At 39.5% G+C, this 551,701-nt stretch overlaps 13 protein-coding genes, 1 long non-coding RNA gene, 30 other non-coding genes and 9 pseudogenes across 86 annotated transcripts; 25 read left to right on the plus strand and 28 right to left on the minus strand.

The window, feature by feature from the left end:
* Nucleotides 1–1,317: 1,317 nt before the first annotated feature.
* Nucleotides 1,318–5,062, minus strand: c1h4orf33 (chromosome 1 C4orf33 homolog). Of its 2 annotated transcripts, none has more exons than XM_059033759.1 (6): nucleotides 4,964–5,062; nucleotides 3,872–4,052; nucleotides 3,450–3,510; nucleotides 3,258–3,309; nucleotides 2,491–2,690; nucleotides 1,318–2,165 (listed from the first exon to the last, which is right to left on the minus strand). In XM_059033759.1, exons 2-6 carry the CDS (start codon nucleotides 4,050–4,052, stop codon nucleotides 2,072–2,074), a joined length of 588 nt encoding a protein of 195 aa, XP_058889742.1. In that variant the 5' UTR covers nucleotides 4,964–5,062; the 3' UTR covers nucleotides 1,318–2,071. The 2 variants fall into 2 exon arrangements, with proteins under 2 accessions (XP_058889742.1, XP_033890936.1); XM_034035045.3 differs by having other exon boundaries at nucleotides 4,887–5,040.
* On the plus strand, nucleotides 5,047–34,376 carry sclt1 (sodium channel and clathrin linker 1). 5 transcript variants are annotated; one of them, XM_034035043.3, is made up of 22 exons: nucleotides 5,047–5,149; nucleotides 6,324–6,418; nucleotides 7,217–7,284; nucleotides 8,079–8,131; nucleotides 8,388–8,460; nucleotides 8,674–8,729; nucleotides 11,071–11,206; nucleotides 11,817–11,939; nucleotides 12,570–12,635; nucleotides 14,421–14,491; nucleotides 16,146–16,236; nucleotides 16,548–16,639; nucleotides 17,431–17,608; nucleotides 18,495–18,593; nucleotides 20,555–20,626; nucleotides 20,809–20,883; nucleotides 21,351–21,496; nucleotides 21,882–22,074; nucleotides 22,325–22,521; nucleotides 28,504–28,582; nucleotides 28,944–29,039; nucleotides 31,651–34,376. In XM_034035043.3, the coding sequence occupies exons 2-22, from the start codon at nucleotides 6,382–6,384 to the stop codon at nucleotides 31,711–31,713; spliced, it is 2,064 nt and encodes a 687-aa protein (XP_033890934.3). In that variant the 5' UTR covers nucleotides 5,047–5,149; nucleotides 6,324–6,381; the 3' UTR covers nucleotides 31,714–34,376. The 5 variants fall into 5 exon arrangements, with proteins under 5 accessions (XP_033890934.3, XP_033890933.3, XP_033890932.3 ...); XM_034035042.3 differs by lacking the exon at nucleotides 5,047–5,149 and adding an exon at nucleotides 5,325–5,562; XM_034035041.3 differs by lacking the exon at nucleotides 5,047–5,149 and adding an exon at nucleotides 5,327–5,543.
* On the minus strand, nucleotides 32,769–60,887 carry LOC117421105 (protein Jade-1-like). 5 transcript variants are annotated; one of them, XM_059033714.1, is made up of 12 exons: nucleotides 59,880–60,476; nucleotides 54,558–54,699; nucleotides 54,127–54,203; nucleotides 52,998–53,080; nucleotides 52,343–52,500; nucleotides 50,654–50,844; nucleotides 48,910–49,121; nucleotides 46,840–47,007; nucleotides 44,373–44,489; nucleotides 42,525–43,013; nucleotides 37,653–37,770; nucleotides 32,769–35,639 (listed from the first exon to the last, which is right to left on the minus strand). In XM_059033714.1, exons 3-12 carry the CDS (start codon nucleotides 54,173–54,175, stop codon nucleotides 34,711–34,713), a joined length of 2,514 nt encoding a protein of 837 aa, XP_058889697.1. In that variant the 5' UTR covers nucleotides 54,176–54,203; nucleotides 54,558–54,699; nucleotides 59,880–60,476; the 3' UTR covers nucleotides 32,769–34,710. The 5 variants fall into 5 exon arrangements, with proteins under 5 accessions (XP_058889697.1, XP_034776459.1, XP_034776456.1 ...); XM_034920568.2 differs by lacking the exons at nucleotides 54,558–54,699; nucleotides 59,880–60,476 and adding an exon at nucleotides 60,725–60,887; XM_034920565.2 differs by lacking the exons at nucleotides 54,558–54,699; nucleotides 59,880–60,476 and adding an exon at nucleotides 60,721–60,887.
* Nucleotides 60,888–67,242: 6,355 nt separating this feature from the next.
* Nucleotides 67,243–83,338, minus strand: asmt2 (acetylserotonin O-methyltransferase 2). Of its 2 annotated transcripts, XM_034034303.3 has the most exons (9): nucleotides 83,004–83,338; nucleotides 81,366–81,459; nucleotides 78,382–78,556; nucleotides 73,954–74,083; nucleotides 71,861–71,929; nucleotides 71,256–71,374; nucleotides 70,338–70,475; nucleotides 68,462–68,584; nucleotides 67,243–68,068 (listed from the first exon to the last, which is right to left on the minus strand). In XM_034034303.3, the coding sequence occupies exons 2-9, from the start codon at nucleotides 81,444–81,446 to the stop codon at nucleotides 67,857–67,859; spliced, it is 1,047 nt and encodes a 348-aa protein (XP_033890194.1). In that variant the 5' UTR covers nucleotides 81,447–81,459; nucleotides 83,004–83,338; the 3' UTR covers nucleotides 67,243–67,856. The 2 variants fall into 2 exon arrangements, with proteins under 2 accessions (XP_033890194.1, XP_033890195.1); XM_034034304.3 differs by lacking the exon at nucleotides 81,366–81,459 and having other exon boundaries at nucleotides 83,004–83,334.
* A 9,178-nt stretch (nucleotides 83,339–92,516) lies between these two features.
* LOC117420702 (membrane-associated progesterone receptor component 2-like) lies at nucleotides 92,517–112,244 on the plus strand. Its single transcript, XM_034034239.3, has 3 exons — nucleotides 92,517–92,925; nucleotides 109,828–109,983; nucleotides 110,782–112,244. The coding sequence occupies exons 1-3, from the start codon at nucleotides 92,580–92,582 to the stop codon at nucleotides 110,877–110,879; spliced, it is 600 nt and encodes a 199-aa protein (XP_033890130.2). The 5' UTR covers nucleotides 92,517–92,579; the 3' UTR covers nucleotides 110,880–112,244.
* Nucleotides 112,245–115,796: 3,552 nt separating this feature from the next.
* Nucleotides 115,797–173,000, minus strand: LOC117421243 (la-related protein 1B-like). Of its 8 annotated transcripts, none has more exons than XM_059033793.1 (22): nucleotides 172,920–173,000; nucleotides 171,196–171,617; nucleotides 149,125–149,186; nucleotides 147,775–147,834; nucleotides 147,255–147,423; nucleotides 146,057–146,134; nucleotides 145,435–145,578; nucleotides 135,370–135,507; nucleotides 134,337–134,505; nucleotides 131,782–131,926; nucleotides 131,241–131,418; nucleotides 128,523–128,692; nucleotides 127,438–127,509; nucleotides 125,243–125,614; nucleotides 124,244–124,367; nucleotides 121,001–121,212; nucleotides 120,020–120,126; nucleotides 119,477–119,637; nucleotides 118,998–119,142; nucleotides 118,594–118,703; nucleotides 118,150–118,277; nucleotides 115,797–117,409 (listed from the first exon to the last, which is right to left on the minus strand). In XM_059033793.1, exons 2-22 carry the CDS (start codon nucleotides 171,602–171,604, stop codon nucleotides 117,203–117,205), a joined length of 3,360 nt encoding a protein of 1,119 aa, XP_058889776.1. In that variant the 5' UTR covers nucleotides 171,605–171,617; nucleotides 172,920–173,000; the 3' UTR covers nucleotides 115,797–117,202. The 8 variants fall into 8 exon arrangements, with proteins under 8 accessions (XP_058889776.1, XP_058889778.1, XP_058889784.1 ...); XM_059033795.1 differs by lacking the exon at nucleotides 172,920–173,000 and adding an exon at nucleotides 172,142–172,906; XM_059033801.1 differs by lacking the exon at nucleotides 172,920–173,000 and having other exon boundaries at nucleotides 147,255–147,420; nucleotides 171,196–172,906.
* Nucleotides 173,001–175,662: 2,662 nt separating this feature from the next.
* LOC117421007 (serine/threonine-protein kinase PLK4-like) lies at nucleotides 175,663–186,282 on the minus strand. Its single transcript, XM_059033824.1, has 16 exons — nucleotides 186,054–186,282; nucleotides 184,540–184,635; nucleotides 183,792–183,887; nucleotides 183,184–183,298; nucleotides 181,653–182,709; nucleotides 181,333–181,436; nucleotides 180,887–181,224; nucleotides 180,502–180,606; nucleotides 180,239–180,341; nucleotides 178,810–178,959; nucleotides 178,460–178,593; nucleotides 178,076–178,170; nucleotides 177,360–177,504; nucleotides 177,119–177,262; nucleotides 176,424–176,533; nucleotides 175,663–176,105 (listed from the first exon to the last, which is right to left on the minus strand). The coding sequence occupies exons 1-16, from the start codon at nucleotides 186,081–186,083 to the stop codon at nucleotides 176,003–176,005; spliced, it is 2,925 nt and encodes a 974-aa protein (XP_058889807.1). The 5' UTR covers nucleotides 186,084–186,282; the 3' UTR covers nucleotides 175,663–176,002.
* A 1,776-nt stretch (nucleotides 186,283–188,058) lies between these two features.
* LOC117420831 (WD repeat-containing protein 49-like) lies at nucleotides 188,059–219,030 on the plus strand. Of its 5 annotated transcripts, none has more exons than XM_034920530.2 (26): nucleotides 188,059–188,233; nucleotides 190,333–190,542; nucleotides 190,662–190,750; nucleotides 192,827–192,919; nucleotides 193,196–193,241; nucleotides 194,259–194,305; nucleotides 195,553–195,670; nucleotides 196,367–196,436; nucleotides 196,550–196,790; nucleotides 197,094–197,199; nucleotides 197,574–197,725; nucleotides 200,115–200,217; nucleotides 200,798–200,904; nucleotides 201,496–201,575; nucleotides 201,669–201,726; nucleotides 202,626–202,671; nucleotides 203,437–203,496; nucleotides 204,263–204,425; nucleotides 205,600–205,689; nucleotides 210,642–210,700; nucleotides 212,235–212,376; nucleotides 214,875–214,914; nucleotides 215,279–215,367; nucleotides 215,832–216,004; nucleotides 216,152–216,234; nucleotides 216,842–219,030. In XM_034920530.2, the coding sequence occupies exons 1-26, from the start codon at nucleotides 188,201–188,203 to the stop codon at nucleotides 217,002–217,004; spliced, it is 2,661 nt and encodes an 886-aa protein (XP_034776421.2). In that variant the 5' UTR covers nucleotides 188,059–188,200; the 3' UTR covers nucleotides 217,005–219,030. The 5 variants fall into 5 exon arrangements, with proteins under 5 accessions (XP_034776421.2, XP_058889813.1, XP_034776439.2 ...); XM_059033830.1 differs by having other exon boundaries at nucleotides 201,496–201,548; XM_034920548.2 differs by lacking the exon at nucleotides 190,662–190,750.
* A 1,014-nt stretch (nucleotides 219,031–220,044) lies between these two features.
* LOC117420832 (heat shock 70 kDa protein 4L-like) lies at nucleotides 220,045–268,474 on the minus strand. 2 transcript variants are annotated; one of them, XM_059033845.1, is made up of 20 exons: nucleotides 268,084–268,474; nucleotides 257,628–257,685; nucleotides 257,327–257,467; nucleotides 251,416–251,538; nucleotides 248,698–248,797; nucleotides 244,268–244,401; nucleotides 242,468–242,709; nucleotides 241,329–241,405; nucleotides 240,746–240,897; nucleotides 239,115–239,221; nucleotides 238,345–238,478; nucleotides 236,517–236,710; nucleotides 235,512–235,559; nucleotides 233,739–233,840; nucleotides 231,310–231,438; nucleotides 224,755–224,880; nucleotides 224,468–224,575; nucleotides 222,880–222,999; nucleotides 222,543–222,704; nucleotides 220,045–221,834 (listed from the first exon to the last, which is right to left on the minus strand). In XM_059033845.1, exons 1-20 carry the CDS (start codon nucleotides 268,188–268,190, stop codon nucleotides 221,661–221,663), a joined length of 2,538 nt encoding a protein of 845 aa, XP_058889828.1. In that variant the 5' UTR covers nucleotides 268,191–268,474; the 3' UTR covers nucleotides 220,045–221,660. The 2 variants fall into 2 exon arrangements, with proteins under 2 accessions (XP_058889828.1, XP_058889832.1); XM_059033849.1 differs by lacking the exon at nucleotides 235,512–235,559 and having other exon boundaries at nucleotides 268,084–268,473.
* A 5,120-nt stretch (nucleotides 268,475–273,594) lies between these two features.
* On the minus strand, nucleotides 273,595–290,998 carry LOC117421215 (ADP/ATP translocase 4-like). Of its 2 annotated transcripts, XM_059033862.1 has the most exons (7): nucleotides 290,580–290,998; nucleotides 289,246–289,373; nucleotides 286,582–286,699; nucleotides 280,765–280,919; nucleotides 279,441–279,566; nucleotides 276,949–277,018; nucleotides 273,694–273,913 (listed from the first exon to the last, which is right to left on the minus strand). In XM_059033862.1, exons 1-7 carry the CDS (start codon nucleotides 290,797–290,799, stop codon nucleotides 273,813–273,815), a joined length of 918 nt encoding a protein of 305 aa, XP_058889845.1. In that variant the 5' UTR covers nucleotides 290,800–290,998; the 3' UTR covers nucleotides 273,694–273,812. The 2 variants fall into 2 exon arrangements, with proteins under 2 accessions (XP_033891216.1, XP_058889845.1); XM_034035325.3 differs by lacking the exon at nucleotides 276,949–277,018 and having other exon boundaries at nucleotides 273,595–273,913; nucleotides 290,580–290,991.
* Nucleotides 290,999–293,743: 2,745 nt separating this feature from the next.
* On the plus strand, nucleotides 293,744–293,907 carry LOC131696892 (U1 spliceosomal RNA). Its single transcript, XR_009306778.1, has one exon. It is a non-coding gene; the product is annotated as a U1 spliceosomal RNA (small nuclear RNA).
* A 2,541-nt stretch (nucleotides 293,908–296,448) lies between these two features.
* On the minus strand, nucleotides 296,449–296,567 carry LOC131696871 (5S ribosomal RNA). Its single transcript, XR_009306759.1, has one exon. It is a non-coding gene; the product is annotated as a 5S ribosomal RNA (ribosomal RNA).
* Nucleotides 296,568–297,551: 984 nt separating this feature from the next.
* Nucleotides 297,552–297,715, plus strand: LOC131696907 (U1 spliceosomal RNA). The gene has a single exon (XR_009306793.1). It is a non-coding gene; the product is annotated as a U1 spliceosomal RNA (small nuclear RNA).
* Nucleotides 297,716–300,256: 2,541 nt separating this feature from the next.
* On the minus strand, nucleotides 300,257–300,375 carry LOC131696885 (5S ribosomal RNA). The gene has a single exon (XR_009306773.1). It is a non-coding gene; the product is annotated as a 5S ribosomal RNA (ribosomal RNA).
* A 984-nt stretch (nucleotides 300,376–301,359) lies between these two features.
* On the plus strand, nucleotides 301,360–301,523 carry LOC131696908 (U1 spliceosomal RNA). The gene has a single exon (XR_009306794.1). It is a non-coding gene; the product is annotated as a U1 spliceosomal RNA (small nuclear RNA).
* A 2,541-nt stretch (nucleotides 301,524–304,064) lies between these two features.
* On the minus strand, nucleotides 304,065–304,183 carry LOC131696874 (5S ribosomal RNA). Its single transcript, XR_009306764.1, has one exon. It is a non-coding gene; the product is annotated as a 5S ribosomal RNA (ribosomal RNA).
* A 984-nt stretch (nucleotides 304,184–305,167) lies between these two features.
* On the plus strand, nucleotides 305,168–305,331 carry LOC131696894 (U1 spliceosomal RNA). The gene has a single exon (XR_009306780.1). It is a non-coding gene; the product is annotated as a U1 spliceosomal RNA (small nuclear RNA).
* A 2,540-nt stretch (nucleotides 305,332–307,871) lies between these two features.
* On the minus strand, nucleotides 307,872–307,980 carry LOC131696881 (5S ribosomal RNA; annotated as a pseudogene).
* A 996-nt stretch (nucleotides 307,981–308,976) lies between these two features.
* On the plus strand, nucleotides 308,977–309,140 carry LOC131696895 (U1 spliceosomal RNA). Its single transcript, XR_009306781.1, has one exon. It is a non-coding gene; the product is annotated as a U1 spliceosomal RNA (small nuclear RNA).
* A 2,541-nt stretch (nucleotides 309,141–311,681) lies between these two features.
* LOC117421599 (5S ribosomal RNA) lies at nucleotides 311,682–311,800 on the minus strand. The gene has a single exon (XR_009306776.1). It is a non-coding gene; the product is annotated as a 5S ribosomal RNA (ribosomal RNA).
* Nucleotides 311,801–312,784: 984 nt separating this feature from the next.
* Nucleotides 312,785–312,948, plus strand: LOC131696911 (U1 spliceosomal RNA). The gene has a single exon (XR_009306800.1). It is a non-coding gene; the product is annotated as a U1 spliceosomal RNA (small nuclear RNA).
* Nucleotides 312,949–315,489: 2,541 nt separating this feature from the next.
* Nucleotides 315,490–315,608, minus strand: LOC131696901 (5S ribosomal RNA). The gene has a single exon (XR_009306787.1). It is a non-coding gene; the product is annotated as a 5S ribosomal RNA (ribosomal RNA).
* A 984-nt stretch (nucleotides 315,609–316,592) lies between these two features.
* On the plus strand, nucleotides 316,593–316,756 carry LOC131696896 (U1 spliceosomal RNA). Its single transcript, XR_009306782.1, has one exon. It is a non-coding gene; the product is annotated as a U1 spliceosomal RNA (small nuclear RNA).
* A 2,540-nt stretch (nucleotides 316,757–319,296) lies between these two features.
* Nucleotides 319,297–319,405, minus strand: LOC131696883 (5S ribosomal RNA; annotated as a pseudogene).
* A 996-nt stretch (nucleotides 319,406–320,401) lies between these two features.
* Nucleotides 320,402–320,565, plus strand: LOC131696897 (U1 spliceosomal RNA). The gene has a single exon (XR_009306783.1). It is a non-coding gene; the product is annotated as a U1 spliceosomal RNA (small nuclear RNA).
* A 2,540-nt stretch (nucleotides 320,566–323,105) lies between these two features.
* On the minus strand, nucleotides 323,106–323,224 carry LOC131696876 (5S ribosomal RNA). The gene has a single exon (XR_009306767.1). It is a non-coding gene; the product is annotated as a 5S ribosomal RNA (ribosomal RNA).
* A 984-nt stretch (nucleotides 323,225–324,208) lies between these two features.
* LOC131696891 (U1 spliceosomal RNA) lies at nucleotides 324,209–324,372 on the plus strand. Its single transcript, XR_009306777.1, has one exon. It is a non-coding gene; the product is annotated as a U1 spliceosomal RNA (small nuclear RNA).
* A 2,540-nt stretch (nucleotides 324,373–326,912) lies between these two features.
* On the minus strand, nucleotides 326,913–327,021 carry LOC131696884 (5S ribosomal RNA; annotated as a pseudogene).
* Nucleotides 327,022–328,017: 996 nt separating this feature from the next.
* Nucleotides 328,018–328,181, plus strand: LOC131696898 (U1 spliceosomal RNA). Its single transcript, XR_009306784.1, has one exon. It is a non-coding gene; the product is annotated as a U1 spliceosomal RNA (small nuclear RNA).
* Nucleotides 328,182–330,722: 2,541 nt separating this feature from the next.
* Nucleotides 330,723–330,841, minus strand: LOC131696914 (5S ribosomal RNA). Its single transcript, XR_009306801.1, has one exon. It is a non-coding gene; the product is annotated as a 5S ribosomal RNA (ribosomal RNA).
* Nucleotides 330,842–331,825: 984 nt separating this feature from the next.
* LOC131696915 (U1 spliceosomal RNA) lies at nucleotides 331,826–331,989 on the plus strand. The gene has a single exon (XR_009306802.1). It is a non-coding gene; the product is annotated as a U1 spliceosomal RNA (small nuclear RNA).
* Nucleotides 331,990–334,530: 2,541 nt separating this feature from the next.
* Nucleotides 334,531–334,649, minus strand: LOC131696872 (5S ribosomal RNA). Its single transcript, XR_009306762.1, has one exon. It is a non-coding gene; the product is annotated as a 5S ribosomal RNA (ribosomal RNA).
* A 984-nt stretch (nucleotides 334,650–335,633) lies between these two features.
* On the plus strand, nucleotides 335,634–335,797 carry LOC131696899 (U1 spliceosomal RNA). The gene has a single exon (XR_009306785.1). It is a non-coding gene; the product is annotated as a U1 spliceosomal RNA (small nuclear RNA).
* A 2,540-nt stretch (nucleotides 335,798–338,337) lies between these two features.
* Nucleotides 338,338–338,446, minus strand: LOC131696886 (5S ribosomal RNA; annotated as a pseudogene).
* A 996-nt stretch (nucleotides 338,447–339,442) lies between these two features.
* Nucleotides 339,443–339,606, plus strand: LOC131696900 (U1 spliceosomal RNA). The gene has a single exon (XR_009306786.1). It is a non-coding gene; the product is annotated as a U1 spliceosomal RNA (small nuclear RNA).
* Nucleotides 339,607–342,146: 2,540 nt separating this feature from the next.
* LOC131696877 (5S ribosomal RNA) lies at nucleotides 342,147–342,265 on the minus strand. The gene has a single exon (XR_009306769.1). It is a non-coding gene; the product is annotated as a 5S ribosomal RNA (ribosomal RNA).
* Nucleotides 342,266–343,248: 983 nt separating this feature from the next.
* On the plus strand, nucleotides 343,249–343,412 carry LOC131696902 (U1 spliceosomal RNA). Its single transcript, XR_009306789.1, has one exon. It is a non-coding gene; the product is annotated as a U1 spliceosomal RNA (small nuclear RNA).
* Nucleotides 343,413–345,951: 2,539 nt separating this feature from the next.
* Nucleotides 345,952–346,060, minus strand: LOC131696887 (5S ribosomal RNA; annotated as a pseudogene).
* Nucleotides 346,061–347,056: 996 nt separating this feature from the next.
* LOC131696903 (U1 spliceosomal RNA) lies at nucleotides 347,057–347,220 on the plus strand. Its single transcript, XR_009306790.1, has one exon. It is a non-coding gene; the product is annotated as a U1 spliceosomal RNA (small nuclear RNA).
* Nucleotides 347,221–349,761: 2,541 nt separating this feature from the next.
* On the minus strand, nucleotides 349,762–349,880 carry LOC131696879 (5S ribosomal RNA). Its single transcript, XR_009306770.1, has one exon. It is a non-coding gene; the product is annotated as a 5S ribosomal RNA (ribosomal RNA).
* Nucleotides 349,881–350,863: 983 nt separating this feature from the next.
* LOC131696904 (U1 spliceosomal RNA) lies at nucleotides 350,864–351,027 on the plus strand. Its single transcript, XR_009306791.1, has one exon. It is a non-coding gene; the product is annotated as a U1 spliceosomal RNA (small nuclear RNA).
* A 2,539-nt stretch (nucleotides 351,028–353,566) lies between these two features.
* Nucleotides 353,567–353,675, minus strand: LOC131696888 (5S ribosomal RNA; annotated as a pseudogene).
* Nucleotides 353,676–354,659: 984 nt separating this feature from the next.
* LOC131696909 (U1 spliceosomal RNA) lies at nucleotides 354,660–354,823 on the plus strand. Its single transcript, XR_009306795.1, has one exon. It is a non-coding gene; the product is annotated as a U1 spliceosomal RNA (small nuclear RNA).
* Nucleotides 354,824–357,370: 2,547 nt separating this feature from the next.
* Nucleotides 357,371–357,479, minus strand: LOC131696889 (5S ribosomal RNA; annotated as a pseudogene).
* A 995-nt stretch (nucleotides 357,480–358,474) lies between these two features.
* LOC117421570 (U1 spliceosomal RNA) lies at nucleotides 358,475–358,638 on the plus strand. The gene has a single exon (XR_004547510.2). It is a non-coding gene; the product is annotated as a U1 spliceosomal RNA (small nuclear RNA).
* Nucleotides 358,639–361,185: 2,547 nt separating this feature from the next.
* On the minus strand, nucleotides 361,186–361,294 carry LOC131696890 (5S ribosomal RNA; annotated as a pseudogene).
* A 995-nt stretch (nucleotides 361,295–362,289) lies between these two features.
* Nucleotides 362,290–362,453, plus strand: LOC131696906 (U1 spliceosomal RNA). The gene has a single exon (XR_009306792.1). It is a non-coding gene; the product is annotated as a U1 spliceosomal RNA (small nuclear RNA).
* Nucleotides 362,454–365,023: 2,570 nt separating this feature from the next.
* LOC131696880 (5S ribosomal RNA) lies at nucleotides 365,024–365,142 on the minus strand. The gene has a single exon (XR_009306771.1). It is a non-coding gene; the product is annotated as a 5S ribosomal RNA (ribosomal RNA).
* A 6,085-nt stretch (nucleotides 365,143–371,227) lies between these two features.
* Nucleotides 371,228–371,404, plus strand: LOC117421574 (U1 spliceosomal RNA; annotated as a pseudogene).
* A 10,511-nt stretch (nucleotides 371,405–381,915) lies between these two features.
* On the minus strand, nucleotides 381,916–391,344 carry LOC131739478 (uncharacterized). 4 transcript variants are annotated; one of them, XR_009330595.1, is made up of 8 exons: nucleotides 391,231–391,344; nucleotides 390,288–390,333; nucleotides 389,539–389,668; nucleotides 388,926–389,015; nucleotides 388,426–388,753; nucleotides 388,029–388,214; nucleotides 387,535–387,648; nucleotides 381,916–387,148 (listed from the first exon to the last, which is right to left on the minus strand). It is a non-coding gene; the product is annotated as an uncharacterized LOC131739478 (long non-coding RNA). The 4 variants fall into 4 exon arrangements; XR_009330592.1 differs by having other exon boundaries at nucleotides 381,917–387,148; nucleotides 389,539–389,701; nucleotides 391,231–391,343; XR_009330593.1 differs by lacking the exons at nucleotides 390,288–390,333; nucleotides 391,231–391,344 and adding an exon at nucleotides 390,385–390,421 and having other exon boundaries at nucleotides 381,917–387,148; nucleotides 389,539–389,701.
* A 156-nt stretch (nucleotides 391,345–391,500) lies between these two features.
* Nucleotides 391,501–397,778, plus strand: LOC117420953 (probable N-acetyltransferase camello). Of its 3 annotated transcripts, none has more exons than XM_059033884.1 (2): nucleotides 391,501–391,599; nucleotides 393,585–397,778. In XM_059033884.1, exon 2 carries the CDS (start codon nucleotides 393,594–393,596, stop codon nucleotides 394,257–394,259), a length of 666 nt encoding a protein of 221 aa, XP_058889867.1. In that variant the 5' UTR covers nucleotides 391,501–391,599; nucleotides 393,585–393,593; the 3' UTR covers nucleotides 394,260–397,778. The 3 variants fall into 3 exon arrangements, with proteins under 3 accessions (XP_058889867.1, XP_058889871.1, XP_033890649.1); XM_059033888.1 differs by lacking the exon at nucleotides 391,501–391,599 and adding an exon at nucleotides 391,817–391,854; XM_034034758.2 differs by lacking the exon at nucleotides 391,501–391,599 and adding an exon at nucleotides 392,260–392,585 and having other exon boundaries at nucleotides 393,585–397,777.
* Nucleotides 397,779–412,087: 14,309 nt separating this feature from the next.
* LOC117421393 (dynactin subunit 1-like) lies at nucleotides 412,088–514,908 on the plus strand. Of its 9 annotated transcripts, none has more exons than XM_034035757.3 (32): nucleotides 412,088–412,223; nucleotides 444,518–444,766; nucleotides 447,046–447,124; nucleotides 456,026–456,057; nucleotides 460,581–460,601; nucleotides 469,076–469,093; nucleotides 471,644–471,664; nucleotides 471,975–472,157; nucleotides 473,499–473,696; nucleotides 475,481–475,685; nucleotides 476,783–476,861; nucleotides 477,315–477,474; nucleotides 479,554–479,658; nucleotides 485,806–485,997; nucleotides 486,896–487,012; nucleotides 487,720–487,872; nucleotides 488,215–488,375; nucleotides 488,986–489,154; nucleotides 491,335–491,403; nucleotides 492,491–492,553; nucleotides 493,062–493,211; nucleotides 494,642–494,803; nucleotides 495,836–495,967; nucleotides 499,796–499,924; nucleotides 501,199–501,341; nucleotides 501,622–501,788; nucleotides 502,142–502,156; nucleotides 504,834–504,967; nucleotides 505,492–505,678; nucleotides 506,557–506,630; nucleotides 511,038–511,127; nucleotides 512,005–514,908. In XM_034035757.3, exons 2-32 carry the CDS (start codon nucleotides 444,539–444,541, stop codon nucleotides 512,143–512,145), a joined length of 3,777 nt encoding a protein of 1,258 aa, XP_033891648.3. In that variant the 5' UTR covers nucleotides 412,088–412,223; nucleotides 444,518–444,538; the 3' UTR covers nucleotides 512,146–514,908. The 9 variants fall into 9 exon arrangements, with proteins under 9 accessions (XP_033891648.3, XP_033891651.3, XP_033891642.3 ...); XM_034035751.3 differs by lacking the exon at nucleotides 412,088–412,223 and adding an exon at nucleotides 436,443–436,773; XM_034035754.3 differs by lacking the exons at nucleotides 412,088–412,223; nucleotides 471,644–471,664 and adding an exon at nucleotides 436,443–436,773.
* A 1,226-nt stretch (nucleotides 514,909–516,134) lies between these two features.
* fam113 (family with sequence similarity 113) lies at nucleotides 516,135–550,598 on the minus strand. 7 transcript variants are annotated; one of them, XM_059033912.1, is made up of 11 exons: nucleotides 550,403–550,598; nucleotides 548,937–549,033; nucleotides 548,242–548,321; nucleotides 547,154–547,386; nucleotides 527,696–527,846; nucleotides 526,509–526,752; nucleotides 525,909–526,007; nucleotides 524,460–524,558; nucleotides 518,111–518,335; nucleotides 517,629–517,730; nucleotides 516,135–516,716 (listed from the first exon to the last, which is right to left on the minus strand). In XM_059033912.1, the coding sequence occupies exons 2-11, from the start codon at nucleotides 549,007–549,009 to the stop codon at nucleotides 516,562–516,564; spliced, it is 1,461 nt and encodes a 486-aa protein (XP_058889895.1). In that variant the 5' UTR covers nucleotides 549,010–549,033; nucleotides 550,403–550,598; the 3' UTR covers nucleotides 516,135–516,561. The 7 variants fall into 7 exon arrangements, with proteins under 7 accessions (XP_058889895.1, XP_058889891.1, XP_058889904.1 ...); XM_059033908.1 differs by having other exon boundaries at nucleotides 548,937–549,036; XM_059033921.1 differs by lacking the exon at nucleotides 550,403–550,598 and adding an exon at nucleotides 549,585–549,858.
* Between the last annotated feature and the right edge of the window lie 1,103 nt (nucleotides 550,599–551,701).

Below are 551,701 nucleotides of genomic sequence, written 5' to 3' on the forward strand. Positions count from 1 at the left end.
TTACTGACCACATATCTTCCAAACCGCATTCTGAGATCACAGGATGCGGGGCTGCTGGTTATTCCTAGTCAACAAAAGCAACACGGGAGGTAGGGCTTTTTCTTGTAGAGATCCAAAATTATGGAATGCTCTGCCTTCATTTGTCAGGGAAGCAGTGACCGCTACAGTTTTCAAGTCAAGACTAAAAACACACTTTTATAAATTGGCTTTCTTATCTTAGTGGGTTTTAATGTAACTTTAAAATTGTTGCTTTTGTATTATTATATGTATACCGTTATTTAAGTGGTCTGACTGTGGCAGTTATATGTGTGAAATGCTATACAAATGTATTGTGGTTTGTTCTTTTTTTCTGCTATGTACTGTACAGTGCTTTGCAATGCTTTTTTTCTAAAAAGCACTATATAAATGAAATATATATATATACACACAAGATATAGCTTTCAATTGCCCTCAGCAGAACCGTGTTCACCATGATGGAATTATTTGTTATTTGTTATGGTAACGTTTAATCAAACTTAAGTAAGAAGTTCTACTTAGCCTAACCTAGATGACAAACAGGTTTCATCACAACAGGAAGTGCAGATTCCAAGATATAGCTAAAAAGTGTAAGTGTGAACAGGCAGCTCCACTATATCCTTGTCATCAGTTATTGTGTTTTTTAAGCTACTTAAAAAAAAATGACATTAATTTTACCTGTCGAGCATACGTTAGAGCAACCACAGATTTTCATTGTTTTTGTTTTGATATCTGGTACCACACTAGGATAAATAAATCTTTGTTTGCCTTGCTTTCATCAGACAGACAGGGAGATTCTCCCCACCACTTCAACGCCTACTTTCCTGTCATGACCAGCCGGATACATGCTTTGACTCCAAAGACAATGCTGACATGAATTGACATAAGAAATGATACAGTAAAAGAACACCTGAAAGCAATGTATGTAAAACACGGATTTCTTAAACTGATCAAAATTAAAGTACATGTTTGCTGCAACACAAAAACTACACAAAAGATATCTTCATAACAAATGGAGGTGCATTAGCTATAACCACACGTTATGTTCTTATACCGTTGTGAGTAACAAACTACGCAAGAAGGTATATCTTTATCTTTTTTTCTAAAACAGTCTTATTCAGCTGATCTAAACAGTGGTGGGTCTAAAATACCAGTAATTACCTTGTGTGAAGGGTTTGAAAATCAAAGCAGAGCGTGTGCATGTCTTTAGTGCACTTGGGTTTGTAAAATAAGCTAACATGCCAGAAAGGGTTTTTATCCAATACTGTTTGATCAATTGTACAAATAGCTTTATCAAAAATGTAAAATTAACCATCTTTATTAACATAAACATTTGGCCACAGTGCTGGCCTTCAAATAACATCTACAACCTCTTTCTGTAGTTTTCACAGATCTTGAGCAGCACTGAAACCAGACCCTCTGCGTTTTTTTTTTAATTAAATACAATGATCCAACCAGCATTTAACAAGCACTCAATCGCAGACTATAAGATAGACGTAGTATTCCTTGTTATTTCTTGGAATTCAGATTCCTGATACAACCAATTACCTTTGAAACACAACAGACATCGCCTCTTCACTGTTACTTAAGTTAAGCTTTATTTCAGTTTCTCATTTCTTGGTCACAAGGTGGCGCCAGAGAATCATTCAGAAATAAACTCTCCTTTCTGCTGATTTGGTCTGTCTGAATCATGCATTATTTTTATGATTGGTGTTCTTATTATTTCTAATCCCTTCAACACTGTGTGTGTGATATGATTATTATCGATGCTTTTACTCAATGGGACACATTTTCCCCAGTTTTGGTCAGATACTGTACTTCCTGTTTCCTCTAAAATGCCAAATGCTGTGGTTGCTATAGTCAGACTAAAATATATTCTGACTGGCATTCTCTATGGCAGGTCGCCTCCCATGTCACTTTGTTCAAACAGGGATAGTGGAAGAGGATAGGCAAAGTACAGCAAATGTATTTATTGTTATTATATGTTTGCTGGAAAAGAATACTTTGACTATCCTGATTAATAAATTGAATGAATTATCATCATTTTGGCTAATCATCAGCATTCCTTCCAGAGTTCTGATTCAGGCTGCATCCAGTTCGGTCCCATAATGTCTTTGATACTGAAATCTTGGAAGTATTCCAGGCGATGGCTTAGGAGAAAGACACAAAAGAATGTTATTAGAGCAACAGTGTGCATACATCTAAAACTAGACACTTATTTACACATCTTGAATCAACTTTTACGTGTGACAAAGGGTGCACCTATCATGCAGACAACATGGAAAGAGTTCAGAGTTAAAATCAATAAAATAATTACAAAAATACTTTGATGGAAAATAATGGGATCTATTTAAAACATGTATAATTTGTGTTGTGTGGATAGTGACTAACTGTAGTAAGAAAACAACAAATCATCTACTTATAAAATAACACAGTAGTATTGATGTATTATATGTATTCTGATATAATACTCACAAGTCTGGCCCTTGCCTCTCTTTGATCTCTTCTCTCAGTATTGGGTACAGGGCTTCATAAGTCCTTCCATTGCCAGATCCATGAATTGCATATGAATTCATTTTATCCACGCCGGGGGGAAAATAGCTCCAGGGAAGGAGTGCTTTCCCTTTCCATTTGTCCCCATAAATGGAAGCTTCATATGCTAAGTTTAGCCCTTGCTTAAACAGGAAGGTAAGAGTTACTTATAAGCAACATAAGGGGACACCTCTTGATGCACTGCATGCTTATGAATCATCATCTAGTTCACCAGTTGTAATTATAACAGTGATCTAAGAAAAAAGGTATGCCAGTCATATACAGCTCCTGCCAAAGATATAAATAACACATTACAGGTGGCAGTACCATGTGAAGAGTTGACCAAGTAGGTCACCAGCATCCACAGCACATACAATCATATCTCTCATGAGAGATGCCATGCATAGATTCATCAAAATCTGATACAGTGGATCACAAGATAAGCCTTCAACTGCCTTTAGCAGAACAATGAAAATGAGGTCACCATGATGGCATTCATTTAATCAAACTTGGGTGAGCAGTTCTACTAATCTAGACAATGATACCAGGCTTCATCAACACTGGAAGAGCGATCCCAAGCAGCTAAAAGTGTATGTGTGAACAAGCAGTTCCACCAGTTCTCTTTCATGTTATTGTATCTTTTACAGTTCAATTACTGTTACGTGATTTCTAATTAACGCTGTTTATGTTAAATAAACAAATAAACTTACTTTCCATGCATTCCTTTTTCCAGAGAGTAATAACAATAAATGCTGCCCATGACTGTAAAACACAACACAATAATTCAAACTATTTTTTTCTGAACAGAATTTGTTAATCTTGAATTTAAATAAAATGAAAGAAAAGGCAAATTCAGCAACATAACCATATTGGAAAGGATAGTACAATGTTGAAAAACTTACGGACAGACTTCAACCTCCAAGTATTGTTCTGTGGTACTATTTAAGAAGAAAGCTTCAACAACTGAAATGTACGTAAAAAAAAATACGTAAATGTAATGTACATCTTGAAAGAAAATCCCAACAACATTAAAAAGCTGATACTTCAAAACTAAAATCTTTCAAACAAATCTAAGCATAATGCTATCCCAAAGGGATATTTTTTGTTATGCACAACTATTTTGTTAACTTGTTGGAGTTTATAGCTCAATCGCGGGGGCATAATGTAATGGGAATTGCATCTCTTATCAAACGGATATCTGCGTGTGAAAAGGCACCTGGCCTATATCACTGAATGGAGAGGAAAACACACTGCAGCAGTTTAACAAGCATCCACTAATGTTCAGTCCTTTTCAGGAGAAGCTCGCTGTTGTGTAAATAAGTACCTTCATAATCCCAGAGGCCAGGAAAAGGCTCTCCTGGGGCACCTGCTGGTGCTGGAGGATCATTAAAAAATGGAGCTTGAACTTCCATTGCCAACCCTCCATCTCCCGCTGTCAGCTTCAGGGTCACTGGGTCATGGTGTACTGCCAAACTATCCCATGTGTGTGTAATGGCAAAATCCATCTGAATAAAGGAAATAGCAAATGCACTGAAATGACACTGCTGTTTCTTTATAAAGTACCCTGGAGAATGTTAGGTCAAAAAAAAAGAACACCACAAATTGAGATATGGGCAGCAGTGTGGAGTAGTGGTTAGGGCTCTGACCTGAGGGTCATGGGTTCAATCCCAGGTGGGGGACACTGCTGCTGTACCCTTGCGCAAGGTACTTTACCTAGATTGCTCCAGTAAAAACTCAACTGTATAAATGGTTAATTGTATGTAAAAAAATAATGTGATATCTTGTAACAATTGTAAGTCGCCCTGGATATGGGCGTCTGCTAAGAAATAAATAATAATAATAATAATAATAATAATAATAATAATAATAATACGGTTTGGTATTCATGTTACAGATAGAAGGTGTGGCCACTTTATTGTGAACTTTTAGGAAATTGTAACGGTGTGCCTGCACGTATTCACATGTCCAGACATAGAGGGTGCAAAAGCATACTAGTTATTCACATTCTATAACATAAATGTCACAGGTATTTGGAAAAAAAGTTCTGGCAGCCTGACTTGAAACCTTGCAATGATATTTGTCACAGGAGGTGCTGACACAGTGTCGTCGCTATGCATTGTGGTACTTTTAAAAGTTTTATCTGAATGCGCTGGAATGTGAATAGAAGAAAAACTAATTATCTTTATTTGTTCTGTTTTTCTGCTTATACATCTAGCCGAATCTTAATTGCAAAGTAAGTCTGCCAATGTTTCAAAACGTAGAAACTATTCTGATTTGTGTTAAATTAAGTTTATTCCGATGACAAAATAAAAATGGTTATAAATGAATTAAACACTTACTATAACAGCAACTATACGTCCAGATGTTCCCAGATAAAACGTTAAACTTTACCCTGGCAAAACCCAATAAAACTCACATGATCAGCGGAGTAATAATTTAGTGCACCGGGTGGTAACTCAAAATTCTTATCGCGGAAACAGAACCTTACAAAGCAGGCACCACGAAATGTTCCTGTCAGGACACTGCACTCTGATTGGTTATCATATTATTGTTAATAAAACAATGAATAATCCTCTCCCACCACCGAAACCCCAAACCTAAGGTCAGTATTCTGTACTGCAGCCATTACACATCTAAAGTAGCATATGTTTGGCAGGGAATAGTTTTTGTTATTTTACAAAAATGTGACCGGAGGTGCTGATTCCTCATTTCCCTTTTGTAGGCACTGCGGAAACAGAAGACCATTTCAATCCAAAGAAAACGACAACAAATATCTTCTTATTTATTTATTTATTTGTACTTAAAACAAGTATTTGACCATTATACTTACATTTTAAATTAAGTGTGTTTGTAAACTGCGCTGCAAAGAAAATGAACCATTTCCTTGTTTCCAGTGGGGGTAATTATGTTGTTACTCCGCTGAGCTCCCTTGAACTGTTTTTGATTGGCGTTTACTTCAAACCAGGCGGCGGAAGAAGTTTAGAAAGACTCAGACGGTAATCATTTCGTTATGTGGTAATGTATATGTGGTCATACAAACAGTTAAATTGTGGAATCTAATACATTTATCGGATCTGTTGATTTAGTTTTTTAACATGTGTTAAAATGGCGAGCGTGCCAGTTATTCAAGTGCTATTCCCAGTGCTCTGTGGTAAGCTGCTTGATCTGGGTTCTCTGGTTACTATGGGAAACAGGCGACTCTGTCAGCAACAGACCTACAGCAAAACATTGTTTTGTGCGTTATTATAAGGCAGCATACAGCAGATGTAAAATGTGTCGCATGTTAGTTGCAGGAAATTTAGCAGTAAGTGTATAGTGTAGCACATTATTTACACAGGTGGACAGACGGTAACGACTTATTTCTAAAAAAAAAATACGAATTAAAAGCAGCTAAAATTATGTTGCTAGAAAGGGAGCTATAAGTAAACTGAGGAGAGTAACATTACATGAATCATATGGTAATTTAGAACTGAAAAAAGTAACGATTTACCTAGTAGTTTCAATATGTAAGTTTGTTGTAAAATATATTTATCTAAAAGCTTTTGCTCTCAAAGATTCAATGTTATGCAACTGGGGCGACACAATTCAAAATACTACTAAGCGTCAGTACAGCTTTTATTTTTCTCATGATTAAAATGTATTTATTATCAGATCTAAATGATTCTAGTTTGATGCAACACAAATTATACCATTACTACTACAGACTAATTGACTTGGCTTAAAATATTATGTACCTAATAGTTTAATTGAATACTGTAATTTATTTGTTGAAACAGATACATGTCCCTGTGAATGAATAACTGTAAAGTGACATCATATTGAAGAAACTAAGAAATGGCAGCATCAGAAGTGGAGTTCCTGAGGGACGAAGGTAAGCTTTACAATGTATTTAATTCCTTAATTCCAGGTAGGTGTGGTACATTTTAATGTAAATATTGTAGCGATCTCGGTTAACGCAGGCAGGCGCATCACACACAGTGAGGCAATCCACACACAGGCGGATGGCGGGCGCGAACCCGGGACCTCTGGCACTAAAGCATAGCGCCGATATATCGGGTTTATGTGCCAGTGTGATTACGTCACCTACCAGCCCTGCTGCTGCCTTCCCCCGTGCACGCTATACTATATACAAATATTTAAAATTATTACGTTATTGCGGAAGCGATTTAGGTCACAAGTGAAATTAGTTAGTGGTCTTATCATAGTACTCAGTGGATAAATTATTTCCTTGTTCTTTTATAGACTCCATGTCAGGGAGTGCTCACCCTGCTGTTTTAAACAACCTCAATTACTGGCTGATGGGAGTAATTGAAATTGGCTCATTCTGCAAATTAGAAATAACAAGTCCAGTACTCTCCTTCCCTGGAATGGAGTCTAGGGAGAATCCTGCAAAACCAACACCCCACAACTTGCTGTAATTAGCACCTCAAGCCTTTGCTGACAGTCTCAAAGAGTCCAAAGATTGGATGGGTATGGTGATTGCTTCAATTTACAAAGTCATTCCAAGGCAATTGTAGCACAATGAGGGGGAGTTTGCAATACTCTGAGGATACAGAATCTATGAAATGATTTTACTTTCTGTAAAATCTATCTATTCTACATGTTTTGCATGAGTGTTTTATTTTTGTAATTGTCGTTTGTAAGTTAACAAGTCATACTGATATTTCAGTGCAGAGGCTGAGTTCTGTTCTCCGACAGTACCAAGAAGGACGTCATACCCACTCAGCATCTGCACAGGTACTCAAGTAAAGCGTGTTTCATCTTCTATGTTATTAATGTCAGAAGCAGTATTTTCGTTGTAGTGGCCAGATTGTTTTACAGATCTTGGGCCAAGATTGAGGTACTTCTTGTGCTTTATTGTCTTCAAAATGTAGTTTTGTGGAAACGGTGCAGTCCATGATTTATTAGGTTTCTTTGTATTTTCAGTTAGGTCAAAATGTTAATTGTGTAGTTAAAGTTGTGAGAAACTACCACATAGGGCAATAAAACTTTTACAATCTATAAAAAAAAAAAAAAAAAAAAATAATTAAAAAAAACCTCAAACAAAACAAAGTTAAAACACAAAGTTAACAAAATCTCATTGTAGCTGAAGTGATCATCATTCTTAAAATAAATAAATAAATAATTACAAATATAAGCAAATACATGTGTTGGAAAACAATACCACTGTGATTAGTGATTCATTTTCATATGATGTGTGTACATCTCTGTGTATCCAACTGATATCTCCTGCAGGAATCCAAATCCTGGCAATGAGGATATAGTGGAGACGCTTGTACCTAAGTTTAAGCTGAGCACCGATATTTAGAACATAATGTCTATCTAGGTCACAGTATTATCATGTCATAGTTCTACTCTTTTGCAGGGGATTTGTATTTCACTCGAGTACATTTTGTGGTTTAGTTATGTGAACACCTCCCATTGTATACCTGTTGTGTTTCTTAACATCGTCCTGCCTAGTTTGTTTGTATTAAAGTGGTTATTTTTAAAGCTATTCAAAGCTAATGTTCAAAAAAAATGTTTAATTTTAGGGAGGATTACTTGGAGAAAACGAATCCCCTGCTACTTGGCTCACAGACAAAAGGTGACTTCAGAAATGTATATGGGGAATCTAGCGTACACTTATCCAATTGTGATGAAACGTAGTAGGGACCATCTTTAACACCATTTTTTGGAAGTGTTTGGGGCTAGACAGAGATGCCCGTCACATCTTTATGATACTGATGGGTCTTATTTTGTATGTACAGTTATGACAGACAATGTAACTACATGTTAATATTTGATTCATTATGCTGTGGTCACATTTTTAAAATGTATTAACATATGTATTTATTTTTTAGCCTCATGGCACCCCTCATAGCAGAATATGACAGACATGTGGAAGACATGAGTGAGCAGCTGCAGTACTACAAGGTTAAATCACTAGTTTGTTAATAGATACTGGTCATTTTAATTGGGGGATTTTAATAGGCTTTTAGCCTGTGCATGTGTTCCAAATGTATACATTTTCAATAAATGTAAACCACACATTATGCACATATCATGTGATAAGGACATGTCTTGTATTTAAAGTGAAATTGGTCTTGTGTAGCACTTTATTTTACCTCTTGATTTTTGTACCTACAGGCACAAATGGGTGAGATGAAGCTGAAACTGGAAAAAGTAATAAAAGAAAATGAAAGGTACTGTTTATTCATTCAGTGTTTGGTGTCATTCTGGCATTTTCACAATCATTTAACACTAAAGGTTGTAATCTTTTCATAATTGCATAAGATGGCAGGGCCCTTGATTTGTGCCAGTGTGGTTGTTTATGTGGCTCAGACACCCTACAGACATTCACCAGTGCCATAACTGTATTCACAACATGAATAGCAAACATGTTTTACTTGTTTGACTTCTACATGTATTGGTTTGTTCTTCAAGAAAGAAAATGGAGATACAACCAATTGAGGCATAAAAGACAAGCTTTCCGTGTTAATTATTTTCTTAATTGTGTCAATGGCATTAAAAATAATTCTAGCCAGTCAGGTGCTGAAACACAGGGATCTATCAATCTAAATAGCAGCTGATCTAAGTGCTGCCACTGAGAGAATTATTAAAATCAAACCATGCTTGTGTGTCTTTTTAGTGTATTGTATTTCTGTCTCTTTAAAAATATGGGAAACACCAGGGAGGGTATTATTTAGAGATTTCAATTAATTGAATAGACCCCACAATGTGTTAATGGGTCACTGACAAACTCTCAGGCGTTGTTAGTGCACCATTTAAAAATATCATAATCTAAGACCCTTCACAAAACAATAAATGCAAATGTGATGACACTTATTCATTTGTAGGGCTTGAAGTTTTCAGGTTTTATTTTTGATCACATGACATCCCTTTAAACTTATTTTGAGTTGATTTCTTTTTCCCAATTAAACCCAGAAAAATATGTTAATTACAAAACAATGTTGCAGGTTTTTACCTTCATATCTTGACAGCCTGATTCTGTTTCGCTTCATTTTTATTTCAAACAGACGTGACAAGTTACGTTAATTGCTAATCGCATCCTAATTGACAGCAAGTCCAACATTTTAAAATCTCCTTGATTTGTAGCAAATAAAAATATCTTAAACCCAGCTTGTTATTAATCATTTTCTCTTTTAGGATGCAGAGACAGCTTAACAACTACTAATTTAACATTTAAAGGGAGGTAGAGATTTGGAAAATAAAAACTAAAAAGTTCAAGCCCCTATTCTGTGGTAAGCAGCAGTTAACAGTTGCTGTTCCTTAAAGCAAGCTTCTTTCACGGTAGATACTAACACCAGAATATTGCTGTGATTGATCGAGTTATTAGTTCTTTATGAATAGGCTTGCTACTATTCGATTTTTTTTTTTATTAATATCGCCGTTTATTTTAGAAAGAATTTACCATTTTTTCGATCTTTATTTTTCAATTCAAGCAGAGAATGAGTGAAATCAACCTTTATGTTTAAAAAAAAAAAAAAAAAAAAAAAAGACTTTTTATGCCATTGAAAATCATCTCATTTAGTGAAACCCCTTTATCATATTCAACATGCAACAAAACCATGGTTACCAACATTGAAATAATTAAAATAACATTTGGTCACAGCTGAGCTATACATTTAAAAATAGTCTCAAATAAACTGTAGTAAACGCAGCATATAAAAGTGTATTACACATACCTTTTATAGCATAAATTTATGAGTAGAAATAATATGCACAGAACAAAACATTAGATAGTTGAACAGAACTAAGTTATTATTCGGAGTCTGAGCTTCCCCTCTCCTGCTTTAGCACAGCCAGACACAGAGTCACAGGCAAGGCAGACAGGCCCGCTATGTCCTGCCGTGGAGACTTCAGCCGTCGGGCAGGGTGTTCTGCACAATATTCATTAAGTGTTTTTCTCTTGCGCTCCATTTTCAAATCAAACTAGTAACTGTCACCGTATACCTAAAGTAAAAGCTTACGTACACCTTAACCCGCTAATTTCAAAGTAGGCACTTTGAATGGCAGGCGCTGTAGCCAGCTTCAGTCAATGAGATCTGTCAGAACAGGGTGAAACTACAGTACTAATGGACCACTGAGATGACTGACAGCGACCCCCAGCCATTCAAAGCAGAACGGAGAAGGGACAGACAGCAAGTATAAAAACTACACAAACTAGAGATTTCTAAATGATTATTTTTGGTGAGAAAATAAAAAATAGCACATTTATCATATATAAATTAATTTCAGTCAAACTCATATTTTTTGGGAATTCGACGTTTAACAAGCTTTACTGATTAATATTGAAAAGTAGCAAGCCTATTTCTGATCCATTGGGCCACATTTCCTTACGGAAAAATCTAATCACTTTTGTTTTTCATTAATTTACTTCTAAAAGATTATCTACACTACACAGTTTCCCATTTTGAAATAGAGCTTTAAAGCATACTTTCAACATCTTGATGTTGATTACTGGGCATGGTAATCGCATGTCTGAATTATTGATATTTCAATGTATGTATTTGTTGTATAAAGGCTTCATGCAGAATTGAGGGAATCGATAGAAAAACAATTACAGTTCCTACCTTCTGGATCTGGCCTTGAAAGCGATTCTCTTCCTGAAGGTGGAGTCATTACTAATCTCCAAGAACAAATACAACTGTCTAATCAGGTAAGGCAAAGCTGGCAGTAGACAGGCACTTATTTTTTTATGTTGCACTGTGCCGGTGATATTAAATGATTACACATTGGTGTGAAAGGTAATCCTGAGAATAATGAGTGGACCTGTATTTTTAACTAGCTCTCAACATGTCTGTACTTTCCCTCTCTATTTACCATAACAAGAAGTAGCATCAGTGTGCCTGTTTATGACTAGCGGAGTGGCAAGCAGAGTCCAGAGGGGTGGAGTTTTTTTTATTGTTGCCTTTGGGTAATGCAAACAAACAGGACAGTCAGCAAGTTCGGAAAGTAGAATGCACACAGAAGGCTAACATTAGAATAATGCAGTGAACAAAGTATTTATTTTTTTGGTTTAAAGTTTAACATAGTGTTAAAATTGTAAGCATGTGTGTCACACTTGAGAGTTTTACTCTGTATTTAGAGAACCGCTTATCAAGTTATGATATAACTTAGTAGCAACATTCTTTACCACAAGTTTGTTGAGGGTATCGGAATATGCCTGCTTTCATCAGTTTCTTGTAAGCTTTATCAAAAATAGCTTTTGAAGTTATGGGTGAACATATCAAACTCTATAACTTGAGATTGTTTTCTGTTTTCATTAGGAAAAGGAACAGGCACTGGAGTTGTGGCAGTCTGTTTCACAAGAACTCGATCGACTGCAGCAGCTGTACCAGAAGACAATGGCAGAGGCGCAGATCCATGTGGCTGAGAGGCAACAGTTGAAAGTATGTTGAATACTGATTCTTGATGAAACGGAAAACTAATGTCAATTGTATTCTGTTCTGTTCTGTGACCGAAACCCATTCTGTTGTAAAGAAGCCCCTCATAATGTGATTGTATATATTGTTTATGTGGTGGGATAATCCAGTTTGTTATTACTCTAAATCAATACACTAACTTTTTGCATCTCAATCCTGGTTTGAACATTCCCCTAACCTGGTAAACAATGTGATGATGTTGAGTAAAATAAATTTGCTTCAGCTTGACTCCAAGGTTACACAGCTACACACAGCTGCTGCAAAAAAAATGTAGATAAGCACCAGTATTTCCAATAAAAATTTAATTATGAACTTTGAGTTAGCATTGAAGCTTCAGTTCTCCTCCATCGCCACTAAAGGTAGTGTAATCTCAGCACATGACTGAGGAAACCTGGCCTTTGAATAGAATGTCTGTCTTGGTAAAGAAAGTTTCAATTTCCAGGCAGAAATGTTATTAATGCAAAATTGTCTAGCAGAATATTTTGCTATAGATGCAAATTCCTTTTGTGCAACCTGTGCTTTTGTTAAGTTTCTGCCTGATTTAAGCGATAATCCACTTGCTGGGAACTGAACACGTTTTCAACATTATTGTTTCAGGATCAACTGGCACATGTTCAACAACTTGCTCAGCAGCTCCAATTAGCCAATCAAAAGCTGGAGTCGGTAAGGCAAAAACATCTGGGAAGCCTGTTCATACCACAGGCATTATATATAGAATGTGCACACAGATTGGGTTCCATCTGCCTGTCCTGTAATTCCCACTATGTTAGTTTCTGTTGGCATTTCAGAACTTTATGTCTATAGAGTTGACCCTCGCCTAAGCAAAATAACACAACTGTTGACCTACAGCAGTGCCTTTTCAATCGGCCGTCCATAAAACACTTGCAGCCTTTTGCGCTGTTCTAAAGTCCGACAAGGAATTCAGCTAAGATTTATACAGCTTTACTACTGCAAAATGAGCTGATAAGAATTATTCAGGAGTGGAAATGTTATTGTTATAATTTGACATTAGGGCTGTCAGTTAAGCTTCCAAATAACAATCGATTAATTGGACACAAAAAATATAATCGTTCTAATAAATATCGATGATTGTACCGCCCACATACATTTTTTGCACTGTGATTGTTATGGTCTTTCTAATGTTTTTTATGCTGACGTAGAACTGTAGCACTAGTGCTTGTTTATGTGTATATAAGATGCCATCCCCCTTCTGCTCACACATTGACATACAGATGTATTTTTCAAAATAGTTTGGGAACCGGGACTCAAAATGCCCAGTTCCAATGACAGATTCCAAAAATCTCCTCAAATGCACATTAGGTTTATCAGCTGTGGGCGGCACTGATTGTACTTGCATCGACTAGATGTGGTCATCAATCAGGAAACAGACGGAGCATGCAGCCCTGTTTGAAAAATACATCAAAAAAACCATAAACAGTATTTCCTGGTTTAACAGTTCATTTTGAAACGCCAAAGAAGCGCAAACTATATACAGTCAGTTTTCTTCAATGTGCACAATTTATTGACAGTCTGTTTGCCAGGAATACAAGCCTGTCGTCCTGCTCTGGATTCAAGGCGCTTTTTTTTTTGTTCACATCGAATACACAGAGGGGCGTATTTACAAAGCATTTTCAAAGCTGATTCGCTGGTAGGATGGGACCAGCAAATCAGATGCTGGTTAACACGAGCAGGAGAAGGACACGCCCACTGCTTGTCTGGCAGAAATACTGTAAATAGCAAGGCAGCACGTTCGGTGCAGTTCCGTTGATAAACTTAAATAAAGTTATTAACTATGCGCGTTACAGAAATGTAATTTATTTAATCAATTATCCAGTATTTATATCGATGTATGTAATGAGGAATGAAATCGATTGAAAAATCGATTTTCTGTTTAATCGTTGCAGCCCTATTTGACATAATGCTTCAGCAATAAAGGTTAAAACAAGTATCTCACTGTCGTTTAACCCTGCCACAGATGTAAATATGAAATTATAGCAGACGCTATCATGAAAAAGTAAGTCACCATGACCTACTTCCACCATATGCATGTGTACAAATGTGCGATATAAATACAAATGCCTATATATACTGCATACCCCCAGATTTAATTGTGCTAAATAATTTCCTAATTCATTCATCACAATTGTATAATCACTTATCTATATAGGCATTTTGCATCAGTTGCATACAGTTTTTATTGATATGTGTACACCAGAGGAGTTGATTGTCTATACTTCACATGCAAGAAATTGCAAATATACTGTATGCACAAAGGAAAGTAACATTATATGTTTCCCATGCATTTTTAATTAAAGGCTGTAGCCCATTGTTTTCTTTCTTTTTCTTTTTTTAGAAGTGGAGGTAGCTTAATCCTTTTTCTCGGTTCTGTAGTGTCAGCTTGTTACAAGTATGTATCTCAGGACTCCTTGTTCTCCTTGTTGTATGCAGACCAACCAGCAGTTTCTGAAAACCATGACAGAGCAGAGTTCAGAGCTGGAGCAACTACGCACCCAGCAGAGGTAGGGTTACAGTAATACCCTTCATTCTGTCTTTACCAGGTCAGCAGCTGCCAAGTGCCTGTGGACACAGTGCACAGTTCAAGTACCATTTACTGTCAAATGATTTCAACAGTGTCACTCTCCAGACGTCAGACTCCATGTTCCTGTTTGGTTTCTTACTGTTTAAATTTACACACAGGATTCGTGTAACGGTCAGTCTTGTCTGGTTGATGTGCTATAAACCAACACAACACTGTGGGCTACAACTGGTGTGCTGTTAGGGCTAGTCTAGGGCCTTGTGTTGCCCCATTGGTTTGACATGCCAAAGTTTGTGGTATTTGCTGACAACTGTGTTTTAGATATAGTAAATCCCATGTATCTTTATATTTTTTTCTGTAAAATATAATATATGTCAAAGATTGTGAGTCAGTTAGGCTTGATTTTTTTTTAAATCTCTGGAAATAAATGCAGTCAATTGATAGTTGACAGTATGCAGAGAAAGTAATAATCTGACGATTGTCTACAGCTCTTCTCTGCGACATTTTACTTGAAACGTGGCTAGACGGCCTGGCTTTAAGATGGGAAAAGATAACAAAACACCATCCGAGTTATTCATGAAGAAAATCCTCACAGCTAAAACTGTTCGTTTTTTTTTTCTTACCCAGGGAAGCCAAGCTGCCAAGCTAAGTTTCAAGTACTATTCTACAGATAAAAGATGTAGACAAACACAAAAGATAGCTAAAACAATTCACTATCTTCAAGATAAACAGAATATCAAATTTTATTTTTTATTCTGAGCCAAAGGGATGAACAGTCAACTGTGTTGGTCTGTTCTTTAGCTGAAAAAAATATTTATATTTTAGCACAAGCCAGATCAATAAGTACATCGTTTTCTGTTTGTTGGCGAATGAGTGCGTTAAGGTTTCTTCAGGTATGCACCATTAACTTAAAGGTAATTGGTCAGGACAGACTGGATTATATGAACTGCTTTAAAAAAAAATCCATTGTACTATTACTGTTTTTTTGAAATGATTAAACACTGCAAAATGTACACGGTTGAGATATCTTAGTGTTTGGTCTTATAGTACACAAATTTAACCTTGGATGAGAAAAGCAAGGTTTAGTCTGGTTTGATCCTGACTCCACCCACTGTAAATACAAGGTGAAGCTCCATGTGCCTTCTTGATTTAATATGTGAAGAATTTTTATTTGAATTTTCCTTAAAATGAACAGATCGTCTCATAACTTTTTATTCTTGTGAAGTAATTTAAAAAGACGTAAGGGATACATGTCCCATGAAACATATCCACACTGTGTTTGGTTTCCCAGGGGGGGTTTAGTACAAAGCACCAGTACAGATGTCCACAGGCTGACTTTGAAAGCAGATCAGGACAGTATTTGATGTGTTAATATCAGAAGCCCTGTAGCTGTCACAGTACTAAAAGGAAGAGATCTATTGATGGATTAAATGTTGTAGCTAGAATATGGAGTACTGTTCTCTGCAGGCAGTCTAAGAAATTGACTTCTGTATCCCAAGGTTATTTTTGTTCAAAATTTGAAATATGCAAATTTACTTTTAGATAACTGCAATTAACCTCCTAAAGTGACATGCTTTTAATGGAGCGCAAAGTATGCTTCTGCCCTTGACTTTCAACTATGTTTGATTTGTTTACAGACATGCAAAATTAGACTTGAGAACAGCTACAACAAAAGTGGAAGAAATGACAAAGATAATGGAGAATCTTCAGGAACAGATGCAAAGAAGGGTATATTGGGAGATGTGCAGAACTGTATTCTACTTGTATTGTTGATCTGATACCATTATAGTACCTGATTTTGGTCACTTAATAATCTTGCTTGCTTAAACGTTGACTTGCATGCAAGTCTATGTTGAAAACTGGGGATCCTAATCCGACTAATACAAACATTTAGAAAATTGTAAATTAAACTTTCTTTTGTTAGCGTTCTTTTACAGAGCAGTGTGCTGAAATAAGGGAAAATCATAGATTTACAACAGAAATCGTGTTTCCTGGCACTGCCTTATCGGTGGAGTTTGTGGTTCTGTTGGTGCGTGTAGGAGGAAGATGTGGTGTCAGCCCAGGGGAGAGAAGAGGCTTCAGACAGGCGGTTGCAGCAACTGCAATCTTCTATCGCCCAGTTAGAAACCAGGTAAGTTAACACACACGCTGGCATCGCTTTACTGTAGTAGTATGCATGCTTTTTTTTTTTTTTTTTTTACAGCTCTTTTATAGCAAATGCAAGATCTATGTAATAAACAATGTTCATTCCTCCTTAACTTGTTTTGCAAAAAGAAACCCACTATTCAACAATGGTGATTTCTAAATCTTGAATATAAACCCTGAGGTTTTGTCAAGCATACAAAATGGTCAGCAAATGCCTTAGCATTATAACACGATAAGGCATTGGCTCTTTATTAGCTGAAAGACAAGTAATGCTTACCAACGTATGCTGTAACTTTGGCTTTACCCTGTGCAGTAACATTTCCTTCCATGAAAACCTATGTCTTCTTGGTCTTCAAAGCCATGAAAATGATCCTGTTGCTGTACTGGCTAAGCTCGTGTCAGCGTCTCCCGGTCCAATTGTATTTTGGTCAAAACTTAAGGGGAATCTGGGCTTTCACAGTATGCAGTCAGTATATCCTTCAGATAGCTTAAGAATACAAAGCACAACCTGCAGTTACTATACTGACCGTCCTCATGCTGGCCCCAGACATTTTTTTATACCAGCACACACAGAACCCTGTTTCAAAGTTGCCTGTATCTACTGTTTAATTAGATATCAACAACAATGTAGCTTTACATGACAAAGCTTAACGACAATAAACATTTCATTTAATTAAGCAGCCACAGATGGCTTATTTTTCCATCCAACTTGTAGTTAACACATCAGTAAAATCTTTAAAAGTATGTTTTAGACTGCAGAATACTTTTCCATTTTAGATTGAAAGTGGCTGTCCAGGAGGCTGAACAGTTTAGAAAAGAGAGGACTGCTTGGGAGAGACAAATCGGAGAGCTACAGGGAAAGTGTGCCGGGCTGGATGAAGAGAAATATGAAGCAGTTTCAAAGGTTCGAGACAGCATTCAGCTGGCAGAGGAAACAACTCTGCAGAAAGATCAGGTAACAATCCTAATGATTTCCATCATGAGCCCTCTGCTGGGGTTTATGACGATCTTACAGGGGTGAAAACCAATGGGAAATATGTGTTGGAGATGGAAGTTAAAAGCTGTAATGAACTTGTTGCATTTAAATACAGTATATAGATTTCATGGTGCAACCTGCTTTAAAAATACATTAATTAAATACCTTAATTGTCATTGTCTTCAACGGTTCTTGGGTTGATTAGGGAACAAAAGCCACGGTTCATAGTTGCAGTTATTTTAATAATCTGATATTGAGTTTATCAAAGGGAGTGAGTTTACTATAATTCTACCAGCAGGCCACATTGACTTCTTGGCTACTAAACCATTCTTGTTTTTGTTTTGCTTATTTTTAGATGGCTGAAAAATGCATGACTCCTAGCGCTCTATAACTCGTTCTTGAAAGTATTTAGCTGTTCATTTTATGTAGTATAAAGTTCAACACAATTATAGTGTTAAATGTTGCCCTGGGAGAAATCCTGTGGTATACAAAGCTGTTATCTATTTATTTAAATTTAAACCCAAACAGTGTAATTTAAGTAGCCAGGAAGTCTTGAAACAAAAGCAAAACAATTACTTGTTAAAATTATGTGGTAGTGAAAGTTAATAACATGCTTTCACCAAAAATAACTAAAACTGTGATTTGTGATGATTATACAGTGCCCAATGTTTATATGTAGCTCTCATGCCTGTTTTCATTATCCCAATGATACCTTTTATTGGCAGCATGCCTGGGCGGAGGCTGGCTGTGGAACGGCGACCATGCTGCCCCCCCCCCCCCCCCCCCTTCCCCTCTGTGTACAAAAGAACCAGGCTTGTTTTTATGAGCAGTTATAGATGTTTATTCTCTATTTTTATAATGGCAGGCCCTTCTGAGAGAGAAACAAAAAGATGAAGAGGTGGAGAAAATGAAGGAAGCAATGGCTCGGTTAATTCAGGATGCTGCACTTCGAACAAGAAAAGAGGTTTGCATGCTTCAGTTCTTTTACCTGATTGTTTTGTGGTTTCCTGTGCTTTTCCCATGCTTATACTATGCATTTATCACAGTTTACCAAACTTGTTTTTAGATTAAAGGTTTTTTTTGTTCCTGTCTTTTGTTTAAACATTAGGAGAGTGTAATAAAACATTCACTTTTTACATTGAAATTAGACATTAGTCATTAACTTAGTCGCTGAAAAAGCTGACATTGCTCATTAGCAAACCCATTTTTGTTGTGTTTTTATTTTAAAATAGAAGAAGGCTCTTGTATGAAACAAGTTCAAAACAAAATATAGTGACACAGAATGGAGGAAAACAAATCATTCGTATGTCAGGACTTGACAGATCTTATTGAGCTGCAGCAGCGACTCAACACACAACAGCTCCACTCTGATCTCCCAGCAGGAGACGGGCGTCATAAGTAGGATGTAGCTTGTTGCTGTTCTCTGTTGCTATAGGGGGGTTGTAATTTTCGGTCGTGGGGAGAGTGATGGTCCCCTGAGGGTAGAAACCCTCTACTTGAGGTGTCACACTGGCATAAGACAGCCAGTGCTGCTCTGTGAGGGACAGGATTTGACAGTGGTGGTTGAAATCACAGATGTTCCTTTCTTCTTGTTGCTGTTTATAAAGTAGCAGACCAAAGTCTTAAAGGCTGTATTATTTGTTTATTTAGCAGACGCCTTTATCCAAGGCAAATTACAGAGACTAGGGTGTGTGAACTATGCATCAGCTGCAGAGTCACTTACAATTACGTCTCACCCGAAAGACGTAGCACAAGGAGGTTAAGTGACTTGCTCAGGGTCACACAGTGAGTCAGTGGCTGAGGTGGGATTTGAACCGGGGACCTCTTGGTTACAAGCCCTTTTCTTTAACCACTGGACCACACAGCCTCCTCATGTATGTCTCCTAATAGGTATTTTTTACATAGCCTAAGTTGATTACGTCACCTACCAGCCCTGCTGCTGTCTTCCCCTGTGCACGCTACACTATATAATTTTTATATATATAAAATATGTGTGTGCGATTTAATCTGAAACCTTGTAAATTACAATTTATATAAAATGGTATTTTTATATATATAAAATGTATTACCGTTCAAGCTTAATACCTAACAAATCAGTCTCACTAAAGAGAAGTGCAGTTAAACAACACGAGAAGTCAGATTAGTCAATTAGTACAGCAGATAAAGCACACAGAAAGTATTTAAAGCCAAAAAAACATTAATTTCTAATTAAGTCTTACTTCATTGTAGTAATTGTTTACTGAACACATTTACATTACATTATGTACAGCAAGGTCCCGAGCTTTTGATTTAAGCATTGGCCCTGATATACGCACTCCTTTGACAACAGCCTGCTGAAACCAAACGAAAAGTGTGTCCTCTACATCACTGTCTCTCCCCTTGCATTTCCTTTTCATTTCGGGATTTATGTTTGATCGCCACTCACCCACAATAGCATCTCTGTTTTTGCTTATCCTTCCGTGCTGCCTTTTGGAGATGTGAAATTGAGCAGCAACAGAGGACAGATACGATGTGGGGTTCTGCAGAGGTTCCATAATCTTTACCCAGTCAGCAAGTGACAGTTTGTTTCTCTGCTGAGACATTTTTGTACTGGAACTGCTGAAAATGCTGTTCACCTTTCAGTGTACAGGCAAAGCGCAACACTGGTGAAAAGCACGCCAATCGTCCCACTAAAGCGAAATTTAGTTTTCTTTATCGTGCCTACAAACTGAAGTTGACTTGCACATTTGTAATTGAGGAAAATCGTTTCCCATTAAAGAGTCTCGCTAAAGTGGTCGTCCTGCTTAAGCACGTCCTGTTTAGCTGGCGTTTACTGTATCACCTTTTTGACAACAGGCCTAATTGAAAATGCCAACCTACAAACAGAAATATTTATTAGAAGTAATATTTTTTGGTGTGTAATCCATTTTGTACCTACTTTTTTAGGTTGAAAATGTAAGAAAGCAATGCAATATGCAAATCTACAGATTGGCAGAAGAACTTTCTGCTTTGCAACTGGTATGTATTAATCATGGAATCCCCCCCCCCCAAATAGTTTGAGACTATGATTTTGGTAGCCAACAGTACACACTACTAGTTAAAGCATTACTTTCATTTGAAAAGAACCAGCTCTTTTTTTTTTGTTTGTTTACACAATGCCAAATAATTTCTCAGCTATATATATTTATGTGCCCACCCAGGAATGTGGCAACAAGGAAGGGCAGATTGAAAGAGCAATTCGGGAGAAACGAGCTGTGGAAGAGGAACTTGAAAAGGTGAAGCTTGAAAAGTGTGATCATACAATCTACCCTGGAAGCTAAAGCCTATTTAATAACTGCTCTAAGCCACAATAAATGTACACAGTAATTGAGCAGAGTAAAAACAACTTTTGTTTTACTTTCAGTTTTAATCTCCCTTCTAAAACTTAAATTCTAAATCGCATAGGTCAAAAACATGTTATGCTATCAGCAATTCTGTCACGCAAGCAAAGTTATACGAATACTCCAAAGTGAACTATAGAACGTGTGCAAATCTGTGCTTAAATGCACCTGAATAGAGTCGCTTGCACATAAACATTGAATTGAAAAGCACCATGTAAACCTCTAGTGAATATGAAAACCTCTCTGAATAAAGTTTATTCTGTATTTTATTGTGTAATACTGTAGGCATCATTGGGCTGTCTTTGTGAAAGAAGTTTGTGGTAAGAATTCCCCTAAAAGAAATCTTTGAATCCTCGTCCTAGATGTATCGCGAGGGCCGAGGCACTGAGGCAGATTACAGGAAGATGGATGAGCTCCACCAGAGATGTCTCAATGCTGAACGTGCCAAAGACGATCTGCAAATAACTCTACAGGCAACGCAGAACAAAATCCGAAAATTAGAGATGATGTTAGTATATTCACACACAATCTAAACTACAGCACAGCCTGTCCGTTCAACATGCAGAACCTTTTTAAATAAGCTTCAGTACTGAGAACATTTATCTTTTGGTGTATAAACATATTATTTAAAAGTAAACAATACTGCGGCTGTGAGTATTATTGTTGCTCCAATTTTTATAATAGAAATACTGAACTGGAAACATTGCTGCCTTTAGTTCTAATATGTATCCACTGTTGGGATGCACATCACTGGTTATGGGTACTGACAACAATTAATATCTAACAAATCATACCTTGAACTGATATATAAAACCCATTTGCTGTTTAGATGTGAAAATACCTGCATGTAATCTTCAAGTATGAGGTGGTAAACAATTAGTTTTATGCATTAGCTCTGAGGAGGAGATGTCCCGCTGTCAGGAGACCATTGGGAAGTTGCAGGGCACTGTGGAGGTGATCCGAGGGGACTGTGACACTGTCAGCGAGGAGAGGTTGAGGCTTCTGCAGGAGAACGATCGACTCCGCAAGGAAATGGAGGAGTTGAGAAAGTCCAGCCTTGAGGTGCAGAGGAAGGCAAAGCAACAGGTACAAAGAGCAGCACAATCAACTAAGGTTTGTTGTTTATTTTATAGGTTTAAGGTTATTGTGAAGTTTATTCTATTCTGTCCCCTGAACACTAATGCTATCTTGTCTGCTTAAAATAAATCCTTACCTTAGACCAATGGTGAAATTGCATGTCATCACATAGGCACCTCCTGAATATGGAGTTCCGGATTCACTTACATTCTCTGATTTCATTACCAATGATGTTTTTTTTATTATTATTATTTTTTAGGTCTTAGCAATGGAGCACGATCATTCGATGAAGGAGTGCAGTCTGGAAGCACGCGTGAGGGAGCTAGAGGACAGCAGCCGCAACTCCACAAATGAACTCAACCGCCTGCTGATGGCTCAGCAGAAAACCACCAAGCGCTGGAAGGAGGAGGCCCGGAAGCTGGCAGAAGCCTTTGAGGTGCAATTAAACAACCTGAAGTAAGTGCTTCTAATAAGTCCATAAACTAAATGACCAAAATACAACTGTGCTTTTATAATATTCAGAGGTGGTTGGTTAATGCTTTAAGTGCTGCTGAATAAATAACCTTTTACCCCCAAGAGTGTTCTGCCCAAAGTTAGACAATAAGGCCCTGTCCACACTATGCCTTTAAACCATACTAGTTGCTTTTAAACAAGCTTAAAAGTGCTTAATACCGTTGGCGTCTACACTATGCAGCGTTTAATACCGTACTGCTCTGGACTCTATGCCACCTCAGGGAGTAGTCTTGAGCCCAGTTCTGAATTAGATCACATCAGGTAATGTGGTTTGAGAACCTCACTGTAATATTTAAATGCATGTTATTTTGTTAGATTGTTATTGTCGTTCTACTGGCGATAGAGCCACAGATTATGTATTGTGCCTGCTGTTGAGCAAGTGTATTTGATATATGATGGTATATTGCTTTATTTAGATTTGGGTGCTTACCTCAGTGAAGTTGCAGTAGCTTTACATGTTTTGTTGTAGCCATGTCATGTTAAGTAATCTTCCAAGAGAAGGGGTAATGCTAATGCTCAGTTTTTACTGGTAAGAGTTAGGGACTAAATAATAATAATAATAATAGTAATAATAGTAATAATAATAATAATAGTAATAATAATAATAATAATAGATTTGCTGAGTGCTGCCGACTTCTTGAGACAGACAATGTTGCCCGTGATATGGTTCAGTTTGTATTAACAATGTACACAATCCTTTTTTTTTTTTATTTCCTAATTATATTTATTTCAGTTTTACATTAAAATATTGAGTTACCATAGCTAATATTCGGTTCAATGTCAGATCTTTCAACATCTGTCAGATATTTAAAATTACATATTGGTTGCAGTTGGGTTACCACTGAATTAAAGCAATTTCTAAAGCTCTGAAACCGCTGGTTGATACTCATCTCGGAGGGTCCGGGTCTACCTATCTTTCACTAGACTTTACCCAATGCCAAGTCCATATACCACCACGAATTGGGCAGGAATGGCAGATGTAAGGTGGCTTTAATTGGATCATTTATTGCACATACAATTTTCTTGAATTATTTGGTTCTCATTTCATTTTCAGTGATCTGATTGGCCATATTAGTATGCGTAATAATTAGAATTACAACATGTACTAAAGTCATATTAGAACGTGTACTAAATATTTGAAACGTGTATTAAATATCACATTTTTGACCCAGATGGCCTTCCATAAAAAGGTAGCTTGTGTTTAAGAAACAAAGCCTCCACGGGCACAGGCTCCATGTTTGCCGGCTTGTGAACATAAAATACTGTACATGATGGGATAATATCATATTAAGCCTCCCGGTCCATTGCACTGCTAGGAACTGTAACTATTTTGATAATGTTTGTATGCATTAAGCTTGACTAAACATGAAACAGTACTTGAGTGTGGATGCTTTGAGCTGGATTAATTGAAACGTTTCTGAGTACGGTTCTTGATTGTTTAAGTAGTGTGGACATGATCTAATAATCTAATGTAAAGTCTCTAGCACCCTACCATACCCAGTTTGAGTAGACTGTCTGGGACCTGCACGCAGAATCAGAAACAGACACTTCCTGATGGAGGCGTACGTGCTTGTGGAATCAGAAATAATACAAATCTAGAGGTAAACGTTTCAGCTGCATGACAAAGGGCAGGGGTCAGCCAGCATGCCAAGGGCACCACACAGTGAACCTCAAAGTCTGTGAATCACTTGATTTACTCACCATTGGAAGGGATACGATTTCTAATTGAATGTTTAATTGTACTGAGCTACATTGTCCATCTAACAATTTCAGCCTAAATTTTAAATGTATTAAAGTTCACCACTTACCCATTTTTAGAGATTTTTTAAACGTTTTTTTTAACTACTCGGATTGTAACCTGTGCACTTCAATTCACCTGTAAAACTGTATAAAAAATGGATTAATACAATGTTTCATAATACCTACTAGACAACAAGCAGCGGAAGGGTTGAAGAGCATAGACAGCTGCGCTCTATTATTATTATTATTATTATTTATTTTCTTAGCAGACGCAATTATCCAGTGCAACTTACAATTGTTACAAGATATCACATTATACATTATTTCACATTATACAGATATCACATTATTTATTTTTACATACAATTACCCATTTATACAGTTGGGTTTTTACTGGAGCAATCTAGGTAAAGTACCTTGCTCAAGGGTACAACAGCAGTGTCCCCCACTGGGGATTGAACCCACAACCCTCTGGTCAAGAGTCCAGAGCCCTAACCACTTGCTGTGGCCACTGACTGTGTACGAGGTTTCTTTGACAACAGTAGAGAAGCTGGAAGCTTTAATCAGTTCATACATCAGGAAATGGTTGGGAGTTCCACGCTGCCTCAGCAGAGTGGGAATTTATGGTAAAGGAATACTGCAGCTACCAGTCTCCGCTCTAACCGAAGAGTTTAAGTGCGCCAAGGTCAGACTGGAAATGACATTAGTAGAGTCACGCGACAAATGCGTAAGGGAGGCAGCACCTGTGTTGAAAACTGGAAGAAAGTGGGCGGCAAAGAAAGCTGTGGAAGATGCAAAGGCTGCCCTTCGAATTGGTGATATCATGGGGCAAGTTCAGCATGGAAGGGGGGGTCTTGGTCTCAGTTCAGCTCCTCCTACATGGCACAAGGCAGCCCCAGCTCAAAGGAGGAAGCTGGTAGTCAACGAGGTGCAAAAGCAGGAGGAGAGGATGAGGTGTATAAAGGCCATTTCCCAGGCCAAGCAGGGAGAATGGATGAGATGAGAGAGTGTGGAACAACGCAAGATTGGCTGGCAAGACCTATGGTCAATGGAACAGAGCAGAATCAGTTTCCTCATCAGGTCAACATATGATGTTCTCCCATCACCACAGAACCTAAACCTCTGGGTAGGAGAGGATCCCTCATGTCCTTTGTGTTCATCACCTGCAACATTAAGGCACATTTTGACAGGATGTAAGGTGGCTCTTAGCCAAGGGCGGTTTACTTGGCGCCATGACCAGGTGCTGCGATGTTTGGCCTTAGCATTGGAAGACAAGCGTAACATGACCAATAAGTTGTCACCTGTTCCATCAAAACATTACACACAAAAGACAACATTCCTCCGCCCAGGAGAGCAACCACCAAGAAAAGGTGTTAAAACCAATCCTCGCCCAGGACAACTGGAAGCTGCTAGAGACTGGAAAATGCTGGCAGATGTTGGTCAACGGCTTATTTTTCCACCTGAGATTGCCACCACTAACCTTCGACCAGATATTGTCTTGTGGTCTGGATCAGCACGCCTTGTTCACCTGGTAGAGTTAACAGTGCCATGGGAGGATGCTGTAGATGAGGCGTATGAGAGGAAGAAACTGCGGTATGCTCAACTAGCCACTGAAGCGGAACAGCGAGGATGGAGAGTCCGGGTTTACCCAGTGGAAGTGGGTTGTCGAGGATTTGTGGCACACTCTACAACCCGGTTTCTCAGAGACGTCGGATTCAGTGGCCAAGAGTTGCGTCGCACAGTGAAGAACTTATCTGAAGCAGCAGAGAGGAGCAGCAACTGGCTGTGGTTGAGACGGAAAGATTCTGGCTGGGGATCTCAAGCACAATAGAAAGAAAGAAACGCTGATGTACAGGTAAGTAAGCTGGGCTGAGTTGAGTGGGGGATGGAGGGGGGTGATGCTGGGACGCCAGAATCACCGTCGAGCCCTCTTGAGGTGTCGTGGGCTAGTCGACGAAACACTGAGGATGGAAGGTGCCCACTTGAAGACCCCAGAGATGTACCCTACTTAGCTCAATCCTGACGGTTGTCATGCTGATGCGCTGGGGAGGCCGCGCTGTGGTTGATCCCCGGAGCCAGCATCGCAGCCGTTGTGTGTGCTGATGCGCCAGGGAGGCAAAATAAGCTGATCCCTGGAGCCAGCATTACACTTCAGCCATTAACACCAGACAGAAGGATATCTACATCATCATATGGAAGGAAACGTAAATGGATGGAGACACATATGGATCACATTAGTTTACTGTAAAGCTACGTCTTAGTTGGTGCTTATCTTGGCGAGAGCCGAGTTCAAATCAGCATGAAGTTTTAACATCTACTCTTGTGTAATGGAAATCATTAATCTCAATTGAATGGATGTGTAGCAACATATTTTACCCTAAAACATTCAGTAAAAATGAGCTGTAATATATTCAAATGAAGCACTGGAAAGACTGATGTAAATGTCTTCATCATTTTTAAAGTGATTCAGATGTTGCAGAACCCACATTACATTACTTACAGTTGCTGCTTGCTGTGTTGTACATGTTCTTTCAGTATCGCTTTCAACATACTCACAATTGCTTTGATTTAGATTTTTGATATTTTCACATGGCCTTGGTCATATGTCAGTTTTGACCAGATAATGTGTTCAGAGCTGTTTGTGTGTCCTCCGGGTTGTAGTGCAGTGTGGGTTAATGTTTGGCCTTGGGTGCTGCCCACATGTCCAAACCCTGCTGTGAATGCATTTGTAGCTCTACTGAAAGGGCATTTAGGCAGTGGGGTGTAACGCTTGTTGCATTTGGCACACTGTTCACCGAAGCCAATGAAAAGCACTTAATCTGCGAGTCTACATAGCCCCAGGAGTGACTTGAATTAACCGTTTTAAAATATTAGAAATAATGGGTTGTTTAACATTTGTTGTTAGTCTATGGTCTCTGAACTTGGAGTTAAGTTACTAACCCTGTACTGCTTGTTTTTTCATTTACACATGCTTTCTAAGTGGTTTAAATGGTGCCGATACCCGTTTCATTCTGGATTCATGTTTTTCCCTTTGTCACCTACGTGGGACTTTATAGGGAGAAGTGTTGAATTTAAATCAAGGGAAGTAATGTTAAAACTTTACAATGCATTAGTAAGATCTCACCTAGAATATTGTGTTCATTTCTGGTCACCTAGTTACAAAAAGGATATTGCTGCTATAGAAAGAGTGCAAAGAAGAGCAACCAGAATTATCCCGGGTTTAAAAGGCATGTCGTATGTAGACGGGCTAAAAGAATTGAATCTATTCAGTCTTGAACAAAGACGACTATGCAGAGATCTGATTCAAGCATTCGGAATTCTAAAAGGTATTGACAATGTCGACCCAGGGGACTTTTTTGACCTGAAAAAAGAAACCAGGGGCATTCAGAACAGAAAATAGTAGGCACTTTTTTACACAGAGAATTGAGGGTCTGGAACCAACTCCCCAGTAATGTTGTTGAAGCTGACACCCTGGGATCCTTCAAGAAGCTGCTTGATGAGATTCTGGGATCAATAAGCTACTAACAACCAAATGAGCAAGATGGGCTGAATGGCCTCCTCTCGTTTGTAAACTTTCTTATGTTATTAAAAGAAGGTACAGAACTAGTTTAACAAACCAGCAAATATGAACAGAATGGTGGGTGAGGAAGGTTAAACCTGTATTGAGCTGCATTTTCTGAACTAAAAGATCCTTTACATAGCCCTTTAACTTTTAAGAAACATACTGTATGTCCAGGCGCACCATGCCTGTCAGTGCCTGGAAGCTGGTGTGTGATACCATCTCAGCCACAAGTTAAATTTAGCCAGATAAATATTTAGTCTTGAAAGAAGTGAAAGAAACACATAGCTGTGCAGCTGGTTTAAATAAAAAACATTTTGCTTTTTGCAGATGGCTGATTCATGATCTCACTTACAAATGACATGAAATGTGAGAGCCAAGAGGAATACAACCACCACATATTGTATAGTGCATATGCATATATTATATAAAGAAAATGTTTAAAAAAAACAGTAACATTCCCTCATTTCTTAATTTCCCTCGGCAGCACAGCCCCAGATTCTGGGTGTTTACAGTCACGTAGCTATTGACAGAAAAAAAAAATTCAATGTATTATCACTTGTGCAAAACTACTGTTCTAGTTAAAAGGGTACATTTCTAGAACACCTCTCTGTGCTTGTTTTCAGGAGTGAATTGAGTCGACAAAAGCAACGCTCCCAGGAACTGGTTGCTCAGCTCCAAACAGAACACGAAAATATTTCGGAGGTAAAGTTTACCCTCTCAAAGGGTCATTTGTAACATGTTAAACATCTTGTGACATTTTTTTAAATATATTAAATATTACATTTTAGTTTGAGATTTAGTTGGACCAGTTTTATAATCTTATCTAATTGATGGAACAATTACTGTACCTGATTTTTACAGTTGCTGTACATTACTGCATAGAGCTGTCAGACAGTCTTTGTGGGTGCTATGTAAATGTGGTCAGTCCTCCTGGCATGAATGTACATTATTAGGTTTAACAAGGCAGCTGTTCCAGAAAGTGTATTGGTCTCATTTGTGTATTATTTATACTTCGTTTTGTGGTGTAATTATTCTACAGAAGTTTTATTTGATTTTTTTAAAGTATGAAAAACTAACAGCGGAATATCAGGAGAAAGCCAGCAGACTACAAAAGCGTCTCTTGCAAGCAGAACAGAGAGCATCCACAGCTTCCCAACAGGTAACAGTTAATGGGTAGTATGCAGCCTCCTCATTTCCAGCCGGCGGTCGGCTAAATTGCCGTCTACTTTGCCAGATGAGCCGCCTAAAATAGTTATTTCAAAAATTAAAAAAAAAAAGTTATAGTGCTCGTATATTCCAGTGAATAGGTTTCAAAATATTTACTTTGTTCCAGTGAAATAGCGGCAGTTTCCACGATTCATTACGTAAAACATTCCTTCTCTGAAAGCATTTCGTTTCTGGGCTCATGTTTCCATGGGCACCGTGAATGGACCAGTCAGTTTCAAGTTGGTGATGTTGGTGATGATGGCCGAATGTACAATCATATACCTGAGTCAGTAACCGTACAGCAGAGTTATGACATTGTGTAACATTTTTTTAAAAACAAACCACCTACGTTTTCTATGTAAGATTGGGCATACAGTGAGTATATTGTAGCGTGCACGGAGGAAGGCAGCAGCAGGGCTGGTAGGTGATGTAATCACACACAAAGGCATAAGCCCGATATACGCTCCTTGCAAAGGAGACGGCTCTCTTGTACAGCAGTATCGGCGCTATGTTTTAGTGCGAGAGGTCCTGGGTTCTTGCCTGCCCTCCGCCTGTGTGTCGATTGCCTCGCCCTGTGTGATGCGCCGGCCTACGTTAACCGAGATCAGTATGGTAAGATTAAGTTGTGTCCGAACAAGAGCAAAGTAAGTTATCTCAACACTGCTCCTGCTGTGGATGTAAATAAATACCATGTTTGTTTTAGGTGTTATTTCTTACTTCTGTAATTATTACGTGTACTATGAACGGTGTTACAGTCTGGTGTAGCAAGAAATGTTCGCTCTATTTCGGCGTTGGGGGTGCTTTTAAACTTCTGATGATGTGGTGACAGAAAACGATGTACAGAGTGAATTAAATAAGAATAATTTAGTTACGATAACTCATTTTATGCCAATACCAAGTAGCTCTTTTTAAAGGTCACTCCTTGGGTACACTTGTGAGAGTGTAGAGATGTGGTGAGAGTAGGAGAGGGAGGGGTCGAGGGTGACACTGAGGTTCTTGGTGAATTGAAGACGAATAGAGATGGGAGAGATCACCGGTGTGGGGGAGGAAGAAGGGGGAAGAAAAGGAGGTCTGATTTGAAGAGGTTGAGTTTGAGATGATGTGAGTGCATTCAGGAGATGGCCGAGAGGCAGGTAGAGATACAGGAGGAAATCTGTCAAAAGGGGGGAAAGGAGAGGAAAACCTGGGCATCATCACTGTAGAAATGATACAAAAAGCCATGGGAGATGAGTGGACCAAGGGAGCGGGTGTAGAGAGAAAACAGGAGGGGTCCCAGGACTGAGCCTTGGGGGACACCTGTCAAAAGAGAGCAAGAGGCAGAGGATGAGCCATGCCAGGACACCCAGTGGCTTACCTTTGAGGTGACTGGTGTGCATATTGAGCAGATTACGCAATGATACAGTTCTCATCTGCTGTAACACCACTTTCTAGTGCAATCAATGGTTTCCTTAGATCCAGTCGGTGCTTCCCGTTTGTGTACAGATAAAACATTGAAGAGAACTAGCTCTATTGTAATTGTTCTCTCCTGGCAGACTGTGAATCACGGTATAATACTTCCATATTGAACTACTTGGGTCCCAGACACAGTGATTTAATTCAGCATGTCTTAATCGTCTTCATAATGGTTACTTTTTGTTTTAAGTCACTGTTGTCCAGTATGTTAGTCACAAGCAACCTGTGGTGAATTGGGAATCCAGATGTGGAGAATTGCAATACTGATTTAATAGACATTGTCGTTAGGGTTGTGATCTCTATACTTATTCATGTGTACTTTTGACTGACTTTTGCGTTTGTGTTGGTAAAATGTTAAGATGAAAAGCAGTGTGTGTGAGTGTTCTTTACTTCCTTGGTTACTGCTTTTTGATTATTTGCTAAAATGCTGTATAAAGCTGGATTTACACTGTTTCTGAGAGTCCAGGCAAACGACACGAAAAGCAAACTAAATAAAATACAATTCCCTACTATGTATTTCAATGAGTGTCAATACTGCTATGAAGAGATAGCACTGAAATACATTTCTGGCAGTTTTTTTTGCTTTTCATGCCACTCCTTGCTCGAGTCGTGTGTGTGTGTGTGTGTGTGTGAGAACACAACATTCTCATCAATCACCCTGATGAAGTCAAAGTACCGCTCGCACCTTCTGCACACAAACCTAGAAGCTGCATTAAGATGTGCTGTGTCTGATAAATTCATACCAGAATTACAAACTTTGGTGAAAAAGAAAGACTGCAAAGTTTCACACCGAATGGTGAGAAATCAAAGATAATAAACAAGAAAATATAACAAAACAAACATTTTTAAATATATTTTTAATCTTGAAGTCTGCCAACTGATTAGCAATAGGCTTGTGTTGTTACTTGGTTGTAGCAACTAACATGCAAATAACTACCAGAGAGGGTTCTCTGTTTCAGAGGCACCCCTTGCTGAAAACAGATTCTAATTATTATTATTACACTTTATTGTAAAGATCTGTTCTGAACACACTGTGTAAGGTTACTAAGTGATTTTCCATGATGCTGTGACCAAACCTATGATTGTAAAACATGCTTGTTTTGTCATTGCAGCTCAGTAAAATAACACCACAGAGAAGAACACCACCCTCCATGGTGGATCTGGACACTATGTGAACTAAGAAAATATTGCCAATTATGGATTTCAGTGCCACCGTGTACACTGGCATACATGTAACTGTATACAAAAACATGTGTATCAGATAAGGAACTGGTGTGAAACAATAAGATGTAATATTCACTTAACATTTGAAAGTATAATTCAATAAAATCAAATCACCAGGGAGGAAGTATTGTTGGGTGGTGAGGATCTGTACAATGTGTTGTGTGTGTGTGTTTTTTTTAAAGGTACTGTACTCTTAATAGGGATCAGGAAACATCATTTACTCTTACATGAGAAGACAAATGCCATTCTCGTAATTTAATGATTTAAATATAAATGTCATTTTAGAACTAATGGCACATTTCCCTCATCCGCTTTGAAATTGGCAGTGGACCAAGATCAAACTGGTTTGGGTAGGGACTTTTGTCAGCCCCAGTTAGGACTGTGGGCTGGTAGAATTCTCTCTCCAGTTTACTCAGATGTGAGAAGTTACCTAATGCGCATGACATACAAAAGGATTATTTTTTTTTATTTTTTTATTTTATCTGAAATGTATGTTGCTATTTGGCATGTGTAACACATCCATGACAGCAATTGAGTTAAAAAGTAATTCTCCTCGAAACAGGAGTTTTATCCTTTTATATACACAAACTGATAGTGACTTTATTTCACTGCTTTTCGTAGAAACAAATCAGATACTAATATTGTTCTGTATTTTCTAAATTATTAATACATAAAATTATGCATCCATTTACAAGAAGTGCCTTTTGTTTTTAAGGTGAGTTTACAGACACACACATAGGTCATATTGTGTGCTACAATGTAAACTTGATTCCCTAAAATTACTGACCGCTTATCTAAAACAAAGTCCATTGGTGTAACATATCAGTTTGCAAACTAGCTGAAACCAAAACAGAATGTAATTCAAAGCATAACCAGTACTCCAATAAAAAGATTTTAGGACAAGACGTATGTACAGTAGACAAACCTTCCCCCTCCCCTCAACAAACACAAACTCCCAGTACAGTGAAAAAGCTACCAGTTAGAAATCTACAAAAACATGACAAGCTTTATGTATTGCAAAATGTACAGCAGTTTATTCACAGACAAAAAGGTACAATTCCTTTATATTTACATTCATAAACAAAAACACTGTTGTCCTTGACTGCTTTTATAAATACTTTCAAAAGAAAAAATAAATAAATACAGCAAAGGGCCATGTCATATAAAATAGTTTTTTTTTACTGTAAATTACAGAGTATGCACAACTACAGCAAGTCAAATAAATGTACAACACATATCCCTTTATTTACACGTCTTCCTTTTAGACATGCCAGAGCAACTTTTACAGAAGCTTCATTAACTTAAACTACTATGACTGTATAGCAGTTTGAATGTGTTCAGCACAGTATTGTACATTTTTAAAAGGTACAAAGTAGTTTGTGCAATGTTATTAAAAGGATTTCCGCTTGCACATTGATCTATTGTATCATGATCAAGTAAGGTATGACACTGAAAATACATTGTCAATGGACAGATCTCAAACATCATTACAATTATGTGCATTCATAAGCATCTCACAGACATCTCTGTAGTTGTTATGTCTATAATCAAGACTATGGGGAAAATATGGCTACCAGCTTGAATGTAAATTAAAGTAAAACATACATTTTTGCATGTGCAGAGAAGCAATGATTTTAACCTCATATTTTGTTTAAACTTTTTTTTGCAACTGCTGAGGAAATTGTAAAAAAACAAACAAACAAAAAAAAAACTTTTCATATGCATAAGAATACGAAAGACCAATTAAGACAGCTTGTGTCTCCAAATGCATATTTTCTTTCCTGACATTTCTGAGATTCAAAAAACTCACAATAAACCTTTAAATCTAACACTGTGTTTATTCATTTTCTCCAAAAAAGGTATTATTCTTTTATTGCTGGCAGCCCAATATATTATTATTGCTTATTGTAGATAAATCACAAAATGTTTTATTATAAAGAGGGGCTGTAGGGGACTGCAGACCCCACATTTGGCAAGAGCTCAAACTCTATGATTAAACGTATTGTACATGTCACAAAACTAAGGGTCACAATAAAACTACCAGAAGCAAATGATTCGCTGGCTTTAAGCCTCTTCTTAGCCTTTCCAGAAAAAAAGGAGTTTTCTACTGTGTGTTACAAATCATGTGTTGAATTGTTTGAATCCGGCAGTGGATCAGGACCTTTCCTTTTAAATATATTAGTTATTATTGTAATAACAAATATGTTCAAAGTAATACCTTTGTTTCAGTGTCTGCCCTGGAGACTAGACATTAGTACAGATCTTTCTCTACCCTCCAAAAGGAGACAACTAGGCTGGTACATATTGCTGCTTCAGTCATACCCTTCCTAGCAGGGATCACTGAAGAGTGAAATAAAGACCTCTGAGAAAAGACAGGGATAACAAGGATTACCGCAATAGACTTATTTTACTTGCGGTTGAAAAAGTGGCTAAAAATTGCCAAATTAAGTAAACTTCAATATAACTTTCCACAAACAAAAATGTGGCAAACAATGCCATGGAAGCAACTACCAAAGTTGACAAAATCAACATAATTAGGTGCTGCAGTGCATAATGATAATCATTTACCATATTGTCATTTTCAATTTTTTTTTTTTTCTTTAACAAAAATAAACTACTTTAAAAAGACTATGCTATGGCCCTCAGACCCAGTAGTTTCACCGAGATTGGTTTATCAAGCTCTCAAACTTCACTTTCAAAGAAAAGTAGTGTAGTGTTTCTCTGAATTGGAGGGGGTTGCATGTGTTTGAATCAGGTCCCTACTCAATACCTTCAGTTTAACGAAAGGCCAAAAAAGCAACCTGGACTTTGATTAGTCATCTCAAAGCACTTCAAAGCCCATTATTCTTAATTAAAGTACCAGCATGGTGATGGAATATTTTAAGCATACTTCAAGATACATTTTGAGAAAAAAAAAAATATTGTAGGCAAGTGACTAACTCCATCCCTCAAGAAGCCATGATGCTCCTCCGGATGATGTCTGTCCCGTACCTCCTGTTAAGGGAGGCCCTCGCACTGAGACGCTGCGGCTGCCGACACTTTTTGTCTTTCGCCTCCGTCTCGGAGTCACTGAGCTCAGCGTCCGGGGCGTATCCATCGCTTTCAGTCTCTTTCTTTAGACGAGCCTTGGCTCTGCCTTTACAGGAATCCTTACCCAGGCTCAAGTCCTCAGAGGGCGATTTCCTCTGGCAGGCCTCTGGCTGCCCCTCGCAATGCTGGAGCCTCTCCCCTTTCTTTGGGATTCTGAAGCCTCCCCAGTTTTTCATGGGGCTGGGCGGGGAGGTAGGCACTGGAGCGGTGGTTTGGTTGCATTTGGCTTTCTTCAGAGACCCGTTGCATTTAGGCACTGCATCCCCAGACAAGCGGCGGGACGGCACCCTCTTGATGTCGGACTGCCTCAGTGCTGTCTCCTCTATGGGTCTCAGAGGCTTCTGGCTGTGCTTGGAGGAGGCTCGTTGTCGCAGCCCATGTTTGTTCTCTTCACTGCGTAGGCCACGTTCTCCTTTTTTGTGCTCCAACGTTAGCAGAACATTCGTTTGGTCTTCATGGTGAGTTGGTTTCACCCCGGCCTTGGGGAGCCTGCCCTGAGTTTCCTGCTCCTTTCTGCTGCTGCTATCGCTGCTGGTGTCTGGTTTCCCGGCATAGTCGTTGGCTGCGTTTGATTGCTGGTTCTGCAAAGTTCTTATCCTGACATCTCTTGAGGCTTTGCCTTTCTCTCCCTTGTGAGACACTTTAACCGGCCAGGGCTTTCCTGCAAAATGTCCCGGAAGCTGGCCGAAATAAAAGCTTTTAAAAGCTCGCTTCTTTGGATCTTCCAGAGAAGGAGTGAGCCATTTGAAGAGGAATGAGTCTTCCAAATGGCCCGATGATGGTACGCCTAAAATTGGAAGAGAAATAAAAATTGAAAAAAGGTTTACTGTTTTAGTTTGACTTTTAAAATCTTTGTTTATGTTGTATAATGTTATATGTAAATAAAACTGTTAATATCTATGTACTGTATATAAAAAACTGGTTCGTTTTAGTTTGAAACAATGTATCAATGTGCTTGCTGTTCACACTTATCTGCGAGCAAAGGGACTGAGTTCATTTGTTTTTTTGGTCCTTTAACATTTTTTTTCAGGACAGAGTTCGTTTGTGTTCAGAATGCAGTTTAAGTGCCCTTGGTTCGTTTATATGTTGTGTGAACCAGATGTTTACAATATCCTGCAAGCTATGTTGAAAGATGGCAGCTACTGATGTATTACTCCGGTTTTTAATACAGCATGTTTTAGTTTCTTACATATTGCTGTGGAAGAAAGCACTTAGCTATTTTAATGAATACATGTATTGAATGCCTACAGTGGATGCAGCACCCTTTTTTCAGGCAAACCGTTTACTTTGTATTTCACCATTTAATAAATGTTAACTGCACTTCTTGATTCTTTAACATAACTGTGTGCTGTGACTTTTGAATTTTAAACATGCCTAATTCTAAAGTAATCTAGCTAATGTTAAATATTACAGAATATTGCTTGTTATTTCAGTCAATGCCCCTCCCCCACTTTTGCCTTAATATCAACTTTACGCGACTCAGCAGAATCAGACATATAGATACAGGCTAACTTCACTATAACAAACCCTTCTTATAACTACACCCATTTTTAACGATCCCAACAGCAAGAACCGATTTTTTCAATGCAAATTAGCCCTATTAGAACAATCACGACAAATGCAATCGTTGCCTGTCCGTCATCTTCACACAAACTGCAACCAGGTAACAGGCGTGAGGAGCAATCTATGCTGGATAGTTTTTTCAAGAGAAAGGACATGCAATTACTGTATTCAGCATGTAAGTGTGCATTCTTTCTTTTTTCATTTGTTTACTCTTTTCTTTTAAACATACCTGTTGCACATTGATTGCCATGAGGTCACTACCAAATGTGTTTTTGTGAAAAAAAAATAAATAAATAACCTCCCAGGCTTATACCCAGGTGTTTAACAGGAAGTGGGAAAATCAGATGGTTTGTAAAGACAAATAATAGAACTGCGGAAAATAGAATACAGCTGTGCACCAATTCTGAAAACAATAATTCAAAATGTACTGTCTCCATATGGCAGCCATATTTGGTCACTGACACAACAGTGGGTCTACAAAAACACACTGCCTTCACAGAGACACTTAAATGATCTTTTACCATCTCAAAGTGCTTTACACTCACCTGAAGTGCAGTCGTGTGAGCCACTTAGTGCACATCACACTAAATGGCTGGGGGGGGGGGGGGGGGGGATCCATCAACTAGGTAGGTCTAGACCACATAGGTGCTCCAGGACCAGGGTTAGGGTCAATTCCTGTTTTTCAATTCCAATTCTATTTCCAATTAATTTTTAAAAGCAATTCCCAATTCCAAATACAATACCTTCGAAGCTGACAGATGAAATGGTAGCCATATCAATCCTGCCTACTTTCAACTCAGAGAGACCTTTGAGGTCTTGAAAGCTTGTGATTAATTATTGTTTATTTAGTCCAATAAAAGGTATCACATCTCATCTTTATCTATACATCCTTCATTGGGATTAATATTTTAGAGACCTGTTATTTGTTGATTGTTCAACTGCTTTCATTTGAAGATAATTTCATAGACTAACAGTGACTTCAATTTGTTTCCACTGTGAGAATCTCATTTTAACAGAACACTAATTGCAATTGTGATCAATGATGTGTTGGAAATGATTAAAAGAGAATGGGAATTGGAATTTGGAATTGATTTTAAAAAGGCACTGGAAATAGAATTGGAATTGAAAAAGGAACTGAGCCCAACCCTGTCCAGAACCGACTCAAGACTAAGTGTTCTCAGCCAACACCTGCAGTCCTACCCCCGGCTCCCATCACGAAGTCCCCAAGCCTGCCTACCTGCAAGCTGCTCCTCCTCCAGCAATTTGATGTGATGATGGAAGACCTGCTCCTGTACTCTGCACACAGATCTCTTCATCTTTTCTCTTCTCGTCACCATGTACGTGAGATTTCGAACCTAAAAAAACAAAAAAACAAAGGTTTCGCTCTTGATAACACTTGGTCAAAACAATTATTTATCTTACTGGTTAAAGTAAGATCAATCTTTTATTATATATTCAGATCAGAGTTTATTTCTGCATTTATTTAGCTGCTAAGAGCAAAAAAGAACAAAGTGTGTCTACTCGATCAGTACCCGTGTAGCATTTAGAAGTGCACTGTAGTTACACTTCACACATCCCTTTGATATCTTTTTCAACATAAGCGCATTCCATACATATTTTTTCGCACAAGCTAAGAATAACCTGGAGATAGTTTGGATTAAATGTCATATTCCCAGTGCAGGCATCCACACACAAGCCCTGCTTTACTAGCTTTATATGGGAGTGATTTTATCTGGAAGCGCACACACCAGGGATAAGGCATTTTGATGAAATGCTCTCCTGGTTATTTTGAGCTCCCTTGACTGGTAGGTTTACAATGTGCCCAGCTGCATGTCCCTGGCAATTTAATCACCTGATAAAAGGGAATATCTGAGCACAACCAATATTGATAAATAGAGCTGCCATAATAGTGTTATAAAAAACGACACTGTATTCTATAGCACTTCTCAGACCTCCAAACAAAAACTTGTCATGTTGCGAGCAATGCTTTTCCACCCAGTTGTTAAACAAAATGCACAATGCACCTTCAGCCCCTCTATCACTGGTACAGTATTTACAAAACACAGCACTGTAAAGTACGCTGTATATTTAAAGGCAGCATTGTATAACGTTTCTAGGTTTCTGGATTGGGAATGTTACTGTATATATGTTATTGTATACTTTCAATTTATCGGCGATACAATCATTTGAGTATCTGTACAAAATCAATATTATGAACTCCCATTTCTTCCAGTTACCTACCTGCTTTCTTACGAAATATCTTGATATCCCCTGAACAGAAAATCATCCCTTCTTCTATATAAAAATCATTGCAGGGCTGATACCTGAATGTTATAGATTTATTGCCAATTGTTTTTCATTTTAATGTCTGGGACTGTGACTGACAATTCAATGTGACACCAGTCTTGCCAGTCACCTTTTCAGAAACCCATTTTTATGGGGTAAATTAAAGAACAAATCTCTCACCTAATCATTCTGCATTGTTAGTAAATGAATGACATTCTGGGTAACAACATACCTATAGGACTCCAAGTCCTAGCTTATTGAAATTGTGTTTTTAAATGCCTCTTCTTTACTGATGGTGAAATCCTCTCTACTTTGCATGCACAGCCAATGTCATTCTGTATACTGTTTGTATCCTCCCTGATATTTTTTTCAAACTTAAATACACTACACCTCAAAAGTCTATTTTAACAGATCTCCTGCACGGTTTTGCAACTTTTCTTGATACTTGTGAATATATCTAACTCCTCTCCCCCCCCTCCTCCTCCTCCCTCCTCTCCCCCCCCCTCCTCCTCCTCCCTCCTCTCCACCCCCTCCTCCTCCTCCCTCCTCTCCACCCCCTCCTCCTCCTCCCTCCTCTCCCCCCCCTCCCTCCTCCCTCCTCTCCCCCCCCTCCCTCCTCCCTCCTCTCCCCCCCCCTCCCTCCTCTCCCCCCCCCTCCCTCCTCCCTCCTCTCCCCCCCCCTCCCTCCTCCCTCCTCTCCCCCCCCCTCCCTCCTCTCCCCCCCCCTCCCTCCTCCCTCCTCCCTCCCCCTCCCTCCCCCCTCCTCCTCCTCCCTTCTCTCCCCCCCTCCCCTCTCCCAACTTGCTTAAACCTGTTCCTGGATTTCCATCATTATGCAATCTATATATAAAACAATAAAAACGACAGTAATTCAGTTTGACTTGCTGTGATTCTCTTCCTTGGGTTTCTCCTGCCCAGTCTATCGCTTTCAATTTCTGCTTCTGCCCTTTAAGGCTACTGTAGCCTAATCATCAGATGTCAAGGCAGGTTTAAATTAGTATTAGAATACTGATGAAGTATCAGTCAGCTGCAAGTTTAGGACCATGTAAAGTACTGCATTTTGAAAGCGACTATAGCTAATCATATTTGTTGGCTGGTGTTTAAAAACATTCCGATATCTCACTTGCACAATCTCCACAAAAACAGCTTCAGCCAATGTAATCACTAAGTTTCAGTTTTCATTAGATGGAATAAAAAAAGACTAACTTTTTTTTTGTGCACGGAAAGGCACTGATAGACAAATGCCACACTGAAACTGAAAGTGGGAAAGTACATGAAGATGTATTTTGTCCCCATTTGCTGGAGAGAAAAAAATAATAATAATCCAGTTGCAGTAGGTCAGGAGCCAGAACTCTGCGAGTGCCTCATGTGTTCTAGCTGGGAAAGTCAAGAAATGCAAGTCTGAGGAGGTTAATAATTTCTGCATGTGCCGCCTCAGGTCAGAACCGAGAAAGTAGGGCTGATGAATTAATCCATCTGTTGATAAGTAGCAGAGCTTCTGTCAGTGAAAGCTTTAACTCTGACTGGTTGGTACACATGAAGCTTTCAGACAGTTGTTGATAGTACTGCACAATCTAATTATTTTGGATCAAGCACTCCACAGGCAAGGGTAATTGGTGATGACTGGACTGATTTACCAATCCAAGTGAAACAAGTGAATAAACAGCTGCTTGTATTTGTGTGGATTGCGGTCTTTAAAAAGCAGAAATCACCACAAATCCAAGCAGCTGTTTCTTCACTGGTTTCACGTTGAATGGTAAACTAGCCCAATCAACACCAATGACTCTTACATGACTGTCCGCATCTGATTTATGTGGAGAGCCTTATCCCAATAATCGAATAACCGGTTTGTGCAGCACTAGCTGTTAACCAAACAAACATCGATCAAGAACAGTTTAATAAAATCAAATGATTCCTCATAAAAAAATAATAATAATAAATGTAATGTCACGAGTGAAAACATTGTGAATAATCAAGAAAGTTTGTTCCCCTCCACAACTTTCTATGATTGTGAATTGAATTGAAAAAATAAATAAATAAATCACCAATCACCAGCTGCAATGTAAAATATTCTTAGCTATTACCAATGGGGCGCACTTTGTTTTAAATCCAAACTGTTACTGGGTGCGAGAGAGAATCGGTTCAACTTTTTGCAAAGTCCTTAGACACATAGTTACTTTTAATAGACATGCTAGATGTCATTAGGTTAAAAAAACAGTTTCTGATTAAAAGACAATTAAATAAGTAATGTAAAAAGACATCTCCATGTAGCTATCAAGTCCAGGACTATTAGTTTACTGAACTGTCTCCTATTTTGCACACACTGTTTCTAGCTGCTGCTACAATCAGGTGGCAGACAGATCAAGAAAAGACAGACCTGCTATTCTTAGAGCCAGTTTCATCGCTGTAGAGATGAGCCTGCAAGCACTACTATTTTCTGGGTTCAATATTTCAAAGCCAATTACTAAGAGCCTGAGATTTCATCTTTCTTTTTTGTTTTAGTGCATCTCTGCAAAGTCACTTCGGGAGTGGGTTATAATAAATGCAGATTTGTATGTATTATAACCACATGGAAGTTTAATCATTTGAGACTGGCACTGGTCTAGCTATATATAAAAAATAAAAAAATAAAACATATACACTGCTGTGCAAAAATCTTGACATGTTGCATTTTTCTACTCTGATGCATTATGAGTATCAACAATTTACTCAAAGCCTCCACTAGTGTTTTCTACTATTATAACAACCTTGACTTGCATAAAGAAGGAAAAACACCGAGTGAAATAGCTTGCATCGCTTGAATTTCAAGGTGTGGTATCCAAAGCATAATCAAGGATGAGCAATACTTGAAGATAATATCCTTAAGGAATAAAAAGACAAGCGTTAAACTGACAACAGAACTGGCAGAAGGCACAGGTGTCATTGTTCATCCATCAACAGTCCAAAGCACCTTTGACCATTGTTCCGTAGTCTCATTTCTGTGGTCTTGTGCATATTTAAGCATTTTAGTCTTGTTCCCCTTTCTTAAGAGGTATTCTTACTGCAACACCCTTTAAGTCCTGATTTCAAGAGTGACCTTCGTACTGTTGATTTGATGGACAACCTCACCTGTGTCTTCTGCCAGTTCTGTTGTCAATTCAACGCCTGTCTTCTTTTATATTCCTTAAGGATATTATCTTCAAGTATTGCTCATCCTTGTTGGTCAGCTTTTTGGGTCTTCCAGTCCTGCGTTTGTCAATTACAGATGATGTTTCTCTGTACTTGATTATGCTTCGGATACCACACCTTGAAAATCGAGTGATGCAAGCTCATTTCACTCAATGTTTTTCCTTCTTTATGCAAGTCAAGGTTGTTATAATAGTAGAAAACACTAGTGGAGGCTTTGAGTAAATTGTTGACGCTCATAATGCATCAGAGTAGAAAAATGCAACATGTCTAAGACTTTTGCACAGCAGTGTAATACTGCAGTTTTATCTATACAAGTCAAAGTTAAAAAAAGATTGTGTCAGTAATCAGAATTTACCTCATCTGTGTAGACCTATTAGATCTCTCCTCCTCCTGACTTCCAGAAATTCTAAGCAATGGAGAATGTTCTTCCATCACACTCACTCAAAAACAAATACCCAGACATCAATTCAAAACTATACAAGCAAACTAGCTGATTTTTTGGGCGAGTATTTTTGTTGTTTGTTTTTATTTATTTTGAAGACTGTGCGTGATGGATCTGTCTGTAAGCTGGAACATTACTATCCTGTCTAAAAGCCCAGCTGCTGCAGCTGTCCGGTTGGTTTCTTCCCTGTTCTTGATGCCTGGCCTTACGTACCCGCTCCAGGTCTTGCCGGAGGTGTGTGAAGAGCTGCAGCCTCCTGAACAGCACGTCCTGCTCCTGCTTGGCCAGGTTGTCCTCCTCATCCCTCTTGGGAGTGATGAGCGGCTTGTTGAAGCTTGTCTTCCTCTTGAGTTTCCAGTACTGGTAAATGAAGTCCACCTGCTCCTCTGGCAGCCGGAGGGACTGCGCCACCTCGCCTGAGTTGGCAAACTTGAAGAACTCCTCCTCCAGCTGCTGCAGTTTCTGCTTTCGCTGGCTCATGCTCTGCTGGTTGGGGTTCAGCACCGCTACCCTCTCCTCCTCGGCTTCCTCCTCCTCCTCCTCCTCCTCCGAGCACCCCTCTGTCTCCGGCTTGTCGCTGTGCTTCAGGCAGAAGGACTTAAACTTCACCTCGTCATTGTCCTCCAGGAGGGTCTTCATCTCCAAGCAGCACTGGAACGCACATGTCACGTGGAATGCAGTTCGGCAGTTCTTCGCAGAGCACTGCAAAAAGGCACATACAGTAATACAAACACTGATTAATGCAAAGGAATAAAAACACGATGAATTACAACATTTTTGGCAAGCATTTTGTTGAAATTATTAAAAAAAAAAAAAAAAAGAAAAAAAAGAAAAAAGATCCCAGGATATCCTTACATGTGATTAAATGTTAAATCAACTACCTTTACTTTGGACACGCATTTTTTCACTTGGTTAGTTTGGTGGTTATAATCGAGGGATTCCACCGTACAATGTTCCGGTATCTACACACTAAACATAGAACGTGGAAGCACTGCACCACATAACTAGCTCATGTTTACTTTATTCTTAACATTGCTAACCCCCACTGTTTTTACTTTGGTAGTCTTAATTGAGAGATTTCACTGTACAGTATGTGTACAACGTTCTGGTAACATGGTGTTATGAACTGAATTGTGAATTATCAAATCGTCAAGCAACACCAAAGCACTGCACCTCATAGCTAGCTCATGTTCATAGTATATACACATTGCGAACCCCCACTGTTTTCTTAAACAGAAACATATAGGGGTTGAACAAAACACCACCCATCTGTGCACACACACACTTACGTAAATAGGCTATCCCTCAAATGTCAGTCATTTTAAACAAGTGGCAGTCCTGACAGCTGTTATTGTAGATGTTATTCTATTATCTGTATTAAAAATGAATTAAGTAATGATTTACTACAGTAGTGCATGTGAATACACACATACTGGTGTGAGCTCATTCTAAGATACAGGAAACAATCTTGAGTGAATAGGAGCACCTGTTGCTATGACAGCTGGTTCATCCAAGTTCATTCTGCAGCACTGTGTGCTGTGAAGTAATATTACAGAACATTCCCTAATAGGTTACTTATATCAAAATAAGACTATCCAAGAAAGAGAAGCATCAACATGCAGTTATTCAGGTCCAATGCAAATTCAAAGCAGACAGTTTTACAATGTTCATATAATTGTATATATGTATTTTTAATTCTCTAATTTAACAGGGGACTACATCATTTCTGCAGCTGTCAGAGTCAAGCTGTACTTCCCTATTTCAATCTAAGTGGTTAAGTAGGAAATTAAGTTCTTTGATGTATGCTAGACAAAAGGAAATGGATGAGGCTTTATCACTTTGTCCTCATTTACTCATGTGTGACTAAACAAGTTTTTACCATATAAAAAGCAGCCTGTTTTTGCCCAAGTACAAGTTAATATAATATTATTCTGCGTACACTGTGGTAATTTTAGAAAAAAAAGTGTATTTGCCAACAGTGCATTTAGGATGCATAAAATAAACCAATCACAAACAATAAAAAGTTTGAAGAGGTGCAATGTATTCAAGTAGTTTCCGAACCTGTATACAGGCTCCTGACTTCTCCTTGCACAGGTGACACACCAATGCCCATCGACTGTTAGGGATGTGCGACACCTTTGTGATGGGCTCCATCTTCTCTGGGCTTCCGATGCTCACCTGCATTGAAAAACAACACACAATATTTACACTGCTTTTATTAAAGTAGTCATCAACAACAACGATTCAAAATAGAAAGCGATTCAAGTTTATGGCCCTAGAAACACCCCAGACATTGTGAAGCTGTATGAACTGTATTTAAATGGTTTGTGTAATTTTTATTTTTTTATTTTCACATTTCAGTGTATTTGGCTGCTATTTTGGCTCAAGTTGTAAGTGGAGAAAGGATGACTGCTAACCGTGTTATGGCAGAATATTCTTCTGAAGTACTACAACTGACATTAATGCACTGTGTTTGCAGGGAAAAATAAATGTTATATGCCATAGACACACACACAGTAGATGTCGCTTATTAACAACCTCTCGGTTCCCAGCAAAAAGTTGTCATTAACCGAAAGTTGCCAATAAGCAAAAAGCCACTCTAAGTGTATGGAACAACAATATATACTGTAGTTGTACACATATGGCACTGAAATACATGTGTTTTAAATGTCAAGTGTTAAAAAATGAACATGAGAAACACAAAATACCCAAACATAGAATTGTTTACTTCATGCGTGTGTAAAAAAAAAAGGGAGTAGGCTTAAATAGTACTACACAACTATGTACTACAATTATCCTCACAATGAGTAAAGCAAACATAAAAAAATACATGTTGTACTTACAATCAATTCTAAAGAACACAATTTTAAAATAAGAAATTGTCGTTATATTGCCCTTCGCTATACTGCGGATTCAGATATATCGGTCCTGGAGTTGGCTCCCCATTTTTACTGTCTAACTGCATATGCCTTAGCTGCAATATACATAGGCAAATTCATTTACAATTACTGTTTATTTCATACTGTATATCAAACAAAAATATACAAAACAATTAAAAACAAAGCATTAATATCGTACTGTTATCACACACACATTACACAATAACACAAAGCAAATTAAATCTCTACTTGCTGAAGCGGTTTTAATTTTAGCCAATGAGGTGTTCACATGTGGCAGCAATGCACCAGCAAGTCACAAGGCAGTGACAGTGACGTCGGCTCCCTAGCAACAAGCCTCCTATGTTGTGAATGGATTCTTTCAATGCCGCAAGAAAGGAGAGGAACACTCATGAAATTAGCAGTTACCCTCCGCAGTACAAATTAAAACTGTGTGCTGCTTTTTATATGAAATGAGAAAAAGCGTGTTTTGCGTTGAGGATTTATCCTGGACCCTGACGCCCCCGATAAAACAAGGGAGTGGTTGTACAGCATTTGTTAGCCTACTTATTTCTCTATGGGTCTCTCGCTATATCACAGCCCTCGATATATTGAGTGGATGGTTATATATCTTTCATATATGCCAATACAATTATAATCAAGTAGCAAAGTGCCTGCTCCCAAGATGTGAAAGCCTATTTAATTTACAGCAGCACCTCTCAATCCGAATTTTCAATAAAAGCAAGGCCAATTGTTTGGTACTTTCTCTTAATAAACACACATGCTGCTAGAGTTTTGAACAGCCTTTGTTGTTTTAACCAGTGCGCTTTAATGCATATATTTAATGCCTGGTTTCTTAACAGTGTGACATCCACAAAGGCGCATAAATGAATTTATGCATGTACAAGGAATGCATTTCTATGAGGCTCTGCTATTACATGTACACAAGACTCTGATATTCAACAGTAAAGAACCTTAACGAACAGCTGCTCTACATTAAACTTGTGTTATATTGTTTCACTAAGAGTCACTTGCCTCGGGGCAGGATGAGTCAAATACTATGTGGTTGGCTTTTTGCAAGCCTGCTGTAATTGTGGTTTCTTATTATGGAACAAAGTTAAATCCTGTACTTTGGGTGAATGGGTTTTTATAAAAAATAAAAAAAAAGAGAATAGTTTGAACCATGGAACCAAAAGCTTCTGATTTCTATTAGAATTACCATCCCCAACCCCAACTGGGTTATACCCAGTGCATTAGATTCCACATTAAATGGGTTCTGCATGGTAGCTGTAAGACTAAGGTTAAAAACCAGCAAATCTAAATACAGCCACCTCTTTAACTACATTACATGGGATTATTTACAGTACTAAAAGCTAGTTTAAACAGACCCCGATTAGCTCAATCTTGCACCTTACCTAAGGTTTCACAGGCCCTGATAAATCACTAATCTTGAATTAACCTTACCTAAAGTAACATTAGGTAGTCCAAGATTAGTGCTAACCAGGGTCTGTGAAACCAGATGTTGGCAGTCCAATATTACATATTAAATCAGGATCTGTGAAACCATGTGTAAATACAATGGAAATACAGTAGAAGTAAGTGAACAGCTTAGATCCTCCGTTGTCTGTACATCATTACAATAGCCCCCTTACCTCTGGTATCCACAAAGCACAGCTGACGTGAACCCACTTTGTTCCACTGGGTGTTGGTTTCATAGCCCCACCCTTTTTAGGGCAGAGTAAACACTTGGGCTGGACGCCCAGAGCACAGGTGCGACACAACCAGCTGCCTTCAGGCACTTTCAGGATACCGTAGCAGGCCTTTAATGAAAAACACACAAACCAAAAAAACACAGTGTCACAATGGAATGCACTGCGGCTGCACACAAGGAAGATGAGAAGTAAAGCAAGCATCAATGACTGGTAAAATGATATCCGAGGTACGGTAACTCCAGAGGCACGTGTCTGCCAGATGCATGCTTTCCATCAGAAGCGCAAACTTTGCATTTCACACATTAATAAGAAAATGATGTGTGTGTGTGTGTGTCGGTGGTGGGAAGTGGAGGATGGCGGTTACTATTCATTTAGAAATTATGCACCATTAAAAAAAAAATCTGCCTCCAGCCATTCTGGAATGCATACGCATTCTGAATTGTGTGTGTACTATGAATTTATTTTATTTATTTATTTATTGTACTATGAAGATGGCTTCCATTTAAATTTTGCCTGCAATAACTGTGATCGGAATAGCAGCTGTACTTTTTGCAAGGTTGAGCGGTCACTGCTAACAGTTTGACACCTATAATTACTCTAACAAATAGTTACAAGAGGTTTGTAAAATCAAGTTCTGTTCATAAGGAAATACAAATGCACTGACAGATATTAAACTTTCCAAATAAACTGTAAATACAAAGAATTTGCAGAAGGAGATTTACAGTAACACAGTAAACCCTGGAGATCAGTGATCCAAACCACCACAGTACTGCATAACACTGCTCTCAAACAAAAACACATTTAAACAAATCTCTGAAATACTAACTTTGTCCTTCAAGTCCACCTTTTGCATTCAAATATAATTTTTGAATTTTTTTTTTATTTTTTTATTTATTTTTTATTTTTTATTTTTTTTAGCAGGGCTAATCAATGCCTGCTGCCACTTTCTGGAACAGAGGATACACAGCGGTTCTACATGGGTACTGGAAAAATAAATCAATCAATCAATATGTACGTTGCTCACGAAAGACCACAGCGTTTTTTGTTTCATACTGTACCACGCATAATTCACCATTTACTGTTTCTGATAGTTTGCTACACAGTACACTCCCGGTAACCCGTGTTTCAATGATACGTGTTTCGATTGTTTCGTGTGGTTTGATACAGTACTTTAGTGTAGAAATCATCTGATCTATGCAGAAGCTGGTATTCGCACGCTTTATTAGTGCAGAAAACAGTGTATCTGTGCGAAAGCAGACTGTCATCATTTAATTTAATTGTGTACAGTATACTGCAAGCCAACAGACAGTACTGTATTGTAGTTACTGAAACCAGTGACAAGCGAACAGAAAGCAGATTTAGGACTCTTAGCCTGGCAGTCTGAATATGAAGAGCACTTATGACAATTCAACTCAAGATCAGTGACTTCTTTTAAACCATCTCTCTGCCTCTGAACAACATGTACAGTATATATGTTGATCATTGTTGGGACATCATATTTTATGTGTAGGATTGTATTTTTCGAGTTTTTAATTAATAGCACAGGGATTTCCCCAAACAGTAAACTCGATTTCGGCTAATCCGTGTTTTTCACTAATTCGGGCTCAAATCGGTTCCAATCTGAACGGATTAACAGGGGTCTACTGTATTCACTATTTTTGTTTTAAGGATTAAACATTGCCGTTGCTGTGGGGAGCTCTGAATTCAAAGCTTGGTGAAGTTGCTATTGTGATGTCACCACTACATGCTGGCTGTCAAAATAAGTGTAGCATAATTAGGCTTAATATAATATAAATTAGGTGATAATAAAGTTTGACATTTTTTCTTTTTACTTTGCTCTCATCTGAAGAAGTCTCCACGGTTGGCATAGTGATGGAATGTTTATTTATTTTTTATTTTTTTTAAATCATCTTAAAAAACTACTTCAATTTCATACACTACAGAACTGACATATCTTACGACAATGGAGAGATCCGATTGGCTGTAACTTTAACTATATTGCTGGCATACCTGGTGTACACAAATGTTGCATTTGTCACAGAAGACCATTTCGTTCCCGTCTTCCCCATCAGGTGACTGGCAGACATCGCAAACAACATCTTCGTCGTACTCGATGCCCAGCCCCTCCTCAGACTCGATGGCGTGGTTCATGTTGTCATAACAACGCCTCTCAAATTCTTCCATGACCCTTTCCATAGTGAGTTCATCCACTTCTGGCAAACCTGCAGAATTCAATCCGATACAGCACGTTCTCCTTGGGTATGTTCAACCCACCATTATTACAAGAGCACACTACTGAGAAATGAGATCTCATTTACCCTCCTTTAAAGTTCCATTTACTCAGCGACCAGCGGTTCTACAGAACAATCCTCTACATAATTGGGTTTTTAAATGTTTCTCAACCAGTAATCCTTTGAGTCTTGTTTACTAATTCACCTCTAAAAACTAGTGTTGAGAGCTGGAAGAGGTTTGATTTATTACTCAAAACAGAATATTTGAAGTGGTTTCTATTTACTGATCTCAAGACAGCTGGTTTCTAATCTTTGTCTTATTCCAAATCTTTGTTAAAACAGCCTATAGAAATCTATCCCGTTGCCTTTTTTCTCACATCTTAAAAGGCTTTTAACAATGTAATTGGCTCTTATTTGTGTGATGTTTGTTATTGTCTTTTTTATTTGGGGGGGGGGGGGGGGGGTCTTTTTTTCTTAATTCCAAATACACAGATTTTTCAAGTTCAAAAAATAATATATCGTAGCTTCTTGGTACTGTATCTACTGACTACCAGTTTTGTTAATGCATATAAAAAGGTAAGACAGAAAAAGAAAATGGATTTAAATCGCTTCTAAATTCCTGTAAACCACTGAGAGTTTTCTATTTCACCTGCTACACAGCAAGAAACCAACTCCCCTGCTTTCCAATTCCCATCTCTTGCTGGTCAACAACAGGTCAGCAGCTGTTGCACACATTTTCAGGAGGGGATACTTCAGTAATTTTTTTATTTTTATTTTTATTTTTATTTATTTATTTTTTTTTTATTTATTTTTTTTTTAAAACAGCATTTCGTCAATTTTTACTTTTTAAACTTTGGTTTGCTACAAGCCCTCAACAGGCACCAAAACCGCAAGTGTTTATATATAGATATTTAAAAAAAATGACCACAAAGAATTATGCAATGCAGTTTTCAGTACAGACGCATTCATTATCTCACCCCCACCCCCTCCCTTACAGCACTGGTCCTCACTCACAGCTTTTTTCAGCAGGCAATTACGTGAGTAAGAGTGACTGAAGTCTCAGTCCCAGCTGGGATCAAAGTAACCAGAGCCGTGCGCAATCCTCTTCATGCTGTCTGCCCAGGTTAACACAGCACAAACGCTGGAAGCAGTGTTGATTCTTGTACAACCCTTACTGGAACACATGCCATTGGTGACTTCATGATTTTCATTGTATAGAAATAGGAGGGTTATTTTTACTTTAAAAAAAAGAGGGAAGCCAGTGGGGAAGAAAAACAAACCAAAAAAATAAAATATAGGACTGCTGAAGGAGCAGTTTGCGTCTAGATTTGATTACTTTTGCTGAAAAGGGTGAAGAATTGTGTTAGGGGAATAAAGGCCATAACACACCCCTAACATATTCTAATCTAAATTTAAGTGAAGACCACAGATCTATATACTTTTACTACTAGCAGTAACTAACCCATATTTGAATTATTATTATTATTATTTATTTTTTTTTTTTTAATGTAAAAGTGCCATACCCATTTCCCTGAATTCCTCATTGATGACCTCCAGCCAGGCTACGTCTGTTTCATTCAGGTCGTAGCGACAGATGCTGTCGGCCAGGGTACAGATGTCTACGTTCCCCAGTTCGGGTGGCTCAGAACCAGAGGAGCGTATTAACTTCCTCGATCTAGTAAACATGTTTGCCTTGTCCTTCTCTGCCACACTTCTGGGGTGGGGGGGGACAGAATCAACAAGTGAGTTAATAATATACATTCCCAGCAAAATTCAGAGCTAGCAATAGGACGTTAGACCTCAATGACCTACATCCACCACACACACACACACACACACGTACGTAAAAGTGTAAGTATGACGCACAGACAGGCCCCTACTAATATATCCCCTGGTTCATATAGTCGGTAACTTGTGCTAAGGGATTTCCAAAACAAAGCAGTGTTTTTTTTATCTCCCCTTGTTTTCCACAAACCCATCACTCCACATGACAAATGAGATCTGCCAAAATTCAGAGAGATCTTTGTTGTAGAGTATTGTTCTACTTTCTACAGGAAACAGAACTATATTTAAAAAAAAAAAAAAAAAAAAAAAAAAACATTGGTCTGCACGTCAGATATTGTTTGCCTTTATAAACTACTTGGGACATATTGTAGCCCTCAAACCACAGCTCAATATAGGCTACTTTCATTTCTTGTGCAAGTATTATAAATAAAATACAGTAACAAAGACACTGAAGCAAATACATTCATATGCTTTACTCTATGTGATGGAACTTGTGTAAGAAAATCAAAGAATACACCCGTTTACCAAACATTAAGAATAACTCAAACTGTACTGTCAATGTAGCTGTAAATTCAAACAAATCGCATGACCCTATGGCAGCCATATTTGGTCAGAGGTCAATTTCACAGCCAGCAACACAGTTGGCATGAAGGACGTGTATAATCCTGCAAATATGAAGTCACTACCTCAAATGAATTCAAGGCGTTGAAACTGGCAGCGGAATCTTTGCAAAAAAACTGTCAGGGTTAATTTTTCTTACACAATAACCACGCTCGAACTCCACCTAGAGAATCACAGATTACACCTCTGTAAAGAGTACAAAGGGAATATCTCAAAGAGTTAGGTCTCTGTCATCTGGAACCCATCTTCAGTCATGGGTCCAAGTGAAGGAGGGTGTTCCATTATATCACAACACTAAAAATTGTTATTTTGGAGAATACAGTAGTGGCGGGTGCGATGGCTGGTTGGCCATCTCGTACAAGCTTCCCGGATGGGGATGTGCAACTATCATGCCATCAGATACTACTGATCACACTTATGCAGGTGGAGGCTGTCTCTTCTCCAGCAGTGGCCATCAGGCCCAAAATGTGCAAGTAACAACCTTATCACAAGCGAAGGATATAAATAACCAATTTTTTTTATTAGTTCCCCTATTTCCAATGCAGCATGTCCTGTGGTATGATCTACATGCCAAGTTATTCTGCATTGGAGTTAAATGGATACCATTCCTGGCATTTGTGGGAAATTTTGCTTCCTATATTCAAATTATTTGACAAAGTGGTCTGAGTACAGTAAACACATGCCCCACTGCCTGCAGCACCCAAAAACCTACACGGTCAATCCATTTTTATTTTCTATTACATTTATAACATTGAAAACTAGGATTCCCTATCTCTGTGTACTGGCTGTCGTAATCTGCTATGTACCTGAGGACTGGCACTGGAATGGACTTGGGGCTGACTGGCACTTGGACTCCCTTCTCCCACTCCTGCCTCCAGGGGTCTGCCAGGATGTAGTATTCGACTGGGTTCAGCTGGCAAGAATCATGCACCTTCATAGCAGTGATCAAGTCTGTTCTGAACACCTGCAACAAGAGACAGACATTTGATATATGTATTGTCCAACAGCAGGAGGGAAACCTTGTAAATTCACTGGTTACATATTTGTATCAAATTGCTACAAAATTAAATATTTTTTACAAGTAATTTATCTAGAGGCACTAGAGGCACTGTCAAACTCACAGCGTGGGGGAACTCAAGTGAGAATAATAGGTGCAACAACGGACCTATCACGGTGCAGCATGCTACTACCTGACTGGAAAGAATGAAGACACAAATTCAAAGGCTGCAGTCAAAAAAGTAAATATATATCAACAAGCTTCGGGATAGATTGGAGTTGCCCGATGCAGTTCATACTGCAGAGAAAGTACTGAAAGTTATTTCAAGTGATCCAGGAAGATAGGAAACAGCACAGCAAGGTCCAGTACATCTTACAGGTATTGTTATAACTTATATGGACAGGATACTGGCTCATTAATAAATAAATAAATAAATAAAATAAACAGGTTATTCTCAAACCAACCTCAGATGGTTTATCTTCATGTCTGGACCAGGAGTTCCTCCTCTGTTGAGACTTGGAATGCTGTGACCAGGAGGTAGAATGACCTGCATGACAGCAGAACACAATTCTTAACTCATGTGCAACATGTGCAAATGCTACAAAAAAATACATATATACACATTTGCGGTAGATAAGGTAGAGTACACTCAATCCACACTAGTCAGAGCTGCTGACAATGGAAGGAAATCTGGGTGATTCATGCCATCGCCACACTGCCTATGAGTAACCCAGCTCCATTTTGAAACCTGCTCCTGCCAGCATCACACAAAATGGCAAATATCTTTAAATAGCTGACATGGTAGTCATAAGAACATAAGAAAGTTTACAAAACGAGAGGAGGCCATTCAGCCCATCTTGCTCGTTTGGTTGTTAGTAGCCTATTGATCCCAGAATCTCATCAAGCAGCTTCTTGAAGGATCCCAGGGTGTCAGCTTCAACAACATTACTGGGGAGTTGGTTCCAGACCCTCACTGTTATCACATGCTTCATCTTAATACAGTTCATAAATTGTTTCCACCGAGACCTTTCCATTTTGTGAATCATAGGCTTTGCGGAATTTACAGAGTTTAAGGCATAAAGGTTTCATGTAACAGAATTGTACAAAAGAAAACATTTGTGAAGGAACCTCAAAACCACACAACAATGGAGTTTTTAAAGGTATCAGGTGTGGAAGATGGAATCTACTGAAGATGTGCTCATTCACTTTGTCCAGTCTGATTAGCTTATTACAGGATATAGAAAACACGAATTGGAGCACCCTGTGTATTCTGCACACAGTATCGATATTAATGGTTATCAATAATCACCTTACAATATATATTTTCAAATACATGCACAGCAAGTCACACAGCCTCAAGTTTTTACTGATCTAATGTAACCTGAAGGACCTAATCCCTGGTGTTCTTCTAGCAACACACCTGTCCCAGTTTTACACTATATAACATGTACCTAAAAATAAATTATCAGACAGCCATTGTCGATTATTTCTCTATCAAGGCGATAAAAACATACTGTTAACAGGTGGACTGTCCATTTTTTTACTGATAAGAATCAAACAAATGTAACGATCTTAAGTGCCAGGAACACTTACTGCCATTGTCAGAGTCCTCACTGCTGCTGGGAAGCCGGCTTCGCTTCATGGTTTGCTTCGGGTTATTAACAGGCAATCTACAGGGGGAAAAAAAAATAAAATAAATAAATAAAAAATAAATAAAAAGAGGAGAAAATGCTGAAAATGAACGGCGGCAGCAGCAACAGTAACACAACGCTGGTCCTCACTCCTTCAGTACAGTATGATGCAGAGGTGGTACTTGAAACCTACAGCACAAGTAATAAGCACACAAGTAGCAAACCTGCACTAGCCTATAGGCACACAAGAACCGTGCTTAGGTCACAATCTTTAGAGCTCTTGAACAAAGAGTTCTAAAGGTGCTGGAGTGGATCCTGAAAAAACAAAAACAAGCAATACACAGAATTAACCATTTTAAACATTAGAAACTTGTGACTGTCTACTGCACTTACCTGCAGGTATAAACAAGTACCGTACGTACGTACGTACAATAACTGTGTCAGCGTCTTTAAATCATGAAAAGATTAACACAACATCACAATCCTGTGTTCAGGCCTTGAGTGCACTCTGCCACGTGGACAGTCCTGTTGGTACCTGAAAACCCACACAGATCGAATATTTAACAATATAATAACAACTTTCTTAAAAACCATGCTTTGCCACTCTCAACTAAGGAGTTTATAAGCATCTGTCACCCTCTTATCTTTCAACAAAACATCGCTGCTGTAAAAATATTTCATGGATTCAAAGAACAGGATCAGAACTACAGTGAAACACCAATAATGCAAACAGCAGTGCTACAGGGCTCACTCAGGCATTCTCTGGAGGACAAGAGGACAGAAGTGCATTGCTCCCGAGTCACAACAGGTTACCAGGGGCCTGTGTGGGAGGGGTAACAGGAACACCTTACACCAGGATTCAAATAATCCACATGATAGGAAGCAATGGGGGCAACTACAAACAATCCTCATTACAACATTCCTGCTCAGAAAGTATGGCATATAATAGAGAACAGGCTTGTTGGCACAAGCAATTATAGAGCTTTTCACCTCATCTTATCCCTGCAGGAAGCTGAAGCTATAACAGCACCATGCAACACTGCCCACTGCATGAGCGTGGATGATGAGCGCTGCATCCCATTCATAGCCTTGTCTCTTCAGCACCATGCAACACTGCAGGAGCGTGGATGATGAGCGCTGCATCCCATTCACAGCCTTGTCTCTTCAGCACCATGCAACACTGCAGGAGCGTGGATGATGAGCGCTGCATCCCATTCACAGCCTTGTCTCTTCAGCACCATGCAACAATGCAGGAGCGTGGATGATGAGCGCTGCATCCCATTCACAGCCTTGTCTCTTCAGCACCATGCAACACTGCAGGAGCGTGGATGATGAGCGCTGCATCCCATTCACAGCCTTGTCTCTTCAGCACCATGCAACACTGCCCACTGCATAAGCACTGCACCCTATTCACAGCCTTGTCTCTTCACCCTGACCTACGAGACACTTCCATCTGCTCTTCAGGTCTCAGTAACAACGGTTCGTTAGGAATTCTCAATGCAGGGTTCAATGGATTTGTAAGAAGTACTGCACATTAGTCCAGAAAAGGAATTACACTGCTACTAATATGTATAAGGGTAATAGATTTTATACCTTTGTGACACATGGATATGTGAAAATGTTACCAAACTGTGGTACCATTACCAATGGTTCTTCTACCATTGTGTAACTAGCTGCCCTTGTCTTTCTGTAATTCAAAATTATTTAACTGACACAGGGCTCCACAGAATAAAAGGCATTACAAGAGAGTCAGTGTGAACACCCTACAGTAAAGTTCACCTCTGATCCACCTATTGTAATGTAACCTCCCAAACCAACCATTTGTTTCAACTTGCGAAGTACTACTTGAAAAATAGAAACAGCTTCTTTTCACAGTGGGTCCCGACTCAGCGGTATGGCTATGGCTGATTTGCTACTCTGCACCTGTAAAGTGCAAACCGACATAACTAACCTGCAATTCAGTCCTAAACCTCCAGATCTCTGTGTAGCCACTCCAGCTAAACTGATCAAAAGAATAATTAAGTAAATCAACCCATTACATTCTGGCTAATTAGAAAGCACCCCCTAATTAAGAGGGACAATAATTGCCATTCTAGAAATTGATGCATTTACAGAAATTGCTTACCTCGAGACTTGCTGTTTTAAAACAAATAGATGCACCAACAAACTCAAAAAGCATTTGTTTCAGAGGTTGCACGCAGCAATATCCACCTAGTGTGCTGCACACTGAAAGTCAGAACGTTAGAATCCATCAAACGTAAGTTGCAGAATTAATAAATACATACCGAGCACTGGCATAAAAGTTGCACAGCACAGTTGGTAGAATAAACAAACAGTGTGTTGTTAAAACTTTCCACAAAGTTTCTTAAAAAAAAAAAAAAAAAAAAAAAATCGACAAGCTACTGCAACCCTGATCAATGCAGAATAAAACCATGTTTTATTTAACCAGCTCACAAGTTTCTGAAGGCAGTTAACATGTTTGTTGTTTGGAACCCCTCCCGTTAAATGTGATGCTTACTGTAAATCAGAAATGGAGGGATATCAAATATATGCAAAAGAAAACGGTAGTGGAATTTCTTTGACCACATTTTTTGGAGAAAAGCAGAACTAGTTCCCAATTTAGCAAGAAAGGCTAAAATATATTTGTCAGTTGTTACCAATTATGTGGATGCTGACAGAAGTGTTTCTCATATGGCCATATTTTCAGAGCAATGTCAATTCATGAAAGACGACCAGTGTAGTGTTAGAAGGTGGTACATCTTCAGAATATGGTACACGTACTAAAACTTGACCTGTGTAATGTCAGAAAGTGGTATGTTGACACATTGAAAGTGGTACGCTGTCAGATTTTGGTAGCGATGCAATCACTTGTGATCTGATGGGTGTTTTCCTATTGTCAAACAGAGGTACATTTACCATTACCGTATTCCTTTGAATTTAAGCCGCAGCCCAAATTTACCACCCTCAATTTGAGGAAAAAATAAAACATCAAATAAATATGCATTTACAAAGATACAACCTTACTTATGCTGTTGTATCATACAAAACTGACACTAAACAGGGTTGTTGTAGATTAACCACAGAGCTTGTTTATTGTGCTGCGTACTATAGTACTTAAGATGGTGTCTCTGTCAACCCTCACTCACTTACTGCATCACACATCTCAGCAACAGCAAGCATGACAACATCAGGCAACATGGAGATTACTCACTAGGGTTGGACGATAATGACATTTTCAGTTATCGGCTATAAATTATCACGATAATCATGATTATCGGCTGAAAAAATAACATATGTAAAATGTCTTGGAATTTATCAAAATTTAAAGCTATATATACTTGAGCAATATGACAACTGCCTCTACGAGTTTAGAAGAAATAAAACTAGACAATTTTCAAAAAGACCAGCATCTTTCATAAAAGTTATGAAACAATGGTTGGTTACAAAAAAGCACAAATAATATAACCAAATGTTTGTTTGGTAGCTTTTCAACTTTTGAAATATAGGCTACTTATTAAAAAAAGTGTTTAAAAAAAAAAATTATAAATTGCGATTAAAAAATATCAGCTTTTCCACACTGCATACAGACGGGCTTATTACCTTGCGGATCACTTTCTGTCACTCCAAAAAAACTGCCACACTGGACTGATGCTGTTTCTTTTTTTAAAAAATCTTTTCGGGTTTGGTAGTTTCTGCAGTTGCCATCGCCATTAGCTCAAACGTTTGCCTTTACTTGGTGAATCTTACGTCACATGTTACAACTTCCCACTACGCAGGTGCACAGATCATGTGTTGCGTCTCACGCAGACAGTTAAGTCCTGTCTTACTGCTTCAATGCAGTGTTACTGTTACAGACAAGCATATCATAGTGGATAACGAACGATAAAATGATTATCGATAATTATTTTTCAACGCAATACAATTATCGATGCAAAAACATTATCGATAATATCACGATAATCGATTATTGTTCCAACCCCTCACACCTGTTTTTCTCCCAATTTTGAAATGTGGTATTGCCTGGAATGTCAAAAAAGCTGGTTCTGTTTGTTAGAAACGCTGCAATTGTAAAAGCTTATCTTTGTATTCCTATGGAAGATAATGACGGTTCTTTGAAAAGGGCTGCCTGTATGCCATGAATGATTCGAGATCGGGCAGTAATGTTTTTGTTCGTCTTTTCTCGGCAGTCTGTCACGTTGCTGTTTGTGTATTCGAGCTGCGACATATTTTATTGGCGACTTTAACACATGCATCACTATACTGTACTCAAATTTAAGACACAGGCTATTTTCTAAGAAGGAAAATGGTTCAAAAAGTGCATCTTAAATTCTCTAAAAAAAAAAAAAAAAAAAAAAAATTCACGACGAACAAGACTAAATGAAGTTCCACCACAAAGTTGCAGAAGTAAAAAAAATATCTACAAGACCCAATGTTGTGCTGCGTACCACTTCTTACCGCGTACCAGAAAATAACACTACACCACGTTAATCAACTGACGGTGCTTAAGTTTAATATCAAAATATAACGCACAAGAACTGAGAAGGGATTTTTTTTCTTAAATGCAACAATTATGGGCTTCTTATGAACAAAACAAAATCTCTAAAAACAAAACAAAGAAAAAACAAATCAACACAGCTTATGTATGTTACAGAATTTATCAAATGCCCAGATTCCAATACATTGTTATAATATCCATACTGTTCAGGGATCGGTGCCAGAAACGGCAAATCCATTAAAAAAAACACAATGTTGACAAATATATATGTGTGACCGGTGAGATCCAGATAAAGAAAATGTAATTTATTTTTTCACGAAATGATTTGCATAAAAGTGTACTGCTAAATTTCGCTGAAATAATATTGAAAAAAATCTCAATTTTAAAATCCTGGTCTCCGTATTCATAGAGTGTAAGGGTTAAATAAATGTCAGTAGCATTCTGTTTATGAATCTGCTAATACTTTGTAGTAATAGGATGACCAATTCAAATAGTGAACTAAGGTAATGGTATGAGTGTTCATTTATTACGTGGCTTACTGTGAAGGCTATATTGACATCTTGGGGCTGTAGGACTAAATTACAGGTTAAAAGACAAGTGAGACACAAGGCCCTACCTATACTAACTACAATAATAAAATACCACCTGGTGGTTAAAAACTGATAAGGCCTGTAGTGTGGAACACTTTTTAGGAATCCGAATATACAAAATCAATTTACCGATTTATCACAAACATATAATGCAATTACGCAGTAATTTCAAACATTAAAAAATTACAAATACCTGGATGAACATCAAATATATGTATCGTTTTATAAAAACAAAGCACTCCAAGAAGTTAATTCATTGTATAATTTTTTCGCTCAAAACATTCCCTCGATTCCTTAATAATTTAGGGTGAATGTGAATAATCAAACCGGGCATTTTACAGAAGACTAACAAAATACTGGTAGTAAAAGCACAACATTGCACCTGCTAGTTACTAAGTAGTTTAGCCACACCTCCCTCACATTTCAAACTATTAATTCCAAAAAATGCAACCCATTTTTCCGTTGTTCCCATTACCTCACATACATTTATATTCGTCGGTGACCGCAGATTCAAAACGAAACTGCTTCAACAAATAATTTTAAACCATTAATAGCTTCTTTTTTTAATTCATTATTATTTAAACCCTTTATTTAAATTTTCAAAACTACAGATGTTTACTTTGATCATACCTGCCCATCGGTGTGCAAACTTGCAGTATCTGGTTTTTGCATCCCCATCATCCGTAATTTTCCAACCCTTACTGTTCACTGAAACATTACACTTAGTTACACAGGCGTGCACGTGTCCGCCGCAGTATGTTAGGTAATAAGTGTGGTTTGGGGGCACAGTGAAGATGTAATTAATACGTAGGTATGTCTACTTGAGGGAGAAAACAACTTTGTCGCTGAACTGCACCACTTCTGTTTAAATATATACTACTTTAATAGCGGTTTGTTCCGCCCTGACATGGATATTTCTTAAAAACATGTGCCAACACACATGATTCGGCAACACAGGAGCGTCATCTCAGACTGTACACACTGTTTGGTCCCATAGAACATTTTCTGACAAGTTACATGAAAAAGCTCTCAACTTTACATCTAAATCGTGCGTTTAGATTTTCATTACATTCATAATTAAAAATAAATAAATCATTCCAGTTTGTCCCTTAAAACATTTTTACTATAAAGACGACTGATAAAATAATCCAAATTAAATATAACCCAAAAACCAACGGTATTGTGGAACGACTGTCAACACAGCTCCGACCCTGTCGTTTAAAAATGCACGTAACTTTTTCTGACTGAAGAAATTTTTACACTCCAGGACCAGTCGCTTGCTGTATATCTCAGAACTGAATCTTTTGGCGCCATATTAATGACGTCTCATTATTTCCACCAGACAGCGACCTCCGACATTAAAAAAAAAAAAAAAAAATCTGCTGTAGCCTCCCAAACTCTTACCACAGGGGATAAAACGCAGCGCCGTTTCTGCTAAATCCAATAAAATAAACGAGAAATGTGACAGTACCTACAGTAATGGCTGGCCGTGGCGGTGGAGTTTCTATGTAAGAAATGGTGCTACGTTTATGAGTTCATGCAGCAGCAGATTGTAGCTCTCCTTCACACACAAACACTCTCTGACTGACGTTCACTTGTTATGGACGAAAGACTCTGTGTGAATCAAACTCATTTCTGTGTCACTACCGCCACAAGGGGAGCACTTTTATACCAATCCTTGTAGCGTACAGTATGTTCAATATTATTACGTTAACTCGTTCACAACTGGGCGGGTCCCGACTAGTGATATCTATGCAAGTTGTGTTTTTTAAGTTGGCGTGCAAATGTAGTAGTGGTTTTTAGCAATTATACCAAACATGTGTTCGCTGTTTGTTTTGTGCTTAGTAGTATGGGTTCAATAATTATGTATTTATTGTAATTTTAATGATTTATTCATTGACGTGTCGTTCGTGGTGTTCATTTATCTATTTATTTTTACAGAATGTTCTTGTTCGGATTTGTTAAGTTTGTTTAAATAACTTTTGTTTTATAGTTCTTTCAGGGAATTATCTTTGGTATTCTAATAAAATGTACCTGTACCACTACTGTATATATTTTAAGTTTTCTTTTCAATTCCTGGTTGTTTGTAATTTTATTGTTGGTATTGTTTGTTTTTCTGGAAAACAGTGCACATTCACTTTCTATTTCCTGATGAGTGTATTCATAAATAAATAAATAAATAAATACAAAGTGGGAGTAATTCACAACTCAAACATTTAAAAAGATTTATGGTGTTAATTGCAATAACGCATAACTGGTTTAGTGGCCCCTAAAGCCTAGTGCTCAGAGGTCTGCTTGGTTTAGTCACCAAACCATTTTTAATTGAACCTTTCTGAAATAATTGACTTAGTACTATTTCTCAGCCCTAGACCATTACAGCACAGTCATTTGCAGACTTAATTAAATTCAGCCCAAAAAAACATGCAAAATTAAAAGTTTCTAGAAGAAAAAAAAACAGAAAGGAGCAACATATTATGTTGTTGTGAGCTATTAGGTACCGTAGCCTATTTACAGTGCATAAAACACATTTTCTGACCCTAGAAGATAAGTGTGGGTTCAAATGAACACATTTTGTTGGATAGTCTTATATTGTTGTTTTGTATTTCCAACATTAGTATTTTGATGTTTTTTTTTTTTGTTTTGTTTTGGTTTTTTTTATTTACACAGGCGTGGTATAGAATGTTAAATAAGTCCAGTTTCGCTATCACTTTTTAAATTGTAATAAAACTCTTCCATGCTGACATTTTTCAACATAAATGTTTTTCATGTTACAAATATTCTAAATCTCTTGTTTTCATGAGACAGTCCAGAAGGACTGCCAAGTGTCATATTTGGATGCTGTGAATTCACCCTTTTGGTGCCAGGATCATATTTTCCTACAAATCATCCCTTCCGTTGAGATGCACGCTTTGCGTTTGAGGTACACTCTGAAGCAGGCACAAACAACCACACTCAAAATTCCTGGAAGTGAAACATGCAGGTGCTGGAGGGATATCACATTGCTTGTCTTGACATCTTTGGGTCCTAGCCAAGTTCAGTGCAGCCAAGCTGCAGGCCCCTCTCCTGCCATTATCATGGCAACTCCATCATTCAGAGTGCTTGAGGGGTGGGAGGAGAGTGTTTGAAACAGTGCCATATCCTGAGGCTGAAAAACCTCCTTCACTCTGTATTTAAGAAAAAAAGCGTGTCAGGTGTGTGACTACAGCTTAAAGAATTAGAGGGAGAGCTGAAGAGCTTTGATATGTTCCAGTTGCTCTGGTTACCAAACATGCCCTCACTTTCATTTCTTAGAACTACTGGTATTTTGTTAGCTGTATTATCTCTCTCGCTTTACTGAAGGAAATGAGAAGGTCAGACGAGATATGGCCTCAAGCAAAAAGTGTTCAAATCTCAAATGTCTTTCGAAGGACCAGTTCCGATTATCATAGTTAAGCCTTTCAGAGCTGGCAGCATTCCGCACACAGAAATATATTTTTCAATTCGCAGTATAATGCAATAAAAATTAGAGACTCACCTCTCCCTCCCCAGTGCTACACCACAACAGCTGACAGGTGTTCAGTAGGAGGGACATTCCCTTCTGTAGTGGGACAGTCCATTTTTGCTTGTTCGTTTTGCAGTTTACCATTCTTTTCCCATGCCTATTCTGTCTATACTATGAAACTCTGATATGCTTTTGCCAATACACTGCTTTAACCTTTTATAAAGGAGGTGACTCCTCTGTCCTTATCATACAATAATTGTTACTGTGTAGCAGTGTGGTGACATTCAAATGGGGAATTTCAAATTGGGGAGAGAGCAGGTGTAGAATACATGATAGGACACACATACAGTATATTGGAAATAAAATGTCCACTAGTTGATGTCGGTGGTCAACAGGCTTGAGGCCTGCTCCAGGGCGATGGAATGAGGAGGCTCTTATTGCAGCTGTTTGTGCAATCTTTGATCCTTGTGGCGTGCTGCAGTTTTCTTGCTCAGCCTAGTTACCCAGATTTCAGACCAACAGCATAAAAAAGATATCAAATAAATAAAACTTACAGCAGCTTCTTCGAGCTGACACAGATTTGCAGTAGTACACCTCAGTAACCCTGCCTAACTGCCATTTATATCCAAGCCTGTTGTCCAATAAGCAGCCAGGTAAACAGAATTTAGTACTGTCCAATCAGCAGCCACGTAAACAAAATTCAGTACTGTCCAATCAGCAGCCAGGTAAACAGACTTCAGTGCTGTCTCAATCCAGCAGATTTCCTACAGCACTATCTACTTTGGTTCTAAGAATTTAAAGACAATCTCATAAGGGCCTTTAGTTTGGGCAGCATTGTGGAGTGGTTAGGGTTGTGGACTCTTGACCGGAGGGTCTTGGGTTCAATCCCAGATGGGGGACACTGCTGCTGTACCCTTGAGCAAGGTACTTTATCTAGATTGCTCCAGTAAAAACCCAACTGTATAAATGGGTAATTGTATGTAAAAATAATGTGATATCTTGTAACAATTGTAAGTCGCCCTGGATAAGGGAGTCTGCTAAGAAATAAATAATAAAAATAGTAATAGCTTTGTATGTGATAAAACAGCTGAAGCGTTTGGCTAATACAGGAGTAGTTATGGCAACACAGTCACTGCACACTGTGTATTTCACCTCAGAGCTGGGTGTCTAAGTAAGTGCTGAAACCTTGGCTTCATAATAAAGCTGACACATTAAATTCCACTTCAGAGACGCTGCTGCTGCTGCTGAAGATGTCAGATGGGTTATCACAGGATCCAGAGTCATTTCTGTGTTTAAACCAGGGAAGACAGACCGTTGATGGTTCTTCAACTATGGGGTTTTAATTGATTAAAATTAATTGATTTGAAGTCTAAATGAAATATAAATAAATTAAATATAAAATCCTAATTTAAAAAAAATGTTTACGAGTATAAAATGTTTGAATGCATTTACTGGAACACCTGTCTTTGGGCCCAGTTGTGATGTAAAGGTTATTTATTCAGAATGGTTTCAGCAGACTACAGTATCACAGCAATTCCGTTTCACATGTTTATAAAATAAATGCGGAATCAATTCATGACTCGTTTATACAGAGACTGGTCGATTAAAAGACAATAATATGATTGAAAACCCTCTAGTTGTATTTATTTAACGGTAAGTAGTGTAGCTTTGAATGTGTTTTATTTTCACCCGTCCCCTCCCATTCGAAGATCTCTGCAATCATTCTGAGTGGATCTGAGTTGCTAATATCACCCCACGTTTTCTGTGCCTGCAGAAAGTTATTTTCAGTATTTCTTGATTCATGATGCAGTGACCCCTTCAACTGCAATGGAACTATTTAAAATACAGCTGATGCACTACAGGGTGTGGCCATTGTTCTTACTTGCTCCTTGGTTTATGTAGCTTCCCAAGCAGGTCATTATTTCTTAATATATATCAATTAAAAGCTGAATTTGCTTTTCTGTGTAATATATATATTTACGTATTTATTTTTGTAGCACTTTAGATAAGTGGTGCACAACTACATTGACAGCAACATTCCACTCTAGGTTGATTAGGTAAAAAATTGAGAAATAAAGTGAAATCACTTTTGCTTTCTTTTCTGACTGTTTTCTCTTTTTTGCCCACATGTAGAGTTGTGTGGGTGTGTGTGTGTGTGTGGGTGGGTGTGTGCTTTGCATTTAATCCACTTCTTGAGTGCCTACAGTTTTCTTCTCTAAAACAAGCACAAAACAGAATGTTTTTTTTTGCCTTACAGGAGCAAAACATGTGGAAAACTTTATCAAATGGAAATGTGTATTATAAATGACATTGTCCATTTAGTTTAATATACAGTATTAATGTTTAATACATGGCACACAGTATTGTTACAGTCTTTACAGAAGGTCACATCCATTTATTTGAAATTAGCTATAGGAACGTTTTATTTTTAAACAAAGATGCATTTTTTTATTGTTAAAAACATACATTAATATCTCACTAGCGGTTGTGCATGTTTTTCTTATAAAACACCTTAAAAATAATGAATATTACTGAATTCGCTTTTCGCTTGTGTAAATCGCAGTCTATCAAATTCTTAATTAGAGTATACGCTATTCATTGACATTAGGTACAACATCACCGCACAGCACCAAAAGAACAACTTTAACAGAATATCAGGTGTTCAGTGATATGCTTCAATGCAGAGTTCTACATATGTGCTTTAATGTACATTTCAGTGTGAGGATCCATTAATAAGCATCCATGAATATATTAGGTAGAAGTTATAAGAAATTGATCTTCACCACCAAGCTGTAACAGTTAAACACAATATAATTTTAAAAACAAAAGAAACATACAAATAAAGATTATTTTGATTGCATTATAATGCCATGGTTCCATGTATTAATATCATCTTACAGTAGAGCCGTGATGTGGCATGCACTCACTTACAGTGCCTTGCGAAAGTATTCGGCCCCCTTGAACTTTGCGACCTTTTGCCACATTTCAGGCTTCAAACATAAAGATATGAAACTGTAATTTTTTGTGAAGAATCAACAACAAGTGGGACACAATCATGAAGTGGAACGAAATTTATTGGATATTTCAAACTTTTTTAACAAATAAAAAACTGAAAAATTGGGCGTGCAAAATTATTCAGCCCCTTTACTTTCAGTGCAGCAAACTCTCTCCAGAAGTTCAGTGAGGATCTCTGAATGATCCAATGTTGACCTAAATGACTAATGATGATAAATAGAATCCACCTGTGTGTAATCAAGTCTCCGTATAAATGCACCTGCACTGTGATAGTCTCAGAGGTCCGTTTAAAGCGCAGAGAGCATCATGAAGAACAAGGAACACACCAGGCAGGTCCGAGATACTGTTGTGGAGAAGTTTAAAGCCGGATTTGGATACAAAAAGATTTCCCAAGCTTTAAACATCCCAAGGAGCACTGTGCAAGCGATAATATTGAAATGGAAGGAGTATCAGACCACTGCAAATCTACCAAGACCTGGCCGTCCCTCTAAACTTTCAGCTCATACAAGGAGAAGACTGATCAGAGATGCAGCCAAGAGGCCCATGATCACTCTGGATGAACTGCAGAGATCTACAGCTGAGGTGGGAGACTCTGTCCATAGGACAACAATCAGTCGTATACTGCACAAATCTGGCCTTTATGGAAGAGTGGCAAGAAGAAAGCCATTTCTTGAAGATATCCATAAAAAGTGTCGTTTACAGTTTGCCACAAGCCACCTGGGAGACACACCAAACATGTGGAAGAAGGTGCTCTGGTCAGATGAAACCAAAATCGAACTTTTTGGCAACAATGCAAAACGTTATGTTTGGCGTAAAAGCAACACAGCTCATCACCCTGAACACACCATCCCCACTGTCAAACATGGTGGTGGCAGCATCATGGTTTGGGCCTGCTTTTCTTCAGCAGGGACAGGGAAGATGGTTAAAATTGATGGGAAGATGGATGGAGCCAAATACAGGACCATTCTGGAAGAAAACCTGATGGAGTCTGCAAAAGACTTGAGACTGGGACGGAGATTTGTCTTCCAACAAGACAATGATCCAAAACATAAAGCAAAATCTACAATGGAATGGTTCACAAATAAACATATCCAGGTGTTAGAATGGCCAAGTCAAAGTCCAGACCTGAATCCAATCGAGAATCTGTGGAAAGAACTGAAAACTGCTGTTCACAAATGCTCTCCATCCAACCTCACTGAGCTCGAGCTGTTTTGCAAGGAGGAATGGGCAAAAATTTCAGTCTCTCGATGTGCAAAACTGATAGAGACATACCCCAAGCGACTTACAGCTGTAATCGCAGCAAAAGGTGGCGCTACAAAGTATTAACTTAAGGGGGCTGAATAATTTTGCACTCCCAATTTTTCAGTTTTTTATTTGTTAAAAAAGTTTGAAATATCCAATAAATTTCGTTCCACTTCATGATTGTGTCCCACTTGTTGTTGATTCTTCACAAAAAATTACAGTTTCATATCTTTATGTTTGAAGCCTGAAATGTGGCAAAAGGTCGCAAAGTTCAAGGGGGCCGAATACTTTCGCAAGGCACTGTACAGTAGTTTTAGATTGCATTGGACAAACCTATCTCCGCTCCGGCTTTCTATCAAATAACAATAAATGACAACAGGTAGGAATAAGTGAGTGAGTAGGGCGAGTTGACATTCGTCAGTGTTATGTATCATCCTTGTATATTTTGCAGCTCAAGTTTCTTTACTTTAGCATATTTTATTTCTGTGTAAAAGGGGAAGGCCTAAATTATTGCTACCATGGAACTCTAAGTTTGTTCCCATGGCTACGCCTTGAAAGCAGAGCCCATGCCCCCCTTCAATGGACACACTAACAATAGAGCTCAAACAAATACATGGAAAATAAACACATGTGCCTGCTAAACACATCAGAAAGGAACTGGACCTTGTAAACATCATGCTAAACCGTTGCTAACATGCTACCAGCTATGTAAGATACCAGGTTTGATATTAAAATGAATTTCTGCTAACAAGGTCCACTGAAACAGCTAAGCATGCATATACAGTAAAGAAAAAAAGAAAAAGCACATGTGCATAGTGAAATGAACAGAATCAGATATTGAACAGTTCTCTATTCATTTTTTGTGGTGCTTATTTTATCCCGAGAATGCAATCATAACTTTTCCCCGTCCGACGCACTTGCAGGTCTTTGAACCCTGCTGAGCTGAGCAGACGGAAGTACTCGGACGGGGTGCGCTCCTTTCCCTCGGTCTGGACCAGCATGTTGAGGGAGAAGAGCTGGGTCATGACCGGGCCTCGTCGGTTTTCATTGAGCATCGCCTCCACGATCAGGATCCCACCATCTGCACCAGCAAGGACAGATTAGCGAATTAGAAACCACTGGAAACTGAGGTACACTATTTATCCACAGGGCTGGTACAGCACCGACAGATTCCACACACTGCCTCCCTGGCAATGTCCATTAGCATCTGCTGAGCCACCCAGCCACTATGTTGCCTTTAATTATCGTTGTTAAAGTAGCTTAAAATGATTATTTTAGCTCGTCATTTTTTGTATTTTGAGAATGTAAATAAAAAAAAAAAAATCAGAAGATGTGACCTTTCAACTCTGCTGCCACAGTCTTCTACAGACTATTACTACTATGGGGTTAACACATGTAGCAGGTTCCTTGCTAGAATTATTGTAGTATTGCAGCATTTCTATATAAATAAGAAGAAAGTAAATGTGTTAGAAACCTGGCTTGCACTGTTCACAAAGCTTGCGGAGCAGCTGCAAGCACTTCTCCTCCTTCCAGTCATGAATAATCCGGGCTACAATATACAGGTCACCTTCTGGGAGCTCCCCAGTGAAGAAATCACCTGCAAAAGAACAAGTGCCATTGCCGGGCTCAGCTAAATCATTCACAAGAAAGGGATGTGTTGCTATTGTAGGATAAACTAAGCCATGAGTACATTTTATAAATAATACATAGGACTTGAACTTTGAACCCATACGCAATACAAAACAAATAGTGACCGGTTTAGAAATAGATGGGGTTTTTGTATTGTTTCAGCTATACTACTGAGGGGTAAAAATAAAAATCAGTTTGCGACTATGTAAAGGAAAATGAGGCTTTGAAGCCTGAAATTGAACGGTGCTACACAGTTGTAAGACCTACTGTTTCTCATAAACCTGGATTTTAAAATAAACCAAAAAAGTGTTGTATTTGGGTTATGTTCATTTTTATTCATGGAAAGAAACTGATTAACAAAAAACAAAGCTGACTTTCCGCCCAAATTTGGCCAAAATCGAGCATTTGCAAATACGGATATAAACTAATAAAAATAAAATTAAAAAACAAAAACAATGCGCCTATACGAGTCATCTTTACATAGCATATCAGCAAATGCAAACCTAGCTACTGTAGTTCTAATGAGCTCTTAATTTGCATTGTGCCTTGCACCAGCAGCCTCAAGGGGGCAGCTCAGAGCAGAGTAACTAGCCAAGGACTAGAAACTCTAAATGCTGCAGGAACTAAAAAAAACCCTATACTGTGCCCCTCTAGGTTAGTGTCACATGCAAATATATTTTAACAATCACTACTTAGCATGCATGCTATCTTTTCATGTCTTTATGAATTGCTAAGCAGCTGAATATGCAGAAGTGCCTACGCTGGCTCATAAATACTTCAAGGAATCCCTGCTTGAGTAAGCCGAGCAGCTTCTCCTATTTGCAACATAAACAAAAGGAGGAGATGAGCTTAACCTCTCAAAAGCAGGCACATTCATGGAATACAATGTACTATTCATGCCCTGTAAGCCTGAAACAGGTCCACTATAATCATAAAAGACGATAAGCAAGCCATGAATACGAATCTCAATTTCTGTTTAATGCACCCTTGAAGTAATAGTAAGACACAAAATAATTCCAGGAATCTTAGCCATTTTGCACTTCCATTAGCTACACAGGTCTAACGTGTGCAGTTTTAAAAGAAACACCTGTTAAAGCAAACATGTATTTACATTTTAAAACAGGATTTCTGGGACTGCATTATTAGGTTAAAGGAAGCTATTACTATCTATGCCTTATTCTTGGATTATCTGTTTGCATTTGCACTCCCAGTGAAGGGGTGGGGACTATTTCACTATCCAGGTGAACTGACCCAGGAAATACTAGACAGCTGTGCCATGGAAAAGTGGATCACCAACAGGTTCCTCTTTATTCACCAGATTCTGATGCTGTCAATAGCTTGTGGTAAATAATTAGTTTTATAATAACTGGTCTCTATGAAAAGTATTGGTGTATCCATAACTGATACCTGAAGAGATACCGGCTACCTATATGCGTTTAAAACGAATAACAGAGTTCATCATATTGCAACTGGATACAGAGAGGAGGCACATTTGGTATTGATATCAGAACCATTTTCTGAGAACATTTTAGATTTTTTTTGTTGTTGCTGAAAATCAGTTTCTTGGCTGATACTAAGTTTCAAAAGCAAACATTTCTTTTTCCGGGTCGTACTGTATGTTACTGTGTTCTGTAATACAGCGCGTGGACCGTAGTGCCAGTAGATACAATAATGTGGGTGCCGGCAGGCGTTCTAGTAATTCGAGTTAAAAGCAATCTCACCTTCTTGAAAAGCAATACTGTCATCTGGAACGGAGAAATGCTTCTTGGCCACTTCCACCACTTTGGGCAGGTCGAATACAGTGACCGTGGAGCCTGGATAGGCCTTTGCCAGTTCCCGTGCCAACCCTCCCGTGCAGCCTAAACAGAGAATGAAGAGGCGCCCGTATTGATAATGTTGTTATATAAGGCGCAGTATAACTGTAGCCCATTATCACTTCAGGAACCGCACATGGAGTCCTCTATTTTACATCCAATTTCATTACATCAGATAACCAAATCATTTAAACTAGGATTTCTGTAGAGTACTTTGACTGTTTTAACATTACATGCCATGTGATATTTAATCCTGTTGCAGTAGGCTGCTGTCAAATGGGGGCTAAGTTGAGAAAATCAAACTCATTTCACTTGTGACCCAAGCCTGATTTGAACCCGGGTCTCTAGGTGAACAGCATAGTGAATTACACCATTCTTGCTTTGCTTGGATTGAGATAATACATCAAGTGCTTTGCCTCTTCCTGAGCAGTATGCCCCTGTATGAACCTGCCATTCTCAATCAGTACCCACAAGCCCAAAGCCAGCGTGACAGAATGGGATTTATACACCAGTGCATCTTAACTTGTCCTGCTCTGGATAGCAGAGGATTTTCAATTGTCAGGCGCAGCTGAACTTTTCATTTCTAATACATTATGTTCCCTTGAAGGTATACGCCACAGAGCAGAGCTCCACAAATCACATACTGTGCCATCCTGCTTAACTGAAGTAGAGTGTGGAGATGAATGACATTTATTATAATGGAAGACAGGGTTGTTCTACAGTATTGGTTTTAAATGTTACCTTTAGCGATGCTACGCAACGCATCATTAAAAAGAACGAACAAGGGACACGCTTGAACCACTCACCAAACATAAAATGGCATACCTCCAACGTCAACCATCGTTTTGAAAGGTGAAAGGTCAAATGCAGTCACAACATCATGTGTATCGATGACCCACGTTGCATGCATCAGCTGCATGAACTTCAGCATTTCTTCCTCAGACCTGAAATAAGAATGGACTTTGTTTCCTGCTTTTCAAATATAATTTTGTTGCAGTTACAAAGAGCTTCTACAGTACTGTTTGTATTTCTTTACTAAAGACATTGTGAAAGTAAAAACACTATTCTAGTGCACGGCGGTGAACTAAACAAATCACTAACTCCCCCTCACACCTCCACTACAGAAACAGAAGAAGAAAAACAATAAAATCACAAAATTCAAATTGATTTGATTTGCATAATAGCTATTCGGTTAATGTTAGCACAAACCACTTCATAATGGTTAACACCAAAAATAAAGACAAGAAATGTGTTTGTTCCAGACCAAGACCAGACACATGTTAGCAGCTGGTATAGAACATATTTACTTTTAAGAATCAACTTAGAAATCCTATTAACCTACAATTACAAGAAAAGCTTTAAGACCCAGCAATGCCTATGGGTACAGCACTAATGCTCATTCATAGGGGTTTACCATTGACAGAACCAACCTGTACAGCGTTTCAAAGATCTGGTCTGAGGACATGTTCAATGTTTTTTCATTCTGATTTTTTCCTTCCCTGTAAAACACAATGGTGGCATTGCAACACATACATATATCAAATAGGTGTGCAACAAGCATGTGCACTCAGAGGAACATGGCTGACATCATGGTTTTCTAGTTAAGGGATCAAAACAGGCAGCTGATCTTAAGACATCTCTCTTCTATCAAGGAATTATTTTGATTATTTATTGTATTTAGCATCATTAGGGAGTCAATATCTCACAACTGAGGTAATAACAATCTGCCACACTTTAGATAGACCCCTGGACAGCACGAATCTTAGACTACCTTACCTAAGGTAACATGAGATCATCACAGATTTGTGTTAATCAGGGTCTGTGAAATCAGCTGACGGTGCTGTATTTGAATCCATTTACTTCTAAATCAGGGGTAAAATGTGATTGTTGTTTTAGTTTTACCCAAGGCTTTAAAGAGATTACACAACGCACTTTTAAACTTTAGTAAAAACATTTTTGTTTTTACAGTTTAAACTATTGGCTTTGGCCAAATACAGGTTTGCTGTCCTTTAGAATGCAAAATAAATCAATAAGATACAATAAAATAGATAAATTAACAATGAAAAAGAACACTTATTAATTATTTATAGTCATAGTTGTATTTTACTTTTGTATTTAATTCAAATGTTACATTGATTTCCGCATACTGTATTAAATTACGGTGGTTTCAAGAGTTTCATTAAGATACTAAAAATGATTAAACTTTTTGAGAAAATGTGATTTGTACCATTTAAACCCAACAGCCTTAGTAATTTAAAAAAAGGTAATATGTTTTGGTGGTCACAGTTGATGTAGTGATCAGCTGTATATACACACAATAGGAAACTTGCTTCCAAAATAGCTGATCACTAGATGTCACTGGGTCTTGCTTATAGAGAAACACTGGCAGGTCTATGGCAGGCAACTTCAACTGAGGAGCTGCACTCAAAGTACGAGCTTGCTAGTAGCTTAAGTCGGGATGACCAATCACGGTCCTGGAGGGCCATTCCACTCCTGGTTTATTTAACAGGTAAAAAGAGACAATTAACTACTTTAGGGTCTGGATGGAGGTTTAATTGGTGCAAGTCAACACTTTAGACGAGGGATGGAACAAAGACCAGGACTAGAAGGGCCAACTTTGCCCCCCCCTCAGCTAATGGAATTACAGATATTATCATTTCCCAGTGATGTTGATTTCGAAAGTGAGTTCCGATGTTTCTTAAGAAAATGTACAGTCCTTTTCTTCAATTAATAATAGGTTTATTATAATACATGGAGGGAATCATGTCCTAAGTACAGAACAGACAGATTTCCATGTTGTGATAGGCAATAAAAGAAGAAGCGAAAGAGAAGTTGCGGGCTTCTTGCTTTCGAGTCCAGATAAGTGTAGTTTATTGAAGATAAAAGTTAATCTTAAAGATTACATGGTGATTTGCAGGTATCCTCTCTCCAAGCATGGATCAGAGCAATACAAAGCACATCTCAGTATTCTCGGTTTAAATGCAGTCTTTCAGTGACATCATGATTTCTCTTTAAACCAATCAGACAGACACAAATCTCTTATCACTTCATTAATTGTCCTTTGTCCTAACCCTAGCTTCCAAGCATCTGGTTCAATCCAGTTTCTCTTTGAAGTAGCTAGTTTTTAGAACCCTCCCAAGAAAACCTGTTTTTTAACCCTCCAGTCTGTAAATATGTTTAACAATGTGTTGGTACCTCTAACACAAAAACAATGATCCACCCTAAATGGCACATGCCTTTCTTGTTAGAACTGGACCTCAAAGGAGAGGCCAACACCTATTTCAGATTGTCTTGGAGCCTTGTCCTAGCAAAGACAAAAGTGGCCAGAAAGATCTTTATCACCTTACTGTCTAACTAGAAATTTAACCAGAATCTGACCTAATCTTTAACCCATTCTGTGAGTTGTATTCTAAGACCAAAAATTCATTTCTATCTAAATAAAATGTTCCAACACCCAGTGTGTTAATGCTTTATGAATACAGGGTCAGTCTGCAGCGACTTGCTTGACGAAGTGATTCCCTACCTGACAGCATCCGCCAGGTGGTTCCACAGAGGGTAGATAGTTTGAGACTGGTAGGCAATCATGTTATACAAAGACTTGGGGCTGGCTTTAGCCAAATACAGGTTTGCTACATCTGTGCTGCTGTAGAATGCTGTACAAATAAATAAAGAAAAGAAATCAACTTGAATCAAAAAAGAAAAACATTACATACAGCCCAATCATGGCACACATGCGGTTTTGTTTTGCATGTCATTTTGTCAGCACTACGCTGACAAGGCTAGTTATTGAATGGGCAGCTGAACTGGCACCCAGTGGAGCGCTTCCCAAACAGGGAAGGTTTAGGGGTGTTTCTGGTGAAGTGTGGGGAAGCATATCATTTATATGAGGGCATGTACAGGGGTTGGACACCAAAATTCAAAACACCTACAAAGTGTAGCAAACACTGTGACGTCCATCACATGGCATAGGGAATCCTCGACGTGTGTTCTGTACACAGGAATATCTGCTTGTCTATCTGCAAATCAGTTTCAGACACGGTGGGCATGGCAGTCAGCAGTGATCTCTCAGACTTTCATACAAGTCTACTGCAAAATTTCAAAGACCAACTTCCCTGGAGGAATTAGAGGAGGTAACCATGGAGAAAATGTTAACTTATCACACCAGAAAAACCCTAACCCTGGGTTTCAGAACTACCTTCAATTAAGCATATTACTTAAATGATCAGGAGCCAGAAGGCTGATATGAAATAAATTGTTCTTATAGCTGTAAGAACACTCATTCATGCTGTGATAGATGCGATGAGTTCAAACTCCTGGCAACTGGTCATTTCAATAATATGTCTTAAACAGAACATCCTGCCAAATTTACAAGAAGCACAACCTTTGCGGTGTCCTGTGTTGTCCGTATTGCAGCGTTATTTTTTAATCATATTGCGCTCGCTTGAATTTTTGTTATCAACTGGGCAACACATTACTCAACATTGCGTGTTCACCAGGAATCGCAGTGTATCCAGATCCCACTCCCTCCTGCAACAAATGCTGGTATTCTGTTCCCAAAATATGCCTGATTCATTTCACTCAGAGCACCAGCATTGCTGCAAAGGGAACATACACTGGATACAATGGGATGCTAGAAGAAGTAAAAAAAAAAAAAAAAAAAATCACTCTCCTGGCGAACGTTCCTGAGTAAAAGTTGAAGAAAAAATGCTGTAGTTTATTTACCTATGATGTGTGAATATAAACATATCAACATTTTTAGGAATACGTTTTAAAAAATGGCTGCAACATGAACAACAAAGAATACAGCAAAGGTTAAGTACATGTTTCTTGTAAACACTGCATGGGGTTCTGGAACTTGGTTTAGTCCATTCACTTTGTGCCCGCAGGCCCAGCACAGGTACATCTCAATAGTGCAAGCATTAATAATATGTGACCTTTATGTACTGCAGTGTCGACAGTGTTTTATTACACCGTGTAACAATTTATTTTTTTATTTTTTGGTTCCTGGGTAGTAAGTGTTATTTCCTAATTGCTTATGCCTCAAAAGTATAGAAAATGGCTATTATTCCCCACAAACTTTGCTTTTGTGACCAGGACAGTGATATTTTGAAATTTACCTATTTCCAATGAGAAAACGGGCGAATTTGTGTCTTTTCGTTCACATAAAGTCAGAAAAAAACAACATATGAATCCAAATTAACATGTATTTATACTAAAGTAATACAAAAATGACTACAAAAGATTTAGAAGTGAGTAGTTTTTCGGGATTTACGATTATACTGTAAATCACTTTCACGAATCAGCCCCCAAATGTAGTCTCCCATCATGTTCTCGTTATACTGTCCTTCATTGACAGCTCATCCAGGAGCCTCAAAGCCGTGCTGCTCCATAATGGTAAAAAGTACCTGTCTCTTCCCCTGGCTCACTCGGTGCACCTCAAAGAGGATTACAACAGCATCAAGACCTTGCTGGACGCCTTGAAGTATGATGAGTACGGCTGGGACCCCCGGAAGGTGCTGATGCCACCACTGCACATCAAATTGGGCCTTATGAAACAATTTGTCAGAGCTCTAGATAAGGAGTCGGCAGCCTTCAAGTACCTTCAAGACTTCTTCCCTAAGCTGTCTGAGGCAAAGGTCAAAGCCGGTGTCTTCGTCGGACCACAGATAAAGAAGATCCTGGAGTGCAATGAATTCCCCAAGAAGCTCACTAGTAAGGAGAAAGCGGCTTGGAACAGCTTTGTCGCAGTGGTTCGGGGCTTCCTGGGCAATCACAAGGCCGAAAATTATGTGGAGCTGGTTGAGACTCTGGTGAAGAACTACGGCACAATGGGCTGTAGGATGTCCCTCAAAGTCCATATCCTTGATGCTCATCTTGATAAATTCAAGGAGAACATGGGAGCGTACTCGGAGGAGCAAGGCGAGCGCTTCCACCAGGATATACTGGACTTTGAACGCCGCTACCAAGGACAGTGGGGGCTGATTCGTGAAAGTGATTTACAGTATAATCGTAAATCTCGAAAAACTACTCACTTCTAAATCTTTTGTAGTCATTTTTGTATTACTTTAGTATAAATACATGTTAATTTGGATTCATATGTTGTTTTTTTCTGACTTTATGTGAATGAAAAGACACAAATTTGCCCGTTTTCTCATTGGAAATAGGTAAATTTCAAAATATCACTGTCCTGGTCACAAAAGCAAAGTTTGTGGGGAATAATAGCCATTTTCTATACTTTTGAGGCATAAGCAATTAGGAAATAACACTTACTACCCAGGAACAAAAATTGTGTTACATAGTGTTATTATTTGTTTATTTAGCAGGTGCCTTTATCCAAGGCAACTTACAGAGACTAGGGTGTGTGAACTAAGCTGCAGAGTCACTTACAACAATGTCCCACCCGAAAGACAGAGCACAAGGAGGTTAAGTGACTTGCTCACGATCACACAAGGGAGACGAGATTTGAACTGGGAACCTCCTGGTTATAAGCCTGTTTCTTTAACCACTGGACCACACAGCCTCCTGTGCTGTTTATGTAACTTATTTTCACTTTGGGTTGATCTGAACCATGTTTTCATGGTTTGACCGTATTTTAATTTTTTTTTGTGTGTATTATATTTAATTGTTAAATAGTCTTTCAAAGTTTTAAAAAAGTACCTACCTCGCTGTATCTCAGATAGATAGATAGATAGATAGATAGATAGATAGAGAGATATACAGGGCTCTAAACTGACAAAAAGGGCAAGGCCAAAATGGCCTTCAGTTCAATACATTTGCAGAGGGCACCAAGGCCACTAAGCTTAAGTCAAGGCCAAAGTGTACCTAATTATTGGCCACATAAAGAAACAGCCCAGTTTAACTTACTAACTGTTGTATTCAGAAAATGCTGTTTTTTAAAAATTTTTGTCAACCATCGCTAATCCACAGGACCACTTTTGCTCAATTTTAATTACTCTCCACGGAAATCTGCAGTAAAATATCCTAAAATCTGCAAAATGAAAAATATATCAATGAAAAATAGTGTAAATGAGTTATTAAATAAGAACAATATCATTTAAATTATAAATTAAGATGTATGTAATGTATCATTCAGCCACTGCAAAATACTTCCTATACAGTCTTTAGAAGCTACAAATTTGCTGCAAAAATGTATTACTACTGGACAGTTTTGACATTAAAATCACTGTTTCACCTGCACAATAATCACGCTCTGCACCTTTATTTTTAACTACTCCAAATGCGCTGCCTGCATCTCTTCTGAATTTGAACTTCTCCACAACCTCCCTGACGGTCAGTCAGGCAGGAAGTCATGCAGAATATCCCTCAGATCAGTTAACCTGAACAAAACTCCTCACCGCACTATACTACACACTGGTGTCTGCAATTATTGTAATGTATTTAGCTTTTTACACCATATTCTTAAATGTGAACCGAGTGTTTTTTGTTTTTTTGTCATATGCTGATCCAACACAACCAATCTCAACCCCGGCTTCACAGGAATCATCGCTGTGGCCAAAAGAGAGATTTTGAGATTTTAAAGAAAATAAATCCACAAAATCGAGTTTAGCCAATCACGGTGTTTAAATCTATCCTAGCCGTTTTATAATTGCACTTACTTGCATATATATTAATGAATGGCTTCACGCTGATGCTTGCACCAAATCCCGCGTTTATCTGCTATTCTAGTGACACTTAACAGCAGTGGTAGGTTCCACTGAAGAAAATTGCACAACTTTTCAGTTTTTTTGCTATGCATTGAAAATTCTGCAAGTAGGGGATAATTCCGTGTTGTATCCCACGATCGCGAGGGACTATTTAATAGCACATATTCTTCTCAGTTAACATAAACATGTAACAAACAAATTGCAGAGTAGCTGTGTTTTGGCAGGTGTTTCTAATTCCAACCCCAGGCTGTCAATATTATTATTATAGTGTTATTAGCCTTTGATACCTTTTCCCTGGGTTATTTCTACGTCTAGAATATCTATTCCCACCAGAGCATCCAACAGTCTCTCCATCCCATCCTGGCTGGCCTGCAGCTCCTGGGATACAGACTCTGCGCTCAGAGATTTCTGGGACTGGAGCAGCAAGTCAAACACCCCCAGCTCACAGGCCGAGAAGATCACCTGCAAACACAGAACGAAGAATGAGACATCCCCGAACACAACACCTTTCTTAAATGGTGTTCATCTGCTAACACGCTGCTTTTTCATTGACAACAGGGAATTTTATTAAACAAACTGCCCAAATAGCTCTCAAAAGTGGTATGAATAAAAATATGAACTACTCTCTACTGGTGTATATTTCCAAAGCCTTTATTTAATTTGCTAATCTTTATTTATTGTAAATAATTTAATGTTGGGAGAAACGCCTGTTAATTGTACAATTCTAGAACCAAATACTGTAATGTAACCTGTCCCAGAGGTTGGTTTCGGATTCCTCTTGTATGTATCTGTGCTGGCAAAGTCAGGAAACAATGCCCGGGGCATATTACTGTAAAATAATATATTTTTTGTTTGGTTTATGTTAAAAAAAAATAATAATAATAATGAGTGAGTAGGTTTGCAAAAAAAGAAATGAAAAACCAGGGTTACAGTAAGTAACCCAACCATTACGAGTTGGGAAATGTATACCCAAGCTGTCGCAGTGAGCCAAAGCAGCCACAAGCCTTGCCCTGGCGCGAGCCTAACTGGAAAGCTGCTGCTCAAGAGGGTAAGCTGCATCAAGGACTCTGGACCCCACAGAAGGCGCCGCTGAAGTAGCCACATTCAGTTGGTAAAACCTTATAAACTTGTGCAGTATGGTCCACGCCGCAGCGTTACATATGTCAGGTAGGGATGCCCCATGAAACACTGCCCAAGATGTCATAGTTCCTCTAGTGTTGAGCTGGACAAGTATTTAGGGTCCACTGAAAGGAGAGGTTTGAAGGGAGCTTTCATGAGAGTAGTACCACCCCCGCTCTGTATGCCCTTTTCCCTGGGACAGCGTTGATATAGTCTGTGTCTGTACTAAGGAAGACACCAAGGAATCATCGGGCAGGAAATGCTGGAGCCCCAGCTTCTCCACACCCTGGAGGGCATACAATGCTTCCATCCACCTGGAGCAAGTGGGTGCTGATGCTGGGCTGCCCCACGAGGACTGCAACTCCTCCACAAAGTCCGGGAGAGGCTTACAGCGCTATGTAGCCGACACAGAGGTTTAAAAAACCACTCGGTGGACCTGGGTCTCCTCAGTCCAAGGGATCTGGACCTGGGCAGAAGCTCTGCTCACAAGGGCTGCTAGCTCGTCTGCCAGTAGACCGCTAGGAGCCAAATTGGTCTCCGACGGGGGAGCCCTCTAAACAGGAGGGGTCCTCCGTTCCCCCTTCGAATTCTCCGTCCTCCATGGAGGCAGCCAGGGACACCACATAGTCCTGATCCTCCTCAGTCAACTCAGACTGAGGGAGAGGAGGGACCAGTACTGGGGCTAAGGGAGTCTCCAGTACCCCAAAGACCAGAGCGGGTGCAGGGGAAACTGCCATATTTACAAGGCGCTCCAGAAACGATTGTGCCCGTAAGGCTGACACATCCGCACTGGGAGAGTGCCTGTGCTTCCTGGGCTTCCTGGTCTTGTGCTCGGGAGAATGAGACACAGACCGAGCACTGCGACTAGCAGACGGTTCATGCGAGGGGCTCCTCTAGAGCATCAGCAAAGGTCGCGGAGAGCCAGGGGAGGTGGAATGACCTTCAGCACAGACTGCTCTCTTAGCCCTAGACCTTTTTTGAAACTTACCGTACACCGTACAAAAGGTGGGATCTGCCAGCGCTCGCCGAGCATTATCTGCGCCCAGGGAGTGCCGAGTGCACCGGAGCTAGGCACGGGAGTGCGGAGTGCACCGGAGCTAGGCACGGGAGTGCGGAGTGCACCGGAGCTAGGCACGGGAGCGCGGAGTTCACCGGAGCTAGGCACGGGAGCGCGGAGTGCACCGGAGCTAGGCACGGGAGCGCGGAGTGCACCGGAGCTAGGCACGGGAGCGCGGAGTGCACCGGAGCTAGGCACGGGAGTGGCGTGGCACACTACAACAACCGTAGCCGGGTCGAACACAGGGACAGGAAAATATATCTTTTTTTGTTTTTTGAAAAAAAATAAATAAATAAGACAAACTCAGTTTGGCACAAAACGTGAATGCAGACCTGGAACCGAAACACAAAAAACAATTTGTCAAAGACAAATATCAAAATGGACGAGGCTGGAAACAGCAGCCGCCGCTTCTCAGCTGCCTAAACCACACGACCATGTGATATAGTTTACTATTGAGAAAAGAAAAAACTACCAATAAGGGGCAAGCCAGCTTCCGAGGAGGAATAGCGAGGTATCCAAAAATCAGTCTCGAAAGAGAGTCTTACGATAACAGAGCAAGTGGTTACACGTTCCCTCAGGTTGGAGTGAGGAATCAAATGGCGAAGGTTGCTGTGTGACGTAGCGTCTTGTTCCCAAACTGAACAGACACGTGGTCACACCAGGCCTATCATGCAGCTTTTTAAATATCTGCTCACGTCATGTGACACAAGGGTCATTTCTCGACTCATAATGGTTGACATTTCGAGATTGAAAGGGAACTAAGCAATCCATGAAAATATTTCAAATGTGTTATACTGTTTCAAGACCAGCAGAGGGGGCAAGTTCATCAGTGTTTTTTTTTTTGACCTACTAATGCACAGCGTTAATGTCTACACATTAAAAGGTGTACATTTTTATCAATGTGTGTTTTGTAGATGTAACATTAGGGAACAAAAACTTTAGACCTCTGTTAGATACTTAAACAGCCAGCCAACTTGAGCTTTTCCAGACTGTCTGGTGGCTATGCCAGCCACGCTGGTAGAGATCCGGTACGTGTAGCACACATCGAACTTAAAATATGACAATATCAATAGCAAACATAAACAAAAGCTTTACCTTAGATACTCTGAACCCATTGAAGTATTCCAGCAGTTTAAACGGATAATCCAACTCGCTTTGAGAAAGCTGTTCTGCCATAATAAGAGGTTTCCTTCAGGAAATAAACAAACAAGCAAGCAAACAAACAAACAATAAAGAGACGTGTAGTACAACACAGTGCGTGGGTCGCATACATAAATTACATCTTTGGCAACCCAAGCAAAACTAAACTTAAACAGCAGGTAAAAGTTGTTGTAATTTTATGTTTCTCAACTTCTGCAAAGTAAAAATATACACCCATTTGACAGCAAACTATATTTTTGAGAGCGAGTCATAAAATGAAACATTTAGTGATGCGTCTCTAAAGCAACACAAAAAAGCTTGGCAAAAACTCCAACTCCTAGCCGCAAAAGCACCCTGAGAAATGTTTACAAGAACAACCAGTTACTCATTGACACTGGTGTCAGTGAATATTTGTTTCCCCTAGGAACCTATATTCGAGAATGTGTGCCCCCTTATTTCTATATCCTTGCATTTTCAACTAAAACCTTAATTTCCTAACTCTAGCCCTTAACATGTACTCTCCAGTCCCCTCTGACAGGTCCAGTCTCACCTACAATAATACATGATAGCAGCCTGCAGACATACTCACATTTACTAGCATTATACAGGAATCATTTACATAATACAGGATAAATAAACATGCATGTAGAGGGGAACAAATGTTCGCAGAATATTTGTTCTGAGGGAACAAATATTTTGGGGAAACAATATTTGTTTACAACGGCGCTCAAGTATCTAAAGCTGTGTTATCACTGCCACGAATGTGGACACCAGACAAGCTCTTTGTTCTAGAGAGAGCCCTCTCCTCCCTCTGCATGCAGATTCATTCAGGTCTCAGTAAGAATGGCATGTGCAAGCATTCTCAGGGGAGGCTGAGACAGTAAAATTAGTTATTGGTAACATGTTCTTTCTTTAATTTATGTGGGGAAAAAACACATAAGCAATATAAATATACGTATTCTCCCTTGCGTACCTCTTTATCAAGACCGTTTAAAAGTAAAAAATATAAATATATAACATTTCAAATATACATGTCAAACTATTCTTTTTGGGTGGGGGGCAAATATTTCTGCTACAGGTGGGCATACTAATGTATGTTGATTAAAAACTCCAACACTTTCTAATTCCACTTTTTAAGCATAAAATACATATTTTTTATTGAATGTATTTACTTTATGTACATTATTTAAAATAACATTTTAAAAATGCCCACAACAGACTAATGAATACATATTACAAAAGAAAACATTGAAGATTTGAGATTTGTTTACGATGCAAAGCAAAGTCAACCAGTGTCTCTCATATCATTATAGGCGCTGACTAAACTGACAGTGTGGTGCCAAGAAATTCGCTGCCTGCATTCTGCATTAGTGTGCGTTTTATTATCTTAGATTTTTCCTCTTGCATAAAAAATAAAGAAATATTAAAATATTAAGGATTAATTAAGAACGTTACCAAACGCCGAACTGCAGTTTACACACACACACAACAAAAATATTATGTTTTTTTTTATTTTTTTCCTGACTATTAAACTTTTAGCACATCACCACAGACATCACAAAAATCTCAGTAACAAAAACAGGTTTCACTTACCGTGATAAAAATGATTAGCTAGCGGTATACTTTGCAGAATTATGGAGCTTATTTGAGTTTTGTTTTTTTTTAGCACAAATTATACACTGTACTACTAATTTGCAATTTCAATAGATGTATTTCTCTCTGCAGATCCGTTTCTGTTATTTCATTTTTGGAGACCGAACTACCTTCACCCTGCAGCTTTTGACTAGTGTCACGTGTTTTTTTTTTTTGTTTTTTTTCGTTCACTCTTGCTCAGATTGTTTGGGTTTTTTGTTTACAAACGAGAGGAGACCATTCGGCCCATCTTGTGTGTGCGTGTGCTATGGTATGCACTTTGGGACACTATTCATTTTCAGTTCCAACTTTTTCAAAAGCAGCTTCTACTTATTTTTTGTTTTTGTTTTTTTTGGGGGGGGGGGGGGGGGATTTGGACTGCGCGTTATTAGCCAACAGCATCGTCAATGATTATTATTCATGTACAATTTTAAGACCAGGAAAACAAAGACTGATTAATTACATGCCTTCACCTAAACAAAAAATTCAAATGACGTAAAATAAATAAATAAAATAGTCATAGTCATAGGCAGTCTTTAAAACCCGCAGTGGCCCAACACGGGTGTACCAGCTTACATTAATCACCATAGCTGGGCTGATGCATGGGGCGGTGAGGGCCCCACTCTGTATAATCAAATTCGATTCGAAACAATAAATAAATATCATGACAAGGATGAAGACAAACCACCTATTTCTGCTCATTAGGTATTTTTTTCAGTGAAAAGAAAAACAAAGAGTTTAGAAAATATCACACAAGTTTTCTTCACATTCTCTTTAAAAAGATATTTAGATTATCTTTAGCTACTATACGTGATAAATATCTGATTACATATGTAAAACTGCATTACATATATATATATATATATATATATATATATATATATATATATATATATATAATATATTAATTATTTTTGTAAGCTGCAGAAGGAAAAAAAACAATTTGACTGGGAGAGTTCGTTACTGTTGTAGAAGCGGCAGCTGGGATACTCTGAGGTAACTAATATGACTAGTGATAAATAATTATTTAAGTTATAAAATTCATAATTTTTGGTACTTTATTTTTTTGAGAGTCTTGGAAATTCATAATTCGTTTTATTTTTTATTTATTGAATTAGTTCAAAATGCACGTCACCGTTTAGAAAACTGCAATACTATTTGCAAAAAATAAAAACAAAATCGAATGGCTGGAACTGAGGTGTGCTGTTCACTCTTATAATATATTGGAAGGTTCTTCGCGTTTTGAGTGAAACAGGACTCGGGAGACCAGGTAGGATTCCAAATGTGACCAGTTTATTGTTTAGCAAACTGATAGAAACAGCGAATCCCTGTTTGGGCCGTGTTCACGCCAAAATAACACAAGTTGCCTATTCCCTCATTTAACAGTTGTTGTCTCACTCTCCCTCACTCACTGCTATCTTCTTTCTCTCCTATGCATTCTTGCTCTCTCTTCTCCACTCAGACTCACTTGGGATTCTGTCACTGCTTCACAGCCAAGGCCCTGTTTTTCAGCCTCTTTCTCTCTCTGCCCCTCACTGTATCAAAGCAACCACTCAATTTCAAGTCTGCGCGCGTTCTCCTCTCCGAGGTTCCCCCATTATCAGCAGCATAGCAGTATCCCATATACTACCCACTTGTTTTGCCCCATTTACCCCCTTAGACGCTTTGCTTGCTAAATTTCAAGGTATCCCTAGATAGGTTATCACCCCCTCTTTGCAAAAACACTAAAGATTTTAATGAGCAAGCCGTACCCCACAAGCAGTAGCACCCCAAAAGTGTAGCCTAGTTACTTATTTAATCCGCGTTATTGGCCAACTACAATCTGCCATGTTTGCCCGCAGCATCTGTACCAAAATCCGTTTTGGGCTAAGATAAATACTGTACACATGGGGGACTGTGGCAAGCTGGCCTGAGCGGTGACGTCAGACCCGGAAGAAACATGCACAGCACTGCGAGCTGGGAATGGGTGGGAGTATTGTTAGTTGGGGATTGGGGGGCTAGCATGCTAATTAGGGGATACCTTAGTTGACCAATGACCGAGCCGGGTTGGGCTATATTAGGGCAAACAGCGCCACTGTTCAGGGTTTTTTTTTTAGTTTTTCGGGGTTCATAAAAGAGAATAAACGGTACTTTTAAGTGCCTTTCAACCTCAAACATTGTCTGTATCATTATTTCACCGTCGCCGCCGCTGAACTAACCTCCCGCTTGGAACCCACAGCACGCTCGGTGCTACATTGGTGTCAGATCAGACAAGCAGGATCAGGAAATGGATCCAGCAGAGACAGATGGAACCCATCCGGGGGAATTGTCGCCTCACCTCGGAGCACCCGTCGAGAGCAGAGAGTGGGCTATGGCTTGGCTGAAGTCAACGCAAATAATTAAAGTGCTCTGGAGTGCAAAGAGAAGACGCAGCGGGTTAATAAGAATCTCCAGTGGAGAGAGAAGGAGCAAGAAGAGGAGGTCTACGAGGAAGCACAGAGTGGGGAAATCGACTCGGCAATGCTGCCTGATAGCCAGACTGGTGGTTAGAGAGATGGGCAGCCAGGCAGCAGAGCTCCACCCCAAGCAGACATCACACTGCAACCGGGGATTCCTTTGCTGTCTACCCCGCAGAGCTTCACTATCATGGGGGAGAGGAACCTTTTCCGGCGGCCGATTAAGAGCGATTTGGAAAACTCCTGCAAACGACAGCTTCAAGGGAAGCCAGCCTGCTAATGGAGAACAGAGGGCTGACAGCCTCTGCAGACGCAGTGCGACCATTACGTCATGCAGAGAGAGATCAGGCACTGCAGAACACAGTGAAAGAGAGAGAGAGGATGTACAGCAACAAGACACGCCCCCTGCAAGGAGGAAGGGAATCCAGGCTGCAGTTACAAATGGAGGGGATGGTCCACAACCTGTCTTGCTTCCCCAACCACCTGCCCCTTTGCATGGACCGGTCACGAAGCTTCCTCGGTACAACGGTGTGATGTCTTTGGAAGGCTTTTTGACACAGTTTGAGTTAGTGGCTGAAGATTATGCCTGGTCCCAGCGAAAGAAGGCTTCCTGCCTGTCTCAGTCACTGGAAGGCGCTGCAGAAGAGGTATTGCTGGACCTCAGGGCAGAAGAGAGAGTGAATTACCCTGCCCTGGTTATGCTCTGAAGTGCCGCTTCGGAGACAACGAATCACCATACCGCCTATAGGATCAACTTCGGAGTAGATGCAGAGCTAGAGGGGAAAAACTAGGAGCCCTGGCCGCTGACATCGCTCGCCTCTCCCGCAACACGTACCGTAACAAGCCCACCAGCTTTAGCCAGAGGATCACTTGTACACCTTCCTCCGCAGCCTATAGCCCCAAGAGCTGCATCACCAGGTCCACCTGAAGAGGCCCAGTACACTAAAAGAAGCCCTTGCATATGCCCAGTCCACTGAAGAGGTGTTACTGGACGAAGAGTCACTACCACAGTATATTACTTCCAAGCCAGTCCGATTGGTGGAGCATACGTGGAGAGACACTGAAGGCAGTGACAGCGAACCAGAGTTCACTTATAAAGTGAGAGCGGCTACTACCAACCCTCGACGAGTGAGAGAGCGAATCTGTTGGAGGTGCGGACAGCCTGGGCACCTCATCGCTGAATGCCCCGGGAAAAAGGGGCGACGGAACTGTTGGGAAACGGGAACGGGTCAGTGTAGGAGGGAAAACACAGGCCCAGCAGTTGAATCCAATCGCAGCCGAATTCCACCCAAGCCAACCCTGCGTTGTGGGCCGCACTGATGACGGGGCCTTCCTGCGCACTCCTGTCCTCATTGACATTGGCTCTCATCGACACCAGCTCCTCCATCACTATCGTTCGTCCTGATGTACTTCACCAAGCCATAGGAGACTGGAGAGACCGAGTCCGACCGACACTGGTCCAGTTAAAAACGGTCACAGGAGAGCGAGCCCCCATGGAAGGCAGGGGCCAACTGCGAGTCACATATGCCAGACGGACCTTTCGGCATGAAGTTTGGCTCGCCACAGTGCAAGACTGCTGTATCCTCAGGTTGGATTTCCTTAGGAGTGCCAGCATCTCCCTTGACCTCCACCATGGACACATCACCACCTCTGCCGAGCATGGCCTGGCACTGCCAGCCTTAGGGAAGTCGACCAAGTCCCGGGGGGTGGTGTGCTGTGTGCAGCCGATGTCAGCTGCTGCTGAAGTACTTCCTCCGGAGCCCCCCAGCTCGCAGGGCACAGCAGCTTTGCCTTCGCCAGCCCCCTGCCGGAACAGCCCGCCTGCAGGGACCCCACGCCTGCTTGCACCAGACGACCCCAGCCGCCAATCCTCTCTACAGCCGTGGCCAGTTCATCACCAGGAGCTACCCCATTGTGTCCCCTGCTCTACACTGGGAGGGTTGCCCCCAACCGCACACCACTTCCAGGCCGCCATTACCACAAACATCAGCCCTCCTCCAAAGCCCACGCCTGCCCTATCTACCTCTCCGAAGGCTGGCATGAAGTAGCGATCTGCCACCCCGCCTAAGACAAAGACGGCAGTGGAAGCAGTCTGGTGCCGTAGCTGCGAGGGGCTTAGCCCGGAGCAGAAGGACCAGTTGGGGGTGCTGCTGGCCAAGTTCCCCAACTGCTTCGCCACCAAGCCTGAAGAAACCAGCACCCATGTTATCCAGCATGCCATTAACACTGGTGAGTCCTCCCCTATTAAGCAGCGCCCCCGCCGACTTCCACTTGCCATACAAGGAGTAGCTGAGGAGATTATTCGGGAGATGAGAGAGGCTAACATCATAGAACCATCGGACAGCCCATGGGCCTCTCCAGTTGTCCTCGTTCCCAAGAAGAATGGAGAGACGCAGTTTTGTGTGGACTACCGACGCCTCAATGAGGTTACGAGGAAAGACTCCTACCCCTTGCCCCGGATAGACAAGTCACTGGACATGGTCACTGGGTCCTCCTGGTTTAGCTCCTTGGACCTCCACAGTGGGTACTGGCAAGTCGAGCTCTCCCCGGACGCCCATTCCAAAACTGCCTTCTCAACTGGCAGGGGCTTGTGGCAGTTCCAAGTCATGCCATTTGGGCTGTGCAATGCCCCTGCCACGTTTGAATGTCTGATGGAGAGGGTACTGGCCGGCATTCCCCCTCAGCATGCCCCCACCTTCGAGCAGGCTCTGGAAAAACTGAGGACAGTGTTGCAGCGACTGGAGGCGGCCGGACATAAGCTGCATCTGGACAAGTGCCGCTTTATGCAGCAGGAGGTCTACTTCCTGGGGCACGTTGTGGGGCAGGATGGAGTCAAGACTGACCCGTCAAAAATCAACGCAGTGAGGTAGTGGCCCAGGCCGGCTGACCGACGCCAGCTGCGAGGGTTCATTGGCCTCACCTCCTATTACAGCCACTTCATTCCCCACTTCGGCCACATCGCATCACCTCTCCACCGACTCTTGAAGAAGAGCCAGCCCTTTGACTGGGACGAGGCCTGTGAAGAAGCTTTTGCCACCCTGAAGGAAGCACTGACCCAGGCACCTGTTCTTATGTTGCCACGGCCAGTTCTCCCCTTTCTGCTAGACACGGATGCCAGCGACCAAAGTCTCGGTGCAGTGCTCTCCCAGAAGTGGCCAGATGGAGAACACGTGGTTGAGTATAACAGCCACACCCTCAGCAAACAGGAGTGGAGATACTGTGTAACTCGCCGAGAGCTGGTTGCTGCGGTAGTGGCTGTCAAACAGTTCCGGCCCTACCTGTGTGGGAGGCACTTCCTTCTGCGGACCGACCATGCTTCACTCCATTGGCTGGTCAACTTTAAGGAGCCCGAAGGGCAGCTAGCCCGCTGGCTAGAGCAGCTGCAAGAGTTTGATTTCACCATCCAGCATAGGGCTGGAGAGAAGCACTCCAACGCCGACACGATGTCCAAGCACCCCTGCTTGCTAGACGACTGCGTCTACTGCCTGAAGAGGGAGCAGCAAGCAGAGGAACAAGGGGGGTCGGAGGGGCTGTACCAGCCAAGAGCCCGAGCAGAGGGTGTTGGACAGGCAAGGGAGTGCAGGGAGATCCGTGTTGTGCCTACATCAGAGTGGCGAGCGCAGCAGGAGGGAGACCAGGATCTAGCACCGGTCTTCCAGTGTCTGGGAGAACGTAGCTGCTTATTCTGAAGTCACCAAGGGGCTCTGGTCACAATGGGACGGTGTGGCGCTTCGAGAAGGAGTGCTGCAGAGACGCTGGGTCACACCAGCATCAGGAGAGACAAGGTGGCAGCTTGTGGTTCCTGAAGCCCTCCAGTCGGAGATCCTGCGGGCTGTCCATGGGACCCCTGGGGTGGGGCACTTTGGAGTGAACAAGTCGAAGACTATTGCCGCAGGTGCGACCAGTGTGCTGCCTGCAAAGGTCCTCAGGGGCAGTCCCATGCCCCCCTGCAGCAATGTCCAGTTGGCGGTCCAGTGCAATGAGTGGGAGTGGACATCCTTGGGCTACTACCTATGTCTGACAAGGGCAATAAGTATGTGCTGGTGGCGATGGATTATTTTTCGAAATGGCCAGAAGCCTACGCACTACCAGATCAAGAGGCAAGCACAGTAGCAGAGGCTCTTATTGAAGGCTTCTTCTCAAGGTTCAGAGTCCCTCAGGAGCTCCATTCGGATCGGGGCCGAAACTTCAAATCCTGGATCTTTGCGGAGATGTGCCGTCGCCTGGGGATAAAGAAAAGTCGCACCACCCCTCTCCACCCCCAGAGCAATGGCCTTGTGGAGCGCTTCAATAGGACCCTCTCACCGCAGCTTACCATCGCTACCAGCCAGCACCAACGAGACTGGGACCTCCAGCTGCCTTTTATCATCCCCCCAACCCGGCCATCTCGCCTCTGACCCAAACCACACGGTTCAGCCACCCCTCCGCTTCCGGGACAGAGATTGAACTTTCTCAGGGCGGTAAGCAGCAAGAGGGGGCAGTGTAGTGGTGGGGCGGCTATCAAAGACTAATGCGGACTGGAGTGGGGGGAGAGAGGGAGCGTGGGATAAACACATAGTTAGATGCCTTGTATTGTGTAGTATATTAGTAAGGTATATTTGGTGCGTGGGTGCCGACTGTGTACAGCTGGGATTGGGTGGGAGTATAGTTAGTTGGGGATTGAGGGGCTAGCATGCTAATTAGGGGAAACCTTAGTTGACCAGTGACCGAGCCCGATTGGGCTATATTAGGGCAAACAGCGCCGCTGTTTGGGGTTTTTTTCCGGAGTTTTTTGGGGTTCATAAAAGAGCAATAAACTGTACTTTTAAGTGCCTTTCAACCTCAAATGTTGTATCATTATTTCACCATCGCCGCCGCTGAACTAACCTCCCGCTTGGAATCCACAGCACGCTCAGTGTTACACTATTATTACTTTCGCCTCTCTACAGCCGTTCTCTACTCTCGAACACACAATCCCGAGTGAGAGTAACACGGCCTCTTTTATGCAGCTGTACTGCGACTTGATTGCTAATCAATCATTCAATTGGAATCTCGGTACATCTGCACGTGAACTAATTGTGCTCCCTGTGCTTCCATACTATACACATTTTATCTGCACGTGAAGTGATTGTGCCATCCTCGTGTCTAAATACAAATATACATTTAAAATCAATCGTGCTCCACATAGCCCCATTATATCCCATGCACTAATACATATACACCAACACTGTTATTAGTATTTATTTCTTAGCAGACGCCCTTACCCAGGGCGAATTAACACACCACACGCAACCTATAAAATACACAGGGGCGGTGCACTTTGCCACCGGGACGTTGAGGGGTTCTGCCTCTCAGATAATGAACTTTGAAATAAGTGGCCCAAAGCGATTTTACACTTGAAATACACCAGTTACTTATTCCATTTGTGTTACATTTGCGGTATGCGAATAAGAAGCTAGCTGAATAAGAAGCCAGCTTCATCAATTTCATAAAATATTTAGTGATTTTGCAAAGAGGGGGTGATGATAACCTATCTAGTGATACCTAGATATTTAGTGAGCAAAGCATCTAAAGGGGGTAAATGGAGCAAAACAAGCTCACCAGGCTACAGGATTCCAAGTGCATTCCGGGGTATGCGTTCACTACTGACACCAATGTAACGATTTCGGTTCCCGCAGGCGGGGTGTTTCACAGGTGGAGGTGGGACGCGAACCCGGGACCCCCCTCACAAGCATAGTGCCGATACCCTTTGGTACAGCGGTATGGCCAAACGTTTTGCATCACCTCGGATTTTATAGGATTGATACATATTTGTTGTTATATGAACTATATGAGAATACTTTAGATGTCTTATTTAACATAATGCAATCAAAGAAACTACAAAACGGGCAAAAGTATACCGGTGTAGTGTTATTTTCAGTTACGTGTTAAGCGCATGCCTAATAACTTCCGCTAAGAAAGCCGAGAAACGGCCATTCAAATTTAGTACTTTATGCTATTTTTCGGTCTTTTACATCTATTGAATGCATCATATTTTTCCACCATGAAGAAAATAGTATGTGAATATTTGTCATATGCAATACATTGTATACACGTTTTTTTACTTCTGCAACTTTGTGGTGACTTCTCATTTTGTCTTGTTCGTCGTGATTTTTTTTTTTTAAGAGAAATTGTTTGTCAGTTTCCTGTTTAAGTTGCCATGAAAAAGTATTTGCCCCCTGTCTGCTTTTCTGCATTTTTGCATATTTTTGAGACTGAATGTTATCAGATCTTCAACCAAAACCTAATATTAGATAAATGGGACCCTGAGTGAACAAATAACACAAATATTTGATACATATTTCATTTATTTATTAAAGGAAGTTATGCAACACCCAATGCCCCCATGTGAAAAAGTAATCGCCCCCTTAGACTCAATAACTGGTTACAACACCTTTAGCAGCAATAACTGCAACGAAACGCTTCCTGTGGTTATTGATTAGTCTCTCACAGCGCCGTGGAGGAATTTTGGCCCACTCATCCATGCAGAACTGCTTCAACTCAGTGACATTTGTGGGTTTTCGAGCATGAACTGCTCGTTTCAGGTCTGGCCACAACATCTCAATGGGGTTTAGATCTGGACTTTGACTAGGCCATTCCAAAACTTTAAATTTCTTGTTCTTCAACCATTCTGATGTAGACTTGCTTGTGTGTTTCGGATCATTGTCTTGCTGCATGACCCAGCTGCGCTTCAGTAATAAAGAACATGTTGACCTTAATTGATGCTCATATTATTACAATTTTAAAAATCGTTGTTCTTTTAATTCAATAATAACAGTCAAAAATAAAATACTTAATTATTTTAAAAATCATGTGAAGCCATTTAACCTTTAGAATAAATACTCTAAAATAAAACCCAACTATGTTTTTACAAATAACTTTGTGAATTTGTTTGCCAGTTTTATTTGCGTACACAATACCGTCATGACGTCAGGGAATTGTAGTGCTCCGCAACAAAACGCCTCCCCCGTGCCAAAACTACAACTCCTAACATGCCCTGCTCTTTCTGCAGTCGCGATCCAATCAGATTTGAGTGCAGCCCTTGTGGGCGGCGGTGTTGTGGGGGTAAGCGCTAACGTGGAGTATGGCGGACGATGGAAACGATAGCAGTGAAGCAGCAGGCAGCAGCGGCGGGCCGGTGACTTCAGAGGAGCCAGAAACGGGGTTCGGTGTCGTCGGGATGCTAGTGAATGTCAGTGTTTTATTGGTGGTGGTGGCTGTCTGCTATGGCATATACAGGCGGTGGGGGAAACGGGTCGGCTTGATTGCGGACCAAGGGAAAGAGGCCGCGAATCTTCCCAAGATGAAGAGGCGAGATTTCACTCTGGAGCATTTGAGGGAGTACGATGGAGTTCAAAACCCCCGAATCTTAATGGCAGTTAATATGAAGGTCTTTGATGTCACCAGCGGCAAGAGATTTTATGGGCAAGGTAAGCAAGCTGCAGTTATCACGTCACATCATACGAGTAAGAAACTGCTCAGACAGAGCAGAGCAACAAACACAGGGTCACGGGAGCCTGGGTATTTATATACACGTCGAAGTGCACATCATACTGTGCTCGCTGCAGTTGGGTTTCGACCAAATGTATCGTATTATTGTCTCGTCATGAAGGCAGTAACCTTAAAACTCCGAGTGATGATACGATAAACTGGACACGTTATCTGTAAATAGAAGACGTGTCCATTTTTGGTCTAATACGTACAGACTACAATTGTAGTATGAATGGTAGGCCGCGTTAGATTCTAATTTGTTTTTAACAGTAAATGTCATCTTCACTTTTTGAAGACACCCAATTTCTTTAACTTGACGTAGTTTGGAACGTCCTGTTTTTGTTTTAATACGGTGGGAGGCTAAGATGAGGGCTGCAGTTGAAATCAGACCGTGAAAAGACTGAAAGTGCAAAAAACGTGCCATATTATTTGTAGGTGGTAGTTTTAGTTTGCATCGAATTATTACAAAATAAAGTGAACGCAGGTTGTTACTGATTTTGGCAGCTGGCGTAAGCGAAAAAATGCAAGCGCTGGCCAGAGAACACATTAGATACGACAATTGTCAATATGTTTCTCCTGACGTAGATTTATTTTTAAATTCAACTGATATTGCAAGGCAAGCTCCATGACTTCATACTCTGTGGCACATGGAGGAATGTGTTTGAGCTGTCAAAAAAGAAAACTGGAATTTTAAGTGTTTAATACGGTATTATTATTATTATTATTATTATTATTATTATTATTATTATTATTTATTATGTGTGCAGCAACTCGGTGTGAACCTAAAAAATCTTAATTAAAAGATACTAAAACTGAAATATATCTTTCTGAATTTAGTTAGCTGAAGCTAAATAATTAAAAACGAAAACTAAATAGAAACAAAATAATAATCTTACCAACTAAATAAAAACTGAAACTGAAAAACCACTGCTTGTTTAATATGCTGTCAACATAGAACCTTTTGTAAAACACAAAAGTACTTTGCGTGCTACCATAAACTGTACTTACTTAATCACTAATGTTAACTTGTCCTACCCCCAGCATCTCTACACTAGCATTCTTTCTCTTCACTGGGGTTCTGTGAAGTTGGTTTAATCCCGGTGGATCTGGAAACAGTTTCTCGTTGTATTCTGTTTAAGTTATGTAAACAGATTGATACAGTGAGGTCTTATTTACAGTATGCGATGCAACAACTGCTCACTGCAGCAGTGCATATCTTGTGGTGGGGTGTTTTGTTTTTAACCTATCTGAGGTACAGTAAATTCCATACCATGAAAACCTATGGTGTTCATAAAATGTACACAACTGTACAGCGACACACACTTGATTATGTATGTTAAGCAACCTTGTTGGTTTCACTATAATGCAAACCATTTTTTGTAGCTTGCTTTACTAAGGCTATAGCCATTTATGACCTCATTGCCCTTTGTCATTACAGTGCAGTGTGTTTTTGGGAGAGTGTCTGAAGAAGGTTCAGTTTTTTCTTATAATATGAATTAATATAGTGGTGATTGACTACTAGCAGATATGATATTTGATGTAATTGTTTTGGCCAACTTACTAAACTATGTAAACCTAATAAAGAAAATCATCAAAGAAAAATGCAATGCTGAAATGTGTAACTCCATATGACAATTTGCTCAGGTAAATTTTTGGCAGCCCATTGTGAATGTGCTGTACATTGGCTCATTGTATAGTACATTGCTGTTTAACCAAACCAGTAAGCTTTGGCAGACTATCTGAAATCAGTATCAGTTATTGGGAACTTATTTTTATGAAGATTTTTGTAACAGCAGGTAGTTGGCTAAATGCCAGTATTTACGACATAACGCTATTCCTGAGTTTTTAATGATTTGGAAATCTATTTGTAAAAATGCATTTCTATTAAATCAGTCTGCATGGCATTTGCATGCAAATAGATGTAATTACTGAGCCAAAATAAAACCATGGCTTTACAGTCTGACTCCCTGTTGAAAGTGTGTTTTGGGGCGTTATTCTAAGAATTTAAGCACCAACACTTACAAATGTTTTTTTTTTATTTGTCAGTGTTGGTGCTTGTGAATTTAGTCCTAATGAAAATGAAGGGGCAACATGACTGTGTTCTCCCACCCTCTGTAATCTCAGTCCTGTCACTTCCCGTATTTAAAGGTGTTGTTTCTATGATTTCAGAGGCCATACAATTGTATTTACTAGTGCAAATGGTTAATTTTGCATATCTGTCCCTTCCTGTATATAAATCAATGTTTTCATGTACTGGGGAGTCTTCTCTTTTAAATCCTGTGTGTTTACATACAACACCTTATGTCTGTAAAGAATGCAAATCTTCTGGTTCATCTCCTTTGAGCTTTTTTTGTTTTTTTAAATAAATACCTATGACAAGACTGAACTGCATCCCTGATGTGTGTAGTCCCTCCAGGGAAGGCTCGAGGCTTGCTTGCAAGGCAGTGTTGCAATGCCTTTGAGTTGCTTTCCCTGCTCCATGGATAAGAACTTCAGTGTCCAGTAACAACCAAATTAACATCTTTCATCAGTACCGAAGTTACAGTAAACTTTGACACTTACGTGAAGTGCTGGATTGGGACATTTTAAAATGTGTTTACTGTGGCACTCCCCCTAAATGCAGATTCCCACATAGTTAACTAGGATGGTTTAAAATCAACAGTATAAAAAGCATCCCCTTGAGGATTATGGTCCAGTTAAAATTAACCATTTTGCTAACACATTTGTTATAAGCTCCAGCCATATCTCCATCTGAGATTCTCACTTCATCTTTGTAACATAAAAAAAATACGTATTTTCAGTTACAAGACTGTGATCTTGACCTAAGTCCTTGTATATGGTATTATGTGACTTTCCAATGTCCATGTGAACCATTAACTGAACTTGAGTTTAAATGCAGTCAGATGTTTTTGATTCTGCATTTACTTCAGTGCTGTGACGTTATTGTTGTATCAAATTTGAAGCTGTTGGCAGCCTGCACATACAAGACTTTCTGATAGTGATTTAGAACTGTGGCTGCTTTGGAAAGAGTTGTATTAGTTCTGCAAAGAGTTTGTAGACTGTCCTTGTACCAAGTGGTATACAGGGAATTTATTCTTAATTGCTTTTGATTTACAAAAGTGACCAAGCTAAGGTAAGCACACTGTACCGAATGTACATTTATGAATGTTGATGGAGAACCAGTGGTTTTTGAAATGGATTGACTGTTGGCTCTGTTTTTAGTGGGTATACATGCTGCCTCACAAGGGACTTCCATATTGTCAAAGGTAAGGAAATGGATTGTAAAACATTGGGGATTGCTGTACACCTTCAAATGAATCAGTTAAAAGCTCTGGAGGCCTCAACAGTGTGTTTCTCATGACTTTCAGGGGATTCGATCTTAAAGCTGTCTGACATTCTTGAGGATTGCTGCCAAGCTCTTGCATCTCTTTGACAAGTTAGGTTTCTGGGAAATGAAATCTATACATACATGAGTCAGATCCAGTCTTCTGTGTGTGTGTATGTGTGTATATATATATATATATATATATATATATATATATATATATATATATATATATACATATACAGTGCCTTGCAAAAGTATTCAGACCCCTGACCAATTCTCTCATATTACTGAATTACAAATGGTACATTGAAATTTCGTTCTGTTTGATATTTTTTTTTAAAACACAAACTCAAAATCAATTATTGTAAGGTGACATTGGTTTTATGTTGGGAAATATTTAAGAAAAATAAAAAACTGAAATATCTTGCTTGCATAAGTATTCTACCTTTTGCTGCAATAACAGCTTTAAGTCTTTTGGGGTAAGTATGTACCAGCTTTGCACACAGTGTCGGAGTGATTTTGGCCCATTCTTCTTGGCAGATTTGCTCCAGGTTGTTCAGGTTGGTTGGACGACACTTGTGGACCGCAATTTTCAAATAGTGCCACAGATTCTCAATGGGATTGAGATCAGGACTTTGACTGGGCCACTGTAGGACATTCACCTTTTTGTTCTTGAGCCACTCCAATGTTGCTTTGGCCTTGTGATTGGGATCATTGTCCTGCTGAAAGGTGAATTTCCTCCCAAGCTTCAGTTTTTTAGCGGACTGAAGCAGGTTCTCTTGCAGTATTTCCCTGTATTTTGCTCCATCCATTCTTCCTTCAATTTTAACAAGATGCCCAGTCCCTGCTGATGAGAAGCATCCCCACAGCATGATGCTGCCACCACCTTACTTCACTGTAGGGATGGTGTGTCTTGAGGCATGGGCAGTGTTAGGTTTGCCCACTCATAGCGCTTTGAGTTTTGGCCAAAAAGCTCTATCTTGGTCTCATCTGACCACAAAACCTTTTCCCACATCGCAGCTGGGTCACTCTCATGCTTTTTGGCAAACTCCAGACGTGCTTTCAGATGGTACTTTTTGAGTAACGGCTTCTTTCTTGCCACCCTCCCATACAGGCCAGTGTTATGCAGAGCTCTTGATATGGTTGACTGGTTCACCATTACTCCACCCCCAGCCACTGAACTCTGTAGCTCCTTCAAAGTGATTGTTGGCCTCTCTGTGGCTTCTCTCACAAGTCTCCTTCTTGTTTGAGCGCTGAGTTTTGAGGGACGGACTTTTCTTGGCAGTGCCTGGGTGGTGTGATGCAGCTTCCACTTCCTGATTATTGATCCAACTGTGCTCACTGGGATATCCAAACACCTTTCCCTAATCTATGCATTTGTATTACTTTATCTCTAACTTCTGTAGAATGCTCTTTGGTCTTCATTTTCCTTCGGATTCACAGTCTGACCAATGATCCTTCAACAGTGGGGGTTTTATCCAGAAAATCTGACAGCAACTTTAATGGTTCACAGGTGGAGGCCAATGGTAAGGTAATTGTGTCCTCGTTAGGGCAATCTTTTTCATCGGTGTAAACTTGGAGCTTCCACAGCACAGGGGTTGAATACTTATGCAAGCAACATATTTCAGTTTTTTATTTTTCTTAAAAATATTTCCCAACATGAAACCAATGTCACCTTACAGTAATTGATTTTGAGTTTCAGTGTTTTAAAATAAAATATCAAACAGAATGAAATTTCAATGTACCATTTGTAATTCAGTAATATGAGAGAATTGGTCAGGGGTCTGAATACTTTTGCAAGGCACTGTGTGTGTGTGTGTGTGTGTATATGTGTGTGTGTATATGTATGTATGTATGTATATGTATGTATATATATATATATATATATATATATATATATATATATATATATATATATATATATATATATATATATAATTATTTGTTTATTTAGCAGACGCCTTTACCCAAGGCGACTTACAGAGACTAGGGTGTGTGAACTATGCATCAGCTGCAGAGTCACTTACAATTACGTCTCACCCGAAAGACGGAGCACAAGGAGGTTAAGTGACTTGCTCAGGGTCACACAATGAGTCAGTGGCTGAGGTGGGATATATATAATGTGTGTGTGTGTGTGTGTGTGTGTGTGTGTGTGTGTATATATACAGCTCTGGAAAAAATTAAGAGACCACTGCAAAATTATCAGTTTCTCTGGTTTTACTATTTATAGGTATGTGTTTGGGTAAAATGAACATTTTTGTTTTATTCTATAAACTACTGACAACATTTCTCCCAAATTCCAAATAAAAATATTGTCATTTAGAGCATTTATTTGCAGAAAATGACAACTGGTCAAAATAACAATAAAGATGCAGTGTTGTCAGACCTCGAATAATGCAAAGGAAATAAGTTCATATTCATTTTTAAACAACACAATACTAATGTTTTAACTTAGGAAGAGTTCAGAAATCAATATTTGGTGGAATAACCCTGATTTTCAAGCACAGCTTTCATGCGTCTTGGCATGCTCTCCACCAGTCTTTCACATTGATGTTGGGTGACTTTATGCCACTCCTGGCGCAAAAATTCAAGCAGCTCGGCTTTGTTTGATGGCTTGTGACCATCCATCTTTCTCTTGATCACATTCCAGAGGTTTTCAATGGGGTTCAGGTCTGGAGATTGGGCTGGCCATGACAGGGTCTTGATCTGGTGGTCCTCCATCCACACCTTGATTGACCTGGCTGTGTGGCATGGAGCATTGTCCTGCTGGAAAAACCAATCTTCAGAGTTGGGGAACATTGTCAGAGCAGAAGGAAGCAAGTTTTCTTCCAGGACAACCTTGTACTTGGCTTGATTCATGCGTCCTTCACAAAGACAAATCTGCCCGATTCCAGCCTTGCTGAAGCACCCCCAGATGAGTCCAATTTTCAGCTTTGCCCAACACCTGGTCGTCTAATGGTTAGACAGAGACCTGGAGAGGCCTACAAGCCACAGTGTCTCGCACCCACTGTGAAATGTGGTGGAGGATCGGTGATGATCTGGGGGTGCTTCAGCAAGGCTGGAATCGGGCAGCTTTGGCATGAATCAAGCCAAGTACAAGGTTGTCCTGGAAGAAAACCTGCTTCCTTTTTTTCGTTGCTTGAAATGACCACAGATAAACTGCAGCTTTAACAAACTGTGCCCACAACTACTGAACTAAAACATCCTAGTTTAAAAAAATAAAAAAAATAATTTAAACTACTGTACTCGCCAAAGATGAACGAAAATGTAATCGGTTCTCAAACTTCACTGCACTGAGACCCACTAGTTCTAGCAATAAAAGTGACTGCAATATTTTTTACAGTCAGCAGTTATATATCTGCCAAGAAACCATGCAAATCAAGCCATTTAGCACAAGCTTTTGGGGTTGTTGTTTTTTTTTACTGCTGATCGGGTCATTGTTGTCGGCACTTCTTTTGCTGCAGTGCCACTTGATTCCCCTTCATTACTCCCGTTTCCAACACTTCTTATTTATGAAGCAACTTCTTGAACTTCCTTCACAAAAAAAATCAGAGACTACAGAAGTGCACTAGGTAACCAGTTCAGAACTTTCAGACAGAGGCAGGGCGAGGGACTAGTTGGGAGTACAATTGAGTAAAAAGAGACAATAATAATAATACATTAACGTACCTGCTGCTTAAACGAAAATGTTTTTATTTTTATTTCGCAGGTATTCGACACAACTTCGTTTTGACTGCGTCATCTTTACACTCCTCCCTTTTCTATTTTGACGCCAGCTGCTGTGCTCCGCGTATGAACACTGTACACATTTTATTAATTTGTATTAAGTTAACTGTTATGTAAAAACGGTATGCATTTATTTATCGTTTAAACGGTTAACCTAGTATTAATGGAGAGGGAAAACTGTCTGAAATTCTAGCTGTATAGTTTTGTATTATCTGCTGTAGTAACTATTTTATAGAATGACAAGAAGGTTTCAACGGGCAACGAAGCTCATCTCCCTGCAGCTCTTATGAAATGAAGTGTCATGGAAGAATGTAGAAAACTGACAGCAGAGTGGTTGATTTATAATTGTGGCACTGACAGCTGTGAAGGGTGGAGCAGCTAGGGATGGGCAGTTTGAAAATATTCACATGGCACCTGACAGGTTTGCATATTTCATGCAGTCTTATCAGGAATTACAGCCGAAGGCTTAATATACAGTACATTTGATATATAATATTCACCATAAAAAGCAAGAAACTGCAAAGGGGTCTGTTTGCAAGGTCAGTTCAGCAGCAGTAGGGATGTTGAGTTCAAATGCTACTGGCGTCAGTAAAAAAAATAAATAAATAATAACCATTAGACATAACATTTAAACGTGGAGTAGGCCTACATTCTTCCTGGATGGCATTGTTTTAACACAATTTCAGTTTGGTTTTCAATCGTGTGAGCTGTTCTCTAAATAGTGCTTCTTTATGATTTTGGTAAGTGAAAACAATGCAGTTGGTGTACCTGTTTAGTTATCTGTAAACATTTAAGCCCTAGCAAACAGAATAAAAGCTTTTTATATTTTTCTGAAATTTTTAATCCTTCGTGAAACAGATCAAGGCACAAGTCCATTATATTTATTGTAGATTGCTTAACAGAAATGCAGTAAAGCTTATTGTGGCAGGCTGACTTTTCTGGTAATAATACAGAAGCTGCTCTTTAAGCGTACAGTAGTGTTTTCTATTTTTATACTTTATAAATGCATGGATAGAGCTGAAGAACATGCTGAAAGACTCCGAATTCAACAGACCAATAGTGTGTTCAGTTTCAGTGTCTGTGAACCATGGACAGGTACAAGCCTCACACAGGTGAGTTGGTTTGTGGTGAGGCTGCACGCTTTAAACACACCGTTGCGTCTTTTTTTTTTTTTTTTTTTTGAAGGTCACCCAAAGTACTGCGCTGATTTGTTTGCAGTGACTGACACCGGTTCCTGTTAAATTGGAGAGGATAGTGTGACCGCTGCACACATGACACATGCACACATGTAATAACTAATCATGGTTTAAATTTGATTTCATCAACTGCAATACCTGCTTTCTCCCTGAATTATTATATTCAGCAAGTTGGGTTGACTTAACTTTGAAAGTGCAACACTATAGAGCAGGCTATTTCCACCATGTAGATCTGCAGGTATTAGTTCTCCAGTGCTCTATAGAGCAGCTGTCTCCACCATGTAGATCTGCAGGTATTAGTTCTCCAGTGCTCTATAGAGCAGCTGTCTCCACCATATAGATCTGCAGGTATTAGTTCCCGACTGCTTTCCATATGCAGCTGACACAATACAGTCCTCTTACCCACCTTAACCCTACATAAGAAGATGCTCTTCTACCAAAATTTGTCTCACTGTGACATTCTGCCAAAGGCTTCTAAAATTACACCAAATATACTATTAAATGACAAAGCAAATTGCACAGAAGACTACATTCTAGAATAAATCTATTTTGGTGCAAATAACTGCTTGTAGGGCACAGTAACTTTCAAATGAAGTGCAGCTGCACAAGCAGTAGTTTTAGCTGCAGAACATAAGAACATAAGAAAGTTTACAAACGAGAGGAGGCCATTCAGCCCATCTTGCTCGTTTGGTTGTTAGTAGCTTATTGATCCCAGAATCTCATCAAGCAGCTTCTTGAAGGAGCCCAGGGTGTCAGCTTCAACAGCATTACTGGGGAGTTTGTTCCAGACCCTCTCAATTCTCTGTGTAAAAAAGTGCCTCCTGTTTTCTGTTCTGAATGCCCCTTTATCTAATCTCCATTTGTGACCCCTGGTCCTTGTTTCTTTTTTCAGGTCAAAGAAGTCCCCTGGGTTGACATTGTCTATACCTTTTAGGATTTTGAATGTTTGAATCAGATCACCGCGTAGTCTTCTTTGTTCAAGACTGAATAGATTCAATTCTTTTAGCCTGTCTGCATACGACATGCCTTTTAAACCCGGGATAATTCTGGTTGCTCTTCTTTGCACTCTTTCTAGAGCAGCAAAATCCTTTTTGTAACGAGGTGACCAGAACTGAACACAATATTCTAGGTGAGCTCTTACTAATGCATTGTAGAGTTTTAACATTACTTCCCTTGATTTAAATTCAACACTTCTCACAATATATCCGAGCATCTTGTTAGCCTTTTTTATAGCTTCCCCACATTGTCTAGATGAAGACATTTCTGAGTCAACATAAACTCCTAGGTCTTTTTCATAGTTCCCTTCTTCAATTTCAGTATCTCCCATATGATATTTATAATGCACAATTCTGAATGCTGTCTAGATCATTTTGAATGACCTTTGCTGCTTCAACAGTGTTTGCCACTCCTCCTATTTTTGTGTCGTCTGCAAATTTAACGTGTTTGCTTACTATACCAGAATCTAAATCATTAATGTAGATTAGGAATAGCAGAGGACCTAATACTGATCCCTCTGGTACACCACTGGTTACCTCACTCCATTTTGAGGTTTCTCCTCTAATCAGTACTTTCTGTTGTCTACCTATTAACCACTCCCTAATCTATGTGCATGCATTTCCTTGAATCCCTACTGCGTTCAGTTTGAGAATTAATCTTTTATGCGGGACTTTGTCAAAAGCTTTCTGGAAATCTAAATAGACCATGTCGTATGCTTTGCAGTTATCCATTTTCAATGTTGCATCCTCAAAGTCAAGTAGGTTAGTTAAACACGATCTCCCTTTCCTAAAACCATGCTGGCTGTCTCCCAGGATATTGTTACCATATAGGTAATTTTCCATTTTGGATCTTATTATAGTTTCCATAAGTTTACATATAATAGAAGTCAGGCTTATTGGTCTGTAGTTACCTGGTTCGGTTTTGTCTCCCTTTTTGTGGATCGGTATTACGTTTGCTATTTTCCTGTCTGTCGGTACAACCCCTGTGTCGAGACTGTTGCATGATCTTGGTTAGCGGTTTGTAAATAACTTCTTTCATTTCTTTGAGTACTATTGGAGGCTGTGTGGTCCAGTGGTTAAAGAAAAGGCCTTGTAACCAGGAGGTCCCCGGTTCAAATCCCACCTCAGCCACTGACTCACTGTGTGACCCTGAACAAGTCACTTAACCTCCTTGTGCTCCGTCTTTCGGGTGAGACGTAATTGTAAGTGACTCTGCAACTGATGCATAGTTCACATACCCTAGTCTGTAAGTCGCCTTGGATAAAGGCGTCTGCTAAATAAACAAATAATAATAATAATAATATTGGGAGGATCTCATCCGGCCCAGGGGATTTGTTTATTTTAAGAGCTCCTAGTCCCTTTAACACTTCTGCCTCTGTTATGCTAAAGTTATTTAAAATTGGATAGGAACAGGTCGACATGTGGGGCATGTTGTCCGTGTCCTCCTTTGTAAAAACCTGTGAAAAGTAATCATTTAATATATTTGCTATTTTTTTTTCTTCATCTATGATTTTGCCATTTGTGTCTCTTAGACATTTAACCTCCTCTTTGAATGTTTCCAGAATTTCCCAGTGCCTTCACCCACAAATATCTGATTTCCTCTTGTTTTAATCATTGCGTTCTTATCATCACGCTGCATGTCATGTCCTTTCGGTTTATCAGTTCTCAGCTTCATGTGGCCTGTAACATTTTTATAATCAGAGGAAAGCTAGGCATCCGAATTCCTCTCGGGCGTTGGCGTGTAGGCCTACACTTACATTTTGAGGGCTGATAAAGACCTGTGGTTCCTGAAGGTGGGTGTAGAAGAGATTCATAAAGTTTGGAGTTAAGGCCTCTACACACTGGACGCGATGCGACAAGCGAACGTGTCGTACGACACACCGCACCACGACAAAAAAAATAAAACATGTATTTTTGATACGAGCTGTTCACACTGCCTGCGATGTGAAAAAAATAGGATTGGTGTATTTTTTTGTCGTCCCTTGCGTGTCTTCAGTAAACAATGGCGGAAGAAAAGATCATTCTTGCAGTATCAAAATACCTGGAGCTGTACAATAGATTCATTTACAGTGCCGTGAAAAAGTGTTTGCCCCCTGTCTGATTTTCTGCATTTTTGCATATTTTTGACACTGAATGTTATCAGATCTTCAACCAAAACCTAATATTAGATAAAAGGGACCCTGAGTGATCAAATGACACAAAAAATTGATACATATTTCATTTATTTATTAAAGAAAGTTATGCAACACCCAATGCCCCCATGTGAAAAAGTAATCGCCCCCTTAGACTCAATAACTGGTTACGCCACCTTTAGCAGCAATAACTGCAACGAAACGCTTCCTGTAGTAATTGATTAGTCTCTCACAGCGTCGTGGAGGAATTTTGGGCCACTCCTCCATGCAGAACTGCTTCAACTCTGTGACATTTGTGGGTTTTCGAGCATGAACTCCTCGTTTCAGGTCCTGCCACAACATCTCAATGGGGTTTAAGTCTGGACTTCAACCATTCTGATGTAGACTTGCTTGTGTGTTTCGGATCATTGTCTTGCTGCATGACCCAGCTGCACTTCAGCTTCAGCTCACGGATGGATGGCCTGACATTCTGCTGTAGAATTCTCTGATACAGAGCAGAATTCATGGTTCCTTCAATGATGGCAAGGCATCCAGGTCCTGATGCAGCAAAGCATCCCCAAACCATGACACTACCACCACCATGCTTGACCTTTGGTATGAGGTTCTTACTGTGGAATGCAGTGTTTGGTTTTCGCCAGATATAACGGGGCCCATGTCTGCCAAAAAGTTCCACTTTTGACTCATCTGTCCATAGAACATTGTTCCAGAACTCTTGAGGATCATCCAGGTGCTTTTTGGCAAACTTGAGACGAGCATTCATGTTCTTCTTAGTGAGCAATGGTTTCCGCCTTGCTACTCTGCCATGAATCCCATTTTTGCCCAGTGTCTTTCTGATGGTGGAGTCATGAACACTGACCTTAGCCGAGGCGAGAGAGGCCTGCAGATCCCTGGATGTTGTTCTAGGGTTCTTTGTGACTCCCTGGACGATTTTACGCCTTGCTCTTGGAGAGATTTTGGCAGGACGGCCACTCCTGGGAAGATTCACTACTGTCCCAAACTTTCTCCATTTGGACAATATGGCTCTGACTGTGGTTCGGTGGAGCCACAGAGCCTTAGAAATGGCTTTGTAACCCTTTCCAGACTGATAGGCATCAACAACTTTTTTTTCCGGAGGTCTTCAGGAATTTCTTTTGTTTGTGGCATGATGTGCCTGTAGAACCTGTGTGCTGACAACTTGACTCTGATGGTAAGGGCCAAAGTTAGTCAGATTTATATTGGGCAGGGCTGGCCCAAATCAGGCCTGGTTGTTAACCAGAGTACTCAAACAACTGACCCTAATTATCCCTTTAATTGGGTTGAGTTAACTAGGGGGGGGCAATAACTTTTTCATACCTGAAGATTGCATGTTTGATTACCTTGCACACCAAACAAATGAAAGAAGCACCAAACTTTGGTGTCATTTTTTCTCTCAGACTCCCTCTATATACTACTACAATCCACAAAAAAATCTGACCAAATAAAATGTGAAAAATGTACAAAAATGCAGAAAATCAGACGGGGCAAATACTTTTTCACAGCACTGTACCTTTTACTGAAATAAGTATTCTGAAAAGCTATTATGTATTGTTCGTTATTAGCCGGACTATGATACATGTGATTTTTTTTTCCAGCTGATGATACAATCAGATGAGAGTTGCCTATCACATTGCTCGCGCCTGTCGCCACTGATGTGAAAGGTAGTGTCGCAGCGAAAGTACCATTTAATCACAGGACAAATCGCATCGCGTCCGGTGTAAAATCCTCCCCAGTAGCTGCACCAAAACAAAGAGGATTTCTCCTTCATGCTACATAACTGTATGTGTATAAAATCGAATAACTACTGGTAGTTTAATTCCAGTTTACGAGTTGGTTTATAAAGTAAAAACCTTGGGAAAACTCTTGACATGTGAAAACTAAAGTACTAAAAAAATGATATTTCTGTTTTCACAAGAGCGGTGCTCATTGTATTGCTGCATGTTGGTTTGCCATTTGTTTTGCATCTGAGGAGTTGCTGTTGGACATCTTAATCCAATCATAGGGGTTGATTAATTGAGCATTTTGATTAATGGAAGTGGCCATTGCACAAATAGATTTTTACAATTACGTGCTGCAGATAGTTTCTGCTTTGTGTGTTTTTATGTAAACTCTGCTACAGGAAATCAAAGTGTATTATACTATCTTACAATGTACAGACTCAGTAGCCTGTTTATTTCCTTGGAACTCTACCAGCCTTAAAGCTATGGCTTAATTACCTTTTATATTGATAAAAAAAAAGCTGCATTTTAACAAAGTACTTTCTTAATACTTGTTTTGATCACTTTTATTCGTAGCGTTGAGAAACTTTTCATGGTTTTACCCGGCTTGTTTTGTTGTCTGAACATGCACAGTTTATGTGAAGTTTGTGAGTAAATGTACAGCATTTGCTTTGAAATGTGTCAGATGTGATGCTTTCTATAAGTGATTTGAGATGGCATTCAGTGTTGATGTTCTGGTCTTGACAGGTGGAAATCCACTTCCTGTTGAGAGAGGGTTCCCGAGTTCCATGTCTCTTTGACTTTGTTATAGTGAATATATTATTTATGGTCAATCGACCATGGTCAAGTTACGTCTACTAAACAAGGTTTCTATTTTGAGCATAGATATTATTGGTCATTCCAGTTCAAGTGTACCAGGGGGGTTGTGTTTGTGTTTTGCCTAGAGGTCTTAAAAAGCAACTATACCTAGATGCTGACATCGTGGCTCTGTCAACATGCACATGGGAAACAAAGGAGCATTTTTCCAAACATCAGACACTTCACCATGCAGGAGTTACACAGCTCTTCTGTTCCTGCACACATTCCTGTGTACATTAGCTGGAATGACCCTCTATACATTTTAGTGCTTCGTCAAAAGTAAATACTTAGTCTTTTCCTGACATCTGACTTGCAGTGCTCCTTAATATTTTTAACGTGTGCATTAGTAAGAGAGATAGGCTGCCACATGCTGGAGCAGCTTTGCTAGTCAGTGTGTAAGAAGCTTTGCACGTGCCAAATAAAATGTATGAGCTACCACTCTGGCAGGAGTTCATGCAAATAGGTCTATGACATACGGTGTACGGAGTGTATATAAACTATCCAGATATAAAACCAGGAGCAGTACCAAAACAACACAGGGCAATTCTGATACATAAATCATGGAGAGAGATACTGTTTCTATGATTGCATAGCAGTTTGCATCTTAACCCTTTCCGGTCCAATGTCGGACCCTGTCCGACATCATCGAAAAGAAAAAGCTGAGAAAACCATTCAATGGCCGAGTGAGACCGATAGGAGCCGAGAGAAGCCGAAAAAAAAAGGGGGCAGATCTCAGCAATACACATACCCCCGGCACCACAGAGATAACACAGACATAAACAAACAAGATAGCTGCTTCTGCATCCAGCGCTCAAAGAATACACCGTGTAACAATTTTTTATTTTTTTTTTGGTTCCTGGGTAGTAAGTGTTATTTCCTAATTGCTTATGCCTCATAAGTATAGAAAATGGCTATTATTCCCCACAAACTTTGCTTTTGTGACCAGGACAGTGATATTTTGAAATTTACCTATTTTCCAGAACATTCCAGATAGATTCAGTGCTGAGTAAACTTGGAGTAACTTCTAGAACTTTCCAGTAATATAAATAGTTGTATAAATACAGGGGCCTTAAGCCCACCAGTTCAGTTTAGTTCCAGCTGCCTAAGTGGATACATATCTGCATTTTTCTGAGATGGCATCAAGGTCATAGGAGACTTCAAAATGGTGGCATTCCTGATGGGTCTCCAAGGCGGTTTTACCAAGTTTCCCTGCTATCTTTGCCTTTGGGACAGCAGGGACACCAAGGCGCACTACCACAGGCGGGACTGGCCACAGCGGACCGAGTTCTCTGTGGGGAGGAACAACGTCAAGTGGGAGCCACTGGTGGACCCCCGGAAGGTGCTGATACCACCACTGCATATCAAATTGGGCCTTATGAAACAATTTGTCAGAGCTCTAGATAAGGAGTCGGCAGCCTTCAAGTACCTTCAAGACTTCTTCCCTAAGCTGTCTGAGGCAAAGGTCAAAGCCGGTGTCTTCGTCGGACCACAGATAAAGAAGATCCTGGAGTGCAATGAATTCCCCAAGAAGCTCACTAGTAAGGAGAAAGCGGCTTGGAACAGCTTTGTCGCAGTGGTTTGGGGCTTCCTGGGCAATCACAAGGCCGAAAACTATGTGGAGCTGGTTGAGACTGTGGTGAAGAACTACGGCACAATGGGCTGTAGGATGTCCCTCAAAGTCCATATCCTTGATGCTCATCTTGATAAATTCAAGGAGAACATGGGAGCGTACTCGGAGGAGCAAGGCAAGCTCTTCCACCAGGATATACTGGACTTTGAACGCCGCTACCAAGGACAGTATAACGAGAACATGATGGGAGACTACATTTGGGGGCTGATTCGTGAAAGTGATTTACAGTATAATCGTAAATCTCGAAAAACTACTCACTTCTAAATCTTTTGTAGTCATTTTTGTATTACTTTAGTATAAATACATGTTAATTTGGATTCATATGTTGTTTTTTTTCTGACTTTATGTGAACAAAAAGACACAAATTCGCCCGTTTTCTCATTGGAAATAGGTAAATTTCAAAATATCACTGTCCTGGTCACAAAAGCAAAGTTTGTGGGGAATAATAGCCATTTTCTATACTTTTGAGGCATAAGCAATTAGGAAATAACACTTACTACCCAGGAACAAAAATTGTGTTACATGGTGATATCACAGACATTTGCAGAGCTTTTTCAGCGAACAAGGGTCAAGGCTGGAGATGCAATACTGAGTGTCCTGTTGATATGCAGTGCCTTTTAAACCTGTTTTACTGTGAAAAAATACTTTTAAACAGCGCGTCTAAAATAAACAGTGCGTGTGAAAATAAATTGGACCTGACACGCCTGAGACACGCTGAATAAATGGACTGCAAAGGGTTAAATATGGGTCACTGTGCATATCACATTAAGATAATCTTCATTAAAGCTTGTAAAGCTAAGGGATCCAAGTAAAGCAGGGCTTAACTGTTCAAAGTAGACTTGTTCAAGCCTTCACATTGCTGTGCGGCAGCTCATTGCAGTGTCTTTTGAATTGGTCCATAATAGCACATTCTCACAGCTCTGCTACATCAGAATAGCTACTGTACCCCAACTTTAGTAATTGTTTTGAAAGAAGCTGTTGCATCCCAGGTATCTCCTGGCAATTTATGAAAAGAAAAAAGAGATAATTAATTATATCAATGAACTGTCTGATGAGGTTACAATTCTCTGAAGGCAAATGTATTTCTTGTTAAAAACAGTTGTCTCACAATTCCCAGGCAGGGCAAGCTGATAGACTCCCAGAACAGCAGGTGCATTCCCTTCAGCAGTGCCTGCAGGGATTGTCTGTGCCGGTAGGATGTCTGCATGAGTCTTCACTTTTTCCTGCTGTTCTTCGTTTATAGATGGCCCCTATGGAATCTTCGCTGGAAGAGATGGGTCTAGGGGCTTGGCGACCTTCTGCCTTGATAAAGATGCACTGCGAGATGAGTACGATGACCTCTCTGATTTAAACGCTGTACAGATGGAGAGTGTAAGGGAATGGGAGATGCAGTTTTTGGGTAAGATGCTTCCATCTTATTTTTATCCACAAAAAATGTCCCTGGCTAGCACTAATAATGTAAACACAAGTCAACATCAACATCTTGTTTTAGTGCACCTTCCCCAGCTGTTGTCTATAATTCTCTGTTGAATTCAATCATTAGTGTTGTCCAGTAAAGATTAGCCATTTTCACTGCCACGTTGTTTTAACCTCTGGCCATATCAATGATACAGATCATAAAGTTTCATTGCAGGTGTTGTCTAGTAAAAATTAACTGTTTCACTCCCACATTGTTGAACACATTCATTGAACAGGAGGATTGACCACAGAATTGAGCAGTGTGTGACTTATGGAAGCGTCACATTATTTTACCTTTTTTTGTCTTGATCCAAAAACTAATTCTGATTATGTGCTCAAGGCGGGGCTTTCCCGCAGTAAGTAAGTAAGCGAAATGAATTGCGGATTTCATTCTTGTTTAGTTGATTTCTTTCCATGCTACATTCCAGCTATGCTATTACTCTGCAGAAGGGTTTGCATCCGACATGATCCATTTACACAGCAGTTTTATCAAGATGGAGAGAATGATTTGCTATCTGTACTGTGAGAAACAGAAGTTGTGTTTGATATGGAAGCTATGTCTCGGTGAATCTGATACGAAAGTTTTTGCAAGAATGATAATGTTATCGTGATAAAGCACATAAGTAATCAAGGTCACATTTCATCTAGATATATTGAACTTGATTTTGAGAAATTGCAGCTTACTGAAAAGAGGTTAAAGGTAATATAGAGAGGCTTCATCTATTTAATTTCATTTCAGAGAAGTACGACTACGTTGGCCGGCTGCTGAAACCAGGGGACGAGCCCTCGGAATACACAGATGAGGAGGACGTCAAGGATCACGTGAAACACGACTGAACTGTTCAATCAAACCAAAGCCAGGGCTTTCGAGGGCTGCAGACCCTGCTGTTCCTCCTCTGCCACAGGATCACAAGCAGCCCAGGCTCTGTCCTGTAGTGGCAGAGGATTCAAAACATATTTTGTACAAAGAAAAAAAACATGATGTATACTCCTGTGGGGATTTTAATGATTTCAGCATGTCCGATTCGTGCTGCCAACACGTTTTTTTTTTCTTTGTCACTGTAACGTCAAGCAAAGGGTTATTGTTTTGCTATGGGGTGGGAATCTTGGAAGGGTTTTGCAAAAGGGCTGTTTATTTCTCATTACATATTCACAACCAATCAGCTGTTGCTCAAGTTTAGTAGGTTTCTGAAGCATATGGGTCTTGATAAAACAAAGCCCAGACCAAAAAAAAAAAAGCTTAAGGGCCTTTTTAAAATACATACGCAAGTAAGTAAATGTTGCATGTTTGTTTGTTTTAAGAGGGAGCATAGCAAACAGTACCATGCCATTGATTCTCTTTTTGCTGTTTTGTTGTTTGCACTACTAGTTTTCCAGTTTTTCACCATGTGATTGTACTGCAGAGTTCGGTGGTCCATTGAACTACGTTGAATCACAAAGCTGAATCTCCCATTTGAAAAGGGAAAGTCACTGGGCGGGCTTCATTTCAGGAGGGTATCCAGTTATTTGCAAGTGAAGTTTCACCAACTATGTTTACATGCCGCAAAAGTCAACTGTAAGTCTATATTCTCCCCAAATGGTCCATATGAATTGTGCCTTATTTCAGTTGTTTTCTATGTTAACAGATTTAAAGGAAGACAACATATAATACCCCAGTTATATTAATAATACTCGTTATATTAATCGTACAACGTATAATACCCGTTATCTTCATCTTACAGCCACTTCCTTACAGAACCCTCCGACTTAAAGGCATGCTGTTGTCAGCCTGAAGCGCTAAGCCGACTGGAAATCCTTTCCTATATCACAAGCTTGTATATAGACTGCAAAGTATACTCAGTGTTACTGCCATATGTAGTTGATGGAAATCATACACTACTGCGTGTTGTAATGGCCAAATGCCCCATGCTTTATTATTCTTGTTGTTATAATGATTTTTGTTTTGTTTTTTTGCTGAAGCTATTTTTAAGTGTCGGGGACAGGGGTAAAAAAAAAAAAAAAAAGGAAGAACATTCATGTCGGTGATGGGTAGGTGAAACTCGGGAAGGAAACTTGCAGATTCTGTAAATATATATGTAACATTTTATTAAAGCACGTACAACAATGTAAGCTATGCTGAATTCAGACTTGCTGTAGTGGTGTGGAATGTGTAGCAGAGTGCAGATGGACATGTTCATGCATAATAAACAATTTGGTTATTAACTGATGTGTGGGTTTTCTGTCTAGATTAAACCAGTGGTCCTGTTCATTTTAGGGCTTGAGGTGCTTATACAAACAACAAGCGACACACATTTCATGAAAACTCTGCAAATTGAATTAAGAAAATGTTTTGCTACAATCTATATAAATAAATAATGTATTTCAAAATACTTTAAGAACAAGTAACAAGCTCAGGTGTGTCAAAAGCTTGGTGTCAATAATTTGGCCTCTAAAATATTGTTAAATGGTCTGGAAATGTCCACAGGTAGAAAACATAACAGTAGCATCTAAAACTTAACGTCAGGGTGATCAATTGTAATAGTCAAACCTGTCAGTGCTTTTTAAAGGGATGAGAAAAAGCATTACTTTTGAGCAGTTGCAACTTCATTTCAATGTTAAGTATGTTAAGCAGCAATTTGATTAAAAACAATTTAAAATATATTTATTTTACAATTGTCTTCATCGTTTGTGGAGCAGCCTTGTATGTAATACATGTTTAATAAACATATTTAAGTGGTTTGAAATACATTTAATTGAAAATGCATTTCAATTTTTGTGTGCAGGGTTTATGGTTGATGACTTCTGCATGTGACCTTGATAGAGTGAAAAAATGTGTTGGAATGAAAGACTCCAATAAACACGACAGGTGCTGTGCCTGTTGACATCAGTGTCTGGAAACACAGCTGTTCATATCTATTAACTATACATTGATCTCTACTTACCACAGGCAACCATCCTTAATATAATAGGATTATCTTTTCCCTTTGTTTCTGATTAATTGAAAAATATATCCAGTGTTCTGTTAATGTTCATAAACAACTTTTTTTTCCATTTTGAGCTTGTAATGGACCGTATAAAACTTTTGTTTCACCAGCATCCTTTTCGCACCTTTTACACCCAAGGATACCCCACACAAAGGGAAAATGTATAGGACTACTTCAAATAAATACATGAGGGACCTACCACCACCTTTTGTAAAACATTGAAAACCCATAATAAAAAATGAAGACTGAAACTGGTAATAACGGAGGCTTCAATAAATATTACCATTCTTACCTACCTTCTTAAAAGCACCAGCAATATTATTACTGACCCTACTGACCAACTTATTATGTTAAAGATAGTCTTATGTTAATTGATTTTTGAAAATCCTTTAAATACTTTAAAAGTTCCTTGGCACCTTGTGGCCTGCTAGGAAGCAATAATGACATTTCTTTATCAATGGCATGGAGTATTTAAAATGAAGAAAAAAAATGCACATACACAAGTCAAGAATGAAAAGAGTTTAATCAAAATCAAGTGGTAAAGTTGTTCACACCAATAAGTAAAATTTAGATTTTCATTTAGATTCGTATTTGTGATGTAAACGCCTGTCCACAAGGCGTTCATTTATTTCTATCAACATTATTTTCAATCTAGTGTGTTGGTGTTGCATAACCACTTGTGTCAATGACTTGCATATTTATGTATAATTTTTAAGTATGTTTCAAGGGATTTACAACAACACATAAAATTCACATATGAGAGGATATGCCATGGCCTAACAGAAAACATCATATTTATTTTTAGTTCTTCACTTCCATTCTGACACTTGAGGAAGGTGAAGGGGCCAAGGCTAATTCAATTTTATTTGTTGTTGTAAATATATATATATATATATATATATATATATATATATATATATATATATATATATATATATATATATATATAATAGTAAATATGGACTGGAGAGGAGGGCCATAGTGGAAAATGATTGCCGCGAAGGAAGAATATTGCTACCAACAGGGAGCTGTAATGCCCAAAGCCGCAGGCTACGGGCACTGCATTATGTCAGTTGGATAGTAAACATGACTTTATATACTGTAAAGTAATAAATATTTGTGAGCCTTTTATTACAAGTTTTTCGCATTTGAACAAAAAAGTAAGCATGTTTGGCATGAATATCTTAGTGCTGTACATATAATGATAATGAAGTAATATACTACTGCAAGTGCAACAGGTCGCCAACATTTCTGGAGCAAAATAGGTTTTATGGGTGTGATTTGCCAAATATTTTGGTTGCAAATATTTATGGATTTTCACTAGTTTGTTTAAATATAGCTGATACAGAATAAATAAATAACTAAATAACATACATAAATAATATAAAATGTTTCTGAAGATCATACCGCAGTTATCAAAGTTTTTTCTTTCTTTTGTAATTCGTTTTCTGTTAAGTCACAGAATCGATTTTCTCTTAAGAGTGGAAGTGGAGGGCGTTCCTTTGAAAAGAAGTGGGACTGACAGTGATGTGAACCAATCACGTCAGAGGGAGACTATTGCCCGGTGTTGTAAGGATGTTAGCGCAATAGTTCAATCTATTTTTTTCTCCTACAATGATTGCTGGAAGTGTCACGTGAGCTGTTCAGTGTGTTCACTTGATATGTAAATAAATCCTGTTCTCCTGCGGGGGGCGTATCAACTTCAACCTCCGTCTCGATCTCCTGCCTGTCACTCAGCAGCGAATGCAGGCACCCACACGGCAGACGGCTACTCTGTCACAAGCATTAATACCCTGTATCTTTCTAAACCAGGGATTTAGGGGAGCTCCCTAATAATAGCTTCATCTCAAAACAATAATTGTGTGAATATAGCAATTGTTTCAGCTGTGTATATATTTAAAACAGGATTCATTCATCCAACTTTTCACATATTCACCCTTACTCACAGCAGTCGGATACGCGACAGATTACTTTATCTATCTATCTATATTAATTAATTAATTTCTTAGCAGACGTCCTTATCCAGGGCGACTTACAATTATATCACATTATTTTTTACATACAATTACCCATTTATACAGTTAGGTTTTTACTGGAGCAATCTAGGTAAAGTACATTGCTCAAGGGTACAGCAGCAGTGTGTCCCCCCCACCTGGAATTGAACCCACAAACCTCCGGTCAGGAGTCCAGTGTGTATATGTATATGTATATATATATATATATATATATATATATATATATATATATATATATATATATATATATATATATATATATATATACACACACACACACCAACATTGCTTGTCTAGGTAATCTCCCACATACAAAATTGGGCATTTTTAGCACCTTCAGGCATGTTCTCACCATATGGGGGATACCATTTTGGCAATTGCATGTGTTTTGGGTGACCACATTTACAATCCACTGATCCATCCACACCCCTATAAATGAATGAATGAATGCATAAGTGGGCAGCTGATAATTTGTGGTAATAAAAACAGCTAAGAGGCCAGCTTCTGGACAAGTGTGGCTGTTTGTAACATGAAGAAAAGTGACCTACATCCACCTTGTGTACATGTGAAAATGTAAGTTTGAGATAGTTGTGCCTTCATACACTCCCAGCATGGGATAAGAAGAGCTACAAAAATGTATGGTCTCTCGCTGTGGTTATCACTTCTTTAATTTAATTCATATAAATAGCTGACCTTTTTGAAGATTAACAACATTTCAATAAATTGTGGCATCACATGATCCAAGTGCAAAGAAATCAAGCACACAACACTGAAAATGGCTTTTTACAATTCATTTTGTTGTTTTTATAGACATTTTTATATAATTGGGGGAAAAAAAATGACCACAAATTTCACACACTAAATCTAAATGTGCACACATTTAATTAAGAGGGAAAAAAAACAGTTGAGTAAATACTGATTAGTGGTATATACAATCTTCAAGCAAAATATTTTACAACTGAGCCTTTCAGAGGGAAGCTTAGGTTATACATTAGGCTGATATGTAATGATGAGTAGATGAAATCCTTTGCAGATGGATATAGTTATCTGGGATGTGTCGTATACAGATAGAAAAAGAATAGTTTTCCAGTCTCCCAGTGAATAGCCAGGAAGACTGAAACATTCTACAAAAGCAGCCTCCAGTAAATGTTATTTTAAATAGTGACTTCATTCCAAATTCATCCTAAATTAATACAAATTAAAAATAAAATTTAAATATTAAATAAATAATTTCAGCAAAAAATAAGCACTTTTTAAAGTAATTACCCACAAAAAATGAAAATAAAACCCTACTAAATCAATTTACAACAATAAAATACTTTTAAAATAATTAAAAATCAATTCTATGTCTTTGAAGAGAAACTCTAGAGCATAAAATTAAGGTATAACTAAGGTCTTGAAATAAGGATAATTCAGACAATTCTAAGCCACATGCTTCAGTGCAAATTCAGCTCGCTGTGTAGTATATTAAGTAGCAGTGCAAGACTGAATTAGAAAACAGGTTAGTTATTACTGACGTACATTCCTCGTCATTTTGACATTCCTTCCTCAAGCTCAAATAACCATTTGACTGAACCTTCAATAACAGAAACTCTCAAGTTGTCAAAGGCAACCAGTGTCAACATTAGTACACTTCATACCCAGTACATCACAAAACCATCTTAACACCTGTGAACTATGCAATAGAATTTAGAGAAATCAATTAGCACTTAATCCCCCTGCTCCCTCTGCCTTTAAATACCTACATTTTTACTGAATCGTCAGTTTTTACTTTTTATATCAGGAAAGGTTGAATGCAAAAGCTCTAATATGGTAACAGAACTACAAATACATTGTCTTCTTTAAGAAGAATTCCTCATTGAAATGTAAGGCATCCCAAATTGTTTTCTCATTTTGCATACAGCAGGAATGCAGTTTTTTTTTGTAAACTTTTAGCTCAATAAGATCATGAAGACCCTTGATCATTCATTTCTAAATTCCTATGAATCAAAATCAGATGAGGTTCACGGGCAATGCACAATAGGGCAAAAAAAAATAAGAATAAAGACCTTCAAAATGTTTCCTGTAAGATTACAAGATGAACTTAAAATAGTTTGTTTTTCTTTTGTTTGTTTTAGCACCCTCACCAGGTCTTTGAGCTTTACATGGTATATAAAAAGGCAGCGCTGAAGCGCTGAAGTCTTTATTTCTCAGCAGTGTCAGTGTCCTTGGCAGTGTTATCAGTGGGCTTCCCAGCAGAAGTTTTCTCTTTGGGCCCTGTGTTCTGTGAGGCAGCTGTCACTGGCCTGGATGAGGTGTTGGCCGGGTGTCTCCAGCGCCCCCCTTCCTCTGCTGCTGAAGAGGAGGAGGAGTGGCATCTCCTTCTACTTACCTCCTCTCCCATTGGAGGCTGAAAGGAAACAGAAAACCGGCATTGGTCATTGTTTCATTATTTTCACCTTTGTAACACTGCCGAGATTAAACCTGGTCTCTCTTTTCTTGATGCTAGCTCATGCGTGTGTGTTCTCTTGATGCTAGTTCATGTGCTTGTGTTTTCTTCATGCTAGCTCATGCGTGTGTGTTCTCTTGATGCTAGTTCATGTGCTTGTGTTTTCTTCATGTTAGCTCATGCGTGTGTGTTCTCTTGATGCTAGTTCATGTGCTTGTGTTTTCTTCATGTTAGCTCATGCGTGTGTGTTCTCTTGATGCTAGTTCATGTGCTTGTGTTTTCTTCATGTTAGCTCATGCGTGTGTGTTCTCTTGATGCTAGTTCATGTGCTTGTGTTTTCTTCATGTTAGCTTATGCGTGTGTGTTCTCTTGATGCTAGTTCATGTGCTTGTGTTTTCTTCATGTTAGCTCATGCGTGTGTGTTCTCTTGATGCTAGTTCATGTGCTTGTGTTTTCTTCATGCTAGCTCATGCGTTTGTGCTTTCTTCATGCTAGCTCATGCGTGTGTGTTCTCTTCATGCTAGCTCATGCGTTTGTGTTCTCTAGGTTCGAGTACAGTAATGCCCTTCTGAGTGCAGGAGGATGACCCAAAGGAGCAGAGTAATAGATTGAGGGCACACATCTCTTAACCTTTTAATACATTACATATACTACATGCATCAGAGCAAAATAAGTTATGCTGTTTTATCACAGAAACTCACATCCACTCTGAAGTCCTCCAGTCTCTTGAACTTGCTCAGGTGTTCCTGCAGCCTGGAGTCGATGGGCTGGTTTTTGGCTTGAGAGTATTTTAGGAACGCCCAGAATTTCTCTAGTCCATACAGTTGTCCTAATAAAAGACAATTTTACAGTCACATTACACAATCATACTCCTCATGTCTTTTTAAGGTTTCTGATTCTTTCTTTTAGGATCAGTTTTCCTATCCAATTGGAAATGCCCAATTGCAACCCAATCTGAATGAGTTACGATGAACAGGTGATCTCATTTCCACTGAAAACACTTTGATTAAAGCCCAGTGGCATGACAAAGCAAATACTTTGAACTTTATTTCAACCCATTTCTTGAAAGTATTTTGTATCTATATGCATATTTAACAGCAGCTATGGTGATATATCAAGCACTTTATAAAAGAACGACTGCTTACCAGTTTCATAGTCTCTAAGTGTTTCTTCCTGGAAATCCTTAAAGATATCGGGCCTGAATCTCTTTTCCAAACCATAGCTGTAGAAGCGGAAGAGACACTCCAGACCATACCTAGGGCAGAGAAACAGACCTCCGGAAATATGATACAAATCAGTAACGTCAACTGACTCTTCAGGTTCAAACACACAGTCGCCTGCTGCGCCTGGATTTAAAACCTTGTGCCTGCATCTGAATATCTAACCAGAGAGATTACTCAAACTGGACGTGCATTTTAGTAATTGTAGAGAAGAAAAATGTAACCAACAACTACCCTTGACCCTGCAGTTGTTGTCCATGCAAATTTATTATTACAATCCTGCACTAAAAATGGTGTCATGTTTGCGAAGGTTTGGTTATTCTTCGTACCTGTTGTTTTCCTTTGCATCTTCCAAAGACGACTGTTTAAACTCCTCATACATTTTCCTGTTAAAATTATCTCTGAGGAAGAAAGACCAAAACCTGAACAAGGTATTCATTTCTTGAGACTGTCCAATTCCCAGCCGTTTTCTCTCTGAGTGAAGAAAAAAAAAAGTTACAAAAATAAACAAATATATATATATTCCCATATATGTATATATATGTAAATTACATTCTTAATACAATTAACATTGTGTGTTCTGTAAGCAAATCGTGTAATAACACAACGGGGGTGCAGAGGGATTGGTTATTGGTTCTGTGTTTAATTTACCTCCTCGTGTTCCACTCAAATAAAGAGTTTCATGTTCCAATAATTTAACCCTGCCTATTTTCATCCTTGTGTGTGTTGTTGCCTGTGTGGTATTCAATGCAAGTTTAAACCATACCACCAACAGACAGTGATAAAGTAATAAGTTGTCAATACATACCATTTAGGCACCTTCTGCGGTATTTGTGGTAGACTTGTTGTGTGAAGCCATTCTCTCTGAGAAGCTCATGTGAAGGATGTTGGAACTTGGGCAGAGAGTGGGGCGTGCAGCCATAACTGCCAACCAGCACAGTGCCTTCTGACGGTGAGGCATTGGAACTGCTGTGGAAAGAAAACGCAATACCACACGTAAAACATTAGAGCAGGTCGACACACATGCGTCTCCCATTTTCTCACATATCTAAAAAGCTCTCGTTAAGCACGATTCAAGAAGTATCCGACTTAAGTCAAGATCAAAAAAAAAAGGAAAGAGCCAGTACAGCTGGCCTGTCAGCAACATCTTTACACTGCAGCGCACGGGCGTACCATTTGAAATAAAATCTTTTGTGAAAAGCTTGAGGAGTCTTGTAGTCCCCCAGGATTCATGTAAGAAGACCCTGTTTCTCATCAGAGGTGGAGTAGAACACTGCTGTGGGTGCAAGTTGTGGTCAGACTGGTACAGTGGGCTGGCCTTTTAAACCTGAGCCCCTCCATGAAGAGTTACCTGACAGAGGACGTGCGCGGCCTGTGCTCTTTGGAGTCCATGACCCAGCCCACGTGGCACTCCAGGGGTGGGTTCGAGCTGTGACGAGTCTTCCTCTTTCTTGGGGTCTGAAACAAACAATCGCCATTAACCACAGATATCTGATTCATTTCACCTCCGATTATATCAGGCATCATTCAGCAGACAAAACTCCACACAGAGTGAAAGTTGACAACAAACTAAATATTTTGGCACTTTTTTTTTTTTTTTAAGGCATATTTATTTCTTAAAAAGCTGTTTTACAAAGTGGGGATGTCCCCATAACATCGTTTTTTCAGGAGTTACTATCTTTGTGGGGACATTTTCTCAATTTTTCTGCACATTGCCAGTAATACCTGCCCACTGAGACACTTTTAAAAAATGTAAAGGCTAATTACCCTACTCACCAACCACAACTTTTTTTCTAAAATCTCTCTTAGCTGTTTACCAATGTATTTAAACAGGATGGGATATCTGTCCATCTGTATATTTTGTGATGTCATGCTAAAGTCACTAAATGCTGTAACCAAGCTTTATGTATCAAACGAATTACATTTCCAGCCATTTAGATGAATTTGTAGCTTAACTTTAGTTTTCTAAGATATTTCAAACTATTAAGTCCCCCGTGGGTTATCTGCTGAACAGAAAGAGTTTCCATTTATTGTCAACTACGCCATCCTGCATGGAAGAGGGGTCTAGCCTACAAGGTTTCAAAGTTACTCTAATACAAACATATTAGAAATAAAAAACGGGGGAAAAAAAATAAGGATATTAAAGCTAATTAAGAGACAGCAATTTAAAAATCTTACTTTCTATCATATAATCTGCACAGGTTTACAACTGAGATAAAAGTGGTCAGTTTATTTAGGCTGACTGGTCTAGCTTTTTTTTAACATTTAATATGCATTTCTTGATATCTAATAGAACTCTGTGAAATTCAGGGCAGCTGTCAATGATCTGTACCTTTCCATCGATGTGGCCCCCCTCTTTCACGACGGGGTAGAACCTTGGTGTTTTGGTGGGGTCCTGCAGCCGGGGCGTGCGGGGCGTTTTGGGGGTTCTGGGTGGGTACACTATGGGAGACTCTGGTACAGTTGTTGGCAATGACCGGGCGATGTTGGACACTGGTGGCTCTGGAGCTCCAAACAGCTTGTTGGCAAGCTCTTCTGTGAAACCTAAGAAGAGCAGGTAACAAACCTCCTCAGTATACACTTTCAGAGTGTGGATATGGAAACAGGTTTACAACTGAGATAAAAGTTTATTTAGGAGATGTGAATGCATGAGGATGCATCTGAGTGGTCAAGCAAACACGCACATGTCAAACAGTTTATCTTCAGTCCTTAAAACTTCAAAGAGTAAGTAGCGGGTTCCGAAAAATATAGTGTTATATGTCCCCACGTGCTGCTCCAACTGTTTAAATAACATAGCTGTAATTTTTCTGACAACTTTTTACACTTAGAACTTTAAAGTCGGTTTCAAAGCTTTTTTCAAAATGTCCGCTCTAGTACACTGGGGTTTGAGATCTGTCCTCTAAATCACTGCAGGAAGAGCGATTAAAAAAATAAATAAAATAAAAACATAACAAGTGCTCTGTCTTTTCTATTCTGTACCACATCAAGGATCGTTATTGCTGCGTTACCTGTTTGACAATGTGGGCAATAATCCTTACACTATCAGTGCACTAGAGTGGCCATTTTGAAAAGAGCTTTGAAACAGACTTTGAAGTTTTAGTGTAAAAAGATGTCAGAATGTTAACAATGAAAAGAAAAAATACAGGTACATTATTTAAAAAAACCCGCTATTTACTCTTTAATATTCTGAATAGATAGGTCATGCAGTTCCAATAAATCCAACCCCAAATTGTTCATATGCTCAAGTACGTATTATTTATAACTGCTAAGTGGTGTGGCGATTTAAATTGGATAGGATTGTTTTTATAAAAGTCCTACAGAAAAAGCAATGATCTGTGTGTGGGGAGAAGACAGAAAGGTTTCTAAAATTAGACCCCATTTATGCACCATCAAAAAAAACAACCAAAAGTTGACGTAACTGAGGGGATGAACCAAGGCTGCTTGCTAAAATCCAATCCACTTTCAGTTTTACTTTGGTAATGCTAAGCTTATTAGACGTGTGGATTCCTCAGACCAATTAACATGTGCATATTGTTGAAATATCTGATACTTACACTAGTACTATAGACCTTAACAGAAGAATAATCATTCAATGCATATCCAGTTTCTAGCGTGTTCAAAAGCAGCTACGTAATGTAATGAGTTCAGGGTAAAAAAAATCACATATATTTGAGCCGACATCTATGCCTCAACAGATAACTATGATGATACTGGACATAAAAGTGGATTTAGTACAACAGGAGAACAAGACAATTTGAATCTGGCTAAACATCTCCCACAAGATTCTCCCACAGAATTGATTACTATAGAAAATGTAGATCATATAGTCTTTGTCATCACAAATATATTGCAAATGTTGTGGATTTTATATATTTTAAAAGAAAACTAAATTGAATTAAATAAACCTAATTTGTCTAGCTGTGCATAGTGATAACGATCGATCTAACACCTCAAATACATCAGGCACTCAGGAAACAAAAGGCTAATCAAACCTGTCTCTGCAGGGAAGGGTGGTTTAGCACAAAGCCTACAACTAAGGCGAAAGAAAGAAAAACGACCACTTTAAATTAGCTTAAAGAAAACAAGAGATTTAAGACAATTTCACATCATTATTGATTTAAATTAATTACGGAGTACAGGATGCAAACGTTTTTATTCTTAAATTGCCTAACAAGCACAGAAAAACCCAGGTAATAAATTCCTAAGAAAATGAAACTGTTTGCAATGTCTAACCAAAGTCGCATCCTGACATATTTGGTGTCTAAAGAAATATAATTTCTTATAGTAAAAATAACAGGAATTCACAATAAAATCACAATGACTTAGCAAAAGTTATGTACATTTAAAAGTTTCCCTTTACTAAAGTATGATAATCAACTAATCAATCAAGATTGCAAGCCCCATTCATGCACAAACTAGCCAATCAGAACGTGCGGCGGGAAACTTAGACAATACCTTTGTTTTGAAAAGTATAAAGCCGACTGTAAACATTAGCTCCTTGCTCCCTGATCTCTGCCCACCAGCTCTGCTCTCTGATCTCTGGCTAGCCGCTCTCTCGGATTCAAAGAAACAAGGAAACTACAAGACTGCACCTGGAGCCCTCAGCTCTCAGTATTTCTCCATCGAGATCAAGGGCCCTGACACTCGGAGAAACACAAGGTAACAGAACACTGAAACATGACTGCTTTCCAGGCTGGGTAACAATACTCTTAAATATCTATCCAGGGATTGTGAGATCCCTTGTAGTTGTGTGAGTATGTACTAATATTTCATTGGCAAATTGTTGTTTAAAACCTTAGTTCTCCATTGTAATGCTTTTAATGTGATATTAGGTGTAACTGTTTTGTGTGATTTTCAAACTTATTTTGTTATATGCTTAATAAATACCACCTTTCTAAGAAGAGATTCCCAGTATTGAATCATTCACTCATGTTGAACAAACACGATTCATGAACTTTGAACAGTCTGGAATGTGGTCTATTTTTGGCTTGCTGTAACTGTAAATCTGCTATCGTTTTCAGAGAGCGATACTGAAAACAGATTTACGCATTATAATAGGATGCAGCTTTGTTTTAAGAGTCTACGATAGTAGCTTACAAAAGTCTGGACATGGGTTCATATGCCATTATGTTGATTAATGTAATTAAAATGATTTATGTATAGTACACTATCCACTGGCATAATCAAATATAGTAAACAGTGGCCTTAAAACTGGTTGTAATTGTTTAAGATATACAAAAGGCTCTATTTTGAAGGCAAAGACATTTTCCACCCATAGAGGAATAAAACAACTGTAATGGTATAAAACTAGCAAGTAACAACTTAATTGCAGGGTGAAAAAATGTAATGATTGTTCAGAGTAGTTTCTTGAATAAATGCCTATCTGGGTACAGATGCAGCAGCTGAGTAAAAAGGGCCTTATCTTCTGTAAAACAGTTTGAGAACTGTATGAAGCCATGCTCTGGGGAGTTTTCCTTAAATCTGCTGACCGAGAATATTATACAGCAGGGAAACAAGGGCCCTGTCCTTTCAGCAGCAGATAAGCTACCAAACTGGACAAGGGGTCTCTCTCTACCTTGCTGTCGACTGGGAGAGCCAGGCAGGACTTCCTGGGCAGGATCGACTGGAGGTTCAGGAGCCAGATTGTCAAACTGCTCTTTGCTGATCAGATTCAGCTTCTTGAAGTTCTCCACCTCCTGCTGTAACAAAAATGAGAAGGAAAAAAAACTTCACAGTGAAAATTAAACATTTGCAACAGTCCAGACCTATTGAAAGCCTGTAATACTGCACTGTTAAAGTACAGATATTTTGTTCCCTTAGCACCGAGTTATGCATTTTAACAACAAGTATGTAAAGACAACATGGTCCGACTTTGAGTTTTGAGCGTATGTTAAAGTTTACTGACATGGATATGGGATTTTCTGCCCAATTATTATTCAGGTGATGCATGTTACTACATACTTGATCAGTTGTTTTAGTGCTTGTAGGACTATGATGCTTGTCAATTGCTACAAAGTAAGAAACTTAAAAGAGAGGTCACTGTAACTTTTAATATAAAAATATAATATAAAAACGTTAAATATTGCTAACCTCACATTTAACTTTTTTTTTATATATCTGAAAAACATTAAATTACATAGCATTAAATGATCACTTCTTTTCAATATTTACACAATATTGTACACTCACACACATTTAGCTGTAGATAAGATGGCTTTCTAAAGTACCTGTAATCTTGAATGTCTGGAAAGTTGGCCCCTTTTAGTTAATTAGATAATGTGCATTGCTGGTAAACTGCCACCTCGTGGTCAGGGGAATCATAGCAAGTACTTAATTATCAGTAGCAAAAAAAACTTGTCTTTAAATTAGGCATATTTATGTAAAACACGTTGGGGATAAAATATGCTAATTTTATCTGTAGTTTATTTGTTTAAAAAAAAAAAAAATCTAAATCTACTTAATTGTACAGAATACCATAAAAGAACAGGCTAGAACTGCTCTCTTCTCTCAATGAGCCTTGTGTGTAACTTGTACAGACAAAAGAAAAACTACCAAGGAGGAGTATTAGGCTTACTTTTATGGTGGCATATTCAGTGTCGATTTCATCCGTCCACAGGTCCTGCTCGTAGTAATACAAGCCGTCGTTGATGGCCTTGGCCAGGTCGCAGGTGATTTTGGCCCGCGAGACGTGGTTGCCAGTGCGGTCCCCCCCAGGGTGTTTGCGCAGGTGGGGCGGGGTCTGCGTGACGATCAGGATCTTGTTGACATCATGGTCGTCGATCTCGTTGTCCGAGTCGTCGTCGGACCAGTTGGTGAAGGTGTTTTTGCGGCCAGCGATCTGCTCCATCTCCTCGTCAAACATGAAATCCAGTTCCTCCTGCTCTGCCTGCTGTGGGGGTGTCTGCTTCAGCTTGGGGCTCGGGTCAGGCTGGGGCTCTGCGCTTTCCTGGAAGGCAAAGAAACTTGTTACTTCACAAGCCCTTCTATGCACGTACCCACCATCTCGCTGTCATTCTCTCTATCCCTACAGAGCCCTGGACTTGTCCTACTTTAGATCAGAAAGGATTAAGAAATGTCCTGATTTTCGACAATCTGAAATGCAGCAAGCTTCTGCAAGAAAGCTAATGCTGACTGACAAAGTTACTTTTGAAAAAGAATCGTACTAGGGAAGTCTGGTTTATGTGTTATTTAGGCAGGAAATTAAGGATCAGATCATTAACAGTTCATACAGGGAGAAAACTGATAATTTTGGGTTTAATTTACCTTGCAGCATGTCTGTACAGTAGCAGTATCAAAAAGCCTGTCCTGTTTGTACAGAATTATAAACCCTTGACTGCTCTAGTAGGACAGCTCCATCCGTTAAAAAAAAAAATGTAATCTCATGACAGTCCTCTCCAATGCAAAACTTTATCAGACAGTTTGCAGTGGAGCAACAGCAACAGTGTATATCAAAAGGGAGAAATTTAAATGGGATAACCCTGATTAAAAAAAAAAAAAAAAGCACCAATTGGTACACACCGATTCTTGCGTACAGTGAAGCAGTGATGCATGCTGTCCAATTAAGGAAAAGCAAAAGAGAACACATTCTCAAAATCGACACTGGGGTCACTTACTAAAATTACCAAGTGAAACACATTTACATAAATTCAGTGCATCTTACCTTCAATGCAGCACCGTTTTTTATTTCACTTGTTTCAAATTCTTGGTTACGAACATTTCATATAACAGAAAATCCTTAGAAAAAACAACAGCTCCATATAGGAAACTGTTGAGCTAGGCCTGTGCGATTTCATCGGTAATCATGCGACGCATAGGAGACACAGCGATTGCTTACTATGGAGTATAGTCTCTAAGATTTCAGCATTCTTTCACTAGTTTCTATACAGTCGGTGGCCAATGTGGCCTCCTAGAGAAAAAAGAAAAAGTAAATGTAAAGCACTGTGTAAAATCCTTACTACCTGTGTGTCGATAGTGTACTTACACACTTCATTAAAAAGGTCCAACATACACTTGGTTTTATGGTTCTAGGTCACATTCTCCATCACTGAATAAAGTGGACCCCCCCTTCAATGCTCATGCATAACCTCCCTCAAATCGTCTGGTTAATACAGCTTGCACACTCCCTGCATCTGGTGTCTGTGTTGCTCTGCGTATTAACCAACTCCTTTCAAAGGTCACATTCCTCTGCAGCCATTATCTTTTCCACAGTCGCTCTTGACAACACGTAGACCAATCAGTTGCAAATCCTTAAACATCCATGACAAAGTAGTCCTAGGTTCCCCAGCTGCTGAAATATAACCCAGCGACTCTAAACCTTATGTAATCACATGACATAGCATGTGGTTTGGCTCCCTTGAATAAAATTGCCTTGTGATGTGCCTATTTTATTTTCGTAAACAGTTCCTGCATTCTCAAAGCAGATCTAAAAACACAGGAACTCCAATTTACATTTGTGCTTAATTACACACCTGAGCTGAAATTATGCAAATCAGAGAGAGAGAGAGAGAGAGAGAGGAAAAATTTAGGTGGGACGAACAAGGCTTCCAGTAAAACCTGGAAATGTCTCAAAGCGCTATGCAATGGGATTCTGTATTTGAACTCAGGGAAATAAAGCATCAGAACACGAAGTTCACTTATTGTAGAATTTCAGTCATTTGATTTATTATTCGGTGTAACAATACTCAAGTCATGGATGCGTGCAATGAGGAAGACCTCTCTGGTCTTCACGAGAGAACCCAATGTCCATGAGTGGACATCTGAATACTCAACTGTAGTAAGGAGGGATTCCAAGTTGACCTTAGGGGAGGTGAGGTTACTATTGGGCATATCATTATCAATGTCCTGCAAATGAAAAATAAATGAAGCAGTAAGGCAACAAGAAAAAAGAAAATGTGCCTAAATAATAATGGTTTGCTTTCACATAATATCCCCTTTTAGGATCAGGCAGAAAGCTCTAAACACGGGGGTTAAATCAGAAAACATGAATTCTTAACAAGATAAAAGGTTTGACAATGATATGCCAAATTCAGGATCACATCCCAACTAAGGGTAAGGTTTCTAGGCATGAACAGCATAAGTAAATATTCACATTACATGAACATTATGTACATAGACACTAAGTATTTAAAATAAGCTAATCAAGTTTTATCTTAATGCATTTCCTCTAATACTGCAGACTGAGACTGAAGTAATAAATGCGAAGGTCTACTTTTAATGGCCACTTTTATATCTTCTGTATTATAAACGGTAAAATTAACAAACAGCAGGTGCTGCCATTTAAAGTGGCTGGATACTCAGTTCTGTCATTAAGAAATGATGAGATGCCTTATTCCAGTCATTAAGAGAATTCATAATAGCATCATGTGTGGGGGTTAGCGGTCACATTTCCTTTCTTGTAAGCTAGGGGAAATCCCACACAATCACAATGCAGAGACACAACTTATGAATGGTTGGATATTTAGATGTACAGAGTCCTGGAAAGTGTCGGGACCACCCCTGATAGGAGAATTTCATCAGGGTTTGCTGAAAGGTCCATCCCGGATGATACAGCTATCTGTATTTGAACACTACGTGATGGTTGGGTGCCATGTTAGTGGGAAGAGCAATAAGGGAGACCTAACTGAGGGAAGCAGACATCAACAAACAGCCGCGTGGAATGTGATACCGCAGTAGAAGGATGAAAACATCTCCTGCTGCCAGACTAGAAGACCTATTGTGAAGTAAAACAGGCACACTGCAACCTTGTGGAGGGACAACCAAAGGCTTTTCAGTGTCATGCACTCTAAAGGTGGCATCACAAAATGGGTAGACATTTCCAGGACTTTACAGTATACTTTATTAAAAAAGAAGCTCACCTTTGGTTTGGCTGGAGAAGGGCGGTGCCGTTTCTTCACTTCTATCCAGGGCTCAGACTCCAGGTCGGGTAGACTTGTGGACAGCCCTTTAGACAAGGTCTGCAGGTTACTGGGTTCCAGATTCTTCTTTGGACTGGCTGTGCTCACTCTTGGAGAGCTGGGTGCAGACTCTTAAACAGAGAGAACGGTATGCAACCGTCACTATAGATCCACTGTTGTGCCGTTTTCAGCAGCTGTACACTCACACTTATTCTAAATCCCACGATGCGACAGGCTGGCAGAGTAGTGACGCTCCCAGACCAGACAGCTGACAGACACACACAGGCAGGTGCTATGGGTGAAAGTGCGCTGATGCACCGTTTTTATTCAAACACAAATTAAATAAATATTTAAACAAAAATACTGCTCCCAGAGAGGAATAAAAGGTTTAAACAAAAACAAATCTCGAACACAAATCCAACAAACAAATATCGTGCTGGTCTGCCCAGCACTAGTAGCAATTGCTTTTTCTTTTTTTTTTTACTTTCGATTTAGTTTTTCCCCGTCTCTCTCACATACGTGTTCCTCCTCTCGAACACCCACCCGACCAGCAAAAGCTGCTGGTTTTTATACCAGTGACCCCCAGATTAGCAATACATTAATCAATTAATCTGGAGACGGTCACCTTCTGCACAGGGTTTTTAATATCTGCGTGGTCGACACGCATTTTCACGAGATGTCTGTCAGAGACGAACTGCTAACAATCGCCCCCGCCAAACCTCGTTCTAAATAAACACAAAACAATACCTGTAAATCATAACACAAAATACAAGCACCCGTTTAAATGAACACATTAATAAGCAGGGCTTAGCCCTGCCCCTATTTATGTGCAGGGCTCTGTTTTAACCTGCCACACACCACCTCATTTTATTTTCTATCTATGCCATCTCATAAGCACAATAACACCGGTGGCGTGCTATGCCATACAAGAACCATCCACCTTTCTGTATAAAATATATAATAGCTTAAATATCTTCCACAGAGGGCCATCCTGGAATGCTGTTGCTTAGGCGTTTTGGATGAAAAATAACATAAAGGTAAAGTCCACGGTGCTTAAAAAGAGCCAGGACATTGTGGGGAAGCACTATTTTTGGCCAGGCAGCAGTGCCAGCACCAGGTTTTTGTGGGACCCGGGCAATGGACCTCCAGTGGGGCCCCCCCACCTTCACCCCCAAATCAAACATATTTTTCTATCAAAAAGGTTTTCATAATCTGTAGTCCCTCGCTAAACCGGACATGTCTGGAGACATGAGCTGTCCCATTTATAAAAAAAATAATAATAATAATAATTTTGTAATAAATACAGTAGTAAAATCAAATGAATACCTGTACACATTCTTTTTTCTTTAGCCTACCGGTAACACAAAATAAAATATTCTTTAATTAAAACTAAATAATTTTAGTACATTTTCTTTTTTACTGTAGCCTACTTAGTACACAATTAACAGAAAACAGAGCACACACTTCACAGAAATAATCATTTTTAAATGTACACAGAAAATTTGACAGTGTGCTTATTGCAGTTTTCTTTTCTTTTTTGTAGTCTTTTCCTTCCATTTTTGACATCCAGATCTGTGTTTCGTTTTATTTCGAGGTTCCAGAGGTTCGACAGGTTTCATTATTGGTTTAAAATCGTATAATTATAATAGGCGTTGTAAGGATTTTGAAACTCTTGCCTCTGTATTGCCCTGGCTTTGTAGGGAGTAACTGGCTGGTATAGAGTGCAGCTGTGACCAGTCTTGTCGTTCGACCTTGTGATGCGTGGGTATAGCGCTTTGCTGCCTGTGAGAATTGAGCAAAACTCTTAAATGCATTTAATTATCTCACTGACAAACTGCTTTCAAAATTAGGACCTAAATTAGGTTTCCTTTTTAGGAATTAGCACATCATTGCCAGATGTTTAAAAAAAACTAGGATGGTTCTCATTTACAAATCGAAGGCTTTATCACTGGTATTGCTTCATTTTTAAAGTTATTAAAGGTATGGTTTCCAATTATCTTAGTACTTTGGTCAGAACGGTCATTAATGGCTATAGTTTGCGATCTTGTGATTCTGGTAGTTTGGTAGTCCTAAGGATATGGACCCGATTAGGAGAATTGCCTTTTTCTTATCGACTCCCAAAAACCTGGAACACTTTTTCACATGGTTTAAGAATGGAGTTTGATAACCTCTCATTTTTTGGTTATAAAGAGCGTATTGGGGATTTGCTTAAAACTCCTTGCCATTGTTTTTCTTTTAGTCCACATTAGCTTTTGGCTTTATGAAGACCTGGAGAGGACGGAAGCCAATAGGGAATGAGAAGAGGCAGGACTAAGGGAACAGGACGCAAGTAGGAAAAGAGAAAAGAAAAAAGTGGAGACCTGAAAAGTTTCATTGCACTGCAAGTATACAGTTTAGTTTAAAGGCTACTTGAGTATAATAGCTGGCACACAAACAGTACATTTACTCATATTTTCTATTTCATTTCTGTATGTGTGCCCTCTGGCGTCGGGGGCCCCCGGGCACTTGCCCGCGTTGCCCGGGTGCTCACACCAGTCCTGCCAGGCAGTCTCACCTTGCTAAAAGGATATGGAAGCATGGAGTGCAAAGATGTAGTTAATGCAAGCTACTCTACATCTGACAGACCACACTTCACTTAAGCTTTAACAGCCCTTGAGCACGCACGCATCCTTAACTTACCTGTGGCTTGCGTGGTGAAGGCCTGTCCTGGTATAAACTCCGGGCAGTTGATTAGCTGGGAGAAGTCAGTTCGGGGGGCATCCAGCAGAGCAGGGCCTGGTATAGGCCAGAGCTCAGGATTCACTTTCCTTCGGATCTTCTGGTCTATAATCTCCACCTCAGTGCTGTCTTTCAGAGCCTGAGCACAGCAAAAACCATTCAGTCAAGGATGCACCTGCACTGCATTCATTCCTCCAACAAATCGAAGAACAGCCTTATAACCCAATTGTTACAACCCAGTTCTCGTTCTGCATCAGACCTCAAAATGCTAGCAAATAGGTTGCTAGTGGAATTGATACTGTTTCTACATTTATTTAAATTCACTAAAAACTTGTGTTTGCAGGTTTCAGTTTTTGCTGTTTATTTTCCACACTGGCCAACCACCCACAGCTCTCTGTGTGTGCTTTATAAACCAATATGTTCTGTATTATTATTTGAATGACAACATAAAAAAGCCCAGAACCTCTGTGGTTCTCTACCAATTCTCAATGTGCAGAATTACCTTGAAGATGAGATTGATGTCTGTCGTGAGAGCCTGCACCCTGTGGAAGCTGGCTACCAAGGAAATCGGCAGGAATCCATCATCATCCATCTTTCTTCTCAAGAAAAAGTCCCTTTCAAGGTTTTCTGGGCTGAAGTAGTACTCACTGGAGGAGGGGCGAGGGAACACAAAAATATATTCATACCTTTAAAACACTCAAACATAAGATACACAGTAAAACTAAAAAGAAAAGCATAACATTTTATAAACACTTTTCTTTTTAGTGCTACTGGATTACAAAATCCAGTACTGTATATAATTCAGTGAAAAGTGGAAGCCCACAAGTGTTGCAGTCAGTGTGCAGTGATAAAACATGGTCTATTTCTTGACATGGAGCGCCTCCTGCTGGATAACAAAAATAACTACAGCTGTTTTACCATAAGCTCAAAGTGTCTTGACTTGAACTGATCTTGCACTGCATAGACTGAATGTATTCAGGTGACTCGTGTATGTTTTATGAGGTTTGTTACATTGTATGGTCCCTCAAAACACACTAATTTACCCAATAACTTGAATTTGGTTTTACACTAATAGTGTATGTATGTGTATATACTGTATTCTTGAGCGCGTGGAGTGCAGGATGCGCGCTATAGCCTGGAGGTCGTCGGTTCGAGTCCAGGCTATTCAACTGCTGACCGTGGACGGGAGCTCCCAGGGGGCGGCGCACAATTGGCCGAGAGCCACCTGGGGTAGGGGGGGAGGCTTAGGTCGGTCAGGGTGTCCTCAGATCACCGCACAACAGCGACCCCTGTTGACTGGCCGGGCGCCTGTGGGCTTTGGGTTGGCTGCATGGTCGGCCTGCAGAGTGAAAAGAAGTGGTCGGCTGACGGCACACGCTTCAGAGGACAGCGTGTGATCGTTTTCGCCGCTCCCGAGTCAGTGCAGGGGTGTAGCGGTGAGCTGAGCCTAATACAATTGGACATTTCAAATTAGGAGAAAAACGGGGTAAAATCAATTGCCGATCACTAATTAAAAAAAAAAAAAAAGAAAGAAATTTGGACTTGTGAAACGTCCTTTGGTCAGCTCAATTTTAAGGGCAGGGTCAATCGCTTTCTCACGATAAAAATAGCTGTAAAAGCCCATGTAAACCGGAGCAGGAATCGTGCTTGTGTCACGAGATTTCAGCAGTCAAGATCCCGTTTAACTGGAGGAATCTCACGTTATTCCTCAGCAAAGCCGTACCAAACCAAACCACACACACAAGAAAGAATGTAAAAGCCGCTGCAGATGTAAACCTCTCTTGCCTGTTATTAATGTTGTAATGTATTAAATACATGTTGTTAAGCACAACTAACCAAACCTTTAGCTTCATATTATTATTATTATTATTATTATTATTAGTAGTAGTAGTAGTATTTTCTTTCTATAATTCTTTTAAGATGTCCCAGGAACAACAGAGCTCCACCTCTTCTTCCACCGCACAGGAAAACTGTCATGACTTGTCCATGTAAACGGCGTCAGACAGGACACACATGCTGTACTTGCGTAAACATATTGTAAAACGTGTTCAGTTTCATTCCCCAGCTGATTTACAACCCAGGGTATGTGAATAAAAATATCACAACAAACCTGTCTGGAGAAGCCCCTGTAAGTTGTGCATTTGTTGTAAATACTACAGGGCAATTAGTATATCTTTACCATCAGGGCACCAGTGTGGAGTAGTGGTTAGGGCTCTGGACTCCTGACTGGAGGGTTGTGGGTTCAATCCCAGGTTGGGGGACACTGCTGCTGTACCCTTGAGCAAGGTACTTTACCTAGATTGCTCCAGTAAAAACCCAGCTGTATAAATGGGTAACTGTATGTAAAAAATAGTGTGATCTCTTGTAACAATTGTAAGTTGCCCTGGATAAGGGCGTCTGCTAAGAAATATTATTATTATTATTATTATTATTTATTTCTTAGCAGACGCCCTTATCCAGGGTGACTTACAACTGTTACAAGCTACCACATTATTTTTACATACAATTACATTATTTTTACATACAATCACCCATTTATACAGTTTTTTTTTTTACTGAAGCAATCTAGGTAAAGTACCTTGCTCAAGGGTACAGCAGCAGTGTCCCCCACCTGGGATTGAACCCACGACCCTCTGGTCAAGAGTCCAGAGCCCTAACCACTACTCCACACTGCTGCCCCAGATATTATTATTATTATTATTATTATTATTATAATAATAATAATAATAATAATAATAATAATAATAATAATAATAATAATAATAATAATAATAATAATAATCTTTAAACCATACAATCACTCATGCCAATTAGCATTATTTTTTTACAAACAGTTCATAATTCAAGCATAAATAAGAGAAAAATGTCTCACATCAATCCCTCCGGACATCCTCAAAATTGGTGCTAAATAATCATTTAAAAAGGTTTCTGAAAACCTTCTGAGCTGAAGCCTTCTTGAAAACACAAAAAACAAAAGACATCCAGTAGCTCTTTTAAACAGACTTAGTGCTGGCCTATATAGGAAGCAGCAGAGTTGATGTGTGCATGTTTACTTACATTTGCCTTTTTATATATTCTTTCAGTAGGGTTTCCTCCACTGTGTACATCTGCACTCCTGTGCCATCGTCGTAGTAATACATCATACTGGTGCTGTACTCTGTCTGGTACCGTGTGTCAGGGCCTTTTGCGTAGGGATCCATGTATCCGTATGAGTGGTCATAATGGACTGCAGAGGGACCGGCACAGGGGGTCAGCACACAGCCATTCATACATGGAAGCAATTCACTACTGGCAGCAAAATCCAGGGTAAATGATGAAGTACATTGGTAAAGCCAGCCATATCCAGAAGCACATGTGCTCACTTCAGTGTAGCATATTAACGGGTTTTCACATTGCAAACTTAAGGGAGCATTAGACTACAGGTCAATGTCTTAGTTTAACAGGCTGGAGCTAAAGCCACCGTCCAATAAAAAGGTACAATACACCACACTTGAATTAAATAAATAGTGCAGAGCAAATTATAACAATGTATACAGCTATGGTCAAAAGTTTTGCATCACCTAGAAATTTTAGGATTGAGACCATTAAAAAAAAAAAAAATTATATGAACAGAATTTAGATCTTATTAATTAAACATCATGTAAAATCAAATAAACTACAAAATTATATCACAAAAAAGTCTACCAGAAACCATAATAGTAGTATAGTGTTTCATGTTAGATTTCAAAATGTCACATTATTTCATTTTTGTCAGTTTGTCGTTGAGTATATGGAAAACTACAAAGCCGTGTGTAATTCAACATGTTAACGTAACATTATTCAGCCGGTTTTATTTGACTGTATGAAGCAAAATTTGCTAATTCTATAGCGTGATGCAAAACTTTTGGCCATAGCTGTACTTGGGTTTAGAAACTATATTCAGAAATGATGTTTATGTTTCCATAGCGCATTTAGTCTAATAATGTATAGCACTGCAGGTTTGACTGGGACATGACAAGGTTTAAAGATCAAAACATTTGTCATTTATACTTTGAGAATGAAAGTTTAAGTGAGATCAGGACTTGTGCCCAGGCTGCCCATTTGTACTCACTGTGAGGGTTGCCCCTGCCGCGCCCTCTCCCTCTGCCACGCCCCCTGCCTCTCCCCCGGTAGCCTCCCCTCACATTGGCTCCTTCACTTCGCACACTAGACACCTCGTCCAGGTCATCTCTGCGATCCCGGCGCCAGCCTGAGGGGAGAGCAGCCAAGAAAACCAGTCAGAGACAAATATGCAGTCTTGCTGTTACTATGATCCCATAGCGACAGGTACCCCCAATACAATACAGGTACTTCAGAAGCCAAGGGGTGGAGGAGAACACAACAAAACAAAAAAAAAAACAACACTTCTGTTTCGTGTTTTTTTCAGGACCTGTAGAGAAGTAAGCATCTTACCAACATGATCAGTTTAATGTAATGTAAGGAATAAGGCTTTTACTAAATCTACGCTCAACTGATCAGATTAATTACAGAACTTATCCAAGCAGGTTTTTAATTGCACAAGATAAGAGGTCCAGGAAACCACAGATGGAAAACATGACTTAACACAGGCTTGATTGAATTAATGCATTTGATATATTTTAAGGTGCAAGACTAGTAGATTCTACACTCTCTATGACTGATCTGCATTTACAGCAGTAACATTTTTACTCTCCGTCTATGTGGCTTCTGTATTCCTTTTTCAATGTAGCACTTTCACAAATGTGCTTGGGAGGAGGCCCCCCAAGTGGCGCATTCTCCGCTCGGAGTGTAGCGTGCGCCCTATACCTTAGAGATCGCCAGTTCGAATCCAGGCTATGTCACTGCCGACCGTGGCCGGGAGTTCCCAGGGGGCGGCGCACAATTGGCCAAGCGCTGCCTGGGTTGGGAGGGTTTAGGTCGGCTGGGGAATCCTTGGATCACCGCGCACCAGCAACCCCTGTGCCTGGTTGGGTACCTGCAGGCCTGCCTTTGTGCAATTCAGAACTGCGTGGTCCTTTGACGCTGTAGTTCTGTAGTGGCTTCACAGTGGGCTTGACGTGCAAAAAAAAAAAAAAAAGGATGGCTGACAGCACACGTTTCAGAGGATGCAAGTGCTCGTCTTCGTCTCTCCCGAGTTAGTGCAGGGGTTGCAGCGGTGAGCCGGGTTGAATAATTGGGTATTCCAAAATCGGGGGTAAAATAATTGCCGGTTCCCAATGTTGTAACATGGAGAAGAGAAGTAACAGCAAATCCTATTCTGCTTCGTTTGGGTGCTTTACAGTTGTTTTACAGTGTAAATGCTATGCACTTGGAGTGGCTAAAACAGGGAGATCGGCAAGGCCATAAGTCTGGGCGTTGAGCCAAACATGACTTCTCTGAAGAACAACGGCCGATAGCTGGAGAAATTGAAATACCCAAGATAACACAACAGTAGCAAGCTAACATCCAAAATATAACAAGTTAGAAACAGTAATTTTCTACTGACAAGCAATTCTCAAGGCTACTTCAGCACCTGACACGATGTCACATCTTTTGCACACAGTACCAAGAAAGAGGCGCAACCACAAGACGTTCTCCCTTTACCATCGGTTAAGTGCCAGGGACAGGGGAGGGGAATAGGGTATTAATAACCATGCAAGCTGGAAAACTGTGAATCTTTCTTTGGACCAGAGAATGATTCCCTGCACATATTAAAATAAACCTAACATTGATTAAAGAAAATGACTCGGTGCATTTTCTTAGAAACATTGGTACTCACTTTTAAATCAACTTCATTGGCAAGCCAGCCACCGGACTGTTTCCTGATCAATTTTTCCCAAATACCGGGGGGCTACAGAGAATCCCGTTTGCCCAGCCTGCATCCCCTGCAAAGGACCAGGACGAGACCTATGGACGGAGACTGTTTCTACTTTCGGCCCAGTGTGAGGGAATCTTTGAACCTGGACGACAGCCTGAACCTACGATCACGGACATTTGTGAGTACAATAAATGTTTTGTTGTTTTATATTTGCAGTTTCTAGAATGTAGAGAGAGTCAAGGGCAAAGTATGAAAGAGGACTTTTGACTTCTTGATAATTCATGTACATTGGGGACATGAGTTATCAAGAGTAAGAGGACTTGTGAATTTTAGTTAAGTCAAGAGAGATTGACCGCTGAACTAAAAGTGTATTGATTATTAGGACTTTATGTATGAAAGAGGACCTCAAAAGTCGGAGTAAATCGTGTAGTGTTATGACGTGCCAGTAGAAGACTATTGGACTACTGACACGGACTTGTGTTGCTTACAGGTATAAGCATACTTGTATATTTGTATTGTTTAGGGTTGTGTTTTGTTGGGAGACTCGTTGTGAGGGGAGTCTCATCAACTCCAAATATTTCAAAAGACAAGGGTGCGGGTCATCAAACACGGCAAAGGGGGACCCTATACAAAGGGCACTAATGAACCTGTCAATACTATAGGGCAAGAATGTGTATGTTCAAATGACAAGGAAAAGAATAAAAAAATAAAATGCATAAAGGCAATGAGGCAGACTGCTGAAGAGTTGAAAATATAAGAAACTATAAGAAACTGTCTGTTGAAAATAATAGTCTGAAAGAGGAAGACAAACAGTTTGAGCCAATTACAAGTACTTCTATGGTTGAAAGGCAATTGGTTGCCACACAACAATTAGAGATGCGTAAGGAAAATGCAGCCCAAAGACAGCAATTGATAGATTGCCAGAAAAAAGATAATTAATTTGAAATCAAGTTTGAAAAATGCACAGATAGCCTATCAAGAGTTATGGAACGTATCGGGAGAAAAAGACAGACGGGTAATGAAGGAGTTGAGGGGAGTGAAGAAAAAGACAGATGTAAAGCAAGAATGATAGAGATAGGGATAAAAATGAGCAAAATTGAGATATGTGCCCGGGAATATTATATTTAAAATATTTTCATGAATGTTTGCTCGTTTGTGTGTGAGTTTTATGTTTTTAAGACACAGGTGGATTTCAACACCTATGAATCATAAATAGATATTTGCACTACAGATTACATGAAAAATAGAGGATATATTACTTTAGTGAAAAGGACACTGTGGAAAGCATCAAAAGGGATGCTGTGAGCGGGAGTTCCCAGGGGGCCAGCGCACAATTGGCCAAGTGCCGCCCGGGTAGGTAGGGTTTAGGTCGGCAGGGAAATCTGCGCACCAGTGACCCCTGTGGGTGATAGGGCGCCTGCGGGTCTGCAGTGGCGACATTCAGATCTGTGTTGTCCTCCAGAACTATAGGTCTGGTGGCTTTTCTGTGGATCCGTAGTGCGAAAAAAGACGGCTAGAGAGGGACACGTTTCAGAGGATGCGTGTGCTGAGTCGCTGGGGGGCTGCAGCGATGAACCGGGATTAATAATAACACAATTGGCAATTCTAAATTGGGGAGAAAAATGGGGCAAAAAAAAATCACTGGCAACGATTAAATTAAAAAAAAAAAAAAAAAAAAAAAGGGATGCTGCATGCATTTTTGATTGTCACAATGTTTTTGTTATTAATTGTTACCTTGTCTGCATTGAAGTAATTACAGCTTTCCTTCAGGAGGAGGAGAGTGCAGATTACACTGTGAAAATGTAGAGTATAATTATGCGTAAATGTAATTCTGTTTAAAAAAATTTAAGGAAAATTTAAAAGGTGTTATCAAAGTATACTGGTAATTCAGCAATGATTATGAGTGAAGCTGGACGTGGTTTTATTCTGGTGGTGTTGCATAAATGAGTAGTCAGTTTTAAATGACAAATTAGCATCTGTTACAATATGAATCAAGGAGTGGAAAAAAATGGTTAATGGAGGTCAGCAAACTGCATACCAAACCCCAAGTTTAGACATGTTAATTGGTAAAGATAAATTTAAGCAAAAAAAAAAAAAAAAGAAATGAGGAAGGTAACATTTTAGGCATGGATGTTATGGCAACAAGAGGTTACACAATCGATCTCAGGGCTAGAACGATCTACAAAGATTTCAACTCTGCAGCAACAGCCTGACAGAGACAGAGTGAGTTGGGTGCATTAGCTGAATGATGTGGTTCAGAACAGGGCTTCCGAGAGCCGTCATGCCAACCCCTCCCCACCCCGGCACACAGGGTACTACATTTATCTGACTTTGTAGTTTACTCATAAGCCCAAGGAAGAGCATTATGACGTGTACTGTGTATTGTGATCACTTGATGATCAAACCAAATGGCAGCTTCAGTGATAAAGACAATAGATGGAATGATACAGTTAAAGCACGAAAGATTGCAATATTTAGAATGTGTGTTTATAATGCTGTAGCTCCCTATTGCTTTGAAATAAAATTACGACTGGAGTTTGCATACATTTTAGGTTCTGTTGCAGTCACAGACAGTCGACAATGGCTGTTTCTGTTTTCCTGCGAAATCACGTTGACGGACAGGTCACTGCAATAACAGAGGTGTTTGCTTGGCTTTACACAACCTTGGTAATTACTGCAAACGTGCTTCTAAACCAAGCAATGATACTTGCAATCTTAGCCGTGTCTGAGGAAGACCATTTCAACTGATACAGTATTTTGATAATGGGTCTGAAGGAAACTGTCAACGACGCATAGACGTTTCAATACCTCAATTAAAGTCCGCAGAAGGACAGTTTACTTTTTCTCAATGTAGTTATGTTTAAGTTATTTACAGTATTCAAACTTTTTTTCTAGGTAAGTGAATAAATTTTTTTTTTGTACAAACTCCACATGTGTAATAGTCATTAATTGGAAGCTTACTTAACATCAAATAACATACATTTTTAGCATTAAAATACATTTCAATGGTGTTGCTATCCCATGACAAAAATAAACCACTCATCTCTGCTCTTAACTAATAAATAACCTGTATTACTAAATATATTTGTATTTTAAGCAATATAACCGATCATTCTCTAATTGTGTTTACCACCAGCTGAAGAAAGTACTTATTTAATTTATTTCACACGATACATTTTTTAACAAACTGCTGCACCACGTTGTTTTGAGCAAATTATAGATCTTAATAGAATAATTCATACTCTGGTACCTAATGTGCAACTTTAGGGTTCTTTTAAATTTCTAAAATTCTGATCGTCTTTAAAAAAAAAAAAAAAAATTGCTATGCCTTTTTTTCAGCTTTTTGGTGTAGTAAAATATGAAATGCGAAAGTTCAAATCACTGCGTGAAAGGAAGTGTTTTGACAGCGCCTGCACTGGTGCAGCATACACAATCATTACACCACAGAAGCCCATCGGCTCGGGGTGCAGAACGGGAGTTTTTGCTTTTTGTTTTTTAATGTGGTGGTGGGAACGCAAAGGGTCTTGTGCAGAACTACTTGTTTTAAAACATTTTATATATTTAAAAAAAAAAAAAAGTTCCCCCTTCGGGGCATTGGGCCTCTGGAAAATGTCCCAGTTCTCCCCGCCCTCTCAGAATATACGTGTTGGTGCGAGGGATTGACAGTGCAGTACAGGACTGCAGGCTTGGTGGATTGTGCTACTGGTATGATAGTCAGTCCGTTGGTTAGTGTTTCTTTGTGAATATAGGGTATGAATACCCTCTTATGGAAGTTCAGCGCAGGACGCTGAGCTAATGGCAGTATTGTGATGCGTAACAAAATAAAGTCTACTGCTCACTGTAATACAGAACAGACAGCCGTAGTAGCAAAAGCAATGATGCACTCAGAGTAGTAAAAATGCATTCATCACAATTGGCTGTGGGGAAATGCCCCTGTAAATTAATTATCTGCTAAATTACATGCTGCTATTAATTGCAGCAAGAATAGCAGTACTTTTATTTCTGTATGCCCAATTGAGAAACATTAACTGCTGAATAATTTTCTTTGTAACTTTTATTTGGCTAACATCTTGCAGAATTGTTCTTTAACAGGTAACATCATACAGTATGTGGACAACATACTGCTGCAGACAGGAACCATGGAAGAGCACTACCTGGAGGAGGTCTTGGATCTCATGGAGCAAGCTGGCCTGAGACTAAACCCAAACAAAGCTGCATTAATGAAAGCATCTGTTTGTTTCCTAGGAGTACAGGTAGAAGCTGGAGGACACACACCTGACCCAGAAAGGAATTAAGTTGATTCAAAATCTGCCCCGCCCACACACAGACACATGCGGCATTAGAGGCCCTTAAAAAGACACAGATTGCTGCACTGGCTCCCCGCAGCCCTGATAACACATTACCATTCATCATTGAGGCAGCTGCATCAGAGAAAAGCATCTCTGCTGTACTGATGCAGGAGGGGCATGGCGAATGTATTCCAGCGGGTTTAGCACATTGATTCTGCACACACCGGTGGCCCTCCTGATTAGAGGACAGGTTAAGAGAGTGTCAGCACAGAGATGGGTCACTGAGCTATCTTGTAAAGATATCACAGTTTGACTCTCAGCCTCTTACCAGCTGGCTAGCATGTTAGCATACGAAGGGGAACCACACTAATGGAGTGCCAATACCAATCACCAGTAAGGTTACTCATGACCGATTCCTCCAGGAAAAGCTTTTGGACACTGCCAACCGCATGGGGGCAGCGCATCAATGCACAGTGCAGTCCTCTCAAACCCCACATAGAGTCTTCCTTTCAAATTGGAGACCAGATCATGCTGAAAACATGAAAACAAAGCAGGCCGTGGGAGGTGAATTGGGAAGCTGGGTGAAACAACCTGAAATTGGCAATACAGAAGCGTGGCAGACCAATACAGTACTTTTGGTTCCACTGCAATCAGTGTAAGCCGTATCAGAAAAAGGCTGTTGAGCCCACACATACTGCATAAGATTATACATTAAACCTGGTCTTTTGTGTCCCCCCCGCAGGTGAATTATGAAGTACCAGCTAACAGCTGTGATTGGCATACTCACCCTGCTCACTAAAGTGCGATGGGATCCACCAACAACATTGGTGACAAAGACACAGTGCATCAAGAAAGGACAGTATGTGCAGCTGCAGTTTTAAAAAGCGCTAGGACTACAGACATGGCGTATGGACAGTCAAAGGTTTAGATCTGATAAAATATGGAAACTGCCTAAAGAAGATAAATATCCAGAGCCCAGGTATACCCAGATACTGTGAGAGCATAATTCTACTGTGTCCTGGGGACAGACTTGGAGAACTGACTCACTGACACTTTTGCAGTGGGAAAAACACATAACACAGTATTACTCCTACTGACGAACTGCAAAACTACACTTACTCGATCATATTACAAACCTGAAAAAGCAATGGGTATACCCGAACCGGAGGCTGAGGAGTTTGGTGGGACGATTCTTATCTAGACTCATATTTCCTCCCAAGTGCATAAACTGGTTAAAACAGCTCTACAGAGAGAGGAAGAGAAGCTGCTAAAGCTAAAGTCGAAGTCGATTTGGCACAATTAAAAGACACCGTATTGAAACGTTATGGGTGGTCAGGGCAGGCCTTGGGGAACACATTTTGGGATTATATTGTATTACTAATACTGTTAGTGGTAACAGCACTGACAACGCCAACAGTTAGATTGGACCATTGGCAGATGGGAAACTGTAAACTTAGATAAGACCCTCGGGATAGATAGCACATGTTTGCAGTGTTATGGCAGCAGTGTGGAGTAGTGGTTAGGGCTCTGGACTCTTGACCAGAGGGTCGTGGGTTCAATCCCAGGTGGAGGACATTGCTGCTGTACCCTTGAGCAAGGTACTTTACCTAGATTGCTCCAGTAAAAACCCAACTGTATAAATGGGTAATTGTATGTAAAAATAATGTGTAAAAATAATGTAACTGTAAGTAAAAATAATGTGATATCTTGTAACTATTGTAAGTCGCCCTGGATAAGGGCGTCTGCTAAGGAATAAATAATAATAATTGTACTGTGTTGTTTTCTCTTTACATTGTGTGAAGAGATATTGTGTAGTTTTTTACGTTTATTTTCTATTTTTTTTTTATAGCTTTGTGATTGCGGTGTTTTGTTTTGGTTTGTTTTTGCTTATAGCACACTTACATATAGAAACAGCAAAGGCTTCACATAATGTAGAGACTTAGAATGAGAGGAACATGTTTTACTAGAATATATTATACTAACATGTAACTTGGTGTGACTACTCAAAACCAGCGAAGAGGCCATCTGAGGGCCCGGGATCAAGTGAGCAACTTGGTTGTAGCGGACCACCTCCCTCCATCTTTAATTTAAAAAAGGTTGGGAATGTTGTAACATGGAAAGGAACAGCAAATCCTATTCTGCTTCGTTTGGGTGCTGTTTGTTTTACAGCGTAAATGCTATGCACTTGGAGTGGCTAAACTCACAATTTCCTACACTCTGTTAGTTCAGAAAGATTAGCCGAGGAGGTGGGAGCAAGTGTGAAAAGCTATCTATCTACAGCTGCATATTCTTGAGAAAAACAGGGAGATTCAGCAAGGCCACAAGTCTGGGCGTCAAGCCAACAGCAACTTCTCTGATGAACAACGGCTGATCGCTGGGGAAATTGAAACACCCAAGATAACACAACAGTAGCGAGCTAACATCCAAAATATAACAAGTTAGAAACAGTAATTTTCTACTGACAAGCAATTCTCTAGGCTACTTCAGCACCTGACACGTAGGCATCTTTTGCACACAGTACCAAGAAAGAGGCGCAACCACAAGGCGTTGTCCCTTTACCATTGGTTAAGTGCCAGGGACAGGGGAAGGGAACCACCTGTGCAATAGGGTATTAATAATCATGCAAGCTGTAAAACTTTGAATCTTTCTTTGGATCCGAGAAGGATTCCCTGCATGTATTAAAATAAACCTAACATTGATTAAATAAAAGGGTATTCTTAAGAAACATCGATACTCATTTTTAAATTGACTTCGCCAAAATTAAATAAATAAAGAAATAAAGAAATAAAGAAATATAAAATGTGCATGGGGAGACTGACCTTTCATTGATCCTGACAACTGGGTTTGAATTTCAGTCATATTGCATATTTGGTTTTCTTCAAATTGATTGATCAGTTCATGTTACAGCCCTGCTCTCATTAAATTCAATGTTTCTCTGCACATCACTTTAATAGGTAGTCTTGAGTGCTTGTGTAAATAACTAAGACTATCCATAACGCAGGTAATACTGCGAGCTGTGGTAACAGTGTGGAACCCATTCAATCACTGTACACTTAACCACACACTGAAACTTGGCCGAGCTTAGTGCCCCTTCCTTTTTCAAAAGATCCAAACCTAAGAAAGAAAGAACCTTTGCCGAGTGTGAATAGAAAGGATGAAGAAAGAGCAATGAGATGTAATGGAACCACAGTCACAATACATGTCACCAAACACTTCATCCAAACATGTCACCAAACACACTTTGCTTGTCTTACATCAAACAGGTGCATAACACTAATACATAAACCTCTGCAGCAAATTATACCTTGGTTTCACCACTTTTCAGTAATAGCAGAATTATTCTTCATTAGGGTCAGAGGGCTACAAATGGGCAAGACTTGTGCCGTTAGCTTTAATGGAGATTAGTACATTGTGAAACAAGATGCCAGGTATGAGGATGCTTAAGTGTGGAGGAGTCAGAGTTTCTGATTCCTTCATTCAGAAGCATCAGAGGATTCATTAACACAACTGTACAATTCAAAGAGAGTTTACACACTTTTAAAATCCATATAATGATACAAACCTTTATAAAGAAGAAATTACTTTACCCTTTGTCAGACACTGTTGTGTACAGCATGTTTTTGAAGTCTGAAGGCTCTAAACACACACGCATTATGCTCCAATTATTAGCAAACAATATAGAAGATGTTTTTAGAACGGTGGCATATTGTTCAAGACTTCTGCCAGACCCTGTACTTCAGGTTATTTGTTGTGTTTTATTTTTTTTTACATTCATACTCAATACTCATAACTCATGGTTCAGATTATTGATATGCATAACAAAAAAAAACAAAAACAAAAAAACAACACCAACCACCAAAAAGGAAACCGAGTATGGACAACAACAGGCAGCGCGTATCCATGACATCCAGGCTTATGACTTATGCCTCACTAAATGTGGTCCCTTTTCCTCCAGAGGTAATCTGACCACACAGTTTCATGGACCTACCTCTCTGGAATGAGGTGCATCGTGGGGAATGTGTAGTGCCAGTATGATACATTCTTTTTGTACGTAAATGAACAGTAAACTTACTCCTTGAATAATCATATCTTCTGTTATTGTGCAGCGACCTGCTGGATTCGGAGCGAGAGCGAGAGTTGTTTCGGGAGCTGGGTCTCTCCTGGTCGTCCTGACTCGAGTCTTCTAGGTGTAGTGGTACCCATTTATGTTTGTTACCTGACGATAGCGCAGATTGAGAACATTATTTTTTCTTAGGCCTCAGTATAGTACTCTCTAGTAAGATAACTCTAAACTAAAAAAAATAAAAATAAAAAATAAAAAATAAAATTATTATTATTCTAAAAGCAGAAGGAAACGTGGAAGGTTTTTGTTGCTTGTGATGAAATATGGCACTTGCTACTGAAGGTTTGAATCTCTTATAATACACAGACACACAAACAAAACCCACAAGTAAATAGTGCAGCAATACATGTGGGTTACAGTTCAACAATAAAAAAAATAAATAAATAAATAAAAAAGCTCAACAGTCAACCCTTCTCATGTTACCGCAAGACAAACAGTGTGTTGCAGTATACAGAACAAAGGGACCAAGCCAGGAGGTTTTGGGTTAATGGGTCAAACTCACAAAGCATTTACACCAGTACTACGTATACAGGATTTACAGAATTTATATAAACACAAAAATCACTTATACCTTTATTGGCTTTATTTATTGGCTTAATTAAATTGTCTATGCAAATGTTATCCTGGTTTACTTGTTCCACTTCTTTTCCTGTCAGAAGAGATGGGACTTTGAGTGGGGTATCATGGAACACATGCAGAAGTAGAAGGGTTAATTCAAGTTAGAAGTTGACATAACACAGGGAAACATCAATTCTGTTTTCAATCTTGTTTTTTGTGGCAGTGTTTCTGTTTTGAAATGTAGTGACCAGAAACCTGGTTTATTATTATAAAAGCAATGACAAATGCTGGTGTGTGTTAACATCCATTTAGACACAAACAAAAACTATCTCCAACACTACTCTAGATGTAAACAACCACGTTGCTCATCGCCCAACACAAAAAGTGTTTTTCTTTCTGTGTTGCATGGATACAAGATTAAAAAATATATCACATTCTTTCCCGCTATAAAGATTCAATGAAGCCAAAGGTTTACACAACTGACAGTCAGTGGGGGGGGGAGGGGGGGGGAAATTCTCTGTTTAGTAGATTGGTCTGAACAGTGGCAGACACTAACCCCCCACCCAGGAGAATTACACTCATCATGAGACCTCCTTAGGCTGCCCACACTGGGCACAGACTTGCTTGTACTGGACAGGTATGAGGGAGCTTCTCTCGTAATATTTGTAGGGAAAACCAAGGGCTCTATGGATGTTAAAAATATAGCCGCACAGGATACGCATCTGACAAACAATATCACGACAGATGAAGAAAATTTGTAGTATTTACAATATATTGTGTAGATTGGGCAGGTGACTTAAAACATGAACAGTGACTTAGTACTTTTCAGTATATACACACACCTTGTTAATTTACAGAAACCTATTTTTCTGGGGGTAAAACGAAGAATGAATCACTGGTAATAAAACGGATCATGTTTGAGGTGCCACTGCACTTGTGGGATGTCTGTCTTGATTTTTAGTAAGGAAGTGGTCTGTGTAGGGCAAACAGGCAAAAGACGCACTGCCCTCGGGCACCAGAAACCAGAAGGGGTGGTTGAATACTTTTAGGAGTCACTGTATTTGCGTATCATATACATATTGGACACTCAAAAGTCTTCAGATACTCATTTTTTGTTTTTTTAAAATCATTGACAATCAAAATGAACCGCAGTGGTGGCCAGAGTGCTTGGGATTGAGAGGCAGACTGTGCTGCTTGTTAGTTGAGCCTACCTTTCCTCTTCATGGCGGCCGACTGCGAGTCCTCATCGCTGGTCGGGTCCTCTTTGAACTCCTTCCTGGCCTCGCCGTTCTCTTTGCTCTCACTGTTGTTCTCCTTCTTCTTCTCGTTCTGGTTGGGAGAAGTCTTCTTGGTTTGGGTATTGATGATGTTCTGGTGCTGCTAAATAGGAGAAGTGACATTACAATTTATATGAGAATACATATAGAAACTGATAGAAAACTCTCTCCAATTCAGCCATAGGGTTAAAAGGTTACTATACTTGACTTGGTGGTTTAAAACATGCTGCGTTATAAAAGGCAGAGCACTGTGCAGTGTGTCTGCGTTAAAGTGGATCTAAACACAGTGCTTCCAAAGTGGAATGACACAGGAATGGCTGTTCCAAGTCTCCTTTACTTGAAGACTACGACCTCCACAAGCTAAATACATTTTAATCTTACAAAGCCACCTAAAGCTGACACATGCTTACCAAGCTCAGACTTGGAACTGATTTAAACTGTGGTATGAACTCACCTCTTTGTTTGCTATTTCACCAGGTGTGGGCCAGTTTGTGATATCACTGAAGTCACTTGCCTGCATGGAAAGAGAAAAATTTATTTAAATTCAATCCAAAAGGAAGGCACAGTAACAAAGTACAATAGTTTGTGGATTATGATTTTTTTTTTTTACATTTTTTTTTTTAATAATGCCTATCTCAGTTTATAAAAATTAATTATTCTAACAGCCAGTTACTTGCTGCTGTTGCTTTATCTGCTTGTTGAAGCATTTAATAAGTGAATTACTAGTTTCAGAGAAGACACTTATCGCTGTACCCTTTTAAATTGTGATGCCGGAGACTGTATGAGACAGCACGTTCTCTATTAAGTACATGATAAAATATACAAAGTAAACCAGGTTAAACTGGATACAAGTTGCTTTGGAGCTGGAAAAAAAAGAAAAAACGTTAAAAAAAAAGAAATAAACTTCCTCTAAATGTCAATATTTAACAAGCACAGAATGGTTTAGGGAAATGAAAATGTACTTTTCAGATTCATGCCAGTACTATCAAAGTGAAAGCTACATATTAATATTCATATTGATTCTTGAGGACTTGCTTTTCTGACTCCAGGTTGTTTATACGATAAGATCAGTAAAACAGTGAACATGAGATCTTCATCAAGATTGCATGTGTCTTGTACCATTGAGATCTTCATCAAGATCGTATCTGTCTTGTACCATTTATGAAATCATTACTACGTATGCTCTTCAGGATCGGACTTTTGTTTTTTGACGATTATATAGTTACGGATAGAAGTACCTGTAGATGTGAGAGAGCTCCTTTACTGAGATTAAGTAGCACCAGCTGGCTCAAAACCCCAAAATAGCCTACACTCCAGAATATAAGAATAAAGATCTATTGCACTGTGATCTGAAAGCCCCGCTTGAGGCATTCTTGGTTTTGAATGTCGCTGGCTTTTTTTTGTCTAACTGTGTTAGTGAAGTATGCAACAGTTCTCAGAGCTGCACTGTTAATTCTTCCTCACCACCTGGATACAGATCCAAATAGGGGTCTATCTGGAAGACACTTCCAGTGTTTCACTCGAGACTGAATTACCAGCATCATCAGCTAATATGGAATCCTTGATGCGGAGCCCTGTTCGGCATCTGTTCACACAGTAACCTGATATTGGACAGACAGATCACCCCTGATTCGTAAATAGTTTTTAGATCTCTGATTACCAGTGAATAATGCTGCAGCGTGTTGACATCAATGAAGCTAAAAATGCAATAGTTAAGAGTTCTGTATGACACAGCCTCCGAGACACACACTAACATGCTGCTGGTAATGTACTGTATTTCAAGGTTATTTCCTTGGCAACCTACCTTATTAGGTTTCTTTGTTTTAGGCTTTCCTGCCCGTATAACTTTGGTTGAACTCTGTTGCTCTGAAAAGAAAAAGAGAATTTACTTTAAATGATGGTTTTCAAAATGTACATTTTTTATTCCGTAAATTTAAAACATGGTCTATGGAAGGCTTTTTTTTTGTCTGTGTGACTAAGTTTCTTACAGTTTTGCATTTAATTTTATGCACTGGTATGTCAATAAGAACAGTTATGCAATTATCAAAAACAAACAAAATTGACACAAACACTAAATTACAAAGTTTGTGGAATATTACATTGTACTGCATTTTTAAGCAATAGGCCTAGATGTTGCAGTAAGAGAGGCCAAGGTGTGGGAAGATACACTGGTATATCTTTAATTTGCTAATGAGTTCAGTGAGGGGTGTGTAATTATAAAATGCCAGTCAGTCAGGCTCCAAGTAGTCTAAATCCCAAACAAACAGGTCTTTCAGATACTCAAAGTCTCACATGTAACAACAGGACTTAGTATCAGCCTCCTAATGCTTTCGAGTACCGTGAAGAGCCTCATTGCATCAACCACTCTTCTGGAGCCAACAGTACTGGCCACAGCTACATGCAAGCAAGCTACACTACATTATTATTATCATCATCATTATTTTTTTTATTTATTTATTTGGCAGGCGCCTTTATCCAAGGCGACTTACAGGTGTTACACGGCAGTACAGGGTTACAATGCAAGATTGATATTTAAATACAGTATAGTTTACAATAAGTGCAATAATACTACTAGAATACAATATGAACTAGGATGCAATAAGTTGGGATTAGAACATTTAAACCTACATTGACAGAGTAGAGCAACAGTGCATATCAGCTCATAAGAAGAATTCCGCAACCTTCCCAAACTCAACAAATTGAGCACTGAACCAACAGCTGGGACTGAATAGATGGAAATGCAACTGCTCCGGTCCAGTCTCTATCAGCAGGTCTTGCTGGGAGGCACAGGTCTTTGAGGGCCCCAGGGATGGGCAAGGTGATACTATAGCATGGGAATGTAGCTACTCTATGAAAAACACTATAAAACTTTAAAGGTTAAAACAAAGGTTGCGATGCTGAAGAACAAAGTTTTGTTTGTAACTAAAACTTTCTTTTCATAGCATAGGAAACAGTGGCCCACAAATGCTCTACAATGTCCTGTATGCAAAGAAAAATGCCTGAGCAAGCATGCCACACATCCATCAGCGAGACAGCACACTGCAAAAGAATAAACAATATATGGCACCTACCGGATCAGTGCCCGAACACCCACCCTGGATAAACAGCTCAATGCATATTGTCCGAGTTGCAGAGTGTGAGGGCCCTATTTCATGCTATTGTATTGTGCAGGGAATTTTCAAAGGCTGTTTTGTTCAATGCATTACCTAGGTTTAATTAGAAGCCTGTATACAGTACATGTACTGTAGGCTAGTGTAGGGGTCAGGTGGACAGGACACATTTTGAAACAGAGAATACTGGAAACTGGGCTGACTGTACAGTAATCTAGTAGGCCTACTCTGCCTGGTTGATTGCTTAAAATACATTTGGTGTTTTCCTAATATTTTCAATGTATTATTCCAACATTCTAAGGCTATCCTGCTGTAACCAATACTTTAGTGTTACTGCATCAGCTGCTCAATATGGACATATTAGACAGCTGGTCTATTAAATTCAGTTGGTATCTTAAGGATCGCGTCTAGTTTCCTCGTTTTGGGCCAGTTTCATGAAGACTTTAAATATAAACCTTATTTAGTTATTTAAAAACTTTCACCCAAGTTCATTCTTTTTGTGTCCTGGTTAAACATTCTAATCTTCAAGGGCTCTGCAAATGCAGAATAATTTATTTTGATACATGATACACCTGAATCAATTTTAATCAATTACGCCAATGTGTTCTTCTTTTAACTCTGAGGTTATCTCACAACTTGAAGTAGCCCCATGTGCAGCACTGGAAAGTAGATTTAACCCTAAAGGAGACTGTCAACTGCCAGCACACACATGTGACCCTTTAGCAGTCAAATATGTCATGCTGTGCAAATTGAATGGTGCTTTTGGGGCTGAACAATAAATGCATCTTAAACATGCTGGGACTAATTCTTTAAATTACACCATTTGTCATTGGGGTGATTTGAGGATAAGGACCAAGAAGCAAGGATTATTTGTTACTCAGGTTACAGATGACACTGTATCAAGGAAATAGAAAGAACCATTTGATTAAGTAGCTCAGCCTATTACCACAATAACTTTTCTTCTCTGTGGCTGGCATAAAACAGGGTGCTTATGTTTATTTGGACAGAGTTCTCCAAACACTTGGGATGAGCTTTTCTGCAAATAAAAAACAAGCTCTGAAACTCTGCTAGGTGAATGATTACAAATTTGTGTGATCAAGCAAGCGTTCTCAGCACAGTGTCAGGAGACTGCTCAGAAAAGGGCTTGTAACCAGAAGGTCCCCGGTTCAAATCCCGGCTCAGCCACTGACTCATTGTGTGATCCTGAGCAAGTCACTTAACCTCCTTGTGCTCCGTCTTCCGGGTGAGACGTAATTGTAAGTGACTCTGCAGCTGATGCATAGTTCACACACCCGAGTCTCTAAGTCGCCTTGGATAAAGGCGTCTGCTAAATAAACAAAAAATAATAATAATAATAATAATAATTTACAATTTATAATAAAACTCAATTGCAGTGTTAGGTAGCTGCCACTAGGGTACCAGCAGTGGCAGTCCTAGTGTGGGGTTAAATAAACACAAAACATTCAAAACAAAGCACTGTTCAAAAAATAAAACTTAATCAAACAGTAGTCGAGCTCTACTCCAACTAAAAAGGATGTCCCGCTCCAGGAACACTGCCTCTCTGGTAAACACACACAGTCACGAGGATTCACACCCGATCCATCTCGGGCTTGCAGAATAAAGGAACTGGCTTTCCATCTCCTTCTTTATACCATGTGGCCAGGCCTAATCGATAATCAATAAATCAATTAACACCTGGCCACATTCCACACCTGTCTTATCATTCTAACCCCAGCCTGCTATAGTTAAACAAAAACCTTTTCAAATTTCAACAAACATTATTTACAAAACTAAAGAAAACAAAATACCGAAAAAAAAAAAAAAAACCCTCAGCCCTGCCACAAGGAGCTGGTCCATCAATCTCCATGTCAAACTGACAGTTTTTAAATGCTCATGTACTCGATGTTTCGTAGGTTATGGTAAATCTAGTGTACTTTATCATGTTCCTAATTTCTAATTTACAGCCAGGTCAGGGGATGAGTGTTACTGACATGCTCGTTTAAAAAGGCTTAACGATGTGCACAAATGGGACATTTTTTAAGCCTGGAACTCTTTAGTTTATTGTAGGTCTAGGTGCCCAAGTAGACCAATGTCTTGTAGCTGCTTTAATTCAATCCATTACTTATAATGTAGCCCCAACAGGGAATGATCATTCTCCAACATATCCACTTCCCTCTATCCAGTTACATCAGAGGGTTCTCACTTTTGCACACGCACTGTTAAAGAAATGAAAGCCATCTCTGCTATCGCTCTGTTAAGATCAAGCCTAATCCCGGGGGTCCCCGAGCGGCTCATCCAGTTAAAGCGCTGCCGCTGGGAGCGCAGGATGAGTCGCACAGCTTGGACGGCGCCAGTTCGCGCCCAGGCTGTGCAAAGAGGCCGAACTTTGCTGAGAACTCTGAAGGAGGGCGTCACATTGGCTCTGACGCTCCCGGGGTGGGGGATGGGAAACCGGCATGGACTCTCCTCACCACGCAACAGCGACCCTACTGGCCAGACACCGAGCACATTCAGAGTGGATAGAAAGCAGGGCTGAGCTCTGTTCTCTGGGATCGGTAGCCCCACCCACCTCTGCTCTGGATTGCTCGGCGTAAAAGTGATTCTGGCTTTAGGCTTGTGAGATCGGAGGACGCTCACACGCCCTCAAAACGTCTATGCTGTGTGAAAAAAACAAACAAAACCATAACTGCACATTCCAAATTGGGGGAAAAGAAATACAAATAATAATTGGTCACTCTAAAATTAAAAAAAAAATTAAAATAAATCAAAATGAAGCCTAATCCAGCAGTACTGATTCAGATTAGATCTGTGCTGGTAGTAAGGGTGGACAGCCATGCTATTTTCTTATATTCACACAAACAACCAATACTTGTGTAACCTTGAAAATTATTATGCAAACACAATTTAAAGGTACCAAATGATGTAGGGTAAAATGATACGAGAGTGTTCTAATCTAGTCATACCAATATAAAAACAATAGGCTGTGCAGTTACGATTTGGGCTGCAACATCTATGACAATTTTTGGATTGGGCGGTCTACTAACTAGCTGGTCATTCTTTTAAAAACTGCAGCTTGAGCAGCACTATCCTTTTCCACTGTTTGTCATGTTACAGCTTACTATCAGACCAGATTGTACAGACTGCACTAACAGCACTAACCTGGTTCATTTAGCCTATTTTTACACAGATGATACACCATGAATGTTCATAGAGTACTGAAGTAGCCTCTCTGAACAGGTCACGCGGCTATGCTCGTGAGTGAAATAACCACTCAGAGTAGTTTAAACTGAAATGAAACAGCTGAATTTGGGTAAATACTCTCCTTAGAACTCTGGAACTGCTTAACAACAGAGAGTCGTTTCTGGATTTGAATAAATGAAGATAGATTCCAAAGTGAGATCCATTAAAAAAAAAAAAAAAGAATGCCCAATCGCTTTTCCCCTCAACGCAGCAATTACCCGAAGGTTCAGTGGAAAGTCCTCCCTGCCGGTTTTGCCTCCCTTACCCACGGCAGCGACAGAGCCTATGCGACGCACCCTTCAGCATCCCCAGCAAAGACAACCTACTTCACGCAGCCAGGACATGAACCTGCGCTGTGTGACTCCCCCTGCGCACCACACGGCTGTGCTTCTACCAGGTGAGCCACTCGGGGGACCCCTGAGATACAGTATTTTTAACCCCAATGATACAGTACCACCACATACAGGAAGAGCCATTTATTCTAATGCCACCAGAATACTGTGTGTAAACTTAAACCAGTAAACCAGATATCAAACCTTGGTGTCAGAAACCAAACCTGCAAAAAAGAAACTAGTCTTAAAAAAAAAAAAAAAAAACACACCTACATGTTATTCAATGAAATTCACAACTACATGTAGATAATAGGGTTTTATTTATTGATATACTTCAATGGAAAGATTCCACGAATTCTAAATGCGGTTGAGCTAGAGGGATATATGCCCTTAGAATCTTTGTAACCGCTTCACAAAAACAAATCAAACAAGATCACTCCATCAGCTATTAACTAAATGTCGTTTAAAGTTTAAATTTCTGCCTTTTTAATAAGATGTCAATTGAGGAATGGCTAAATCAAAACATCCCGGAAAATACGAGCACCTCTGAGATGTCTGCAGGCACTGTAAGTAGTACAGAGAGAAGTACTGTGGGACAGACTGAACTGGTTTCTTCATCAAGCTCTTCCGAAGGTCGCACTTCTTCTGCTGTCCAAGTACTAGGCAACTTTCCCGGAAACATTTTTAATAACTGCTCGATATCTGGAAATATTCAAATCAATTACCAAGGAAAATACTTTATTATTATTATTATTATTATTACAACTGTACTAATAATAATAATAATAATAATAATAATAATAATAATAATAATAATAATATCTTTTTTTCACAATCTTTTGTTCTCTGTTTTCAAATAAAAGTATACAGTTTTAAAAACGCTGATTTGTACACATTTTATAGAGAAGATCATTGTTATGGAGGACTATATTTATAGAATGTTCGTTTTAGAGTACTTATGTGGCAGGATATGTAGAAAAAAAAGGAAAACCTAAAAATTCAGTTGAATATCAATAAAAACTATAGTTAATTGTGCTGTAACATTGAAGTATATAAGCAATAAGACCCTCCACACAGGGCATTACCAGGCATTATACGACCGTTTGGTTGTAATAGCGTCCTCAACTTCGTCTCGGGCCCCATTATGGTCGTATAATGACTGGTAATGCCCTGTGTCGGGTCTTATTGCTTACTTACTTGCCTGGAAAACAGGACGCAGAGTCATCTTACTTTAGTATTTTCTTTCTTTCTTTCTTTCTTTCAGTTTCTGTTCATTTAAATGTATTCCTAGGTTGCACAGCCATGGATCATGCCAGAAAGGGAGTCTCTTTGGTAGGTTTTGGAACCATAGCTTATCTCTTTAAAAATATTCGCTAGCATGATAACCAGTGCTGGGAACTCATATTAAAACAAGAGGCATTACTGCAACTGAAGCTATGCGTTCTCACTGATACTACACCCTGCCCATGGTCTTCATGTTTGATAATACACTCCTCTTTTTTTAAATGTGGGGAGGGTGTAAGACTAGTCTGAAAACTATATGATCTGAGACAGAATTCAGGTTCTAAAGAAAACAGACTACCTGTTCAGGTGTTTTTACATGCAGTGTTTTACATGCGGTGTTTTACATGCGGTGTTCTACATGCGGTGTTCTACATGCGGTGTTCTACATGCGGTGTTCTACATGCGGTGTTCTACATGCGGTGTTTTCAAGCCCCTGAGGTGCAGAGCACTGATCAGGGTTAGAAACTCACGCTCACCCGCTCGCCCGAGGTGAATTAAATCTGATGAAGACTAGTTGATGTGTGTCTCAGTAGTCCTCTGGGCGAGTACTTAAAACAAATGTACATATATACTCTCACGTTCAGCCTTGTGTTAAAAAAATGCAGGGAAGCCAGTTTCTAACAGGGTGTAGCAATGGTGAATAAGCATTCACAAATAATGCTTAGAAAACAGTCACTCGGAACTGAAACCTCCCTTCATCTCCCCTGCAATGCAAACCCCACTTAATGGCGTTTTACATTTGTGTTCTCCCTCTGCATGGGATGCAAAGTTTATCATTTGAATTTACTGAAACACGTATCTTTTGAAGTAAGTGTAAAGTCATTTTACAAAAATGTGGAGATTACTGGGTTACGACCCTGACTGAAGATGTCACTAGCAAAGGGGGGGCCGGTTGTACTAACGAGGTCAAACAATAGGTCACGTTTTACTAAACATTTTAAAACTAATAAACAAACAATTACCATAAAAACATTATCATAGTATGTTGCTTAAAACATAATAACACAATATATTCATAATAAAGTTGAGTTCTTATCTATAAACAGTAACACGTTTAAAGCTTGGGACTCGCTGTCTGTAGCTCGGTGTTGTTTACATTATCGTCAGCATATTTTAAGTGATTGAAAAGCTGAAATTACTTTTTTAAAACACACTTTTCTTATACCAATACAGTATTGGTGAGCAATAATCGGTCTGTTTGAAAACCAGGCTTTAATCAGTGATAATAGGGGCACAGGCAGTGATTCCGTGAGCGCTCTGGGGCTCAAGCACCAATGGGGGAAAATAAGGTCCAACACAGTGCAAATAAATCACCAGATCTGTCAAATTATAGTGTGGATGCTTCACAAGCAGAACTGTTATTGCAGCGTTTAAAAATATAAAATCCATTTATACAAAGTCTCCCAGCTTTCTTTAAAAGATCTGCGTTTCCCTTGTTTTTCTTTTGTATTTGTTATGCTCTCATTAGTATCTAAATCTAGTAGATAAGTGTCTGTCAGTTCTGGCAGATTCTACTGTACTTGCTAAAGCGGTTTTCTCCCACTGTTAATTAAAAAAAAAAAAAAATAGCCGCCTAGGTAACAACTGTATCCCGACAGCTACAGTGAAACGTACTGTCTTTAAATTGGGACTTTAGTGAAGACTGCATGTGTACGCGAGTACATTCATTATTGTAGATAGTAATTCATAGCCAGCCAACATTTCTGTAAATAGCAACACATGTAATGTACAATAAAATAAACATTTCATTTGTGTCATCGCTGTCAATTTCAGGTGGAGCTTCATGGTCGGCAAGGTGACACAGCTGAGAGAATTTTTCCTCTGTCATCCCGTCTGATGCTGTCAGTGTCAGTTTCTCAGCACACAGTACAGTAGTTGCTCAGTAACGAGGTGAAAACATGCGATTGATCGATCTGTATGAGCGTTTATGAAAGTGCTTTGTTTAAAAAAAAAAGTGTAAATCTAAATTTATAACAGTGTTTATTTTTAGCAAAATAAAATCTAAGCCTATTTTTAGGGACACCAACTGTTGCTGTTGATTCCAACTTAGGCCCTTCACATAAGGACTAGTAAGTTTACATCAGGACCAGAAAGTTTCAAAGGTACTAGTCCTTTGGACTAGTATTATTATTATTATTATTATTATTATTATTATTATTATTATTTATTTATTAGCAGACGCCCTTATCCAGGGCGACTTACAATCGTAAGCAAATATATTTCAAGTGTTACAATACAAGTAATACAATAAGAGCAAGAAATACAATAACTTTTGTTCAAGCAAAGTACAAGTGTGACAAACCACAAGTGATAGTTACATCAGGATATGATTAAATAGTGATAGTTACATCAGGATATGATTAAATACAAAGTACTACAGGTTAAACACTTGGCAGATTACAGTATTCTGAAGTACATGATTAAATGCAGTAAAATAGGGGGCAGATAAGAGCAAAATAAAGCACATTTACATGAAGGGTGATGGTGTCCCAGGATACAAACAGAGGAGTTCTACAGGTGCTGTTTGAAGAGGTGAGTCTTAAGGAGGCGCCGGAATGTGGTCAGGGACTGGGCAGTAGCGCAATATTGTTAGTTTCTAACCCTGCTGATGCACTTAAAAAAAGAAATAATCCAGCGGATGACTTTGTTTCTATCCCTTAAGAGCTCAGGGAAGTGTCTCAACAAAACTCCTAAACGTTTGTCCATTTTGAACACACAGACCTTCCCCTGTAGTTGTTGCTGCATTCATGAAGTATTATTAACACAAGAAAATGTTTCCTGTCTACCTGCTCTGTATGACAATTCTTCCAAAATGCCCTTCCGTATGAGAAGTGTGTTCTCCTCCAACACCTTTCACTGGGAGTCAAGAATTAAGCAATTGCCACAATTTGCCACTTGACAGAAAGAGAAACCTTATCACCATCTGTTGGAAAACATGGAACAAGTATTGAATAGCAGTTTGCTACGCATGAGGAATGACGGCTGTATTCATGTTATTTTTCTGAAAAGTGATTTAACATTGGATAGAAAAAACTGTTAGTTCCAAAAATGCAAGCACTGCTGTGATAGATGAAGGCTGCAATATGGTAGAGAAGTTAAGATTATTTTGTGTCAAAGCAAATGGCTGGCCAGCAGCACACGGCTGTACAAACAAGTCCTTTGATCTCCAGCCCTGACATGAAAGAAGTTTGCCCTTCGGGAGTCCACTGGGGTATAAAACTAGTTAAACAGGTTTTTGCTTAGAAAATACAGCTGGTTTATGACGGGGTCATAAAGCTAGTTTTCAAGGGGACCGAAGGAGCCAGGCTCTAAGACTTCAGAGAGATCCAAAGAGATAGTGCCACTGGGATCAAAGGGTCTTAGGCAAATTGGAGAGATAGGAACAAGGAAGGTGACAAAAACCAGATGTATGGACCTTTGTGGCACCAGGGTCTGAAGACTGCACTGAGTTCAGAGATCTTCACACTAGATCACACACACACACACACACACACACACACACTCACACACACACACACACACACACACACACACACACACTCACACTGAATGAAATATATGGTAATAGGATAATGAGTTGTACCTTTTCTATTGGTTAAGTGTCAGAGAAAGAGGAGGAGAGAGACACCTATGCAGAAGGGTATTTAATGTCATGCAACAATTGTAAGAACGAGTATTCTGTTTGTCCTGTACCTGGGACCAGGCTCCCTGCATATTTCAATAAACCTAACAACTGACTGAAGAAAAGGACTGTGCAGTTTCTTGAATCTACTTACTCACCATCCTTTTTTAAGTTACATCACCATCATAAGCCACATACAGTACAGTAGGAAAACAAACAAACAAACAGAACACAGACCACAGAAAACTCTGCCACACCCAAAAGATTGGTCAAAAGGCAAGCATGACAATCTGAGGGTACAAAAAAACTAAAATGTTGCCAATGGGATTCTACTATTTAATACAGTACGTTCCTGACCTGCAACACAGCCAACAAGAAGACACACAGAGAGCTTACAGCTTCAGAGGAAACACAGGAGTACACTTAAATCAGGTTAATATCAGAAAAGTACAGCACCATCTTATATATCCACAACAAACCTGACAAGTACTCAATTAATCACTTTCCTCGCTGGATGCGAGACAATGCACTCAGTCTTATGAATTTAGCCATCAGAGTCACCCAATACACTGTACTGTATCCAACAGGAACTACCAGCACATATTACAGCAACATGGTACACAGCTCCCTTGTTATACACCCCTTTTCACTTGTGGGGATGAATTTTAACAGCCCGCTCGCCCTCTTCGGAGGCTCATCGGTTATACGGCCATCCTCATTCACTGAATAATTGCAGAGCTCCATGAATGATCATCCTCTATTAATGCACATGGAAAAATATTCACTTGACATACAGACTGTCAGATGTTTTCTAATAAGTCCTCCAGTTCATTCGTTCATAGCAAGCCACATTATTGTATGGTTAGAATCATACTTGTAATTCCAGTTTGTTAGGCCCCTTTTGAAACAGTTTAAAAGCATTGTGTGGAGCTGACACACTTAACATTAGACTCTCTCTGCATGTACAGTAGTAACAGACCAGTACAGTAGTACAGTATTTTTCCTTCCCAGGCAAGGACCTAGAGGTTAGCAAGAATCGTCTGCCACTATCCCAAACACACAAGTATGCAAGACAAGCAAACTGATTTGAAAGAAAGAAAGAAAGAAAGAAAGAAAGAAAGAAAGAAAGAAAGAAAGAAAGAAAGAAAGAAAGAAAGAAAGAAAGAAAGAAAGAAAGAATATAATCTTGACGGGTTATTGTTTTAAACAACACTGCTGTTAACGTCCCAAACTAAACATCTATTAAAAATGACACCTGGCAATCCGTTATTTAGAATACTGTATGGCAGAAAGCTTCATATAAGGCAGTAAGTACTTGAAAGGGTTCTGTATGTTACAAGACCCGATTACCCTGTGATGGGATTTAGTCGATGGCCTTTGACTTCACCCGGTCTCGTCTGGTTTCAGCTTACTTTCGGGCACGCATTGTTTATGAGAAGATATCAACATTTGATTATAAGGCCTTTCACTACCAATGTCCCCCCAAAGTGACAGATATCTATTTTATTCAAAAGCCCATCACAAACCATTAGATTGAAGACAGATCTAAAACTGGCAGATGCAAGCCCTTTGTGTTCATACAGTAGGTTGTGAAAACCAACAATGACATGGGTCTCTTTAGTTTGGTCTACAATTTATGTCAAACCCTGTTTTGATTAGTTTTTATTGGCTCTTAGGGACAAGAGTAGATAGTAACATAAATGCCAAAAGAATGCTAGGAATTGTATACTGCAACATCCTATAGGAGACCCAGGAATACGTTTCTTTCCATGCAGCAATAGGGGAGTAGTTTATTAACATGCTATACTAACCCCAAGGTCCTACCTCACTGTACCTGGTAATGAATCACCAGTCTGTCAGATACATTCCCATTAGGTTAGCCTCCAACAGAACACCACGACATCATCTCCGGAGCTCCCGGGAAACAACCAGGAGGAGAAGATGAAAATAGGCCTATGAAGTGGGCATATTTGCATGAAATAAACAAGAAAAAAAGCTCCTTCAGAATGGCAATCTTCCTTAATCATATATACTGAGCTACACAGACTGGAAAAGAGATATTCTCTTTTCTCTCTCTCCTCTGACCTCTTAAGGGATAGAAGCAAAGTCATCCGATGGGTTATTTATTACTTTAAGTGCATCAGTGCTCTGCACCTCAGGGGCTTGAAAACACTGCATGTAAAACGCTGCATGTAAACCATAAGATATTTTCAATGTGGGCCTTAAAAGCAATAAAAGTTCTTAAAGATGTCAACTTTCTTTTAAAAACTGAAAAGGACACTTAAAAATCCAATGGTCAATGTTGTTCTTTTTCTCCACTCTTTTAAAGGTTTAAATTCTAAGACCTTGAAAAAGATCGTACACGTCATTAGCATATTAACATTGTCACCCTAACGTGATATTTTGGTTTTCCGGACTTAATTTTAGCTTTTATTCCTGTGAAGCCTGGTATCACATTGTAATATTTATGAAGGCAGTGTTCTCCCAATTAAAGCCTAATGGGCAGGATTTTCAAAAAACACTGTTATTGTATCAAACTTGTAAAGAGCTTTAGTAGCAAGTGATTTTCAAATGAAATGTAGACCACAGTTTGGGAACTTGGGATGTGCATGACAAATATTTTGACTATCGATAATTCCTCTATGAAATGACAGGTTATTGTGACGTACGACACGGTAGTCAGTGCAGTCCACGCATCTGTAGTAATCGCCACCTTCTCAGCCTTTGACAAGTTTCTGCGGACAGAAGCTGTTGAGTCCGCATGTATTTTTTCAAGTCGAGTGGTAATTGTTTTGCGTGCAGGGACTGTGTATTCAGGTTCCACAAATTTCATCAACTCCCGAAATCCCTCACTTTCAACAAAACTTACTGCTAACCATATTAGCAATGTTTTTTCAGCACGTACGTTGTCACACTGACGAGGCATCACCGCAAAGGATGCAATGGCAGTTTGTTGCGGTCCTCTTTCCTTTTCTGTCGTTGCTAGCGTCGCAGAAGGGTGTTTGGCTTTTAGGTGGGTTAACATACCAGTTGTAGATTTGTGGTAGTTTAATTGCACTGCACATATTTTACACTTAACACTGTTTTCATTTACTTTGTCAAAGTATTTCCATGCAGAACTTTTCTGTGAGGAAGCCATCGTTAGCCGAGGTATGTTTTAGTTTAGCCAATCACAGACAAGAAATAACAAATCCCACCCTCCAGTCAATCTTCATTACCGCTACATAGAGAGCCAATCAGCAGTACAGGCTTTAAAATAAAATAAATATATACATTTTTTTTTTTTCTTTTAAACTTTCGAATGTTGGATTCACTTGTCGATAGGTGCCATCGTTATCGAATAGTCGAATGTTCATTCCACCCACTCTTTTGCTAGTTTCATCCCTCCAGTCTTTTCCGGACCCAAGCTCCCTACCTTTTTGCATGTTGTACAGCCCGGCTTTGAATTTGCATGACAAGCCAGGGGTTATACGTTTGCTTTTTCTTGAACTGAGCCAAACTGCACCTGCTCCGGGCACTTCGTCGGTGAATGCACTGTCCTCCTAGCGATGTGTAGTTCGCGAACGAATCGTTCTTTTTGAATGACTCACTAAGGTGAACGATGGGAATCGGATCAGAGTCCCCATTGAATCGGTTCTTTTGATTCACCCTATGAACAAGCTGCGTGGTGCACAGGAGTCGAGTTACCAGTCTATCAAAAGTCATGAAGTGATTCCTTACCTCTTGAGTCTGGCTGATTTGTTCGTTGTAACAAGGAAACCGGGTTGTCTCTCAGCTCGTTGAGTGTTATGAAACTGAAGACCGTATTCAGTGCCGGAACGAAAAAAGTCAAATCCGAGAGGTGCCGGATCCTGTTCCGGCAGGATCCGGCTCAAATTAAGCACTTATCATTTGTAAACTTCACTTAAAACTGTGCATTGTGTCATGCAGAATGTACAGTTATTTACAATTAACATTTAACACTTCGCACATATAATGCTGACTTACGATTATCTGGCGTGTGGGTAAGAATCGGAAGCCAAGGATTAAAAAAGAAAAATAATAATTAAACCCCACTAGTCAATTACCGTCTTTCAGGGGGATATTTTGCCACAGCTTGCTATATACAAATCTTTTAATGTGCATATTGCAATTTTTTTTGGTTAAAAAGAAAAAAATACCATAAGCCATCTATGTGGGCTTGGTTGGAATTTATTTTCTTATGATGGCATCTACTTTTGTATGTATTTTAGTATGTACCATTGTAGGCTATATGTTTCAAGTGCCATTAGTGTTTGTAGTTGTTAGTTATTATACACATATACCATGTATGTAACACTTCATTATATATTTATTAAGCTTTTAAAATTAAGATAGAACTCGCTAACCCAACACACAATTTGTTTATCATTAATTGTTCAGTGAATTCCTCTAATCATGCATTTTCTCTGTTACTCTATGGCCGCCGCGATAAATAAACTCAACATGATTAGCAACCGAACACTTCCAGTATAAGAACATTTTATATGCATACAAACATGTGAAGGTGAAAGGTGAAACATTACAAATACGTTTAGGCAAAATCCATGTCAATGATCTGATCACATTCCTAGTGCATCGCTGTGTGACCTTGACGCCTGTTCTTCATTCTTGCGTGGGTAAGAAACATACGTCAAATGAAAACCCTCTTACAGTACCATGCCGTACCTGCGTACGTCAAGTTTCCCATTCTATTCTATGATCGGTTTCTCAGTCTACCATTTCAGGTTTCATTCTCTAAGGCAATGCTAGTACTGTGGAATGTGCAATGAAAGTCGGGGGAGGGTCAGGTGACATTTGTATCCTATTGCGTGTCATATAATGGGCGTTTAGAAGACTGAGATATATTGCGGGAAGTCATTCAACTTTTACAAGTAGTGTTTTAAATTGTTAGCTTTTGTTTTATTATTAGTTTTACTTGTTTAGTTATAGTTTATATAGTTTTTAGCGAAAGCTAAACATGGCAACGTACGTGGTCTTTCTATAATGAGCAACGGGAGTGAAGTTGGTTCAGATGATTTCGATACCAGCGACAGTGATGCTGACTTATCACGCAGCGATGATGATGAAGAGGATGTGGAGCCAAGAACAGTACAAACTGTACAAACAGAAGAGCATGCAGCTACTTTACAGGTAAGCCAGCTGCAAACAGGAAGCTGTTTGGTTTGAAATGGCAGTGCTGTGACGAAATACTATCAAAACACAGCACTGGGTACAGGCAATGTGGGAGCCAGATCCATCACAATGCTGTACACACATTTGTGACTATCCCTCCAACACAAAGGGAAGCAGAGACTGTAAAAAAGGTACAGGGTCTACTACAAAAATGAAAACAAAAGAAAGGACAAAAGAAAAATGTGCAGTGGTTGCAAAGTCGATAATGGCACACGTTTTGATGTTGATTGATTTTTATTTGATTATTACTGTTTACTGATTATTATTGCTATCAGCAGCTTTTTTGTTTTCATTGTTAAAAAAAAAAACGTAATGACAAAAATTAACCTCGCCCCTGGCCCGGCCCGGCCTGGCTCAGCTCGCAGCCGGATTCAGATGTCTTGTGAGGCCGGAGTTTCACGGTTTGGTTTTCGCTCGGCTCAACAAATAGCCAGTGGAGAACCACCCGTACCCGTACCGTACCGAGCCCTCACGGGTCGGATGTGCCAGTGGAGGAGTATTAGTAAATACACCTTGAAGGACCTGGAATGAGGTTTTAAGAACGAATAGTCCCAGGACACCAGACACTGTTCAGTTATTCAACCTATTTATGTCAGCAGGAAAAAATGAAATCCAGCAGCAGTGCTTTTAAAGTGTCATTTCTGACCTAAATCATGTCCACTAAATCGACTCACCTTCAACTAAAAAAACACAAAGCCCACAGAGCAACAGTTATACATGAATCAATGTTAACATTACATATATAAATTAATACTACTACACTTTTAGATTCTAAGGAAGTTACACGCGCACCAGTGCCATCAATCAATAATATAAACAAACTTACCATTTTACTTTAAACATTACAAATACGTCTGTGCAGTAATAATAAAAACCAAAAAATAGTATTCTTATTAGTTTATCTCCAAGTTAGTCTTTGTCACCTGGATGGCTATTGCCAAACTCATTGACCCAATCCTTAGGGGTGATTTCTAGCGTTTTCAGCATATTTAAACTTGTTCAATAGTAACAGCGCACTGGATACTGAAGTAAACTGCAGCTGCATTTCAACATGAATGTGACAGTGCACCTCATTCAACCTTCATCTCTGTAAACCAGAAGCAGTTTTATTGAACATGTTTACATAATTGTAAAGCAAAAATTCTCTAACAACATAGAAAATCTGTGTTTCTCAACAAAAGCAGAAATGGAAGTAACAACCTGATTAAGTTATTTTTTCAGCACCATAAAAAGTAGGTCACCATGACCTACTTAAATATCATGTAGAAAAGCACTAAGAATATCCATGAAAAAATATCCATGAAAAGTTTAATCGAATTTGTCAGGCAATTGTTTTTCGAAATGCAGCTCAGCCAATCAAAATGGATCACCATGACCTATATACGTACTTTACAACCCATCATGCAGAAAATCAAATAATGTGCTATTCGAAAAGTGTGTTATGTACTAGTTTCTACTAAATCAAAGGTGCTGTTTATAGCTCCTCTAGTTAGGTATATGACCTGGCCAAGAGGGTCACAGCTAAAAAAAAAAAAAAAAAAAAAATTAAAACATTTAAATTAAAACATTGCAAGGCTTGGTTAAAAACAGCAAACTTTATCCTGAAAACTTCCTTCCAGCCTTCAAAACGGACGAAAGATACTGTACCATCTACTATACAACCCAGAGCATCAGCCAGAAAGAAAGCAAATTATTCCCTGCAACGCTATATAATGAGTTTTGACAGCTAATTTTAGCAGCAAGCCTCGAATGTGGATTTAACTTTGTAGAAGTCACCTTGATAAACAGGAACCTACATCTAGATTATTAAACACATGCTGGATTTGAGATTAGTCTCGAGCCATTCAGCCGCAAACTACAAAAAGCTCATCTCAGTTGTTTGTTATACTGCAGCAAAACTTCCCCCGTCATTTTCAAAAATAGGTTTCAATTCATTTGTACAGCAAGAAGCAGGTCAAAAAATTCACTTCACCTATGTGAAAAGTCTTACAAAAATACAGTACTGTGCAGAAGTTTTAGGCAGGTGTGAAAAAATGCTGTAAAGTAAGAATGCTTTCAAAAATAGACATATTAATAGATTATATTTATCAATTAACTAAATGCAAAGTGAGTGAACAGAAGAAAAATCTAAATCAAATCCATATTTGGTGTGACCACCCTTTGCCTTCAAAACAGCATCAATTCTTCTAGGTACACTTGCACAGTCAGGGATTTTGTAGGCATATAGTCAGGTGTATGATTAAACAATTATACCAAACAGGTGCTAATGATCATCAATTCAATATGTAGGTTGAAACACAATCATTAACTGAAACAGAAACAGCTGTGTAGGAGGAATAAAACTGGGTGAGGAACAGCCAAACTCAGCTAACAAGGTGAGGTTGCTGAAGACAGTTTACTGTCAAAAGTCATACACCATGGCAAGACTGAGCACAGCAACAAGACACAAGGTAGTTATACTGCATCAGCAAGGTCTCTCCCAGGCAGAAATTTCAAGGCAGACAGGGGTTTCCAGATGTGCTGTCCAAGCTCTTTTGAAGAAGCACAAAGAAACGGGCAACGTTGAGGACCGTAGACGCAGTGGTCGGCCAAGGAAACTTACTGCAGCAGATGAAAGACACATCATGCTTACTTCCCTTCGCAATCGGAAGATGTCCCAGCAGTGCCATCAGCTCAGAATTGGCAGAAAACAGTGGGACCCTGGTACACCCATCTACTGTCCGGAGAAGTCTGGTCAGAAGTGGCCTTCATGGAAGACTTGCGGCCAAAAAGCCATACCTCCAACGTGGAAACAAGGCCAAGCGACTCAACTATGCACGAAAACACAGGAACTGGGGTGCAGAAAAATGGCAGCAGGTGCTCTGGACTGATGAGTCAAAATTTGATTTGCGGTACACGAATGAGTGTCTGCAGGCAACAGTGAAGCATGGTGGAGGTTCCTTGCAAGTTTGGGGCTGCATTTCTGCAAATGGAGTTGGGGATTTGGTCAGAATTAATGGTCTCCTCAATGCTGAGAAGTACAGGCAAATACTTATCCATCATGCAATACCATCAGGGAGGCATCCGATTGTCCCCAAATTTATTCTGCAGCATGACAACAACCCCAAACATACAGCGAAAGTCATTAAGAACTATATTCAGCGTAAAGAACAAGGAGTCCTGGAAGTGATGGTATAGCCCCCACAGAGCCCTGATCTCAACATCATTGAGTCTGTCTGGGATTACATGAAGAGAGAGAAGCAACTGAGGCTGCCTAAATCCACAGAAGAACTGTGGTTAGTTCTCCAAGATGTTTGGGCCAACCTACCTGCCGAGTTCCTTCAAAAACTGTGTGCAAGTGTACCTAGAAGAATTGATGCTGTTTTGAAGGCAAAGGGTGGTCACACCAAATATTGATTTGATGTAGATTTTTCTTCTGTTCACTCACTTTGCATTTTGTTAATTGATAAATATAAACTATTAACATGTCTATTTTTGAAAGCATTCTTACTTACCTGCCTAAAACTTTTGCACAGTACTGTATATTTATAAAATTAGTTTAATTTAGGATATTTTGTGTGTTGTCTGTAGTATTTGCTGTGAAAATAGTACATTTATAATTCAACACTGTTCCTGAGCTAAAATTATACCCTTTACTAGTATTCAGTTGAACCAGATCCATGTACAAGTCGTACCAAACTACAACCTGATTTGTTGATCGCTTATGATATCACTGATGAACAATTCAAAAAGCTGTCCCTGCACACCTTTAGCTTGAAGCCCTGCTGTAAGCAATGTAGATCCTCAAAGTCCTGCTGTAAGCAATGTAGATCCTCAAAGCCCTGCTGTAAGCAAGGTAGATCCTCAAAGCCCTGCTGTAAGCAAGGTAGATCCTCAAAGCTCTGCTGTAAGCTATATAGATCCTCAGTCCTGCTGTAAGCAATGTAGATCCTCAAAGCCTTGCTGTAAGCAATGTAGATCCTCAAAGCCTTGCTGTAAGCAATGTAGATCCTCAAAGCCCTGCTGTAATCAATGTAGATCCTCAAAGCCCTGCTGTAAGCAATGTAGATCCTCAAAGCCCTGCTGTAAGCAATGTAGATCCTCAAAGCCCTGCTGTAAGCAATGTAGATCCTCAAAGCCTTGCTGTAAGCAATGTAGATCCTCAAAGCTCTGCTGTAAGCAATATAGATCCACAGTCCTGCTGTAAGCAATGTAGATCCTCAAAGCCCTGCTGTAAGCAAGGTAGATCCTCAAAGCCCTGCTGTAAGCAATGTAGATCCTCAAAGCTCTGCTGTAAGCAATATAGATCCACAGTCCTGCTGTAAGCAATGTTGATCCTCAGTCCTGGGTCACCAACCACAATATTCTCCACCCCCTTCTATAGTGTGTGCATGTGCGTGTGCGTGTCTGTGAGAGATCTGGGAATCCTGGGCATCTTTCTGAAAGCAGGTGGCTGCTTGAAAAGAAAAGTTAGGGTTCAAAACCACAATCGCAGACTCCCAAGATGAAATTACAAATTTATAATGCATTCCCTGTGCCATCTGTTATTATTAACAGATAGTATATTCCATGCCTGACTTCCTGGTATGTCTTTGAGAAACCCTGGTCTCAGAACCATATTAGAGAACTCTAGAAGCATTTTAATAAGGTTTCCAGAAATGTCAGAAGATTGTCATAAAAGAAATGGCATTTCATTAGGGATCAAAATGGAACACATTTCATTCTGAAGAGGGTTAGTTGGGAGGTAAAACTCTTTGCAATAATGGATAGGATATGAAGGTCTGCCCACAACTTGCCCAAGGCTATACAGTAGGTTATACCTATAATGCCAGTACAACAAATTGTTCCAGAGATAAACAGTTCATCTTGACCCAATGACATGCACAATCCAGATTTAAAAATAGCTTTCCTATATTTCTGAAGTTCGATAGCACATAGGCCTAATGTATGCACCGACTATGAAAATAACAAAGGTATCTACACTACTACTACTGCCAATGTCAGCATTACAATATGGCCAATTGTGTAGCAAGTTTAATAAACACCATCAAACGAAAAAGTGAGAATGCAAAAAGCAAGACAAGTCATCTTATTTATATCTGTTTCTCTAGGACACATTTGACGTGTGTCTGCGAGGTGTTGGAATTGTTCTGAAGGTATACATTACCACTGTTTCATGGTTACTGAATCTATGGCGACTGTCTGGAATCATATGCTCTATCGGTTTTATGTCATGTGGAAGGAGCGTCAAGTTATCAGTCTGGGTAGATCTCAAGGTGTCTGTACACCAAAGCAAATAGAAAATGAAAGAAACAAGACAACACTCACATCTATGCAGGATATGAACAACACATTGCAGGTGCTGATACCATGAAAGTTGTATTATTTTTTTTTTTTTTTAAATAGGCCGCCATCAGGTTTCATTGTAGGTACAGCCTACTGTTTGCATCATTTTTTTTTAAGATTCCTTGCATGCTTGAGTCTTTCCATATGAAACCAAACTAACTAGGATGGAAGTGAAATCTTCCAAGTCACCATCCTAGATTCAGAGGAAAGTTGGTGTGCTGTGTGGATTCCCTATAGAAAACAAAGCTGCAAACTTCAGATAAGGCCACTTTGTTGGCAACTTCTCATTAATTAGGTCTATCCAATTTTAAACATTCGAAAAACTCACAACTTACAAGCCCTGTTGTTTATTATGGACACTTGTAATTCGTTTGTAATAATTTTAAGAACACAGAATAAATAAAATAGTTCCTGCAAAGTACACCAAATTCAAAGAAATGTTGTCTGACAGATTACTTTGAAAACAATCAGAAGCAGTGCTCTTCAAAACCCAGACATTTTCAATAAAAAATTAAACAAACCAAAAAAATAAATAAACAAACAAATATGCAAATCAAGCTGATGACAACCTCAAAAGAACCTTCAATTTATGTTTAAATATATAACCTACTTATACATTTATATTTTTACCCCACTGGTCAGTTGTAGCAAACACAGGGTCAAAAGTTCAGATATCAACAGGTCTTCATAAAACAGACACCTGGCTTAGTAATGTGGGTCACTCAACCTACATTTAGAAACATCTCGTGATGATGATGACACATTTCACAAAACAGAACAAGTTCAGTCTATCTATAGCATTTCTTAACAAAAGTTAATAAAGTTCATGTAACATTCAAGTGAACACCAGGATTGACTTTTCTTTAGCATTCAAATCTCACTTAGATGATTTGCAACGTACATTTTACAGTCTATGTTTTTGTGTGAATGTCTCCATCTCTCAAACACCATAAAGCTGCAGTTGTCAGCACTCCACGTGCTCTGGAGCAATTTGATCAGGAAGGGGGATGGGGGACGCACTGAATGTGCAACCATCAGCAAATCTGATAGTAAACTGATACACTTTGACAACACCAGCGTTAACAACAAAGCACCGACGAGAACGCAACAGTTGGCTTAAAACGTTTAACCAGCTTGCAAAATATTCTGCATTCAACCAGCGAATATGTTGCAGGATTTGTTGGATAATTTTAGTCTAGTTACTGTCAATCTAAACACGTTTACTATCCCGTCTACTTATCCTAAATGTATGTCCTAATCTGGCTTTATTTTGATCTCAGACCAGGCGAACTCTCCGGTTACCAGATAAAAATAGGTCTAATCATGGCAGTGAAATTTGCAAGTTACACACAACTTGGGCTACTGAATTATGCAACCCCATAAAAAAAAATAAGAAAAAAAAAATATTTTTTGGGCGACAACTAGAATTAGTTTCACTTTTCAAGAACTTCTAACCACCCAGGCACTTACACACAGACCACGCCTCTCAATTCTGATTTGCTTAAAACTGATGCCCATGTATGTAAATAACAAGAATGAATGACATCTACCGATATGGTCACAAATTTACCTTGGCGATCGTAAGCACAGAATAGCTTTAATTACAAAAGTTATTAAAACACCACGCCTTCTCAAGAAACAAAACAAACAAAAAACAAAAAAAACACGTCTAAAATGATCACCACCGAGTGATCATTTCAAACTAACACTGTTTAAAATACGACTTTGATTCTTATAAATAAATTAAAAATAATAATACAAACACAAACCTGATTCCTGGGCATTTACATTGATAGTGTTATTAGTTAGAGACATATTTTTCTTCTTAGTCCAAGGGTTTACTTTAGGTAGGGGAGCTTCAGTAGTTGTTTTCTTTGGTTTCTCCATATCTTGATTGCTGTTGCCAGGAGCATTCCCCTTGTTATTGTTTACCTGTTCTTTATTTACGATATCTATCTGGGTTTCCACAACCTCCCGTTGCTGGTTCCCAGTGTCACTTTTCTTATCAGTCTGTATTTCTCCATGTGTCTGTTGCAGGCGTTGTCTAACTTTGTCCCCAATCTTCAGTTGACCTATCTCAGGTTTGTTGCGGTTGCTATCGCCGCCGGAAGAGTCAGCAGTCATCTCATCAACATGATCGGAGGATTGCAAAACAGAAGACTCAACTTCTGTGGACATCCCGTAAATCGTGCTTTAAAAAAAAAAAAAGTAGATTCAAAATATTTCTACAGCCTTTGCGTTTCTAATTCCCTGGCTATATTAAAATAAATCGGAGTTAACTCAGGCTGTAAACATAGCAGGACTGGAGCAGCATTAAGCCTTCGGGAATGTCAAGACTTTTATTTAGTTCAAAAGTTTTTTAAATGTATTTTTCAAAAGAAATCAAAAGCTGTTGACCTCCCCGATAACGTCTTTTTCTCATTTAAAAAAAACAAACATAACGAAGCTGACACACGGCAACCACCACCTAGCTAGCTGCTGCCCCTAGTGAACCAGCAGAGTAAACAGAAAAGCATGTGGTTTGCTGTTCGTGAAACTGACGTGGCCTATCCCCTTTCAGCTTCCACTACAATACATGAGCTGAATGGATTATTTACTTATGAATGCACACGGGTTGTTACGCGCCAGGACACCAACAGTCTATATCAGTGACGTTAAACGATATTTGGAGCAGCGCCAGGAGACGGGAGTTTGTATGGATCTATTAATACGTGCCTTGCTTATTTCAGGAATAAACAACCAGCCGGAGCTCGCAGCTTAGAACTCACAAAACACAACCGAATCCAAAAAGCAGCTCCGGTCAACCCGGTCCTCCACTTAACTTCAGCTCTGCGTTGTGTTGCCCTACCACTTTTAATCGACTCGTTTGACAGTACTTTCGCAACAAATTGAGTGGTTTTATGTGTTAGTTAAAACAATAATAAAAAAAAAAAAACACTAGCTAGCCATGAAAGACAGCGCCAGGATCGCCTTCTCTCCGCCCTCTTTTGAAATGTAGCAATCGGTTCAGTTGAATGCCATGCGCCGCCACCAACAACTGCACTTAATACGTAAATAATAGTAATAATTCAGTGTTGTTTGTTGCCCCCCTCGTGTCAATACGACCAAACTACTCCAACTGCCACCCCAAGGCGTGGAAGAAATAACAGAATATTCTCTGTTTTGGATTCTTCAGAAAAAGTCTTCTGTCACTCCCTCTACATACAGTCTCTACAATATGGAAGGTTGCTCTTAGAGAAGCACTTTACACCCTGAAATGACAATCTGTCAGTGCCAAAACAGTGAGCCGCCACCGTCTCGACTCCAAAGAGGCGGCTCTGTTAGAGAATATAACACATATTCGTTGTTTATGAATAAATAAAATCCGATTTTTGTAATTAACAGTTCGCCTTGTATTGGTAGAGTTGAGAATTCCTTTGAATAGTTTTCTTTCTTATTGCTCAGAGCTGCACATGCTTTCCGCCACCATGTAAGAAAAAAAAGCAGTACTTACTCTCATGCCCCGCCCGCAGATCCTCACACGCCTACCTCTCCCTCTCCCGCCTCCTGACCTTGCGATGGCACCGCATTGCGCATGTGTAAAACAAAAATGCTGACTTCAAACAAGCTTTTTAGAGCAGAGGATATGAAACTGTCGCCATTTTGATTCTATCCAGGTTGGTGTCTTGTGCTAAACTAAACATTTTGAGCCAACATGGCAAACACAGAGCAACAGTTTCATAACTATTAGCGCTATCTTCTGAATGTTGTTATTATGGTGCAGTTACACAATGCCCTCATCTCCATGTTGGTCTGATGCTTTTGCCTTTGCACTGAAAACACCCACTTAACACGTGATGTAAAACAATGCCTCAGAAAGGGACACGAGGACTTGAATACATGTACAGGAACATGTTTAACATTTTACAAAGACAGCTTTGCTTCTCAGTGCACTTTGCATACACTGTACAACTGAATCACTGAGCACCAACAGGCTGGAATGTGGCAGCCATTTTGTGCCAAGACATATGATACACCTACCAGTTTTTTTGGGAAGTGGGAGGCATTTCATATTTAAAGTTGATAAAGACTTTCATTAATGCTTGAAATAATCTTACTAGCTCCTTTAAGTATTTTCTTTATAAATACTGAAGAAAAAACGTATAATTATTTTCTTATTTCACATCCATATTGTGAAAAGTCTTACTATGTAATAGTAATAGGAATGTTTTGTGATACCTTTCTAGACAAATCCTGTTAAACTCAAAATCAGGCATTATTCCCCCACAAAAATGCAATGCATTTTATTGGAAAAGTAGATGTAAAAATCTGTAAGTCTGTGGTTTCATTGTAGACTGAACAATAAAGGTGGTGAATGAAAATTTTAAAAAAAATAAAAACATTCATTGCTTTTGTGCCTCCTGCAAATCACAAAACATAGACAATAAAAAGAGAGCAATGGAATTACATTCATTATGTGGTTTGGTCATTACTTGCATTACAGGTATTAAAGTGTAAACCAAGGACTGTTTAAATAAATAAAAAGATAAATATTTTGCTAAACATCTACCATTTACAGATTTAGTATATGAACCATGATAAAGTCACAATGAAGTTCTGGATATAATGAACTTTGAATCATTTTACTGGATTTATTATTATTATCATTATTATTATTATTATTATTATTATTATTATTTATTTCTTAGCAGATGCCCTTATCCAGGGCGACTTACAATTGTTACAAGATATCACATTATTTTTACATACAGTTACCCATTTATACAGTTGGGTTTTTACTGGAGCAATTTAGGTAAAGTACCTTGCTCAAGGGTACAGCAGCAGTGTCCCCCACCTGGGATTAAACCCATGACCCTCCGGTCAAGAGTCCAGAGCCCTAATCACTACTTGAGAGGTGTCCTGATAGATTTTCTTTTCATCATAAAATGCCCAGCAGAGTCTAGTTGGTGGGATGGAATATTTGTTATCCTTTTCACCCCACATATTACTCGCTTACAAAATATATTTCAATATATAATCAACTGCATCCTGCACTTCAAATATATTCAAATGATTTAATGATCAATTTTCAAGAACTGATGGTGACTGCTAAGACTGCTCCACCATTCTGTACAATTATTTGTAAAAAAAATAATGTGATATCTGTATAATGTGATATCTTGTAACAATTGTAAGTCGCCCTGGATAAGGGCGTCTGCTAAGAAATAAATAATAATAATAATAATACTACAACACCTGGCTTCAGTCATTTAGTTACAATTACAAAAACCTAACAAGTATCCCACCCAGTCATTCTGCAGTGGTAGTAAATATTTAGAGTGATACAGCAAATTCATTAAAATCATCATATATCTGAATAGCAGACAGGCATCTATATTATTCAGACACCAAGATATTTAGCAAGCTGTCAGACTAGGAAGAGGCTGGCTTAAAAAAAAAAAAAAGCTCAGTCCAAGAGAACAACAAACCAGTAGGGGTGGTGGAAATCTGTTTATAAAGACCAAAGTGGTCTTTTTACTATGTATTATATACAGGCAGTAAAATTAAGATCCCTGGTCTGATATTCAAAGTAGACTTCTTCGATGTAAACGGAACAGGTCCATGCAACATCTTATATTTAAACAATTTACCTAACCAAATATCACAATTGTAATAATACACGCTAGCCAATTGAACAAGTTTAAATTTTGTTATCATTCATATTATATCTTTGCAGTTGACTTGCATGTCTTGTACTAATGTTGGGCCCCCCCCCCCCCCCCCAGAGATTTTTTCATCAATACATAAACTGAATCATCCATAAAATGACATCAGGCTACCAAGTTTGAAAACCAATGCTGTGAATTGAAGTGATAACTAGCTGAGCACAAAATATTGAATCTAAAACTGGAAAAGTACTTAAGAGTTTATATTAATAAAGTACTTGTGACTCTAAATTGAACATGAAATTAAATATCTTAATTCAGAAATTGTGTTTCTTCATACTTTTTGCTTAACAAAAAAATGCCAACATTAATTATCTTATGTGGTAACGGAAATTATTGTTATAATTTGGGGAAAAAAAACTACCACCCCCAATATAGCACCAGAGGAAATCTAACAGTTTTAAAAAAAAATACATAATTGTCATTTTATTGCTTTCATGGTTGCTTAAAAATTTTGCAAGAAATCAAAAAAAATAATAAAAAACACTCGTTCACAAAGCATGACCAATAAAAGTCCCAATACTGAAGACATCATTTATTGCTTTAGCTCTTTTTAATACACAGCTTTGCATTTCATTAGAGCTAGATGATGGTAACAGTGCCAAGGTAAAAATATATATATATATATTTAACGCTGCTTATACTTTTTAGTTACAATGTTCACCTCTCAAGGGACGGTAAATGGTAAAATATAAAAAGTTAAAAAAAAAAATAGGTATCTTTCATATACATTATTTGAACACAATATACAATTTACAAATAGAAATGTATTTACAGACAAAACATTTGTACAGTTTTACAAAAAACAGTTTGTACAGAATCCCACAGGTCTAACATACAGAGGATCAGATGCTGTTGTGTGAGCTTCACGTCACTGTTGAGTTGCTACTGGACTTGCCAGCAATGGCAGAATGGAGGATAAGCACTTCAGCTTTCCTTTCACAGATTCAGGAAGCTTTTCATTTTCTCCATACCTTTAAAAAAATATATATTTTATATATATTTTACACAGTTGTGTACGTGTGTACTTTGGACAATTAGCAGTTTTTTAGGGAATAAAAAATAAATCACTGTGTACAAATATTTGTGTATTTCTCATTGAGATTTTGAGAAAAAGAAGATTTTCACATTTTAATCCTAGTAACATTTTGACATAAGAGGATGTTCTTAATTTTGTATGTTTAGTGCTCCTTGTATCCTGCACCAAATTTAAAATAAAACCCAAAATGTACCACTGTAATAAGGCAAATGCAAACAAACACTGCCGCTGCACCCAGTGTTATTAAACCTACCTTGTTGTCTGGCCTTGAGGTGATGTGTAGATGATCGAGGAGACCCCTGCCTGTACCACCAGCTGGGACCCATCGTTATTGAATTGCACCCACACCTCTCCACTGGCCAGCTTTGAGATACAAATAGAAACAGTTAGAATTAAAGGGGGGGGCGGGGGTCTTACAATCAATTAAGAGTCACCCAATGTTGCTGTAATGACAAAATATTTAACTTTGTCCCTACAATTGGAAATAAAAAAAGAATAGCACCACAGCATGTACTAAGTGATGTTCTAACTGCAAAGAGATTCCACAAGCTGTGGGCCAACATGGACGAGAGGGCTGCTCTACAGTTTATCTTCAGACTTTTCGAAGTTAAGAACATTTATTGGAAACACACGGAGATACATGAAAATTGGGTCAGAGGATTGAGCTTCACCCCATTTAAGGTTGTTTACGGAGCTGCAATTCCTCAATAGTCTGGCTACAGCAAGATTATAAACACCAATACAAAAATATGAAATGAAAACAAATTCATGAACGTGCTACCAAGCATGGTTTCACAAGAGAGTGTTACACCACCCTTTACCGTAATATGCCAGACTTTTGTTTCTTTCATATATAAATAAAATTATAAATTAGTCATCAAAATACTTGAAGGCAATCTCTCTCCAAGTAATTTCTAGTATACTGAATATCAAGATCTTGTTTATTACCTGGGAAGCCCAGCCGACATTTGGCACAAACACAGACTTCAGAACCTGCCCTGCATTTGGAGTAACACCCTGTTTCGTTGATGGTGGCCATTTACTTCCAGCAGTGCTGACAGATGTAAAAACTGATCCATCATAGGAAATCATCTGCAAATAAAGGGACAAACAACCCTTGATTGCTGAAGAACTGGGAAAATGGACAAATTGACCATGGAAATGTTATGGAAATGGCATGATCACTTACCGAAGGAGTTATATTGGGAGCCTGGCTAGGGGACGTGCTGCTCCCCAACACCAGTCCATCTACTGACAGCTGCTCCCTGTCTGAGCTTTTTGTTTTGTGTGCAGGTAACGAGGGAGTGTTTGGAGAATCTAGGTTACCGGGTCTCCTGATGGAAAAAGAAAGATAAAATGTGATACAAAGAATGATTATATATATATTATATGAGGTTCCTTGATGCTCAGTATGCCCCTTGAACATGCTTGTATATTACCATATGTAATACTAAAAAGTGAAAAAGCAGGTATTCTTTACTTTACTGTGATTATGTTTAATTTAACACTGTCAATGAAATGCCAACCCTCTTAATATCATTACTTTAGACAGTTTTCTGGATTTTTACACTGGCTAGTCTGAACCTAATTAACTAATTGAGGTTGAATGTATTTAATGCTGAGGGCTGTGTCTATTAACTATAGCTTGATGAAGGTCGCCTGGCCGAAACGTTGCTGTTTTTAACTTTGTTGTTTTAAATAATAAAAGAATGGACATTTGATTCAATACAAATCTATTATTATGATGTTGTACCTCTACTTGCATCAATACGTGACTAATATTGGGATATTTGGGAAACTGATCCCAGAGGTAGCACCCAAAAATGGAAATACTGGTAATTATATAAAAATGTGGTATCAGCTACATGTTTTAGACTCAAAATTGCCCACTCTCTCCTTACTTACCTTCCAACAATAATTGGAAAAAAGGGATTATTCTTTTCATTTCTATTCTCTTCCAGGGTGATAGCAGCCTCCAGTGCAAGGCACGTCCGGTGAGCCTGGAAAACAAAAAAAAGGAAGTGTCAGGTCATCCCAGTATTGAGGAATAAAGAAAAGTTAAAAGCATGCTATTGACAAACAAAACCAAGACACTTCTGTAAAGAGCTTTGCTCAAACGGTTTCTTATTCCTACAAACTCATACCCTCTCTTAATAGCTGAATGTGTTTACCATATTAGAATTATTTTCCTGGTACTCCATTTCACTTGTGTATTCTTAAAAGCTGTTAAAGAAAATACCAAATTAGTTTTGTAACACATAAAGCAAGGGACTAGGTAAAGTGATTGACCTTGTTTGAAAGTTCCACATAGGCTCTGCTTTCTTCACTGAGGCCATTGAGCCCTACGTCTCCTTTCAGTGTGTAAGACTTCCCTGTTTTTTCAATAACCCGGAGGAAATCTGTGGTCTTGTGCGTTTTTGCACCTGGAAAAAACAAAGCAAGCAGTACATCTGTACATGAATACATGAACAGTCACTTCCTTTTTTCTTATGTGACATTTGCCTGCAGTGTAAGAAAAGTCTGGGGCGCTCATGTCTCAGACATACAAGAAGAAGAACAAGGACAACGATTTGCTGAATATACATGTGAACACAATGTTTGAAACATATGAGGAAAAACTAGTTTTCAGTACAACTTACCATCATAAAAACAGACTTCCATATCTGCATCAGGGGAGTTCTCCATCAACATGCTCTTTGCATCCTTGGTGTAGAGCGTCACTTTGGGGGTTTTCGATTTCACCAGCTGCACAAACTTGGTGGCGTACTGGTATTTTTTCCAGTACTTTTCTGTGGAAAATGTCATCATGTAAATAAATATATATGTATGAATACCATACATAAATCACCACAAAAAAAAAAAAAATCTAAATGTTCTAGAAGGCCATCACTGTCAGTATACGAGAAGGGCAACTGCAACCATTCACAACAAATGAATATTATTATTATTATTATTATTATGTTTATTTAGCAGACGCCTTTATCCAAGGCGACTTAGAGACTAGGGTGTGTGAACTATGCATCAGCTGCAGAGCCACTTACAATTACGTCTCACCCGAAAGACGGAGCACAAGGAGGTTAAGTGACTTGCTCAGGGTCACACAATGAGTCAGTGGCTGAGGTGGGATTTGAACCGGGGACCTCCTGGTTACAAGCCCTTTTCTTTAACCTCTGGACCACATACTGTACAGCTTACCCCGTACCTCCCATGATACAAGAGAGTGTCTACTTGTGTATACTTTGGATGCTTTGATTAGCTGAGAATGACTTAAGTAGCTTCTGATTTGGGGTTTTAACCGATAAAACACCCGATACAAAAGAAATGAAACATGGTGTATAGCCAATAAACACTGGAAAACCCTGGAAAAACACTGAAAATGGTTACTCAATTCACGTTGACTTCACCCCTTTCCCATTTAAAAAAAAAACTACTACAAAAAAACAAACAAAAACAAACTACCTTTCCGTGCTGCTGGGCAATGTCCCTCCTCCCTGACTTGTATCTATCATTGATTCGTTCTGAATACTTTAAACACACCCCAACTACCGAGTGGCAGCAAATTCTACATTCCTACTGGAGACTCCACTTGCGAGATTTAATTGGAGACTACAATTACAGTAGACGGCTTGTTCATGGGATTTAAATCTATATTAGTTAGATAGTGAGAATTTAAAAACAGAATTGCAAATTGTGGTGAAATGTAAAAAATGCCTAGACACACAAAAAACCCAAAAGAATGTGCCCGTGACCATAAGGATTTTATTGTGGAAGACAGCAAAGGAAAGAAGGTACAACTAAGTGTGCAAGTACTGTCAAGTTACTACTATTGTGACAGCAAAACACCCAAGCATTTTTTAAAGAAACCGAAAACAATAATTTCATACAGTATATAAAAAAGCAAAAGCCCTGAAAAAAAATAAAAAGCTAAAAATAAGCACCTAAAAATGAAATTAATAAAAACCGAAACAGAAGCACGACTGATTTAACAACTTATCCCATTCAAACCGATGATTATCATCTCCCTTTCAAAATTTCTGACAATACACACATTGGTTTTTGTAAACGTACCTGGCAAATCATCAAAGCTGTAAATAAAAATATCTTCGGGTGGGGATGGTGGCCGATCATCCAGTGGAAATCCTCTTCCCTCATTGGGATGGTAAATAGTAACCTGCAAGGAAGAAACCGTGCTAAACTTACAATAATACAATATAGTTTTAAAATAGTATATAAGGCACAGTTAAATAAAAGGATTTCTGTTACCCTGGTATAAAAGTTAAGCAAAACTGCCCCCTACAAAGTCCTTTATAAATAAGAAACCAAGAGCTCACCACTGAACCGTCGCAAGATATCCTCAGGACCTCCCGAACTCGCTCCTGGGAGCCTTGTCCCTTAATCAGCTCCATGCAAACCTCGCCTGTATCAAGGATGCTCACCTGAAAATAATACAAATACATTAAATACTTGTTTAATATTGAAAACTCAAGAGGAGAGCCAACAGTACACCTTGTAAAAAATACACCTTACAAAACTCTAGGCTCCCCACCCACGAAAAAAACTGACATTGCAGCTTTAAAAAGAGTTTCGCCAATGTGCAAGATCTGTTGTGGAAATGTAATATGGAACCAACATTTGTTTGAGAAATGATGAAATATGATAGCTATGAATATAACAATTTATTTTGCACCAAAACAACAAACACGATGTAGCTCTTACCACTGCATTCTTAGTCTTCTGCCTAATAGGCTTCAGTCTCTTTGCATTCAGAGGGCTGACCACGTTCTTTATAGAGGGCTTTTCATTCACAGAGTTTGGCTTCTCTGTGGGAGTTGGCCTGCCTTGTTCAGCCCCACGATGGGGATGGAAATCCGAGGTTCCCCGAGTGCCTTCTACTTGAAAATGGAGTGCACCATCACCCCCCCTTGAGGTGATTTGCCGGTCATTGATGTCTCCATAGGAGGAGTCGGTGCCTCTTTTTATGTGCTGTTGTCCATTATGGAAGCTTCCAACCGTACAGCTGATGGTGCTGACGTCAGCTGGCTTTTTAAAGCGACCTGCAAAAAGCAAATAAATAAACGCATTTTATTTGCAATATTCTAACCCTGCTTAACCCTCCCTGTGCCCCCATCCCCGTCCCATTCCAAATTAAGAACACAGAATACCTTGCTGGGGCTGAGCATTTGCAAACCAGTGGTGTACTGCTTCCGTCTCCGTTCTCTGTTGTTGTACTGGAATAGCTGGATTGCTGGGGTATAAATAATCGGAACTGGAAAAAGAACAGAAAAATAAATAGATATATAGCCTGCTTTGGATGGACCAAATACTTAAACCCTGTACATTAACATAAATACACTTCCAGGATCACTCTTCTTAGTACGGTATCGACCAGTTACTGGATTCAGTGCTTCCCTTGTTACTTTATGTGTTACTCTTATTTCCTGAAGTGGAGATTCTAGTTTGGGACACAGCAGACAGTACTTACTTGGCCTTCTGTTTGACAGGAGGCGATGTCATACATCTGTCCAGAGAACCAGTGCTACTTGATGGATCTTCTTTAAAGCCATGTGGTATGTCTCTGTAACTATGGCCGCTGGAGAAGGTTTCTTGTTTTCCACAGGTTTCTAGTCTGCCTGGCTTGGGAAGCATGTCAACTGAGTGACACCTTTCCATTGTGCCGGTTGCTTTCCCTTGCATGTGGCTGTTGGAGGCCCCAGACCGATCGGAGGAGTGAGCTCTTCTGAGATAGCGCGAGTGGGGCCGATCCTCTTCGGATTTCTGAAGTGGCCTCCCGCGGCCTCCCCTGCCAGGATCATCCTGATGCACCACCTGCTCCTTGTAAACCGAGCTTCCATCCACCAAGGAAGCGTGGGTGACGGGCCTGTCGTGGGTGGGCACCACGTTTATTCTGTTTGGAAGGGGCTGTCCAATGACATGCCTGGTCTTCTGGTGGAAGCGTCCACTTGAGCTGGTGGAAGAGGACCTGATGGTGGCAGTGGAGGCTGTGGATATGGTTGCAATCCCACTATCCATAGAAGCTTCCACCATCCCTGAGTCTTTGCTCCTAGCTGACAAACACTTGGTCATGAAAGGGTGGTCCAGCACTGCGGACAGGCTGAGCCGATCTACAGGGTTTTTGCGAAGCAGCTGATAAATAAGGTCCTGGGCGTCTCGGGACACGTGTCTCGGCATCTCATATTCGGCCAACACCACTTTATTAAGAGTGTGTTTGACCGTGTCCGTATCAAAGGGTGGCCTGCCCATCAGAAAGGCATAGAACATACACCCCAGAGACCAGACGTCAGACTCCAGCCCGTGGGCACTGCGGGTGACAATCTCGGGGGAGATGTAATTTGGAGTGCCGCACATTGTGAAATGCTTCTCGTTGGGTAGTTTTAACTGGGTGGCCAGCCCAAAGTCTGCGATTTTAATGTTCATGCTGCTGGAGAGCAGCAGGTTGGAAAGTGTGAGGTCCCGGTGTAGTATGCCGTGGGTGTGCAGGTAGAGCATCCCTTTGACAATCTGGTGCATGAAGTGTCGTGCTGTTAAGACACCAGTGGAACAAATGTAACACCCAAGTCATTTTTAAGTATTTGTCTGTCAGCAACAAGTGTCCAACGCACATTGAAAATCAGACAAATACAGTCGAAATACACATTCATATTTTCAAGCATTATACAATATACTTTTATGGATTTTTACAGTGTATATGCACCAGATGTTCATGCATCATATTCAAATTTAATTGACAGAATACAGTGTCAAACTACTGAACAAACTACTTTTTTTATTATCATTATTGGAGCTTGATTTGTTTCTGTGCTGTACTAAAACAAGCCCATATATTGTTTGCTTTAGGACCTGGTCAAGGGTTTAATTAATGGCGCAACTACATAATTCAGGACAAATTTGTAACAAAGACCTGGGCTGGAAGGGAACATGTTGCCTACACCTGGTATAGGTAGAAAGCAGAATTCTGCTTTGAACAAAACAAAAAACAAAAAAACATAACATACCTTCATCTTCTGAAAAAGGTCCCTTCCTGTTTTTCAAATATCTGCTCATCTCTCCATTGTGGCACATCTCCAGAACCAGGTAGACATAGTTACTGTCTTCGAAATAATTATACAACTAAGGGAAAACAAACAGAGTTTAGCTAAAAATAATAAAGCTGAGTCTCAAAAACTGAGCTTTTACAGACATGGGGTGGAAGTGTAGTAAAGACAATTCATAGATATGTTACTCTTTTGACAAGTGACATACAGTATGCTACATTACAGTAATCTCAAATCCAACAAACTGGCTGGTGTAACTTGACCAAAAACTAAAACAAATGAAAACACAAGTTGTACATAATTTACAAACACTGGGGGGAATATATAAGGGACAAGTGAGGCTGGCATTGTAGATTTTGAGGTCTAATTATGGTTTCTGTGACAGTTAAGCAAATAAGCTATTTGTGGGTGAGACATGGAAAAAACCCAAATGTTCTAATACCACTAGGTATTCACTGTTGATAATCACATCACCACTAGGTGGGGCTCTAAGCTTGTAAACATACTCAAAACAATTTTAACTACTAGGAACCAAACATTTTGTATAAATATGGATCATATTTTCTTACCTCAAGTATGGAAGGGTGCTTCAGCTGACAATGAATCTCCACTTCGCTACGGACTCGCTGGACCATCCCCACTTTATGCATGACTTTCTTATCAATCTGAAACAATGAACAATGTTTAGCCATGTTTTTTATTAAATATCAAAACAGCACTGATGTTTTGGAACTGTTAGTTCAAATCAGTTTCTAAAAAAAATAAAATGCATGCATAAGTGGCTTAGGTAAGGGGTGGTCTAGTATCAACAAAATAGTTTAAATGAAAATAGTATAAAATACAAACTGTAGCACTGATTTCTTGGGATATAGATTGACTATTCACATTTTATTTAGAAACAACTTATTTATGATTGATCCGCTACAGCTTATGAAGGAAAAAAAAACACAGTATAGCTTGTGCAACAGAAGCTGGAAAAATAAATATTTCAGACCTTTTATAGTTATACCATATAATACTGGTTAAATCTAGTACATACAACAGCTTAAGTTTAAGGTTACTGTGACTTCAACAGATTTACAGTTTGTGTGAATTCAGCTTAAACTATTAATTCATTTTATTATATTTAATTTTCAAAAACTAGTGATTGACATTCTAGCTGTGGGCACCAATATTTATTTTTACTATTTTTTTTATTGAAGAAAGCAAACCATGCAAAATTACCAAGGTACTCTGTGTCTAAAACTCTTACTAACTAATTAATATGTACTGTATATTGTAGATCTTTACACTACCACAATAGAAACAAATACTTACCATTTTGATCGCTACATCTAAGCCAGTGATGTCCGATTTTGCTCTGTATACGGATGCAAATGATCCTTTCCCAAGAAGGGTGAGAACCTTGAAATCCTGCAGATGAAACGTGGAATTAGTACATTTTTACAAGGTAAAAGAGCGATTGCTTCCAAAAGCCAGACTAATGTGACAGCTTAAGTAACTGTGGAAAGCTCTACTTAAAAAAACACATCTATGCATCTCTTTTGGCTAAAACAGGTGTAATTTATTTACTTATTTTTTAAATCTACCTCAATTGTAAGTTCTCTGGCTGCACTGGACAGCTTTCCATCCTCAATCACTTTGTTTTTACTTGTCAGGTTATGAAACAAAAAATTAAGCACTCGATCTAGCATTGTCTTCAACTGCTGTGGGTCTCAAGCGCGTCGTACTGCTTTCATGGTCTGCAACTGCAACTCTGTAACGACCTTACTTAAAACTGTAACAGCAACGTCGCAAACTTAACATCCCGGGTCTGCTTCCCGCTGCATCATCTGGGCTGTAGCGTCTGAGGTCTCTTAGCAACAGTGGCATTAAAATGTTCTACTGTTGCAACCCAGTCACAGAACTCATGCAAGCGCTTATAGTAAATAATGAGCTCTAAATGATATAATTATGTTCATTTAACCAAACAAGTTAAGTGATTTTTCAAATTATTTCTGCAGTAATGCACTGCACCGCAACAAAAATCTAAATCTGAATAAAATAACTAAATTAATAACTCCGTTCCATACAATGATGTAGTCATTTAATAGACATGTATTTAACATTCATAAAAATACTCTTCTCCCAAAATCCCACGGAATACATTTTGAAGATGAAGTTATATGAAGTTCATAATTAATCCAATGCGGTATGTGCATGCGGGTATATTCCAAATACTATTTGTAAAATCTTAACCTGTTCGAATTGTTCAGCAATATTTGTTGACCATCTGTCAACTCAACGCCCTCCCCCTCTTCATCGCCACCTCCACCACGCAACAAAAACAAAGGCAAAACTTCAACTTCAAAATATATTTCTAACGAGATGATTGTATGCAATGACGTAAAAAGATCCCAGTAACGGGTAAACGACTTAAATATGTATATCTGTGTGCGTATACATGTGTTTATGCCATTGCAGACAGGTAACCAATTCGCTAACAACATACTGAAAGGATCACCTAAATTAGTAAATAAAGCGCCAATATCTTAAATGAAAGTGCTATAGGTCTGTAACGTCTTAATTTAAAGCACGTTTTTATCATTACAGGTGTACCTATACAACACAACCCCCACCGCAGGCTGAACCATTGAAGAATACAGTGGGTGAATGGTCACGTGACATCACTGCATCTATATTTCTTAATAAAATATAATTAAGTCCAGACACTAAACCGGGGGTGTTTCTGTTTATATAATAGTTTTATATTATTCATTAGCTCAACTTAAAAACGACCACACGGTACACAACATTGGCCTTGATGGAAAGTGAAGTTGTTGTACACCTACCTCGATTTTCTCTCCGATTGAAACACTCATCTTGTCGTTTTTCGTAAATAATCCACAACACCATCTGTATCTCTTGTTATAAATGTTTCGATCAGATGTAAAACTGCATTACGGCCAGTGTTCTTTCGTTGGAACTGCATCTATAGTTTGTGTTGTTCTTCCACTCCAACATTTTTGCACTTTCTCCATTTTGAAAAAATCCGCCCGTTACTACCACAGACACGTCACTGTGACGTCATCCAAGAACCCGCGGATTGGAGTTCAGGCAAAATAAATGCAATTTTTTTCAGTTTAAAAATCAAATTATATATGTAATTTAAAAAAAATATTAATACATTACAAAGATATATAAATTATAAAATAACCACATCGAAAAAAAAACCTTTATCAAGTCCAAAAACAAAGGCATCGGAAGCCGTCGAAGCAAATCGCAAAATATGGAGTGCATTATCACAAGTGGATTCGCAGCCACCAAAACCACGTATGTACTGTAATGTCACTATTATTACTACAGTGCCTTATACATACATTAACCCTGTAATGCCAATTTCTGTATCATGCATATGATACAATGCTTAGCCACTCCCTATGTTATTATTTTTTTTTTTTTTAAATCAAGCCTCATAAACCAGAATGTTTCACATGCAGCACATGCAACGGAGGGGTGTTTTGTACAATTAACGGAATCTAGTTACATAAATAAAGTAGCTTATCTCATTTAAAAAATGCTTGGGCCGTACAGGGTTAAGTATAGCTGTCAACATACACGTGCTCTGTGCCCCTTTTTTGGCCGTGTTATCCACATGTAATAGATTAGGGTGAACTCCAGTTCTGGGTTTTCTTCCAACAAGGTTTTGTAATTGTTTTAACCTAGTCCGTGTTTTTATAGAACCCATGAGTGATATGTATGTTTTGTTTCCTCATAGTTATGCAATTGTGTATGTACTTGGTGCCCGGTTAGAAAATAAACAAGCGGAATACGTGGAGATCGTATTATTGTAATAAGCAGTTTGGAAACCTTTGCCCCCCCCCCCCTACACACACACACACACACACACACACACACACACACACACACACACGTCCGCCCATTTTAAAGTTGTAGTGCACCATACTCGCTGAAAAAACACAAACCACAGATGATTATAATAGTGTTGCTTCTTGTTAAAGGTGTTTACATTGTGGCGTTTTCTGTATCTACATAACAAAAGTACCAGCTCCTGAAGAATACTGAGAAAACATTATAACCTCCAACTGCTGCAAGTAGTCGCAGGAGCAGGACGATTTGTACAGAATTATGTAACAATGTTGTGGGAAACAGGTTTTAAGGGGGAGAAGCTGGTATCCCTTCAGCTAAAACTAAGCTGGCAACTAGAGCCACGATTTTATAGACCCACACAGCCTCAATAATATTAACTCAGACATTTTAAAACGCATGTGTATAAACACGCCCGAATTTGCTGTGATAACTGAATTATTTTTTCAGTACATGTGTATGTTCTGTATCATTATAGTTTAAAAGTAACTAACACATGAAAAACAAATTTGCAGAATGTACTGCAAAGGCAAAATAATTGGAAACACAGAGTTTGACATTTATTATTCATTTATATATTACTAAAGGCTTTTTTTTTTTTTTTGCATGGTTTGTTCCGCAACTATATACATTAAGAAAAAGGACAATATGTATACTGCGTGCTGTCATTTTCTTTGCGTTATGGGCGGTGTTGGTTAAACATTTCTTAACCGGTCGCAATATCTTTCATTTGTTGTCACGTCGCAAAAGTAATTAGTACTAATTAATCATCACTATTCCTGTGGCAAAGGCAAAGTACTGTTTGGCGTTATTATTACATGATTATCTTTTTACTAGTCTCGCTTTAAGAACGTCAGCAGCCTATATTACCCTTGAAATGTCCTTTGGAGTCATGTATAATTGATACTTAACACAGACCTCCTTGTTTCGGGGTTTATTGTTAAGGAAACTTAAGACCTGTGAGGAGCTGCTACCAGCTCCTTGTTTGCATGCTACAAATATATTACTATAGCAACCATTCTTACATCTTTCAGAGAGACCAGTGAGTGGTTGATGCAAATCCTGAAATTCGAAAACTTTTTGAAGGCTTTAAATTTAATAGAGAGGAATCATGTCTAATGCTTTCCCAAAACCAAAGGAAATTGTAAGTGGACTTTTAAAAAATTGAATGTGTTTGTTTGTTTAATGTTTTTTATTATTATTATTATTATTATTTATTTCTCTTTGCACTATATATGTGGCCAATAATGTGTAGGCAAGGGATTAATGTAAAATATGTGTGGATAAACTAAATTTGATCAATTATGGTTGTCTGTATTGCTGTGCAAAGAAAAATCTGCTTGGATAGGTATTTGAAATGAATGTGTGTGTGTGTGTGTGTGTGTGTGTGTGTGTGTGTGTGTGTGTGTGTGTTATTATTATTATTATTATTATTATTTATTTCTTAGCAGACGCCCTTATCCAGGGCGACTTACAATCGTAAGCAAATACATTTCAAGTGTTACAATACAAGTAATACAATAAGAGCAAGAAATACAATAACTTTTGTTCAAGCAAAGTACAAGTGTGACAAACCACAATTCAATAATACAGCAGATAATAGTGATAGTTACATCAGAATATGATTAAATAGTGATAGTTACATCAGGATGTGATTAAATACAAAGTACTACAGGTTAAACACTTGGCAGATTACAGTATTCTGAAGTACAGGATTAAATGCAGTAAAATAGGGGGCAGATAAGATGCAGTAAAATAGGGGGCAGTGTGTGTGTGTGTGTGTGTATATACAGTGTATAAATCAATTTTTATTTTATATAGCTCCTTTCATAGTGGACCACCATCACAAAGCGCTTTACAAGATGCAGTAACAACAAGAAAATCCATAATACTTTAAATACAGAGAAATGCATAATACATGGTATACAGTAACAAAAAAATCGTAATACATTAAATACAATGAAAAATGCATAATACATGATATAGTAGCATAATACATGAAATAGTAGCAACAACACAGCAGCTAATAGCAGATATCAGGCTTAAAGAGCATGGAAAGCAAGAGAGAACAGGTGGGTCTTGAGAGTTGATTTAAAGCGAGCGACAGTGTGAGCATCACGCACCAAAGCTGGGAGAGAGTTCCAGAGAGTCGGAGCCATGAAGCTAAAAGTGTGGTGCACTTTTGGTTATATGACTAACCAGTTTATATACAACTAACACACATGATCCAAAAGAGGACTGATAGCCTAATGATGTGACTCACACATGTACTTTGAAAATATATCTAATAATGTATCCTAACAGTAAATCAGACAGTAACCGTGCAGACAACACAGAATAGTACTAGTACTGAAAATATCACTTCTGCAGGAGATGGATAACATGTTAAATAACTTAATATGTGGGAACTCAATACATTGGCATAGTTATTTGCCACTTTACCTCTTTTCTGTTAATCAGTAATATATTTAGACATACAAAACAAAATGGCTCTAAAATCCTAACATGTGTTTATTAAAAACTCTACAGAAGCAGATTCACAAAGCTGAAATGTATGTTCTTCCCAGCACATACTGTAGAGTGCAGGAGATCTCAGGTGTAGCAGTTCCAAATTGCTGGTTTCAAATTGCTGCTGGTGTCTTCTGTTAAACAAAGCACTGACAAGCAGAAAAGCAAAACCAACCACAACACACATGTGAAACTAATAGAGAAAGGGCCATAATAGTGTGATCTTCATTATAAACACCTGTTCTAAAAGTTTCTGATTGTGTTGAAATAAAACTGGATTTCACCTGACATTGTTTTCTCGTTCGGTGCTAAAAAAAAAAAACAGGATCATTTTTTAAAGTTTTTTTTTTAAAACCTTAAAATCAGAACTCCAACAATACTCATATACTGAACAAATAAGGGTAGCATGAGAAAGCTGTATTGAAAACCAGGACCAGGAAGTATGGAGAGTGCAGGCCTTTTATTAGGATCACTCCCTTATAGTGGCCATGCTCTATTTTAATGACATAAATACCACAGTTTTCTTTACTATATTAATCCCTCTGTTTATTTCCTCCTGTGGTGATGTTTCTACCATCTCAATAAAGGGTTTATTCAATTAAAAAAATGACAGCTCTTGTGACATTCTTCAGCCACGTTCTAAAGGAAAGCGTTCCAGGATATTTTGGGCAGCTGTATTAAAATCTGTACTGTGTATAGTTGCACTGACTGTCTTCGTTGTTCTCTGACCTCTAGGTCGGGTATCCTGACAAGGAGGAGTCGTCCTCATTCTCGGCTAGAAGGGTATTGGTCCACCTTCCAGCCCAGGTCACAGAGATACCACACAGGGAAGCGATTCTCAAAGTTGCCTCCATGCCAGACAACAGCCTGCTCGCAGTGGGACAGGACGGCTTGGTGTCCCTGTGGTCTCCAGAGCTCAAACTCAAGAAAATCAGATCAGTGCTTGTGAGTAAAGTCAAGTCAAGGGAATGTTAATGTTTATTCTGCCAGTGTTATTTCCTTGTGAGTGGTGAAGGCACTGATAATATCACATCCATAGTAAATGTTTTGTTTCATTGTAACAGGAAGAGAACAAACAGCCGTCCAGAACACCTAAATGGATTGCAGACACAACTTTAATGCCTCAGTACAACAAACTTGTGATTGGTACCTGGTGAGCACTTTCACAGATCTTTTCAAAATGTGGAGCCTTATGCACACATTCTGTCTGTTTCTGTCACATGGAGATCAGGATAAATGCATTGAATCTTCTCCAGACTTTTATCACAGACCCCTAACCTCATACAGGGATAGGGATTTGGGTATGATCTTATAAACTGTTGGTTTTATTGAAAATGTTCAAATATTTACATGATTATGAGGACAAAATCCACTTTAGTCATGCCACACCTACAAGGAGAAAGCAGTAGCTGGAACAAAGAAGATATTGATGTTTTGACAAACTGCTTAAAGTCAGTGATGATGATAGGAGTTAATGCAGTGCCTTATGTCTTCTCAGCAAGAGCACATGGTGAATCATTTGTTTCAGTGAGAGAAAATTCCTTTTAAAACATATGTATGGCTTAATCATTATTCAGCAAATCTGGCTGCCATTACAATACCGGTGAGAACTTGGTTACTGGCTACCAACCAACTGCATTGTGCACCATTTCATATAAATGAATAGTTGTGACAACTCACTATAATCTCTGATGCACTCGACACAGAAATGCCATGCGTTCAGGGGTTTCAAACTGAACAGGAGTAGAAAGTTCTTTCAGTTGCCGCCTGACAACTGCCGGGGGGAGTGAAAACAAAGGACTAATTACTAGTTTTGTGTTTCCGTCTGATACTGGTGCTTTGCTTTGTTTTTTTTTTTAATTAATTTTTTCTTTTGCTTGTTTATTGTACTGTACTTGTCTTTTGTGTTCTCATCTGTCGGCACCAGAGGGTTTGGTTGTACCTGAAAATATTACTGTGCCAGACTGACTGAGAAAAAAAAACAAGAAGCCACTGCTTATGCATTTAGCTTAGCATTGCCTATTTAGCCCATATTAAAACCAAGAATGACTCAAAATGCTATTTGAGTCTTATTTCCTTCCCTGATTTACATGATTTGGTCCATTAGGATATTCACTGGTTGCCAATGGGGATGGGCTGATCAAAGAATATTTCTCTCAGTAAATCATGTAAGATCATAGCTAGTGTATGACTTAAAAATTACAGTAGGCTTCTATTTGAAAACTTATAGTGCCCTTTAAAAACGTTTTTAAAAAAGTGTACGTACAGTTAACTACAAATGTTTTTAAAGGCCTCTCGATGTTATCAAGAACAAGAGTGCCATAAAAGAAAGGAATAATATAATTATAACAGTATATAACTACCAAGGAATTGCTCAGGACAATAAAATACCAACATCTAGCTGCTTCTTGTTAGTTTTATACCTTTTTTTTATTCCTGTCACCAACAGTAAGTTTATCTGTATCTGTAATTGCATTTGAATTACTGAGACATAGGGCTTCGTTTACTAAAGGGCGCTAAACTTTATGGTGTGCGATAGTTGCAATTACTGTGCAGAGTAAGAAATTTGTGCTGCTTTTATATACAGCTGTGCCGGGACTCGATTGCTAATTAATCATTCAACTGAGTCCAGGCACAGTCTGCATGTGAACTAATTTGTGCATTCCCCGTGCCCAAATACCAATGTACACTTTAACTCACCCGTTCTACATAACCCAAACTATACAAATGAAACCAAATACACCCAGGGGCAGGGGTGACCCCGTCACAGTAAGCCACCTCCACCTTCACAATAAGCTACTGACCAAAAGATACGCCTGGACTGCTGGGGCTTTTATATGAAGGTGGTCATGTGTAGTCTCGGACATTATCATGCGCATTAAATTATTGCTCGCACTAAATTTAATGTGCGCTATGGCATGTAAATAAGCTAAATAGTAGCACTTAAATTAATTCATTCTCTATTTGTAAATGTGGCAGTAAATTTAGATTTATCACGCATGTTAGGCTTACTACTTTACGTGCGCGCTAACTCCAAATTTAGTGCTCTTTTGTAAATGAAGCCCTTAGGGCTCTGTTTACTAAGCTTTAATAGTGGTCATATACTGTAGAACATATGCAGTGGGAATCGTGGCATCTGTGGGTCTGTTACTGGTTTGATTTATTAAATGAGCGTATTGATTATGCAATTATGTAAAGCACTGTTTTTTTTTGTTTGTTTCATCTCTAGTGATCGTGAGTTACGCCTTTATGACCTCTCTAACTTTGGACTGTATTTCCAAATCACAGGTCTTGAAAGCATGCCTTTACAGCTAGACTACAGGTAGGGATTTTTGTGTTTTTTAAAACATTTGTACGTTTTGTGCACTTAAATTAATACTCTATAAAGCATTCCATTTACAGTAATAGTAATATATTGTTATTTCCTAATCAAGCAATTCTTAGAAATTCATATTTCAACATATCTCTGAAAAGATAACTGTTGTAAGAGGTGTGATTTCAGCTATAATTACTGATATTTATAACAAAAAAATAAAGATATTACATATTCTTCAGCCATGTCCTGCAAATAAATGCCTTTTTAATTTATTTGTTTTAGTTACAAAGACAAAGATGAATGCATATTACTATATGGCGATGACCAGGTAAGAAAAGTTAGCCTACATGATTCTTTTTTAGATATCAATGTTCAGAGGATAAAAATGCCCTTTTGCACTGGACACAAATGTAACTGAGATACAGCTGAATGCTAGTGCACAAAAATGTGTGTTTTTACCATACACGTACTGTAACACATTTGATACCTGTTTTGCACAAAGGTGTCAAGTGAACTTCCCACTCACTATTTAGCAGCATCAGACATGATGGCACCCGAGGGTCCCCAAATGGCTCACCTGGTAAAAGCACTGCTGCGCAGCGTGCAGGGTGAGTCACACAACCAGAGATCACAACTTCGAATCCTGGTTGTGCGAGGCAGCCGGTCTTCGATGAGGACTCGGGGTGGGGGGGGTTGGGGGTCTCTCTCCTGGCTTAGACTGCTTCTCTTCACCGCTCTGCGGTGCCCCTACAGGCCAGACGCCGAGTGAGCTTGGGTACGGAGATTTGCTAGGCTGGTCTTTGTCCTCCAGAGGCCAGTAGCCTGCAGACATCTGCTCTCGAGTTCCTGGGTGTAAAAAGACACTGTGGGATCGGAGGACGCCCACTGAGCCTCGGGTCGCTGAGCTGTGTGGGGAATCGCTGCGGTGAAGGTGAAAAGTAATATTAGTAATTGGGCATTCCAAATTGGAGATTCTAAATTAAATTAAATTTAAAAAAAGACATGATGGCACCCTCTAGTGGACTGAGCATCACAAAGTGAGAGGTGCCAGGAAGTTTGAGTATTGGACCCTTTTTGACCTGTCAAAAGCGATGGCTTGGGAGTTCCACAATTGGTAAGACTGTATTCAAATAAAAAAACATGTTTCTAAACCCAAATATATACAGTATATACATACAACAATGAAAGGAATGCAAGGCAAATAAAATATGTAAAAAACAAACATCTTTTAGACATACTTTTTCCTCCCAAAATCTATGTGTTAACAGGATAACGTGCAGGGACAAAGAAGGTGGAGGGCGTGAATGAAATGTTTACAGAATTTTAATTTCTTCTCACTTCATAGGGATGTGTCAATATCATTGTAATAACAAGAGTGGGGGAGACTCTGAGGTACGTATCCAGACATTAAACCTGTGCTATAATATATATCCAACAAAGCAGGTCAACTAACACTGTGAACGACCTCCTGTTTCAGTGCTTCTGCAGTCTAGCTTCTCTGAGAAACAAATTAGTTAAAGACTCACCCCATGTGTCCAATTTTTATGATCTTAACTATTGCAGTAGAGGAAAGAAAACGTCACTCAAAACAGCACACCAGTAATCCAATCTTGTATATACAATATAAGACACAAACGATTTACTTAGTTGTATGATTTCTGTGATGTTACTTAGTGTTGCTGAAAAAGCTAAACCTAACATGAACTCACCATAAGCAGGGACTTGTAGCTAAAACTGAGTGATTGTTTCTGTCTTATAACTTATAGTACTGTGTACTGTACATAACAGTACAGTAAAACCCCAATACATTCTACTGCCTTGAATTGCAATGTTTTGCACAGATACTGCACTTAACTCTCTAATAGCTCATTTAAATCAAACAACACACCACAGAGTGATGAGAATTCCCTGAAGCAGATTAGTTTGCTGAAGAAGCAGGCCCTTTTGTGCTGAAAACCATAAAATGCAATCTCATGCATTTCCCCAAAATAGACCAGAAAGACAGATTGCTTACCATGCTCCTTCCCTTGTCAGTTGATAGCATTTGTGCCAGCACTTTGAGCCATGTGAGAGCTAATTACACAGCAAGGGAATAGGCCCTTTTCATTAAATGGGTTTCTGCAGTTCAGCCAAGTAGACTCAGCAGACTTGTTTATTAACACAGGTTTTTTAAACTATAGGTACTGTTCTGTAACATATATATTTAAAATATTTAATTTGGAATCAGGCACAGTGAATAACAGAACAGTTGTTAATTACTGTGATTAGATTCTATAAAACAAGCAGTATTATTAATTTTTGGGGTTTTTTTTTGTTATTAAAATCATAAGGAGCATAAAGCCTCATGCCAGTATATAAGGTCATAATAAAAAATACATGGTCCGTAATAGGTTAATAAAACAAAAAGTTAAAAGTCATACAACCACAATGACTACTGCAATTAGAGATTGATTACAGGTAATTAGCTAGAATTGAAGTTATACTACTTGCAGAACAGTTCAACTGCAGTCAATTTCTTTTTATACCAATTGAGTGGGCTTCTTTGGACATACAAGTGTTGTTCTGTAATATACAATAATGCAGTTATAAAAATGTATTCATTTTCTGCTTTCATTGTTTTTGTATTCTTTGCTATACAGAAACTGGTCAAAGAGTCAGCCAGTAGAGGGGATTCCTAGTGTTTCTATTGAGGCTATCACCGAGGGGGGAGCGGTCAGCTACACCCGTTGGAAGGTGCACAATGACTGGGTCACAAAGGTAGGGATGATCCCTTCAGCTAGTTGTTCTGGACTAGCTTGAAACTTTAGCTCATGTTTCTTTTATGACTACCCTGTCCATGAGATATGAAGATGTCCTCTGTACACAGATATTGTTTTCACTTGAAGTATCTGTATCTGTTAGTGTTTTCCATGAAGACAATCTAAAAATCTCAGTACATAGAATCAATGCTAAAACTTGGAAAAAAGAATTAAATTGGGGAGAAAATGGGGAGTATAATAATTGGGCACTCTAAATTGAAATAATAATAATAATAATAATAATAATAATAATACAAATAATAAAATATAATAATAATAATAATAATAATAATAATAATAATAATAATAATAATAATAATAATAATAATAATTCATTAATAAATAAATAGATAGATAGATAGATAAGAATCAAGAACATGCTTTCCATACATTTCATTTGACAATCCAGTTGTGGTCCAAATAAAGGCCTTATTAACCCTTTGCCAATGATATAACTCCAGTACCACCTAGTGGAGATTCTGCACATTACAATAAAAAACAACAACCCAACAACCCAAACCCAAATGTGAATTGTGCAACCCCAGAATACCAACACCTCTGCACGCCCCGAGCAATAAACACTAGCCAGCAATAACATATTACATACACTTCATTATAAACAATGAAACATTCTCATTGCTTGTGTCTGTCACAGATCAAATACTGCCACTCTATTCAATCAGTGATATCCAGTTCAAATGACGAAGACACATCACTGGTAATAGGTAAGACATTCCATTCTTACAATTAGTACATTTTGGATTTTATTCAGTGGATGAATTAGATGGAGGATACATTCACTTTTATTAACACAACACGTGTACTTGTTTAACACCAGGCACTGTTACTGGAACCAAGAATGTCCTCCAAAGACTGAAGGAGATGTCAGATGCTGGTAGTGTGAAAGACAGACCCCACCTGCAGACAGGCTCCTCTGCGCCTCACAGACTGAGCTCAGATGAGTCTGTCTTCAAAGCCTACAAAGGAGTGAAAACCTTTGACTTCTCCAGGGAGAGCAACCTGCTTGTGACAGGAGGATTAGACCGAGCCATTCGCCTGTGGAACCCCTACATTCCAGGGTATACGAGCTCATCTCTCAGACTAATGGTTATTTTACACAGCATATACAGTACTGCATCTGTCATGTATTATATGAACATTAGCTGCTGCCCATAAGTATGTGCACCTGGTAGTTTCAAATACTCCGTCAAATTTAGCCGTCTCAGTGTAAATTTACTTGTTAATTAAATACTTTATTAACTTCCAGTGCCAATACATATTTCTGTAGCATTTATCCAAAATAAAAATGAGCAATAATACATTTAGTAAAGATAAGTCCATAACTACTGGCAATGAAAATTCTTGTGGTATCGCCCTCACAGGTGGCCTATTGGTTTACTGCAGGGGCACAATGCACCTGTCAGCTTCCTGCACATCAGCACTGAAGAGAGCAGGATCTATTCAGTTTCCACGGACAACAATGTTATGGTTGGAAATTTGCTTTTGATTTTAGCAATATTGTTTACTTAGTAAGAGGTAGCCCTTTCTATACTGCATGTTATATATCATGAAGCCACTCTCAGCCAATCAAAACAGCAGATTTCAGAACCTTCCAGTACAGTAGGAGTTGTTTTGTGAACAGTAGACATGGTATAAGAGACAAGGACAACTGAACATATTAATTTAGATTTAATTTTGGTTTACTCACTGTTTTTATTTAATTTGGATTTAAATTAAAACAATACCTTAAATCGCAGGATAAAAACCAGCAAACCCAGTGTCTTTCTGCCTGTGGTATGTCCTTCGTATCTGATTTATGTCACTTCTGATCTGTGTAATGTTGTTGCTGGCATTGTCCCCAGGTGTGGGATATGGAAGACCAGATCTGCTTAGCCAGTATCATATCTAGAGCCAGTCAGATCAGAGGAGAGCTGTCAGCCTGCTACTTCTCAGAGGAGCTGGGAGCTATCTGCATTGCCACTGACACTCTCGCTCTACTGCAGTTCAGGCACAAGTATTATTATTATTATTATTATTACTCCTCACTGTCTTGTTTAGAAAGCAGTGTGGTATATATTTTGCAGAGTTGATCCTCAACATACTATATTTAGACATTTCAATATTGTTAGTAATGTTGTTGAAGCTGACACCCTGGGATCCTTCAAGAAGCTGCTTGATGAGACTCTGGGATCAATAAGCTACTAACAACCAAACAAGCAAGATGGGCCGAATGGCCTCCTCTCGTTTGTAAACTGTCTTATGTTCTTCTTATGTTCTAATAGTATCTTAATAGTAGCTGTGCATAAACTACTGTGATATTAATGCAGCTGTATTATACATCAGGTTTCTGTTTTTTATAAAATCAGATTTGTTTCTAATATGACCCTAATATTGCCCATCTGATCTGGGTAATAATTTATAGCAATTTCTTCAATTTGCAGAATTGGAAGTGAAGCCGTTCCACGCATACCAGTAGTAGCTTTGCATTTCTAAAGTTGGTTTAAATCATTGTTCCCTTCTCATTTTGTTTTTCAACAGGACATATACATGGCTGGCATTAAGTCACCCAGCTTGGGGTATATCCAGACATGCTGTGGCTTTTACATTGAGTCATGAATTCTGACATGTTCACAGAACTCGTCATGGGGAACAGCAGTGAAAAGGGGGTGCTGTAGATGCCCGTATTTGCCTATAACATGATTAATTAACTACTGCATGAGTAGCTATATAGATGTAAGTTTGAGGCAATCTATACAGCATTATATCACTCTTGAAGTTAACACTTATTGGTAATAAACCATGTGATATGGCCAATTTATTATTGCATCATTGTGTTCACGGTCTTGTCTGGTGCCAGCACCAAAATGCAGCACTCTACATCAGCTAGGTAAGCCACAGCATGTGTGGATTTACCCCATGACTTTATGCCAGCCCTGCTCCTTTTACCTAGTTTTACTTCTCAAAGTGCCATTAAACTGGAATAGCTGTGTTAATTCTCAAAGCAGCCACGTTAATGTGGTGTGATCAAAGTGTTTCCTTCATTTCAAGCGTTCTGTTTTTGAACTTGACCCATATTGATGCTGGCTCCCTTGTTACAATGACGACCCATTTACACTTTATTTTTATTTTTTAATACAGTTATTCACCATACTTTAGCAAGTCAGGGGAGTAACAATTTTAAAAAAGGAAAAGTAAAATTGGTTCAGGCAAAAAGTTCTAATTGAAAAACTGTATTCTTAGATTGTTATAGTGCTACACAGTAATCTTGTAGCTTAGCCAACACACCCAGAAAAGATATACCTTGCTGTACTTGCCAGTCTTTTGCAGCAAGCTTTTAAACAGGTTAAAAAAGGGTTAAAACTCATTAATTGCGCAAGTGCTTATTAAACTGGGTGATGCTTTCAGACAAACAACTAAGGTATAAAATACTTCTAGCCCCACTATTGCCGTACTGTAGAAATGTTAAAATAATCAGTTTACTACAATAGGGATTACATCTTCAGAGACAAAATGCTAACTGCTAACTGTTACCTGATGTAATTAAATAGGATAATGTAGCACTCCTTGTCTTATATTGACAGATGTTGCCATTGTCATTTGTATAGCCGTCTTTAAAAAGCTGCTTTGATCATCTTAATCTTGGTAGTGACAAAAAAGATTATACAATATTGTTGCTTTTTTCACACACTGTCTGGATGCTTGAGATTTAGTTAAAACGCATTCCAGTTTAACCCCCATAAATGTATCATAAAGTGTAGCAAAACATCAAGAAAACATGGTGAAGCACAGGCTTGCATCGTAAATCTGAAGACAAAGGCAAAGCATGGCACAGGAGGCTGTGTGGTCTGGTGGTTCAATAAAAGGGCAGCAGTGTGGAGTAGTGGTTAGGGCTCTGGACTCTTGACTGGAGGGTCATGGGTTCAATCCCAGGTGGGGGACACTGCTGTGGAACTCTTGAGCAAGGTACTTTACCTAGATTGCTCCAGTAAAAACCCAGCTATATAAATGGGTATTTGTATGTACAAAATAATGTGATATCTTGTAACAATTGTAAGTCGCCTTGGATAAGGGCATGTGCTAAGAAATAAATAATAATAATAAAAGGGTCTGTAGCCAGGAGGTCCCTGGTTCAAATCCCAACTCATTCACTGACTCACTGAGTGACTTTGAGCAAGTCACTTAGCCTCCTTGTGCGCCATCTTTTGGGTGAGACGTTGTTGTAAGTGACTCTGCAGGTGATGCACCCTAGTCTCTGTAAGTCACCTTGGATAAAGGCGTCTGCTAAATAAACAAATAATATTAGTAACTATTGGAAAACTAGAAATTACCGAATAAATGTACTATGGTAAATCATTTATAAGGGAATACTACACTGGGTTAAGCTTTCTTTCCTTTCCCTGTAGTAAAACAGAACTCAGCAATGCCTCCACCTCACACAAGAGGCCTGTCCTGTGCTGCCGCTACATCAAGCAATTCCAACACGTCATTAGCTGCTGTGAGGGCTCTGTGAGTACCTCAGCCCTGCTAAAAGCCCTCTTTATAACAATGTTACACCTGTTAAACTCTTGATTACATATCATGCAATCTAAATTGTGGGTGCGGGTGTAGTATTTCGTGATATTGCCTAGTGGCATGCTCATTTCTGCTCCTCCTGAACAGCTCAGAGCGCTACAGCGCAAATTTCATCTGTTATCTGAGTGAGAGGAAAAATTATCATGCACCCAGTATCTCAGGACATTGTCACAGTTCTCTTTAACCCTATTTTTTTGTTTGTTTAATTTTAAAACCAAATGACCTCATCGCCATTGCATGATCACAATATGGCACTCCAGGGTATGTGTCGTTGTGGGATATCATCACTTTTCTAGCCTAGTGGCTGAAAACGCACCTGAGACATGGTAATATATCCCACAACCACAAACTTAAGCAGCTCATCTCTAATTTATTGTGATTGTGGATGGGCTTGTTTTATTTAGCCCTAGTTCCCTTCACCACAGTTACATCTACTCATCATTCCTCTGTTGCTGGGAAACTTTTTACAGGCTCTTTCTGGTGTTTCTTTCAGTCACACTGTCTTCTCCCACAGGTTTTCAAAGTATGGGACCTCATCACAGGAGCCCCTGTTTTTGAATTCAGTGGTGTGCAGGCAAAGGCTGCTGTTACCTGCATGACTCTTGACATCAGTGGAAAAAGGTTCAATATTAACACATTTATAGACAGAAGGAGAACAAAAATGTATTTAATCAATAATGGTTTAGTGCGTGCATAATGCTCATTTTCTTATGACCAAACTTTAAACAAATTCCAGCAAATAACTACTTAAAGAATATTCTGTTCTTGAAGACGTGATGTTCAAGGTTTTTGAAATCTAATTTCTAGCCACTCATTAGAATTAGCAACATTGCCATGTGGTGTGTGTACATAAGTTCAAGTTTTATGAACAGAACTGTCTGTGTAACAGATGACACAATAACAAATATTTCTATTTGTTTTCCAAAAACTTCTTGTGTGCATAAAAGTACATTGAATGATTCCTGCTTTGTTCTGCTGAATATTTTTTTTTGCTTGTTTTTTTTTTTCAAATACAGCACTATAGGTTTATGCTAATCTACAGCAAAATGTATAATCTGCTACAATGTTATATTTTATATTTGCAGATATGCAAGAAATTAAATAACAGTGTCAGGACAAGAAAGGCATGTTAATGTTGCTAGTCCCAATAAAAGATAGTGACTTTTTAAACTTGAATACACTGGTTCACCATGTGGTTGTGCTGTGTTACAGGCTGATTACTGGGAGTCGTGACGGCTCCGTGAGGAAGTGGGATTACAGCAGTGGTCAGTGTGTATCAGTACTCAGACACGGTAAAATGGCTGAATGTAAAGTACTGTATTTACTGTACATGAAACCGATATCAGCAGTATTGTAAACAGCAGCATGTTTGAATTTCTTTACAGCGTCCAACATAGCTGATGAAGTCAACAGCTGCATCCAAGTTGAAATACACAGCAACAGGTACAGTAAGTCTGGTATTACAGCTAACACAATGCTTAAACAATGGTACTTGTACAAATTATAATGGGAATAACCAAATTCCAAGGTCAAACCAAGGTATTGAGATTGAATCATTTCTCCCTGTAGCCGTGGCTGACTGACTTACAGTTCTAATTTCTGTGCACTGCAGAATGCTTCCTATTGACCTGACTTACAGTTCTAAATTCTGTGCACTGCAGAATGCTTCCTATTGACCTGACTTACAGTTCTAAGTTCTGTGCACTGCAGAATGCTTCCTATTGACCTGACTTACAGTTCTAAATTCTGTGCACTGCAGAATGCTTCCTATTGACCTGACTTACAGTTCTAAGTTCTGTGCACTGCAGAATGCTTCCTATTGACCTGACTTACAGTTCTAAGTTCTGTGCACTGCAGAATGCTTCCTACTGACCTGTTGTGTTTGATTCCTGCTCTCCAGAAAGACAGGAGAGGCTGTGACCTTTCAACAAATACACTTAGAAATATTGCAACAGGGAAAAAGTTATACAGCTCAGAAGAGCAGCAACTGCACTAAGAACCATTCAGCGTCATGCCATTCATCTTGAAAAGAGGAAGTGAAAGGTGAAGGACATTCAAATGGAATTTTAAATTGCCTTAATTTATTCTTTAAGCAGGACTTTTTATTCCTTGATGAAACACCCTTGATAAAGTCATTCTCTCTACTCACTTGGAAATTGCGTAAAGACAGGGTGCTCTTGGAATGATTGAGAGTAACGCTGTACCCTGCAATTAATAACATACATATCATTGTGTTAAGTTGTGAATATGTATAGAATTGCTTTTGCCTTCTCAACAAAATAAATCTTAACACATATACTGTATGCATGCATGTATTTATTTTATTATTTTTATTTTAAAAGGTATATAATATCTGTTGGTTGTGATAGACGGATCAGCATTTTTCCAGTGAGTATCTCCATAAATTCTGCTCTCCTTCTCTTTATTACACAAACCCCTACAAACTATACCATGATGTATCCTTTCCCTCTGTGGTGCTGTACAGTCTTACCCATTGAATAGATAAGGTATAGCAGGGTTTGAATGGGATGTGCATCTTTTGTTTATGTGCATTACTAGGATATGGGCGACTAATTCACCACTTCCAGACAGCACCCAGTTTCAGGTGATGTGCATTCAATGATCGCCTCTTCTGAACAGCATTCTCATGGCAGACACTGCCATCCAGGGCAGGAGGTGCAGAAACAGGACCATGTGTTTTTTTTTTTTTTTTGAGCAGTTGTATTGTTCATCACTGGGTGAATGACTTATTCTGTATATATTTCAGTACATTTCCGAGAATACAGTCAAATACATTATCACTCCTGATGTATTTTAAAATGAAATGACCTTCTAGTCATTGTATAATTTCAATATAGCACTCCAGGGTGTATGTCGTTCTGGGATATTGCCACTTTCCACGCAGTGGTATGCATATTGGATGTAATATTGGCTGTAATATTAAATCCATGACTTTAAACTCTCGATCATAAGATATATAAACCTCCTGTTTCAATTCATCAGTTAGGCCTCCTGTCTTTAAATCTGAAGCAGGTTAACAGTTTTACAATTTTCTGTCCGAAAGAGACTTTTATTTTTATTTAATCTGGAATGTTTACTACAATTATGTGGAAACCCATAGTCTTAATCCTTGATACTGGCACTGTTTCCTAGGATCACCAGGATGGTGCAAATGGTATTGAGGATCTAGGATCCCAGTGGCTACATCAAGAGGTAAGTTATTATCAGAAAGCTTGTCACTGAAGGTACCAAGCATTTCAATGCAGAGATGCGATGGTTTAGATGATCTGCTGTGGTCTGGGTAGGTGGAGCGGTTGCTTTGCTCAGTGGGCCTGATGGTTCTGGATTCCGGGCCAATGTCTGCTAATAGCAATGTTCCTCTTAAGTGACGTTAATGCTTGTCCTGATACTATACTATTGCAGGTACAAACAAATAGCATTCTTAATGGTACAGTTGCTGTACTGTACATACAAATACATTATTGTACAATTTCCATTACTTGTAACATGTCATAAGTGTAACAATATAAAACTCGCAAGAAACTACCCCAAACAAGATTTTTTTTCTAGCTAGTTTTATTTTGGTTTTTATCACAAAAAATAAAATAAAACTGTTTCTTTTCAGAAAAAAACTAAAATGACACCATGTCTCTTGCTTGATTGTGTAATATCTGTTTTGTTTCAGTTTTTGATGATGGCATATTAAATATGTCATTCTCTGTTTTCTGTAAAAAAAAAAAAAAAAAAAATCCCAGTTTGAATGACGTTCTTTGCTCTAACTGCTTTGAAATGGACATGGCCCAAGCTCCGGGTTACTGTGCCCCTTCGCGGTTGAGTTGAGTTTAACATCCTGTACCATGGAATTCACACAGCACCCCAGAGATCCAGAGTCACACGTTTCACACAAAGTGAAAGAGTAAAGCGTACTGTTCCTCTGTAATGCACAATAACTGGTTAAAACCTGTTGTGTTTGTTGTAGCCCAGCCCCCATCGAGAGGAGATTGTCAGTGTGTCCCTGTGGCCCCCCAGTCTCCTCGCCACTTCCAGCTGTGCTGGGGAGCTGCTCGTGTGGAACCTCATTTCGGGGAATGTCTTCACCCGGCTTGGCTCTGCAGACACAGCACCACTCAGGGAGGGCACAGGTAGGGATCTGTCTGTCTTCTCACATTTTCTAGAGGAACCGTATTTTCACGTTGTGATCTAAACACTGAGCTCACCCACAACTATGATGGGGTTTTATTTTGCAGTGTAGAGTGGTTACCGTGTACTGTGGTGTTTTATCCAGCAGGTGGCGATATAGAACTCTAATACCCCTTTCACACAGACGAGTTATGACGGCTCCGAACCAGTGTTGTGTAATATTCTGTATCCCATAAAATTGAGGGTTAGTCTATATTTGCATTATTACGATACAATGTTTTTTACTAATTAAAAAACACTTGATTGCATATAGTACAATAAGCAGGGGATGAGGAATTTTATGGGATACAGAATATTACACAACACCGGCACTTTCGGTCTGTGTGACTTGCCTATATAGTCACAGAGCCGTCGCGAGGTGGTTCAGAGACGGCACTGAAGCGTCTTAACTCCTGTGTGAAAGACTATGCCAGCACTGAAACGATTTCAAATAGAATGGCTGATCAAGAACGAGGTAGTAATTGGAGTCTGGAATAAGTTAAGGAATTGTTAACTTTACGGGCGGACAAGGAGGTGAATTCACAAATAAAAGGGACAGTGCATGATGCTGTAATTTATGGGCGAATCGCTGTTGCCATGAAAACGATCTGTTGACTGACATGTTTGAAAGTTGTACTCACATGATCCCTTTGGCTGTGTGAAAGGGTTATGACGGTATTATACCGGCATAGATTGTGCAACTTCGTGCAATGTGAATGGGTATGTGTCTCAGAGACGGCTCAGTGGCGGCATTTGTGTGTGAAAGGGTAAGTGTGTGAGTTTCTGGTGGTGGGGGAGGATAATCAGATAGGTGTAAACTCTGTGTCCCAGCAGATGGGTGAGAATTCAGCTGTAGTATGAACCTTAGTTCTTCTCTTTTTATATCTGTCATGGTCAAGGTTAGAACTAGGATTATCCACTTTACTAACTAGAGTTTGCTGCATAATAATAAGCATGAACCTGCTTTTGCTGACTTTAACAGTAACAGCCATTGTTTGGAAGTCTCAATGCAGCTTTAAAGGAGAAACAAATCTGATGAATTGCCTTTAACAATACAATATAAAAATAGCATATTCCTGTGACTTATAACACAAAGAAAAATACCCTTTCACGCAATGCTTCACCTTTTCTTTCTAGATGATCTGAATATTTGCAGCGTTCTCTTCATCCCCTCAAGGGGTCCCAATCAGAAGACTGCAGCATCCTTGGTAGCCAGTGGACCTGGAGGTATCAACACTGTTCTCTTTCATTTCATACTTTTGATTCACATTCATGCCATTCACCCTTTTACCCAGTATACCCCTTCAGTTGAGTTGGTATCATGTCTTCAGATACCAGGTACAAAATCAGACTCAGCTTTTGTTGAACTACAGGAGGGGGAAACTATCCAAGTGAAAGGCAATATTCAGAACTACCAGCGGTCGTATCTGAGCTGCATCTCAAATAACAACAATTAACCACTGCGGTGGCGTCTGGTTTATATCGCTGCAGTGGTGTCCGGTTTATATCGCTGCGGTGGCGTCTGGTTTATATCGCTGCAGTGGTGTCTGGTTTATATCGCTGCAGTGGTGTCTGGTTTATATCGCTGCAGTGGTGTCCGGTTTATATCGCTGCAGTGGCGTCCGGTTTATATCGCTGCAGTGGCGTCTGGTTTATATCGCTGCAGTGGTGTCCGGTTTATATCGCTGCAGTGGCGTCCGGTTTATATCGCTGCAGTGGCGTCTGGTTTATATCGCTGCAGTAGTTCTTGGTTTATATTGCTGCAGTGGTGTCCGGTTTATGTCGCTGCAGTGGCGTCTGGTTTATATCGCTGCAGTGGCGTCTGGTTTATATCGCTGCAGTGGCGTCTGGTTTATATCGCTGCAGTAGTTCTTGGTTTATATTGCTGCAGTGGTGTCCGGTTTATGTCGCTGCAGTGGCGTCTGGTTTATATCGCTGCAGTGGCGTCTGGTTTATATCGCTGCAGTGGTGTCCGGTTTATATCGCTGCAGTGGTGTCCGGTTTATATCGCTGCAGTGGTGTCTGGTTTATATCGCTGCAGTGGTGTCTGGTTTATATCGCTGCGGTGTCGTCTGGTTTATATCGCTGCGGTGGCGTCTGGTTTATATCGCTGCAGTGGTGTCCGGTTTATATCGCTGCAGTGGTGTCCGGTTTATATCGCTGCAGTGGTGTCTGGTTTATATCGCTGCAGTGGTGTCTGGTTTATATCGCTGCGGTGTCGTCTGGTTTATATCGCTGCGGTGTCGTCTGGTTTATATCGCTGCAGTGGCGTGTGGTTTATATCGCTGCGGTGTCGTCTGGTTTATATCGCTGCGGTGGCGTCCGGTTTATATCGCTGCAGTGGTGTCTGGTTTATATCGCTGCAGTGGCGTGTGGTTTATATCGCTGCAGTGGCGTCTGGTTTATATCGCTGCGGTGTCGTCTGGTTTATATCGCTGCGGTGGCGTCTGGTTTATATCGCTGCAGTGGTGTCTGGTTTATATCGCTGCGGTGGTGTCTGGTTTATATCGCTGCGGTGGCGTCTGGTTTATATCGCTGCGGTGTCGTCTGGTTTATATCGCTGCGGTGGCGTCTGGTTTATATCGCTGCAGTGGCGTCTGGTTTATATCGCTGCGGTGTCGTCTGGTTTATATCGCTGCGGTGGCGTCTGGTTTATATCGCTGCAGTGGTGTCTGGTTTATATCGCTGCAGTGGTGTCTGGTTTATATTGCTGCAGTGGTGTCCGGTTTATATCGCTGCAGTGGCGTCTGGTTTATATCGCTGCGGTGTCGTCTGGTTTATATCGCTGCGGTGGCGTCTGGTTTATATCGCTGCAGTGGCGTCTGGTTTATATCGCTGCGGTGGCGTCTGGTTTATATCGCTGCGGTGTCGTCTGGTTTATATCGCTGCGGTGGCGTCTGGTTTATATCGCTGCAGTGGTGTCTGGTTTATATCGCTGCGGTGGTGTCTGGTTTATATCGCTGCGGTGGCGTCTGGTTTATATCGCTGCGGTGTCGTCTGGTTTATATCGCTGCGGTGGCGTCTGGTTTATATCGCTGCGGTGGCGTCTGGTTTATATCGCTGCAGTGGCGTGTGGTTTATATCGCTGCGGTGGCGTCTGGTTTATATCGCTGCGGTGGTGTCTGGTTTATATCGCTGCAGTGGTGTCTGGTTTATATTGCTGCAGTGGTGTCCGGTTTATATTGCTGCAGTGGTGTCCGGTTTATATCGCTGCGGTGGCGTCTGGTTTATATCGCTGCGGTGGCGTCTGGTTTATATCGCTGCGGTGGTGTCTGGTTTATATCGCTGCAGTGGTGTCTGGTTTATATCGCTGCGGTGTCGTCTGGTTTATATCGCTGCGGTGTCGTCTGGTTTATATCGCTGCGGTGGCGTCTGGTTTATATCGCTGCAGTGGCGTGTGGTTTATATCGCTGCGGTGGCGTCTGGTTTATATCGCTGCAGTGTCGTCTGGTTTATATCGCTGCAGTGTCGTCTGGTTTATATCGCTGCAGTGGCGTCTGGTTTGTATCGCTGCAGTGGTGTCTGGTTTGTATCGCTGCAGTGGCGTCTGGTTTGTATCGCTGCAGTGGCGTCTGGTTTATATCGCTGCAGTGGCGTCTGGTTTATATCACTGCGGTGTCGTCTGGTTTATTGTTGTGTTCCCATTTCCCTGCCCTCATGGGACTGAGCAGTTACATTTGGCCTAAACACAAGTGTTATGCCAATTTTAAAAACTCAAGTCTAAGCAGGTCAGAAGACAGTCAGAACAAGAGAAAACAATCTCTGTATTGGAAATCTACATGTAGTACTATGAAGTCTTTAAAATCCTACAAGCAGCTGACACAATTAACCCTAACCAATGCTAGTGTTACTGGATAGGCTGCACATTGTTTCCCCTATTTTACTGCTTTGTTGTACGTATTCCTGTGATTGTTTGGATATTTTTATTTACATATCCCTGGTCATAAATCAGTTTCGACAAGTTATATAAACCTGTTCCCGCCCCTCTGAGCCTATGCCGGAGCGATCAGGAAAGACAGATGAACCAATCAAAATGCTGAACTTTAGGGGAGGAGTCAGGAACCACTGAAATGTTTCTGATTGAACAGGTTGGATTGAAGACGCCGTTGTTGTGAATTCGGGAAGGCCCGATATGAAATGAAAATAATGGGTCGAAACTGATTAATGACTAGGAATATGTTAATAAAAATATCAAAAGATATTGCAGGAATACGTACAATGAAGCAGCGTGCTAGGGAAAGTAATGATTTGTGTTTTAAACCCTGCAGCCTGTTCAGGAACCGGAGAAGCTTAGATGGCCGAATGGCCTCCTCTCAATTAAGAACATAAGAACATAAGAAAGTTTACAAACGAGAGGAGGCCATTCGGCCCATCTTGCTTGTTTGGTTGTTAGTAGCTTATTGATCCCAGAATCTTATCAAGCAGCTTCTTGAAGGATCCCAGGATGTCAGCTTCAACAACATTACTGGGGAGTTGGTTCCAGACCCTCACTCTTCTCTGTGTAAAAAAGTGCCTCCTATTTTCTGTTCTGAATGCCCCTTTATCTAATCTCCATTTGTGACCCCTGGTCCTTGTTTCTTTTTTCAGGTCAAAGAAGTCCCCTGGATTGACATTGTCTATACCTTTTAGGATTGTGAATGCTTGAATCAGATCGCTGCGTAGTCTTCTTTGTTCAAGACTGAATAGATTCAATTCTTTTAGCCTGTCTGCATACGACATGCCTTTTAAACCCAGGATAATTCTGGCTGCTCTTCTTTGCACTCTTTCTAGAGCAGCAATATACTTTTTGTAACGAGGTGACCAAAACTGAACACAGTATTCTAGGTGAGGTTTTACTAATGCATTGTAGAGGTTTAACATTACTTCCCTTGATTTAAATTCAGCACTTCTCACAATATGTCCGAGCATCTTGTTGGCCTTTTTTATAGCTTCTCCACATTGTCTAGATGAAGACATTTCTGAGCCAACATAAACTCCTAGGTTTTTTTCATAGATTCTTTCTTCAATTTCAGTATGCCCCATATGATATTTATAATGCACATTTTTATTGCCTGTGTGCAGTACTTTAAACTTTTCTCTATTAAATGTCATTTGCCATGTGTCTGCCCAGTTCTGGATGCTGTCTAGATCATTTTGAATGACCTTTGCTGCTGCAACAGTGTTTGCCACTCCTCCTATTTTTGTGTCATCTGCAAATTTAACTAGTTTGCTTACTACACCAGAATCTAAATAATTAATGAAGATTAGGAATAGCAGAGGACCTAATACTGATCCCTGTGGTACACCACTGGTTACTTTGCTCCATTTTGAGGTTTCTCCTCTATTCAGTACTTTCTGTTTTCTACATGATAACCACTCCCTAATCCATGTGCATGCATTTCTTTGAATCCCTACTGCGTTCAGTTTGAGAATTAATCTTTTATGCAGGACTTTGTCAAAAGCTTTCTGGAAATCTAAATAAACCATGTCGTATGCTTTGCAATTATCCATTGTTGATGTTGCATCCTCAAAAAAATCAAGCAGGTTAGTTAGACACGATCTCCCTTTCCTAAAACCATGCTGACTGTCTCCCAGGACATTGTTACCATGTAGGTAATTTTCCATTTTGGATCATATTACATATAATAGAAGTCAGGCTTATTGGTCTGTAGTTACCTGGTTCTTATGCTCTAGCACAGGTGAATGCACACCCACATCAGCCTTTTTAAAAACGCACCAATTAAAAAGTAAACCTAACCAAGTGTTTAGGTTAGTGCCATAATCAGTTGGTTTACTCGACATATAATGTAAAACATCAGTGTTTTTTTTTTTTTTCTTTTTGTTTTTTTTTGAGTTGAGGTCAAATTTAGCAGCTCAGTCCCTGAGGAACAAGTAAACTGGAACACAATCAATCAATCAGCAAAGAGCAGCAGAACCCTGTGATGTCATTAACCCTGTCACCCTGCATTCCACTGCCGTGCTACTATCTACTATCCACTGCTACTATCTCAGAAAAGACAGATATGACTCTGTTCGGAGTTCTGTACCTTGCCTTTTCTTTGTATGATTTCTATTTATAAAAGGTAACCATGTTGAATTTCCATGCTTATTTTGCTGGTTTCCATCCTTAAACTATGTATTTTTTTGTCATATTTTTTACATTGCTTGCATATTTAATGGCACATTTTCTTTAATTTTAGGATGTATTCATTTCTGGAATATATTTGGTGGTGGAAAACTCTTTGGACAGTTCAGTGGAGTAAGTGTAACCTAAAAAACACCCTCTTATACACTAATGTGTCTTTTATTGCCAAACATAGCCCATGGAGCTCGGTTATTATCCCCCCCGTATATATCTAACTGCTTGTCCAATTCTAATGAAACTTACATACAGTTTCATACAGTTGTGGTGTTACCACTGTGGTAACATTCTGATAAAGCCCTTCTGCTACCAAAGGCCTTGTACAGAACCACTGCTTTGTGATTGAAGATTTGTGTAACCTCATTAGAATGGGTATAGCAATTGTGTAATTTAGGACAGCAGTGATTAGGTCCTGTACACTAGAGAATGTGACAGGTGTTAAAACAGACACCTCATATAAGGTCTTTCCAAATCCAGCAGTAGAGACAGATATTCCACCTGTAGAATCTGTGTCAAGTCTCCCAGTGGGCTGGGGTGTGCTAACTAGAGTCTGCTTTGTAGGTTAATTTAAAATATGTTTATCCAGAGAATCCCAGTGTGATGAAGAATTTTATTTGGATTAGGGCATCAGCAATGGCACAGTTCAGCCACGTCCCCTGGATAAACCAGTACGGTGCAGTCTAGTGAATGATATTTGAAGTTGGATCAAGTAAAGAACACAGTGTGAGGACATCTCATACACTCACATGGATCATTCAGATCATTATGACTTAAAGGGGGTGTCAAAGTACTTATTCAGGTTGAATTTCCTTCTGTAATGGTTTATTCATTTCCAGAGTAATTGTCCTTATCAGACCATCAGGAGGGCTTCCTGCTCGACACATTTAGACAAGTAACATGAGGTCAAGCAACATAAAAAAAATAATGATACCTGAATGAAGATCTGACAGACACTTTGCCTTTGTGCATTGTAAGACTAAAGGTGTCTCTGCTAATTATTATTATTATTATTTATTTATTAGCAGACGTCCTTATCCAGGGCGACTTACAATCGTAAGCAAATACATTTCAAGTATCACAGTACAAGTAATACAATTAAGGGCATTTATCACTTTAGTAAGGCAGTTTCTGTGCTGTGTGAAGGTTTCTGACTTGACTAAAAAACAACATTATATAAAATAAATTGAAAATTAGAAATATGTTAAGGATTTATCAAAATTCCAGTATATCTCATCTTGTGTATAGGTGTCACCTGTGCATAGACCATGACAAAGTTCTGAATTCTCTGAATCTCATGTCCTAATTCTATGTCGTATGTAGGCACTCTTATCAGAACAAACAAGCCCAAACTAAATGACACCTCTTATAATACCATGGTTAATGCTTTATTAGTAGTTTGTAAGAGATATAAAAATAAATATATAAAGGAAGTAAAGCATTGTAAACACTTGATCCCAGTTGTTCATGCTGCACTAATTGTCCTAATAGAACAGCAGCTGGTCAAACAGTTAATGTTCTGAAAGCTACATGGTGGTAATTTATTTTTTTATAGTGTCTCTTTTGTTCCTGCTTAAGGATTTTGTCTTTATTTGTTTTGCTAAAACAAAACCGAGATAATGCTGACAGTGTCAATCTGTGTATGTGTGCCCAGTCTCCACAGAAAGCCACAGTTGTTGCCCTGACTCTCAGTGGAGACGACACCTTGCTGTTTGCTGGAGATCGGCTGGGCTTCGTTTACATCTGGAATATTCAAGACTATGCGCAGAATGCTCCCGAAACCACCCTTCCTCCGTGTGAGAATACCAGCTCATATGCCTCCTCTAAGAATACCAGCTCATATTCCTCCTCAGTGTGACAATACCAGCTCATATTCCTCCTCTGAGAATACTAGCTAATATTCCTCCTCCGTGTGTGAATACCAGTTCATATTCCTCCTCTGAGAATTCCAGCTCATATCCCTCCTCTGAAAATACCAGCTCATATTCCTCCTCAGTGTGAGAATACCAGCTCATATTCCTTCTCCATGTGAGAATACCAGCTCATATTTCTCCTCCATGTGAGAATACCAGCACATATTCCTCCTGTGAGAATACCAGCTCATATTCCTCCTCCGAGAATACCAGTTCATATTCCTCCTCCATGTGAAAAGACCAGCTCACATTCCTCCTCTGTGTGAGAATACCAGCTCATATTCCTCCTCTGAGACAACCAGCTCATATTCCTCTGTGTGAGAATGCCAGCTCATATTCATCCTCTGAGAATACTAGCTCATATTCCTCCTGTGTGAGAATACCAGCTCATATTCCTTCTCTGAGAATACCAGCTCATATTCCTCCTGAGAATACTAGCTCATATTTCTCCTCCATGTGAGAATACCAGCACGTATTCCTCCTATGAGAATACCAGCTCATATTAATCCTGAGAATACCAGTTCATATTCCTCCTCCATGTGAAAAGTCCAGCTCATATTCCTCCGATTGAGAATACCAGCTCATATTCCTCTTGAGAATACCAGCTCATATTCCTCCTGAGAATACCAGCTCATATTCCTCCTCTGTATGAGAATACCAGCTCATATTCCTCTTGAGAATACCAGCTCATATTCCTCCTGAGAATACCAGCTCATATGCCTCCTCTGTGTGAGAATACCAGCTCATATTCCTCCTCTGAGAATACTAGCTCATATTCCTCCACCATGTGTGAATACCAGCTCATATTCCTCCTCTGAGAATACCAGCTCATATTCCTCCTCAGTGTGTGAAAACCAGCTCATATTCCTCCTTTGTGTGAGAATACCAGCTCATATTCCTCCTCTGTGTGAGAATACCAGCTTAACTTCCTCCTCTGTGTGAGAATACCAGCTCATATTCCTTCTCTGTGTGAGAATACAAGCTCACATTCCTCCTCTGAGAATACAAGCTCACATTCCTCCTCTGAGAATACAAGCTCACATTCCTCTTCTGAGAATACCAGCTCATATTCCTCCTGAGAATACCAGTTTATATTCTCCTGTGTGTGAATACCAGCTCATATTCTTCCTCGGTGTGAGAATACCAGCTCACATTCCTCCTCTGAGAATACCAGCTCATATTCCTCCTGAGAATACCAGCTCATATTCCTCCGTGTGTGAATACCAGCTCATATTCCTCCTGAGAATTCCAGCTCATATTCCTCCTGAGAATACCAGTTTATATTCTCCTGTGTGTGAATACCAGCTCATATTCTTCCTCGGTGTGAGAATACCAGCTCACATTCCTCCTCTGAGAATACCAGCTCATATTCCTCCGTGTGAGAATACCAGCTCATATTCCTCCTCTGTGTGAGAATACCAGCTCACATTCCTCCTCTGTGTGAGAATACCAGCTCATATTCCTCCTCTGAGAATACCAGCTCATATTCCTCCTCTGAGAATACCAGCTCATATTCCTCTGTGTGAGAATACCAGCTCATATTCTTCCTCAGTGTGAGAATACCAGCTCATACTAACACTGTGAACAGGACCCGTGTTGAAGGTGCAGTGCCTCATCTAGATGGCGTCCATCTAGAGTTCATAAAAATTAAACTGTGGCGACCAGTTGACCTTGGATAGCTATACATATGCAGGACCAGAGAGACTAATGATCTCTCTCAGTGATGGTCGCATGACTGCAGTATGAACCAGCAAAGGTCGAAAAATATATATTGTATTATAAGGTAAAATTGAACAAGACCGAAGGAGACTGTAGCTGGTACTGTATATGCATTTATTGGTTGATTAGGTTGTACCAAGATAGTTCACATGGTATCTATGCAGGGGGATTCCAGTGAACTGTACAAGCCGGTGCTTATGCCTTTTCATTGTCTAGAAAATACATTTTCACAGGCTCATGGGAACTTTTGTAAGTTGTTCACTTGAACACCACCCTCTATAGAAACGAGGAGGATTTTGGCAATGGCTTGTTTTGTTTATGCCAGCAATCCCTTAAACATGTGGTAAATTGCTTCCTATCCCTTGCAAACTTAATTAGGGATTTCTGGTCTATTGTGGTACACCATAGCACTGCCAAACAACCCACCCACTGGGGAAACCTCAATGTATGTATCACAAGTGGACTCTGTATGTATAAGTAACCACAACAAACAAACGTTTTTGTCTTCCAAATTAAAGTACACAGAATCAGGATACTGTTGTAAACACTGTAATAAATACTGGTATGTAATTGTGTGAATCCTAGGTTGAAGTTCCATTGATGGAAAACGTGACCTAGGTATAATAAGCAATGGCTAGTTTCAATTTTTTTTTTCTTCACAGTGTTACACAGCTGGAGAGCACATACCTGCAATATCACCAGGTACAGTAAGCTGCATAACATCTGCAGTTTCTTCATTTTCTCATTTCTGATGTGTTTGATCATTGTTGCTGTAAAAAACTGAAAAGAAGTGTGAGTAACTTCTTTTCAAAGGACAACAGGACTGAATGAGGTAACAACCAAGGCCTGAATGAAATCAGTTGCCATAATTCTGCTTTATCATGACTACGGTGCTGCCATAATTGTTTAGACACAAGGCTTAAAAACATGGCCTTTTCTGTTTTTTTTTTTTTTTTTTTAAGTTTTTTACTTTATTTTTTCTTCAACTCAAGTAAAGCTCAATTTCCATGAGTTCAACAGGTTTAATGAAGAATTAGCAGCACGTTTTTTTTGTTGTTCTGAACAGCGTTGAGTTTATCCCCGAGTGGCAGCTGCTTCTCACGTCTTCCCGTGACTGTCAGCTGAGGCTGTGGAGCTGCCAGGGGGAACTGATCGGTATGTGCGAGGGCCCGGTCCCTCACTAGAAACTCGAACTGCCCCCCATGTCAGTCTGCAGTGTGCTGTTCTTTTCATGAATGCAATCTGATATGTGTTCTGATAAGCATTAAGTGTTCCACCTTAGCAACACACCCCGATAGGGTCCTTCAGTTAAATGACGTGTGTCTGTTTCTGACCTGCTTCCTCCCCAGCATAATTTGTGATGCCATGATCCTGTTGCGATATGGCATGTGTTTTATTTCAGTCAATATGTTGTTTTTTTTAACTGGTGGAGGCAAGCCCTTTCTTCCTTTATTGTCCTAGTCAGGGGCATGTACTGATTTTAGTTAATTAGGTTCAATGCAGTCTCGAGGATAACGGTCATGTTTTATCCAATGAGACTTTTCACACCATTGGCATGTAATCTGTAGTCCTGTTCCTATGGAAGCCGTAGCTGGACATGTCTGTGGTCTGATCTGCAGGTATGTTTGGTGAGAATGAGCACTGGGATGTGAATGAGAAGGAGTCCTGGAGCAGGGAGCTCACAGAGGAGCTAAGGACTGCCTCTGGAGACCTTCCTGTGCAGGAGCCAGCGAGCAGCAGACCAGAGTCACCTACCACCAGCAATCCTGCAGACGGAGACAGCGGGAATCAGGTACTGTACACACTGCAGAGCACCGGGAGCAAATTAAGCAAGGTTTATCCAACCACAAAACATTTACTCCCCTCGGGACCGTGGTGCTTTAAAACCCTACAATGATCTAGTAAGACATACATGTTCTTGTGATTTTTACTTTTAAAGCTGAACACGTGTCAGGAATCTACCTCCTCTACAAACGAGTTGGCAATCGAAGAGGAGCTGGAGCTGTATCAATACAATCCCAGGTAACCATGTCAGTCACACCAGAAACTTTTAAAACGTTCCCTGTTCACTGTGTTTGTTCTCAATACAGAAACACATTTTCTAAGCACGATATCACATATATTTACTTTTATTTTTTTTTTGGGGGGGGGGATGAGCTATTTAGTCCTGAAAAGCAACAAATGTAGACCCCCTTAAGAACCTGTGCACAGTAGGTCTCAATATTTTAATTACATTTTATGGGTAACATTTTTTTGTGTGTGAACTATATGGGGGGTATGAGAATTTGCCCTTCTGACTTATATGCACTATTTAGTATAGCGTGGAAACTTAATATGGAACATTAATGCAGTGACCGGAGGGGATATAGCCTGTATTTCTAGCACCTGGGGGTCTCAAGGCTTACATTACAATGTTTATTTTTTGTTTGTTTTTGTTTCCGATGTAAAGATTTTTTTTTTTGTTAAGACAGAAAATGCAATTGGCAGGCCAATGTTCTTTAAAGGGTTCAAATGTATTTTGGTAAACTATATATATACACTGTGATCACAAGCACTATCACATCAAGTTTAATTTCAGGTGCTATTACTGGATATTGTTGAGCCAGTGCTTTCTTTATGGTCTTCACAGAGTTCAACGGGTTCATCTGAAGCAGGTGGAAATCCCTCAGGTGTGTGGGAGGCTGATGACATTCCACTCTCTGCATTGCCATGAGCTGGCTGACGTCCACAATGCCATCCACAAGCCCTGCCCGGCAGCAGAGCTCAACGATCCTTACGACTTCTCTTTCTAATGACATTATCATATTGACAGTCATATTAGAGTGCATTAGTAATTAATAATCAGGAAACTTGATGGAACTGAAGGGGTTTGTATGAAATCAGATCAGTGTGAGTTTTCACCTTTTAGAGCTCTACCTACTATTACCACATTCAGTAAATGCATTTAAATAATTTTTCTGTTCTCTTACTGCATTGCAATCATTATCTAGATAAATTACATTTTATTTGTATACCGACTACCAGGCATTACCATTACTATCAATGCATCCATGTGTCCTGTTTGGTGTTGCCCTATGTGCGTAAAGTGGGACCCACATTTGTGTAAAAATACAACCGTTTATTATTAATAATAATAATAATAATAATAATAATAATAATAATAATAATAATAATAATAATGCTGCATTATAAAGTGGCAGCATCATTTGGTATCTATGCTAGGACAACAACAACTAAGCAAAATCTAGGAGGAAAGCAGGCATGTTGGGTTGGGAACACTTAATTGAAACAAGTTTTAAAATCGTAAAAGCTGTTGTGGTTTGTATAAAATGAAAAGATGTGTCAGATATAAATACTATAAAATGCAGTGTAGAGGTAAGAAAGATCAGGTTTATGTTTCTAAAACGACTGCCGTTATGGTCATTGAAAAACTAAAAGTATCTCAACCCTGCCACTCTTCGATCTACAGTTTATGCTGCCCCATCGCCCTGGATAAGGGCACCTGCTAAGAAATAAATAATAATATTAAATAAGGTAAATGTGCCAGTTTCCCCAGGCTTATTTTGTTTAAATTATCTTGTATACAGTTTACTTATAAACCCCTTAATGAAGAAAAACAGCAGAGTTTGATTTTTGTAATATTTAATACCTCGTTTTGGTATTGAATAATTACACAGCTGCAATGGGAGATGAACTGTATTTCACTTTTGCTTAAAGCTGAAAAGACAGAAGCTGCCAGTTAGACATGTCAAACAACTGGAACTCTGCATCAACACGGAATATGTCCAAATTAGGGATTCCGTTAACACTGGAGAGAGAGGGGTGGTCTTACTGTTGTTTACAGTGAAGGCAAGACCAGGAAAAGCCTGGGAACCAAACCAGTATGTATGTGAACGTTGAGAATTAATAAACTGCAATGTGATTTAGTGCTTCCAATTTCTTAAATCCAGAAGAGAGGAGTGAAGGTTAATGGAAACCCTGTGGTTTAATCTTAATGACTGACGTTTCCAGTGAGATGATACTGTTTAGCATCACACCAATCATTGATACAGAGCAGAAGGGCTTTGACAAACCTGACAGTTTCTTAATTCACAAATACTTGGCCAGTACACAATGGATCTAAAGTTTTTACACCAACAGTTTTCAAAGTGGTCCAGGCAGTTCTGTTACAGCTTTCAACAAAATAATAACAAAAGCTGTCAGATATTAACCAGTTCAGTGCGGTTGAGCACGGTTGAGCACACTTGGAAGCTAGGCTAAAAAGCTGTCACCTGGTCTGAAATTAGCACAGCATGTTATTTGCAGCTATACATACTTGGGTTGCAGAAAATCAGACAAACTGACAGAAGAACCCTCACCATACCAGCCTTGATTTCAGACAGCTGATTGCCTTACAAATGCAATTAATAAAAAATGTATCCATGAAAGACACGATGTAAATACATTTTTGCACATTCCCTGAACAAAACATGTTGGCCCATACTTACTTACCCGTACTTTAAGTATTCCTTGGTTAATTAATTCATATCAGTGCATAACAAAGCCTGTCACCAGACACTTTATTCTGCTTATGACAGCCATATTGAACATACAAAGTATTTGCCGTAATCGCAAGGTCTGAACACCTACAGTGCTCAAGTTCAGTGCAAACACTTCAACATGCAACTCAGCAGCAGTGTGGAGTAGTGGTTAGGGCTCTGGACTCTTGACCGGAGGGTCATGGGTTCAATCCCTGGTAGGGGACACTGCTGCTGTACCCTTGAGCAAGGTACTTTACCTAGATTGCTCCAGTAAAAACCCAACTGTATAAATGGGTAATTGTATGTAAAAATAATGTGATATCTTGTAACAATTGTAAGTCGCCCTGGATAAGGGCATCTGCTAAGAAATAAATAATAATAATAATAACCTGTTTTTAATTTTGGGTTTTAAACTTAGGAAAGAGCTTTTTTCTCTATCCTAGACAGTGTTTACTAGTTTATATCTCCCTCACCCTTTTGCAGTTTTGACAATTTATTAAATGAATAGAAAATGTGTAATGTCAGTGCATACACAAGATTACTGTAGCATCATAACAGATTTGATTAACTTCATTTGCTTTAACCACAGTGTTACAAATCCCACGCACAGCAACAAGCAAGGCCTATGTTCCACTGAACTGATGAGGTAATTACACCCATTTCATATCTTTGTTTTACTCTTAATTACATTTATTGTCATGTTGCCTACCCCTTGAACTTTAACAACAGTGTATTTTCAACAAAAGGGGCAAATCCAGTCCAATATTTCAACAGACCAAAGAATAGATGTCAGTAAGGCTTGTGTGACCTTGTGACTGTGTTGGTAAGGTCAAAGTACTATGACAATTGTTCTGGGCAGAGCAATGACTTTCTGAGCATTGCTGTAATTCCACTTCAGGATGATGGAAAATAGAATGTTTAACCTTTTGTACACTATATCAATATTTCTGGGGAGAAATCCTAGCCTTACTGACATTCTACTGCTGTGAATACTTTAGTTCAAAGGCCAATTTACTAATTAAAATAAGTAACATAACTAAGTAATACATACTTCTATATAGGTAGCAGTTAAATATTGTAATTTTAACAAACAAATTATTTCTTTTGTCACTGGAATACAATTGGTGCTTTTTCTACTGCACATTGGTTGCTGTCTGTACTGTGGATAATGGAGAACAGCAAGAAAACCCTTTTAGTTGGTCTTCTTTTACCTCCTGTTCACAGTATTTCCATATGAAATTAATATAAAGCTAATTTTCATCATCAGCCCTCTAATAAAACAGTGTTTCAGTGCACTGCATCAATACTACAAGTACTGCATTTTAAAGTGCCCGTCTACCTGCTGTCAAATGCACTTTTTTTTTTTTTACAAGAACAGTTTAACAAGTCAAATCCATTGGAAAAAACGAGGAACAATGTCTAAAGGATGTCTAGGCCATCTGTCTGTTGAACTACAATACAGTCAATGGCAAGCTATTGTACTAGGCACTAACAAAACTTGCAGAAGTACAGATTTTTAAAACCAAATGGTAGTTCTCTATAAGTAGCAAGGCACAATAACCAAACAAATACACTAAAATAATTGCATAAACTGATGGAAAGATTTGAATGCAATCTGTACGGCATAATGCAGGTGTTGCAGCTGGAGTTTTTTCCGAGTAGAGCAAATTTAGTTACACAGTATGTAAAATGGAATCAAAATCAGAAACGGACACAGAAACAACAAAAAAAAAATCACAAATAAGATAAAATCAAGTTATGCAAATGTTGGAATGCTGGTGTTGCTGAACAAGTCATGCAGGCTCATCAGTTTCCTAGAATTACTATTCCAGGAAGTAGATGAACCCATTAAGTCACGCATGGTCCCAAGAACATAGATTGGGGAGGGCTGGGGTAATACTGGATTAAAAAACTAAAAATGTACAGTGGCATTAGCTGAAACTTGTTTATGAACTAAAAAAAAAATTTTGCAGACACTTTTTTTCTGTTTGCGCTTTATTTGTCCTTTTAATATGAGTCATACAATGTGTTAAATTTGGATAGGCTCAGATTAAATCAAGTATTCCATTTACAAGCCTGACTGAAATTGTCACTCATTCTGACTTCATTCCTGTTCACAGAGTAGGTGTTTGATTAGTTTGATGGATTTTGCCTGAAACTTTGCTATTTTTACAAGTGAATCGAGATTAATCCAAAAGGTGTGATGTTTCTGCAACTATGCCATCTGGTTGACAAAGCTTCTACCAACAGCCCAACATAAAAATGTCTATTGTGTTCTAAACCTTATTAAGAAAATGAACTTTTTACTGTTCTTTTAACCACAGAATTGGCAGGCCCCATTAAAAAAGTAGTAAAGCAGTATTTACTGATTATAAGCAACAAACTACTCAGATTCAATTTAAAACCTAAACTGTAAATGTGCAACACAATGCACACACACAGAGCATTATAATCTAATACCGATATCTACAATCTCAAATTGTTCTGAGAAGCACACAGATATATCTATCTATCTATCTATCTATCTATCGATCTATCTATCTATATATAGATAGATAGATATATTGATAAAGCAGAAAGAAACCCATAAAAATGGAATAGTTTGTAACATGAATAACTAGAGTACGGTCCAGTATCAGCACAATAACAAAAATGGCTGTGCAAATAAAAATGCCTCACTTTGAACTCTGGCAGGGCCAGATACCACATCTTGAAGCACATCATGCTATGACTACAATTCATAACTGATTTAAATTGAAAGAAAAAAAAAGACAAATTAACAAAACAAACAAACTCAGAAAGTATAAAAAGACAATTGATAGAATACAGGAACATGGAAAAACAACCCAAACACAGGTCTAAAACGGACATGAAACCTATATTGTTAGTGCAATGATGGAATATCCTGAAGGGGGGTGAAGTTCAGTCTCAGTCCACTTCCATCTCTCCCGTGGGGGGCTTTGTCTGCTCAGCCTTGCCCTCTGCCCCGCTCTGTCCATTCACAGGGCCATTGGGAGCTCTGTCTGCCTTGTCCTCTTCAGCTGGGGACTCCACCTTGGGCTTTGGCTTGTTGATGATAGGACTGCAGGTACTGTCCAGTTCCTAAACACCGGGAACATGAAAACAATCATGCATTTAACCATGGCTAAGATGTGAACAACAGCAAAACAGTTACAGTGAGCAACAGCATGGAAATAGTTTGTTCTTCATGGAACGGTTATCTGTCAAAGCTTAAGACAGACCGCTAGGAGATGCCAAGACTTTATATCTAATCTTGGGTAGGAGCTACTTTTTGGGCCACAGACCATTACAAGACAATAACAAATGACTCGGCGCAATTTTACTTTTTAGAAAGGTCCACCTTTTCTTCCAGTGCATTCCAAATACGTTTGGTAATGCACTGGAATATGCAGACATTTCAAAGACAACCCAATAATGGTTTCTTTACAAAAGTTTACCACATTAAATTTGCAATGTAATTTAGCAGTTTTGCCATGCTTTTCCAATGGTTATATTATGCGTTTATCATCGTTTACTATTATTTAATATGCTTTACCGTACCTTTTTGCTTCACAATGCATGCTTATGCTTATCATGTGTGACCTACCACGCCACATTTGGAAAACATTTCAATGACAACCCTACAGAAGTGAACCCTTCTGCTTTGTCGAAAGCTCAGGTGGAAATAATTAGGCCTAGCTTGGAAAACGTGGAAAGTTTAGCCACCTTCTTAAAAACAGATAACGTACTTCAAAATGTCCCTTGGCGATATGTGTCAGTTTATATTCAATAATAAGCTTATTTTTGTACCTGGGTTTTTACAAGTATCTCCAACACTTTCACGACTGGGTCCTGGGCAGGACTCAGCTTGCTTTGTGCGTTCATCTTATTGTTCATCCAGACCATCGTCTCACCGACACACTTTTCTACCTTCACCATCTCAGCAGCTTCCACGTGGTCATATCTTTCATCCTGCAACGGAGAAACACAGAAGACACGATTAGATATTTCTAGAAAACAATTAACATAACAGGGTAGAAGTTACATTCAAATAAAGACTGTATAATATGAACTGCACATTTTGTATTGCGTTTGATAAATAAGCTCAGTTATTGCATGTTAAATATATTCAGTCAATTTAAATCACCTTTCTTTTATAAGCTTCCACAGCCTTCATAAAGGTTTGGATCTTTTTTCCAAGTTCATCGAACATCTTTGGTCTCTCTTCATGTTCCATGTGCCTGTCCTGAATGGGTTGGCCATATTTCTGTAAAATAAAGTATGAAAATCATATCACTGCTCCCTTGAAACAAACCCAATGGTTTTCTGCAAGCTTTTATTTTAATACGAATGATGGCTGTGCCCTCTTTTCAGTAATCTTCCAGATGAAAAGCCAGGTTTAGTTTAACCCTTTGCGGTCCATTGTCGGACCTGGTCCAACAATGCAATTATTCCTATCAGGTCCATTGTCGGACCCTGTCCGACATCATTATAGAAACGCAAAAAACGGGTTTTAGTCGTTTTTTCTCCAGAAAAAGCCGAGAAAACCATTCAATGGCCGAGTGGGAACGACAGGAGCCGAGACAAGTCGAAAAAAAAAAAAGGCGTATCTCATGAATAGTCATACATGGCCCTGGTATCAGATAACGGGGCGGTCATAAGTAAACAAGCTGGCTGATAGTGAGTCAGCGCACAGAGAACACGGACATTTGCAGAGCTTTTTTGAGATGTTATAGTAATAAAATAATGACTTGGATCGCATCATTGAGGAGTTTGGTGATAAAACGAGTGATCAGGAGATGATTGATTGGTATGTACGACTATTATTATTATTATTATTATTTATTTCTTACATAGGTGAAAGCTATAGCGAACGAAAGGGTGGGGCGGGGCTGAAGATGCCTAGTGAGTGCTTTGTTGTTATGCAGGGCCTTTTAAACCCGTTTGACTGTGAAAAAAAATACTTTTAAACAGCGCATCTAAAATTAACTGCGCGTGTGAAAATAAATTAGACCTGGCGTGCCTGACGCGCATTTAGTAAATGGACCGCAAAGGGTTAAGGCTTCATTTCTAGCCTCGCACATAAATCAATAATTCTGCTTCTTTGTGTCCACAACAGAAGAAAATGAACACTGCTGCTGTCATTTACTTTACCTGGTTGTCACGGAGAGCTTTGTGTGGTGACGTCAAAACAGGAAGTAGGCAGGGCTCAGTATGGTAAGTGAAGCGCTGCTGCGCAGATTTATTATAAAAAATATTTAAAAACACAAAACAAAAACACCTGAACAAACAAAAACGGCACGGTGGCCAAAACAGGCAGACAACCAGACACAGAACACACAAATATTGCATTGGTATAAATTCAGTATGAATAGCAATTGTAATTATTTTACTTCACCTCCTGACTCTCGTTCCACCTCTGATCACACCAACCCGAGTGAGAAATCCGTGCTCCTTAAATACAGCTGTGCCGGGACTTGATTGCTAATCATTCAATCTGATCCCGGCATGTGAACTAATTGTGACATCCCTGTGCTCACATAACAATATACACTTAAACTTACCCGTGCAACATAACCCAAACTGTACAAAATAAACCAACTACACCCAGGGGCAGGGGGTACCCAGTCACACTGGTGAAAAAGATTTCCTGAACAGCTTCACAAAACAATGTATTTGAATTGTGTGCAGCCACAAAGAGGCATGTTAAGTTGTTAAAGATCAGTGTGCTGTACCTTCAGTTCAGCCAGTTTATCCACATATACTTGTTTGGGTTGGTCCTCCCCTTCTTCATAAAGCCAGTTTTCTGTGTCCTCCAGCATGAGGGAAAGTTTACTGCTATCCTGCAAGGTCATTTATATATTAATAATGCAATCAATCAAAATAGAAGATTCGCAGAGTTATCTGGTTTTAGACATGTTGTCTTGGAAATAAATACCAATCAAATTATTGTTTAAACTTAATTTATTTTCTAGAATAATAATAAATAGTAATCTAGGAGAAAAGAATGAAGCCCTCTTACCTCTTCACTGACAAGTTTTTCATAGACGCTGCACAGCTTGTTTCGAAGATCGTAGACATATTCTTCCACAGCATTCTTGGCATCAATTCGCTCCTTCTCCAGTCTGTCCTGCATAATCATCTTCCTCTGTGGAACACAGCAAGTCAATACCAGCATCTGCATCGACAGAGCTGATCAAGAAGCACCAAGAGCACAGCAAAACTGGGACAAGGCTCCAAGTCAATTTTAGAAAAAAATAATCATATATATATTGTGATAAACCTCAGGGCATGGTCCTGAATGGGAGATATGTGAGGGCAGAGATTTTGTTAGGACTTTGTCCGTTCACAAAATGGAGGTCCCAATAGGACTACAGTTTCCAAAATGGTCGCCCACCACAAACTACACTACCCAGGATCCTTACCAGGTAATTAAGGTATGTCAGCACACCTGCAGGTGATCAAGGGTAATGACCAGCCCTATAAAAGGAGCAAACTGACAGCACCATGGTGAGAGGGGAGTAGAAGGAGTTTGGTGCTGTGTGTTGAGAAGATTTCTGTGTGTTCTATTGATTTCTGGATTGCAATATTGTGTATGACCCTGGACTGTTTGGATAACCCTGTTGGCTTTCTTGACCCTATTTTGGATGACTACCTGATTGTTGGCACACTCTGGATTAACATTACAACTCTGATTATTGGACTTCCCTTGAAAATAAACACGCAGGTAACATCCTGTTTAAAATAAACTTACACTTGTTGTGTCTATTGTGTTGTCCCCGCTCATACTTGTGAACAAAGTACGCAAAGAAGGACTAACTTTGTCACATTTGGTGGAGAATGCGGGCAATTCTACTACATTTGACAACACAAATACAAAATTGAAAAGAGCAACTGAGACTCTGTGAAAGCAAAATGGAGGCAGTTGTACAGGCACTGATGCAAGCTGTTACAGCCCAGCAGGAGGCAACCAGGGTCCAGCAGACGGCGCATCAAGATGCCATGTGGATGCATCGGGAGGCGCTACAGATCCAGCACACCACAAACCAGTTGCTGCGGGAGGAGCAAGAAAAAGTAGCTAAAGAGTTGAAAACAAGCATCCAGGAGCTCGCCTCCAGGATTGGACCAAAACCCCAGCCTGTATCACAACAGATACGCACAAACCACTATCTGCAAAAGATGACTCCGCAGGATGACGTAGAGGCGTATCTCACCACGTTTGAGAGAACGGCTGAGAGAGAAGGGTGGCCAAAAGAACAATGGGCAGGGTTCATCGCACCTTATCTTGCCGGAGATGCACAGAAAGCCTACTTCGATCTGGAGGTCGAAGACTCAAAAAATTATGACAAACTGAAAACAGAAATAATGTTGCGGCTTGGAGTGACCAATGCAGTGAGGGCTCACCGGTTCCATAAATGGTCCTATCAACCTGGACAACCCCCCAGAACCCAGATGGTTGACCTCATCCATTTGGCTCGAAAATGGCTACAGCCTGAGGCCCACTCATCAGCTGAGATCGTTGAGGCCGTCGTCCTAGACCACTACCAGCGATGTCTGCCCAGGGATGTTCGTCGCTGGGTCGGGCAGAATGAAGCTCTTTCTGCTGACAACCTGGTCGGTCTGGTTGAGCGATATTACACAGCAGAGTCCGGTGAGCAGTGGCAGGATGACAGACATACGTTCCCCAGGCCCTGGCGAACCAGCGGACAGGGTAAGTCTGTTCCTAGGAACTTGGGGGAAGATGAACAGCGGAGCGCTGTAAAGACAGTACGAGACTTGGGGGTAGAAACAAGGACACTGGCAAAAGTTGACAGTAAAGGGCCGGTGTATAGAGGGTCATGGCCCCGACCTACTATTTGTTATAATTGTAACAAAGTTGGACATATTGCTGCACACTGTCCTCTTAAAGAAGAGCCCATGCAATGCAATATGGGTAATGAGAATGAAGCAGACACTGTCTTGTATTCCTGTCCTGTTGTAACTGCTGTTTCTGAGAGAAAAAATCCCAATCATGAACATATGTGTACTGTGAAGGTTGATGGGAGAGAGGTGACAGCTTTGCTCGATTCCGGAAGCATGATTACACTGGTTGCCGAAAATGTGGTGCAGACCCAAAAATTGGATAAAGATCAGGGTGTCAGTATTACATGTATACATGGTGACACACGCCAATACCCCACCGCATTAGTACATATTCAGACAGATGCAGGGTCTCTTGATTATCAGGTTGGCGTTGTACCCTCCATGCCATATGATGTAATACTGGGGCGATATTTTCCTAATTTCACAAAATTGGGGCCAAACAAGGGCACATTGGAACCGCCCACCACAATTCTAGAGGGAGGTTTTAACCCTCAGAGCCAAAAGCAGGCAGCCTCAATCCCACAACCTAAGGGAAAAAATGGTGTGGACTTTGATGAGCCACGTGTAAAGGTTTTAGTAGGAGACAATAATGATAAGGAGGAGCTTAACGCCCCTGGGCCTAGTACCAGTAGTGACCCAGGTACGGGTGTCAATCAGGAAGAACCCAGTACCAGCACTAGTAGGGAAGGCATTAACCCCTTGTCAGTCCACCCAGTAGTTGAGGACATTGATTTTCCTGACTTGGAAGTATCGTCCATTAACTTTGGGACGGCGCAAGCACAGGATCTTAACCTATATCATGCAAAAGAAAATGTGAAGGTAATTAATGGGACCCCCATACATACAGAAAACATGCCTACCAGTTATCCCTACTTTATGATGAAGAATAATTTGTTGTATAGAGTGGATAAAATAGGATTAGAAATAATTGAACAATTGCTGGTACCTGCTGGTTTCAAAAAGACAGTACTTGATTTGGCCCATGGACATATATTAGGGGGTCACCTGGGGATGGAAAAAACTCGGGAGAGAGTATTAAGAAGGTTTTTTTGGCCAGGTGTTTATGGAGATGTGTCCCAGCATTGTAATTCATGCCCAGAATGCCAACAGACTGCCCCTAAACCGGCATTTCGTAGTCCCCTAGTTCCTCTTCCCATAATAGAAACACCATTTGACCGGATAGCAATGGATTTAGTGGGACCATTACCGAAATCCTCCAGAGGGCACCAGTACATTCTGGTTATTTTGGATTATGCCACTCGATACCCTGAAGCCATCCCGTTGCGTACCATGGCCTCTAAAGGCATAGCAAAGGAGCTTATGCTCATGTTTAGTCGGGTGGGCATCCCAAAAGAAATCCTTACAGACCAGGGCACCCCATTTATGTCACGGGTTATGGCGGACCTTTGTAAGCTCCTTAACATAAAACAGCTACGTACCTCAGTGCATCATCCACAGACAGATGGCCTGGTGGAGAGATTTAACAGAACCTTGAAATCTATGCTACGTAAGGTGATTGATAAGGATGGGAAGAATTGGGACTTCATGTTACCATATTTGATGTTTGCCATACGTGAGGTTCCACAGTCATCACTGGGATTTTCACCCTTTGAGCTAGTGTACGGGAGGCACCCACGGGGGATATTAGACATAGCACGGGAAACCTGGGAACATGAGTCCACACCCTATCATAGTGTGATCGAGCACATCACTAACATGCATGATAGGATAGCAGCCGTCACCCCAATCGTGAGAGAACACTTGAGACAGGCACAGGAGCACCAGCGTTTTACCTATAACCGACAGGCCACACTACGGGTGTTTCAACCCGGGGATCGGGTGTTGGTTTTAGTCCCGACTGTTGAGTGTAAATTGCTAGCCACATGGAAGGGTGATGAGGTGGTTTTTGAGTTTGCAGCCTTACACTTTTACACTCAAACATAGGGCAGGGAAAGACATGGGAAATGCAGATGGATTATCCCGTGTCCATTCTTTTTTTGCTGCTATCGCTCGACCCGTGGGGTCGATGCTGGGGGGGAGGATATGTGATAAACCTCAGGGCATGGTCCTGAATGGGAGATATGTGAGGGCAGAGATTTTGTTAGGACTTTGTCCGTTCACAAAATGGAGGTCCCAATAGGACTACAGTTTCCAAAATGGTCGCCCACCACAAACTACACTACCCAGGATCCTTACCAGGTAATTAAGGTATGTCAGCACACCTGCAGGTGATCAAGGGTAATGACCAGCCCTATAAAAGGAGCAAACTGACAGCACCATGGTGAGAGGGGAGTAGAAGGAGTTTGGTGCTGTGTGTTGAGAAGATTTCTGTGTGTTCTATTGATTTCTGGATTGCAATATTGTGTATGACCCTGGACTGTTTGGATAACCCTGTTGGCTTTCTTGACCCTATTTTGGATGACTACCTGATTGTTGGCACACTCTGGATTAACATTACAACTCTGATTATTGGACTTCCCTTGAAAATAAACACGCAGGTAACATCCTGTTTAAAATAAACTTACACTCGTTGTGTCTATTGTGTTGTCCCCGCTCATACTTGTGAACAAAGTACGCAAAGAAGGACTAACTTTGTCACATATATATATATATATATATATATATATATATATATATATATATATATATATATATATATATATATATATATATATATATATATATAATTTATCGGAAAGAGAACCTTTAGAATACATTTGGTTTGTAGATTATATGTTTGAGGTTTGGACACATGGAGAAGAATCTCTTTTCCAGTTTCACAAAATGGCAATTGAAATACACAGTAATATTAATGTGGACCTTCAATGGACAAGAAAAGAAATATAATTTTTTGATACCATAGTAATACCTGAAGGTTCAATTGAGACTGACCTCTCCTGTAAACCTATTGACATGCACCAGTATTTACACATGTCCTCTACACATCCAATACACACTAAAAGGGCAATCCCAAAGGGTCTAGGAATAAAAATACAAAGAATATGCTCAAAAGAAAGTGACTATGTAAAACAAAGAAATGTGTAAATGGGAGGATACAAAGAAGGAATTATAGAGACGGAGTTAAGAAAAGTGGATAAACTAAAAAGAGATGATCTACTAGATTATAAAAATAGAGATAAAAAATAAATAAGATTTACAGAGAAAAGCAGATTAATCTCAGTTGCATAAGTATTCAACCCCTTTGCTACTGCAGCCCTAAATCAGCTCAGGTGCAAATGATTTGTTTGAAAGCTCACAAAATTAGTGAAATGGTTTCAGCCTTTGTGTACTCAAAGTGGTTTAACTTGTAGATAATTTCCCTCAGGTACATAAAGACTTTCAAGCTGCAACTCACATAGTGATCCAACAAAGCAACCATGATGACCAAGGAGCTTTCGAAACAAGTCAGGGATAAAGTGGTAGAGAGGCACAGAGCAGAAGGGTACAAGAACATTTCAAAAGGCACTGATCCCTCTCAGCACAGTGAAATCCATCATTAAGAAGTGGAAGATGCATCATACCACCCAGGCACTACCCACATCAGGTCGCCCTCCAAAACTGAGCAGCCAGGCAAGCAGGAAACTGGTTCGGGATGTCACTCTGAAGCCAACAATGACCTTGAGAGATCTGCAAAGTTCTGTCTGAGATGGGAGTCAGTGTCCACACATCAACAATAAGCCAGTCCCTACACATAGCTGGCCTGTATCGACGGGTGGCAAGAAAGAAGCCATTACTCAAAAAGCCTCATCTTAAAGCATGTATGGAGTTTGCGAAAAAGCATGTAGGTGATACTGTAGACAAAGGTTTTGTGGTCAGACAAGACAAAAAATGAACTTTTTCTGTCTAAATTCCAAGCGTTACGTCTGGAGCACATCACCCAGTCAACACCATCTCAACTGTCATGCATGGTGGTGGCAGCATCATGCTATGGGGATGCTTCTCTTCAACAGGGACTGGGAAGCTTGTGAGGAAAAAGGGGAGAATGGATGTACAGGATGTGCAAAGTACAGGCAAATCCTTGAGGAAAACCTTTTTAAAGACTCTGAAACTGGGGAGGAAATTCACATTTCAGCAGGACAATGACACAAAGCACAAAGCCAAAGCCACACTGGAGTGGTTGAACAAGAAGATAATTAATGTTCTTGAGTGGCCCAGTCAAAGTCCTGACTTGAATCAAATCAAATTTATGGCGAGACTTGAAGACTGCAGTACATCAACAATCCTCAACAAACTTATCAGAGCTGGAGCAATTTTCCCATGAAAAATGGGCAAAAATGTCACCATCCTACTGTGCAAAGCTAGTAGAGATCTATACAAAAAGACTCCTAGCAGTAATTGCTGCAAAAGGTGCTTCTACCAAGTACTGACTTAAAGGGCTGAATACTTATGCAACCAGTAAATTTCATTTTGTACATTTTCTTTGCAAGTTTGACATTTAACCTTCTCATCATATAGCAGTGTTCAGTTTAACCACTACAGCTTTGAAAAAAAAAGGTTGTTTGAAAAACTGTGCATACATTATTTGTAATTCAACAAAATGACATTATTGGTAGGGGGTGAATACTTCTGCAAAATGTATGTGTGTGTGTGTATATATATATATATATATATAATATTTATTTATGTATTTATTTATTTGGCTGACGCCTTTATCCTTCCAGATTTAAACCAACACAGGCCTCTATTGTAGCCCTTGCAAATTAAGAAGACATACCTCATTTTCTACAAAGCTGTTCAGTGTGTCTCGTTCCAGTTGTCTGATGGTGCTGGCATGTATGGGCAGATCAATACTCTTCACCTTCAACACAGGACCGGCTGGCTGTTGTGCTTTATCTCCACTCTCCTGAAACAAACACAGAAACATTGAGAAAGATATCACTGTTAAAAAGGGTAAGGGACAACGGCTTACACAGACAATTTCAAGGACATTCAAAGTTTTTCTAGACATCTCTATACAGAGCTTTGTTTACCCTCTAATACAGTTATGGGCAGATAATCCCCATTGATTTTTGTGTTGTTTTGTGCAGCAGGGTTTTACATGCAGTAATTGTTTTGTTAAGGATTCTAACAAACAACACTTAATAGAGTCTGCCTTGATCAGGACTGTTTAATTAAAGCAAGGTAACAGAAATGAATGGTCAAGCTTTTATAAGACTACAGGTTTCATTAGATACCTTTGACTATCTGGGTTAAGCAGCTATACAGTTACTGCCAAACCAGGAAACAAATACACTTTTAAAACTTTGACTACAGTATGGTGTGGCATGCAAGTTAAACTTTTGAAGTTTTGACTTAGTCATAAACCAAGGCTTTGTTCAATAGGCAGAGTGCTCTGCCGTGGCCCTACTTAACATAAGTTAGTGAACGGTGTGTTACGAGAGAGTACTTTCACGATGGTGGAAAACACAGTGCTGCGTTGTTTTTGGATGAATTTGTGGAAGATTGTGCAGAACATCTGCTGTTTAATGCCTCTATTGCACTTGCATCGAGAGCCGACAACATGGCTTTAGCATGCAAGAGTCCTGTACGGATTGAAAACACTGTTGAGAGCATTGTTCCTCAGTACTGTGATTGTTGCATATTGCATGTTTTATTTACAGGTGACTACAGTGCAGTTTATGCTTGCAAATAAGATGGTTCTATTGTATGTAAGTGTTGTTGTACTGCAAAATAAAATAAAAAGAAAAAACTGTCAATTTATTTTTTCAACAATTATTCAACCCAGTATCATTTTTAAACAGCAAATAAAAAGAGTCTTTCGAAAGAAAGGATTTCTTCAACGATTCTTTGAATGCATCTGTGAATGACTTGAGCGGTTCATTTCTTTGGTTTTGCAACCTTCTGCATTTCCATGAGCTCCTGCATCTGCCTTTTCTGTTCCTCTGCAAAGTCTTACAATTGAAGTACTACTGTTTTGTTTGTTCTCTCCAATATGATTTAACCCTTTAAGGACTGGGATCGTGTTAACACGATCATACTGAAGCGGGCTTCTAGGACCATGATCGTGTAAACACGATAAAAAAAGCACTTTGTTTTGATGACTTACAGGGCCACCGTACTTTGCAGTACAGGCTTGAAACACACATCAATGGATAGGGGAGGGACTGACGTTCACTTCCTGATAGGTTTTTTTTTTCGTGTGACGTCATTGAGAGGGGCATTTAGTGTAAAGGGCAGCGCCTGTTTACAGCAGCCAGGAAGAGACAAAAGCAGAAACAAATCACAGAAACTTGTTTAGAGCGAATAAAAAAAGGGAAACTGATGTATTTGACTTATACTTATATTCGAACATTTATTCTGTCTTGAATAATAAATTTTGTTTAATGTGCTCTTGGTTAGATAGTAATGTAACACTGCAAAAGTACCTAATTTTAGTAAAGTTCTTTTATTCTAACGTCCCCTTTCTGCCACAAAAACAAGGGTTTAAAGTTTTCGGTGTAGCCTATAGGGCTGTGCTTTTTCAGCTGAGATAAGCTGTGAAACCTAATAATCTCGCAGAAATAGCAAAACTATAACAAAAAAAAAAAACATGTTACATTTAGTTCACCTTTAACACAGAGCTATTCGTCCATTATTTTTCTTTTTAAATGCAATTAAGAAAATATTCCTTAATGTAAGGCCGACTGAACAAACAATAACAAGCTGAGCGTTTTGAATGTTGCATGCGATGCTGCAGATTCACTTTGTTTAAAAGAAAAAATGGTCAATTAATTATGTTGCTAATTTAAATAAACTATCAGATTTTTTTTTTAAAACGATGCATACAGATATGTTGGTCAAAAAGTCCAATATGTGGGAAATGACACCACAGCAGTTGCACTGGTATTGTACCTCTGCCATTTTGAATTGCCCCCCGAGTGTAAACTCCTCAGAACGTTAGCTAACGGTACGAAGCGGTCTCGGCGTGCAGGCTGTTCAACAGAAAGCACCCGGACGCTCTTCAGAGCTCTGCCTATGGAATGCCTCCGAAATCTTGCTCATTCTAGCCTACAAAATCTAAAGATCTGATAAAATATGCTGTTTTAACAGATAGCCTGTGTCCTGACAAGGCAATTTCATTGGGCCACTTTGGTCTCCCTGTATCTTTGTGTTTGCTGTGGTGAAGCTGAACAGCTGCCCTGCTGCTCCTCCACAGGAGCTAACCTTGGATTCAGAGCCTGGATTCGCCCCCTCCTCAGCAGTCTGGTTTGGCAGGTGAGCCTGGTCCTTCTGCTGTGAGTCTTCATGGTCAACGTGCATTTTACTCTGGAAGAAACACAAACCAGTGTTACTGTTAAACATATTTTGTAATAAAGGCCTGGCTGCAGCATAATCAGTTATGCAATCATTAATTCATTCAGGATGTATTTGAATTTGTATTGTGTACATTGGGTACTTATATTACGTAAGCTGCTGGTTATTATGCACTTTTAATGTCATTTAACTTTAATGTTGTATGCATTTTTATTCAAATATTCTATAGGAGGTTACTGCTATAGTTTCGAGTAGAAGTAATATGGAGATTTATTACAGTTGTCATCAATGTCTGCCAGGGGACTGGCAATGGAAATAGCCTGCTGGCTTATGTCATGTAAGTGACATTTATGTTATAACTGTTTGTATGTCCGTCATAAATAAATACAATAAATAAAATAAAATAAATAATGGACTTCTATGCAACATTTGTTCTACATGCCAATAAAATAATCCAAATACATTATCAAGGACAAAACCATGAATGACAACTTGACAAAATCATATTCCTTCATTACTATAGGAATATGATTCCTATATCATAAATACCGTTACAGTATAGCCAGGGACCTATTTTGAAGCAAGTGCAAAGGCAAACAAAAATCATTTGTAACCAAAGAAAACTATTAGTGTTTTCTAGAATTGTTTCCTGCTAGTCTTATTATACTGGTTACAATAGTTTTATTCAGCTCAGAATATTCACTTTACTACTGGCTTCAAAAAAACAACCATCAACCTTTACTATAAATTATAAGAATAAGAACTATGAACATGTAACATGAAATCTATAGTTATGTAGCCTGGAATTTCTCATGTCACTGATAAGAGATGAAATGAGGATAAACAAGGAGTGGTGGACACATATTTGATATTTTATTTTGATATTCCACTGTTCCTAAATTCCATGCATCATGCCACTCAACCTGGAAGGGTTAAACTGAAGGGCCCGAAGATGAAGTCGACTGGTCAAAGACTGCTCTATGTGTCGTATAAAACCAATAAATACTCGGTTTCCACAGGAATAAAATCATGAACTTTTCCAAAGACAAAAAAAAAAGTTTGAGACAGGATTCTGAACCCCATTTATTTGGTTCCAGATTAAAAAGATTTTGGGCAAACACGCCATTAAAAGGTATAAAAAAGGAATGAAAAAAAATCATTCTGCCAACCCTGTTGTTTTGACCTTTTTTCACTGCACCCTTTATCATTGTGAAGTTGCAATTTTAAATCATCAAATGCCAAGGTTTCCCACATGTGGCCTGCAATAAATCCCAGGTGATCCATGAGTGAATTATTCTTAACAATAATATTCTAAAGTACAGTACAATAGTTTTTGGTCTGCTGCAGAAAATGGTTCCCCACCTAATATGTTAAGAACCATTAATATAATACTGTTTGTTCTCCAAAATCGTTCTCTACAAGTTCCCTCTTCTTTGCTAGTCAGTGTGTCCTTTTAACACTCCATATTCCACTGTGTCATAATCAAAGGCACAAGGGAATGACAGCTGTCAAAGCTGTCTGAACGCTTTCTGCTATGTTTAAGTTAAGAAAGCGTACACAGTTGAACTCAGTGTGACGATGTGGGGCAGTGGAAAGGGTACCACTAATCGAGGATAGGAAAACGGATTTGAAACCTTAGTTATCACACCTTTAAGGGCATATGAACACATAGTGATCACAAACCTCCTCCTCATAGTCATAGATGTCGTCTTCAATGAGAAGAGAGGGGTGCTGCTTTAAAGCAAGAAATACAAAGAAAAAAACAAAACAGAAAGAACTTAAAAGAGTAAAGAAAAGGGATTTATATATCTCCACACTGCTGCCCTGATATATATATATATATATATTAACATTTGCAGAAGGGTAGTGAGAAGATAATAGCAGTATAATCTATCAGCTGTCACTTAAAACAACATTTTGACAAGAGAAGTATAAGTAAGCATGGACTCAGTGCTTTACCATCTGCTTTCAAGTGCAGGAATTGCCAACATGAGAAAAGTAACTGGTTAGTTAAAGACAAAACCACAATAGTTGTTTATTGCAAATATCTCCTTGTGGTACGTGTAAATAACTGTATTAATTTATACTGCATTATATACTGTATATAGGACGAGAAAGAGGTGATATGATAATGAACAGGGATGACAAAGCAAATCCAGAAACAGCTCAGAGCACTGAAGATTGACTGTGCTGTAGCTATCGGGCACAGGAGTCTAAACATCAAGACGTTTCCTTAAATCTTAGAAACCAACTCAGAGTAAAAATTATGTAACCTGAAGAGTAGAACAAGGAAACCCAAAGCCTATTACAACACCACACAACAACATGGATATACACAACACCTGTCAATGCCCTGGTCCTCTGTGTTGTGTAGACGAGTCCCAGAGACCATTCCCACAGCATGTGTATTTATATTTATAATCAAACAAACTGCTCATGGAAAAAGTCAATTCTCAGAAGTCCCGCACTGGAACATGCACAGAATAGACTTACAGCTGTGTGTGATGAACACAGAAATGTAGCACCCAATTAAAAAAAACAGAGCTGCGTTCGCTTTAAAAAGGTGAAAATGTGCATACTAACTCGTCAGGAGACAGAAACAGGATCAACGAGAGGTCTGTGACCGTTTTCAAAAGAATAAATGGAAACGTAGCAGAATGGTTTCCTCGCCTTCTCTTTCTGCCATACCTGCTCTTCCTTAGTCTCGTTCTGACTGGTCAGCTCAGTTTCCATGGCGACTTCCTCGCCCTCCCCTTTCTGCCTCTCGATGAGGGAGGCGTTGGAGACGCTGAAGATGCCGTGCACGTTGACCCGCACCTTCACCTTCACCTTGGAGCTCTCCCCGTTGGGCTGCGGGACCACACTCTGCACACCAAAGCGGCCTGGGAAAGGGTTGTGTGTCAGGTTATGCAGTACACGCAAATTAATTCAATAAAACAAAAAACTAGTGAATTTACTTTCCCGGTTTCCATTTAATAAATGTTCTAATGATTCTTGGCTAGGTTAAGGTAAACTACAAAAAAACTAAAAATACATTATTTAATTATCGCACCCATAACCCTTCTGCTAGAAATCATTCATTATGAACAATGATACAATGGTGACGTTAGTCACCATTTTAAACCTTTTTAAACAACCATTGGTTGCTTACCAAATGACTGACATCTCCAAAAATTTCAACAACCAATCAGGGATGGTTTTATTTATTTTCAAAACAAAAGTAAGTTAGATAGACAGAAAGCTAGACAAGGTACTTTTTGTTTTTTGTTTTTGTTTTGTTTTGTCAGGAGGAGATTTGGCGATCACAAGTACAAAGCTTAGCAGAAATCATTCTAAATCGTCCAAAATGTTCATAAACCAAAAGAGAAATTGGCTAAATATTAACTGCAGTGAAATATTCCTAAGAAACTTCAGGGATCACTTTCCAATCAAAGCGCATTTCACTAAATCCACAAGCCAACAGACTTACAGAAGATGATGAGTTAATCTCTCTGATGGCACTGATTCTAGTTAAGAATCTGAAGTACACAAGCCTGCGCACTCAATCAAACTATTTGGTGTAAAATCGAAACCATACATGGTATTTATAAAAATGCTCAGATCCTAGTTTCTGAGGACTATGGCTACCACTGGGACCGTTACAGTTTTTAAGTAGGCGATCACTAAATTACACTTATGAGGACATTTCTAAAGAAATTAATTTGAGTACATTTTAAAACCTTTTTTTTTTTCACATTCAAACTACGTAACCGTAGGATACATTTCATCATAGAGTGAAAACATTATTCTTTTAATAATCTCCAGACTCTCAGCTATTTAGAAAGGCACAATACGGTCTACTTGAGGTGGATATTTGTTCTGATACAACAAACTGAAAGTCAAGTTATGTCAGTCAGACCTCAAACAGGTAGAATTTTCACCGTAGCGGAAAAAAAAAAAAAGACCCAGAAAGCAAGTCACAATGATTTAATTTCTGACAGACAGCTCCTCCAATAGCACAGTGAACACCATACTGGAGCACTGGCTGAGTTCACTAACTCCATCACTTTCTCCCGATATGCTCTGGAGGACCAAGTTAATAGGACTGCTAATATTACATAAGACCAACAGGGAAACGCTCTCCACAGGTTCCACATGTAATCACCTAGACATGACTACAAATATTACATTCCTTGCATCCTACCTCCTGATTGGGGAAAAAAATAAACCCCAGGGCTGTCGCATTTCTCAATAGATGTGTTCCTTTGTATTAGTTTGATTTCTCTTTTTTCTATTTTACCTTCCCAAACATTTCAATTGCTATTTGGTTCCCACATCAGCAGACAGAGAATTAGTTGTAATATGCAATGGCGACAGTTCAGTATGCAGAGATGAAAGACAACAAAAAGGCATATCATCACGTGAAACTGCAGCCACTGTATAGATGTCTTCAAATCTGGGCACTACGACTCATGTACTGCACTAATTTCACTTTACTGAGAGAACACATCTTAAGCCTTTTATACTTTTTTTTTACCTATTCTTGTATCAGGGTATGGCAGATCTTGTGGATTGCTGTAATAGGCTTCCAAGTCAAAGGGTTCCTTCTTGTGGAAGGTAATGACCTTGGAGAATGGGGCTGGGTGATTCTTGCCAAAAACTTCACATTCCCTGCATTGGTTTTGGTGAGAGAGTGAGCACAGAATAAATGAGACATTTCAACACAAAAAAGAAAACTTGAAAAGAATAACATGAGGACCAAGAAAAGAGAGCAAACTACCATGAGCCTTGCAATACCTCATTAATGCATTGCATTTGCCACATTAAAATCGCTTGACCTGCTAATCCATGTAAGCATACTTATAAAACGCTCTAAGTATTGCCAAAAGGCAAAACCTAATTATAAGATTTTATTATCCTGTCTTCTAACTGACTAAAGAATCAGAACTATGCCAAGTGTGTTATACATCGCCTAAATATATCTGACAGTGCAATCCTGTTATTTTCATATTAAACATGTATTCCGCATATCAAATACAACAGTGATACAATTACGTTAATACATTAAAATCATGATCATTTATTTACAAAGATGTAATAGGCTGCACTGGGTGGTAAAACAGTAGCCTATGTATTTTATTTTGTAAATAAACAATGTGCTGTATCCTTTTGATAGGAAGAACAGTTCAAAGAAGTTGGGACTGACCTTGTCAACAAACTACTATTATTATGGGTGGCTTTCTTGCAGCAATGAACTGTTTAAATTGCGTACAGCACAAGTAACAAGCAGAGAGAAAAAATACTAACCCAACACCTTCATCGGAGCTTGATTTCCATTTCAGCGTGATGGGGTAAGGAACTGCATCTGTGATTGAAAACTCACGCACTTTAAATGCAGGTGAAAGGATAGCACACTGGAAAAAAATAAAGAAATAAATGGAGCAGGTCAGAATGCCAAAGATGCTACCAGAGTTTAGAACTGATCGCTAGGGTCCTGCGTTTTACGCAACCTGTTTTTTTTCAATTGTAATTCAACTGCTGTCCCCTAGATGTCCCTGCAGCCACTCCAGTTATAGTAATTAAATTCACAATTAAGAAATCAACACATTACGCTTTGACTAATTAGAAAAATAAAAGCTAATTATGATGAGTATAAATGGTAATTGAATAAATTGATGCGTTAAAAGAAAAATCGAGAGACCTAAACATGGAGTCAAAGACATTGCAATCAAAAAGCATTTCATTGAGTGAACGCACGCAACAATATCCACCTGGTGTTCTGTACACCGATGGGTAGAATTTATTTTGCACAACTTGCAATTTATCTTTGGACCACACTCGAAAGTCAACAACAGACCGACATTTATCATCAGAAAAACACAGAAAACGAAAGGCTGAGATTGACAGCTATGAGACGGCGTCCTCCAGTAAAAAACGTAAGGGGAACGAAAATTCTGAACGCAGACGAGATGTTATTTTCGATTTGACAGAGGCATTTGTTTGTGCTAATATTCCTCTGAAAAACTACGTGCATTTCTGAACAAACATGTAATAAATGCGGGAGCAATTCCTACAGCAGGTCAACTGAGAAGGGAATATCTACCCCAAATTGCTGAGTTGGTAAAGATGTCTGACAGTATCTGTAGTTACTGACGAGTCTACAAATGCAAAAGATCAGTATGTTTTGCACATTTTGTTTGTTCTCCAAGGACTATCTAATACCTTCGAACTGAAAGTAATATTCTGTGAATTACTCATCGGTGGCACAGGGTGTTGTGAAATTGATGTTATGATTTCTGTATTTTATTTTGTTTCCGGGAATCAGTGCTGTTTTTTTAAATATTTTGTTTGACGAATTGTGTTCCTACTAGTAAACTGAAACATTTAAATTATTTATTTACACATTCTAAGAAATAATATTGAATAAGACGTATTAGTAATAAAGGATTGCATGACTAAATGTCTGTAGCAGCTGCTGCCGCCTAATCAACGCGCCAATGCGTGTTAATAGAATGACTAATTAAGATGATTAAAGGAATCGGGAGATTATTAAATCAAAAAGTTCGTTTAATTAAGCAGACAACATGACCACCTTGCGGTGGGAGGAATGAAGTGCAGCCTAAGAAAGCAGGCTGCGTAAAACGCAGGGCCCTACTGATCGCGGTTTGAAAGTTACTTGGGTTGCACTACAACCACTTACAGTGGAAGCTGTGTGAATGGATCAATACTTTTTTTCTTTTTCATGTACTCTACTTGTCTTTATAATTTAAAGCATGCCTGCTTACCATACAGCTAAAATAAGATTGCTAAGTTGTCACAGAAATCATTCTTGAGATACAGTAGCAATTCCTTTTAGGTGAACAGGCAAGAGAAGACCAATCCATAAAAGCAGGGGAGGCTTAACAAAGCTCTGGAAGCAGAAACCTCATTGAGTATACCTGTAAAGCACACCCTCTCGCGACAGCCTCATCAGCGTTCAGTGTGGTGCTGATGTCTTTCCCGAAAAACTTCGAGATCCTCTCTTTGACTGCCGGGATCCGCGTAGCTCCTCCTACTATCTCAACAGCATAGACGTCCTCACGTGTAAGTTCTGCACAATGAAAAGCAGTTCAGGTGAAGTGATGGCCAGAGAGACAGTCATGTGGACCATGCACTGAGGTTAATCTATTCAAGTCAGTGTCACCCAGGTCAGAGTTTCTGAACCACATTCTGCAATCAAGAAACACAACTATGGACTGGATTCGTATCGCTTTTATCATTAATAATGTCTTTATCAAATCCAAAGTAAAACAAAAATCTCACGCTCTCTCTCTTGAATATGTGAATTTATATTTTCCAACAATTCTATTTCCCACCTAAAAGTTAATTAAATTGGGCCCTATCTCATGCCTTTGTGCAGAGATAAAACAAGTTCTATATTTTATGTCACTTATTTTCTAGCAAGCTGGAAAAAACAACAACTTCACATGCAACGATCAACATCTACTTATGTATTGCAGTTTGAACTAAGCTTGTACTTACTAGCCTGTTCCATCACAGCTCTCAAAGGTGCTTCTATTCTTGCTAAATAGTTACTGCACATTTCTTCAAAATGAATCCTGAGGAAAAAAAGAGAGAGAGAATGAAAAGATGCACAACAGAACTTAGGGCAATTCTGTTCAATCATATTTACAGTCATGTCCAGAATCATTTTCAATTTTGAATGGGGTCCTATACTATAGAATGTACTTCTACAGTAATCCGTCCCATATCTGGACTGCACTGGGACCAGAGTAAGGGCAGATATGTAAAAAGGCGGATGAATGAATCCTGTTTTAAATATCATTATACACAGCTGTGACAATTATTATATTCACACAATTGTTGTTTTGAGATTCAGCGTTTATTAGGGAGCTCCCATTCTTTAGAAATATACAGGGTACTAATGCTTGTGACAAGATGCCGTGTGGGAGTATGCATTCGCTGCTGAGTGACAGGCAGGAGATTGAGACAAAGAACAGGATTTATTTACATATCAACACACTGAACAGCTCACGTGACACATACAGCACTGTGTACGAAAATTTTGGTAGGATCTACAATATCTGAACTAATCTTCTCTGTTCAATAATAAACTAACGTTGCTGAAGAGGTTGATCACGGTGGATAAACAGTTAGGGTGGATATGTGACAGATTATTGCAGATTCATCTGCAGTCTTTGAAGCCTGTTTGCCACTCTGTCATTCTAGAAGACAAACAGATACAATCTTGCTTGTACTGTAGTACTACAAGTCTTGAGCATCCCATGTCATTCAGTCTCAGACTTCGCTCTAGCAGAGACTGCAAATTGAGATGAACTGTGGGGTGGCTTTGTCCACTGGGTGGAAAACAGAGACCAACAAACTCAATGAAGTAACCATCAAGCCATGATAAATTTGCCATCAGCTCATAAGAAACTGACAATTAAGTGTAAACACTACACAAGAATGTCACACTATTTAAATATAAATGAATTAAATAAGGGTTCATGGCAAATCCAGACTGGGGCATCTGCCTGCTGGCTAATTTGACGTCAGCTCTGTTTAAAAGCAGTCAAGGCGAAGGGCCCCATTCTTCCCTGCTCTTGTATAAGGCACTGAAGCTGTGTCCTTTTCTTTGTTATATAAACCATGTGACGTACCTGTTCATTTTCCCTGACACATCAGTGTCATTCATGAAACACTCGATATTCAGAGGGAGGTCAGAAGAATTTGCACTCATCAGCTTTTTGAGCTTCTCACACTCTTGAGTAAGACGGATCATCGCACGCACATTCTCCTTTACATTCAGCTTATACTTCTTGAACTCCTCGCAGAAATAATCCACTAAGACTTCATCAAAGTTCCTGCCTCCCAGGTAAGGGTCGAAAGCACTGGCAAGAACCTGGTAAAAAAAACACACACACACACACAAAAAAAATGTGTTTAAAAAAAATACAAATCCTTTGTTAAATTTCATCCAGTACACCGGGTATTGAAGGAAGTAGCAGATGGTGTATGTTTGATCAGAACAGAAGTTTTAAAAGTGCTCTTAATTAGATGTGCTTGAATTCTTACCATTTGTCATTGTATTTTGCGTTTGTTATGAATAATGACTGAATTTTAAATGCTCTTAATTGTTTTGGATTGCATTAAAGCACACTATATACCCCAAATCCAAATCCTATTTAGCTTCATTAGTATTATATTTACATTTCTTGATAAGTGTAAACCACAATAATCCCTTTGAGTTCCATTACCATTTTCTGTTCAATTGTTTCAACATCCCTGTAGGTGTACCAGCATTGTGCTGAAGAGAACAGACCTTGTGGCTAGATAGAGTATCACCATGTAAGCATATCAAACTAATTACCTCTTAGGCGGTCTATATTATCTCTGTGTCAGTGTCACCGGGCCGAGTGACTGGGTTTGGCTTGCCAAAAAGGATGATAAAAACACCAGAATTAAATTGCAAAAAAATGATTTATTTATATGAAACAAAAGAAAAACAAGAGCAAGCAATACGCCATGAGTCTCTCCAGCATCCACCTTCAAGGTTAGAGCTCCCCCCCCCCCCCTGAGCATTCCAAGGCGTTAATATATAGAATGAATTTCCCATAAGGCAACTCTCATTTAAAGATACAGCTCTCATTTTTTTTAAAAAATAAAATAAATAAATACAGATGCAAAAATGCTTCATTAGCATCATCAAAAAAATATTTTCAGATCCACACACATAAGGTTAACCATACACATATATATAAGACAACAACATAAAGAAAAGTGCACTTTTAAATATTAGCTATAACCTTTAACCTCAGCAACCATTTTGTTTCTGCTGATGTGGCACTATCAGCCATCTTTATATGCTAAGGTATCACTGGTGGCCATCTTTTATACACTGCTGATCAGCTACTACAAGCAACAAGGATTTTCATACACAGGTATGAATAATACAAACTTTGGTTTTTTAATTATATTTTCTCTTTGCTTGTGTTGTTCTCCAAGAATAGGGATACACTGCAGTGATTTGGGGAAAATAGGGGAAATGGTAAGTCAGAATTTATTACTCATGCATATCACAAGCACACACACATTCATACATGAAGGGAAGTAGGAAAGGTTCTTGGAGTCAACAAAAATACCTTGGCACAAAAATAAATTAAAAAGCCACCCTGTCACAGTCAGACAGGTTTTTAAGGGGATCACTACTCCTGGGTTACTTTAAGGCAAAGGATAAGTGTCAATAATATTTGAAAACTGTAAATAGAAACAAATACTTTTCTGTAGCATTGTACTTGAAATGTGGCTATTGGTTATATGGAAAGAAATGGCAGAACCTTGGGCTGAGATTTAAAGATTTAAAGATGACTTCCATGGATAATAACCGTATCCATGTGAGATCTGAAAACAATAAATATACATAAATCAATACATAAACAATGAGTTTCCCTTCCCCATACCTTCAGTTTTCCCTTGTTAAAGGAAGCGATGGAAACCTGGTAGGCAGAGTGTCCCATATCCACAAACACCACGTTCCTGGGCTTCTCCTCAGGGGTAGGAAGATCCTGCTTATATATTCCATAAGCAAGAGCCACTAGACAAGAGAAGAAAAAGCAGTGCTTTACAATCACTCTATTAAACCAGCAGAGAAACCACAGAGTTCTTGGCCAAGCTTCCTTGGGTTAGATTAATACATTGGCATAATTTAACTGTAACTCTTTTCCTTTTTTCAAATGGTGCAAATTGCAGTTTGGTGTAAATAAATTCATAAAAATCTGACCCCTGAACAAGCAAAGGCTAAGCCGACCACTTATAGGCAGCCATTTTAACATGTTCAATATATGTAACACATAACCATCAATTAATTTAAGACTCCTACTGCAATGCAGATTCAGTAATTCCAGGTTCTAAAAAGCCTACCTGTTCAAAAGGTACGTGCTGTATCCAATTGTGTGTGTGTTATTAATCTCACACTTAAAGCAGGAATGGCTCAAACTGCTCTGCAGTGTTAAATGATATCCTGCATTACTTAGTACAAACGTAAATGGTATTAATGCAGTAGAAGATCAGTTACAATATATAATAGTCATAATAAATGTAGAGGAAGACTGTGTGTCGCTGGCTGAGAACAAGAACACAGCAGCTACATCATTCCAGTAAACTTTATAACACGAAATCTGATCTCTCAAGTCACTAGAATAAATTGTATATAAAACAAGCACAATGCTGTTAGTGACTTTAGGGAATGCTTTGCGGTTCAGCCTTAGATGAATATGTAATTATGGGCGTTCCTGCATAAATTCGCAAAAATGGGGTGCAAATTGGGGTAATCAATTATTACAATGAGATGTACTAAAGCTGCTGACAACTGCGACACTGAAAGCATGTTTTAAGCAGTCACAATTAAAGGCAGTATGAAAAACACTATCCCCTAACCATGGCCGCTGTGATACAGGCTCGGCAGCCACGTAATTCTTGAGCTGCTGTCAGCCAGAGAAGCCATGCTATCCCTGCAGTGGTCAAGCTATTGTCCACCCTGCATGATCTTGCCTCTGGGTCCTTTCAGCGGACTGTGGCAGCTGTTGCTAACATTTCCCATCCCGCTTTTTCGAGGGTTGACAGTTGTGCTCAATTGTTTAGGCGAACACCCCCTTATTTTCCCCTGAAAGCAGAGTGTACTTGCAAGCCTTGAAAACACATTTCTATGACATTTCTGATTTCCCCAATGTGTTGGGAGCAATAGGCTGCACACATGAGCCGCTAACCCCTCCAGCTCATTCTGAACATCTGTATAGGAATAGGAAGCATACCTATTCCATCCCTTTGCGGTTCATTTATTCAGCACCTGTCAGGCATGTCAGGTCCAATTTATTTTCACACGCACTGTTTATTTTACACTTGCTGTTTAAAAGTATTTTACTCATAGTAAAAACGAGTTTAAAAGGCACTGCATATCAACACTCAGTACTGCATCTCCAGCCCTGCCCCACTCCTTGTTTGTTGTATTTTTCACATACCTCTTCATAGTAGTGCATACTGATAAATCATCTCCTGATCACTCGTTTTATCACCAAACGCCTCAATAATGCTATCCAAGTCATTATTTTATTACTATAACATCTCAAAAAGCTTGGCAAATGTCTGTGATATTCTTTGAGCGCTGGATGCAGAAGCAGCTATCTTATTTGTTTATGTCTGGGTTATGTCTGGGGTGAAGGGACTATGTGTATTGCTCAGACCCGCCACCTTTTTTTTCAGCTCCTCTTGGCTTCCATCGGTCTCACTCGGCCATTGAAAGGTTCTCTGATTTTTCCGGAGAATAAACGACTAGGGACCTGTACTTGACGTCTTTTTGATGATGTCGGACAGGGTCTGACATCGGACCGCAATGGGCTATTAATGTGCAGGTGGTTTGTAATTGTGCACAATTTAGCACTATATCACTGACTAACTTAAATAAAAACTGACAGTATACATTTGGCTTATAGGCTACTCATGATAGTACGAATTAGTGGTTGTGGCCAAGTGACCGCCCCTGTGCGTATTTATGTGTTCTGTGTTGCGTGTGGAGTGTTAATGTTGGTGTATAGATATTGCTGCACGGGATATAAATGGGTCTGTGTAGCACGAGTGATTTAAATATATAGCTGTATTGAGGCACGGAGATTGCAAAATCACTTTACGTGCAGATAAAGTATGTAATAATATGTGAGCACTGGGATTGCACAAATTAGTTCACGTGCTGGGATTTAAGTGAATAATTAATTGGTAATTGAATCCCAGCACAACAGTATATATAGATGCACGTTTCACTCACTCAGGGTTGTGTGTTCAGGGCGAAAGAACGGGAGAGAGTGAGGCGGTAAAAACAATAATAATAATAATAATAATAATAATAATAATAATAATAATAATAATAATAATAATAATAATAATAATAACAATAAGTAGTAACAACTGCTACCGTACTTGTTTTGTGTTTAGTGTTCGTGCCGTTTGTTAGTGGCTGTTCGTTTTGTTTGTCTATTTTATTTTGGCCTCAAGTGCCGTGTGCTGTTTTTGTTTAAACCTTTTATTTTGTTCATTATTAAACCACGCAACAGCGCAATTCACATTTCACCTCGCAGTACTGTGTGTTTCTTCCAGGTCTGACGTCACCACTACAGCCTGCTTGTCAGAGTGGTATAATGAAAAATTTGATTTGAAATGTGTATTAACGAGACTTGACTGTCCTCCTGTAAGTGTAAGTATACAATGCAGCAGCATGATTTATTTTGTGTTACCAGTAGGCTAAAGTAAAAAGAAAGTGCGCTTTGTATTCATTTGATTTTACTACTACACTGTATAGGCCTACTGTACATATGTATATTTTTACATAATGTAATGTGTAGCCAACACAAAAACAGTGTTATTTCAGCGCAATGATTTATACATTTCAATTACATTGAGCACTATAGATGTATATGTGTGATTTTATTGTATTTTTTGGGGGGGTGAAGGCGAGGGCCCCACTATAGAATCTGATGGGATTAAACTGCCTTTCATTATTTATTTGAAAAAATGTCACGCAAGTCTAGCAATGCTAGAGCGATATGTACATCTACCCCTCAGTGCATTACTATTCCAGGCCTTGGATGCTAGACATTTGCATTCACACACAAGAAGTTCAAATCCCAAAAGGAGACTTAAAAGCTTGTGATGAGAATATAACAAAGCTTAAAAAGGGGTGGGTGCCAACTAGAATGAAGACCCCCCACAAAATGCCAGCACAATTTCTCAAAACAGACAGCATCATAAATAGAACAGCTTTAAAAGCAGGTGTGAAAACACATTAACCTGATGATCTCTTTTACTTTGTCACAACTGGACTTACATTTATGAAAATCTGCCAACAGGGATCTCCATTCCTTTGGAGTGGGGAGTCGTCTCCCCAGTGTCAAAAAGAAACACTGATGAGAACTAAACATATAAAAAGGCAGCTTCCCATCCTTTGGGGCCAACCATTGGGGATAACTCTGCTCTGGAGAAAGTTGATAACCTACTTTAGTCAAACTTTTTCCTGCATTATGTACGTATTATAAAGACATCAGGGAGCAGCTTTACAGATACCACAAGTTAGGGCACGGGACCTCACGTGAGGGATTTCAGCACCATGGAGAAATGCTTCAGACAGTCAGACAAGCTTTCAGTCTCACACACACTTCACACAATAGGTGTGTTTACACTAGCACATATATTTCGCAACGAGAGGACAAGCATCACGATTCCGGAACACTTCGCTTGTGTAAACGCTACCGAGCACATTCCAGAATCGTAACTCTTAATCTCTCAAGAGCTGAGTTGGTATTCCGCAACAAGAGGGCAAGCGTTAAGATTCTGGAACATTTCGCTTGTGTAAACGCGCTGAGGACATATTCCGGTAAGATGGAGAAAACCCCCAGCGTGCACTGCACACCTACCTGCAACGTCATCACAGTGCTGCTTTTGAATCAGAAGAGGGAACACAACAACATTTGACTTGAGCCATCTAAATAAAGTAAGTGCAACTTATTTATATATATTATATATTTATTTCAATTGTATTGTTGCTCACCTTTCCGAAAGTTCTTCAAATGATCACCGAGCGTCCGTGGCTTTCATTGAAGATATTCAAAATATGGAACTCGATGATGTCGTCATTACGGCACAACGTCACCACCTCTTCGGCTTACAAATTATGCATGCTGACACTTCTGTCCTAATAACTAACCCCTGCTGTTATATGTATGTGTAAACACGCTGTTTCTGAATATTTTGTACTGGAATCATATCAGAAGGGTTCCGGAACGACAGTGTAAACACACCTAATAACACGGCTCAGTAACACACTCAAGTGTTCTGAACTACTAACCTGCAGTGGTGTCATTTATCAGGCGCAGGCAGTTCAGACCAGCAATCTGAGAGGCATCAATCACAGATCTCCTCTCGGCATCCGTAAAGAAACTGGGAACCTGAAAAAAAAATATATATATATAGATATATATTTTAATAGAGTGCTTTATTAACATGACACAGCTCTTAAAAGAATAAACAATTATTTAAAAAAATTAAATACTGTATTATTGAACGGAACCATTAAAAGGCATGTGACTTTGACTAAAAGATGTGCTGCAGCTGGTCTCCTTAACTGAAAAAATGCATCAGATATTCCCAGGTTTATCAGTTAGCTTTTCTACAGCATCCAATAACGTTAAAGACTCCAGGACAGGTTATTGCTTTTTCTTAGATATGCAGCGTTACCTGGACATGCCAACACATGCTGAACAACATCTTATTGGGCTGGGAATCTTACACTGCACTACAATTTGATTTGAATTGCATATTCCTTTTTCAAACAAGAATCTTTCTTGTGAACAAGGCCTGAAGGGATTATCATCAACACTACATGTTTGTAGAGTACAGAACATGATGTGTGCTTGTCCACCTGTATACACCAATCCTGTTGGTGTACAAGTACCCACATACCTGCAGGTCTGGACTGTAAGAATATCTAGAAGAATATACCACAGTTAGGTCGAATGTCATTTACTGTCCTCCAAAAAAACCCTGGATAGCAATGGACACTTCTGAAGAAGCGTCTCGTAATCAAATGTTCAGGACTGACCAGGTTGTAAAAGCCTGTGTTCTAAGCTTCAAACCTATACTGTTTTGTAGCAGGCATATGTGTACTTCCACACAACTGGGATAAGTGTATATTGTGAATTAATAATCATCATAATTAACAGGCTCGTAACAATTCATCATGTATCGCTGAATCGTGATATTTTCTTTGCATGATATATTGCAGCGTAATAGAAGTATGTATCATTTGTATCATGATACAAGACCAAAAGCACAACATCATACATTGTAGGTTGCCAAATGTTTCTTGAATGAAGAATACATGGGTTTTAGAGTTGCTATGGTTACATGTCATACCATTTTAGCAATTCAATCATTAAATTACCCTTTGATCTTATTATCAGGGGTTCAAATAACTGGTACGCATGCGCACCAATAAAAGAAAATGCAGACTTCCACATTGTTTTTAAGATGCAAATGCGTACCATCAGCGCATTTAACAGGAAAGCATTTTTCATATAGACGGTGAGGATGCTCACACTTGCAAGGGCAAGCATATTATCTGGCTGTGACCCATACTGCCTAACCTTCTGATTTTCTATTGAGTCTCAAGGTCTCTGGGATCTGTCAATGATCTCTGGGTAACTGAGCTTATTATCGCTGACTAAAATTAAATACCAGTCCCCATATACAAGGCCGGAGGGTTCCAATTCACTAAAAAGTCCATCCCTGCTAGCGCTATCATTGGCTGCTTAAAGAAAAAAAAATGGAAAGCGATAGGTGGAATCACTCCAGTTCATAACAATCATTTTCTTCTATAAATACCGTTATGCAGTCAAGCTAACGTGATCAACAAGACTAAAAGTGAAGATGCTTTTGAATCCCCAGGGCTGGAATTTGGTGGTAATAAACAGAATGTGTGATGATAAGTTAAAAATTGTAATAACCAGCAATCCTACTTAAATATTCATAAACTACTGTTGTGGTTTCTGACACTGCCATCAAGCAGTGCTGCTTGTGAGTGTTTGTTTTCATACGTCAACATTTAAAAAAACAAATATCGATCCCGCCTATAAGCCTCACGCCTTTCTGTCCTGATGCATATTCATGTGTAAGATGACCACTGAAACCTTTGATCCTGAACCCAGCATCCTTGGCAGGGGTGCAAATCATTTTGAAAACTGGTGCTAAACTGTTATGAAAGTTTAGCACCAGAGCACCTACTGGTGCTAAATTATTAAATACCGCACTAATCAAGCCCCCCTTACAACTTCTCACACTACACAAACCTTCTCTTCTGTGTATGTGGATGAGTGTGGGTGGGTGATTTGAATAGTCCAGACCCAATAAGAAACTACCACCCACTATGGTTTCTAAGGAATAAAAAATAACAATAAATTAAACATGTCTACTGGCACCAGAATGTAATGCCACTCATGCTCTATGAGTTACCCTGCGCTAGAATCAAGCTCCAGATTTGCACCCCTGATCCTTGACATCCCAATTGTTTGAACTCTGAGGAGGAGGTGGAGCTAGACAGCGACTGGATGATGACCCCTAATTTTGGTGCGTATCAAAACCATTTCTGCTGGGACTCACGTGAGAACCTGATGATAAGTTATGTGAACCCCTGCTTATTATGTATCATACAAGTAGCCAATCAGGACTGTCACCTGTATCATGATACATAAGATTAGTGTACCGTTATTACACCCCTAATAATTCATATATATAAAAAGAGCCAGCCTGAGAATTGTCATCCTGGATTTGTGTGGCATCTGATCAGTCGTGGACGCAGGAGGATGATGGTGTGAACTATACCTAACTGACTTTTCTGACCTTGCTCCCTAACCCTCCTCCAAACACCAATGCAGCTCTCCTTGTGGATTCCCATCCAATATTAAGTGGCTCTAATAGGATTTAAACCAAGCTTGCATGGCTTGCCTTGCATCCCTATCATTTATTTATTGCTTGTGAAGGCGTAACCCAATAGGTTAAGAATACTTACAGAGATGACACAATCTACCACTGGCTTCTTCAACGCCCCCTCTGCAGTCTCCTTCAGTTTAGTCAGCAACATTGCTGTCACCTGCTCAACTGTGAACAGCCTCTCCTCATCCAGGTATCGCACCTGCAAAAACAAATCATCATTTAACAAACTATTTCAATGAGCTAAGAAAAGCAGGGCAGCAGTGGGGAGTAGTGGTTAGGGCTCTGGACTCTTGACCGGAGGGTCGTGGGTTCAATCCCAGGTGGGGGACACTGCTGCTGTACCCTTGAGCAAGGTACTTTACCTAGATTGCTCCAGTAAAAAAAAACAACTGTATAAATGGGAAATTGTATGTAAAAATAATGTGTAAAAATTAATAATAATAAGCGAGTCAGAATCGAGGGATACAGCTGCAGGTAATGCACATCACTCGAAAGTGCTTCACACTTTCCAGACACTGGCCAAACTAGCAAGGCAAATGCTACGTATAGCGATCAACATTTTGTTTTGTTGTGATCCTATTTTCTGTTATGAGGATGTAATAAACGAAAACCAAAACAGTGTTTTTTATTTTTCTTTGTACAACGCACCCTTTTCCACATATATTTTTTGAAGAGTTTATTTAAGTTAAATTTGACAGTTTTCACTTGCATGCACAGCTTAAAAAAAAAAGAAAAAAAAAAGCAAACCCCAGTCATGCTATTACTTTATGAAAATGTGTAATTTGCCACTTTGTTTACTGCAAAGAAACTACAATGGCACGGATAAACAAATAAATGAAAAAGAAAAAAAAGCGATGTCTACTTATGTACTGTTTCTGCCTGAAATACACACGTGAAAAGTGTATAATTTTAAGTTTGACTTCCTCTGCTTTATAGTTAATTCAGTGGAGCAAAGTAAGGCCTTCACAACCTATTCTGGAATATTACAGTTTTACATATTTTAGGATAAATAGTATTGGAAATTGCTTTAATGTTGTAAGATTTAGCAGGGAATTGTGCAGCATTTGATTAGAACAGGAAAGTGAAAGTCGTTTTTGAATTAATTTAACTTAAATACGTTAGTAATGTACTTTAGCTTATGTATTGTATTAAAGTTATATGATTGATTAACCTATTACGTTTAACCTGTTGTCAGAGCAATAACTTTTTTTTTTTTTTTTTTAAATGTTCCAAAACACCAGATGTTTGTCTCCAGTTTATTGTAGAAAGTCTTGGGAAATTGAGCAGGACTGCTGTATGTTTTAAAATGCAAAACAGTTTGGTTTTATTATAGAAATACATGAAAAAAAACTTAAGTGCATATGTCTATATTTCCTTTATTTTTCATGTCATAAACTAAGTATTGTTAGGAAAATTAGCAATGCGGCCACCAGTAAGTGTTCAGTCACAGGAAATTGGCTGAAGAAACCGAGCCTGTCAAAGATCTTTTATTTGGGCTTAAAAAAACCTGTTTGGCAACAGTAAGAAATGGACCTACAGCCCGCCTCTCAAAGACGGCACAGTGGATATGCACTGAAGTATATTTCCCCCTCTGTTTACTGTCATGCCATGTATTTAATTTAGAAACTTTTCATTTACGCTGAAACACATTGGAGCTAGAACATGCATATTTAGACACCGCGCTACACTTTTAATCAGGTGCTTAGTAAGATGCTTCTACAACATAAGTGCTTTCGTTAGTTAACTTGAATGCTTGCTGCACAGTAATTGTCAGAACATTTTCTAGTTTTAATAAAATTAAAATTAATAACATGCTGTTTTAATAGTATTACAGTGAGATTTGTATAATTATTTGTTTGCAAGATGTTGTTTGAATACTGGTCTATATTGCTTTCTATTATTATTATTAATGGCTATCAAACATTGCATCATATTAAATAGTTATTTCTGAGATGTATTAGCTGATTGGTGCAAGTGCAGTGTTGCAACGTTTTGTTACTGTATGTAAAGTGCGATTGGATAGTCAGATTTTCATCACCATTTAAACAACCCCCCACCACTACGCACATCTTGAGCTGCCTGTGGCCCCCCAAGGTTATTAACAAAAACAAAAAACATATTCCTTTTGTTATGATATCGTAAAAATATGTACACATAGGTGGTTGTCAGATATTGGGGGTTCATGCATAAGAAGAAATGCATGATGGGATATCATCTGACATACAATACTCGTAAGTGCAGAGAGGTGCTGTATATTAATTAATACCAGCAGAATATGGTAACCAGTTTCATGCAACAGTTGTGATGGTGACCAAACATGTGTGAATACTGTTGTGTAAAAATGAACCGTTGCATTCAAGAAATTTAGAACAAGACAGCAAAAAACTAAAATAAAAATACACTTAAGGTTTGTGTGTTGCACACAGGCGCTGAGGGTTCTGAATAAAACACACGCACTGGCATAAACACGCAATTAATATGTGATTTGCAGGGGCAATGTCTCTGTGCGCATTAGTCCTTGATGTATATGTAATTCTGTATGTGCATATGTAATTCTGGGGCGTTTCTGAACAAAACCTCTAAAACTGGGAGGGGATTTTGCAAATTTGATCTATTAAATATTCCATCTAATTTATTAAAGCTGCCAGTAATTGCAGGCCTCTGATTTGCGTGATTATTTTAAGAACTCTGAAAAGCAGGCGTTAATTTGCTGCAGTCAGACAGTAGGCTATATACAAGGCAAGGTGATGTGGGAGAGTTGTCTGCAGCAAGAAGGCGACATCGTTTTCAAGAACAACGAAACATTTAATAACATTTTGCAAAGAGCTCATTTTTTAACATTTCTGATCAAATCAGTTTGTAAATTACGGTTTATAATACCGGTAACCGTATTGTTTTGCAAACTCCAATTTTCAATACGTGTTTCATAGCTTACATGACAAAACAGAAAGTCTGCAGATAGAGAATACAGAAAAGGTAAAAACATGTAAAAAGGGTTCTTAGAAGCACCTAAAAAGGTCTCCCCACAGTGGCAAAGCAAGGTTCTAACGAGAGCCTTTACTTCTAGAGTGTAGGCAAAAGAACAATGGAGGAGATTAAGAAAAGATGGAACGATATTCCGAGGTGCATGAAAGAAAAAGTCTCATATACAATGAGGGCTCATCCTCCACTGTTATTTTAATACTGGTTCAGGCAGTATTGTTAAATTCGAGTTGGAAAGAAAACGGTAAAAAACAAAAAAAAGGACAGATGATGCAGTTAATTTGTAGCTAGAGCAAGTACAGTTTTTCGACCATATATTCCATACAGATATGCTTTAAAATCATATAGAGTATCCACCCGTTTGACTGCCATGGATGTAAGTAAGTAAAACTTATTGTTTCTGAAATTTGAAAAGTCTATACATCTGAAATTATTCTGTACGAAATATGAAGTTGAACTAATATGCGAAGCACAGTAACTGGATGATGCGTCGCAATGTATAAGCAACCTACTACAAACTCTGAAGTAGTACATTTGTTCATTAAGAAGCCACCACACATTCCATATTTTATTCATTTGTCCTGGTGATGTATTTCAAGCTTGTAACACATCTTCATGTGTTACAAGTACTGCTTGTATCAAAATCTCCAATTCCATATTGGTGAATTTCAGTTTTTGCTTCTGAGCATCCTCATCACCATGGCTAGTACCAGGCTGAGGTCTTTGTGTGCCATTCATTTTCTTTTGGCATGTGTAGCCTACACACGCAGGGTTGACCCAAACCCGCTATTTATTGTGAGAGGTATGTAATTCTCCACCGCTAATTGCAGTGAGGGGTATTTAAATTGGTTGATTACGGAATCGCCTGCTTTACCTAATTAGTCTTATAAAATATGTCATTATTTTGACGATGAGTGTGGCCGTACTGAACACGCACATTACGTGGCTTTTTGCGGTCGTTTTTCCCCTTTATAAATTTGGGCCTTAGGGAATTAAAAATGAAAATGAAATGTACTGCAGCTTACTTAACTGCAGTAAGAAAAACTGCTATTCACCAAATTTAGCTCCCAGATTGCGCTAATGAAAATATATGACAATGTGCTTGCTGCAATGTATTTAATATCGCAAACAGCAGAATGAACTTGCTGCAATTTAAACTTGTTTTTACTGAAATAAACGGTAAACTGTAATCCTAAGAGCTGTCAGTGTTACATGCTGTCAGATCAGGACTTCACTAAACGCTGAGCATGAGAGCTGTAGTGTGCTGTTTTCCCATATTACAAATGGACACAATTAAAAGGTGCGGTCACTAATTCCGCACACATTTTCAGCCAGTCTTGTATTGCAGGGCCCTTGATGCTCCAAAGGTCACATTTTCTTCTTGTTGATCTTGCCTTGCTGTGAGCAGTGCTGAAATATATCTTCTTCATGGCACTAACGGAGTACTTTGTCAGACACTACAAGCAGACCACTAGTCTAGCACATGCTTAAACCATACAGAAATGTGCCAGAATGCACCACTTGAATCCTTTTTTTTTATAAAATGTCCCACTGAGAAGGGGTTCCCCCTCCCACACACTCCAGCCTAGTACCTTGTAAAGTGCCACATACTTTCAAACTGATTGAAAAGCTTGCCTACGAGATCCAGTTTAAATAGCACGAGATGACAGGATCAATTAGCTTGACAGGATCAATTAGCACCTGACCTGTACTGTCCTGTAAATTGATACTTTACCTGTTAAGAACAGCTATAATCCTCGCAAGTACTACCTTTCAAAGGCAAATGCTGAAAATCATTTGCCACGCTTTCAGAGCTGCTTTACAATGTCAGACTTAACTTTCTCACAGATGTAGTCTGTCTGAACACCTCTGGGATACCACCTCAATTACAATAAACCCTGTATTCTCGCCAACATTAATGACCATTGTCAGGGACAGGTCATCTATACATGAATCATCCAAGGGACAAAGATAAAAACTGACATCATGACCTAGTGGATTCAGGCCAATCATTTTATTAAAAACAACAAAAAACGCTAATGAAACTAATAAGAAATAAAAAAGCTCAAGGAAACCAATTTACATAATTTTCTCTCAATCTTTGACGGAATGACCATACCATCGTTTGTCCAGTTATTTACCTGTTTGTTAGATTAATTTGTGCATGTTGAGATTCACAAAGTGTACTGATCGGCAGCAGAAGGCCCAAAGGGAAACTTCAGTCAGCGATTAAAAGGGTAAAACAGCTGAAACTGCGGCACAGAGAGTGATTAAGTAATCAGCATGTAATTCATTCAAGAGCTCGGTCTATAAATACTAGGTTAGGGAGGGAAACATGAATGCAGCAGGCTACACATACTTGCAGGGTAGGAGGACCAAGAAAATGCTTAGGAGAGAGGAAGGCTGGGTGCTAAACAGTCTTTTTATTAGCAGGCATTACACAATCTGTCTCTGCAGTCATTGTAAATAAAGAAGCAGCATGCATGGCATACCAGTCCCCATATTTAACTTAAGGCCGGAGGGTTTCAATTCACGAAAAGTCCATCCCTGCTAGCGCTATCATTGGCTGCTTCAAGGTTTTATAAAGATAATGGAGAGCAATAGGAGGGATCACTCCAGTTCAGAACAATCATTTTCTTTTAATGGGCTGCAACGAAGGGTACATTTTGACCTTCGAATGTTCAGAACACATTACCGAAGGAAGGTTTGAACCTTCTGGGTACTCATTTGCATAATTTATTGGTGACGTCAGCATAGCTACTTGTTTATATTTGATTGAAAATCCTATTTTACAGGTAATCCATATAAATGGAATAAAACATTCACAAATAGTTTAAAAATACATTTTATAGAACAGTAATCACATTTTTATAATTTAAATAAAAATACTACACGTTACACATGTACACAAAACACTAATCAAACAAAACATTTCAATGATCAATACTTGTTGTACAGTACATTTTTCATAGAACCAAAGGAGCAAGGGAAAAAAAAAAACATACCTTAAATCCAGTGCTGCCATTGGGCATCTTGTGCAGGCTGTATGGAATCTTCGACTTCTCCGCCTGCACAAAGGGATCATCGATTGCTCTGCCGTGGAACTTTTTGAAGCCGTGGATTGTGTTCTTTGAATTGGTTATTATCTAATGTGAAAGGCATGGAAATTAGAATGCGATCAGCTATAGTTCTGAACAGATAGAGAAATGAGATTTTTTTTTAACTATATAGAAGTACCATTTAATGTTCAATACAAATGGAAAACACAACTTCTAGTATGTAGATCAGCATCCAGTAAGTGTTTACCTGGCTCTTTGCTGCATTTCCGATTGTACGGTTTCTGGATGCCAAAGATACACATGATCTGCAATGGAAAACCAACATCAGCAAATCAGTAAACAAATTCAGTGAGATAAACTCAAGCCTTTCATTTGTAGCACATACATTTTTTTGGCACAATAGGATGTTTTACTTAGAAAACCAAAACATATTTGAAGAGGAGTTACCAATGCCTGACTTTCAAGTTTTCTCAAGCTGCGGGAAGGGTTTAATATAGTGGAGAGTGGAGAATTATGAAAGGTACATTTAGATTAGCTAACAAGTATGTTAGTTACATAAATTTCCGGCTATGACTGTAAATAAAAAAATAGAGTTATCATGTCCTGAAAAAGTTGCTTAGCACTGCCTACAGACAGAATGTATTTGTCCACATAATATTACTGTGAATTCCGTCGGTATGGGGGGACAGGCATCTCCTATAACCCCAGATTCAGATACACTCAATAACTTGTGCCAAGGCAACTAAGTCAAGGTTTTTATAAAGCAAATTAAGTCTGACGCAAAAAAACATTTCTTAGTTGTATTATGTTGCAAGTGTAAAAAGAAAAATAGTAATTATTACTAGCAAAAGTGCACAGAGCGAACCTTGGTTAAACTCGACTGGTGGATAACTCGACACCTTTGCTTAATTCCACAGTCTTAGTCGTGAATTTTCTCCAAATAAAATATATGCATCCTGCCTCTTAATTTTTTAATTCGACACCATGCTTTATTCGTAACTCGACACTTAACGGTACTGAAGGGGTAAAAACTATTAAAAAGACTAGTGGATACTTCAACACCATCGTTTCACGTGACTGAACTCTGAATGGAAACAAATTGTTTATTCATTCATTCGCAATTACCAAGTGTAGCTGGTTACAGTACCAGTTCATTATGAGCAAGAAGCGAAAAAGTTCTCGTTCAATTGGCTTTAAAGCTCAGATTATTCGGGATAACAAGCTTCTCAGCAGAACTTTCAAAGCGAGTGTTTTTGCATGCGAAACAATCGTCAATGCTTGATTTCTGTGTGAAACTGTAAGTTGTGTATTATTGTTTTTGTTAATTTTGTGTAATGTACATTTGTTAAATTTTGCTATTTAAGTTGTCCAATTAGACTGTACAAGCCAATACCTAAAGGTATAGTCATTTTGTGCACAGTTTGTGGTTGGATTGTTTTTGTAACAATAACGCTGTAGTTATTTTATTAATTCTTATTTTAATCAAACTATACGAGTTGTACCGAGTTTGTACAGTACTGTAATCTATTCATTCACTGCTGTTTTTCAACCATAAACTTGTAGATACTGTAATACTGTAAATGTGTGTGTTCTGTTACTTATATGCATGTTAACGCCATGGCTCATGTGCAGCTGTGGTTAACTCGACACCTTGGATAAGCCAGCACTAAATGGCATCCCCGTGGGGTGTGGAGTTCACCGAGGTAGACTGCATTTACAGTTGCTGATATTAGGCTGTAAATATGGAAATTCAGGACCCTGGAGAAGGTTCTGCATGGGGTACCAACATCTGGCATCCTCACTTAAGACACTTGGACACTTAAGATTCTGGATGCCTGGAAGGGTTACTGTACGGTATTTGGAACAGTCCAAGGAGAACCTGATGGAACCTGCCTGTAAGATTTGTTGTCTGCATATTTGTTTAGACTAATTGACAGGGTCCAAAGCAACTGACTACAAAAAACAGCTGCTGGGCTGTCAGACAAACAAATATAGGAAACATTTCAATTGTAAAGAGCAAATGCACCACTGGGAGATACAACTCCAGGGGGAAAGGGATACATAAATCCATGACAAACTATTTAGACACACGTGCCAAGACTGCTTTATAATTACATACTGTATTCAGAGACAGAGGTTGGAGTATAGTTAGTCATGTAAGGTAAATACAGTCAAACCCACTAAATGTCCCTCCTACTCATGTCACCTTCCACTTACTAATCACCGCATTGAAATGTCCCGGACAGATTCAATAGCAATGCCATTTATCAGTCACATAACTAATCTCTACACCACTAAAAATCATTCTAGGAAAAACCATAACATTTGTCAGTTAACATGAAAGTAAACTGCTGTTAATTACTGACTTTTTCCAACGCATACAATCAAGTACAATAATATGGGATACAGAACACTGCTAGGGGTATATTTACAGCTTTCTTATTTTGAGTTTTTTTCTTATTATAATGTGTTGTACATATTAAAAGCACAGTTATCAGTGAACAGTAATCAAAACAATGCCTAGTACTATATTTCAAATTCCACACAGAACAGGCACATTTGTTGTAGCAACACGTGTTTCACCTCTAATTTTGTCAGATTGGCTCAATAAAGTCAACTCCACATACTGTAACTTGTTTTGCTCAGTCCCGGAAGGGATATTAAAGTCTGACTGTCTCTATTTCGATCGGTAGCCTGTTACAGTAGCTTGCATTCCATTTTGAAAATGTTCAATTTAACATATTTAAAAATATATCTGACCTCATCCTTTGATCTTCTAATTGACTGATTGTGCAGTAATAACTGATACTTTTCCATTATGAATGCTTTTTCAATGCCAACATGGTTAAATTGCTATGAAGTGACGGTCAGTAAAAGGGCCTTTGACAATGGTAGTGTGAAAATCCGCTGAAACAAAAACTGTTGGTTGGTTCACCAACTCACCACTCGTTATCCCTTAACACTGAAATATTTGCAGCCAATTCAAATCCCATAAATCAATGTATTTGAACTTTGAAATATTTCAATTAACCTTACTTGGAAGATTCAACGCCATGTATGCCAGTATTGTGGGGACAGATCCAGGCTAAAATATTAACATAAATAATGGGGATATGTTGATACATCTAGTATGTTAGAAATAAAGAAGACAGAAATGCACGAGATTCATTCATATATTACATGCAAAATGTATTGTGTCTGATTATAAAATAGTTGGTGGTTAGTCTTTTTTTAAGCAAACCCTGAACTCAATTCAGCAGTATGATTGATATATCAATTATGTCTACATAGTAACACTTCTCTGCAAAACAAAAATGGCCTGATAAAGAGCTGAACCCATAAAATACTTTGTTTTTGACAGCTTTCAGCTCGCATCGATTTCAGGTCCGTCTTAACTTGTCTGGAGTCTCAGCCGAGAGGGATACAGACATCAGCGCACTTCTTATGCATACTGGACGGATATAAACTAGTAAGAACACAAGTGTACAGTGTTCAAATGCACAATGCTGTGGTTTTGGGATGTTGGCACTGCATTGCATTCTTTTTTCAGCCATGTAATGTAGATCTCAAGTTTAAACCTTGTGTATTGAATGGAAGCATGATCTCAATTATGACACAGTTACTTTGGCTGTTTTTCATTTCTACTCTTCATAGCCGATGCTTCTTTTTCAAGACTACAAACTAGTGATTACTATAATTCTTCTTAAGAAGCACCATCCACGGTTCAGTGGATGTGTCTGCAATATGATTCTGATTTTGTCACTTTTGGACTGATTTTTATTCACCATTGCATTGGCTGGGGTAAAAACGTAGGTGCCACAATTCTATGTATTTCACAAGTATTTCTGTTGTCGGGACATAAAGCCAATCCCTCCTTTTATTTTGTACACCAGCTGCTACAATAGAAAAGGTTTCTTTTGTAGGACTGCTTATCTGAACAGGTTAAGTGTGCTGCCTTGGGTAAAATGCATGTGGATGTAAAACCACCTGAAAATGTAGTGCAGAGGATAAAGAGGACCGTCCCTTTAAAAGAAATCCACTTGGAATTACTTAAAGAATAAATGAATTATCACACTATAAAAGGAGGCTGTGTGGTCCAGTGGTTATATTATCACACTATAAAAGGCGGCTGTGTGGTCCAGTGGTTAAAGAAAAGGGCTTATAACCAGGAGGTTCCCGGTTCTAATCCCACTTCAGCCACTGACTCATTGTGTGACTCTGAGCAAGTCACTTAACCTCCTTGTGCTCTGTCTTTCGGGTGAGACGTAATTGTAAGTGACTCTGCAGCTGATGCATAGTTCACACACCCTAGTCTCTGTAAGTCGCCTTGGATAAAGGTGTCTGCTAAATAAACATATAATAATAATAAAATAATAATAAAATTAATTAAAACAGGAGTGCCTTCTATTTAAGTCTGCTATTTTACTTTTTAATTTAGTGTTTTTAATTATTATTTTACCGATTTTAAAATGCCCAATCACTTTTTTGCCCTCGCTGCAGCAATTCCTACACACTGCTCAGGAGACCCGAAGATATTCAGTGGGCATCCTCTGATCCCACAACCAAGCCAGCTTCCTTTTTCACCCAGGAACTCAAGAGCAGATGTCAGCGAGCTACCAAACTCTGGAGGACAAGGGTCAGTCCTGCAGGTATCCGTCTTTGAGCTCACTGGGCGTCTGGCCAGCAGGGTTCGCTGTAGCGTGATGAGGAGAAACAGTCCCTGATGGTTTTGCCTCCCTAAAGCTGCATCCACACTGGACAGATATTTTCAACAAAATGATTTTATTGTTATACATTTATATATACAACTTACTGCAATCTCATAATAGTAATAATAATATTAAGTTGTTGTTGTTGTTAAACACTACATAATCACCATCTTCATTATTAATATTATTGAAATCTGTGTTATGTGCAGGTCACCACTTACCTTGTATTATTATTTACTTTTATTTAGTTTTTCCTTTTAAAACTGTCCTGTGAACTTGACAGAAAATGCTTTATAAATATGGCTCAGTCTTCAAACTATGTATGAGCTTGGTAATGTTGGGATGTGTCACACAGAATACAAACGTGTTGCTAGCTTTGTTTTACAACGTATAAAATAGAAGGACCTCTAATATTTTTGTTTGTTTGGTGAATCTCCACAAAACTTTGCTTTATGCATATGTAAAGACGTTCTTGTCACGGATTTGTGCCACAGAGCAATTTAGTGAACAAGACGTGATTTATCAAAAACAAACAAACAAAATTAGGTCACATGTTCAAGTTGTGTGAATGCAGGACCTTTTTGTGTCATTTTTAAAAGCCAGCAAAAGTGCACATTTTTCATTTAAATGCTGGATATGTAGACTGCATGTATGCTCCGGATTATTTTTGGTTATTAATAAACCTGTTTTTATGCAACTTGCATAATAAGATAGAAAACGTCTTGGTGCCACTAAATGCACCACCTGCAAGCCACCCAGGCATTGTCTTTCTTCTGGATGTCTTTGTAGTCGTTCAATTTGCAATCATATAATAATGGATACTGCTGCACCTCAAATAAACTTTTCATTGTCCGTGATTAACTTGTTTTGAGGCTGTGTTTGCGTGCTTAAAGCTGCATTATGCAAGGCCATCTGGGTCAAAAACGCATTGTATAGTACATGTTTCAAATATCCGCTACACGTACTCATTTGGACCAATCAGAACACAGAAATTTTAATTGGTACATGTACTAAAAAAATGACACGAGCTACGCATTTCCTACGTTGGTGTCTAGTCATTTTACATTAGTGTCTTGTCATGACAACATATTCGCTTGTAATCACTTATTCACAATGTCATTGCCACAGTAGCCAATAACCTTTGGTGTATCATTTAGACAAAAAGACATCAATTTAAATTTGTTTTTTTATTTGTTTGCATTTGTTATTTTACGTAGCGTGGTCCTGACACGGACAGGGACCTTGTTTATTATCAAGTATAATACATTTGTTAATAATTGTTATCTCTCAGTCTCCTGCTTTACCGTCAAATAGTAAGGGTCATCACAATCTACTATTATTATAATCATAATAATTTGATTTTGTATAGCGCCGGGGGTGTTTCTTTACAATATTTGCCAGAAGTCCCACCAACTACTGAGACCCAGCATTTTATGTTACATCACTTACATCTTCAAATACTTCAGATGCAATCATGGAGAAGCCACTAGCATACACCCATAGTATTAACATAACTAAATTGCAACATTCCAGCAACATCATTAAATGGTTGTGTCAGTGGGTATTAAGTAAAAGATGATATTTTATAACACAATGCCACTGTATTGAACACCCCCAAAGTATAAAGCGAAAGTAAACAATGTCATGCAAAACGTTAGAAAATGAACAAGCAGAAGAACAGATCTGCATTGAAAAACTGAATTACATCTACCACTGTTAATAAAAACACTAAAATCCACTAAAAAGACCACATCCAATATAATGTGCATTGTATTATTATTCATAGCTCATTATTTAAAAAAGACCCGGCGATTATTGGAAGTTTTACAGTGACAGAAATAAATACATAATACAGGAAAAGTAAAGGCATAAAAAAAACTGTACAAACAGAAACTAAATTGGAAAGGCAAGTTTAAAAAAAGAATTTGAGACGGCTTTTTAAAAAATTCAAACGCTCAGATTCCCTGATCACTTTTGGAAGAGCATGGAAAATGTGTGGTGACTTTTCATTGGATCATTTAGTACACATACTATTTTCTTTAAATGTATTGGCTCTTATTTCATTTCTAAAGAACTGATTGACTCAAATTTGTACGTGTAGTAAAAATAGTACGCGTAGTTACCAAAATAGAATGCGTGGTGTATCGCAGTGCTACACGTAGTAATTTATTTGAAAAGTGTACTAAAGAGTACACGCTTTTCACCCAGATGGCCTTCCATACTGCATCCACACTGGACGCGAACGAAAAATATACAAGACACTGCAGTCAAATGGGAGTATCCACACCAACAGCGAGCGATGTGAGCGACGTCACTTTGAGAATTTCGCGTCGCTAAAATAGAACTTGTTTCTATTTTTTTTGGTCACGCGACTGGAATGAAACTGACCAATCAGAAACAAGGTTAACACCCTTGACACACATCAAACACACGCCTCAATACAAGTCACGGAGGGTCAACTGCAACGAACTGAGAGCAGCGTACTAACTGGGGATGATCCCGTGGTTAGTATGCAGCTCCGTACTAAACTAGTACGCAAGTTAAATACCAATTGCAACAAACTTGGCAGCTGAAGTTAGTCCCCAGCTGCGTACTAAAAAAGGTCTCAATTGCAACGAACCGAAAAATAACTGCTGCTGCCCTCTAGAGGATACGAAGTACGGAACTAACAGTCTAACTCTTGCTATGGACTAAGAATTTTAGCATCGTACTAAGTGCATTAGTGGAAGACATGTGAAAGTCCTGGAATGTACTGGCAGTTTATTTTTGCTGAAATAATGTGTGCATACACACACACACACATATATATATATGTGTGTGTGTATATATATATGTATATATGTGTATATGTATATGTATATGTGTCTTCACTATATTTTAAGCATCTGCTGCCTGTACGGATATTGTAATAGTAAAATAAAATTACATTGAGTTAAGTGTTATTTTACATAGAGGACCTGGGGACACATTGAAAAATAAAATAAACAGTGCTCTTCTCAAGGTGTTTTTAGAAGTGATCATTATCTATGATACTTCTTCGGAATACCTTCCCTGTTTTGTACTTGTTGTGGTCCAATGAGAACAGTGTCGAAACAGCCTGTGTGTGTTGAGTGTCAAAATTAAACCAGCTTTGCTAGTTTATTTCATGGCATTGCACTTGGTTGAGTATTTTATAGGCAGCCCGTGTGCCCTGATATGGAGTATTTTACCATGCATATATATCTTAAATAAAAAAAAATATATTACGTGCACACATATATGTTAGAGACTAATTAATTCATGTATAAATGTCAGCCTATCTGTAACACTGTAAAAAACGATTAGCGGATAATATTGTAACATACATACATTACTGGTACAAATACTTCAAATGTTCTGATTCAGAGCCATCCCGCCTCGCGCCGTGTCTGGTTCCTTGTAAAAGGATAAAGCGGTTCTGATAATGAATGAATGAAAGGATGATTCAGAGCCCCCTTCAGTTCCTGTTTGGTAACAAAAACAATGCTTGATCCTTAGTACCGTACTAAATCTGGGCATCAGCTAGTCTCCAACTTTGTTCCGCTTGTTTTTTCGATGCAATTGGTACTAACTTAGTACACAGCTGGGGATGATCCCGAGATAGTACCGTACTAGCTAGTACGCAGCTCCGTACTAACTCTGCAAGTTCGTTGCAATTGACCCAGACTGTTTAAAAAGGAAAAACTATATAAAAGTAAATAATACAAGGTAAGTGGTGACCTGCACATAATAACAGACTTTAAAAGTAATAATAATATTAATAATGAAGATGGTGATTATGTAGTGCTTAACAACAACAACGTAATAATAATAATAATAATAATAATAATAATAATAATAATAATAATAATAATAATAATAATAATAATAATAATGTTGCACTTTAAAATAAGTTAATAAACAAAAAGGATCAAAGAAGGAATTTGTAAAGAAACACAATTGAGATTGCAGTAAGTTGTATATATAAATGTATAACAATAAAATAATTGTTACAAATATCAGTTCAACTATACTACTGTTGTCCAGCTGTCTTCTGACAGATGTACCGGGCTTCAAATCAGACAACTACGACTACTACTGGTACCACGGAAAAAAAAAATACATATACACACACACACACATATATATATATATATATATATATATATATATATATATATATATATATATATATATATATATATATACACACACACACATACACACACACAACTGTACAATTACTACTAATAATGATAACAATAAAACTGTTGGCTATATAGGGATGTTCAATAACTCTGATCTATAGATTTTAGTTCAAACTTTATTTTGCAACAGAGTTGCCAGAAGTCAGGGTGGTAACCTTTTATCAAAACAAGACCTGTTTTGTAATGGGACAGCCCATCTCTAGTGTGTCCAATAGGAATACATGGGCGGGGTCATGTATTTATTTCCAGTGTTTTGGATCGTTTCCAAGTCGCGTACTGTCGTCTGGTGTGGATTGACATTCGGCGACTTTAATCCACGGCAGCGCCAGAGCCAATGGGAAGACGGACTACTTCACAGTCAGGACCAGAACCTGCGCTGTATGACCCAGCGCAAGTTTTTTTTTTTTTTTTTTTTTTTAATTTAGTAGTCGACAATTAATTTGACCCCGTTTTTTCTCGCAATTTGAAATGTCCAATTGTTTTTAGGGTCAGCTCACCGCTACCACCACTGCGCTCCGAAGCTTGTCCCGTGATAATCCAGAGGCACTAACACTCCAAATGCATAATGCTTTAATATATATATATATATATATATATATATATATATATATATATATATATATATATACACATACACACACACACACATACACACACACACACACAAGAAAAAGGTATAGTACAGGGATAGGACATGAAAAAAGTAAACATATTTAGCATGCACTTTTGTAAACCTTACATTCTGTCAAATGTATAAAAGGCTGCATCAACCTGTTGGAATACATGAGATCTGATGGACTTTGATAGGCTAGACAGCAGGCAGTCTCTCCAAATTTCGGCTGTTTCACAAGGAAAAAAAAAGTGATGCCTCTACTATGTTTGACTCCCCAGAGCCTATCCTCCGCGTCCTTCATAACAGCAATACCCCCCAAGCCTTAATCCAGAAAAAACTGGTCTCGATTTTATATAGGATTACAATGGGGTCGAACACCCACCATCCGATACATTAAAATGGTAGCGATATTGAATGAATGACCTCCACCGCACATCAGGTTTAGAACACTCGCAGACATTTCCAGAGAATTCCGTGGTACAGTATTCTTCAAGCTTGGAGACCTACACTGAATTTGTGGAATCGAATACAACCATAAAAGTTTGCATCATCATCATTATTATTATTATTATTATTATTATTATTATTATTATTATTATTATTATTATTATTATTATTATTGTCTCTACTGATGTGTATTTAATATTTTCTGAGCTTTCCGTAACACCTGTTTAGTAACATGCCGAGTGCTCAAGGTCCTCCATCCAGCCCTATGACAAAGCATTCTTTCATCTTTGGCTGTATTGACCGACTATACAGATTTCATTATTGGCTGTCCACTAGGTGAAAATGTTAAGAAACCCATCGCCTAATAGCCGACTAACTAAACTAACCATAACCAGACTACATTCAGACCGTGAGAGGGAATGAATGAACGCAAATGGTTAAATTCAATTAATGAATGGCTATTTGACTTCATTACCTTTTACCCAAGCAGTCTCTCTGGAGTGCCATAAAAATACCAGTTTACGTATATTCTTACAGGACAGTGACAGGCAGTTGAAACAAAACATACTATCGGCGGCCTAATATACATCCACTTTTTTCAGACTAGATCAACGAAAAGCTTATTACTGGTTTTACATAACGATATTCCTACATATTACTTCAACAGTGATATTACAGTACTTAGTACCGCTGAATGACTTCGTGTACGTGCTGATATCATATACTCACGGTGTGCATCTATCGCTGTATTCATTTGCGATGGTTTCGATGCCCCCGCTCCGGGCAACAGCGATGTAGCAGTTGTGGAAGCCAACATCAATACCTACCACTGACATGATGAAGAGGATGGAGATGCCACTTTCTCTTATAAATAAATATATATATATATATATATATCAATTTAAAAAGAACGACTTAAAGAAACCTATTACAATCCCTAGTCTGTAAAAGCTCAATAAATAGCTTCCTTTTTTATGTGATCTTATATCAAAAGCCGACTTCTGTAAACTGTGATGAACGTCTTTATATTACACACTCCTAATCCCCTATGAAGAAACATTTCTACAGAACTATCTAGACTTCCACTGCAGTCGCCAACCGGCAACACACGCAGAACATGCGCAATCCTGAAGAAAGCCTTGGAAAGCCGGCAGTAGCCCGCCCTCTGCTCAATCGATTGGCTACGAGTACCAATTCTCCCCTTGTAATTGGTTAGCTGGCCCGTCTGTAGCAGAAAGATCTAGAAGGGAGGAGGCAAGTCGAATATTACGTCATGTAAGGGGGAGGTTGGTTAAGACTGTTGTGTGTAGGTTTTTTTTTTTTTTGTTACGATACCATTGACAATATACTACATAGAATTAATGTCAAATGTAGTACTACTCCACACTGGAGCAGCAGTGTGGAGTAGTGGTTAGGGCTCTGGACTCTTGACCGGAGAGTCGTGGGTTCAATCCCTGGTAGGGGACGCTGCTGCTGTACCCTTGAGCAAGGTACTTTACCTAGATTGCTCCAATAAAAAAACCCAAATGGGTAATTGTATGTAAAAATAATGTGATATCTTGTAACAATTGTAAGTCGCCCTGGATAAGGGCGTCTGCTAAGAAATAAATAATAATACCAATATACACGATAGTGCAGTCACTGAGGTTTACAAATCTTTAGAAATAGTCTAGTACAACTTTCATGATCATTATTATGTGTTGTCATAGAAACCAACAAACAGGTAACAAAATGGGACAGTTTAATACATGATCTTGATCCATGAAGTTATTTGAAAGGAAATCTCTAAATAATACAGGAGTAAAAGATGAGGGTCCTTGTTCATAAAGAGTAGTTCCTTACAAGCTAGCCGCATCCTCCAAAAATCCACCAAGACAGCTTTCGTGGCACTCCTTGTTCCTGTTCATTTTTGCTTTTACCTGTCCAGTCACAGAAGCAAAAGGCCACATACAAACTGTTTAAATCCTCATATCACCAAGCTATATTGCTGGAACTCTTTTTTTCATTTCCTTTTCCCTGGGGAGGTATGATTCATGGCTATTTGGCTTATTAAATGTTTTAAAATGTACATTACACCAATTTCACTGCAGAGCACTGACTTATAAGAATAAAGCACAGTTCAGCAGAATGAGAAACACAACACATCTGTTACAGAAAGCCCAGAAACTGTAGGTCATACAACTAAAGTAATGTTGCAGACTTCTGTTGTAGATATTTCCAAACCTAACATAGCAACAGGGAAGCATTTTAGGACCCTATATTTTCATTTGCTGAAATGTAGTAAAAAGGCTAAAATAAAAAAATAAAAACTTTCCTTACATACAGTATCACCAAGGCCACTAACTAAATATTTGAATTACTGTACATTTGTAAGTACTAATAATATTTTGCTCCAGGACTACGTTTGCTGATTTAAATAATAAAAAAACGTTTCTAATACATATCTTCACTGAAAAGTCCCTGAAGGTACAACACTATAGAGAATTCCTCTCATCCATGTTGGTCAACTTAGAATGCGGTAAACTTACTTTCTAATCAGTGTGTGTGTGTGTGTGTGTGTGTGTGTGTGTGTGTGTGTGTGTGTGTGTGTGTGTGTGTGTGTGTGTGTGTGTGTGTGTGTGTGTGTGTGTGTGTGTGTGTGTGTGTGTGTGTGTGTGTGTGTGTGTGTGTGTGTGTGTGTGTTTTTATATATACAGTGGTGGAATTGGGCTGGAATGCCGTGGTAGGAGTGAAAACACTATGTAACACAATTTTTGTTCCTGGGTAGTAAGTGTTATTTCCTAATTGCTTATGCCTCAAAAGTATAGAAAATGGCTATTATTCCCCACAAACTTTGCTTTTGTGACCAGGACAGTGATATGTTGAAATTTACCTATTTCCAATGAGAAAATGGGCGAATTTGTCTTTTCGTTCACATAAAGTCAGAAAAAAACAACATATGAATCCAAATTAACATGTATTTATACTAAAGTAATACAAAAATGACTACAAAAGATTTAGAAGCGAGTAGTTTTTCGAGATTTACGATTATACTGTAAATCAATTTCATGAATCAGCCCCCAAATGTAGTCTCCCATCATGTTCTCGTTATACTGTCCTTGGTAGCGGCAATCAAAGTCCAGTATATCCTGGTGGAAGCGCTCGCCTTGCTCCTCCGAGTACGCTCCCATGTTCTCCTTGAATTTATCAAGATGAGCATCAAAGATATGGACTTTGAGGGACATCCTACAGCCCATTGTGCCATAGTTCTTCACCAGAGTCTCAACCAGCTCCACATAGTTTTCGGCCTTGTGATTGCCCAGGAAGCCCCGAACCACTGCGACAAAGCTGTTCGAAGCCGCTTTCTCCTTACTAGTGAGCTTCTTGGGGAATTCATTGCACTCCAGGATCTTCTTTATCTGTGGTCCGACGAAGACACCGGCTTTGACCTTTGCCTCAGATAGCTTAGGGAAGAAGTCTTGAAGGTACTTGAAGGCTGCCGACTCCTTATCTAGAGCTCTGACAAATTGTTTCATAAGGCCCAATTTGATGTGCAGTGGTGGCATCAGCACCTTCCGGGGGTCCACCAGTGGCTCCCACTTGACGTTGTTCCTCCCCACAGAGAACTCGGTCCGCTGTGGCCAGTCCCGCCTGTGGTAGTGCACCTTGGTGTCCATGCTGTCCCAAAGGCAAAGATAGCAGAGAAAAAACCGCCTTGGAGACCCATCAGGAATGCCACCATTTTGAAGTCTCCTATGACCTCCCAGCCATACTCATCATACTTCAAGGCGTCCAGCAAGGTCTTGATGCTGTTGTAATCCTCTTTGAGGTGCACCGAGTGAGCCAGGGGAAGAGACGGGTACTTGTTACCATTATGAAGCAGCACAGCTTTGAGGCTCCTGGATGAGCTGTCAATGAAGGGGAGCCACTCATTCTGGTTACAGGCGATTCTGATTGCCTCGAACAGACTGGTCACATTGTGGCAGAAGCAGAGCCCATCTTGACGGGTGAAGAAGCTGGAAAAAGGTTGGTGATGCTTCCTCTGATCTGCGACTTACACACTTTCATCCAACAAGTTCCATTGCTTGAGCCTAGACATCAAAAGCTCGGCATTGGACTTGGTGAGACCAAGATCTCTAATCAAGTCGTTGAGGTATTTTTGGTTGGGGTAGTATGGATTTCTCTCCTCAGCTCCACCTCTGAAATTGTCATCTGGATCTACAACGTCTTACTCGCTCTCTGACTTGCTGCTCTCTTCTAAAGACGGCTGCTCTCTCTCCGGAGGAGTGGGTACGGGGAGCTCATGGCAGTGTGGCACCGGGGCGATGGATGAAGGAAGGTCCGGATACGTGATAGCAGGTGCATTTTTGCCAGTCCGACGTTTGGAAGGGTCCACCATGCAGAAGTAGCAGTTGCTTGAGTGGTCAGTGGGTTCCCGCCAAATTCTTGGATAGCGAACTCTCTTTTCCCCTCTGTACCATCCTACAAAAATACATTTATTTTACCCATGACTAATGTGTAAGAGATTCTCGCAACATTTTTCATATATATTTTTTCAATAACATTGAAAATTGTAAAACATTTTATAATTAAAAACTTTTACAATTTAAAAAATTTTAACAAATTTTATAACATAAAATTCCGAGCAACAATTGTCCATCTTACCTTCCAGAGTTTTTTTGCAGTGCTTGCAGGTGAAATGAGGTGCCCAGGGTTTGTCTTGATCCCCGACAGGCATGCCGAAATATGCCTTGTAGGCCTCACACATCTTAGCAGATGCTTCCACGGAGTACTTTTTCGCTCTTGTCTTGATAAATTGGCCACAGACATAGCAAAATGCGTCTGCCAGATGCTTGCAGCCTCTTGGTGCCATCTCAGAAAAATGCAGATATGTATCCACTTAGGCAGCTGGAACTAAACTGAACTGGTGGGCTTAATGCCCCTGTATTTATACTACTATTTATATTACTGGAAAGTTCTAGAAGTTACTCCAAGTTTACTCAGCACTGAATCTATCTGGAATGTTCTGGAAAATAGGTAAATTTCAAAATATCACTGTCCTGGTCACAAAAGCAAAGTTTGTAGGGAATAATAGCCATTTTCTATACTTTTGAGGCATAAGCAATTAGGAAATAACACTTACTACCCAGGAACCAAAAAAAAAAAATTGTTACACGGTGAAATCAGACCCCGACGGTGTTTCGGAAATAATCGTAGACATGCATTGTGCACAATTACAGTTTAAACCCATGTTTTTACTGTCATTCTTAATTAATCTGTTTGAGGTTTTTTTAAATAACAGCGCACGCTGGTCGACGAAGTGGGTGCTCTTGGAGATGCCCCAGCAAGAGGTTGCCCTCTCAACCAATCACCTGCCAGCAGAACCCACATATAACTCGAGGCAGGTGTTGATCTTTCTTCACAAGAGACCGTTCTTCACAACAGAGAGTCATTTACTAAGAGGTGGGCAAAATCTAATAGTAATCGTCTTAATTTGTGTTAATCAAAGAAAAATCTGAAATAAAGATGTATCACAGACAGCTGTAGAACATCCACAAAAGTTATTTTGCTTTTGTTAAGTACTAAACTCATGACCGATGAAGATAATCAGTTGGCCTCGCAGCGAGTAGTCGAAAGCTGGTATAAAAAATAAATAAATAAATAATTGAATAAAGTTGTATTATTATTGTTTTTACTATTGTTACAATAAATGAATCGGGGCAGTATGGAAAAAATACTTTCTGATGTAATATGTTTAACTGAGTCTATTGTTTAATGCCAATTTCTAGGTTATATGAGTATTAAGTATGAGGTTAATTTATGGTTTCACGTCTTTCTCGGGCGATTTGACATCTGGTACAAAATGAATGAAGCACAAATTACTGTATATCTTTTTCTCTTGACTAAATGACAGAATATATATATATATATATATATATATATATATATATATATATATATATATATATATATATATATATAATGATGTTCTTTCAAAACCATGGTGTTTAATTAAGCAATAGTGCCCGTCGATGATGGCTCTAAACTATCATGAAATGGCACTGAAGCTAATCAGGGGAAGGAAAAATTGATTTATAAAACTTTGGGATCTAAATCAGATGAAAAATCAATGGTAACTTACAGAATCATGAAAGAAAAGTTTACTCCTTGGTGTTATCAAGAGTTTGCATATCTGTAACAAATGCAACAAAGCATAGACCATCTTCAAAAAGTATTTTATTCTTAATGTTCAACGGAGATTTAACAGACAGAATCCCTTTTAAAACCCACTTGCTGCCTAATTATGCAAGTTCTACAATAAAACATTTCATATTCAGTTCGAGATAAAATGTTTATTTTGCCAACCAGCACATTTACTGTATTATTCAGAAGAGGACCTCCCAACATTGATGTTCAGTAACTCTTTGATTTTATCATAAAACACCAGCACTAAGGCACCACCAGTCCCACGCAGGATATTAGAGAAGGCTCCTCGGAAAAAACCTGGAACTCCCTCTTGCTTGTAGATTTTCTTGAAGCAGTGAATTGTTCCTCTGTACTGACGTTCTGCTTCCCCACTCTAAGAGCACAAAAAAACTCAAAGTTAAAGACAGTTTAACCTCCGTTTATGTGGTATATGGCAGCTGTCATCACAGTTTGTGTCATATCTGGGATGCAACTAAAAACAAATGACCAAAACTTTGAAATGCACATGGGAGTCAGAATACTAAAGGTTAGTACCTTCTATTTTCGTCTCTATTTTCAAAAGGTTGAAAAATCTGAAATTTTCCAGTTAACGTTAATTTGAGATTTTCAAAAGGTCAAGAACATAGATACGTTTTTAGACAACTTTCATTTTGAGTAATTGTGCACTTTACATAACTGTTGACCTAATTTCAAAGATATTTATCTGTTTTTTCTCAATTTTCCATTTGAGAATTCTCATTATGTGAGATGCCGATGCAGGACAAGATTTTATTTTATTTAGTTTTTTTGGCTACTATATCAATGTTGTAGCGTTTTGGTTTAAAGGGCTGTAAATTATGGTTTGATTAGACACAGCAATAAAACGCGTTTTGTTCTCAAGTTTGTTTTTTGTTTTGTTTTTTAATCTGAATGAATGTGTTTAGTCAAGTGTTACAACTCATATTCTCAAAGGAAATATTACAATGAGCAACGTAGAACCACGTGTTATTTTTTTGTTATTAACTGACCTGATGGATTCATGGTAATACAACAGGCAGTGTGTGAAATAACTGAAGGCACCGGCGGCATTTGCCGCAGTGTCCAAGCTGCTTGCCGCAATGCCTTTCAAATAAAAAAAAAAAACAGGGCAAAAGATGCCTGTACGCCCATCTGGCATTGCTGCTGGTGTCCGTCAACACCAGCACATCTGATCTACAACCCATTCACAAACTTGCTCAGCATCAGCTGGCCCGTTCTCACAGTTTAATTCTGTCTGATCTCGTCCCTCGAGAAAATGACTCATTATTATAATGTATTATTGTTGCCATATTGTTTATTGTGCACCTCCCAGCACTAAGCTACGAGAAAGACTTACTGTACCATTGGTTAATGAAGGGCAAACAGAGGGAGGGACGCTGTTAGACTGAGCTCAATATGACCGCGCTTCCAGGAATATTCAATACACACATGTTCACTGGCAGTGTCACTGTGTGATGTTTCCATCCGTGAGCCCTGTGCCAACTCAAAAACGTTTAAAAAGAAAGAAGGAAGAAGAGCTGTCTAAAGTGGCAGCGAAGAAATGGATGCACAACAATTTGTCCCCGAGAATAATAATAATATTAATGTGAACTTACAGTTGTCAAGTACTGCAGAAAGGACGAGATTAGACAAAATTAAATTGAATTTTGACAGAACAGGCTTAAAATTGCAATACTTTAAAATGCAACGGGACAATACACGTTCTAACTCCTTTCATGTCTAGTGTGCATAAATTGCTAATTGCATATATACATTTCAATGACCGTTGCTGTTTTGCAATTCGGTGTTATTCCCCCCAAAACACCAACGCTAAAAATGAACACAAAATAGGAAGATAATTATTAGTTTTGCTCAAATTCTTACACCAGAAAAAAAGTTTATGTTGTTTTTAAATTTTTTCTACCATTATAATTTTACAATGGAAAAGTGACCTATATTTTATTTTTATAACAATTAGTGTGTGAATCACTCAGAAAACATTGATTTGTATTTGTTTGAATTAAAATTTCATCAACATAACAGGCTCTCTGTATTTCTTTTTTGTTGTTTTATGAATGAGTATGAAATCTCATCGATTACTGTAATTCCCTCCTCCTTGGCCTCCCCTCCTACACTTTTACACCATTACAACAAATTCAAAATGCCTCTGCCTGTATCATATTGAACCTCCCCTGCTCCTTCCACACCTCCCCTCTCCTCCTCCAGCTACACTGGCTCCCTGTCTATTATCGTTGCCTGTTCAATTCCTTACCCTTGTGTATAAATCTCTCCATGGTCTTGCCTCACCTTATCTGGCTGCACTGATCACCTACTCTGTTCCTCCACGTCCTTTACGCTCCCAATCCCTATTGTCCCTCTCTGTCCCACCCTCACCCTGTGCCCAATCCCGTTTCCGTACCTTTTCCCTTCTTGCTCCCCTTCATTGGAATAGACTCCCACTGAACATAAAATAGTCACCACACTGCGTAGTTTCCGCTCCTCCCTCAAAACGCATCTCTTCTGCCTTGCCCATACTAATACTCCTGGCCCCAGACCTCCTGCTATGACCCTGCTTGCCTGACCTTGACTTAGCCTCTGGCCCTCTGCTTTCATACTAGCAACTAATCTGTATCTCTCCACCCTAGCCCAATAACTTGCATTCTTTCTTTACCCAGTATTCTTGATTGTACCATCTTGTCTAACTTTGTAAAGCGCCTTGGTTAAAGGCGCTATAAAAATGTAAATAAATAAATAAAATTGTTTTTTTGCCCCCTAGAACTGCCTTGGTGCCCCTGAATCTTCACACCCAACGGAGGCAACATTGCCTTGCCCTTCATGACCTTAACTTCATTCCCTGAGCAGGTATACTAGGAAACATTGAAAGTGGGGCTTAGTTTTGTTAAAAATCTACTCTCAAGTTGATGTTCTGGTCGAGATCTAAGTAGATAATGATGTAATAAAACAAGTTTATTCAAAGCCAAATTAGATATGCAGAATCTGAGTATTTTCAACTTAATTTGAGATTTTCAAAAGCAAACTCGAGAGTGGAGTATACTCAAATACTATTTCACTGGGCGTGAGCTGGGGTGAAGGATAAGGCAGAAGAAGCAGCAAGGAGCAGTTAGTAGGACAGAATGTGGTCACTGACTGAGGGCGACGATGCCGCACATCCCAGGGGCAGAGGACCCTGCAACCGAAACGGGATAGAAAAGATGGTCACTGACTGAGGGCGACGATTCCGACACATCTCAGGGGCGAAAGGACCCAGCGACCGAAGACAGGATAGAAAAGAGGTCACTGACTGAGGGCTACGATGCCGCACATCCCAGGGGCGGAGGACCCAGCAACCGAAAACACATATGAGGGTTATGACTTGGAAAGCCGCCCCTCGAGAGGAGATGAGAGAGGTACCCAGCATCTGAGGCTTCTGTAAGGGGCGCTCATAAAACCCAATTGGCCGAGATGTCATGCTGCCTGGGACCTGAAAATAAGGACAAAGCATAAAGGTTAGTATAGGACTCAGCACGAGTGACCACGTCCTGAAGAGAGGCAGAATAGAACAGAGCCTCGAGTGAGATAAGATGAGCGCAGGAGCTGCGACAGGACAGAGTTTGGCCGGGGGTCCGCTCTGACTCATGTGGTGAGAACCCCCCTGAAGGTAAGGGAGGCGGATGCCTAGCCCTGAGGTCGGGGAAGTGAGACTCACTTTCCCCCCAGAGACGACCGATGCGAAGGCATGTAAGAAGGTGGAGGAGGGGAGGAGGAGGAAAACGAAACACTAGACAGAAAAGGTGCAGGTGATCAGGTCTTAAATAGTAAATAGATGCTAATTAACTGGAGATTAGAAAATTAAAAGATTAGAAGATTAGAGGCCCCCAGCTCCACGCCCCCTGAACCTCGCAAGCTAACATTTAAAGACAGCACTTCGTCTCCTGATTCAAAATAGTGTCCAATGTTAGTTTTTATATTATTCACATCCTTTTAAAATTTCAGAACAGTTTAATTTAAAGGTGTACTTTCTTATAAAATTAACATTTAACTGGTTTTGTTATCAAAATGATTATATGTCTAGAATTATTTTTATATTATTTTTTAGGGCTGCAATGAAGGTTAGAACTTTTGATTGGTACTAATTTGCATGTCACCATAACTACTTGTTTATATTTGATTGAAATTCCTATAATTTTACAGATAATCCATAGACATGGAATAAAACATTCATATGTAGTTTAAAAATATGTTATATAGAATAGTAATTGTGTTTTTATAATTTAAATAAAATAAAAAAATACACGTTTATTTATACGTAATTGATGCTGCTTGCAATATATACAGTAAGCTTGCATTGCAACAGCACCTTACTGCGGCCAATTCAAAGAACTGCAGCGGACTTAGGCAAAGCAAAACTTTATTTAACAGTCACCATTCCCAGCAGGTTATCAGTCACAGTCACGTTTTACTACATTAATACTACAATACTACAAACGGGCAAATGAACGTTTCTACATATTGTGGCAGCGGTGGAAAAAAGAAACACACCAAAGGCAGTTTTGGTGCCAAAATAGTAGTAACAACAACAACTGTATTTCTTCCTTAAGAAATTAATGCTCTGAGAAATGAGATGGGGGGCTGGTAGTGATACGTGTACCAGGTGTCCTGGCGTGGCTCACCCTCTGCCTCTTGCTCTCTTTCGACAAGTTTCCCCCAAGGCTCAGTCCTGGGACCCCTCCTGTTTTCTCTCTACACCCACTCTCTGGGTCCACTCATCTCCTCCCATGGCTTCTCGTGTCATTTCTATGTTGATGATGCTCAGGTCTTCTTCTCCTTTCCCCCCCACCGCTGATCTCTCTATCTCTATTCCACTTGAATCCACCATCCTCTCTTCCTCCTCATCCATCAAGAACCTCGGTGTCACCCTCGACCCCTCCCTCTCCTACTCTCAGCACATCACTACTCAGCAACATATGCAGAATTCGCCCCTTCCTCACCGACTACTCCACGCAGCTCCTAGTTCAGGCCCTGCTACTGTCCTGCCTTGATTACTGCAACTCCCTCCTGGCCGAATTGTTCAAATTCTCTTCTGTTTGGCCAAGGCAATTCTTGTAACAACAACTGTAACTGTAAGTCACCCTGGATAAGGGTGTCTGCTAAGAAATTATTATTAATAATAATAATAATAATAATAATAATAATAATAATAATAATAATAATAATAATAATAATAATATGAACTTAGTGATCCCAGAGATTGGTTGTGCCTCCATGATACGGGTCGCTTGCACAGTTTGCATTCAACTTTTTTTGGTAGTATGGACATTTAACAAAAAAACCCCAAACAGCAGAGGGTTTGAGACATTTCTTTCAATACAGCTTACACTATACAACACTTTGCTGTCGAGATGGCGAATGAAGAAATTAAAGTTCTGCCTCTGGATAACACGGGCTGGGGGGGAGGTGCTCAGTTTTCGAAATGATTAGTGTTGGTGTTTCAAATTTATTCTATCACAGTACCACAGCACTTCTCTTACACTGTCTTGTACACTTGTTATTCAGTACATATTTTACTGAAGCACTACAACCGCTATAGGTACCCCCCCCCCCCCCCCCATTGTCAAATGGTTTCTGTTAACAATTTACCTTCGAACCTTTGAGCCTTTGAACACAGCCCTATTATTTTTTTTTCACATTTGCATTTCATCTGATTAGCTGGCAACACGTTGACAATTCTTTTCTGCATTCTGGTGGATACACATCGTCATTGAAGGCTGTTTAAGTCGGAGAAGAGGGCATTGGGGTGATCAGAATGTTTTGGGGGGTTTTCCCCTCCCAAACTAACTTTACTTATGCCACATCCCAACCATCCCCAATATTTGAGGGCACCAAAGTATATGAATTTGACATACTTGCATCATCATTCTCCTCCTGACCGTGTCAAAGGGATAGGACAGAATCCCAGAGAATGTCGTCACTATCTGAGCGATGAGGAAGGACACAATGAATGGGGTGCTCTTTGGGTTTGGCAGAATTCCCTGCAGAAAAGGAGGTCAATACAAATATTGTATCTAAAAAGAACAAAAAGCAATGCACAATACAGCATGTTCTATTGATTGTGACACATGACACCAAATGCTATTTTGTTTTTTCAATACTATAAATTCAATAGTTACTGCTCCTTGTGCATTGTCTTTTCACAATACGTCTGGGTTATATGTATTTGTTTATTTTTAATATGTGAATGGTGAAGAATAATACCACTGGCAGGTGGTGCCTGTAGAAGTGAAGGATCTAAAACAAAATCCTGCTAGCCTTCTAGAAATAAGTAGACTCTATAATAAACATTATATATTTAGTAAGTAAAAATAATGAATCTGTGTTTTTTAATTAAAAAACTAACTTTGTTGTATAAACCGTAAGGTCAATTATGATTAAACTACTTAGATTACTGTAGTTATTTTCTTGTTATTGGAATATCTGGGGTGTATAGCGGCTATCTCAGTTTTACACTTCTTTCATCTTAAAAATCTATTAATCTGTTTATTCAATTTTATGACATTTTCGAAGGTCTTTTCAGCACAAGCTGTTGATAGTATCAGAACCTGTTTTTTTTATGGAGGCGCCTCTCTGCAGGTGCATACAGTGGATGAAGGTCATGGTGACAGCTCTTATTCTGTGGTGTGAGATGTTTTGAAACAGTAAGCTGTATTTCTCCACAGGAGAACCAACTATACCAGACAGAGGAAGGTTGGCAAACATATCCTTCACCATCAAGAAAGGATGGGTAAAACTACATCTCATAGTCTGACTTCAGTTAAATATTTACTTTGTATTCAAAATTGGCATGTGCATTTAGCTGTTTACTGAAATGCCTATGGAAGTTCATTATGTTGCTAGATACGATATAACTTTTAAACTAAGTGCGTGATCCCAAGTGAGTTATATCCTGTACCATTTTTACCATAACAAAAAGACATAATTACTATGTTCTGTAAATTGTTGTAAATAAAAGCCAAAAATATATATTTTTAATGTCTCAGATTTTACATGAAGTCTTTCTATTTGTTCATTGACCATCATGACTTACACAGAAGCATAACAAATTTATTGATGTGAATGACAAATCTTTTTGAACACCTACTACTGAGCATTCAGCTCATTTTGTTAACATATTTAAAGCTATTACAATCAACGCTACTTAATGCAGAACAATTATGAATTGAAGAGAAATACCTTGGCTGTATCGTAGCATCCAAAGTAAGAAGCACGATACACAATGATGCCCTGCACAGAGACCCCAAATCCCTGGTACAGACCCATGGGCCCGTCGCTTTTTGCAATCTTGACAATGCAGTCCAGTAGGCCATGGAACTGCCGCTCCGCAGGTCCTGAAAAAGAACTGTGTCATTGTCCTAATCCTAAAAGAAGACTTTCTATTAGGTCAGGCCTCTTGGAGCTTACTCTTAGAGCTTACTTTCGCTTTGTGGCCATTTTACCATGAAGGACAGTTTTTTTTTTCAGTCCTGTTGTATTCCTGTCTCCTTAATTCAGTATTTCTTTTTTTATCTGAGCCCACTTTAATGACGAGACATAAAAAATATATAGGTGCAGCAACTCCACTGGGATTAAAAAAAATAAAAACGTAGCAAGGTATTATTGGCAGACTTTCAATCAAAATACAAATTCACAAATCACAGTTGAGAAATTATCTATCTGGAGGCGGGATGCAGAGTGAGCGCTCTCGCAATAGGTCAGTGTTAAGGTCATGTGATTGCTCTGCTGGGAGATGTGATACTAAAGGCGTAATTTCGTCAGACCGAACAGACCGAAGAGAACTGGACAACCTGATTTGGTGAAACCGTTCCACCTTCCTGTCGTGGAATGTGTTCTGTTTGTTCGGTTGAACAGCCCGGTCTGCTCGAGGCGCAGTTCCACACGGTGAAACATGGCGCAGCCCCGCAGGTACAGCTATGGACAAAAGCTTTACATCACCTACATTTTTATTTTTGGATTGAGACATGATTAAAAAATATAAATAAATAATAGATTAACATAATCTAGATGTTTTATTTACATCATGTAATCAAAGTCTACCGGAAGCCTTACTAGTTGCACAGTAGTATAAGGCATGTTGGACTTCAAAATGTCACATTTTTTAATTGTTGTCAGTTTTTCGTTAAGTATGGAAAACTACAAAGTGGTATGTAATTCAATATGTTAACATTCCACAGGCTTCATTCAACTATGAAGCAAAATGATTTAATTATTTAGGGAGATGCAAAATTTTGGCCATAGCTGTACTGCTAATTCACTGTATTCTAATAGATAAATTACAGCTGTACATGCAATACTGGCAAAATACAATAGCCTCGATTTACGATGGTCTGTACTGTATAGCGATCATTTTTTTATGTATTTGACCCATAATATGAATGTTATAGTTTATCATATATGATATAACTATTGCTTGGAACGTTCTGTCTAAAAAAAGTCATCACAATGCACAAACAGCATCCCCAAATCGCTGTATGCCGTGATGCAAGAACAGAAATGGAACTAAATGATTTCGTGAAACGGCTACAACCTGTTCTTATTCCACATCGAACAAGCAGAACGTGTCGGAGTCGGTCTGCCTCATGAAATTCCGCCTTAAGTAACCGATGGTCAAAATTCAGTATTTAAAAAAAAAAAAATGCATTTCGGTTATTAATTTGGAAATTATGTTTTTGCTCATGAGTTGTAAGAAATGCATTTGTACTGCGGGCTAGGCTTTGAGATGCACGTGTGTTTTTTTTTTACTGGAAACATTTTCATACTAACTTTTTTACTTGATAACAGTAGTTTAAAAATCCAATTGATGCCTATGATTAATATGTTTTGTGACTAATTTGAAGCTATTCATATTTTTCAATATTAACTAAATCGAGTTATTAATCAAAGTATGTTAATCTAGCAGTGGTTTCCTTTATTTTATTATTACCCTTTCTAGAATGTTATCCTAGTGAAATTGGGGAAGGAAAAGGAAAGTAGTTTAGTTTTAGAGTATGCTCAACTACAGATTGAATTGCACACTGTGGATAAAGAGTCTCCCTGCTGGCCTGAAATAGAGTTCTCAATTCCTATTGATTGAAGGAGTAGACTGTCACCTAGCTACTAACTAAAGCAAAAAAAGGGGGTGGGAGATGAGACACTGTATAAAAATAGCAGCAAAAACAACTAATGATGCACACATGAAGAGTAAAAATATGGTACTTTCTTGTTAGTTTAATGATGTAATATATCTATACAGTGCCTTGCATAAGTATTCACCCCCCTTGGACTTTACCACATTTTGTAGTGTTACAACCTGGAATTAAAATGGATTTAATTGGGATTTTTACCATTTGATTTACACAACATACTTAACACTTTGAAGGTGCAAAGTATTTTTTATTGTGACACAAAAGTTAATTAAACAAAAAAAAAAGACATTTGTTGGTTGCATAAGTATTCACCCCCCTGAGTCAATACTTGGTAGAAGCACCTTTGGCAGCAATTACAGCTGTGAGTCTTTTTGGGTAAGTATGTACCAGCTTTGCACATCTGGATCCTGCAATTTTTGCCCATTCTTCTTGGCAAAATTGCTCAAGCTCTGTCAAGTTGGATGGGAACCATTGGTGAACAGCAATTTTCAAGTCTTGCCACAGATTCTCAATCGGATTGAGGTCTGGGCTTTGACTGGACCATTCTAAGACATTCAGGTTCTTGTTTTTAAACCACTCCAGTGTAGCTTTGTCTGTGTGTTTAGGGTCATTGTCCTGCTGAAAGGTGAACCTCCGCCCCAGTCCCAGGTCTCTTGCAGACTGAAACAGGTTTTCCTCTAGAATTTCCCTGTATTTGGCTCCATCCCATCTTGCCCTCAATCCTGACCAGTTTCCCAGTCCCTGCTGATGAAAAGCATCCCCATAACATGATGCTGCCACCACCATGCTTCACTGTGGGGATGGTGTTCTCAGGGTGATGAGCAGTGTTGGCTTTTGCTCCACACATAGCGTTTTGCGCTAAGGCCAAAAAGTTCAATTTTGGTCTCATCAGACCAGAGAACCTTTTTCCACATGTTTGCTGTGTCTCCCACGTGCCTTTTGGCAAAATCCAAACAGGATTTGAAATGGGTTTTTTTCAGCAATGGCTTTCTTCTCGCCACTCTTCCATAAAGCTCAGCTTTGTGGAGCGTCCGGGTTATAGTTGTCCCATGGACGGTTTCTCCCATCTCAGCTGTGGATCTCTCCAGCTCCTTCAGAGTTACCATTGGCCTCTTGGTTGCTTCTCTGACTAATGCCCTCCTTACCTGGTCACTGAGTTTTGGTGGACGGCCTTCTCTAGGCAGAGTCGCGGTTGTGTCATATTCTTTCCATTTCTTAATAATGGATTTAACGGTGCTCCGGGGATGTTCAAAGTTTGGGATATTTTTTTATAACCCAACCCTGATTGGTGCTTCTCCAGAAATTTATCCCAGACTTGTTTTGATAGCTCCTTGGTCTTCATGATGCTGTTTGTTTAGATATGCTCTCTAACAAACTCTGAGGCCTTCCAGAAACAGGTGTATTTAATCTGAGATCATGTGACACTTTAATTGCACACAGGTGGACTCCATTCAACTAATTATGTGACTTCTGAAGGCAATTGGTTGCACCAGAGCTTATTTAGCGGTGTCACAGCAAAGGGGGTGAATACTTGTGCAATCAAGACTTTGCAGTTTTTTATTTGTAAATAATTTTGAAAAATATGTAGATTTTTTTCCCCACTTCGACATTATGGACTATTTTGTGTAGATCAGTGACAAAAAATCCTAATTAAATCAATTTTAATTCCTGGTTGTAACACTACAAAATGTGGAAAAGTCCAAGGGGGGTGAATACTTATGAAAGGCACTGTATATATATATATATATATATATATATATATATATATATATATATATATATATATATATATATATATATATATATATATATACAGTGCCTTGCAAAAGTATTCAGACCCCTGACCAATTCTCTCATATTACTGAATTACAAATGGTACATTGAAATTTCGTTCTGTTTGATATTTTATTTTAAAACACTGAAACTCAAAATCAATTATTGTAAGGTGACATTTGGTTTTATGTTGGGAAATAATTTTAAGAAAAATAAAAAACGGAAATATCTTGCTTGCATAAGTATTCAACCCCTGTGCTGTGGAAGCTCCAAGTTTACACCGATTAAAGAAATTGCCCTAACGAAGACACAATTACCTTACCATTGGCCTCCACCTGTGAACCATTAAAGTTGCTGTCAGATTTTCTGGATAAAACCCCCACTGTTGAAGGATCATTTGTCAGGCTGTGAATCTGAAGGAAAATGAAGACCAAAGAGCATTCTACAGAAGTTAGAGATAAAGTAATACAAATGCATAGATTAGGGAAAGGTGTTTGGATATCCCAGTGAGCACAGTTGGATCAATAATCAGGAAGTGGAAGCTGCATCACACCACCCAGGCACTGCCAAGAAAAGGCCGTCCCTCAAAACTCAGCGCTCAAACAAGAAGGAGACTTGTGAGAGAAGCCACAGAGAGGCCAACAATCACTTTGAAGGAGCTACAAAGTTCAGTGGCTGGGAGTGGAGTAAAGGTGCACCAGTCAACCATATCAAGAGCTCTGGTGGTGGCAGCATCATGCTGTGGGGATGCTTCTCATCAGCAGGGACTGGGCATCTTGTTAAAATTGAAGGAAGAATGGATGGAGCAAAATACAGGGAAATACTGCAAGAGAACCTGCTTCAGTCCGCTAAAAAACTGAAGCTTGGGAGGAAATTCACCTTTCAGCAGGACAATGATCCCAATCACAAGGCCAAAGCAACATTGGAGTGGCTCAAGAACAAAAAGTTGAATGTCCTACAGTGGCCCAGTCAAAGTCCTGATCTCAATCCCAATTGAGAATCTGTGGCACTGTCACAAAGACGGCCAGAGTGGGTGGCGTCAGACCAGAAAAGGAATACACAGAGACGGTGATGGTGATGAGAAATGCTGAGTGCAATGGCTGCACTCAGCGTTTAATGACAAAATAAAAGGTTTAAACAGAAAACACGGGACACGGCACTTGCGCCAAAATAAATAGACAAACGAAACGAACTAAACAGTGCACAGACAGACGAACAAAACACGGTGAGCAGATACAACTAATTTACGTTCTTACTTTGTTTTATTTTCTCCTTCTCTCTCTCCCGTTCTCCACTCACCGAACACCAACCCCCACTGAATGAAAATGTGCATCTATATATACTGTTGTGCTGGGATTCAATTACTAATTAATTCTTCACTTGAATCCCAGCACGTGAATTAATTCTGTGCAACCCCGTGCTCGCATATTATATTTTAAATGCACGTGCGTGATGTGCAATCCCGTGCCTAAATACAAATATACAATTTAAACACACGTGAAACACAGACCTGTTTATATCCCGTGTACCAATCTATACACCAACATTAACATACGCACGCATACATACAAATGCACACAGGGACGGGGCACATTGCCACAGGCACTATTTGAAAATTGCGGTCCACAAGCGTCGTCCAACCAACCTGAATAACCTGGAGCAAATCTGCCAAGAAGAATGGGCCAAAATCACTCCGACACTGTGTGCAAAGCTGGTACATACTTACCCCAAAAGACTTAAAGCTGTTATTGCAGCGAAAGGTGGCTCTACCAAATATTAATGTGTGGGGGTTGAAAACTTATGCAAGCAAAATATTTCAGTTTTTTATTTTTCTTAAAAATAATCCCCAACATAAAACCAATGTCACCTTACAATAATTGATTTTGAGTTTCAGTGTTTTAAAATAAAATATCAAACAGAATGAAATTTCAATGTACCATTTGTAATTCAGTAATATGAGAGAATTGGTCAGGGGTCTGAATACTTTTGCAAGGCACTGTATATATATATATATATATATATATATATATATATATATATATATATATATATATATAACACAAGTAGATAGACAATGTGGATTGATGATACTCACCTCTTCCAATATCAGCCCCTAAACGAGTTCTTGCAAAGTCCAATGGATACACAAAACACAGTGATGTGGCACCAGCAGCTCCTCCAGAAGCTAAATTTGCTAAAAAATACCTCCAGAACTACAAACAAGCAAAAAAAGAAAAACAATTATTCTTCTACATATGTGAAAAATCATTACAGAACCTGTACAAAATGAACTATGTACTGTACTATAATATTGTTACCCTTTTCCAAGCTGTTTGGGATGTGCAATTATCTGTACTGTGAATGAACTTCAGTAATAAATGTAGCCTGTTTAAAGATTAAGCTCTTCTCACATTTTAAAACTAATAATGTTTTAAGTGACAGATTTAAATTAAATACATTCTATGTTCAACAAAAAAATCATTGTAATCTTTTATAGAGAGAACATTAAAATACAGACAGGCTCAAATTTGTTGGTACCCTTACAGCTCATTGAAATAATGCTTCATTCCTCCTGAAAAGTGATGAAATTAAAAGCTATTTTATCATGTATACTTGCATGCCTTTGGTATGTCATAGAATAAAGCAAAGAAGCTGTGAAAATAGATTAATTATTGCTTATTCTACAAAGATATTCTAAAATGGCCTGGACACATTTTTTGGTACCCCTTAGAAAAGATAATAAATAATTGGATTATAGTGATATTTCAAACTAATTAGTTTCTTTAATTAGTATCACACATGTCTCCAATCTTGTAATCAGTCATTCAGCCTATTTAAATGGAGAAAAGTAGTCACTGTGCTGTTTGGTATCATTGTGTGCACCACACTGAACATGGACCAGAGAAAGCAAAGGAGAGAGTTGTCTGAGGAGATCAGAAAGAAAATAATAGACAAGCATGGTAAAGGTAAAGGCTACAAGACCATCTCCAAGCAGCTTGATGTTCCTGTGACAACAGTTGCAAATATTATTAAGAAGTTTAAGGTCCATGGAACTGTAGCCAACCTCCCTGGGCGCGGCCGCAAGAGGAAAATCGACCCCAGAGTGAACAGAAGGATAGTGCGAATGGTAGAAAAAGAACCAAGGATAACTGCCAAAGAGATACAAGCTGAACTCCAAGGTAAAGGTACGTCAGTTTCTGATCGCACCATCCGTCACTTTTTGAGCGAAAGTGGGCTCCATGGAAGAAGACCCAGGAGGACTCCACTTTTGAAAGAAAAACATAAAAAAGCCAGACTGGAATTTGCTAAAATGCATATTGACAAGCCACAATCCTTCTGGGAGAATGTCCTTTGGACAGATGAGTCAAAACTGGAGCTTTTTGGCAAGTCACATCAGCTCTATGTTCACAGACGAAAAAATGAAGCTTTCAAAGAAAAGAACACCATACCTACAGTGAAACATGGAGGAGGCTCGGTTATGTTTTGGGTTTGCTTTGCTGCGTCTGGCACAGGGTGCCTTGAATCTGTGCAGGGCACAATGAAATCTCAAGACTATCAAGGCATTCGGGAGCAAAACGTACTGCCCAGTGTCAGAAAGCTCTGTCTCAGTCGCAGGTCATGGGTCCTCCAACAGGATAATGACCCAAAACACACAGCTAAAAGCACCCAAGAATGGAAAAGAACAAAACATTGGACTATTCTGAAGTGGCCATCTATGAGTCCTGATCTGAATCCTATCGAACATCTATGGAAAGAGCTGAAACTTGCAGTCTGGAGAAGGCACCCATCAAACCTGAGACAACTGGAGCAGTTTGCTCAGGAAGAGTGGGCCAAACTACCTGTTAACAGGTGCAGAAGTCTCATTGAGAGCTACAGAAAACGTTTGATTGCAGTGATTGCCTCTAAAGGTTGTGCAACAAAATATTAGGTTAGCGGTCCCATCATTTTTGTCCATGCCATTTTCATTTGTTTTATTATTTACAATATTATGTTGAATAAAAAATCAAAAGCAAAGTCAGATTTCTATTAAATATGGAATAAACAATGGTGGATGCCAATTACTTTTGTCAGTTTCAAGTTATTTCAGAGAAAATTGTGCATTCTTCGTTTTTTGTGGAGGGGTACCAACAAATTTGAGCACGTCTGTATGTGTTTCCCTATATTCTAACCTAAGCATAATCTTCAATACTGAACCTATATGTTCCCCAAGTTCCCATCAAGAAAAATGAATACAATCATTTGTAGTCTGTTAATGTATCTTAAATCACCAAAAATATCATGATTTACATATTGTGCTTTTGTTTTTTTTACATGAATGCTTTCTTTACTTTTTTCTTAATTAGTTGATGGAATGGAATGTGACCCAACTCCTTCATAGAGAGGTAGTATTCCACATTTTCAGTTTTTATCTTTAAAAATATTCCCGGGAATTTTTCTTTGTTTATTTAACATATATTTAAATATGGATAATATGGCCTTAAATATATTAACCACCAGCCTATTCAGTATTACTTATTTCTTAGCAGATGCCCTTATCCAGGGAAACTTACAATTGTTACAAGATATCACATTATTTTTACATACAATTACCCATTTATACAGTTGTGTTTGTACTGGAGCAATCTAGGTAAAGTACCTTGCTCAAGGGTAGAGCTGCAGTGTCCTCCACCTGGGATTGAACCCACAACCCTCTGGTCAAGAGTCCAGAGCCCTAACCACTACTCCACACTGCTGCCAGACTGCTGTATACACAATGTACCTGTTTATCTTTGTTGACTCCTGACATAAAAATCTGTTTATACTTGTCCTTGAAGGCAAAGTTCAGAGCTTGCGTTGGAAAGTATCGAATAACGTTGGCTAGGTTACCACGCCAGAAACTGATAAATCCTACAATGAAAAAAAGGACAATGTAAAAGCAATAATCATTATTAATACATTCTGGTCGCATTCAATGTGCCCAGACATGAATAAGAACTACAACTCTGTTATCCATCATTAGTTACCAACAATTTACACCACTGCTAAATTATTCACATCACTATATATCAACGTCTATCAATCAATACCGATGTAATAACGGTTAATGTAATATAATTATAACGGAGGGGTTATTAACATCAGTAGTTTAAATAGTAACTAATAATACAATATATAGTATATGTACACTCCTGCTGTGTACCTATGTGATACAGCATCGGTGTGCAAATGTTAGGTCAGTTACTTCGTGCCTTACAGTGTAAGTTACACGCAGGTAAAATACTTAAAAACACCAGCACGTTGTCCCAATAGCGTAGAGACCACTAACAGGTACCACTAGTATGAGTATCCTGATTGTGTGTGTGTGTGTGTGTGTGTGTATATATATATATATATATATATATATATATATATATATATATATTCTACCTTTACATATATTCTATATATATATATATATATATATATATATATATATATATATATATATATATATATATTCTACCTTTACATATATTCTATATATATTCTACATTTTTAAGTGCGTGAAATATCCCTTTCTTTTATATATATATATATATATATATATATATATATATATATATATATTGACCTTTGCATTAATTGAATTAACAATTCATTTGTCAAACTGTTTTTACTATATAATTACGTCATATGCTTGCTGCTGTAAACGTATTTAAACGTGTTTAAAGGTGCGTGCAAATCCACGTTTTCATGTTTTAAACCGTATGTTCTTAGAACTGTCTGTATAGTTAAAACTTGATTTGTCAATTAATCATAGAATATATTTATAAACCAAACTTACTGGCGCGGTTGACTACATATGTCAAACTAAACCAATGTCACTGGAAAGTCGCTTCTAACTCAACTGTGTTGTGTGAGGTTACCGAAATGTAGTATGTCGTGTAAATACCAAAAATAAAAACTAAATCACAAATAAACTGCAGTACCAGTATCACGTGACCATTTAAACGAAGGTAATCACCGACTGAAGCCATGTGTCATGCTGTTAGATGGCGATAACGAATGCATGAGTAAATACCATGTCTATCAAATGTTCAACAATTAACCTTGTCCTCGACTCATGAGTCCTACCTTGCTCCTTTGGTATCCTGACAAAGCAGTCGACAATACCCTTGTAGCGGTTCTCGGGCCGGATTTGTTTGGAGGAGGCCTGGACTTGCAGCAGCAGTTTCACCCGCTCAATCGGCGCCACGGCCGTCTTGGAGATAGCGGCGGCTATCCCTCCAGCCAGCAGATCAGTCCCGAAAGAGACCAAGAAGTCGTGCCTTTCCCCCTTCCCATGAGAAGCCATGACACGTATTTTTTTTAAAATACGCCCTCTTTTATATTGAACCCAAGCGAAGAAGACCCTAGTTCTTCAACCGCTTTCAACCGTTGCAACAACGCAGACCAGTGACGTGCTCAGGGAACACTATCAATGTGGTCTGTGATAAAAAGATATAGACACCCAATGAGAGGTCTATGCTTTTTGACCTCAAATAAAGCATGTTCCATTAATCGTGTTTTATGTATAATATATTTTATATATACAGTAACTATATTGTATGAGAAAATAGTGAAAAAACGTGGTCCTGTGTTTCACACAAACTACATGTCCCATCATCCTACATATCACGCAATGTTTATTTATTTTTTTATTATTTACTATATTAATGTATATAAACATGGCTTATTAGGGGGTATATTGTAGATGTTTTCTGCTTTGTGGATATGACTTGATTACATTGATGCATATTAATATATTAGAAAATGATGAGATGTCCTTTAACCGGATTAGTCAATACGAGGGTTTAACTCTCTGATGAAGTTCCAGAACATCGAATGTTATCATTCAAACTATATTTAATCACTGTTCCAAATCAATCTGCCCGAAAATAAGCAAATACAGTATTCGTGTATTTTACCGTTTTTCTGCTTGATGAAAGAAACTCTCTGTTCTTGTTGTCTGTCAATGTAGACTATTCTGCTTCCTATGTCCTATGTCTTGAAATTTAATATAGCAAATAAAGTTAACAAAACAAACAAACCAAAAAAAATATATAAAGTCTCAGGTTTGAAGGACGAGAAGAAATCAAACAACTGGGGGCGGTTGTACTAAAGGGATCAAAAAACAGGATCGGATCTCGGCTCACTCGAGCAGGATCATGAAAAGGCGTTGTACTAAGCGGATCAGGATCAAGCTCCACTGATCCGAAATCTTGATCCAATCCTGGAGCTGCGCAGCCGTAACTAGGGAAACTGACCAATGAGAAGCGAATATGCGTGGCGCAGAGATTGAAGAATCCGAATGTCAGAAAATGAAGTGCGTTTAATTTAAACGACATGAATCAGAAGCAACTACTGTACATGTATAATTTAAAACTCCAGCGATTCTATTAAAACAGATAGAGTATATTAATACCGGTATCTGGTTTCGTTTTGTTTTTTAACTTCTAAAATGTTTTTATAAATGTTACCGTAATCATGGCCGTGTGTATTTTCTGACGGACACACAGATATTTTACAGCTGTATAGCCACCAAACACACAAACATCTAGCTGCAGCGTCGGTTCAGGGCAAATTATCAACACATTTCAAGCAAATGTAATAAAGTGCTGACAGACAGCTGCAACTGGAAAATGTGGCGGACAGGGAGATTTAGGCTGTCAAAAGGTAAGCTTAAGTTACTGAGAAAAAAGGAATTGGGGGAAATTAGCATTTAAAAAAAAAACTACAACGTTAAATCTAATTATTGACTTGATTGTAATCGATACCATGTGAACGCCAGTATGACTTTGTGAACACAGAAAACGTAGACAAATTATTTATGAAACCTCATTTTGTAGTCAGTAGCTATAGGGCGAAAACAGAAATGTCAGGTATAGATAAACACAAACTAATATTGTACAAAGTTGTTTTTTTTTCTCTAATTGATATTCTCTTAATACAGTACTGTTACAGCTACTTTTAAATGCATTGTTGCTTAATCTTTTCTAAAACGTTAAATCATCTCTGTTTCAATCTATGTTTAGTTCCTCAATTTTTCAAAAGTGCGATCAAGTTCTGATCCTGCTCAAAAGCAATATCAAGTCTGAGCACTGATCCGTTTAGTACAACGCAACTAGAATCAAGTTCCACATTGGCGCCCTTTAGTACAACCAGCCCCTGGTATTCCCATCCAAGTACTAACCAGGCCCAACCTTGCTTAGCTTCTGAGATCAGACGAGATCGGGCGTTCTCAAGGTGGTATGGCCGTAAACGAAAGAACAGGTTGGTTTCTTCTCTTTTGTAGTAATAAGTTGACATCATGGATGCGGGGTGATGTAGGGGAGTGGTTGCCAGATCTCTAATCTCGTCTGACACAAAAGGTAACATTCAAGCAGCTCTAGGCTCCACATGTGCTCAAGGCACAAAACCAACCGGGCCAATAGGAAGGCTCATATATGGAAATACGTGTTACTAGAAGCAAGCGAGCTACCCTTGGGTTTTGCAACATAAAAAAAGACATTTTTAAGGTTCTTTTCATATAGATCTATTTGTCCAACATTGTGACACCCCACAATCTTTTTTAATCTTTGACGGCACCTCTATTATTTGTTTATTTAGCAGATGCTTTTATCCAAGGCGACTTACAAAGACTAGGCTGTGTGAACTATGCATCAGCTGCAGAGTCACTTAGAACTACGTCTCACCCGAAAGACGGAGCACAAGGAGGTTAAGTGACTTGCTCAGGGTCACACAATGAGTCAGTGGCTGAGGTGAGATTTGAACCAGGGACTACCTAATTACAAGCCCTTTTCTTTAACCACTGGACCACACTGCCTCTGATTTGAAGTAGACGGTGTACAAAGTCAAACATTTGGTCAAACATTTGTTTAAGTCCTACATTTTACATTTTTGAATTTCGTTCACAGAGACGTGTAGGCTTTCATACAGGTCGGCTCCTCTCGTGGAACAACTCCACGTAGCTGCAGGAACGGCGTCCTGTTATAGAATGTCTGACACATCCTCTCCTCCAATGATAAACGCGTATGCAAATATAAACCGATCGCCATTGTGGGGGTTGCAATTTAGAAATACTTTTTTCTCGAAACGGAAGAAAACCATTCAATTCAGCAGAGTGGAGAGTGCTTTGTAAAAATAAATATAACGTTCCAGTGGGAAAACAGTGTTTTTCTTTTAATTGTCGACATAGGTACCATGTCCACGAAACCTGTCTCTTGTGGACGGCCGACGACTCGGCAGGTGGACAACTCATACTTACCTGGCAGGGGAGATACCATGATCATGAAGGTGGTTCACCCAGGGCGAGGCTCGGCCATTGCACTCCGGCTGTGCTGACCCCTGCGAATTCCCCAAATGCGGGAATCTCGACTGCATAATTTCTGGTAGTGGGGGACTGCGTCCGCGCTCTCCCCTGAAACTCAGGTCAAAGACAGAACAAACACCACGCAATCTGCAGCTCCTTATTCTATGGTTCACAAAATGACAATGCTTCAACTAGCTATGTCTTTATTCTTTTTACGTTCTACCATATACTGGGATGTAGCTACGTGTGTTTCCGCCAAAAGGAGTGGGGATCTCTATCAAAGCCTACACGTCTGTGTCAACTAAAACTGAAGGAACTCGGTGGTGCCAGCCGTCGGGAGATGCGTCAAAAATCACACTGGACATTTCCATCAGTGCTTTCCATAGAAGTTTACCAACTAACGCATCACCATTTTCTGTCAAATATTTACGATTACGATTGTCGGCGTTAGGCAGTGTTTTAGCTGATGGACAGTACTGTCGCACAAAGTCACCAATACACACCCCTCTGCAATAAACAGTGGCTGTCCAGCAAAGCACAGCGCTCTGACAAACTCATAACACACTCATTCTGCGCTTTCTTTTTATTAAAGCGTGCGTAAAAGCTGCATAAATGGATTGCTAGTCTCTCAGTTCACTTTCTTGTTTTAGTTTAACGTGTCGCTTATATTTCAGTATGTTCTTTTATTGTCAGTGCGAACATGCACCTCGATGCAGCAGTATTTGCAGCGCTATGCATCCTCTGCTTCATCTGACCCACTTCTGCTATTTTTGCTTTTTGTATACTTCGAAACATTTGTTTTCTTTTGAGTATTCATAAACTGATTTATGTTTTCTCCCCATTCCTCATCCACTAAAAATATGACATTTTCGTGCAAGTATTTCAATTTAGTTTTTGATCAATTACTACGCCCAGCAACTGCCACAATAATCAGTACATAACCAGGTGATAATGTGTTTGTGAAGTGACAGAGAACCACGTTTGAACCTTCTTTGATCCTCTGACGTCTAAACGTCTGCTGTATCCTAGTATGCAGGGCTGCTTATTACAATGTCAGAGTCCAAATAAAAACGAATTTGCATCAGAATATTGTGTATTTCCTATTAGAAGATAGTACTGGGAAAATATTGACTAATAGACAAACATCGGGTATCAGTCAACAACGACGTCCAGTTTAAAAAAAAAAAAAAATCCTGTAATTTTTCGGTAAAATTCGGAATAAACCGCAAACGCGGAAGAACACTACCTACACTGTATGAATCAATCAATCAATATTTATTTTACATAGCACCTTTCATAGTGGACCACCATCACAAAGCGCTTTACAACATAGTGAGGAACAATTGCATAATACATTAAATAAAGTGAAATACAGGAAATAGTATATTAAATGCAAACTGTAAGGAAAACAAATGCAAATACTTTAAATACAGGCTTAATACATGAAATACAAGGCTAGGATGTGAATTCTAAACATTGTGGATGCGTGTGTCATACAGAATCATACGAATAAGATGGAGTGAAAACCCTGAAATAGCAATTTAGACAAACAGCCAATAACAGATATCAGACTTAAAGAGCATTAAAAGCAAAAGAGAACAAGTGGGTCTTGAGAGTTGATTTGAAGCGAGCGACTGGGGGAGCTACACGCACTAAAGCTGAAGAGAGTTCCAGAGAGTCGTGGCCATGAAGCTAAAAGAGGTCTCTCCGAGTGTGGTGCACTTTTGCTTGGGTATAAGAAGCAAGCCAGAGTCAGAGGACCTCACCTTGCGTGCAGGGACATAGCGGGTCAACAGGTTGGAGAGATACTCTGGACCTGTGTGATGAAGGGCCTTGTAGGCAAGTAGGAGAATTTTGAAACTTTAAAAACGTTTAAAGGAAAATTTTGAAACTTTAAAAACGTCAGCCAAACTAGTAGGAACTTTAAAACACTCAATCGGGGAATGGACTGAAACGTTACCACGGAAAACAAGACAGCTACTGTCGAAACAAAGAATATAAGCCGGAAGACGCACTACCCCTGCCTTGCACACTGAAGCAGCAGAGTCTGAGCGACTACAAGGCTGGAGGAAGCTGCTTGGCGAGCAGAGACAGCCTGCTTTTTAACCCCTTCCCAGGCACCTAATAGGAGCAAGACCACATTGCACAGCAAAGGAATTCAACTGTAAGTGATCTGTAATAGTGTAAAGAGCTAACGGTAGGTAGGTCGACTGTACCTATTGCTTCCGACGTGGAAAATGAAAAAAAAAGTTAAAACCTACTGTATTGATGCCTGAAAAGCTACAAACTATTTGAAATACAAAATAATGAGAAATAAACAAAGATCTGAATGCTTAGGTCATGTATTATTATTATTGCTGTCCAGCATGTCTGGTGTCCTTATGCATACGTTTTTTGTTTTGTTTTCTTTTGTTTTTTTCTACTTCACGGGGCACATTTCGTCACAAATTGAGGAAATAACAGTGGTGTGTGCGACATATTAAACTATAATATATTGTATTGCTACTCCCTTGGTTTGTTTGTTTGTTTGTGTGTGTGATGGGACAAAAACAAAATAAAAAATTAAATGAAAACGATGTTTACCCTTACAGCTTCTAGGTTAATACTATATATACTGGGAAATAGCGCCCCCTGCTGATCCACAGAAAGAAAAGCTTACAGCACCTGGTATTCCCAGGTGGTCTCCCATCCAAGTACTAAGCAGGCCCAACCTTGCTTCGCTTCTGAGTTCAGATGAGATCGGGCGTTCTCAAGGTGGTATGGCCGTAAGCCAAAGAACAGGTTGGTTTCTTCTCTTTTGTAGTAATAAGTTGACATCATGGATGCGGGGTGATGTAGGGGAGTGGTTGCCAGATCTCTAATCTCGTCTGACACAAAAGGTAACATTCAAGCAGCTCTAGGCTCCACATGTGCTCAAGGCACAAAACCAACCGGGCCAATAGGAAGGCTCATATATGGAAATACGTGTTACTAGAAGCAAGCAAGCTACCCTTGGGTTTTGCAACATAAAAAAGGACATTTTTAAGGTTCTTTTCATATAGATCTATTTGTCCAACATTGTGACACCCCACAATCTTTTTTAATCTTTGACGGTACCTCTATTATTTGTTTATTTAGCAGATGCTTTTATCCAAGGCGACTTACAAAGACTAGGTTGTGTGAACTATGCATCAGCTGCAGAGTCACTTAGAACTACGTCTCACCCGAAAGACGGAGCACAAGGAGGTTAAGTGACTTGCTCAGGGTCACACAATGAGTCAGTGGCTGAGGTGAGATTTGAACCAGGGACTACCTAATTACAAGCCCTTTTCTTTAACCACTGGACCACACTGCCTCTGATTTGAAGTAGACGGTGTACAAAGTCAAACATTTGTTTAAGTCCTACATTTTACATTTTTGAATTTCGTTCACAGAGACGTGTAGGCTTTCATACAGGTCGGCTCCTCTCGTGGAACAACTCCACGTAGCTGCAGGAACGGCGTCCTGTTATAGAATGTCTGACACATCCTCTCCTCCAATGATAAACGCGTATGCAAATATAAACCGATCGCCATTGTGGGGGTTGCAATTTAGAAATACTTTTTTCTCGAAACGGAAGAAAACCATTCAATTCAGCAGAGTGGAGAGTGCTTTGTAAAAATAAATATAACGTTCCAGTGGGAAAACAGTGTTTTTCTTTTAATTGTCGACATAGGTACCATGTCCACGAAAAGTGTCTCTTGTGGACGGCCGACGACTCGGCAGGTGTACAACTCATACTTACCTGGCAGGGGAGATACCATGATCATGAAGGTGGTTCACCCAGGGTGAGGCTCGGCCATTGCACTCCGGCTGTGCTGACCCCTGCGAATTCCCCAAATGCGGGAATCTCGACTGCATAATTTCTGGTAGTGGGGGGCTGCGTCCGCGCTCTCCCCTGAAACTCAGGTCAAAGACAGAACAAACACCACGCAATCTGCAGCTCCTTATTCTATGGTTCACAAAATGACAATGCTTCAACTAGCTATGTCTTTATTCTTTTTACGTTCTCCCATATACTGGGAAGTAGCTACGTGTGTATCTGCCAAAAGGAGTGGGGATCTCTATCAAAGCCTACACGTCTGTGTCAACTAAAACTGAAGGAACTCGGTGGTGCCAGCCGTCGGGAGATGCGTCAAAAATCACACTGGACATTTCCATCAGTGCGTTCCATAGAAGTTTACCAACTAACGCATCACCATTTTCTGTCAAATATTTACGATTACGATTGTCGGCGTTAGGCAGTGTTTTAGCTGATGGACAGTACTGTCGCACAAAGTCACCAATACACACCCCTCTGCAATAAACAGTGGCTGTCCAGCAAAGCACAGCGCTCTGACAAACTCATAACACACTCATTCTGCGCTTTCTTTTTATTAAAGCGTGCGTAAAAGCTGCATAAATGGATTGCTAGTCTCTCAGTTCACTTTCTTGTTTTAGTTTAACGTGTCGCTTATATTTCAGTATGTTCTTTTATTGTCAGTGCGAACATGCACCTCGATGCAGCAGTATTTGCAGCGCTATGCATCCTCTGCTTCATCTGACCCACTTCTGCTATTTTTGCTTTTTGTATACTTCGAAACATTTGTTTTCTTTTGAGTATTCATAAACTGATTTATGTTTTCTCCCCATTCCTCATCCACTAAAAATATGACATTTTCGTGCAAGTATTTCAATTTAGTTTTTGATCAATTACTACGCCCAGCAACTGCCACAATAATCAGTACATAACCAGGTGATAATGTGTTTGTGAAGTGACAGAGAACCACGTTTGAACCTTCTTTGATCCTCTGACGTCTAAACGTCTGCTGTATCCTAGTATGCAGGGCTGCTTATTACAATGTCAGAGTCCAAATAAAAACGAATTTGCATCAGAATATTGTGTATTTCCTATTAGAAGATAGTACTGGGAAAATATTGACTAATAGACAAACATCGGGTATCAGTCAACAACGACGTCCAGTTTAAAAAAAAAAAAAAATCCTGTAATTTTTCGGTAAAATTCGGAATAAACCGCAAACGCGGAAGAACACTACCTACACTGTATGAATCAATCAATCAATATTTATTTTACATAGCACCTTTCATAGTGGACCACCATCACAAAGCGCTTTACAACATAGTGAGGAACAATTGCATAATACATTAAATAAAGTGAAATACAGGAAATAGTATATTAAATGCAAACTGTAAGGAAAACAAATGCAAATACTTTAAATACAGGCTTAATACATGAAATACAAGGCTAGGATGTGAATTCTAAACATTGTGGATGCGTGTGTCATACAGAATCATACGAATAAGATGGAGTGAAAACCCTGAAATAGCAATTTAGACAAACAGCCAATAACAGATATCAGACTTAAAGAGCATTAAAAGCAAAAGAGAACAAGTGGGTCTTGAGAGTTGATTTGAAGCGAGCGACTGGGGGAGCTACACGCACTAAAGCTGAAGAGAGTTCCAGAGAGTCGTGGCCATGAAGCTAAAAGAGGTCTCTCCGAGTGTGGTGCACTTTTGCTTGGGTATAAGAAGCAAGCCAGAGTCAGAGGACCTCACCTTGCGTGCAGGGACATAGCGGGTCAACAGGTTGGAGAGATACTCTGGACCTGTGTGATGAAGGGCCTTGTAGGCAAGTAGGAGAATTTTGAAACTTTAAAAACGTTTAAAGGAAAATTTTGAAACTTTAAAAACGTCAGCCAAACTAGTAGGAACTTTAAAACACTCAATCGGGGAATGGACTGAAACGTTACCACGGAAAACAAGACAGCTACTGTCGAAACAAAGAATATAAGCCGGAAGACGCACTACCCCTGCCTTGCACACTGAAGCAGCAGAGTCTGAGCGACTACAAGGCTGGAGGAAGCTGCTTGGCGAGCAGAGACAGCCTGCTTTTTAACCCCTTCCCAGGCACCTAATAGGAGCAAGACCACATTGCACAGCAAAGGAATTCAACTGTAAGTGATCTGTAATAGTGTAAAGAGCTAACGGTAGGTAGGTCGACTGTACCTATTGCTTCCGACGTGGAAAATGAAAAAAAAAGTTAAAACCTACTGTATTGATGCCTGAAAAGCTACAAACTATTTGAAATACAAAATAATGAGAAATAAACAAAGATCTGAATGCTTAGGTCATGTATTATTATTATTGCTGTCCAGCATGTCTGGTGTCCTTATGCATATGTTTTTTGTTTTGTTTTCTTTTGTTTTTTTCTACTTCACGGGGCACATTTTGTCACAAATTGAGGAAATAACAGTGGTGTGTGCGACATATTAAACTATAATATATTGTATTGCTACTCCCTTGGTTTGTTTGTTTGTTTGTGTGTGTGATGGGACAAAAACAAAATAAAAAATTAAATGAAAACGATGTTTACCCTTACAGCTTCTAGGTTAATACTATATATACTGGGAAATAGCGCCCCCTGCTGATCCACAGAAAGAAAAGCTTACAGCACCTGGTATTCCCAGGTGGTCTCCCATCCAAGTACTAAGCAGGCCCAACCTTGCTTCGCTTCTGAGTTCAGATGAGATCGGGCGTTCTCAAGGTGGTATGGCCGTAAGCCAAAGAACAGGTTGGTTTCTTCTCTTTTGTAGTAATAAGTTGACATCATGGATGCGGGGTGATGTAGGGGAGTGGTTGCCAGATCTCTAATCTCGTCTGACACAAAAGGTAACATTCAAGCAGCTCTAGGCTCCACATGTGCTCAAGGCACAAAACCAACCGGGCCAATAGGAAGGCTCATATATGGAAATACGTGTTACTAGAAGCAAGCAAGCTACCCTTGGGTTTTGCAACATAAAAAAGGACATTTTTAAGGTTCTTTTCATATAGATCTATTTGTCCAACATTGTGACACCCCACAATCTTTTTTAATCTTTGACGGTACCTCTATTATTTGTTTATTTAGCAGATGCTTTTATCCAAGGCGACTTACAAAGACTAGGTTGTGTGAACTATGCATCAGCTGCAGAGTCACTTAGAACTACGTCTCACCCGAAAGACGGAGCACAAGGAGGTTAAGTGACTTGCTCAGGGTCACACAATGAGTCAGTGGCTGAGGTGAGATTTGAACCAGGGACTACCTAATTACAAGCCCTTTTCTTTAACCACTGGACCACACTGCCTCTGATTTGAAGTAGACGGTGTACAAAGTCAAACATTTGTTTAAGTCCTACATTTTACATTTTTGAATTTCGTTCACAGAGACGTGTAGGCTTTCATACAGGTCGGCTCCTCTCGTGGAACAACTCCACGTAGCTGCAGGAACGGCGTCCTGTTATAGAATGTCTGACACATCCTCTCCTCCAATGATAAACGCGTATGCAAATATAAACCGATCGCCATTGTGGGGGTTGCAATTTAGAAATACTTTTTTCTCGAAACGGAAGAAAACCATTCAATTCAGCAGAGTGGAGAGTGCTTTGTAAAAATAAATATAACGTTCCAGTGGGAAAACAGTGTTTTTCTTTTAATTGTCGACATAGGTACCATGTCCACGAAAAGTGTCTCTTGTGGACGGCCGACGACTCGGCAGGTGTACAACTCATACTTACCTGGCAGGGGAGATACCATGATCATGAAGGTGGTTCACCCAGGGTGAGGCTCGGCCATTGCACTCCGGCTGTGCTGACCCCTGCGAATTCCCCAAATGCGGGAATCTCGACTGCATAATTTCTGGTAGTGGGGGGCTGCGTCCGCGCTCTCCCCTGAAACTCAGGTCAAAGACAGAACAAACACCACGCAATCTGCAGCTCCTTATTCTATGGTTCACAAAATGACAATGCTTCAACTAGCTATGTCTTTATTCTTTTTACGTTCTCCCATATACTGGGAAGTAGCTACGTGTGTATCTGCCAAAAGGAGTGGGGATCTCTATCAAAGCCTACACGTCTGTGTCAACTAAAACTGAAGGAACTCGGTGGTGCCAGCCGTCGGGAGATGCGTCAAAAATCACACTGGACATTTCCATCAGTGCGTTCCATAGAAGTTTACCAACTAACGCATCACCATTTTCTGTCAAATATTTACGATTACGATTGTCGGCGTTAGGCAGTGTTTTAGCTGATGGACAGTACTGTCGCACAAAGTCACCAATACACACCCCTCTGCAATAAACAGTGGCTGTCCAGCAAAGCACAGCGCTCTGACAAACTCATAACACACTCATTCTGCGCTTTCTTTTTATTAAAGCGTGCGTAAAAGCTGCATAAATGGATTGCTAGTCTCTCAGTTCACTTTCTTGTTTTAGTTTAACGTGTCGCTTATATTTCAGTATGTTCTTTTATTGTCAGTGCGAACATGCACCTCGATGCAGCAGTATTTGCAGCGCTATGCATCCTCTGCTTCATCTGACCCACTTCTGCTATTTTTGCTTTTTGTATACTTCGAAACATTTGTTTTCTTTTGAGTATTCATAAACTGATTTATGTTTTCTCCCCATTCCTCATCCACTAAAAATATGACATTTTCGTGCAAGTATTTCAATTTAGTTTTTGATCAATTACTACGCCCAGCAACTGCCACAATAATCAGTACATAACCAGGTGATAATGTGTTTGTGAAGTGACAGAGAACCACGTTTGAACCTTCTTTGATCCTCTGACGTCTAAACGTCTGCTGTATCCTAGTATGCAGGGCTGCTTATTACAATGTCAGAGTCCAAATAAAAACGAATTTGCATCAGAATATTGTGTATTTCCTATTAGAAGATAGTACTGGGAAAATATTGACTAATAGACAAACATCGGGTATCAGTCAACAACGACGTCCAGTTTAAAAAAAAAAAAAAATCCTGTAATTTTTCGGTAAAATTCGGAATAAACCGCAAACGCGGAAGAACACTACCTACACTGTATGAATCAATCAATCAATATTTATTTTACATAGCACCTTTCATAGTGGACCACCATCACAAAGCGCTTTACAACATAGTGAGGAACAATTGCATAATACATTAAATAAAGTGAAATACAGGAAATAGTATATTAAATGCAAACTGTAAGGAAAACAAATGCAAATACTTTAAATACAGGCTTAATACATGAAATACAAGGCTAGGATGTGAATTCTAAACATTGTGGATGCGTGTGTCATACAGAATCATACGAATAAGATGGAGTGAAAACCCTGAAATAGCAATTTAGACAAACAGCCAATAACAGATATCAGACTTAAAGAGCATTAAAAGCAAAAGAGAACAAGTGGGTCTTGAGAGTTGATTTGAAGCGAGCGACTGGGGGAGCTACACGCACTAAAGCTGAAGAGAGTTCCAGAGAGTCGTGGCCATGAAGCTAAAAGAGGTCTCTCCGAGTGTGGTGCACTTTTGCTTGGGTATAAGAAGCAAGCCAGAGTCAGAGGACCTCACCTTGCGTGCAGGGACATAGCGGGTCAACAGGTTGGAGAGATACTCTGGACCTGTGTGATGAAGGGCCTTGTAGGCAAGTAGGAGAATTTTGAAACTTTAAAAACGTTTAAAGGAAAATTTTGAAACTTTAAAAACGTCAGCCAAACTAGTAGGAACTTTAAAACACTCAATCGGGGAATGGACTGAAACGTTACCACGGAAAACAAGACAGCTACTGTCGAAACAAAGAATATAAGCCGGAAGACGCACTACCCCTGCCTTGCACACTGAAGCAGCAGAGTCTGAGCGACTACAAGGCTGGAGGAAGCTGCTTGGCGAGCAGAGACAGCCTGCTTTTTAACCCCTTCCCAGGCACCTAATAGGAGCAAGACCACATTGCACAGCAAAGGAATTCAACTGTAAGTGATCTGTAATAGTGTAAAGAGCTAACGGTAGGTAGGTCGACTGTACCTATTGCTTCCGACGTGGAAAATGAAAAAAAAAGTTAAAACCTACTGTATTGATGCCTGAAAAGCTACAAACTATTTGAAATACAAAATAATGAGAAATAAACAAAGATCTGAATGCTTAGGTCATGTATTATTATTATTGCTGTCCAGCATGTCTGGTGTCCTTATGCATATGTTTTTTGTTTTGTTTTCTTTTGTTTTTTTCTACTTCACGGGGCACATTTTGTCACAAATTGAGGAAATAACAGTGGTGTGTGCGACATATTAAACTATAATATATTGTATTGCTACTCCCTTGGTTTGTTTGTTTGTTTGTGTGTGTGATGGGACAAAAACAAAATAAAAAATTAAATGAAAACGATGTTTACCCTTACAGCTTCTAGGTTAATACTATATATACTGGGAAATAGCGCCCCCTGCTGATCCACAGAAAGAAAAGCTTACAGCACCTGGTATTCCCAGGTGGTCTCCCATCCAAGTACTAAGCAGGCCCAACCTTGCTTAGCTTCTGAGATCAGACGAGATCGGGCGTTCTCAAGGTGGTATGGCCGTAAGCCAAAGAACAGGTTGGTTTCTTCTCTTTTGTAGTAATAAGTTGACATCATGGATGCGGGGTGATGTAGGGGAGTGGTTGCCAGATCTCTAATCTCGTCTGACACAAAAGGTAACATTCAAGCAGCTCTAGGCTCCACATGTGCTCAAGGCACAAAACCAACCGGGCCAATAGGAAGGCTCATATATGGAAATACGTGTTACTAGAAGCAAGCGAGCTACCCTTGGGTTTTGCAACATAAAAAAAGACATTTTTAAGGTTCTTTTCATATAGATCTATTTGTCCAACATTGTGACACCCCACAATCTTTTTTAATCTTTGACGGCACCTCTATTATTTGTTTATTTAGCAGATGCTTTTATCCAAGGCGACTTACAAAGACTAGGCTGTGTGAACTATGCATCAGCTGCAGAGTCACTTAGAACTACATCTCACCCGAAAGACGGAGCACAAGGAGGTTAAGTGACTTGCTCAGGGTCACACAATGAGTCAGTGGCTGAGGTGAGATTTGAACCAGGGACTACCTAATTACAAGCCCTTTTCTTTAACCACTGGACCACACTGCCTCTGATTTGAAGTAGACAGTGTTCAAAGTCAAACATTTGTTTAAGTCCTACATTTTACATTTTTGAATTTCGTTCACAGAGACGTGTAGGCTTTCATACAGGTCGGCTCCTCTCGCGGAACAACTCCACGTAGCTGCAGGAACGGCGTCCTGTTATAGAATGTCTGACACATCCTCTCCTCCAATGATAAACGCGTATGCAAATATAAACCGATCGCCATTGTGGGGGTTGCAATTTAGAAATACTTTTTTCTCGAAACGGAAGAAAACCATTCAATTCAGCAGAGTGGAGAGTGCTTTGTAAAAATAAATATAACGTTCCAGTGGGAAAACAGTGTTTTTCTTTTAATTGTCGACATATGTACCATGTCCACGAAACCTGTCTCTTGTGGACGGCCGACGACACGGCAGGTGGACAACTCATACTTACCTGGCAGGGGAGATACCATGATCATGAAGGTGGTTCACCCAGGGCGAGGCTCGGCCATTGCACTCCGGCTGTGCTGACCCCTGCGAATTCCCCAAATGCGGGAATCTCGACTGCATAATTTCTGGTAGTGGGGGACTGCGTCCGCGCTCTCCCCTGAAACTCAGGTCAAAGACAGAACAAACACCACGCAATCTGCAGCTCGTTATTCGATGGTTCACAAAATGACAATGCTTCGACTAGCTATGTCTTTATTCTTTTTACGTTCTCCCATATACTGGGAAGTTGCTACGTGTGTTTCCGCCAAAAGGAGTGGGGATCTCTATCAAAGCCTACACGTCTGTGTCAACTAAAACTGAAGGAACTCGGTGGTGCCAGCCGTCGGGAGATGCGTCAAAAATCACACTGGACATTTCCATCAGTGCGTTCCATAGAAGTTTACCAACTAACGCATCACCATTTTCTGTCAAATATTTACGATTACGATTGTCGGCGTTAGGCAGTGTTTTAGCTGATGGACAGTACTGTCGCACAAAGTCACCAATACACACCCCTCTGCAATAAACAGCGCAAAGCACAGCGCTCTGACAAACTCATAACACACTCATTCTGCGCTTTCTTTTTATTAAAGCGTGCGTAAAAGCTGCATAAATGGATTGCTAGTCTCTCAGTTCACTTTCTTGTTTTAGTTTAACGTGTCGCTTATATTTCAGTATGTTCTTTTATTGTCAGTGCGAACATGTACCTCGATGCAGCAGTATTTGCAGCGCTATGCATCCTCTGCCTCATCTGACCCACTTCTGCTATTTTTGCTTTTTGTATACTTCGAAACATTTGTTTTCTTTTGAGTATTCATAAACTGATTTATGTTTTCTCCCCATTCCTCATCCACTAAAAATATGACATTTTCGTGCAAGTATTTCAATTTAGTTTTTGATCAATTACTACGCCCAGCAACTGCCACAATAATCAGTACATAACCAGGTGATAATGTGTTTGTGAAAGTGACAGAGAACCACGTTTGAACCTTCTTTGATCCTCTGACGTCTAAACGTCTGCTGTATCCTAGTATGCAGGGCTGCTTATTACAATGTCAGAGTCCAAATAAAAACGCATTTGCATCAAAATATTGTGTATTTCCTAGAAGATAGTACTGGGAAAATATTGACTAATAGACAAACATCGGGTATCAGTCAACAACGACGTCCAGTTTAAAAAAAAATAATAATCCTGTAATTTTTCGGTAAAATTCGGAATAAACCGCAAACGCGGAACACTACCTACACTGTATGAATCAATCAATCAATCAATCAATCAATATTTATTTTACATAGCACCTTTCATAGTGGACCACCATCACAAAGCGCTTTACAACATAGTGAGGAACAATTGCATAATACATTAAATAAAGTGAAATACAGGAAATAGTACATTAAATGCAAACTGTAAGGAAAACAAATGCAAATACTTTAAATACAGGCTTAATACATGAAATACAAGGCTAGGATGTGAATTCTAAACATTGTGGATGCGTGTGTCATACAGAATCATACGAATAAGATGGAGTGAAAACCCTGAAATAGCAATTTAGACAAACAGCCAATAACAGATATCAGGCTTAAAGAGCATTAAAAGCAAAAGAGAACAAGTGGGTCTTGAGAGTTGATTTGAAGCGAGCGACTGGGGGAGTTACACACACTAAAGCTGAAGAGAGTTCCAGAGAGTCGTGGCCATGAAGCTAAAAGAGCGCTCTCCGAGTGTGGTGCACTTTTGCTTGGGTATAAGAAGCAAGCCAGAGTCAGAGGACCTCACCTTGCGTGCAGGGACATAGCGGGTCAACAGGTTGGAGAGATACTCTGGACCTGTGTGATGAAGGGCCTTGTAGGCAAGTAGGAGAATTTTGAAACTTTAAAAACGTTTAAAGGAAAATTTTGAAACTTTAAAAACGTCAGCCAAACTAGTAGGAACTTTAAAACACTCAATCGGGGAATGGACTGAAACGTTACCACGGAAAACAAGACAGCTACTGTCGAAACAAAGAATATAAGCCGGAAGACGCACTACCCCTGCCTTGCACACTGAAGCAGCAGAGTCTGAGCGACTACAAGGCTGGAGGAAGCTGCTTGGCGAGCAGAGACAGCCTGCTTTTTAACCCCTTCCCGGGCACCTAATAGGAGCAAGACCACATTGCACAGCAAAGGAATTCAACTGTAAGTGATCTGTAATAGTGTAAAGAGCTAACGGTAGGTAGGTGGACTGTACCTATTGCTTCCGACGTGGAAAATGAAAAAAATAAGTTAAAACCTACTGTATTGATGCCTGAAAAGCTACAAACTATTTGAAATACAAAATAATGAGAAATAAACAAAGATCTGAATGCTTAGGTCATGTATTATTATTATTGCTGTCCAGCATGTCTGGTGTCCTTATGCATACGTTTTTTGTTTTGTTTTCTTTTGTTTTTTTCTACTTCACGGGGCACATTTTGTCACAAATTGAGGAAATAACAGTGGTGTGTGCGACATATTAAACTATAATATATTGTATTGCTACTCCCTTGGTTTGTTTGTTTGTTTGTGTGTGTGATGGGACAAAAACAAAATAAAAAATTAAATGAAAACGATGTTTACCCTTACAGCTTCTAGGTTAATACTATATATACTGGGAAATAGCGCCCCCTGCTGATCCACAGAAAGAAAAGCTTACAGCACCTGGTATTCCCAGGTGGTCTCCCATCCAAGTACTAAGCAGGCCCAACTTTGCTTAGTTTCTGAGATCAGGCGTTCTCAAGGTGGTATGGCCGTAAGCGAAAGAACAGGTTGGTTTCTTCTCTTTTGTAGTAATAAGTTGACATCATGGATGCGGGGTGATGTAGGGGAGTGGTTGCCAGATCTCTAATCTCGTCTGACACAAAAGGTAACATTCAAGCAGCTCTAGGCTCCACATGTGCTCAAGGCACAAAACCAACCGGGCCAATAGGAAGGCTCATATATGGAAATACGTGTTACTAGAAGCAAGCGAGCTACCCTTGGGTTTTGCAACATAAAAAAAGACATTTTTAAGGTTCTTTTCATATAGATCTATTTGTCCAACATTGTGACACCCCACAATCTTTTTTAATCTTTGACGGCACCTCTATTATTTGTTTATTTAGCAGATGCTTTTATCCAAGGCGACTTACAAAGACTAGGCTGTGTGAACTATGCATCAGCTGCAGAGTCACTTAGAACTACATCTCACCCGAAAGACGGAGCACAAGGAGGTTAAGTGACTTGCTCAGGGTCACACAATGAGTCAGTGGCTGAGGTGAGATTTGAACCAGGGACTACCTAATTACAAGCCCTTTTCTTTAACCACTGGACCACACTGCCTCTGATTTGAAGTAGACGGTGTACAAAGTCAAACATTTGGTCAAACATTTGTTTAAGTCCTACATTTTACATTTTTGAATTTCGTTCACAGAGACGTGTAGGCTTTCATACAGGTCGGCTCCTCTCGTGGAACAACTCCACGTAGCTGCAGGAACGGCGTCCTGTTATAGAATGTCTGACACATCCTCTCCTCCAATGATAAACGCGTATGCAAATATAAACCGATCGGCATTGTGGGGGTTGCAATTTAGAAATACTTTTTTCTCGAAACGGAAGAAAACCATTCAATTCAGCAGAGTGGAGAGTGCTTTGTAAAAATAAATATAACGTTCCAGTGGGAAAACAGTGTTTTTCTTTTAATTGTCGACATAGGTACCATGTCCACGAAACCTGTCTCTTGTGGACGGCCGACGACTCGGCAGGTGGACAACTCATACTTACCTGGCAGGGGAGATACCATGATCATGAAGGTGGTTCACCCAGGGCGAGGCTCGGCCATTGCACTCCGGCTGTGCTGACCCCTGCGAATTCCCCAAATGCGGGAATCTCGACTGCATAATTTCTGGTAGTGGGGGACTGCGTCCGCGCTCTCCCCTGAAACTCAGGTCAAAGACAGAACAAACACCACGCAATCTGCAGCTCCTTATTCTATGGTTCACAAAATGACAATGCTTCAACTAGCTATGTCTTTATTCTTTTTACGTTCTACCATATACTGGGATGTAGCTACGTGTGTTTCCGCCAAAAGGAGTGGGGATCTCTATCAAAGCCTACACGTCTGTGTCAACTAAAACTGAAGGAACTCGGTGGTGCCAGCCGTCGGGAGATGCGTCAAAAATCACACTGGACATTTCCATCAGTGCGTTCCATAGAAGTTTACCAACTAACGCATCACCATTTTCTGTCAAATATTTACGATTACGATTGTCGGCGTTAGGCAGTGTTTTAGCTGATGGACAGTACTGTCGCACAAAGTCACCAATACACACCCCTCTGCAATAAACAGTGGCTGTCCAGCAAAGCACAGCGCTCTGACAAACTCGTAACACACTCATTCTGCGCTTTCTTTTTATTAAAGCGTGCGTAAAAGCTGCATAAATGGATTGCTAGTCTCTCAGTTCACTTTCTTGTTTTAGTTTAACGTGTCGCTTATATTTCAGTATGTTCTTTTATTGTCAGTGCGAACATGCACCTCGATGCAGCAGTATTTGCAGCGCTATGCATCCTCTGCTTCATCTGACCCACTTCTGCTATTTTTGCTTTTTGTATACTTCGAAACATTTGTTTTCTTTTGAGTATTCATAAACTGATTTATGTTTTCTCCCCATTCCTCATCCACTAAAAATATGACATTTTCGTGCAAGTATTTCAATTTAGTTTTTGATCAATTACTACGCCCAGCAACTGCCACAATAATCAGTACATAACCAGGTGATAATGTGTTTGTGAAGTGACAGAGAACCACGTTTGAACCTTCTTTGATCCTCTGACGTCTAAACGTCTGCTGTATCCTAGTATGCAGGGCTGCTTATTACAATGTCAGAGTCCAAATAAAAACGAATTTGCATCAGAATATTGTGTATTTCCTATTAGAAGATAGTACTGGGAAAATATTGACTAATAGACAAACATCGGGTATCAGTCAACAACGACGTCCAGTTTAAAAAAAAAAAAAAATCCTGTAATTTTTCGGTAAAATTCGGAATAAACCGCAAACGCGGAAGAACACTACCTACACTGTATGAATCAATCAATCAATATTTATTTTACATAGCACCTTTCATAGTGGACCACCATCACAAAGCGCTTTACAACATAGTGAGGAACAATTGCATAATACATTAAATAAAGTGAAATACAGGAAATAGTATATTAAATGCAAACTGTAAGGAAAACAAATGCAAATACTTTAAATACAGGCTTAATACATGAAATACAAGGCTAGGATGTGAATTCTAAACATTGTGGATGCGTGTGTCATACAGAATCATACGAATAAGATGGAGTGAAAACCCTGAAATAGCAATTTAGACAAACAGCCAATAACAGATATCAGACTTAAAGAGCATTAAAAGCAAAAGAGAACAAGTGGGTCTTGAGAGTTGATTTGAAGCGAGCGACTGGGGGAGCTACACGCACTAAAGCTGAAGAGAGTTCCAGAGAGTCGTGGCCATGAAGCTAAAAGAGGTCTCTCCGAGTGTGGTGCACTTTTGCTTGGGTATAAGAAGCAAGCCAGAGTCAGAGGACCTCACCTTGCGTGCAGGGACATAGCGGGTCAACAGGTTGGAGAGATACTCTGGACCTGTGTGATGAAGGGCCTTGTAGGCAAGTAGGAGAATTTTGAAACTTTAAAAACGTTTAAAGGAAAATTTTGAAACTTTAAAAACGTCAGCCAAACTAGTAGGAACTTTAAAACACTCAATCGGGGAATGGACTGAAACGTTACCACGGAAAACAAGACAGCTACTGTCGAAACAAAGAATATAAGCCGGAAGACGCACTACCCCTGCCTTGCACACTGAAGCAGCAGAGTCTGAGCGACTACAAGGCTGGAGGAAGCTGCTTGGCGAGCAGAGACAGCCTGCTTTTTAACCCCTTCCCAGGCACCTAATAGGAGCAAGACCACATTGCACAGCAAAGGAATTCAACTGTAAGTGATCTGTAATAGTGTAAAGAGCTAACGGTAGGTAGGTCGACTGTACCTATTGCTTCCGACGTGGAAAATGAAAAAAAAAGTTAAAACCTACTGTATTGATGCCTGAAAAGCTACAAACTATTTGAAATACAAAATAATGAGAAATAAACAAAGATCTGAATGCTTAGGTCATGTATTATTATTATTGCTGTCCAGCATGTCTGGTGTCCTTATGCATACGTTTTTTGTTTTGTTTTGTTTTGTTTTTTTCTACTTCACGGGGCACATTTCGTCACAAATTGAGGAAATAACAGTGGTGTGTGCGACATATTAAACTATAATATATTGTATTGCTACTCCCTTGGTTTGTTTGTTTGTTTGTGTGTGTGATGGGACAAAAACAAAATAAAAAATTAAATGAAAACGATGTTTACCCTTACAGCTTCTAGGTTAATACTATATATACTGGGAAATAGCGCCCCCTGCTGATCCACAGAAAGAAAAGCTTACAGCACCTGGTATTCCCAGGTGGTCTCCCATCCAAGTACTAAGCAGGCCCAACCTTGCTTCGCTTCTGAGTTCAGATGAGATCGGGCGTTCTCAAGGTGGTATGGCCGTAAGCGAAAGAACAGGTTGGTTTCTTCTCTTTTGTAGTAATAAGTTGACATCATGGATGCGGGGTGATGTAGGGGAGTGGTTGCCAGATCTCTAATCTCGTCTGACACAAAAGGTAACATTCAAGCAGCTCTAGGCTCCACATGTGCTCAAGGCACAAAACCAACCGGGCCAATAGGAAGGCTCATATATGGAAATACGTGTTACTAGAAGCAAGCAAGCTACCCTTGGGTTTTGCAACATAAAAAAGGACATTTTTAAGGTTCTTTTCATATAGATCTATTTGTCCAACATTGTGACACCCCACAATCTTTTTTAATCTTTGACGGTACCTCTATTATTTGTTTATTTAGCAGATGCTTTTATCCAAGGCGACTTACAAAGACTAGGCTGTGTGAACTATGCATCAGCTGCAGAGTCACTTAGAACTACGTCTCACCCGAAAGACGGAGCACAAGGAGGTTAAGTGACTTGCTCAGGGTCACACAATGAGTCAGTGGCTGAGGTGAGATTTGAACCAGGGACTACCTAATTACAAGCCCTTTTCTTTAACCACTGGACCACACTGCCTCTGATTTGAAGTAGACGGTGTACAAAGTCAAACATTTGTTTAAGTCCTACATTTTACATTTTTGAATTTCGTTCACAGAGACGTGTAGGCTTTCATACAGGTCGGCTCCTCTCGTGGAACAACTCCACGTAGCTGCAGGAACGGCGTCCTGTTATAGAATGTCTGACACATCCTCTCCTCCAATGATAAACGCGTATGCAAATATAAACCGATCGCCATTGTGGGGGTTGCAATTTAGAAATACTTTTTTCTCGAAACGGAAGAAAACCATTCAATTCAGCAGAGTGGAGAGTGCTTTGTAAAAATAAATATAACGTTCCAGTGGGAAAACAGTGTTTTTCTTTTAATTGTCGACATAGGTACCATGTCCACGAAAAGTGTCTCTTGTGGACGGCCGACGACTCGGCAGGTGTACAACTCATACTTACCTGGCAGGGGAGATACCATGATCATGAAGGTGGTTCACCCAGGGTGAGGCTCGGCCATTGCACTCCGGCTGTGCTGACCCCTGCGAATTCCCCAAATGCGCGAATCTCGACTGCATAATTTCTGGTAGTGGGGGGCTGCGTCCGCGCTCTCCCCTGAAACTCAGGTCAAAGACAGAACAAACACCACGCAATCTGCAGCTCCTTATTCTATGGTTCACAAAATGACAATGCTTCAACTAGCTATGTCTTTATTCTTTTTACGTTCTCCCATATACTGGGATGTAGCTACGTGTGTATCTGCCAAAAGGAGTGGGGATCTCTATCAAAGCCTACACGTCTGTGTCAACTAAAACTGAAGGAACTCGGTGGTGCCAGCCGTCGGGAGATGCGTCAAAAATCACACTGGACATTTCCATCAGTGCGTTCCATAGAAGTTTACCAACTAACGCATCACCATTTTCTGTCAAATATTTACGATTACGATTGTCGGCGTTAGGCAGTGTTTTAGCTGATGGACAGTACTGTCGCACATAGTCACCAATACACACCCCTCTGCAATAAACAGTGGCTGTCCAGCAAAGCACAGCGCTCTGACAAACTCATAACACACTCATTCTGCGCTTTCTTTTTATTAAAGCGTGCGTAAAAGCTGCATAAATGGATTGCTAGTCTCTCAGTTCACTTTCTTGTTTTAGTTTAACGTGTCGCTTATATTTCAGTATGTTCTTTTATTGTCAGTGCGAACATGCACCTCGATGCAGCAGTATTTGCAGCGCTATGCATCCTCTGCTTCATCTGACCCACTTCTGCTATTTTTGCTTTTTGTATACTTCGAAACATTTGTTTTCTTTTGAGTATTCATAAACTGATTTATGTTTTCTCCCCATTCCTCATCCACTAAAAATATGACATTTTCGTGCAAGTATTTCAATTTAGTTTTTGATCAATTACTACGCCCAGCAACTGCCACAATAATCAGTACATAACCAGGTGATAATGTGTTTGTGAAGTGACAGAGAACCACGTTTGAACCTTCTTTGATCCTCTGACGTCTAAACGTCTGCTGTATCCTAGTATGCAGGGCTGCTTATTACAATGTCAGAGTCCAAATAAAAACGAATTTGCATCAGAATATTGTGTATTTCCTATTAGAAGATAGTACTGGGAAAATATTGACTAATAGACAAACATCGGGTATCAGTCAACAACGACGTCCAGTTTAAAAAAAAAAAAAAATCCTGTAATTTTTCGGTAAAATTCGGAATAAACCGCAAACGCGGAAGAACACTACCTACACTGTATGAATCAATCAATCAATATTTATTTTACATAGCACCTTTCATAGTGGACCACCATCACAAAGCGCTTTACAACATAGTGAGGAACAATTGCATAATACATTAAATAAAGTGAAATACAGGAAATAGTATATTAAATGCAAACTGTAAGGAAAACAAATGCAAATACTTTAAATACAGGCTTAATACATGAAATACAAGGCTAGGATGTGAATTCTAAACATTGTGGATGCGTGTGTCATACAGAATCATACAAATAAGATGGAGTGAAAACCCTGAAATAGCAATTTAGACAAACAGCCAATAACAGATATCAGACTTAAAGAGCATTAAAAGCAAAAGAGAACAAGTGGGTCTTGAGAGTTGATTTGAAGCGAGCGACTGGGGGAGCTACACGCACTAAAGCTGAAGAGAGTTCCAGAGAGTCGTGGCCATGAAGCTAAAAGAGGTCTCTCCGAGTGTGGTGCACTTTTGCTTGGGTATAAGAAGCAAGCCAGAGTCAGAGGACCTCACCTTGCGTGCAGGGACATAGCGGGTCAACAGGTTGGAGAGATACTCTGGACCTGTGTGATGAAGGGCCTTGTAGGCAAGTAGGAGAATTTTGAAACTTTAAAAACGTTTAAAGGAAAATTTTGAAACTTTAAAAACGTCAGCCAAACTAGTAGGAACTTTAAAACACTCAATCGGGGAATGGACTGAAACGTTACCACGGAAAACAAGACAGCTACTGTCGAAACAAAGAATATAAGCCGGAAGACGCACTACCCCTGCCTTGCACACTGAAGCAGCAGAGTCTGAGCGACTACAAGGCTGGAGGAAGCTGCTTGGCGAGCAGAGACAGCCTGCTTTTTAACCCCTTCCCAGGCACCTAATAGGAGCAAGACCACATTGCACAGCAAAGGAATTCAACTGTAAGTGATCTGTAATAGTGTAAAGAGCTAACGGTAGGTAGGTCGACTGTACCTATTGCTTCCGACGTGGAAAATGAAAAAAAAAGTTAAAACCTACTGTATTGATGCCTGAAAAGCTACAAACTATTTGAAATACAAAATAATGAGAAATAAACAAAGATCTGAATGCTTAGGTCATGTATTATTATTATTGCTGTCCAGCATGTCTGGTGTCCTTATGCATACGTTTTTTGTTTTGTTTTGTTTTGTTTTTTTCTACTTCACGGGGCACATTTCGTCACAAATTGAGGAAATAACAGTGGTGTGTGCGACATATTAAACTATAATATATTGTATTGCTACTCCCTTGGTTTGTTTGTTTGTTTGTGTGTGTGATGGGACAAAAACAAAATAAAAAATTAAATGAAAACGATGTTTACCCTTACAGCTTCTAGGTTAATACTATATATACTGGGAAATAGCGCCCCCTGCTGATCCACAGAAAGAAAAGCTTACAGCACCTGGTATTCCCAGGTGGTCTCCCATCCAAGTACTAAGCAGGCCCAACCTTGCTTCGCTTCTGAGTTCAGATGAGATCGGGCGTTCTCAAGGTGGTATGGCCGTAAGCGAAAGAACAGGTTGGTTTCTTCTCTTTTGTAGTAATAAGTTGACATCATGGATGCGGGGTGATGTAGGGGAGTGGTTGCCAGATCTCTAATCTCGTCTGACACAAAAGGTAACATTCAAGCAGCTCTAGGCTCCACATGTGCTCAAGGCACAAAACCAACCGGGCCAATAGGAAGGCTCATATATGGAAATACGTGTTACTAGAAGCAAGCAAGCTACCCTTGGGTTTTGCAACATAAAAAAGGACATTTTTAAGGTTCTTTTCATATAGATCTATTTGTCCAACATTGTGACACCCCACAATCTTTTTTAATCTTTGACGGTACCTCTATTATTTGTTTATTTAGCAGATGCTTTTATCCAAGGCGACTTACAAAGACTAGGCTGTGTGAACTATGCATCAGCTGCAGAGTCACTTAGAACTACGTCTCACCCGAAAGACGGAGCACAAGGAGGTTAAGTGACTTGCTCAGGGTCACACAATGAGTCAGTGGCTGAGGTGAGATTTGAACCAGGGACTACCTAATTACAAGCCCTTTTCTTTAACCACTGGACCACACTGCCTCTGATTTGAAGTAGACGGTGTACAAAGTCAAACATTTGTTTAAGTCCTACATTTTACATTTTTGAATTTCGTTCACAGAGACGTGTAGGCTTTCATACAGGTCGGCTCCTCTCGTGGAACAACTCCACGTAGCTGCAGGAACGGCGTCCTGTTATAGAATGTCTGACACATCCTCTCCTCCAATGATAAACGCGTATGCAACTATAAACCGATCGCCATTGTGGGGGTTGCAATTTAGAAATACTTTTTTCTCGAAACGGAAGAAAACCATTCAATTCAGCAGAGTGGAGAGTGCTTTGTAAAAATAAATATAACGTTCCAGTGGGAAAACAGTGTTTTTCTTTTAATTGTCGACTTAGGTACCATGTCCACGAAACCTGTCTCTTGTGGACGGCCGACGACACGGCAGGTGGACAACTCATACTTACCTGGCAGGGGAGATACCATGATCATGAAGGTGGTTCACCCAGGGCGAGGCTCGGCCATTGCACTCCGGCTGTGCTGACCCCTGCGAATTCCCCAAATGCGGGAATCTCGACTGCATAATTTCTGGTAGTGGGGGACTGCGTCCGCGCTCTCCCCTGAAACTCAGGTCAAAGACAGAACAAACACCACGCAATCTGCAGCTCGTTATTCGATGGTTCACAAAATGACAATGCTTCGACTAGCTATGTCTTTATTCTTTTTACGTTCTCCCATATACTGGGAAGTTGCTACGTGTGTTTCCGCCAAAAGGAGTGGGGATCTCTATCAAAGCCTACACGTCTGTGTCAACTAAAACTGAAGGAACTCGGTGGTGCCAGCCGTCGGGAGATGCGTCAAAAATCACACTGGACATTTCCATCAGTGCGTTCCATAGAAGTTTACCAACTAACGCATCACCATTTTCTGTCAAATATTTACGATTACGATTGTCGGCGTTAGGCAGTGTTTTAGCTGATGGACAGTACTGTCGCACAAAGTCACCAATACACACCCCTCTGCAATAAACAGCGCAAAGCACAGCGCTCTGACAAACTCATAACACACTCATTCTGCGCTTTCTTTTTATTAAAGCGTGCGTAAAAGCTGCATAAATGGATTGCTAGTCTCTCAGTTCACTTTCTTGTTTTAGTTTAACGTGTCGCTTATATTTCAGTATGTTCTTTTATTGTCAGTGCGAACATGTACCTCGATGCAGCAGTATTTGCAGCGCTATGCATCCTCTGCCTCATCTGACCCACTTCTGCTATTTTTGCTTTTTGTATACTTCGAAACATTTGTTTTCTTTTGAGTATTCATAAACTGATTTATGTTTTCTCCCCATTCCTCATCCACTAAAAATATGACATTTTCGTGCAAGTATTTCAATTTAGTTTTTGATCAATTACTACGCCCAGCAACTGCCACAATAATCAGTACATAACCAGGTGATAATGTGTTTGTGAAAGTGACAGAGAACCACGTTTGAACCTTCTTTGATCCTCTGACGTCTAAACGTCTGCTGTATCCTAGTATGCAGGGCTGCTTATTACAATGTCAGAGTCCAAATAAAAACGCATTTGCATCAAAATATTGTGTATTTCCTAGAAGATAGTACTGGGAAAATATTGACTAATAGACAAACATCGGGTATCAGTCAACAACGACGTCCAGTTTAAAAAAAAATAATAATCCTGTAATTTTTCGGTAAAATTCGGAATAAACCGCAAACGCGGAACACTACCTACACTGTATGAATCAATCAATCAATCAATCAATCAATATTTATTTTACATAGCACCTTTCATAGTGGACCACCATCACAAAGCGCTTTACAACATAGTGAGGAACAATTGCATAATACATTAAATAAAGTGAAATACAGGAAATAGTACATTAAATGCAAACTGTAAGGAAAACAAATGCAAATACTTTAAATACAGGCTTAATACATGAAATACAAGGCTAGGATGTGAATTCTAAACATTGTGGATGCGTGTGTCATACAGAATCATACGAATAAGATGGAGTGAAAACCCTGAAATAGCAATTTAGACAAACAGCCAATAACAGATATCAGGCTTAAAGAGCATTAAAAGCAAAAGAGAACAAGTGGGTCTTGAGAGTTGATTTGAAGCGAGCGACTGGGGGAGTTACACACACTAAAGCTGAAGAGAGTTCCAGAGAGTCGTGGCCATGAAGCTAAAAGAGCGCTCTCCGAGTGTGGTGCACTTTTGCTTGGGTATAAGAAGCAAGCCAGAGTCAGAGGACCTCACCTTGCGTGCAGGGACATAGCGGGTCAACAGGTTGGAGAGATACTCTGGACCTGTGTGATGAAGGGCCTTGTAGGCAAGTAGGAGAATTTTGAAACTTTAAAAACGTTTAAAGGAAAATTTTGAAACTTTAAAAACGTCAGCCAAACTAGTAGGAACTTTAAAACACTCAATCGGGGAATGGACTGAAACGTTACCACGGAAAACAAGACAGCTACTGTCGAAACAAAGAATATAAGCCGGAAGACGCACTACCCCTGCCTTGCACACTGAAGCAGCAGAGTCTGAGCGACTACAAGGCTGGAGGAAGCTGCTTGGCGAGCAGAGACAGCCTGCTTTTTAACCCCTTCCCGGGCACCTAATAGGAGCAAGACCACATTGCACAGCAAAGGAATTCAACTGTAAGTGATCTGTAATAGTGTAAAGAGCTAACGGTAGGTAGGTGGACTGTACCTATTGCTTCCGACGTGGAAAATGAAAAAAATAAGTTAAAACCTACTGTATTGATGCCTGAAAAGCTACAAACTATTTGAAATACAAAATAATGAGAAATAAACAAAGATCTGAATGCTTAGGTCATGTATTATTATTATTGCTGTCCAGCATGTCTGGTGTCCTTATGCATACGTTTTTTGTTTTGTTTTCGTTTGTTTTTTTCTACTTCACGGGGCACATTTTGTCACAAATTGAGGAAATAACAGTGGTGTGTGCGACATATTAAACTATAATATATTGTATTGCTACTCCCTTGGTTTGTTTGTTTGTTTGTGTGTGTGATGGGACAAAAACAAAATAAAAAATTAAATGAAAACGATGTTTACCCTTACAGCTTCTAGGTTAATACTATATATACTGGGAAATAGCGCCCCCTGCTGATCCACAGAAAGAAAAGCTTACAGCACCTGGTATTCCCAGGTGGTCTCCCATCCAAGTACTAAGCAGGCCCAACTTTGCTTAGTTTCTGAGATCAGGCGTTCTCAAGGTGGTATGGCCGTAAGCGAAAGAACAGGTTGGTTTCTTCTCTTTTGTAGTAATAAGTTGACATCATGGATGCGGGGTGATGTAGGGGAGTGGTTGCCAGATCTCTAATCTCGTCTGACACAAAAGGTAACATTCAAGCAGCTCTAGGCTCCACATGTGCTCAAGGCACAAAACCAACCGGGCCAATAGGAAGGCTCATATATGGAAATACGTGTTACTAGAAGCAAGCGAGCTACCCTTGGGTTTTGCAACATAAAAAAAGACATTTTTAAGGTTCTTTTCATATAGATCTATTTGTCCAACATTGTGACACCCCACAATCTTTTTTAATCTTTGACGGCACCTCTATTATTTGTTTATTTAGCAGATGCTTTTATCCAAGGCGACTTACAAAGACTAGGCTGTGTGAACTATGCATCAGCTGCAGAGTCACTTAGAACTACATCTCACCCGAAAGACGGAGCACAAGGAGGTTAAGTGACTTGCTCAGGGTCACACAATGAGTCAGTGGCTGAGGTGAGATTTGAACCAGGGACTACCTAATTACAAGCCCTTTTCTTTAACCACTGGACCACACTGCCTCTGATTTGAAGTAGACGGTGTACAAAGTCAAACATTTGGTCAAACATTTGTTTAAGTCCTACATTTTACATTTTTGAATTTCGTTCACAGAGACGTGTAGGCTTTCATACAGGTCGGCTCCTCTCGTGGAACAACTCCACGTAGCTGCAGGAACGGCGTCCTGTTATAGAATGTCTGACACATCCTCTCCTCCAATGATAAACGCGTATGCAAATATAAACCGATCGGCATTGTGGGGGTTGCAATTTAGAAATACTTTTTTCTCGAAACGGAAGAAAACCATTCAATTCAGCAGAGTGGAGAGTGCTTTGTAAAAATAAATATAACGTTCCAGTGGGAAAACAGTGTTTTTCTTTTAATTGTCGACATAGGTACCATGTCCACGAAACCTGTCTCTTGTGGACGGCCGACGACTCGGCAGGTGGACAACTCATACTTACCTGGCAGGGGAGATACCATGATCATGAAGGTGGTTCACCCAGGGCGAGGCTCGGCCATTGCACTCCGGCTGTGCTGACCCCTGCGAATTCCCCAAATGCGGGAATCTCGACTGCATAATTTCTGGTAGTGGGGGACTGCGTCCGCGCTCTCCCCTGAAACTCAGGTCAAAGACAGAACAAACACCACGCAATCTGCAGCTCCTTATTCTATGGTTCACAAAATGACAATGCTTCAACTAGCTATGTCTTTATTCTTTTTACGTTCTACCATATACTGGGATGTAGCTACGTGTGTTTCCGCCAAAAGGAGTGGGGATCTCTATCAAAGCCTACACGTCTGTGTCAACTAAAACTGAAGGAACTCGGTGGTGCCAGCCGTCGGGAGATGCGTCAAAAATCACACTGGACATTTCCATCAGTGCGTTCCATAGAAGTTTACCAACTAACGCATCACCATTTTCTGTCAAATATTTACGATTACGATTGTCGGCGTTAGGCAGTGTTTTAGCTGATGGACAGTACTGTCGCACAAAGTCACCAATACACACCCCTCTGCAATAAACAGTGGCTGTCCAGCAAAGCACAGCGCTCTGACAAACTCATAACACACTCATTCTGCGCTTTCTTTTTATTAAAGCGTGCGTAAAAGCTGCATAAATGGATTGCTAGTCTCTCAGTTCACTTTCTTGTTTTAGTTTAACGTGTCGCTTATATTTCAGTATGTTCTTTTATTGTCAGTGCGAACATGCACCTCGATGCAGCAGTATTTGCAGCGCTATGCATCCTCTGCTTCATCTGACCCACTTCTGCTATTTTTGCTTTTTGTATACTTCGAAACATTTGTTTTCTTTTGAGTATTCATAAACTGATTTATGTTTTCTCCCCATTCCTCATCCACTAAAAATATGACATTTTCGTGCAAGTATTTCAATTTAGTTTTTGATCAATTACTACGCCCAGCAACTGCCACAATAATCAGTACATAACCAGGTGATAATGTGTTTGTGAAGTGACAGAGAACCACGTTTGAACCTTCTTTGATCCTCTGACGTCTAAACGTCTGCTGTATCCTAGTATGCAGGGCTGCTTATTACAATGTCAGAGTCCAAATAAAAACGAATTTGCATCAGAATATTGTGTATTTCCTATTAGAAGATAGTACTGGGAAAATATTGACTAATAGACAAACATCGGGTATCAGTCAACAACGACGTCCAGTTTAAAAAAAAAAAAAAATCCTGTAATTTTTCGGTAAAATTCGGAATAAACCGCAAACGCGGAAGAACACTACCTACACTGTATGAATCAATCAATCAATATTTATTTTACATAGCACCTTTCATAGTGGACCACCATCACAAAGCGCTTTACAACATAGTGAGGAACAATTGCATAATACATTAAATAAAGTGAAATACAGGAAATAGTACATTAAATGCAAACTGTAAGGAAAACAAATGCAAATACTTTAAATACAGGCTAATACATGAAATACAAGGCTAGGATGTGAATTCTAAACATTGTGGATGCGTGTGTCATACAGAATCATACGAATAAGATGGAGTGAAAACCCTGAAATAGCAATTTAGACAAACAGCCAATAACAGATATCAGACTTAAAGAGCATTAAAAGCAAAAGAGAACAAGTGGGTCTTGAGAGTTGATTTGAAGCGAGCGACTGGGGGAGCTACACGCACTAAAGCTGAAGAGAGTTCCAGAGAGTCGTGGCCATGAAGCTAAAAGAGGTCTCTCCGAGTGTGGTGCACTTTTGCTTGGGTATAAGAAGCAAGCCAGAGTCAGAGGACCTCACCTTGCGTGCAGGGACATAGCGGGTCAACAGGTTGGAGAGATACTCTGGACCTGTGTGATGAAGGGCCTTGTAGGCAAGTAGGAGAATTTTGAAACTTTAAAAACGTTTAAAGGAAAATTTTGAAACTTTAAAAACGTCAGCCAAACTAGTAGGAACTTTAAAACACTCAATCGGGGAATGGACTGAAACGTTACCACGGAAAACAAGACAGCTACTGTCGAAACAAAGAATATAAGCCGGAAGACGCACTACCCCTGCCTTGCACACTGAAGCAGCAGAGTCTGAGCGACTACAAGGCTGGAGGAAGCTGCTTGGCGAGCAGAGACAGCCTGCTTTTTAACCCCTTCCCGGGCACCTAATAGGAGCAAGACCACATTGCACAGCAAAGGAATTCAACTGTAAGTGATCTGTAATAGTGTAAAGAGCTAACGGTAGGTAGGTCGACTGTACCTATTGCTTCCGACGTGGAAAATGAAAAAAAAAGTTAAAACCTACTGTATTGATGCCTGAAAAGCTACAAACTATTTGAAATACAAAATAATGAGAAATAAACAAAGATCTGAATGCTTAGGTCATGTATTATTATTATTGCTGTCCAGCATGTCTGGTGTCCTTATGCATATGTTTTTTGTTTTGTTTTCTTTTGTTTTTTTCTACTTCACGGGGCACATTTTGTCACAAATTGAGGAAATAACAGTGGTGTGTGCGACATATTAAACTATAATATATTGTATTGCTACTCCCTTGGTTTGTTTGTTTGTTTGTGTGTGTGATGGGACAAAAACAAAATAAAAAATTAAATGAAAACGATGTTTACCCTTACAGCTTCTAGGTTAATACTATATATACTGGGAAATAGCGCCCCCTGCTGATCCACAGAAAGAAAAGCTTACAGCACCTGGTATTCCCAGGTGGTCTCCCATCCAAGTACTAAGCAGGCCCAACCTTGCTTAGCTTCTGAGATCAGACGAGATCGGGCGTTCTCAAGGTGGTATGGCCGTAAGCCAAAGAACAGGTTGGTTTCTTCTCTTTTGTAGTAATAAGTTGACATCATGGATGCGGGGTGATGTAGGGGAGTGGTTGCCAGATCTCTAATCTCGTCTGACACAAAAGGTAACATTCAAGCAGCTCTAGGCTCCACATGTGCTCAAGGCACAAAACCAACCGGGCCAATAGGAAGGCTCATATATGGAAATACGTGTTACTAGAAGCAAGCGAGCTACCCTTGGGTTTTGCAACATAAAAAAAGACATTTTTAAGGTTCTTTTCATATAGATCTATTTGTCCAACATTGTGACACCCCACAATCTTTTTTAATCTTTGACGGCACCTCTATTATTTGTTTATTTAGCAGATGCTTTTATCCAAGGCGACTTACAAAGACTAGGCTGTGTGAACTATGCATCAGCTGCAGAGTCACTTAGAACTACATCTCACCCGAAAGACGGAGCACAAGGAGGTTAAGTGACTTGCTCAGGGTCACACAATGAGTCAGTGGCTGAGGTGAGATTTGAACCAGGGACTACCTAATTACAAGCCCTTTTCTTTAACCACTGGACCACACTGCCTCTGATTTGAAGTAGACAGTGTTCAAAGTCAAACATTTGTTTAAGTCCTACATTTTACATTTTTGAATTTCGTTCACAGAGACGTGTAGGCTTTCATACAGGTCGGCTCCTCTCGCGGAACAACTCCACGTAGCTGCAGGAACGGCGTCCTGTTATAGAATGTCTGACACATCCTCTCCTCCAATGATAAACGCGTATGCAAATATAAACCGATCGCCATTGTGGGGGTTGTAATTTAGAAATACTTTTTTCTCGAAACGGAAGAAAACCATTCAATTCAGCAGAGTGGAGAGTGCTTTGTAAAAATAAATATAACGTTCCAGTGGGAAAACAGTGTTTTTCTTTTAATTGTCGACATATGTACCATGTCCACGAAACCTGTCTCTTGTGGACGGCCGACGACACGGCAGGTGTACAACTCATACTTACCTGGCAGGGGAGATACCATGATCATGAAGGTGGTTCACCCAGGGTGAGGCTCGGCCATTGCACTCCGGCTGTGCTGACCCCTGCGAATTCCCCAAATGCGGGAATCTCGACTGCATAATTTCTGGTAGTGGGGGACTGCGTCCGCGCTCTCCCCTGAAACTCAGGTCAAAGACAGAACAAACACCACGCAATCTGCAGCTCGTTATTCGATGGTTCACAAAATGACAATGCTTCGACTAGCTATGTCTTTATTCTTTTTACGTTCTCCCATATACTGGGAAGTTGCTACGTGTGTTTCCGCCAAAAGGAGTGGGGATCTCTATCAAAGCCTACACGTCTGTGTCAACTAAAACTGAAGGAACTCGGTGGTGCCAGCCGTCGGGAGATGCGTCAAAAATCACACTGGACATTTCCATCAGTGCGTTCCATAGAAGTTTACCAACTAACGCATCACCATTTTCTGTCAAATATTTACGATTACGATTGTCGGCGTTAGGCAGTGTTTTAGCTGATGGACAGTACTGTCGCACAAAGTCACCAATACACACCCCTCTGCAATAAACAGCGCAAAGCACAGCGCTCTGACAAACTCATAACACACTCATTCTGCGCTTTCTTTTTATTAAAGCGTGCGTAAAAGCTGCATAAATGGATTGCTAGTCTCTCAGTTCACTTTCTTGTTTTAGTTTAACGTGTCGCTTATATTTCAGTATGTTCTTTTATTGTCAGTGCGAACATGTACCTCGATGCAGCAGTATTTGCAGCGCTATGCATCCTCTGCCTCATCTGACCCACTTCTGCTATTTTTGCTTTTTGTATACTTCGAAACATTTGTTTTCTTTTGAGTATTCATAAACTGATTTATGTTTTCTCCCCATTCCTCATCCACTAAAAATATGACATTTTCGTGCAAGTATTTCAATTTAGTTTTTGATCAATTACTACGCCCAGCAACTGCCACAATAATCAGTACATAACCAGGTGATAATGTGTTTGTGAAAGTGACAGAGAACCACGTTTGAACCTTCTTTGATCCTCTGACGTCTAAACGTCTGCTGTATCCTAGTATGCAGGGCTGCTTATTACAATGTCAGAGTCCAAATAAAAACGCATTTGCATCAAAATATTGTGTATTTCCTAGAAGATAGTACTGGGAAAATATTGACTAATAGACAAACATCGGGTATCAGTCAACAACGACGTCCAGTTTAAAAAAAAATAATAATCCTGTAATTTTTCGGTAAAATTCGGAATAAACCGCAAACGCGGAACACTACCTACACTGTATGAATCAATCAATCAATCAATCAATCAATATTTATTTTACATAGCACCTTTCATAGTGGACCACCATCACAAAGCGCTTTACAACATAGTGAGGAACAATTGCATAATACATTAAATAAAGTGAAATACAGGAAATAGTACATTAAATGCAAACTGTAAGGAAAACAAATGCAAATACTTTAAATACAGGCTTAATACATGAAATACAAGGCTAGGATGTGAATTCTAAACATTGTGGATGCGTGTGTCATACAGAATCATACGAATAAGATGGAGTGAAAACCCTGAAATAGCAATTTAGACAAACAGCCAATAACAGATATCAGGCTTAAAGAGCATTAAAAGCAAAAGAGAACAAGTGGGTCTTGAGAGTTGATTTGAAGCGAGCGACTGGGGGAGTTACACACACTAAAGCTGAAGAGAGTTCCAGAGAGTCGTGGCCATGAAGCTAAAAGAGCGCTCTCCGAGTGTGGTGCACTTTTGCTTGGGTATAAGAAGCAAGCCAGAGTCAGAGGACCTCACCTTGCGTGCAGGGACATAGCGGGTCAACAGGTTGGAGAGATACTCTGGACCTGTGTGATGAAGGGCCTTGTAGGCAAGTAGGAGAATTTTGAAACTTTAAAAACGTTTAAAGGAAAATTTTGAAACTTTAAAAACGTCAGCCAAACTAGTAGGAACTTTAAAACACTCAATCGGGGAATGGACTGAAACGTTACCACGGAAAACAAGACAGCTACTGTCGAAACAAAGAATATAAGCCGGAAGACGCACTACCCCTGCCTTGCACACTGAAGCAGCAGAGTCTGAGCGACTACAAGGCTGGAGGAAGCTGCTTGGCGAGCAGAGACAGCCTGCTTTTTAACCCCTTCCCGGGCACCTAATAGGAGCAAGACCACATTGCACAGCAAAGGAATTCAACTGTAAGTGATCTGTAATAGTGTAAAGAGCTAACGGTAGGTAGGTGGACTGTACCTATTGCTTCCGACGTGGAAAATGAAAAAAATAAGTTAAAACCTACTGTATTGATGCCTGAAAAGCTACAAACTATTTGAAATACAAAATAATGAGAAATAAACAAAGATCTGAATGCTTAGGTCATGTATTATTATTATTGCTGTCCAGCATGTCTGGTGTCCTTATGCATACGTTTTTTGTTTTGTTTTCTTTTGTTTTTTTCTACTTCACGGGGCACATTTTGTCACAAATTGAGGAAATAACAGTGGTGTGTGCGACATATTAAACTATAATATATTGTATTGCTACTCCCTTGGTTTGTTTGTTTGTTTGTGTGTGTGATGGGACAAAAACAAAATAAAAAATTAAATGAAAACGATGTTTACCCTTACAGCTTCTAGGTTAATACTATATATACTGGGAAATAGCGCCCCCTGCTGATCCACAGAAAGAAAAGCTTACAGCACCTGGTATTCCCAGGTGGTCTCCCATCCAAGTACTAAGCAGGCCCAACTTTGCTTAGTTTCTGAGATCAGGCGTTCTCAAGGTGGTATGGCCGTAAGCGAAAGAACAGGTTGGTTTCTTCTCTTTTGTAGTAATAAGTTGACATCATGGATGCGGGGTGATGTAGGGGAGTGGTTGCCAGATCTCTAATCTCGTCTGACACAAAAGGTAACATTCAAGCAGCTCTAGGCTCCACATGTGCTCAAGGCACAAAACCAACCGGGCCAATAGGAAGGCTCATATATGGAAATACGTGTTACTAGAAGCAAGCGAGCTACCCTTGGGTTTTGCAACATAAAAAAAGACATTTTTAAGGTTCTTTTCATATAGATCTATTTGTCCAACATTGTGACACCCCACAATCTTTTTTAATCTTTGACGGCACCTCTATTATTTGTTTATTTAGCAGATGCTTTTATCCAAGGCGACTTACAAAGACTAGGCTGTGTGAACTATGCATCAGCTGCAGAGTCACTTAGAACTACATCTCACCCGAAAGACGGAGCACAAGGAGGTTAAGTGACTTGCTCAGGGTCACACAATGAGTCAGTGGCTGAGGTGAGATTTGAACCAGGGACTACCTAATTACAAGCCCTTTTCTTTAACCACTGGACCACACTGCCTCTGATTTGAAGTAGACGGTGTACAAAGTCAAACATTTGGTCAAACATTTGTTTAAGTCCTACATTTTACATTTTTGAATTTCGTTCACAGAGACGTGTAGGCTTTCATACAGGTCGGCTCCTCTCGTGGAACAACTCCACGTAGCTGCAGGAACGGCGTCCTGTTATAGAATGTCTGACACATCCTCTCCTCCAATGATAAACGCGTATGCAAATATAAACCGATCGGCATTGTGGGGGTTGCAATTTAGAAATACTTTTTTCTCGAAACGGAAGAAAACCATTCAATTCAGCAGAGTGGAGAGTGCTTTGTAAAAATAAATATAACGTTCCAGTGGGAAAACAGTGTTTTTCTTTTAATTGTCGACATAGGTACCATGTCCACGAAACCTGTCTCTTGTGGACGGCCGACGACTCGGCAGGTGGACAACTCATACTTACCTGGCAGGGGAGATACCATGATCATGAAGGTGGTTCACCCAGGGCGAGGCTCGGCCATTGCACTCCGGCTGTGCTGACCCCTGCGAATTCCCCAAATGCGGGAATCTCGACTGCATAATTTCTGGTAGTGGGGGACTGCGTCCGCGCTCTCCCCTGAAACTCAGGTCAAAGACAGAACAAACACCACGCAATCTGCAGCTCCTTATTCTATGGTTCACAAAATGACAATGCTTCAACTAGCTATGTCTTTATTCTTTTTACGTTCTACCATATACTGGGATGTAGCTACGTGTGTTTCCGCCAAAAGGAGTGGGGATCTCTATCAAAGCCTACACGTCTGTGTCAACTAAAACTGAAGGAACTCGGTGGTGCCAGCCGTCGGGAGATGCGTCAAAAATCACACTGGACATTTCCATCAGTGCGTTCCATAGAAGTTTACCAACTAACGCATCACCATTTTCTGTCAAATATTTACGATTACGATTGTCGGCGTTAGGCAGTGTTTTAGCTGATGGACAGTACTGTCGCACAAAGTCACCAATACACACCCCTCTGCAATAAACAGTGGCTGTCCAGCAAAGCACAGCGCTCTGACAAACTCGTAACACACTCATTCTGCGCTTTCTTTTTATTAAAGCGTGCGTAAAAGCTGCATAAATGGATTGCTAGTCTCTCAGTTCACTTTCTTGTTTTAGTTTAACGTGTCGCTTATATTTCAGTATGTTCTTTTATTGTCAGTGCGAACATGCACCTCGATGCAGCAGTATTTGCAGCGCTATGCATCCTCTGCTTCATCTGACCCACTTCTGCTATTTTTGCTTTTTGTATACTTCGAAACATTTGTTTTCTTTTGAGTATTCATAAACTGATTTATGTTTTCTCCCCATTCCTCATCCACTAAAAATATGACATTTTCGTGCAAGTATTTCAATTTAGTTTTTGATCAATTACTACGCCCAGCAACTGCCACAATAATCAGTACATAACCAGGTGATAATGTGTTTGTGAAGTGACAGAGAACCACGTTTGAACCTTCTTTGATCCTCTGACGTCTAAACGTCTGCTGTATCCTAGTATGCAGGGCTGCTTATTACAATGTCAGAGTCCAAATAAAAACGAATTTGCATCAGAATATTGTGTATTTCCTATTAGAAGATAGTACTGGGAAAATATTGACTAATAGACAAACATCGGGTATCAGTCAACAACGACGTCCAGTTTAAAAAAAAAAAAAAATCCTGTAATTTTTCGGTAAAATTCGGAATAAACCGCAAACGCGGAAGAACACTACCTACACTGTATGAATCAATCAATCAATATTTATTTTACATAGCACCTTTCATAGTGGACCACCATCACAAAGCGCTTTACAACATAGTGAGGAACAATTGCATAATACATTAAATAAAGTGAAATACAGGAAATAGTATATTAAATGCAAACTGTAAGGAAAACAAATGCAAATACTTTAAATACAGGCTTAATACATGAAATACAAGGCTAGGATGTGAATTCTAAACATTGTGGATGCGTGTGTCATACAGAATCATACGAATAAGATGGAGTGAAAACCCTGAAATAGCAATTTAGACAAACAGCCAATAACAGATATCAGACTTAAAGAGCATTAAAAGCAAAAGAGAACAAGTGGGTCTTGAGAGTTGATTTGAAGCGAGCGACTGGGGGAGCTACACGCACTAAAGCTGAAGAGAGTTCCAGAGAGTCGTGGCCATGAAGCTAAAAGAGGTCTCTCCGAGTGTGGTGCACTTTTGCTTGGGTATAAGAAGCAAGCCAGAGTCAGAGGACCTCACCTTGCGTGCAGGGACATAGCGGGTCAACAGGTTGGAGAGATACTCTGGACCTGTGTGATGAAGGGCCTTGTAGGCAAGTAGGAGAATTTTGAAACTTTAAAAACGTTTAAAGGAAAATTTTGAAACTTTAAAAACGTCAGCCAAACTAGTAGGAACTTTAAAACACTCAATCGGGGAATGGACTGAAACGTTACCACGGAAAACAAGACAGCTACTGTCGAAACAAAGAATATAAGCCGGAAGACGCACTACCCCTGCCTTGCACACTGAAGCAGCAGAGTCTGAGCGACTACAAGGCTGGAGGAAGCTGCTTGGCGAGCAGAGACAGCCTGCTTTTTAACCCCTTCCCAGGCACCTAATAGGAGCAAGACCACATTGCACAGCAAAGGAATTCAACTGTAAGTGATCTGTAATAGTGTAAAGAGCTAACGGTAGGTAGGTCGACTGTACCTATTGCTTCCGACGTGGAAAATGAAAAAAAAAGTTAAAACCTACTGTATTGATGCCTGAAAAGCTACAAACTATTTGAAATACAAAATAATGAGAAATAAACAAAGATCTGAATGCTTAGGTCATGTATTATTATTATTGCTGTCCAGCATGTCTGGTGTCCTTATGCATACGTTTTTTGTTTTGTTTTGTTTTGTTTTTTTCTACTTCACGGGGCACATTTCGTCACAAATTGAGGAAATAACAGTGGTGTGTGCGACATATTAAACTATAATATATTGTATTGCTACTCCCTTGGTTTGTTTGTTTGTTTGTGTGTGTGATGGGACAAAAACAAAATAAAAAATTAAATGAAAACGATGTTTACCCTTACAGCTTCTAGGTTAATACTATATATACTGGGAAATAGCGCCCCCTGCTGATCCACAGAAAGAAAAGCTTACAGCACCTGGTATTCCCAGGTGGTCTCCCATCCAAGTACTAAGCAGGCCCAACCTTGCTTCGCTTCTGAGTTCAGATGAGATCGGGCGTTCTCAAGGTGGTATGGCCGTAAGCGAAAGAACAGGTTGGTTTCTTCTCTTTTGTAGTAATAAGTTGACATCATGGATGCGGGGTGATGTAGGGGAGTGGTTGCCAGATCTCTAATCTCGTCTGACACAAAAGGTAACATTCAAGCAGCTCTAGGCTCCACATGTGCTCAAGGCACAAAACCAACCGGGCCAATAGGAAGGCTCATATATGGAAATACGTGTTACTAGAAGCAAGCAAGCTACCCTTGGGTTTTGCAACATAAAAAAGGACATTTTTAAGGTTCTTTTCATATAGATCTATTTGTCCAACATTGTGACACCCCACAATCTTTTTTAATCTTTGACGGTACCTCTATTATTTGTTTATTTAGCAGATGCTTTTATCCAAGGCGACTTACAAAGACTAGGCTGTGTGAACTATGCATCAGCTGCAGAGTCACTTAGAACTACGTCTCACCCGAAAGACGGAGCACAAGGAGGTTAAGTGACTTGCTCAGGGTCACACAATGAGTCAGTGGCTGAGGTGAGATTTGAACCAGGGACTACCTAATTACAAGCCCTTTTCTTTAACCACTGGACCACACTGCCTCTGATTTGAAGTAGACGGTGTACAAAGTCAAACATTTGTTTAAGTCCTACATTTTACATTTTTGAATTTCGTTCACAGAGACGTGTAGGCTTTCATACAGGTCGGCTCCTCTCGTGGAACAACTCCACGTAGCTGCAGGAACGGCGTCCTGTTATAGAATGTCTGACACATCCTCTCCTCCAATGATAAACGCGTATGCAAATATAAACCGATCGCCATTGTGGGGGTTGCAATTTAGAAATACTTTTTTCTCGAAACGGAAGAAAACCATTCAATTCAGCAGAGTGGAGAGTGCTTTGTAAAAATAAATATAACGTTCCAGTGGGAAAACAGTGTTTTTCTTTTAATTGTCGACATAGGTACCATGTCCACGAAAAGTGTCTCTTGTGGACGGCCGACGACTCGGCAGGTGTACAACTCATACTTACCTGGCAGGGGAGATACCATGATCATGAAGGTGGTTCACCCAGGGTGAGGCTCGGCCATTGCACTCCGGCTGTGCTGACCCCTGCGAATTCCCCAAATGCGCGAATCTCGACTGCATAATTTCTGGTAGTGGGGGGCTGCGTCCGCGCTCTCCCCTGAAACTCAGGTCAAAGACAGAACAAACACCACGCAATCTGCAGCTCCTTATTCTATGGTTCACAAAATGACAATGCTTCAACTAGCTATGTCTTTATTCTTTTTACGTTCTCCCATATACTGGGATGTAGCTACGTGTGTATCTGCCAAAAGGAGTGGGGATCTCTATCAAAGCCTACACGTCTGTGTCAACTAAAACTGAAGGAACTCGGTGGTGCCAGCCGTCGGGAGATGCGTCAAAAATCACACTGGACATTTCCATCAGTGCGTTCCATAGAAGTTTACCAACTAACGCATCACCATTTTCTGTCAAATATTTACGATTACGATTGTCGGCGTTAGGCAGTGTTTTAGCTGATGGACAGTACTGTCGCACATAGTCACCAATACACACCCCTCTGCAATAAACAGTGGCTGTCCAGCAAAGCACAGCGCTCTGACAAACTCATAACACACTCATTCTGCGCTTTCTTTTTATTAAAGCGTGCGTAAAAGCTGCATAAATGGATTGCTAGTCTCTCAGTTCACTTTCTTGTTTTAGTTTAACGTGTCGCTTATATTTCAGTATGTTCTTTTATTGTCAGTGCGAACATGCACCTCGATGCAGCAGTATTTGCAGCGCTATGCATCCTCTGCTTCATCTGACCCACTTCTGCTATTTTTGCTTTTTGTATACTTCGAAACATTTGTTTTCTTTTGAGTATTCATAAACTGATTTATGTTTTCTCCCCATTCCTCATCCACTAAAAATATGACATTTTCGTGCAAGTATTTCAATTTAGTTTTTGATCAATTACTACGCCCAGCAACTGCCACAATAATCAGTACATAACCAGGTGATAATGTGTTTGTGAAGTGACAGAGAACCACGTTTGAACCTTCTTTGATCCTCTGACGTCTAAACGTCTGCTGTATCCTAGTATGCAGGGCTGCTTATTACAATGTCAGAGTCCAAATAAAAACGAATTTGCATCAGAATATTGTGTATTTCCTATTAGAAGATAGTACTGGGAAAATATTGACTAATAGACAAACATCGGGTATCAGTCAACAACGACGTCCAGTTTAAAAAAAAAAAAAAATCCTGTAATTTTTCGGTAAAATTCGGAATAAACCGCAAACGCGGAAGAACACTACCTACACTGTATGAATCAATCAATCAATATTTATTTTACATAGCACCTTTCATAGTGGACCACCATCACAAAGCGCTTTACAACATAGTGAGGAACAATTGCATAATACATTAAATAAAGTGAAATACAGGAAATAGTATATTAAATGCAAACTGTAAGGAAAACAAATGCAAATACTTTAAATACAGGCTTAATACATGAAATACAAGGCTAGGATGTGAATTCTAAACATTGTGGATGCGTGTGTCATACAGAATCATACAAATAAGATGGAGTGAAAACCCTGAAATAGCAATTTAGACAAACAGCCAATAACAGATATCAGACTTAAAGAGCATTAAAAGCAAAAGAGAACAAGTGGGTCTTGAGAGTTGATTTGAAGCGAGCGACTGGGGGAGCTACACGCACTAAAGCTGAAGAGAGTTCCAGAGAGTCGTGGCCATGAAGCTAAAAGAGGTCTCTCCGAGTGTGGTGCACTTTTGCTTGGGTATAAGAAGCAAGCCAGAGTCAGAGGACCTCACCTTGCGTGCAGGGACATAGCGGGTCAACAGGTTGGAGAGATACTCTGGACCTGTGTGATGAAGGGCCTTGTAGGCAAGTAGGAGAATTTTGAAACTTTAAAAACGTTTAAAGGAAAATTTTGAAACTTTAAAAACGTCAGCCAAACTAGTAGGAACTTTAAAACACTCAATCGGGGAATGGACTGAAACGTTACCACGGAAAACAAGACAGCTACTGTCGAAACAAAGAATATAAGCCGGAAGACGCACTACCCCTGCCTTGCACACTGAAGCAGCAGAGTCTGAGCGACTACAAGGCTGGAGGAAGCTGCTTGGCGAGCAGAGACAGCCTGCTTTTTAACCCCTTCCCAGGCACCTAATAGGAGCAAGACCACATTGCACAGCAAAGGAATTCAACTGTAAGTGATCTGTAATAGTGTAAAGAGCTAACGGTAGGTAGGTCGACTGTACCTATTGCTTCCGACGTGGAAAATGAAAAAAAAAGTTAAAACCTACTGTATTGATGCCTGAAAAGCTACAAACTATTTGAAATACAAAATAATGAGAAATAAACAAAGATCTGAATGCTTAGGTCATGTATTATTATTATTGCTGTCCAGCATGTCTGGTGTCCTTATGCATACGTTTTTTGTTTTGTTTTGTTTTGTTTTTTTCTACTTCACGGGGCACATTTCGTCACAAATTGAGGAAATAACAGTGGTGTGTGCGACATATTAAACTATAATATATTGTATTGCTACTCCCTTGGTTTGTTTGTTTGTTTGTGTGTGTGATGGGACAAAAACAAAATAAAAAATTAAATGAAAACGATGTTTACCCTTACAGCTTCTAGGTTAATACTATATATACTGGGAAATAGCGCCCCCTGCTGATCCACAGAAAGAAAAGCTTACAGCACCTGGTATTCCCAGGTGGTCTCCCATCCAAGTACTAAGCAGGCCCAACCTTGCTTCGCTTCTGAGTTCAGATGAGATCGGGCGTTCTCAAGGTGGTATGGCCGTAAGCGAAAGAACAGGTTGGTTTCTTCTCTTTTGTAGTAATAAGTTGACATCATGGATGCGGGGTGATGTAGGGGAGTGGTTGCCAGATCTCTAATCTCGTCTGACACAAAAGGTAACATTCAAGCAGCTCTAGGCTCCACATGTGCTCAAGGCACAAAACCAACCGGGCCAATAGGAAGGCTCATATATGGAAATACGTGTTACTAGAAGCAAGCAAGCTACCCTTGGGTTTTGCAACATAAAAAAGGACATTTTTAAGGTTCTTTTCATATAGATCTATTTGTCCAACATTGTGACACCCCACAATCTTTTTTAATCTTTGACGGTACCTCTATTATTTGTTTATTTAGCAGATGCTTTTATCCAAGGCGACTTACAAAGACTAGGCTGTGTGAACTATGCATCAGCTGCAGAGTCACTTAGAACTACGTCTCACCCGAAAGACGGAGCACAAGGAGGTTAAGTGACTTGCTCAGGGTCACACAATGAGTCAGTGGCTGAGGTGAGATTTGAACCAGGGACTACCTAATTACAAGCCCTTTTCTTTAACCACTGGACCACACTGCCTCTGATTTGAAGTAGACGGTGTACAAAGTCAAACATTTGTTTAAGTCCTACATTTTACATTTTTGAATTTCGTTCACAGAGACGTGTAGGCTTTCATACAGGTCGGCTCCTCTCGTGGAACAACTCCACGTAGCTGCAGGAACGGCGTCCTGTTATAGAATGTCTGACACATCCTCTCCTCCAATGATAAACGCGTATGCAACTATAAACCGATCGCCATTGTGGGGGTTGCAATTTAGAAATACTTTTTTCTCGAAACGGAAGAAAACCATTCAATTCAGCAGAGTGGAGAGTGCTTTGTAAAAATAAATATAACGTTCCAGTGGGAAAACAGTGTTTTTCTTTTAATTGTCGACTTAGGTACCATGTCCACGAAACCTGTCTCTTGTGGACGGCCGACGACACGGCAGGTGGACAACTCATACTTACCTGGCAGGGGAGATACCATGATCATGAAGGTGGTTCACCCAGGGCGAGGCTCGGCCATTGCACTCCGGCTGTGCTGACCCCTGCGAATTCCCCAAATGCGGGAATCTCGACTGCATAATTTCTGGTAGTGGGGGACTGCGTCCGCGCTCTCCCCTGAAACTCAGGTCAAAGACAGAACAAACACCACGCAATCTGCAGCTCGTTATTCGATGGTTCACAAAATGACAATGCTTCGACTAGCTATGTCTTTATTCTTTTTACGTTCTCCCATATACTGGGAAGTTGCTACGTGTGTTTCCGCCAAAAGGAGTGGGGATCTCTATCAAAGCCTACACGTCTGTGTCAACTAAAACTGAAGGAACTCGGTGGTGCCAGCCGTCGGGAGATGCGTCAAAAATCACACTGGACATTTCCATCAGTGCGTTCCATAGAAGTTTACCAACTAACGCATCACCATTTTCTGTCAAATATTTACGATTACGATTGTCGGCGTTAGGCAGTGTTTTAGCTGATGGACAGTACTGTCGCACAAAGTCACCAATACACACCCCTCTGCAATAAACAGCGCAAAGCACAGCGCTCTGACAAACTCATAACACACTCATTCTGCGCTTTCTTTTTATTAAAGCGTGCGTAAAAGCTGCATAAATGGATTGCTAGTCTCTCAGTTCACTTTCTTGTTTTAGTTTAACGTGTCGCTTATATTTCAGTATGTTCTTTTATTGTCAGTGCGAACATGTACCTCGATGCAGCAGTATTTGCAGCGCTATGCATCCTCTGCCTCATCTGACCCACTTCTGCTATTTTTGCTTTTTGTATACTTCGAAACATTTGTTTTCTTTTGAGTATTCATAAACTGATTTATGTTTTCTCCCCATTCCTCATCCACTAAAAATATGACATTTTCGTGCAAGTATTTCAATTTAGTTTTTGATCAATTACTACGCCCAGCAACTGCCACAATAATCAGTACATAACCAGGTGATAATGTGTTTGTGAAAGTGACAGAGAACCACGTTTGAACCTTCTTTGATCCTCTGACGTCTAAACGTCTGCTGTATCCTAGTATGCAGGGCTGCTTATTACAATGTCAGAGTCCAAATAAAAACGCATTTGCATCAAAATATTGTGTATTTCCTAGAAGATAGTACTGGGAAAATATTGACTAATAGACAAACATCGGGTATCAGTCAACAACGACGTCCAGTTTAAAAAAAAATAATAATCCTGTAATTTTTCGGTAAAATTCGGAATAAACCGCAAACGCGGAACACTACCTACACTGTATGAATCAATCAATCAATCAATCAATCAATATTTATTTTACATAGCACCTTTCATAGTGGACCACCATCACAAAGCGCTTTACAACATAGTGAGGAACAATTGCATAATACATTAAATAAAGTGAAATACAGGAAATAGTACATTAAATGCAAACTGTAAGGAAAACAAATGCAAATACTTTAAATACAGGCTTAATACATGAAATACAAGGCTAGGATGTGAATTCTAAACATTGTGGATGCGTGTGTCATACAGAATCATACGAATAAGATGGAGTGAAAACCCTGAAATAGCAATTTAGACAAACAGCCAATAACAGATATCAGGCTTAAAGAGCATTAAAAGCAAAAGAGAACAAGTGGGTCTTGAGAGTTGATTTGAAGCGAGCGACTGGGGGAGTTACACACACTAAAGCTGAAGAGAGTTCCAGAGAGTCGTGGCCATGAAGCTAAAAGAGCGCTCTCCGAGTGTGGTGCACTTTTGCTTGGGTATAAGAAGCAAGCCAGAGTCAGAGGACCTCACCTTGCGTGCAGGGACATAGCGGGTCAACAGGTTGGAGAGATACTCTGGACCTGTGTGATGAAGGGCCTTGTAGGCAAGTAGGAGAATTTTGAAACTTTAAAAACGTTTAAAGGAAAATTTTGAAACTTTAAAAACGTCAGCCAAACTAGTAGGAACTTTAAAACACTCAATCGGGGAATGGACTGAAACGTTACCACGGAAAACAAGACAGCTACTGTCGAAACAAAGAATATAAGCCGGAAGACGCACTACCCCTGCCTTGCACACTGAAGCAGCAGAGTCTGAGCGACTACAAGGCTGGAGGAAGCTGCTTGGCGAGCAGAGACAGCCTGCTTTTTAACCCCTTCCCGGGCACCTAATAGGAGCAAGACCACATTGCACAGCAAAGGAATTCAACTGTAAGTGATCTGTAATAGTGTAAAGAGCTAACGGTAGGTAGGTGGACTGTACCTATTGCTTCCGACGTGGAAAATGAAAAAAATAAGTTAAAACCTACTGTATTGATGCCTGAAAAGCTACAAACTATTTGAAATACAAAATAATGAGAAATAAACAAAGATCTGAATGCTTAGGTCATGTATTATTATTATTGCTGTCCAGCATGTCTGGTGTCCTTATGCATACGTTTTTTGTTTTGTTTTCGTTTGTTTTTTTCTACTTCACGGGGCACATTTTGTCACAAATTGAGGAAATAACAGTGGTGTGTGCGACATATTAAACTATAATATATTGTATTGCTACTCCCTTGGTTTGTTTGTTTGTTTGTGTGTGTGATGGGACAAAAACAAAATAAAAAATTAAATGAAAACGATGTTTACCCTTACAGCTTCTAGGTTAATACTATATATACTGGGAAATAGCGCCCCCTGCTGATCCACAGAAAGAAAAGCTTACAGCACCTGGTATTCCCAGGTGGTCTCCCATCCAAGTACTAAGCAGGCCCAACTTTGCTTAGTTTCTGAGATCAGGCGTTCTCAAGGTGGTATGGCCGTAAGCGAAAGAACAGGTTGGTGTCTTCTCTTTTGTAGTAATAAGTTGACATCATGGATGCGGGGTGATGTAGGGGAGTGGTTGCCAGATCTCTAATCTCGTCTGACACAAAAGGTAACATTCAAGCAGCTCTAGGCTCCACATGTGCTCAAGGCACAAAACCAACCGGGCCAATAGGAAGGCTCATATATGGAAATACGTGTTACTAGAAGCAAGCGAGCTACCCTTGGGTTTTGCAACATAAAAAAAGACATTTTTAAGGTTCTTTTCATATAGATCTATTTGTCCAACATTGTGACACCCCACAATCTTTTTTAATCTTTGACGGCACCTCTATTATTTGTTTATTTAGCAGATGCTTTTATCCAAGGCGACTTACAAAGACTAGGCTGTGTGAACTATGCATCAGCTGCAGAGTCACTTAGAACTACATCTCACCCGAAAGACGGAGCACAAGGAGGTTAAGTGACTTGCTCAGGGTCACACAATGAGTCAGTGGCTGAGGTGAGATTTGAACCAGGGACTACCTAATTACAAGCCCTTTTCTTTAACCACTGGACCACACTGCCTCTGATTTGAAGTAGACGGTGTACAAAGTCAAACATTTGGTCAAACATTTGTTTAAGTCCTACATTTTACATTTTTGAATTTCGTTCACAGAGACGTGTAGGCTTTCATACAGGTCGGCTCCTCTCGTGGAACAACTCCACGTAGCTGCAGGAACGGCGTCCTGTTATAGAATGTCTGACACATCCTCTCCTCCAATGATAAACGCGTATGCAAATATAAACCGATCGGCATTGTGGGGGTTGCAATTTAGAAATACTTTTTTCTCGAAACGGAAGAAAACCATTCAATTCAGCAGAGTGGAGAGTGCTTTGTAAAAATAAATATAACGTTCCAGTGGGAAAACAGTGTTTTTCTTTTAATTGTCGACATAGGTACCATGTCCACGAAACCTGTCTCTTGTGGACGGCCGACGACTCGGCAGGTGTACAACTCATACTTACCTGGCAGGGGAGATACCATGATCATGAAGGTGGTTCACCCAGGGCGAGGCTCGGCCATTGCACTCCGGCTGTGCTGACCCCTGCGAATTCCCCAAATGCGGGAATCTCGACTGCATAATTTCTGGTAGTGGGGGACTGCGTCCGCGCTCTCCCCTGAAACTCAGGTCAAAGACAGAACAAACACCACGCAATCTGCAGCTCCTTATTCTATGGTTCACAAAATGACAATGCTTCAACTAGCTATGTCTTTATTCTTTTTACGTTCTACCATATACTGGGATGTAGCTACGTGTGTTTCCGCCAAAAGGAGTGGGGATCTCTATCAAAGCCTACACGTCTGTGTCAACTAAAACTGAAGGAACTCGGTGGTGCCAGCCGTCGGGAGATGCGTCAAAAATCACACTGGACATTTCCATCAGTGCGTTCCATAGAAGTTTACCAACTAACGCATCACCATTTTCTGTCAAATATTTACGATTACGATTGTCGGCGTTAGGCAGTGTTTTAGCTGATGGACAGTACTGTCGCACAAAGTCACCAATACACACCCCTCTGCAATAAACAGTGGCTGTCCAGCAAAGCACAGCGCTCTGACAAACTCATAACACACTCATTCTGCGCTTTCTTTTTATTAAAGCGTGCGTAAAAGCTGCATAAATGGATTGCTAGTCTCTCAGTTCACTTTCTTGTTTTAGTTTAACGTGTCGCTTATATTTCAGTATGTTCTTTTATTGTCAGTGCGAACATGCACCTCGATGCAGCAGTATTTGCAGCGCTATGCATCCTCTGCTTCATCTGACCCACTTCTGCTATTTTTGCTTTTTGTATACTTCGAAACATTTGTTTTCTTTTGAGTATTCATAAACTGATTTATGTTTTCTCCCCATTCCTCATCCACTAAAAATATGACATTTTCGTGCAAGTATTTCAATTTAGTTTTTGATCAATTACTACGCCCAGCAACTGCCACAATAATCAGTACATAACCAGGTGATAATGTGTTTGTGAAGTGACAGAGAACCACGTTTGAACCTTCTTTGATCCTCTGACGTCTAAACGTCTGCTGTATCCTAGTATGCAGGGCTGCTTATTACAATGTCAGAGTCCAAATAAAAACGAATTTGCATCAGAATATTGTGTATTTCCTATTAGAAGATAGTACTGGGAAAATATTGACTAATAGACAAACATCGGGTATCAGTCAACAACGACGTCCAGTTTAAAAAAAAAAAAAATCCTGTAATTTTTCGGTAAAATTCGGAATAAACCGCAAACGCGGAAGAACACTACCTACACTGTATGAATCAATCAATCAATATTTATTTTACATAGCACCTTTCATAGTGGACCACCATCACAAAGCGCTTTACAACATAGTGAGGAACAATTGCATAATACATTAAATAAAGTGAAATACAGGAAATAGTATATTAAATGCAAACTGTAAGGAAAACAAATGCAAATACTTTAAATACAGGCTTAATACATGAAATACAAGGCTAGGATGTGAATTCTAAACATTGTGGATGCGTGTGTCATACAGAATCATACGAATAAGATGGAGTGAAAACCCTGAAATAGCAATTTAGACAAACAGCCAATAACAGATATCAGACTTAAAGAGCATTAAAAGCAAAAGAGAACAAGTGGGTCTTGAGAGTTGATTTGAAGCGAGCGACTGGGGGAGCTACACGCACTAAAGCTGAAGAGAGTTCCAGAGAGTCGTGGCCATGAAGCTAAAAGAGGTCTCTCCGAGTGTGGTGCACTTTTGCTTGGGTATAAGAAGCAAGCCAGAGTCAGAGGACCTCACCTTGCGTGCAGGGACATAGCGGGTCAACAGGTTGGAGAGATACTCTGGACCTGTGTGATGAAGGGCCTTGTAGGCAAGTAGGAGAATTTTGAAACTTTAAAAACGTTTAAAGGAAAATTTTGAAACTTTAAAAACGTCAGCCAAACTAGTAGGAACTTTAAAACACTCAATCGGGGAATGGACTGAAACGTTACCACGGAAAACAAGACAGCTACTGTCGAAACAAAGAATATAAGCCGGAAGACGCACTACCCCTGCCTTGCACACTGAAGCAGCAGAGTCTGAGCGACTACAAGGCTGGAGGAAGCTGCTTGGCGAGCAGAGACAGCCTGCTTTTTAACCCCTTCCCAGGCACCTAATAGGAGCAAGACCACATTGCACAGCAAAGGAATTCAACTGTAAGTGATCTGTAATAGTGTAAAGAGCTAACGGTAGGTAGGTCGACTGTACCTATTGCTTCCGACGTGGAAAATGAAAAAAAAAGTTAAAACCTACTGTATTGATGCCTGAAAAGCTACAAACTATTTGAAATACAAAATAATGAGAAATAAACAAAGATCTGAATGCTTAGGTCATGTATTATTATTATTGCTGTCCAGCATGTCTGGTGTCCTTATGCATATGTTTTTTGTTTTGTTTTCTTTTGTTTTTTTCTACTTCACGGGGCACATTTTGTCACAAATTGAGGAAATAACAGTGGTGTGTGCGACATATTAAACTATAATATATTGTATTGCTACTCCCTTGGTTTGTTTGTTTGTTTGTGTGTGTGATGGGACAAAAACAAAATAAAAAATTAAATGAAAACGATGTTTACCCTTACAGCTTCTAGGTTAATACTATATATACTGGGAAATAGCGCCCCCTGCTGATCCACAGAAAGAAAAGCTTACAGCACCTGGTATTCCCAGGTGGTCTCCCATCCAAGTACTAAGCAGGCCCAACCTTGCTTAGCTTCTGAGATCAGACGAGATCGGGCGTTCTCAAGGTGGTATGGCCGTAAGCCAAAGAACAGGTTGGTTTCTTCTCTTTTGTAGTAATAAGTTGACATCATGGATGCGGGGTGATGTAGGGGAGTGGTTGCCAGATCTCTAATCTCGTCTGACACAAAAGGTAACATTCAAGCAGCTCTAGGCTCCACATGTGCTCAAGGCACAAAACCAACCGGGCCAATAGGAAGGCTCATATATGGAAATACGTGTTACTAGAAGCAAGCGAGCTACCCTTGGGTTTTGCAACATAAAAAAAGACATTTTTAAGGTTCTTTTCATATAGATCTATTTGTCCAACATTGTGACACCCCACAATCTTTTTTAATCTTTGACGGCACCTCTATTATTTGTTTATTTAGCAGATGCTTTTATCCAAGGCGACTTACAAAGACTAGGCTGTGTGAACTATGCATCAGCTGCAGAGTCACTTAGAACTACATCTCACCCGAAAGACGGAGCACAAGGAGGTTAAGTGACTTGCTCAGGGTCACACAATGAGTCAGTGGCTGAGGTGAGATTTGAACCAGGGACTACCTAATTACAAGCCCTTTTCTTTAACCACTGGACCACACTGCCTCTGATTTGAAGTAGACAGTGTTCAAAGTCAAACATTTGTTTAAGTCCTACATTTTACATTTTTGAATTTCGTTCACAGAGACGTGTAGGCTTTCATACAGGTCGGCTCCTCTCGTGGAACAACTCCACGTAGCTGCAGGAACGGCGTCCTGTTATAGAATGTCTGACACATCCTCTCCTCCAATGATAAACGCGTATGCAACTATAAACCGATCGGCATTGTGGGGGTTGCAATTTAGAAATACTTTTTCTCGAAACGGAAGAAAACCATTCAATTCAGCAGAGTGGAGAGTGCTTTGTAAAAATAAATATAACGTTCCAGTGGGAAAACAGTGTTTTTCTTTTAATTGTCGACATAGGTACCATGTCCACGAAAAGTGTCTCTTGTGGACGGCCGACGACTCGGCAGGTGTACAACTCATACTTACCTGGCAGGGGAGATACCATGATCATGAAGGTGGTTCACCCAGGGCGAGGCTCGGCCATTGCACTCCGGCTGTGCTGACCCCTGCGAATTCCCCAAATGCGGGAATCTCGACTGCATAATTTCTGGTAGTGGGGGACTGCGTCCGCGCTCTCCCCTGAAACTCAGGTCAAAGACAGAACAAACACCACGCAATCTGCAGCTCGTTATTCGATGGTTCACAAAATGACAATGCTTCGACTAGCTATGTCTTTATTCTTTTTACGTTCTCCCATATACTGGGAAGTTGCTACGTGTGTTTCCGCCAAAAGGAGTGGGGATCTCTATCAAAGCCTACACGTCTGTGTCAACTAAAACTGAAGGAACTCGGTGGTGCCAGCCGTCGGGAGATGCGTCAAAAATCACACTGGACATTTCCATCAGTGCGTTCCATAGAAGTTTACCAACTAACGCATCACCATTTTCTGTCAAATATTTACGATTACGATTGTCGGCGTTAGGCAGTGTTTTAGCTGATGGACAGTACTGTCGCACAAAGTCACCAATACACACCCCTCTGCAATAAACAGCGCAAAGCACAGCGCTCTGACAAACTCATAACACACTCATTCTGCGCTTTCTTTTTATTAAAGCGTGCGTAAAAGCTGCATAAATGGATTGCTAGTCTCTCAGTTCACTTTCTTGTTTTAGTTTAACGTGTCGCTTATATTTCAGTATGTTCTTTTATTGTCAGTGCGAACATGTACCTCGATGCAGCAGTATTTGCAGCGCTATGCATCCTCTGCCTCATCTGACCCACTTCTGCTATTTTTGCTTTTTGTATACTTCGAAACATTTGTTTTCTTTTGAGTATTCATAAACTGATTTATGTTTTCTCCCCATTCCTCATCCACTAAAAATATGACATTTTCGTGCAAGTATTTCAATTTAGTTTTTGATCAATTACTACGCCCAGCAACTGCCACAATAATCAGTACATAACCAGGTGATAATGTGTTTGTGAAGTGACAGAGAACCACGTTTGAACCTTCTTTGATCCTCTGACGTCTAAACGTCTGCTGTATCCTAGTATGCAGGGCTGCTTATTACAATGTCAGAGTCCAAATAAAAACGCATTTGCATCAAAATATTGTGTATTTCCTAGAAGATAGTACTGGGAAAATATTGACTAATAGACAAACATCGGGTATCAGTCAACAACGACGTCCAGTTTAAAAAAAAAAAATAATCCTGTAATTTTTCGGTAAAATTCGGAATAAACCGCAAACGCGGAACACTACCTACACTGTATGAATCAATCAATCAATCAATCAATCAATATTTATTTTACATAGCACCTTTCATAGTGGACCACCATCACAAAGCGCTTTACAACATAGTGAGGAACAATTGCATAATACATTAAATAAAGTGAAATACAGGAAATAGTACATTAAATGCAAACTGTAAGGAAAACAAATGCAAATACTTTAAATACAGGCTTAATACATGAAATACAAGGCTAGGATGTGAATTCTAAACATTGTGGATGCGTGGGTCATACAGAATCATACGAATAAGATGGAGTGAAAACCCTGAAATAGCAATTTAGACAAACAGCCAATAACAGATATCAGGCTTAAAGAGCATTAAAAGCAAAAGAGAACAAGTGGGTCTTGAGAGTTGATTTGAAGCGAGCGACTGGGGGAGTTACACACACTAAAGCTGAAGAGAGTTCCAGAGAGTCGTGGCCATGAAGCTAAAAGAGCGCTCTCCGAGTGTGGTGCACTTTTGCTTGGGTATAAGAAGCAAGCCAGAGTCAGAGGACCTCACCTTGCGTGCAGGGACATAGCGGGTCAACAGGTTGGAGAGATACTCTGGACCTGTGTGATGAAGGGCCTTGTAGGCAAGTAGGAGAATTTTGAAACTTTAAAAACGTTTAAAGGAAAATTTTGAAACTTTAAAAACGTCAGCCAAACTAGTAGGAACTTTAAAACACTCAATCGGGGAATGGACTGAAACGTTACCACGGAAAACAAGACAGCTACTGTCGAAACAAAGAATATAAGCCGGAAGACGCACTACCCCTGCCTTGCACACTGAAGCAGCAGAGTCTGAGCGACTACAAGGCTGGAGGAAGCTGCTTGGCGAGCAGAGACAGCCTGCTTTTTAACCCCTTCCCGGGCACCTAATAGGAGCAAGACCACATTGCACAGCAAAGGAATTCAACTGTAAGTGATCTGTAATAGTGTAAAGAGCTAACGGTAGGTAGGTGGACTGTACCTATTGCTTCCGACGTGGAAAATGAAAAAAATAAGTTAAAACCTACTGTATTGATGCCTGAAAAGCTACAAACTATTTGAAATACAAAATAATGAGAAATAAACAAAGATCTGAATGCTTAGGTCATGTATTATTATTATTGCTGTCCAGCATGTCTGGTGTCCTTATGCATACGTTTTTTGTTTTGTTTTCTTTTGTTTTTTTCTACTTCACGGGGCACATTTTGTCACAAATTGAGGAAATAACAGTGGTGTGTGCGACATATTAAACTATAATATATTGTATTGCTACTCCCTTGGTTTGTTTGTTTGTTTGTGTGTGTGATGGGACAAAAACAAAATAAAAAATTAAATGAAAACGATGTTTACCCTTACAGCTTCTAGGTTAATACTATATATACTGGGAAATAGCGCCCCCTGCTGATCCACAGAAAGAAAAGCTTACAGCACCTGGTATTCCCAGGTGGTCTCCCATCCAAGTACTAAGCAGGCCCAACTTTGCTTAGTTTCTGAGATCAGGCGTTCTCAAGGTGGTATGGCCGTAAGCGAAAGAACAGGTTGGTTTCTTCTCTTTTGTAGTAATAAGTTGACATCATGGATGCGGGGTGATGTAGGGGAGTGGTTGCCAGATCTCTAATCTCGTCTGACACAAAAGGTAACATTCAAGCAGCTCTAGGCTCCACATGTGCTCAAGGCACAAAACCAACCGGGCCAATAGGAAGGCTCATATATGGAAATACGTGTTACTAGAAGCAAGCGAGCTACCCTTGGGTTTTGCAACATAAAAAAAGACATTTTTAAGGTTCTTTTCATATAGATCTATTTGTCCAACATTGTGACACCCCACAATCTTTTTTAATCTTTGACGGCACCTCTATTATTTGTTTATTTAGCAGATGCTTTTATCCAAGGCGACTTACAAAGACTAGGCTGTGTGAACTATGCATCAGCTGCAGAGTCACTTAGAACTACATCTCACCCGAAAGACGGAGCACAAGGAGGTTAAGTGACTTGCTCAGGGTCACACAATGAGTCAGTGGCTGAGGTGAGATTTGAACCAGGGACTACCTAATTACAAGCCCTTTTCTTTAACCACTGGACCACACTGCCTCTGATTTGAAGTAGACGGTGTACAAAGTCAAACATTTGGTCAAACATTTGTTTAAGTCCTACATTTTACATTTTTGAATTTCGTTCACAGAGACGTGTAGGCTTTCATACAGGTCGGCTCCTCTCGTGGAACAACTCCACGTAGCTGCAGGAACGGCGTCCTGTTATAGAATGTCTGACACATCCTCTCCTCCAATGATAAACGCGTATGCAAATATAAACCGATCGGCATTGTGGGGGTTGCAATTTAGAAATACTTTTTTCTCGAAACGGAAGAAAACCATTCAATTCAGCAGAGTGGAGAGTGCTTTGTAAAAATAAATATAACGTTCCAGTGGGAAAACAGTGTTTTTCTTTTAATTGTCGACATAGGTACCATGTCCACGAAACCTGTCTCTTGTGGACGGCCGACGACTCGGCAGGTGGACAACTCATACTTACCTGGCAGGGGAGATACCATGATCATGAAGGTGGTTCACCCAGGGCGAGGCTCGGCCATTGCACTCCGGCTGTGCTGACCCCTGCGAATTCCCCAAATGCGGGAATCTCGACTGCATAATTTCTGGTAGTGGGGGACTGCGTCCGCGCTCTCCCCTGAAACTCAGGTCAAAGACAGAACAAACACCACGCAATCTGCAGCTCCTTATTCTATGGTTCACAAAATGACAATGCTTCAACTAGCTATGTCTTTATTCTTTTTACGTTCTACCATATACTGGGATGTAGCTACGTGTGTTTCCGCCAAAAGGAGTGGGGATCTCTATCAAAGCCTACACGTCTGTGTCAACTAAAACTGAAGGAACTCGGTGGTGCCAGCCGTCGGGAGATGCGTCAAAAATCACACTGGACATTTCCATCAGTGCGTTCCATAGAAGTTTACCAACTAACGCATCACCATTTTCTGTCAAATATTTACGATTACGATTGTCGGCGTTAGGCAGTGTTTTAGCTGATGGACAGTACTGTCGCACAAAGTCACCAATACACACCCCTCTGCAATAAACAGTGGCTGTCCAGCAAAGCACAGCGCTCTGACAAACTCATAACACACTCATTCTGCGCTTTCTTTTTATTAAAGCGTGCGTAAAAGCTGCATAAATGGATTGCTAGTCTCTCAGTTCACTTTCTTGTTTTAGTTTAACGTGTCGCTTATATTTCAGTATGTTCTTTTATTGTCAGTGCGAACATGCACCTCGATGCAGCAGTATTTGCAGCGCTATGCATCCTCTGCTTCATCTGACCCACTTCTGCTATTTTTGCTTTTTGTATACTTCGAAACATTTGTTTTCTTTTGAGTATTCATAAACTGATTTATGTTTTCTCCCCATTCCTCATCCACTAAAAATATGACATTTTCGTGCAAGTATTTCAATTTAGTTTTTGATCAATTACTACGCCCAGCAACTGCCACAATAATCAGTACATAACCAGGTGATAATGTGTTTGTGAAGTGACAGAGAACCACGTTTGAACCTTCTTTGATCCTCTGACGTCTAAACGTCTGCTGTATCCTAGTATGCAGGGCTGCTTATTACAATGTCAGAGTCCAAATAAAAACGAATTTGCATCAGAATATTGTGTATTTCCTATTAGAAGATAGTACTGGGAAAATATTGACTAATAGACAAACATCGGGTATCAGTCAACAACGACGTCCAGTTTAAAAAAAAAAAAAAATCCTGTAATTTTTCGGTAAAATTCGGAATAAACCGCAAACGCGGAAGAACACTACCTACACTGTATGAATCAATCAATCAATATTTATTTTACATAGCACCTTTCATAGTGGACCACCATCACAAAGCGCTTTACAACATAGTGAGGAACAATTGCATAATACATTAAATAAAGTGAAATACAGGAAATAGTATATTAAATGCAAACTGTAAGGAAAACAAATGCAAATACTTTAAATACAGGCTTAATACATGAAATACAAGGCTAGGATGTGAATTCTAAACATTGTGGATGCGTGTGTCATACAGAATCATACGAATAAGATGGAGTGAAAACCCTGAAATAGCAATTTAGACAAACAGCCAATAACAGATATCAGACTTAAAGAGCATTAAAAGCAAAAGAGAACAAGTGGGTCTTGAGAGTTGATTTGAAGCGAGCGACTGGGGGAGCTACACGCACTAAAGCTGAAGAGAGTTCCAGAGAGTCGTGGCCATGAAGCTAAAAGAGGTCTCTCCGAGTGTGGTGCACTTTTGCTTGGGTATAAGAAGCAAGCCAGAGTCAGAGGACCTCACCTTGCGTGCAGGGACATAGCGGGTCAACAGGTTGGAGAGATACTCTGGACCTGTGTGATGAAGGGCCTTGTAGGCAAGTAGGAGAATTTTGAAACTTTAAAAACGTTTAAAGGAAAATTTTGAAACTTTAAAAACGTCAGCCAAACTAGTAGGAACTTTAAAACACTCAATCGGGGAATGGACTGAAACGTTACCACGGAAAACAAGACAGCTACTGTCGAAACAAAGAATATAAGCCGGAAGACGCACTACCCCTGCCTTGCACACTGAAGCAGCAGAGTCTGAGCGACTACAAGGCTGGAGGAAGCTGCTTGGCGAGCAGAGACAGCCTGCTTTTTAACCCCTTCCCAGGCACCTAATAGGAGCAAGACCACATTGCACAGCAAAGGAATTCAACTGTAAGTGATCTGTAATAGTGTAAAGAGCTAACGGTAGGTAGGTCGACTGTACCTATTGCTTCCGACGTGGAAAATGAAAAAAAAAGTTAAAACCTACTGTATTGATGCCTGAAAAGCTACAAACTATTTGAAATACAAAATAATGAGAAATAAACAAAGATCTGAATGCTTAGGTCATGTATTATTATTATTGCTGTCCAGCATGTCTGGTGTCCTTATGCATATGTTTTTTGTTTTGTTTTCTTTTGTTTTTTTCTACTTCACGGGGCACATTTTGTCACAAATTGAGGAAATAACAGTGGTGTGTGCGACATATTAAACTATAATATATTGTATTGCTACTCCCTTGGTTTGTTTGTTTGTTTGTGTGTGTGATGGGACAAAAACAAAATAAAAAATTAAATGAAAACGATGTTTACCCTTACAGCTTCTAGGTTAATACTATATATACTGGGAAATAGCGCCCCCTGCTGATCCACAGAAAGAAAAGCTTACAGCACCTGGTATTCCCAGGTGGTCTCCCATCCAAGTACTAAGCAGGCCCAACCTTGCTTAGCTTCTGAGATCAGACGAGATCGGGCGTTCTCAAGGTGGTATGGCCGTAAGCCAAAGAACAGGTTGGTTTCTTCTCTTTTGTAGTAATAAGTTGACATCATGGATGCGGGGTGATGTAGGGGAGTGGTTGCCAGATCTCTAATCTCGTCTGACACAAAAGGTAACATTCAAGCAGCTCTAGGCTCCACATGTGCTCAAGGCACAAAACCAACCGGGCCAATAGGAAGGCTCATATATGGAAATACGTGTTACTAGAAGCAAGCGAGCTACCCTTGGGTTTTGCAACATAAAAAAAGACATTTTTAAGGTTCTTTTCATATAGATCTATTTGTCCAACATTGTGACACCCCACAATCTTTTTTAATCTTTGACGGCACCTCTATTATTTGTTTATTTAGCAGATGCTTTTATCCAAGGCGACTTACAAAGACTAGGCTGTGTGAACTATGCATCAGCTGCAGAGTCACTTAGAACTACATCTCACCCGAAAGACGGAGCACAAGGAGGTTAAGTGACTTGCTCAGGGTCACACAATGAGTCAGTGGCTGAGGTGAGATTTGAACCAGGGACTACCTAATTACAAGCCCTTTTCTTTAACCACTGGACCACACTGCCTCTGATTTGAAGTAGACAGTGTTCAAAGTCAAACATTTGTTTAAGTCCTACATTTTACATTTTTGAATTTCGTTCACAGAGACGTGTAGGCTTTCATACAGGTCGGCTCCTCTCGTGGAACAACTCCACGTAGCTGCAGGAACGGCGTCCTGTTATAGAATGTCTGACACATCCTCTCCTCCAATGATAAACGCGTATGCAACTATAAACCGATCGGCATTGTGGGGGTTGCAATTTAGAAATACTTTTTCTCGAAACGGAAGAAAACCATTCAATTCAGCAGAGTGGAGAGTGCTTTGTAAAAATAAATATAACGTTCCAGTGGGAAAACAGTGTTTTTCTTTTAATTGTCGACATAGGTACCATGTCCACGAAAAGTGTCTCTTGTGGACGGCCGACGACTCGGCAGGTGTACAACTCATACTTACCTGGCAGGGGAGATACCATGATCATGAAGGTGGTTCACCCAGGGCGAGGCTCGGCCATTGCACTCCGGCTGTGCTGACCCCTGCGAATTCCCCAAATGCGGGAATCTCGACTGCATAATTTCTGGTAGTGGGGGACTGCGTCCGCGCTCTCCCCTGAAACTCAGGTCAAAGACAGAACAAACACCACGCAATCTGCAGCTCGTTATTCGATGGTTCACAAAATGACAATGCTTCGACTAGCTATGTCTTTATTCTTTTTACGTTCTCCCATATACTGGGAAGTTGCTACGTGTGTTTCCGCCAAAAGGAGTGGGGATCTCTATCAAAGCCTACACGTCTGTGTCAACTAAAACTGAAGGAACTCGGTGGTGCCAGCCGTCGGGAGATGCGTCAAAAATCACACTGGACATTTCCATCAGTGCGTTCCATAGAAGTTTACCAACTAACGCATCACCATTTTCTGTCAAATATTTACGATTACGATTGTCGGCGTTAGGCAGTGTTTTAGCTGATGGACAGTACTGTCGCACAAAGTCACCAATACACACCCCTCTGCAATAAACAGCGCAAAGCACAGCGCTCTGACAAACTCATAACACACTCATTCTGCGCTTTCTTTTTATTAAAGCGTGCGTAAAAGCTGCATAAATGGATTGCTAGTCTCTCAGTTCACTTTCTTGTTTTAGTTTAACGTGTCGCTTATATTTCAGTATGTTCTTTTATTGTCAGTGCGAACATGTACCTCGATGCAGCAGTATTTGCAGCGCTATGCATCCTCTGCCTCATCTGACCCACTTCTGCTATTTTTGCTTTTTGTATACTTCGAAACATTTGTTTTCTTTTGAGTATTCATAAACTGATTTATGTTTTCTCCCCATTCCTCATCCACTAAAAATATGACATTTTCGTGCAAGTATTTCAATTTAGTTTTTGATCAATTACTACGCCCAGCAACTGCCACAATAATCAGTACATAACCAGGTGATAATGTGTTTGTGAAGTGACAGAGAACCACGTTTGAACCTTCTTTGATCCTCTGACGTCTAAACGTCTGCTGTATCCTAGTATGCAGGGCTGCTTATTACAATGTCAGAGTCCAAATAAAAACGCATTTGCATCAAAATATTGTGTATTTCCTAGAAGATAGTACTGGGAAAATATTGACTAATAGACAAACATCGGGTATCAGTCAACAACGACGTCCAGTTTAAAAAAAAATAATAATCCTGTAATTTTTCGGTAAAATTCGGAATAAACCGCAAACGCGGAACACTACCTACACTGTATGAATCAATCAATCAATCAATCAATCAATATTTATTTTACATAGCACCTTTCATAGTGGACCACCATCACAAAGCGCTTTACAACATAGTGAGGAACAATTGCATAATACATTAAATAAAGTGAAATACAGGAAATAGTACATTAAATGCAAACTGTAAGGAAAACAAATGCAAATACTTTAAATACAGGCTTAATACATGAAATACAAGGCTAGGATGTGAATTCTAAACATTGTGGATGCGTGTGTCATACAGAATCATACGAATAAGATGGAGTGAAAACCCTGAAATAGCAATTTAGACAAACAGCCAATAACAGATATCAGGCTTAAAGAGCATTAAAAGCAAAAGAGAACAAGTGGGTCTTGAGAGTTGATTTGAAGCGAGCGACTGGGGGAGTTACACACACTAAAGCTGAAGAGAGTTCCAGAGAGTCGTGGCCATGAAGCTAAAAGAGCGCTCTCCGAGTGTGGTGCACTTTTGCTTGGGTATAAGAAGCAAGCCAGAGTCAGAGGACCTCACCTTGCGTGCAGGGACATAGCGGGTCAACAGGTTGGAGAGATACTCTGGACCTGTGTGATGAAGGGCCTTGTAGGCAAGTAGGAGAATTTTGAAACTTTAAAAACGTTTAAAGGAAAATTTTGAAACTTTAAAAACGTCAGCCAAACTAGTAGGAACTTTAAAACACTCAATCGGGGAATGGACTGAAACGTTACCACGGAAAACAAGACAGCTACTGTCGAAACAAAGAATATAAGCCGGAAGACGCACTACCCCTGCCTTGCACACTGAAGCAGCAGAGTCTGAGCGACTACAAGGCTGGAGGAAGCTGCTTGGCGAGCAGAGACAGCCTGCTTTTTAACCCCTTCCCGGGCACCTAATAGGAGCAAGACCACATTGCACAGCAAAGGAATTCAACTGTAAGTGATCTGTAATAGTGTAAAGAGCTAACGGTAGGTAGGTGGACTGTACCTATTGCTTCCGACGTGGAAAATGAAAAAAATAAGTTAAAACCTACTGTATTGATGCCTGAAAAGCTACAAACTATTTGAAATACAAAATAATGAGAAATAAACAAAGATCTGAATGCTTAGGTCATGTATTATTATTATTGCTGTCCAGCATGTCTGGTGTCCTTATGCATACGTTTTTTGTTTTGTTTTGTTTTGTTTTTTTCTACTTCACGGGGCACATTTTGTCACAAATTGAGGAAATAACAGTGGTGTGTGCGACATATTAAACTATAATATATTGTATTGCTACTCCCTTGGTTTGTTTGTTTGTTTGTGTGTGTGATGGGACAAAAACTAAATAAAAAATTAAATGAAAACGATGTTTACCCTTACAGCTTCTAGGTTAATACTATATATACTGGGAAATAGCGCCCCCTGCTGATCCACAGAAAGAAAAGCTTACAGCACCTGGTATTCCCAGGTGGTCTCCCATCCAAGTACTAAGCAGGCCCAACTTTGCTTAGTTTCTGAGATCAGGCGTTCTCAAGGTGGTATGGCCGTAAGCGAAAGAACAGGTTGGTTTCTTCTCTTTTGTAGTAATAAGTTGACATCATGGATGCGGGGTGATGTAGGGGAGTGGTTGCCAGATCTCTAATCTCGTCTGACACAAAAGGTAACATTCAAGCAGCTCTAGGCTCCACATGTGCTCAAGGCACAAAACCAACCGGGCCAATAGGAAGGCTCATATATGGAAATACGTGTTACTAGAAGCAAGCGAGCTACCCTTGGGTTTTGCAACATAAAAAAGGACATTTTTAAGGTTCTTTTCATATAGATCTATTTGTCCAACATTGTGACACCCCACAATCTTTTTTAATCTTTGACGGTACCTCTATTATTTGTTTATTTAGCAGATGCTTTTATCCAAGGCGACTTACAAAGACTAGGCTGTGTGAACTATGCATCAGCTGCAGAGTCACTTAGAACTACGTCTCACCCGAAAGACGGAGCACAAGGAGGTTAAGTGACTTGCTCAGGGTCACACAATGAGTCAGTGGCTGAGGTGAGATTTGAACCAGGGACTACCTAATTACAAGCCCTTTTCTTTAACCACTGGACCACACTGCCTCTGATTTGAAGTAGACGGTGTACAAAGTCAAACATTTGTTTAAGTCCTACATTTTACATTTTTGAATTTCGTTCACAGAGACGTGTAGGCTTTCATACAGGTCGGCTCCTCTCGTGGAACAACTCCACGTAGCTGCAGGAACGGCGTCCTGTTATAGAATGTCTGACACATCCTCTCCTCCAATGATAAACGCGTATGCAAATATAAACCGATCGCCATTGTGGGGGTTGCAATTTAGAAATACTTTTTTCTCGAAACGGAAGAAAACCATTCAATTCAGCAGAGTGGAGAGTGCTTTGTAAAAATAAATATAACGTTCCAGTGGGAAAACAGTGTTTTTCTTTTAATTGTCGACATAGGTACCATGTCCACGAAAAGTGTCTCTTGTGGACGGCCGACGACTCGGCAGGTGTACAACTCATACTTACCTGGCAGGGGAGATACCATGATCATGAAGGTGGTTCACCCAGGGTGAGGCTCGGCCATTGCACTCCGGCTGTGCTGACCCCTGCGAATTCCCCAAATGCGGGAATCTCGACTGCATAATTTCTGGTAGTGGGGGGCTGCGTCCGCGCTCTCCCCTGAAACTCAGGTCAAAGACAGAACAAACACCACGCAATCTGCAGCTCCTTATTCTATGGTTCACAAAATGACAATGCTTCAACTAGCTATGTCTTTATTCTTTTTACGTTCTCCCATATACTGGGAAGTAGCTACGTGTGTATCTGCCAAAAGGAGTGGGGATCTCTATCAAAGCCTACACGTCTGTGTCAACTAAAACTGAAGGAACTCGGTGGTGCCAGCCGTCGGGAGATGCGTCAAAAATCACACTGGACATTTCCATCAGTGCGTTCCATAGAAGTTTACCAACTAACGCATCACCATTTTCTGTCAAATATTTACGATTACGATTGTCGGCGTTAGGCAGTGTTTTAGCTGATGGACAGTACTGTCGCACATAGTCACCAATACACACCCCTCTGCAATAAACAGTGGCTGTCCAGCAAAGCACAGCGCTCTGACAAACTCATAACACACTCATTCTGCGCTTTCTTTTTATTAAAGTGTGCGTAAAAGCTGCATAAATGGATTGCTAGTCTCTCAGTTCACTTTCTTGTTTTAGTTTAACGTGTCGCTTATATTTCAGTATGTTCTTTTATTGTCAGTGCGAACATATACCTCGATGCAGCAGTATTTGCAGCGCTATGCATCCTCTGCCTCATCTGACCCACTTCTGCTATTTTTGCTTTTTGTATACTTCGAAACATTTGTTTTCTTTTGAGTATTCATAAACTGATTTATGTTTTCTCCCCATTCCTCATCCACTAAAAATATGACATTTTCGTGCAAGTATTTCAATTTAGTTTTTGATCAATTACTACGCCCAGCAACTGCCACAATAATCAGTACATAACCAGGTGATAATGTGTTTGTGAAGTGACAGAGAACCACGTTTGAACCTTCTTTGATCCTCTGACGTCTAAACGTCTGCTGTATCCTAGTATGCAGGGCTGCTTATTACAATGTCAGAGTCCAAATAAAAACGCATTTGCATCAAAATATTGTGTATTTCCGAGAAGATAGTACTGGGAAAATATTGACTAATAGACAAACATCGGGTATCAGTCAACAACGACGTCCAGTTTAAAAAAAAAATAAATCCTGTAATTTTTCGGTAAAATTCGGAATAAACCGCAAACGCGGAACACTACCTACACTGTATGAATCAATCAATCAATCAATCAATCAATATTTATTTTACATAGCACCTTTCATAGTGGACCACCATCACAAAGCACTTTACAACATAGTGAGGAACAATTGCATAATACATCAAATAAAGTGAAATACAGGAAATAGTATATTAAATGCAAACTGTAAGGAAAACAAATGCAAATACTTTAAATACAGGCTTAATACATGAAATACAAGGCTAGGATGTGAATTCTAAACATTGTGGATGCGTGTGTCATACAGAATCATACGAATAAGATGGAGTGAAAACCCTGAAATAGCAATTTAGACAAACAGCCAATAACAGATATCAGGCTTAAAGAGCATTAAAAGCAAAAGAGAACAAGTGGGTCTTGAGAGTTGATTTGAAGCGAGCGACTGGGGGAGCTACACGCACTAAAGCTGAAGAGAGTTCCAGAGAGTCGTGGCCATGAAGCTAAAAGAGGTCTCTCCGAGTGTGGTGCACTTTTGCTTGGGTATAAGAAGCAAGCCAGAGTCAGAGGACCTCACCTTGCGTGCAGGGACATAGCGGGTCAACAGGTTGGAGAGATACTCTGGACCTGTGTGATGAAGGGCCTTGTAGGCAAGTAGGAGAATTTTGAAACTTTAAAAACGTTTAAAGGAAAATTTTGAAACTTTAAAAACGTCAGCCAAACTAGTAGGAACTTTAAAACACTCAATTGGGGAATGGACTGAAACGTTACCACGGAAAACAAGACAGCTACTGTCGAAACAAAGAATATAAGCCGGAAGACGCACTACCCCTGCCTTGCACACTGAAGCAGCAGAGTCTGAGCGACTACAAGGCTGGAGGAAGCTGCTTGGCGAGCAGAGACAGCCTGCTTTTTAACCCCTTCCCAGGCACCTAATAGGAGCAAGACCACATTGCACAGCAAAGGAATTCAACTGTAAGTGATCTGTAATAGTGTAAAGAGCAAACGGTAGGTAGGTCGACTGTACCTATTGCTTCCGACGTGGAAAATGAAAAAAAAAAGTTAAAACCTACTGTATTGATGCCTGAAAAGCTACAAACTATTTGAAATACAAAATAATGAGAAATAAACAAAGATCTGAATGCTTAGGTCATGTATTATTATTATTGCTGTCCAGCATGTCTGGTGTCCTTATGCATACGTTTTTTGTTTTGTTTTCTTTTGTTTTTTTCTACTTCACGGGGCACATTTCGTCACAAATTGAGGAAATAACAGTGGTGTGTGCGACATATTAAACTATAATATATTGTATTGCTACTCCCTTGGTTTGTTTGTTTGTTTGTGTGTGTGATGGGACAAAAACAAAATAAAAAATTAAATGAAAACGATGTTTACCCTTACAGCTTCTAGGTTAATACTATATATACTGGGAAATAGCGCCCCCTGCTGATCCACAGAAAGAAAAGCTTACAGCACCTGGTATTCCCAGGTGGTCTCCCATCCAAGTACTAAGCAGGCCCAACTTTGCTTAGTTTCTGAGATCAGGCGTTCTCAAGGTGGTATGGCCGTAAGCGAAAGAACAGGTTGGTGTCTTCTCTTTTGTAGTAATAAGTTGACATCATGGATGCGGGGTGATGTAGGGGAGTGGTTGCCAGATCTCTAATCTCGTCTGACACAAAAGGTAAATTCAAGCAGCTCTAGGCTCCACATGTGCTCAAGGCACAAAACCAACCGGGCCAATAGGAAGGCTCATATATGGAAATACGTGTTACTAGAAGCAAGCGAGCTACCCTTGGGTTTTGCAACATAAAAAAAGACATTTTTAAGGTTCTTTTCATATAGATCTATTTGTCCAACATTGTGACACCCCACAATCTTTTTTAATCTTTGACGGCACCTCTATTATTTGTTTATTTAGCAGATGCTTTTATCCAAGGCGACTTACAAAGACTAGGCTGTGTGAACTATGCATCAGCTGCAGAGTCACTTAGAACTACATCTCACCCGAAAGACGGAGCACAAGGAGGTTAAATGACTTGCTCAGGGTCACACAATGAGTCAGTGGCTGAGGTGAGATTTGAACCATGGACTACCTAATTACAAGCCCTTTTCTTTAACCACTGGACCACACTGCCTCTGATTTGAAGTAGACGGTGTACAAAGTCAAACATTTGGTCAAACATTTGTTTAAGTCCTACATTTTACATTTTTGAATTTCGTTCACAGAGACGTGTAGGCTTTCATACAGGTCGGCTCCTCTCGCGGAACAACTCCACGTAGCTGCAGGAACGGCGTCCTGTTATAGAATGTCTGACACATCCTCTCCTCCAATGATAAACGCGTATGCAAATATAAACCGATCGGCATTGTGGGGGTTGCAATTTAGAAATACTTTTTTCTCGAAACGGAAGAAAACCATTCAATTCAGCAGAGTGGAGAGTGCTTTGTAAAAATAAATATAACGTTCCAGTGGGAAAACAGTGTTTTTCTTTTAATTGTCGACATAGGTACCATGTCCACGAAAAGTGTCTCTTGTGGACGGCCGACGACTCGGCAGGTGTACAACTCATACTTACCTGGCAGGGGAGATACCATGATCATGAAGGTGGTTCACCCAGGGCGAGGCTCGGCCATTGCACTCCGGCTGTGCTGACCCCTGCGAATTCCCCAAATGCGGGAATCTCGACTGCATAATTTCTGGTAGTGGGGGGCTGCGTCCGCGCTCTCCCCTGAAACTCAGGTCAAAGACAGAACAAACACCACGCAATCTGCAGCTCCTTATTCTATGGTTCACAAAATGACAATGCTTCAACTAGCTATGTCTTTATTCTTTTTACGTTCTCCCATATACTGGGAAGTAGCTACGTGTGTATCTGCCAAAAGGAGTGGGGATCTCTATCAAAGCCTACACGTCTGTGTCAACTAAAACTGAAGGAACTCGGTGGTGCCAGCCGTCGGGAGATGCGTCAAAAATCACACTGGACATTTCCATCAGTGCGTTCCATAGAAGTTTACCAACTAACGCATCACCATTTTCTGTCAAATATTTACGATTACGATTGTCGGCGTTAGGCAGTGTTTTAGCTGATGGACAGTACTGTCGCACATAGTCACCAATACACACCCCTCTGCAATAAACAGTGGCTGTCCAGCAAAGCACAGCGCTCTGACAAACTCATAACACACTCATTCTGCGCTTTCTTTTTATTAAAGTGTGCGTAAAAGCTGCATAAATGGATTGCTAGTCTCTCAGTTCACTTTCTTGTTTTAGTTTAACGTGTCGCTTATATTTCAGTATGTTCTTTTATTGTCAGTGCGAACATATACCTCGATGCAGCAGTATTTGCAGCGCTATGCATCCTCTGCCTCATCTGACCCACTTCTGCTATTTTTGCTTTTTGTATACTTCGAAACATTTGTTTTCTTTTGAGTATTCATAAACTGATTTATGTTTTCTCCCCATTCCTCATCCACTAAAAATATGACATTTTCGTGCAAGTATTTCAATTTAGTTTTTGATCAATTACTACGCCCAGCAACTGCCACAATAATCAGTACATAACCAGGTGATAATGTGTTTGTGAAGTGACAGAGAACCACGTTTGAACCTTCTTTGATCCTCTGACGTCTAAACGTCTGCTGTATCCTAGTATGCAGGGCTGCTTATTACAATGTCAGAGTCCAAATAAAAACGCATTTGCATCAAAATATTGTGTATTTCCGAGAAGATAGTACTGGGAAAATATTGACTAATAGACAAACATCGGGTATCAGTCAACAACGACGTCCAGTTTTAAAAAAAAATAAATCCTGTAATTTTTCGGTAAAATTCGGAATAAACCGCAAACGCGGAACACTACCTACACTGTATGAATCAATCAATCAATCAATCAATATTTATTTTACATAGCACCTTTCATAGTGGACCACCATCACAAAGCACTTTACAACATAGTGAGGAACAATTGCATAATACATCAAATAAAGTGAAATACAGGAAATAGTATATTAAATGCAAACTGTAAGGAAAACAAATGCAAATACTTTAAATACAGGCTTAATACATGAAATACAAGGCTAGGATGTGAATTCTAAACATTGTGGATGCGTGTGTCATACAGAATCATACGAATAAGATGGAGTGAAAACCCTGAAATAGCAATTTAGACAAACAGCCAATAACAGATATCAGGCTTAAAGAGCATTAAAAGCAAAAGAGAACAAGTGGGTCTTGAGAGTTGATTTGAAGCGAGCGACTGGGGGAGCTACACGCACTAAAGCTGAAGAGAGTTCCAGAGAGTCGTGGCCATGAAGCTAAAAGAGCGCTCTCCGAGTGTGGTGCACTTTTGCTTGGGTATAAGAAGCAAGCCAGAGTCAGAGGACCTCACCTTGCGTGCAGGGACATAGCGGGTCAACAGGTTGGAGAGATACTCTGGACCTGTGTGATGAAGGGCCTTGTAGGCAAGTAGGAGAATTTTGAAACTTTAAAAACGTTTAAAGGAAAATTTTGAAACTTTAAAAACGTCAGCCAAACTAGTAGGAACTTTAAAACACTCAATTGGGGAATGGACTGAAACGTTACCACGGAAAACAAGACAGCTACTGTCGAAACAAAGAATATAAGCCGGAAGACGCACTACCCCTGCCTTGCACACTGAAGCAGCAGAGTCTGAGCGACTACAAGGCTGGAGGAAGCTGCTTGGCGAGCAGAGACAGCCTGCTTTTTAACCCCTTCCCAGGCACCTAATAGGAGCAAGACCACATTGCACAGCAAAGGAATTCAACTGTAAGTGATCTGTAATAGTGTAAAGAGCAAACGGTAGGTAGGTCGACTGTACCTATTGCTTCCGACGTGGAAAATGAAAAAAAAAAGTTAAAACCTACTGTATTGATGCCTGAAAAGCTACAAACTATTTGAAATACAAAATAATGAGAAATAAACAAAGATCTGAATGCTTAGGTCATGTATTATTATTATTGCTGTCCAGCATGTCTGGTGTCCTTATGCATACGTTTTTTGTTTTGTTTTGTTTTGTTTTTTTCTACTTCACGGGGCACATTTCGTCACAAATTGAGGAAATAACAGTGGTGTGTGCGACATATTAAACTATAATATATTGTATTGCTACTCCCTTGGTTTGTTTGTTTGTTTGTTTGTGTGTGTGATGGGACAAAAACAAAATAAAAAATTAAATGAAAACGATGTTTACCCTTACAGCTTCTAGGTTAATACTATATATACTGGGAAATAGCGCCCCCTGCTGATCCACAGAAAGAAAAGCTTACAGCACCTGGTATTCCCAGGTGGTCTCCCATCCAAGTACTAAGCAGGCCCAACTTTGCTTAGTTTCTGAGATCAGGCGTTCTCAAGGTGGTATGGCCGTAAGCGAAAGAACAGGTTGGTGTCTTCTCTTTTGTAGTAATAAGTTGACATCATGGATGCGGGGTGATGTAGGGGAGTGGTTGCCAGATCTCTAATCTCGTCTGACACAAAAGGTAAATTCAAGCAGCTCTAGGCTCCACATGTGCTCAAGGCACAAAACCAACCGGGCCAATAGGAAGGCTCATATATGGAAATACGTGTTACTAGAAGCAAGCGAGCTACCCTTGGGTTTTGCAACATAAAAAAAGACATTTTTAAGGTTCTTTTCATATAGATCTATTTGTCCAACATTGTGACACCCCACAATCTTTTTTAATCTTTGACGGCACCTCTATTATTTGTTTATTTAGCAGATGCTTTTATCCAAGGCGACTTACAAAGACTAGGCTGTGTGAACTATGCATCAGCTGCAGAGTCACTTAGAACTACATCTCACCCGAAAGACGGAGCACAAGGAGGTTAAATGACTTGCTCAGGGTCACACAATGAGTCAGTGGCTGAGGTGAGATTTGAACCATGGACTACCTAATTACAAGCCCTTTTCTTTAACCACTGGACCACACTGCCTCTGATTTGAAGTAGACGGTGTACAAAGTCAAACATTTGGTCAAACATTTGTTTAAGTCCTACATTTTACATTTTTGAATTTCGTTCACAGAGACGTGTAGGCTTTCATACAGGTCGGCTCCTCTCGCGGAACAACTCCACGTAGCTGCAGGAACGGCGTCCTGTTATAGAATGTCTGACACATCCTCTCCTCCAATGATAAACGCGTATGCAAATATAAACCGATCGGCATTGTGGGGGTTGCAATTTAGAAATACTTTTTTCTCGAAACGGAAGAAAACCATTCAATTCAGCAGAGTGGAGAGTGCTTTGTAAAAATAAATATAACGTTCCAGTGGGAAAACAGTGTTTTTCTTTTAATTGTCGACATAGGTACCATGTCCACGAAAAGTGTCTCTTGTGGACGGCCGACGACTCGGCAGGTGTACAACTCATACTTACCTGGCAGGGGAGATACCATGATCATGAAGGTGGTTCACCCAGGGCGAGGCTCGGCCATTGCACTCCGGCTGTGCTGACCCCTGCGAATTCCCCAAATGCGGGAATCTCGACTGCATAATTTCTGGTAGTGGGGGACTGCGTCCGCGCTCTCCCCTGAAACTCAGGTCAAAGACAGAACAAACACCACGCAATCTGCAGCTCCTTATTCTATGGTTCACAAAATGACAATGCTTCAACTAGCTATGTCTTTATTCTTTTTACGTTCTCCCATATACTGGGAAGTAGCTATGTGTGTATCCGCCAAAAGGAGTGGGCATCTCTATCAAAGCCTACACGTCTGTGTCAACTAAAACTGAAGGAACTCGGTGGTGCCAGCCGTCGGGAGATGCGTCAAAAATCACACTGGACATTTCCATCCGTGCGTTCCATAGAAGTTTACCAACTAACGCATCACCATTTTCTGTCAAATATTTACGATTACGATTGTCGGCGTTAGGCAGTGTTTTAGCTGATGGACAGTACTGTCGCACATAGTCACCAATACACACCCCTCTGCAATAAACAGTGGCTGTCCAGCAAAGCACAGCGCTCTGACAAACTCATAACACACTCATTCTGCGCTTTCTTTTTATTAAAGTGTGCGTAAAAGCTGCATAAATGGATTGCTAGTCTCTCAGTTCACTTTCTTGTTTTAGTTTAACGTGTCGCTTATATTTCAGTATGTTCTTTTATTGTCAGTGCGAACATATACCTCGATGCAGCAGTATTTGCAGCGCTATGCATCCTCTGCCTCATCTGACCCACTTCTGCTATTTTTGCTTTTTGTATACTTCGAAACATTTGTTTTCTTTTGAGTATTCATAAACTGATTTATGTTTTCTCCCCATTCCTCATCCACTAAAAATATGACATTTTCGTGCAAGTATTTCAATTTAGTTTTTGATCAATTACTACGCCCAGCAACTGCCACAATAATCAGTACATAACCAGGTGATAATGTGTTTGTGAAGTGACAGAGAACCACGTTTGAACCTTCTTTGATCCTCTGACGTCTAAACGTCTGCTGTATCCTAGTATGCAGGGCTGCTTATTACAATGTCAGAGTCCAAATAAAAACGCATTTGCATCAAAATATTGTGTATTTCCGAGAAGATAGTACTGGGAAAATATTGACTAATAGACAAACATCGGGTATCAGTCAACAACGACGTCCAGTTTTAAAAAAAAATAAATCCTGTAATTTTTCGGTAAAATTCGGAATAAACCGCAAACGCGGAACACTACCTACACTGTATGAATCAATCAATCAATCAATCAATATTTATTTTACATAGCACCTTTCATAGTGGACCACCATCACAAAGCGCTTTACAACATAGTGAGGAACAATTGCATAATACATTAAATAAAGTGAAATACAGGAAATAGTATATTAAATGCAAACTGTAAGGAAAACAAATGCAAATACTTTAAATACAGGCTTAATACATGAAATACAAGGCTAGGATGTGAATTCTAAACATTGTGGATGCGTGGGTCATACAGAATCATACGAATAAGATGGAGTGAAAACCCTGAAATAGCAATTTAGACAAACAGCCAATAACAGATATCAGGCTTAAAGAGCATTAAAAGCAAAAGAGAACAAGTGGGTCTTGAGAGTTGATTTGAAGCGAGCGACTGGGGGAGTTACACACACTAAAGCTGAAGAGAGTTACAGAGAGTCGTGGCCATGAAGCTAAAAGAGCGCTCTCCGAGTGTGGTGCACTTTTGCTTGGGTATAAGAAGCAAGCCAGAGTCAGAGGACCTCACCTTGCGTGCAGGGACATAGCGGGTCAACAGGTTGGAGAGATACTCTGGACCTGTGTGATGAAGGGCCTTGTAGGCAAGTAGGAGAATTTTGAAACTTTAAAAACGTTTAAAGGAAAATTTTGAAACTTTAAAAACGTTTAAAGGAGAATTTTGAAACTTTAAAAACGTCAGCCAAACTAGTAGGAACTTTAAAACACTCAATCGGGGAATGGACTGAAACGTTACTACGGAAAACAAGACAGCTACTGTCGAAACAAAGAATATAAGCCGGAAGACGCACTACCCCTGCCTTGCACACTGAAGCAGCAGAGTCTGAGCGACTACAAGGCTGGAGGAAGCTGCTTGGCGAGCAGAGACAGCCTGCTTTTTAACCCCTTCCCGGGCACCTAATAGGAGCAAGACCACATTGCACAGCAAAGGAATTCAACTGCAAGTGATCTGCAATAGTGTAAAGAGGTAACGGTAGGTAGGTCGACTGTACCTATTGCTTCCGACGTGGAAAATGAAAAAAAAAAGTTAAAACCTACTGTATTGATGCCTGAAAAGCTACAAACTATTTGAAATACAAAATAATGAGAAATAAACAAAGATCTGAATGCTTAGGTCATGTATTATTATTATTGCTGTCCAGCATGTCTGGTGTCCTTATGCATACGTTTTTTGTTTTGTTTTGTTTTGTTCTACTTCACGGGGCACATTTCGTCACAAATTGAGGAAATAACAGTGGTGTGTGCAACATATTAAACTATAATATATTGTATTGCTACTCCCTTGGTTTGTTTGTTTGTTTGTTTGTGTGTGTGATGGGACAAAAACAAAATAAATTAAATGAAAACGATGTTTACCCTTACAGCTTCTAGGTTAATACTATATATACTGGGAAATAGCGCCACCTGCTGATCCACAGAAAGAAAAGCTTACAGCACCTGGTATTCCCAGGTGGTCTCCCATCCAAGTACTAAGCAGGCCCAACCTTGCTTCGCTTCTGAGTTCAGACGAGATCGGGCGTTCTCAAGGTGGTATGGCCGTAAGCGAAAGAACAGGTTGGTTTCTTCTCTTTTGTAGTAATAAGTTGACATCATGGATGCGGGGTGATGTAGGGGAGTGGTTGCCAGATCTCTAATCTCGTCTGACACAAAAGGTAACATTCAAGCAGCTCTAGGCTCCACATGTGCTCAAGGCACAAAACCAACCGGGCTAATAGGAAGGCTCATATATGGAAATACGTGTTACTAGAAGCAAGCGAGCTACCCTTGGGTTTTGCAACATAAAAAAAGACATTTTTAAGGTTCTTTTCATATAGATCTATTTGTCCAACATTGTGACACCCCACAATCTTTTTTAATCTTTGACGGCACCTCTATTATTTGTTTATTTAGCAGATGCTTTTATCCAAGGCGACTTACAAAGACTAGGCTGTGTGAACTATGCATCAGCTGCAGAGTCACTTAGAACTACATCTCACCCGAAAGACGGAGCACAAGGAGGTTAAGTGACTTGCTCAGGGTCACACAATGAGTCAGTGGCTGAGGTGAGATTTGAACCAGGGACTACCTAATTACAAGCCCTTTTCTTTAACCACTGGACCACACTGCCTCTGATTTGAAGTAGACGGTGTACAAAGTCAAACATTTGGTCAAACATTTGTTTAAGTCCTACATTTTACATTTTTGAATTTCGTTCACAGAGACGTGTAGGCTTTCATACAGGTCGGCTCCTCTCGCGGAACAACTCCACGTAGCTGCAGGAACGGCGTCCTGTTATAGAATGTCTGACACATCCTCTCCTCCAATGATAAACGCATATGCAAATATAAACCGATCGGCATTGTGGGGGTTGCAATTTAGAAATACTTTTTCTCGAAACGGAAGAAAACCATTCAATTCAGCAGAGTGGAGAGTGCTTTGTAAAAATAAATATAACGTTCCAGTGGGAAAACAGTGTTTTTCTTTTAATTGTCGACATAGGTACCATGTCCACGAAAAGTGTCTCTTGTGGACGGCCGACGACTCGGCAGGTGTACAACTCATACTTACCTGGCAGGGGAGATACCATGATCATGAAGGAACGTTGGATTTTTCATTCTGTATCGTTGGATGGATTTTGAGGAATTATTTTTTTGTTCCTTTGTTTTGGAGGACCTGCTGTTTGAAGATGTCGGCTTTTGGAGTGCGACGGAATGCTATTCGTTTTGAGCTTTTGAATGACTTGGTTATGGACCGATTGGAGTTTAGTAGGAATGTCTTGCAAAAAGGACTGGGTTTTCACCCTAGAAATATGGATTTCATCTTTGCCTTTCCTGGTAAGAAAGCTTTTGAAGTTATCTTTTCAACTTTTGCCATGTTTGAAGTTTGTTTAGAAAAATTTAAAAAATTTGGAGACCGGTTTAAGAATATTGCTATTGTTCCATTGACAAGAAGGGAGTTAAAAGTAATCCACGTGGTAATGTTTTCTGAACTGGTACAATATGAGGATATTTTAACCTGGCTGTCACAATACTGCGATGTGATTGTTGGATCGACGGTAAAAGACGATGATGGCGTGAAAACCGGGGAAAGGAAGTTTCAAGCTAAACTTCGTAGAGACATTGTAAGTGGAGACTACAAGCACTTACCTAACACCATTCAAATAGGTTCTTGTAGAGGATATGTGTTCTATATGGGTCAGCCCAAAGTATGTAGATCTTGTGGACAAACTGGGCATTTTTCAGCCAATTGTGACCAGAAGTTTTGCAGGAATTGTGGTGCTTTTGGCCATTTTTCCAATGAATGTGAACTCCCCTTGAAGTGTAACCTATGTGGGGATTCAAATCACGTTTTTTGTCAGTTTGCCCATGCTAATCGACTTAAGAAACAGGGAGCTGCTAATTTGTCAGAGCAGCCAACAGAATCCCCCGCTGAGGTGGATCCAGAACCAACTTCAGTGTCGAAACTATCCGTGGAGGGTCTGGGATTAGAGGATCTATTCCAGGAGCCAGAATCAGAGCCAGGGCCAAAGCCAGAGCCAGAGTCAGCACCAGTGTCGGAGTCTACTGAAGATCGTATTTTAGCGACGGAAATCAATGCTCAACAACCAAATGAACTTAAGGTTTTGGAAGAAGTTAACCTTTTGGTGGAAGCACTTGGGTCCGTTGACACTGAACAGGATCTGGGCGAAACTGGTTTTCTACCGGAGACATCAGATTTACCAGGGCAGGAGCTTTCTGAGCAGAGTGGTGAGGAGGAAGGAGAAATGGATTTCTCTGCCTCCGAGAGCAGAAAAAGGAAGATGAAGGACAAAGAAGGGGCAGACAATTCAGAGTCAGAAGCAGGTTCAGACTCTGCTTAGGTTTCAGGGCAATCGTTTTTGGACTCTGATAATGTAAGTACTTTTGCATCTGCTACTCACATGAGAATAGAGACTGGTGAAGGGATGGAGAGTACAAAAGGGAAGAAAAAGAAAAAAGGGAAAAGCGGGAGAAAACAGACTTGATATCCGTCCGGTATTGCTTTCCTTTCCTTGTAATAATGGTACTTTCATTAGTCTCTGTTAATGTTAGAAGCATTAAGGACCCCGTCAAACGTCTTTCAGTCTTTGATTTTTTGAAAAATAGGAAAGGTGATATTTTCCTGTTACAAGAATGTTGGATCCCTTATCAGGATAATTATTGTAAATATGAAGAAATGTGGGATTCTGGGTTGTCAGTCTGGTCGGGTGACAATGGTAACAGAGCAGCAGGTGTGGCAATTTTGTTTAAAGGGAAGGGTTTTGACATAAGAGCAATAAGAAGGGTGGTTGATAGGAGGTTATTGGTGGTGGATGTAGATTGGTGTGGGGTAAAGGTACGCTTAATTAATGTTTATTGTCCCGTGGATTTGCAGGAACGGTTGGATTTGTTGAATAGGCTATCACCACTTTTAGTTTGCCATTTCAATATTATAATTGGTGGTGACTTTAATTGTTTAATTTCGAAAAAAGATAGAAAATCCAAAACTGAGTTTTATCTAGATGGCAGCTCGAGAGTACTTCAGACCATCATTGAGGACTTTCATTTAAAAGATGTATTTGGAGTCAGAGTTTCAGATTCTGATTTTTTTACTTGGTCAAGCAGTAATTTTTCAGTTAGATCTCGCATCGATTATTGTTTAGTTTCCAAAGACATTAAGGTTGAGGATTTCAGTCTTCATCCAGTCTTTTTTTCAGACCATTCTTTATTATACACAGAGTTTGATATTCAAGGTAAAACTAATTTTGGGAAAGGTGTTTGGAAATTAAATGTACTTTTATTAAAAGAGGAGAAGATTGTGCAGAGATTTAGAGGAAGATATAGGAACTGGCAGACCCTAAAATTTTTGTATAATTCTGTGGGAGAATGGTGGGAGGATGTTAAAAAGAGAGTGAAAGTATTTTTATTAACGAGGGAAGGAAAATTGCAAAAGGGGAAAGCTATAAGTTAGGGAAATGGCAGGGTAAATTGCAGAGGCTGTATATTATGTTAAGAGATGGTTTTGATGTGGCTAATGATATAGCTATTACTAAAATGAAGATGTCCAAACTTTATAGTTCTTTTAGTAGGAGTATTATTTTTCGTAGTAGGGTCCGTTTTTGTGAGGAAAATGAAAAGTGCACTCGCTTCTTTTTTAAGAAGATGAATCAAGGGAAAAAAGCAATTCATAGTTTATTTGATACAAATGGGGTAGAACAATCCTCTAGTGAGGCTGTTCTGGGTTGTGCCAAGGCCTTTTATGAAGAGTTATATGATGTGAAGGAAATAGAAGGTTCCTGGTTAGAATTTTATTTAAGTAAAATTGATTTAAAATTAAGTGATACTGAGAGACAGAATTTAGAGAAAGAGATAAGTTTAGAAGAACTGGGGAGGGCTGTAAAAAGCTTTAAAAAAAAAAATAAGGTGCCAGGTATAGATGGTTTACCAATCGAATTTTACGACATATTTTGGGATTTAGTGGGTAAGGATCTTTTGGACGTGTATAATGAATCTTGGGGTAAAGGTATATTGATATCAACCATGAGAGAAGGTTGTATATCCTTATTATATAAAAAAGGGGACAAGAAAGAAATAAAGAATTGGAGGCCAGTCACTTTACTCTGTGTAGACCTGAAGATCCTATCAAAGGTAGTATTTTTAAGACTGCAATCTGTAATTCCGTCTGTTGTAAATAGTGATCAAACTTGTGGGATACCAGGACGGTTACTAACTGATAGTTTGGCTCTAGTTAGAGATATAATAGAATATGTGAAGGACAGGAATGTTCCTCTTTGTCTTTTAAGTCTAGATCAGGAGAAAGCTTTTGATCGTCTCAATCACAGCTTCATTATGTCAATATTAGTAAAAATGAACTTTGGGCCTGCTTTCTGCTCCTGGATACATTTGTTGTATAAGGATTGTTTTAGTAGGATAATAATAAATGGGGTTTTGTCTGAACCTTTTAAGGTACTATCTGGGGTAAGGCAGGGGTGTCCGTTGTCCCCATTACTTTTTGTGTTGGGGATGGAGCCCTTGGCGTGTGCTATTAGGCAGGACAGTGGTATTGCAGGAATAATTGCACCTGGGAGTGGGAAGCAGGATATTAAAGTTACCCTGTACATGGATGACATAACAGTTTTCTGTTCTGACAATGCATCAGTCGCCAAGGTCTTTTGGCATTGTGATAAATTTGCTTCAGCATCTTCATCCAAAATTAATGTGGGGAAGAGTGAATGTTGGTATGTAAACTGGAAAGAAGCAAAGACTGATTTTGGTTTAGTGGAGAAGTATGATTTCATAAAGATTTTAGGGGTATTATTTGGGCCAAATATGAGTAGTAAGAATTGGGAGGGCAGAATTGCAAGAATAAAACAGAAACTTGGTATGTGGGGTATGAGGGAACTAACTTTGTCGGGTAGGATTTTAGTTATTAAGACAGAGGTGTTGTCTTCCCTGTTTTTTTTAGCGTTTATATTCCCAATACCTCGCCAATGTCTTTTTGTTATACAAAGAGCAATGTTTCAGTTTTTATGGGGCAGTAAAAGCGAGAAGGTTAAAAGACAGATAATGTATAAAACTTTAAATTGTGGTGGGAAAAATGTCCCTGATTTGGGGAAAAAACTGCATTGCATTTTTGTGACTTGTGTGGTTAAAGGGTGTGTTTGTACAAAACAGAGTCTTAGGAAATGGACTTTCTTTGCAGGGTTTTGGTTAAAAGGGATTATTTGTCAGCTATGGAAAATGCGGCTGAGTTTAAAGGTGCCATATGCAGAACAACGGCCTTTTATTTATAATTTTGTAAAAACATTTATTGTTAAATATAAAGTAAATAGTCTTGCCCTAGAGGAGATATCTTGTGCTCGCCTAAAACAGCTAGTTTGCACAGAAGGGTTAGCTTTGCTCCCAGTTGGGACATTAGTGGAGGAGGACTGTAGGACAGTGTGGAGAAATGTATCTGCCTCCTATCTCTTGAATGCCCATAGGGATTTGGCTTGGAGTGTGGTCCATCAGTGTCTTCCTCTAAGAAGCTTTTTATATCGACATGGTGGAGCAGCCAGTCCTGTTTGCATAAGGCCAGGATGTTTGGGGGAAGAGACGGTACATCATTTGATGTGGTCCTGCTCCTTTGCACAGGAAGTGTGGCAGAAGATGTATGTTTGGTTGGGGAAAATAGAGAGAAAGATAGTCTTGACAGAGCATGGCATTCTTTATGGATTGCCAAGTATAAAGATAAGTAAAGAGAAGTTTGGCAAGATCTGGTCGATAATTAATTGCACAAAAGATGCTTTGTGGAAAGCAAGGAACATACTGCTGTGGAATAAATGTGCATTGTCAGCAGAAGCAGCGTATGCTCTAGCACTTTCTTTAGCAAGGGATTATGTGGCACGAGACTTGGTGCACAGATCAGGAGATGAAGTGAGTAAAATCTGGGGGCTGGAGAGGGAGCAGATGGTTTCCCAAATTGTCCTTAAGTGTTAGTTTAATTAGAGGATCCAGTTTTTATTTGGTTCTGAGTGAGCAGAAGATATCGGATTAAGGCACAAGGGTGAGGGGAAGGTATTTATGCAAGTTAATTTTGGCAAATATGTTTTGTAATATGTAACAATATGATGTTTTTTTTTGTATAATATATATGCCATTATTATTTGGATTTGTAATTTTGTTTCAGAACTTAATACAACTTAAAAAAAGAAAAAAAAGAAAAAGGTTCACCCAGGGCGAGGCTCGGCCATTGCACTCCAGGTGTGCTGACCCCTGCGAATTCCCCAAATGCGGGAATCTCGACTGCATAATTTCTGGTAGTGGGGGACTGCGTCCGCGCTCTCCCCTGAAACTCAGGTCAAAGACAGAACAAAAACCACGCAATCTGCAGCTCTTTATTCTATGGTTCACAAAATGACAATGCTTCAACTAGCTATGTCTTTATTCTTTTTACGTTCTCCCATATACTGGGAAGTAGCTACGTGTGTATCCGCCAAAAGGAGTGGGGATCTCTATCAAAGCCTACACGTCTGTGTCAACTAAAACTGAAGGAACTCGGTGGTGCCAGCCGTCGGGAGATGCGTCAAAAATCACACTGGACATTTCCATCAGTGCGTTCCATAGAAGTTTACCAACTAACGCATCACCATTTTCTGTCAAATATTTACGATTACGATTGTCGGCGTTAGGCAGTGTTTTAGCTGATGGACAGTACTGTCGCACAAAGTCACCAATACACACCCCTCTGCAATAAACAGTGGCTGTCCAGCAAAGCACAGCACTCTGACAAACTCATAACACACTCATTCTGCGCTTTCTTTTTATTAAAGCGTGCGTAAAAGCTGTATAAATGGATTGCTAGTCTCTCAGTTCACTTTCTTGTTTTAGTTTAACGTGTCGCTTATATTTCAGTATGTTCTTTTATTGTCAGTGCGAACATGTACCTCGATGCAGCAGTATTTGCAGCGCTATGCATCCCCTGCCTCATCTGACCCACTTCTGCTATTTTTGCTTTTTGTATACTTCGAAACATTTGTTTTCTTTTGAGTATTCATAAACTGATTTGTTGTTTTCTCCCCATTCCTCATCCACTAAAAATATGACATTTTCGTGCAAGTATTTCAATTTAGTTTTTGATCAAGCTAGTAGTTACTACGCCCAGCAACTGCCACAATAATCAGTACATAACCAGGTGATAATGTGTTTGTGAAGTGACAGGGAACCACGTTTGAACCTCTGACGTCTAAACGTCTGCTGTATCCTAGTATGCAGGGCTGCTTACTACAATGTCAGAGTCCAAATAACGCATTTGCATCAAAATATTGTGCATTTCCTAGAAGATAGTACTGGGTAAATATTGACTAATAGACAAACATCGGGTATCAGTCAACAACGACGTCCAGTTTAAAAAAAAAAAAAAAATATCCTGTAATTTTTCGGTAAAATTCGGAATAAACCACAAACGCGGAACACTACCTACACTGTATGAATCAATCAATCAATCAATATTTATTTTACATAGCACCTTTCATAGTGGACCACCATCACAAAGCGCTTTACAACAGTGAGGAACAATTGCATAATACATTAAATAGTGAAATACAGGAAATAGTACATTAAATGCAAACTGTAAGGAAAACAAATGCAAATACTGTAAATACAGGCTTAATACATGAAATACAAGGCTAGGATGTGAATTCTAAACATTGTGGATGCGTGTGTCATACAGAATCATACGAATAAGATGGAGTGAAAACCCTGAAATAGCAATTTAGACAAACAGCCAATAACAGATATCAGGCTTAAAGAGCATTAAAAGCAAAAGAGAACAAGTGGGTCTTGAGAGTTGATTTGAAGCGAGCGACTGGGGGAGTTACACACACTAAAGCTGAAGAGAGTTCCAGAGAGTCGTGGCCATGAAGCTAAAAGAGCGCTCTCCGAGTGTGGTGCACTTTTGCTTGGGTATAAGAAGCAAGCCAGAGTCAGAGGACCTCGCCTTGCGTGCAGGGACATAGCGGGTCAACAGGTTGGAGAGATACTCTGGACCTGTGTGATGAAGGGCCTTGTAGGCAAGTAGGAGAATTTTGAAACTTTAAAAACGTCAGCCAAACTAGTAGGAACTTTAAAACACTCAATCGGGGAATGGACTGAAACGTTACTACAGAAAACAAGACAGCTACTGTCGAAACAAAGAATATAAGCCGGAAGACGCACTACCCCTGCCTTGCACACTGAAGCAGCAGAGTCTGAGCGACCACAAGGCTGGAGGAAGCTGCTTGGCGAGCAGAGACAGCCTGCTTTTTGACCCCTTCCCAGGCACCTAATAGGAGCAAGACCACATTGCACAGCAAAGGAATTCAACTGCAAGTGATCTGTAATAGTGTAAAGAGCTAACGGTAGGTAGGTCGACTGTACCTATTGCTTCCGACGTGGAAAATGAAAAAAAAAAGTTAAAACCTACTGTATTGATGCCTGAAAAGCTACAAACTATTTGAAATACAAAATAATGAGAAATAAACAAAGATCTGAATGCTTAGGTCATGTATTATTATTATTGCTGTCCAGCATGTCTGGTGTCCTTATGCATACGTTTTTTGTTTTGTTTTGTTTTTTTCTACTTCACGGGGCACATTTCGTCATTTCACCATTCAAATAGGTTATTGTAGAGGATAGGTGTACTATATGTATAGAAAGCATTTAAAACTAGAAAGGAAGGGGGGAGAAAACAAAAGAACAGAAGGGAGACTACATCAAAACCAAGGCAACAACTCAGGTAAGACAGCTATTAAATGTATTTATCTTAATGCTAGAAGTCTCAGCAACAAAATGTTAGAATTTGAAGCTACTGCACTAACAAGTAACTACGATGCGATAGGTGTTACATAAACTTGGTTGTCTCAGAGTGATGGAAATGAATATAATATTAGTGGGTACACACTGCATTAGGAAAGACAGGCAGGACACAAGAGGCGGAGGGGTAGCGCCATACATAAGAAATAGTCTTTAAGACCAGGTGTTAAATCTGGACAAAGAAAACAATGCAGAATCAAAATTAGGTCTGAATAATGGACAAAAATTCAAAGGGCATAATAATAGGAGCATGCTATAGACCGCCAAATTGAGATGCAGAGCAAAATACTCTGTTACACAATGAAATTCGAAATGCGTGTAGAAAAGGAGAAGCCATAATAATGGGGGATATCAACTTCCCCCGTATAAAATGGAAAACCCGGTGGGGAGCACGACAGACGAAATTGAAATGGTGGAAATGACAAATGACTGCTTCCTAACGCAATTTGTCAAGGCACGACTAGAGGGGAGGCATACATTGACTTAGTCTTTTCAAATAACAAAGACAGAATAACTAAAACAGAGGTCAGAGAGCCATTGCCAAACTCAGACCACAACGTGGTCTCATTTGAAGTGTTTTTTAAAACCCCAAATGTAATGACTAAAGCTGAGGTTTACAATTTAGAAAAGCAAACTATGAAGGTATGAAACAGAGACTAACAGTAGTAGATTGGAGTAAAATAGAGAAAACATCCACAGAAAAAGGGTTTTTTTTTGTTTGTTTTTTTTAAATGTACTAGGGTACTAGTACTAGAGGCGCAAATCAGTTACATCCCACAAGTTGACAAATCTAAAATCTAAAACAAAATGACCGAAATGGTTTAATAGATCAATTAAAAAAAAAAAATCAGCAAAAAAAGGCACTTTACAGAGCATTTAAAAGGGACCAGAAACAAAGTAAACAAAAAGAGTACTTGGAACTGCAAACACAAGTTAAAAAGGAAGTTAGAAAGGCCAAGAGAGTGATAGAAATCAATATTGCTGAGAGGGGTAAAACCAATTCCAAAACATTTTTCCAATATTATAACAGCAAGAAAAGATTCAAATGGCAAAATCACAGACGAAGAAAAAATAGCAAATATATTAAATGATTACGTTTCAGGTTTTTACAAAGGAGGACACGGACAACATGCCCCACATGTCGACCTGTTCCTATCCAGTTTTAAATAACTTTAGCATAACAGAGGCAGAAGTGTTAAAGGTACTGGGAGCTCTTAAAATAAACAAATCCCCTGGGCCAGATGAGATCCTCCCAATAGTACTCAAAGAAATGAAAGTAGTTATTTACAAACCGCTAACCAAGATCATGCAACAGTCTCTTGACACAGGGGTTGTACCGACAGACTGGAAAATTGCAAACGTAATACCGATCCACAAAAAGGGAGCCAAAACCGAACCAGGTAACTACAGACCAATAAGCCTGACTTATATGTAAATATATGGAAACTATAAATAAGATGAATTTATGGAAAATTACTTATATGGTAACAATATCCTGGGAGACAGTCAGCATGGTTTTAGGAAAGGGAGATCGTGTCTAACTAACCTGCTTGATTTTTTTGTGGATGCAACAGACAGCGGATAATTGCAAAGCATATGACATGGTTTATTTAGATTTCCAGAAAGCTTTTGACAAAGTCCCACATAAAAGATTAATTCTCAAACTGAACGCAGGAGGGATTCAAGGAAATGCATGCACATGGATTATGGAGTGGTTAACATGTAGAAAAAAGAAAAGTACTGATTAGAGGAGAAACCTCAAAATGGAGCGAGGTAACCAGTGGGTCCTCTGCTATTCCTAATCTACATAAATGATTTAGATTCTGGTATAGTAAGCAAACTTGTTAAATTTGCAGACGACACAAATATGAGGAGTGGCAAACACTGATGCAGCAGCAAAGGTCATTCAAAATGATCTAGACAGCATTCAGAACTGGGCAGACACATGGCAAATGACATTTAATAGACAAGTACTGCAAGCAGGCAATAAAAATGTGCATTATAAATATCAAATGGGAGATAGTGAAATTGAAGAAGGGAACTATGAAAAAGACCTAGGAGTTTATGTTGACTCACAAATGTCTTCATTTAGACAATGTGGGGAAGATATAAAAAAGGCCAACAATATGCTCGGATATATTGTGAGAGGTGTTGAATTTAAAATCAAGGGAAGTAATGTTAAAACTTCACAATGCATTAGTAAGACCTCACCTAGAATATTGTGTTCAGTTCTGGTCACAAAAAGGATATTGCTGCTCTAGAAAGAGTGCAAAGAGCAACCAGAATTATCCCAGATTTAAAAGGCATGTCGTATGCAGACAGGCTAAAAGAACTGAATCTATTCAGTCTTGAACAAAGGCGACTATGCAGTGATCTGATTCAAGCATTCAAAATGTCACGGGTGACCCCGAACCAGTTATGTGTAGTAAGAAATTGGATTCCTTTGCATGGAGAATTTCAGTGGCTAGAGTTCACGGCTCCTCGATTGATTCAGATTCAGTTGTATTAAGTCTGCCCACTAATAATGTAGAGCAAAATAGGTATTGTGGTGTTTGCAGAGCCGACCCGAGCTGAACCCAAGACAGAAGTGGAGTCCTGCTGGGAACGAGCTGAAACATTGGACATGGACTGGATGAATTAAAAATGAAATGTATTAATGAGATGATATGTGCTGTAACCATTTGTAATGTTTGAATAATCTTTAGTCTGTAACAAATACTGTAAAGTGCTCTCTCTGTAAGACCGTATAACAGAATCTGGTACAACTTGATCCACTGGCCGGCCTTGAGCAGTCTCTTATTAAAATTGGCACGATTCCCAGAATTTAGTGCTAAAATCTCCGTTAACACTTTTCAGCTTGAATACAGAATAATGCTGTACTAATAGATGTATGTTAATATGCTTGTTTTAAATGGTATAGATTGTTGTGGTAACATATAATCATAGGTAGTGATAATTATTGTTAGTATGAAATACTATGAACAATTTTTATGTATAAGATCATATGATTCACTTTGCTTAATATGATAGCATACCTGAAGCTGTTTTCTATCAAGATGAGCATAGTTAAAAACTGAGTCCTAATTCAATGAAAATAATTACTGTGTGCTTACATTCAAGAATTATAACTTCTGAATATAAAGGGAAAAGGAGTTAGGAGTATTCTTAAGGGAAAGAGAAAGACAGAAAGGGACTAAAGGATCTCACTTTGAGTCGGTTTCTGCTTGTAATTTAGCTTTAAAATAAATGGGTGAGTAAGAACAACCTAGAGTAAAAAGCAGCCTCTAATTCAAGAAAAATAAGCATTGTCAGAAGATACACCACAAATAGAGAGCAGAAAAATTGAATAAAATCCTATTGTAATATTGCGGATATACTGCTGCTAGCAGAAAGTAATAAGGTTAGCAGCCATACGCTTTAAGTAGTAATGTACTAGTTTGACTCTGAAGTTAAAAGATGCAGCATAAAAAGAAGTTGTGGTAAACATACAAAATAAAAGGATTGAATAAATAATGAAGAATAAAAGCAGGAGATTTTTTTTTATCAGAAGGCTTATAGTATCGGGCCGGACTGCAAAAATAGGGAGTTAGAACGGATGGTCTTAGCACCTAAGATAGTTAGTTGCCGGGCGGAACAAGCACGTAAGATACAGGTGTAAGGAAAGTTCTAGGGAACATTAATCACTATTAAACTTGGCAAGAAAAGAGGTGTCTCCAGCAAGCTGGTTTTAGCCAGTATGTGTATAGCTGAAAAATACAGGGTCATCTGGATGTCAATTAAGTTCAAGCTACCAGGGGCCCATAGGAGAAAAACATTACAGCTTAACAGCTCAGTAAAATAGTTTTCCATAAGGAGAAAACTCTACACTAAAAAGATATAAGATGGAAGTTCCCTATAATACCTGCTAAACACACACCTGTAAGGAAAGAATGAAACTAATTTGAGAGTGAGATGACATGAGGGACTATATTTTTGAAAGCCAAGTTCATGTAATCAATTATAATCATTATAACTATAACTGCTATATTATGATATAACTATTGGTGCTGCATATATTCAAACACCACTCTTTTTATAATACACACAATTATTGGTGCTTCATATATTTAAACACCACTCCTTTTTATAATGCACCCATATTAAGTAGTGAATCAAGGTAGCAAGGATTTTGTAAAACGAAGGAGCGCTGATGTTGCTCTGATTCGTAAAACTTTGAATAAATGAGTCTGAGTGATTTTCTTGATTAAATAAAAAGGTTTTAAGGACACACCGCTCGTCCAGTGCTCGAACATAAACCACTAGGAGTTTTAAACATCTCTGTCCTCCTTAACGTCTCCCCTGAGTTAAGAGTGTGTGCAGAGCGAATAATATAATAAAAGAGAACGTGAAAAGTGAAAACGTGACAAAAATCCTAAGTTATAGACAATGTCGACCCAGGGGACTTTTTTGACCTGAAAAAAGAAACAAAGGACCAAGGGTCACAAATGGAGATTAGATAAAGGGGCATTCAGAACAGAAGATAGGTGGCACTTTTTTACACAGAGAATTGTGAGGGTCTGGAACCAACTCCCCAGTAATGTTGTTGAAGATGACACCCTGGGATCCTTCAAGAGGCTGCTTGATGAGATTCTGGGATCAATAAGCTACTAACAACCAAACGAGCAACATGGGCTGAATGGCCTCCTCTCATTTGTGAACTTTATGTTCTTACATGGGCCAGCCCAAAGTATGTAGATCTTATGGACCAACTGGGCATTTTTCAGCCAATTGTGACCAGAAATTTTGCAAGAATTGTGGTGCTTTTGGCCATTTTTCAAATGAATGTGAACTCCCCTTGAAGTGGAACTTATGTGGGGATACAAATCACGTTTTCCCAAGACTGTCCTTTTGCATATGTTAATCGACTTAAAAACAGGGAGCTGCTAATTTGCCAGAGAAGCATAAAGAATCTTCCAGCGAGGTGGACCCAGAACCAATGTCAGCGTCGGAACTACCCGTGGAGGGTCTGGGATTAGCGGACCTATTCCAGGAGCCAGAATCAGAGCCAGCGCCATAGCTAGAGCCAGAGTCAGTGCCAGTGGCCGAGTCTACCCAAGATCGTATTTTAGCGACGGAAATCAATGTCCAGTTTCCTCAACAACCAAATGAACTTAAGGTTTTGGAAGAAGTTAACCTTTTGGTGGAAGCACTTGGGTCTGTTGACACTGAACAGTATCTGGCTGAAACTGTTTTTTCTACCGGAGACATCAGATTTACCATCAGAAGCTTTCTGAGCAGAGGAGGAAGGAGAAATGTATTTCTCTGCCTCCTAGAGCAGAAAAAGGAAGATGAAGGACAAAGAACGGGCAGGCAATTCAGGGTCAGAAGCAGGTTCAGACTCTGTTTCAGGGTAATCGTTTTTGGACTCTGATAATGTAAGTACTTTTGCATCTACTACTCGCATGAGAATAGAGACTAATGAAGGGATGGAGAGTACAAAAAGGGAAGAAAAAGAAAAAAGGGAAAACTGGGAAAAAAGAGACCTGATATCCTGCCTGTGTTGCTTTCTTTTCATTGTATTAATGGTACTTTCATTAGTCTGTTAATGTTAGAAGCATTTAGGACCCTGTCAAACATCTTTCAGTCTTTGACCTGTTAAAATAGGAAAGGAGATATTTTTCTGTTACAAGGATGTTGAATCCCTTATCAGGATAAATATTTTAAATATGAAGAAATGTGGGATTCTGGGTTGTCAGTCTGGTTGGGTAACAATGGTAACAGAGCAGCGGGTGTGGCAATTTTGTTTAAAGGGAAGGGTTTTGACATAAGAGCAATAAGAAGGGTGGTTGATGGGAGGTTATTGGTGGTGGATGTAGATTGGTGTGGGGTAAAGGTACGTTTAATTAATGTTTATTGTCCCGTGGATTTGCAGGAACGGTTGGATTTGTTGAATATACTATCACCACTTTTAGTTTGCCATTTCAGGTCTGATTTTTTCACATGGTCTTTTTCTCAGACCATTCTTTATTATACAGAGTTTGATATTCAAGGTAAAACTAAATTCGGGAAAGGCGTTTGGAAATTAAATGTACTTTTGTTAAAAGAGGAGAAGATTATGCAGAGATTGAGGAATATAAAGGAACTGGCAGACCCTAAAATTTTTGTTGTAATTCTGTGGGAGAATGGTGGGAGGATGTTAATAAATTCTTTCACTCTTTTTAATGAGAGGAGGAAAATTACAAAAGGGGAAAGATATAAATGTGGGAAATGGCAGGGTAAATTGCAGAGGATGTATATTATGTTAAGAGATGGGTTTGATGTGGCCAATGATATAGCTACTACTAAAATGAAGATGTCCAAACTTTAGTTCTTTTAGTAGTAGTATTATTTTCCGTAGTAGGGTCCGTTATTGTGAGAAATGAAAAGTGCACTCGCTTCTTTTTTTAAGATGATGAATCAAAAGGAAAAAAGCAATTAACCCTTTGCGGTCCATTGTCGGACTGGGTCCGACATTGCAATTATTCCTCTCAGGTCCTTTGTCGGACTGGGTCCGACATCATTATAGCAACGCAATAAACGGGTGTTTAGTCGTTTTTTCTCCGGAAAAAGCAGAGAAAACCATTCAATTGCCGAGTGGGAGCGACAGGAGCCGAGACAAGTCGAAAAAAAAAAAAAAAAAAAAAAAGGCGTATCTCATGAATAGTCATACATGGTATCAGGTATCAGGTAACAGGGCGTTCATAGTAAACAAGCTGGCTGAGTGCGTCAGCGCACAGAGACTATCATGGACATTTGTAGAGCTTTTTTCAGATGTTATAGTAATAAAATAATGACTTGGATCGCATTATTGAGGAGTTTGGTGATAAAACAAGTGATCAGGAGATGATCGATCGGTATGTACAACTATTATTATTATTATTTATTTCTTACATAGGTAAACGCTATAGCAAACAAAAGGGTGGGGAGGGGCTGGAGATGCCTAGTGAGTGCTTTGTTGATATGCAGGGCCATTTAAACCCGTTTGACTGTGAAAAAAAAATACATTTTAAACAGCGCGTCTAAAATTAACTGCGCGTGTGAAAATAAATTGGACCCGAAGCGCCTGACGCGCACTTAATAAATGGACTGCAAAGGGTTAATAGTTTATTTGATAAAAATGGGGTAGAACAACAATCATTTGATGTGGTCCTGCTCCTTTGCACAGGAAGTGTGGAGGAGGATGTATATTTGGTTGGAGAAAATAGAGAGATAGTCTTGACAGAGCATGGCATTCCTTATGGATTGCCAAGTATAAAGTAAAAAAAGAAGTTTTGCAAGATCTGGTCGATTATCAATTGCACAAAAGATGCTTTGTGGAAAGCAAGAAACATATTGCTGTGGAAGAAATGTGCATTGTCAGCAGAAGCAGTGTATGCTCTAGCACTTTCTATAGCAAGGGATTATGTGGCACGAGACTTGGTGCACAGATCAGGAGATGAAGCAAGTAAAATCTGGGGGCTTGAGAGGGAGCAGATGGTTTCCCAAATTGTCCTGAAGTGTTAGTTTAGTTAGAGGATCCAGTTTTTATTGGTTCTGAGTGAGCAGAAGATATTGAATTAGGGCACAAGGGTGAGAGGAAGGTATTTATGTAGGTTAATCTTGCAAATATGTTTTGTAACATGCAACAATATGACATTTTCTTTTGTATAATATATGCCATTATATTTTGATTTGTAATTGTGTTTCAGAACTTAACAAAACTTAAAGAAAAAAGGGTTCACCCAAGTTGGGGTATGAGTCTGAGAAGAGTTTAAGACAACAGATTGCGTGAATTTTATTTAATAAAAGTAAAAGGTGGAGAATTTGGAAGATGTCGGCCTGTGGGGTGCGAAAGAATGCTGTTCGATTTGAGTATCTTACTATGGACCGTTTGAAATTTAGCAGAATAGTGCTGCAAAAAGGAGCTGGGGTTTGCACCAAGGCATTTGGATTACATTTTCTTTTTCTGGTAAGAAAGTTTTTGAAGTCGTTTTTTGTACTTTTCCTTTGTTTGAACTGTGCGTGGAGAGGTTCAATATGAAAAAGAATGAAGGACATTTTGAAAATGTGGTTTGGTGCCCTTGACAAGAAGAGAATTTAAAAATGTATTTGTAGTCATGTAATAACTGGTCAAGAAATGAGAGATGAAGATGGTATAAAGATGGGAGGGAACGTTTCAAGTTAAACTGCGACTTGATGAAGGATCTGGTAAATTGATACATATTCCCAACACAATCCAAATTGGAAATTGTCAGGGTTATGTTTATTATTTTGGCCAGCCAAAAGTTTGCCATAAGTGTGGGTCAGAGGATCATTTTTCTGCAGATTGCACTGAGAAAGTGTGCCGGAATTGCCAAAACAGTGGACATTATTCTGATGAGTGCCGCGTTCCACGAAAATGTAATTTGTGTGGAGAGTCTGGCCATGTGTTCAAAGACTGCCCTTACGACTATGCCAATAAAGTAAAAGCTAAAGGGGTTACACAAAAAAGAAAAGGAAACTGAAAGTAACAGAAACACCAGTTTTAAAGAACTTAAATTTGGAAGAGTTTTTTTTTTTAGAGAACCTAATGAACTGAACAAGATAGATAGTTCATTAATCATTTCTGAGAAAGTAGTAGTGCAGCCTGAAGAGTTGAGGTGGTCTCTCTTGTTGAGGCAATTAACTCATTAGGGGAGAAATCAACAAGAGAAGAGAGACTCATAACTCTGAGTCAATTGAACAGAGTGAGAAACCAGTGGCTAATTTATCTGAGGATGAGATGGACAAAATGGTGGATTCTGCCGGAATGGAAAAACGTAAGAGGAAAATCAAGGAGGAGGTAGTAGATTCAGATGAAAGTTTGAGTCCAGCTTCCTCAAGTGGTCAACCTTTTTCGGACTCTGGAAAAGTTGAGACATTGGGTGAGGTTATGCAGATGTCGGGTGAGCAAATGGATGCTTTATATAAAAGGGAAGAAAAAAATACTAAATGGCGTTAATTTGTTGTGCTTCAGTTAATGTAAGGCGTATACGGGAAACAAATGTATTTCAGTATTTGATTATTTTTTTTAAAGATTAAAAAGGGGATATTATTTTGTTACAAGAATGTGGGATACCTTATTTAGAGAAATATTTGAAATATGAAAGGCTATGGGATGAGTGTGGTCAGGGGATAATGGGAACCTGCCTTCAGGTGTGGCTATTTTATTAAGGGGGAGGAATTGTGAGTTAATTAGAACTAACAGGGTTATTGATGGTCGCCTTTTATGTATAGATGTAAGAAGACGAGGTGTAGTCTGCAGAAATCTAAGAACACGACCAATGTCTCAAATAAAATTAGCACAGACCTGCGACTGCAGAAGGATAGCCTACTTATTATCAACGTAGTTTTGTTTAAACAAGTTATAAACAGTATTCCAATTTTCTTAGGTAAGTGAAGAAATCTTTTTTTTTTTTTTTTTACAAACTCCACGTGTAATAATCATCGAAGCTTACTTGTGCAATGTCGTGACATGTAGCTATAAATCCAATGGGCAGCAGTGTGGAGTAGTGGTTAGGGTTCAATCCCCAGTGGGGGACACTGCTGTTGTACCCTTGAGCAAGGTACTTTACCTAGATTGCTCCAGTAAAAACCCAACTGTATAAATGGGTAATTGTATGTAAAATAATGTGATATCTGTATAATGTGAAAGGATGTATAATGTGATATCTTGTAACAATTGTAAGTCGCCCTGGATAAGGTCGTCTGCTAAGAAATAAATAAATAATAATAAATAAATAACACCTTTTAATATTAAAATACATTTTTTTGCTATACATATTTTATTTATCCGGTTGAAACAATAAACAACTAATCTCTGCTCTTAAATAACCTGTGGTACATGTTTGTATTTTAAGCAATAAGAGTGTACAACTTTAGTTTTTTTTGTTTGTTTTTTTTAGATTGTCTTTAAAAAAAGAAACGTACCAAGTTATTTGGCATAGTAAAATACTAAACACCAAATGTTTAAATCATTCCATGAAAGGAAACGTGATTTGTTGCTTTTATTTTTGTGAATTACAGTAATGTAAGTGATTTACATTAGTCTTTCTTAGTCTTTCTTCATTTAAGCCTTATTTTATAACTTGCATGTACTGTACACCGTGATATTAAGGTTACCACAGTGTTTTATTTAACAGTTATCATACCGTGCAAATTTTATACCATCCCATCCCTATTGGGATGTAACTGGTCTGGATTTGTTAGAGAGGTATATTAACATCAACCATGAGGGAAGGTTGCGTGATATTATTGTATAAAATGGGAGATGTGAAAGATTTGAGAAATTCGAGACCAATAACACTTTTAGGAGTAGATCAAAATTTTTTTATCTAAAAGCAGTGTCGTAGATTGCAATCAAGTTATCCCAAAAATAGTTCATTAAGATCAGAGTTGTGGTATTCCAGGGTGTCTTATTGCTGACAATCTGGCTTTGGTGAGGGATGTAGTGGAATATGCAAAGGACTGAGATATTTCTTTGTGTGTTAAGTCTAGATCTAGAAAAAGCCTTTGATCGGTTAGATCATGGTTTTTTAAAATCAATTTTAATTAAGTAAAATGTTGGGCCATTTTGTTCATTAATTGATCTTCTTTATAAAAGTTGTTTTAGTAAAATTGATGAATGTTTTTTGTCTAGATCATTTAAAATAGCATCAGGAGTTCATCAAGGTTGCCCGTTATCCCCCGTTATTTGTACTGGGAATGGAACTTTTTGCTAGTGCCATAAGATACAAGTATAAATAGCATTGTAATGCCAGGTAGTGGGGGGCTACAAGCCATGTTATCTTTGTATATGGATGATGTAACCGTTTTTTGTAATGATAATAGATCTGTGACTAAAATTCTGGCATTGCAATCATTTTGGCTTGGCATCTAATTCAAAAGCTAATTTAGTTAAGAGTGACTGTGTATATTTAAATTGGAAAGATTCAAAAGTAAATTGGGGTTTTACAGAAAAAGATTGTGTCAATTTTAGGGGTCTTATTTGGAAGAAATGTGTAGAGTAAGAATTGGAAAAGAGTGATAAATAATATACAAAATAAACTGAATGTGGGAATTGAGGGAGTTAACAATGGTGGGCAAAGTGTTGGTTATTAAAGCAAATAATTAAGTGCAGTAATCGTAATTCTCTGGGTACAATTTTGCCAATAACGAGAAATGGGCTTGCAATAATTAAAACACATGATATTTAGGTTTTTATGGGGGAGTAAAATTGAGAAAGTGAAAAGAGAAAATTTGTGTAGGCCAGTTGATCTGGGTGGGAAAGATATACCGGATATGGAATTAATTTTGAATTACAATTGTTTCCTTTATTTTAAAGGGGTGCAAAGTTGTAAAAGACTGGAAATTGAATTATTTTGTGATATTTTGGTTAGGGGATGTAATAAGTAGACTATGGGGATTGAGAAGGTGTCTAAATATTCCATATGCAGAACAGAGACCTTTTATTTCTGATTTTGTAATCTAGTTTTACAAGAAATAAGTTGCAGGAAAAAATGTTATTAGAGGAGTGTTCGAGACAAAACATGGAATAAGTGATTGGGGAAGTTAATGTAAAGCTTATTCCAATGCAAGTGTTTTATGAAAAATAAGTTAAATTCATTTGGAAGCAGGTATCTGCAGCTTATCTATTGAATGTGCACAAGGATTTAGGGTGGTGTATAGTGCATAAATATCTTCCGGTGAGAAGAGTTTTATATAAACGAGGTGGGTGTGCATCCCAAATTGTGTAAGATTGAGATGTTTTGAAGAAGAAACGGTTAAACATTTAATATGGGAATGTCCTTTAGCCCAAAAGGTGTGGGTAAAAATAGGGGAATGTTTGAAATATTTTGCCCCAGATTTTGTATAAAATGTGAAGTGGGTATTTTATGGGTTAACATAACAAAAGATAATTGGTAAGGAAAAAGAAAAGATGAGGATGATAATTAATTGTACTAATGATGCTTTGTGGAAAGCAAGAAAAGTTGCGATAATGAAAGATTATGTAATTAGAGATATAATGGCCTATGGACCAGATAAAGTTGTTAAAATGTAGGGAATTATGGGGGAAGAGATAGTAAAGCAATTGTAAGAAAAGGTTTTGTAATGTAATTTTGGATTGTATTCTTTTGTGAAATGTAATGGAGTGCTATATAATTTGAATGGAATAATTAATGATGTAGTTTTGTTTTCTGTAATTTTGCAAAGAATAATAAACATTTTAAAAAAGGAAAAAAGTTCACCCAGGGCGAGGCTCGGCCATTGCACTCTCACTGTGCTGACCCCACTGTCCAAATCACACTGGACATTTCCATCAATGCGTTCCATATAAGTTTACCAACTAACGCATCACCATTTTCTGTCAAATATTTACGATTACGATTGTAACCCCCATACACTACCTATTAGCAATGGTCCTATCTTCCGAATGCACTGTGGATAGTGAATAACAATATGGTGTTTGGGTAGTAAGTTCTTATCTGGAAACAAGTCTTTTACATGTTGTGATGACAAATTAAATGCTTTAAATAAGTCATACCATCGGTTATAACTCTGGAGAAAACAACATCAACAAAAAATAGGTAGAAGTAGCTGCAGTAGGTTCCAATATTTGTCATTTTGTTCAACAAGATCTCCAAACATTAGGAGGAACATTGCGTAGCAAGCACCAAGTTTGAATAGCATTCAAGCCCAAATCTTTGCCGTCAGTCCATTTTTAATCCACTAGATTAAAAATGTGAAAAAACAAGAGAACATCCTAACTGTCCACATTTCAGATGCAATCATTTTCCAGGAAACAAACCATGTTTTAATTTTATATGTTTGCTATGGGAATTGCTACTTTTGTGGTATGATTTACAAACAAATCAATATTTTTGGTCTTGTAAGCAGAAAATCTTTTCAAAATTTCTCTATTCTGATTTTTCTGTGTTTAAGAATCTTGCTCCAAGTTCTCAGACTCGGGTTTTCTTTTGAATTTCCAACGTCTGTGTTGTAGATGGTAGTTTGGGTGAAAGTGTACAGACAAGATAAAGATTCATTGTAAAGATACACTGAAGACAGTGTGCCTTGAACAGTTCGTCAAAAGCAGCAACTAAACTTTGAGCCTTACATGGAATGGCTTTCTTGCCGATGACCAAGCAGCATTGTCGATGGTGTTTTTTCATGCGCTCACATAAGCCAGCAAGCATGGTTGATTACAGCCCTCAGTGTGTTCAAGATGGTTTTCCAAACTGGTCCCAACCTACAGCATTAAAAAGGAAGAAATACTGACATTGTATTTAAATCAAATCAATATATTCCTAAAATCTGGCCATAAAATAATGAACATAAAAGATGAGAAACAGCAAGTAAAAGCAGCAAGTCAACAGTTTACAGTGCCTTTCATATTTTACACCATATTTACAAACTGTACTCTAAAATCACCTACGTGTTTGGGGTGCTTCACTTAATACCCAACTGAAATAAGGAAACATTAGGGAAAAGGTTTCATATTTCACTGCACTTAAATGATTAACACTCTCCTGATAACTTTTTCAATCTCCTGTTGAGAAGAGCATCATTATAGGGATCATCCTGTATCATACAAAACACAATACAGCAGCTTTCAGTAACCTTTTTGAATCTCACCAGATAGTCAGTAGCTTGGTTGGCACTCATTTTTGCAGACTTCTTTTGGCTCCTTGATGTTGGAGAAAGGAGATGCAACAGCAGCAGTATTGATGACATATCACTGTCCAACACCTGACAAAGGGTGAAAAGCCTCAAATACATGCATAAAACCTCTGGAAGAAACTTCCTGAAAGACTTTGATTTTTTGTTTAAACAATCTGTTATGCACAGATTAAAATATTGACCCAGTATGCACAACTTGTGCACTGACCAGACTTGAGTTCAATTGTACAACACTATTACAATTACAGCAGCATTAATAGTTTAGTGGCCTACCACAATTACAGTGTTCTGTTCAGTTTCACTTCATTACAAGTATGCAGCAGTAATTACAATTATACTAGAATGTAAATAACTATATACATGCAATGAGGAAGAAAACACCTCAGAAAACATTAAATGCACAATATTGAATCCGGTTAAGATACAAAAAAATATTAATTTATTCTCACCTGGATCACAAAATTCACCTGCATTCTCCAGACAACATTGCTCTGCTGATCTTATCAGTGCTTCCAAATGGTTGTTTAAGGTCAAACCCTTCCAATCTAATGACCTTTTCTTTGAAGACTGTAGGCCACTTCAAGAAACCTCACTGAAGCTTCATCACTAAACAGCATGACAAAATCTTGTTCAATCTGAAATTAAAGCATCAGAATACATTTAACTGAAAGGAAATTCAGCTAGCTTACCTACTGTATAAAAGGTAAAGAGAAAATGTAATTTGAAAAAATTTAAAAACGTATTGTACGATTGCATTTAATTCATTCTAATTGTAAATGCAAGTAAAATCATAAGTCTAAAAATAAAAATAAAGTTAAAACACACTATTTAGTTAAGTGTGCATACCAGGCCTTGTGTGTCCAGAAACAGTGGGAACACCTCTATGACTCGAAGACATTTCTGGATCATGAACTAAATTGGACAGTAATCAAATGTTGCTCTCATTTATTGCTGTATCATTTGTGTGTCGGAGGAATGTTTCAGAAATGAAACGGCTTCTCTACACTGCTCCCCAGTCAGCTGCTCCTCATTCGGATGTATTTCTTGCTGTATTCTTGGCCCATCTTTATAATCAGTGCTGGCTTTCCTGTGTTGCAACCACAGAATTGCGCTGAATTGTTTTAATTCTCCAGGCTAGATATCCTGCTCCGCTATCTGCATCATAGTAATGCTCCTAAGAAATTAAAACAAAACGTCTGTTTTAATTGACACCAAAATAAGATTTGACTAATTCTTACCAAAAAGAAAAGTAAGTCAGTTTAAGTATATTAGCGTTACTTAACCATTTTTTTAAAAATTACTTTTATCAGAGAGAGCAAAAGCAACTTTTACAATACATTACTTACATATCCAATTTTTTAATATGGGTCCAAGTACGGGAACAAGGTCACAATTCCTAGAGCAACATGACCTGTATATCTAGTAGTGGAATTCTCCTGTTAAAGGATAAATAAATGATGAGATATCATACAAAAAGTAACACCATGTGGATAGAAGCCATAAACTATTAATGTATTTAATATAATACACTGTGTATATTTTGGAACATTAACAATTTATCTAACTTTGTTTGCTATTTTGGAAGCTGAATTACCCATATACTTTTGTCATATTTGCTACCATTACATTAACCATCTGCCTCTGGGTGCTGTTTAAAAGTCTTGGTTTTTGCATATTCATCCATGACATTGTCACCACCTGGTTTACACTGAAGTATGCAACTAATCACCTGAAAAAATAATGTATAAATGCAAAATTAACATTAATTACCATTTTAAACCTTGAATCAAGAAAAAGTAGCAAACACACATGCTTTTAGCATTGTTCCATCAAGAATCCAGTGCGTCCTAAATTTCTTACACATGAAATTCTATTTGTTTTTTATATCAATTTTAGTATATTTAGTTAAACCGAATGTATACTGCCACAAAGCCAGTTTCTAAGTGATGTTAAGCCTACTTGTTTGGCATGTTCAGCACCACAGGCTTTTATCTACGAGCCTCATTTTCTTGGATGATGTTAAGCCTTCGTTTTCCTCCAAAATGAGTGGCATCCGAGTCATCAGGTGCAGCAGATGAAAATGAAGAATCTAAAAATGGAGCACTGACTGCCAATTATGACTCTAAAAAGTTAAAAGATGCAATTACTATTTTAATGCAAGTGTACCTTTATTAAGTATTGCAATAAATATATATAGAACAATTTGGTTAAGATATTCTGCACTTCCAATTAAACATTTGAGAGATTTCTACTCTATTACCATCAGATTCTCTGTCTGAATTTGACTGTAAAACATCATCCTGTGCCAGACCCATCAAGTAGTATGACTTTTGTGGACAAAGGTAGACTAAATTTATGCATGACTGTGAAAATGCAAAAATAAGCCTGGGCATTAATTATTGCATGCAATTTAAATCTACAGTGAAATCTACAATGTGTAAACATTTGAGTATTGTTATACAATGATTGAAATATGATTGCATATCAGTTGGAGCCATTTCAGATTTCATGAGCTGCAACCTCTTGTTTTCTGCTTCATCTGTACAATTAATACAAGTGCCTGCAGGTTGGAAAACCTGAAGTGGATCAAACTTATGTAATGGGAGTCTTATTTTTCCATCCCTGATTGTTATAATTCATCAGTCCTACTTACCACCCTGTAGGAATTCTGTGCAGCTTAAGTTTTCAAATGTCTGATTTTCACATACCTTTTGGCACCCTTTCTATTTCACTTTTAGTAGCATTTTCAGGACACTAAAACAAAACGTATGTTAGGACAAATAAATCAACCGAATAACCAAATACCTGCAGTGTGGTTCACTTCACGTTCTGTGGAGAATCGCTATTCAAAGTAATATGAATAACTGCATGAGAATTTGACTTTGCAGTATATTTACTAACAATGAAATGGCTGCAGATGTTTCTCTCATCTTAAAACAAGTGGAAACGCTCGAGGGACACGAAAAAAAGTCAGCACCTTCAGATAAGACTTGCTAAAAAGGTCTCTTTTAAGCCATAAAATATTTGTGAAAAAAAGTTCCAGCAAACATATATAATCTGTTTAAGCACGTTAATTATAAAGGCTGGTTTGTAGTATTATTATGAAACTCTACAGATATCCATAAAAAGTATCCTTCTTAAAAGATGCTTATTAATGTAATCGGAACCTACGATATGCTTATGTCCTCTACAACTATAGGCCCTAACTTACCTAGAAAAATATTTTTCTAATTGGAGCCAGGGGGACAAAACCTTCAAAAAACAGTCAAATACTTGGTGTTTTGTATTTAACAATATATACACGTTACTCGATATGGATCTTAAATAAACGTCGATGTCACCAGATACATACCTATATAACCCACGAGGAAAAAAATAGCCCCGATTATAAAAAGTATTGTGACCCCAAAGCTATCAACCCCCCAAAAATAAATGCAACTGCTCTGCTATATTTTCAGGGGGGGGGGGGGGGGGGGGGGGGATTTATTTATTTATTTATTTTTTAAGTTATCAAAGTTATCATATGCACAAAAATGAATGCATCTCGAACAAAACATACCTCAATGATTAAAGTTAAAATTGAACAATAACCTTTTTAATTTAACATATATTAATATTTACACAAATACATAACACAATAAACTCGTTTACCTGTTGGCTGTCGTTCGCTAAAGCGAGACAAAAAAAATGGCGTCTGCTTCTTTTTCAAACCAGTGTGCGTGATTAACGGAGGGCGTGGCATCAGTTTTAGGCATTGAACGATTTAAAGTGTAAAATCAACCATTTTAACACCGACTCTCCGATTGGTTTAACTCTCAAAGTGTCAATTTAACGCTACTAGTGTTGAAACAACACTGTTTGTTCACACTATATTGTAACACAGGCATTTTAACAATACAGATTTTACTGTGTTTTAGCTTAGATAACGCACAGGGAGGAGAAATCACAGCTGCACACATTCATAACTTTTTCTTAATAAATGTAGTTTACCAGAGCTTTTTGGAATTATAGTGGACGCAGGTAAGAAATTAAATATATACAAGACAGGAATAAAGTATGCCTTTTAAACCTAACATTCCATCAATAAAACCACACATTTATAGGGGTAAACCAGCTGTAAATACTTTATCCCATAGTCTACTCCACCAAGGCTGTGCAATTATCATGCCTTCTCGAGAATGACATAAAGCCAAGGAAACCACTAAGGCCCTTAGTTCTATTTTAGTTTTTAAAGTTTTTTTTTTTTCTTAATTATGGTGAAGGGAGAATGCAAAGGTCTGTATTAGAAATGTCTTACATATTTTATCGGGCATTCGTGTGGCGACATACACACTGTACTTCTTAGCCTATGTGTTGTCGTTAGTGTCTCCGTTGTAGTTTAACTACAGTGGCCGATAAATGCAAAGCGGAATCAAATTTACCATTAAACTGCAATGCTTTTAATCATTGTTTTGTGTCATCTGTGCAGTTTAAATGCAGGTCTGCATTTAAAAAAATAATAATAAACGGGACATAGGTCAGTTAGTTCAACTCTGTTAGCGAGTGTTTCTGCAGATTAATGATGACTGCACACATTAATTACTGATTTACTGGAAACTGAATAGAATATACTATTGTGATAGGTGACGCAGCAGAAGGCGTTCTCTCGCGGCCGTGTGTCATGTGATTGGAGAAACTAGAAAGCTCGCACACAGCATCCGCATTTTCTCTGCGTAGAGAAACAATCTCTGGTTCCCAATGTCATCGTTTGTATTAAAGTATCTATATTACAAATAAATCCGTGTGGTATATTTTAGTTGTTTTTTGTAACTGTGTCGCTTGTCTATTGTTTTTGTAGCAGTCTTATGTGTTTATATACGTAATATCATTTTAATAAATAAAACCAGGTCACTTAAATTAATTTCGAATTTGTGACGGTTCATGAACTAAGAAACACAGCGAAACACAACTTGTGAAGTGCAGCATTTCTGCAGCCAACGAGGATTTTTAGTACCCTGTACTACTAGGTATGTACAATGACATTTCTTGTAGCGTTTATGCAATTATAAATATTTTGTAATACAACACGCTTATTAAGTTATTTGAAAGTAGCGGTGACTGAATTTGGACCGTTGCTTGATTTTTTTTTCTTTAATCAGTTTTAGGGTGTTTAATTATTTAGCCAATGCATTTGTAACAATACAAGTAATGTACAGTACATGAGTGTTTTTTTTTTTTTTGGTTTTGTTTTGTTCCCTAAGAGGCAGACTTTTTACACCTGGAAAACAAAAATGATAATAGTGAAGATAACGTAAATGGCAAGTTGAGATCGCAGACGGATGCACACACTACTAGCTGTCGTACATTTCTCATTCTTTGTAAATCTGAAATCGAAACTTCTACAAGTATAGCATGTATAAACTGTCTGTTTTGTTGAGATTGTTTTGTTGTTTTAAAAAAGGTTAAATAGGGTTTGTTGTGACAGTTAAAGGGTGCTGAGTCATCCTTTAATTGTACCTTGAGGAGTTTTTATTTAGGAATGTGACTTTATATAAGCACATGTTGAAACTGTCTGTACATAACCAGGAGGTGTTTTGCTTCCTGAGCAAGATAAATATTCTGCATGTAAATCAGTTTTGAGGTGGGTTTAGGTTGGGGACTGTTGAATCAGACTGTGCATACAGGTACAAAAGCATTGATTACTCCAAACCCGAGTTTGACGTGTACAGTAAACTCACAGTGCATTTGTTTTTGGATTCAGAAGAATCAGTTATAAAAGTATTGATTCAGTGTGCATGTAAATGTGCTGTAATAGCTGTGCAGCTGTCAAAAACCTCAACCACCAGAATTGGCAATAGGATTTATCCCCTGTTTACAGATTTTATAGGGACTAAAACAGGCAATTCTTCCACCTTGACGGTTTTCCAGGTAATGCCCCTTAATATTCTGACATCGCCCAAGGTGTGGTGGGGGTTTGCCCTGAATAAAGTCCACATTACAACAATTTATATTTATTTTTGTTCCAGGAAGACATCATGGCCAACTATAGGATCAGAAAATACGAGGACAAAGATTGTGAAGTAGTGAGGGATATATTTGCAGTGGGCATAAGAGAGCACATTCCAGCTGGATTTGTGTACACCCTGAAGCAGCCTCGGTTACACCTAACCTTGATGTGTGTGCTCTGTCTTCTGTTCCTGAGCTCCAGATCATTCATGCTTTGCATCCTGGCAGTCGTCTTACTGCTAGCAGGATTGCGTCAGGCATCTGACTATATATATAGCACATACGTAGAGGCGACCTTGAAAGACGACCTGCTGGACATCAACAAAACGTACATGAAGAGCAAAGGCTCTTGCTTCTGGGTGGCGGAGAGTAATGATCATGTGGTTGCTATAGTTGCTGCTGTACCTTCCAAAGGAGAGCCAGGCGCCTTGGAGTTGAGGCGTATGTCTGTGAGAAAGAACTACAGAGGTCTGGGCATTGCCAAAGCGCTCTGCAGGACTGTTTTGGACTTTGCACGTGCAAATGGCTACAAGGCTGTGGTGCTGGAGACGTCCCAAGTCCAGTATGATGCACAGAAGCTCTATGAGAGCATTGGTTATAAAAAGATTCGTCAATTTGTTTTGCCGATGCTAGTAGCCAAAATTATCAACTTCTCCATACTAACATATAGATATGACTTTTTCCCCCATAACTAAACAATCAATCAACAGAAATTTGCTTTAAAATGTCTCCAGCACAATAGTGGTGGATTTTGATCCAGAATGATCAAACATCTGGATATCAGTATATTGACTTTCAGTGTCTCAGTAAATAACTACATGTGATCTGAATGTGATTGGTTCCCTGAACTCATTCCTACTTTGCTGATTATTGTGGAGTGTGTAATTAAAAGTGAATGCATTTAAAACCCATGAACTTTCATCCTATAAGTTATACAATAAGCATTATTTTGGATTACTGGGTAACAGATTTGTATTGTCAATGAAAGTAGGCGTGTCCTCCAGTTATAGATTTTATATACCAAGCATTTCTCACTTTATTTTTTAAGGTAGATAATAAGCCACTTGAGTACTGCCTCCGTTCTGAATTTGACTTCAACCGAATCAGTGTGCTGTTTTGTGTAAGCCTTTGTGCGTATCAAAAACTGTTTCCTTTGTATCCTGTGTGCCTAATTGAAGTCAGTGAGAGAGTTTATACTTGTACTGTAATTTATGCCTTTATTTAACTAGTAACAGTAAAACCACAGATTGTATTAAAATCTAGCCTTCCTTGTTAGGGTGGTGTCACTGACACCAGTTTTGACAGTAACTGATGTACAGTCAACTCTCAGTTATTCGTGGGTGGATTATCCAGGTTGCGGATTAACCGTGCTTGCAAAAAATGAAGAAAAAACAGGCGTACAGTACGCATTATTTACACATGCGCAGGTTCCATTATAAGGGCACTGACTTGTGACAGTGTGATTGCAAACATGTCGGCAAAAGTAAGCATAAATGCGTGGTTTTAACAATAAAATAAAATTGAAATAGTTGAGAAGCTGGAAAAATGTGCAATCGGTGAATGGTTTGTGATTTTAAAAAAGAAGCAGGAAAAGTTGATTTCATATTCAAGTAGCTCTGATTCTTCAAGCAGTTTGTCTGAGGAAATCAATGAAAAAATCAAGGAAGAGGACTACTTTAATACCTAGAAAATAAGTACAATATACTGTATATATTTTATAGGTTTTGCATTGTCCGTTTTTTGTTTGATACAGGGCATCCCTCCCTTCCATTACCCCGGATAATCGAGAGGACTGTATAGGTAAATAAATATGCGGAAGAGCTTGTTTTGTAAGGCAATCTAGTGAGATGAAGGGTTTACCAATGGGAAAGTCAAAGATCTGCCCTGGTTTTACAGCTGTCCAATCATTAGTTAGCAGAGGCGGGACATAAATATGTTAGGGTAGGGTGTAAGAATAGCTGAATTTCCCGCAATATTGCTTATTATAGAGACAGTTATTGAGAATTATATTGATAACTTTGAAGTAATATTTCAAATTGCTTTTTACAAATTAAAAAAAAATAAATGTCATAAGACAACGGAGACATTGTAGTCGATTTGGTTACAAATTCATTTTCAAGAACTTTCTCAGAAAAAAATGGAGGTATACACCACAAATACCTGAACTGACACAGGAAGGGAAGGGATATATTTGCCACTTCCAAAATTTAAATTATGAAAGGTATCCATGGCTTTCCGGTAGCTGTCAATTAAAAAAAGTATACTGCTGGAGCTGTATTTTGTTCAGTACAGAAAGGGCAGTATGGAACAGCACTGGCTATAGCAATCAAAGATGTCTGTCAAAGTCAGCACAAAAACATGAGCATTCCCAAAGTCACTTGCGAGCCACTGTAACACTCAAAACCTTTGGACAAATCCGGATTGATGTTCAAGTCAACTGGATGAGCAGAAGCACAGGGATACAATAAATCACAATGAGCAAGTAACAAAAAATTGTGAGGTTCTTAAATGCTTGATTGATTCTGTTATTTACCTTGGCAAGCCAGAACTGGCATTCAGAGGGCATGATGAAAGCACCAATTCCTCAAATAGAGGTAATTATGTGGAATTACTTTCTCTGGTTTCTGACTGACAGCATGTTAATCAATCACTTGTCAATAGCCACAGTATTCTCAGGTACCTGTAACAAGATTCAGAACGGCTTAGTCACTTCGTGCCTCAGGTTTTGCTAGATGCAGAAGTACAGGAAGGAAGCCAAGTACAAAGCTGTAATGGTAGATTAAACTGATGTTGCAAAAGCTGCTCAGCTGTCTTGTGTTTTCAGGTATGTGACTGACAGTGTCCCAAAAGAACAGTTGTTCTGTAAAAATGTGTTACATTTAATAAAATAAAAATAATAATAAAAATGATTTTAAAAAGACCAAATTCCCATTTGGCTTTTTTTTTTTTTTTTTTAAGATTCCATTGAATTTTTAGTATTACTATGCAGGACAGCCGCTATAAGATTGTTCCCTTTATTAAAAATGTGCAAGGATTAATCTAGTGATGAATCAACTAATGCCCATAAATTAACCAATCAAAAATTGTAATCGATTGACAGCCCTAATTATACAAATATGTTTTAAAGTTAAAAATAAATATTTTCAGAATTTTAGAAGAATATGTAAACTTGAACCTGTAAAAATCCTGTAAGCAGAACCGCTGTGGAATCAAAAAAGTTTAATTAATAAATATTGATTAACTGTTTACAAGTGTGTGTGGCTCTCTTTAACAACAATCAAACTATGAAATTGTAAAAGTACAGTAGTATTCTGTGTATATCACTGTACCTGTAAGGTTGGGGAAAAAATGGATACTGGTAAGACGTACCACACAACTTTTGCATTATAAGGCTATTATTGTCAAGTTATACTGTTTGAATTATTATAGACAATTATTTGCAGTCATGTAGCCAGACTGTATTTTGGAAGGTTGTATGAACCAGTATAATGTGGTTTCAGGGAGGTGCAAGGGTGATCTCACAGTTGTCTCAAAGAGGTGGTTATTAATAATAATAATAGTAATACATAATATCTTTATTTTTATATAGCACCTTTCATAGTGGACCACCATCATAAAGCACTTTACAGCGGTAGGCTGTGAACTGTGCATTATATGCAGAGTCACTTACAATAGGACATTGATTTAACATCTCATCTGCAGGATGGAGCACAAAGAGGTTAAGTGACTTGCTCAGGGTCACACAGTGAGTTAGTCATTGGCAGTGGTGGATTTGAACCAGTGACCTTCTGGTTGTAAGCCCTGGACTTTACCCACTGGACCACACTGCCATTGCCATTTTTTAATCTCCAATCAGTACATTGTCTGCCAGCTCAGACATACCATCTCTGTCACCTTGGTAGCTCAGAAAACTGTATCTACACTGACGCCAGCTCAGAAACGAACTTTCTGATTCAATGAGGGCACAGACATACCATCTCTATCACCTTGGTAGCTCAGACAACATCTTGAGGCCAGGGTGGGACTCAAATACCACCTGACGAGACCTGTAGGTTTACCTGCAGCTTTGTTGCTCAAGATTCGACCTGCTGAGACCTGTAACTGCGCTTACACTATTGCTGTGATTGTGTCCTGTACTGTCTTTGGATTTGCTTTGTTCCTGAATAAAACTTTTGATTGAAGATTACCTGAATAAGACTGACTTACTATTTTTTAAGAAGAAAACAAACCTTACAGTATTTACTTTTTTTATATATATATATGCCTTCACAGATGGTTCTGGCATGTTCTTTTTGTGCTAGAAGTCATTAGATCCTTTTGCATGGAAGGCCTCTGTTGCAAAGGTGTGCGGTTCTTTGGTGGACCCAGATTCAGTTAAAATGTGTTTGCCCTCTGACGCTGGGAATGAGAATGTATAGATGAGAGCCCAGCTAACAAGATTGAAGTTTTTGCAGGTATCCGGCTTTTAAAGCAGAAACTGATCCAAGACTGTCACAGCTACTGGAAGCAGGCTGATCTTTGGGATACAAATGTAACATTTGTGAAACTGCAGCAATATTAATATATTGTAATAACTGTACTGTGTTTAAAGAATAAAAAAGGAGTAGAAAATATTATTAGCAGATCTGTGTAAGGCCTGTGTGGAGAAGTTCATTGCACTGAAGGTCAAACTGAGAGCAGAATGGCAGAATCTATGGAACAGAGTTAATATGCCAGGAGCAATCGAACTAGGCTCGATTATAGTAAGAAAAAACAACAGTATTTAAATAAATAAGAAACCTAACATAATAACATTAAGTAAATGTATGAGCAGTCCTAAGTATTAATATTCAAGGTTGCATTTGCTGCTAAGCAGGTGCCTAATTAAAAATTAACCTCTTGCCTTCTGTGTATATCAATGAACTAAAATACAATTACAATTTATAAAAGAGATTGCTATATTGAAGTATCTGAATTAGAAATACATGTTATAAAATCATCAAGTTAAACTGTTATACAAATAACATTATTATTGTTGAAATAACATGTTACAGTTAAAAACAAGAAGTTCAGTACTAACTGACACTGTCAGAATATTGTAATAATTGTACTGTGTTTTAAAGAATATAAAACCAGCATAAATAATATTGCAACAAATTATGAACAGGTTACAATGATTTGAACTAAAAACTGAACAAGTGTTAATGATAGAAAAAAAAGCTTGTCTGTATGCCTTTGTTATTAGAGTGTATAAAGTCTTGGCAACTGTTCAGACTTAAAAATAGGGTTTTCCCTATTTTTGAAGTGTAGGTTCTATAGACATTGTCATCTCAAATATATTGCAAATGTCAATGACTTTCTTATCTTATGTTCTTATGATATTATATATTATCAGGAATCTACATTGAATGAACTTTAATCTAATTTGTCTAGCTTTGCCTAGAGATAACGATCAACCTAACACCTTGAATGCACCAGGCACTCAGGAAACAAAAGGCTAATCAAACCTGTCTCCGTGATTTAATAAACCCGTCCAGTGAGAGAGAAAAATAGCTTAAAGATTTAGAGATTTAAGACAAATTTCACATCATATTGATTTAATACCACTATGAGTACAAGATGCAAGCGTTTTTATTCTTAAATTGCCTAACAAGTATAGAATAACCCAGGTAATAAATCCCTAAGAGAATTAAACTGTTTGCAATGTCTAACCAAAGTCGCAACCCGACATATTTGGTGTCTAAAGAAATGTAATTTCTTATGGTAAAAATAACGGGAATTCAGAATAAAATCTGAATTACTTAGCAAAAGTTATGCACATTTTAAAAGTTTCCCCTTTCCAGGTTATGATAATGAACTAATCAGACAGAGGAAGGGGGGAGCAATCAATCAAGATTTCAAGCCCATTCGCTACAAAATAGCCAATCGGAGCATGCAGCGGGAAATTCAAATAATCTCTTTGTTTGAAAAGTATAAAAGCCGACTAAACATTAGCTCCTTGCCCCAGATCTATGCCCCTGCTTTATGCCCCAGATATACCCCCCTACTCTACGCCCCTGCTTTATTCCTCTGTGATAGCCCCTTGCGCTATCCCGTGACTGCTGATCAGATTCAAACTACAGAACTGCACCTGGAGCCCTCAGCTCTCAGTATTTATCCATCAAGGTTGGGGGCCCTGACACTCGGAGAAACACAAGGTAACAGAACGCTGAAAATGACTGCTTTCCAGGCTAGGTAACAACACTCTTAAATATCTATTCAGGTATTGTGTGACCCCTTGTTGTTGTGTCAGGATGTACTAATATTTCTTTGGTAAATTGTTCTTTTAAACCTTAGTTCTCATTATAATGCTTTTAATGTGACATTAATTGTGTAACTGTTTTGTGTGATTTTCAAACTTATTTTGTTGCATGCTTAATAAATGCCATCTTTCTAAGAAGAGATTCCCAGTATTAAGTCATTCGCTCATGTTGAACAAACACGATTTATGAACTGTGAACAGTCTGGAATGTGGTCTATTTTTGGCATGTAACGTGTAAATCCGCCATCCACGCGCCAGACTATTGCGAATGGAAGCCTGTGGCCTTGGCAGAAGCAGGCACCTCATTTGATTGGCTTGAAAGTGGACCTGTGGTTTTTGGAGAGCTAAACACGGAGGCTAGGTATTGCAAATTAGCAAAAACGAAAGGGTAACCCTTTTTAGACAGAACGATATTTGAAACTAAAAAGACCTATTTGATTGTGTTGTTACTAAGCATAGAGGTTTTAAATAAAAAATAATTCTGATATAATAAGAGTGACAAAACTCTCTGAAGAGAAATAATATGTTTTAAGTATTTTGATCAAATAAGAAACATAATATTTAAACTAACAAGTGTTTTTGCTTGTTTAAGGCTCTACTGTAATACAAATAGACTAAAAGTAGGAGCAAGCATTTAATTTAATCATTTAAGAATTATTTCAGTTTCTGTCTCTTTAACTTAACAAAAAAAATATTTTAGACATTACAATATCCATTAAATTAAAGAATCTAAATGTTTAGTTTATATAAAGGTTTTACTGCAATAAAAAAAATAGATGAACTGTTAAGTCTGAAATAAGAGAATATATTATTATTATTTGTTTATTTAGCAGGCGCCTTTATCCAAAGCAACTTACAGAGACTAGGGTGTGTGAACTATGCATCAGCTGCAGAGTCACTTACAACTACGTCTCACCTGAAAGACAGAGTACAAGGAGGTTAAGTGACTTGCTCAGGGTCACACAATGAGTCAGTGGCTGATGTGGGATTTGAGCCGGGGACCTACTGGTTACAAGCCCTTTTCTTTAACCACTGGACCTAATAAACTTTCGTATACAGTAAATTTGCTGAAGGAATATAACTAATTTTGTGACCTCGTCCTTTGCCTGCTTGTAATAGAAGCAGTGTTGGAGATGACAAATTGGTGTTTGCTCTTAAAGGGATTTGCCAACCTTGAATGATAACCAACGGAAGATGCTTTAAGAAAGACAGGAGTATGTGTCTCGTTATATTATCTGAAAAGATAATCTAGATAATGCGGTGAATTTGTTAAAGTGCTTACAGTGGAGTTTCATATGAATTAAAACACTAGCCTTGGCAAGTAAACAGGGTGTCTGAAACCTGCTTGTGCAGGCAAACTTAGAAACAGAGAGAGAGGTCAGGCTTGGTCCAAGCATGGTACAAGTTAATATAAGGCTATTATATTTAACATGTTTCATTATAGCTTAAATTTAAATGGAAATAACTGAACTGACCACTGTATGCTTATTCAAAGGCTTGTGATAAACCCCTACAGTTTTTTATCCAATACTTTGTTAATACACCTGTATACGAAAGTAAACTAATGTGAAAAGTTGACAAGATATGCTGTTCAAAGGGGCTCCCGAGTGGCGCATCCGGCAAATGCGCTCCGTGTGGAGTGCAGGATGCGCTCTATAGCCTGGACGTCACCAGTTCGAGTCCAGGCTATTCCACAGCCGACCGTGGACGGGAGCTCCTAGGGGGCGGCACACAATTGGCCGAGCGTCGCCCGGGGGGAGGGAGGGTTAGGTCGGTCAGGGTGCCCTCGGCTCACCGCACACCAGCGACCCCTGTAGTCTGGCCGGGTGCCTGCGGGCTTGCCTGTAAGCTGCCCGAGAGCTGCTTTGTCCTCCGACGCTGTAGCTCTTGGGTGGCTGCATGGTGAGTCCGCAGTGTGAAAAAAACGGTCGGCTGACGGCACACGCTTCGGAGGACAGCATGAGTTCGTCTTCGCCCTCCCGAGTCAGCGCAGGGGTGGTAGCGGTGAGCTGAGCCTAAGAATAATTGGCCATTCCAAATTAGGAGAAAATAATAAAAATAATTGGCAACGACTAAATTAAAATATATATATATATATATATAATATATATATATATATATATGCTGCTCAGGAGGAATATATTGTTAATATAATCACACAGAAAGATAATGTTATATATAATATATATATATATATATATATATATATATATATATATATATATATATATATATATATATATATATATATATATATAATATATAAAACAGCATCTCTTTTAATACACATATATACTTGTATTGTGCGGTGTTGTAGCGAGGACCCTGTGAACTATGATTCACCTGACTTTTTAGAAAAAGGAGGGGTTAGGAAAAAGAGAGCTAAATCATGTTCCAATATTTTTTGGAAAGAAGTTATATCCAATTTTTTTTAAAAAGAGTTAACCAGATCCTTCTAGAATATATCATTAACTCAAAGATAAGAACTATCAAAACAGATAGATGATCAGATTTAATTGGGACTCCTGATGTATTCAATGGAGGGAAAATCCTATATAACCCCAGAGCAAGACCCCATTCGATACCATTGATCTTGATCTTGCAAGCTGACGTGGTCCATGCTCTGAGGGCCTCTGAAAAACTGATTGCTGTTTGGTCAGTTAGGCTCTGCCTTTTGAAGACAGTTCTTATTTTTCAATATATCCTACACTATTCTTCCATATACTGGAAGGTTAGCATATATTTGAATTTAAATCTCGTTTATATTGGATGCATTGCTATAAGGTATAGGATTTATATTTTAGCTGTAGAGAGTGATATATTGAATGTTCTAGAACGTAGCGGTGGGCGCTTTAGCTTTTTGCATTTTATAGCCTAAGAGCTAAAAACATGTTATAAACATAAACGCATTGAAGTATTAATGCTATTATATATGTTAAGGCACTGGACCTCCCAGATTGCTTGTCAGTACCCAATCAATTTTTAAGCAGCAGTGTGGAGTAGTGGTTAGGGCTCTGGACTCTTGACCGGAGAGTTGTGGGTTCAAGCCCCAGTGGGGGACACTGCTGTTGTACCCTTGAGCAAGGTACTTTACCTAGATTGCTCCAATAAAAACCCAACTGTATAAATGGGTAATGTGAAAATTGTATGTAAAAATAATGTGATATCTGTATAATGTGAAATCTTGTAACAATTGTAAGTCGCCCTGGATAAGGGTGTCTGCTAAGAAATAAATAATAATAATAATAAGCATTTAATAAACCGAAGGCGTACTGATACTACTCTGATTCGTTAAAACTTCAAATCAAATGACTCTGTGTGATTTTCTTGATTATTAAAAAGTTGTCTGGACATATAGCATGCCCAGTGCACACACAAAACCACTTACAGGAGTTTAGAACATCTCTGCCTTCCTTAAACGTCTTCCCTGGGTATATATATATATATATATATATATATATAAAATAAAGAGTATGTGCGAATTTGACAACGCTGAAAGAACCCTTAACTTTGATTTGCTGGTAACTATAATAAAAAAAACTAAAACAAAACAAAAAAACAGCTGTTAAGGGGAAGCTCTATTTTTTTTTTTTTTTTTTTGCACCCCATCAACATAAAGTCTGAGTACTGAACCGTTCATAACTTGTCTATTTTTTCTTCTATAATTTAAGGTTATGCAACTTTTGTATCTTTTAACATCCATAGTTAAAATGGTACATACTGATTTCATGTTAGTGTAAAAACCTTGATAAATCTGGCATGTTGTGTTTTTGTAACTAAATGACAACACGCTTACAAAGGGTAATAAGCTGTAAAGTTTGAGCATTCATTGAATAACTTGCAAACTAGGAGGTGATCTAATGTCTTTCACTTAAAGTCAGAAAGTGCTGTCAGAGTTTGGATTTTGGACTTTGTATGTAAAAACTCTTATCATATGTAAGTCTTATCACTTCAGACAGAATAGTTTGAATTACATTTTCAGACTTGTAGGGAATGTGAATTAGCTGGTTAATTTATGAGATACCAAACTGTCTAATACATCTCATCCTGTTCTGGAAAAGCCATGCCATGCTATTATTGCTTCTTAATTACTGTGATTTAAAGGCATTTTTCAAGAGTGCCCCAGCAAATGGGGTTTGACCATAGTGTGTGCAATCCCAGTTAGTGTGGATACCTAGTTTTGTATCATTTGGATTTTAAAAGTCATGTACATTCAAGTTTTCACAAAACATATTGGGCTAAATTCTCATAACTATTTACTCCAAATCATCATCAGCACTTTTTTTTGTTTTGTTTTCAGATAGGCGCAACACAGCCAGTAAAGTTTACGACTTTTAACTAGGGAGCTTGTACTGTAAGCAGTCAAGTTTTTAACATCAGCACTTGTACTGTAAGCAGTCAAGTTTTTCTTATTTTAGAATTTGGTGTTTTTTTTTTCGATAAAAATTGCACTAATGACAGTTTGGAGTAAATAGCTTTGAGAATCATGCACATTGTAATATTGTTACTGCATTAACTGTTTCATGCCTTGTAAACACAGAAAAGTGCATCACCTACAATTTTAGGATTGAGACATTTTAATTTTTTTTTTCAATAAACTATATGAACATACATTTTTATCTTTTATTTAACATCATGTAATCAAATAAACTACAAAATGATATTGCAAAAGTCAACCAGGCGGCATAATAGTCGTACAGTATTTCAAGTTAGATTTCGAAATGTCAGATTTTTCAATTGTTGTCAGTTTTTCATTAAGTATATGGAACACTTCAAAGCGGTTTGGAATTCAATATGTTAACGTAACGTTACTCTGCAGGTTTCATTTGACTTCATGAAGCAAAATGTGTTAATTCTATATAGAGGGTGATGCAAAACCTTTGACCATAGCTGTAGACACTGATTGAGAGACCCTGTGTTAAACCTTTTAAGAGCAAGGGCTAGTTGCAAAAGCACATTAAGATTTAATTTAAAGTATAACACTTAAGAATACATTATCCTTTAACTAGGGTATTGACTTAAATGTGTTAGCAGCTTACTGCAACACCCTTGCACTCAAGGAACACCTGAGGGGAAATATACCTTAAGGTGATTAATGCAACTGGCCACTGGACTTTTTATCATTGAAAGTAATATTTGGATAAAGATTTAAAAATCGTGGTTTAGTGCATAAGAACACAATATCTCAAATGTAACCACATAATCTATATTGCATTGCAGAATTAGTGATCTCTTCCTGTTTTAGAAATGTTACTGCAGTAGGAAAAACATAAAGCGATATACAAACTCAAATCATCATAAAATAATGTAATGTTTCTGTTATGTCACTGATTTTAATGTGTTTTTTTATTCACTGTAAAAATATATTTAAGAAAAGGTTAAGAAAAAAAATGTTATTTGGGAGCCTTGCAAAAAAAAAAAAATCTTATAGATTATAAGAATTTCTCCTGGCTGGCCTCCCTGGCTGGCCTCCCTGCGTCCGCCACCCGTCCGCTCCAGCTCATCCAGAACTCTGCTGCCCGCCTGGTGTTCTCTCTGCCTCGCTTCGCCCACGCTACTCCACTACTCCGCTGGCTCCCGATCACCGCTCGCATCCAGTTCAAGACTCTTGTACTAGCCTACAGATGTCTTGACCAGACTGCACCCAGCTACCTCCAGACCCTCTTCTCTCCCTACACCCCCACTCGACCTCTCCGCTCCGCCTGCACGAGAAGACTAGCTCTACCTCCGCTACGCTCCCCTGCCTCCAGAGCCCGCTCCTTCTCCACCCTTGCTCCGCAGTGGTGGAATGACCTTCCTACAGATGTCAGGACTGCCCAGTCCCTGACCACATTCCGGCGCCTCCTTAAGACTCACCTCTTCAAACAGCACCTGTAGAACTCCTCTGTTTGTATCCTAGGACACTATCACCCTTCATGTAAATGTGCTTTATTTTGCTCTTATCTGCCCCCTATTTTACTGCATTTAATCCTGTACTTCAGAATACTGTAATCTGCCAAGTGTTTAACCTGTAGTACTTTGTATTTAATCACATCCTGATGTAACTATCACTATTTAATCATATCCTGATGTAACTATCACTATTATCTGCTGTATTATTGAATTGTGGTTTGTCACACTTGTACTTTGCTTGAACAAAAGTTATTGTATTTCTTGCTCTTATTGTATTACTTGTATTGTAACACTTGAAATGTATTTGCTTACGATTGTAAGTCGCCCTGGATAAGGGCGTCTGCTAAGAAATAAATAATAATAATAATAATAATAAATATTTTCTGTAAAGGATAAAACATGTAAAGGTATAGGTTCATATTTCCTGTAGGTTGCTGAATAAAGGATGTACAGTACTGTTCATATTTGTATTGGTACTTTTTAAATAGAATATTAAGCACAAATTTGTTTTGTGCATGTTATATATTTTTTAATACAGCTATGTTTTCTTGCTTTATTTTCAGGTAGTTCTGCACTTCTTAGGTCAATACAAATCTCAGCTGCTTCTCCTAATGTCTGAAACTGCAGCCAGTGGCATGCTTTGACCTAAAGACACTGCTGGGGTGAAATGACCTAGGAAGTACAATTATTACAGGCTATTTGAAACTAAGGTATACAAACTGATATTTTTTGTGTATTTAATATTTACCAGATATGTTTTTTTTTATAAAATAAATGTTTGCTATAATGTGTGGTTCTTTCAAAACTAAACAAGAGACCTACATAGAAAATGGGGATGATTATGACAGCAGCCGATCTTGGAAAAAGAAAAGAGAGCAAATGAGAGGAGATTGCAAAACGGCCAAGGAAATGAAAAGAGTGAGAACATCCAAGGTCGAATTGATCTCATACAAGCATCGCTCAAACCCACGCTAAACAATATGATGCATGGCAGGTTTCATTTGTAAATGATTATGCAGACACAATTCAAATAATACAACATTGGGTCTTGCCATTATCCAACAAACTATTAAATAAACTTACTGTACCTTTACTTACTGTAAAAATGACTGCTAACATTGAAACAACAATAGTCAAGATTAGCGATGTGATCGGTTGTATAAAAGTAATGCATTGTAGTGATATAGACCAGTTTCCAAACAACCAAAATAAGCAACGATTCTCCCAAGCATCTTTGTTTTGCTGTTCACCTTTTGTTTTGTTTTTCTTGACTTTTCATTCACTTTGACTTCTCTGAATCCCATTTATGTGCGTTACGGGAAAACAGGTTTGTGGGCAGAAAGTGGGCTCCTAATGCCTGCAAGACAGGAAGTGTATTCAGTTCTGAAAAACAAAAAGAACAATCAACAAAAGAATAATCAAGATTAGAACAAAAAGAGACTTGTCTCGAGAAAACAAATGATGTTCAACTAATGGGAAACACGTGCATTTTGGTCATTAGCTTCCTGTGGAGTGATTTGTCCAGTCCATTCCAATCAACTGTTTGACCATTTTTTTTATATACATGGTGACTAATATCAACCCATTGCAACTATCATAAAGTTCCCTGGAAATTAAAAGGTCTTAAGCCACGAATGCAGAGGAGTCTTGCTCTTTTGCATAGTGGTTAACACAATTGCTGGCGATGCATGGGGTCACCAGTTCCCACATAGCCTACACCCTGTTACACATGGACAGGTGCCAGGATGTGAGTGGTGCAGTAAGCATAGAATGTCCGCAAAGAAGGTGTATTTACAATGTGTCCGGTTTTATTATACACAAAACTGTCCCCTCTACCAACAATGGCATCGGGGATCAAACGGTGGGCTTGCAGTCCCAAGTAAAAAGGTTCCCAAAATAATAAAACAATAATCACAGTCCAAGGTGTGCAAGTGCCCGTGCTCAGAGTGCTGGTACAGGTTGCAGTGCTGTGGTAGTGCTGGCTCCACAGCTTCAGCTCCCAAGGTATCCGTCTGCCAAAACAACATGTAAGGGTCCGTACTCATGTAGCTGCGTCCCCTTTGTACTGCTAAACTCCTCCCTGTGATCAGTACAGCGCCACGCTCTATCCAATCGCTGCGAGTAACACAGCTGATCACAATAGAGCTGTTCAGCAGTCTGACATCAACACGCTTTCACCAAATTGTCAGAATTCCAGTTCCGCCCTACCATAGATTCAGCCCATCCCTGTGAAAGAGCTTCACCAACCTTAGCGCCCTTCCAGGTCGGGAGGTAGATTTACAGCTCAGATGTTTTCTTCCTGTTCTTAATGCTATTAGAAGAGGGAGTTACAAGTTTACTTAAACATATAAAAAACAGTAACACCCATTTAAAAAAATGGTAATGATAAATAATGATGCTTTTTCTATTGCTTGTTAAAACATAATACTGGTTCTCTGTAACTCTTCGTGGTTACATTGATTTTTCTCATTTCTAGTCTTGCCCCGAGTATGCTTTACTACCCATTCTCCACACGGAGACGTGAATGAACCTGCTTGCAGAGGGAGGGGAGCAATCATTGGAACAGCATAGTGCTCATAGAGAATGGTGTTAAGAACGGGGTTTGTGGCAGTGGAAACGTGGCTTTACAAACCTTACCTGCCACATGCTCGAAAAAACATAGCCAGTATGACAGATATCCCATGTACAAGAACACTGTAAAGTTAAATAACAAAACCCATATAAAAAAAAAACTCTAGCACCATAGTCCTATATCGTATATGTAAACAAACACATTGTTAAAACATACACCAAACTTTACAGACCTCTTTCTTCCTCATAAGAAAGCTGACATTAAAACCGAATATTAAGAACAGACCACATGAAATCAGCAGTGGTTAGAGCTAGGGCTGTGTTTTATTTTTCATAAACATGAAAAGTTTACATTAGTGGGGTGGTTAAAGTCCAAATGGGGCCCTGTGTGAAGAGGCATGTTTCGTATTAGAGAGATTTCCGTGTGTGTGTGTGTGTTTGTGTGTGTGCGTGTGTGTCTGTCTGCGTGTGTGCCCATTTGCTTTTTCTCATCCCTGCTTAACCATTGCTTGCCATTCATCTCATTGATCATCCCACAACCATGTATTTTTGTGTTTAACACACTTTGTACCCATAAAACTGATTCAAGATGTTGACTACTCTTTGTCGTCCTGTCTACAGAATGCAGTATAACACAGTAAAGCATAACAAAGTGTAATAAAGCAATAGCAAAAGCATTTGGCAAAATGGTACAGCACAGAGAAGTCCTATGGTGAAGCATGGTAAAGGAGGTGAAAGATATAAGCATGGGCATTGACATCATTACTGTCAAGGACAATATATCATACAAACAAACAGTGTAATGCAGGGTTAGGGCCCTATTTGGAAAGAAGTGAAAAAAGATAGTGAAAGAGCAAAGCAAATTTCCAGAACACTAATTAAACTGCTCCTTCCTGCAAATAAGCTGTTCCTTGCTAGTTGTATGCAGCTATAGACAAAATATGACATGCCTAGACTTTGCACTTGCTTGCAAGTCATAAAGCACCCAGAGTAAGTCAAGCATACCAAACTGCTATATCAACCTATATAGCAGTGTGGAGTAGTGGTTAGGGCTTTGGCCTCTTGACCGGAGGGACGTGGGTTCAATCCCAGGTGGGGGACACTGCTGTAGTACTCTTGAGCAAGGTACTTTACCTAGATTCCTCCAGTGAAAACCCAGCTGTATAAATGGTTAATTGTATGTAAAAATAATGTGATATCTTGTAACAATTGTAAGTCGCCCTGGATAAGGGCGTCTGCTAAGAAAGTAATAATCATTAAATAATTTTAGTTGAACTTCAACCAAAGTCAACTCTCAGAACTAGACTATGAAATCTAGACGCTATTTCATGAATATGGTGATATTTTGGCATCACATGTCACATGGAAAGTTTATATAGCAAAATATGAGTACAGAGCAGTTTTTTATTGAAATATCAAAAGCATAAGGAAACTTATGCAACGTTAACCATTTAAAAAATACTGTGTAAAACAGAAATGGGCTCTTAAGGATATCCACCACAACGCCGCATTCTTTCATTTCAACCCACGTCAATATATATTCTGTGATAATAGGACTGTAAGTAGTAACAAAGAAACAAGCTGCTACAGATGCATTAATAAATACATTGGCTGGGTAGTGTACTGTATAAATAAACTAGCTTTTGATTAGAGATTTTTTATTTAGATATTTTTTTCTCCACTAATCAAGAAGAACATTAGAAACGCTGAGCATTTATGACTAACAAAAATAAAACAAAATAAACAATAGTTAAGATTCTTAAGACATCTGGTAAATCAACACACAATTACTGTGCAGCCAGGACTTCTGGGCAGGTTGTGAATCATAATGCTTACTCCTCTCCTGGTGAAATAGGAGGAATCAGCAATCATACTGCACACTACTTGGGCAGCTGCTGATGGATGTTCTGCAATGCCTTGGTGCAGCTGCAAACAGCTGGTAGAGCTATAGACCAGTGAAGCCTGTGACTATCACAGCCTCCCACATGAGCAGAGGGTTGCCTAGTGATGATAGAACATATGCTGAAGGCATTAGTGTGCTTTCAAAAGAACCAAATTTTCTAACAAAGGATTTAAACGTGGTAAAAGTGACAGACAAATAAACTGGTTTTAAACAAATGGGGGCTTTTAACTGAAAACCGCCCATCTTACAGAAACAATATGAATTGAAATATATTGAAAAATGTAGTGTATTATAACAGACCACAAAATACTGTATATGAAGTATTTTGCAATAGACTACCATACTGTACTTAAAAAAATACATAGTATGTCAATATATTGTAAAAAATATTTGAATATATAAAAAATATATATAAATATATTATCCCATATCCATGTGTAAATGTAAAGCTGTTGATAAAATATATATAGAATTTTAAATGCTTGAATCAGATCGCCGCGTAGTCTTCTTTGTTCAAGACTGAATAGATTCAATTATTTTAGCCTGTCTGCATACGACATGCCTTTTAAACCCGGGATAATTCTGGTCGCTCTTCTTTGCACTCTTTCTAGAGCAGCAATATCCTTTTTGTAACGAGGTGACCAGAACTGAACACAATACTCTAGATGAAGTCTTACTAATGCATTGTAAAGTTTTAACATTACTTCCCTTGATTTAAATTCAACACTTTTCACTATATATCCGAGCATCCTGTTGGCCTTCTTTATAGCTTCCCCACATTGTCTAGATGAAGACATTTGAGTCAACATAAACTCCTAGGTCTTTTTCATATATTCCTTCTTCAATTTCAGTATCTCCCATATGGTATTTATAATGCACATTTTTATTGCCTGCGTGCAGTACCTTACACTTTTCTCTATTAAATGTCATTTGCCTTGTGTCTGCCCAGTTCTGAATGCTGTCAAGATCATTTTGAATGACCTTTGCTGCTGCAACAGTGTTTGTAACTCCTCCAGACTGCTCCTTTTCAACCAGGAATCAGAAAACTCTCTTGTATCTATCTTCTACTTCTACTAAAATTGGTTTATTTTGGTAATAGAGGTGTAACTTTATTATTAGAACTAAAACAGCCATTAAAGGTAAACTGAAAGACTGAGATAATGTGTTACTGTGAGAATAACACTCACAGGGAGCTGGAATTTATTTAGAATCTATTCATTTGTATCATAAATCAAAATCTTCTAAAAAAAACATCCCAAACTGTATGTTTTATGCAAGAATCTTCACATTATATGGAATCCCTAAGTCTTAACAAATAACACAAAATGTAAACAGTTATTTATTATGATGTTATTTTTTGTAAAGGACCCCAGTAGTAAAGTATTTGTGTGTTCTGTGTATTTTCGTGTTCATTGTTTTGGAATTATTTGTGACAATTGTAATGTGTTAATGTTGACATTGCTTGATTCGATTGTATTAATGCATATTTCAATACATAATTAAATCAATCAATAAATAAATAAACACTTTTTTCCCCTGCAGATCGCCAGGATATGTGTTTATCTGCAGGGCGATTCTATATGCAAAATATTTGCAAGTCGCTTTAAAATAATAAATAACCGAATGCCAGCGTACACCAGACTTACAGCCCCTTCCCAACCCGACTGTATTTATATACATACACACGCATAACCCTTCTCTTGCGGGGCAGCGCGCCTCCACCAAGTTACCTCAAAACAACAACCGGGCATGCGCGTCAGGGGTCCTTCGTGGACAACATTTGCCAATATTTACATAGTAATATTTAAAACTTACAACGTGTCAAACATAATTGCCCCATACAAGTTAACTAAAAGTGTGCAAATGAAAGGTAAATGGAACTAACAAAAGCCAAAAAAGTTGTGCTGACTTCTAAGGCAGCAGGGAGGAGAGACCAACCCCCGTTGGCACAGGAAGTCGGTGTTGCTGTTTGGAGAGGTGTGGGAGAGGAGCTTAGCAAAATTTTAATTTCAGGTAAGTGTTTGCTATTAAACTACAAAAAAGAAATGGAACAGAGGGAGACAGCTAGCAGCAAGCTGTGGATTTTCTATCTGAAAATAAGCAAATAAAAGGAACATGCTCATTGACACACTGTCATTTGTATGGGAGTCGCCGGCAGCAGGCCTGACTACTTGGTTCAGTTGCTATGAATAATGTATGAGTATGTGGAGGATGAGTGGACAGGGTGGGTACCCTGAATATAAATTGATGGACTTGCACCAAAAAGAAAAATACAACTGTGATTGAAGGTCTGTTACGTTATAGAGAGGACTTGGCATTCTACTAGGTTCACCAGAACTAGTTCGAATGTGTTCACCACCCTTAAATCTGTTGTGTAGAAATACTTTTTGTTATTTTACTTATGTTAGAATGGATACAGACTGACACTGAAAATAATAATAATAATAATAATAATAATAATAATAATAATAATAATAATAATAATAAAGCATTATCAGAAACCAATAAATTAAGTTTTGTTCAAACAAGTCTGCCATCAGATTTTAAGTTTGTGCGGGACCAATATCGGTTGAAATGAACTTGTTTTGTCAAGCGGTGTGCACACAAATTGCATTTTCTGTTTAGGCTCAACATGATGAGTATGCAGTTCTACTAAAAGAAATATTAATATCAATATTGTGATTGTGTATAAGAAATGAAGAAACAGCTGATGGCTGTTTTTATGTTTCAATTATAACGTCAAATGCTTATGTTATCTCAACTGTATTTTTGATGACAGAGTTGTTTCTCTCACCCAGTGATTTATGATATTAAACAAAGATGTCTGATTGTAATTAAACACACTGTTTTAGTGAAATACAAAACAGTAGTCCTATACAATAAGTATGTTTTGGAGGTGGGGTCTGTTTGTTCTGCTCATCCGGTTTCTATTTTAGAAACCACTGAACGTTATCGATGCAGTTTTTTTGTTGTTGCTAATTGTGGTATTGATCTGTCAGTGTTGTGGTGCAATGACTTCCCTTATTTCCGCATGAGCACACCTAGCATTTCTGCACAGCACAGCGCAGCTTCGCAAGTTACGGGCTGCGTTCACGTACGCATATTTTCCTAATGCTGCGCAGATTCTGCGCAGTTTTTATGCAAAACCTGTCCAAGTTCGCCATCTGCGTGAACTCATCCGGAAAAGACGTGACCAGGTCACGCATCTCCCGAGCGCAGATCGCGCATCTCTTGACAGGTACTGCGCTGGAGCTGCCGCGGCTCAAAACAATAGACGAGCGTTGGATGACAAAGAAGTATGTAGGCAACCAGATACAATCCTCACTTCATTTATTTAGCAGACACCTTTATCCAAGGCAATTTACAGAGACTAGGGTGTGTGAACTATGCATCAGCTGCAGAATCACTTACAACTACATCTCACCTGAAAGACGGAGCACAAGAAGGTTAAGTGACTTGCTCAGGGTCACACAATGAGTCAGTGGCTGATGTGGGATTTGAGCCGGGGACCTACTGGTTACAAGCCCTTTTCTTTAACCACTGGACCACACAGCCTACTGCCACCTAGTCAGGAGGTGTGAATTGCCTTCGAGTCATTAATTATCTTATGAATGATTTGTAATACAAATTAAAATGATTGGACTCTTTTTCCACACAGTTATTATACTTTTCAAATATTCAGATATTTATTCTAAAGGTTTAAACATGTAAAAAAAGTAAAATAATGTTAAATTGTAATTGGTTATTGATGAAAGGCTATCAGAGACAGGGAATAACCTACTTTGAATTAAGGAGAATAAATCAGCTTTAATAACAGGTAGTTGAAGTGAGGTACGTGACCATATGTGCAAGTATTTTAACAGTTTTTGTCCCAGATCAAAATACAGTACTGTCTAACAACCTCTTTGTGAGAGGGCGGGGGGAATCCTGCCCGTTATAATACTCATTAATTTGTCTCAAATCACAAAACTTACAATTATATTATCTCTTTATAGCAGGGACTGTTTCTACTGTACATTTTCTGATCATGCTGTAAATTATGAAGCTGGTGGAGCACAAGGGGAACTTCGACTGCATCCACTTCTTCTGCGATTAGAATTTCTCTCAACACCACCTCCATTTTAGTTCTGCTCAGAACTGTTGTTCATCTACCAAAGCTGTCCACGCTGCGTCTGCACAGACCGTGACGTTACACGCAGACTCGCGTCTGCAATCTAGCCGTCAAAAAAGTATTGTGAACGCAGCCACTGCAAAAATCTTCTAATCTATATACAAAAAGATAGTCAACTTCGCCTGTCTTCCGTCCCTGACGAAGCGGTGCATCGTGGGAATCAAGAGTTCTGGTTGCGACTTTTCCCCGAAGGTCTAATATGTAGACAAGATAGTCAACTCCGTCCTTTCTAACATCCCTGTCGAACTGGTGCATTATGTGAATCCAAAGAATTGCGGTAGCGACTTATCCCCTATATAATATAAAATCATTTCCTTTTCCTAGCCTTCTCTTTTTAAAACGATTGCATTTTTAAACACGATTCACCTAGATTTATTTAATAATAATAATAATAATAATAATTATAATAATAATAATAATAATAATAAATGTTGTTTTATATAGCGCCTTTAAAAACATCTCAAAGCGCTTTACAAACAAACGAACAAAACAGAAAATAAAAAGTCATAAAAATGCCTTTCTATAAAAGTAGGTCTTTAAGCTAGATTTAAAAGCATTAAGAGTGGCAGAATCCCTGATCTCTTTAGGAATGGTGTTCCAAAGTTTTGGGGCATAACAACAGAAAGCCCTGTCACCCACAGAACGTAGGTGAACAGAGGGAACACATAACAATCCAAGATCTGTTGAGTGAAGGTTGCGTGAAGGGGTGTAGACTGTTAAGAGATCAGATAAATACTGTGGAGCCAAACCATGTAAAGCCTTAAAAGTAAGAAGTAAAATTTTAAAATCAACACGAAGCCTGACAGGCAACCAGTGCAGGGACTCTAGAACAGGAGTGATATGATCCCTTGACGTGACCTTGTCAGGATACGAGCTGCTGAGTTCTGAACATGTTGTAATTTGGAGATGCCTGCAAGCAGAGCGTTACAATAATCAATCCTCGAAAAAAACAAATGCATGAACCAGCTTTTAAGCTACAGAAGCAGAAAGCATAGGTCGCACCCTAGCGATGTTTCTAAGGTGGAAAAATTATGCCTTAACAGTATTCTGCACATGAGGTTCAAAAGTTAATCAAGGATAAAAAATAACTCCCAAATTTCTCATTTTGGATCTAAACTCAAGCATAGTACCATCAACTGACAAGTTTACAGCATTGGTTTTACGTAACTGGTGGGCAGTGCCAAGCAACATAACCTCCGTCTTGTCACAGTTAAGATGCAGAAAGTTTTCTGACATCCAATTCTTAATATCAGAAATGCAAACAGAGGCAGCAACATCAACATAGTATGCACATAAATGTGGGTGTCATTTGCATAAAAATGATAATTCAGGCCATGTAATCTTAGTATGTGACCAAGAGGAAACATGTGAATATTAAATAGTAGAGGGCCCAGAATTGAGCCTTGTGGGACACCAGATGTTACCAGCCCAACCTCAGAACTAAAACTGCCAAGGTGCACAACCAAACTTTTATCACGGGCTGCATATCCAGAAAACTAGTGTAACCTAATGTGTATAGCGGGCCGCACATTACTAAAGAATAACCAGAGTTTAACCCTTATCTGCAATATATATATATATATATATATATATATATATATATATATATATATATATATTATAAAAAAATTCCCTTAGGATTACTGTAAATTTTATTTCGATACACATCACAAACAAAAATATACAAAACAATTAAAAACAAAGCATTCATATCTTACTGTTATACCAAATACACACACATTGCACAATAACGCAAAGCAAATAAAATTTCTACTTGCTGAAGTGGTTTTTATTTTAGCAGACGAGTTGTTCAGTTGTAGCAGGCAGCAATGTAGCAAAAGTCATAGGGCAGTAACGTCACCTCCCTAGCAACACGCCTCCTACATTGAGAATGGGTTCTTTAAACATATAAACTCTAAAGAAGTGATTAAACATTTCATAATATGCTAGACGTATAACTCGTCATGTGACAGATGTTACCAAACGCATATTTTTTATGCATTAATTTGAGTAATTTATCTTCAGTAGTCCGTCGCGAATCAGTAAGGGCGGATATTATAAAAAGGAAGGGGTTTGGCAATTGCCTCCAAGTAGCTTTTCTAATTGGTGCAACAGAAAGATTGACACTGGGGCGGGTTTTATTCTCGGTCGATCTGGCGCTTCATTGGTGCACTGTGTGTGTGTTTATGCCTGTAGTAGGCGTGGTATGGTATCAATTCCACGGCAGGGTAATAACGTTAATGACAGGTGTTTTTTCTGAGTTTGTTCTATATTTAAAATGGTATCTCTAAACAAAGGAAGCCAAGCGGTTTTTTTCTGAGCTTGTTCTATATTTAAAATGGTATCTCTAAACAAAGGAAGCCACGTTTGGAAGTATTTTGAGGAACCGGATGAGAAAAACATGGTATGTAAATAATTATGCCAAACAAAACTGCCGTACCACAAAAACACAAGTTCAATACTTCACAATTTGAAATGAACATTCAGAATTATTGGGCAGCAGTGTGGAGTAGTGGTTAGGGCTCTGGACTCTTGAGCAAGGTACTTTACCTAGATTGCTCTAGTAAAAACCCAACTGTATAAATGGGTAATTGTATGTAAAAATAATGTGATATCTTGTAACAATTGTAAGTCATCCTGGATAAGGGTGTCTGCTAAGATATAAATAATAGTAATAATAATTGTGGATTGAGCTACTGATGGCAATAAAAAGCAGACATCCATAACAACATTTGCTATAGATGCTATGAGGACGGTGCGTGTGAATCGTGAATGCAGCAGTTCTGAAATCGATGTAAGATTATTTCAATACTATGCCTACCCATAAAACAATAACTTAAGAAAATCATGGTGCAGCTTTTAATACCTTCAAAGGGAGAAACAGTTGCAATTACCACAGACTTGTGGACCCCATTCCCCAATCTTCCCATAGGTGACCGAACGGTCGTTTGTTTAGTACAGTTTTCATTTGTTGGAACGACTGCACTAAAGCAAAAAATCTAAAAAAAAAAAAATCTAAAAAATCACACCGCTGCTATCAAAGACTGCAAACTTTTAAATCTCTGAGGCAGACTTTTTAATATCAGTCACAGTGCTCTTTACAATTCCAAAATATTATCCCTGGTAATTACCTTTTCCAGAAGTGAAAGTATTTCCAGCTTCTTTCAATTGTAAGCACAACTCGCTTTTGCTCCTGTAGCCATTTTGCATTACCGCTGTACAGTGGGTGATGTGCGTCTCTTTTTAAAAAAAATATTTAAACCATTTGCTTTATAAACAAAACAAAAAATAAAATAAAATCAGAATAGGTTCCTGTTTTTTTGTTAAAATTAACCTTTAAGAAACACATTATTCTGAAAACATTATACTATCCGAAAATGTGTTCAATATGTATATAGTTATATCTCCACTAGCAACTTTAATTACAACCATACATATAAACATTTCAATATATGTATTTTGTGTATGTGTTTATTTTATTTTATTTTTTTATTTTTTTTTACTTTGTAGTTAAGTCTTTGGGATGTTAAAACGTTATTTTCTTATTTAGGGTTTATTTGCTTAGAAAATACTAACCAGGGCTGTCGGTATAAAAATGTAATATAAAGAGTGTGTGTGTATGTAATCGTGGTTTATTTATTTATTTATTTATTTTTATTTTTTGAATTTAGTCGTCGCCAATTATTTTTACCCCGGTTTTCACCCCAATTTAGCATGCCCAATTTATTATCTGTATCCCCGGCTCACCGCTCGCAACCCCCCCGCCGACTCGGGAAACGGAGGCTGGAACACGCGTCCTCCGAAACGTGCTCCTTCCAAGCCGTCATTTTTCGCACTGCAGATCCACAGCAATGCCACCAGACCTATAGTGCCGGAGGACAACACAGATCTGGCGGCTCCGCTGCAGAGCCACAGGCGCCCTATCGGCCACAGGGGTCGCTGATGCGCAGTGAGCCGTGGATTCCCCTGCCGACCTAAGCCCTCCCTATCCGGGCAGTGCTCAGCCAATTGTGCGCCGCCCCCTAGGAACTCTCGGTCACGGTCAGCTGTGACATAGCCTGGATTCGAACCAGCGATCTCCAGGCTATAGGGCACATCCTGCGAGGAGCGCCTTTACTGGATGCGCCACTCGGGAGCCCCAGTAATTGTGGTTTAAACGTTTAAACTCTGACATTGCAAAGCGTTTAAACGTTAGTAAAAATTTACCAAAAGCCAAAATACCAAAATAATTTGCTTAATTAGACATTTTTACTTGTTTTCAGCTATTAAACAGTTGCAGTTCAAGTTACTTATCAAATGTTATAGATAACTTGAAATATGTAACACTTTAAGAGCTGAAATTCCAGCTCTTAACCCTTTGCGGTCCATTTATTCAGCACGTCTCAGGCGCGTCAGATCCAATTTATTTTCACATGGGCTCCCGAGTGGCGCATCCAGTAAAGGCGCTCCTCGCAGGATGTGCTCTATAGCCTGGAGATCGCTGGTTCGAATCCAGGCTATGTCACAGCTGACCGTGACCGAGAGTTCCTAGGGGGCGGCGCACAATTGGCTGAGCGCTGCCCGGGTAGGGAGGGCTTAGGTCGGCAGGGGAATCCACGGCTCACCGCGCATCAGCGACCCCTGTGGCCGATAGGGCGCCTGTGGCTCTGCAGCGGAGCCGCCAGATCTGTGTTGTCCTCCGGCACTATAGGTCTGGTAGCATTGCTGTGGATCTGCAGTGCGAAAAATGACGGCTTGGAAGGAGCACGTTTCGGAGGACGCGTGTTTCAGCCTCCGTTTCCTGAGTCGGCGGGGGGTTGCGAGCGGTGAGCCGGGGATACAGATAATAATTGGGCATGCTAAATTGGGGTGAAAACCGGGGTAAAAATAATTGGCGACGACTAAATTAAAAAAAAAAAAAACAATTTATTTTCACATGCGCAGTTTATTTTAGACGCACTGTTTAAAAGTATTTTCTTCACAGTAAAAGAGGTTTAAAAGGCACTGCATATCAACAGGACAATAAGTACTGCATGTCCAGCCCCGCCCCACCCCTCGTTCGCAGTTTTCTTAAGATACCACTTGATAGTAGTGTATACCGATAAATCATCTCCTGATCACTCGTTTTTATCACCAAACTCCTCAATAATGCGATCCAAGTCATTATTTTATTACTATAACATCTATCAAATGCTCTGCAAATGTCTGTGATATTCTTTGAGCGCTGGATGCAGAAGCAGCTATCTTGTTTGTTTGTGTCAGTGTTATCTATGTGATCCCGGGGCTATCTGTATTTATGAGATCTGCCCCTTTTTTTTCAGCTTCTCTCGGCTCTTATCGATCTCACTTGGCTATTGAAGGGTTTTCTCAGCTTTTTTCCGGAGAAAAAACCACTAGAGACCTATTTTTTGCGTCTTTTTGATGATGTCGGACAGGGTCCGACATTGGACTGGAAAGGGAAAATTGTAATGTCGGACCAGGTCCGAAATAGGACTGCAAAGTGTTAAACAGTTACAGAGATTCCAGCATACTTCTGAAGGCAGTCATGAAGAATGCCATGATCTGTGGTATCAAAAATCAAGATGAGGAGAAAGGAAAGCATGATAACTGTTTTTTTTTTTTTTTATCAGTTTTGCTTAACAAGTTATAGAACAGCATCTTGTGTAAGGGTGGAAATAAAAAGCAGGCTAGTGGCACATAATGGGAACCGCATAATGATTTTGGATTGTATAATAATATGTAGTCCAGGGGTAAAGGGTTGGGCTGAAGTTTGAATAAAACTCGTCACTTGCCCCCCGTCTGGCAACTTGACAGAAGTGAGTTAGGTGCTCCTGGTTTTCTTTCTCGAAAGCCCTATTCAGTTGAACAAAGTGCTACATATAATGGTAGCATCTAAGTTGAGCCCAGGATGATTTCTCTGGTCAGGGTCAGTTTTTCACTTTAGGTTGACCTTTGCCAGGTCACAGCTCGAAGGGGAAATTAAAAAGAAAGATTAGCATTTCTGCATTCATTGTGCCCGAAAACCCCCAGGTTCTAGATTTTTTTAGCAAAATCTGAGAGGGTCGTGCAACGGCTCTGGTTGAGTTGAATGGAGTTGGTAAACATACTGAAAGTCTTGCACGTTTCTCCTGATTTGTTTAGTACTCATTTTTACAGATTCACCAATAGTAGTGACTGTAGTTTTTAGCAGTGAATCCTTGGTTTCATAAATAGCTAATAATTATTGAAAAAATTGCTGCCATTTTCATTCTTTTTGTTAAATCTATGCTTGCAGTAGATCTAGGACCGCAACAGTTAATGTATCTGATTAACTCTATTTATCTTTGTCTGGACTGTCTGTACTGTAAACCTGTCAAGTGATTGCTACAATGCGTTAAATCCTTTAATTAGCACAGTGACTAATGGCTCTTATTTGGACACTGCTAATCAATTTAAAATCGATCCAAGTTAGAACAATTCTGGATTGTGGACAATACAGGTTGTAGTCTATATCCCACCCTGTATTTTTTGTCTTTGCAGTTTGGGATCCATTAATGTTAATTACACTTTTAAATGCCCTATGATCTTAGAAGTGCCGAGTGTCCTATAATGCACTTTCAAATTGCCCCAAAGCCCTTTTAAAATGCTGGTAGTGTAAACCTACTGTACTTATAATGTTAAACATCCATAACATATGCTCAACTCATGTATTCTGAGAACTACAGTCTAAGAATGGGCATATTCATCAGAAATTCAGTTATGATAGCTCATTTTGAGAAAGCAACCTAAAGTGATTGCTGTGTTTCTGTCTGTAACTTGAAATAGACAAACATTTAGTTTAAAGGCGTTAGCCAAAAAAAATAAATTAGGGTGTATTTTTTAAAGTGCTTTACACCAGTCTATTAACTTCTGTTTTTTGAAAGGATAAAAACATTACTTCTTTACAAAACCAACCAAACAACTACTTACTGTAAGTAATCTAATTTAAGGCTCTTAACCTTAAGAGTAGGATATAAGAAGTACCACAATTTCGCTACAGTATGTGAAAGGGCAAATTGCTATTGATGAGGATAAAATGCTTGAGTATAGTTTTACTATAATAAGAGAAGCAATTTCCATGGAGTTCAGGTCAGTGAATCAGTGCAGACATAATGAAATGGGAGCCGTAGACGAGAAGGAGAGAACTCCTCCGATGGGAATACACTGCTGAGTTATCAGCACCCGTGTACAGGTAGTCAGCATTTATTGAATGGGAGTACAAAGGTAGAAGTGTAGGTCTCTTCAAATGAATTGGAATTTTATTTTAAAAAGGAATTGACGCCAACCCTGCCAGAAGTCAATATGAAAACCAAAATGTGTCCTTGAGACGTGATAAACTGGAAAGTGTAAAGTGGTGCAAATGTATTTTTAATGATGTACTCGCAGCAAGCCAGCTGCTTACTGCAAAAAATGAATACCAGCATCTCAAAGTCAGAGTTGTAAACAATACATCTCCCTTGTGCAACCTGAAGTGACTTTGTACAGCCTGGCATGTGTGCCTCAGCAAGCAAAACAGGAGTGGGGGCCTGTCTGAGCTCCGTTTGAAACTGAGTGCCCTTTAGGGAGCCAGGACCAGTCTTTGTGTCATTGCTTTGCTGGCATCCATGATTCTTTATTGAAAGGCAAGGCATCCTCTTTGAAATGCCCTTGTATTTATGTGCCAGCTTTGATTTTCCATTATCCCATTGTTTCTGACTCTTAATAACAAGTATGATTACATGTGACAAAATGAAATTCTATTTTTGCGGCAGTCAATTTGACCCTTTTTAAAACAAACAAAAAAAAAAAAACACAGCTCTAATCATATTGAGTCGAAGTACTAACTAAATGCCCAATTTTATCTGTGTGACAATCAATTTGACTTGTTTTTAAAGTAAAAGCCTCTAACTATGTAATTTGAAGTTCTCAATACTGAATTCTATTTGCGCATCAAGTAATTTGATGATTAGTCCCAGAATTCCGGATGATGCAGGCTGTACTGGGATGCTGTGGTCTGTGCCACAGGCATTTTCATTAGCATTTTCAGTCATCATAACCACATCCCTTGTAAAATGCTACTGTTCATCAAATATTTGAGTGAAAAACTTGTATACCTTGCCAACACTGGTGTAAAAAAATGAAAATGAATTGCTGTTGAAGTAGTTTACTGCAAGTACGATGCAGTGAAAGTAAATAGTGCCTGCTTGGTGTTATTGGTGCTATCTTGTTTGGTTTATGTACAAGAATACAAAATCTATTTAATTTAAACAAGTGAAAGCCAGTCCCTTTTACTAGTTGACCAAGAATAGGCCTATTTAGGCTTTTCGATAATTGTCTACTTTTAAAAAATAATTCACTTTAAATTTCCTTTTGCTTTAAGGTATATGATCAGTGACCATAAGTACTGTCTCCCTCATTAAAACAAACCTGGGTTTTACTGCTAAACAGGGTTTTTTATTCGTTTTTTTTTCTGCAGTAATAGCACAATATTAAAATACCTGAAAAACAATTATATTTCTAGTGCATTCCACTACATGAAATACACGTTTACAGTACGATAAGTCATCACAGACTTATTCAGGTGTTGCTTTGCATCGGCATAAACATTTCAAGAAAAAAAAACACACCTGTTTTTATTATACTGTAAGGGGCCACTTACTTTAAAACACTACTGTACCCAAAAAAGAATAGGACAAGTTTTTTTTCATTTGGTTATATATGATGATATTTTAAAAGGGTGTACCTAAGGAGCTGCCTAAATACATTTGCGTTCAGTTAATGAAATGAAAATGGCCATAGGAGTCTAATTTCAGCAGGGCTTTCGATTAGCCTGAAAATGATTGTTTGGCTGAAACTGACTGACCTCACTCAGCTTCCAGACTGTTCCCTTGGATACAGCATCCACAGCAGCAGCCCGGCTTGTTGTCACGGTTACTGTATTGCATTTGTTTTTAAATATTAAAGAAAAACAAGCAAAAAAAAAAAAAAAAGGTTCAAATTTTTAGAGTCTTGATGTAGTCCACTGCTGCTGCTGGCAGGAGTTTTATTCCAGAGTAGTTTTCGGAATCAAGGCTGGAGGGGAGACGCTACATTTTTTGTGATTATCTCTTTTTTTTATTATTTATATTCTGTAAATATACTAATGCATGCTCTAAATCCACCCAGACATATCAGACAATCGGAGCAGAGGTGGCACTTGTCTCCTGTGCTGCTGATGCTGTGAAATGGTGCAGGTTTTAAAAGCGCAGGCTTCTGCCTCTGTTTGAATCCGTGTGGTCCTAGCGCTAGATTTCTCATTCCTGCTCCGATAATTTCGTACCTGCCACTGGGAGCTGGGAGGCTGACTCGGATGTTTCTTCTGTACAGTGCAGTCATGGGGTTGTTGTACTGTCTGTCGTAGTTTGAATTATTTTCAGTGTTCCTGAAATCTCATCCCCACTGGCTGGCATGCATCTCATTCCTGTCCCCTCAAGTTTAAGGTCAAACTTTGCAGCATACAGTACAGCAGGAGCTCAGCAGAAATTCAATGTTAACTTTTGGCCTGCGCAGCAGAATTAATGCTATAGGTGCTGACCTCCACGAATTAATCGTTCTGTGCTGTTTTTTTTTATTTTTTATTCCAGAATAACCAACCCAGGAATGCTAATGTGTTGAAAAAAGTAGCATTAAAAAGACAATCAAGTGTGGGCCTGAAATGACCCTTTAAACTGAGCATTGAAAAACTGGTATGATTGAAGGTTTCAGGAAATATATCATTGCAACATGCTTGAGTTGTGGCTGGGCTATAAGGCAATACTTCAAATTTGAACTTCATCACAAAGACAAGCTATTCCATGTGATGTGAATATTGATCATGGTGACCTACTTTTTTATTTGTGCTACGGACACCTGTATTATTTAGTATATATGGGGGAATAGCTCAGCCAACTTAAATGAAGCTGTGTGTTCATGGTGACTTTTTTATGGTACTGACATACAGTAATAATGTGCTGCTATTTTGCCTAAAATAATAAAGCAAGCCGATCGTACAGAACCACGCGTGTTTGACATTTGATTGACGGTCTTGTTTCATAAGATCACCTAAACGTTGATCTGAACGTTGAGGATAATAGCCAAATACAAAACCCCGACATTAATAGTAAGTCGCCCTGCATAAGGGCGTCTCCTAAGAAATAAATAATAATAATAATCTGAAGTACATTAACTATGTGCTTGCAACACCCACATAGGAAACAAAGTGATATTGCCTTAAAGGATGAGGCTGTTTATTGTACTGGCCCGCCTCCTTAATGAAGACTTATGGAAGACTGAGTCTCTTGCATTCCTCTGAACTTTCCTTTTTTTGGGGTGAATTACAGGCGCTCTGTGTGACCCAGTGTTGAAAACAAATCACTTCAAGTGATTGTGTTTCTGCTGTAATCGAACACTGTACAGAACAGAATTCTCAGTAAGTGGTAAACTTTGAGAAACTACATCAAGTTAACACATGTTTCTGACTGAGCATTTTGTAGTAATACAGTAGATGACATTTCAGTTGGTGCCGTAGCTCATTCCTCAGTAGAGTAGTAACTGGTACAACAGGCAGCTATGTTTCTGTTTTCATCAACACATAGGCACACAAAAATAAAAACACACCCACACAACCCTGTGCTGGATGGACCACCAAATACAAGTAACTTAAGAAGACATTTACAAGCCAAACACAAAACAGAATTTGAAACCCTGTGTAACAAAGAAAAGCGCAGGGCTGAAGTCGAAGAAGACGTGCCTCAGACCACTCCACAGGTAACTGTCGTACAACTCTAGATTTAGACCAAATATTGATATCTAATTGTCGCAGCGCATTACAAACGATGTACTGAAAATTCGCGATATCACAAATTTCACAAATATCGTGTATTTGACTGCCTGCTGTGAAATATGCATTTTATTTTCCTTACAGTATTTTCCATTACTCTTCACCTCTCCTGTTCATTTCATTCTTTTATCAAGTAGAAGCAGCGCTACAGTAGCTGTACACGGTCCAGCGTTTTGTTTTGCTCAACTTTGTAATGCGTCTTTGGATCATCCAAGAAAAGGTACCATTGACAAGCATCTTGACACCGCAGTACACAAAAACAAGAAAATCTAACTTGTCAACACGTTTGAATTAGTGGAAGCCTTTAGTGCAGCAAACATACCAATACAACGGCTGGTCAATGAAAAAAATCCCGAATTGTGGAGCCGTGCCTACCAGTGACACAGACCAGTTTAAATGAAATGTTTCATTTTTAAAGATTGTTTCAATAGCGACTGGCGTTCCAATGTTCCAATGTACTCGTACATCCTCAGACAGTCCGGGATATATGAAGATTACGAGGCAGGTGTATATGCAACACCTTCGGCTATGTTTAATATATTTATATAGTCACCATGTACTTGTGATATTTAAGCAGGCTATGCTTAAATAGCTTTAAAATATACAAACAAAACTGTAAATGTCCAATAAATGAATGTGCACAGAGTGCGAGTTGAGGTGCAGTCGTAAATACAAGCAATCAAATGGCATCTAATGTTAAAGTGACGTTTCGCCAAACACCTTTTGAAATGTAAATAGTGAACTTTTAATTGACTGAGCGAGTGCTTTGCTGACTTTTGATTAATATTGTGGCGGTGTCAAGAAGGACGCAAGACAAGGTTTCAAGGCTGAATTTTTTATTTGTTTAGCCTTAATAATCTCTTTAACAAAGCTGCTGTCAGCCACAGCTCACGCTTCTACAAGTCGGCTTTCTCTTCTCTCTAGCTCTTTCTCTCTAGCTCTTTCTCAGTCCGACCCTGGGATCCAGCTCTCAGCTCCTTTTATAGGATAGTTGGAGGGAGGCGGTGCCCATTCCAACCAATCCAGAATGGACACCTCACCCTGCTGGAAGGTTCCAGAATGACAGTTGTATGGAAATCCCCCAGCCCAGGTGCCTCTGTCTGGGGATCGGAACACTCTAGATGAAAGGGGGCGGGGCCCCAGCCTGACTGCGGGTAACCTCGCTGGATGGAAAAGTACAGGCTGAGTTCTCCCATTGACTCCAGCGTGCTGACCACGCCCTCGACCCGCGGGTGCGCTCTTCCGGGTTGTTAATAAGCAGTCAGCGCGCCTCGGGACCCGCCGTTAAACTATAACAAAATAAATCGGAAGGAGATCAAGTTGAACAAACAAAAAGCCTGTCATAATTCCCCAACACTTCTTCTGCAGATGCATTTAGCTCCTGGTCTGTAAACTTTAGATTCACTCTGTCCTTTACTATTGAGCACCCTATAGTATGTATATATATATATATATATAATATATAATAATTTATTTTCTTAGCAGACGCCCTTATCCAGGGCGACTTACAATTGTTACAAGATATCACATTATTTTTACATACAATTACATTATTTTTTTACATACAATTACCTATTTATACAGTTGGGTTTTTACTGGAGCAATCTAGGTAAAGTACCTTGCTCAAGGGTACAGCAGCAGTGTCCCTCACCTGGGATTGAACCCACAACCCTCCGGTCAAGAGTCCAGAGCCCTAACCACTACTCCACACTGCTGCCCTGAGAGGAACGGTAGTTCCTCGTACAAGTTAGAAAAACTTGTATATAACATTTACATAAAACTCGTACTTTCTATATAGGTATATAAATATCAATTGCTGTGGTTAAACGCACCAGCCAAATTAATTAATATGACATGTATTTTTGTAGCTTGCTATTTATTAATTAAATATTTATACATTTATAATATAAAACTACCGAGAGTCTATACAGCTCCAAAAGTTTTGCTGTTTTCACCATGTTGCAGCAGCAAAAGTAAATCACTTAGAATTACTATCTGTACCAGTACCATAAGTCTGAAACTTAATTACATCAAATGTGAAAAAAAAGTAAATACCTCTTATACACAATGAGATATGAGTCGTCAAACTAAGGTAAAATTGTTATTCTCCTTCTTCCTCTTCCGTTTTACTTTTTAAGAGTGTGTAGCGACTTTTCAAACAGAAAAGCTAAATAACTGGACATCTACCAATCATGTGATTCCACATGCTGGTCAACATCAAAATAAACCAGGGAACGCAAGCAGTTTGATATCCACACCATTTATATTAAACAATGTATTTGTATTTTAAAACAGAACATATCGCACAAAAATAAAATAAAATAAAAAAAAAGTAATTACCGTTGTTTGAACTTTCAACATGACATCTTTGAAGAGCACACAGCCTTAGCCCGCTGTGCCACTGGGCTGTTGTTGAAATGTTTTAATTTTTTAAGCTTACATCCATGCCTGACCAGCTTTCTCTGAAAACCTGAAGGTTCTGCTCGATTCTAGAAATGTTCTATTTCCTGTTTGAGAATATCCAGTTTCCTGTTTGTTTGGGTAGATACCATAGAATGGAATTGTACACAAGAGTGGCATGTAGCTTCCTTGTCTAAATCTCTGATCTCTGATAAATTGTAGTTCCTCGTTTTAATTAAAAATAAATAAAGGAATAATTTATTTGGTAGAAATAAATAAATTATTTAAACAAATGCATAGAGGAATACATACATTTAGAAATAAATATTTTAAATCAATAAATGTAGAAATGAATACATGTTTATATTATAAATGTATAAATATTTAATTAATAAATAGCAAGCTACAAAAATACATGTCATATTAATTAATTTGGCTGGTGCGTTTAACCACAGCAATTGATATTTATATACCTATATAAAAAGTATGAGTTTTATGTAAATGTTATATACAAGTTTTTCTAACTTGTACGAGGAACTACCGTTCCTCTCAGGGCAGCAGTGTTGAGTAGTGGTTAGGGCTCTGGACTCTTGACCAGAGGGTTGTGGGTTCAATCCCAGGTGAGGGACACTGCTGTTGTACCCTTGAGCAAGGTATTTTACCTAGATGAAAAACATAAGAACATTTACAAACGAGAGGAGGCCATTCAGCCCATCTTGCTCGTTTGGTTGTTAGTAGCTTATTGATCCCAGAATCTCATCAAGCAGCTTCTTGGGTGTCCGCTTCAACAACATTACTTGTTCCATACCCTCACAATTCTCTGTGTAAAAAAATGCCGCCTATTTTCTGTTCTGAATGCCCCTTTATCTAATCTCCATTTGTGACCCCTGGTCCTTGTTTCTTTTTTCAGGTCAAAAATGTCCCCTGGGTCGACATTGTCTATACCTTTTAGGATTTTGAATGCTTGAATCAGATCACCGCGTAGTCGTCTTTGTTCAAGACTGAATAGATTAAATTATTTTAGCCTGTCTGCTTACGACATGCCTTTTAAACCTGGGATAATTCTGGTTGCTCTTCTTTGCACTCTTTCTAGAGCAGCAATATCCTTTTTGTAACGAGGTGACCAGAACTGAACACAATATTCTAGGTGAGGTCTTACTAATGCATTGTAACATTACTTCCCTTGATTTAAATTCAACACATTGTCTAGATGAAGACATTTCTGAGTCAACATAAACTCCTAGGTCTTTTTCATAGTTCCCTTCTTCAATTTCAGTATCTCCCATATGATATTTATAATGCACATTTTTATTGCCTGCTTGCAATACTTTACACTTTTCTCTATTAAATGTCATTTGCCATGTGTCTGCCCAGTTCTGAATGCTGTTTAGATCATTTTGAATGACCTTTGCTGCTGCAACAGTGTTTGCCACTCCTCCTATTTTTGTGTCGTCTACAAATATAAACAACTGGATAAATGGGTAATTGTATGTAAACGTAATGTGATATGATTGTGACAATTGTAAGTTGACCTGGATAAGGGTGTCTGCTAAAAAATAAAAAAATAATAATTTAAATGCAATCTGCTGAACTATTTGCATTTGACTTGTTTTTTGTATATTCTGAAATATAATAATTTGCATTTGAATTTAAAATCATGGGAAAGCTTCAAAAATATTTCTGTTTCAAATGCATTTAAATTCTTTTCAATAATAATGCTCATAATAAAGTAGAGAGACACTTCAGTATTTCTGGTAAAGTTGATCAACTTGAAAGATGCAAACTAAGGCTCTTGTTACACGAGTCAATGAACTGGCAACATAAATTGTAGCAACGTGTTGCCTATGACGTCACCGCGGGGGATTTGACCTGTTACACGATACAACTAACAGTTAACCCGCATTCGATACAAATTGCCTTTAATCCAAGCAATATCCAATCATATTTAAGAACTACGTCACGTGGTTCTTGTTTTCAGGTCATATACTTACAAATACCAAGCATCAGTACAACTACTTAGTATTACTGTCATCTTTAAATAATTGAACAACTAATAATTATAATAATAAAGTAGTAACGTTTACAGAATAAAAGCAAATAAGCCAAATATGTAAAACTCAATTTAACGTACAGTACTACACGTAGATAAGAATGAACGATAATTCTTAATTTCTTTAAATGCTGTAAAATACCTACTGTTATATGCTGTTCCCGTGCTATTAATGTCTAGAATCCCACTGAGTTCGGAGAGTTTTGCCTCTCGTTTTCCTCTTCTAAAATATTGTTCATCCCTCGGATCCCATCGGTTTAGCTGAGTTACAGTAGCTACATTTTTATTCCACTATTATTATTATTATTATTGCTGTCTTTTATACAAAGGTATTTTAAATATTAAGAAGGGGAGACCTGAACAAAGGTGCAGTTCGGGCGTAGTTAACGATAGTTGGACAAAGATTTTAAGTAGTTTTAAAAACTTGTTAAAAGTAACTCTCCCAGCATTGGTTGTTATCAAAATAGTCCACTACCAGAATGACGATGTGTTGACCAACCTTCATAAAACTCTTATGTGAAGTATTTATTTCTCCTGAGTCCAGGTAATTGCGGTTTTCGTTTCCATTTCAAGTGTTGTTTTCACTGTAGCAGACAGAATCACGTGACACACACCAGTGCTCTGATTGGATATTGCCTGGAACCTGTTGCTTGGAGTAGGATTGCTGTCCACTCAAGCAATCGCGTTGCCACGCAGTTGCCAGAACGTTGACAATACGTTGTCAGGGCTGTTACACAGGATTTGGTCGCAGGCGATAAAAGTTGCTAGTAAATTGACTCGTGTAACAAGGGCTTAAAGGACACTTTTGAGAACTTCATGTTTATTAAACCGAACAATCAAAACAAGTAAAAAGAATAATTGTGCAATGCACACATATATAAATCTATACATATATCTCGTCATTTATGTCAGTTTTTCACAAACCTGGTCCTGTGGACCCACTGTCTGCTGTTTGTGTTCCAACTGAGTTCTCAATTATTAAATTGATCCCCTAATTGAACTAACAATTAGTGACTTAATGCAATGTTAGAAATAACTTGAAATATTCAACTCTTTTGGCTGCTTTCACAAACCCTGATCAGCACAAATCTTGGACTACCTTACCTGAATTAACATTAGGCAGTCCTAGATTAGTGCTGTTTGAGGCCTGTGCAGCCAGCCATTTAAGAGCTACAAATAATTCAAATGCTCTGATTAGACAAATTATTCATTCAATTGAGGGTTCAATTCAGTAATTTTAAGCTCAGTTGGAACAAAAATCAGCAAACACTGGGTCCTCAGGACCAAGATTGGGAAACACTGTTTTATGTAACTTGCTTCCTATATTGGTACATAACTACGTGATTACTGTGCATGTTGTTATTATATAAACTATTTTCCTTGTATGTCACCTTGGATAAAGGCCTCTTAAATTAACATTTGTTGTATGGGAAAGTATTTGAAGTCCATTTAGCATTTGTCACATATTTGCATTTGTATTTAGTTTGGTAGTAAATGTATCGCATTTGCATTTGTATTAAGCAAATTCGCAAGAACATTGACATTGCCACTGGTCTCATTAATGGGGCAATAGGGAAGCTTCAAGCTGTTTCCTACTATCTTGAAAACACAAGTATGGTCAAAACCATAACCATCAAATTTAACAATGGAGTTACCCATACCTTTCAATGTTTACACTCAAAGTTTGAAATCATGGATAGAGTCTACATTATTCGAGAGCAGTTCCCAGTCATTGGTGCTCATGCAATCACCATTCACAAATGGCAGGGTATCACTCTAAAAACAGTTATGATGGATCTTGGTAACTCCATTTTCTCCTATGGACACAGTTTCGTTGCACTTTCCAGAGTTACTTCCTTAAGCGGTATCCACCTTATCAACTTTGAACCCCACCTGCATTTACACATGTCAAACTGCAGTTGAAGAGTACCATCGGCTCAGAGGGATTTATTGTCTTAAGTTGATAAGCTTGAAGGAGACTAACACATACAAGGGACACAAGGAAAAAAATTGTGTGCATTTCATTCACCAAGCCATCATTTAATGTTCAGGAACAGCAAAAGCCTCAATCTTCCAAGAGAACACTTGCAGTTACACATCCATTCAGGGGCTTTCAACATTGCAATGCCTTCTTCCCTTGCAATCTCTGAAGGGTTCATTAAAACACAGTCAGCAAAAGGCTATCAGGAGCTTTGTTTACAAATAGGATAACTTGCCATCCACTGCGTCTCTAACTACTGTGGATATTTGTCATTTCTTAGGAGAACCTTTCAATAGAGGTGAGCAGCAAGATGTTGCAGAGTTTCTCACCAAATTGTCTGAAATTTGTCCTGAAGTATCTCACATGGTTTCAGTAATAATAAGTCATGACATTCTATGCACTACATGTAACTACTGCTCATCAAACCGAGCGGTGTTGTATATTTATCCTCTACATGTACCTGCTGGTACAGATTCCATGTATTTGGAAGAAATAATTTATAGAAATGACAAATGGGCAATTATTCCTGGTAGCAAATGTAGGCAATGCAAAATTTCTCCAATTGTGAAATGTGAACTTATTCAATCAGCAGGAAGAATAATTGCAGTCCATCTTATGCTTTGGGAAACCAAACCAGACGGGACAGTTACAAAGTGACACAATGCTAAGTCTACTGCTGTGCAGAAGATTAAAATTACTGTGGACAACAGGAATTACCAATTAGCTTCCATTATCATATACCAAGGACAGGGTGTTACTTCAGGACACTATGTGTCTGTTCTTGCTGTGGGTGCTACTGGGAAATGGGTGCATGCAAATGATGCACTTATTGAAGTCAAACCATGGCCAAGAAATGCAAAGGACATGTATATAGCCTTTTATAAAGAGATATTATGCTTTACAAATGCCTTACATTAGCCTAAGTTCATAACACCACTATATCAAGGAGAATAATGTTTTTTCCAGCATTAAAATGTGTTAGTATTCTACCCTTTAGCACTGACATGCATATGTACCTTTTTAACCATTCATAATATTGCAGTTTTGTACCTACGTAAATATCAATATATCAATACCTACCAAAATAGACATATTGTTTTCACCACTGATGCAACTATAAGAATACAATGTTTACACTTTCAATACTGTCCAAAAGTCCCTTCTACCATTATTTTACATTCAAATCTTTTCTCATTTCTCTTATATTACTCTACTTATTACTCTCTTGTCTTGTCTGTCTGTCTATTTGCCATACACATTCTCGAATATCTTTCACTTACTTTATTCATTATTTGATGAAGTAAAAAAAGAAGTGATATCTATAACAAAAATGTAAAAAAAAAACAAGTTAGAAAAATGCAACAGCCGTTTAAAGGGGTGATATCAAACACAAAAGCCCAATGTTAGGAGAAGCAATTGGGGTAACCTTGTCAGGCATCGAGCAAATAGGCACAACTGGAAAGGTGCTGGGGCCCAACATTCACACAATTGTTGCTTCTAACTTGGCTTCTTTTTTTGATCGCTCCACTTTACATTGAAATGCTCTTTGTACAACTTCAAGGGCATTGTGACCATTCCCTTATCAGCTCAAAAGTCGCATCTGCAACAAAAAACATTGACAATGCACAACCAAAAAAAAAATACGCCAGCACCCCAGCCCTGGATCTGCAATGCCTGCCCCATCAACTGTCACTTCCCATACACTTACCTTGCATTCTCATTATCCCTTGCACTCGTTGCCATTATTGGTCTTGTTCATCATCTTCATTGTTGAAAATATACTGCTTCATGCTCTTTGATGTATTCTTGTATGTATGGGCTAAATGTCTGTCCGTGTGTGCCCTCGTCTACCTGTGCCTTACCTGCATGTTGTCCGTGTGTCTTCTCAAACCATACTTGTCTGCGCCTGTGATGACGCCTCTCCCATTCCCTGTCTGTCTTTCTCTCTGTAGTAGTGCTTGTAAGGATAAACAAGAACACTTCAGTCTGTGTTGAGCACTTTCCTTGGCACATGTGTGTCTCAGCATCTTTATTCTGGTTACAACCCAGTTGATAAGGGAATGAGCATTTCAATGTAAAGTGGAGCGATCAAAAAGAAGCCAGCACCTTTCCAATTGTGCCTATTTGCTTGATGCTTGACAAGGTTGCCCCAATTGCTTCTCCTAACTTGGGCTTTTGTGTTTGATATCACCACTTTAAATGGCTGTTGCGTTGTTCTAACTTGTTTTTTTACATTGACAACATGTTTGTTATAGATACTATAATACAGTGTGTGTAAACCTCATGCATAGTTCTGTGTGTTGAATTCTGCGTGATGCAACAACTTGCAAATGAATAGTTGAGCTCGGTTTATTTGTGCATATAATTAGCTTAGTGAACAGAGCGATCACTGCTTTGTTTTTGCATGCAGTTTGGCTTCCCCCTGCCACCTGGTAATTCTTGTAATTTATCGCCGTTTAGTGAATGAGGCCCTAAGAGTTTTGGGTAAAATATATGTTAACGTCGAGCCTTGAGATATAAATATATAAATTGTCTTGTCAGGTTAGTGGGAAACCAATTTAATGTGACACAAATGCATGTGCTTCACATTTATGCAGGGTCCAGTGGGGCCCATATCTGCCGCAAATGCAAGATAAATACTGTATTACTTTGAATTAACGTGGCAGCGTTTGTTTTAAATTGCTAAAAACAGCTGCAGCGCTCAATCAAGGGCAGCGGTAATTAGAAGTACTATAGCTTTCGAAAGGCGAAATGTGTTGTTTTTTTATTGCGGTGTTTGAGGGAGGTGTATGTTGAAGTTAATTTCTGCGGATTACAACTTGATCGAAGAAGTCCTACAACTTTAAACTGAAAGCTGTTGAGCTCGCAGATCAGTGTTTGAATAGGTGAGGACACATACCAGTGTTGCGTGGAGAGGGAAATAATAACAGAAATGTCAATTCAACACTGAGGAGGTAGGTTTATTTTCCCTTTCTTTTCTTACTGCAGTTTCTGAGAGTCGCAGGGCTGAACTCTTTAATATACGGTGCGCTTCTTTCTCTTCAACCAGCAAGACAACTAAACAGGCACGGTCTCCTGATCCAGGCGGGGCTTCAAGAGGAAGATGAGTTCATCCCGTGGCTATCCCCTAAACAGCAACGCTACAGCGAGAGCTACACTAGCTTCTGCTTCCTGCAAAACGCCACCCCCCCACTCTCCGAACTTCCTGTCTGGATCAGAATCTGGATGCAGCGTTTACCGTGCATACAACCAAAACATAAATGCATTTAAGAAATCATACAGCTCCTGCATTCCAACTAAAATGTATTACTTTTTTGCTAATTCCTATATATATATATATATATATATATATATATATATATATATATAATTAAATATATTTTAGTGCTAATGAATTTACTCCTACACCAGTATCAGTACATAGTGCTGTGTACCTACCGTATTCTTTTTTTGTTTCGGTTCCATAAACTTTATAGTAGAATACCTGCATGCACCAGTGTGTAATTATTTTAAATACATTTTGTTTAAGTTTATTAAATTAATTTTGTTTATTAGAAATGTTTTGCCTTACTGTATTTTGTATGTGTTTCTTTATTAAGGGCTGCATTTATTTGAGCTGGGGTAGGGAAAAAATGTATATGGTTCATTATTGAGAGCGACTTTTATTCGAGGGTGGCGTCTATTACAAATCTGATATCCTGAGTGCGGTGCTTATTCAAGGGCGGCAGTAATTCAAAGTAATACAGTATACAGCTTAGTGGCAGGATAGATTTAACTTCACCCAAGCTGAACAGAAAATTGAGGCGTGAAAGCTTAACGATTCACAATAAGCCACTTGTAAGAATATTAATGATACGTAAGAACATGTTTTTAATGGTTTGGTTCATCATCTCTTTGGATCATGAACCATTTATCTACAGAATGCAATCCTGTATTTGACTGCTTCATCAGTGTGTTGATAGAGTAGTTTTTTAAGTCAACATTCTGTACATGTGGTTAATGTGATCACAAGTCATCTAGCAGCTGGCCTCAATAGCACTATAACTTCCTTCAATAAAGGTGAGCCCTCCTTAACATGTGGCCAGAGCTGTGCCGCTGAATCCAAACTAGCAACCTGCTAATAAAAATAATGACAATATGGTGTGATATCTGTCATTTGGTAAAGTTTTGGTAGCTCAACAACAGGGTCAATGGTTGCAGTACTAAAGATTGGATTCCAAATGAACATTTTCCATTTTTCTCCTGGACTTTTAAAAGGTTAAATATGTGTGTTCAGGACATCTTGATCCCCAGCGTAAGTTAGCATAGCTCGCCTGCCCCCCTTCCTAGCCGAAGCTGTTAATCCCAGTGTCAGACTCCTCCCCAGTCCCCTGTACAGTAAATGGATGTGCTGCTGCTGTCGCCAACTCATTGACCAGACCAATGGCAGACTAAACATAATGTAGACTTCTTGTTTTAGACGTAAAAGTAAATGCAAGAGCAGATCACACACCGTCTAAATCCAAAAAACAATCAATACCACGATGTGGCTACAGAAGGTCAGGAACCAACTACACTGTAATTGTGTCTACATATAACGTATTTAATAAACAAACTAAAGTCGGGACTTTAAGGTTCCGTGAAGATGTTTACAGTCAATGCATGTGTTTGTTTTCATTTAAAGTCTGCTGGAGAGACCCAAGGATGAAATGGGGTGGGGACTGAATGACACATCTTTAATGATTGAGGCTGTATGCAGTGAGCACTAGGACCCAGACTGAGCCAGAGCCTGCTTGCCAGGAACCCTACTGTAGAGTACTGTAGACTACAGTCGGCAGGACCGGCAATAGCGCAGTGCAATCCTTCATCAGAGGCTTTGACATCTGATTTATTTTTCAAATGAAGGCAGAAAACCAAAGGGGATTTACTTTTGTATCAGACAGCGAGAGGGGTTCTGTCCTCGATGCGTAAGGCAGGCTGTAGAGAAGTTGTGAATCCAGTCTGCTTCTCTGGGCATCTAGCAGCCATGGTCTGATCATTACAGTACAGACAAAATCATTGAAACACCCTCCAAAAAAGCATAGCACAAAACAGGAGCTCAGAAACAGCAGCAGCATGGCTCTAACCAAAAGACACACATACAGCCGGGTAAGTAGACAAAATAGAAAAAAAAAAAAAAAAAAAGGTTTAGAAGCAGCACATCCGCATAATAGCAGGACTGTCATTCAAGCTACTTTAAACCTGTTTCTGTTAATAGATTGTATACATTGAATGACAGCCGAGTTGTACTACTGCATTGTTTAAAATAAATAAAGAAATAAATAAAAAGCATTTGCTGCTGTTAAAAATGTCTCTTTCTAGTCCAGTTACGTTTTTTCAATGTTTTTTTTCATTGCTGCACAGTGAAATGTATCTGTTGCAGCTGCATAAGGGGAACTAGATATTTCAAAACAAATGCAGTATAGTAAGCCAACCTGCCATGAGAGAAATAAGGGGGAGGACATGTCTCGTATTGAAAGTGCTGGCTTTAACTTTTACAGTGTCTTTAACCCAGGGCTACAGACATGCAGTCATTGGGGAGGGGGAGGGGGCGGTGTTCAAGTGGAGTCTTAACCCAAGGCCTTTACGTTCTGCTGGCAGTGGCTAGCAGACTGTAGAAATGTATCCTCATTTGTTTTTGTTTTTTTTAAAAAAGGAATATTGTACACTATTGCATAGATAACTAACCTAAATATCCTCCATGTCCAGTGTCTGATCAGTCCTACCTACTCAGTACTATTGTGTGTCCACAACCTGCATGGCACATTGTATAACACAAAGCATTGTGTTCCATATGGTGTTGTATTCCATATTCTAACCCTGATTGTAAGTGTTTCTCCCCTCCCTCTGCCATGGGACACCAGTTGTACTGCTTTGAGGCGACAGTCTCAATTATATCATGATATTGAGTCAACTCAGCAAGGCAGATTAATCCTATCTTTCTACTGAACACACAACCTGTTCTTTAAATTTAGGGATGTGGGGTAGGGGCGTGGAAAAGTCAATCAATAGATTCTAGCTTTCAGAGTGGTGCTCATGGTGATCTGGTCACAATCAGGGAGAATATTATTATTATTATTATTATTATTATTATTATTATTGTTATTATTATTATTGTGGTGCGTACAGGTTTCATCAATAGGCATTGCTGTAACTATGGCTGAATACAGTGTTACTGTTTTTTATACTATCTGCCCTGCACATCTAAATGTATAGAACATTGTACAGGAAATATTTAGTAACACTGTATAATTCCATCAAAGTGTTCTAATGTAGAAATAACATACAAGCCCAAGACCAACACCCTCAGATCCCAGAGATGAAAATACAGCCTTAATCCTTCCTTTTGTTTTTTACATGTACCTTTTAATTGTGTAATTCTGCATTTCAAAAACACTGTTTATAGTGCTAGAGTAAGCAATGTCAGGATGCACATGTTTACAGTGAAGGGGCTTTGTAGATTTACCACCTGAAGTGGCATGCATGGTTTGGCATGTACAATAGGCTCAGAAAAAGCTACATTAGTGGTAATGTGGCTCTTGGCTTGGTGGGGTGTGTGGTAGTCCATGATTGAGCCCAACATTGTTGGTGGAAAATACCTTCATATTGGTACTCCCCTGCTGTTCTGTGCTTGACCATTGAAAACATGTAAGAAATGTGCTTGTGCTGTTTCTGACTGACATACATGCAGTACTGTGTCTGCTTGCTTTTGAAGTTATTCTCGGGCATGTCTGGTATACTGTAGACTGACAGATTAAACTCCTTTATGTAACAGAGCGCATTGTTCTTTCCCTTTTCCCATCGGTGTTTAAATGGAACTCATTTGTTTAATGATACTCTTTGTTTTGGGCATATATTGTGCTCCTGTGTGCAACTGTATAAATGTTTAACCAGTGGCTGGTTGCCTACTTTGCTTAGCAACTGTGTTGTTTTATTTAAATGTGTCTTAATTTATTTGCAGCTCTATACTTTTATAAATTGAAAAAACAAATATTTACTTACCTGTTGAGCTAAGCATATAGAGCAACTAAATAAATATTAGACAGTCACTTGTAGGTCATAAAGAAGTTTAAATCATTTACTTAAAAGGGTGCAGCAGGATGTCATTGCTGATTTAACTAGTAAAAAAAAAAAAAATGCGTGACAGTTTCTCAAAAATAAGGATGACTTGTAGATGAGGTGCATATTTCACCTCAGATTCGTTTTTAGGGTCATCCATTTATCCATGATAAAGGACTTGATTTTGCACCAAACTTTTATCATTAGCTCCTAGCCACCCATAGATGTTTCAGATTTGTTATAATACGATAAACATGTAACCTTTCAGGTACTGTGCAATACTTATTAGTATCCTTTGTATGTGTATGTGCATGTACTGGCTAAAAGCTTTATTCTGTAAGTGTATTTATCCATAGGAAAGCATTATTCATATACTTGGTGATTCCCCAAGTAACAGGCTTGCTGTATTTGAGATATGTACACAGCGTACCTTTCTCATTATCAGTTCAACTCGAAGGCACTTGATTCAACTGATTCTAATTTAGCTGTACATTTAAAATCATCTTTTAATATCTCACCCTGCGTCTAGTCTGAGAAACAGCTTGTCCATAATTGCCAAGGCTGTCATCTCCAACTGTAATACTAAAACTTGAGGAAGAGTTTAACATGAGGTCATGTGTGTGTTCATACGTGCGGTTTTATTAAGATGTCAGTTTATATTTAGGAAGGAGATTTATATATCTATTCACCATCTTCTCCAGCAATATAAGTGGGTGTCTGTGTATTCTGTATGTCTGAGTCTGTGTCTGCCTGTCCATCTGTGGGAGCACATTAAGTAAATCCTGCCTGGTGAGCATCAGATGAGAACCGCAACGCTGTCTGAATTATGTAATTGTTGTCATAATTAACTATAGTGTGTCATGTCCCATCTTGTGGATGCCAGCGTGGTCTACAGAAGATCTGTACACCACACAGCCAAAACACAGCATTGAATAGTGTAATCATAATGTAACTTGCTGTGTTTGACCATCCATGTGGTTCCTACACCGATATAGTATAATCTACAGTCATTATGCTGAATGAGTTATCTTACTATTGACCTGAAAAAAGGGGTGGATTCCATTTCTCATGGCTGATATAAAGATGTGGCTCTCTTCTGTGTCCAAGGTTGAAAGGCTGCAGAGAACAAGGCAGATCAGTACATACTGTAGGCAGCACAGTGCTGACCTCTTGGCTGGACACATCACCATTGGCATCCCCCATTAATGTGGAGACAGACAGTCTTTATTAAATAAATGAGAAACTTGTATGCTAATCATGTTAAGAACATAAGAACATAAGAAAGTTTACAAACAAGAGGAGGCCATTCAGCCCATCTTGCTCGTTTGGTTGTTAGTAGCTTATTGATCCCAGAATGTCATCAAGCAGCTTCTTGAAGGATCCCAGGGTGTCAGCTTCAACAACATTACTGGGGAGTTGGTTCCAGACCCTCACAATTCTCTGTGTAAAAAAGTGCCTCCTATTTTCTGTTCTGAATGCCCCTTTATCTAATCTCCATTTATGACCCCTGGTCCTTTTTTCTTTTTTCAAGTCAAAGAAGTCCCCCGGGTTGACATTGTCTATACCTTTTAGGATTTTGAATGTTTGAATCAGATCGCCGCGTAGTCTTCTTTGTTCAAGACTGAATAGATTTAGTTCTTTTAGCCTGTCTGCATACGACATGCCTTTCAAACCTGGGATAATTCTGGTTGCTCTTCTTTGCACTCTTTCTAGAGCAGCAATATCCTTTTTGTAACGAGATGACCAGAACTGAACACAATATTCTAGGTGAGGTCTTACTAATGCATTGTAGAGTTTTAACATTACTTCCCTTGATTTAAATTCAACACTTCTCACAATATATCCGAGCATCTTGTTAGCCTTTTTTATAGCTTCCCCACATTGTCTAGATGAAGACATTTCTGAGTCAACATAAACTCCTAGGTCTTTTTCATAGTTCCCTTCTTCAATTTCACTATCTCCCATATGATATTTATAATGCACATTTTTATTGCCCGCATGCAATACTTTACACCTTTCTCTATTAAATTTCATTTGCCACTGTGTGCCTGTGTGTTTCTTTATACAGCACTGCTTGGCTCTCTGTTGAAGAACACTGTGTGTGCCTGTGTGTTTCTTTATACAGCACTGCTTGGCTCTCTGTTGAACACTGTGTGTGCCTGTGTGTTTCTTTATACAGCACTGCTTGGCTCTCTGTTGAACACTGTGTGTGTTTCTTTATACAGCACTGCTTGGCTCTCTGTTGAACACTGTGTGTGTTTCTTTATACAGCACTGCTTGGCTCTCTGTTGAACACTGTGTGTGTTTCTTTATACAGCACTGCTTGGCTCTCTGTTGAACACTGTGTGTGTTTCTTTATACAGCACTGCTTGGCTCTCTGTTGAACACTGTGTGTGCCCGTGTGTTTCTTTATACAGCACTGCTTGGCTCTCTGTTGAAGAACACTGTGTGTGCCTGTGTGTTTCTTTATACAGCTCTGCTTGGCTCTCTGAACACTGTGTGTGCCTGTGTGTTTCTTTATACAGCACTGCTTGGCTCTCTGTTGAAGACTGTGTGTGTGTGTGTGTGTGTTTCTTTATACAGCACTGCTTGGCTCTCTGAACACTGTGTGTGCCTGTGTGTTTATACAGCACTGCTTGGCTCTCTGAACACTGTGTGTGCCTGGTGTTTCTTTATACATCACTGCTTGGCTCTCTGTTGAAGACTATGTGTGTGTATGTTTGTGTGTGTTTCTTTATACAGCACTGCTTGGCTCTCTGAACACTGTGTGTGCCTGTGTGTTTATACAGCACTGCTTGGCTCTCTGAACACTGTGTGTGCCTGTGTGTTTCTTTATACAGCACTGCTTGGCTCTGTGTTGAACACAGTGTGTGCCTGTGTGTTTCTTTATGCAGCACTGCTTGGCTCTCTGAACACTGTGTGTGCCTGTGTGTTTCTTTATACAGCACTGCTTGGCTCTCTGTTGAAGACTGTGTGTGTGTGTGTGTGTGTGTGTGTGTGTGTGTGTGTGTTTCTTTATGCAGCACTGCTTGGCTCTCTGAACACTGTGTGTGCCTGTGTGTTTCTTTATACAGCACTGCTTGGCTCTCTGTTGAACACCTGTGTGTGCCTGTGTGTTTCTTTATACAGCACTGCTTGGCTCTCTGTTGAACACTGTGTGTGCCTGTGTGTTTCTTTATACAGCACTGCTTGGCTCTCTGTTGAACACTGTGTGTGTGTGTTTCTTTATACAGCACTGCTTGGCTCTCTGTTGAACACTGTGTGTGCCTGTGTGTTTCTTTATACAGCACTGCTTGGCTCTCTGTTGAACACTGTGTGTGTGTGTGTGTTTCTTTATACACCAGTGTTCCTCTAATGTTGTGTCCGGACATGACAGTAGGAGGTTAATGGCACTCCCTCCTGATAAGTCAATGGCTACTGCTGCTATTATGTTTTGCATCGCTGTCGGATACTTAAGGCATTTGTCTGGAAGTGAAACTTACATTTTTAAATATGCGTACAGTGAATGTAGGTCATGGTCATTTACTTTGTTACTGACAGCTCTTTATTTTAAATTTACAATCATGGCGGGGGGTTTAATATCACTAGCATGCTTGTTTTGTAGGGAATATTGGGGAGTAGCCTACCACCAACCCCTTCGTAACCATGTTTGATTTAATCCACAGCTATAAGAACAATTTAAATGAGCTTGGAGGCTTCCATGCATAAAGGCAATTGACACAGATCTATACGCCCCCAAAACAGCGTCTAGTCTGTTGCACTTTGAGCTGTCTTCCTAAGAATAGCAGAAAAGGGACTGTGTGACCCTGCTTTGACAGGAAGAAGGGTTCCATTCACTCTACTCGAGTGCCGGGCAGGAGGGTTAGCGCAATCTACTCAAGAGTGCCGGGGAGGAGGGTTAGCGCTGTACTGCTTCCCCTGGCTGAGTTTATAATAACATGAGTACTTTTTGTTTCTGTCTTGTGTGGTTGGTATCGGTGAAATACAGTATACTTTTGAGGAACCTTGTTTTCAACAGTGGTACTGTAGTTAAATATTTAATAGTATTTTTCTTTTTCCATTACCATACTTGAATTTTCCTTCATAAAATGCCATATCTTGAATAATAGTTGAAGTATATTGTCACTTCACCTAAAAATGCATGATCATCCCATGCTGAAAATCCGATTTTGTGAATGACAATTGAGTGCTTTCATCATGCGTGAACATGCATTATTTTAGTATTGTGATAGGGTATATGGAAGGGTCTGAATTTAAAAGCACATTTCTCTCTATGTTGCTTTGAAATTAATTGATTGATTTCAAATACAGGCTACAGTATCTGTGCAAATAAATCCTTTAATCATGCCTGGTTGTGTGGAGAATCAGTACTGTCACAGTTTTCAGATTCAGAACTGCTCATCTAGACCTGATCGCTGCCTAGCTCAGAGCAGTAAGGAACAATGAAAAGGTTATTAGTACATGTATTACCAGGCCACTGCAATCCAGCTCCCCCTTTGCTTATTTACCTCAATGAGGGTGATGAAGATTCCTATTAACTGTGAGATGTCAATAGCGAACATGGGGTCTGTGATTGAGATGTGATGCTCTCAGTATGTTGTAAAGCCCCATGGATTTAAAACTTGGGTTCAGGCCAGGCATATGCAAGAACAAATTATGTATCACTAAATAAATCACATGTACTGTTAAAGGAAGAGCATATTTCAAACATGCCAGCACATGAGCCAACTTATTACTGTACACCAGATCGATGTGGCCAAGGCAGAGACCAGGGGCCCATTTCACAAAAGTCCTGCGATTGTGATGAGGTTGCAAGGACGCAGAGGTCGGCACTGCTTGTGTTTAAGTGCCATCGATTTGTGGTCAATCTTGGTAATCAATTTTAAGGTACAGTGACCAATTAGGTAAATACACAATGGCAGGGTTGCAAAGGAAAGCTATATTTTTTTTAAAGGAAAAAAAATGATACAATTATTGAAATGGCTGGTCAAGACAAATCCGTTGTATTCGACAAGTTTTCGGGAAGTTTAAATTCCGAAGAAGAAAAAAAGTTGCAGATGATCACTGATGCAGTAAACGCTGTTGGGGAGGTGCAAAGAACAGGTGAAATAAGAAAGAAATGGATAGATCTAGGGAGCAGAACGAAATTAAAAGAATGAAAAGGGAGATGAGAAAGCTTTTAAAGTAGATTGGTGGTGGGGGGGGGGGGGGGGGGGTTATAAGATACAGAGACAAGTTCATATTGTAATTAAAATGTTTTACCTGAGAAATGTGTTCAGTTTCAAAGCGAGCAAGTAGTATGAGTGCCATGGTATGTCCTAAAACTGCTACTGGTGGCTGCTGTCTGGCAGTCGCAGGTTTCTGGTGAAAATCGGCGATGTTGCAGCCCTGCGAAAGTTTTATGTCTCTCTGAACTCCTGGCTACATTTGTACAGAATGAGTAGTTTTGTTATGTCGTAGTGATTCTGGCTGATTACACTTGTTGTCCAGTTCACAGGATTCTGCACAGTAACTACCTGAAACCATTTAATGTATGTGGGGAGCTTAGAAGCTACTATCAGGTAATAGCTTTAGTGCTAGAGAAGAGACTGCTAGGAATTTGAAAGGTGAAGGGATTCAGAACTTGGACTTGAGTGAAACCAGGAGTCTTATTGCCTGCCTGCCATGATAAGCAAACCAGTTTGATACTTGCTTGTAATTAGGAGGCGGACAAACCTATTAGTTTCACTCCAGCAGTGAAGATGTAAAGTAGACCACTCGCTCACTGACTTACTGACCAGTGACTTCTCTGTAGGTGCTGAGCAGCAGCAGCAGGATGAGCTCCGACGGGAGCAGCAAGCTGGCCAAGGTGGGCTCCCGGGTGGAGGTGATCGGTAAGGGGCACCGCGGCACCGTGGCATACATCGGAGCCACTCTGTTCGCCACCGGCAAGTGGGTGGGAGTCATTCTCGATGATGCCAAGGGCAAGAACGACGGCACGGTGCAGGGCAAGAGGTACTTTACTTGTGAGGACAACCACGGCATCTTCGTCCGACAGTCGCAGGTACGGTAACTTTATGTGCTTTCATACACCTACTGTGACGCACACATATTGCATTATACTGTACTATAGAAATCAGTGGTCGATTAGAATTGCCATTTCTGCATCATTAATTCACTTATGCCTGTGGCATACAGGGGGCCAGTGGTCTCGCCTACTCCACATGCTTACTCACCAGAAACCATCAAGCAGCCCACATGTATTCTCAGAAAAACAAAGAATTACTTCAAAAGAATGGCGTAAAAGGGCATGTGTTGTTGTTGTTATTATTATTATTATTTATTTCTTAGGCGACGCCCTTGTCCAGGGCGACTTACAGTTGTAAACAAAAATACATTTCAAGAATCACAGTACAAGTAATAATACAATTAAGAGCAAGATAAATACAATGACTTTGGTTCTAGCAAGTACAAGTATGACAAAATACGATGTAGGGCGGGTGGGGGGTTGAAATAGATTCTATTGAAAATAAACATATTCCTAGTTTTGCAATTATAATGGTATGTTATCCATATAAAAAATGAAGCAACTTGCACCCTGCAGTAATACATACTTAAGTAGTGGTCTTTGTGGTGCCTTGTAGAGTGCAGTGAAATAAACATTTTATACATTGCTGGAATCACTTTGCTGGTCATTTTATGATTCAAATGCATGTAATTGCATAATGTGTCAAATAGGAACGAGACACACGTCACACTGTCATTATAGAATAAGATGGGGCACCAATATAAGAAATGTAACTAGTGAAAATATTTGACCACAAATGCAAGAAACCCAGCCTGAAGGATTGAAACTAAATTAATTTCTGCCTTAGTCCTGTGCAAACAATCTAAATGAATGTATGTGTTTACACAATTCAGGCCCTAAGTATGATGTTAATCCTTCTTTAACTGAACACAGATGATATTTAAATCCAGGTGTTGTCATTCGATGCAGATTCAATATGGGTGTAACAACAATCTCTGCTCTAGTTGCTAAATTCACATACTGTGAAGTCTGCCTGACAATAAAGGAAAGTGATCGCTAAGCTGTGGCCTTGATCGCTCACTGGTAGCCAAATGTCTTAATCTTAAAAAAAGAAAAATTTAAGTTAAAACATGCTTATTGTGTGTGTTCCAAATGAAATTAGTTACAAAATATTAAAATATTGACTTCATATTTGCAGGGATATATAACACTGTATGCTACAGTAAATGTGTTGGTGACCTCAGATCTAATCTGGCTAGTTATTTTCTTAATATTTGGTACACAGCAGTACAGTGAATGATTTTCTCAAGTTCCATTAGTTGTCAAATACAAATATACCCAATTTTATATATACTAAGATACTTCATTTTCAAATAGAAATCACACCAATCAGAAGACCAGTCTCATATAGACAAATTATTACAACAGCCTTTGCTAAGCAACTGCTTTTTAATTTTTAGTTCACCCTTGAAGTCTCATTTTGAATGTTGTCTTGAAGATGAAAGCAATGAGCATTCATTTGGCATATTTCAGGAGTAACAAGTTAATGGTTGAAATAATAATGAGTGTTGTGCTGGAAACATGCGGTTTATTGGTGTTCATGCCTTCCAAGCACACCACTCACTAGTTAAATGTTGTATTGCAATTAATCATCACACTGTAGTATAGCCTCAGTTCCATGGCATTCGAATTAAAAAAATAAATAATTAAATACTGTTAGAATTCTTATATGGATTGTTTATTGACCTAAATCCGGTTTTGGTTTAATATTATTATTCAGGAAGTCACGCAGTGTTTTATTTTTTATTTATTTATTTTTTTTAAATCACATTTACTAGAGTATACTACCTATACTCTAGTATTAACATTAAGACACATAACCTGATGCCGATAGCTGTAGTGTATTGATACTGCATATGTATTTTGATTTTGAAACAGTCTATTGGTCAGTTTCCCAAATGTTTCTATATCAAAATGCTTGGCTGTATTATATGTTTTACGATATTATACCATAATATGTACAGCGTTATCGGAATTTCAGGCAGAACTGTGTCCATTATATTCACAACTGTAATGTAAGCATGGCATGTCCAGTCACTGGATCTGAGTACTAATGAACCCTGTATAGATAAACTTGAACATTATCTCCAGGCAAGGGTACCTCGACCTTGAGCCCTGCATACTTTCGATATGGGTGGTCCCTAATGTGATAGCAGAATATCTATCATAATGTAGACTCCTAGGCCTTTTGTTTAATTTAAGTTTTTTTTTTTTTGTTTCATTAATTTCTTCTATGATTTGTTTCTTTGATATAGATCCAGCCAGTTGATGATGGAGCAGATACCACTTCTCCAGAGACCCCTGAACCCTTGTCTTCAAAGGTCCCTAAACGAGGTACATTTATTAAATTATTACTCAAGGAAACATCCTTTTATGGCGTGCATCAGCAGGTTCTAGAGTTTCACATGCTAAGTGACAATTAATAGTGGTGTTTTTTAACTGGGCTATTCAGTGTCCTGGGTACAGTAATTGGTAAACTGTTTTGCAGCAGTTTATGCTTCTCCTTCAATAAGAGGTCACCTGTATGAATATACCTGTCTTTAAAGGCTGATACCATACAACTGCAGATGTTAATGTATTGTTAAGGACATAAATTAGAATTTTTTACAACAGGGATACAGCTCTAAAAATGTATTCGCTTGTCTCCAGCAAATTGCCTGAACCTGACGCAACCTGCAAACGCAATCAGCAACAGTTTTACATCATAAAAATGTTTATTTTTTTTTTAAATCAACACAAATCAGTTGTTTTGAAAACCACGATTACATTAGTGTATACCCTCTTACTGTAAATTTAAACAGTCAGCTATCCTCAGAGAGGGTAGCTATTGGAATGTTTGAAACCACTGTCTGTCTGACTTCATGTCAATGGAAACCCCTATCTCGCATTCACTGTGAATGGGCTGCATGAGGCTAATTCTCACTGCTGCCTCGATGACATTGAATCTCTTTGTGTAGCATTCCACTGGTGAGGTTTAAGAGAGGAAAGAATACAAGTAAATAAACAACTGTCTAAGGGCTGGTTCATACATCCGTCGCAGAATGCGATACGTCTGGAGCAGACAGCTATAAAGGTGCGCAGCTTCACTATTTGCTGTACTACTGATGCCTCGTGTCGCAGCCCTTTTTACTGCGTCCTTCATACTTTAAATACAGACTGCATTTGCGTAATTGGAAAAATTGACATTTTAGTAGATGTGCTGAGTTTGTACCTCTTACAGAGCTTTAAAAAAATATATAAAGCAATGTTATTGGCACATCCGTCCTCTCAACCAACAGAGAACTTGAAATAAATAATTTACTACATTAATTGGAGAGATGCAGGTAAGACATTTTTAGAATGACAGGTGAAAGGTTTGAGGATCTGTTAAACAGGCTGGGACCATTGCTTCCATGCTTCAGTGCACAAATACACATGCGATGCAGTGACACCTGCAGAAAGACTTGCAGTCACACTGCACATAGAACTGGCAATTCCAGCAAAATGTGGCCACGAGCTTCCGACTCCACTTTTTACTTCAAATCATGCAGTTTTCTCCATCAGGCCTTACATTCTCTCCAGTCATTTTCTATTTTTTTCTGAATAATACACACCAATGCTGTTTTTATTATTTGGGCATTATATTCTTTAAGGGAGGGGTTATATAAATGTGGATGTTTACGAACTTCTGTTAAAAGTTCCTCGAAGTCTTGCTCCATGACGGTTACCAGTGTGAGACGTTTCCATGGTGATGAGGCAAATTTTGTAGATTTTTTTTTGTTTGTTTGGCTGTGCCAACAAGTGAAAGTTTTTAATCCTAGCAATATTTTTAAAACAGGATATTGATTATTAAGTTACCCGCGTAATAATGCATTAATGGTGAACTTAAAAATATGAATGTACCATTAGTTCAGTTGTCACTGCTCCCTTGTTTTTTCTTTTTGAGGTTTTTTGTTTCCCATGTGCTGCAGAACCAGTTAACACTTCGGGGGCCTTTTCTGTACAAGTGGAGCCAAAGAGTATGTAGCCAGCAAGAAACAACTTGGCAGCAGGAAGGAACTGCTGAGTAGTTTCTTGCTAAAATAAATGTATTTCTCTGAAAATTTGAGTAGGCGTTATTTTTTTATATAAAGACCTTTTTTTTATATAAGTGTACACCATCAGTTAGCATCTACTTTACTTACCGCCTTCATTGCATAACTGTAGCAGCCTGCAGTGCTTCTTCCTGACATATATTCAGTTTAACCTTGTTGTATACACTCGATTTTGTTGCTTTTAAGCACAGAACGTTGCTTTTATTATCGTTACACAGGCATAGTGCTTTGCTTCAAGGAGCTCTTGTGAATATAGAAATAGAACCTGAACTACTATACGAGTTAATCCTGATCCTGACTGCCAGCACCTTGATATTAGAAATGTAACTATTTAACAGGTTAAATACTCTGCTTGGCTTTCTGGACTGAAGATGCGCAGTGCATAGTAATGTTGCTGTGTACATTTACTGCATTTTAAGTTGTTGCCTTTGCGACCGGCAGCTTTGTTTCTAGGGCTGGGTAATGGCAGTGTCCTCACGATACGATATGTGTCACGATACGAGGTTCACGATATGGTACGTATCACGATACGAGGTTCACGATACAGTACTTATCGCAATACGAGGTTCACGATACGTATCGCAATACGAGGTTCACGATACAGTACGTATCACGATACGAGGTTCACGATACGAGGTTCACGATACAGTACGTATCACGATACGAGGTTCACGATACGAGATTCACGATACAGTACGTATCACGATACGAGGTTCACGATACGATACGTATCGCGATACAAGGTTTACGATACAATACGTATAGAGATAGGAGGTTAACAATACGCTATGTATCGCGATACGAGGTTCACGATACAGTACGTATCACGATACGAGGTTCACGATACGATACGTATCGCGATACGAGGTTTACGATACAATACGTATAGAGATAGGAGGTTTACGATACAATACGTATAGAGATAGGAGGTTTACGATACAATACGTATAGAGATAGGAGGTTTACGATACAATACGTATCGCGATTCGAGGTTCATGATACAGTACGTATCACGATACGAGGTTCACGATACGATACGTATCGCGATACGAGGTTTACGATACAATACGTATAGAGATAGGAGGTTTACGATACAATACGTATAGAGATAGGAGGTTTACGATACAATACGTATAGAGATACGAGGTTTACGATACAATACGTATAGAGATAGGAGGTTTACGATACAATACGTATAGAGATAGGAGGTTTACGATACGCTATGTATCGCGATTCGAGGTTCACGATACAATACGTATCGCGATAAGAGGTACACGATACGATACGTATAGCGATACGAGGTTCACGATACGATACAGTAAATTAAGCAAGAAGCATGAACATCACACAATTGTTTCATTTGCTTGTGCAAGTGTTTGCAATAACACTGGTAAAGCACAAGCTTCACAACCTGTTTTGCTTTTGATTCCTGTTTATTCTTTAAAAAAAACATTTATTGGTTTCACTGGAGCCTGATCATGAAGTTCGGCTGTATAAAGTGGATCACCCGTCATTGTCATCCAACTATGTCAACGTCATCCAGTTGCTGTATTTCTTTTTTTTTTTTTTTTTTTTTATAAATAGTCGTTGCCAATTATTTTGGAACTTTTACCCACCGAGTCACCCGCTGAGCAGAGTGGAAAAAGACTTAACTGACAGAATTAACTTCTGTAGATTAAGCTGTTAAAATACGTATGTTGTATTATGTTTCATTTATTGTTGTTAAACTCTGTAGTTACCAATGAGGTTATGTGCAACAATGCAAGTACTTGTCATGCGTGAGTTTTAACATTATTTTAGTTGCTGTCAGCGGAGGTAGTTTTTGTTATTGCCTTTTGGTACCGTATACATAAAAATAATAATAACTGCATTTATCCTGCATGATGGCAGATTTGGCAAATGTGTGATTCCTAAAGATTTTTTAGCAGTTGATTCGGTATAAATAAGTAACGTAGTGATTCTCTTAACTGTTTAAATTGTGTACTACAGATGTATCTAGGCTTGCCGTGATGTTTTGCTGTTTGTCTATTTTATTCCCCCCCACTGGAAATTTGACAAATCGCACCCTGCACTAGAGTGATATTAAAACAGTAACTTAATGCCTGTACTCGCTTGTTTGTTGCCACATTCTGATGAGTGGTTAATCTATGACGACTGAAATGAACTTGGCATGTTTTATTTTTTAAATATTTTGCAAGTGTTGTGTCTTTGGAATTGGTGACGGTATCTCTAATTGTGTACAGTGCAACATGGGAAATAGCATGCTGCAGCTCCAGTGCTAGTCCTGATGTGACAGCATGTTTGTCGCATTTGCAACCATTTTAGTGCCAGTCTGGATCCCTGCAGATTCGAACCTTACACATTTTACACACAGCGTGACTCGTATAGAACGTGAGGCGAGTCCACACTGGATTTTAAACTGGCCGGATCGTGTTGAATTTTGCCATCGCCCTGACGTCACTCAGCTGACTTGACAAAAGCACCCATAACACAGTGCATGGTAAGTGAGGCTGCTAAAGTACATGATGATAAAAAATAATCTGTAATTATTAGTGTAGACACAAATTAATGCATGCTCATGTTTGTTAGCAGACAAAATGTTACTTAAAAAAAGAAAAAATAAAGTAATAATAAAGTATCTCTAATCGTATCATCAAAAAATAAGTCACGGTTCACCGTGTGAATCGATGAATCGGCACACCCCTATTAGTTTACCATTATTGAATTGATTAATATTGACTTCATTATCTCATATGCTAGGCTCCTGAGGGCTGCAATGGGAGGTGGAGCACACATATAGAGTATGTAATGGGCCTAATTACTACATGCATAATTAGAAGGCTAAGAATATGGTTTGAAAACAAGTTTCTTTGCTTTTTTGGAGTCTCAAAAGAAGTCGTGGTTGTAGCATTGCTGAAATAGTGGTAATCAGGACTTCCTGGATTTGCTTTTGTAACCACTACTACTTTCTAGTTAAAATTAGATTTTGGAACACAATGGCCATATTCTAAATTTGGAGATCCCTATCGGGAATATATTTCAGACACATCTAAGACACATGGAGGGGCTTTTTCTTTATTAAACTAATGGATTTCATTTGCATTTAAAAGTGCTTTCAAATCGGGACATGTTAAGCCTTTGACAGCTCAAAACAAATCTGAAAAAACGTCCCACTATTATTTTAAGATAGTTATCTGCCTTTCAATACACTAGGTTACACAGAGACCAATATTTATTTATTAAAAACTCCCTGGACTCAAGAATGGTTTGAGTCGAGCTACACCCACTGAGAGTAACATGATTTTAAAGGGTCTCGCAGTGACCAGATTATCTTCAAATAAAAATGCCTGCTTACTTACTTTTAAGTAACAATAATAAAGTGAATCACCATGACATATACCCATCAACGAGCATGTTCCTTCAAACACTGTATCCCCAGATTCTGATATTGCCAATACGTGTGCTTAAAGTTCTAAACAAGTTTATCACAATTGGATAATTTCTCTATATGTACTGTAGCACTCTGAAATGTGAGGTACAGTATGTATGGGCGTCTCCAGTAGGGGTAGTACCCTGACCTGACATCTATCATTAGCCTCCGATAACAGCTTATTTATGGGTAGATATGGAAGTTCTTTTTTTTTGTTATGGTCCTCTCAACCACTAAACAAAAAAAAGTTGACTGTTCACAAGCCAATGAGGATTGCTTTTTGCTGTAAAGCCCTGTGACCGGGTCTTACGTCACTTGCGTGGATAGCCGCTGTTTACAAACTACAGAGAGACAACTGGGGGTGGATTTGAAACGCCGGCACAGGCGCGCAGGATTTATTAATACAAACAGAAAAGAAAGTAAAGGTGGTCATGTGACGTTACCAGCCATGGTAACGCACAGAGGACACATACAGCAAGCTGTACAAAAGGCAAAATAAAACACAGTACAAAAACTACAAATAAAAGGTGCCCCAGAGGGCGAGTGCTAGCCTTAAAACGAGGCGACCCGCTCCAGGAATCGGCTACACTACGTAACCCTCGCTATACATCACATGGGATCACTATCCCCTAACTAACCTACTCATGAGCCGGTATTCATACAACGACTCGTGCTGCTTCATACGGCCTTGGCTCGGCATTGCCTTCACAAGCACCGCTTGCAGTCTCAGGGTTGCGTAGCTGTCGTTCCTGCAGAACGGACCCTCTCCTCCCGAGTATACGCCGCTCCCCTCTGGCATGGCGTTACAGTCGCCCCGAACCATCTCCCACGGATGTTTTTGAACTGACGGACACTCGGTCAAGACCCGCCCACCTGCTGATTGAGGTCCAGCACAGCCAATCACTTGCTGCCCTTCCCCTCAACCAAGCCAAGCAGGCAGCAAGTCTCAATCGAGCGCCCGTCTGTAAACAATAATGTAATTAAACAAATCAACTCCAAAATGACACACAAACCCATTTCCCCATACAACTTATATCCACACTAAATACACACGTGCAGGGCAATCGCCCTGCTACAAGCCCCTATGATGAGGGCAGTTTATAAGAGCCATTGTAAAGAGACGTGCTAGAGAAGGCTTACAAATTAGATTTGCTTTGCTACAATGGGCTATTGGGTCAACAGCTATGAACAAGATGTGTTCTTCCTATGAAATCTGTATAGATACATGTAATACATGGATTAATGTCTGATGCACTGTGAGTAATTTTACTGTATATAGATAATTCAGCTTGGCATGTCTTGCTACCTTAATTCTAAGATTGGATATACAGTAAATGGCTAAACAAAATGTTTTTTTTTTTTTTTTTTGCAATGCAGCTTGTTTGGTTTTTGCAGATTTGGGAATTTTATTGATTGAATATGGGTTTTGTTTGATTGCCCAAAAATGCAACTTGAATAACAATGCAGCAGAAATATGAATCCCAAGGATGCCGTGACCATCATGTGTCAAGGGCTCAGTATGCCTAGCGTGCCAGTTGCCATGGTTACCTCTAATTTAGCTGCCATCTTGGGACTGCAGCAGACAGCATGGTAGTTTAGTATCCCTCCATGTCTGTGAAACACAACAGTCGGTAAGATTGTGGATAATTTCAACAGTAGGTTGTGAATAATGTCAAATTGAGGCAGTGGTAAAACACACAGTCCGCAGTCATTATTTGTATCCATCACATTGTGCTCAATATAAACATGGTTCTGTGGCATGCATCAATAATGTAGAAGACTGAATTTCTCATGAAAACATATTAGTGTTCTCAAGCATGGAGTAACTTATGATTTGTGAGGAACAACCACCCCCACCCCCCCAGTTGTGTGCTTAAGATAAATGTTTTTTAATTTTTTTTTTAACTTGCATAACAATTTTGGCTGATATTTATTATTGTAAAAATTAGACTACAGTCTTTTCTGTCTTTCATTGAGCTGTATATTTGATCCTCATCACTGTGTAATTAGTTTGCATTCCATTTCTCATGTTCAGTGACAGAGTACAGCTCCCATGCAAATACAATGCGTTTCAGGGCCATGACACTTCCCAAGGTCACATCTACCTTTGGGAGACTATTTTGCCCCATCAGCTGCTATCGCTGGAAACAGTCCCCCGTCCTCGCCTCATCAAGTTTCTTTTCTTTTTATTTATTTATTTTTTATTTTAAAACTGCCTTTTTTTAAAGGTGTATCACCTGAGGTTTTCCGATTCATTTTCTGACCCTTTTATTTGCATCTGAATTGTTTTCACAACTTTTCTAATTGTGCGTTGCCGTTTTTCATTTCATTTTAATATCTAGTTGCACAAAGCAGAAATGTGTGCAACAGAAATAGGTCAGGTCTGCTGTCTTTTGCAAGGCGGATGTCATCTGATGTCCGTGTAAAGTAAGATAGGAGTGTTTTACTTTGAAGAAAAGGTACAGCATTATAGAGTAGCCCATTAATCCATGTGTGTGGAGGAGAAGAATACACAATGGTATAGTATAGCATTGTATTTTCAGATTTGTCAATAACAATATTAGAATTGATAAGGTAAACCAGGTTTGGAAAATTAGCACAAGGATTGCTTTTGAATTAAAAGTCAGTAGTTATTTCACACCTTTGGTTTCAGGCTGTAGAATCTGTAGAATCATTTTACTGGGCATTCACATATACAGCTTGGTTTAGGGGCATGTGTTTATTTCCGGTTTATTTTTACTCCATCTACTCTCAATTTTGTGTGGTGTATTTTTTTTTTTTTTGGTGACACTGTCTTTATAGAATCACACTTTATATCATCTTAATATCTGCTTGTCCATGCCCCAAATGGTGCTTATATTCTGTAAAGAGTATCTGTAGGGCTTCTGTTTTTCAAGTTTTATTAATTGTATTTTAGGTGCTTATTTTTCGAGTTTTATGTAAATCGTTTTTCTTTCTGGGCTTTTGTTTTTGATATACTGTATTAAATTTGTGTTTTCGGTTACTTTCCAAAATGCTTGAGCGTTTTTTTGTTTTCTGTCAAAATATGCATCGTAGTAACTCTACAGTACTTGCACACTTAAGTTGTACCTTCTTTCTATTGCTGTCTTCCACAACGGAATCCCTATGGGCACATTCTTCTGGGGTTTTTGTGTGTAGGCATTTTTGTACATTTCGCCACAATTCTGTTTTAAATCCTCCGTATTTTTACTGTAATACAGCTTGAAATCCCGCTAACAAGCCTCCATCCTGATTTGTAATCTCGTTTTAAATCTCGCAAGCGGAGTCTAGGATAGAGATGTAGGAATGTGCTGTCACTCAGTAGTTGGGGCGGGTTTAAAGTATTGAGAACGAATCAATGTAGATGCAAGTCAGGAAGGCGGGACATTGCCCAGCAGCACTAGGAAACATATTTATTATTATTTTTGTAGTAGGTTTTATTTTTTAATGGGAATAGGGTAAAGTCAACGTGAATTGATGAAACATTTGCACAGTTTTTGCGGTGTTCATTGGCTATCCACTGATTTCATTTTTTTTGTATCGGAGGTGGGGTTTTATCGGGGTTCAAAGGTTAAAACCGAGAATCAGAAGCCCTAAGTATATGCAATGCTTATAGGTGCAGAAAACTGAGGCTTAGAATAGTTAATTTGGCTGGGAAACTTGCATTTTTGTTTAGTTTTTGTTTGGCTAGGCATACAATATTGATATACATATATTTATTTTCTTCCACAGAGCTATTGGAAACACCTAAATCCAGCAAACTGGTGAGTAGGACATCTTTATTCAATTTCCAGGTGACTATTCCAACAAAACAAAAATCTGAATGTTTAACACTCTTGATTTTTGTCACTTTGTAAGCTACCAAGAGTGTACTGCAGTGCATGAGGAAACATACGGTTTACATTTATAAATAACTAATGTTAGCATGCATACAGCAAACACACACATGCATAAATGCACGTTATGTGTTATTGCTTGCATGGATAATATACAAGGTACGTTTTTCACAATCATAGACAATCCAACCTAGGATTCCAATGAAGAGGATGGAATCATTAAGATGTATTCTTTGGACATTATATACTGTTTCTTGGGTTTGAGGAATGGATCACTACTTCCATTATTTAAAATGGAAGATCTCTTTTAATAAGGCTGAACAAAAAAATCTTCTGGCAAAGCCCACCTGCTATTCACACCTACAGCTACCGGATTTCAGTTTTGAAATAGTTCAAGAATTAGCCTTGATAAAAAGAATAATGAAACAGATCAAGCCATTTGAGGCTTTAGTATTGCATTATTAACCGTACCTGAGTCTGTGGCCTCGACTAATACAGTTCAATGATAGACTTGTCTGTTATTCTGATTTAAAGGCATATTTTGTTTAGTTCAGTGCCTGAATTCTGTCACCACGGACCTCTGGCGGCCGTAGCGCTAAACAGTGGGCATGCAGCAGTGCTAATGTTGAGCTCTGGTTTGCATGTTCACTGCCTGTCTGCTTTTATTAGGCCCTGTCTACCCGATTGGATTTGGCATCGCCCCAGTGCGAGGCATGTTCTATTGGTAAACCCTGCTTCCCCTGATTACTCTGGAAGGCAAGTAAATGCTGTTGTTCACTTAGGCTTCGTTGCAGATTAAATCCACTCCACAATACTGCACAAATACCCTGATGGCGATGGCTACTTTCAAGACACTAACACGTCCTTCTGCTGTGCCAGAAGTGAGAGAGAATGGTTTGAGAGAGCATGACAGAGACTTAAGAATCTACCATGGCCACCACAATTGATGTTTGGGGTGAACTTGAAAAATACATTAGTCATCATGATTCTCTGCCTACCTGCACTGATGGTGTGAAATAGTACTGGCCTAAATTGATTCCTGTACATCTTCCAGCAGTCTCTATGCTGCATTGTGTGAAGGCAGTGATCAGTCTATTTGTCATATTTCGCTAGTTTGAAGGACACTACATTAGCTTCCCATGTAGCAGCGTATTGATTTCAGAACGCTGCTTCTCACTTGTAAGACTATTCATGGTTCTGCCTATAGCGCGAGTTAATTATTCCTACAGCCTACAGCACGAAATAAAACGAAAAATCATTATAAATCAGAGTGACATTTTTAAATTGGAAGGTTATACAAAATCTACTTTTAAATAAATACTGCAATCATAATTCTCAAAGCTCAGCTGTTACCATAGACACGGTCAGAAGGGAAACGGAAGCTCTGACTAGCACTTGCGCAGATGTATTCCTTTTGGGGAAAATATGGCTTGTTTGCTTATATTTTGTATTAGAATGCTAAATCTTTGTTTTATTTCAAGTGGTGCAAACATTGCACTGGACCAAATGCTGTTTTGGTTTTGAATGGATTTGAATGAATGCATCTGCTTTGCTTAGTGTTTAAATACTGAGAAACCCCAAGCTTGCTGTATATGCCCTGCTTCAGTGCAATGGGATTGAAGTACAATTCCTATTGTGTTTTCTTTAATGGGTAGATTGCTGTATGTGCAATTATTATGACAGCCCCATAATAGTAGGGTAGTGTAAATATATTTTCTTATTGTATTTTTATAGAGGGCATGGACAGTATTTACTGTAAATACGCAGTTAATTAAAGAGTGGGGGACCTTACGTTACTGTTACTGCCGCTAACGAGAAATTATGGGAACTAAATTATTTTTCTGTGCGAGGTCTGTTTATCAAAATGATGATAAAATGAAATAAAAAATGTAATGGGCTGTACTTATTCCCTATAAACTGGCTCAGACTGAGATTGGCCTCTTGGTTATTCCAAGAATTCCATTAAAAACCTGTGGTTCAAGGGCCTTTCGTTCTCGAGCTCCTTCACTTTGGAACTCTTCCAAATTCTGTCCGGAATGCTGAGAGTGTCAGTATTTTGGATCCAAGCCCAGTTTGGAACTGTTTTGGCTAGCTGTTTTTTTGTTTTATTTTTCTGTAAAGCGCACTGGGATGCTTGCACATAAAGGACTATATAAATGATGGGGTGGTCGGTAAAATGATTGCCCAACTCGATATTAAGAACAGGTCCTAAGAGTGGCAAGGCAGTGTGTGTGTGTGTGTGTGTGCGTGGCAATAGGTTTAGAGAGATAATTGGGGAAATTTTGAAACTCCACTTTATCCTGTTCAACCAATAGAACTTCAACAAAAAACAGCAGTGTGGCCCAACAGACAGAGCAGGTGGGCATTGAAAAAAGATGTAATTTTGTCTAGCCTTATTACCATATCAAATTAATCTGATTTGGTATTCTGCATTCGTTCTCTTAACACGAAAACGTTACTAATATTGCGGTCTCTCTTTTGAAACGCACTGTATAGAAAAATATTCTACCTTTTTAATTAATCACAAGATTGTTTTTCCCCTCAAATGCTTTTTTTCCCCCACAAAGTTCCCTGCGGACTGTTAATAATAACAGTGCTGTTTTTGACTTGCTACAAAGGTGTTCGCTGCTCACATTTGGTTTGGTTTGGTGGTCTTGCTCTATCGATTTGCTCATTCTGTCTGTCTTCACCTCTGCTTCCCCTTTACCCTTTCACCCTGGAACTGCACTGTCTTGGACACAGAGGGCAAACAGCAAGCTCTACCGTGCTGCCTTTTTCGGGGTGGCACACCACTAACTACACAATGGGTTATTCAAATGCAGAAATTAAAATGTATTTTTTGTTATGCTGTGTTCAGTTTCTCAATATTTCAAGTCTGTTGATAAGGACCAGAAACAGAGGGTTATCTTTTACTGGGTGCTCTGTACAACAATCAGAGTGGCTGTGAGCAAGAGTTAGATATTGGGTTGGTATTCAGAGCAGCCAAAGCGACTGCTGAGGAGAAAATATTCAGTATTGATACTTACTGTCTATCATGTAGCAAGTACAGTTGTGAACTGATCACGTGTACATGTTAATGACAATTTTACAGGGGGTGACGTTAGTACAAAAAGATAAGGAAAGACTAGTGGTGCAGTGGCTTTTATTTTTTCTGTGTCTGCATTCATGATTGACACCTGATTGAGAGTTTCTAATGTGATGCAATGAAAGCAAAAATGCGCAGTCAAGACCCAAGGACTCTTTCAATTGAGTTGAGTTAAACTTGCATAACTTGGGCACAGTTGGCTGAGGTTGCTGAACTGCTGCCCTTTATTAAACTGGATTTTCTTTTCCACCAGCAGAGGGCAGTAGAGCAATGGATTTACCAAGCTTGCCTGAAGCATTCTGTTGCTTTAGTTTGTGCATGACAAACTTAGGTAATTCTCAAATTGATCAATGTAAGGTTTTGGAACAGTTCAATATGATCCTTCAAAAGTGAGCCCTTCAAAGTAAATATTGTACCTGCCACCAATGTAATTATAGATTCTAAACACAGTAGTATTGTGCATCAAACAGACTAGTTTATAAATGGAGCTGCTGTTTTGTTCATGATGTTAATGGACTTTACTGAATCTAACTGAATAATTTTGAAGGTTTCACCTCAATCTGTGTTTTTTCTTATTTATTTTTAGTCCTGCTAATTAATATTTGTCTTCTGTGGGTACTTAAGGTGCATACATTCTCAAAAACGATAACCTTTTACTGGTTAAGATTGGTGGTCACAGGCTTGGTTTAATGGGATTCACCTCCGTCTGCTCACATGGACTCCTCAAGGGGCTTTATAGGGATGCACTGGAGATTATTAGCATCTATCTTGTCATTTTTGTTTTCTGAACATTGTTCCCAGTTTATTAACCATCCACAGAAAGTCAATCAAGCAGCAAATCTGACATTTTTAGATTTATTTTATTTACAAAACACTGAAACCCAGGAAATTGACCCATCTTGCTCCTTGTAACCCGCAATTCCATGTTCCATACAGTACAGACATGCTGAAAAATATGGGATTGATCTTGGGGCAAGGCTATTCCTGTGTGCCTTTGTTAGTGTTTAACATTTGAAACCATCAATGTACACACACTCAATTTTGCTAACGAAAGGCATATACTCATTTGTTCAAGTATAAAACCCCTCTGACTAGCATTAGTGGTACCCAGCCGTACAAATAACTTATATTTGGGACAGACCAGAATCCTGTACTTACAGCTTGTATTCATTGTATGGAAATGTAGCTGATAAAAACGTATTTTGCTACTGTACTAAAATCACAAGGATGCATTGCATTTCTTCTAGTGCAATTCTGCCTCTGTAGAACTGCCATTAAGAAGGCACGCCTACTCACTGTAAACAGTGTCCATTACCTAACATTGATAGTAACCTTAACTTCTAACCTTTGCCCCCCACCGATGCAGCGAGGAGTGAAACCCAAGAAGGTGGTGCATGTTTTTATAACTGCCTGACAACATCACAGATTCACCTGGGTGCATGAAAAGAACAACCCACCTAATCGCTTTTGTGTTCCTCACCACCATTTATTTAACCCTGCACATCAAACAGCACCATGCGATTCTATGTTCAGCCACCTCATTGTCGAGCACACTGGCAGCATTTGACCTAAACAGCTTTTTGTGGACTTTGTGTTTTAAGCTAGTTAGTGACCAGCATCTGAAGAGGTTTTTAGAAAAGTTAGTTATCCTGATTAGAACAACAGGATATTGCTGTGCATGAGGCTTAGGCTTTGATTATAGTGTAGTCCTGCATTCCTTTTAATAAAATAAGTTACTATGAGGTTTTCTGTGACAGGACCGCTTCTCGCCCCTGTTTGTGGAGGTGATGTTTTTAAATAAGGGGTATGTTCTAGGATCTATTTATTGATGTATTTTTATTATAAATGCAGGTACAGCCTAATAGCTGATAGAAATAATAATCCACACGAGGAGGAATTGAGACACACTTTTGTCCCCCGTGCTTTAAATCAAGCACCCCTCACAAACCCAAAATCATAAAAGGAACAAAATAATTCAAAGAAATGGGGGGGGGGGAAAGTGTTTATATGGGTTGTACTATATCTCCAGAGTACAAAATGCACACACAGACGTATTGGATTTCTCCTTCGGAACAGATGATCTGCAGCAGCACTTGTTTTTCAACCTTCAAAACATCCCACTCCTGGAGGAGGAGGAGGAGGGGGAGGAGGGGTGTGTGGGGTGTATAGAATGGGGATGGGTGGCTTGTAAACTGTGTCTGTTAGGACAGAAAGGGACAAAGGATAAGCACTGATACCCAGTTGAGAGCCTGTTTCTGTTCAGCAGTGTTCCTGATCACAGGGAGAGGGGGTAGATTATGGCGTGCCCGTTTTCTGACTTCCTGAACAACCTGTCTCGTCCTTCCAGTCCACTGAGTATGCGGGCCTGTGTATGTTATCCTATCTTCATGTTTCACCCTCTCTCTCTCTGTCTTTCTGCATCCGCACAGCCATCACTGTGCCTCTGTGCTGCACTGCTGAATCACACTCCCTTTCTGCATGCCTGCTGCACTTACTAATCGCATGGCAGCAACATTGTTTCAGGATTGTATGCTTCCTTCCTAATTTAAATGTATTCAGTATCATTATTAAATGGATGAACCCCTGTTTGCATGTTGTTAAGGGGATCCACTGGAGATGTATGTCAGTTTGCTATTGTACCTGCAGCTTCATTCTTTGGTCCTGTTTTTAAAGTGGTTATCTGCTGTCGGGAAGGAGCATGTAGGATCTTTAAAGTAAAATATCAGCTGATATGCTTAACAATATTATCTGACAGAGAACTGCATTTTTTACAGAACTTGGATACGTATTTAGTTTGACACTGAATCAATCAGTTAAGCTTTACGGGGCTTATCACACTCTGAAAACTGTCAATCACAGCCATTATTAAATACTCAGTATACTTCCCTAGGCTACTAATACTAATAGTAAAAAAAAAAAAAAAAAGCAGGCAAACAGCCCTGAAATATTGCTCCCATTTCAGACTTTCTTTGCTATCAGAGAGAGGAGCTGAAACAAACTTGCATTAACAGTAAATCAGGCAGCAGAAAAAAATTTAAGAGTTCTAATTTCAGCAAAACACTGGAATGAATGAATATCCCATTAGCCAGAAAGCTTCTCATATTAAGCAGCCAGTGCTTGCCAACACTGATCTTCTCAGAAGTTGTTACTGAAGGACTGGGCTGTTTTTTTTATAATTAGCCAGTTATAGAATCCCTGGCAATTTTCTGCAAGTAATAAGTTTTCACTAACTACTGGTTTTAAACAATTAAATGGCTATCGGTTTTCATTTATTTTTTTGTATCGGGTGTTTTATCGTTTATCGGTTAAAACGAAATCTGAAGCCCCAATTATATTATTATAGTCATTTATATTGTGTGTGTATAAATGTGTATTTTGAAAGCATATATTAAAAATAACTTTTATATAAAATATAAACGTGCATGCTAAGAGTACGCAGACAGTTGATAGGTCTGTAAGGGGGTCCGTCGCAATCAGTTGTTTGGGAACCGCTGCTCTACATGATATAAGTGCTCCCCCTAGTGTAAATCCTGATGTATTGATATGCTAACTGGTCTTTCAAGTTTGCTATCTGTTTACAAGCCTACTAGGAGAAGGGGTATCAGTTACTCGCATCACCTATTCTTGAAATGTAATCATGAAAGGCAATTAAATAAGTGTTCTTGTTAATAATAGCCAGTCATACAGGTGCATTGGTACACATGATGAGATTCCACCCTGCCTAGGGTGACCAGATTTTCAAGGGACACATTGTTAAATCATTGAGAAGACTAATTAAACCAAATATAAGCTATGCTAATGGTTATTTAAATACCCATCTTCTCACTCTTAGTATTTTTTTTTAAGCAGCTAGCTAAAAAATTGTACACTCCCAGGTGTATAATTTGTGGCCAATTAGTTTAACTTGCCATATTGTGTTTTTATATATATATATATCTATATATATATCTATATATATATATATATATATATATATATATATATATATATATATATATATATATATACACATATATACACACAGTACTGTGCAAAAGTTTTAGGCAGGTGTGAAAAAATGCTGTAAAATAAGAATGCTTTCAAAAATAGACATGTTAATAGTTCATATTTATCAATTAACAAAATGCAAAGTGAGTGAACAGAAGAAAAATCTACATCAAATCAATATTTGGTGTGACCACCCTTTGCATTCAAAACAGCATCAATTCTTCTAGGTACACTTGCACACAGTTTTTGAAGGAACTTGGCAGGTAGGTTGGCCCAAACATCTTGGATAACTAACCACAGTTCTTCTGTGGATTTAGGCAGCCTCAGTTGCTTCTCTCTCTTCATGTAATCCCAGGCAGACTCGATGATGCTGAGATCAGGGCTCTGTGGGGGCCATACCATCACTTCCAGGACTCCTTGTTCTTCTTCACGCTGAAGATAGTTCTTAATGACTTTCGCTGTATGTTTGGGGTCGTTGTCATGCTGCAGAATAAATTTGGGGCCAATCAGATGCCTCCCTGATGGTATTGCATGAGGAATTGAGGAAACCATTAATTCTGACCAAATCCCCAACTCCATTTGCAGAAATGCAGCCCCAAACTTGCAATGAACCTCCACCATGCTTCACTGTTGCCTGCAGACACTCATTCGTGTACCACTCTCCAGCCCTTCAGTGAACAAACTGCCTTCTGCTACAGCCAAATATTTCACATTTTGACTCATCAGTCCAGAGCACCTGCTGCCATTTTTCTGCACCCCAGTTCCTGTGTTTTCGTGCATAGTTGAGTCGCTTGGCCTTGTTTCCACGTCGGAGGTATGGCTTTTTGGCCGCAAGTCTTCCATGAAGGCCACTTCTGACCAGACTTCTCCGGACAGTAGATGGGTGTACCAGGGTCCCACTGTTTCCTGCCAATTCTGAGCTGATGGCACTGCTGGACATCTTCCGATTGCGAAGGGAAGTAAGCATAATGTGTCTTTCATCTGCTGCAGTGAGTTTCCTTGGCCGACCACTGCGTCTATGGTCCTCAACGTTGCCCGTTTCTTTGTGCTTCTTCAAAAGAGCTTGGACAGCACATCTGGAAACCCCTGTCTGCCTTGAAATTTCTGCCTGGGAGAGACCTTGCTGATGCAGTATAAATACCTTGTGTCTTGTTGCTGTGCTCAGTCTTGCCATGGTGTATGACTTTTGACAGTAAACTGTCTTCAGCAACCTCACCTTGTTAGCTGAGTTTGGCTGTTCCTCACCCAGTTTTATTCCTCCTACACAGCTGTTTCTGTTTCAGTTAATGATTGTGTTTCAACCTACATATTGAATTGATGATCATTAGCACCTGTTTGGTATAATTGTTTAATCATACACCTGACTATATGCCTACAAAATCCCTGACTTTGTGGAAGTGTACCTAGAAGAATTGATGCTGTTTTGAAGGCAAAGGGTGGTCACACCAAATATGGATTTGATTTAGATTTTTCTTCTGTTTTCTCACTTTGCATTTAGTTAATTGATAAATATAATCTATTAACATGTCTATTTTTGAAAGCATTCTTACTTTACAGCATTTTTACACACCTGCCTAAAACTTTTGCACAGTACTGTGTATATATATATATATATATATATATATATATATATATATATATAAATACATATATATATATATATATATATATATATATGTGTATTTATATATGTATACTTTTTGCTACTTTTATATTGAGTTTATTAATAATAATAATAATAATAATACATGAAATCATTAAAAATGCATTACGTTTTGGCATTTTTCTTTCTTTTCTTTCTGTTTTTACTCACTGTGCCAGTCTCTTTCTTGACGTTGTTGATATGCTTGCAACCTCTCACTTCTTGATTACCCGCGTACCTTGCTTTTTAGTTTATTTTGTTTTAACTGCAGGTGCCATAAACTAAAAGCTTTGTTTACGTTATTTTGACGAAAGGTATTTAGAGTGTGTCATGCTATAGGAAGTGAAAACCGGGACCTTTTAGTTTTTGACCAAAATGTGTGGACACAGGGACCTTTTATGGAAAACCAGGACTGTCTGGTCACCCTATCCCTTTCCACAGAGAGCCAGTTATAAAGGAGAACTGTAGGTCACATTTTTTAAATAAAAAAAGGTAAATATACACTGCTGTGCAAAAGTCTTAGATACATTCAGGATATATATCAATATATATATATAGATGTTAGGAGCATCAGCAATTTACTCAAAGCCTCCACGAGTGTTTTCCACTATTATAACAACTTTGCCTGTTATTAATACAGCTTAGTTTGGGTGAGAAAAATCCAAGCTTGACATTTAGCAATCTTTAATTCACATTGACCAGAATCTTCAAAAACGTGTGATCACAACAACTCAAAGTAAACTATACATGAGCAGCTAAGATGAAGGGTTGTAGTAGCTAATCCATCACATTTACCCAGTGGTTCTCAGCTGGGGGCGGCGCGAGAAGTGTATACGTGACATGACGTGATGTAGATGGCACGGGTTGGTATGGTAGTATTAAAGCAGGATGATTCTACTGTAGTATTAAAGCAGGTTGATTCTACTGTAGTATTAAAGCTGGATGATTCTACGGTAGTATTAAAGCAGGTTGATTCTACGGTAGTATTAAAGCAGGATGATTCTACGGTAGTATTAAAGCAGGATGATTCTACGGTAGTATTAAAGCAGGTTGATTCTACGGTAGTATTAAAGCAGGTTGATTCTACGGTAGTATTAAAGCAGGATGATTCTATGGTAGTATTAAAGCAGGATGATTCTATGGTAGTATTAAAGCAGGATGATTCTACGGTAGTATTAAAGCAGGATGATTCTACGGTAGTATTAAAGCAGGATGATTCTATGGTAGTATTAAAGCAGGTTGATTCTATGGTAGTATAACCCCCCCCTAAAAAGACTTTTGCACAGCAGTGTATATTTAGGTATTTTTTATGCAAATTGTAATAGATGTGCCAAATTTTTACCTTTTTAAAATGTAAAAATCCTTTTTATATGCCCACGTTACTGCCAGCCTGGCCTAATGTTATACAGGGATTAATCTTTTACATTTGGAGATGGTTGGTTGGTAGTTTTACAAAAGAACTCAAACTAGCCAGTCATGACCATTGTGAAAAGGAAACTGGCCATCCTAATAGTTTTTGAGAAGAGGCGAGCATCATACTTTCTCTTGTGTAATCTGATGAAAGGGAAGGATATATATATATATATATATATATATATATATATATATATATATATATATATATATATATATTTATATATATATATATAATTATTATTATTTTTTTTTAAATAAGAAGCAAGTTAAAATCTTAAATCCTTTTTAAGGTCACACAGATAATTTGCAACTTCATGTATTTAAAAAGAAGAGGTTGCTGTTTACCGTGCACACTGTATTACTGCATGCCCATGGATTCACGGTTGCATGATTTACACTACCTCTCAGTAGCTGTTGTCTTGCCAACGGCACCCCCTTCTGTTAAGTAGCTATAATACTCTTTACTGTTCCAGATTTAAAACCAGTTTATTTCGTTAGTGTTAAGCTGTTGTCAAATAAGCCTTGGTGTCTACTGTACTCATGGGTTCATTCATTATCTGAATTTTACCCCCCCCCCCCCCTCCCCAAAAAAAGAATGGGACTGCAGGTTCTGCTAAATAGACTTTATGCTTGCAAATGGCTGAATAATCAGTGGAAAGTAATGGTTTAGAGTTAGCTCAGTTTGTACATGTTGCATTTACTGTAAGTCAACAGGCTTAAACCTGATAGGGCACTGTCCTTGTTTAGCCTTCTTTATTTTACTGGTGGCTAATAAGGATTTCTGTTTGCAAAAACCAAATGTACAAAATGATGCTTGCCAAAGGTCGGTCGTGAGTAAGGGATATGGTTGTTTGGGAGTGGGGATATAACTTTCGATTTTTGTTTTTATGCATCTGTATATATAACACTTTCACAAACCAGAAAAGGATGTCTTACTGCATCGACACTACCTGCGATTTTTTAATTGAATTCTTTCTTTTTTTGCCACAGAGCCCATAGAGAGTTACGTCTCTTCTTTCAAGGGTCTTGAAAAACAGCTGACAATAAAACTCTGACCTTGGCCTATATCCACTCTGTCTTGTCTGTGTGGGGTTCAGAATATTCTGTGTAATGGATGCTTACAAACCAGTACCAGTTACTGCAGCCTACAGTATATCTTTTCTGACTCCAGTGCGGAGTCACCCAATGTAGCATATACAGTATATACGTTCAATTGCTTTAGAATATGTTTGTCCAGTAGGAAACCTGCAACTTGTCAGTATGTAGAATTGAGCTGATCTCCAAAGTCATCCATATATAAGAAAAGCTTTGTACTTAAGTTTCTGAAAAGAGAAATGTCTTCCATAACGATTGTGATTTCCAACTGAGGTAACATATTTAGTGCCAGAGCTGAAATCTGCAGCTGACTTTGATAGGACTGGTATATTTAATAACGTAATAACATTGTTTTATATTGTGATCACATTAAATAAAAGTAGTTGTGAAACAAAGCCATTTCAACACACTGTCCCCAGCCAAACCCTTGAAACAAACTGTCCAGACTGCATCTACGTAGCAGTGATCCGCATGCATCATCTTGCTGTGCTAATGCTGTTTAAAACTGTAATAGTATCCATGTCGGCACCAGACAGCGTCTACAGGGACATGAACCTACAGACATCTGCTGCTCAATTTTTAAAATAATGATTTTCAAACTCCTGCCAGTGCCTGCATTACTAAAATTCAGCTGTAATCAGATTCCTTTTAGCAGCGAGAAGCCTAGACCTTAACACTGGTAACAATTTCTGAGTTATTTTTTGTTGAATTTAAAGCAAAAAAGTACCACTACTTGTTTTTAGCTATCATTCATTATGGCGATGGTAAATCAGCTTGGTTTAAACTAAGTAAACTTGACATAAAGTAAACATTTAAAATATTATTTTCTGTGTTCCAATATAGAACTACCGGAATGTGTGTTTTTTCTTCTTAAATAACTGGTGCACAATTCAGAAAGAGCCAAAATGTCATTAATGTTTAAAAGAAAGAAAAAAGCAGCGACAGCAGCAAGTCATTAGGTAAAACTAATATTTTCAATAATGGGCCATATGTCAAGCAAGTGATGAGCAATAATGAAGTCAGCTGTCACTGTGATTTGGTTGCAGTCTGCAGTAACCCCCCCCCACCCTCCCCATACACACACACAGTAGACATGCACTGGCTCATAGTCTAGGCTGTCTTCTCTTCTCCATTGTTTTGGGGAGGGACTTGTAAGCCATTCTAATTAGCCACTGAGGCTGGTGACACTAAAGCTCAGTGTGTTGCTAGGATACATAATAGCCTTCCATCACCCTCCTCTTACTCCTCAGCAGAGCAAAGCTACGAATCAGTTACTGGTGCAGTCTGGAGGGGGGGGGGGGGGAGAAGAGAGAAAAAAATGATGATGTAATGGCCAAGCAGGGCGGTGGTTGGAGAATCACAGGGACACTTCCTTCTCATGAGCGCAGGTGCAGGGTTCCGGGCCTGTGAAACAGGGCTGTTGAAGATGGCACTCTGCTAATTAACCGATCGCAGACGCATTTGGAGCAAAGGAAAGGGGGAAGACGCTGGACAATAGATTACAGAGGACAGAGGACATAGGACAGAGGGGGTGGGGGGGGGAGACACGAAAAAGGACCCAGCAGCCATTTGCAAGCAATCTTCAGCAGCCTTTCTTTGGGTTGCAATACTGTACTGTACCTAGCAGAACCTGCATTTTGTTTTGTTTCAATGTGATTCTAACTGGCAGTGTTTCTCTGTTTTTATTCCTCTGTATCCTTTCTTTCAAAATGATGAGACAGACACCAACTCCCAAGAAGGTACATCAATGCATTATTTTTACTGTCGGGCTCTTAAGTTAATCTTGGTGTTTGGTTAGGATGGTGTTTCTGTGGTATTTTTTATTGGTGTTAGTGGGGTCTGCTTTGTTTAGCTTTGTTTAATATTATGATACTAGCTTTGCTTTCCTTTTATTTAAGGCAAGTCATAGCCTATCTTTGTATATTTGTTTTCAGATGCCGATTTATTTTACAAGAATTGTTGTTCTGTTTTTTTTTTTTGGGGGGGGGGGGGGGGTTGCAGTACAATAGTGATATATTCTTTTTTTTAATCAACTTTTTAATAATAGTGGCTTAAAGTCTTGTTTGATTGTCCATGGTAGATTTTACTGTTTTCATTCATGTCAGTTTAACATTTTCTTTTTTTATTTTATTTTATACTTCAATAATTACGCTTACTTAATATGTTATTAAAGCAAATATTTTGCATGCATTTTGGAATTGCTCAATTTAAATTTTACATCAGACTTGTTTTATGCATCAATATATACATATATTTTTTTTTTCTATTTTCAGTAAGTTGCCTCAAATTGTTAATTTGTTTTGCTCAGTATATGACTGATTTCCTTGTGGACTATCTACTCCTGTGATGCACTGTTCATGCACAATATAGAAAGTGAATACATTGCAAAAACAATTCGGGTATCTGCAGGTCTATATACAGATTTAAATACAGAAGGAATATATTGTAGTCAAATGCCAGATAAAATGAAATTAAACTCTTTAAAAGAGACTGCTGTCTTCAACAAATAGGACTGGACAACGTAAAGCAGAATGATTGAGGGATTTATTAGCTAGCAGGAGGCTGCTTCCTGCCTTTTGCTTAGTTTAGTTGGTCAGATTACCAGCCTGTGTTACCTTGCAAATCCACATTGAACCATACAGATAAAGCACAGCTTTTCCTTCTGTCTTAAGTTTCCTCATACTTTTTAAACTATATTGAGCAAAACATGCAATATGTATATCAAATGCATATATTATGAGAATCTGTAGATCAACCTTTCGTCATAAGGTTTTCGTTATTAAAAATGGTTTTGATTGTGTGCTTTAAAAAAAGCTTACCAACCTAAAAAACAGCTCTAGTCATTAAAGTGCAATCACTGTACCAGTGGATGCATTGACACAGCTAGCGTGTTCGAGTTGCTCAAGTTAGGAGAAATGCCTTTTGAAAGCCAGTAGCTTGTGGTGGAAATGAATTGGCAAAGCACCAGTGTGTTCAGGTCAGCTAATATGTTTAATAAATGATGCAGTATTATTAAGTTGTTATTTTTTATTTACATTTGTTTGTCCTTATCAAAGATGTGCTTACCTTGTGGGCTTTCTATCTTCTAATAAATGGTTGTATTCATTTCAGAAATGTAAAGTGGGGATTCTTGGTGGTTTTGTCTCTTAGGGTTTAAACAGCAGTGCCCATTACTTCAACACCTCCGGTGTCTCTTAGGGTTTAAACAGCAGTGCCCATTACTTCAACACCACAGTGTCTCTTAGGGTTTAAACAGCAGTGCCCATTACTTCAACACCACAGTGTCTCTTAGGGTTTAAACAGCAGTGCCCATTACTTCAACACCACAGTGTCTCTTAGGGTTTAAACAGCAGTGCCCATTACTTCAACACCACAGTGTCTCTTAGGGTTTAAACAGCAGTGCCCATTACTTCAACACCAGTGTCTCTTAGGGTTTAAACAGCAGTGCCCATTACTTCAACACCTCCGGTGTCTCTTAGGGTTTAAACAGCAGTGCCCATTACTTCAACACCACAGTGTCTCTTAGGGTTTAAACAGCAGTGCCCATTACTTCAACACCACAGTGTCTCTTAGGGTTTAAACAGCAGTGCCCATTACTTCAACACCACAGTGTCTCTTAGGGTTTAAACAGCAGTGCCCATTACTTCAACACCACAGTGTCTCTTAGGGTTTAAACAGCAGTGCCCATTACTTCAACACCACAGTGTCTCTTAGGGTTTAAACAGCAGTGCCCATTACTTCAACACCACAGTGTCTCTTAGGGTTTAAACAGCAGTGCCCATTACTTCAACACCACAGTGTCTCTTAGGGTTTATAAGGACAAACTAATCACTATAACTAATTGTGTGCACCTGGTGTACAGGGGTATTAGGAGAGTAATATTGGAAATTACTGTCGTGGCAACAGTTTGAATGGGTTCCTCTAAAGAGGGTGCTCTTCTTAACAAGACTCTTCTCTTGTCCGGACACCTTGTGGTGAACTCAAGTTGATGAAGTATCTGTGTTGTTTATCAGACCATAAGGGAACTACCAATAACGGTGCCAATCTGGAGCATCTTAAGTTAAGCACTGAGATGCAGCACCGCTGTGGATTGTTAACGATGGCCTGTCTTGCTCTTGTTACCAGTATGACGATGTGTTTGTTTTTTTGTCCCTCCTGTTCTGATAACTGCTGCCTCTGCCACTGCACTCTGCTGTTGCCGCCGCCACTGCTGCTGCTTGTCTGTCCCTGTGTGTCTATTTCTCCCTGTGTGACTCTTTCCTACTCTGAATCCTCCCACTCTGCTCCAGACCCCAGCCAGGCGGACCAAGGTGAGCACTAACACATGGGTGTGACGTGAGTGGTGTGATGGGTGTCTGCTACTAATTTAAAATGGATGGGGATGCATAATTGTGTAATGTATGTGAAGTTTGTGGACTGCACAAAATCTTCCCTGTTGCAAGTGTACAGGTAACTTTTATAAGTAATGTTACACACATGTCTCATCCACCTTTTCAAGTTGTGTTATGATTAGATACAGAAATCCCCAATATGTGAAGGTTTATACGTGCTAATCCTAAAGGGTAAAAGTTTAGGCACTAAAACAGAATTTAACATGCCTAGTCTAACATGGTTCCACAGCCGACGAGGCCCAGCAGTTCGGCAGCGTCCAGCGGCACGGCAGGCCCTTCTGGGTCAGCATCGGCCTCCGGGGGGGACATGAGCAGCAGCGAGCCGAATACCCCGCTGGCAGCACCCGTGATCCCCACCCCTAGCATGGGGCTCACCTCTCCAGGAGCTCACCCTCATCCGACTCCTAGCAAGGTAAGGACCAGCAAGGGGAAAAGGTGTAAACAAGAGCCTGCAAACCTGATTTCAGGAAAGGGGTATTCTGTAGTTTTTAGTAGACCCAGTGTCTTATTTTTCAAACCTGATTCAGGAAAGGGGTATTCTGTAGTTTAGTAGACCCAGTGTCTTATGTTTCAAACTACAGACCCAGCTTGTTAAAGGTTGCAAGCAGACGCACCAAGATAGTTGGCTTATCTGGATTTAAATAGTTACGGGTAGAGGTTAGATAGAGATATTAATACTGTGTATGCCTTTTTGTGCTTGCCTTTATTGTACATATCTATTCCATGGATAAATACCAAAAATGAAAAAGATTCAGAAGGATTGTAAGTTGATTTGTGAGAATTGCTGTAGGGCAAACAAGATTGGATTGCATGTCACAATTTTTGTAGGTTTTCATGAAACTTAAATACAAAACAAAATACATTAGTGTTCCAGAACCCCATGCAATGTTTACAAGAAACACATTACTTTACCTTCGCTGTATTCAGTGTTGTCCATATCGCAGTATTTTTTTTATTTTTTTTTTATATAATTTTTTAAAACATATTCTCAATATTTTTTTTTTCAACTTTTACTCGAACATTTGCCAGGAGAGATTTTTTTTTCTTCTAAACATCGCAGTGTATCCAGTTCATGCTCTCTCCAGCAGCAATGCTGGCACAGTGATTGAAATGAGCGGTGCATTGTGGGAACAGAAAACCAGTATTGCTGCAGGAGTGAGCGTCATCTGCACACACTGTGATCCTTCAGACCTTTTCCTGCAGAATGCTCCTGAGTAAACGTTGAGAAATGTATTACTCAGTTGATTTATGATGTGTGGTTACAAATGTCAAGAGAGGCTGCAATATGTTTAAACATATAACAATGCGTTAGGGACAACAAGGGACGCAGCAAAGATAAGGTTATGCGTTTCTTGTTAACTTTGCAGTGTGCTCTGTAACACTTTAAGCTTCAATCCTACATAAATCTGTAAGACTAACAATAGGATCAAATCAGGTTGGAGGTAACTATTTGAAAATAACTTTACTTGTATGAAGAACAAGAATGCTTAACTCGCTAATATTTTACGTACTAAAGCCACCGCTCCCTCATTCCCTCATGCTATCACTCCTAACACACTTGGAGCATCAGTATCCGATTGTACAGATTAATCCCATCACATTATAGTACATTATATTCTTCTCAGCCTGTTTTTGTCTACATGACCGTAATAATGAAAAACCACAGCGTTATTTTAAATCGATGTTATTCCATACATAGTAGTCCCCTCACACTCCCCCTTCTCTCTCACTCATTCACTCACTCTGCCCACAGGAGGAGGAGTCCCTGCGTGTTCAGGTGAAGGACCTGGATGAAAAGCTGGAGACTCTGAAGATGAAGCGCAGCGAGGACAAGGCCAAGCTCAAGGAGCTGGAGAAGTACAAGATCCAGCTGGAGCAGCTGCAGGAGTGGAAGGGCAAGATGCAGGAGCAGCAGGCTGACCTGCAGAAGCAGTTGAAGGAGGCCAAAAAGGTAATGGTTTTTAAGTGAACCACTAGAGCAGAGATTTCAAATGAACTGCGACTGCCCCTTTTAAAAGTGACTTGGGTCTGCTGTGAACCCACTAGATACACCCTTCGTTAATATATACATTATGGACATTGACAAAATGTTTTTGGTTTCTTTTTAATCAGTCGATCATTTATCCTTTACCATGACTGAAGCATATGCACTTAATCACCTAATTAGTGAGACAGTTGATTGGACACTGGATATGGAGTGATTTCGGCTGTTGATTTGCAAGCTTGAATAAAAGCAATAAAGAAAATCACAAAAAAAACAATATACCACGTCTGTCAAGAGAGCAGCGCCTTTGTGCAATCGGCATGTTGGAAGCTGGACTAGGGCAGCATACTGTCTCTCACCGTCTTGGGTGCTCACAGCCAGCAATTTAAAACCTGGCGAGACGGTATAACCAGACACACTCTGTCAATGACAGGCCACGAACTGGGAGACCAAGAGTCACAACACCTGCCCAAGATCGACAGATAATTTTGCAGCATCTTCGTGATGTCAATTGTTAATCGGCACAATAAAAAGTCACTGCACCTGCTCTAAAACAAAGTTTGTCATTTTTTGATCACATCTAGTGAATTTTATCCTAATATAAGTTATAAGTTTCTTTTGATGCTCAAATGTAAGTGATATGTTTCTTTTGATGCTCAGATATGTGATGCATTTCTTTTGATGCTCAATTTAAGTGATTAGTTTCTTTTGATGCTTAGTATATTACTAAAAATATTTTTTTACATTAACAATGTATTCTTTATCTGATCATTTTCCTAATATACAGTAACTACAAAATATTCCCTTCCTCTACTTGTGGTGTAGCTGTTTCAAGATAATAATTGCACAGTCACTTGCTTTGAGAGGCTGAGTGCGTGAAGATGCATTATTACCCGTGCAAACTAGATTTCTTATAGTCGAATCTCTAGATTGATATTCAATTGCTGCTCAGTACACATCGCTGCTCATTGCTATTTAGAAAGGCCACCGTTACATCAGAGATGGGACCTGAACTGGCTGTAAATAGTGTTGACAGAGTAGGGCTGACAGCTACATGCTTGCTATATATCCGGGTATTGGTACCCCGCTGAGATTCGTATGGTCAACAGGATGTCCGCTAAGACCCTTACACAGCCTTAAAGTTAAATCCAATTACTGCAGAAGCTTTACTTCTTTCCACATTGATTGTCATTGTATTTAAATTCACTCATCTAAATATATGTAGCAGGGTCTATTTAAAAAAACAAACCTTTAGTAATATTAAAATTAATGAGTATTTGTTTGACAAAAGTTTCTAATAGAATTCTCAATGTTTTCAAATAAAACCAGCAAGTGGTGAATTACAACATATACTGTGTTCTTATCATTTCATATTACACTTGGTAGGGCCCAGATGTCTACAATAAAATTGTTAAGATAACATTTATCGAATAGCGCGAAGCAATGTCTGTTATAATAATTCCAGTTTCTCTTATATGAACTGTTCACCATTACACAAGCAAAATAAGCAGATCGGTGCACAGCAGGTGAGACATGGGGATAAAGAAATGGAAATGTTTCATTGGCAGACTCAAGGTTGCACTTTGAGGCATGGTGGTAAATACTCCTGTAGGTAACAATCATAATCTTACCTTTTCAAGACATGCCTGTCTGTCTAATTGTTTAATCAAATATTGAATAGGACTACTATATTCAGTAAGGTATGATTGAATCGCTAAATTAATGAATTATGTTTTGGCCTGTACTCTCAGGAAGCCAGAGAGGCTCTGGAGGCGAAGGACCGCTACATGGAGGAGATGGCAGACACGGCAGACGCCATCGAGATGGCCACTCTGGACAAGGAGATGGCTGAGGAACGAGCAGAGTCCCTGCAGCAGGAGATGGACTCCCTGAAGGAGAAGGTGGAGGAGCTGACCATGGACCTGGAGATCCTCAAGCACGAGATTGAGGAGAAAGGTACCCATCATCACGCTGCTTTACCAGAGAGTGCTTCTAGTATAGAGTCTATCTATGCAAGACTACAGAAAAACACAAGAACAAAGGGGAATATAATACTGCTGGAAATTAATTTTAAACATTAGTTAGCACTCCTTTTGATGAAATTGATTGCTAGAAGATCAGGAGTTCTAGTTTTCCCTAGGACTGATGTTAGTGTACATACAGATACTAGTACACCAAACTCCTTGTTACTTGAAAGATGGAAGACAGACAGACTGATATTAAACTGAGATGTGTACCTTGATGTCTGCACTGTAAATTCAGGACCAAGCATTTTTCAGTGAGATGCTCACCCAGGACCAGGTGTTTTTTGGCTGTAGTTGACTTCCTATAAAGATTCACCAGAAATCTATTTTTTACAGTAGCATCTTGGAAATTATACAAACTTTTCACATCTTTTTTTTTCAACATAATATATTTTTTGTTAAGCATTTTTTATGATGTATTCTGCTTAGAGATACATGTATAATACCACGTTATTCTATGACTCGAGGGACCTTACAATACTTCCTGAAAGTTTTGTTGAAAAATATAAAAGTTATAAATTCCATTATCAGTAATAAGGAAAAAAAAAAACATACCTGATACATTTAGTTCATGAAATAGTATATGCTTATGTTGTAAAAACATATATATTAAAACACATGAGACAGAATAAATGTTCTAATATAATTATAAGTCAAATACATTAAATGTACAGAGTTTCCCCTTTTTTATTAGCTCTAAACACGTTCCTGTGTTTTGTTTCTTTTTCTGTCTCTGCCGGGCTGCTGTAAACTGTCTTCACCCTTTAGACACCAAATGCTCCTCTCAGTGACGTCACACGAAAAAAAACTATCAGGGAGTGAACGTCAGTCCCTCCCCTATTCAGTGATACATGTTTCAAGCCTGTACTGCAAAGTATGATGACCCTGTAAGTCAGCAAAAATAAGTGCTTTTGTTGTGTTTACACGATCGCGGTCCTAGAAGCCCACTCCAGTATGATCGTGTTAACGAGTCCTTAAAGGGTTAAAAAAACTCCAAAACACATTAACTATTTTGTTTCTTGTTGACAGGATCTGACGGAGCTGCCTCCAGTTATCATGTGAAACAGCTCGAGGAACAGAACGGCAGACTGAAGGAGGCACTTGTCAGGTCAGTTTTTGACATGTTTTGGTCTCCATATTTTTTATTATAAAACCCAGTCATAACACAGACATGGCTTTTTACAATTAGCATTGTGCAGTTAAACAAAATCCTTACCGATGTCTAAATTATTTTAAATTCAGTCCTTTATATTACGTTAAAATAAGAAAGAGTGAGTACTCCATTTACAGTGGTCATGCAAATATTTAACCCTTTGTTAGCATTTGTCATAATAATCCTTTGCATATTTAATTGATTCTGAGTTCAGTGTTTTGGGATTTTAGAAAATGAGAATGATAGATACATTCATACTTTTAAATAACTTGTTTGGGAGAAAAGTGCTGCAAAATTGTTGGGATAGAAGCGACTGAAATTATCCTAATGTTAATTTCAGACCTTAAATAATTGAAACATTCAGATTCTAAAAAGAAAGAGAGGCTTTTAGTTTGTGTGTTGTTGCAGGATGCGAGACCTGTCGGCCTCAGAGAAGCAGGAACATGTGAAGCTGCAGAAGCAGATGGAGAAGAAGAACTCGGAGCTGGAGATCCTGCGGCAACAGAAGGAGAAGCTGGTGGAGGAGATGACACAGGCCGAGAAGACCATCGATGAGCTCAAGGAGCAGGTGAGCGTCTTTGGCGTTCAACATCAGATCCACCTTCAGTTAGGGGCTGGAACCATGGATTATCACAGGGATGGAAATAAGACTCCCATTGCATAGCTGTTTGACCCATTCCTGGTTTTACCATGAGTTCAATAAGACACATCTGAGCTTGTTACCTACAATATACTCTGTGGCTAATCAAGCTTGTAGTAAAACCTGGAATGGGTGAAATGGCTATGCCATAGGAGTCTTATTTCTGTCCCAGTATCCTGATATTATCAATAATGTATTTAGTCTTACTAATAATTATCATTATTTGTTTTATCAATAATCACGTTTCTGACCGTCATCCACTGAGTTTTGTTCTGTTGTTCCCTCTTACTGTATACTAATTTATCCATAAAGAGATAAAGAGTTATTCAAGGTCACGTAGATAAACTGGGCATCAAAATGTATAGTTATTTATTTTTTTGTAGATAAATCTATATATATATATATATATATATAATATATATATATACAGTGTATATACACATATATATATATATACACACACACACACACTGCTGTGCAAAAGTCCTAGACATGTTGCATTTTCCTACTCTGATGCATTATGAGCATCAACAATTTACTCAAAGCCTCCACTAGTGTTTTCTACTATTATAGCAACCTTGACTTGCATAAAGAAGGAAAAACATTGAGTGAAATAGGTTGCATCACTCAATTTTCAATGTGTGGTAAGCATAATCAACAATTACAGAGAAACATCATCTGTAAATGACAAAACCAGGACTGGAAGACCCAAAAAGCTGTCAAACAAGGATGAGCAATACTTGAAGATAATATCCTTAAAGAATAGAAAGAAGACAAGTGTTGACTTGACAACAGAACTGGCAGAAGGCACAGGTGGGGTTGTCCATCAAATCAACAGTACGAAGGTTACTCTTGAAATCAGGACTTAAAGGATGTGTTGCAGTAAGAATACCTCTTAAGAAAGGGGAACAAGACTAAAAGGCTAAAATATGCACAAGAACACAGAAATTGAGCTATGGAACAATAGTCAAAGGTGCTTTGGACAGTTGGTGGATGGACAACGACACCTGTGCCTTCTGCCAGTTCTGTTGTCAATTCAACACTTGTCTTCTTTCTATTCCTTAAGGATATTATCTTCAAGTATTGTTCATCCTTGTTAGACAGCTTTTTGTGTCTTCCAGTCCTGGGTTGAAAACACTAGTGGAGGCTTTGAGTAAATTGTTGATGCTCATAATGCATCAGAGTAGAAAAATGAAACATGTCTAAGACTTTTTACGCAACAGTGTATATAAAATATATATATTTTTATATAAATATAAGTCTTGCATACAGACAGAGATAGGCAGCATATTGGCATCCTGCATGCCTGCTTTGTCAATCCATATGTCAGTATGTCACACTTAAATTTCTGCACGTACATCAGGTGGATGTGGATCCTGGTGATTTACTTTCATGATGCTGGTAGCTGATATGTAGTTTTTACTGCTGTGGCAGGGGTTGTGCATTTATAACATACTGGGCAACTTTAATCTAAAGCCCCTTTCACACTGGCACTCCTACCCAGGTCCTGACCTGGGTTCTGGATACCCGGGTCACAATTCCACATAGTGTGAAACCACGTACCTGAGGATGTGGGTCGACATGCTTTCACCCAGGTCCAGCGAGACAAAATGCATGCTGGCCATTCGTAAGCTGAGAAAATAACAAACAGCCATACCTGCGTGAAGGTTTCACTTCCGCAAGGAGCATTTCTGTTTATTCTGTTTAGCTATATTTTGTCGATTTTGAGACACACCATGAGCCAGAGTCCGTTACAAACTGCTTCCGAGGTATTGCTATGCGCGTTGTGTATTTGCTTGTCACAATGGTTGACTCTGCTTCTTCAAAAGCAGTGTGAAATCGGGTAGGGTCCGAACAGGGTAGAGCAGGGCATTGTGAAAGGGGCTTAAGCCAGTGTTTTAGGATTCTATAACCATTTTAGCTTTGTGAGCACTTAGCTGGTTCCTCTGAACCTGATTGACTGAGACGCTCTGCAAGGTTCCTCAATGTTTGCTGACTGTTGTTCAGGTTGATGCTGCTCTGGGTGCAGAGGAGATGGTGGAGACACTAACGGAGAGAAGCCTGGATCTGGAGGAGAAAGTGAGGGAGCTGAGAGAAACCGTCAGTGACCTGGTGGGTATCCAATTAAAAGGCTTACACTGCAGCAGGAACCCTGGCAATCCTGAGCACAAGGGAGATAGTGTCTATTTCAGGAACTGCAATGCACTGGAATCGCCAGCTAGATAGTACACTTACCCTGTAGCCCCTTGTCAGCTTCTGACTGAATCTGACATGCATGAATAACAATACATTTCCATTTATACCAATTTTTATGTTCTGTCAGGGGTTCTCAAACTTTTTTTGCTGGGCCCCCCTTTAGAAATGTTTCAAGCTGTGACGACCTCTCAACCCGCAGTGAGATATCATGTGAAATAACTGCACATCTACACAGGAACACTACATGAAGCAGGGACCACCCCGCAGTGAGATATCATGTGAAATAACTGCACATCTACAGAGGAACACTACATGAAGCAGGGACCACACCGCAGTGAGATATCATGTGAAATGACTGCACATCTGCACAGGAGCACTACATGAAGCAGGGACCACCCCTTAGTGGGATATCATGTGAAATGACTGCACATCTACACAGGAACACTACATGAAGCACGGCCTTGTAATCATTATGCCTGCAGTCAACGGCGCGCAGCCGGGGGGGGGGGGGGGGGGGGGCGGGGTAGAAACGGTTTTCAGGAATAAATAAAAAAACTTAAAAAAAAAAAAACTAAAAAAAAAAAACTTTTTAGCTAATATAAAATGCACTTTTATTTTGACCAAACATACATCTCAACTGTAAAAAAAAAAAAAAATAACCAGATTACAAAATTAAACCACAGAGGCAGAAGTGTTTGTATCAACAGCAAGCCTGTCATTTGTGTTACTTGTGTTTCTGCTTCAGGGCGGCAGTTCTGTGTGAATTAAGATTTAATTTTGCCATCACAAATGGAGTGACGCATAGAAAACTTGCATATAGTATCGGTACCGTCTACTTGTAGACTCCTCTGATTTGTAAATAACGCCTGCTTCTTTAAGTTGAGAAAAATCAGAAGTCCTGATCTTAAAAGTATGTCAGTATTTTTTGTGATCACATGACCCTTCCCCCCTCTACAATAGCCTTGCGACCCCCTTTTGGGTCGGGACCCCCAGTTTGAGAAACGCTGATCTATGTAATGGAAATTGTTCCCTTTGAAGTATGAAATGTAGCATTTACTGTATGGGTATTTACCTCCTAAAGACCCCAAACCTGAATAAGATATGTCAAAACTGCTCACATAGCCTGTGACGCAGTCATGGCCCCGACCCCAAGGGCATTACTGCGCTCACAGACCTCGGCGCCATTCTTCCTTTCAAGACTGACCTGACGGACGAGCCTGGTTCAGATAAGTACTTGTTACCTCTATCTGCTATATATTTTGCATTTATTGTGTTTTTACACTAAATGTATGTGATATTAAAATAATTGCTGTAATAGTTTTCACTAATTACACGTAATTTGTGCACTACAGCCTGTTGCTTGTTAGGTCCCACTGCAGCCTTGTGCCCCGCATGAAGCTTTTAGCTTAGCTGCTCCTTTTCAAGGATCCAGCAGCGTAAGTCGGCTGACTTGTGCTCTCCCTCCAGGCTGCTATAGCTCTGGCTGGAGTTGTTATTTCTCATTTTTTGTTGCAGGACATTTGTTTCTCGTTTTATTATGAGACATTGTTTACTGTAAAATTGTATTACTGCTTGTAGAGAAGTTTCTCTTGTGTTTTCTGTTTCTTTTACAGAGACTATGTGCAGGCCGATCTACAACGTGGTGCTTTGCACATATACAGTGAGAGCAGCTGCTAGGCTCAGCAGCACTGCTTAAGACCAAGATACACGCTTCGGGTGTTGATTGCTTGCAGTCTCATCCACAGTATCTTGATGTTGTTTTGGAGACTGCTTTTAGCATCACCATTACAGAGGTTGTCAATACCAGCTAACAAGCAGGCTTCCCTCAGTTTTGTGTGTGTACTGACTGAGTGGTTTTGCCAGTGGCATGTAAAGGTGGGCATCCCTGTACATTGCTACCTGCAGTGACTGTGAACCGGTGGTCACCGACCCGCTCTATTCCTGATCTGGTACTGTACCATCCCGTTACCGAACCAGGACAGAGGTTACTGCTCCGGTACCGACCTGGTGCTAAAGTCACTGAAACGTTACCAACCCGTACCGGCCTGTTGCTAAAGTCACCGAACCGGTTCGGAATAGTGACGCCACCGGTCCAGTACCAAATCGGTCTTGTTTGGGTCTTGACCCACCCGTTTGCTATCCAGATTGAGGCAGCATCAGAGCAGATGGAAAACCTCTGGGCAGCTGTTTCCCGTTCACGCAGAATTAGAGCTTCTGACGCTGATCAAGAGTACCACTGCAATTTTGCAAGTGCCCTGGCCTACAGAAGGCAAAATATTCAATCTGTCTACCATCTCTCCTGCATCCCCCCTGTGCACCCGGATTTTCTTTTTGAAATCCAGTCTTCTTGGGATCACCTGGCAACAACTCCTGCTGTTTCCTGGTTGATGGATGCCCTCCAAGATGCGGAGAAGCTGGGCCTGGCCCAATTTCCACCGGTGGAGGTGCCTAATTTTGCGCTCCTGTCCAAGGACGCTACCTGCCCCAACAGACAATGACTGGTCTCCTGAGGTAATCCTCAAGCGTGCCTATTCAGCCATTGTGTTCGCCGCAAGGCTGGGCAATTGTAATAGCATCCTGGTAGCCTACCAGTGCCCTTTGCTGAGGTCCCTTTCTGAGAACCACAGACCCTCAGCACAACAGTTGGATGAGCTGAGCCTGGTTAACAAGAACCTAGTCTGTGTATCAACGGGCATGCTGTGGGTAGGAACCTGGCTGGTAGCTTCATGTAAGCAGCTTTGGCTTTCCCAGGCATGTGTGCCTGATGGGGACAAGGCACCGCTCTTAGATGCCCCGATTACACCAGGGCATACATTTGGTTATGTGGTGGACGAGATGCTGCAGCGCTGTCACCGTGCATGGGAATCCACGAAGGAGCTGGTTCTCGCCTGCTTCCCAAGCAACCACCTCCAGTGCGCAAACCAGCGACAAATTGGTGCCCTAGGCCCCAGCAGCTTCAAAGACTGGCACAGCTCGCATCAGAGGCTTTAATAGGTTCTGCCGCCCTGCGCAGAGACAGAAGCCACAGGCCAAGCCACAGACTAAGCAGCAGCCCTAGGAATTTGCTGCCACAGGCCTAGGGCCCCTTCTCAGTGAGCCATCTGGAATGTTGGCTTCAGTGCACCACAGACATCTGGGTGCTTACTACCGTTCAGACCGGCTACTCACTGCAGTTCAAGCCCGGTCCTCCTCCCTTTCGGGGCGTGACTACAACATTAGGTGGTAGCAGCTCTGCTCCAGCCCCACAGGGGTTGTACCAACAGACTGGAGAATTGCAAACGTAATACCGATCCACAAAAAGGGAAACAAAACCGAACCAGGTAACTACAGACCAATAAGCCTGACTTCTATTATGTGTAAACTTATGGAAAGTATAATAAGATCCAAAATGGAAAATTACCTGTATGGTAACAGTATCCTGGGAGACAGTCAGCATGGTTTTAGGAAAGGGCGATCTGATTCAAGAATTAAAAATCCTAAAAGGTATTGACCATGTCGACCCAGGGGACTTTTTCAACCTGAAAGAAAGAACAAGGGCCAGGGGTCACAAATGGAGATTAAATAATGGGGCATTCAGAACAGAAAATAGGAGGCACTTTTTTACACAGAGAATCGTGGGAGTCTGGAACCAACTCCCCAGTAATGTTGTTGAAGGATGACACCCTGGGATCCTTCAAGAAGCTGCTTGATGAGATTCTGGTATCAATAAGCTACTAACAACCAAATGAGCAAGATGGGCCGAACAGCATATGAATTCCATGCCTTGCCATTTGGCCTCTCCCTACTTCCCTGTGCCTTTGCAAAGTGCATGGAAACTGTCCTGGCCCCATTGAGATCAAAGGTATCATCGTGCTCAATTATCTGGACAACTGGCTTATTTGTGCTCAGTCTCCAGCACAGGCACAGCCCCACATGGAACTTGTCACCAGCCATCTTCTACGGTTGGGCCTTATGGTGAATCAAGCCACCTATCTAGGAGTGTGTTTGGACTCCAGGTCCATGCTGTCTACTGTCGGACGGCAGGGTGCAGAGAATAGCAGCCTGTTTAGAGCTCTTTCAGCTCAACAGAGCACTCACGGTAGTGACGTTCCAGAAACTTTTGGGCCTGATGGCAGCAGCTTCTCAGACCCTTCCATTGGGTCTCCTATGCATGTGCCCTCTGCAGGCCTGGTTCAACAGCATGATTTTTCAGCCCATGTTGAACCGTCTCAGTGTCTCGTCACTGTCTAAAGGCGCTGTCTTCGTAGAAACATCCTGCCCATCTCTGCCTCGGCGTAGTGCTGGGCAGTGTCACCAGAAGAGAGGTCGTCACCACGGACATGTCCAGTCTGGGCTGGGGTGCTGTGAGGAATGGCAGGGAGGCGCAAGGTGTGTGGAACCCCCCTTGGCAGGGTCGCCACATCAGTGTTTTGGAGCTGCAGTTTACCTGGCCTTGCAGAATTTTTTGCAGGAGGTTCGAGGGAGGCATGCGCTTTTCCGTACAGACAACACAACAGTGGTGGCTTACATCAACAACCAAGGCGGCATTTGAGCCGTCTGGGGCTTTCTAGCAGGGTCATTGACACCCTGCAGAATGTCAGAGCATCTTCCATGCGCTCCCAGTGCGGGTACAAGTGGGGTGTTTTTCAGACATGGTGTCTGCCTCGTGGGTTCAACCCCACGTCCTGTCCCATGGCAGTTATACTGCAATTTTTGCAGGACCTTTTTGACAAAGGGAAATCCCCCTCCACGTTAAAGGTCTGTCTGGCAGCCATTTCAGCTTGCCATGTCAAATTTGAATTGGTCTCCCCAGGAGCTCACTTCCTGGTGGGGCAATTTTTGAAAGGGGCTCAGCGGCTTCGGCCACCTATGAAGGACATTGTTCCTCGCTGGAGGATAAACGTGGTGCTCAGTGCACTCTTGACGCCTCCATTTGAGCCCATGCATTCAGCTGAGCTGAAGTATTTATCGCTTAAGTGACTGTTTGCTTGCTATCATTTCAGCAAAATGGGTGAGTGAGATGCAGGCATTCTCCATAGCAAAAGCTTTACAGAGGCCAGGACAAAAGTTACTCTCCGTACCAATCCTGCCTTTTGCCGAAGACAATCTCGGCATTCCATGTCAACCAGTCAGTGGAACTGAAGGCTTCCTCCCACCTCCTTTCCAGTCTTGACAGGGAGCTGCAGCGCCATGCGCTCTGCCCAGTGTGGGCCCATGCATACTACGTTGACAGAATGGACAAACGTCCCATGGTCAAGCCCTGTCTAAGCAGAGGCTGTCCAAATAGATAACAGACAGTCAGGACTGCATATGAGCTGGCAAACTTGCCCCCTCCAGAAAAGCTCACTGCCCATTCCTCCAGGGGCATGGCAACTTCATGGGCTTTATTCCAGGGTGCATCTGTCAAGGACATTTGCAATGCAGTGGTGTGGGCTGCTCCCCATACCTTTAGTAGGTTCTACAGACTTAGGTCTTGGGTCCTCAAAACCCTAGTTTTGGAACTAGAGTGTTAAGGGCGGCTTCTCAGTCGACATTTACAACACAGGCATAGAGGTGAGTTTCTCCCTCAGTTGTTTAACCCTAACTACTTGTTACTGGGGTTCCGTATGGTAATGCACAAGGCAGCTTCGGCTTAGCCATGTAGCATTCCGGTCGTTCCGCAATCATTCCCTTGCAGCGGCTTGGGTATACTGACCCATTCGGTAATGGTTACATTTTGTACATGAAAGGGAAAGTTAGGTTATTATAACCCAGGATCCCTAAAATAGAAATGTAACCAGGCTTGAAGGAAAAATGACGCTGAGGTCTGTGAGCTCTGTCATTTTATACCCTCGGATGGGCTGTGACTGCGTCACAGCTTTTAATATATTGTATTCATGTTTCAGGTCTTTATAAATACTCATGAGGTAAGTGTTAAAAATTACAAATTAAGGATGCAAATATTGGAAACAAATGTCATTCTGAAACTGTCATTTTGCGTGACAGAGCTGGGAGTTGGAAAGGGGGTATTTTATTATTTACACTACCTGATGGAGTGTGTGTTTATATGAGTGTGTTCATGCGACTAATATGCCACACCCGCAGGAGGCCATCAACGAGATGAACGATGAGCTGCAGGAGAATGCACGGGAAACAGAGCTGGAGCTGCGGGAGCAGCTGGACCTGGGCAGTGCACGTGTCAGAGAGGCTGAGAAGAGGGTGGAGGCTGCGCAGGAGACCGTCGCTGACTACCAGCAGACCATCAAGAAGTACCGGGAGCTGACCGCTCACCTGCAGGTGAGGAGAGCGAGACACAAACACACAGGGGCAGAGAATGGAAGAGCAGCAAGTACGAGCTGAAACATTTTAGTCGCTTGCTGTAACTTTTTGTTTTCATATTCTGGTACAGTACCATATATGACAACAGTTCTTATGACACTTTGAACACCAAACATGAATCCTTTTTGTATTTACTGTAGGCTGTTTATAGATAGAGAGAGAGGAATACATTTACTTAAATGATTTTCACGGCTTACAGCATGGCTTTATAAAAAGGGAGAGGACAGAGGGATATAGGGAGAAACCAGAATGTAAGGTAAAAATATATACGCGGTCGAAGGCTTTTTGGGTGTAAAACATTTTTAGTTAATCAATTATATTGTTAATTAAGTATTCATGGTTGTATTGAACCATGACAATTCTACAGATTTACTGAAAGAAAAAATGAACTTGTGAAAAAGATTATTAGAATAAATGAATACATTTTAAAATAAAAGGTCATTCAGAAAGAAAAAAAAACCTTTTCAGTCATGCATTCATCAATAGGGTGCTGTGTTGTCCACTGGTTAAAGAAAGGGCTTGTAAACAGGAGGTCCCCGGTTCAAATCCCAGCTCACTCACTGACTCACTATGTGACCTTGAGCAAGTCACCTAACCTCCTTGTGCTGTTTTTCGGGTGAGACGTTGTTGTAAGTGAATCTGCAGCTGATGCACAGTTCACACACCCTAATCTCTGTGAGTCGCCTTGGATAAAGGCGTCTGCTAAATAAACAAATAACAAGTAATAATAATCAAAGGATTCAAATGACATGCTGCCATCTAGTGGTAGAGAGATGAATGAATTTTTTTTTTTCTTCGTATGGAGATGCTATGTGTTTGTGTTACCTGCCTCTCATTGTCGCCCTCTTGTGTTTAGGAGGTGAACCGGGAGCTGATGAGTCAACAGGAGGCCACAGCAGAACAGCAGCAGCAGCCTCCCGCAGAGATGTTCGACTTCAAGATCAAGTTTGCAGAGACCAAGGCCTACGCTAAGGTGAGCACATTCAATACATATTCATTTCATCCAGTCCTCTCCTGTCCTTTTCACACAGTACCCACTGTTCATGCATTTCAAGTGTCCCTGGGTTTTTATTCAGTTTGTTTTACAGAAAAAATCTACACTTGACATGAATGAAAAAGCAGGGGGGATTTAGCATTTTTAAATCAAAACTTATGATTGCATTGGCTAAAATATTTCGCAATAATTGCAATCTCTCTTCCCTTTAGAGGATGGTTCCCCCAGGAAAGTCTTGAAGCATGCTTGTTGAATTGCCATTGCATTTGACACAGAAAATATATGATTTAATCTATTTGATTTTTTTTTTTTAGATGAATTCTAGCATGTTGTTATTTGTTTACTGCAACTTTAAGGTCATAGAGCTAAAATAATTCCAGTAAATCCTACCTAATATAAATTACTATAATTGTGTATATCTAACCGTTACCTATACAAAAGATATGCATTATATAAACAAAAATATTTCTTTAGATCATCTGGATGAAGTAATGGGTAAACTTCATTAGTAGCTACCATTTTTTTTTTTTAAAGTAATCAAATAGATGTTTACCCTAAAAAAGTGAGACCTGTAAAATGACGGTAATCCATATAAAGTAAGTTTCACTGGAATTAATTTCTTGACTTCAAACAAGATGGTTTCCAGTAATCTAATGGCGGATTTTGTTTGTTTTGTTCTTTTCCAGGCAATTGAAATGGAGCTGCGGAAGATGGAGGTGAGCCAGGCAAACCGACAGGTGTCTCTACTCACCTCCTTCATGCCGGACTCCTTCCTGCGCCACGGGGGCGACCACGACTGCATCCTGGTGCTGCTGCTCATCCCTCGGCTCATCTGCAAGGTGAATGATTAATGCGCTATATCCCAGACACTGAAGAGCAGATGGGAGAATACAGGATTGCTCTAACATAAGACAATAAAATAAAAAAGCATGGTAACAAAATGGCTTGAACCATGAAGCCCATCAAGTTTTCTGTATTGCTGGTCTGACAGGGTGGGACACCATTTCATGAAAATGTGATGCAAGTCATCAGTATCAGAAAAATAGCAGGATAATCCGTCAACACAAAAAATGTTGATGACTTAACAGGGTAACGCACGTACTTTTCCATGCTGTAGCCCAGATGAGCATGGCTCTGGCATGCCTCATGCTGATCACATGCTTTTCTGCCTTGTGTTTTAGGCTGAGCTGATCAGCAAGCAAGCCCAGGAGAAGTTTGACCTGAATGAGGACTGCATGGCAAAGACAGGCCTGAGGGGAGCAGTGGGAGAGCAGCTGAGCTTCGCTGCTGGACTGGTGTACTCGCTCAGCCTGCTCCAGGCTACCCTGCACAAATACGAACAGTATGTGTCTCTGCTCGAGTCTTTCATGACTTCACTTCCTGTATTTAGGAGCCCCGCCTAATTGTGAGAGCTGGTAATGCAGAAGATCTAACACAGGACAAAGCTAGACCCAGAGTTCTATGATTGTCTGAATTGCTGGCTGGTAGCTGGTATCCCAGACTCTGATGAACACAAATTCAAACTGTCCTTTAATGTTTAAATGGATTCTTAGTGCAGATCATTGAATTATATGCCAGTCTTGCAGAAATGTTTTTGGGGTAAAATTAAGAACAATTGGTGCACAATCGTTCTACATTGGTAGTAAATTGATCATGTTTGCGGTACCACTGCATGTGTGGGATAGTTTTTAGTTTAAATCTTTTGCACATATTTTAAAAGGAGACAATTATCAATTCAGGGATACCAAGATATTTAGTAAGTAAAGTGTCTGAGTGAGGGTAAAATGGGCAGTAAATGACCCAATCATTCTCTTTCAAGGTTAATGACACCATAATTCTGACCCCCAGGGTAAATATGCAGTATTTATAAAATAAGCTTGCAGTTGTTTGCAAGAGTTTCCTTCTACTTGTGACTCTGGTCTTTATCCACGATTCCCTTGTGTCTCCTATAGAGCTCTGAACCAGTGCAGTGTGGAGGTTTATAAGAAGATTGGCACACTGTATCCAGAGATGAGTGTCCATGAGCGCTCCCTGGACTTCCTGATCGATCTCCTCCACAAGGACCAGCTGGACGAGACCGTCAATGTGGAGCCCCTTACCAAGGCTATTAAATACTACCAGGTACCCTACAGAACACTGCCCGGCACGTTAAAGTTTTCAAGTGATGAATTAAATACTACCAGGTACCGTACAGCAACGTTTCCCAAAGTGGGGGTCACGTGCGGCAAGGTTTCTGATGGGTTGCCAAACAATCTAAAACATATGACGCTCAGTGCAAACTGTTAATATTTACTTTCACTATACAACTTCATATGCTTATTTAAAATAAATATAGTTTGCATGCAAGTCATTAGCAGTAATTATGTAAACAATGTATTGTTTTATCACCAGTCTTCTGCTTTAAATATGAACCAAAGAAATACCAAAGGTGACATTTTACGTGCGGTTACTTAGGATTTTGAAAACAGTAAGAACATAAGAAAGTTTACAAATGAGAGGAGGCCATTCAGCCCATCTTGCTCGTTTGGTTGTTAGTAGCTTATTGAATCTATTCAGTCTTGAACAAAGAAGACTACGCGTGATCTGATTCAAACATTCAAAATCCTAAAAGGTATAGACAATGTCGACCCAGGGGACTTTTTCTATCTGAAAAAAGAAACAAGGACCAGGGGTCACAAATGGTGATTAGATAAAGGGGCATTCAGAACAGAAAATAGGAGGCACTTTTTTACACAGAGAATTGTGAGGGTCTGGAACCAACTCCCCAGTAATGTTGTTGAAGTTGACACCCTGGGATCCTTCAAGAAGCTGCTTGATGAGATTCTAGTATCAATAAGCTACTAACAACCAAACGAGCAAGGTGGGCCGAATGGCCTCCTCTCGTTTGTAAACTTTCTTATGTTCTTATGATCCCAGAATCTCATCAAGCAGCTTCTTGAAGGATGCCCCTTTATCTAATCTCCACTTGTGACCCCTGGTCCTTGTTTCTTTTTTCAGGTCAATAAAGTCCCCTGGGTCGACATTGTCAATACCTTTTAGAATTTTGAATGCATGATTCAGATCAACATGTAGTCGTCTTTGTTCAAGACTGAATAGATTCAATTATTTTAGCCTGTCTGCTGACGTGCCTTCTAAACCCGGAATAATTCTGGTTGCTCTTCTTTGCACTCTTTCTAGAACAGCAATGTCCTTTTTGTAGCGAAGTGACAAGAACTGAACACAATATTCTAGATGTGGTCTTACTAATGCATTGTAAAGTTTTAACATTACTTCCCTTGATTTAAATTCAACACTTTTCACAATATATCCGAGCATCTTGTTGGTCTTTTTTTTTTTTTATAGCTTCCCCATATTGTCTAGATGAAGACATTTCTGAGTCAACATAAACTCCTAGGTCTTTTTCATTGAGTCCTTCTACAATTTCAGTATCTCCAATATGATATTTATAATGCACATTTTTATTGCCTGCATGGCAGTACCTTACACTTTTTTCTATTAAATGTAATTTGCCCAGTTCTTTACTGGATGCACCACTCGGGAGCCCTGCTAATGTTTTACATAGCGACTGCGGTCTCTTATTTGAATGCAGCGGAGGCATATATGCAATCAGCTGAACAAAGTAAATTTACTTCTAGTACGTTAACCATTGAATGGGGGATGGTAATAACTATTTTGTGATTTGTGCCTCACCTGTCAAAAGTCACGAGCTGCCACTGAAATGCAATAAACAATAACAAACACAGGATACATAAAAGGGTTTACTAAACAGTCAGGTAACACACAAAGCTAACAGTCTCTGCGTCTCTGACTCGGTAATAAAAAAAAAAAAACAGCAGCAGGTTCTCCCACAGCTCCAAAACTCACACTCTTCACCCAGCCCCTCCCTCTGCCAGGCTTGCATGTTGTGCCGTCGTGCGCGCTCCCCCAGTCACAGGCATGCATTCCCATCCCACCACCCATTATTTCAATGCACCCACATAGTCCATCAATCCCCATGGGGGCTCTCCTGCAAATTCATGTCTGCAGCAACCTGCAAAACTATCAGTGCCTTAATGCGTGTATAGTGTAGTTACAAATAAATTAAACATAGCTTTTTGATTGTCTAACAAGTATTTCAGTTAAAATACCGAATAGTGATTCATTTTGGTTCGTCATTATTCCTGTGTTCATTTGGGTCGCCAATCCAAAACTTTGGGAAACACTGCCATACAGAACACTGCCCAGCACGTTAAAGCTTTCAAATGATTACGTGTGTGAGGGTCCGAAATGGATTTTTGAATTGCTGCTTGTCTTTCTTGCAGCACTTGTACAGTATCCACCTCACAGAACAACCTGAGGACTGCACCATGCAGCTTGCTGACCACATCAAAGTAAGTACAGGTTTTCAATGGTGTCTTTTCAGTGCTCAGCATTCACTGTTCAACAATCAATCCCACTAGCAAAACCATTGAACCCACCTTAGCTAATGTTTCTTTGCCGTTTGTTTTAATTGTTTGGGTCTTGCTCCATTTGGGGATTGAAAACAACTAAACCAGTTGCTACAATACTAGCATTGATTGATACTTTCAAACTTGCAAACCACTTGCATCGGTTTTGTTTGTGTTACTTTTTCAACCACAATTGAACAGTTTGGTGTTACAGTAGATCTCAGTTACAAACACCTTGGGAATGGAAATTGTTTGTAAGTCTGAAACGTCCGTAAAAAATGAAAAAATATAGTTTTCAATGGTTTTAATAAATGTGTACACCTGCTATCTACAGCCTTAATCTGGTGAATAATACAGTGATACAGCACAGTAATGCAATGCTTGTATTGTTCTGGTTTGAAAGGTTTTAAAATCGTGTATACGTGGGGAAAATGCTAAATTTAAAAATTGTAACTGGGGGGGGGGGAAGACCCCTTTTGTTTAAAAAGTTAAAATGTTCCTGGTACAATTGCACGTACTTGCTTTTAAATCTGCCTCACCTCTGTGTGTACAGTTGTACTTGTTGGTACAGTTGTTCTGCTGCTCCACGACCAGCACGCCGCGTATGGAGTGCTTTATCACAATCTCATCATCTTCAGCTTTGCATACGATGCATCTGTTTTTACTGCTCTGCTGTCTTTCGCCTCCTTTGTAAACTGTTGTATTTTTCTCTTGGCTCTTTTTAATATCACTGATAATTTCCCGATACTGTATTCCCATTGCGGAGTCTGATGCCGCTGTCAAGTTTTTAAAGCTGTTTGTAATGTTTTCTTTCAATTGAAAGGCTTTGTTTTTTTTTTTACCTGGATTCTGGTTGCAGTGTAGGCTTGGTTGAGTAATTTACATGCTTCCAGTTAGAAGTGGGGTGTTCAGTTGACCGGTTGGTGTTCGTAACTCTGAGGTTGTACTTCATCTCCTTTTCCTCAAACTGGATATGTGTAATTCTAATGTATATTCAGAAACTGACTTTTTGTTTGTTTTACCATCGTAGTTTACCCAGAGTGCCTTGGATTGCATGGGGGTGGAGGTTGGCAGACTTCGGGTGTTCCTTCACGTAAGTGTTCAGATCTGTTTTACTATTCACAATGAGAAGAAATTAATCCACAATCCCCTAGTTAAAAATATTTCTGAAGTATGTCAATGAACAGAACACCTGAGTAAACTAATACTTATTAAAAATATATATTTGTATTTGTTTTTGAGAACTTAATCAGACTTGTCCAAGATTATGGTGAACAGTGTTTTAATATTAAAGTTACCATTCACTGCAATACCTGTGCTTCTAGATCTGCTGTAAGATAATCTGTGAGTAAATAAGAAAGCAATATCACGATAGGGTGTTCAAATATCTTAGAATATCCGCATGGACTTTGGGTGTTCGGCATATCATATTTAAACACGTGGTATGTGTTATTGTGCTTGTACACAAATACATTGGTTGTCAGTGGAATCAGTTGTTCTACAAGTGCCACGCTGTGCTGGTATGGTAACATATCTGCACAGGTTAGAACACTTGCTAGCCAATGAGATCTAACATCTCTCTTCTGCACTGTCCTCTACAGATGGGACAGGAAGCTGCAGATCTTGCCGTCCTCCTGAAGGACTTGGAGACGTCCTGCAGTGATATCCGGCAGTTCTGTAAGAAGATCCGCCGTCGCATGCCTGGGACAGACGTGCCTGGGATCCCAGCGGCACTCACCTTCGGACCGCCGGTGAGGGGGTGGAGGGGGTGGGGGGGGCTGTATGATCACTGCCTCCGTAGTTCATGAGGACAGGGTGGCTTGAATACCTCTTCAACACCTGCTACACTTCAGTAGCAACCTCAGTCCTTTACTGCTGGGAAGCTGCTGTATCTGAGGAAGGGAAATAAGTTAGAACAATAAGGCCACTTTATATTAAGTGGAAATGTACATCTAATGTGAGTGTAATGGACTTGACATGGGTTACAAAACAACACTAGATTAAATTAAAAACACCTTGGTTGTTATTGGCATGAGATTACAGAAAATGATTACTGTTCGTATCCGGGAAACCCGGTTCTTATACTGTTGGTCATGAACTTCCCAACTCAATTATCTGGGCTACACCAGTATATTTTCTAAAACACTGCCAGTCCAGATCAGACTTTAGGCAGCAGAGGGCGCTGCATGGTTGAGAGCAGTTTTGCAGCACCGCAACATTACAGCTCACTTTCTGGTTATATACTCCAAAAGGAGTTTTTTTCTTCAAAGCTCATATCAAGAACAGACTTTTTTTTCCCTGCAGCTGTCTCCTAATCTCCAAATGTTGTATTGATCTTGTTCTTTTGCATTGTCACCCCCTTGACCTGTTGTGTGGCTGTGATTCTTTTTTATTATTATTTAAAATTAGTTAATAAAATATCTTGGCTCTCCAGTTGTCACCACATATTGCCATACGTTTTATGTTATTGGTATCACAAGCATAATTGAATAAAGAGAAATTGGCATAATATTGGTGTAACAAAACAATACATGTCCCTAATGTTAAAATCATACATGGTCTGCACTGCCAGAAACTACTTTTGCAATTGGACCCACATGCTTTAGCAAAGGCAATACAAGGGAAAAGAGAAGATGCTAAATCAGCAGATTTTGTATAATGTGGAACATTTGCCTCCATGGCATGGTTTCAAACTAAACAGTATGATTGTATGAACATCTGTAGTGTTTGAGTGTAAGTATGGCTTAAAAATAAAGTGATGCCTGCTGGGGTTTTTTTCACTGCACGTTGCAGCAGGTCAAAAACTAATCAAATTTATGTATAACATGTCATAGAACTGCCAAGTACAGGTACAAGGTTAAAGAGAAAAGGCAGTCTTCATTTACATTCATCATGAGTCAATCTTTTTGTACTTGGTTCTTTTGAACACAAAAACAAACGTGCAGAGTTTACCTGCCAAACTCAATCGGGTTTGGAACCAGTGCCTCCTAAACTTGCGCACTAGAATCTGATTAAAAACCCAAACTAACTCCTGCTCAGAAAGTGGTTACATGCAGAATATCAAGAGAGGATTTGGGAATCCACTCCTCAAGTAGGTATCTTGAATCCAGTTAGAGTGTGCCTATAAACAGGGCAGGTGCCAGGAGCTGCCGTCTAATCCCCTGGAGCTGCTTGTGTGCAGGTGTCGGAAAACCTGATGGACTGTCGCAAGCACCTGACTTGGGTGGTGGCTGTGCTGCAGGAGGTAGCGGCAGCCGGGGCTCAGATGATCGCCCCCCTCACTGAGCAGGAGGGTCTGTCTGCACTCAAACTGGAAGACATTGCCTTCAAAGTAGGGGAACAGGTAGGGATTCACTCCAACCACCTTCAGGGAGGAGTAGCTTCTTTCCGGGGAACTAGACGAGTAGAACTGACCATTCGGGTTGACAGCACAATTGGAAATGTCGGGCCCCATACAAGTATTTTATTTATTATAATTTGTTTTCTAAGCTGTGTCCTCTAGGTCACTATGATTGACATTTAAAATGAAAAGGAGATTGTCTTTGTTAAACTAAAAACCCCAGTCCTACCTTTTTAAAAAAAGGTAATCCTAGAGTTCTTTATATTGTGGCTCATTTTCAAATCTTTTAATATAGAACTGTAAATTCCTCCATGGGTAATTATTTTATTTTTAGTTTTGTAACTTCGGGTCATTCTTTTTGGAGTGAAAGGCGTTGAAAATGATCTGCATGTTTTTGAGAGAAAGTTAAACTAAACATAAATAAGTTGTTTTAAACCTTTGCTGCCCAGTGTCCAGCATATTTGACTTTGAGATAATAGGCATTAAATATCAATCAATCACATTTATTTTGTATAGCGCCTTTCATGCGCTATACAAAATAAGTTGTGGGAACATACCCTGTTTTCTAAGCTGTGTCCTCTAGGTCACTATGATTGACATTTAAAATGAAAAGGAGATTGTCTTTGTTAAACTAAAAACCCCAGTCCTACCTTTTTAAAAAAAGGTAATCCTAGAGTTCTTTATATTGTGGCTCATTTTCAAATCTTTTAATATAGAACTGTAAATTCCTCCATGGGTAATTATTTTATTTTTAGTTTTGTAACTTCGGGTCATTCTTTTTGGAGTGAAAGGCGTTGAAAATGGTCTGCATGTTTTTGAGAGAAAGTTAAACTAAACATAAATAAGTTGTTTTAAACCTTTGCTGCCCAGTGTCCAGCATATTTGACTTTGAGATAATAGGCATTAAATATCAATCAATCACATTTATTTTGTATAGCGCCTTTCATGCGCTATACAAAATAAGTTGTGGGAACATACCCTGGGGAGTAAAGGGTTAATACCTCCATTCGTTTTTTTGTGCGTTTTGTCCCCCAGATCTACGGTGCCCAGGGTGTCAGCCCCTACGACTGCATGCGCCAGTCCTGCAGCATCGTCATTGCCACCATGAACAAGATGGCAACGGCCATGCAGGAAGGGGAGTACGACGCCGACAGGCCTCAGGACAGGGTAAGGGCTGGGCGTCCCCATTGCTTCATGGGTAAAAGTTCCATCTATAGATGGAATTCTGTCAAAATGGCCTCTTCCATGTCCATTCTTATGATTAGTGTAGAAATGCAAACAAACACGGGGCTGGTCTGGTGTCAACTCAGTGTGTGCAAACTGCAGACGTTCGAAGCTCCATCACTAATCGAAAAATAGAACTATTTTTAGATCAGCAAGCTCCATCTGTCAAAATGCGGCCAGTTTATGACACAGGAGCGCTGCTATTTACATCTCAGCCGCACTCGCACTTCCAATATGCAGTAAATGGCTTACACTGTGAATAATGCTGCAGAAACACGACTTCTGATGAGGACAACAGCAGCATGTTTTGTTTTGCCAAGTTTGTGTTTCTAAAAATATAAACAATAACATTCACGGTCGGGTGTCAAAACAAAATGCTGTTCTTGAGAATGATGCCGATACCACAAAGACGAAAAGGCTCCACCGGGCAGTGAAACGTAAACTTATCTGTTTGCTTATCTGTAAACAGTCATGCCAGCCCTGATTAGTTATGCCTGAACTGTAAAGTGGCGATCGATTAGTTTTGAACTGGAGAGAGAGAAAGAAAGAGATGGGGTGAAGGTGTGAGAGAATGTGAGAAACGCGTACTATTTGTTGTTTAAAACTTTGTTTTTACATTTATTTTTTGTTGTTCAGAAAGGTCAGTGAAATACTTTGGTGACTTTAGCACCGGGTCAGTGCGGGAACCTCGGTCACGGTACGGTATGGTACCAGGGTCGGGAATGGAGCGGATTGGTACCGATACGGTACAGGTCCACCAATTCGCAGTTACTGCGGGTAGCACTGCACAGGGATGCCCACCAGTGCAAGCTACTGGAAAAATCACTGTCAGCACTCACATGAGACTGAGGGAAGCCTTCTTATTAGAATGAGCTAACAGCCCTCGTAATGGTGATGCAGAGCTGTCATCAAAACGGCATCAAGATACTGTGGTAAAGCAACCACAACCAAAGTAGCCTCTTGGTCCTGTACAGCACTGCTGAGCCCAGCAGCTGCTCTCACTACACGTATGCCACAGCACGCAATGCAGACAAGGCTGCAAAAGCTCCGGTTGGAGTTACTTTATTCTCGTTTTGGCTTCGGCCAAAATTATGAGACGGTTTGTATAAAAAATGTAATTGTTGTTACTGTATTTTGTATGAGGGAAATACTTTTTTTCTCATTGTGTTTTTCCCGCCTTTGGGTCCCAGAGGGCTACGAGCACAGATTAGCCACAGGAGGACATACTGTTCATCGCCGCCGGTGAGGAGGCGGGTGAACAGGAGCTGGCGTTCCTGTCTGAGGACGTGGAGTCAGACAGCACATCCCCTGCTGTTAAGCTCTGTCAGATACAACTCAAAAGTTGTATTTATGAACATCATAGCTAACATTTGCATAGCAGAAACACAATATTTAAATGAAAAAATAAACATAAAAGGCTTTATTTTTTAAATTAGCGCATATAATGCACGACGTAAAAAATGAAAAACTGTATTAAAATAAACATTTCAAAAGAAGATATTGTGTAAACAGGTATAAACTGCTATATGTACATACAAAATTGGAAAAACAAAGTAATTATTTACAAAAATAACATAAGGCTTTTTTCACATTAGTGCATAGCATGACTTCAGAAAATGAAAAACTATAATAAAATAAACATTTCAAAAGAAAATATTGTGTAACCAGCTGTAAACTGGTTATATGTAGGCCTACATACAGAATTGTAAAATCGAAATAATTATTTATAAAAAAGAAAATAACTCCGTTCACATTGTGTAACGGGAATGCGCATTCAGGGAAACATACTTCAAAGTAGCCCCCATATTAGCACAATCCACACAGATGTAACGCTTATCAACTTGTCATGTGCATTTACCACATACTGCTCTTTCACACTGGGCATAGATATCAGAAGTTTTATTTTTACTGCATTTAGTTACCTGGCATTGTTTTCTGTTGCGTGTGTCACTTGATGTTGAGCTGCGTTTCCCTGCCGCTTTGCATTTTTCTGATCGAAATGTTTCTGCCAAAGCTCAGTGGCTTCCATCATAAGATTATATTTTCCCTGGTGCATTCATTGTACAAAACTGAGGAATTGATAGCTGCCATGTCCAGTACATTGTAAAATACAGCAACTGGACACCGGTGATTGCTTTCACAGAGTACTGTTTTGCGCCGATGGTGGAAACGCTCTTCTCGCTTTCTTTACTGTTCCAACCAGGTTGTTTTTTTGTTTTTTTCTTCATCTGTTTTGCTAACTGGTGAAATAAAAAAAAATGTCATTGGTAACATTCATCCCTTTTCCTAAGCACGGTTACATCAGCCACATTGTCACTCAGTCTCTGACCAGCTGGGTGAGTTTCTTCTTTGCACAGGTAGGGGTAGGGTCCGCTGCCAGCCAAAACTTGATCCCAAATTTGACAGGTTTGTTTGTCCAGTGACACCGTGCTTTTGTCGGAAATAGCTGCTTGTCCATGTAATGTTTTACGTTTAGCTTGAAACAGGCAATGCTGTTTTCAATTAAATCATTCCAAATTGCTGATGCCAAGGCAGATATATCTGTAGTTGCTCTCAAATCAAAATGCAAAAATATCAAGATTTCTCGAAAAATTATTATAATAGTAATATTATAAGACAGCAGACTATATATGCTCACGTAGACAGCCAGACGGCAGTTCTCCAAGGAATTGATAGGATTACAATAGATATTTGGATAACACATATCTAGACTTTAAGAGCAATATTTTATTTAAATACATACTGCTGTAAACTCAGCAGAGGTTAAGATAACAAACTGGCTTGTATACATATAAAAAATATCGTATTGTAGGTTATATTGACAGTAAAAGCATGTATTGTAACAAGCCATCAAAATGACTGACTACTTTTGGTGGTTCTAGGTAGAAGTGCTTATAACTTTTTTATTTTTGCGATTCTGACTTTCAAACTTCGTCAGGGTATTTAATACTAGGAAAAGTCAAGAACAGACTACCGTGGATCTTTAACACACGCAGAGTAATTTAAATTTTAAAAGTGAAAACCATCAAAATGACTACCGTGGCGGTTCTATTGTTAACTAGCGTAGTGTGATTTATCAGGTTGGTCCATCTAGTAAAATGACAAGTAATTTCTGAATTTGCTTCTGAATGTGGTCCAAAATGGCTCGGAATTGATCTGAGAGCATGTACACAACCCCAGAGCCGAACGATTGGTTTTGCATCAGGAGTTTCAGCCAAAATGATTATTGGCCACTTCCACCCATCCATTTCCATGATTATTGGCCACTTTCACAGATTTAGATGGTCTAGGTCAGGAGATCAAGCATTCATTGTTCTCTTCTACAGCTATGGCCTAATGTTTTGCATCACCCAATAGAATCAACAAAATTTGCTTCATAAAGTCATAAATGAAGCCTGCTGAATAATGTTCTGTTTAAAATCGCATACTGCTTTGTAGTTTTCCATGTACTCAACAAAAAACTGATGTGGCATTTTGAAATCCAACATGAAATACTGTGCTAGTATTATGGATTTCGATAGACTTCTGTGATATTTTGTAGTTTCTATGATTTACATAATGTTAAATAAAATATCAAAATTATGTAAATATAGGTTGTTTTTTTGTCGCAATCCTAATATTCTAGGTGATGCAAAACTTTTTCCCATAGCTGTATATATCTATAAGCATTGTATAAGTTAAGGGGCATATGGATCACACCGCCCCTTCCAGTCTGGTCACTGTAGTGTCACTATAGTGTCACTCAGCCTACTGTATTTGTATCTTTCACAGCCAACTCCTCCGGTGGAGCTGAGAGCAGCAGCACTGAGAGCGGAGATCACTGATGCAGAAGGGCTGGGGCTCAAACTGGAGGACAGAGAGACAGTCATCAAGGAGCTTAAGAAGTCCCTCAAAATCAAGGTGAGGACAAGCCCCCCTGCATATACTGTGTGTGCAATACAGCCTCGCTCTCCGAGGGAATGTATTTTTGTGCATGGGGTTGACAAGGAGCTTGCTTGTAACTTCTTGGTTGCAATTCATTTTCACGGATGAGGTGCGGCAAAAAAAAAAAATTCACGTAAAGGTCAGCAAATAATGTAGTTTTAGCTACATTAACATACACAAGAGCTTTTAAATAGTACACCAGATCCAATAATATAAAGACTATTGCTTTTGACTACTAATAAGTTTAAATGTTACTTTAGAGTACAAAACTTACAGTACATACTTCAGACATAATTTTAGGTTACAGTTGAGGGTCTCCGACCCTGTACGACAAGTCGGAATTACATCATCTACAATCTTGTGATGTGTGTCTTTTTTGGAAAGGCGTACAGTCTTAACAGATCGTCAACCCATTCACCTGTCATTCTAAAATACCTAAAATATCTCTCGCTGCCTCATACCCGCATCTCTCTAATTGATATTTGAAATTCTCAGTTTTGGGTTCTCTGTTGGTTGAGAGGACGGATGTACCAATGATGTTGCTTCTGATTTTTTTTAAAACTCGGCACATCTACTTAAATGTGAATTTATCCCATTTCTTGAATGCAGTCTGTATTTAAAGTATGAACAACATCTGCGACCACTTTGCGCGGTCAAAAGGGCTGCGACACGATGTGTCCCGTACAGCAAATAGTGAAGCTGCACAGCTTTTATAGCTGTCTGCGCCTCACATATCACATTCATCTGCAAAACCAGGATTTACAGTTTTCCATGATTCTGAAACAGCATGTTGTAAAGAACCTCTGTAATTCGGTAAACCTTTTGTTACAGAAAGCAGCTCTCACAATTTTTTTGTATTTTAGCTGTCACCCATTTACATGCTTGCTCGCTCAGCTATCTCATTCGCTGACCTACATAGATACACGTAAATGCTGCGTGCATACACAGTTTTGTATTTTCAGCGCATGACACACTACGTTTTTTAAAGGAAATAAAGGATGCGCCTAATCAAATGTGTTTTTACATCCATTTCCAAGATTTCACAGACTTTATTCAAATTCACGATTTCCGTCACCAACAAATTTGGGGGGCGATCACTTCAAAGAATGATGGATCATGGAGTTGAAGTTAAGGGAGTGATGGATCATGGAGTTGAAGTTAAGGGAGTGATGGATCATAGAGATTAAGTTAATGGAAACGATGGATCATGGAGTTAAAGTTAAGGGACCTTCCCTGTTTTTGTCCCCCAGGGTGAGGAGCTGAGCGAAGCCAGTGTTCGCTTGAGTCTCCTGGAGAAGAAGCTGGACAGCTCCTCAAAGGACGCAGACGAGAGGGTGGAGAAGATCCAGACCAAGCTGGACGAAACCCAGGCGCTGCTCAAGAAGAAAGAGAAGTGAGTGTGGGTCAGAGGGCCATGGAGAGTGGTCTGCATTGAGGCTGGCCTGTTTACTAGATAAATCACCTAACAGGTTTTGTTTTGTTACAATCTGTTTACTGTTACGTGGGTAATTTAAATAAGACTTCTTGGTCCAGTAGACACATGTTTTAGTTAATCAACCCTATTAAATTCAGTATAAAGGATAGAGCAGTTTTAAGGTCTCGTAGGCTTTAAGGCTTTAAGGTTTTAAGGCTGCAGTGTCCCGGTCTCCTGACCTGATATTTTCCCTTCCCAGGGAGTTTGAGGAGACGATGGATGCTCTCCAGGCTGACATCGACCAGCTCGAGTCGGAGAAGGCAGAACTGAAGCAGCGTCTGAACAACCAATCCAAAATGACCATCGATGGTCTGCAAAGGCCGCCTGCCTCGGGGATCGCTTCCATCGTCACTGGTGTTGCAACGGGTGAGTCCAGCAGGGACACCTAAATTCATCTGTAGATTAGACAGTTAATGCTGGTTTGATTTGTTATGAGTGTTGAACTTTGCAAGTAGTGATACTGTACTGTTTGCAAAAATTAATACACCAGGACAGTTCGGTCTACAGACCTGTGTGAACCCAGAACTGAAATCAATAGACACAGTCAGGATATTTCCTTAGTTATGGTAATTCTATTTTAAACTTCCTTAAACATGTATTTTCAGCCTAACCCTGCATTGCTAACATCTGGTTTTCCAACTAATTTCCGCTTCAGTCTTCTAATGTTTTTCCTATTTTCTCTGTCCTTCATGCCTTGCTACACATTCTCTTTTCTGCAGAGGAACAGCAGAAAGGTATTTGTCACTAGGGTTGTCAAAAATACCGATACTTTGATACTATCGCGATACCAAATTTCAAAAACGGTTCTGAGCTTCATTAATTATGCATTCGGTAGTACCGAAAAACAGAAAGTATCGGAGCACTCTGTACTTGTATAATGAAAATTGTGTGTTTGCGTCCTTCATGTAAAAGACGGAGTCGTACTAAAAAAAAAAAGCTTCCCTTTATGTCCGCGCAGGGACACCATACACTCCAGGTGGAAACAACGACGACGAGACAGCCAGGATTCAGGAGTAAAAGGTTAAGATGGAAGGCACACAAGCCCAGCGGCCCGCGCTCTTAGAAAAAGAGAACAGCAGGAGTGCTGTTTGGAAATATTTCGTTTATGAAGCGAATGAGCAGGGCAAAGCAAAGATCCATCCAAGCCCATATGCAAACGGTGCTTTAAGACGGTACAAACAAAAGGAGGCAACACCTCACATTTAGCGAAGCATTTGGCGGATAGGCACGCTGACCTCTTCAAATAATTCGGACAGGTTAGCGACAGCATAGATTATTGAATGAATGTATCACATATATGTTAAAAATACATGTCCTCAAGAAAGCGATGGGGAAATGTGAAATTAAGAAAGCAAGCTAGCTAATTTAGCACTAATGCGTACGGTGCTCTACGTTGGAGTGATAGATAGTATTTGTCTGCGTTCACATTAATGTTACAAATAACGACTCTAGTTATCTGTTAATGTATCAAACACACTTCACAGATTTCTCTCTGAGGTTAGTCTAGCTTTATTGCGGTCGCCCCCGGGCTCGGCCTTCTAAGACGTAATACACAAGAGCGGTATATCATAGGCGCATATGGCTGTCACTCTTGGAAAGGGGCGGACTGTGGCTTTCTAATTATACCAAATATGGACATCTACGTCGGTGAGAATCTGACCTGACTGCTTCACGCTGTGTGAGAGAGCACTGGATGGAGCAGACGCGCAGGATAGCAAAGAAAACATTGCCAAACAAAATAAAACAAGATTGCATTTCCCTTGTTTTTGATAATGTTCTTCTTTTATATATTATTTTGCATTTCTTGCGTTTTCTATAGTTTTGTTATAAATGGCTGTAACTTTTTTTTCTGGTGTTCCAATTTTAATTCTTTCATTTTAGACATGTTCCCAAGACCTTGAAGTTTGATTGTAAAATACATTTTTTCAACTCAGAGCACTGAAAAAAATATTTGACAACAAATGTTCTTTTTTTCTAAAAAGCGTATTTTATTTTCATCCTGACATTCGTTAGTTTTTTGTTTATTGTTATTTATTTCTTAGCAGGCACCCTTATCCAGAGCGACTTACAATTGTTACAAGTTATCGTTATTTTTTATATACAATTACCTGTTCATACAGTTGGGTTTTTTTACTGGCGCAATCTAGGTAAAGTACCTTGCTCAAGGGTACAGCAGCAGTGTCTCCCACCTGGGACTGAACCCACGACCCTCCAATCAGGAGTCCAGAGCCCTAATCACTACTCCACACTGCTGCCCTATGTTTCTTTACTAAATTTATTGGGTATCAAATCAAACAATGGATTTTTATTTTCTGAACCCCCAGTTTGTGCTGATTTATTCTACATATGGTACTCACCTGAAACCCCTGTAGTCCCAGTTATAAGCACAAATATAATAACAATAAAAACTTTGAGAACTTTTCTCCGTCAGTAATGTACAGAGCACTCACCTGAATCACTTAATAAAAATCTCATATTCATCCACTTTGTAGTTTTACTTCATCCTCTTTATTTCACTACCAAAAACAAGCAGAACTATTAAAGGGCCAGTCAATCATAGTCATACACAAAAACAAATCCTTAAGTGATAATATGCAAATTACGTTTACTGCACCTGCACCGTTTGACTTAGAGTCAAGATTGTTTACGTTTATTAAAGGAATGTTCTCTTATTTTGCGTGTTAAGATTTTTTTTTTTTTTTGCCGTGGTATTGAAGAGGTATCGTGAAACTGAACTGGTATCGTATCGAAGTTCAAAATTCTGGTATCGTGACAACCCTATTTGTCACCAGCTACTTATTGTACTTGTGCTACCATCTGTCTGCTTCATGTTTCTGAATCTGTCACTGCTTGGATATGTAGTACATTAGATTATTCCTGTGACCCAGGACTGCAGACAGGAATGCTCAGAATGATATGATTTATTATTTAATTTTTATAATTATTGGATGCCAAGTTCTTTTTTGTGTTTGGTAAGAGATAAGTATACTGTGTGTGCAATATGTGCATGGTTTGGTTTTATCTTGTAGGAGAGGGAATTGAGCCTTAATGGTTATTAAGATCAAACATCTAAGACAGTTGCAAAATGTTTGCCAACTTAAACTAGTTTTATTTTTATCTACTGTATGTTGAGGGTTTCAAGTTAAAGATGGCTAAATGATTGTATGAAGCAAGTCATTGGCTCAGCCATTGAGCCTCTCTTCCACTCTATATCTATCTATACTCTTACACCTGTAAGACTTCACTCTGGAAACGAGATGGAACAATCTCTTCTACAAATATTGTGTGTGAGACAATAAAAGTACAGCATTCTAATACTAAGTTGCATGGTGAAACAAGTGACATGCATGACTGTTTGAGCCTGCTGTTCGAGTCCTGAGCTGTCCTGACCTCTGTGTGTGTGACTTTCAGGGGTCGGCAGTATGCAGTCAATGGGCGGTGGCTCTGGCACAGTCCAGGTGATCGACTCTCCTCTGCTGCTTCAGCAGATTGATGCTCAGCGACTCGGCATCAAATACCTCAAGAACGAGAACAACCGGCTCAAGGTGTGTGTGAAAAACCCAAGCAAAGTTTAAGGATGTCAGCCATCCCATTTAACTACTGGTTGTGTACGTTATGTGTTTCATACCACCCACAACATCACAAAGGTAGAGAGACAATACAAACAAAAATGGCACAATATCTGGAACCTCAGCGAGTGACACTACTACTAGCATACAGTCAATCTGCATGTTTAGTAAAGACCTTGAAATGCTTTCACACACTATCGGCTTAAGACTCAGCAGTGTATCGTGTTGGTAAGTGTTATCATAGTCTTCAGTTAAAATATACCTGTTTAATTTCAAAGCTAAGTGAATTCTACAAAACCTGTTTCAAAGACAGCACTACCTACAGTATGAGGACTGATTCAGTCCCAGTGCCATTTTAAAAAGAGGATTAAAATGATTAAGGTTTGAGGTTCAAGTCCCTCCGTCCTGTACTAACGGTTTCCCTCGCTGGCAGGCTGAGAAGATGAACACTCAGTGTTCAAGCCCCTCAGTCCTGTACTAACGGTTTCCCTCGCTGGCAGGCTGAGAAGATGAACGCTCAGCTGGCAGCCCTGCCGCCTCTGCGTGTTTCCAAACTGCCTTTGAAGGAGGGAGTGAACACAGACCTGCAGTCCAACCCCCTGTACCGCAAGACCAGCCAGCTGCTGGAGACGCTGCTGCAGATGAGCGCCAACATGAAAGTGGTGGACATCACCGGAAAAACACCAGGTCAGGCTTGCTCGTGACACATGCTGGTGTGCCTGTGCTGTCTGTAAACTAAACAAAAACAAGGATGCAAACATAGTCTTGCTTTAGGTTTTTTTTTGTGAGTGCAAGATTTGTAGTTCCTTTATAAATAATGTAATATGTTCAAATTATTTGAATCCAGAAATCTCAAAACATGTGGTGTTTTTGTGGGGAAAGACTCGCATCCATAATAAATATATATATTTTCTTAGCTTCTCTCCACATGGGGGTAATAATCAAACCTGCTCTTTTCATAGCTGCAAATAGAAAATGTAAAATGATTCCAGTTGCAGTAATTATTGTAAACAAGCCTGTACCACTCACGGTTCGTTGCCCCTTTAAAAACAGACCCTGGACACAGAAATTGATTTTTCCAGCGCTGACACGCTATTTTAAATAAACAAAACAAAAACAAAATAAACGCCTAGCTCTAATGAGCACTAACTATACACTTTTGCAGATCCCTGACTAACATGCAGGACAGCTAAGCTGTTTACCTGACCTACAAAACATACCAACACTTTTTAAACAAAAACACATAAACTAAACACAGGTTTAATTTTTGCACCGTATACCTTATCACAGTAAACGACATACAGTCGGGCTCTTCACACAGCAGCCTCGAGCAGACTGACTGCTTCCCTGTTATATCCTGCACCTGGCTCTAATTTTCAATAATTGCCCGGTGCAGGTGATAATTAAACAAACCAATAAAACAATTAACAAAAATAATTAAACAAAGTGCCTGATGCAGGGAGGAACCAGACCCTCTCCCTGCTGTCTTACATTATGTACAAGGTTTATTGAAGATATCTCGCACCCCCATTACAATATTAACTCTTATTTCTTCTCAATTCTAGTGAGCCCTACTGCACAGCTCATGGAGCAGACTGCTCGTCTCAAGAGTTTGAGTGACACACTGGACAGACTGAAGGTAACTGGGGCATAACGAGGGTTGAAACAATACATCGAGGCCATAATACGATGTGTATCACGACGTTGAGGTCGTAGAGAACATGATAAAGGACTTTTAAAAAAGGCAAATTTAAATGAAATATTGATGGGTGGAACAAGGGGAGGGGGGGATATGTAATCATACTATATAAATGATTACATATAAATCACTCATGAACCATTTAGTGGACTATTAGTAGCTATGTAGTGCTTTTGGATGTGGAAGTGTCATACGATACAATACATTATGTAAAGTCATCAGAACACAAAAAAGTAATAATCTGACATGCTTCAATTAAAATGCTTTAGTTTTATGTTGTTACGTCAGAACAGTAAAATGTAGCATATTTAACAAACAAAAAAAGGCCCCATTCACTTGTAGTTTTGTTTGGTGGGAATCCAGAACATCTTGATCTTGTACTAGAATTTGCACAAAACAATTCTCTTTCCAAGTATTCTTGGTACACCTGCCCTCCCCAAGGAAATCAAAGGCACTTTGATGTGAAATTAACTGGTTCCCTTTCAAGTACGAAATGTAATTATTACCGCATGGGTGTTTACCTCCTAAACACCCCGAAACCTGACTATTCTATACCAAAGCTGCTCCGCCAAGCCTGTGACGCAGTCATGCCCGCCCCCGAGGGTATAAAGGACTGCGTGAACAGATCTCTGCGCCGTTTTTCCTTTCAAGACATGATAGGTGGAGCCTGGTATCAGATAAATAGTTGTTGCTTATAACACTATAATTTGCGCTAATTATTGTGTATTACATCATTTATGCTGCAAGTTTTTTTGTTTTTTTTTTAATTACGCATATATTGTGCACTACCGCCTGTTGTTTGTTCCATCCCACAGCGGCCTTTTGCTCCATGTGAAGCCGGTGGCTTGAGTCGCCCCTTCCCAGGGATCAAGCAACTTGTGCTCTCCTCACAGGCTGCTTGGTTAAATAAACATGTACAATTGTTAAATAAACGAGACCTTTATTTATGTACTCGTGTTATTACTGTTTTCTGTGGATAAATATTTTTCCCTTGTTGTTTTTTCTGTGGTGTTGTTTTTTGGACAGAAATAGGTGCACAGCTGGGCTCAGCAGCGCTGTGCTGGACCGAGATACGCGCTTCGGATTGACTGACGTTTTGGTGACTGCTTGCATCACCGCTTCGTTCCCGACCCCATACCATACCGAACCGGGACCAAGGTTACTGTACCATACTGAACCGGTGCGAAAGTCCCTGAACTGGTACCATTCCGGTTCCGACCAGGGCTTACATCCCTGGTCCGGTAACAAGCTGGTCTTGTTCGGGTCTTGAACAGCCCCTTTGCTGTCTTTAAGTAGACTTAGGCAGCACTTGTACAGAGTTGGTGTACATTGCATTGCTACTTGCATACTGCCTGGGTTTTATTCCTGTGACACATGCAAGGCCAGTCTGCCTGTTGAGGACAAGCATGGTACATGCTCTTCCTGCCTGGGGCCTGAGCACACAAAGGAGGCTCTGGTGAAACGCAGTTTCTGTGAGTTTTGTGCACATTTCTCTGAAGAAACGTCTCCGGCAGCCCTACAGAGCGCCCTGCATCCCTCACTCCTGCACAGCACTCTTCCCCATCATCCTCTGGTAGAGGGGTGGCTGAGTCCTCACTCCATGGCTCTGCTAAGGAAGAGCAGACGAAGCACCCAGAAAAGTAGCCCACGCAGAAAGCAATCTTCATGGTCTTCCTCATGCTCCTCTGCTTTTCCTTCTCCTCCCCCAAGGAAGAAGAGAGCTTTTCGCATGATGGCGCCTCTTCAGTTAGAGGAAGGGTTCTACTCCAGGTACTTCCTAGTGCCCAAGTGGGATGGTGGCCTCAGACCGATCCTCGACCTCAGACAGGTCAACCTGTATCGGAGCTGAAGGTGGTTCAGAATGTTGACGATGCAACAGCTGTTGCATTTAATCAGACCGGTGACTGGTTCACGATGGACTCAAAGACGGCTATTTCCACATCCCCATAAAACCAGTGCACAGGAAGCGCATGCGGTTTGCCTTTCAGGGAGTTCCACATCTTGCCATTTGGCCTCTCTCTAACTCCCAATGACTTTTCAAAGTGCATGGAAGCTATCCTGGCCCCACTGAGACTCAAAGGCATCAGAGTACTCAAGTAGAGTAAGAGTAGAGTAGAGTACTTATCTGGACGACTGGCTCATTTATGCCCAGTCTCCAGCACATACAGAAGCCCACACAGAATTTGTCACTGGCCACCTTCTCGGACAGCCTACTATCTGGGGGTGTGCTTGGACTCTAGGTCCATGCTGTCCACGCTGTCAGATGGCAGTGCAGAGAATAGCTGCCTGTTTAGAGCTCTTTCAGCTCAACAGAATGCTCACGGTGGTGACGTTCCAGAAACTTCTGGGCTTAATGGCAGCAGCTTCTCAGACCCTCCCTTTGGGTCTCGTGTGCATGTGCCCTCTGCAAGCCTGGTTCAACAGCAGGTTTTTCAGCTCGCATTGAACCATGGCCACCTATTGACAGTGTCTCACCACTGCCTAAAGCCTGTCCATCTACACCTCGGCGTACCGCTGGACAGTGTCACCAAAAGGGAGTTTGTCACCACGGACGTGTCCAGCCTGGGCTGGGGTGCTTTGTGGAATGGCATGGTCTCCACATAAATGTTTTGGAGCTGCAGGCAGTTTGCATTTTTTGCAGGAAGTTCGAGGGAGACATGTGCTTGTCCATACAGACAACACAACAGTGGTGGATTACATCAACTACCAGGGCGGCCTCAGGTCGCCCAGTCTCCATCTCGTGGCCTGCAAGCTTTATCTCTGGGCACACGAGAACCTCCTCTCACTACCCGGGGTGACAAACTGGGCAGCGGACCTCCTCTCAAGGAGAGTTCCCTGCACCTAAGAGTAGAGGCTTCACCCCGAGGTAGTGAGCCACATTTGGGAGAGGTTTGGGAAAGCAGAGATAGATTTCTTTGCCTCCCTGGAATTGACCCACTGTCCCCTCTGGTTCTTCATAATAGGAGGCGGGGAGCCGCTGGCGGTAGATGCCTTGGCACACCAGTGGCTGAAGCAACAGTTACATGCCTTCCCACCTCTCCTGCTGTGTCTGGAGAAAATCATGCAGGACCGGGCCAAGGTGCATCAACCCTGATGCAGCTCCTGAGCGGCCAGCTGTGGAGACTGCCCAAGCGCCATGACCTTCTCAGTCAGACACAAGGGACCTTATGGCATCCGACCCATCAAGCCTGCAGCTCTGGGTCTGGACCCTGAATGGCTGCATTTGAGCCGTCTGGGTCTGTCTAATAGGGTTATTGACACCCTGCAAAATGCCAGAGCCACGTCCACACGTTCCCAGTACAGGTGCAAGTGCGGCGTCTTTCCGATTTTCAGTTGCGAAAGCCTGCTTAATTTTTGCAGAAGACTATCTCTGCATTTCATGTCAACCAGTCTGTGGAATTGGAGGCTTTCCATCCACCTCCTTTCCAGCCTGACAGGGAGCCACAGCTCCATACGCTCTGCCCAGTGTGGGCCCTGGCGTACTACGTTGACAGGACAAAAAGTTGGAGGCTTTTGTCTGCAATCAGCCAATCTTTGTTTTATATAGCACCATAGTGGACCACCATCACAAAGTGCTTTACAAGATGCAATAACAACAATAAAATCCATAATACTTTAAATACAGAGAAAGGCATAATACATGATATACAGTAAAAAACAATGCATAATACATTAAATACAGTGAAAAATGCATAATGCATAACACAGCAGCTAATAGCAGATACCAGGCTTAAAGAGCATGGAAAGCAAGAGAGAACAAGTGGGTCCTGAGAGTTGATTTAAAGTGAGTGACGGTGGGAGCATCACGCACCAAAGCTGGGAGAGAGTTCCAAAGAGTCAGAGCCATGAAGCTAAACGATCGTTCTCCGAGTGTGGTGCACTTTTGCTTGGGGATAACAAGCAGGCCAGAGTCAGAGGATCTCAGCTTGCGGGGAGGGACATAGCAGGTCATCAGGTTGAGGAGGTACTCTGGACCTGTGTGATGATGGGCATTGTAGGTGAGCAGGAGAGTTTTGAAAATAATCCTGAACTTTACAGGTAGCCAGTGCAGCTCGGCAAGATGGGGGGGTGATGTGTTCACGTTTTTTTTACATCAGGTACATGGGGCGAAGTCTCATGGTCAAGCCTTGTCTAAACACAGGCTGTCCAAATGGATAGCAGATAGTCAGGACTGCCTTTACCTGTGGTTATCTGTGTTGTACATCGACAAAACACAGGACTGGAAGTCATTTTATTTGTCCACACTGGAAATGCTAAATATTTCAATATGGATCAAATCAAAGCTTCAAAACGCCCTCTCTTCTCCCTGTCGCTAACTATGATTTCCCCCCTTTCCCGCTGTGCCAGGATGAAGTGTCCGAGCATGTGGTATCACAGCGCCGCGGCGCCCGAGTGCCCTCAGACTTCGCCACATTTCCCTCCTCCTCCTTCGTCAAGGTAAGACCTGCAGGGGCAACCAGACCACGCAATGCTTTTGAGATGTGCTCCCTGACAGCTGACAATTGTACATGTTTATAGAAAGTCTGTAGTTGGAATTCATAGACAGCTTTGATAAAGGGTGGTGTCTTTTTATAGTTCACATTTCAGAAGTTGACATTCGTTCAAGAAAAACTACAGTTAGGATATAATGTTCTGGCTAAACATCAGATGCTCATGCCAAACAAAATGTTTATTGGATTTATATGGCATTCAATATAACATCTATGGTGAATATCTAAATATTTTAACTGTGTCTCTTGAAATGTAGAATGGGTCAGTCTCCTCTGAACGTTAGACTCTGGGGTATTTCATTTGGTAGGCTGCCTTTATCCAGTAATGTCATTTCAGCTGTAACAAAATCACCCATATACTACTCAAACAGCCCAAATACAAAGTATATATTTTATATTGTAATACAAAGTGCTATATTTGACAATTTTTTGTGGCATTTACAATTTAAATAAAGGAAGGATGGTGACAAGTTCATGTTTACCTTTTTAATTCACGTTTCAACTTCCAGACAGATTTGAAATGGTTGTCGCAACCAAAGCATTTGGCAGAACCTTCTGTACCGATTTAACAGGTTATAGATTAATTAGATTCATTGGTGCTTGACCATATGTGGGGAAATATATACATATTTAGCCAATCCAAAGTATCACCAAGAAAACCTTTTATTTTTTTTTTCCTGTCTGTACTAAAACTAGTTATGTATGTGCACAATTGTGCATGATCTGATGCAGAAAAAGACCGTTCCTGTGAATGGCTGAATATTACTTGTGGTTGGTAACGGGGCGTGACGCAGGGTTTTCTATTTTTTTTTCATTTGTTGCAGGCTCAAGTGGAGCAGAAGGACGACACGGTGCTCATAGGGAGGGTGATGTTCCCCTGTCCCCGCGGGCAGGAGCAGATCCACAGGGTCGTCCTAACACAGCCACAGCTCCACAAAGTGCACCGCCTGCTCCTCTCCTCCTAGACTGCTGTGAAACGTACCACTGCGCTCACTCTCTCTCTCTCTCTCTCTCTCTCTCGCTCATCTAACTGTATGTATTGCAGGCTGCTAGCTTTCAATGAAGTGACATCCCATACTGGCATGGGAAGGTGCTGTGTTTAGGCATAGTGGGACTGGCACTACTTGATGGGACCATTTGAAATCATAACTATCCCGATGAAGAAAACAAACAAAACAAAAATAAAATGCATTCATTCTAGTTTCATGTGGCCTTTTGTGCAATGTGCCCTGAATATGTAATACTATGTCAATGCTATATCTATATCTACACAGTATATGCTACATAATGGTCCCATATTTACAGTTATCAAAAGCAAGTATACTAAGCTTCCAATTACATTAGCTATTATTTATGTGTCTATATTTACACAGTATATGCTACATGTTCCCATATGTAGTTATCAAAAGCAAGTACACTAAGCTTCCAATTATATTAGCTGTTAGCTGGAGGGAAAAAGCATTCAAGGAAAATTCATATAAATAGAGAAAATAGGAATTTCAAAAAATCTATAATGAATCCAAATTTGCCCTGTTAATTGTATAAATGTGCTGTGTTATTAGATAGTTAATCAGTTACTTGCAATGAACTACAGGATATTTTACATTTAAGACTGACGTACAGGCATCTTAAAATAAGAAGTGAGTTTCAGATTGGATTTCATGTGTGTTGCACTCTTACCTGCATCTGAAATATGGTGTCAACCAACACACTGTGAGGATTTACACAGTGCTGTCACATTTTAGCTTAGTTATAATTTCAATTGTATTGAAATGACATTATAAAGTATATGCGTTTTCAGGAATCTCTGACTATTTATGGCATCACTAAATGACAATACTATTTACTGTAGTGTGCATCTCTAACTTATTTTGATATTGTTATTTGTATGAAATGTGTCTTCAACAACTGGGTTTTAAAGAAGTCAACCATTGTGCAGACTATTCGGAAGTTTAATCAGACATGACCTTGCTCTAAAGTGATACTTGAATGGGGTGGTTTACTGTTTTAAATAATGAAATAATTACACTTGCTGCAGAGTGTTTATAAAATTGACCTACAGGGTATTCAAAGCCAGTTGATTTCGAGTGGGTGTCCTCTTTTCAGTCCAGTCTTCAAGGGAGAATGTAAGTGTTGGATAACATGCTAGGTCTTGCATTAGTCTAGCCATATCCGTTTCTATTGTGCACTAACCTTTGTTTGGTTTAGCCATGAGGAACAATCAACAAACTCTACACTAAGATTAATGTTGTTCTGAAACTGGCTGTTATAAATAAACAAAAAAAAAATGTGTTTGGTAGATACTATTTTTTTGTAATAATAATATTATTATTATTATTATTATTATTATTATTTTCCAAGAATCTGTTTACATAGCAGTGGGTGCCAATATATTTCAGGACATGAACTTGTGATAAGACATTGCCTTAGATTTGCAACACTTATTTTTGATGTCTGGTTTAGTTATGCAGAGTACTTTAATAACTATGACATATGGAGTTTGTGGGGGGAAAAAAGATGTAGCAGCTTGTTTCTTTTATATAGTACAGGTGCAAACTGTCTAGAAAATCAGTTCATATATACCGAGCAATAAAAGAAACATCACTATTATAACACATATATTTCGATCATTCATCCTTGACCATGACACGCTTCTGTGACTATGACTGAAGCATGTGCACTTAATCACCTAATTAGTGAGACAGTTGATTGGACACTGGATAGGGAGTGATTTCGGCGGTTGAATTGCAAACTTGAATAAAAGCAATAAAGAATCACAGAAAAAAACCCATATGCCACATCTGGCAAGAGAGCAGCGCCTTTGTGCAATTGGCATGTTGGAGGCTGGACTAGGGCAGCGTCCTGTGGCTCGCCGTCTTGGGTGCTCACAGCCAGCAATTTCAGGCCTGGCGAGACGGTATAACCAGACACACACTGTCAATGACAGGCCACAAACTGGGAGACCAAGAGTCGCAACACCTGCCCAAGATCGACAGATCATTTTGCAGCATCTTCATGATGTCAGTTGTTAATCAGCACAATAAAAGGTCACTGTACCTGCTCTAAAACAGAGTTTGTCATTTTTCGATCATATTTAGTGAATTTTATCCAAATATAAGCGATACGTTTCTTTTGATGCTCAGTAGATTATGTAGTTGACTTTTGTTTCATGATTAAACTATGAACCGAGAACAGGAATCTTGTTGCACAGCTGTTGTACCTTTACAATGAGAGCAATTAGCTATGCATGCCTGGCAAAACCTATAGGAATATCCACTTCAGAGGAGACAGAAAACTTAACTAACCCAACTAAATTATTCATATCCCACTGTGCTAGATTTTATCATAACGGGATTAAGTTATTCACATGCAACACACAAGTGCACCATGAATGTCCCAACAAGACATCACAGAATTACTTGTAGCTAGAAGCAAGTGGGTAAGGAACAAATTTATAAAGCATTTTTTCTCTTTACTTGAATCATATTCCAGCCCATTCTCCTCTGCACTACTTCCACTGCAGTGCTTTAAATCTGTTGATACCATAAACAGCCTATCAGTGATGTGAAAGAAGTGTTTCAGCCCTATACAGTACCTTGTGTGACTGATTTCCCTTCTCTCCCCTCCTGTGTTCTAGCGAGTGCATGTACAGAGGCATTACATTCTATAATCTGTATCCCAGACCAGGCACTGGTCCCATCCAGTTAATAAAGCTTTATCATCAAGGACTAGAGTGTGGAGCATCATTTTCTTTATTGCACATTTTATGTATAATGTAGAGGAGTATAAATGAGCTCCAAAACATTCCCTGTTTTTACATGATAAAGACCTGGATTATTCATGGTACTTGCCTGTTCATTACTAAATTATGCAAAATATCATTTAAAATAAATCAACAATGGTCAGAAAGGAAGAACAGAATAACATTTATTTAAAAAAAGTGCTTTAAATTCAGAGATATTAACAAAATGTTGACCACCATGGCCTATATCCATTGTATGTATGTACTGTACAAACATAGCCCCAGCTTCTGGTACTCGACAACTGGAAAAGCCCTAAGTTTTGCAGATCGGTTATCTGAAGATATTTAAATATGAAAGCATGGCAGAGGGAATTAACACACATACAGCCGATGTATACCCCTTTACTGCACCCGTTGTTTGACAAGGGGGGGGGGTTTGAAAGTGAGTGGGTTTGCTACACTGTACTGTGACTCCCTTACAAAGATGATTAAAAAAGTTCTTTAAAAAAAATAAACTTAATAAAAAACAATTAAGTGGTTTTTTTGAAAGGGAATTAGTCAGATTTTCTAGTTTCCCCAAATAAAAATAAAAAAGGAAAATACCCTTTATGACAAAGTGGGGTAGCTTTGCCACTTTCACTACCTTCCAGTGTTGTAGGGGAGACTCAAAACACAGGGTTTTTTCAACAGAGAAACACCTGTAACAGTTTAATTAAGGTGGTACAGTTCATTAGAGGTCACGTGCAAAACTGGTACAGAAAGGTGGTTTTCATACAAGCACAAGTCAATACTTTGTCTTCATCCACAAACTATTTTACTCACAATTCACCAACACAATATGCACAGATCTCACTCCTCAAACTCCAACCAGAATGAGGCTAGAGACTGCCTTATATGTTCACACAGATAACAAGCTGCAGGTGCCAAGCATTATCCCCGGATTGCTGAGCAGCACCTGTACTGCCACCCAGTGCATCCTAGGAAATGTAGCTTGATGAATGACCAACATTAAAACCATGTGGACTACATTTCCTTGTAACCCATCACCACATACAAATTCCATAAAGGATAGGGGCTTTGCAGAATTTGCGCTCCGACATACCACCCATTCAGGACTTCACCCGACACCTTACCACACAAATTACAATTTAACTTGAGATCCCGAGCTCTGACCATGAGGCCACTAGCCACCCAACGAAATAAGACATTCAGTTTAATCCAAAATGTACTTTATTAACTATTACAAAAACATGCATAAAAACAAGAACAGGACTAAGTGATCAACTACATTTAGATCCAACTAACCAAAAATAAATGTACAAAAGAACTTGTGAAATCCAAATTTCTGGAAGGTGATCAAAATTCAAACAGATATAAAACACAAACACTATTACTTCTGCATCTCCCTAACTGGCGCATCATTCTAGCAACAGTTACAAAAACTATTCCAGCTAAGTGTGCTACATAAGGTTCTATAAGGCAGTGGGATTTATTTTATATATATATATATTTTTTTTTTAAAGTAGTGACACACATTTCCATTTTTTTGAATACATATAATTAAATAATAAAAAAAAAAGTTGTTGTAAAGTAAAATTTAGGAAAGAATGCCATGTTCTTGCCCTACATTCTCCAGGACTCAGTTTCTGTAATAGGGCTTTGCATTGGGCCTCTTGTTGGGAGGATAGTATCTCTTCACAGGGCGCTGCTTCATAACAACGTTACTTCTGTTTTCATAGGCAGCTGACAAGTAAGGAGCATCATTATACATAGACATCCCACCGAAAAGTGGCTCTGTAGATAAGAAGACAGTTTTATTAAGGGGCTTTATATAAAAAAAAAAAAGCATAGAAGATCCACTGATGACTACCCTAGGATAATGTCAGGTCTTATACTTGTAACTAAGGTGGTTTAAGGTATGAGGAAAGAAGACCCAGGAGGAGATGAAACAGCTGTAACCTGCCCTAAAACTTAAGCAATCCCCACCGAGTATGTATATCCCCCATCGGTCACAGTTTTTTTTATTTAAATTTTTAGAAATTTCAAAACACTGTGTGAACTCTATGGAGTTTGATAAGTTGCCCTACCAAAACTTTGAAATAACATATATGCATTATAAAATAGATAGGAAATTAACGTGGTACAAGCATACACAAAGTGATTGGAGGGGTTTTAAAAAGTATACCAACTGTCAAGACCACAACAGGTCTAAATTATTTATTAATTTATTTATTTAAAACACACAAGGATGAGTAGACGTATGAATCCTTAACTGAGCCAGACGTAAAACGCTGGTCCCTGCTAGTGTGGATTCAAAAAAAAGAAAGGGACCCAAGACCAGTGAAGTAAAAAACCAAGCATAACACAATATTTGATGGCTTTTGATTATTAAATTTTTCCCCACAAAACAAGTAATAATGTACACGTGTATGCACTTTCAGTAAACTTGGTACAGGCTTGTGGATTCAGGCATCAGTGGTGAACAAAAAGCTTGTTTTTAAAAATATAAAATAAATAAAAAATGCATTGTGTAATTATTTCAGCGAGAAATCATTGAAAAAAATGACTTTCCATTTACAGCACCACCCAATAAATCCATGCTTTTGTAGAAACAGACTCAAGTAACAGAATGGATGATTAAGTGCAGTTAACCTCCGAAGTCCTGTGCATCTGAACAACCACACACGTGCTTTTAAAACTCTTTACCCCTATAATGAAAGGCATGTATTTCTGGAGCCGGCCGCAGGGCCTCCCTGTGAAAGTACTGATTGGGAGCCAAAAACCTCCGGTTCTCATTCCAGCAGGGCTCTGGGGGAGAACACAGATCCAACAGCATCAATACTAAATGGACGCAAGTCAAAACTTATCTGCACTTGCATTACCTACACCATTACTCACAGAATTTATTGGATTTACTACTGTCAACTTTTCACAGCTCATTAGAGATGGTCTCACAGAATCTAATGCTTGCTGGCAAAGTGATGCAATTAGAAGGTGAACATAAGGTGTGCATTATGGGTCAAAGCCATCCCACCCTCTTCATCTCTTTACTGCACTTCATGTGAACCAGTCACTATATTGATTTGAACCTCACTACGGCATACAAGGGTTAGTATTCTTAGCAAATGCAAAAAAAAAAAAAAAGTTATACAAACACTTAAAACAACTAACCTGGCATTTGCACCTACCATTATTCATGGTGTTGTTTCTGTTGTAATGGTTGCTGTGGTGCTCCTCAAAGCTGATGTAGCCAGTGGTGAAGCCCATGACAGAAGCAGACACACCGATCAGTGGGGAGTCGTCCTGAAAGCTTGTATTTGGACCTCCACCACAGGCCTTCCAAGGAAGATTCTGGTAATTTGAGTTCAGCCTCCATGCAGGTTCTGTTTCACGGGGCAGAGCTAGGCCACCTGCTGTAATGTTTAGGACATAAAATGAACAACAAATAGAACATATAAAAAAAGAGGGGCTCCATCCTTTGAAGGCCCTACGCATCTAAAAAAAAAAGGGGGCTTCCGTTATTCAGGAGAACCGACAAACGGGGGGGGGGGGGGGGGGGGGGGTCACCGTCTCTGAAATGACCCGACATACGAAGAAGCTTGCGAACCAGAAACATTGAATCAGTAATATATTAACACGTGAAAGCGGTTCCAGCTCTTCAATGGCCCAACATATGCAGTGGAGGGATTCCATCGCTGAGGAAACCCGACAAACAGGAGGGAGGGCCACAGTCTTTGAGGTGACCTGGCATATGAAGAGGCTCTCGAACCAGAAAGAAAACAAAGTTAGTAGATGTTAGAACATACAGAGCAGGGTGTTCCGCCTCTTCAAAAGTCAAACATTATAGAAGGGGGCTTCCGTCGCTGAGGAGACCCGACAAACAAGAGGGGTTCCAGCACTTGTGGCCCTCACATAAGTAGAGGCATCAGTACCTGAAAAAGAGAAGACAAGGAATCATGCATGCTAAAGGAGGGGTTTGGCCAGGGGTCCCCTCTGACTCATGGAGAACCCTCCTCTATGAGGTAAATGAAGTGGCGCTTAAAGGATTGAAGAAAGTGGAATCACTAACCCCCAAAGGATGGACCCCCGGCTCCCTGCTGAAGACATTTATGAGAAGAAAAAAGGAGAACTGCCAATGCATATAGAAGAGGGAAAACATTTAAAAACACAAAAAGAAAAACACTTAACATGACAAGGGTTAGAAACTGTACCCTACTGACTATGTGAAGACCCTCCGCACAGTGGAAAGGAAAACCCCCCTTTCATTTTTATTTCTTTATGAGGAAACCTTTTGTGGCCCAGGCGGATAGGTCGTCCCCACTGTGAAAATACTAGCAATAGACTGATGGGCAGATGTTACTTCGGCTGGTGAAGAATGAATGTAAGCTTCGACTGCTGAGGTCCAGCGTCCCATATTTATTAGATGCTGGTTAATCTTTTCTGAAGTGGCTGCCCCAATTCTGAATGAATGCAGAGTGTCTACTTGCAGGGAAGACCTGCTCTGGAAACCAAAGTGGAGAGGTGAGAACAACACCAATGTCTTGAGACAACAGACCCACTTGCATTGATGAATAGGGGGTCGGAAGGAGATTTGGGTTTACGTTCTGTAATGTATTTCAGCATGGAAGCATATGGGCATAGAGGAGAGTTTTTTTTTTTTTTTTTTTTTCTTTCAAATGGACCGGCTTGAATTGAACAAAGGGTCAGAGGATGAAATGTCCTGGCGTTCTGCGATGTTGTTCAGTATGGAAGTGTAGGGGCACAGAGGAGAGTTGATTTTTGAAAGCTGAATACATTGTCGTTGCCGGAGCTGATCCGTTTTTGAAATTCGAAGGAATAGGATGAAATAGGAATCTTGAATGAGGTTCAGGTCACTGCAGCGGATACCAAGAGGAGGAAAGCTGGAAATAGAAGGAACTATACATTCTGAGCATCTCAAAAACCCCAAAATACTGTTCGGATATTATTTCCATAGTTAAATCATCAAATTGAGAAAAGCAGCCTTGACATAGAAAGTAATCAAAGTTGCCTAGAATGACTAGAGATAGCCAGGCGAGCAGGTGGAGCCGAAAAGCACTTGGAAATTCCTTGCAAGAGTATAGTATAGTTGGAGAAGCGAAAGACATCAAGTAAAATTGATGTTGAAATCCTAACAAATTGGATTTGATAGTAGTTGGTGCCAAATGTAAAGATTCTTTTGCATGAACTATGAAAGCCATGTGGTTAAATGGAGTTGGATTAATCCTGCTTGGGAATAGAAAATCAATAGGTGGTTCAGCCAGTGAAATAAGAGGGGTGATGGAAGGAATAGATGGGTTCAGTTGAAAATTAGCTGGCTGAACTGTTGAGAAAAGTACTCCAGTTGTTGGTGTAGGATGATCTAGTTGAAAGGTGAGAGTAGATGTCATGTATCATGGGCTGAATCCTGGATATTACTAAAAAGGAGATTTAGTTGAATCGATTATTTGATTGCAAAGCTTACAGAGGCGCTGGATGAGCTGCAGACTTTGAAGGAATCTGGATATCTGTATCTGAGCTAACGCACCAGCCATGTTATTATGGAGTACCGGGAAGTGGTGTCTTGAATAAAAAGGACTGGAAAGTGAAATCCATATTAGACAGAGAAGTTGCATGACCAGTAACAGAGGGGAACTCAGACTCAGAGTAAAATGTCAGCGACTTGAACCAGCTGGGGGAGCGGCACTGCTGCTGCTGCTTGGGTACCGGACTGCAACAGAAAAGAAAATACCTTTTACGAACAGAGCTTTAGGATTCTGTCAATGTGTCAATCTTTACAAAGGCACGCTGGAAATGCTAGCGAAAGGAAGATTTCTCTAGAGGTCAGAATACTAGGTACAGAGCTGCATGATCGAGTACTGTACCGTTGCGGCTGATATGGTCCGATAAGGTAAATGTACCTTAACCCTTTGCAGTCCATTTATTAAGTGCGCGTCGGGTCCACTTTATTTTCACACGCACAGTTAATTTTAGACGTGCCGTTTAAAAGTTGTTTTTTTTCCCCCCAGTCAAACGGGTTTAAAAGGCCCTACATATCAACAAAGCACTCACTAGGCATCTCCAGCCCGCCCCACCCTTTCGTTCGCTATCGCTTTCACATAGGCTAATAAATAAATAAAATAATAATAATAATAATAATAATAGTACATACCGATCGATCATCTCCTGATCACTCGTTTTATCACCAAACTCCTCAATTATCCAATCCAAGTCATTATTTTATTACTATAACATCTCAAAAAAGCTCTGCAAATGTCAGCGATAGTCTGTGCGCCGATACAGTACCATTCAGCTTGTTTCCTTATGACCGCCCCTATGTAATGCCAGGGGCATGTATGACTATTCATGAGATGCGCCTTTTTTTATTTATTTAATTTTTTATCGGCTTGTCTCGGCTCCTGTCGCTCCCACTCGGCCATTGAATGGCTTTCTCTGCTTTTTCCGGAGAAAAAACGACTAAACCCGTTTTTTGCGTTTTTTTTATGTCAGACAGGGTCCGACAATGGACCGGATAGGAATAATTGCAATGTCAGTCCAGGTCCGACAATGGACCGCAAAGGGTTAAATGAAAGATTTGTGATTCTCATGTGCTTTTCTGAGGAGTAAAAGTTTGACAATCATTTTGCATTTAATTCCACCAGCTCCACTGAGCAGAAAGCAAATATGCCCTTAGAAAACTCCTTGGTATTTTTCACTACCATGCTAGAATAGTTTGCATATAGTAAGTCCTGTACACTGGGGTCAAAGGGGTTACTCAGAAATGCAATAGAAATGTCTAATTTGTTCGTTTTTATTGTTTTTTTCTTGAATTTAATGTTTTTGAGGTTGTAAACATTTCAAATGTCACACAATTACACTGAGATGGGAAGTAAATGGTAAAGTGATAAACCTTTCCAGTGCAAACTGATTATTATAATAACTGTCAAATGCAAAGCGAATGTGTGTGTTTCTGAATACTAGTCTTATGATTCTGTGCATTATATATATATATATATATATATATATATATATATATATATATATATATATATATATATATATTTCTTACTTTAAATACTGGGGCAAGTTCTGCACTTGCTTCGGATCGGTATACATTATTTTGTATCTTTAACAAGGGCTGAAACCGTGCAGAACGACAGGAAGAATATAAGCAAAAATGTTTCAATTACCTTACGATTTCAGGTACAGTACATGCCTTTAAAGCAAGATGACACTGGCTGCGTAAGAAGGACTGAGACTCGATTGTCTTTTTTTATACACAAATAATCTAACTTGAATTGAAAGACGTCAAGCAAATTCCTACTTTGTTTAACTGAATGAGTAGTACACAAGCTTCAATATGAAACTGAATTAATTTCAATACAGACAAGTTTAATGGAAAAAAAAAAAAAACACACACATTCTAGCCTACTTCACTGAAGTAAAAAACAGGCTTCTGTTATTTTGAAATAACAATGCTTCAATTACTACTAGTGCTTAACAGTAACATTTTATTTAGAGCTGGGAATCCATTCTGTCTGTGGCTCAAACATCTAGGTCTGTTAACTGCATTCATGGCAAACTGCAGTGAACCAAATAAATGACAATTACACAATCTAAATTCATACCGAGTGGAAGATTAGATTGAGGAAGGGAGTTTTTATAATGTGCTGGTTTCCCAGGGTTTTAGGGGTACCCATGCCAACCTCTAAAACAAAAAAAAGAATGTTGATAAATCCCAGCTATCAATTCAGATGAGCGATCACCCCTTTTAGTGCATCAGTGACAGATTGAAAGCCATGCTAGTGAAGTAAAGTGGATAAAGAAGCCTTGTAGAACAGAAGTGCATTGCACTGGAAGGGTCCAAATCATGTGTAACTGAACACCCACATACAGACGTGCTCAAATTTGTTGGTACCCTTACAGCTCATTGAAATAATGCTTCATTCCTCCTGAAAAGTGATAAACTTAAAAGCTATTTTATCATGTATACTTGCATGCCTTTGGTATGTCATAGAATAAAGCAAAGAACCTTTGAAAAGACATGAATTATTGCTTATTCTACAAAGATATTCTAAAATGGCCTGAACACATTTGTTGGTACCCCTTAGAAAAGATAATAAATAATTGGATTATAGTGATATTTCAAACTAATTAGTTTATTTAATTAGTATCACACATCTCTCCAATCTTGTAATCAGTCATTCAGCCTATTTAAATGGAGAAAAGTAGTCACTGTGCTGTCTGGTATCATTGTGTGCACCACACTGAACATGGACCAGAGAAAGCAAAGGAGAGAGTTGTCTGAGGAGATCAGAAAGAAAATAGACAAGCATGGTACAGGTAAAGGCTACAAGACCATCTCCAAGCAGCTTGATGTTCCTGTGACAACAGTTGCAAATATTATTAAGAAGTTTAAGGTCCATGGAACTGTAGCCAACCTCCCTGGGCGCGGCCGCAAGAGGAAAATCGACCCCAGACTGAACAGAAGGATAGTGCGAATGGTAGAAAAAGAACCAAGGATAACTGCCAAAGAGATACAAGCTGAACTCCAAGGTGAAGGTACGTCAGTTTCTGATCGCACCATCTGTCGCATTTTAAGCGAAAGTGGGCTCCATGGAAGAAGACCCAGGAGGACTCCACTTTTGAAAGAAAAACATAAAAAAGCCAGACTGGAATTTGCTAAAATGCATATTGACAAGCCACAATCCTTCTGGGAGAATGTCCTTTGGACAGCTGAGTCAAAACCGGAGCTTTTTGGCAAGTCACATCAGCTCTATGTTCACAGATGAAAAAATGAAGCTTTCAAAAGAAAAGAACACCATACCTACAGTGAAACATGGAGGAGGCTCGGTTATGTTTTGGGGCTGCTTTGCTGCGCCTGGCACAGGGTGCCTTGAATCTGTGCAGGGCACAATGAAATCAAGACTAGCAAGGCATTCTGGAACGAAACGTACTGCCCAGTGTCAGAAAGCTGTGTCCCAGTCGCAGGTCATGGGTCCTCCAATAGGATAATGACCCAAAACACACAGCTAAAAGCACCCAAGAATGGATAAGAACAAAACATTGGACTATTCTGAAGTGGCCTTCTATGAGTCCTGATCTGAATCCTATCGAACATCTATGGAAAGAGCTGAAACTTGCAGTCTGGAGAAGGCACCCATCAAACCTGAGACAGCTGGAGCAGTTTGCTCAGGAAGAGTGGGCCAAACTACCTATTAACAGGTGCAGAAGTCTCATTGAGAGCTACAGAAAACGTTTGATTGCAGTGATTGCCTCTAAAGCTTGTGCAACAAAATATTAGGTTAGCGGTCCCATCATTTTTGTCCATGCCATTTTCATTTGTTTTATTATTTACAATATTATGTTGAATAAAAAATCAAAAGTCTTATTTCTATTAAATATGGAATAAACAATGGTGGATGCCAATTACTTTTGTCAGTTTCAAGTTATTTCAGAGAAAATTGTGCACTCTTCGTTTTTTGTGGAGGGGTACCAACAAATTTGAGCACGTCTGTACATGCTTTACAAACTCTTTACCCTTATAAGGATGGTGATGAACTGGAACCAGCCCAGGAGCCTGCCTGTCATAGTAATGAATGGGACCCCCATATCTCTGGATCTCACTCCAGCAGAGGTCTGCAGAAAACCACAGGTCCAACAGCATCAATACACATGGACACACACACAGTCAAACCTGCTTTCATGAACTTCTGTGCTCAGTGAGTTTGTTTTACTATCTCCTCTTATGTAGGGTGTATTTAATGGGTGGGTATGTATAAGACCATAAGAAAGTTTACAAAACCAGAGGAGGCCATTCAGCCCATCTTGCTCGTTTGGTTGTTAGTAGCTTATTGATCCCAGAATCTTATCAAGCAGCTTCTTGAAGGACCCCAGGTGGTCAGCTTCAACAACATTACTGGGGAGTTGGTTCCAGACCCTCACAATTCTCTGTGTAAAAAAGTGCCTCCTATTTTCTGTTCTGAATGCCCCTTTATCTAATCTCCATTTGTGACCCCTGGTCCTTGTTTCTTTTTTCAGGTCAAAAAAGTCCCCTGGGTTGACATTGTCTATACCTTTTAGGATTTTGAATGTTTGGAATCAGATCGCCGCGTAGTCTTCTTTGTTCAAGACTGAATAGATTCAATTATTTTAGCCTGTCTGCATACGACATGCCTTTCAAACCCGGGATAATTCTGGTTGCTCTTTGCACTCTTTCTAGAGCAGCAAAATCCTTTTTGTAACGAGGTGACCAGAACTGAACACAATATTCTAGGTGAGGTCTTACTAATGCATTGTAAAGTTTTAACATTACTTCCCTTGATTTAAATTCAACACTTCTCACAATATATCCGAGCATCTTGTTGGCCTTTTTTATATAGCTTCCCCGCATTGTCTAGATATAGTCAACAAATTCCTAGGTCTTTCATAGTTCCCTTCATCAATTTCAGTATCTCCCATACGATATTTATAATGCACATATTTATTGTCTGTGTGCAGTACCTTACACTTCTCTATATATAAATGCTGTTTTGACTAGTATTTATGTGCATGTCCAAATACATATACAATGTTATTTAAATATCTTAATGCTTTCTCTCAAACTTTTTCTAATCTCAGTTGGAACCATCAGAACCAGTATGACATCTTGAGTTATTTATTTAAATAAAACCCAAAAACCAGACCACTCCTTTAATACTTTCTATTTGGCCAGTTTTGAATAGATTCTTATAAAAAGGAAAGATTCCCAACCTGCTAAATTCTTTTTTGATTTAATACTAGTACATTAGACATTGCTGTATTACAACCTCAGATGAACCTGAATAAATGTGCTTAAAAAGGTAGGGCAAGTACAAAATAAACATTTACATTTGTCATTCCCTCCTTTTTATCACCCTTCCAAATAGTTGCCCCGAAGGCTTCAATCTGTATTATCAGTTACAGCACAGCAATACAACTGGCTGCAAAGCCTCAACCTCTGGTCCTTACCTGCAGCAGGACTGCTATAAATGTAAGGCTGGCGCACTTCTCTGTTGCCATGCTGGCACGCAGCAGGGTTGTACTCAATGTTCTCATTACAAAGCAGATCTGAAAAGAAAGAAAATGCAGTGTGCAAAATGCTGCTTAGACAAAAAAACAAACAAAAAAAAAAAAACTTAAGAGGTAACATAGCTGTAAACGTTTTACATTACCATGAAATACAATTTAAAATCTGAACTTTTAATTGAAATGCTGTACGACTGAATCCCTCCATTAAAGCAAACAATACTGTTAAAGAGCAAGCAGCTTCAAATATCATTTTAGTAATTGTAGTAACTATACATCACGTTCACACAAGCATATGAACGTAATGTTTGCAGTTCACGTACCAAACAAACACTTCCTTCCAGGTAAGTGTGAACAGCAAGCAAATTGATTAATCGTTTTAAACCAAAAGGTACTGAAACGTTTTTAACATACCCACTGTGAACACAGCCTAGATGATCCTACTCAACAACGGCCCCTTACACACACACACACACACACGGTACATTATCTGACAAGGCAGGAAGGACAGCACTGGGTTTAAAGAAGCAATGACATCCTTACTTTGCCTCTTGCTGTCCGGCACCTCCACGTTCCAGGCTTCGGCTATGTGTGCCAGGAGGAGAAAGGTGATCTTGCGGTGAGCGAGCTGGTTCCAGTGCACGCCGTCCTTGGTGCGGTTCTGCAGCTCAAAGCGGAAGTGGTAGTGCAGATCCAACACGTCAAACCTGTGCGAGTCTGCTAGCGTCGCGCTGTAGAAGTTTGCCTCAATGATGTCGGAACGCAGCGACTGGTCCAGGTGCTGTAACTAACGGGTTTACACCGAGGATGCATTAGCATTGTATATTGCAGGTTAACCCTTTGCGGTCCATTGTTGGACTGAGTCCGACATTGCAATTATTCCTCTCAGGTCCTTTGTCGGACTGGGTCCGACATTATAGCAACGCAAAAAACAGGTTTCTAGTCGTTTTTTCGCCGGAAAAAGCAGAGAAAACCATTCAATTGCCGAGTGGGAGCGACAGGAGCCGAGACAAGTCGGGGGGGGGGGGCGGGGGCGTATCTCATGAATAGTCATACATGGCCCTGTATCAGATAACGGGGCGGTCGTAAATAAACAAGCTGGTTGATCAGTGCATCAGCGCACCGAGAACACAGACATTTGCAGCTTTTTTGAGATGTTATAGTAATAAAATAATGACTTGGATCGCATTATTGAGGAGTTTGGTGATAAAACGAGTGATCAGGAGATGATTGATCGGTATGTACGACTATTATTTTTATTATTATTTATTTCTTACATAGGTGAAAGCTATAGCGAACGAAAGGGTGGGGCGGGGCTGGAGATGCCTAGTGAGTGCTTTGTTGAGATGCAGGGCCATTTAAACCCGTTTGACTGTGAAAAAAAAAAAAAAACACTTAAACAGCACATCTAGAATTAACTGCGCGTGTGAAAATTAATTAGACCTGACGCGCACTTAATAAATGGACCGCAAAGGGTTAATACAGAGAAAGTGAATTAATTGGTTACAGGGATTATACCTCCACAGTGGCTCTTGGAATAATATCCTGCCAAACACCACACTTCTAAAATGTACACAGAGGAGTACTATTGGAGGAAGAAAATATATATCTTTAAAATAAAAAACAGAAAAAGGAAGTCACCAGAACTCCCACAGCCGAGCACGCATTCTTGAATGATTGAGAAGAGCCAGGTTTGGTTTCACAGCGCTTGGTCTGCACCTGCTGCTTACCTCGGGTATGAGAAAGCCCCCGTATATCTTTTTGCCGAGAGGCATAGCCATATTCCACATGACCAGGCACTCCGGGAGCAGCACCTCCCCTAGGCGGGTGAAGAATTTCCCCAGGTTCACTCTATACTCCTCCATGGAGCTCGGGCCGTACCTGCAGACACGCGAAAGGGAGTCAGCAGGGCTGCAGAAACATCTGGTTGTGACACGAAGATTCTTATAGATACCACTTTTTGGTAGCCAAAAAGGAAAAGGAACTTATGTCTGCATCAGCTGCTACCGGAAACCCCCTTCTTTGCTAGCATCAGTCAAGTGAAATAGAAATATGAAGCTTAGCCTAGAACTTTTGTCGTCTTAATTATAAATGTGTAATTATTTGGTTCCGGAAGGTTTGGACATTCTGCACTGGCAGTGTGGCTCTGCTCAAACCATCAAATCAATCTTTTTTTTTTTTTTATATAGCGCTTTTCATAGTGGACCACCATCACAAAGCGCTTTACAAGATAGTGAGGAACAATGCATAATAATAATACATTAAATCCAGTGAAAACCATATCAGAATGTTGCTCACTCCCCCTCACTACCCCACTGCTTACCATTAAAGGGTTTTCTTCTAAATCTGTTAATGTTTAGCACATTTATTCACATCTATGTAAAATCTGCTATATTTTTGTACTTTAATAAAAAGTCAATTATGTCCAAAATGTGATTTTTACATATGTCAGGTCATTTTACGTATTACAGCCCGTTACCACGACAGCATAATTAAAGTACATGAATATTCAAATGTTTTATTTATTCAAAATGGAGCCTCGATCTTTTGATTCTTCTAATATATAAAAGCAGAGTTCCCCCTACACTGTGGAAGTGGAAGGGTAGGGTAAATCCCAAATAAAATAAATGTAACCAATGAAAAATTTAAAAGTCTATACATAAGCTCTGAACAGGTCATTTCTTATTTCATTTAATACTAGTGCATTAGACATTCGCGCACATAAAAACACAGAAGCATTTTGTGCAGACTTTGCATGTAAAAGGTCAGTCTGAACTTTTAATTGCCTTGGATTAGCGCCTCAGCAAACATTACTGGTTATTATGCTTCATGGTCCACCTGCGGCATCTATTAAATCATAAAGCAGATTTAATCTACCACTGCTGGCACTCAATATACAGCCTATAATGAAACAAGACGCTCACAACAAAATCATTGGTTCTGGAAAACACTTGAACCAGCTATTCCATTCAGCTGTGCACTTCATTTCTCTATCAATATCCAATGCATGTTATTCATCATCAAGGTCTTTGTTCCCCAGCAGACATACATTTTTACAAAGAGCGTGACGACCTTTACGACATAGCCTTCAGATATGTAGAACAGAATCTAAACATTATACACACACACACACACACACGGTGTCGGTATACATCCAATATACAGATGCCTCAGGGTGTTGTGCAACACGAGGCGAAGCAGAGTGCCTCCAACCCTCATGTTGCAGCTTGTTAATGATTGTTTATGTTGTTCACAAAAAAGCTGTTACATTAGGGGGACTTTAGTGTACATAACAAAGAGACTACATTCCCCAAGATAAGAGAAAGGAGCAAAAACTGTTTACTACAGTACGGAGCTTGCTGGGTTTATTGTTGCCTCAATTCAACTTCAGAATGTAAATGTTAAGGAATAAAGAATAGTTTTAAGTTGAATCAATGTGTTGAAATATTCCTTTAAAAACAAATAGTACTGAACAACTTGGTGCTGAAACCTGGGAAAGGCAGAGAAAGAGAGAACATGGCGGAACCACTTAAGACAAGAAAACAAACAATTTGTACATCTACCACAAAAGATACTATACAAAATATAAAAATTAAAAGGCTGAACACCCAGACGCAGACAGGCTTGAACTCCTGGACCAACTATCGATGAAGGAAGGGATTGAAACGAGCTGGACCGAGACATAGAAGCAGGAACCGAACTGGAGGGATTAAGACGAAGAGATGGAAAGCACCCAGGACTATCGGGAGCAATTGAGCTTGTGGAAAACCCATGCTGGGAGAACAGTACGGAAGGAGCGAGAGGATAAGAGGCAGCTCTGCCAGTTCAGTCGTCTCCAGGCTAAGACAAGAACCACCTAAACAAATAATTAACTTCCCAAAACTGATCACTGAAATTCTCTGGAGAAGTAATCATTTGGCAAAACCTCTGGAACCAGTATGAAAGTGTCAATTCACAATAGCTTGAGCAAAACAGACAAATTTAATTCTTAAATAATATGCAGACGTGTAGCATTTACAAACCTCTAAAAAGACAAAGTCGGTGTGAGTGTGTATATTGACAGATTCAGCATATGTAAATAAATACAGAATTCACAACACATAGTTAAGGTTTTTTTGGCATACACTCCATCTGGTTTGCTAACTGGTGCATAATCCAGTTTATATCCCACCTGTGATATTCGTTTAAGTTTTTGTTTGAATTTCAGAAAACATTTCAGTGTTTGGAGCATCTTTCTTTTGTAGTATGTTTAGCAATTCATTTTCTGTCAAGTCACAGAAATCGGTGTTTAGCCATTTTCTCTTTTTGTGGAGTGGAGATGAATGACGTTCCTTTGAAAAGGGGTGGGACTGAGTGATGTGAGGATGTCAGTTCAATCTATTTTTTGCTTCTATGATGAGGTTTTAACCAATCATAGGCCAGAATTTCCAACCACTGACACACACACTATATAAGGCTTGATAGATAATTTGGATTATCGTTACGATTGATAACAAATCGATATTTTAATTAGAGTACTCCATACAATTAAAAAAAACTTGTCATATAATATAAATTATTATTTATATATATACACACTATATATATATATAATATATATATATATATATATATATATATATATATATATATATATATAACAACGCTGCACAATGTCCGGGATAGATGTTGCCTGACCTCTGGTGGAATGGCCAGTGAGCTTCTCAGGTGGGGACAGATTACCTAGTTCATACACAGTTTGTACTGTGCGTGTTAACCATTTGGACAGATGCTGCATAGCCAGAACCTGTCCCTGGGACTTCGACCCGTAGCAAACAAACAGCTGCTCCGACTGCCTCCAGCTTTCAGTCCCCTCCACACAGCATGCTAACGCCCGCACTGGGCAAAGCATATGGAGCTGGCGCTCCTTGTCAGGTTGGAAAGGAGGGGGATGAAAAGCCTCCAATTCCACCGACTGATTAATGTGGAAAACTGAGACGGTCTTTGGCAGGAAAGCTGGGTTAATACAAAGGGTGACCTTCGTTCTGGCCTCTGAAAATTAGCCATCTTTTGAGATTGAAAATGCTTGCATTTCACTCGCTCTCTTAGCAGAAGTGATGGCAAGCAAGAAATCTGTCTTGAAAAGACAGGAATTTGAGCTCAGCTGAATGCATGGGCTCAAATGGAGGTTTTCTTAGTGCATTAAGCACTACATTTAACCTCCAGCGAGGAATTAAATCCTTCACCAGTGGCCTAAGCCACCGGGTGCCTTTCAAAATTTGCCCCACCAGGAAATGAACTCCTGGGGAGAATGAATCTATTTTTACATGGCATACCGAAATGGCTGCCTGGGCCAGTAAGGGGCTATTAGGAGTACCCTGGCCCGGTCTTGTCTGATCTTCTCCAGACACAACGGGAGCAGCACAAGCGGTGGAAACACATACAGCAGACGTGCTGGCTACAGGTGTGCCAGTGAGTCTACCCCCAGAGGTTTCCCTTCTCCATTTATGGAGAACCACAGGGGGTAGTGTATCAACTCTCAAGAGGCAAACAGGTCAACTTCTGCCCTCTTGAGTGCAGGCGAGCACATGTCTCCCCCGAACCTGCTCCTAAAATTCCTGAAAAGGACAGATACACGGCCTGCAGTTCTAAAATATTGATGTGGCGACCCTGCCACACCCCTTGTACGCCCCTGCCATTCCACACTCTGCCCCAACCCGTTTCGGACGCGTCTGTGGCGATGACCTCTCCTGGTGATGCTGCCCAGCGCCACGCAGAGACACAGATGGGCTGGCTGTCTCCACCAAGAGATAGCCTGTAGACAGGTGTCAGGACACTGTCAACAGGAGGTTGCAGTTCAAAACCACCAGAGCAGCTGTGCGGTTGAACCAAACCTGCAGATGGCAAATATGCAAAACACCCAGTGGGAGGATATTTGATGCTGCCGCCATCAAGCCCAGAAACCTCAGTCGTCCAGATAATTGAGCACACTGGAGTCTCAGTGGGGCTAGTATAGCCTCCATACATTTCATAAAAAATGCATGGGGCTAGAGGGAGACCGTACAGTAGGACGCAGAACTGGTAGACGGTTCTCTGAAAAGGCGACACTCAGGTATTTCCTGTGCGCTGGTTTTACTGGGATATGGAAATAGGCATCCTTCAAAGTCCACTGTGGTGAACCAGTCGCCTAGCCTAATGGACTAACAGCCATTGCAAAGTCTGCATCTTGAACCGTCTCAGACTCAGATACAAGTTCAAGTTCACCTGCCTGAGATCGAGGATCTAGATCGAGTCACTAGAAAATACCTGGAGTAGAACCCCCCATTCTTGTTGAGGGGGTCTACTATGCAAATGACCCGCTTTTGCGGAAAAGCTGCTACCTTCTCAGCCACCTGGGCGACGGCTTGCGGGTCTGAGACAGTTGTTATTGTCATGCCCCAGAGAGGAGGGCCATGTTGGAACTGGAGCGAGTAACCAGTTTGCAATGTTGAGCACTCATGGGTCTGAGGCACCATTTCCAGTAGCCTAAGTGGCTTCTGGAGAAAAAGCCCTGGGCCTGTAGCAGCAATATCCTAGGGCTGCTGCTTCGCCCGAGGTACAGCCTGCGTCTTGTCTAGGCATAGGGCGCTTAAAAGCACACCTGCCCCCGCGGAAAGCGATAGCAGGTGGTCTCCGAATGTGGCCACCCGAATAAGCATCAACTCGTCTAATTGGAAAGACGAGGGCTTGTGGGTGTCAGCAATAGACCCGTTAAGGGGAGCCTGGTAAGCTACAAGGATGCTGTTGTAGCTTCCCAGCCTAACAGAGAACGCACTAGCTGTATATGCTTTCTTGAGAATGACCTCAGGTCAGCCACTCTGCATTGCTTGTTTGGTCATGCTGCGTCCTTGGAAAGCAAAAGACAAGTTAGCAGGCTGAACAAGTGAAGCAATGGTGGCCTCTACTGGTGGAAAGTGGGTAAGATCCAGCTTGTCAGCACCAGAAACCCTGTACAGTGCAGCCATTGAACGGGAAAAATCGCCAGTCGTGGCCGGATGTTCCCAGGTGGACTGTAACTCGTACAGGAAGTCCAGGTGGACCAGAGGGGCAGCAGGCGTAACTGTCGGCTGCTCATCATAGAGCGCCTTTCAGTCTGCGCCACAGGCCAGGGCACCTGAAACACTGCAGTCGCTCGCTGCATTAAAAGGCATAAGCTCGGCCAAAAGCAGAGCTGTGCCACTGGCATGGCACAGACTCCGCATCATCTGATGGGAGGACCAGCTGATCATCCACCTCCTCTGAGGCAGGGTGCATACGGAGCAGTCTGTGACACTACTGGCAGCGACGGTCGAGCCAAGCACTCTTTCAGCAGTTCCACAAGGATTGCTTGCTGGCTCGAAACCGCTTCCCAGATCTTGTCAATCTGCCCCCTGCCTGCTGAACATGATCGGTGGGCTTTCTTCCTCCTCCGCTTAGGAAGACGGCAAGGAACGAGAGGTAGGACCACGAGAAGGGGGACCAGCTTCACTGGTGGAGCGCGACGATGCTGAACGCAGGGGTGCGGGTTCGTTCTCTAGAGTGACGTGCTACTCCGTTCTCGAGAGTACATTTCTTGAATGATGCACAGATAATCACATGACGTGATTGATGTCAAAGCCTTCTGCACATGTTTGGGTCCGAGGCACACAATGCACTCCATGCGACCACCTGTGCAGGCAGCTTGGCCTTGCAAGAGGTACATGGATGGAACCAAGACATGTTAACAATGCTGTGCAATACACTAAAAAGTGGAAATTATTTTGGTACTATATATTAGTACCTGCACACTGCACTTGGTGCACTAGGCACTCGGTACAGACACTCTGTACCTACACAGTACTCTCTGCACCGACTCGATGCACTCTGTACAGAAGCAGTAACCTCAAAAACTCGCAAGCGAGATCGAGTGCAATAAAAAAAAAAAATCAGTTACTGCAAATGGCAAGTTAGTGTATGTCGCAGTTATTGTATGTGGTGAATCAACAGGGATGCCCACCTGCGAGTCAGCCACTGACCAATTCTAAATTCATGCAAGAAAATAGAAAAAGCCTGCTTCAAAAAGCCTTTGTAATAGTCTGCAGAAGCAGTACTAAAACAGCAAGCTGTTAGTATGAATACCTACAATAGCTGCTCTGAATTTTTCAATACTTCCCTCATATATACACACACACCCAGGGTGGAAACAAAAGCGAAACCACACAGTCCACAAAATATTCTTATTTACTTACATGTAATAAATACAAGATAAAATTTACAGAAATTATATATATATATATTATATATATATATATATATATATATATATATATATATATATATATATAAACCTCCAACTGGAGCAAGTCAGTCTAATGTACTAGGATCCCGGGAAGGAACGGCTAATCGAGCCGCAGTCTTCCCATTCACACAAGGCAATGGTGGGACGTAACCAGCCCAGACTAATAACAGAAAAAACGCTCTAAATAATATTTTACTTCAGAGATTCTGTAAAATTATATATTTATTTATATTTAAACTTTTTATATTAAACTTAAAAGCAAGCTAGAAAAGCGCCAATAGGTATAGAAGAGAGATACACTTCTCAGGAGTAATCAGCACGGTTGAAAAAAGAAAATGGCTGATTGTAGAGAAGCTTTCATATTGTTTTCAGTTCGGGTGTCTTAAAAGGAAACACCCATTTTGTCATGGTTAATATTCCCTACTTGAAAGGGAACCAGGAGCAACCAAAAGTAATGTTGTTTGGAAGCATTTTCGTTTCTGGAAAATTTAAAAAGGACAAGACGATGTACCTTTTGTAAACAAGGACAAGGCAGTGTGTGCAATATGCAAACGGAAAACTACCTATGGAAATACAAACTTAGCTGTACATCTGAAACAATCTCCAGAAAAAATATATAAAAAAAAAAAAAATAATTCACAGCAGCATTCTGCCAAACACAACACCTCACAACAAGCCCTCTGGCCTAACTTCTCACAGAAGCAATCACTAAATATCTAATTGCTGACCTGTGCCCGCTGCGAACAGTGGAGTCAGAGTCATTCATAAAACTGATGAAGGCTGCCAAACACTACAAAAGTACCATTGCTGCCTTATTTCAGCGACACGCTGATACCAAGAATGAACAACGAAGAATGTACCAAACTCAGACCAGCTTTATCAAAAGCGACAAACGCTGCCATAACCCATGACGTGGACATCGATCAGTGCAGACAGCTATGACACCATGACTATTTCATTGACAAAGAATGGAATCTCAAATGCAAGTCGAACATTTAATATTCTACATAGGTTTCATATTTAATTAATATGTGCAAACTTAATATGGTTTTCAACCGTCGAAAACTGAGAAAAGCATTCACCCTTTGCAGTCCTATGTCGGACCTGGTCCGACATCGCAATTTTCCCTTTCCGGTCCAATGTCGGACCCTGTCCGACATCAAAGAGACGCAAAAAACAGGTTTCTAGTCATTTTTTCTCCAGAAAAAAAAGGAGAAAACCAACCATTCAATGATAGGAGCAGAGAGAAGCCGAAAAAAAAAAAAAAGCGTATCTCATGAATACTGATAGACCCGGCATCACATAGATAACACGGACATAAACAAACAAGATAGCTGCTTCCACATCCAGCGCTCAAAGAATATCAGACATTTGCAGAGCTTTTTTAGATGTTATAGTAATAAAATAACGACTTGGATCGCATTATTGAGGAGTTTGGTGATAAAACGAGTGATCAAGAGATGATTTATTGGTATGTACTATTAAGAGTTATTTGAAAAATACAGTGAACAAGGGGTGGGGCGGTGCTGGAGATGCAGTACTGAGTCTCCCGTTGATATGCAGTGCCTTTTAAACCTGTTTTACTGTGAAAAATACTTTTAAAACAGCGCGTCTAAAATAAACTGCACGTGTGAAAATAAATTTGACCTGACGTGCTTAATAAATGGACCGCTACGGTTTAATGTGTCAATATAAAGTGGTTTCTACAATGCGTTTTACTAATATATATTTCAATACCTTTCCCGCCCCACACCACTAAACTAACAGCTAAAAATGTTTTTTTTTGCCTATGTCCTGAGCACACAGAAATTTGATGTACAACACACAGGGGGGAAAGATCGCAAAAGATATTAAAAGAGAACATTGCTGTAACTGACAATGCCAAAAACAAAAAAAAAGGCTCTTGACATCTTGGGCTGGCAGCATAGAGGCTGTTACGGACACATCAACCTCGCTGTGAGAGCATCACTCGATTTTCCAAGGTCATTGGAAAATGCACGAGCCTAGTTGGATTCTCACAGAAGCCCGACCGCCACAAGCATTCAAGAGCTTAGCAGGATGTCCTGCTGGACTCTAAGGGCCACAAGCGGATATAGGACGTGGTGTCATGGTGGAACTTCTCCCTCGACATTTTGGGGTTACAGAACAGACCACAGCAATACATGCTGCTGTTCTTGACCCGGTTCTGATAAGGCTGGTTGCTAATATGCAGAACAAAGAACTTGGAGAACATCTTGAGAAATCAGGCTGAAGATGCCCAGACCATTCTTGGTCTAGCCTGTCTACTACACCCAAGGTTTAAAAATGAAGAGGGAAACACTGGGCTGGCTGCAAGACCTTATTGCAGTTACAGATAACAGTGCTCATGAAACTTCTGGCGTGGCAGAAAAGGCAGATGCAGAAAATCAAGCGATATGCCATGGAACCAGTTCTTGGATTTGGTGAAGACTCTCTGATGTGGTGTAAGGAAAGAGAACAAGCATATCCTTCGCTTAGTAATGCCTCAAGCACCCCAATTAAACGAGTTTTCAGCTGTGCTGGGAATCTCACCAGCAAAAAAAAAAAATAAAAGCACAGATCTGCTTGTTTTTCTAAATAAAAACAGGAAAAAAAATTATCTAATGTACAGGCTACTAATAGTTGTAATATGAATGCTTTTAATAGTTGTATTGTGAACTTTTGTAGGAAATTAATTTGGGGAACTGGGTTCAATACAATAGTATTTGGCAATGTGTAACTATTTAGACTAATAATAAAAGATAAAAAATGTTAATTGTTTTTTTTACTGGGTAACCCCACCCCCCCATTTTTGGTTGCAACGTGGCACGTACATTGATTAGGCCTATACATCATGTATGAAAGAGATATTCTACATATCCTGGTTGCGATGTGGACAGTAAGTCAATTAATAATAAATCCACATATGTATGAGAGAGATATTATACATATTCCAAGTATGGAGATGCAAAATAAAATGCTCAACCGGAGAACGTGTCCCTGTGGAAAGTTCCGTTGCAGGAAAGGGTAGGCTACCTCTAATGTACTGCTTGGAAAAATTACGCTATAGTTGTATTCACTGAAGATAATGCAAATCTAAAGTGGCTATACAAGACATGTAAACGTTTAGATTAAATGACAGCAAAAAGTGAAATGCATCTCTGCAGCCGCGGCATACTGGCCAGGGACTGCTGCATTCGCCAGAAGCTGGGCTACGCAATTCATAAATTGTAACCTCAACAGCAAAAAATAAAAAAAATTAAAAAAAAAAAAGGAGAATTATTTCCATGTGAATAGGCCATAGCGTTAATGTATTTTTTTCTCCTTTGGACAGTGGGGTTGTTTTTTGTTGTTTCTTAAATTTACTCCCTTTAAACAGTTTGTGAAGGAATTTTATTTATTTATTTATTTTTTTAAGCATTTTAACTGATCAATAATCGTCATTAGAATTTGCACGACAATCTATGTCAAAGTCAGGGTTCGATTTACAACACTAATAAATATATAGAATTTTTTTTTGCAAAAACTCCAAAAATGCCAATTCAGAAGTATTCATACACTTTGATGCTATGTTAGTGTCGTCTACAAGGTGCTAAAATGTCAATATAATGCAGAACCTAATTACAGACAAGTCTAGAAAATGCTGGATTGTAGGTGAACTTTCTTAGAGAGTATAAAAGGGTTTGGCATAGGATGATTGCTGTCTTTACCAATAAGTCAATATGGGACAAAGTAAATATCTATCAGAAGATCTTAGGCAGAAAATTCTTTGTCATAAAGCTGGAGAAGGATACAAGCAGATTTCCAAGCATTTGAATATCACAATTTCAACTATGGTTTCTATTATCAAGAAGTACAAGACTCATGGTACTGTCACAAAGCTCCCTCAGTCTGAAATAAGAAGATTCTTTCACCAAGAACAAGTAGTATTGCATGGTGAAGGTCGCAGGCCAAGGGAAGAAAAAAAAAAAGTGCTTAAAGTTTGCAAAACGGCATTTAAATGATGGATATGGGTTCTGGTCAAAGGATTTGTGGAGTGATGAAACAAAAACAACAAGAGCTATTTGGACACGCTGATATTCGTTACGTTTGGAGGAAGTCTGGTGAGGTATACAAAGAAGAGAACATCATACCTACTGTCAAGCATGGAGGTGGCAATATCCTTCTATGGGGCCGTTTTTCCACTAATGGCACAGGTAATTTAGCTCCAACACATGGTAAAATGAATTCCATAGCATACCAAAAGACAGTAGCCAATCATTTGAAAGCAGAGATGAAAAGTGAGGAAAAATTTAAAAAATAAATAAATAAATAAATAAATAAAATAAAAATAAAAAGTTGAAGTGGTAGGAATCTGGGATCCACTGCAGTGTTGGATTTTTTTTTTAAGGAACTGAAATTGAATGAAGTTAAGATTCAGATTACACCTGAGATTAGAATGTATACCAAATAAGTGAACTTTAACTGCTGGATTCACAAACCCAGAGATGCCAATACTTGAGTGAACAAAATAGCACCTGCCAAGCAAAATTAGGTAAATGTTTTTTGGTTTTTTTTTTTTTTTTTTTTCCCAGGACGGTAAAATAGGGTCTGTGAAACTATGCAAGTATCCAGGCAAAAAGTTGGAAGCCGAGCGCCGCCCAGGGGCGTGGGCTTAGGTCAGCCAGGGTGTCCTTGGCTCACTTCGCACTAGCGACCCCCACAGTCTGGCCAGGTGCCTGCGAGCTTGCCTGTAAACTGCCCAGAGCTGCTTTGTCCTCCGATGCTGTAGCTCTGGAGGTGGCTGCACGGTGAGTCTGCAGTGTGAAAAGAAGCGGTCGACTGACAGCACACGCTTCGGAGGACAGCGTGTGTTTTCGTCTTCGCCGCTTCAGAGTTAGCGCGGGGGTGGCAGTGGTGAGCTGAGCTCAAAAACAATTGGATATTCTAAATTGGGAGGAAATACAAAAAAATTGGCGACTACTAAAATTAAAAAAATGATTTGAGAAAATATATTTAGTTTAAAGTGAAATCTATTTTTTCTTACCTGTGCACAAGAGCTGAAATAAAACGCTGTACAGCATGTGTTTTAATGTTCTTGTTCCTTTGGATCTCAAATGCAACTTGTTTACATCAGAAAGTCACTCCCTTTTAATTGTTAAAGGGCAAAAAAAAAAACAAAAAAAAACAACTATGTACACATTCAATTGTTCTTGTTAATTTCTATTTGTGGCATCTTTCTTTCCCTCTTTTTATCTTTAAATAATAATACCTAAACATTGAACCTACAAAATACTTTGTGCGGCACACACAAGGCAAGAGCTCTTGAACTTGAGCTAATCATCCACTTGTTTAGTATTGCAAATACATCCAAGCTTTTAATATGAAAATGTTTATTTTAAAGCACAAAGTTGACATTTTCTGCTTAATTTGTTACCATGGGAAAAAAAAAAACACAAGAAAATAGTGCTAATAAAAACACCAGTTGCTTGTCATTATTATTATTATTATTAATTTCTTAGCAGACACCCTTATCCAGGGCGACTTACAATTGTTACAAGATATCACATTATTTTTACATACAATTCCCCATTTATACAGTTGGGTTTTTACTGGAGCAATCTAGGTAAAGTACCTTGCTCAAGTGTCCCCTACCAGGGATTGAACCCACAACCCTCCGGTCAAGAGTCCAGAGCCCTAACCACTACTCCACACCGCTGTCATGCAAGTTTAATAGAAACATTTTTAAACTTAAGGGTCCTTCTATGGGAATCAAATGTCTGGCAACTTCTTGTTTTTCAAAAGATGCTTGTTTAAATATGGGGTGTATTTTATACAATTCGCTGGATCACCATGTTTGTCTCCATCAACATCAGGTCACAAAGAAAATGCAGACGACAGGCTGTAGTTACTGCGACGCGTATTTATTATGTCTACATGTTTTCTGCAGAGAATATGGCTTTCCAACGCCTTGTACCCTCTTGATCCATAATCAGGGGTTCACATAACTGGTACGCAGGTACGAATGTGGACCAATACAAAAATGCGGACTTCATTGTTGTAGAAGACGCAAGCGTACCGTCGGTATACTTAACAGGAAAGCATTTATAATAAAGGCAGGAGATGGTGCTCACAGTCTGAAGGTGAGCTATACATGCCATATATATATATATATATATAAATACTTCACTAAAATGGGGGTGGGGGGGGGGGGACAGTGTAAAAGCAGAAAACCGCCAATCAGCAGAGATTTTTCATCTCTCCGAAACCCTCTGCTACAAAATTTAAAAGCACAACTGGACATTCCAACACAACGATCCAAATCGCACATCAAAATCTACTTCAGAATGGTTGAAGAATAAAATCAAGGTTCTGGAATGGCCTAGTCAAAGTTCCGATCTAAATCCGATTGAGAATCTTTGGTATGAGTTGAAGGCGTGCACAAGAGAAGTCCTCGAAATTTAAATGAAATGGAACAATTTTGCGTTGAAATAAATAATTTTAAACATCTATTTCTTGCAACATTACACACAAAAGACAACACACCTCCGCCCAGGAGAGCAACCACCAAGAAAAGGTGTTAAAACCAATCCTCGCCGAGGACACCTGGAAGCTGCTAGAGACTGGAAAATGCTGGCAGATGTTGGTCAACGGCTTATTTTTCCACCTGAGATTGCCACCACTAACCTTCGACCAGATATTGTCTTGTGGTCTGGATCAGCACGCCTTGTTCACCTGGTAGAGTTAACAGTGCCATGGGAGGATGCTGTAGATGAGGCGTATGAGAGGAAGAAACTGCGGTATGCTCAACTAGCCACTGAAGCGGAACAGCGAGGATGGAGAGTCCGGGTTTACCCAGTGGAAGTGGGTTGTCGAGGATTTGTGGCACACTCTACAACCCGGTTTCTCAGAGACGTCGGATTCAGTGGCCAAGAGTTGCGTCGCAAGAACTTATCTGAAACTTATCTGAAACAGCAGAGAGGAGCAGCAACTGGCTGTGGTTGAGACAGAAAGATTCTGGCTGGGGATCTCAAGCACAATAGAAAGAAAGAAATGCTGATGTACAGGCAAGTAAGCTGGGCCGAGTTGAGTGGGGGACGGAGGGGGGTGTCGTGGGCTAGTCGACGAAACACTGAGGATGGAAGGTGCCCACTTGAAGACCCCAGAGATGTACCCTACTTAGCTCAATCCAGACGGTTGTCATGCTGATGCGCTGGGGAGGCTGTACTATGGTTGATCCCCGGAGCCAGCATCGCAGCCGTTGTGTGCTGATGCGCCAGGGAGGCAAAATAAGCTGATCCCTGGAGCCAGCATTACACTTCAGCCATTAACACCAGACAGAATGATATCTACATCATCATATGGAAGGAAACGTAAACGGATGGAGACACATATGGATCACATTAGTTTACTGTAAAGCTACGTCTTAGTTGGTGCTTATCTTGGCGAGAGCAGAGTTCAAATCAGCATGAAGTTTTAACATCTACTCTCGTGGAAATCATTTTTTCCTCATCCATAAAAGCAAAACTTTTGCTACGAAATTCTGTTTGAGAAATTTCTAGAAATTGTAAATTTTCCATTGGGCTATGTAAACTTTTGACTACAACTGTACATATACAAAAACACACACATTATTATATTTACATATATATATAAAATGTGTGTATATATATATATATATATATATATATACACATATATATACACATATATATATACACACACACACACATTTTATATATACAGTACTGTGCAAAAGTTTTAGGCAGGTGTGAAAATGCTGTAAAGTAAGAATGCTTTCAAAAATAGACATGTTAATAGATTATATTTATCAATTAACTAAATGCAAAGTGAGTGAACAGAAGAAAAATCTAAATCAAATCCATATTTGGTGTGACCACCCTTTGCCTTCAAAACAGCATCAATTCTTCTAGGTATTTTCTTCTAGGGATTTTGTAGGCATATAGTCAGGTGTATAATTAAACAATTATACCAAACAGGTGCTAATGATCATCAATTCAATATGAAACACAATCATTAACTGAAACAGAAACAGCTGTGTAAAGAGGAATAAAACTGGGTGAGGAACTGCCAAACTCAGCTAACAAGGTGAGGTTGCTGAAGACAGTTTACTGTCAATAGTCATACACCATGACAAGACTGAGCACAGCAGCAAGACACAAGGTAGTTATACTGCATCAGCAAGGTCTCTCCCAGGCATTAATTTCAAGGCAGACAGGGGTATCCAGATGTGCTGTCCAAACTCTTTTGAAGAAGCACAAAGAAACGGGCAACGTTGAGGACCGTAGACGCAGTGGTCGGCCAAGGAAACTTACTGCAGCAGATGAAAGACACATCATGCTTACTTCCCTTCGCAATCGGAAGATGTCCAGCAGTGCCATCAGCTCAGAATTGGCAGAAAACAGTGGGACCCTGGTACACCCATCTACTGTCCGGAGAAGTCTGGTCAGAAGTGGCCTTCATGGAAGACTTGCGGCCAAAAAGCCATACCTCCGAGGTGGAACAAGGCCAAGCGACTCAACTATGCACGAAAACACAGGAACTGGGGTGCAGAAAAATGGCAGCAGGTGCTCTGGACTGATGAGTCAAAATGTGAAATATTTGGCTGTAGCAGAAGGCAGTTTGTTCGCCGAAGGTCAGAATTAATGGTCTCCTCAATGCTGAGAAGTACAGGCAGATACTTATCCATCATGCAATACCATCAGGGAGGCATCCGATTGGCCCCAAATTTATTCTGCAGCATGACAACGACCCCAAACATACAGCAAATTCATTAAGAACTATCTTCAGCGTAAAGAACAAGGAGTCCTGGAAGTGATGGTATGGCCCCCACAGAGCCCTGATCTCAACATCATCGAGTCTGTCTGGGATTACATGAAGAGAGAAAAGCAACTGAGGCTGCCTAAATCCACAGAAGAACTGTGGTTAGTTTTCCAAGATGTTTGGGCCAACGTACCTGCCGAGTTCCTTCAAAAACTGTGTGCAAGTGTACCAAGAAGAATTGATGCTGTTTTGAAGGCAAAGGGTGGTCACACCAAATATTGATTTGATGTAGATTTTTCTTCTGTTCACTCACTTTGCATTTTGTTAATTGATAAATATAAACTATTAACATGTCTATTTTTGAAAGCATTCTTACTTTACAGCATTTTTTCACACTTGCCTAAAACTTTTGCACAGTACTGTATATATATATATATATAAAGAACATAAGACAGTTTACAAACAAGAGGAGGCCATTCAGCCCATCTTGCTCGTTTGGTTGTTAGTAGCTTATTGATCCCAGAGTCTCATCAAGCAGCTTCTTGAAGGATCCCAGGGTGTCAGCTTCAACAACATTACTGGGGAGTTGGTTCCTTTATCTAATCTCCATTTGTGACCCCTGGTCCTTGTTTCTTTTTTCAGGTCAAAAAAGTCCCCTGGGTCGACATTGTCTATACCTTTTAGGATTTTGAATGTTTGAATCAGATCACCACGTAGTCTTCTTTGTTCAAGACTGAATAGATTCAATTCTTTTAGCCTGTCTGCATACAACATGCCTTTCAAACCTGGGATAATTCTGGTTGCTCTTCTTTGCACTTTTTAGAGCAGCAATATCCTTTTTGTAATGAGGTGACCAGAACTGAACACAATACTCTAGGTGAGGCCTTACCAATGCATTGTAAAGCTTTAACATTACTTCCCTTGATTTAAATTCAACACTTCTCACAATTTTATATATATATATATATATATATATATATATATATATATATATATATATATATATATATATATATATATATATACACACACACACACACACTATATTATTTATTTTATATATATTATATATACACACACACTATATTATTATATATATATATTATATATCATACATACATACTATAAATCTTACGAATAAATATCAATGATTGTACCACCCACATACATTTTCGCTCCATTCCTCCCCCGCCCCCGATGTGATTATAAAGCTTGTGCACAACAACTGAATGCGAGGGGTAATTATGCCTTGGTAGCATGATGAGAAAAAAAAACACAACATTTACAACAAGCCTAAGCAAGTTTAACATACTAGAGGATTGTTACTAAAATATTTATTCCAAACAGATTACAGTACTTGGAATGTAATCTATATAAACTAGACACAAGTTTATGAAAACCATCTTTTGATTCAGTGACAGCTGCAGCATCATGCACTGCATCTTGTTACTGTACCATCTAACCTTCACTATCTGTCAAACACACAATGCGGAAATCCCTGCCTAAAACAGAATAATAATAATAATAATAATAATAATAATAATAATACCTTGATTTACTTACCACAACATGCATACCGGCTACAGATCAAGCTGATCGTAAATCCAAATTTATTTTAACGTTATTGTACAGTTAAATATTCATTATATACGAGTTAATTTTGAAACTCCAAATAATTGCAAACTACATAGTCAGTTTTCTTCAAATGTGCACGATTTATTTAAAGGCGGATTACCAGGAAGACAAGCCTGTTGTCCTGCTCTGGATTCAAGGCGGTGCGCTTTTTGTTTGTTTACATCGAATACACAGAGGGGTGTACTTAAAAAGCATTTTCAAAACCGAGTCGCTGGTAGGATGGGAACAGCAAATCAGATGCTAGTTAACACCATTGCACATCTGCAATGCCATACAACAGTTATGCTTGGACACCGATTCATATTACAGCTCTATTGGTAGTCCTTCCGTCATGCACCTGTGATCTTGACCATACATATACCACTTCCCCTCATGCTGCTCTGCATGCAGTTCCCCACCCCAACGAACTGATGCACATCAAACATGTGGATGCCACATTAGACATTGATCATAGCAGTGGAATTCATAGAGGTACAGTGTGATGTTGGGGCCACTATTATGCATTTGTCTCCTATTAGACCTGCATAAGCAGTGCCCCGAGATACAGGAACCCCCAACACACTGGCATGGCAGTAGACCTCATACACCTAGTGGACCATGATGATGGATGTCTTGTCATCTGCAGAGAGTAGGAAGTTGTTCATCAACTTATGATGGCTGTCTGATTGCTCGTGTTGCCTTGCCCCTTCCACTGCTCGTAAGGGGGTGGGAGAGAATGCAGAGTTGCAGAAAACTTTCCTTGATGCACTGTATCGTTTGACAATTATGGATAATCAATCTTGTGCATCGTTTTTGTGTGAAGGGCAGCAGTGTGGAGTAGTGGTTAGGGCTCTGGACTCTTGACCGGAGGGTTGTGGGTTCAATCCCCAGTGGGGGACACTGCTGTTGTACCCTTGAGCAAGGTACTTTACCTAGATTGCTCCAGTAAAAACCCAACTGTATAAATGGGTAATTGTATGTAAAATAATGTGATATCTGTATAATGTGAAATAATGTATAATGTGATATCTTGTAACAATTGTAAGTCGCCCTGGATAAGGGCGTCTGCTAAAAAATAAATAATAATAATAATAATGAAGGTTTAAGCAAAGAATCTTATTTTTTATTCAATTTGGAATCGGCAATTTTTTTGCATTAAGCGCAGAGCTTTTCTGCGCCCCTCAGGTGTGACTCACTGAATCTGCATGTGATTGAGCTCACCAGCTCACCTTCTCCCCTCTGCCCCGCCCTCTGCATGTGTTTACTGATGGGACTGCATCTGTGCAGGCGTCTCCAAAGTAACAGAGCAAGTTAAGGGTGTTGTGCTAGAATTACAAATACTGTGACCAAATTACAACGCCTTCTGGAGTTCCGATGTTTGGCAATCATTTTCTAAAGTAAGACGGAAAGAGAAGTAAATAAAAGTAATGTTTGGGATACTCCGTTAACACAACTAATTTGCGTGACCATTTAAGGAGATGCAGAGGCCACGCTAGCCTTTAAAAATGTGCATTTGTAAAAAAACATACCATCTCAAAACCTGCATTTTCAACCAGAACGCTTTTACATATTGCATTAACAGTTATATTTTCCCAGTGTAACTATTTCTGATTAACGAATTTAACATGCAAAACAGTACAGTATAAATAACGGTAGTAGAAAGTGGGTCCCATTTCACCAGGTTTACTGGAACTAAATCACTCTGTACCTAGAAAAGTTACCATTAGATTTACTTAAATCAGGAGTTTAATTATTTGTTTTATTATTATGATATTTTCTGCTGATTATGATATTTCTTTTAGTCTTTAGCTTGTTCTGTTTGTTTCTCAGTCACTGAGTCACAACCCGTTTGCATATCACCTGGCTCTGTTTCACCATCAGATTCACGCCGGTGTAACAGAGGATGACCATGTATCTTTTAAAAATGGAAAAATATAAAACACTTAAAAAGGAGCCAACGTACCTGGATACGTCCCACACACACACAGGAGCCAACGTACCTGGATACGTCCCACACACACACACAGGAGCCAACGTACCTGGATACGTCCCACACACACACACAGGAGCCAACGTACCTGGATACGTCCCACACACACACACAGGAGCCAACGTACCTGGATACGTCCCACACACACAGAGGAGCCAGCGTACCTGGATACGTCCCACACACAGGAGCCAACGTACCTGGATACGTCCCACACACAGGAGCCAACGTACCTGGATACGTCCCACACACACACAGGAGCCAACGTACCTGGATACGTCCCACACACACAGGAGCCAACGTACCTGGATACGTCCCACACACACACAGGAGCCAGCGTACATGGATACGTCCCACACACACAGGGGAGCCAGCGTACCTGGATACGTCCCACACACACAGAGGAGCCAGCGTACCTGGATACGTCCCACACACACAGGAGCCAACGTACCTGGATACGTCCCACACACAGGAGCCAACGTACCTGGATACGTCCCACATACACAGGAGCCAACGTACCTGGATACGTTCCACACACAGGAGCCAACGTACCTGGATACGTCCCACACACAGGAGTTGACAATCAGCACATCTGGTTGTGGCCCTGCCTGGAAGTCTGCCAGGACGCTCTCCACATACTTTGAGTAAACACGGGTCAGGAAGTAGAAGCGGACAAGGTGATGGGCAGAACGAAACTGCCGTACCTCCTTGTACTCCGTCCCATTGGTCAGTCCACCAATCTTCCCGCCTTCCACCAGGAAGTCTTGCTCAAAGTTCAGCTCCCCCTAACAAGGACGGAGCCAGAAGCCCACCGGAAACGGTGTGTTTTAAAAGACAGGCAGTAACAGAATACAATATTACTGTATTGATCTGCAACAACTAGAATGTTTGTAACTGTCACCGATTATTCCCTGGGGATATTAAAGTAGTGTATAATTTAGAGTACTCTTATTTCAACATTCTATTTTCAGGTTCTCTTCTCCATGGGAAACTACAATTTATGTAGCAAAACATCAACCCATTAATCTGTATTGCAGCCTGGGTACCGATTGCAGACGGTGCTGTACATGTGATGAAACAGGAAACATGAAAGAGGTGATGGTAACATGGTCATGATAAGAGGAAGTAAACCAAACCAAAGTGTTTTCTGAAAATCGTTATCCGTACTGTGTGTCACCAAAAAAAAAAAAAAAAGGCAATCCAATTTGAGTAAAAGAGAGCGCATCAACTTGTGCTACTGCAGCTTTAAGCCTCACACACAGCGTAGGGATCCATTCCTATTTTTCAAAAACAATTCCAGTTCCAATTCCCATGCCCTTTTAATTAATTCCAACACATCATTGATCAAAATGTGCAATTACCAGCATTCTGTTATAATGAGCTCCTTACAGTGGCAACAAATTACTTAAACTGAAGTCCCTGTTAGTCAATTCAATTGGCTTCAAATGAAAGCAGTTGAACAATTGCAACTATGATTAATGTCTGTTAAATATCAAATTCTACTTCCTTTGAAGGAATTGTAAATTGATTTTAAAAATGAATTGTAAAATGGAACAGGAACTTAAACACAAATTGACCCCAAACCTGATCACACACAGGTTTGAGAAAGAAAACTGATAAAACTCTCCGAAACCTGTTACCTTGGCTCGGAGTTGAGACACTGTAAGAAAGCTGTCCCTCTGCAACAGCAAAACCAGATCCTTGTAAACGGCACGCTGAACTGCAAGGGGGAGAGAGGAGAAACAGGTTTACAGCTGTGCAATGTTCTGCATTGGAAATATTATTATTATTATTATTTATTTCTTAGCAGACGCCCTTATCCAGGGCGACTTACAATCGTAAGCAAAAATAAACAGCTGCATAGTAGCTGAGACATCCAAAAATAAAAATCGGACAAGATGTATTCAAATTGAATATGTTGTATTATATAAGAACATAAAATGTACGAACAAAAGGAGGCCAATCAGCCCATCAGCGCTCGCCCAGTTCCTAGTACTGCAGCTGACTGATCTCAAAACGGTCAAGGTGGGTCTTGCCAGAGCCAAGTGAGCTTGCCTCAACAATCTGACAAGGGAACCCACGTTTTGAAAACACATAAGCAATACAATGAAATTCAAAGGTAACAGATTAAATCAGTGTTTAACCAGTCTGGGTAAGGCGAGACTTAAACACTTTCTTTAATTCTTTACTGGAAAGCATTTTAGACCAAATTAACAGAAAAACACTTTGCAGGAATGCAAGCCAATATTTCCTGGTATTACAGTATAGAGAAATGCCAAAATCACATAGTGGCCATCTGAAATACAGCATAGGTGATGTGAAACTTCATACTCACTTGAGTCCCCTAGGATCACAACAAACTTGTTGTGTAGCAGAAGGCGAGCATGTTCCCTGCATATATCCTTCATGCCTTCAACCGTTTCAAAACTATACTGCTTAAAAAAAAAAAAACGACATGCAAACAATTTAATACAATGATTGTAATCCATTTCAGGAATCAGTAAGGCATGGTTCTCCCCTGAAATAATAAAACATAAGGCAGGGTTTTCTCCCCTGAAATAACAAACATAAGGCATGGTTTTCTCCCCTGAAATAATAAAATAGTCTTAATATTCCAGCCACGTGGTTAAGTATTTAATATAAAGCTACTTTACAAAGGTTTAAGGCAGCAGTGGTATAGTATTGTTCCTTACGTGTGACGGTATGGCGGATTTTGAGAGTGCAAATGTGATTTTTGTGATTGAGTAGAACTGAGAGGTTTGATCATTTATGTTTTTTTTTGTTTTGTTTTTTGCATAAGCACCACCTTCTATCCAAATCAAAACGCACATTTGTCCTAAGGTACACACAGGCAGAAACTAATGGTATATACAGAACTTCAAACTGCACTTTGTTAGAATGTTTATAGCTCATGCACAGCAAAAACTATTTTACAGAAATAACACTGCATGAAAAAAATACTATAAAATGCAACTTATCACACATGTATTTAATTGTTCCAACAGCAGAAAGTTCCAGTTGATCTCCAATCTCTTCTGTTTCCAGACCAGTAGCTTGTGTCCATCAATTCGATTTCAAGTCCCTTAAAGTAGCCTTAAGCTTTCTCGGCCTTAACTTCTCTGCTGCTAATTTCCTCCAATAACTTTTCTAACAAAGAGTATAACCGCCAGGCTATTGGAAAAGACTGGCTTCACAAATCTGTAAGGATCACTGTTCGTAAAAAAATTGCACTGACCAGTCCTGGGCAGTGCAGACTATTTTTTTTTTTTTTTGGTTTATTGGAATTGCAGTGCCCAGCTGCAAGCGCCACTCCTCGCACCCAGACGTTTGGCCTTGGTAGAATGAGCAACAAAGGAAGAGATACTAGAAAACCAGATAAAACAGCCCAGGAACTTCTCCCCGCTAACATCACAGACTATTGCCTGCAAATCATGAATTTATACAAAACAAAAACAAAACAAAAAAACACATTATGGTATGAAGTGAACGTGTAGTAATGTGTTTGTGGCGAGTCGTTTTTAGTAACGAACCAACAGGCAGACGTGACAGAGGTTGTAAACATGAATTCAAAATTATGTATTTAATCAAATATTTATGTAGAAAACATGCGGTTAATTTACAGCAGCATAGTTAAAACAACGTCTCAATATTCAACTGGAGCAACACAAGTTTTAAAACTGGAACAAGACTGACGACTTTTCTTTATGTACAAAAAACGAACTACCTTCAACTTCGACACACTTTCAGTGAAATAATACATACGAAAGTAAAACGACAGAAAAGGTAATTTCGCTTGCTTACCTTATTGTAGTATTTGTATTTATTTTTTTGCAGTTTCCTTTATTAAACTACTTCAATAGTAGTTTCGTCGGTAGGGGGTAATATTTATTTAAGGATTCGTCAATTGGGCAAGGTTTGAAACGCAAGTCACATGTGGTCGTCTTAAATTTTCGGTGCAGCTGCATGAGACGTCAAATCCCGCGCACGACGCCCCCACATTTACGTAGTTCGACTGCAGCGATTGTCCAATCAGCACTGTTACTTTTCTGCGCGGTGTTCTGTTGATTTGCAATCAGGGGCCACTGGATCTGACGAATAAATGCGTGGTTATTACGCTGTGATTACTGTAAATGTTACGCCAATACTACAGGATATTAAAATTCAATTTAAAACACTGGAAAATACTTCTTATCGAAACGTTTGTCGTCAGATTTATTACGTTATTTTACCATTCCAAATGCAGCACTGTTAAGCGTGTTATTTGTAATAGTATCATCTGAAACAGCATCCATAACTATTAAAGTGTGCATAAAGTACTCTTTGTTGAACATGTATGTGGACCAGGCCACTACCTGCTTCATACATGTACTCGAAAGTGCCACTTATCTAATTGTGATGGAACTTGGTAAGGACATCTATATACTGGATTTTGTACCAATTTAATAGGCGCAGCAATTGTTTGATCGGGACAGTCCCGATTTCCTTGCAAATGACCCCGTCCCGATGCATTGGAAGAAAATTCTGATATTTACCCTTTGAAATTCTTCACAGCTAGTCTAGGGTGTACGCTCTCGCGCCATTCGTTTTTTTTCTTTTTTTCTCTCTGTAGCGACTGCTGACCCTCGTGCACTGTGCTGCATGACCAGATCTCAGTTTATTGATATGTGTCGTATTCGGTCATATTGCAGAAGCGTATTGTTTCCTCACTACTGCTGCAATATGATTTGATGTGTATGATTTTGAGTATAGTGTGAGAGCCAATGAAACGTGAAGGACTGGAAAGCTACACGCTTCATTTTCATACAGCATTCGTTGATCACAGTTAGAGTAGTATTGAAGGTTCTGAGATAGAGTGACAGGAGTCAAAAAGATTTTTAAAAGTGCTCATTTAACAGCGAGGGGAGTGTGATAATGAGTGTTACCCTCATAGGATTCTGATCATGTGGTTCAAACACATGCGGGAGAATTATCTTTTGGATATCAGCTCCGAAGATGTGGAACTGTTTCCACCATAGTATGAAGATGGAATTTGATAGTCTTTCTTTCTCTGGTTTTAAAGCTCGAATTTGGGGATTGCGTAGAACCTCCTGCCAATGCTTC

This window comes from Acipenser ruthenus, chromosome 1 (genome assembly GCF_902713425.1).
Source record: "Acipenser ruthenus chromosome 1, fAciRut3.2 maternal haplotype, whole genome shotgun sequence".
Classification (NCBI taxonomy): domain Eukaryota; kingdom Metazoa; phylum Chordata; class Actinopteri; order Acipenseriformes; family Acipenseridae; genus Acipenser; species Acipenser ruthenus.

What these genes read in the sequence shown, in the direction of transcription:
- c1h4orf33 (XM_059033759.1), bottom strand. Translation starts at nt 4,052, where the DNA reads ATGGATTTTGCCATTACACACACATGGGATAGTTTGGCAGTACACCAT. An exon ending in TTGGAGGTTGAAGTCTGTCC is followed by an intron (nt 3,310 to 3,449) that starts GTAAGTTTTTCA and finishes TGTGTTTTACAG; the next exon opens with TCATGGGCAGCATTTATTGT. An exon ending in GAGAGGCAAGGGCCAGACTT is followed by an intron (nt 2,166 to 2,490) that starts GTGAGTATTATA and finishes CTTTCTCCTAAG; the next exon opens with CCATCGCCTGGAATACTTCC.
- sclt1 (XM_034035043.3), top strand. Translation starts at nt 6,382, where the DNA reads ATGGCAGCATCAGAAGTGGAGTTCCTGAGGGACGAAG. An exon ending in AAATACAACTGTCTAATCAG is followed by an intron (nt 11,207 to 11,816) that starts GTAAGGCAAAGC and finishes TGTTTTCATTAG; the next exon opens with GAAAAGGAACAGGCACTGGA. An exon ending in CCAATCAAAAGCTGGAGTCG is followed by an intron (nt 12,636 to 14,420) that starts GTAAGGCAAAAA and finishes TGTTGTATGCAG; the next exon opens with ACCAACCAGCAGTTTCTGAA.
- LOC117421105 (XM_034035047.3), bottom strand. An exon ending in GCAACATTTGTGTACACCAG is followed by an intron (nt 47,008 to 48,909) that starts GTATGCCAGCAA and finishes TTTTCATTAAAG; the next exon opens with GCCTGCTACGGTATCCTGAA. An exon ending in GGAGGAGGAGCAGCTTGCAG is followed by an intron (nt 35,640 to 37,652) that starts GTAGGCAGGCTT and finishes TTCCAATTTTAG; the next exon opens with GCGTACCATCATCGGGCCAT.
- asmt2 (XM_034034303.3), bottom strand. Translation starts at nt 81,446, where the DNA reads ATGGCAGAACAGCTTTCTCAAAGCGAGTTGGATTATCCGTTTAAACTG. An exon ending in CACCTGGCGGATGCTGTCAG is followed by an intron (nt 71,930 to 73,953) that starts GTAGGGAATCAC and finishes TGTGTTTTACAG; the next exon opens with GGAAGGAAAAAATCAGAATG. An exon ending in ATCTTTGAAACGCTGTACAG is followed by an intron (nt 71,375 to 71,860) that starts GTTGGTTCTGTC and finishes TTCTTATTTCAG; the next exon opens with GTCTGAGGAAGAAATGCTGA.
- LOC117420702 (XM_034034239.3), top strand. Translation starts at nt 92,580, where the DNA reads ATGGCGGACGATGGAAACGATAGCAGTGAAGCAGCAGGCAGCAGCGGC. An exon ending in CAAGAGATTTTATGGGCAAG is followed by an intron (nt 92,926 to 109,827) that starts GTAAGCAAGCTG and finishes CTTCGTTTATAG; the next exon opens with ATGGCCCCTATGGAATCTTC. An exon ending in ATGGGAGATGCAGTTTTTGG is followed by an intron (nt 109,984 to 110,781) that starts GTAAGATGCTTC and finishes ATTTCATTTCAG; the next exon opens with AGAAGTACGACTACGTTGGC.
- LOC117421243 (XM_059033793.1), bottom strand. Translation starts at nt 171,604, where the DNA reads ATGTCCACAGAAGTTGAGTCTTCTGTTTTGCAATCCTCCGATCATGTT. An exon ending in AATAAATAAAGCCAATAAAG is followed by an intron (nt 145,579 to 146,056) that starts GTATAAGTGATT and finishes CGCTATCGTCAG; the next exon opens with GTAACAAACATAAATGGGTA. An exon ending in CTTCACCACGCAAGCCACAG is followed by an intron (nt 128,693 to 131,240) that starts GTAAGTTAAGGA and finishes TCTCTGTTTAAG; the next exon opens with AGTCTGCACCCAGCTCTCCA.
- LOC117421007 (XM_059033824.1), bottom strand. Translation starts at nt 186,083, where the DNA reads ATGAGTGTTTCAATCGGAGAGAAAATCGAG. An exon ending in TATCTTGCGACGGTTCAGTG is followed by an intron (nt 180,342 to 180,501) that starts GTGAGCTCTTGG and finishes TCTTCCTTGCAG; the next exon opens with GTTACTATTTACCATCCCAA. An exon ending in TTTCCAATTATTGTTGGAAG is followed by an intron (nt 177,505 to 178,075) that starts GTAAGTAAGGAG and finishes TTTTTCCATCAG; the next exon opens with GAGACCCGGTAACCTAGATT.
- LOC117420831 (XM_034920530.2), top strand. Translation starts at nt 188,201, where the DNA reads ATGTCTAATGCTTTCCCAAAACCAAAGGAAATT. An exon ending in CCACGGACAACAATGTTATG is followed by an intron (nt 197,200 to 197,573) that starts GTTGGAAATTTG and finishes CATTGTCCCCAG; the next exon opens with GTGTGGGATATGGAAGACCA. An exon ending in CTGTATCAATACAATCCCAG is followed by an intron (nt 216,235 to 216,841) that starts GTAACCATGTCA and finishes TGGTCTTCACAG; the next exon opens with AGTTCAACGGGTTCATCTGA.
- LOC117420832 (XM_059033845.1), bottom strand. Translation starts at nt 268,190, where the DNA reads ATGTCAGTGGTAGGTATTGATGTTGGCTTCCACAACTGCTACATCGCT. An exon ending in TGGTAGATTGTGTCATCTCT is followed by an intron (nt 248,798 to 251,415) that starts GTAAGTATTCTT and finishes TTTTTTTTTCAG; the next exon opens with GTTCCCAGTTTCTTTACGGA. An exon ending in AGATACTTGTAAAAACCCAG is followed by an intron (nt 221,835 to 222,542) that starts GTACAAAAATAA and finishes CCCGGTGTTTAG; the next exon opens with GAACTGGACAGTACCTGCAG.
- LOC117421215 (XM_034035325.3), bottom strand. Translation starts at nt 290,799, where the DNA reads ATGGCTTCTCATGGGAAGGGGGAAAGGCACGACTTCTTGGTCTCTTTC. An exon ending in AGGGGCTGATATTGGAAGAG is followed by an intron (nt 280,920 to 286,581) that starts GTGAGTATCATC and finishes GTTCTTTTTCAG; the next exon opens with GACCTGCGGAGCGGCAGTTC. An exon ending in GATGCTACGATACAGCCAAG is followed by an intron (nt 279,567 to 280,764) that starts GTATTTCTCTTC and finishes CCTTTTCTGCAG; the next exon opens with GGAATTCTGCCAAACCCAAA.
- LOC117420953 (XM_059033884.1), top strand. Translation starts at nt 393,594, where the DNA reads ATGGCCAACTATAGGATCAGAAAATACGAGGACAAAGATTGTGAAGTA.
- LOC117421393 (XM_034035751.3), top strand. Translation starts at nt 436,741, where the DNA reads ATGGCTCTAACCAAAAGACACACATACAGCCGG. An exon ending in GCACGAGATTGAGGAGAAAG is followed by an intron (nt 475,686 to 476,782) that starts GTACCCATCATC and finishes TCTTGTTGACAG; the next exon opens with GATCTGACGGAGCTGCCTCC. An exon ending in GACTTCGGGTGTTCCTTCAC is followed by an intron (nt 492,554 to 493,061) that starts GTAAGTGTTCAG and finishes TGTCCTCTACAG; the next exon opens with ATGGGACAGGAAGCTGCAGA.
- fam113 (XM_059033912.1), bottom strand. Translation starts at nt 549,009, where the DNA reads ATGAAGGATATATGCAGGGAACATGCTCGCCTTCTGCTACACAACAAG. An exon ending in TGTCTCAACTCCGAGCCAAG is followed by an intron (nt 547,387 to 548,241) that starts GTAACAGGTTTC and finishes CGTCCTTGTTAG; the next exon opens with GGGGAGCTGAACTTTGAGCA. An exon ending in TCATCACCATCCTTATAAGG is followed by an intron (nt 518,336 to 524,459) that starts GTAAAGAGTTTG and finishes TAAACATTACAG; the next exon opens with CAGGTGGCCTAGCTCTGCCC.